General features: G+C 41.7%; 2 protein-coding genes and 4 non-coding genes across 9 annotated transcripts; 3 read left to right on the forward strand and 3 right to left on the reverse strand.

The window, feature by feature from the left end:
* Positions 1–40,604: 40,604 nt before the first annotated feature.
* Positions 40,605–40,680, forward strand: Trnam-cau (transfer RNA methionine (anticodon CAU)). The gene has a single exon. It is a non-coding gene; the product is annotated as a tRNA-Met (tRNA).
* Positions 40,681–47,339: 6,659 nt separating this feature from the next.
* Positions 47,340–47,412, forward strand: Trnak-uuu (transfer RNA lysine (anticodon UUU)). Its single transcript has one exon. It is a non-coding gene; the product is annotated as a tRNA-Lys (tRNA).
* Positions 47,413–49,236: 1,824 nt separating this feature from the next.
* On the reverse strand, positions 49,237–49,309 carry Trnak-uuu (transfer RNA lysine (anticodon UUU)). The gene has a single exon. It is a non-coding gene; the product is annotated as a tRNA-Lys (tRNA).
* A 655-nt stretch (positions 49,310–49,964) lies between these two features.
* Positions 49,965–50,040, reverse strand: Trnam-cau (transfer RNA methionine (anticodon CAU)). Its single transcript has one exon. It is a non-coding gene; the product is annotated as a tRNA-Met (tRNA).
* Positions 50,041–201,725: 151,685 nt separating this feature from the next.
* Positions 201,726–245,915, forward strand: LOC126253316 (transmembrane protein 64). 4 transcript variants are annotated; one of them, XM_049954565.1, is made up of 4 exons: positions 201,726–203,037; positions 203,128–203,286; positions 232,190–232,257; positions 244,891–245,915. In XM_049954565.1, exons 1-3 carry the CDS (start codon positions 202,495–202,497, stop codon positions 232,217–232,219), a joined length of 732 nt encoding a protein of 243 aa, XP_049810522.1. In that variant the 5' UTR covers positions 201,726–202,494; the 3' UTR covers positions 232,220–232,257; positions 244,891–245,915. The 4 variants fall into 4 exon arrangements, with proteins under 4 accessions (XP_049810522.1, XP_049810523.1, XP_049810524.1 ...); XM_049954566.1 differs by lacking the exon at positions 232,190–232,257 and having other exon boundaries at positions 245,389–245,915; XM_049954567.1 differs by lacking the exons at positions 232,190–232,257; positions 244,891–245,915 and adding an exon at positions 228,775–229,010 and having other exon boundaries at positions 201,729–203,037.
* LOC126253315 (alanine--glyoxylate aminotransferase 2, mitochondrial-like) lies at positions 245,693–485,363 on the reverse strand. Its single transcript, XM_049954563.1, has 10 exons — positions 485,216–485,363; positions 387,392–387,474; positions 376,403–376,587; positions 326,800–326,923; positions 315,667–315,855; positions 313,779–313,976; positions 312,724–312,816; positions 274,711–274,932; positions 245,938–246,186; positions 245,693–245,827 (listed from the first exon to the last, which is right to left on the reverse strand). The coding sequence occupies exons 1-10, from the start codon at positions 485,247–485,249 to the stop codon at positions 245,720–245,722; spliced, it is 1,485 nt and encodes a 494-aa protein (XP_049810520.1). The 5' UTR covers positions 485,250–485,363; the 3' UTR covers positions 245,693–245,719.
* Positions 485,364–487,587: the final 2,224 nt, after the last annotated feature.

Consider the following 487,587-nt stretch of genomic DNA (forward strand, 5'->3'; position numbering starts at 1 on the left):
GTATACTGCTCCTAAATAAAGCAGTACACAGATGTGCACGCACCAGATCAACTCGTAAACTGCACAAATAACGCATTGCACAGCCTACAGGCCCACGCACTAAATAATGCAACAGACACGCTTTCAACACGCACACAGTCCCCGCGAAGTGATGCGGCCATTAGCTGTCAAAGCACACACAGACGTCCGGTCAGGACTGCACGCACTGTCAAAGCCACGACCCACCGATGGACGCAGGGTAAAGTTGTCTCTATTTCCGAGTATACACTCACGGTTATACCGACGTCACAGAACTCCAAGGCGCGTTCACGTCTGTCTCATACTCGAGACACCTCAAGGCAGCACTTGTCTTTACTGCTGATGAGAGGATAGCACAGGCTGCTTTCCCCTTAGCGTTTGTACGGACCATGCGTGACATGTTCAGCCGTGCTTACCGGCCTCCAGTGTGGCTCACACATCACCTCACAGCGAAACGTCTGCGTGGCGACTCGCCATCTAAAATGTTCTCAATGTTATTCTTACGTCATATGGTTTTGTAAAAAAAAAACAGCCTAGTCGACGTGTCGGGAATTGCACAGTGTCCCAGAAATAGTTAACACTCTCTTTCTTTATGTCTCAGCTTGTATGCATGAAAATTCTTACCCTAACAGAACCTGTTTACGAAGATAGCGCTGAAGGCAGTCTTCCTCGCAGACATAATGCGATAGCCTTCCTGCTCTCAACATAAGCAAATGTTCTCACCGCTATGTAGAGGCTCCTATATCCCAGCACAAAGGATGTCAATGAATCGAGCATTATGATTGGCTCTTATCGAATTTACCCGCCGAATTACTGATACCGCCGATATCGAAGCACTATCTGCCTTTTTTCCTTCCGCAGACGAGGCTTGCAGTGGTTATTTTACACAGATCGCCATATTGCACTGACAGTGAAATCATTCAACCTACCATACAGATCGTCAAATACAGAAATACTCTTACGATAGGACACACAGTCATCCTCTCTACTCAGGCCATAACATAAACCATACTAACTTTACAATGCAATATATACACATTTTACACAACGTATGTACTTGAGGACAATATTATGGAAATGGAAGAGGATGTAGATGAAGATGAAATGGGAGATAAGATACTGCGTGAAGAGTTTGACAGAGCACTGAAAGACCTGAGTCGAAACAAGGCCCCGGGAGTAGACAACATTCCATTAGAACTACTGATGGCCTTGGGAGAGCCAGTCATGACAAAACTCTACCATCTGGTGAGCAAGATGTATGAGACAGGCGAAATACCCACAGACTTCAAGAAGAATATAATAATTCCAATCCCAAAGAAAGCAGGTGTTGACAGATGTGAAAATTACCGAACTATCAGTTTAATAAGTCACAGCTGCAAAATACTAACGCGATTTCTTTACAGACGAATGGAAAAACTAGTAGAAGCGGACCTCGGGGAAGATCAGTTTGGATTCCGTAGAAATATGGGAACACGTGAGGCAATACTGACCCGACGACTTATTTTAGAAGCTAGATTAAGAAAAGGCAAACCTACGTTTCTAGCATTTGTAGACTTAGAGAAAACTTTTGACAACGTTAACTGGAATACTCTCTTTCAGATTCTGAAGGTGGCAGGGGTAAAATACAGGGAGCGAAAGGCTATTTACAATTTGTACAGAAACCAGATGGCAGTTATAAGAGTCGAGGGGCATGATAGGGAAGCAGTGGTTGGGAAAGGAGTGAGACAGGGTTGTAGCCTCTCCCCGATGTTATTCAATCTGTATATTGAGCAAGCAGTAAAGGAAACAAAAGAAAAATTCGGAGTAGGTATTAAAATTCATGGAGAAGAAGTAAAAACTTTGAGGTTCGCCGATGACATTGTAATTCTGTCAGAGACAGCAAAGGACTTGGAAGAGCAGTTGAACGGAATGGACAGTGTCTTGAAAGGAGGATATAAGATGAACATCAACAAAAGCAAAACGAGGATAATAGAATGTAGTCAAATTAAATCTGGTGATGCTGAGGGGATTAGATTAGGAAATGAGACACTTAAAGTAGTAAAGGAGTTTTGCTATTTAGGGAGTAAAATAACTGAGGATGGTCGAAGTAGAGAGGATATAAAATGTAGACTGGCAATGGCAAGGAAATCGTTTCTGAAGAAGAGAAATTTGTTAACATCGAGTATAGATTTAAGTGTCAGGAAGTCGTTTCTGAAAGTATTTGTGTGGAGTGTAGCCATGTATGGAAGTGAAACATGGACGATAACCAGTTTGGACAAGAAGAGAATAGAAGCTTTCGAAATGTGGTGCTACAGAAGAATGCTGAAGATAAGGTGGGTAGATCACGTAACTAATGAGGAGGTATTGAATAGGATTGGGGAGAAGAGAAGTTTGTGGCACAACTTGACTAGAAGAAGGGATCGGTTGGTAGGGCATGTTTTGAGGCATCAAGGGATCACAAATTTAGCATTGGAGGGCAGCGTGGAGGGTAAAAATCGTAGAGGGAGACCAAGAGATCAATACACTAAGCAGATTCAGAAGGATGTAGGTTGCAGTAGGTACTGGGAGATGAAGAAGCTTGCACAGGATAGAGTAGCATGGAGAGCAGCATCAAACCAGTCTCAGGACTGAAGACCACAACTACAACAACAACAAAGCCACAGTAAATTTACAATACAATTGCATGGGGGCTTAATTAAAATAGAATGCAAATAATTTTAATTTTTTGCTTCAGTAGCTGTCTGTCCGATTACGAAGTCTCGTAAACGGTTGGCCCTGACTAGTATTATTACGCTATCTGACTGCATAGAACAACAACAAAGAATGAAATGGAAATTTTCATTAACACAATTAATTAATTAAGTCCCCAGCAACTATAAAACCTACGAAACCAAAGCACAAGTGTAACTGTTCTGTGTGTGGAAGTATGACTCAACGTACGCATCTGGCACGGTTCTTCTTCAACAACACAAGAAATTTTAAATATCATTTATACTGAATTAATTAAAGAAAATAGAAATACCATAATTACTCAAGAAAACCAGAATTACACTCTAATACAAGAACACAAGCCAGATGCTTTGTTGACTGAACCTGTAATGACGCATTATTCAGGACATTGAAATAATGAGAAAGAAAAGAAAAGTAGTTTGTTACCTTAATTTATATTGATGAAAAGCACTCTAGACATTACAATCTCTCCACACCGACTCGCTACTATCACATCTCAACAAGAACTTTTCAGTATCACATCTCAGCAAGCACTGCCTACTAGCTCATCTCAACAAACACTCCTCACTACGACATCTCAGCACTGACTACCACGAGCTCTCAACAACCACTGACTACTACGAGTTCTCAATAATCACTGCCCACTACGAGTTCTCTATAATCACTGCCAGTGGAGGCGGCGGAACAATGCTCTCTAGCGCGATCTCTGGCGCTGTGGCTCAGTGTAGCCACCTTTCATATGCCCTTCCTCCACGGGCTAGAATTTGATGGTATTTTTGCCAGCATTGGTGGTGAAAATACCACCAAATTCGTCCAAAAAAAAATACAGACAAAAATAAAAGATAATATTAATGCGTAAATATCCCATAACTAGATAAAATTTTGGCTTTGCACTGACCTTTCAATAACCTAATATATAAAATACAGTAAGCAATACAAATTCTTTCATACATGTGACTTTACATAACAGTTTACACAAGTATTATGTGGTTAAACAATTCAATCAATAGCGTCAGCAATGACGAATATGTGCAGGTAACAGTCTCATAACTTTTCACAAGCAGTAATACACAAAAAATCAGTTTATACAAATATTCACATAAACGCTTTCCACAGCTCAAGAATAAGCAGTTGACAGTTCCAGCAGTAGCACCCAGCAATGGTCAACAGGTGCAAATACCAACAAGTAACATTATTTCAGTAGAAACAGTCCATCAGTGGCACCCAGTAATGTTGAATAGGTGCAGACACCAACAAGTAACACCATTTCAGTATAAGCAGTTCCATTAGTGGCACCAGCAATGTTGAGCAGGTGCACACAGCAACAGGTGACATCTTTTCAGTAGAAGCAGTCCATCAGTTGCACCTAGCAATGTTGAGCAGGTACACACGGCAACAAGTCACATTTCTCAACAGAAGCAGTTCCATTAGTGGCACCCAGCAATGTTGAGCAGGTACACACAGCAACAAGTGACACCATTTCAGTATAAGCAGTCCATCAGTGGCACCCAGTAATGTTGAATAGGTGCAGACACCAACAGGTGACATCTTTTCAGTAGAAGCAGTCCATCAGTGGCACCCAGCAATGTTGAGCAGGTGCAGACATCAACATGTAACACCATTTCAGTATAAGCAGTTCCATTAGTGGCACCAGCAATGTTGAGCAGGTGCAGACACCAACAAGTGACGTCATTTCAGTAGAAGCAGTCCATCAGTGGCACCCAGCAATGTTGAGCAGGTGCAGACATCAACATGTAACACCATTTCAGTATAAGCAGTTCCATTAGTGGCACCAGCAATGTTGAGCAGGTGCAGACACCAACAAGTGACGTCATTTCAGTAGAAACAGTCCATCAGTGGCACCCAGCAATGTTGAACAGGTGCTGACCGCAGTCCATAATATTAACTTTCACTAATCACACTGTTCATCAGCAGAAATTAAACATGACTAAATGTCACACATCATGTTGAAAAGTGCAGCACCATCACTAATCAGACAGTTCAGGCATGAACAATAGTTTGAATACACATACAATGCTTTTACACTAAACATACAAATCATGACAAACACACAAATGATATCAGATAATTGTCCTATTAACTATTACAATACACAAATAGCAGTAAACCTATAATTTTTATGGGTGTCAGTGCAAGCCACAACAACAAGTAAAATAATATTTAGGAGATAGGTTGGTACCAATTTGGGATAGGGAAAGGAAAACACACAAAAAACACTCACTCATCTTTCATCCACATTAGTGCTACTGTGTAATTGAATAGTGTTAACTGTGTAAATGCAATTCTGTCAAAATTTTATGTTCATCATGTGTATCAAGTAGTAGTGGCAGCAATGTATAACAGTCAATAATAGTTAGTCAACGTCATAGTCATCATGTCAAGACCAATGTTTGCCAAGCCAGATCAAAATGTACGGTTGCTGAACAACTGTCAGTGAGCCAAGATATGCAATTACTTCCTCTCTCCAAAAAAAAAAAAGTATATACTGCTTAGTGATTTAACAAAGTGTGTGTGTAGACAATCTTTCTTCTACTTAAGTGTTCTAGTCTGCCATCTTCATCCTCCTTGTTCCATATAGACCAACAAAAAAAAAAAATGCTCCTCACTTACTTTACCTCTTATCCACCAAAACTCCAATAATCATCAGCATCAATACATCGATACATATAAACCTTTGTCCACGAAAACTCCAATAATCATCATCATTACTTTACCTCTTATCCACCAAAACTCCAATAATCATCAGCATCAATACATCGATACATATAAACCTTAGCGCCAATATCATTTCACTTCCATAACAACTCTTTCCTCTAGTCAGTCTCCTCGAACAAGTACAGACAAAATCCTAGTGCAACTTCAATTCAGCATCCCATACAATCCGAAGACACAGTGTCCACACACACCTCTGTATAATCCATCTCACCCAAATCTTCTACTCATTATAAATTATAAGATACATTTTGGTTCCTTGTCCATCATTAAATAAAAGAAATGCGTACATGACCTCTAACAGACTTAGTTCGAATAACTCTCAGTAATTAATTACGATTACGGAGTGTGAATGATCATAATATTTCACAGTGTGTACACCACTTCAAGAATCGTGCCAGAAGCAAACATGTGGAGTATTTCTTGTGTCAAGTGTCACTTCCTATTTCAATTGCTCACGAAGAATGCAGTGTAATAACTGTCAATGGTCTAAACCTAGTGTTGGTATGTCACGTCGTTAGCTTCCTTCCTATTAGCATAAATTTATACAGCTTCCATAAAACCTCCATCTCATGTGACTTCTATGAAATTTCTTGTACTAATGTCGTTCGTAGCATTATAGCAGTTCATTTTCTTATCTTAAAAATATCAGGCACTGAGCGTAAGCAAAACATGCAATAGCAAGTAAATATACCAGTAGAGAACAGAATGTCAACAAGTGGATGCAACACAATCCCTACAACGAGGCTCTGCCAAGCGAACAATCTATAATTAATACCATAGTGTGACCTAAACTCTATGTTTGTAGACAGTATATCAGCATTTCTATATACCAACTTATAGTTATGACAACAAAACAGAAGTGTGTAAATATGCAATCCATACGCACAGCAGCAAACATATATCTTACGTAATAAGCAAGTCATTAGCATTATTCAGCATAAGCAAATAAATGTTCATATGTAATCTTAATAAGTAAACATGAAGGCGCAAGCAGATAAATCACAAAGTGTAACCTACATACCTAACTACAGTCAGCACAATTAATCAGGTGACAATTATAATTTAAATAAATAAGCACAGCAGGCACATAATAGAAAAATGTGACATCAGTGAAAAAGCAGTGCAGCCAAGCGATGCGTAATATATACAAATAACAAGCCTGTTCATTAATCAATCATCGTCAAAATCAGTTAATGTGCGTAAGCACGTCGCTTCACAAGTAAATTCATAGAACACGAAATTTAGCACAAAGTATGAGTCACGTAATCGCAAGCAGCAAATTACGTCCAAAGTACGTACCTAAGTGGAAATATGTTACCTGAAAAATAAACTCAATTAATCGTTACCTTTTTTGTTTATTACTTTCTTCTTCGAAATGACATTCTTCCTGAAATTTTCTCAATAGCAAGTCGTCTTAACGTCGGACACGCACAGAATTTACCTAAAGGTCTTAAATATTTTACACAACCGTATCCTGAAAAATACTGAACGTTAATAACATAATTTATAAAGTCACCATAGCTTTATACTGAATTTAGTCGGAGAAATTAGACTGTGTATTTGTTTACGTCTGTCAGTGCATTCACACTGTGCGCTCGATCAGCTGTAGGCGCGTGACGTATGAAGTAATTGTTTGCGGTCAACGACTGCCTTTTGCGGCGCGCAGACTGACTGTTGCTTTGAGTATGTGCCGCCGCCAAAACACAGCGCGGTATCCTTGTACTCTCCGCATGTTTACATGTAGCTGTTAGTTTCTCTAAAGTATGTCATTCCACAAAAATTTTTACGTTCGATATATGATGTATTCCCTTAGAGCGCCGAGATGTAAGAGTTTCTACTTCAACAGTGTTATCATGAATAATTTTGTGAATTCTATATGGACCGTTATAAAGCAGAAAAAATTTGCGACATAAGCCTTTTCCTTTATGAGACAAACGTTGAGACTTAATTAATACCTTCTGACCAACTGACAAAATTTTTAAACGACAAGGACGTTTAGCTGATTTCTCTCTTCTTGCAGCCGCAGACGCAATATTTCGTAGAGCCAGGTTGACAACTTCAGAATGCCGCAGTTTCCGTGAAGGCGGAAAAGGAACGATTTCAGAAATGCGATTTGTTGGTACTTTATTTTTTAATATCAATAGAGGCGGTAAAGAAGTTGAGTCATTAGGAAGTTCATTCAGAATGTTTTGAAAAATATGAAGATACTGATCCCAAGTTCTGTGATTCTGATGACAATAAAGTCGACACAATTTATTGATTTCCTTCATCCATCTCTCTGAAGCATTAGATTGAGGGTGAAAAAGTGAAATGAAAATAGATTTAATCTTACAACGCCGTAGAGTACGAAGCCAAATTTTAGAGCGAAACTGTGATCCATTATCTGATATAACCTTATCAACATGACCAACTTCTTTAAGAAAATGTTTGATGAAAGCATTAGATACTGAACGAGCTGTTGCCTTGCGTAAAGGTGTAAAACACACGTATTTTGATGTCAATTCCACTGCTACGAAAATGTACGCAAAACCATTAGTAGAACGAACCACTGGACCGAACAAATCAACTGCATCCATGTCCTTTAATTTCGCTGGAATGATAGGAAACAACGGTGCTCTGTGAGAAACAGTTGGCGGCTTAGCCTTTTGACATAATTTGCATTTGGCAAGAAGAGATCGAATACGTTTTTCCATATTACTGAAGTAACAATTTTCTCGCAGTTTATGAAAACATTTTCTGGGACCAAAGTGCGCATAACTGAAATGTGTAAACGAGGTGTGGCCAAATCATCCAATCTAACAAAGCGTCTAAGAAAATTACAAACACCAAGGAAACTACTAACATCACGTTTTGTAGTAGGAACATCATAATTACGAATAGCGTCTAATTTCTCTGGATCAGGAAGAATACCTTCTGTAGAAATAATGTGACCGAGAAATTTCACCTGAGAACGACCAAATTCAGATTTTTCCAAGTTCACTGTAATGCCAATTCGTGCAAAAATCCGTAACAATGAATCCAAAATTTTGTTATGCTCACTCCAAGAATGTTTAGCAATAAGAATGTCGTCAACATATGAAGTAATATTGTCACGAAGATAAACAGGTAAGATTTCGTTTACATTACGAATGAATGCTGCAGAAAATATAGTAAGTCCAAACGGTAATTTCCAAAGTCACTTTTGGGTAAAACAGTCAAATCCGGTTAATCTTTACCTACTGTCTAGATAGATGGATAGTAGAAGAATTGTTTTTATGGATACAAAGAATAGTGAAAGAGATGAGCAGCGGTGCAGAAAACTAAAAGGGAAATAGCACCACTACAGCTCGGGGCCCTGTGAACGCTACGACACATATTCACTTAGTATAGTGAATCCCCTGAGGACGTTAATAGCTGCACATTAATTTCAGTTTGTGACTTAGTGGCACATCTGGCGGAAGTGCGTACGTAAATTGATCTAACCATGAACATGGATGTATCTCTGTAGTAAGAATTTCTATTATTGTATGGATAATTTCTGTCTTGATGATACCGATTACTGTTTCCGTATGATTGATCATTCCGGTAAGAATTACCGTTATTATAATTGTCTGTGTAATTTCTGTTAGAACGTCTGTTATTGTCATAAGGCTGGTATCTATTGTCCTGTCTGTTACGTCTGTCATTCTCAAAATTACCCATATAACGCCCGTTCCGATCACTATCCCTTTTCTCTGAAAATCTATCGTAATTACTGTTACTGAAAAGTTACAAGAAGTCCCGTCGTCGTTGTCATACTCAAGTTCTTGTAACAAAGTCTTAAAAGTCTCAATGTCGTCTTTACATCTTCCAGCTCAAGCAATTTGTCTTATGGATTGTGGCAGCTTAGTTAAACAAATGCGAATTAATTCAGTCGGGCTATAAGGGTTGGACAAGAACTGATTCTTTCGAATCATGTCTTCAAAGTATTCTGCCGGCGTGCGGAACTCAGACTGTTTAAAATTACGCTGCATAATCAGACTATGTTTGACTCTGTCTTGTGTGTTTTCGGACCAATATGTCGATAGAAATGCATGATAAAATTCATTCAGATTATTACAATCTCTAATGAGTGCACGCATCCGCGTCGCCGGTTCGTTTTCTAAATATCCACACATAAATTCCAGTTTGTGACTTAGTGGCCAATTTGGTGGGAGTGCATACATAAATTGATCTAACCATGCACATGGATGTATGTCATTTTTAGAATTGCGGAAGATCTTAAATTTCCGAACAGTCAAAAAGTGTTTATAGTCAAAGTTTTCGCCTCGTGGCGACAAAGACCTACCGCGTCTGTCCCAGTCCCAATGTTGATTATTGTCAAGTTCGCGCGCCTGGCGCTCTCTTGTTGCGTCCCGTAAATGAAACAAATTATTTTCTTCAAAGCCCTCTGCTATCCGTGATTCCAAATTTCCTTTGCTGTCTTTTCCTACAATTTCCCCTTCAATTTGTTTGACTTGCTTTCGTAATGCCTCAACTTCCCTTTTAACACGTTCATTAAATTTTCCCTGATTTTCAACATGCTTATTTATGTTCTGGTACTCTTCGGTTTCTGCAGATGGTAATGGAGCTGTATCATCCGAATCTCTGCCCCCATGTAAACTAAGACTTGTCAATTTATCTGAAATCTCCTCAATTCTTTCCGATAAGTCACCTATTTTTTCTTTCTGTTTACCTACGTCTTCCGTAAGTGTCGCGACTCGGGTTTCAGTGTTGACACATTTGGTAGTTAACTGTTCATATTGTTGTGTTAGGTTATTTAATCTGTCATTTGGTACGGATTCCTCGATTCTCTCAAATATTTCTTCTTTATCGTGTGCACGTTGTAAATTTAACTCTGAAAATTTTTGTACTCTCACGCGATCTCTTTTTATTCCTGTTCTCGATCATGTTCCCTTTGTCTAATCTCTACTGCAATTAATCTATTATTGTGAGAATTCAAAATCGGTTGTACTTCTTCTCTGATTTCTTTCTTTAATTCATCTTTCATATTTTTGAAACATGTCCCTATTCGTGAGTCTAACCGTGTTTCCATTGTTCCCATATCAGTTTCTAACCGTGTTGCCAAAGTTCCCATCTCTATTTTTAATTCAGATACTTGTGAGTCTAACCTAGATCCCAAAGTTCCTATCTCTGTTTTAAATTCAGATCGTAACTGTGATCCCACATTTAATATAGCACTCATCAACTGCTCCATAGTAACAGTTTCAAAATTCTTTTCACCCCTAACATTTCCCACGAAACCAGTTTCCTTCGTCATAGCTGTAAAGCTATCTGAGTTCGATACTATTCCAGAATCTTCTGTCGTTAATCTCGGATTCTGAAAATTTTTTGATTGTGAAAAATTTTGAAATGGTTCTGGACTATTCTCGCGACTTATTACATTGTTTTCCACTTCATTATCCATCATACTGTTTTCCTCTGTTGGCGAGTTCGCCATGTTAACAATTTCGTCATTCTCACTATCCATCATTTTTGCCTTTTTAATTGACCGCGTAATCATTTACAAAACATACAAAACTCGTCACTATATGAAAATTACACACAATGACACCTTATCTCCAACAATACCATTCACACGAAATGTTTCCCTCAAACACGATTAATCGAACAATTGAAATAATTGCACTAAATTGTCAAACGCGTATACAAGACAACAAAATTAAATTCTGAAAAAAATACCTTTAGAAGAATGACAATTACCAAATCTACACATGCAAAATAGACTACAATTACTAAACTACAAATTACTACAACAATCCTACTGTCTACTATTTCTACAATCAGAAGAATTCCAAGGGACGATCCGAAGCAGCGGTCGCCACGTGCATGGGGGCTTAATTATTTATAAATGCAAATAATTTTAATTTTTTGCTTCAGTAGCTGTCTGTCCGATTACGAAGTCTCGTAAACGGTTGGCCCTGACTAGTATTATTACGCTATCTGACTGCATAGAACAACAACAAAGAATGAAATGGAAATTTTCATTAACACAATTAATTAATTAAGTCCCCAGCAACTATAAAACCTACGAAACCAAAGCACAAGTGTAACTGTTCTGTGTGTGGAAGTATGACTCAACGTACGCATCTGGCACGGTTCTTCTTCAACAACACAAGAAATTTTAAATATCATTTATACTGAATTAATTAAAGAAAATAGAAATACCATAATTACTCAAGAAAACCAGAATTACACTCTAATACAAGAACACAAGCCAGATGCTTTGTTGACTGAACCTGTAATGACGCATTATTCAGGACATTGAAATAATGAGAAAGAAAAGAAAAGTAGTTTGTTACCTTAATTTATATTGATGAAAAGCACTCTAGACATTACAATCTCTCCACACCGACTCGCTACTATCACATCTCAACAAGAACTTTTCAGTATCACATCTCAGCAAGCACTGCCTACTAGCTCATCTCAACAAACACTCCTCACTACGACATCTCAGCACTGACTACCACGAGCTCTCAACAACCACTGACTACTACGAGTTCTCAATAATCACTGCCCACTACGAGTTCTCTATAATCACTGCCAGTGGAGGCGGCGGAACAATGCTCTCTAGCGCGATCTCTGGCGCTGTGGCTCAGTGTAGCCACCTTTCACAATATATACACATTTTACACAAACAGTGCAGTTATCTTTTATATCTGTACAGCACCCGAAAAAATTATGGTATGCCTACACTCACACAGGCTATATGTGACGATGCTACCCAGCCCTAGGGAAGCACCGTCAGTCTTTTCTTTCTTTCTACAGACGTGACATTCAGCGCTCTACAAAAGCATCCCTTTTACATCAGATCACCCTCAGCGGACCGAAGTCGCTCTCAGAACTCTTCTACAAATTCGAGATCGTTCCCCCTCGGCACAAACGCGTTACTGTTTCTGCCCGAACCTGCTCGCGTTTCTACAGACATCCCCAGACTCAGGGATTACAAGAACATACCTATTTTCGCATGGTTCACCATAATGTTACACAATTTTCGCGGTACTTCTCGATATCGAGCACTAGGCGGCCTCCGACCGATCGCTAGCGCAACATAATTCCCAAAATATAGACTGTAAATAATTTCTCTACAAACTCCAAACTTTAGTGAGGTCAGCATGCTGTAAACCACTGAGTAACTAGAAACAAATAGAGTAAACTGATATTTCCACTCTCGAATACCGATGTCGGTGATGTAACAGATTGCAAATCACCCCTATCATTTACAAGCCAACTAAGGTCTTCACCATGTCTAGAGAACAGGCAAACATGTCTTCCACATGCCAGATGCACACACCACAATCGATCTTCTCTCAATTAAATAAAGGCGCGAAATGTGCAGAAGCTGTCAACTGAACAATTTTCATGGGAGAGAATAACAGTCCAGCGCAAACGCACTTCCATACACAATCTTCTCAAATTTCCACTTGATCACTAAAGCCACCCAACACATACTAAGTATTAGTTCGCTATTCGGTCATCAAGAGGACAGCAAACTTAACTCAGATACATTCCTACACTCCAACAGGCCTCTGCATTCCGGACAGCTGCTGACGTTAACGGGAAACGTGAATCATTCCCACCACAGGCCATACATAAACGGGATTATTCCAGAAAACCGTTAACATATATTTTTGTCATTATAATTACAATTAAATGTTACGATCGCGGTCTCAATTGAAAGGCATTCAACAATGAGCGAAGTATCGGAAATACACCGTGATGTCGACAATTGCTCTGGAAATAGAAAGATCACTACCTTTCTTATGACATGACATATTCTTCCCTTTGCTATCACAGTACTCCAAGTCAAATCCAAACCCTCCTTATGACTGGACATAGTCATTTCCGTTCCAAAAACACATGCTTTATAAACCTGATGCTCAAATTCGAACATATCACGCACCCACCTCTTCTACTAAATATAATACTTCGTCAATAACTGATTGCCTACAATACTAAATAATACTGATCGAAAATCAACATCATGTGGACATCTCTCTTATGTTTTTCTTGCAAGTGCTACCACTGTGTCTTAGAAAGAGGGATGTAATTGGCCAGATGTTAAAGAAAAAACCAAGCGAAGCAACTACCGTATGTTACTGTCACAAGCGGTCTTGGTTCTACAGGTGCACACAAGTATACACGTTAAAAGCTACACCCGCTTTATGAATCTATATACGACATTACCTCTGAATGAGGTGGTTTTTCCAGACAAATACCGTGACAGTGTTCATAGGAATGCATATAACCAGACCACGATACAACCTTGGGATAAAATTACCGCATTTTGAAAGTGATTCGGCGAAGGAACGTGTATGTAAGCGGTATTTGCGATTCTCTCACTCCGCCCCAACTAGATAATTATATAGTATTTCTAGCGCATTCTGTCTCGATACCTTGTCAGAGGTTCTGCGATATATCCACTAAGTTATAGGCAATGACTGACGGAGAAGGAACACAAACAGTAGTAGTAGATGATGTGACGATTCAGGTCGTATGAAATGTACACTAGCTTTTTCAGATCTCTAGTGTTACGCTATCCGCTAGAAATGATGTCCATCATTTGCAATCAGGTCCTTCCATTCAAGCACATACCTGCATCAGATCACACCCACAAGTGAATCATATTTGTGGCACTCTCATATCTCGAAACGAGTCACCTTCCTCGAACCTGTCTGCTACATTAAAATTACAACCTGGTTTAGTCATCCCCTACACATCTTGCAACTTTCCACATGTGATCGTTCCAATTTAAGCAGAACTGAGCAGAAGTCGGGGAAAACCATACCCACCACCTTCTGTAGCCCATATAGAAACAGAACGATCTGAGTTAGTTCAACAGGACAGTGTTTTGACCATTTGGCGGAAATGGTGGTATGTCCTCAAACTAGATCAAGTACAACAGATCCGCGTCCATTCAAATCAATCAGCCCAAAGTGCTATCATCGTTATTCTCTACCCCCCGACATAGAAAAATTACGAACTATAAAAGCTCATCCGATTAAGGAGTCACCGAGGCACCAATGCCAACGCAATGACACAAAGCTGCAGTGGGCCTCCAGCACGGAGATGGAGATTCCGCAATGCTTCCCAGAACGGCGTAGCATGCAGCCATCCAAGCATTCCTAACGGTATACCTCGTCGCTCACCGAATTTACACCTCAAACTGCTGCTGCTACTGCCGCCTATTAAATATACAGGCACCGCAGAAGCCACTTTAAAGTTTGATCACCTATACTCTAGGCGAATGATCGTATCCCACAGACTATACTAAGTCGCAAGAGATGCTCCCTCTGGTCATGATTCAGACACTGTTTTCTTACACCCTTTTGTACAGTGCCAAACATTTCGTTTTTCTGCCACGACTTCAAGGCAAGTGTCAAGTTCTAAACTGACATTAAGAAGTTCTGCTCCAAGGCCTTTCACAGGAAACAAGACGTTGCATGGTGTAAACCATATTCTTACAACGGATAGTATTACACGCCACACATCGATTGATTTTAAATAAAAGACAGCTACAACATAAGCAAAGTGCAAGAGTTTTGCTGCATTGGCGTAGGTCTCCAAACTACAGTCCGAAAGTTTATAAAGTATGTGTTTGTGGAATGGAAATGACTATGTCCAGTAGTAAGGAGGGTATGGATTTCACTTGGAGTACTGTGATAGCAAAGGGAAGAGTATGTCATGTCATAAGAAAGGTAGTGATATTTCTATTTGCAGAGCAACTGCCGACATAAGGTCGTATTGCTGATACTTCGCTCATTGTCGAATGCCGTTTAATTGAGACAGCGATCTTAACATTTAATTGTAAGTATAATAATAAAAAATATATGTGACCGGTTTTTTGGAATAATTCCGTGTATGTATGGCCTGTGTTGGGAATGATTCACGTTTCCCGTTAATGGCAGCAGCTGTCCGGAATGCAGAGGCCTGTTGGAGTGTAGAAATGTTTCTGAGTTAACTTTGCCGTCCTCTAGATGACCGTTTCGCGGTGAAGCGATATGTGAGCCATGCTCGGAGTGGGTACGCACGGCTGAACATGTCACGCATGGTGCGTTACAGACGCTAATGGGAAAGCAGCTTGTGCTATCCTCTCATCAGCAGTAAAGACAAGTGCTGCCTTGAGGTGTCTCGAGTATGAGACAGACGTGAACGCGCCTTGGAGTTCTGTGACGTCGGTATAACCGTGAGTGTATACTCGGAAATAGAGACAACTTTACCCTGCGTCCATCGGTGGGTCGTGGCTTTGACAGTGCGTGCAGTCCTGACCGGACGTCTGTGTGTGCTTTGACAGCTAATGGCCGCATCGCTTCACGGGGACTGTGTGCGTGTTGAAAGCGTGTCTGTTGCATTATTTAGTGCGTGGGCCTGTAGGCTGTGCAATGCGTTATTTGTGCAGTTTACGAGTTGATTTGGTGTGTGCACATCTGTGCACTGCTTTATTTAGGAGCAGTATACAGGTCTGTACTTAAATTATTTAAAAAAACTAGGAGTTGTTTGCGTGTGTGCAGATTGATTATTGTGACCCCAGGCACATCAGGGCTAGTGTTTTGTGTCAGTGTGATAAATATACTCATTTCCTAAATAAATTTCACTACTTTCTTACTCTATACAGCAGCCCAGCGCAGGCTGAATCATTTTCGCGCCATTTTTCCCCTACAGACCACCATATGGGATTTGGTCACAGGAGGGATGACAGTATCCTCTGGTGGCAGTAATGTGTACTAGGTCAGTTGGAGTCTAGATCTCTTGGTGGAGACATTGCTTGCAAAATAATAAAGACTTACGTCCATAATAGGCAGAGGCGGTTTACCACCATTTCACCCCACCATCTTGGAATATGTCATGCACTGTGCATGTTAGCACACTTCAGTACACGTTAGTGCACGTTACCGCACGTTAGTGTACGTTATCTCGACAACTTTGGCTGGTAAGGGGATGTGGCGGTCGGTTGAGGATCGTAGTGGAGACTTTGACTAATTCCTTCCAAGTCCAGGTGGACTGGCATTCGCGAAAATTAATTCCAAGTCCACTCTAGCGCTCTCTGGTGGTGTTAGTATGTACTAGGCCTCGTGGTGAACACAATGTATACCGGCATCTTGAATACCGGTAGTTGCGTCATAACCTGACGTTATGGTAACGCCCTCTGGTGGCGGCGAAATGTACTAAGTCAGTTGGGCTCTGGACTTTGTGGTGAACCATCTTGGATTGCATCACAGATGATAGCGCCCTCTGCTGGTGCTCTCCTAGTGGGAAAATGTGGAACTTCTCATTTGATCATTGAAGATTGAAATGGTACATTCAGTTATTCAATATCATTAAAATTGAAATGGTATCAAGAACTTAGGTAATTCATACGTTAGATGCACAATGTGGGTGTCACATGTGTTCAGTTTCATTCATTAGGATAATTCTCGAAGACTATCTGTGGCTCGAGTATGAACGTGTGGGCTGGAGGCCGTGATGTCAGCAGTCGCACACTCACTGGCCGTACAGTGCCATGTATCCTGTTATAAATGTGTGAGAGAGAAAGCAGACGATTTTGGGTTATGTAATGGGATCGAAATGGCTCTGAGCACTATGGGACTCAACTGCTGAGGTCATTAGTCCCCTAGAACTTAGAACTAGTTAAACCTAACTAACCTAAGGACATCACAAACATCCATGCCCGAGGCAGGATTCGAACCTGCGACCGTAGCGGTCACGCAGTTCCAGACTGCAGCGCCTTTAACCGCACGGCCACTTCGGCTGGCGTGTAATGGGATCGTGCAGTGGCTGTGTCCTAGAGCACATGGCGAAAAAAATGTATGCAACCATCTTGAATAACGGTACTTGTGTCATCACCTGGCCCGCATCTCGTGGTCGTGCGGTAGCGTTCTCGCTTCCCACGCCCGGGTTCCCGGGTTCGATTCCCGGCGGGGTCAGGGATTTTCTCTGCCTCGTGATGGCTGGGTGTTGTGTGATGTCCTTAGGTTAGTTAGGTTTAAGTAGTTCTAAGTTCTAGGAGACTGATGACCATAGCTGTTAAGTCCCATAGTGCTCAGAGCCATTTGAACCATTTTTTTTGTCATCACCTGACATCACAGTAGTGCCCTCAGGGGCAAAGAAATGTTCTAAGTCAGTTGGGCTTTGGAACTCGTGGTGAACACATTGGGTGCCGCCATCTTAGGTTATGTCACAGATGAGAGCGTCCTGTGCTGGTGGCGATGTGTACTAAGGCAGTTGGACTCTGGACCTCATGGCGAGCACATCTCAATGAAATTGGTTAAACAATAAAGACTTATCTCCAAGTCCTTTTTTCCCACAAATCCTTAGGAGGACGTGACGGTCGGGCGACTTAGGTTAGTACAAGTGTCCTTTCTTTCGCGCCATTTTCTTAGCTTAGTGGCGAAACCACAAGTGACCTGTGTTTACTGCCGAAATTCAAACTTGTCGCCAGTTCCTAGGAGGAAGTGGCGGTCGGGTGACTTAGTTTAGTGGAGGTAGCCCAAGTGAGCTATCTTCCCACTATTTTCTTTGCTTAGTAGATATAAGCGTGTTGTGGTGCATTAACCTCCTGGAATTTGAACTTCCCGGCACTTTTCTGGGGGAGTGTGCCATGGCACTTTCCTGCCAAAATTCAAACTTCCCACCAAATTCCGCCATCTTGGATAACGGTACTTGTGTCGTCAGCTGACGTCACAGCAGCCATCTTGGATGACGTCATCGCCGTCATCTTGGATTACGTCATCGCCGCCATCTTGGCTAATGGTACTTTGGAACAGAGCTCGTCTTGTTCCAATACTTACATAATGAGAGGAACGGAAATGACATTTTTATTCGGAAATTATAATTACACGTAAGTCACTGCAATTTATGATCGTCTCCCGGACATTACAAAAGGCAGAACGTGATTCATAATACAGTGTGTGATCACCATGGATGTACAATGTACTCCCATGCTAGCCACAGGGTAGGTAAGGAGTTCTTGTGGTTGAGCGTTCCACTCCTCCACCAGCGTGGTTGACAACTGCTGGACAGTTGTTGGTGCAGGTGGTCGTCCCCCCACCGCATCCCACGGATGCTACATGGGATTTAGGTTGGGGGAACAGGCAGGCCAGTCAGATCGCCGAATATCCATTCCTTCCAAAAGCTCCTCCAAGTTCCAACTGCTCTGTTAGATCTAGTTGGGCACTGTCATCCATAAAAATGAAGTCAGGGCCGAATACTCCCCGAAAAGACGCACATGGGGAAGGAGCAAAGTGTCACAATAACATCGATAGGTGAGTGTACTGTGCTCAAGTATTTGGAGGTCAGTACGCCCATACAACATTATGCCTACCCACACCATAACACCTGGACCAAAAAACGATCGTGTTCCACAATGTGCCTTAGTGCATTACCTGCTCTCGCCTCTCGCCATATGAGGGTACGTCCAGAATCACTACTCAGAGTGGATCTGCTCTCATCTGGGAAGAGCACGCCACCCCACTCCAAATTTGTCCAGCCCTTAATCTCTTGGCACAAGGGCGCACGATATGCCGCTGATGTCGGGGTGTCAACCGAACACAACCTGCTGGTAGTCTGGCAGAGACACCCCCCCCCCCCCACGCCCCCGACCCACCTCTGCGACCGCTACGGTCGCAGGTTCGAATCCTGCCTAGGGGACTGATGACCTCAGATGTTCAGTCCCATAGAGCCATTTCAACCATTTTTCAACTGCACCTGCTGTTTGAAGTGAGTACGATGTGGCGGTCTTCTGTTGCTGTAGCTGACCGTGGCTGACCACCTCCTCTCCTACGGACGTGAAGCAATGCTGTCAGCTGTATCAAACTCATGGGCTACACTTGTCACACTTCGTCCTTCTTCTACTTTCCCGATATTTCTTCCCCATCCAAAGTCATCTAAGTGTTGTTTCCCAGCCATGTTGTAGTGAAGAACACCACCACAGAGCACCGTAACTGCTGGCTGATTGACACACACCGTCTCTGTCCATTCCATTAACTGCCTCGTGTTACGGGGTCAGCCTCATATGGCGCTATTAGTCACTCTTACGTCACGCCATGTGACGTCGAACTTCCGTGTTTTCTTACTTTGTGTATCTCATACTTAAGTTTCGCAGAGCAGCGTATATATAGACTGTTTTCGGTGGACAGGACGGACTCTTAATATACGCTTGCATCAGAGCGATTCTCGTCATAAGCTGTTATCTCAGGAAATAATAAAAGCCACTATTCTGGCATTGTGGAAAGACAGGTGTGCTAAGTGAACAGTTAAAATATAATGAAGTATACAGTTTGAAGAAAACATGCCGCACTTGGGAGGTCGGCATTCTGATTCCTCATCCAGATTCAAGGCAAACATCTGCGTTTAATGCGTAACTGCCAGAAGTTTCATTGTTGTATTCCTGTTAGTTATTGTTCAGTACTGTACTGAATACAACGTTGTGTCGAACAGTTTGCGAATTTCGAGATGGCAGAGTTAGCGGAGCGAGGCGTCTGCATTAATTTTTGCGTAAAACTCAAGAAAACCTTTACAGGGAGACACCAAATGTTGCAAGAAGCTTACGGTGATGAGTACTTAATCCGTAATAGGTTTTACAAATGGTTAACACAGATTAAAAATGGCCGGACGGAAGTTAAAAGTGGCCCTTGTTCAGGACGCCCTTCAACGTCTATCGTTAACGCTCACTTCAGGAACGTCAACGAAATTGTGCGTGCCTATCGGAGACTCACTATCGAAGAGATTGCAGAAGAATGTAACAGTTCAGTTGTATCACGTCATGAAATCCTGACACAGCATCTTGGAATGCATCGAGTTGCCGCCAAGTTCGTCTCACAGGTCAAGAAGCAAGACCAGAAAGACCTCCACATCGCAATCTTTGGAGAGCTTTTGGATCGCGCAAATGAGAATGACATGCTCCTTAAGGGAATCATGACTGATGATGGGACGTGATTCTATGGCTATGATGTTGAGACCGAGGTTCAGTCTTCACAATGGGTCGGGAAGGGTACTCGAAGACCAAAAAAAAGCTTGTCAGGTCAGGCCAAATGTCAAAGCCATGCTCATAGTTTTCTTTGACTTTGACTGATTAATTCATAATGAATTCGTGCCACAGGAACAAACTGTTAACTGGTGGTATTATCGGGACGTGTTGCGACGTCTGCGAGAAAATATAAGTAAACGACCTGTAACGTGGCGAGACAATTCATAGCTCTTGCACCACGATAATGCACCTGCACGTTCACTTCTCTTGGTGCGTGACTATTGCACAAAAAACGAAATCACTGTGATGCCTCAACCTCCATACTCTCCAAACCTGGCCGCTGCAGACTTCCATTATTTCCAAAGCTGAAAACCCCGGTGAGAGGACGAAGATTTGCAACGATGTACGAGATAAATGAAAATTCGCAGACGGCGCTTCGCGCGATCCAGCAAGAGGCGTAGAAAGACTCCTTCCAGAAATGGAAATGGGGTTGGGAGCGGTGCAACAATTGTGGAGGAGAGTGTTTCGAAGGAGACCATGCACAATAAGTCAGAGGTAAGCGTAGAAAAATTATGTGGACAAAGTTCAGGAATGTTTTGAATAGACAGCGTATGAAAACGTGGAGTTGCCAACACGTCACATCGTGCAGCACATCGTGCAGCACATCGCTATGTACAGAGGAACATGTGCCACCCCGCAGTACCGTATCAGGCGTAGTAGCTCACTGAGTAGACTGCTGGGACATCCAAATCCACCGTGGAGCTATGGTTCAAATCCTTATTAGACTCCTTCTTCATTTTTAGACGTCCGTTCTCTAGTTATCGTCGTTTATAAGCAGGAAATCATTTTGTCACATGACAGTGGGATCCATTAAACTGCTTGCATGTGTCTACTAACCATGCCGTACACAACCCAAACTGGTTCCGTCAAGTTCATGTGGTATGGCTTCCCGATGGAGTACACAAATGATGAATACGGCGACATACTGTGGTGCTGGGTGCATCCGATAACCAAGCTGCTGCTGCTACTTATGTGTACGCTGCACAGTACCCTCAAAGCCGCCATCCTGATAAGAATGTTTCTCGTCACCTGGAGCGACGACCGAGCGAGGTGGCGCTGTGGTTAGCACACTGGACTCGCATTCGGGAGGACAACAGTTCAAATCCGAGTCCGGCCATCCTGATTTAGGTTTTCCGTGATTTCCGTAAATCGCTTCAGGAAAATGCCGGGACGGTTCCTTTGAAAGTGCACGGCCAACTTCCTTCCCCATCCTTCCCTAATACGATGGGATCGATGACCTCGCTGCTTGGTCTCCTACCTGGAACCAATCAACATGGAGTAACGCCTTCGGGAAATAGGCAACCTTCGTCGACAAGTAATGGACAGAGATCGTCCAAGGACTAGACGTACTTCACAAAGTGAGAACGCGATTCTTGAAACCGTTCACCAGTCACATCCACGAAGTACCCGTGGTTTTATTTAGCGTATGGCTAATACAGACATGTCACGAAATTAAGTTACGTATACATATGTACATATTGACACACAAGAAACTTAAGTTTCTCTTTACAACTGAATATCCAGTCCTTCAATCCAGCGCACTGCATCTGGAGTTACTAGCAGGAAGTCCTCTTTGACGTGATAGGCTCGAATCCTGCATTCACTGACAATGTGGTGAACAGTCTGGTATGGAGCCCCGCAGTCACAGGCTGGATCAGGCAGGTTTTTCCTCTTAAAGAGAGCATGCCTGCATCGGCCATGGCCGATACGGATTCTGTTGAGAGTAGTCCAGGTCTTGCATGGTAAGTCGAATCCACTTGGAAGTTTAGCACCTGAGAAGATGTTATGCAGGTGCACATCTGTCACTGCTTCCCACCGAACTTTCCATTCTTCAAGAGGTTTGAAATTCTTAGCAACCATATCAGCAGCATCGCACAGAGCTGCATGGCGTGATTTCAGTCTCTTACGATTTAAAAGTGGCAGGTCGCTATGCACGGGTACGTTAGAATTTCTAGAGATCTTGTGGAATTCTCTCATAAGGGCAGTACATCTCCGTAGATCAGGAGGCATTATACCGGTTAACAGTGGAAGACAATAAACTGGAGTAGATCTGATTGCGCCAGATATTATGCGCATTTTCAAAAAAATGGTTCAAATGGCTCTGAGCACTATGGGACTTAACATCCATGGTCATCAGTCCCCTAGAACTTGGAACTACTTAAACCTAACTAACCTAAGGACATCACACAACACCCAGTCATCACGAGGCAGAGAAAATCCCTGACCCCGTGCGCATTTTCGTATTCAGCTGGGTATCAACAAGCCTTGTATGATGACTGTTCGTCCAAACAGGTGCACAATACTCAGCACTTGAGTACACCAAGTACCCGTGGTATTGCAAGGCAGCTTCAGATATGTTGAGAGACTGGTTGTTGAACCATTGCACGATGAAGAACTGCATCCATACCATTCTACATCTACATCTACGTTTATACTCTGCAAGCCACCCAACGGCGTGTGGCGGAGAGCACTTTACGTGCCACTATCATTCCCTACCTTTCCTGTTCCAGTCGCGTATGATTCGCGGGAATAACGACTGCCGGAAAGCCTCCGTGCGTGCTCTAATCTCTCTAATTTTACATTCGTGATCTCCTCGGGAGGTATAAGTAGGGGAAAGCAATATATTCGATACCTCATCCAGAAACGCACCCTCTCGAAACCTGGACAGCAAGCTACACCGCGATGCGGAGCGCCTTTCTTGCAGAGTCTGCCACTTGAGTTTGCTAAACATCTCCGTAACGCTATCACGCTTACCAAATAACTCTGTGACGAAACACGCCACTCTTCTTTGGATCTTCTCTATCTCCTCTGTCAATCCGACCTGGTACGGATCCCACACTGATGAGCAATACTCAAGTATAGGTCGAACGAGTGTTTTGCAAGCCACCTCCTTTGTTGATGGACTTCATTTTCTAAGGACTCTCCCAATGAATCTCAACCTGGCACCCGCCTTACCAACAATTAATTTTATATGATCATTCCACTTCAAATCGTTAACTCAACGCCAGTGGTCAGAAGAGCCCATTCGACCAGTACAGTTTTGTGATTGGCTTTTGCACCGAGTCGAAGATAATGAACGTTTTATGAGTAACGTGATATGGACTGACTAATCTAGCTTCGCTCGTGAAGATATTTTCAACCTCCACAACAGCCACTGTTGTCAGTAGACAGTCCACAAGTTCCTCGCGAACGTGACTTTCAGACACCCTTTGGCGTAAACCTGTGGGCTGGAATCATGTGAGGAGTGGTTTTCGGCCCTTAGCTACTGCTGGACAAGTTTAAGGCGCTCCTGTACCGTACCTTTCTTTGCAGTACTTTGCCTGGTGCATTAGAAAACGTTGCATTTGGTGTTTGGCGACAGCTATGGTTTCAGTTCGATGATGCATCGCTACACTTTGGAATGAATGTGCATAACTATTTAAATGGAGCGTTTCCATGGAAATGGATTGATCTTGGAGTTCCAATGTTCTGGCCTCGACGTGCCCCAGATCTTAATCCATTAGATTTTTATTTGTGAGGACACTTACAAGAACAAGTTAATAGTATTCCACCCATGGATGTACACACCCTAATAGCTCGCGTGCATGCCACTCCGGCAATGGTGGATGCAGATGTGTTGCTTAGGGTCCGACAAAGTATGGTCCAGCGAATGGCGAAATTTTTGCAAATACAAGGTGGTCGTTTTGAATATCTTCTCCAAAGTAAACGTTGCTCGTATATGTACGTACCGGCACTATGCAGGTAACCCTGTATGTCAAACGTGCAGAATGGAATTGTTATGCATAGCAAAAAATGGTTCAAATGACTCTGAGCACTGTGGGACTTAACATCTGTGGTCATCAGTCCCCTAGAACTTAGAACTACTTCAACCTAACCAACCTAAGGACATCACACACATCCATGCCCGAGGCAGGATTCGAACCTGCGACCGTAGCGGTCGCTCGGTTCCAGACTGAAGCGCCTAGAACCTCTCGGCCACAGTGGCCGGCTATGCATAGCATAATGTGTAATCTAGTGTAGCCTATCTGCTACGTTTTTCTAACCTCGTTGGATACAGACGATTTTACTGTACCCATTATTGTTTTCTGTTGGCTTTATTTCTGCCATGGACGAAACAGAGTGGTCGTTTACAGCTGTAAGAAGTTCATGTTAAGTCTTTGTGTTTAAGTAAAGTTAACAGTTATCAGGAAGAAATACAAAAGATACCGCATTGTAGAGCTGTAAATTGCGTATAATATATTGTAGAAAGGAATATTTTTGCGCGAATGCAACTCGAACAACGGGAGTCTGCATGTCCATTCCCCATGGCATTGCCTCATCTCACTCAGACAATGGACAGCTCTGGCACAGCGCAGAGTCCATGCTACCTGTTCTTGCCCACGCTGCTCGCAGTTACAGCTTTGTCAGAGCCTTGCATTTCAAGTCACATTTCTATTAAATCTACTGGCGGGAATAGGTTTTTCTAGATATACTTTTCTCACGAATAAGGATGAGGAATCGCATGCCGAGCGCCAAATGTGTCATTTTTTTCTTCAGCCTGAATAAGTAAGAAATACAGCATTCGAAGAGCTGTGACAAATGTTATTAAGAGCAGTGAAGATGGCGGACAGTACGTTTTCTGTCAGAGCTGCGTGCGTTCTACATCGTTGACTAGATTTATTTCAACCAGTAAGGTGGCCATAAGCAACGCATGTTCTACTGGTTCGTGATGTAACTGACCTTGTTTCACAAGACAATTACGTCTGCAGTTCTTAATACGGATTGCAGTAACGGAATACTGTTCGTGGTCAGCCAAATTAGGTTAATGACTCGCCGTTTCCAACACCAAACTGTTTTCTATCGAGCATTCTGATTCTCAGGATACTTCGCCCTCGGAAATCAGTTTGAAAACAGATTTGACTAATAAATGTATAATTCATTTACTGAATTTACACATACAACGTCTAGTTGTGGTTACCAGCGCCACATAAATTTATTCAAAGATCTTTTAAAACATTTTTAGTATTTTCAGAAGATGGAACCGAAACTAAATTTTTGCCACTAAATACTTCTTCATAATAATATGAAACCTATGGGCAAATGGTTTCTTTTGACACTGGTTTCGTGCAGTTAGTGTTACATTTTCTTGAGCTTTCTGTAGTGATACGAATTTTTCCTACTTATGTTTTCATCGCCTTTCATCATATGTTTGTATTTGTACTGTTTGTATGTGTTACCCACTTATTTGTGTTTAAACAAATTTCATTTCGACTTCATGAGTTTGCTTATAAAAAAAGCGTGTCGTATAGAATACGCCATTAACTCGGTTGGCTTCTCCCAATCAGGAAAGAACAGGTGGGATTTCGTTCGTTAAGCGTTTAGATCGTGTGCGAAAACTTTAAATCAGAGTGATTTAGTGCGGCCACTTTAACGTGGTTGTTTTAGGTGGATGGGCGGATGTGTTTCGAACAACGGTTGGGTAAGGTACCGGTAGAGTTTGCGCCTGAACTACAGTATTTACCACGCTACCAACCTCAATTTATCTGTAGTCGTTTCCAAGTGTTTTGTGTAAGCTACTCCACTTTGTTTTGGGTTATGTGCGGCTCGTTGCATTCTTCGCTCATTTTGGAATGAGTGAAGAGATAAATCCTGGTCCATTATGGGGTTCGATTACGGCACTCCTTTAGGAGAAGCACACAACGTGGACGTAGGCTGGCTGTCCTGCGAGAGGGGAGGGGGAGGAGAGGGTGGGGGGCTTCTTACCCCGAACCGCTCCTATCCCCTCGGTCGCTCAAAGTTCTCACTTGCTTACAATCACGGCCGAAATCAAGTTATATCGTCCGCACTTGCCCGTGTTGATTAGACTTTGCATCTCGCAACTCGTCATACTGCTGTATTTCAGAGCCTCTGTGGGAACTTTCTTACCTTTTTTGAATGCCAGTAATAGCTCCAGTCTAACACATGTAGGCGTATACAGTAATTGCGGGAAAATAAAAATTTCATATTTTTATTTGTTCCATGATTACGTGTATAAGATGTTGTGCTCATTTCAGTAGTAATGCGTTAGATTTCTTCTTGCTTTTAGATTTTTTGTTAGATTCTTCTTTAGCTGGAAAAATCATTTGCTTTTTTGTAAAAATTTAAGTCAACACGGCCATAGTTTGCATGTGTTGCGAATCTTTCGCCCAGCGCAAAGTCCGAAGCGATAAGAAAAAGTGCAGTTGACTCCTGTATATGAGACGGATAAAAGATCGGACCGTTAAAATACAGCCAATTTCCGATATGATAAATACCCTTGAGAGAGAAAAGCTTCTGTTCGCAAAGCAGCACGGATTTACAAAACATTGCTGGTTCTAAACTCAGCTTGTTCTTTTCTCCTACGACATCTTGGAAACCTTGAATGAAGCGCAACGGGCAAATTCCAAATTCCTAGATTCCGGGAAGCGTTCGACACAGTGTCCTACTGCAAACTGTTAATGAAGTTCCGAGCGTAGTTACAGGTTCCCAGATATGTGCGTGGCCCGAAAACTTCTTAACTAAAAAAAAGAAAATAAATAAAAAAAACTGAACGTTCTCTTGGCGAGTGTTCATCATAGACAAAGGAATCGTCAGGAGTATACCAGGGAATTGTGGTACATAAATGACCTGGCGGACAAAGTGGACAGCAATTTACGCAGTGGTGTACGGGAAGGTGTGGTCGTTGAGTGTCTAAATGACGGTACATGATCACTTAGATAAAATTTCTAGTTTGTGTGATGAACTGGCAATTTGCTCTAAATGTAGAAAACTGTAAGTTAGGGCGGATGTGTAGGAAACTCAATCCTGTAATGGTTCAAATGGTTCAAATGGCTCTGAGCACTATGGGACTCAACTGCTGTGGTCATCAGTCCCCTAGAACTTAGAACTGCTTAAACCTAACTAACCTAAGGACATCACACACATCCATGTCCGAGGCAGGATTCGAACCTGCGACCGTAGCAGTCGCACGGTCAATCCTGTAATGTTCGAATTCAGTATTAGTGGTGTCTGATGTCAGTTAAATATATGGCCGTAAAGTTGCACATAACGAAGGCGAACGGCAGACTTCGGTTTATTGAGAGAATTTTAGGAAAGTTTGTTTCATCAATAAAGGAACCTGCCTATAGCACATTTAAAGCCACATTTACAGGATGGGCGTCGATACATACAAAAACGTAGATATAAGTTGAGAATATAAATAAAGAATTACTTAAGATATTAATTAGTATAAGCGACTGTATCGATTCTGGCTTAAAAACCACAGAAACATTAGAATATTTACGCAGTTCAGTTGTCTTGCAGAGAAGACGGCACATGTTTTGTTCTTGTAGCCGTCCACGTCGGACACATATCTGCCATCGCTGCAAATAATTATTTGGCACACCGCCATTATTACTATTACTATTTAATTGAGACGCAGTCTCACTAGGTGTACTCATAGTTACACACAGCAACACAATTAATGTGTCTATGTAATTTAATTTAGTGTAATATTTTGTGAATACAGTGGTATTATTTAATCTTGTGTTTCATTTATGTTGCAAGCTATTGTTCCAATTAAAAGACTTCTTGGCATGGACTAAAGGTTCCGTGTTACAAATATTATGAATGGTCCAGCACGAGCCAATGCTTTGGAATTATTCAATCTACGAAGTCCGATAAGGAAATATTTTCAGAAGAGTCACTCATGGTCAAACTTACAACGGACGGAGCTTACGCAAAAAGCCATCGGAAAGCGCTCAAACTTTGTATTAAGCATCATTATAAACTTATACCTTGATCACATATTGAAATGATAACTAAACGAAACCCTCAGCTGCCAACAGGTGTTGTTGATATACCTCCATGTAGACAGTTGAAAATGTGTGCCCTGACCGGGACTCGAACCCGGGATCTCCTGCTTACATGGCAGACGCTCTATCCATCTTTCTTTTTATTTATTTTTTTAGGTGGAACAGAAACCTTTATTATTCAAAAATAAACATAGTACGTCCTTACACATTATAAGTGTCCTGGAAGGAACCTCGCTGCCGTCCTACCATGCAGCATGAAATAACAACAAAGTCAAAGTGGGGCCACCTCCGGCACCTTAAAGAAAAGTATTTATAGATATGAAAACAAGATTTGAAGTACATCCATTTGTTATCTGTGCAAGCGTTAGTTTTTCCTAGGTCGCATACTCGCATAGTGTCCTTAGCCGATCACTTTGCTTGGTCGGTTTCACAACGACAGCACCGCCGCTCATCTTTGCGCACCCGGCACACCCCAAGCATATGGCGGGTCCGCAAAAGCCGTTACTAGGAAATTGGCATATTAATCCTTGTACTTTTGTAGCCGTAACAGTTTTGCGTATCCATCTTGCAAGTATTGCCAGTAATCCAGGACGTTCAGTACGTTCAGACGTGTGTCTCTATAGATGTAATGGACCGTCATACCTGTGATCCACGCCACTGCGTTCGTCTTATGACGCGGAAAATACATTTCCTCTGGAAAAAATACCATGTCAGAAGAGACTGACTGCTGTATAGATAGTGCGCCGCATGACAGCTATTATCTTTCTTGCGAGAGTCCAGACAGCCAATGCCTCGCCGCAAACCACCCGATGGTCGTCCGTATCCAGCACGCCGCATTGCTGACACAAGGGCGAATCCGCCAAATGTATTGCGTACTTTTTATCACTCGTAGGGTATTTTCGGTTCACGACAATGTACCATGTTGATCTGACCGTTGTAGGTAGGTGGGGTGGTGTACCGTGCGCCACACCACGTGCCAATTAACAGCTAGATGTTTCCGTTCCACCTTATTCCAGGCGATCTGTCGAAGAAGCAGATGGTACACGTCCTTCGATGTCGACTGTCGGGTCGTCGGTAAACGCTCTCGAACGTAACTGTGTTCCACCATGAACGTGCGCACATACGTTAAAGGGGGCGATATATGGCCGACACTGACTGGAGGAAGATGCGATGTTGGTACGAGTTCTTCGATGATCATCCCCGTAAGCGAGTGATTCCTGTTGCGCCACCGTTTGAGCATACATGGCACGCGCCTTCTCGGGTACGTTCACTAAACCAACGTCCCCCTCTCGCGCTGTGAGGGTAAGCGTGTTATACTGTACCTTAAAGAGTTGTCCCAGGCACACATAGTACCCAAAAGCCGCCTGAATCCTCATAGCCATCGTGCGCGTCAAGGGGAGAAGGTGTGTCAGGTGGCACATTATGGGCGCGAGATAAAGGTTGACGAGTAACACTCGCTACAGCATATCCATCGACCGTAGGGCGTTTAGTCGTACTGCCGTGCGGATTCTGAGTAACGGCCTTCGGTAGTTGTCCGCAGCCGTTCCCGCTGTCTCCTTATGAAAGGTGATATCCAAACAGCGGAGGGTTTGCACCGCAGGTAAGGGTCCTTCCGTTCCTGGTTCTAGTCCACACGCCACATCCATGAATTGTGATTCTCGGTAGTTGACCTCACTTCCAGCTGCCATCCCATATGTCCGTAGCCAATCCAGTGCTGTTTCAGTCTCCCCCTCATTCCGTACGAGGAACACAATGTCATCCGCGTATGCTCTGCATTTGAATGATAAATGCCGTAGGGAGATCCCGGTAAGACGGCGGCGGTTCTAAGTCGATCGCATTTAGGAGGATCGACAAGCGGCAACTCTGTCTGATTGATCTTAAGATCTTAAAATACTCAGTTCTCCCTCCGTTGATCACCATCGCTGACCTGGTGCCATGCAACAACCGCATCACAGCAGTGGTCAGTAATGGCGAGACACCCATCCTGTTCATCACCGCCGCGAGGTACACATGATCCACGCGATCAAAAGCATGATCGAAATCTACTGCAACCATCGCCCCCCGGAGGCGGCATGCAGCCGCGAGGGCGACGACGTCACGATAGTCTCCCAAGGCAGTGTGGATATTATTGATGCCGCCAAGACAAGTCTGATCGGCATGTATTCGATTCACCAGCGACTTTTTGATACGACTGCCAGTATGCGCATGAAGATCTTGTAGTCACTATTAAGGAGGGTCAAGGGGCGATAATCACAAGGCCGTTTGCCACCACGGAGCTTTGGTATCGGTATCATGAGCCCTTCCGTGAACTGAATGTGAACCGGTACTTCTTGCCGCAGAAGCTCATTAAACATGCATAGCCACATCGGTGTCATAATGGTCACAAAGGCACGGTAAAATTCCAACGGGAATGCGTCTGGACCTGGGGACTTGTTGCAGGCACCTCGTGTAATCACTTCCTCCAGCTCTTCCCACGTAATTTCAGATAACCCGTCCGCTTCCCCGTTCACACTCGCCGCGTCTGGGATCCCTTCCAGTACGTTCCCCAGCTCCCTCTGACCCTCCCCGTTGCTCGCATAGAAACTGCTAAAATGATCCGTGAACGCCTGTGCTATGCCCCTTTGTGTTGTAAAACGACGGCCATCGCCGAGATCGATCTCATGTATTAACTTCCTTCGTCTTCTTCGTCTTCTTCGTCTTTCCTTTATCACATAATGCATCGAGGGAACCTCGTTGGGCAGGCAATCCTGCGACCTCGCGCGTATCATCGTACCTGCCATCCTCTGCTTCGCAAGTTGTACCAGCTTCGCCTTGACTCGGTGGACGGACGTCTGGCGTTCTGGTGTAGGTGGTTGAGCTAACAGTTCCCAGAGAGCCGTAAAGTAAAACTTATTGGTCGTGCGCTGCCATTGAGAAACCTCCTTCCCGTAACCTATTAACGTCCTCCGTAAAGCTGGCTTCGCGCACTCGATCCACCACAGCAGGACAGAACCGAAAGAATTTCATCGACGGAGGCAGCTATGCCATGCGTCCTCCACCATGCGTCGGCATTCTCTATCACGCAGGTGGGAGACGTTGATTTTCCAATTACCCCTCCGTCTCCATACCTGCTGTCTATCAAGGTTAACCGTACAAATATATGCCTCGTGGTCTGTAAACGCTGTCGGCCATATTTCTGCGTCCACTTTCGACATTGCTAACGCCCTGGAAACGTAGATCCAATCCAAACGGCTCGCGGAGTGGCTAGTACAAAATGTATATCCTGGTAGGTTCCGCTACTTCAGGCCCCATGTATCGACTAATTCCATCCCGTTCTAGGGTAGTAGTATAGTTGGGTTGTTGGTCCTTTCTGTCGAGCACACAATTAAAATCTCCGCCGAGTATGCAACCATCGTATCGTCAACGGTGTAACCTCATGGGCGTAAAAATCTGCTCTGTCCCTTCTCTTATCCGAGCCTGACGGTGCGTATATATTGATCAAACGTATTCCACCTATGGTCACGGCCGTACCACGGGCAGAAGGCAAATACTCTACTACGTCTGCACGTATCCCTTCCTTTAATAGTATAGCTGTGCCAACGCCTCTCTCGTCACATGGGGAACAGCAAATGTCGTAACCGTAAAAGTCCGAGGGGGGAAGTACCCGAACTTCTTGTAATAGTGCTATGTCTAAATCCGCAGCCTTTATCATGTCACTGAGCATCTTGATTTTTACCGGAGTCCCAATGCTATTGATGTTAACAGACCCTATACGATAAGCTTGTTGCATGGCTGTCAACGTAGACAGGGCACCGTACGGTCGCTAATTCTTCCGTACACAGGCTGCTGTCGTACTAACGTCCCCCGCCGTCCCCTCATATGGTCCGCCGTTATTCCGTGCCATCTTCCGGTCTACTGCGTGGGAGCAGTTCCTCCGGCATCATCTGTTCCCCACGGGCGTGGGTCTTCTGGCCAGTCCCCTAGTGTCCCATCGTTGTCGTGCGGTGCACGCGCCGGAGCCTCCTCAGTGGCCTGTTGCCGTCGATCGAACTCCTTCGCTGTGTCTGGAGCATCGGTAGCGGTAGGTCGTGCCGTCGTCCCGCTGGCCACCGTTGCATCCACGCTAGGCAGTTCTTCTGTATCCATGGTCGTCTGCTCTGTACCCGAAAACGTCTCAGAATTGCCTGCTAGATCAGAGTGGTCGTTCTCCACCGTGAGGCGGCGCTTCTTCCGGCGTTTTGGTGATCGCTGTTTACGTTGCCGGGCTTCGGAATCAGAGGTCAGCATGGTCTCCAGTTGTTCGTGGGGGACGTCGGAATCGTGCGTCTTCGTATTATCGACGTCTCCAAGTGCCTTATCTGAAGGGGCCGCAAGCGGCACCAAAGAGAGGGCGTTCTGTGACTGCTGCAGGCGGTCCAGCGCAACGTCGTCCTTCCGTGGCTCGCCACGATCTGCCGCTGTCTGTGTGTTCTGGTACGCGTTTGTCTCGCGGCCCACGTCATCGCGTAATGCGGCGACATAAGTCATGGGGAGCACAGTCGGATGCGGTGTGAGGGGTGGAAAACCCGTGGCAGCTGTGATAACCTTCGTTGAATGCACTCAGAACGGACGTGTCCCTCCTTCCCACACCCAGAGCACGTCCTTGGTTGTCCGTCGTAGATGACAATCGCCCTACAACCGGCGATGTACAAGTATGACGGAACGTGTTCTTGGAGTTCGATTCGTATTTGTCTGACGCCATTGAGGACAGGATACGTCTTGAAACTCGCCCATTTTTCAGCCACGTGAGATAGGACCGTTCCGTAAGGACGCAGGGCGTCTGTCACCAATTCTTCTGGCACTTCGAATGGAAGCTCAAAGACGCGGATCGATCGGAGGCCCATGCCGGCGTGTTCAACATTCCCGTCCGAATGACAGTAACGAAGTCCTTGTCGGTGTCGGAGTAGTAGTTCGTCGCATGCAGATTCATTTATGAGCTTCACATAGACCACGCTGCTGACTATAGATAAGTGTAAACAAACTAAAACGTCAGGTTCGATTTTCACCTCGTCCCTTAAATAACGTTCGATCTTGTAAGCCTTCAGTCGAGCATATTCGTTAACAAAACTAAATTTCAGTGTCGATTTGCGGAACGACAAGGCCATGATTCGTTCTATGTATACCGCGGCACACCGCTACACACATAACGTAAACATCTCTCGCGCAGACGTGCAGCAGGGACGTAAACACCGTCCGAACCGCTGCGCCGCTGAAGGCTGACTGGCATCTGAGCCACCGAGGGCACAGAGAACAGAGCGACTACAGGTACTTATCCCTTGCTCGCCTCCCGTGAGACCCACATTCCCAACCGTCCACAACCTATATTCGTAATGTTCCTAAAGGATATTTGCCCATTCACACATTACTCGCGCCAACTATGGTAACGATTCCCGCAAGAGTTCGGGCAAAGTGTGCGCATTCGCACAGAAGGAGGTCAACGACTGGGTACCCTTTAACTATATGAAGATAGTAACTGTTCTGAAAGAACAGATACAAGTGATGGCCATGCAGCTTCTCTAGAAAGAAATGTTAATTAAACGAAACCCTCAGCTGCCAACAGGTGTTATTGATACACGTCAATGGGTCTTACGGGAGGCGAGCAAGGGATAAATACCTGCAGTCGCTCTATCCTCTGTGCCCTCGGTGGCTCAGCTGCATAGAGCATCTACCATGTAAGCAGGAGATCTCGGATTCCAGTCGCGGTCGGGGCACACATTTTCAACTGTCCCCACTGAGGTATATCAACAACTGCCCAACTGAGGGTTTCGTTTAATTATCATTTCATGGTCATCACTGGTATCTGTTCTTTCAGAACAGTTACTATCTTCATATAGTTCATAACCATTGACCTCCTTCTGTGCGAATGCGCACACTTTGCCCGAACTCTAACGGGAATCGTCACCTTAGTTGGCGCTAGTAATGTGTGAATGGGCAAATATCCTTTAGGAACATTACGAATATAGGTTGTGGACAGTTGGGAATGTGGGTCTCACGGGAAGAGAGCAAGGGATATGTACCTTCAGTCACTCTATCCTCTGTGCCTTCGGTGACTCAAATGGATAGAGCGTCTGCCATGTAACCAGGAGATCCTAGGTTCGAGTCCTGGTCGGGGCACACATTTTCAACTATCCCCATTGACGTATATCAACAACATCTGCTGGCAGCTGAGGGTTTCGTTTAATTATCATTTCTTTCTAGAGAAGCTGCATGGTCATCATTGGAATCTGTTCTTTCAGAACAGTTACTATCTTCACATACTATTATCATTATCTATTATTATCTGTCTGTTGTCCGAGACTCTCAAACCAGACCCGAAAGCCTATAAATTAAAGACACTAGTGCGTTCTAATCTTGAGTAGTGCTCTAGTATTTGGTATCCTCACCACACCGGATTAAAGGAAGACGTCGAAGCAATTCAGATGTGTGCTGCTACATTTATTACCGGTTGGTTCGATCAACACGCGAGTGTTATGGAAATGCGCCGTGAACTCAAATGGGAATCACTGGATGGAAAATGACCTTCTTCTCGCGAAACACTATTGACAAAATTTAGAAAATCGAGATTTGTGGCTGAAAGCAGGATGATTCTACTGCCGGCAGCTTATATTTCATGTAAGCACCGCGAAGGCAAGGTAAGAGGAATTAGGGATCATACGGAGGAGTATAGACAGTAGTTTTTATCTCGCTCCATTTGTCAGCGGAACAGGAAAGGAAATCGTACAAGGTACCCTCCGCTATACACCGTACGATGGTTTTCCGTTGCACCCTCCAAAGATGATTCTCTCCACAGACGTGGCCATGCGAAACAATAACATCTGTCCGATGGAACTTTGCGTATTACGTTGACCAGGCGGCAGAACCTGCTGTGGTAGTTGGCTAACGGGAGTATAGGAAGAGGGCCGGTCCCATTCCAAAGTACCGTTATCCATGATGGCGGCCATGACGTCAGAGACACCCCCCCCCGCCCCCCCCCCCCCCCCGTCCCCAACACCGGCCTACATACACGCAGAGTCATTATGAAATGTTTTCATAACACCGGTCCCATTCCAAAATACCGTTATCCATGATGGCGGCCATGACGTCAGAGTCATTATGAAATGTTTTCATAACTCATCAAAGCATCGTTAGTCGACAAGGTCGCACGCAGTGTATCCGGCAAGTGTTGACTCTCTAGTCTTTATTACCGTAGCGGGTTGTGACATGGAGAGAGAGAGTTAGCGCCATCTCTCTCTATGTCACAACCCCGCGCTTACATACACGCGCTAGGCAGGACCTATACAAATCAGTGCCCGGCCCACCTCACTCTCACACTGCTCGTATACTTCGTTCATCCAGTACTTGTCACGTCTTCGTAATTAAACATGCAAAAAATGAAGCGTTCAAGTGTAACTGCACTCACTAAGGATACGATATTACTTATTGCCTAATCCACTTCCTCTTACGTCATCACGTACAATACATTACAATTATTTTACAGAAATACATTTCTTAAACAAAATTTTCAAAACAAAATTATAAAAACAATCATGATGGTCTGTTCCTGTGGATAAAATAAACGTTTATTAATTTAGTCATACCATCACCACATGGTCTCTACCGCTCCTAGTCTGCTTCTGTCTGTAACGGTTGGCTCAATTCAACGTCATGCTTATCTGTTGAACAAAACAAGAGTTAGTTTTGCACGTTACAGCAAGTAAAAATCAGTGATAGTGGTCAAGGTTCATGGCTGGACTTGAGAGCATCTATCTTTTGTGGTGACCTTCATTATCATCCTTTAAACGGACTGGCGTGTTGTTTTAGCGTCTCTGCTTAACTCAAATAGTTAAGCCCAGACTCGGCTAGCGTCTCTACAACACTCCTACGGCCCAAATCATCAATAAGCTCTGTCGATCACGCTATTGCGTGCGACCAACCACCTGATTTACATCTTTCTATGACGGCTCAAAACTCGCCTTTTCACACAACATCCTCATCGCACCCATTACGAATTATCCATGTTTGGTGCGTCCATATCGCCTAATTTCGATTGACTGGCCACCGGATAGTCGTTTTGATCACCGTACTCACACTATCAACACAATTGAGATAACAGGTGCGTCTCGAACACTACTGCGTCGGACAGACCACCTCATAATTATCACCCGAAACACCCACAATCGCCATACGCCGATAACGCAACGGGTGGGTCCTGAACACTACAGCGTCGGACATCATACCCTGCACTCGTCTCAAGAAACGCAACACATTCGGTGGGACGCAATATCCACCTACCACATCACAACACGCTCAACACACCCCAAATCCATCCACCACAGATCCAGATTTTATCCTGAAAGCTCTCCTGTCCAATAGCCTTGCCATAAAATTTTGTATAGGAAGTTATCTACATAAGATAACCCCTTCTATAATTAATCTAATACTTCTAAATATTGTTTGTGTCATAGCTGAAGCAAATTTTCTATAATAAGCGACCCAGTGGCCCCCATACAACAAAATTTAACATCAAACACATAATATACACACAATCCATACCAAAATAAGACAAGCACATGAAAATAGGAAAATAAATACACACAACATAAAACAAATAATCACAAAACAAAAATAAAACACTGCCTATACTAATACAAATAAACATCGCCAACAAATCACAAAAATCTAATCTAATTATACACTACTTTGTTCCCGGCCGCGTTCTTCCGCTGCCGAGTGTGCCGCCCTAGTCATTCTTGTCTGTTTTGCGCAGTTTGCGTACGGCAAGTGTTAGCCGGACGTATTTTGATTATTTGTGTAGGTTCTGGATTGAGGTCTTCACTCGCTCTCCAGTTCTGCACTGGTTGATCCCTTCCATTTTTATTGGCTGGTTTCCAGTTATTATTACCCTGGTTCCACCTACGTTCCTGTGGCGGATAATGTTTGTCCTCTATTATCGCGCCACTGTGGGTTGTTTCCCCTATTGTTACCGTTACCGGCATAGTTATTCCTCATATGGTTTCTGTTTCTCTCTATATTCGCGTCTTGGCCTTCCTCATGCGGTCCCCTTTGCTTCTTCTTCTCACGCACCTGCTGGTCGTTATAGACAAACTCCAGTTCCCTAAGAATGCCCTTAAATGCTTCTACTTCATTTCCGCACCTGCCAGCAAGCGTCTGCTGATATGTAAGTGGCAACTTCATATAGCATACGCGTATAATCTCCCCAAGGCTGCACGGTTCGTCCAGATACTGTTTCCTTTTCAGCATGTTCTATAAAAATTTCACAACACTTCGGAAACCTGAGCTCTCGAAGTCGCGTGTCATGAGGATTTCTTGTTTAATTCTGTTTTGGGTCTCCTTTGACCAATATCAGCTCATAAATGCGTCGCGGAACTCTTGGTATGTTCTGCAACCTTCCAAGTGCGCACACACAAAGTCAAGTTTGTACATTAACGGCCACTGTGGTGGTAACGTTAGATCAAACTGTCCAATGAACGTTTTTGGATGTAACGTATTATTATCATCCTTATAGTGCTGGAACTTGTGTACCGACAGAAAGTGTTTATAATCAAACTGCCTAGTTTCATCTTTATGCTGTGGCGTTTCGATGTTTTCATAACCTACCTCCGTGTGCGCCTCCTGGATATCCTGTGGCTCTTGCAAGTGCGAGGTGGATCGCCTAAGCGGGTAGCAATTGCTTGCGCCAGTTGTTCTGCTACTGAACTCCGCCTCCGGCAAATCACTTACTACACGCGGTACCTCCGTACGTGTGCCTCGCGGTTCATAGCTGCCATGACGTTCTAACGGTCTGGTTTCCAGCATGCATGCTTCATTATCACGTCGGTTCACAACTCCTGTGACAGATACTGTGTCCCGTTGACGTACTTCCGAGGTTACCTCCCGCGGATGGGTGTCGAGTACAACGCATCCCTTGATTCTAGTTACATTTTGTACTTAGATGTTAACAATTTATATGGGCATGCTATGAAGCAACCGCTGCCGGTTACCGGGTTCCAATGGGTGCCTGAAGACGAATTGAAGGGATTAGGTGGACAGATAATGGGTCTTGCGGTCGATTCTGATGTAGGGTATGTGCTTGAGGCAGACATCGCGTACCCTAATAATTTGCATGGAGAGACAAGCGACTTGCCGTTATGTCCTGAGCAACAAATTCCACGAGGAATCACCATCCCTAAACTGATGGCCACTGTTGGGGATAAGCAGAGGTATATTATTCATTATCGTAACCTCCAGCAGTGTCTCAGATTAGGAATGGAGCTCATTAAAATCACCCGGGCAATCTCCTTCAAGCAATCCCCCTGGTTGAAGGGGTATATTGAACTAAATACCGAAAAGAGGGCGGTCGCGAGTAATTATTTTGAAAAAGACTTTTATAAATTAATGAATAATTCCATTTTCGGGAAAACTATGCAAAATGTAAGAAATGAACGCGATATTGTTATTAGGACCGCATGGGAAGGGCGTTACGGCGTGAGAAAATGTATAGCCAGGCCAAATTTTAAGCGTGCCACCATCTTCAATGAAAACTTTGTTGCTGTGGAGATGTCGAAGACTGCAGTCCGACACTGTCGTACCGAGCAGGGTTTGGACCTTACTCAACAGGAGACGGAAGAATGAGCAGGGGATCACCTGCAAGTCATGACAGTAGTTATCATGCGGAAAGGGGAGACTTGGCGGTAGACGGTTCAGGCATCGCTGGATTCTTGGAGCGTATGATGCAGAAGATAGACGCTAGTACGAAAGTGATGCAGGAAAGAATTTAAACGTGTAGAAAGAAGAGGCAAGCTAGTCTGGAAAGAATCAGCGAAGAAACACACAGCAGCATACAGGAGTGTAGAAAGGAAACCCGGGCACAGCTTGCCATCATAAAGCGTGAAACATGCGGTGTGAAGGATGAAGTTAGAGCGAGAGATAGCCGAAGCGAAAAGAACCGCCAATGAGGCGAAATTAATTGCGCGGGGAGCCAAGAGAATATCGAGAGAAACGAAGGAGGACATAGAGAACAAGACCAAGGTCGGCAAAACTGTTATAAATATGCTGCAGACACGAGTGAAAAAGATTGAAGAAACCGTGTCGAGCAGGAAGGAGGAAGCCGGAGAGGCACCACTGATGGCAGAATTTGCCGAATTTAAACGACAAATCGAGAGCAGGGTAGAGGCACTGTCAGTCGACAGAACTTCTACAAATACAGGACAAACTGGAGCCGATATTCAGACAGTAACCACGGAAGAGGTCTCTGGGGTACCCAGAGGCTACCGGTACATTCTCCGGATCTGAACACATGTGACTCCTTTTTGTGGGGCTGTATTAAAAGACAAGGTGTACAGCAATAACCCCCAAACCATTGCCGAACTGAAAACTGTCTGCGCCACATCATTCGCCAATGACGGCAGGCATATGGAACAAGTCATAACCTAAATCCGAATATCTGAAGAGACGTTTACATGCTGAATATGGTGTGTAAACGCCGTAGTTTGTAACTAATTTACGATTTTTTCGTATAGTTGAATAACTGTCACCCTGTATTATCGATTACTGAAGTCTCTGTTACGTGTACCTATTGTGTTTCTTAAACTTAAAGAAAAACTCTACGACCTTGTGCACCACTTTCCTTTGGGTCGTCACGCGCTTTTTCTCTGGGTTTCGGCAGACATTTGCAGTTTAATTTTTGCAGCGTGTAGGTAGTCATTCCAAACAAGTGCTGTTCAACACGTCTTTCATGCGACGCCCCTGTTGGCGGAAAGCATCGGTTTGTTTGCCGTTACGAGCAAAATGATTTTTAAAGCTGAATTTTAGGTGCCCATTCGACCGAGCGGTGCGAAATGTGTGTAGTGAGATTTTCGTTTCCTCGATGCGTATTAACAGGAACAGTAAAAAACGAAGAATAACCAGGACTGCAGAAGCGATAGCACCGCGCAGGTCTGTGTTGGTTGCTACCGCCGTGCGGAAGCGTTGCCCGGTCCCTCCTGGAATACGCATCATTCTTCGTGATTTTCTGTCCCTGATGTCCACCCCGGGTAGCTGAGAGGTCGGCGCGACAGAATGTCAATCCTAAGGGCCCGGGTTCGATTCCCGGCTGCATCGGAGGTTTTCTCCACTCAGGGACTGGGTGTTGTGTTGTCCTAATCATCATCACTTCATCCCCATCGACGCGCAAGTCGCCAAAGTGGCATCAAATCGAAAGACTTGCACCCGGCGAACGGTCTACCCGACGGGAGGCCCTAGTCAGAGAGCGCAAACTGTCTATCTCTAATATGCGAGACTTACCAAGTTTCCTGGAACGTTGCTTGCACCGTGCCTCGGTAGCGCAGTAGGTAGCGCGTAAGTCTCATAATCTTAATAAGGTCGTGAGTTCGATCCTCACCCGGGGCATTTAATTTGCTGTACATCACGGCTGAATTAACGGTGTTGCTGTTGCTAGGGAACGAACTTAATTGTCATTCGTTATCCACAAGGAGTCTACGCTCAGCGTCAAAATGTTTATTTCCAATTATGACAACGTACAACTTTGATCTTTCTCTTAACCTGTTATGAGTAAAATAACGAATAGTCAATTTCGAGCTGTGCGCAAATATGCTGGCAAACAGAGAACAGCAGTGAGTCCAGGTTCAGCACGAAATACGAGAGGAGACGGAGTGAATCTCACCTAATAGCGCAAATCCGGTGTGGTCTAGTGGCAGTTCGCCGGCGGACGGCGTGGAGGTAGGACGTAGTGTGGTGTGCGCTGCGCCGTCTGTGCTTCCGCGTGGTAAGTCTTGCGCTTGCTGCGGCTTAAAACTCTGTTTATAGAACGCTTCGAGAAGTAATGAGTAGCATGCAGTGATGGCTCAACCAAGTCGAAAAGATACGTTGAAACTTACCTTTGATCCTCGATATGCCAGACCCAAGTCGTTTGAAGTAGAAAATTGGTTAGAAGAAGATGTGAAGCTCTCCTTTAATGATGTAATTGGGATCCACCTGTCGATTGTAGCTTGTGTCGTGTTTGTTAAAATGCGTAGTTCCGAGTTGTGCGAGAAAATAGTTGAGTCTTCCGGAGGTGTCATGAAATTTAAGCACTCAGATGGAAACGTTGGTGAAGTCACCGTTGCACATGCTAGTTTTGGCATTCGCACAATTCGAATCTTCGAGTTACCTTTTGAGATTACAACAGACCAAATTAATGCTGTAATTTCACCCTTCGGGAAAGTGCTCAGCAACTTTGCCGAGAAATGGTCAAGCGCGCATAAATTCCCAGTACTAAATGGCGTACGGCAGCTTCGTGTAGAGTTACAAAAGCACATCCCGTCGTACATCAATGTCTGCGGATATAGAGGGATTGTAATTTATGATGACCAACCGCGAACCTGTGCCGCCTGTAACAAGCCTGGGCACGTTCGCGCAGAATGTATACAGCGGCGCGTTGCACAGCTGCCGGCCGGCGAGGCCGCCAGGCCACAGGCGATGACAACACTGCCAGGAACCTACGCCGCCGTGGCACGCGAACGGCCGCCTGTCTCCTCAGCCCCTGAATCGTGTGAAACTACAAATTCTCCAAACACTGAAATTCCGATGGACGTCAGTGCCGTCATAGCTGACGACCTACAAGAGTCCCGCCAATCTACGGAAACAGTTGAAGTTCCACCGACACAGGCACCTGCAATTGTAAAGGCAGCGGATCCGCCGGAAGCTGAAGACCGACACACCTTGCAGGAAAGCGACACTAACTTGGATACTGAAGAAAGTCCGTCGAGAGGCAATTCTCCGAAGAAAAATAAGAAACGCCGGCTGTCGCGCAAAGGTGCAGAGGAGACAGCTCCCACACTCCGACAAAAAGCGAAGGAAATAGGTAGTACCTTAAGCCAACAGATCTGTAGCAACACGAAAGCGACACCAGTTTCTGTGGAGCGTTCCCCTTCTGCGCTGGAAAAACGAGACGTCCAAGGAAAGCCAACAAAGAAAGCATCCAACCACCCTCAAGAAACGAGTCACTCTCATGAAGCTTCACTCGTCCCACCCACGACGACAACCTCAACCAGCTGGGCAGACGAAAGCGACCATAACAATGCCGACGCTGAAATGACAGGAGTTTCAGAAACTCAGACAGACTGTAAGCTAGCCCCACAGGTGGCTGATTTCTTCAACGACGAAGTCTCCGCAAACGAACATTCTAAAGACCAAGGACACACCGCTGAAACATTTGCTACCGGTGAATATTATTAAGATGCGTTTTAAAGCTGACGTTTGCGAGACAAAACAGAAGAATGTTTTTTAAAGTTAGATCAAGTAGAACGACGAATGTCTGACATACAAGCATACAAAATCGCGACAGTAAACCTTAATAAGATTCATAGTTCCTTTAAACTACAGAACTTAAAAGATTTTATATATGCTTCTGACAGTGACATTATACTTTTACAAGAAGTGACAGACATTGAGCTTGGTAACGTACCTGGCTTCAACGCCATTACAAACCCAGGGCATGGAGCGGAAATGGGCACGGCTCTGCTCACAAAGGAGGGCATAGTAGTCCAAGATGTAGTAAAACTACCTAACAGTAAAGGCATAGCGGCCACAATAAACAAAATACGACTCATTAACGTGTATGCCCCTTCAGGATCCAGTAACAGGCACAGCAGAACGGAGTTCTTTAAAGAAGAAATTGTCCCACTATTTGGAACTCGATATGAACACCTTATCCTAGGAGGAGATTTTAATTGTGTTTTGCATGCCAAAGACCAAACTCCCAATTTCAACAAGTGTACTGAACTGGAACGTATAGTTAATGACTTAAGACTAATAGACTCATGGGAACATATGCACGGTGCAGCCCCTGGCTTCACCCACGCCACAAGTCACTCGGCGAGCCGTCTCGACAGGATATATGTAACGCACAATTTGAAACACCTCATTTTGCAGTCCGAAGTATGGCCTACCGTTTTTTCAGATCATGCTGCATACATATGCACAATCAATCTGATAAAACAAGGGACATTCAGAGGTAGAGGCACATGGAAGCTCAATGTGTCACATCTGGAAGACCATGCTTGTCGCCGGCCGAAGTGGCCGTGCGGTTAAAGGCGCTGCAGTCTGGAACCGCAGGACCGCTACGGTCGCAGGTTCGAATCCTGCCTCGGGCATGGATGTTTGTGATGTCCTTAGGTTAGTTAGGTTTAACTAGTTCTAAGTTCTAGGGGACTAATGACCTCAGCAGTTGAGTCCCATAGTGCTCAGAGCCATTTGAACCATTGAACCATGCTTGTCAGGAGGCATTTCACAAGGAATGGAGAGAGTGTGAAAGCAAATTTAGCTCGTACAACTCTGGCACTGACTGGTAGCTGAAACATGCCAAACCTAAAATACGGAGGTTTTTCATAAACTACTCCAAAGACAAAAATTTTTGGTACAAATCAACTATAGAATTTTACTTTCAGTGTCTAAGGGATTTGTACAAGTGCGATGCAACAGTTGTGGACAACTACGAAAGAATTAACAAAATTAAAGCAAAAATCTTAGCACTACGGCGTAAACAACTGGAAGGCTACCAAATAAGGTCGCGTGCCCAGAACATAGCCCAGCACGAGGTCACTTCCATTTATCATGTCATTCGTGAAAGCAAAAGGGCGTCTCGCAAGATATTATCTGAAATAACAACTGATGATGGAAGGAAGCTGACGAAGCATAGAGAGATTAAAGAGGCAATCGTACAGCATTTTGAATCCTTAATGTCTAGACAGCCGGTTGACGAACAGCTTCAAGACGAGTTAATGATTAACCTCCAGGGCAAAGTATGCCACGCGGAAGCACAAACTCTCATCTCGGAAGTGACTGAAGAAGACGTCGAAGAAGCTATATATGAAAGCACGAAAAATAAGGCTCCAGGGGCAGATGGAATTCCGGCAGAATTTTATCGCAGATTCAGTGGCCTCGTAAAAGGCAAGTTTACTCTCATCTGCAACGAACTGCTAAACCCTGAAAATGACATCCCGAAAGAATTTCGTGAGGGACTCGTAGTGCTAGTGCCAAAAACTACCAATACGAAGTCTGTAAGCGCTCTGAGGCCAATTACGCTTTTAAACAGCGATTACAAAATCTTTGGCCGCATCCTCGCTCGCAGGCTGAAAAGCACAATGACCAGCGTCACTGGCCCTTATCAAACAAGTGTGGGCAAAGACAGAAGAATTCTCCAGACCCTCTGTGATTACAGGGCCGGCCGAAGTGGCCGCGCGGTTCTGGCGCTGCAGTCTGGAACCGCGAGACCACTACGGTCGCAGGTTCGAATCCTGCCTCGGGCATGGATGTGTGTGATGTCCTTAGGTTAGTTAGGTTTAACTAGTTCTAAGTTCTAGGGGACTAATGACCTCAGCAGTTGAGTCCCATAGTGCTCAGAGCCATTTATGATTACAGGGACCTAATCTCAACGGCCGACGTCTGCAAAATAAAATGTGCACTCATCTCACTCGACTTTGACAAAGCCTTCGACAGAGTTAACCATAGTTTTCTCCTTCGCACCATGGGCGCAATGGGCTTCCCACCTAGATTCATTGCGGTAGTAAGCAATACATTAAGAAACAACTCAGCCAGATTTGTCATCAATGGACACATCTGCCGCCCGATTGACGTCACCAGCTCCATTAGGCAAGGGTGTCCAATGTCAATGACACTCTTCGACATCGCCATCGAGCCCCTGCTTGCCTCCCTTATGAAACATCTACAGGGACTACAAATACACGGAGAAAAGATCGTGTGCAAGGCATACGCTGATGGTGTTGGCTTCCTAATCGTGAATGGCGCTGAAGTACAGAGCGCACTACGAATAGTAACACAATATGAACAGGCATCTGGTGCAAAACTTAATAGAACAAAGTCGGGGATTTTCAACATCGGCCGTGGAATTGGGACGCAAACGCAGGATCTGTTACGCGAGCTTGTAACCATGAAATGTCTCGGCATAGATTTTAAAAGAAATATCAAGCACACTATTGCTGCGAATTATCGAAAATTACTTAACAGCATACGCGCCTCTGTACAAGCACATAGTATTAGGAAACTCGATGAACTTCAAAAAGTAACAGTGGCAAATGTATACATCACATCCAAAGTTAATTATGTAGCACAAGTTCTGCCACCACCAGCGACTTTGTTGAAAAGCATCGCATCTGCACTAGGACACTTTGTGAGCCGCGGACGTATTTTCAAAGTCAAATATGACATTCTGATGCTCCCTACGAAATGTGGTGGGTTAAATCTTACCGATGTCAGCAAAAAAGCGCAAGCCTTATACCTTGCTACCACATACAAACAATGGAAAGAGCCAAGTGGTACCCTTGCTGCACATTTGTTAAACGAAATAGCTCCTGCTGACGTCAGTGCACCTATAAATGTCCAACACATACCCAACGGACTATACCACTTGAAATACTTTTTCGTAGAATACAGCTATATACAGGCAAGGATTCCTGGAAAAGACATCATGAAAGTAAAAGAACTTTATAATAACTTGAAGAAAGACAAACCCAGAAACGACGTAGAACAAAAGTATCCTTGTTATAACTGGGAAATAATATGGGAAAATATTCACTGCCGGAACTTGCCAACGTATGTCAAATCGACCTGGTACTTTGCTGTAAACAGAAAAATTACGACGAACTCTAAACTTCACTCTATTCGATTGGCCGAGTCACCGCTGTGTCCATTATGTAAAACACAAGATACCGAAGAGCATAGATTGCTGTGTGACAGGGTAAAAGAAATATGGCTCTACATAAGACAAAAGATAGCGAGCGTCAGCAGAACTACGCCCAATGCCGTTACGACTGCTGAATTTTTAAACCCTGACGGTATACCTTACCCTAAAACAAAACGAAATGCAATTAACTGGTTGAAAGGCCAAACGATGCATTACGTCCTAACAAAAGACTCAAGCAATAGGGAGGACTTCTGGGTATACCTTACAACTGAGCACCACAAGTTGATGTGTACTAAAAAATACAAAGAAAATTACGCAAACTTTTTAACTAAAACAATCCTGTAACCAATAGAAATGCGTAATTTACATTGCACATCCAAGCATTTCGTACATTAGACGAATGATTTTTGGTTAAAGTTTGTACTTCACGTAGCAGGAGGAAGATTTCCAACAGAAAGTAGTCAGAGAAGATCATCAGTATAGACCAATTAAGCCTATGTGTATCTATTACTTTGGTTTCGGGGAAACACAGTGATGAAACTGGTATACACCATTTATTTAGTTTCTGTCTTTCTTTCCTTTTCTTTTCACAAGAAGACACATTTATGTTAATGAAGTGTAAAATCGAGCAGAAGAAGCCTATTTTACTTCATTACCTTCTGAAAAAGGAAATTATACTTATCAGCAATAATGAGTTTGCTTCTTTCCGTTTCTCCACGCACAGCGAACGAAATTTACAGATGCAGTTACATTTCCACAACAATTCTGAGACTGCCTTCTCAATGGAATTTACATTTATTTTTATTCAAGCCATGTTGCATACAAAGTCAACAGAAGGGGCATACTTCGTTCGTCGTTCAGAAGAAGCGCGTTTCCACATCATCAAGTTACATTCATTCTTAAAGGCGGAGAAGCCGGGCCGAGAAGGCAACACTTGGCGAGCGTAAAGGATGGGTTGAAGGGGAGGAAGGAGACACCCCCCCCCCCCAAAAAAAAAAAAAAAAAAAAAAAGGTGGCTAGGATACCTTTCTTTCGCCCAGGAGGCCCGGGTTCTATTCCCGGTACCGGAACGGAAGTTTTTACTCACACAACGCTCCATGTTTTGGCCTTCCAACGTTCGTTTTTCACCCTCCTTGCGGAGCTTCAACCGAACGTAATCGGGGAAAACAGGCACATGATGCAATTACTGTCAGCTCCGGGATAAAGGGAGAGGAGGTGCTGGTCCGCTGTTGGGCTGCTACCAGCGTCAGTGGGAAGTCGGTGAAGTCGCCAGTTGCGCCAGAAGCCAGATATTACCGTAGTACGCCTACACACGCGTTCCAGTTATTCACGTTGCTTGCAGCCGCTCCATCCGCAAGAAGCGTGGGCCCGGATAGCTCAGTCGGTAGAGCATTAGGCTTTTAACCTAAGGGTCCAGGGTTCGAGTCCCTGTCCGGGTCTTCTTCTCGCCGACGTATGATCCGGTATCTCAACGGCAAGAATATAGTATGCAGTGGACAGCACGTTGTGCCACATTATTTAGCGTACACGTTTCCTTGGCGGCACATCCGCTAAATTATTTACCTTAATCTCTACATGCCCTGAGAACCAGTACATTGACACCTGCACCAGACTCTATAGGTGGAGGAGGGGCATATTTGTTTGCTGGGTCCAAGCGTCGTAAATTTATAGGACTCTGGGAGTCCGTACAGACTACGAATTCATTAGCACGACCACGGGCAATCTGTTTCAGTACCCTTAAGAAACAATGCAGTTTTGTGTTAAATACAGGAATTTCGTTTGGTAAACATCTTGAGGGCACGCTCGGGGAGAACTACTGAGCAGCCAAGCGATATCCCTTGCTTAGATCCATCTGGAATACATTTGCGTTGCTCTGTTCAAATCTAATGAAACATTTAAAAACACAAATTATTTTGGATCTCTTCAGTAGCCGAGGTGGCAGTTGAATCCCAACATGGGTTAGATCTGGTATTTGCCCAACTCCAAGTGTCACTAAGTAATGGTTTGCACGGATGCTGAAGAGCCTCGTGGTCGGCGGACGACTGTTAAATAGGCTGCTGATTCTTTCGCACTTTAGTCGAAAATAACTTTGGAACGTTGCCAGCCATTTTAATTCGCACAGAACCTCAGAAGTATTGGAACTTCAAGAACATTCTTACTTTCATGAGTCTGAAAAATTTAAGGTGAAATAAGAAGGCGTTCGAGTTATCCTTGAAACTGTTGTTGCAACAAAAATTCGATGGTACTGGGATAGTCGAGTTTCGTTTATTAGTACTACTTACTAGGGATCCTCCCCATCGACCTATTACCTTGCGATCAAATGTTTTCGGTTCCCATTGGAGAGGCACGTCCTTTCGTCTACTAATCGCACGGTTTTGCGGTAAACACAGTCACTAAACTTATTACAGTAAACAGAGACGTCAATGAACGACGGACGGACAGATAATAACCGTCTGAAAATAAAAAAATTAAAATTTTCGCTCGAGGGAAGACTTGAACCAATGACCTTCTTATTTCACCTTAAATTTTTCAGACTCATGAAAGTAAGAATGTTCTTGAAGTTCCAATACTTCTGAGGTTCTGTGCGAATTAAAATGGCTGGCAACGTTCCAAAGTTATTTTCGACTAAAGTGCGAAAGAATCAGCAGCCTATTTAACAGTCGTCCGCCGACCACGAGGCTCTTCAGCATCCGTGCAAACCATTACTTAGTGACACTTGGAGTTGGGCAAATACCAGATCTAACCCATGTTGGGATTCAACTGCCACCTCGGCTACTGAAGAGATCCAAAATAATTTGTGTTTTTAAATGTTTCATTAGATTTGAACTGAGCAACGCAAATGTATTCCAGATGGATCTAAGCAAGGGAAATCTCTTGGCTGCTCAGTAGTTCTCCCCGAGCGTGCCCTCAAGATGTTTACCAAACGAAATTCCTATATTTAACACAAAACTGCATTGTTTCTTAAGGGTACTGAAACAGATTGCCCGTGGTCGTGCTAATGAATTCGTAGTCTGTACGGACTCCCAGAGTCCTATAAATTTACGACGCTTGGACCCAGCAAACAAATATGCCCCTCCTCCACCTATAGAGTCTGGTGCAGGTGTCAATGTACTGGTTCTCAGGGCATGTAGAGATTAAGGTAAATAATTTAGCGGATGTGCCGCCAAGGAAACGTGTACGCTAAATAATGTGGCACAACGTGCTGTCCACTGCATACTATATTCTTGCTGTTGAGATACCGGATCATACGTCGGCGAGAAGAAGACCCGGACAGGGACTCGAACCCTGGACCCTTAGGTTAAAAGCCTAATGCTCTACCGACTGAGCTATCCGGGCCCACGCTTCTTGCGGATGGAGCGGCTGCAAGCAACGTGAATAACTGGAACGCGTGTGTAGGCGTACTACGGTAATATCTGGCTTCTGGCACAACTGGCGACTTCACCGACTTCCCACTGACGCTGGTAGCAGCCCAACAGCGGACCAGCACCTCCTCTCCCTTTATCCCGGAGCTGACAGTAATTGCATCATGTGCCTGTTTTCCCCGATTACGTTCGGTTGAAGCTCCGCAAGGAGGGTGAAAAACGAACGTTGGAAGGCCAAAACATGGAGCGTTGTGTGAGTAAAAACTTCCGTTCCGGTACCGGGAATCGAACCCGGGCCTCCTAGGCGAAAGAAAGGTATCCTAGCCACTAGACCACACCGGATTTGCGCTATTAGGTGAGATTCACTCCGTCTCCTCTCGTATTTCGTGCTGAAGCTGGACTCACTGCTGTTCTCTGTTTGCCAGCATATTTGCGCACAGCTCGAAATTGACTATTCGTTATTTTACTCATAACAGGTTAAGAGAAAGATCAAAGTTGTACGTTGTCATAATTGGAAATAAACATTTTGACGCTGAGCGTAGACTCCTTGTGGATAACGAATGACAATTAAGTTCGTTCCCTAGCAACAGCAACACCGTTAATTCAGCCGTGATGTACAGCAAATTAAATGCCCCGGGTGAGGATCGAACTCACGACCTTATTAAGATTATGAGACTTACGCGCTACCTACTGCGCTACCGAGGCACGGTGCAAGCAACGTTCCAGGAAACTTGGTAAGTCTCGCATATTAGAGATAGACAGTTTGCGCTCTCTGACTAGGGCCTCCCGTCGGGTAGACCGTTCGCCGGGTGCAAGTCTTTCGATTTGATGCCACTTTGGCGACTTGCGCGTCGATGGGGATGAAGTGATGATGATTAGGACAACACAACACCCAGTCCCTGAGTGGAGAAAACCTCCGATGCAGCCGGGAATCGAACCCGGGCCCTTAGGATTGACATTCTGTCGCGCCGACCTCTCAGCTACCCGGGGTGGACATCAGGGACAGAAAATCACGAAGAATGATGCGTATTCCAGGAGGGACCGGGCAACGCTTCCGCACGGCGGTAGCAACCAACACAGACCTGCGCGGTGCTATCGCTTCTGCAGTCCTGGTTATTCTTCGTTTTTTACTGTTCCTGTTAATACGCATCGAGGAAACGAAAATCTCACTACACACATTTCGCACCGCTCGGTCGAATGGGCACCTAAAATTCAGCTTTAAAAATCATTTTGCTCGTAACGGCAAACAAACCGATGCTTTCCGCCAACAGGGGCGTCGCATGAAAGACGTGTTGAACAGCACTTGTTTGGAATGACTACCTACACGCTGCAAAAATTAAACTGCAAATGTCTGCCGAAACCCAGAGAAAAAGCGCGTGACGACCCAAAGGAAAGTGGTGCACAAGGTCGTAGAGTTTTTCTTTAAGTTTAAGAAACACAATAGGTACACGTAACAGAGACTTCAGTAATCGATAATACAGGGTGACAGTTATTCAACTATACGAAAAAATCGTAAATTAGTTACAAACTACGGCGTTTACACACCATATTCAGCATGTAAACGTCTCTTCAGATATTCGGATTTAGGTTATGACTTGTTCCATATGCCTGCCGTCATTGGCGAATGATGTGGCGCAGACAGTTTTCAGTTCGGCAATGGTTTGGGGGTTATTGCTGTACACCTTGTCTTTTAATACAGCCCCACAAAAAGGAGTCACATGTGTTCAGATCCGGAGAATGTACCGGTAGCCTCTGGGTACCCCAGAGACCTCTTCCGTGGTTACTGTCTGAATATCGGCTCCAGTTTGTCCTGTATTTGTAGAAGTTCTGTCGACTGACAGTGCCTCTACCCTGCTCTCGATTTGTCGTTTAAATTCGGCAAATTCTGCCATCAGTGGTGCCTCTCCGGCTTCCTCCTTCCTGCTCGACACGGTTTCTTCAATCTTTTTCACTCGTGTCTGCAGCATATTTATAACAGTTTTGCCGACCTTGGTCTTGTTCTCTATGTCCTCCTTCGTTTCTCTCGATATTCTCTTGGCTCCCCGCGCAATTAATTTCGCCTCATTGGCGGTTCTTTTCGCTTCGGCTATCTCTCGCTCTAACTTCATCCTTCACACCGCATGTTTCACGCTTTATGATGGCAAGCTGTGCCCGGGTTTCCTTTCTACACTCCTGTATGCTGCTGTGTGTTTCTTCGCTGATTCTTTCCAGACTAGCTTGCCTCTTCTTTCTACACGTTTAAATTCTTTCCTGCATCACTTTCGTACTAGCGTCTATCTTCTGCATCATACGCTCCAAGAATCCAGCGATGCCTGAACCGTCTACCGCCAAGTCTCCCCTTTCCGCATGATAACTACTGTCATGACTTGCAGGTGATCCCCTGCTCATTCTTCCGTCTCCTGTTGAGTAAGGTCCAAACCCTGCTCGGTACGACAGTGTCGGACTGCAGTCTTCGACATCTCCACAGCAACAAAGTTTTCATTGAAGATGGTGGCACGCTTAAAATTTGGCCTGGCTATACATTTTCTCACGCCGTAACGCCCTTCCCATGCGGTCCTAATAACAATATCGCGTTCATTTCTTACATTTTGCATAGTTTTCCCGAAAATGGAATTATTCATTAATTTATAAAAGTCTTTTTCAAAATAATTACTCGCGACCGCCCTCTTTTCGGTATTTAGTTCAATATACCCCTTCAACCAGGGGGATTGCTTGAAGGAGATTGCCCGGGTGATTTTAATGAGCTCCATTCCTAATCTGAGACACTGCTGGAGGTTACGATAATGAATAATATACCTCTGCTTATCCCCAACAGTGGCCATCAGTTTAGGGATGGTGATTCCTCGTGGAATTTGTTGCTCAGGACATAACGGCAAGTCGCTTGTCTCTCCATGCAAATTATTAGGGTACGCGATGTCTGCCTCAAGCACATACCCTACATCAGAATCGACCGCAAGACCCATTATCTGTCCACCTAATCCCTTCAATTCGTCTTCAGGCACCCATTGGAACCCGGTAACCGGCAGCGGTTGCTTCATAGCATGCCCATATAAATTGTTAACATCTAAGTACAAAATGTAACTAGAATCAAGGGATGCGTTGTACTCGACACCCATCCGCGGGAGGTAACCTCGGAAGTACGTCAACGGGACACAGTATCTGTCACAGGAGTTGTGAACCGACGTGATAATGAAGCATGCATGCTGGAAACCAGACCGTTAGAACGTCATGGCAGCTATGAACCGCGAGGCACACGTACGGAGGTACCGCGTGTAGTAAGTGATTTGCCGGAGGCGGAGTTCAGTAGCAGAACAACTGGCGCAAGCAATTGCTACCCGCTTAGGCGATCCACCTCGCACTTGCAAGAGCCACAGGATATCCAGGAGGCGCACACGGAGGTAGGTTATGAAAACATCGAAACGCCACAGCATAAAGATGAAACTAGGCAGTTTGATTATAAACACTTTCTGTCGGTACACAAGTTCCAGCACTATAAGGATGATAATAATACGTTACATCCAAAAACGTTCATTGGACAGTTTGATCTAACGTTACCACCACAGTGGCCGTTAATGTACAAACTTGACTTTGTGTGTGCGCACTTGGAAGGTTGCAGAACATACCAAGAGTTCCGCGACGCATTTATGAGCTGATATTGGTCAAAGGAGACCCAAAACAGAATTAAACAAGAAATCCTCATGACACGCGACTTCGAGAGCTCAGGTTTCCGAAGTGTTGTGAAATTTTTATAGAACATGCTGAAAAGGAAACAGTATCTGGACGAACCGTGCAGCCTTGGGGAGATTATACGCGTATGCTATATGAAGTTGCCACTTACATATCAGCAGACGCTTGCTGGCAGGTGCGGAAATGAAGTAGAAGCATTTAAGGGCATTCTTAGGGAACTGGAGTTTGTCTATAACGACCAGCAGGTGCGTGAGAAGAAGAAGCAAAGGGGACCGCATGAGGAAGGCCAAGACGCGAATATAGAGAGAAACAGAAACCATATGAGGAATAACTATGCCGGTAACGGTAACAATAGGGGAAACAACCCACAGTGGCGCGATAATAGAGGACAAACATTATCCGCCACAGGAACGTAGGTGGAACCAGGGTAATAATAACTGGAAACCAGCCAATAAAAATGGAAGGGATCAACCAGTGCAGAACTGGAGAGCGAGTGAAGACCTCAATCCAGAACCTACACAAATAATCAAAATACGTCCGGCTAACACTTGCCGTACGCAAATTGCGCAAAACAGACAAGAATGACTAGGGCGGCACACTCGGCAGCGGAAGAACGCGGCCGGGAACAAAGTAGTGTATAATTAGATTAGATTTTTGTGATTTGTTGGCGATGTTTATTTGTATTAGTATAGGCAGTGTTTTATTTTTGTTTTGTGATTATTTGTTTTATGTTGTGTGTATTTATTTTCCTATTTTCATGTGCTTGTCTTATTTTGGTATGGATTGTGTGTATATTATGTGTTTGATGTTAAATTTTGTTGTATGGGGGCCACTGGGTCGCTTATTATAGAAAATTTGCTTCAGCTATGACACAAACAATATTTAGAAGTATTAGATTAATTATAGAAGGGGTTATCTTATGTAGATAACTTCCTATACAAAATTTTATGGCAAGGCTATTGGACAGGAGAGCTTTCAGGATAAAATCTGGATCTGTGGTGGATGGATTTGGGGTGTGTTGAGCGTGTTGTGATGTGGTAGGTGGATATTGCGTCCCACCGAATGTGTTGCGTTTCTTGAGACGAGTGCAGGGTATGATGTCCGACGCTGTAGTGTTCAGGACCCACCCGTTGCGTTATCGGCGTATGGCGATTGTGGGTGTTTCGGGTGATAATTATGAGGTGGTCTGTCCGACGCAGTAGTGTTCGAGACGCACCTGTTATCTCAATTGTGTTGATAGTGTGAGTACGGTGATCAAAACGACTATCCGGTGGCCAGTCAATCGAAATTAGGCGATATGGACGCACCAAACATGGATAATTCGTAATGGGTGCGATGAGGATGTTGTGTGAAAAGGCGAGTTTTGAGCCGTCATAGAAAGATGTAAATCAGGTGGTTGGTCGCACGCAATAGCGTGATCGACAGAGCTTATTGATGATTTGGGCCGTAGGAGTGTTGTAGAGACGCTAGCCGAGTCTGGGCTTAACTATTTGAGTTAAGCAGAGACGCTAAAACAACACGCCAGTCCGTTTAAAGGATGATAATGAAGGTCACCACAAAAGATAGATGCTCTCAAGTCCAGCCATGAACCTTGACCACTATCACTGATTTTTACTTGCTGTAACGTGCAAAACTAACTCTTGTTTTGTTCAACAGATAAGCATGACGTTGAATTGAGCCAACCGTTACAGACAGAAGCAGACTAGGAGCGGTAGAGACCATGTGGTGATGGTATGACTAAATTAATAAACGTTTATTTTATCCACAGGAACAGACCATCATGATTGTTTTTATAATTTTGTTTTGAAAATTTTGTTTAAGAAATGTATTTCTGTAAAATAATTGTAATGTATTGTACGTGATGACGTAAGAGGAAGTGGATTAGGCAATAAGTAATATCGTATCCTTAGTGAGTGCAGTTACACTTGAACGCTTCATTTTTTGCATGTTTAATTACGAAGACGTGACAAGTACTGGATGAACGAAGTATACGAGCAGTGTGAGAGTGAGGTGGGCCGGGCACTGATTTGTATAGGTCCTGCCTAGCGCGTGTATGTAAGCGCGGGGTTGTGACATAGAGAGAGATGGCGCTAACTCTCTCTCTCCATGTCACAACCCGCTACGGTAATAAAGACTAGAGAGTCAACACTTGCCGGATACACTGCGTGCGACCTTGTCGACTAACGATGCTTTGATGAGTTATGAAAACATTTCATAATGACTCTGACGTCATGGCCGCCATCATGGATAACGGTAACGTTTTAGTGCCATCTTGGTAGCTCGCATTAACTTTATAGACATCATAACATAGTTAATGTGATAAAATTCGATAGATGGTCTATTTAAATTTGCTAATTTGTCTTCGCCAGTTGTACTACTATGGCGGCGTGTTAACCCGACTACTCTTTAATTTTGGATAACAAAGGCAGAATGAGTCACTGTAGTAACGTCGTAGTGTCTTCTATTCAACTTCCTGCTGCTCTAACACCAGAGTACACTTGCCTTCCAGCACACCAGAAATAATTAAACGTACAATTTTTATATTGGAGGAGATGTTATTTACTCATAACAGAAAACTAGCCTCAGAAAGTTCCAGGGGTATTGAGCCTATTTATTACTCAAAGTCGAATGAATGGAACATGGTGCAACACCAGCTAAACAATGACAAATATTTTCAATTTGGACGTCAGGACATGTACTAATGAAGATAATAAAGCCGAAACAAGCTTATACACGATATATACACAATGTATACAATATACACAATATATCAAGCAGTATATTTTCTTCTAATTCTCTGCATTAATATCTTTTATCCAGCTTCACAAACGGCAAGGCTAAGACCGTTTCTGTGCAGTATACAACAAGAAATAGACTTTCGGAAATTGGCGCACATTGGAATCTCAGCTAACATACAAACCCTACTCACAATGAATACGAGTCTTCAAAAATTCTGATTACCTCGTAATAATCTTAACCGCGCATTAGCTTAGGTTACAATAACTTTAAAACGATTTCTTTAAGAATTCTTCTGATATTTAATAAGTCGCTACCATTTGTTCAATCCGATAAATTTGCTCGGGACAAATAGAAATATCTTTCAATGCTGCTACAGAGATATTACTCGTATGTAATTAAGTAGAGCGACAGTTATGAATTATCAATAAATCTCTCTTCCTTTGTTTTCTGAGAAGTAGTTAAACGTAACAGACATGTATGAATATCTTTTGCTTCCTAATTCCTTTCCCATTTAAACACTACGTCGTAATCAGAACTTTAGATACCTTGCCAACTGTTCGTAATGTATAGCAAAGATAACACAATCTTTGAATGTCAACGATAATGTGTGATTACCACTAAACTTCATTACGAACTGTTATTTGCTCAAAAGAAACTCTCAAAATACCAGTCTTTTTTTAGTTTCTGTTACCTTTTCCTCTATCTTTTCGTTAACTAGCCGAAAATATCAAACAGATTCCTAATTGCGTATTTAGTTTCATTAAAATCCGAAATTACAACCAACGAGCAATAGCTAAGCTCGCTTGTTTTAGCACTTGCAGAGTACTGTATTATTTATACGAACCTTTACTTTCTAGTAAATTCAGTTACTGATTCTGGTTACTATACCTGAATTACGTAAATCTTACGAATACTAACTCTATTTCTGACTTTATCTGTTTCAACCTAGCACATTTAATGCAACTCTATGATACTGAATTCGGAGATACCTCATGTATCTACAATAACTCAGAACGAAATCTCTCTTTTATATTTCACTCACGTAATATTAGTGTATTTGAATCTTTTAATGTATTTCAGTACAATTTCTCGACGTAACTGGTCGCGTGCCGGCAACAAATTAACACCCCAAACACAGGTAATAATACAATCAACAAAACTAAAATAAAAATCGTAAACGCCACCGCCTCTTTGACCTTGACAATTAACAGTCACAGCAAAGCTCTGCCTCTTCAGGGTTTGGCGTGACGTAACCCGCTACCGTTCCTTGTTTGAAAATAAGCCACTCGTCACTTTTCACTCTGCAAGTCTCAGTTTAATTACGTGCGGTTCGTTAACGGTTCCATTTTACTACGTTGCGCTCTAAACATCGGCTACAGGTACGATCTATTTAACCATCTGTGTGCCATTTCAAACTAACGAGCCAAATGATGTCCGCCGTATATTTAGGGCCCAAAATTCCACCAAAACCTTGCTCGATGCGCTTCAAACAACCTAATCCACTACTGACAGACCACCACACAACCCAGTCACCTCTGGGCGAGTTTTAAGCCGTTAACAATACGTAGCGGACCAAAAAATCGCATACCTCCGATATCCTCACTATATTCAATTGCTATCATCGCATCAACATTGTACTCCAGCTGGCCTTCCAACAAAGCCTAAATTTATCACAATTCGCAATCATCACCCACAGCGCTAAAACTCTAGGAAAAGATGACCCCTGCCGGTTTCACGCCAACTCAATGGCTAAACTGCCACTATGACAACTCATAAGAACCTAAACATTCCAAGGTAGGCCTGAGGGGCAGAAGAAGAGCCAACTCACGCAGCTACGATGATTCACGATAGTCTCTTGTCAAAAATCTGACTTACAGCACCCGTAAGCCTTCTAGACAGGCAATATGGTCACGCCTGACAATCAACTTCAACCATACCCCAGCCTTGCTATACTTGATCGCCTTGCGACGATCCAAATTGCGCGATGTCTGTATGTAGACGGATTAAGATCTACATCTGGACTGCCTTAAGCCTATACGTGAACTATCTATCACTCTCGTGTAAATCGTGTGGAAATCATTAAAAACGAACAAACACTCAACGCCACAGATAGTGCATTATCGGCAGCGGCCTTCGGTAAACTCGAGCGGCGGCCGGCTACTTCGTAGCGCTATTGTAGCATCGCTGACTCGTGCGATGGCCAGTGGTTGCTTCACAGCTACAACATACGTCAGCCTTCTGTCATCTTGACGCGTACCGTGCATCTAGAACATTGTTTTTACACTAAGATGTCATACACATCACATTATACATTTTCACTTAGCTTTAATACACATATAAATTAGGGTGTCGAGCGATAGTACAGGTAATACACGCCATGCGTCTGACACAGCACACATTGTTTTTGTTCGCACATCCGGAATGTCATTTGAAAACATAAAACAGACTCATTCTTCTTCTTACGTGACCAGTGAACCTTGTAATCCGTCTTGTCTTCATGTCTGTATATGTTGCCCCATCTTCTGCTTCGTCTGCCAAGATTTCTCAAATCATACAGGGCGTCCATAAAAGAATACCTAATTTTCAATGATCTGTTATAATAGTTTAATTTAGGCTGTTTACAGTAAGCTGAAAGAAAACTAACCTAGCTTTCCTTACAAATGTGCAATATTTGCACCTTTTGTTTAGGGCATACATCCAACAAATAATCCAGTTCTTCAGACACTTCGGTGAAGTCCAGAGTGTTGAAAGCAACAGCCCCTTCAGTTCTGTGTCTGAACTCTGGCAGTTCATTAGGTAGTGGCGGAATGTAGACACGATCCTTTATAATGCCCCAAAGGAAAAAATCCCATTGCGTGAGGTCAGGTGAACGTGGTGTCAGGCAGAAAATGTGGTGTCACCGCTAGACACCACACTTGCTAGGTGGTAACTTAAATCGGCCGCGGTCCTGTAGTACATGTCGGACCCGCGTGTCGCCACTGTGTAGTCGCAATCCTAGCGCCACCACATGGCAGGTCACAAGACACGGACTAGACCTCGCCCCAGTTGTACGGACGACATAGCTTGCGACCAGACGTACGAAGCTTTCCTCTCATTTGCCGAGAGACAGATAGAATAGCCTTCAGCTTAGTCCATAGCTACTACGTAGCAAGGCGCCAGTTGTATCAGTGCTTATAGCGTACTAATATTCAAGAGAGATGTATTCCAACAAGAGAATAAAGTTAAGTATTATAAAACTACGTACTTTTCTTTAGTGCATTAATAAGTCTCCTGTTCCAGTACTTCAAGCCCGTCTGCGTTAGTTTAGCGTGCACCTAGCTACCTCATTGTGTCTATGCTGTATGAACTAGACACAACAGAAAAGAGTTCTATCTTACTGACCATTACAACCAATCCAACGGTCAGAGACTTCGACGTTCGACCACTCTCGTACAAAGATATACCAGTGCGAAGGGGCTCCATTTTGTTGCCAAATAAAGTTTTCAGGTTCACCTTCTAACCGGGGAAAGAGTCATTCTTGCAACGTATTCATGTAAGCCACCCGTATTACGGAAAATTCAGCGGACGAAAATGTTGTCCGTACTCTTGAAGTCAGGATACAGTGCAAAAACGTTTAATTTTGGGGAATCTCTTTGATACTGTACAGATTCATAGGCTGTACTGACCCCTAGATACGAACGTTATGGGTTATGGATCTTGACGTTTCCACTTAGATGAAAAGGTGCCTCAACACTGAACAACACACGATCAAGAAAGTGGTCTTCCCGCTGCAGCACCTCACTTGCAATGTTATAACGTACACCACAGTCATCTGGATTTAAATCATGTAGCAAATGTAACCAGTATGGACGCAAGTGTAAATGTTTTCTTAAAACCGTCCACACTGTCCTCTATGCGACTGAAGTTCAAGACTTCTTCCGAACAGACTCCTTGGGACTACGAAGGTAGGATTCTCTGACACGGTCGCCATCCTCTTCAAATAAGTTTTGCCGTGTGCTGGTTTTCCCTGTACACACTTATCCACTCGTTTCTAAGTGACTATACCATTGGCGGGTGTTTTTGCCGTATGCACATTGCGAATCACAATTAAACTTTAAACAACGCACGTTGAACTGAACTTACAGATTCATTCTTAGCAAACTGCAGAACACAAAACACTTTACGTTCATAGGTTGCCATTTTGCGTATGTTTCGCCGAAAGTAGGAAAACAACAAAGCAGTACTCGCGTATGCACTTATTTTAAACTGTTGAGTTACTCTTTTACTTCGACCTCGAACCGACATTGTAAAACGCTTACAACTGATAATGGTTCAAATGGCTCTGAGCACTATGGGACTTAACTTCTGAGGTCATCAGTCCCCTAGAACTTAGAACTACTTAAACCTAACTAACCTAATGACATCACACACATCCATACTCGAGGCAGGTTTCGAACCTGCGACCATAGCGGTCGCGCGGTTCCAGACTGAAGGGCCTAGAACAGCGCGGCCACCCCGGCCGGCACAACTGATAATATTAAAGTTTATAAATGGGACTTTTTTTATAGTCACCATGCATTTCGTTGGACTTCCTACATATATTGTTCCACTATTTGCTCCTACGATCTTTTATTACAATTTTTGAATTATTTGATCATATTCCATCATTCATTTTGATTCCTCTGAGAGATTAGGCACCTACGAGCAAGCAATTTATTTAAACAGTTTTCCATTTACTATATAAATCTGATCTTTGCTGCTGCTCTATTCATTTCCATCCTACAAAGTGTTTTGCTGCTGCTATAGTCATTTATGTTCTGCAAACTGTCACATTCTTTCTCCATATCTAGCAAGAATAACTTCTTTTGCGAAAAGAAACTGCCAACAAACATTTCCAATAAACACGCTTAGCAATTAAGAACAGTTTACAATATGTTTTTGAACACTTAAAGCAGAAATGAGATACAGCAGGAGAGGCTAATGGATCTCAGGAGGTCAAATTGCTAGTAGCGAGTCAATGTATAAAGATACTGTTATTTCTATTCGACTCCATGAATAATTACTACTGTCTTCTGGACACTGATGGTCCAACCGTTGAGTAAATTTTCCGCGTATTTCTTCCTTACAAGGGAACCTCCCCATCGCACCTCCCTCAGATTTAGCTATAAGTTGGAACAGTGGATAGGCCTTAAAAAACTGAACACAGATCAATCGAGAAAACAGGAAGAAGTTGTGTGGAACTACGAAAAAAATTAGCAAAATACACGAACTGAGTAGTCCACGTGCAACATATAGAGCAATGAGTCGCATGTCAACACAAGCACCGAAGTGAACATTACCTTCCTTCAATTGGACCAACTGGCGGTGAATCGAGGAAGTACAGTACATACTGACGAAACTAAAATGAGCTCTAACATGGAAATTAATTTATTTATTTGTGTGTGAGGAATGTTTCCTGAAAGTTTGGCCGTACCTTTTTGTAACACCCTGTATAATCAATATTAGAGTCTTACAAAAACGTAGTTATAGTTATGATTTTTTGAAAATAATTTGTTTCCCTGACTTAAACAGAATCTAACCGATTAGTTTTTAATCCTCACAAAATTTCATTTCATCCCTCAGGAGGTAATTACCCCACGTTGGTTTCCACTCATCTACCGTGATGCAGAGGAACAATGAGGCCACAGTATTAATTTCCCTACCGCCACTGGCCTTACGCATCTACTGCGTTGAGGCACAAACCAGGAGCACGAATTGTGGAGGCTATTATGGCTCGCAACCGGCCGCGAAACACGCAGGCGTTTCTTAAGCCTGGCGTCAGTCTACCGAAAGGGAGAGGACAGCGGATTTCCTGCGGTGCGTGACGCACTCCATCTATACTCGGCTTACGGGACCCTCGCTGTGCTATTATAGCTGCTGCCAGCAGCAACACGCAACTCTTTTCTTACATTCTGTAACGTACCCTCTCTCTGTTATTGTTTTTGTTTTTTTAGTTATTGTTTTTTGTTATTGTAGTTGTAGAGATATGATATTATTGTAGCGGTTTGCTTAGTCAGCCGTACTTCGGAATTTTTTTGACATTAAATGGAGCCTGAAACTTGCGTAATAAAACAAAAATTAATTGCGGAGATGCAGTCCACAGAATATTAACAGAAAAGCTTTAGATCAATGCGCACGACTGACTAGACACATTCAGAGGGTACGTACATTCGCGTACGAGTGGTTGCGATCTGATGAGAAAGATCCATCTTAAATTTTTTTGTGTAAAATAATTACGTCGTAACACACTCGGAGATTGCGAACGTACAATCAGGGTAGAGGCACGTACTTTCTATCATTCCCCGTGGCCTAGGTAAAAGAATTGCAATTAATTTAAGAATATTTCTTTTTCAATCGGACTCCTATTTTTATACGAAAAGGAAGATTGCAGGTTCTGAATGTCTCGGCAAAAACACATCGAAATTAATCTTAGCGGCCACCAAAGGAAAGTAATGAGCACAATCACGTACCTCTATTTTTGAGCAGCGCCGTCGTAAAGATCGTCGCCGCCATCTAAAATTCGCCTTCTCGAATTAACAGAATAATTTCTACTCCATTGTTATGGGATTTAGGCTTGATCTTGACAGAAATTATAAAACACATTTTTCATCATTTAACATCTTCATTTAACACACACATAGACATGAAACTATACAGTACGCATTTACGCCAGCACATCAGAACAAAAAGGTAGTTAATACTAGAAGTAATAAAAGAATCTCGAAATTAGTCCTTTGTCTCTCAACGATAAAAAAGTTTTTTAGAGTATTCCTCTGGTATGACAGTCGAACAAATTTTCTTCTTGTATCTTTGAGATTAAATTACAACATTTTTTAGTTCCTTTTCAATTCCAAGTTTGCTGACGAAACGTAATCAGAATAATTACACTGCAGCCCAAATAAGGCCAGATTCTCATTCAAAATGGTCGAAAATTCGATTTCTTAAATCGGATTTTTTGAAAGGTGTATGTGTCTAGAATGTTGGGACGATACAAATTTTTTAATCTGCGCATTACAAAAGTTTCTACAGACCATCAGTCGAAGCAGTGTCGCGGCCGCCGTGGGGCGCTCTCAACCGAAGACGTCCGTCTCATGTAGAAAGCGCACGTTCACAAAATGATATATATTGCAGTATGCATCCAAACATACATGCCGGAAACGCTGTGCAGGCTGCCGGACGCAGAAAATCCAGCTCAGCCAGATCGGCTTTTCTCGTCGGAAAAAACGAGGGAATTGCTCTCCGGGAACAGTTCGAGTTGATATACAGTCCTGGAATTACAGACTAAATGTAAGTAACGAAAACACTTTTTTGGTCAAAATCGGTCAAAACATAATTTTTGGTCCGCCATAATGGATTAGCCATTTTGAATTATGAAAATCTAACTACAGATGTGTGTTCAGCGACATCAAAAATATTCAGTAACATGTAGTTTTCATGCAAGTTGAACTAATAATACACATGAAACTTTGCCTAAACTTTAAACCGATTCCAGAATGAGATTTTCACTCTGCAGCGGAGTGTGCGTAGATATGAAACTTCCTGGCAGATTAAAACTGTGTGCCGGACCGAGACTCCAACTCGGGACCTTTGCCTTTCGCGGGCAAGTGCTCAACCAACTGAGCTACCCAAGCCCGACTCACGCCCCGTCCTCACAGCTTTACTTCTGCCAGTACCTTGTCTCTTACCTTCCAAACTTAACAGAAGCTCTCCTGCGAACCTTGCAGAACTAGCACTCCTGAAAGAAAGGATGTTGCGGAGACATGGCTTAGCCACAGCCTAGGGGATGTTTCCAGAATGAGATTTTCACTCTGCAGCGGAGTGTGCGCTGATATGAAACTTCTGGCAGATTGTGTGCCGGACCGAGACTCGAACTCGGGACCTTTGCCTTTCGCGGGCAAGTCCTCTACCAACTGAGCTACCCAAGCACGACTCACGCCAGGAAGTTTTTTAAACCGATTGTTCTTGAGAAACGATTTTTCAAAACTGCGTGCAGCAAAAATGAAAGCGGTTCAACCTCTAAATTTCTACCTTTGTTCCCCGAAAAGTAAACACTTTTCTTGGGAGCTTATACGTATAGTATATAAAATTTCTTAATATTAACTATTTCCTTATAAAGCCATAGAGAGTGAAGAAAACCCCAAAAATCTATCTCAAAGTACGAGTTGGCAGCATACCGTTAAATTTATGGTGCTCTCATTGCAGTTAGGTATAAGCTCCCACAAATTTAATGTAGTATCGACTGATATTATCCATTTTTGATTTCAGATAACTCCTGATGGTCTACATTGCACGCATCTGCGTACTTCATACTCGCAGGCCCTTGATCGAACCATCATTACGGGCGCTATTTTGTTTCTTTGTATTGAAAATCCAAACTAAACTTCAAAGTATGATCAATCATAATCCCCAAACAGGTCCTGTATATGTCTTTTCACTGTCTCAAAAAAAATTTGCAAAGTTTGCCCATTTTTTGCTCACTAGAATGGGAACTTGACCTTCTACATGTGTATGGACATTCAACAAATCACACTTAAGTGCCTGGCACAGGGTTCATCAAACCACCTTCACAATAATTCTCCATTATTCTAATCTCAAACAGCGCGGAAAAAACGAACATGCCTTAAATTTTGAACACCAGAAATGGCAGCAAGTAGCGAAACTTTGTTTATTGTGGGTATACAGTACGGTAGGAGGAATACATGATCACGTTTGTAGGAGATTTGATGCACACAGGGTACAAAGTTTAGCACACAGTGCTGCCACCTCTAGCAGCTACAATGGCTCTAACATGTCGAGGCAACAAATCGAACTGAGACTGGATGACAGATATACGTTGGTATCTCAGGCTGCCTCAACCAGACCTCGTCAGTCGTAATGAATGGCGGTTGGTGGCGTAGCAGCCGCTCTGTAGCCCACGACTATATGTTTTCAGCGGCGCTCCCGCGTCCAGAGTCGCCGTTGGACGCAGCGCTGTCGGCGCAGCTCTCAATGCTGCCGCGTCAGGGGAAGCCACACCATTGGTCGCCATGAAGGAAGTCCACGATAGAGCCCACCCAGAATACTGTGGCCAGCAGATGTGCGGCTGGCAGGGAATACGTGGGGAGAGCGGTAGTGGTGGGGGTTACGGGCAGCCGCTGTAGGGGAAATGCCGAGAAATGAAGGGGAAGTGCCATTTTCGACTGAAACCTGCGCTCACAGTTTTTCTAAATATCCAGTGGAGCCCTCCACGCCCACACTTGCGTGGTGGCTATTCAAAAAGGTCTGTCACCTCTGCTTTCATTTGCATCTTAAAAAAGTTCGCCAAAAATGTATTTTCGCATGGTTTGTTAACCGTTTGCAACTGTCAGGGAAGCATCACATGTGGCGAATTTTGGGTAAAATCTGCATATTACTGTTGTTGCCATGTTAAAATATGCTCATTTCGCCAAAGCACAGTTGAGTTTACACAGTGTCACCTCAGTAACACTTTGTGCAGACAAAATTGCAGGAGAATTCTCAGACAGTTTGTTAAGTTTATTAAGTGAGGAAATGATGAAAAGTAAGGTCAGTAGCTTATGAAAAAATATAATCTCGGCACAAATTCAACATGGAAGTCTTAATTACGTTGTTCTAAAGCCAATAGTATTTCTCGTTTCACCAGATATCAATGGGCCTTAAAAATTACATTCTTTCATTGAAAAAGTCAGTAGTTGGTGGAGTAACAGGGTAGGTAATCACATTTTACATAATAATCATATGGCAAAATAGTCTCTTCTTTGCATCATTTGATAAAATCTCAGTCTAGCTTTATCGCTGGCGTTGCGTGATGGCAAATGAGTGTGCTACATCAGATCAATTTTCCAGAGAGGTGACACATAGACCTCCACCCAAGTCTAAAGAATATGCACCATACGCAAAATTGTAACGACCCCTATTTTTAATTGCAAGCTTTTTTGAATATCACAGTAATTATAACCATTAACGAAATGATGGGCACATCATCATGAACCTGACATATAAATCTATAAGTAACGCAATTTTTTTTTTTTTCGATCCGGTCATCGCGGACAGGCCGGAAGGTAGCAAACACTGACGGTGTCTCTTTCTCAACAAACGAATGAGCTCGCCAAGCGCTTTGGACGAAAACTGTTCACTGCGCATCGACCACAGTATGCTGCGCGGACTCTGCTCCATCTGTCATCGCAGCGTCCGTGTGGATACTTCTCTTGCTGCACTTAAGTGTGATTTGCAGAATGTCCATGTAGATGTAGAAGATCAGGTTCCCATTCAAGTGAGCAAAAAATGGGCAAAGTTTGCAAATTTTTTTGAGACAATGAAAAGACATATAAAGGATCTGTTTGGGGATTATGATTGATCATACTTTGAAGTTTAGTTTAGATTTTCAATACAAAAAAAAACAAAATGGTGCCCATAATGATGGTTCGATTAGGGGCCTGCGAGTTTGAAGTACGCAGATGTGTGCAGTGTAGCCCCTCAGAAATCATCTGAAATCAAAAATGGATAATATCAGTCGATATTACATTAAATTTGTGGTAGGTTATACCTAACTGCAATGAGATCACCATAAATTTAATGATATGCTGCCAACGCGCACGTAGATATTTGGGTTTTTCTTCACTCTTTATGGCTTTATAAAAAAAAACAGTTAATATTAAGAAATTTTATATACTATACATATAAACTCCCAAGAAAAGTGTTTACTTTTCAGGGATCAAAGGTAGAAATTAAGAGGTTGAACCGCTTTCATTTTTGCTGCACGCAGTTTTGAAAAATCGTTTCTCAAGAACAATCGGTTTAAAGTTTAGGCAAAGTTTTATGTGTATTATTAGTTCAACTTGCATAAAAACTACATGTTATTGAATATTTTTGATGTCGCTGAACACACATCTGTAGTTAGATTTTCAAAATTCAAAATGGCTAATCCATTATGGCGGACGAAAAACTATGTTTTGACCAATTTTGACCATAATTTGATCAAAAAAAGTGTTTCGTTTCCTACGTTTAGTCTGCAATTCCAGGACCGTGTATCAACTCGAACTGTTCCCGTAGAGCTATTACCTCGTACTTCTTGGCGAGAAAAGCCGGTCTGGCTGAGCTGGATTTGCTGCGTCCGGCAGCCTGCACATGTTGTTCGCCAGGTTTTTCGGCTAAAAAGTTTGCACGCGCGCTGCAATATAAATCATTTTGTGAACGTCTCGTGACGCCACGACAAGTTTTCTACCTGAACCGGCCGCCTCCGGCTGAGAGTGGCCCACTGCTTGGAACAAGGGGCTGTAGAAACTTTCGTAACGCACGGGTTACAAAACCTTTTCGATCAACATTCTAGACACCTACACTTTTCAAAAAAATCTTAGGCAACTGCAGCTATAATAGCGAAGCGTGGGTCCCGTAAGCCGAGTATAGACAGAGGGCGTCACGCACCGCAGGGAATCCGCTCGCCTCTCGCTTTCGGCTGACTGACGCCAGCGTTAAGTACGGCCTGCGTGCTTCGTGATCGGCGGCGAGGCGTAATAATCGCCGCACTTCATACTCCTGGATGTGTAAAGCCTGTGGGTGTAGATAAATTAATGCTGTGTCCTCAGTGTTCTTCTGCACCATGGTAGATCAGTGGTTTCCAGTCTGCGGGGTGATTACCCCCTGTGGGGTAAAATGACATTTTGTAGGGGCTAAAAACTAATCGGTTCGAGTCTGTTTCAGTCACGAAACTAAATTATTTTTAAAAGATAATTGCTACCATCACAAGTTTGTAAGACTCTGATACACGTTATGATTAATTACTTTTTCTCAATTACTAGCATCAATACGGTAGAGGTTACAGGTTCCTCACGTAGTCCACCCACTACACACATATGCTGCGCTTTGTCCCACACATTGCTGACGATAAAAGAGAGACATATACGTAACAAATGCTAAATATCTCAAGAAAATGTCTTCTCCAGGTTGTAGATAGTACCTGCAGCGGTCCAGAAATTGCTTCATTACTTGCTTCGAGACAGATAAATGAATTAAACAAGAACATGACACAGCAATAACTAAACTGAAGAGCAAAAGAAATGGTACACCTGCGTAATGTCGTGTAGAGCCTCCGCGAGCACGCAGAAGTGCCGCAACCCGACGTGGCATGGACTCGACTAATGCCTGAAGTAGAACTGGAGGGAATTGACGCCATGAATCCTGCAGGGCCGTCCATAGATCCGCAAGAGTTCGAGGAGGCGGACATCTCTTCTGAACAGCACGTTGCAAGTCATTCCAGATACGCTCAATAGCGTTCACGTCTGGGGAGGTTGGTAGCCGGCTAAAGTGTTTAAACTCAAAAGAAAGTTCCTGGAGTCACTCTGTAGCAATTCTGGACGTGTGGTGTGTCGTACCGTACTGCTCGAACTGTACTGTTTGTTATGCTTCGACTTTGTTAATGTGAGATAACCTTGTTATTCTGCCAGCAGTACGTATCTAAGACGACGAACTTACTCTTCATCAGATCGCGAGCTACACACTCGAAGATTGTCTCTCACATACATCCGAATATGAGTCAGTGATTACAGATGCTTGTACGCTTTCCCCGTCTGAATGTGGTCACTAGTTCTCTAATGTACGAGTAAATATAGTTACTTTTGAAACCAGTTTTATAATCTGCCGCAATCGCATTCGTTGATTTCTCCGTTGCTATACCAATCCAGAGATCTCGCTTAACTGCAGTATTTTTACGATCCGCCATCTCGGCTAGTCACAATACAGTTTTTCTCTACAAATCACTTATTTAGCGTATTGTCAGTTCGTTTATGAAAACTCACCATTTAATTATAACATTCTTCACTCATCAGAGATATGTGAGCTTATAATATCATAATATTCCAAACTTTTGCATTTTTGGTTTATAACCCACCTAATCTGTCTTCAGAGATCACAACCAGTTCCGCTGAGTTGAATGATACAGTTTCCGATACGTAATATCCACCTCTCACAGTAAATGCAAATTGTCTTTAAATTTCAGCATTCGCTTAACTGAACCGTTTGTAACGTTATACATAATGTATATTTCAGTATCAGATTTCAGTTTGAACCGATGTTCTATCACCCATCAGATCTATTTCCCATTTACGTAGGGTTTCATCAACCAAAGATAACTTTTACTTTCTCTTTAGCTTCAATAAGAATCTCGTCTTTTGGGTGGCCGAGCGGTTCTAGGCGCTTCAGTCTGGAACCGTGCGACCGCTACGGTCGCAGGTTCGAATCCTGCCTTGGGCATGGATGTGTGTGATGTCCTTAGGTTAGTTAGGTTTAAGTAGTTCTAAGTTCTAGGGGACTGATGACATAAGATGTTAAGTCCCATAGTGTTCAGAGCCATTTGAACCATTTGAATCTCGCCTTTAATAACGTAACTTCCGAAAATCGGATTAATCTTTCCAATATTCCGTATTCCTGGATTTCCGGAAGGCTTTTGCCACTGTGCCACACAAGCGGCTCCTAGTAAAATTGTGTGCTTATGGAATATCGTCTCAGTTATGTGACTGGAATTGCAATTTCCTGTCAGAGAGGTCACAGTTCGTAGTAACTGACGGAAAGTCAACGAGTAAAACAGAAATGATTTCTGGCGTTCCCCATGGTAGTGTTATAGGCCCTTTGCTGTTCCTTATCTATATTAACGATTTTGGAGACAATCTGAGCAGCCGTGTTCGGTTGTTTGCAGATGACGCTGTCGTTTATCGACTAATAAAGATTTAAAAAAACTGCATAACGATTTAGAAAAAATATCTGAATGGTGCGAAAAGTGGCAGTTGACCCTAAATAACGAAAACTCTGAGGTCATCCACAAAAGTGCTAAAAGTAACTCAAACTTCGGTTACACGATAAATCAGTCTAATCTAAAAGCCGTAAATTCAACTAAATACCTAGATATTACAATTACGAACAACTTAAATTGGAAAGAACACATAGAAAATGTTGTGAGGAAGGCTAACCAAAGACTGCGTTTTATTGGCAGGACACTTAGAAAATGTAACAGACCTACTAAGGAGACTGCCTACACTACGCTTGCCCGTCATCTTTTAGGATACTGCTGCGCGGTGTGGGATACTTACCAGATAGGACTGACGGAGTATATCGAAAAAGTTCAAAGAAGAGCAGCACGTTCTGTATTATTGCGAAATATGGGAGAGAGTGTCACAGAAATGATACAGGATTTGGGCTGGAAATCATTAAAAGAAAGGCGTTTTTCGTTGCGACGGAATATTCTCACGAAATTCCAATCACAAACTTTCTCCTGCGAATGCGAAAATATTTTGTTGACACCGACCTAAAAGGGAGGAACGATCACCACGATAAAATAAGGGAAATCAGAGCTCGCACGGGGAAGTATAGGTGTTCATTCTTTCCGCGCGCTATACGAGATTGGAATAATAGAGAATTGTGAAGGTGGTTCGATGAACCCTCTGCCAGGCACTTAAATGTGATTTGCAGAGTGTAGATGTAGATTTATTGAAATATCCTCTTTGAAAAATTACCAAGATCATCAGAACAGAAGATCTGCTAAAAATTCAACACTCTATGAATGTTTTATCCGAACACTTGCGTACAGCGTCGTGTCACCTTGTAACTTTTAACTACAAGCGCAGATACCAGCTCTTAACATTTCAGACAAAGTTTTGTGGGGGGCATTCAGTAAGTAAGGAAACATATTTTTGTCTTTTATTCCGGATTCCGATGCATCATATTATTCCCTACTCCGTTGGTTACGAAATCATATTTTTCAATAAAATCTCCAATCCATGCGACAGACTTATGCCACCTAACGGGAAGGCCTGTGTGCCCGCATGGTACCACTCCACCGGTCGACGCCAGAGCCAACGTCTTGCTGAATCAATAGCCTCCCCATGATCCACGTACTGCTTCCCGCAGAGTGCGTCTTTCATAGGGCCAAGCAGATGGAAGTCGGATGGTGCGAAATCCAGGCTGTAGGGTGGATGAGAGAGAGCAGTCCAGTGAAGTTTCTGGAGCTTCTCTCGGGTGCGTAGACTTGTGTCAGCACTGTCAACAGTTGTGTCCCACTGTGCAGCGACGTGTTTGATTGTGATCCACCGATCGCCTCTAATGAGAGTGTCCACACGTTCCACATTGCAGGAGTCACAGCTGTGGGCGGCCAGCCGGCACGTGGTGTATCGGAAAGGTTTGCGCGGCCTTTTCGCTATGACAGACGCTTCGCTCAACGACTCAGCATGCTTTTATTCACTGCCATGTCTCCGTAGGTAGTGCGCAAGCGCCTATGAACATCTGCTCTGGTTTTTCGCCAAAAGAAACTCAAAGACACATCTCTGCTTGGAACTCACCTCCGTTACAGATGCCATTTTGAAGGCTACGAGCAGCTCCGTTACCTATCTGAACTTAATGAATGTATAGTGGTTGGTGTGGGAAAATTCTACCATGTCCCACAACAAATTTCACATTTTTTCAACTGAAACTGGCTGAGAAAAAAAGTGTTGGCCTACTTATTGAAAGTCCTTCGTGCAATACAAATTATATATTTCTTATTTTTTTTAATTTTTAACAAAAACAGGTATTTGCGAACTTCCAGCATGCTGGAGTAGCTCGAGTCAGCAACTTCTGTTTATCAATAGAACAAAAAACTAGTCCAAGTTGCAGATTTTTATTTTTTATTCATTCGATGACTAGTTTCGGGCCGGTCAGGGTGCCCGAGCGGTTCTAGGCGCTTCAGTCCGGAACCGCGCGACCGCTACGGTCGCAGGTTCGAATCCTGCCTCGGGCATGGATGTGTGTGATGTCCTTAGGTTAGTTAGGTTTAAGTAGTTCTAAGAGTTCTAAGTGATGACCTTAGAAGTTAAGTCCCATAGTGCTCAGAGCCATTTGAACCATTTTTGTACTAGTTTCGGGCGGAGACCCATTTTCAAATCATCGTAACGAAGTAGAAAATGGCATTTCCGAAGATGTCAAATTCGTCCTACTGAAAAATAGGAATAGCAAGAAGATGACGCTCTTGGCATGTTCTTCATCCCTCTAGCCACCGACGTGGCACAAATTACATTCACATACAATTTTAAGTCATAATTGCATTGAAACACGTATTCGACTTATCACATATTGTTGAAAAGACCAGCAATGATACGACTCTATATTTCGTATCACTATATGTTCTGTAAAAGTTTGCACACATTTTGATTGCAGAATTGCGCCGAAATTGCCTGTGAAAATGAGAAAAAAGTTCCTAGACAAGTACTCATCGCTAAAAACACAGTACCTCTTGCCGCACCTCGTAATGTTGAATCTGCAGTTTAGTAGAGCCGGGGACAATCATTGCTAGAGATTCCAGAGAATTTTGTGTTGAATTAAAGCCTGTACCCAGATTCCAAGAGGAAGGAAGTGCCCTCTCCCCCCATTTCCCCAGCCCCGGTCTTACGATCGTCTGTGTGTACGAGTATAGGATGGCGAGGCTTGGAAGCCGACTTCACCTCCAGGCAGTGGGGGGCGCCTGCTGTGGTGAGAGCCGGTGTACAGCAGGGCGGCGCTGTTCTGCGGTTTGCATAGCGATCAGGCGACACGGATTTCTTTTGTTGCAATCAGAATTTTGACGACCCTCACTGAGCAGTCGTAAAGACTGGTAGGAGTAACGTTCGGCAGCGGCCAAGATGCGCGGTCGCACTGTAAGCAGTCGTGAAGTTTTAATTATAGCTGCGAAAGAATACAGGTAGAAAGTTAATTTTTTTTGTTTACAAGTGCGTGTGTGCAGAGCTTGTACACAATGAGATTCCCGCGGCGCACGGTGCCGTAGAATGCCGCTAGAGGAGCCAAAACTGCATGGTGCGGCCTATCCATAAAACACTACTACTGCTACTACTACTACTACTACTACTACTACTAGGTTGGCCACACAAACCATCGTCGGTTTCTGGGCTCTGCAGCCAGCCTCCTCCATACTCCTCGGTCCCTGTACGAGGATTATCCGGACACTAAGGTTACAATGAATGTAGCTTTAATATGGGATGTCCGTGGGGGATCAGAACAATCAGTAGCTCGTCGATTAGTGTTTTGGTGACAGAAGTGAGCGTTCTCATTCCGGCTCCCGCCAAGTGTGCAGTGTGCGTTGAAATTCGCTACCTAAATCCCAATGACATGAACGCCGCTGCAATTCGTCACGAAATTGATTCAGTTTGTGGAGAGCACGTAATGTCAAGGCAGCATGTGACGAAATGGATACGGAATTTCAATTTTGAAAGGACGGAAATTCACGATAAAAACCGAAGCGAAAGGCCGTCTGTTGTGACTGATGATGTGGTGCAGAAAATTGAAGAATATCTTCTCTCTGATAGCCGTTCGACAATTGACGACATGCATGCAGTTTGCTCATGAAAGCGTAACTGGTCAACTAAATTACCACAAGTTTTGTGCGCGATGGGTGCCCAAGATGCTTAACACAAAATGAACACAGCCAGTGAAGCTCGCGAATTTCTTGACAGGAGATGAAACTTGGGCTTATCACCATACTCCAGAGAGCAAACGACAATCAATGCAGTGGCGCCATACTCTTTCTCCTTCAGCTAAAAAATTCAAAACTCAGCAAACAGCGAGGAAAGTCATGATCTCATTCTTTTGGGAAAGAAAAAGGGTTCTGCTCATTGATTATTTGGAAAGAGATGAAACAATAAATGCTGCAAGATATTGTGAGACCAGAGCCGTGCAAAATGAACGTCGCGGGACACTGACAACGCTAGTCTGTCACCTTCAGGTCAAAGTGCGTCCACACACCGCTCATGCAACACAAGAGTTGTTGACTTCATTTGGTTGGGATGTTTTAGGCCACCCCTCTCACAGCCCCTATCTCGCACCTAGTGACTATCATCTGTTCACTAAACTGAAGGAACACCTTTGTGGAAAACGCTTTTCCAACGACGACGAGGTGAGAATCAAAGTGAAGAACTGCTGAGACAGGGGTGGGAGACGTCTATGACACAGGAATCAAAAAGCTCGTCCCACGGATGAAAAAATGTATGGAGGTAAATGGTGATTATGTGAAAATATAATACAAGATCTATAGTATAACGTATGTGAATTTCATTAAAATAAATTCATTTTTTTACTTCAAAAATTCTTGTAACCTTACTTTCCGAATTAGCCTCATAGTCTCCTCCAAGTAGTCCCATCTTACACACATCCTCTCTAGTTCCGTCAGTCCAACCCGGCCGTGGTCTTTCCCCCGGTCTGTGGCCTTCCACGAGCTGCCTGGTGATCTGGCCTTCTCGCCGCATTACCTGCCCGTACCACCTCAGTCTCCTCTCGCTAATCACAAACACTGTGTCCAGCTGGCTTGTACAACTCCTGCAATTCGCGGTCTTTCCGTTTTCTCCAGCCATTCGGCCCAAAATCTGTCTTAGAACAACTTTCTCAAACGTCAGGCGTTTTCCTACCTTCTGTGTCACAGTCCAGGTCTCTGTTCTGTATAGGACGAGAGGTTGTCGTATTTCTGTCCAGTAAGTCCTAATCTTTGTGGGTCTCGATAGAAGCCGGAACTTCAACAGCTTTCCGAGTGCAAACATTGACCTTTGTGCTGCCTGAATCGTTGTCATTATTTCCTGGTCTATCTCATTCCTTTCACTGAGTACTGCCCCTTCACTCAGTACTGCCCCAAGACATTTGAGCTCTCCTACCCTTTCAAAGACCTTACCATCTAACAGGCTCGGATCTAGGTGGAGAGTGGAGGGGGCGGGGGTGGGGGTGGGGTGGGGGGGGGGACCGGAGAACTGCCCCGGGCGGCAATTCCAGGGGGCGTCAAATTTTATATTCTTAAGAAAAATCCTTGTTTCACAAAGCGCCTAGCATCCAGCGCTCGTTGGTCTACCGATTGTTCATATGATTTTGGAATAAATCCGTGTTGGTATTTGAACACATTATTTGTTGATATCTGAAGGAATCATAAGTTAATTTTTGAATGTTTGTGTAGTGTGCATAATGTCTCTGCCAGGAGAATCCCCGTCACATCTAGAAATAAAAAACTTTCCCGGAGATAAAAGGGGACTGGGCTATACGAGCTGAGGCGAATAAATCCGAACGGGTAATGCCAATCGCTTTTTGTTTATGTGGTTGATTGGGTGTTCGAATACGAAGCGTTGTTATAATTACTAGCGAAATCCATAGGTTCAGACTACCAGCGTGAAAATAAACGACTAACAGGAATAACAAGTAAGATTACGTATTATCTACTCTGCGTATCCAAGAAAATGAAATTCTGACAAAAACTTTTTGCAGAACGCTACACTACTAAGGCCCAGTTGTATAGTTCACGGTTAGCAGCTCCTTAAGTTTTACTCTAGGAACAGGGCAGAAAACGCGTCGTACGAATATGTAATAAGGCCTAACCGGAGAATAAACGCGGCATAACTAAACCGGTGATTCTGGCAGGGTTACTGAAGCTAATCCGAAGAATAAGTTTTGACAATGGCAGGAATAGTTTCAGAATTATTTATAGTATGTTTGTTAGAAAGAGGGAGAAGAAGAAATGGGGAGCTCACATAAATTATTGTGCGCTGATGACCCCGCTGTTTATCGCCCGTAAACCTCAAACACACACACACACATAAATTATATGGAAGAATATGAAGATTCGAAATTTATTAAAACCTAGCAGATCACTCCTGAAAGAAAGGTTACTGCGGATACATGGCTTAGCCACAGCCTGGAGGATGTTTCCAGAATGAGATTTTCACTCTGCAGGTTCGCGGGAGAGCTTCTGTAAAGTTTGGAAGGTAGGAGACGAGGTACTGGCAGAGGTAAGGCTGTGAGGACGGGGCGTGAGTCGTGCTTGGGTAGCTCAGATGGTAGAGCATTTGCCCGCGAAAGGCAAAGGTCCCGAGTTCGAGTCTCGGTCCGGCACACAGTTTTAATCGGCCAAGAAGTTTCAGTAATTCATCAGCTTTCAATATTTTGCACGACATATTGAGCATGGCAAGGATCGCCACCCGCAGGTTGATAAACAGGTCCTGGAATGCTGTAACCTCCCCACAATAAAATAATATAAATAATATTCACATTTAGCGTAACTACCCAACAGTGAAAATATGTATAGCATTGACATTTACTGTAACCTAGCAACACTTTATTATTCCGTAACCTACCAATAATAACGTGACTAATTTCTCAATAAAATTGTGGCTCACTTATAACCTTTCAATAATTGACTGTGAATTTAAACTGGTAAATTTTGGACGTCAGTAGTGCTGCGTCATGGCCCTGAAAGATCATTCTGAATAAATAGAAAATTCTTACCTCAATAAGGTCGCAGGATAACGCGTATATATCTGCTCCTATAAGAAATTTTTCTGGCTCAGCCCTGTGCAATGCTGGCCGATAGATTTGTCATGTATAAAAGGAAACAACTGATTTTTCTTTACAATAATCGGGATGACCATGGATTGGAGAAATTAGTAAATTCTTTAAATTGAGATGAATGATTATCAAAAGTTAATTTTTTTATAAGAAAGATTGTTATTAAGAGATTTTTTAAAAAACATTTACATGGGGCTTGACATAACAATACTACATATGCGCGAGGCTGCTTTTACCTTATACTACAATGCCCAGGCACCGCCATCGCTCCCCATGACCTTCCCAGCCAACTGGAGACACCAGACTGCTCGCTAGCAACTACTTACTCCAACTGCTACACAGTTCCTACTGCAGTCAACACTGCTCTTTGGTCTGAGATTCTCTTACATATCGCAGACAGCGCGTGAGCAATCCATCGAAATTACATCTGCTTGAGTGCGCTAGCAACAAATTCCTTAATCATGGACCTCTTACATAACCCTCCACTGGGGGGGGGGGGGCAAAAATTTGGCAGCGATGGTGAGTCAATTGGACTTGCCATGAGCAACAATTTTTTCTATAATCTATTTAGTTAACTAAGTCTACAGTGACAGAGTATATACATATATACAACATTATTGATAAATAATATAAGTACAGAACATATTGAAATGAAATAGAGTGCACAAGCACTGAGTACAAAATATATTACCAAATGACATAAAGTGCACATGCACCGTATAGGTCTTTACCATTTTACAAGAATTTAAACATATTGAGAAATGTAATAAAGTGCACACGCACTGTTAACGTCTTTAGCATATTTAGGAGAATTGATCATACTAACAAATGAAATGAAGTGCACACGCACTGTATATGTCTTTATCATTTTGCAAAAATTTAAACGCACTGTATAAGTCTTTACCAATTTATAAGAACTAGGAAAGGAATGGGAAGGATTGCATCATGGTTGTATCACAGTAGGTTGCACGTAGCTGCACTGAAAGTCCATATCTTTCCACAGAAGCACAACACCAAATGAGACAATCTGAAGTTCTCTTCCTGAATTATTTATCAGTGTAGCCAAGACACTGAAATGTTGCATTAATATTGTGTGTTATCATTTAGGTAGTACATTAGGTACACCAAACAGTAGGACCATAATAACATCTCCATCATTCAAGGTGGTGGACAGCTTGATAAGTCAACACCACATTCTTGTAGAATCCATTTTCTTACATCAACGTAGAATTAGTGCAAAAACCAAATGTAGTGCTCCATGATCATGAGGTTGGACAGGACATACGGATATTGCAGTAATTGGTGGTAATTAGGTCAGAAGGTGAAGGATACATTAAGTCTTATGCTAGTCATCATTCAGAATTACACTAGTGTATCAACCGATTTGAGTAATTATTGGCACTCATTGGCTAGTTACTAAACATTTGTATGTATGTATGGAGTATTACAGAACATTATTCATAAGTCATCTTATTACAGTAATCATTGGCATCATAACTCATTACAGTAATTATTACAGAACATTATTCATAAGTCATCTAATTACAGTAATTAATGGCATAGCATATTCATGACTCATCTGATTACAGTAATTATTGGCATTCATTGGCATTGCATTTATGCATAAGTCATTTCGTTACAGTAATCATTGGCATCATAAGACATCTCATTACAGTAATCGGTGGCATTCATTGGCCAGTTACTAAACATGTAGCAAGGATTGAGCATTACAAAACACTATTCATAACTCATCTGATTGTAGTAATTATTGGCACTCATTGGCCAGTTACAAAGGATTCATATAGTTTTACAAAACATTATTCAGTATTATTCACAAGTCATCATTCAAAACAGGAGTTATTGAGTGTAGCATCAAGCTGCTAGTGTTTATATATGATATCATGTAAGTGACATAAGACATATTTAACATGTAAGACATTGTAACTATTACTCAAGGTCTGTAGTCCAATAACATAGACAGAATGGAATCAATACATCAGAAAAATTTGCATTAAATTTAGGAATAGAAATATATCTTTAACTGGTAGCATTATTTAGTTATATACTGATAATAGCTGGGACTGGTAATAATTTATTTATTTATTTATTTATTTATTTATTTTGCTAGCAACGCATTGCTTTGGGATCGATAATTAATTGCTGGGGCATGAAAATATTTGCTTTTGACTTATTGCTGAAAATAAGGATAAATAACGTCATTCGTCATGCGTCAGCTGTAGCAAGGTTATGAAACAAGTACAGTATATGTGATCACATTCATAAATGATAGACACAACTGGTTAAAAAATGCGAGTACTAGAACAGGTTTAATAAGTAACTGCTTATAGCATATTAAAATCATGAAAAGCTTCTCGTGGAAAAAATACAAAATGGATTATTGAGCTGAAAGAAGAAATGCATATTATGCTGAAAAGTAGTGAACTTCGAATTAACAGGTAATGAAACGTGTACTTAATATGTATGTACTCTAGCTGTCTTGTGACATAAGACATACTGTCAAAAGGAACTGCAACAAAGACTTAAATAACTACATAGCATTTCTTAACTAACAGAAAATATATAAACTTCATCCTTATCATCATCTGCAAAGAAAAACTTCATTATCCGTATTACCATGTACTTCATATAACTATTCATCATCATTTATTATCATCTGCAAAAAAATAGACACTTCATTATTCATATTCATATTACCATTTACTTCATACAACTATTCATTATCATTCGTTACTTCATATAGTATAGAGTTTCTTACTTCTAGCATATATCATCACTAAAATTAACATCTGTAGTTCTGTCTGACAGCCTGCATCAATCGCCTCATATTCTGAAAGAAAAATAATTAGTCAAGACTGCTATCATACGATGTGTATAGTATATTCTGGTTAATGCTTGTTAATTCTGATCCATTTACTCTTCATGACAAGATATTGCATTTTCTTTCTTTCATTCTGATTGTAAAATTTCCATTTCATAGTAAACCACTGTGGTTGTTAACTTTATTTCTTTTACACGGTATTTCTTTCTGAAAATGATGAATAAGGATTAATATCTTGCATTTAAATCATATACTCATTAAATAAAAACTTGTTTATAGTGATATACCTAGGCATACAGAATAGCATGACAGAAAACGTATTATGTCAAAAACATTGACAATTTTCAAGTGCAAAAATGTACACACAGTATCATAATGTAGTAGCAAAAAATGTAGACTAGTCAAGATATTGAGATGTCATAAGGTGGTGGTTGGTGGGATGTTTAAGGGGGACTAGATGTCATAAGGCAAAATGTCAAAGTCCACTGGTGTTTGTTATATCTAAAAGATTACATAGTGCATACAGACAAAAATTCTACTTTCGATAGGAAAACAATCATACATACACAAAAAATGGAAAATGTGCACGGTCTGATGTCTAACGACAAGAAAAGCGACCTGCTAACCTTACCTTGCCGGGCACTTGCCAAGAAAAAATATAATCATCATCAGTAAGTGGTCATATAAATATCTGGAAATGGCATTACAGTGTGATAAATCATAAAGTATGTTCATACAATAAAGGGTTTAATATTGGAGACATGGTGATTGCCTTTGCTATTTCTGGTTCTCAAAGTTTCGACGTGTACTACATTGGGATGAGGAATGCTGCGAATTCTGTATGGACCTGAGTATAGAAGCTCAGATTTACTGCATCTACTCTTTCCTCTGTTGGATAAATAGTGCGTGCGTACTAATATCTTCTGTCCAATGTGAAAGTCACGGCGTGTACAAACCTGTTTTTGCTGTCTTCTCCGGCGCCCTGCGGCACGTTTGATGTTGTTGGGCGCAATGTGAATTATTTCATGGTGGCGTAGTCGACGAGATATAGGAAAAGATACTAATTCTTTAATTTTGTTAGGTGGTTCAACATTTTTCAATATAACAGTCGGAGATAGCATAGTAGATTCATTTGGTATGGAGTTAATTACATCCTGGAATGAGCGTATGTGTGTATCCCAATCAATATGTTTTTATGGCAGTATATTCTACATAGTTTACCAATTTCTTTCATTAGTCGTTCAGAAGGGTTCGAAGAAGCGTGATACCTGGATATATAGATCGGAGAAATGTTTCTAGCTCGTAACATACGTGTCCATATCGCAGAGCGAAATTGTGGTCCACTGTCGGAAATTACTTTCAATACATGCCCTACATGAAATAAAAAAATGTTTTACAAATGCATTCGAAATAGATTTAACAGTAGCTATGCGTAACGGAGTGAAGGCAACAAATTTCGAAGTGAGTTCAACAGCGACAAAGATATAGCGAAAACCTCTAGCAGTTCTGGGAATTGGACCAAAAATGTCTACAGCGGCCATAAGTCTCAATTTAACGGGTACAATGGGATGTAACGGAGGAATATGTAAATACGTGTCTGATTTTGCTTTCTGGCAGATTTTACATGACGCTAAAACTCGTCGAATACGTTTCTCCATTATGGCAAAATAACATCTCTGTCTCAGTATAAGAAAACATTTACTGGCTCCGTAATTTGCGTCACGTAAATGAGTATACCAAATTAATTTGTTAACAAGTTCGTCTGGAATACGTAATAACCAGTTGTTGCTGTCAGCGTGAGAGCGGCGAAACAGAATGTTCTTGCGTACTGTATAATAGCTTCTAATGGTAACGTTATTCCTATCTTGCCAAAGGTGTTTAACTTCTTTCCACACGTTGTCTTTGCTCTGCTCTTGTGCTATGTCTCCTAATGACGACGAAATGAAAATTTCAAATGCAACTTGTTGAATATACATGACGCTGAAATTTGCTTGGCAGAAGTTGGTTGCGATGTTTTGCTGATTGTTGCTGAGAGAACGGGATAGCCCGTCTGCTACAATATTTTGTGTACGGATATACGGAATAGGATAATGTTTAGCTTTAAATATGTCATTCTGTTTTACTTTAAATTCATACATAAAACCGGACATCGTACCAGGGATGTTGTCAAACACTGGAGCTAGCTGTAAAAGAATATTGCATAGCTCTGTACGTTCGTCGTCTGTCTTTCGTTGCTCTGTTTAACTTTATCAGAAATCATTTGTATAACGTCATGGTCGGCTTCGTCTGATGTATTGTAGTTGTGAACATACGTATCTGTGAACAATGTGGAATGACAGTCTATGTTACGCGATGTAGAAATGACCTCTGTTCGATTAATTGCCTGTTCTTCTGCAGATAAAGCGTGCTGAAATTCTAATGCCAGTTGTATATTTTCATCCTTTAATATTAAATAGGAATTTTGAAAGTCATGTTGTACCAAAAATTTCGTACCTAAAATAACGTCTGTTGTCAATAAGGGAACAATCCAAAAATTTGAGTGGAACGTATGACCTGCAATACAAAACGATAAGTGTGTATGTAATTTTACATCTACTCCTTTACCAGATACTGCTCCTTTTACTTTTTTTGCCTAATGGTAGCGTAGGATAGGTGTTCTCTTTGTTCAAATGGTTCAAATGGCTCTGAGCACTATGGGACTCAACTGCTGAGGTCATTAGTCCCCTAGAACTTAGAACTAGTTAAACCTAACTAACCTAAGGACATCACACACATCCATGCCCGAGGCAGGATTCGAACCTGCGACCGTAGCGGTCTCGCGGTTCCAGACTGCAGCGCCAGAACCGCGCGGCCACTTCGGCCGGCGTTCTCTTTGTTACATTCGTTGAATGTTTCTTCGTTTATAACTGACATATGTGATCCAGAATCGATTACTGCTAAAAATGTGGATGCTCCAATCTTTACTTCAATTACAGGGTGGGAAATGGCTTGTGGAATAACTGGTTTTTCATGCAAAAGTGTGTCTCGGATGTCCTCAAAAGTAATAATATTTTCGTGAACAAGATTCTGTCTGTAAAAAGTATTGCTTACTTTGCTGGAAGATGCAACCTGTACTGTATCTAGTCAAATTCTTTCTGACGTGCTGTTATTTGCGGGAGGATGCTGTGGCATTTCGACTATTTGTACTGTTCTGTTATTTCTTCCTGACGTATTACGTTCGGGATGATACCGACTGTCTGGTTCATTCATGATAATCTGTTGTTGCGGATGATTCTGTTGCTGGTAAGACCGACTGTTACGCTGAAAATTGTGCTCATTACTTTTATATCTGTCATAATAATCATTGCTATACGGCGCATTGCGATATGAGTTGAAATGGTGTGTTTTCTGTACATACTGATTTCCTTGTTGCTGTGCGTTACTATTTGGTGGAGCCGACACTATACGTGTAGGCGGCGAAACATTAAAGCTTGGTTGACCTTGCAGACTACATTGTTGGTTAGGTATGCAACTGGCTGGTTTTGTTGCTGCTGCGGGGAAAAGCTTCTATTGTTACCAAAATCTGTTTGCAATTGCTGAAAAGTTTGTACTTACTGATGATTAAAATTTTGTCGGTTATTAAAATTACGCTGGTAGTTCTTGTCATTTCGGGAGCGTATAATGATAAATGTCACTTTCAGATAAAACTTGTCGTATCAGGTTTTCTGTACTCATTCCTAATCCTAGATAGATCCATAGCTGAAGAACTGTTTTTATAGATATAAAGGATAGTAAAAGAGTAGGCAACAGTGCAGAAAACTAAACAAGAAACAGCACTACTATGGCTCGGGGCCCTGTGCACGCTACGGCACATATTCATCGAAGTTGAATGAATCCCCTGAGGTCTCTTACGCGCTGAAAATAAATTTTAGTTCAAATGGCTCTGAGCACTATGGGACTTAACATCTATGGTCATCAGTCCCCTAGAACTTAGAACTACTTAAACATAACTAACCTAAGGACAGCACACAACACCCAGCCATCACGAGGCAGAGAAAATCCCTGACCCCGCCGGGAATCGAACCCGGGAACCCGGGCGTGGGAAGCGAGAACGCTACCGCACGACCACGAGATGCGGGCAATAAATTTTAGTATCTGCGCTGAAGGCAATGCCGGTGAAAATTCAAAAGCAAATTGTTGTATGCAGTCCAAAGAGTGTATCTGTGTTCTGTCATTCTTAAATTCCTTAAATTTTCTCAGCGATAGAGAATGTTTGTAATCAAAATTATCGTCTCTGAGTGTCTGAGCACGTTCAGGATTGCATGAGAATCTATTTGTCTGTGTCTGTTCGAAATCTAAGTCACGTACTCTCTCTAAATTACCTAAGTTATACTGGCTGTGTGAGTGTGACAAATGTTCAAAATTTGGCGTATACTGTGACGTGTTAGAGACTGCAACATTTTTCATCTCTGTCACTTTAAAACGTTCGTCAATTTTGCTTTTCTGTTGTTCAAATTTCGTATCTACTTTCGCATCCAGCGTGTGTGAAAGTTCTGCTGACATTAATTTAAACTCGTCGCGTAACTGTGTTGCGTTTTCAGAACATTGTTTAGTGACTGCACTACTTTCATCTCTAAGTAATTTCGTTGTGGCTACATGTGTACTACTTAATTCTTGTGCAACAGATCTAATTTCTTCACTACTGTTCCTAGCACAAGCCTTAATTTCCTCACGTAATTGTTCTTTAGTATTATGACGTTGCACGGTAACGGCTGTAATCTGTTCACTAAGTTGTTTGTTCTGTTCGTTAAGGTTGTCGTGTTTTTCATTCGACTGTTTGAAACTTTCATTAAGTTGTTTGCACGATTCAGTAAGTTGTTTGAAATGGTTGTCGTATTTTTCATTAATTTGTTTGAAATGGTTGTCGAATTTATCATTGAGTTGTAGTAATAATGCGATAACTTGATCCCAGCCAAAATTAGCTGCTGTATTCTCTGTGCTGTGTGATGGTGTATCTGCATGTGTCACGTTTTGTGTAACCATTTGGTCATTGTCTGATTCACAAAAAGGTTTGCCAATCGGATGTGCACTGTTGGTCACTACATCGGAATCAAATAAATCTGACATATTTTGAGCACATTGTTCACCTTCGTTAGAAACAATTATCTGTTCGCTACGTAAACTTTGCAAATCAGGCGTGTCAAACTGGACAGCGTTCATTGTAACGGAACGTGCCGCGTCATCAATTGTTACATTTACGGTGGACATAATTGAACTGATTGCTCATCATTAGGATCAAAATCATTACTAGTGATCGGCACGCACTGATTATCTGTAATTAGGGGATTATCACTATTACACTGAGTGTCGCTAGTATTATCGGTCAAATTATTCGAGTCGGCTTTTTCACTCATTGCACATCGCGATGTACTGTTAGCAGTTTTTCGCGGCATTTTCACAAGTCAACGATAAGCACAAAATCAAACAAAGACAAAGCAAAAATGGAACAAATACAGTGACAACAAAGAGCAATAAATTGCCGATGATCTGTGAATGAAAGGGTGACAAATCAGTAAATGCGTTGCGCCAGATGCAAACTACATTTAACAATAGTGTAAGTAAGAGCAGATATATGACTACTTCTCAGAAATTCACAAAAATACGATCCTGGCCGGTTGTCGCCAAGTGTAACCTCCCCACAATAAAATAATATAAATAATATTCACATTTAGCGTAACTACCCAACAGTGAAAATATGTATAGCACTGACATTTAGTGTAACCTAGCAACACTTTATTATTCCGTAACCTACCAATAATAACGTGACTAATTTCTCAATAAAATTGTGGCTCACTTATAACCTTTCAATAATTGACTGTGAATTTAAACTGGTAAATTTTGGACGTCAGTAGTGCTGCGTCATGGCCCTGAAAGATCATTCTGAATAAATAGAAAATTCTTACCTCAATAAGGTCGCAGGATAACGCGTATATATCTACTCCTATAAGAATTTTTTCTGGCACAGCCCTGTGCAATGCTGGCCGATAGATTTGTCATGTATAAAAGGAAACAACTGATTTTTCTTTACAATAATCGGGATGACTATGGATTGGAGAAATTAGTAAATTCTTTAAATTGAGATGAATGATTATCAAAAATTAATTTTTTTATAAGAAAGATTGTTATTAAGAGATTTTTTAAAAAACATTTACATGGGGCTTGACATAACAATACTACATATGCGCGAGGCTGCTTTTACCTTATACTACAATGCCCAGGCACCGCCATCGCTCCCCATGACCTTCCCAGCCAACTGGAGACACCAGACTGCTCGCTAGCAACTACTTACTCCAACTGCTACACAGTTCCTACTGCAGTCAACACTGCTCTTTGGTCTGAGATTCTCTTACATATCGCAGACAGCGCGTGAGCAATCCATCGAAATTACATCTGCTCGAGTGCGCTAGCAACAAATTCCTTAATCATGGACCTCTTACAATGCGTCTCCGACCAGTGCGTGTGCTGTTGCACGTGCTGCGGGCACATGTCATGCAACCGTTTCAAGCATTCTAGAGGAGCAGTCTAATCGTGTACCAAATACAGACGGCAGAGGCACTACAGTCATTTTTAAACAAGTCGTCATTTGGCAGCTAGTGCGTCGGACTGCCCACACCAAATGTGCACCACTGAGAGATGTACTGGTATTGTCGGCCCCCAGTGTTACAGTAGAAGATTCGTGTAACGTTTGGTTTGCCGTGCCTTACGATGTGCTATGGAAGTAACCGAAAGAAAACCCTAGAGGAGACGCTATGGAGGTCTATACCGTATGTGAATACTTTTTTTTTTTACGAAAATTACGTTCCTTTCTGAGTATTCTGATGCAATAGCTCGATATTTAACAATCATATACAGCCGTTCGCTGGGCGAAAGATCCGTACCCAAAGACTGGAAATTGCACAGGTCACACCTATATTCAAGAAACGTAGTAGGGGTAATCCACTAAATTACAGACTCACATCATTAAAGTCGATATGCAGCAGGATTCTGGAACATATATTGTGTTCAAACATTACGAATTACCTCGAAGAGAGCGGTCTATTGACACACAGTCAACACAGATGTAGAAAACATAGTTCCTGTAAAACACAACTAGCTCTTTACTCACACGAAGAGTTGAGTGCTACTGCCAAGGGATTTCAAATTGATTCCGTATTTCTGGATTTCCAGAAGGCTTTTGACACTGTACCAAGCGGCTTATGGTGAAATTGTTTACTTATGGAATATCGCCTCATTTATGTGGCTAGATTAGTGAATTCCTGTCAGAGAGGTCACAGTTCGTAGTAACTGACGGAAATTCATTGAGTAAAACAGATGTGATTTCTGGTAACGTCATAGGCACTCTTCTGTTCCTTGTCTACATAAACGATTTAGGAGAAGGCGTCTTAGGATGTTTGCAGTTGATGCTGTCCTTTATCGTCTATTAAAGTCATCAGAAGATCTAAACAAACTGCAAAACGATTTAGAAAAGATGTATGTATGGTGAGAAAACTGCCAATTAACACTAAATAATGAAAAGTGCGATGTCATCCACACGATTTCTTAAAGGAATCCATTTATCTTCGGTTACACGATAAATCAGTCAAATCTAAGGGCCCCAAAATTCAACTAAATACCTTGGAATTACTATTAGGAACAACTGAAATCGGAAAGAACACATAGAAAATGTTGTGGGGAAGGCAAACCAAACACTGCGTTTTATTGGCAGAACACTTAGAAAATGTAACAGATCTACTAAGGAGACTGCCTACAACACGCATGTCCCTCCTCTTTTAGAATACTGCTGCATGGGCTGGGATCCTTACCAGATAGAATTAAGGGCGTACATCGGGAAAGTTCAAGGAAGAGTAGCACTTTTTGTAATATCGTGAAATAGGGGTGAGAGTTTCACGGACGTGATAGAGGATTTGGGATGGGCACCGTTAAAAACGAAGGCGTTTTTCGTTGTGGCGGAATCTTCTCGCGAAATTTAAATACCAACTTTCTCCTCCGAATGTGAAAATATTTTGTTGACATCGACGTACATGGGGAGAAAGGAACATGATGATAAAATAAGGGAAATCAGAACTCGCACGGGAAAGTATAGGTGTTCGTTCTTTCCGCGCGATATACGAGATTGGAATAATAGAGAATTGTGAAGGTGGTTCGATGAACCCTCTGCCAGGCACTTAAGTGTGATTTGCAGAGTATGTACGTAGATGTAGATTTAGATGATATAGAGACTTTAAACTTGATAGTTGTTGAGAGTTCAATATTGACAAAATTTCAAATACAACGGTATCTTGCTAAGGTTATACATACGAGTATAATGCGATTCACAACTTTGCAAAAATCAGTTGCCGAGCAAGATATTTTAACAATCAACAAAAAATAATTACTTTAGAAGTTCAATAGCTTCCGATACATGACTTCGTAAATCTGAAGCTGTTTCCTGTTTTAAAAATATTAGGTTGGTGCATAACTTCGTAACGTTTTTGTTTTGCTAGTTGGTATTCCGAATGATATGGGTCTATATTTATTGATTGTCATTTTGTATTTGTAGTTCACTCTTGCTGTCAGAGTTTACATATTGTCATTCGGAGGTCGTGAGTGGAGTTGTGGACGCGAGAAAATGGAGTGCCAAGTGGAGAAATCGGAAGACCGCCGCGATATTGTTCTGTTTGAGATCAGTAGAGGAGTAACAGTAGCGGAGGCAGCCAGTAACCTCTGCGCCTTGTATGAGAATAATGCCATTGGACAGAGCTCGCTAACAAAATCGTTTTTTCATTTTAAGGGTGATCGTTTTGACATTAGTGACTCTCCACGTTCAGGCAGACCTCTGGGCATTGAAGAAGATCGTTTAAATGCATGAACTGGCAAATTTGATGAACTGTGATCATTCCAGCATCGTACGACTTTTGAATACAGTGGGTAAGGTTCAAAAATCGTGTGTATGGGTACCGCGTGCTCTAAGAAAAAAAAAAAAAAAATAAGCGGGTGGCTATATGCGCATTTCTGCTTGCTCGTCATCAACTGGCTCGTGAAGACCATTGATCATTCGTATCCTCTTTCGTTACTGTTAGCGAGAAATGAGGTCTTTGTGCTAACATAAGGAAAAGAAAGGAAAGTCTGAGCCCAAACGAAGCAGCAGCTCGCCGAACAAAGACCTGCGCGCATCCACGAAAGATAAAGTTATTCATCTGGTGGAACAGCGACGCTGTAGTGTACTACGAATTGCTTCCCCGAGGTGTAACCATCAGTACAGACATTTATTGTCACCAACTGACACGCCTTGCAGACGCAGTCTACGAAGAACGACCAGGAAGTGTGCGGAAAGTCATGCTACCCCAAGATAACGCCCGCCCGCATTCTGATAGACTGACAAAAAGACACTATAAAGGAGTTGGGTTGGGAAGTCATTCCGGGACCACCTTATTCACCTGATCTTGCACCCACGGAGTTTCACCTTTTCCGCTCTGTATGGAACGACATTCAAGGAACTCCCTTCCGGAATGAAAATGCGTTCCGAGCATGGTTCGACGAGTTCCTCGCCTCAAAACCACTTCATTTCTACAGTCAAGGAATCTAAAAGTTACCCTAGCGTTGGCAGACTGCGGTAAATAGTGAAGGAGAATATATTATAGACGACATATGTATCTGTTGTGTTTATTGAACTTATGGTAAGACGCTACAAACTTATGCACTAACCTAGCATGAACACAACTGCTAAATTAATTAAAAATGTTTTGCTTGGTTATACGAGATACCACAGACATCTACAGGATCGACTCCACTCACAAACTTTGAAAGTTTGTTCAGGTATACCATCTGAGTATTTTGGTGTAAAGAAACCTCGGTCTCCAAAGTCTCCTAAATTGCATTTAGTTTGGTTTCTTGCACCAGGTAGCTTTCTACTGGGCTGAAAAAGTGCACAACAGTGGAAACGTCGATGGTATGCGCTGTGTGTCTTGTTTACATTCGCTTACGGTACCTGCTGTTAACAACGATGCCCTCCTTGTCTCGTTGCGCTCAGATTTCCGTTCAGTATTGCTCGGTTCTGAATAGTGTTTTGTTTTCCAGGAGTGTTAGTTGTGCGTCAAAATTGATACACAGCAGTACTATGGATACATTTACCGATACATGGTTGGCCGATATGCACCTCGAGTATGGGTACATTCAGATGCAGCGGAAGAACGGAACACCCGCAGCTACGGCCACACAACATAGCGCTCTTGTGTTTGTCGCATTACTCTGTGTTGTCTGTTGTACATTTTGGTTAGTGCATACTACCAGCTTCTTCACTGCTGTGTAGGTTCAAAAGTGGTTCAAATGGCTCTGAGCGCTGTGGGACTTAACATCTTAGATAATCTGTCCCCTAGAACTTAGAAATACTTAAACCTAACGAACTTAAGGACATCACATACATCCATGCCCGAGGCAGGATTCGAACCTGCGACTGTAACGGTCGCGTGGTTCCAGACTGAAGCGCCTAGAAGCGCTCGGCCACTGCGGCCGGCTGCCGTGTAGGTACTTTCACGGAAACAAGGGTGAAAGCGGAAGCAAACAGAACGAATCACAATTACAATATTACTCTGTAACGACCCGCCACAGAACATGGTCTCCTGATACTAAAATAATCAGAAAGTATCCCTGAACAACATCAGAAAGTTTCTCGGCGGAGTTCCGGTTCACCCTGTATATCATACGTGAGTTTCGGATTTTTTTACGTGACTTTTGTAGGAGACTGAAGACTTAAAACGATTCTCTATCGCCGCGGAAAAGGGAGTCTTGCGATGGCTGCCTGTAAACGAACGTGCGACGAAAAAGGCACCTACTTTCGACCTTATATTGTAAGTTCCCCACTATATATTTCTGTCTGAAATTTAGCCAAAATTTACGTCCCACCCTGTAAAACGTCTACCTATTACCGAAACTATGTACCCACAGACTTTTACCCAAATTAAACTCGTATGCAAACGTTTTACTGAACAGAACCTAATTTGAATTGAACTGTAACTGGTGTGAATACAAACTGTATTTATATTAAATACGCAACTGAAATAAAACAATTATATGGCCCTAATCAAAATTTTCACTTACCTCGCGTCTTGACAACATTGCTGCAAATTTCTCGAAAGCACAACAGCAAACAGCAAGCAAGCAGTGGCTAAGTTAGATTTCTACTTTAAAATAAAATTTCCGAACAATATTCAAACTGTGCATACCATATGGTGCATTGTGGTAATATATAGACAACGATTTTAGAATGAAATATGTATTCAAAAAGACACAAGAAAACTTCGTGTCATCTTCACTTATAACATTGATCTGAACAATATTATGCTTAAAGTGAACAACGATTTACAAATGATATAATGTTAACAGAGAATTTCTATAAAAACCAGACAGCTTAATCAGTTGACACGCTAATGCATGACTGAGGGAAGTGAGGTGGTCTTTCTCTCAACTCTGAGCATGTGAACGAAGTTAACTAGCTGACAGTAAATATTCCGATAAGCTAGCTGAGCAGTGCTATAGTCTTACCTTAAACTTCTTCTCTACAAAAGTGTAACATTACTCGAAATTTATGTTCTTTTCGCCTTTCAAAGTAGACATCATATTCATCCTTGCTGCCTTTTACAATAAATCTTTCTGTATCTAACAGATACAATCACAAATCCAAACAGCACTACTAAATACGTCCATCACCGACCGCTCTTCAACTAAGAGTGTATCAGACTGCGCAAAGACTGTGCCACAGCAACACCAAAGATTGTTTAATAGTAACATAACTTCCTCTCTCTGTCAGACGTACACATCGATGACATACAAAATGCAAAATGACACGCCCACCTTACAATGCACCTCGCCCAACTGCTCACGGGGACTTAACGCACAGAAATAAGGGACAGTTATACCGTGCCGTGCCCACAGTACGTCGGCCAGAACACTTCCCTTTCTTAGAGAGCCACAACACTTCGCCCCTGCCGCCGCTAACCTTCATACATAACTCCCTACATACAAAACAGCTACTTCTCACTCTCAGTAACCATGCTGTGCGTACTTGGCAGAATAGAAACACTGGAAAACCAATCTTGGCTCCACGCACAACAAGCCCAAGAATCAAAACTATTAATATCTTCTACTGGTTTTTAAACTACTATTACTGTCGACAAAAAGGGTAATGAATGTAATGGCGGCTCCAGCAACAGCCCACCTTAGAATCGGATTCGTCCAAGTGGAACGACATGGTTACAGTCTTCCAAGATAGCCGTGTTCGCAGGTGGCACACATATGTTATTGGTTACGAACAGTCAGACTGGCCCACTGTACCACCCCATTTTTATCACATGACGGAAGACGGAAGTGCCCACAGCATATCTGGAGGATGTAAAATAAGGAGCGGCACTTGGTCATCGAGAATGCTGAGATGAACATCACGCTTCATGAAGTTTCCGGCGAACAGCCAGATGTCTGCAACTCGCTGCCACGATGTTTCGACGCAGAGCCTTCTGGTCATCTTCATGTGAATTCACCTGAGGAGAGATAGAAGACTCTGCGCCGAAATACCGTGGCAACAAGTCGCAGATATCAGGCAGTTCTACAGAAGTTTCAAGGAACAGTCTACATGCCGACAAAGTCTTAAATTTCACATCCTGGTTCATGCTCACAGAAACCTGAGTGAGTGGGCGTAAATCATGTCACGAAAAAAAAATCATAGTACCACCATCATCTGAACTATACAGTCCACTCACAGTAGCCAAAACGCCTCATTGGTCCTTTAGTGCACTCTAGAGCCTACATCAGTTGAAAAGACGCAAAATAGCGACTCATAGGATCACACTTGTACGCCTCCAGTCAGCCACTACTCAGTTTCTGTGTTGTTTTGGTCAACTGAGGACGTGCAGCTCTATGTGCCGCTGTGAGGTACCCGACTCCAAACGTCCACTGTATGCCGTATCCCTTCGCACTCGTAAACTGGTTAATGTACTGAGAGCGGCAGTTCCTGTCGGGTTTGAAATTTATTTTTGTGTGACGCCTCTAGTCCCTGTCGGTCAGGACCTCTTTACAACTGCAAGGTGGGCATGCCATTCTGGTTTTTGTAAGTTATTGGTGTGCATGTCAGGGAGATAGCAAGTTATGTTGCTTTTAAACAATCTTTGGTCTTGTGGCACTTGCCGATGCGCAGTCTGGTGCATTCTTAGTTGAAGTGTAGTAGGTGATGGACGTATGTACTAGTGTTGTGTTGAATTGTAATTGTATCTGTTAGATGAAGAAGGATTTACTGAAAAGGACAGCAAATATGGATACGATGTTTGTATTGGAAATCGAAGAGAATATAAATGTTGAACAATGTTATTATTTTTGAAGAGAAGTTTCAGGTAACAATGCGGCACTGCACAGCTAGTTTGTTGGAATGATTATTGTCCACTTGCTCAGAGCTGAAAGACAACCCCACTTCCCTGAGTCTTGTATTAACATATAACCTGTTTGGTTCTTATAGAAATTCTCTCTTAACACTATATCCTTTTTAAATCATTGTTAAGCAAAATATTGTTCAGACCAGTGTATATATCTGGAGTTCACACAAAGTTCTACTCTGTCTTTTTGAATACAGACTTCATTCTAAAATCTATGTCTTGAAATATCATTTCCTAGAAACAGCTACTATACCGATCACACTGTTTAAAGAAGGTTTATCATTACAGATTACAACGTTGTAGTATATGACGTATGCAACAGTTTTAATACTGTTTGGAAATTTTATTTCAAAACTAGAAATCTAGCTTAGCCGCTGCCTGTCTGCTGCTGCGCTTTCGAGAAATTTGCAACAATGTTGTCAAGACGCGAGGTAAGTGAAAATTTTTATTAGGGTCAGGTAATGGTTTTACTTCAATAGGGCGTTTAATATAGACAAAAGTTGTATTCAGTCCAGTTCAAAGTAGGTTCTGTTTAGTCAAAGGTTAACATACGACTTCAAGTTGAATAGATGTTTGTGGGTATATAGTTTTTGTAATAGCGTAGACTTTTTATAGAGTTGTAGGAATTTTTATACACAAACATATAGTGGGGGGCTTACACAACCACCGTTGTTACTTCGTGCTACATGGCTGCGAGTGGTACACTATTCCGTGTAGACACGTTTGAGTCTCCAAGTTGATGTATCAACATATCGTGCAGGTTCGTTCACGTTGTGATCGTAGGCACGTCCAAGCCCAATAGCCTGCTGCTGTACTCACGGTCGCTCGCCCACCGCTTAGGCTACCACGCACATAGCTGCGTCCAGCGGGTGGCCGAACATAAGGCGGCATCCACCGCAACCGGCACAAGTGGTTACAGGGCAAACAGCGAAACGCGCCCATCTCATACGTTAGTAAACTTTCTGGACACAAGACCGATCTGTTGTCCGTGGTATCTCTAGCAGGTGCCACAAGAGGCACGTGGTGTGCCGTCAGCAAAGCGCACATCCGTGACTCTAATCTCGGGCACAATTTTACCTCCGCAATGTCACGTCCCCGCAAATATCCATGCGCCGCGACAGTATTTATGAGGGCGCATAATCACGCAACGGCAGTCGACATCAGGAGTGCTCTCTGGGATTATGCCGACTGGTTTAGCGGTTTCTCTATCCGAGTCAATGGAGGAAGAATCCATGATACTGCAGTTACAACTCCAACATTGGACTGAGTCGTAGCCAGCACGCCAACAGGGGAGCTGGTCAGGGCTGCGCAGAACTTACTTTTACGATTGTGCACCCCAGACTGGTACGGTGGCTGACTATTGTGTCTGGATTCAGAGGATCCCTTCGAATTTAGACTTTCTGCTACTCTTCTTTGAACTAGTTATTCATCAAGACTTTTGCGTTCGTTCCTCGTCATTGCATCAGAAACGAGAAGTGTACATTTATGCTACTACTAACAAAGCTGTGATTTTTCTCCCTGGGCGTGAATCTGTTGATTCCGGACTCAACACCAGTTATAAGACCTATACCATCTGCAGCGCTCCAAAGAGACCAGTATTTAAAGCGGTGACCATTACTTTGTGCAGTGAGTTTATGTTAAGAAACTTATACACAATATGCGAACTAAAGTTATTTATTGAGGAAACAAGGAGCACCCGAAGGTGATGACTGAACAATACCGCCCCAAAAACAAACTAAAAATAGTTTTGATTCCCCTGTTCCTACAATTCCGCTGTTAAATGCAGCACTAAATGGAAAGAGCATATTGAAGACCTCTGTGAGGAGGACGACGTGACAGAAGAAAAATCAGGAACCGATACGGAAGAGATAGGGGATCCAGTATTACAATCGAAATTTAAGAGAGCTTTGAGAGACTTGAGGTCAAATAGCGCAGAAGGGATAGATAACATTCCATCGAAATTTCTAAAATCATTGCGGGAAGTGGGGACAAAACCACCATTCAAGTTTGTGTGTAAAGTCTATGAGACTGTCAATATGCCATGAGACTTTGGGAAGAAACGTCATCCACACAATACCGAAGATTACAAAAGCCGAAAAATGCGAGAATTATCTCACAATCAGGTTAACAGCTCATGCATCCAAGTTGCTCATTAAGGTAGTATACGGTAGAATGGAAAAGAAAATTGAGGATCTGTTAAATGACAATCAGATTGGCTTTAGGAAATGTAAAGGCACCAGAGTGTTGTTCTGTCGTTGCGGTTGATAATTGAAGCAAGACTGAAGAAAAATCAAGATACGTTCATAGGATTTGTTGATCTGCAAAAAGCGTTCGACAGTGTAAAATAGTGCAACATTGTTCGAAATCATGAGAAAAGTAGTCGTAAGCTGTAAGGAAAGACGGGTAGTGTACTATATGTACAAGAATCCAGAGGGTACAGTAAGACTGGAAGACTAACCAGTAAGTGCTCGAATCAAAATGAGTGTAAAACTGGGCTGCAGTCTTTGGCCCGTACCGTTCAGTCTGTACATAGAAGAAGGTATGACTTATGACATTGCTATTCTCAGTGAAGGTGAATTAGGGGATTTGCTGATCAGAATGGACAGTCTGATAAGTATACAATATAAGTTAAGGAATTCTGCTACCTGGGCAGCAAAACAACCCATGATGGACAGAGCAAGGAGGACATAAAAATCAGACTATTACTGGTAAAGAGGGCATTCCTGAACAATAGAAGTCTACCAGTATCAAACATAGGCCACAATTTGAGGAAGAAATGTCTGAAAATGTACGTTTGGAGCACAGCATTGTATGGTAGTGAAACCAAGACTGCGGGGAAACCAGAACAGAAAAGAATCTAATCATTTCACATGTGGTGCTACAGACGAATGTTAAAAGTTAGGTGGACCGATAGTAAGGAAAGAAGAGGTTTTACGCAGATCGCCTAGGAAATGAATATATGGAAAACTCTGACAAGAAGAGACAGGATGATAGGTCACGTGTTAAGACATCAGGAAATAACTTCCATGCTTCCATGGTATTAGAGGGAGCTGTACAGGGTAAAAGTTGCACAGGAAGACAGCGACTGGCATACATCCAGCAATAATTGAGGACGTAGGTTGCATCTGCTACTCTGAGATGAAAAGATGCGCACAGGAGAGAAATTCGTGGAGGATCGCATCAAACCATAATGCCGATGTCTAAAAAAATAAAGTTTTCTAGCGAATGCTGTACTGTAAATTTTCTCCCAAATATTCCAGTTGGGGGGCCTCTATGCCACAAGTCCTGCTTGCTGCAATTCCGTTGAAAAGAAACAGTTTTAAGATTGCCCTCCCTGTGTTCAGGGATGGAGCAAAAAATGTACAAAAAAAGTGACATTAAACTGTACTGAGTGAGTGTTTCGGCGGTTCTTGAGATAATATTTTACACATTATGAACGAAACAAACGCAACACTGGTGTAATATTCTACCATGTTTATTATTTGTGACACGAACCGGTTTTCGGCTGTTACGCCATCATCAGGTAGAAAGATAAGGATGTGGTGCAGTGAAATTTTCTTCGATCACTGGTTTTTAAATTAGTGCAGCTGCAGAGTATCCCCATTTCTAGAGATGAAAAATATTAATTTAGAAATAGGAATAAAACAAGAGGGATTATTTCAGTGTAAATGCAATGTAAAATTATTTAACTAAGATAAAATATGTGATACATTGACTAATGAACTGTAGACAAATTACAACAGTTTTACATACAAGAAAATAATTGGCAATAAACTTTGGTGACATATTCCAAAGATGTGGCTGAAAAAAATAATTTTGTCTTTAATAGACCCTAAATTACAAACAAGTAAGATATAATAATGAAATTAAACAGATTAGTGAAGCAGCTCTGATTATACACCGTAAATATTTTTTAAGATAACGCGGGAAATTATAGTAACTGAAATAAAGGAAAATGGGGCATGTGGGTAAGAGGGGTAATTTACAACATTGCGTGGATGGGATTGTGAGCGGCATTCTGCTGTCAGAAGTGGTGATAAGGGAACTGTGGTCATTCATCTCTAAGCTTGAGTTGGTGGACACGTGTTTATTAATTTCCATTATTTCAAGGTAGTTCATCTTTCTCCCTATATGGAAGTGATGTTATACTTCATGTTTCTCCTTGTAACTTTGGCCTTCTTTTAGCAGGTGGTGTGGAAGTTTCTTTTCTAAGTTTCCAATTTATGTGGTGTTCCTTCAAGCGGGTACATATTGCCCTGCCAGACTGGCCTGTATAGAATTTGCTATAATTACAAGTAATTTCATATATTCCATCATTTTCCAGAGCTGGACTGGTGTCTTTATCATGGGGCAGAATTTTGTATCCCGCCTGGATAGGCGGCGCGTGGGTCTGCTCCTGTAAACTGAAGGGTAGGCCGAATGTAGGAAGCGAGTTGGAGCAGGAAATGGTGAAAAGCTTCGGTACTGCGCGTAGATTTTAACTCTTTTTTACTGGTGTATGAACATACACAACTGATAATACTTAACTTTGGCTGAGAGCACGTAGGTGCGTAGCCGTACATCCATCAAAGCTCCCAAAAGTTACACAGGGAAAATCTGTAGTGGCTCGTCCACTATGGTTCAAATGGCTCTGAGCACAATGAAGTCAACAGTCCCCTAGAACTTAGATCTACTTAAACCCAACTAACCTACGGATATCATACACATCCATGCCCGAGGCAGGATTCGAACCTGCGACCGTAGCGGTCGCGCGGTTCCAGACTGTAGCGCCTATAACCGCTCGGCCACTCTGGCCGGCCGCCCACTATGAAATAAAAACAATGTTGCTTGGTTATCTGCTCGGCATCAAATGGGCTGAATCCGGAGCTGCGCTCGTAGAGCTGCACAGCGCCGGCTAGAGGGCGCTGTCGTGGTGTCTGTCGTAGTGCCAACTTATGAACTTGCACCTACGCCGTGGCATCGTAGCTATCGATACCACACACAAAGTGTCCAACAGTGCTATGCACATATAATTTGGTTTTTACATTCCTGTATTTAAGCTTCTAAGTGAAGATGCTACTTAGAATCCCATCCAGACAATGCCCCAGTTTCCTATAATTTCTGGCGTTGTGTTAAAAAAAATTACTTTATGTAATCACAGGTGCTTCACTCACCTGCTTAATACCACTATTATATCTTATCTGTTTATAACTTAGGACCTATGAAAGACAAGATGGAAGCTAACGACGACCGGCTGCAAGCCCGAGATCTTTTTGATTAAGATTATTTTGTCAGCCACATCTTTGGAGTACGTCAAATGGTTCAAATGGCTCTGAGCACTATGGGACTTAACATCTGAGGTCATCAGTCCCCTAGAACTTAGAACTACTTAAACCTACTACCCTAAGGACATCACACATATGCATGCCCGAGTCAGGATTCGAACCTGCGACCGTAGCGGTCTCGCGGTTCCAGATTGAAGCGCCTAGAACCGCTTGGCTACACCGGCAGTACGTCACCAAAGTTTGTTGTTCATTTATTTTCCTCTGTGTACAACTATTTTGTCTGCAGTTTATTAGCTAATCTGTCACGTATTTTGTCTTAGTTATCTCATAATCTTACATCGTATTTACACTGAAATAATACCTCCTTTTTGATCCCTGGAAATCACTGCACCACATACTTCTCTTTGTACGTGACTATGGCCTAAAAGTCGAAAACCGGTTCGTGTAACAAATAATAAATATTGTAGAGTATTACATCAGTGTTGCGTGGGTTTCATTCATAATGACATTAAATTATTAGACTCAAATAGATACAAAGCGCTACATTTTTTAACCACACCCGCTTAATGTTTACATTCAAGGTTGCCAAATACAAAATTTATCGTTAAGTTTCTCTTATCTGTGTTTCGTGTTCTGTTCTATCGTGCTGAAGTTCATCGTCGATTATCAGCGTTGCCTGAGGTTGGAATTTCAAAAGGAAATGTTTTGTTTGACACGCTGTCTGTCGATGAATTTCGAGAGATATCAGAGAATTCATTTAATAAAGATTTTGTCAATTACGAGCAGTTGTGATGCCGGTATCTTTGTCGGTGTTCTACGTGCGGCACACGACAGACAGCATTGGATTTCACATACACGACACTTTGCTGCATCAGCAAACTGGAAGTAGCTAATAGGTAATAATTTAAAATTGCCATCAGACGCAAATTTAATTGGTTTAACTGCATCAAAGTTTTATTTAAGGGGCTCCGGAACGCCCTATACTTGCAATGTTAAAATAACGCTTATAAATTACATCTTTCCTCACAAAGTATTTGAGGTAGGAAGTTGAACTTTTTACAGATTATTTATTGGAATATGGGCTACAACTTAACACAGGGATTTTACAAAATTTTAGTTCAGTTATTAAAGATGATTTTTTTCAATTGTAATGAAAATTCACAACATTTTTTTGCAATTTTTTATTTATATATTCAAAAATATACAGTTTTTTGGAAAAAAGCTGTGTTAAATTATGCAGAAGGTACTGTGTAACATTTACTGAAAGTTTGAAACAAATATGTTTGGAAGATCCTTAGAAAACATGTAATTAGTATGAGAAAATAAAAGTTTTGGGAATCGAGCGACAAAGATTGGATTAACTTTTTAGTGCATTCCAGGTCCATAGGATGGATTATCTTCATCCTCTGCAAACTCCTCCTCCAGCTTCCTCTTGTTCCTCCTCCTGTTTACTCTTGCTTGTATTTCTAGACTTTTTACAGCCCTGTCTGCAGCCCGAAGGCGTTCCTTGTCTAAAGCAAGCATCGCTCGTTGTTGTGTTCGTAGATTTTGCTGCCATTTTCTTCAGTTGCAGTTACTGCAACACTGTTCCAAAAGGTGGTCATGTATGAACACTTATCACATTTCAGTTGTATTTCACTAGCAAGTCCTACGTGCTTTATTATGGAGAGTTCCAGACCAACTTCACTACAATGAATACATCTTACACAGTTTGAAAAAATTCCTTTGAGAACCGACATATCAAATATTTCATTCACATCCGATTCGCCCATAAAACATTCATAGTTTTCACTCATTGAACCAAGCTTCTTCTGTGAAGTATTTTCTTTCCCACTTTGACTGCTATGGGCAGGTGTACTTGAGAGGTTAGGTTCACTCACTTGGTTATCGTCTTTATTGTTTACAGTAATAACACATACCTTTGGCTTTCCAACATTTCTCCTTTTCTTAAAAGCCTTCAGAGGATTTCTAATAACTTTACTTTTACTCATTGTTATACTTCAACAAAACAGAGACTCAAGAAACAGAATTAATTACGAATATTTTCGAGATAACGACAGAGTAAATAAACATGAAACAATCGACAATCAGACCAGCGATATATATTGAACCATCACAGGTTAGCCACAACACATACTTTATCTCACATCACTAAAATGTACCTGATGAACACGGACGTAAATAATAACACCATTTGACAGCAGTTTAACAGCGCCACAGTGGGTCACGCCCATGTAGAACACATTTCAAAAAAAATTTAAAAATAGTTGTAGTCTTCGGAATTGAATAAAAAGGTAATAGTCTGCAGATTCAGGAAACGCAAAAAAGTAAAAATTGAACTTTTCATGATTTTGAGCCTTTCCGGAGCCCCTTAAGTAGTCGGTAGTGGGATTCAGCAGTGGAAGGTGACTGGAAATGTTTTGAATCTCACCATGGTCGTCTTTGACAGTTGGCCCACTTAGCCTGACAAGTCATTATTATGCAACGCAATAATATCAATGAACTGTAGTTTGTTCTGCATTAGAAAAGAAGCGAGTTTCACGATCTGTGTACTACTGAGATTGCAGTGTGACGACTGTTTAGCAATACACATATGGAATATTTTGTTCTTGTGTTAACAGCGTAAAAATTGTACACTATAGTTCTACCACGTTCTTTTTACAATAATACACTCCTAAATATTATTTATTGATTGAGCATTATTAGCGCCATATCACAGGCATGAAATTTACTGTACACCGAAAAATATCATTTGTACACATGTTAGTTATTACTTATCTATTTTAGGTTTACACAAGGCTGCTTTACGATTTCTAGCTACCGTTACGCATTGTTTATGTTGCAAACTTTCGCCACAGAATCGATTTACATACATTACGAGAGCTTATCGAATTCAAATTACGGAAAATGTGTTGCGCTGCAATTCTAAACAGCAATTATATACCACGGAGTGGGTATTCGGAGAGCACCGGGTGCATTACACTAACCGAAGCAAAGTACTGGATCTTCGGAACGTCAGCTACCGCACTAGTGGTGGAAAGGTAAATAATCCACGACACTGGTGACTAGCCTACGGATTCACGAGGCCCTTAAACCTAGCGCGAAAAGGAATCTAAACGTGGAGTGCTCCAGCTCCTGAAATCACTTAAGGGTACTCAAATACTGGCGTCTGGTGTTCTTTACATTTCTTCTCTCTCTCTTCCATTGTTACTTTTTCTCATTCTTATTATTAACAGACTTTTTTTTTGTTTTAGGTGGGAGCTATTTTTACTGGCTGGTTTTTAGCTGAAAAGGACCCACTTCGAGGTGCCTTTTCTTACATACTTTGTAAACTGGAAAAAGTGTAATTAATCATCTTATTCGCATAGCGTCTAAATTAATGAAAGTGTATGTTTTTTGGTTGTTAGACACACGGATACGTGACGTATAGTTGTCCATACGAGAATCTGGACTCTTATAAACTCACTCCGGAAAATTGAATTGAACTTTATTGACAGCCATACTATACGCTATTCTTACCGGAAATTGGAGGCTTAATGCTAAATTTGCTGAAATGAGTGGAATTCGTGGTATGAATGTTGAATCGCCTCTTTTTCTTTTCCGTTTGACGTTTCCGCTTCTATAATGTTGTTCAGAAGATTTTTTGCGAGGACATGCAGGGAACATTGAATGAAATTATGAATTCTGTTAATAAGATTACACTTTCGTCTTAGTCCATCATTCTGCCAATGGGTTTCAATATTTCATCCTTCCCTGTATTCGCTGATTTGTTTGTTGAAGTGCGTCATTTTTCGTTGCCAAAATTGTTCGTACACACAACTGTTCTTTGTTTACGTAGTTCCTGTGCACATGCGGATACGCTCTTCTATTAGGTGTTCTTTTGTCTTTATTGTGTTGTACGACTCGTCGGTTGAGGTGATTTTCCTGGAGTGCGGATCAGTTCTGTATGTCTCGTTTCCAAGTTGTGTTTTAGAACATTCCTGAATATTCTAGAACTTTCGAAAACATTCGAGAATCATCGAAAAAAATCGGAACGTGTTACGGCGTAAAGTCAAGCGTCGGCACGCCACTTGGGAACGACAGATTGTCGCACAGATGACAAAATGGTAGATATCGAAATAGACGACAGAGGGATAGAGAAACAATTAAAATCGCTCAACAGAGGAAAGGCCGCCGGACCTGATGGGATACCAGTTCGATTTTACAGAGTACGCGAAGGAACTTGCCCCCTTCTTATAGCCGTGTACCGTAGGTCTCTAGAAGAGCGTAGCGTTCCAAAGGATTGGAAAAGGGCACAGGTCATCCCCGTTTCAAGAAGGGACGTCGAACAGATGTGTAGAACTATAGACCTATATCTCTAACGTCGATCAGTTGTAGACTTTTGGAACACGTATTATGTTCGAGTATAATGACTTTTCTGGAGACTAGAAATCTACTCTGTAGGAATCAGCATGGGTTTCGAAAAAGACGATCGTGTGAAACCCAGCTCGCGCTATTCGTTCACGAGACTCAGATAGCCATAGACACGGGTTCACAGGTAGATGCCGTGTTTCTTGACTTCCGCAAGGCGTTCGATACAGTTCCCCACAGTCGTTTAATGAACAAAGTAAGAGCATACGGACTATCAGACCAGTTGTTTGATTGGATTGAAGAGTTCCTAGATAACAGAACGCAGCATGGCATTCTCAATGGAGAGAAGTCTTCCGAAGTAAGAGTGATTTCAGGTGTGCCGCAGGGGAGTGTCGTAGGACCGTTGCTATTCACAATATACATAAATGACGTTGTGGATGACATCGGAAGTTCACTGAGGCTTTTTGCGGATGATGCTGTGGTATATCGAGAGGTTGTAACAATGGAAAATTGTACTGAAATGCAGGAGGACATGCAGCGAATTGACACTTGGTGCAGGGAATGGCAATTGAATCTCAATGTAGACAAGTGTAATGTGCTGCGAATACATAGAAAGAAAAATCCCTTATGATTTAGCTACAATATAGCAGGTCAGCAACTGGAAGCAGTTAATTCCATAAATTATCTGGGAGTACGCATTAGGAGTGATTTAAAATGGAATGATCATATAAAGTTGATCGTCGGTAAAGCAGATGCCAGACTGAGATTCATTGGAAGAATCCTAAGGAAATGCAATCCGAAAACAAAGGAAGTAGGTTACAGTACACTTGTTCGCCCACTGCTTGAATACTGCTCACCAGTGTGGGATCCGTGCCAGATGGGGTTGATAGAAGAGATAGAGAAGATCCAACGAAGAGCAGCGCGCTTCATTACAGGATCATTTAGTAATCGCGAAAGCGTTACGGAGATGATAGATCAACTCCAGTGGAAGACTCTGCAGGAGAGACGCTCAGTAGCTCGGTGCGGGCTTTTGTTAAAGTTTCGAGAACATACCTTCATCGAAGAGTCAAGCAGTATATTGCTCCCTCCTACGTATATCTCGCGAAGAGACAATGAGGATAAAATCAGAGAGATTAAAGCCCACACAGAGGCATACCGACAATCCTTCTTTCCACGAGCAATACGAGACTGGAATAGAAGGGAGAACCGATAGAGGTACTCAAGGTACTCTCCGCCACACACCGTCAGGTGGCTTGCCGAGTATGGATGTAGATGTAGATGTAGACAGAGCAGAGAGGGCTGTGAAGAAGACGTCAGCCAATTAATCGCACGCTGACCGACCCCTCTCCAGGACGACAACACGACAGCAGCGGCCTCTAAGCGAAGAGAACACAAGCGCCGCTCCCGACTGGCCGCGCCCCAGTTCTACACAAGCTTCACGACTAGCGACCCGAATAGAAGAGGCAATTGTATCACTTCACTTGTATTAGGAATTGTATATACTGAAGAGATTTGTTATTTGCATGTCGCCCTTTGCTTGTGACACTTCTGTCTTATTGTCACAGTTAAGTACATTCATTGTTCATTTCGTAATAAAACTCATTAATACGATTTGTTTGAATGTTGTCTAGCGATCCCAGAAGACAGGCTTCCTGGATCCCACATATTTGACGTCAAGGCAGCATTCAACACTACGTTATAAAACAATCCTCGTTTTGCTGTTGAGATATCCATTTATGCGAAAGAACAGAAATCCTGGTGACCACCACGATCTGATGGCAATCACTTAAAACATTCATGTCTCCACAGTTACCACAGCACAACCACTACACGTACAACAGGGGGAACAAAGGACAGCACCAGACAAAAATACAAGTGATTGGCGGTGGGTAGTCTTGAGGTACCATCATTCGCACACAAACACTTTTCACTTATGAGGTGCGACAATAAAGTAATGAGACTGATGTGAAAAAGTATGTTACTTACCGTTTTAGTTAAGTGTAGTGTTGTCTCCTTCAAAGCAGTTCCCTTCTGAAACTTCCTGGCAGATTAAAACTGTGTGCCGGACCGAGACTCGAACTCGGGAACTTTGCCTTTCGCAGGCAGGTGCTCTACCAACTGAGCTACCCAAGCACAACTCACGACGCGTCCTCACAGCTTTACTTCTGCAGTACCTCGTGCAAGGTTCGCAGGAGAGCTTCTGTAAGGTTTGGAAGGCAGGAGACGAGGTACTGGCAGAAGTAAAGCTGTGAGGACGGGGCGTGAGTCGTGCTTGGGTAGCTCAGTTGGTAGAGCACTTGCCTGCGAAAGGCAAAGTTCCCGAGTTCGAGTGTCGGTCCGGCATACAGTTTTAATCTGCCAGGAAGTTTCATATCAGCGCACACTCCGCGGCAGAGTGAGAATCTCAATCTAGAAACATACCCCAGGCTGTGGCAAAGCCATAACTCCGCAATATCCTTTCTTCCAGGAGTGCTAGTTCTGCAAGGTTCACAGGAGAGCTTCTGTAAATTTTGGAAGGTAGGACACGAGGTACTGGCAGAATGAAAGCTGTGAGTAGGAGTCGTGAGTTGTGTTTGGGTAGCTCAGTTGGTAGAGCACTTGCCCATGAAAGGCAAAGGTCTCGAGTTCGAGTCTCGGTCTGGTACACAGTTTTAATCCGCCAGGAAGTTTCATATCAGTGCACACTCCGCTGCAGAGTGAAAATCTCATTCTAGTTCCCTTCTGATTGCATATACTTTTTCCAGCGCTTCTGCCATTGATGGTAACATTTCTGGAACTCATCTTCTGTAATATCCTCCAAGAGCCTCGTCACAGCTTTTTGGACATCTTGTGTTGTTTGGAAATGGTGTCGCTTGACAGCCGTTTTGACTCTTGGAAATAGAAAAAAGTGGCATGGAGAGATATCTGGTGAATAACGTGGCTGTGACAGTACTGAAATTTGTTTTTAGGTTAAAAATTGCTGTACTGACAGAGCAGTATGGGATGGCGCATTATCGTGCTGCAGAATCCAATTATGAGCAATGTTGGCATGGACACGAAGAACTCTTTTGTGAAGTCTTTCTGAAATTTCTTTGCAGTAATATTGGTTAACTGTTTGTCCAGGAGTCACTCACTATTTATGAACAATTCCATTGGAATCAAAGAAGCACACAATCATGCATTCCACTTTAGACTTTGACATGCGAGCTTTTTTTTGGTCTGGGGATCCCTTTGAGCACCACTGCAAACTTTGGCTTTTTGTCTCTGGGTCGTACTGAAAAAAACAACTTTCATCACCAGTGATAACAAGGGTCAACAACTCTGGATTGATTTCGTTTGCTCTAACAGATCGGCTGCCACAGTTTTCCGTGTTTCTCGGTGTTGTGGTGTGAGATTTTTGGGGACCATTTTTGCACAAATCTTTCTCATACCAATATCTTCATTTCTTACTAAACAAATCATTTCTCGATTGATGTTCAGTTCTTCTGCAATCATTTTCATGGATAATCTTCAATCACATCGTACAAGTTCACGCACCCTGGCCAAGCTGACATCTGTCCGTGAGGTTGATGGTCGTCCACTGTGGTCTTCATCTTCAACATTCGTTCTGCCTTCACTAAACATCGTATGCCAACGAAAAACTTGAGCTCTTGACATAACCTCCTCTCCAAAAGCCTTCTGAAGCTTACGGTAAGTTGTCGTTTCATTTTCACCCAATTTAACGCAAAAGGAAATGGCATGCCATTGCGCAATATTATGCGACTGAGCACTTGCATCGATGTGCTGCTTGGACTAGAAGCAGCTTATACACCAAGGTCAAAGATATTTTGCCTACGCAAGCCTGCAGGGTTGCCACATCTTGCAAAGAAAATCAGTCTGATTACTTTATTGCCACACCTCGTATATACTCCCGTCAGTCCGAAAAGTTTCGATACCGCATTCAGATAAAAATCAGAGATACGTTAAGCTGGAGGTTTTAATCCTACATGTGTTCTACAACGTGAACTCCTCCACTTGAGTACCACACGCGTAACGTTCATACAATCACGTGAAACAGTAAGAAAAATCCTTGTCTGGAATGTTGTTGAACTCGCTCGTCACATTGGCTTTGATGTCAGTTATGTCGGGAAAGCGTTGACCCTTTGTTTGAATTTTTGCATTTGTCGTTTTGTGCTAGATTCTTACTGATAACACCAAGTCTCGTCACCAGTCTTGACGTTTTTTCCAGAAAAGTGTTGTCCGCGTTTTGCATTGCAGCCAAGTCGTAGGATCTTCCACCATAATCGAGTCCATCAACAAGAGGTGGCAAATATGAGGTAGCCAAGGAGGTGCAAACGTGGGTTCTACTATGCCAAGACTGCTTGGTAGCTACAACAGGAAAGCACAATTAATTAGCAGGAGCCCAAAATAAGAAAGTATTTATTACTTAACTTTGCTGTAGTCCATGATCAGTTGGTTGACAATCACAGAAGACGCGACTAGACTAAGCGTCTGTAGAATGACATAATTTACAAGTCACAAATCTTGCAGTGACGACTGAATCTCTCGTAATCTTGAATGTCGAATCCGGTGAATTTGAAGACTAACTTGGAACGGAGCTACAAAGACTTAAAGGCAGCAATGACTGAGCTGCAGACGATGACTGGCTAACATCGGCGCTGGCTGACCACTGCGCGCGGCTACGAACTGTAGACTGGCACAACTGCGCTACTCTCCTGCTGCACATGAACTGGCCTAGCGGAGAGCATAAGTACTGCGAGTGGCTGTGTACTCTTTGGCTAACACAGCCGTTCTTCTGTTTATCGAGAGAATCGCATCCGGCCGATCGATCTCTCACGCGGCGGTGTGGTCGTATGACTGACGACATCACACCTAGAGCACACGTTTCTCTTCTTCAAAACATTCTCTAGACTCTCTTGAATACTTGATTTAGATACGTTACTGTACAGCGAGATTTGTGAAGCAACAACGTTGACACACTACGCCCGCATGTCCACTGCTTAACATTGTCTGCTCCAAAACTGAGTAGTCAAATGCATGTCTGTTGATTACTGTTGATCAAGTTGACACCGTAGTACTGCGCTAACGTCCTCATGTGCAACGAATAGAATCAGTCTCGGAACTTTTTGAACCTAGTGTACGGATAAGATTAGTCTTGGAACTTTTTGAACGGACGGTGTATCTATGTTACAGCTAGTGCTTTTTCTTTGAAGAAACATAATGCTGAGGAACACACGCTGCTGGAATGGTCGTCAGCCGGCAGATGGCGAAGTCATCATTCTATACTGTGTACTTTCAGAAATAACAACAAAATATCCAACGTATTTTGTGCAATTTATCTTAAAATATAACTCAATAAATCCGGTCCGTTTAGTTAGTTAGGTGATGGAGTATCAATAAATGTAAAGCGTACAATAGATGCACACTTCTGGCAAAACATGGCGCTCTGAGCTATCAACCACTCATGATCGACCACTCTACCCATACACAGTGTGTTTCCGTAAGATCGTGCAAAACTGTAATAGGACATAGAGGATGCTCCATTGAACAATTTGAGGAAGAGAACCTGGAGTCGGAGGAGCCAGCTTAAGGGGATATGGAAGTAAACTTGTCTACCGATTTGTCTAGCATTACTGTTTTCCAGCTTATTTACAACTAACACGCGTACAAGTTTACAAATACTGTGCTGTTTATTTACATGTACATTCTGTAAGTAGGCTGTTTAGGTTTTTTTATTGGTAACGCCACCTCAGTATGAAAATCACCGGCTGTGCCGTGTGCAGTCTGTGGCTGCTTTGCATTGTTGTAATACTCAACCATTGTAGTGTTAGGCAGCTGGCTGTGAACAGCGCGTAGCGCTGGGCAGTTGGAGGTGAGCCGCCAGCAGTGGTGGATGTGGGGAGAGAGATGGCGGAGTTTTGTAATTTGTCATGATATCAAGGTAAATACATTGTTGGTTCTCTATTAATATTTTTTATTTGCTAACTATCCCTATGAGTAGTTAGTGCCTTCCATAGTTCGAATTTTTTATTTAGCTGGCAGTAGTGGCGCTCGCTGTATTGCAGTAGCTTGAGCAGCGAAGATTTTTGTGAGGTAAGTGATTTGTGAAAGAGATAGTTTAATGTTAGTCAGGGCCATTCTCTTGTAGAGAATTTTGAAAGTCAGATTGCGTTGCGTTAACAAAATATTGTGTGTGGAAAGTCAGATTGCGTTGCGCTAACAAAAATATTGTGCGTCAGTTTAAGCACAGTCATGTAAAATTAGTCAAAGGGGAAGTTTCATATGTCGACCCTTAGCCTAGGATACCTCACTGGAATCTTCTGATTTTTTCTTGTAGTTTGTATAATTAGTGTAGATTTTGTTTATTGCTAGCGCGTAATTGTAGAGAGAATCTCCATTGTAGTTGTAGTTTTTCAGTGTTGTATAGTAAAATAGTTGTGGTATGCATGTAGATTTGCACCAAGTATTTCGCAGCTGCAATTAACTAGATATTATTTTCAGTGTTATGTTAATGTGTTCTCTTATTTTTGCTCTTCAAATTGTGTTTTTTCTGTGTTGTCGTGTGAAATACTGTGACAATAATGGCGTGTGAAAAGCGTAACACTAGGCTCCAAAGTAAATTGAGAAACGACAGCGAAGACGAAAGCAGTATGTTAGCGCCGCAGAGTAATGAATTAACTAATGTTAAAAGTAGTAATTTGGTAATTGCGCATAGGGAGATGGAGCGGGTTGCAAACAATGGTGTAGACAGCGAAACAATTAGAGAACAGGGAAGCATTATCGATCGATCGGTCGGCAATAGCTCGGCTCAGGAATCCGAAATGACACGAGACGATCTCACAAATACTGTAGATTCAGGTTTTGGGTCCTCACCGTTTTCTCAAATAAGTCAAGACACATTTTCTGCTTGTCAAAATGTGAATGTTGCCGGTGAAAATGCACTGCCAAAAAGCATAGAGAAACAGATTCCAGACACTAATACATTATTATTGCAATTCATGCAACAAATGGAACAAAATCAGAGAGAAATGAAACAAATGGGACAAAATCTTCAAAAGTTAGACACAATGGAACAAAATCTTCAAAAGTTAGACACAGTGGAACAAAATCTTAAAAAGTTAGATACCACACTTGAACAAACACGTGAGGATTTAACTAATGAGTTACATCACATTGAATCGAAATGTCAAAAAGTCTGTAATGACGTAAAAACACAAATTTGTGAACATTTCCAACCTATTTTTTCGCGGCATGAAAATGCACTACAGAATCACGAAGCAGCCATAAAAGAACTGCAAACTACTGTTCATGAAAATCATGAGACCTTGCAAGCTAAATTTGACTCAGTTGCATCTACCGATTCGGTTACGCAACTTGCAAAAACCCAGGAAAACTTAAAAGACACAGCAGAAAAACACACTGAGGAAATAAGTACATTATCGGATAAAGTAGCCGAACTTTCAGATCAGTTCACTAACTTATCTACGAGGGTAGATGATGATCTGAATGACACAACACCTGTAGCCTTCACTGACACAGAAGAGTATGAACAAATTAGAAAATTCAAACAAAATCAAAATCAAATTAATACGCAACACCAAAGAGAAATCCGCGAAGTACAAGATCAGCTGACACAGGTAATACAAGAATTACGTATTTCAGAGGACACTCGCGCCCCAATACGGGAAGAGGGACGTAGAAATACGGAACAACCACAAAATAATAACACAAGACACTTCGGAAATTATGAAAGAAATTGGCAAGGCACACCGAATTTTGAGATGGAACCGCCGAAACGACGTAACAATGACCGGTATGCTACTCGCCGACACGATGATTTTGACTATAAGCTGTTCATTACTACACGTAAATTTAAAACATTTAAGAATTCTGCCAACGACATTCATCCACAAGCATGGCTCCATCAATTCTCTCATTGTTTTCCTCCCAACTGGTCGTTAGAACACAGATTAGAATTTATGTGTGGCTACTTAGAGAATGAACCAGCTGTAAGAATGCGATCGGTCATTCACGATTGCCACAGTGAAGGAGAATTTTACCATGCCTTCCTCTCCGCATACTGGTCTCAAGCCACACAAGACCGAGTAAAACATGGCATCATAATGATGAAACATTTCGAACAATCTGAATTCTCCAGTCTTGTGAAATATTTTGAAGACATGTTGCATAAGAATCAGTATCTTTCAAACCCATACAGCCCTTCAGAACTCATCCGCATTTGCTTAATGAAATTACCTGAACATTTACGGCATATTATTTTAGCAGGACGTTGTAAAGACGACATTGAAGCTTTTCAGGGACTGTTACAAGAACTGGAAATTGACACTGACAGTCACGGGATGCGAAAACAGGAAAACAATCACTACAGGTCACATCCGTCACAATTCCGTGACGACAGAAATAATAAATGGACACGACAAGGCTACTCTCACAACACAAATCGTGACCAAAACAGACACCACCCTTATGACAACCGTTGGCAGAATAATAGTTACAGAGAAAGATCGCATTTCCGTAGTAATGACTATGACAGAGACAATCATAGAAACAGACAATATGGGAACCAAAACAATTATTATTATCAAGGGTGGCAGAATGACTTCAGACGCGACGGTTCGGCGCGCAGTTGCGATTCCGGGAGAGATTCTCCACCACATGACCGACAAACAAGAAACTATGTAAACTACCGACATAACGACAGACCTGAATTGCATCAGAACTGGCGGGATTCTAACAGAGCTGGGCCCTCTCGGCAAGGCGAATTTGTGGAGGTTCGGTCTCCGAATCCCATTAGCGACGCGCGCCAGTGGAGAGACAGACAATGACCCGCACCGCAGGCAGACACCTGCGCCGGCTGGCTCCGAGAAAAATAACATAGCGCTAACCTTGAGAAAAAAAATTCCAGTATTCTTTACCGACGTATACTACTTGACAATTGCGTTAAAGTTGAAACTCTGCGTACTAGGAAGAGCAAAGGTTTACACCACATTTCACATGTAACACCGTTTATTGAGAGATAATGTGCTTTTTTAACTTGAGATTTTAATGCAACATTTTGGTTTATTTGAAAATACATTCTGGATTTAAAGTGCTTTCTGAGAGATACTAGATGACACAGTGGTTAGTTTATGTGACAGCTACAGGATTTTATCACGACGTTACTAATGAGTGACAATTTACAATGTTGCTTTTGCGGTGTATCTGTTTTATATCTGCACAGTTTTTCGGCATTATTCAAGAAATTAAAACATGTTTTAGTAGTAACTTTTGTGGTATAGCAACAATGAGACAGCCTTTTTCGTAGCACAACAATACGTTACAGTACAGTACTTTCCTCATCACGGCAATAAGCGTAATAATTGAGATATCTATACGCAAAGCATTTCACTTTTGTTTATCATGAGGTAAGTACATTGACTTCTGCAGAACTTAGCTTTCGGAGGACGATAACTACGAGACTTCCACAGAGATTATCTTACAACATGACGCACAGTTTAGCGCTACAGGACACATATTTGAGTGATTAATTTTGTACTTAAAACATTTATTTTTAAAGATTTTTGAATTACAAAGAAAGTTTTCTGAGATATATTTCACTCCATTGCTGTAATCTGTAACACCTAAGGGTATAATTACATTAATCCTCAGGGGGGTACACGCTTACTTTGTGTATCATGTGTTTAGCATGCACAAGGAGCCCTAGCTAATATGGTATTTGCTTATACAACTTTACACATCGGTACCATATTTCTCTAACGCAGAATTACACAGCTATCTGATTATTTACCTGAGAGAGACAAACATTTATTTTACAACATTAGTGACAGATGTTTACGTAATTACACCGTTGGATAACTTCACACTTACGAAATTGTATTTTGGCTGTACTTTGTAAACTGTTCATATTTTTTCGGAACCATTGTGATACTATGAGAGCTTTGAATGATGTATTTGGTATGAGATAAAGATTTTTAAAGTACGTTTGAGGTAGATGACACTATTGAAATGAGCAGAGAATTTTTCTTAGGTTTTGAAATTATTGGAGGAAGCTACGACGATTTTGAGAATCGACTGAGATGTTATGATATTTTTACGACGACGATGTGTATTATGCTGTTGAGGTATGTTTATGATTAATAAGCTAATGTTATATGAAGAATTTGATTATGCTATGTATCTAATGATGAAGTATTGAAGAAGCGTCGACGAATTTATATATGTGTAATAAGGTAAGGAGTAATGAATAGTGATTAGGGCACTCTGATTTGTGGAAAAGGTTGTTGGAAACCAAGATCGTACTTTAAGAGTTATGAAATGTGTGTAAATGCGTGAATGTATCACAATGCCGACGAAAATTTTTTGGACACTGTTATATTCATAGGATTTTGTTTTTACAGATTTGCAACGCTAATTCTTGACCTGTGAAATATTTTTATTTAAGACTGCCATTGTAGCGGAAACTGCTGTCGTAAATATTTCCGTACGAAAGTTAAGTGACCACCTGCACGTAATGCGTCGCGGGCACACAGCTGTGTCAGACGCCCAAAACAAAAAAAAAAAAGGGCCATTATTGCGAGCCCCTTTTTCAGCGGCAAAGGTAAAAAAAAAAAAAAAAAAAAAGGGAGGCCATTACCCTTCCTTTGTAGAGAGCATCGCAAAAACGACAGGGTCGAACTTGAAAACGATGAGAAACATTTCACGGCTATTGTCGTGCTAATTGAGAGAAATGCCATATGGCTAGTGAATGACGTTTCACGCCTTGCTTTGCCCATTTTGTTTAATATCTAGTTTCTAGCTGCACTGCAGCATTGGTAAAAATAAAATTTTATAGATGTATTAATGTAAATATTTTCTGTCTACAGATCGAGTAAATAAAAAAAAAACGAAGGAGCATAAAAAAAAAATATTTCACTTCACAGGAATTGCATACGGAATTTTCTTTTCAACTACTGGGTAATTTTTTTTGGTAGAATAACTTTTTGTGGTGCACCACTTTAATTACTTAGACATTAAGATGTGATTATACATTTCCCTTATCTGCATTGTTGTCTTTACTGTAATATTTTTCTGCTTGAGCGTTGTCATGTTTAGATATAATTTATTGCTTTTGCTTCTGCTGTTTGCCAGGCATAATGTTACTGAATTTGACTTTGTATTACGCTGTTAAGCCAGTTTTACTAATGATTATTTTATTGTTTGCTGCGCATTGCCTCATATTAGTTGTAATGTTGAATTGCTTGGTAATTTAGATTTACTTAGCTTGCTTTGCCAGTTTGAAATTTTTGTCATTGATGTTGATTGTTTTATGTGATGCTGCATTGCCTCGTCCCTTGGTATATATATCTGAGCTCAGTAGATTTAAGTTAGCTTAAGAGGGGGTAGACTATATAAGAAACTAACTATGATGAATTGGAAGCAATGCATTGACAAGGTATATATAAAAAAAGATTTGGGCCTAAATGAGTATTGTACAATGAGCCATATTTATTTTGAAAGACTTATGGTTGGAATACAGAAAAGAGGTACAGATAGGACTTTTTGGGAATAATGATGAACACAGGGAGATCTCCAAGAACAAAAAAGGTTTTGTTCGCACAATACTGCAGTACCAAAAGTTACACTGAAAACGAACCCTATCCATTCCTTTTGTGTCAGCCCTCTATGTGTTTGTGTACCCTTGTGTATTTGTGTTTTTCCTGTCTTTATGTGTTTAGCTGATTAGAGCTATGTTGTAGAATTTTTCTAATACTATGTTATTTACTTGGTAAATTCTGTTTTGTTGCTCATATGTGGAGGTGATGTTTCAAAAGTTATTCTGATCTTTATGTAAGTACTTATGTCATTATTTTTGTAACACTGATGTATATGTTTATTTCTATTCTTTTGTAAAGCCCCTATTACTACGAATGTTATCTCTACTATTATGTTTTTAATGATGTTTTCTGTACCCTGGTAATTGTATTCTTATGTTATAAAATTGTAATTGACACCAGGTCATCAAATTAAGTAACTTGTAAGTTACATTTCACTGCACACGTTTCTGTTGGTCATAGTATATGGACAATATGTGAGAAGTAGGGAGTGATAGTGTTTGCATGTGATTTAATGATTCAGCAAGGGACTGGATAACAGCATTGCTGGTTCTGAGGACAATTCCAAAAACTTTGTGAGTGCACAAGTGGTGGTTATGGACTTGCTACATTATCCGCAAGACTCTTCGATGGTGATTGTGCACCTGCACAGTCACAACAGATGGTTGCTGGCCATCTCTACAAGGACTACAGTGGGTCTGCACCTCTGGTGGCCCACCAGTACCGTCATTTCTACAAGGACTACAGTGGGTCTGCACCTCTGGTGGCCCACCAATACCATTATTTCTACAAGGACTACAGTGGGTCTACATCTTTGATGATCCATCAATACCATTATTTCTACAAGGACTGCAGTGGGTCTGCGCCTCTGGTGGCCCACCAATACCATAATCTCTACCAGGACTACAGTGGGTCTGCTCTGTGATGACCTACCAAACGATATTCTTCAAAACTTCGATAGACTACGCTGTGGGTTTGCTCTGTTGTGGCCCATTACGTGTCAGCATGTCAAGAGTCAGCACTGTCTTTCCGTTGGAAGGACAACGATACTTCTTCAAGACTGCATGGAAATCCACTACGTCTATGTGCATTTTCTTTTACTGCTCAGACTTTGAGAAAAACACTGCAATGTGATGAATGATCAGGACTGTCTTTATGGACTGTGAGAAAATTTTAGCTTTTGACCAACATTGTATCAATAAGTGTGTGCATTTGATTTCTTAGTTATTGTAATTATGAAAAATTTTTTCAAATCTGTATTGGGCACTGCCCAACCCAATTTGTAAAATGTTTTGTGGGGAGCATGGGGGCTATGTAAGTAGGCTGTTTAGGTTTTTTTATTGGTAACGCCACCTCAGTATGAAAATCACCGGCTGTGCCGTGTGCAGTCTGTGGCTGCTTTGCATTGTTGTAATACTCAACCATTGTAGTGTTAGGCAGCTGGCTGTGAACAGCGCGTAGCGCTGGGCAGTTGGAGGTGAGCCGCCAGCAGTGGTGGATGTGGGGAGAGAGATGGCGGAGTTTTGTAATTTGTCATGATATCAAGGTAAATACATTGTTGGTTCTCTATTAATATTTTTTATTTGCTAACTATCCCTATGAGTAGTTAGTGCCTTCCATAGTTCGAATTTTTTATTTAGCTGGCAGTAGTGGCGCTCGCTGTATTGCAGTAGCTTGAGCAGCGAAGATTTTTGTGAGGTAAGTGATTTGTGAAAGAGATAGTTTAATGTTAGTCAGGGCCATTCTCTTGTAGAGAATTTTGAAAGTCAGATTGCGTTGCGTTAACAAAATATTGTGTGTGGAAAGTCAGATTGCGTTGCGCTAACAAAAATATTGTGCGTCAGTTTAAGCACAGTCATGTAAAATTATTCAAAGGGGAAGTTTTATAATTCTTTATTTCCTTCAAGGAAACAAATGGTTCAAATGGATCTGAGCACTATGGGTTCAAATGGTTCAAATGGCTCTGAGCACTATGGGACTTAACATCTGAGGTCATTAGTCCCCTAGAACTTAGAACCACTTAAACCTAACTAACCTAAAGACATCACACACATCCATGCCCGAGGCAGGATTCGAACCTGCGACCGTAGCGGTCGCGCGGTTCCAGACTGAAGCGCCTAGAACCGCTCGGCCACACTAGCCAGCTTCAAGGGAACAAGGAGGGCGAGCCTGATTACTAGGAAGTCATGATGCAGATTTTGTTTACTTTACTTGTCCATAATGTCGCTCTGTTGTATCGTATTTACGTTGTCCCATGACAGAACGTGCTATGAATCAACGACAGACCCATTCATTACCCAGGGCTATTCAGAGACGCACAGTACAGTACGATGGAGCAATACCGGTACAGTTTCGTAGAACTCACTGACATGCACCTTGTGTGTGGAGAAGTACGTTGCAGTGCTCTCGCTGCTGAAAGGCTGTTCGGGGAACGATTTCCTAGCAGGCATCGTCCGTCAGGACGAGTCTATTTCTCTCATAGACGAATGCGTCAGACTGGTTCACTGGAAAGAAGAAACGAGGGACCTGCCTACATAAGGATCACTCGACCACCCCATTTTCAAGAAGTTCACCATTGTCATGCTTGCATTGAGGTTGATGGCCGTCAGAGTCAGCACATTTTGTAAGACACAGTGGAAGTGGTACATTCATTGTATCAACGATGGTATTTGCAGTTACCTGTAACTATTGTAAATAAAAAGGTGCACAGTAATATGATTTTATTCCTGTTATCTCCCTAAGCTGGCTACTCATATTTTCTGCCTCAAATTGTTCAGTGGAGCATCCTCTATGTCCTGTTAAATTTTATGTACGCTCTTATGGAAACACACTGTAGATTCTCCACAGTAAACGCCTGCAACAGGAATGCACGCCCAGAACGGTGTCTACTCACGGTGGCGCCGTACGTAGGATGCAGTCGACGTCGGCGTTTGAGCGTCTCCGCGCGGGCTGCGGCCAAGGCGCCGGCCGGGGGCGGCGGGGGCGGTAGCAGTGGCCGCATGCTGTCGACGTCAGGGTCAATAGGGCCGTGCGCGGCCGGGAGACTCGCGGCGCACATCGCCACGGCGACAAGCCAACAGCACAATCTCTGATGCCGCCAGCGGGCGATGGACCGCAGATCAGATACGCCGCGTCGCGCCGATCCACTGACCCTCGGCCAGTGACGTCACACAGCTGTGAGGCCGCACCGACAATCCGTCAGTGCGCTACGAGCAGCCCTGTCCCAGAGCCGAGACACAATCTGCTAGCTACCCATTCGCGTTCACAACTCCCTAACACGCAACCTTTACTGGACAAGCAGTGACTTTGATGAAGTCCCATACTCCTTGACAGAGCGGAGGGGAGACCCGCACCGCCGTACTAGGCACGGTCCTAAGGGAGGTGGTTTGCCGTTGCCTTCCTCCGATCGTAATGGGGATGAATGATGACGATGAAGACGACACAATAACACCCAGTCATCTCGAAGCAGATAAAAACCCTTTATCCCGCCGGGAATCGAACCCAGGACACCGTGCTCGGGAAGCGAGAACGCTAACGCGAGACCACGAGCTGCGGGTACTGGACAAGGACCGGTATTAATTTAAGTAAACACGTGGAAGGGTGACCCTGATGCGTCATTTATCATTCCCAAACAGTTTTAAATAATTCTATCATGAGCCAACTAACAGTTACCAAGATTTTTGCCAAACACATACAAACAGTTAAGGTTTTTAAATTAAAAGCACAATGCATAAGGACATTTCCATTATACAAAAAACTACAAATATTGTTCGAAGAACATGTCAACTGTGCAATACAGTGGTAGCCTTATTACTCACAGTTAACTGACTAAACAAACCTGCAGCGGCACTCCGATCGCGCGACTAACATCACAAGTGTGGGCTGATCCCACAACAGGACGTGAACAGAAGCTCAACTAACGTCAAAGAATATACATTAAAATGCATACTTCTCCACTGGTTATTCTGCTCTCGTAAAGACAAGATACGGCCAAGCTGGCCAAACGCTACCCATGTGTAAAAACCGAAGCAAACAGTAGTACTTCACTGACTGGTCACAAGCCTATGACACATAAATCAAGTTAAGCACTTCGATGAACTGCCAGGCCCCTAAAACACTATTAAATGATAATGACAATTAAACCCCCTTTTTTTAAGAAATCAAGAAACTCAGTGCTCAGTTTGCCGAAAGGCTTTCAACACAGGCCCGTAAGGAGCTTACAATAATAGAAACACTGAGTATTCCTAAATAAGCGATGCCCCCACCGCGGCACGATACGCAAACTTGAGCCTGGAACGGGAGCTCCGCAGAAGTGCGTGTGACCTGCAAACACCTATGCCTCGTGCGATGACGGGAAAACCGCCGAAGCAGAAGGAAAACGCATCCCTACCCCTGACTAGCATACCGACAACGCGTGAACAGCTGCCGATACAAGGCTGTCAACATATCATCATCATCATCATCATCATCATCATCAGCCAATTCAATCATTAGATGATGTGACCTCTTCGAGTTGTGGATTCAGGTAGGCTTTCAGAAGTCTTCTCCAAGTGGGACGGTCTTGGGCAGTTCTCTGCCAGGTGTTACCAGCGATCTTCTTGATGTCTTTGTCCCATCTGTCTGGTGGTCTTCCTCTAGGCCTCCGGTGCTCTCTCGGACTCCACTCCAGTACTAGCTTCGTCCATCTGTTGTCTTTTCTTCTTGCAACGTGGCCAGCCCACTGCCATTTCAAGGAACCTACTCTCTCTAAGATATTAAACTTCGTCACAGACCGGATGTCATCTGCCCTTTTCCTGTCCTTTCTTGTATAGCCCAGCATTGATCTCTCCATGGCTCTCTGTGCTGTCCTAAGTTTCCCTTTTGTGAATGAGTTCAGTGTCCATGTCCTTGTATCGGCAGCTGTTGACGCGTTGTCGGTATGCTAGTCAGGGGTAGGGATGCGTTTTCCTTCTGCTTCGGCGGTTTTCCCGTCATCGCACGAGGCATAGGTGTTTGCAGGTCACCATGTTGCACTCGACAAGAGCCGCTCTTTGCCATCTAAACTTGCCGGCAGCAACGGTCAACGCTGCAGGAAAACGCGGTCCCCCATGGTCAGCATATACCAAACAACAAACGGCAGACGAGTTTGATAGAAATTAACATACAAAGCAATACTTAAACGGCCAATTATAGATTATTTTCAAGGGAACCAAGTATTAAAACTTCAGTATAGGAGTGCCCCGTTCATAAACATTGCAAGTTAACCTTCCTAGCAATAACAAGAAACAATGTACAAATTCATTTTAAAGAAATTACATAATAATTAAAACAAGATTCAATACGTCAAGATATACTTTCACTGGAGCCTCTTATGGCCTAATAGACACTGTTATTTGGATACGCACCGAATGGTAGATGGCCGGCTAAAATGTACACCAATAACCCAAAGCGCTTCTCAACACGGAGTAGGAGAGTGTGCAAATACAAACAGGCACACGCACATATCACCCACATGTCCGTACTTTAAGTCGAAGCGCACAAAACTTTAGTTACAGGCCTCATCCACTAATCACACGAAGGGCCAAAAGATCTACAACAAACAGAAACAATAGTATCAAATACTCAATGGTAACAAAAATGATTTTAAGTACCAGATTAAAAATTGCAAAATATTAGCTTGGCGCTTACAGAAACCTCCATATTGAAACACACAAGCCGGCCGCTGTGGCCGAGCTGTTCTAGGCGCTTCAGTCCGGAACCGCGCTGCTGCTACGCTCGCAGGTTGGAATCCTGCCTCGGGCATGGGTGTGTGTGATGTACTTAGGATATTTAGGTTTAAGTAGTTCTAGGAGACTGATGACCTTGGATGTTAAGTCCCATAGTGCTTAGAGTCATTGGAACCATTTTTGAAACACACAGCCCCAAAAGAGATCACTGAACGGCGTAAAGGAACCGGATTCCTGGACAGCTCACACCTTGGCAGAATTAACAGTCTTTAAGTACAGTACTTACATAACAGTCATCATACATAGTTTCAAATAAATGTCAAGGAGGCCAATAGCTTCAGGACTCAAGGTAGGCGCCGGATAATACTGCCGTCCTGCTCGTAGCTGCTAACAAGTTGTCCAATATTTAGCACGCCAAAATTGATTAATGCACTTCGTGACCACGTTGCACTCGACAAGAGCCGCTCTTTGTCTTCTAAACTTGCCGGCAGCAACGGTCAACGCTGCAGGGAAACGCGGTCCCCCATGACCCAACGGTCAACGGTTCGAACTCGCTGCATTTGCCAGAACGCCGAGTATTCAGCCATGCCCGTCCAGCTCCGGTATCCTACGCACCTCTCACCACCACACAGCTCCAGAGGAAACACATAACCAAGCAAAGATTATACGACGAGATCCAGAGTCGACGGCATGTGCGCTCAAGTGGCGTCAATAGGATTGCCCGCGCGCCGGCACAGAAGCCGCCACGGCTCAGTGATCTTTACGGGACAAGGGTCCTCGTAAACAAGTTACATTAAACGAAACAAACATTAACGTTCCCGGTACACTTGTCGCGTTAATCCTCGATGAAAATTCAAGATTTCAGTAATAACTACCACGGACCGGAAAACAACTGGATGTCGAAAAAGTAACGGAATCACGGAGATGTAAACATGGAGGTATAATTAAAAGGGAAATGACGCTACAGAGTTATTCTGTACGTTGCTTTGAAGCCGGCACCACCATGTTAGATGCCCCAAAACATCATCAGACTACTGTTTACAATTGCTTCTTGTTCTCAATTTATGCCGTGTGCACGTAACAGTTGTTTTAAACAGAAACTGTTATGTACTTTCGTGTATAACAAAGCATCAGAAGGCATTTTCTGGCGTTTTTCTCGGCTGAAATGCATATTTGATTCACATCACGCATTTCGCTGTATTAAATTAACTCTCCTTTTTTGTTATACGCTTACAATAACCAAGAAGTGACATCTTGGGTTGTCGGGTGTTCTGCCGGATATCAGCGTCGTACTTGCACGATATTTCGGTCACGTAGCTCGTAACCTTCATCAGGTGCGACCTGAGACTGCTCCTCGTGTGGACCTGGTCCACTCGAGGAGCAGTCTCAGGTCGCACCTGATGAAGGTTACGAGCTACGTGACCGAAATATCGTGCAAGTACGACGCTGATATCCGGCAGAACACCCGACAACCCAAGATGTCATTAGATCGCCGGGAAAGCCTGAAGAGTTACAAGAAGAGAAGTGTATGACGCGAAAAGGCTTCTTTTGAAATCCAGAGTTTTCCTGAACACGGACTGACAAAAATACTGCTCGGACTATCTCCTTTTCCCGAAAATGCTGAGAATATATTTTCCTATGTCCCGTCGGTTTCCTTTTTTTCCTTCTTACAGCGTTCAGCCAGACAGCTTTTCGTGTTGGACTGATTGGAAGTCTGAAGCAAAACATCTACATCTACATTTATACTCCGCAAGCCACCCAACGGTGTGTGGCGGAAGGCACTTTACGTGCCACTGTCATTACCTCCCTTTCCTGCTCCAGTTTCGTATGGTTCACGGGAAGAACGACTGCCGGAAAGCCTCCGTGCGCTCTCGAATCTCTCTAATTTTACATTCGTGATCTCCTCGGGAGGTATAAGTAGGGGGAAGCAATATATTCGATACCTCATCCAGAAACGCACCCTCTCGAAACCTGAACAGCAAACTACACCGCGATGCAGAGCGCCTCTCTTGCAGAGTCTGCCACTTGAGTTTGCTAAACATCTCCGTAACGCTATCACGCTTACCAAATAATCCTGTGACGAAACGCGCCGCTCTTCTTTGGATCTTCTCTATCTCCTCCGTCAATCCGACCTGGTACGGATCGCACACTGATGAGCAATACTCAAGTATAGGTCGAACGAAGCCACCTCCTTTGTTGATGGACTACATTTTCTAAGGACTCTCCCAATGAATCTCAACCTGGCACCCGCCTTACCAACAATTAATTTTATATGATCATTCCACTTCAAATCGTTCCGTACGCATACTCACAGATATTTTACAGAAGTAACTGCTACCAGTGTTTGTTCCGCTATCATATAACCATACAATAAACGATCCTTCTTTCTACGTATTCGCAATATATTACATTTGTCTATGTTAAGGGTCAGTTGCGACTCCCTGCACCAAGTGCCTATCCGCTGCAGATCTTCCTGCATTTCGTTGCAATTTTCTAATGCTGCAACTTCTGTGTATACTACAGCGTCACCCGCGAAAAGCCGCATGGAACTTCCGACGCTATCTACTAGGTCATTTATATATATTGTGAAAAGCAATGGTCCCATAACACTCCCCTGACGGAAATAAAATCACTACAGTAAAAGTAAACAGCGCAACCAAAATTCCTTACACAGTGTGGTCAGAAACAGTCTGAAAAGGTTGTAATGGAGTTGCAGAGTAGATTCTGCTGAGAAATAACTGTTAAGGGAAAGATTATGTATGTTGAGTCGTTTCCTAGTTTGAAGCCACTGAAGTTAGCCAATCAGGTGGTTGAGCGCGCAAATTCAAGCTGCCCGCCTGAGACGGTGACGCCAAATGTGTTCTTCGTTTGGTTAGCTAAAACCTAACAAGAGGGCAACACAAAAATTTTGGACTTCGGGCGGTAGTAAGGATCGAACCCGAACCAAAGACTGAACTGTCGTCTCGTGCGCTTTTACCTACGCTGTGAGAATAACTGACACTAATTGTAACGGGCGAGCGGCTTGACTGCGCGCGCAATGGTCTACTTGGCTAACTTCAATGCTAATTAACTCGGAAAGGGACGCAACATGTAGAATCTTTTTCTCAACAAGTATTTCTCATCACAATCCACCCTGCAAGACTCTTACAAGCTTTCCAGGCTGTTTCTGACCAGCCTGTATAAAAGAAAATATCGTTTGAGCACGTCCACTTATGAACGAAATGTGATTCTTTTAAGCTTTACAGCCGGCCGAAGTGGCCGTGCGGTTAAAGGCGCTGCAGTCTGGAACCGCAAGACCGCTACGGTCGCAGGTTCGAATCCTGCCTCGGGCATGGATGTTTGTGATGTCCTTAGGTTAGTTAGGTTTAACTAGTTCTAAGTTCTAGGGGACTAATGACCTCAGCAGTTGAGTCCCATAGTGCTCAGAGCCATTTGAACCATTTAAGCTTTACAGACTATAACCAGAATGATTAGTACACGAGTAAATGACGCAGGCTGGCATATTTTATCAAAACACTTCCACCAGAAGCAAATATTTGGAGCAACTAACATGGCGGACGTAGGCTTAAGGTTTGCGCGTAGTGACAGCTCCGCTTATTATATCTCCACGGATGTAGCAGATGTCTTAGTGCCCACTTTGACCAAAGATTACACTAGCGCCGCCAATGAAAAGTTTCTCGCAGCGTATTTTTTTCCAAGCATGATATCCGGTAAAACTTGATCGAAGCGGAATGTGTGTAATTCGGAAATCTGCCCGAACCGCACAGGTATTTCAGTCCTGACGCATTCAGTACATTTTTATACGCTAATATTTTGTATAAAGCGGAATGTGCCTAACGATGAAACGGAATGCAAATTTTAAAACGTAATTAACAATTCGTCGCAAACTGCGGAAAAGAGCTAATGTAGTACTACTGTATTTTATTCAAGACCCTACTAGGACGCAACGTTTAACAAAAAGCCTGTACAGTCCTGACAATGCTGTTAAACGGTGAAAAACCAAGAAAAATTGGTGGTGCCGGTGTGGACACCGAAACGCACAGCTCTGTGCAGCAATGAACAAGTCAGGCCTAGTGTCGGTACATCAAAGGAAATGGTTCGTTCGTAGCGCCCGGTTTGCCGGCTTTTCTCGTTTCCCATTATTATTGAAGCGCCCGGGCGCGTACTGCAACATTGACGGGCAGCTGCAAACGCTCTGGTGCAATATGCGCAGTGGAAGAGGTGGGTGTTGTTCCGTTAAACAATGAATTTACCAGCAAGGTGAAGCATTCCAAAGAAATTCACTGCCTGCATTGTTTCCTGCCAGTTTCAGTTCACTAGTAGCACTTTAAGTGACACTGGTATTATTATGTCGAACAAAAGGTGTGGTTCGGTTAACACTTAACGAAAAGATAGGGTAAACAAGGCGAGTGAGGAAGAAATTCTCTGTGCGCGAAATAATGTTGCGTTTCAAACGCGGTAAAACACAAATTTATGATACTTCAAGAATCATGAATAAGATACGGGATGAATGGACGAAAGGGAATGGGCAGATGAAATGAAGAAATTAACGAGATAGCGTGGGAATGGTTCGTAAGTGCACGGACAAAAGACTTACCTTTGTCTGGATCCATGTTGCAGAGGGAGACTGAAAGACGCTTAACAGCTTGGAAATATGGAGTTTAAGATATCCACAGGATGGCTGGACACTTCCAAGGCTAGGCACAATATCGTGTGGAATGAAATGTGGGGGGAAGCTAAGAATGTTCAGGATAGTGTAGCAACTGAGTGAAAGACAATACTGTGCAATCTCAATGTAAATTAATTAAAACGCAAAACATTTCATCTTGTGCAGATGACTAGATTCGAAGTGATGACTTCCTGTTAACTCATACCACTTTTACTTCAGCAATAGCTTTAATACAAATGCGCAACACAGAGGATGATCAGGAAGACACAAAGGAAGAAGAAGAGGAGCGAAATGATGTCACCATAAAAATTAATACTCCTGAAGAAGCTATTGCATACATAAACGTTGTTTTGCAATTTGCAGCACACACAGATCCTTCCAATCTGTTTAAACCGTTGTATAGTGCAAAAAATTACGTAGAAAAAACAGTTTTGAACTGGAAATTCGAACAAGTTTCCTTCCTCGAAGCCGGCCGAAGTGGCCGTGCGGTTAAAGGCGCTGCAGTCTGGAACCGCAAGACCGCTACGGTCGCAGGTTCGAATCCTGCCTCGGGCATGGATGTTTGTGATGTCCTTAGGTTAGTTAGGTTTAACTAGTTCTAAGTTCTAGGGGACTAATGACCTCAGAAGTTGAGTCCCATAGTGCTCAGAGCCATTTGAACCTTCCTCGAAATGTGGCAAAAAAGATAAATGTAAAGCAGATAATCGCGCGAATGATGTGTATGTACATAAAACAATAAATGGATTTAAAGTTAAAGTAACAGTACGGAAATGTCGTATTATTTATCAGTTGGTGTAATAGTCTAGTACCCGGCCGCTGTGAGCGAGCGGTTCTAGGCGCTTCAGTCTCGAACCGCGGTGCTGCCACGGTCGCAGGTTCGAATCCTGCCTCGGGCATGGATGTGTGTGATGTCCTTAGGTTAGTTAGGTACTTAGAGCCATTTTTAAATAGTCTAGTATCTTCTTGCACAATATTCAGTAAATGAACATCTACTGTCAGCAGTTAATAATTACAAATGTATACTTTTGTGTATGATACCTGACAACTTTTATGTAGCCTAGTGAGTTTTGTGTAAACCAGAAATTTGCCCAGTTTGGAAAATTACCTTAGTGCCATGCGATTCCACTTTGAGCAGGTTTTACTGTATAAAATGGGACATTCTCCTAAATGAAAAAAGAAGCAAGGCAACTAAATATTTTGACATCAGGTGTCCGCTCCCATGTTCAGCTTAGCGCAGAAAGTTGCGTAGGAGGCAACAGCGGAGCGATTATGTGGCGGTTACCATTCGTCCCGATATATCGGGAACGTCATCGTTATGGACCTTCTTGTTCCGACAAGACCCAATTTTGCCCCGATTTTGCGAAGTACTCTTACGAGCTTGGCTCAAGTAATGAAGGCCATCTGTTAGTGCAATGTGTAAATGCAGCCTCAGTTAGTTTTATGCATGTTCGCAAGTTTATGTTGACAAGATCGTCTCACAGATGGCGTTGCATGTTGCGTATCCTGCGTCGATGATACAAATGCCTTCTAGATATTGCTCCTTCAATCTAGACGATAGCAGATTTCTCCAGTAGTAGGCAGCTGGAACTATTTAAGCAGGGCCACACGAAAGAATCTGGCAGTTCCCATTTGAATAGCGATCTGTTAAGACGATTCATTCTAAACGTAATACGAACAACGAGTGCAAGTTAGTAATGTCTGAAGTGTTTACTGCCGGTATACAGGGCGTGAAATGTATAGTGACGTGTACTTCGACGACTAAAATGTTATCTTAGCTTACGAAAATGCCTAAGATAGGAAAGACAAAGTGTCACTTTTCGGATGATTACACAAAAGAGTGGTCTTTTGTCTTTCTTAGCAGGATCAGGAAGCGTTGTGTAAAATTTGTAGCTGTAGCATCTCAGTGACTCACGGAGGTAAGGCAGATGTGAGGCATCACATTTCGATGAAGAATCCATACAAATACTTTCGCGGTAGCATCGACATCAAAGGCTATTTCTACATTCATGAGTAAGGAAGATACCCAGGAAGAATTTCTCATTGCTGCTGCACAACTGACATCAATTTATGAAGTTATCAAGCATCAGCAGTCCTTCAGTTTTCTTGGCTGTACCTTAAAACAGAATGCCCTAGTATGTCCTGACTCAAGCAAAGCAGTCTACAGCCAGGACAAAAGCTACAGCGATTGTTAAAAATATTCTCGCACCACACTCCCTGTCCGAACGCATAAAAAAATTGCAAGAAACTTCATTTTATGACATAAGCCACTGTGGAAAGAGTATTTTCGCTGATGTCGGCTCAGTGCGCTGATGAAGGAAATCGACTGTTGCCAGGGAGTGTGGAATCAATCGTACAGTGTCAGTTTAGAAGCTGACTTGTATGGAGTTTTACAAATACGTAAAAGGGAAAGACTTGCTGAGGAAGTTGAAATCTTCCGAAAAATATGGTGTATCAACAACTTCTGCCGCAAAAAGTTCAATGTAATCGTGTTCCAACTAAATAGTAATTATATTACACAATTTTTTTACTTCATATCTGCACCCCCATCCCAGAGTGTCCCGTCGATGTCCCAGCTATACAGGGTGTTCCATTGATAGTGACCGGGCCAAATATCTCACGAAATAAGCATCAAACGAAAAAACTACAAAGAACGAAACTCGTCTAGCTTGAAGGGAGAAACCAGATGGCGCTATGGTTGGCCCGTTAAATAGTGATGCCATAGGTCAAACGGATATCAACTGCGCTTTTTAAAATAAGAACCCCCATCTTTTATTACATATTCGTGTAGTACGTAAAGAGATATGAATGTTTTAGTTGGACCACTTTTTTCGCTTTGTGATTGATGGCGCTGTAGTAGTCACAAACTTATAAGTACTTGGTATCACGTAACATTCCGCCAGTGCGGACGGTATTTGCTTCGTGATACATTATCCGTGTTAAAATGGACCGTTTACCAATTGCGGAAAAGGTCGATATGGTGTTGATGTATGGCTACTGTGATCAAAATGCCCAATGGGCGTGTGCTATGTATATTGCTCGATATCCTGGACGACAACATCCAAGTGTCCGGACCGTTCGCCGGATAGTTTCGTTATTTAAGGAAACAGGAAGTGTTCAGCCACATGTGAAACGTCAAAAACGACCTGCAACTAATGATGATGTCCAAGTAGGTGTTTTAGTTGCTGCCGCGGTTAATCCGAACATCAGTAGCAGACAAATTGCGCGAGAATCGGGAATCTCAAAAACGTCGGTGTTGAGAATGCTACGTCAACATCGATTGCACACGTACCATATTTCTGTGCACCAGGAATTGCATGGCGACGACTTTGAACGTCGTTTTCAGTTCTGCCACTGGGCACAAGAGAAATTACGGGACGATGACAGATTTTTTGCACGCGTTCTATTTAGCGACGAAACGTCATTGACCAACAGCGGTAACGTCAACCGGCGTAATATGCACTATTGGGCAACGGAAAATCCACGATGGTTGCGACAGGTGGAACATCAGCGACCTTGGCGGGTTAATGTTAGGTGCGGCATTGTGGGAGGAAGGATAATTGGCCTCCATTTTATCGATGGCAATCTAAATGGTGCAATGTATGCTGATTTCCTGCGTAATGTTCTACCGATGTTACTACAAGATGTTTCACTGCATGACAGAATGGCGATGTACTTCCAACATGATGGACATCCAGCACATAGCCCGCGTGCAGTTGAAGCGGTATTGAATAGCATATTTCATGACAGGTCGATTGGTCGTCGAAGCACCATACCATGGCCCGCACGTTCACCGGATCTGACGTTCCCGGATTTCTTTCTGTGGCGAAAGTTGAAGGATATTTGCTATCGTGATTCACCGACAACGCCCGACAACATGCGTCAGAGCGTTGTCAATGCATGTGTGAACATTACGGAAGGCGAACTACTCGCTGTTGAGAGGAATGTCGTTACACGTATTGTCAAATGCATTGAGGTTGACGGACATCATTTTGAGCATTTATTGCATTAATGTGGTATTTACAGGTAATCACGCTGTAACAACATGCGTTCTCAGAAATGATAAGTTCACAAAGGTACATGTATCACATTGGAACAACCGAAATAAAATGTTCAAACGTACCTACGTTCTGTATTTTAATTTAAAAAACGTACCTGTTACCAACTGTTCGTCCAAAATTGTGAGCCATATGTTTGAGACTATTACAGCGCCATCTATCACAAAGCGAAAAAAGTGGTCCAACTAATACATTCATATTTATTTGCGTACTACACGAATATGTAATAAAAAAGGGGGTTCCTATTTAAAAAAACGCAGTTGATATCCGTTTGACCTATGGCAGCGCCATCTAGCTGGCGAACCATAGCGCCATCTGGTTTCCCCATTCAAGCTAGTCAACTTTCGTTCTTTGCAGTTTTTTCGTTTGACGCTTATTTCGTGAGATATTTGGCCCGGTCGCGATCAACGGACCACCCGGTATATGGCAACCCGCGATCGTGCCACGATCAGACTACAATTTATGACATCGCCTCTCGCACTGCCCTCGTTCCCACGATTGCTACGCGGGTATGGAAAAGATGAGTTCATACGGCTCATACTCAACGGCATACGGGGTGTTAAATGTAAATGTGTGACGAGAGCCTCCCGTCGGGTAGACCACTCGCCTGGTGCAAGTCTTTCGATTTGACGCCACTTCGGCGACTTGCGCGTCGAAGGGGATGAAATGATGACGATTTGGACAACACAACATCCAGTCCCTGAGCGAAGAAAATCCCCAACCCAGCCGGGAATCGAACCTGTGCCCTTAGGATTGACATTCTGTCGCGCTGACCACTCAGCTACAGGGGGCGAACACGGGGTGTTAATGGCACCGTGAGACTAGGTCGCGAGAGATCATTATATTGCTCCTTCGATCGTAGAGTATCGCGCAGCGACGCCACGTACCTAGGGTCAGCAAATGGGCTCGTTCACAACAAGACAAGGATCCACACACACAGTACGACGACGTATGGAGCACCATGCATTCTCGGGACGCGATAATTGCTATGACTCTTGATACCTCAACAGACAGTGGTGTAGCGACGATGATAAGATCACTGCCAACATTGGACACAGGACTGGTACCACAGTACGTCGTCTTTTAGAACCAATCCCCAGTCCGCGTACATTGTCACGATGGTCGAATTCATGTGTGGAGGCTTCCAGGAATGCAAACGCTCCTAGATTGCGCTTGTCATCCTCACACTGGCCCATCACCTGATATTATGGTATGAGCTGTCATTGTGTACACAACACGATAACCTCTGGTTCGCGTTGCCGCTAATTTGTACATCTCTATCGTGTTAAGGCCTTAGAGGTCTCCGTGTCGTTATCTTGAAACGAGATAACGCAAGACGCCCACATTGTTGTGAGGTACCTCGATGCAGACTGTTGATCTGTTGCCCTGCCCAGAAAGTTCTCCAGACCAATGAGCACATCTAGTCATGTATCGACGAGATACTGGTACGCCGTCACTGGCCATCCAATATAATTGACGAACTCCGGCGTACAGCCCAAGCAGCAGTGAATGACGTCCACGCATCTGTCACTGAAGACGAGTTCGACTCAGTGCCATATATGACCTATTTGTGCTTCCAGAGGTCTGGTTGCCGAAAAATCAAAACTGACAAACAGTGGAAGAAAGATGCCTGCATTTTGCGAGAACCTATTCAGAAAACTCCAAGAACCCTCTCCCAGAACGGGAACTACGAATATTCTGCTTATACCCACATTTCAATCCGTAGGGATCGTCCAGGTCAGATTAGATAACTAACCAACTCCCACGTATCCCTACAGGGAAAAAACTTTTCGTCGCGACATTCCAGGTTCAAACATATCGGTATTAATGAATATGTTCGACGTCCAACTAGTTAGGTGCCGTTTTCGAATGCCCATCCAATACAAAACCTGACGTCACTCATTTCAAGTTTAAACATGCATACCTTTCTTATTTGGTCAGTTAAGAGGGACGGAAGTTGCTGCATAGGTCTCTCGGTTCAGCACAAAAGTTGTTGCCATGTAATATCAAGTTCAGCCTTGTTAATTGATAGTGACGAAAAATTACATAGTTCACGTATCTTCGTCCCCTATTCAGCAATAACGATTGGTGATGTTTCGAGTCTCTTTCTCGTTAGCATTGCTTATAGGTACTGGGTTTGAATTATTATCTAGAACAAAATAGTTGTCTTGTAATTTAAAATTCAAACATGTACAGAACTAGTTGCTCATGAACCCATTTTGCGCTAAATAACATGGGCGACAGATGAGGTTCGAACTACACATAGAATCACGTGCCATCACGAGTATAGTGAAATTACTAGTGTACGCCTTTAACAGCGAGATTTCTGTATAGCGCTTGACGCTTTTAACTGCGGTATTTCTAACTGATGAAACTGCGGCATTTATAACTGACGAATTCATTAACCAACTGATGCAAAACCACTCGCCAAGCGAACTACGGTTAATATGTGCTTCTAAAGATTTTTAAAGATTATAAACAGTTTGAATCATCGTAGAACTTTGGTAATCCAGACATTCTTGCAAAATCTATCAGCAAAAAAAAAATATTTTTTTGTTAAAGATTGCTCTAGAGTTACAAGTATTAATTCCCTCTGACAGGAATGAGAGAGGTAATAGTTTTGAAATGTAACATATTGTGGCCTGTCACATTTAGATTCATAACCATACAGGGCAATATCCTCTGTTGGTCTCTTGTGGTAACCGTTTTGGGTAGTCAAACGACTGTACTCAAACGACTATACCGAAAAGTGAAAAGTGATCAGGGGACTTGTAAGAAAATTGCGTTATGTGGGCAGCCCGCTAATCAGGCGGGACTCAATTCAGGTCGTTCGGATACTTTTGAGCATTATAGTACATTCAACTCATTTTGAATATCTTTATTTTTTATTAACTCACTCCTTTCGCAGCCCTTCAGTTTTGTCGAGAATCTCATCTCTGCTGCTTGCATTTGGCTGGCGTCTTTCATTTTTATTTATCCCACTCGCTTCATACCACAGCAATGGTATCGTCACAGTCTTATAAATTTTAATTACTGTATCTTTTCATGTTCATTAGTTGCGTTTCTGTATACTGGTCCACATTTTGCTTAAAATTTGTGTCGCTTTTCATCTACATCATTACCACAACCCAAGCTCACGTCGCAACCTACATGTTTGAAATGCGACACTTGTAAATTATTTCGGTGTTGATTTCTATTTTTAACCATGTTCGTTCCGTGCTTTGAAGAGCCACAACTTTCGTCTTGTTTTAAGATTATATTTTGCCCATATTTGACGTTGCTAATGTACTATTAAGCAAAGGCCATCTTCACTTTCTTGTGTTATTACTTTATCATCTAAAAAAAAGTAATTCAAGCGTATTTATTGAAATTAATTCTATATAACTATACAATTTCCAATTTTAAGCACATGGTGAATATAAATGGTAAAAACAGTTCTTGAAAGAGAACACCCCTGTCTAACTCTTTGATTTTTATGACCTTTAACCATTTATCTCCAGTATTTATTGCTTTTTTGTTTCATGATATAAGTTTTTGATTGTCCTTTCGATGGAAATGGAAATGAGCGTTTGGCGTCATTGGCCGGGAGGCCCCTTACGGGGCAGGTCCGGCCGCCTTGGTGCAGCTCCCATTACATTCGACGCCACATTGGGCGAACTTCGCTCCGGATGGGGACGAAATGATGCCCCTTAAGATGGCAGTCCGTCACGCTGACCATTCAGCTATCAGGACCGATAGAAAGGATTTTAAAATCTGTAAAACCAGTGTGGGTTAAATTCTCTTTCTTTTTCTATGAATTGTTTTGTTGTAATAGTATTGTCACTATGTGGATGTCAGTTTCTCAATCAGCTTTGATCTCTTTGAAGAAGTGCCTCAACTAGCATTCAGAATAACAGAACAACTGTAAATTTGTTGTTCTTAGCGCAGATGACAATGAATGACAGTTTCGCTGTTAAGCCGACCCTTTTGCATGAGTAGGGGTCTTTCAGGAAATAATGATATGTTAACTTCCAGTGTCGACCCCAGCTGACAGGAGGGGGGGGGGGGGGGGACATTTTAATGTGGTAGTACGGTCAATCTATCTTAAAGAATCACAAACCGCAATAAAACACGTTTATCGATGTGGGCAGTGGCGGCTCGTGAGTATTCATTCTGGGTGTTCACAAATTTTTAGATTCAGATAATTCGAGAGTGTGAAATTAATAGCATCTGACGTATAACAGTTATGCTTATCAATAATAAGATGCATAACTTCTCTGACAAAAGCAAGAAATGCTTTTGTGAAATTTTGTTGTTTTGTACATAATTAAATACCATAGGACAATAACTAAATAATATGTAAGTTTTTCCCATTTTTGTGTAAGTGGGAGTTTACGTGCTTTTCCATTTTTTTGGACAAATGTACAAGATCCCTAACACATGTATTAGTTCACAAATTTACTCCCACGCTGAAACCACATATTCTTACGCTGCACCCACACAATAACCTGTACTAGGTATACATTTCCTCGTTTAATGTTCGCTTGTAGTCATACTTATTTGATTTTGTCACTCTCTCAATCAAAGGATATGTTCCCGGAGGCCCTAGTTTCTTTGCGGCTAACTTTTCCTGGTAATTTACTTTTCTGTTCCGAAAATGAGATTTTTACTCTGCAGCGGAGTGCGCTCTGATACGAAACTTACGCGAGTTGCGCATGCGCAAGAGCTCCTTAAGACATGCACAACCGAAGGTCCCCTCGCGATCCTGATGCCAAGTTTCACGGAGTCTAGAGAAGCAGTAGCGAGGTAGATTTAAGAGCCGTATCTTTCAGATCGGAGCATCTTTGTTACTTTTCACAGCATTCGAAGAAAAATAAAACCAATAAATTCTCAAGATCCTCTCGTGCTCTTACACAGCAGTCGCCACTGTGTATGGGTGATAGACGACGTTTTAGGAAAACCGATGCTGTTCTTGCCAGGCACGACTTCATAACGAAAACGGCGTCTGTTTGCTGCTGCTGCCTCGCCTTGTGACAAACTCGTACATAAAATCCGTGAAACAACCAGCTTCGCTGTTTGAAGCTTCACACGCGTTTATTACGGGCGAGCGAACACGGCAGCGACAACAATTACTGCCGCTTGACCTTTTGGTGTCACGCTTCAATTTTCGTACGCCGAACAAAAGAAAGACACGGTTCACACCGATTCGTCCTCCATTTTTACATTAGTCACAAAGCGGGCACGAAACTGAGTACCGTTAAATTAACACCACATTAAACTGTGGTGCCGAAACTTACTGCAACAAAAAGAAAGTAGCGTTGGGCTGATATCTGGGAGTAACTGGTGACACCTCGAATGTTTTATACACTTACGCAAGTACGCTGGCCTATGTTCCTATAAAATATGGGTATAACAAATTGGAAGACTGTGGTAGACTGATTTTCAAAAATTGATGTGGTCTGAGCCCTCAAGACAGTGGGTCAAATCGCTGCAGATGTGTTATTTCGATAAGCTGTTTTATTCAATAACAGTTTTTTCGTCCCCTGAATCACAAAGGTTATTTTTATTTACTACAACCAGTTTCGGTTATCTTCAAAAATCATCATCAGATAAACAGAAGAAAAAACTACAAACATTCAGAGATTTTCAGTTAACCCAGCTGTGTCACAAAGGCAAAATACACATTAAAATGCGACGGGTATTCTTAAAGTTTTTTGTGTCACCCCGAAAAAAACAAAATTACATGATTAATTATTTTTGTCTGCAGATACACTGATTATGTACTTTTAGTTTTTCTAGGTGGTAGAAACAACTTCATGGCTATGCTTAATACGCCTGTTGCAGTCTTTACAATGGTAATAGAGCAAACATATCTCGTGTTTCGTGTAACATGAGCAGTCAAAATTAAGCACTTAAGATTGTAATCAACAGAGGATAATAAAATAAAATGGCTGCCTACGAGCTGAACAGCACCCTCGAGCCGACTTATTATATGCAATCTACATTATGTGATCAACAGTGTCCGGACACCTCTATCTAAAACTTAATTGAGCGGAGGCCTTCACGACAGGCGGATCCGCCAGTATAAAAGCAGGCGGCGGGTTTGTGATGTCAGTACATAAACAATAACGGCAGAATGGGTCGGTCAGGGCAGCTGAGTGACCTCGAACGTGCAGTAGTCATGAATGTCAGCTGAGCAACATATCCATCAGCGATATTCCAACCCTTCTAAAGTTGCCCAAGTCGACTGGTGATATGATTGTGAAGTGGAAACGCGAAGCAACAACCACAGCTGTATCAAGACCAGGGATATCTCATGTACTGACGGTCAGGGAACCAGCGCTGTAGATAAAATATCGATATTGTTCTAAAAACTATCGATGCATGTCGGTGTTTTCTTCCCGAGACATCGATATAACGATATCAAAACGGCAACATCGAGCATAGATATTTTTATTTATTTCATATATTATATTTTTCCACGATTTTAGGGAAATATTTGAAGTTGTTCTTTTGAAATTGCAGTAGGACATAATTTTATTTCCACTGTTTGTAGGAGTCTTACTACTTTTTTAGCTTTCATCATGTCCAGTCTTTCTCTTTGACTATGTGAAGCAAGTATATGTGGCACAATGGCACAAAAGAACAACTCCAATTATACTGGGGTAAGCGGGAAAGGGGGGGGGGGAGGGGGATGGAATAACAGGATTTTCGATGTGAAGAAACAAAACACCAGTTGCATTAGAAAACAATTTTTCACGCAACTAGTGTGATATTTCTTCACGTCAACACGGTTCAAAAATACAGGGTGTTTGAAAATGAATATATGGGTTTTAAGGCTTTGTAGCACATATTACATTCACCTTAAAATTATAAATAATACAACAAAGAAAGAGAAACACAAACAGTATTTCTTACAATTATTCAGTGTGAACACCGATGACACATCGAGTCGATAGGCGAGGTGTTCCGAAACCTTGATCAATGTGTCAGGAGTAACTGTTACAGTAACACTGTTTCTAAAGTCGGATGGATCAGCTGGTACCGGAGGCACATACACACGATCGCGTCAGATCGTGTGTGAACGTGGAGATCGTGCATAAAATGCTTGTCAACCAGCTCCTTGCGCCCAATCCACCGGTCGGATACAATGTCGTTTAACCAGTCTCGTATTCAACCATTCATCCACCCATTAATCCTTGTTCCATAGATCATGAATACGACATTTCGTAATGATGTGGAACGTGTCACTTTAACATGAGTTTTCTTTACACAAAGTAATTAATTAGTTGATTTTTTTTTACAGTTTCATATCTAAGAATTCATCTGTTGAGTAGAAAGAGTTGTCATTCAGAAATTCTTTTGATTTGCTTTTAAATGTTGGTTGGCTATCTGTCAGACTACTAATACGATTTGGCAAATGACCAAAGATTTTTGTGGCAGAATAATTCACCCCTTTCTGTGCCAATGTGAGATTTAATCCACAATAGTGAATATCATCCTTTCTTCTAGTGTTGTAGCTATGCACTTCGCTGTTATTTTTGAATTGGGATGTGTTATTAATGACAAATTTCATAAGTGAATATGTGTATTACGAAGGTACTGTGAATATCCCGAGTTCCTTAAATAAATGTCTACAAGATGATCTCGGGTGGGCTCCAGCTATTATTCTGATTACACGCTTTTGTGCAAGGAATACTTTCTCTCTTAATGACGAATTGCCCCAAAATATGATGCCATATGAAAGCAGTGAAAGAAAATAGGCATAGTAGGTTAATCTACTGATATGTTTATCACCAAAGTTTCCAGTAACCTTAATAGCATAAGTAGCTGAACTTAACTGTTTCAGCAGATCATCGATGTGTTACTTCCAGTTCAATTTCTCATCACTGTGCACACCCAGAAATTTTGAATATTCTTTCTTAGCAACAGACTTCCGTTTGTAGTCTATATTTACTATACAAAATTGTATAAATTGTGTTTTCTCAAAATTTAGTGAGAGTCCGTTTGCAGAGAACCACTTATTAATTTTCTGAAAGACGTTATTTGCAATTTTTCAGCTGATTCTTGCTTCTGGGATGTGATTACTATACTTGTATCATCAGCAAAAAGAACTAACTTCGCATCTTCATGAATATAGAGTGGCAAGTCGTTAATATATATTAAGAACAATAAGGGACCCAAGACTGAACCCTGTGGGACACCATTCTTGATACCTCCCCAGTTAGAAGACTCTGCTGGTTTTTGTAGACTATCAGTAATGTTACTTTCAACCTTCTGCATTCTTACAGCTGAGTATGAATTAAACCATTTGTGCACTGTCCCACTCATACTACAATACTTAAGCTTACCGAGAAGAGTTATGCCAGTGAGGTGGCGCACCATCTTGCTCCCAAATAAAGATGTGTTGTTCAGCTTCTTCCCATTGAGGCACGGGCCATAGCTGTAGCGCATAAAGATAAGAAACAACAGTTACAGTTGATTCACCGAAAAAGAAAGGCCCATAAACTTTCTGCGGGGATATTTCTTGGCGCTAAGCGTAAACGACGTTCGCTCTTTGTCATTCCATACTCTTCGCATTACGCACAGGTATACAAACAAAACTGTTTGAGTTCCTCTTTCATTTGGTGTATTATTTACAACCGTAAGTTGAATAATAAATGCTACAACGTCTTAAAACCGGTATGTTCATTTTGAAACACCCTGCACTTGCTGGAAATGATGAACAAAAATCTGAATGACGAAAATGGTCGTTGCGGCGCCCAGAGACGTTGAAGGGAATGGGCTACCAACAGAAACTGTAACGTTTAGCTTCACCGCGCAGTTTTGACACTACACCTGCTAGGTCGCTGGCGGTGTAGAAATGAAAAACCAGGGAAGTCGACGTGAAGTGTTCCGAACAAATCCGATATGTGACGAAACCGAGCGATGGACCCATCAGACACCTTTTATTGTACCACTTGCATGCAGTTAACATTATTAGGAGAGTGGTTGTTCCCAAGCCTGAGCGTGCATCTTTTTCGTTTCGATTCTTGCTCTAAGGGGGACGGGCAGGCTGCTAGCTTGTTGATGTACAGAATATCTAATAATAAATCAATACTTAAATATACAGCTCTAAAATCGGCAGTATATTTACAACGTGGAGCCTATATTTTTATGGGTAGGTATATCGAAATGCTCTTCGTCGATATATCGATACTTCTCTCGATATAGCGAGAGCCGATGACGACAGTTTTAGATAACGATATATCAGATCGCCGGAATTTTTAAAAATGTCAATAGCCCTAAGCACAATGACTGACGTCAAAAATAATACGGCACAATGGTAGAGTAGCTCGTCTTAGCCACAGTTTTTTGTGGTCACTGCTAAGCGACGCTTGAGGTGGAGTAAAGAGCATTGGACAGTGGACGACTGGAAACGAGTGAATTGGATTGATGAATCGCGCTGTACCCCGTGGCAATCCGATGGATGCGTGATTTTAAACAAAATTGTTCCAAGAAAATTTGTATGGTTAGGCTGTAATGTGGCTGCTGATGTATGTGGTGGAGTGGAGGGGAGTTACTAACTAATATCAGTTTTCATTCATGGGTAACATAATTCTGAGATGAATTCTGTGCTGAATAAAAAGCCGGCACCCCAGATTCGTGTAACTACTCAAGACGGTGACATTTTCCTATCACTGAATAATTCAGGTTATGAGGGCGATGATTAACAGCAGTATAATATTACGGCTCCTCTCAGGATATCCATGTCCAAACAAGTTGCGTTATGCAAGCAAAGTCCACACAGTTGTCCAAACAAGTTACGATAGGTAATCAAAGATTACGGAAGCACTCAAACGAGCCAGGTGGCGCAGTTGTGAGCACGCTGGGCACTCATTCAGGAGGACAACGGTTCAAACCCGCGTCCTGCCACCTAGTTTTAGGTTATTCGTGGTTTCCCTAAATCGCTCCAGGCAAATGCCGGGACGATTCCTTTGAAAGGGCACGGCCGATTTCCTTCCCTATCCTTGACACAACCCAAGCTTGTGCTCCGTCTCTAATGATCTCTATGTCGGCGGGACATTAAACCCAATCTTCCTTCCTTGCAGAAGAACTATCGCAGCTCTGTAGCATACTTCGGCTAAAAAAATAGTGAATGAATGAAAGAAGCATGATCATGGCGCTTGGGCCGATAGAAGTCTCACAGTTTTCTGGCACAACATCACCAAGCCCGTTGTAGCGAAAGAAGGAAACGCGAACCGTCAAAGAGAAAATTGGATTTCGGATGGTACTGCAACAGAAATGAACCATAGTCGTCCTTCGCTCTAATTTATTAGTGGTAAGAAATCGAAATTCGTATGGGCAGTTTACATTTATTTCCGTGTTTGGACTGTGATAAATTTGTTCGTCTTTCCCGTCCCCACCACCCGGCGCATACTGCCTCCTACGATCCCCCTCCCACATAGGAATCTCCCGCCACCGCATTTGATCCACCACTACATTTCAATGAGCTATGTTGCCCTAAAATAAACATTAGTTTAATAAAACATTTACAAATATGAAATACGGTTTAGCTTTCGCGATTCTTTATCACAAACAACGAAATTGATGTCCGTTCCATGTCTTCATCCCGAAAATGCTGAAAAAATATTATGCCACGTTTGCTCGGTTTGCAAACTTCCCTTCTCACAGCCTTCTACACAGACCTTTGAAGTTGGATGGTTAAGAAATTGGAAGTCAAATGACGGAAAGAAAATCTCTAATCCAAAAATAAACAGCGCAGCCACTGCCGACTGAACAAACAAAAATATCAACCATTATCGAATCTAAACAGACAAAAGAATAGCATAAAATGTAGCGTAAAATGTTCGCAATGAACACGCTGTTAAGCGTCTTAGAAGGAAGTTTTAATGAGTGAAGAATCTAGACATTCCTACTTTTCCTTTTTTCTATTCATGACATGTTTAAAACAACATCAACTAATACACTGCTGGCCATTAAAATTGCTACAACAAGAAGAAATGCAGATGATAAACGGGTATTCATTGGACAAATATGTTATACTAGAACTGACATGTGATTACATTTTCACGCAATTTGGGTTCATAGATCCTGAGAAATCAGTACCCAGAACAACAACCTCTGGCCATAATAACGACCTTGATAAGTCTGGGCATTGAGCCAAACAGGGCTTGGATGGCGTGTACAGGTACACCTGCTCATGGAGCTTCAACACGATACCACAGTTGATCAAGAGTAGTGACTGGCGTATTGTGACGAGCCAGTTGCTCGGCCACCATCGACCAGATGTTTTCAGTTGGTGAGAGATCTGGAGAATGTGCTGGCCAGGGCAGCAGTCTAACATTTACTGTATCCAGAAAGGCCCGTACAGGACCTGCAACATGTGGTCGTCCATTATCCTGCTGAAATATAGGGTTTCGCAGGGATCGAATGAAGCGTAGAGCCACTGAAATGTAACGTCCACTGTTCAAAGTGCGGTCAATGCGAACAAGAGGTGACCCAGACGTGTAACCAATGGCACCCCATACCATCTCGCCAAGTGATACGCCAGTATGGTGATGACGAATACACGCTTCCAATGTGCGTTCACCGCGATGTCGCCAAACACGGATGAGACCATCATGATGCTGTAAACAGAACCTGGATTCATCCGAAAAAATGACGTTTTGCCATTCGTGCACCCAGGTTCGTCGTTGAGTACACCATCGCAGGCGCTCCTGTCTGTGATGCAGTGTCAAGGGTAACCGTAGCCATGGTCTCCGAGCTGATAGTCCATGCTGCTGCCATCGTCGTCGAACTGTTCGTGCAGATGGTTGTTGTCTTGCAAACATCCCAATCTGTTGACTCGCACGATCCGTTACAGCCATACGTATAAGATGCCTGTCATCTCGACTGCTAGTGATACGAGGCCGTTGGGATCCAGCACGGCGTTCCGTATTACCCTCCTGAACCCACCGATTCCATATTCTGCTAACAGTCTTTGGATCCCGACCAACGTGAGCAGCAATGTCGTAATACGATAAACCGCAATCGCGATAGGCTACAATCCGACGTTTATCAAAATCGGAAACGTGATGGTAGGCATTTCTCCTCCTTACACGAGGCATCACAACAACGTTTCACCAGGCAACGCCGGTCAACCTCTGTTTGTGTATGAGAAATCGGTTGGAAACTTGCCTTATGTCAGCACGTTGTATGTGTCGCCACTGGCGCCAACCTTGTGTGAATGCTCTGAAAGCTAATCATTTGCATATCACAGCATCTTCTTCCTGTCGGTTAAATTTCGCGTCTGTAGCACGTCACCTTCGTGGTGTAGCAATTTTAATGGCCAGTAGTGTATGTGTACTCTGTCACTTGGGTTAAGAAATTTAGCTATTCCCACAATTCCTTTATTCCATTGGGAATTTGACAGCAGGGCAAATTACAATTTACAAGAAATATAAGTAGTTCACTTACCGTGGCTGCTAGCTGCAACAACAACACCAGCAGCTCCACCATCACCACCACCACCAACAACAACAACAACCTGAAGAATGTTACCTGCCATGTTGAACATATAGAAAGAAGTGCAGCACAAATGCTCAGAGGTTTGTTTAAACCGTGGGAGAGTGTCACAGAGATACTGAAGGAACTGAACTGGCAGACTCTTGAAGACAGACGTAAACTACACCGAAAAAGTCTGTTAACAACGTATCAAGAACAGGCTTTAAGCGATTACTCTAGGGATATACTACAACCCCCAACATACCGCTCACATCGAGATACTGAGGATGTTGTTGTTGTTGGGGTCTTCAGTCCAGAGACTGATTTGATGCAGATTTCCATGCTACTCTATCCTGTGCAAGCCTCTTCATCTCCAACTGCAACCTACATCCTTCCGAATTTGATTAGTGTATTCATCTCTTTTTCTCCCTCTACAATTTTTACCCTCCCCACTGCCCTCCAATACTAAATTGGTGATCCCTTGATGCCTCAGAACATGTCGTACCAACCGATCCCTTCTTCTAGTCGTGCATTCAAACAATCGTTCTTCCCACGCTCCATACGATAATGGAACAGGAAGAAACCATAGTAACTGCTACAATGGGACGCACCCACTGCCATGCGCGTCACGGTGGTTTGCAGCGTAGATGTAGATGTCTAGAGCCAATAGTGAAGTATGGAGCAAGTGTTATTACGATAGGGGCTTCTTTACGTCATAGGGCTTTAGTCCAGTTATTGTGCATAAGTAAATGATAAATAGGAAAGGCTGTCCAAAAAGTTACAGCATTGTGTGCTGTGTGCAGTTGCGGAACAGTTGGGAGACTAATTGATTGTATCAGCACAGCAGTGGGCCCCGGCGTAAAACAGCATCTGTGAGATAATGGTTTGCGGACAAAATTATTTCTAAAATAGACTGCCCGTCCCAGACCCCTACCTGAAGAAATTAGATACCATTGGCATGAGTCGGAACGTCAACACCGCTCTAGACCACAAAGTCCTACATCGCTACTGTCTCTTGTTTCGGCTCTTGAGGGAGAATGTGTAACGACAACTGTACATATAATAATTTTTTTCTTTATGAATTTCTCTAAATTAGTGTGAAAAATGGTTGATTTAATTTCTTGCTCTTTTCGTGTCATGTTAAAGAAACAGTGAGCCACTTTTGAAATGAATATTATTATTTATGTTAGATTTCAAATGATGTGATAATCAAAAGAAAGTGTACTTAATGTTAAAACTATTGTAAAATATGGAAATTGTAATTTAAACACTTGGTCCATACGTAGGTAATGCATTAGGATATGTGTAGTAGAAAACCTGTGGTGAATACCCTACCTGTAGGGGAGCGGGAAAAGGTGGAGGCAGGCGAGCGCGGGAAAACGCACACTGGGCGCGGTTCGGCACAACGGGCTCAGTAGACAGTCGGAGGCGAGCAACAGTAATAGTCGGAGTGGTGAATTGGTCAGAGGAACACGGACTGTACCGAGGCGGCTACCCAGGAAAAGTGGATTCCATTGAGCCTCGGGTGCACCGATTCCGACGAATACTTGGCATGGCTCTAATCTGAGGCACAAAGTTGGAAAGATTACGACGCTAAGAAGATGGAAAGTGCCGATGTAGTGTGAGCCTTAGCCGTGCTTGTATGTGTGCCGTGCTGCCCGCTATCTCGCTGCCCGCCAACCGCCGCACCGACTTGCACAGGTCAAACATTTATTTCATCTTTAGAAGTGTATCTGTGTGGACCAGTGTCGAAACTGTTTCTAATTGTTCAATAATAACGTCACTTTTACCAGAATTGCTTTAGCCATGAATTATCCTGATCACTGACCTAGACAGGATCCTTACCTCGTATTGTGCAAACCGAGTATCCTGAACTGAAAGTCTAAAATCAGTGTTAATAAGAATTATCAGTAGATCAGTCTATGCTATAAAGAAATCAAAAGTTCTATGAGTTATTGCAAATGTTGGTAAAGAACAAAAGTATGACTAAATCGGAAGAGAGTTTTTTGAATTGAATTAGCGATGTTATTTAATTAATCTGAGACAGAAATAATGACAGTTAAATTATTCAGAAGTAAGACAAAAGGGTAGTTATCCATAGATTGATAAATTTGAGTGTTAATTTGCCTTCAGTACTTAACAGTTTCAGTATAACGACCATAACAGTTTCAGGCCCCCCCCCCCCCTCTTTTCTTGTCCATTCTTTCAAATCTTGAAATATGCTGATCAGATTTGACCAGTATAGTTAAGTTCTATATTAATCCTAAGTGTATTAGTGTTGTTTTCCAATTTTAATAGTGACATTGTATGTGTGCTTTCAAAACTGCTTACTCTAGGAAAATCTATGCCCGAATTCAGTCTGATCAATATACAAAATGCAGTTCGTAGTAATCATTGCTGTGTGGTGTTGTGTAAATTTAGCTCGTTCAAATTAGTACAAAAAGAGAAGGCTTTAGTTCAGTGGATTTTTCTGGTTCCAAACTTTGCCATATAACGCATCATTACTACGTGTTACTATGCTTGTACATGCACCCACTTGTACAAGGAAAAACTCACTCATTGCCTAAGTAGGCTGGCGACCGAATTATTAATTATAGGTAGCATCTACTGTGTGTACTTCTTGCCCATGCGAACGCGCAATTATACTTTACATTTGCTTGATGCATCACTGTAGTTATTGACTGAATACAAGTCCGATCTTGCTTCTATTAGGTACACGCGGTCAACTTATGTACGAAAATCCTTGTTTATAAGGTGAAGCCCGTGAACTTATTACAGTACAGGCTTTATACAGTTAACGTACGTCCGATTAAGGGCGGTAGCGTTGCACGTGGCTTCCCGGTGACAGGACATCCAGTTGTTGTCGATTACAAATTAACATAAAGATCGAACAGTGGATGTTCAGTGGCACGAACAGCAATAAAAGTCAGTAAAATAAATTACAGTGAGCGTCAAGTATAATAGTGTGGTATAGTTGGCATTCAATATGGACAGGAACGTAGGCAGGGTAAATGCGCCAAGCGAAATGGAGAATGCGGCTGACAGTAGCCGGAGTTTACGCGGCCAGATAACAGATGGCGTTAGCGAAAGACAATTGGCGTACATACAGTACCATGAACACGTCAACGAACAGATTGAAATGTCAAGATCGTCTCGAACACAGCAAGGGACAAAACAGGAAGTAGAGGGTGACTTTGTAGATGATAGTGGGTACGTGAACGAATCCACTGACATGTTTGATTCACCACAAATAAAGAAAGAACCGAAAGAAACTTCTGAAGTAGAATCGGAACACATCGATTCCGTAGAACAAAACAGTGTAAAAATTTTAAGCATGAACGACTTATTTGAACAATTAACCAAACAAATTGCAGAACAGAATGAGCAGCTTAAAACGCACGTTGACGAGCAGCTCAAAACACAGGGACGTCAGCTCAAAACACAGAATGAGCAACTTCAAAAACAAGTCGGCAATCAGGTTAATCAGCTTAAAACGCACGTTGACGAGCAGCTCAAAACACAGAATGAGCAGCTCAAAACACACGTGGATCGAATTAAAGCACAGGTTGAAGGACAGGGAATTAAAATTAGTAAACAAATAGAACAGGTAGAACAAAAAGTGGGTAATTTAAATTTTGTGGTAAATACTCTGAAACTTGAAGTTGATACCATTAACAAGAATATGGATACTATGCAGGGGGAAATTGTTAACATTAACAGTAGGTTTGATGTTGAAATTCTCAACATCCAAGAGAAAGTAGAGCCCCTGGTAGAAACAAAAGTAGACGAAAAAGTTTTCGGTCTCAAATCTGAGATCGTAAACGAATGTCAACACGGAATTTCACAGTTGAAAAGGGCAGTTTCAGACACTGAAAAAGATTTAGGCGAGAGAGTTACCGAATGTGAACAAAATTCTTCGAAAATTCAAGGCAAAATTTTTGACCTTGAGAATAAAATTAAAGATAGGCCTGGTGTTGTCTGTAATGGCACACCGATTACGAAGCTGTTAGAAGGCGAGGAACGCTTTGATCCCGCCAAGAAACACAACGGATGGCATCCGTTAGATTTCATCAAAAATTGCGAGAGAGTATTTCCTGAGCACTTGTCTGATCAGGAAAAGATAAATGTTGTAATTAGCGCCTTGGCAGGTGATGCTAAGCGCTGGGGAATAAATTTAAATACCGAACGAATGACGTTCGAAGAATTTAGGCAGAGATTTACGGAAGAATATTGGTCTGAACAAAAGCAGGACCATTTATGGCGGGAGTTCATCATGGCAAAACAGCATGATAACAGGGGCAGAAATTCTTTGAAAGATTTCTGTGAGCATTGGTACCGGAAATTGACACACTTAAGAGGTAGGAGATCAGATTCGGAAATTATCTGGGAGCTATACAAAAAGCTTCCGGAGGATTCAAAGAGGTATGTAGGAAGCAATCATCGTAGCTTCCAAGCATTTCTAGAAAGGGTCGAAGACGAAGACCATTGGCGCGCAAGTCGTGCCAATTATCAAAACTTTGGTAACCATAATAACCGACACAATGACGAACGAAATGACGGCGATGGATTTCGCGTCAATGTAATACAGAGAGGAAGAGGCAGAGGAAGAGGTAGAGGAAATAATTCAGGTCGCGGTAGAGGGTATACCGCGCAAAATAATAACGACGCGGGAAACTAATTTCCGCGAACGTTGCGGGCCAAACGGAAGCGGACAATACATACCGGCCCCGATTTGAAAAAAGATACCGGACCGACCGTAATGTAATGAGACAGGCTAGGGACAGACACGGAACGCCGCGACGTGTTGTGGCGAAACAAGCGTCAGCTGCGAGCCAGAATGAGTCATTTCTGCCGCACAGAACGCTACATGTTAACAGGCGAGTGGAGCATCAGAGGGCAACGGCCCAGCCTAGCAGAACATCTGTTAGGAAAGAAGCCGCTGGAAATACGGCAGCAGTAGATACGAAGATAGCCGTCAGGGCAAATGAAAATTTTACGAATGATAATTCCGTGGCAAAGGAAACGATAAAGGAAACTGTGAATACACAGAGAGGTGCGGTTAGCAGTGTTTGCAATGAGAGAAAAGGCGAGGATGAATTAGCGGAAGTAACTGATTGACATGTGCAGATCGACGATCTGTACAAGGGCCTAAAACAATGTGAGTGGGAGGATTTTAAGAAGGAGTATGAGGCAAAGAGATTAGTTAGTGGAAAAGGAGATAGTAGGGACGTCGATAAGGTGACGTGGCCCGAATTGGAAGAGGAGAGAATAAATAGCGCCGCGCAAAGTACGCGTGCCGCCAATAGGATGCAGATTAAGGGTAGGAAGGATTTGGAGGATGAAATCCTCGGCATTGACGAAGAAATAACTTCTGCTAACAGTCCGCCAATGGTACAAGCTGCTACCGAGAGGCACCGCAGAGAAGGGGCAGATGATTACCTGAAAGTAATCAAAGTCCACGAGGATTACACCGAATATGAAGTCACTGTGGAAGTGAATAAAACTGAGGATGAGGCCGTATTGCCAAAAGAGGAGGTTGAATTGAAATCCAAGCCTGACGACAATACAGAGGAGGAACTTAGTGCCTGTCTCAGAAAAGCTTTTATGTTAGAACCTGAAAGCGATCCGGAATGGTCGGATTCCGACGATAGTTCAGATGATGAAAGATACGCAAATACACGAAATTGAATGCACTAACTTTACCTATTGTTCAAAAGTAGCGTACTTAGATGAATCTGATGCTGAGGAAGATAGTAGTGATGACTCTAGTGAAGATGAAATTTTAGGTGTAGACGAAAGTAAATATACTTTTACTGAAAGAGGATATGAGAAGATCAGTGAAAATAAAGGGGATGTAGTTAATGTCAATATTGTACCTAACGATGACAACGTATCAAAACAAAATCCAGACGTTGAAACAGAACAAAGAAAGAAAGAACCACCAGACGATTCAGGGTTTATTTCGCAAAGAGTTCAGGTAATTAATAACTTTGAACTTCCGGAACCCAAGAAACCGTCAGATATATGCAAAGTGAATGTGAAAAGCATATCTTGGGACGATGTTATCGTCGACCCGGATTTGCTCAAGGAAGACCACGGTAATGAAAAACATTCGACGGTTAAACAAACTATAATACCAGTTGAAATTTATAACGTGAAATTGCAAGTACTTCTTGATACTGGGTCTCAGATAAGTGCAATTTCTCAGTCATTTTTCGAACACATTTGTGATAAGCCTGGGCTAGTAATTATGTCAGTGACAGGTGTAAAAATTGTTGGTGCAACTGGTAAGGCTAGTAAGCCGGTAAAGAACCAGATTTTGGTTGAATTTAGTATAAAAGGACAAAAATTTGAACACGATTTTTTGGTTGTGCCAGACTTGAGTGCTGAAATGATTTTGGGAATAGATTGGTTGGATAAAGAAAAGGTTATTATTGATTGTAGCCAGGGGGTGATCAAAATTAATAATACATTTGGCAATTTGGAATTAAATTTTGAGGAAAGTGGGAAAGTGTTTGATTCAGAAATCGATTCTTTGTTGTTGGAGATCGACTAAGGGAATGATGGGTTGACAAACAAGTACGAGGTGTACCATGTCCAGAGATTATTAAATGAGAGTGACAAGCAGGGGCATGAATTTATGGGAATGGTGGAAAATTTAGAGGGAATATCTCCCGAACAGAAAGCAGAATTGCTTGAAATTTTAGATAGTAACAGCCCCGTATTTTCGGACAAACCTGGCCTAGTTAAGAACTTTGAATACCAGATTGAGACTATAGAGCATAAACCTTTCTTCGTAAGACCGTTTTCGATACCCATATCAAAGAGGCAGGCTGTTCAAGTGGAAATAGATAAAATGATAGAGTGGGGGGTAATCGAACGAAGTAGCAGCGAGTATAATAGTCCCCTTATCATAGTGAACAAAAGGGATGGGGGAGTGAGAGTAGTTATCGACGCCAGGACCTTGAACAAAATTGTAAAGAAGGAAATAGACAGACCTGAAAATCTGGACGAAATGCTCCAAAAATTCTATAACGTGAAGTATTTAACCAGTCTGGATATGACAGCCGGATACTGGCAAATCCCATTAAGTAAAGAATCCCGTAAATATACCGCTTTTCTATTCGCCGGGAAATGCTATCAGTATAAAGTAGTGCCATTTGGGCTTAGCACATCTGTGGCAGTATTTATTAGGGCACTAGACTTTGTGTTAGGGAGAGAACTGAGTTCCCGGCTAACCATTTATGTAGACGATTTACTAATTGCTACAGAAACATGGCAAGAGCATTGCGAGTTATTGCGAAAAGTTTTTGTTGCTCTGCAAGCAGGGGGCATGACGCTTAAGTGGAAGAAATGTGAATTTGTGAAATCGGAAATAAAGTTTCTGGGGCACATTATTACTACAAACGGCATTGGCAAGGATCCGGAAAAGTTAAGTGCAATATCAGGATGCCCAGCTCCTAGAAATAGAAAACAGTTGAAAGCCTTTTTAGGTTTATGTGGGTTCTATAGAAAGTTCGTCAAGGGGCAAGTTTTTAATAGACCTCATTTGAATAATCTACTTAAGAAAAATAGTGCTTTTGTGTGGACTGAAGGGTGTATGAGGGATTTCAAAAAATTGAAAAACGAACTTTTGAATGACAGTATTTTGCATCACCCCATACTCTCAGAACCTTTCCATATGAGTACTGACAGCAGTGCTTATGGAATTGGTATAGAAATTTTCCAAGAAATCTGTAATGACGAAGAAATCGAACACAGGACTATCGCGTTTGCAAGTAGAACTCTAACAAAATACGAGAGAAACTACACTATTTCGGAAAAGGAAGCTTTAGCCATTATATGGGGGCTAAAGAAATTTAGAAATTATCTGTGGGGCCATAAGCTCATCATACATACTGACCACAAAGCTTTAACTTTTCTTAAAGATTGCCGTTTACTTAATGGTAGGCTAACTCGTTGGGCTTTATACCTACAACAATTTGATTACGATATTTGCTATGTTAAAGGTACTGAGAATTATGTGGCAGATGCCTTATCTCGATTGCCTAATGGTATGAGTGAAGTGCCAAATGAAAATGGTGACGAGGGTACTTTTCAGATAAGGTATATAAAAGAGGTTTCAGGAAAGAGGAAAATTGAGCAGATATGTAAAAATATGAGATACCATCAGAATGAGGATTCAACCTGGAAATCAGTGAAGGTAAATTTTGACAGTGTGCAGTATCCTCAAATTAAGAAATATTACAAAATCTTTAAAGGCATTTTATATAGGAGGAAAGATTTAGTTACTGAGGAATGGAGAGTATGTTGGCCAAATCAGTTTGATACCGAGGTCATAGACTATTTTCATTTAGCATTGGGGCATAGTGGGCCAAAGAAGTGTTTGGATAAATTGAATAATGTAGTAGTGATTGTTAGTAGTGTCAGTAAGAAGGTAAAGGAACGAATTAAGTCGTGCGATGTCTGTCAAAAGGCCAAAGTGCCGAATAAAACTAATAGAGGTCCAATGCAAAGCACATTACCTGAAAACACTCTAGAATTGCTATCGGTAGATTTATATGGTCCCCTCCCAAAGACTTCGGGAAATTGTGCATATATTTTAGTGATTTTGGAAGTATTTTCAAAATTTGTGAAGTTATACCCCTTGAAAAAAGCGACAGCAAAAGCTGTATTTAGTAGGATGGTCGAATATTTCAGGACCATCGGGAAACCCAAAGCAGTACTATCTGACAATGGACCGCAGTTCATATCCAAAATTTGGAAAGAAGGAATGGAGAAAGTTGGGGTGGAGGTTAAATAAATTGCCGCCTACCATCCTGCAAGCAACCCAGTTGAAAGGTACATGCGAGAAATCGGGAGATTGTGTAGAACATACTGCAGTCACAATCATAGAGCCTGGGGCGGATTTATATCGGAATTTGAGAATGTCATGAACACATTACATCATGAAACTACAGGATTTCCACCGGAAGAAATTTTGTTAGGCAGAAGTAGTAAAAGTTTAATTGAAGAAAAACTAGAGTTTCCACCTTGTACAAGTTTGGGATTGGATCAAAAGAAAGAATTGGTGAAAAAAAGGGCAAAGCAAAAAGCTGAATCTAGATCTAAAAGACACAATAAAAATTTAAAAGTTTCAAAATTTAAAGTTGGAGATTATGTTCTTTTAAAAACCCACGAAAAGTCTAGTGAACTAAACCATGAAATTTCAAAATTTAAATATATTTATAATGGACCATATATAATACAGAATATTCCACACGACAATGCTTACTACCTGATCTACCCAAAATCCAAAAGACCTTTAGGTGTAAGAAATATTGTGGACCTGAAACTGTATGTTCCTAGGAATGAGTGATATAAGGTTAATCAGAAAGCGACTTGCAGTAAATGTGCTGTATCTTATGCGGAACCCAAGTTATTCTAAATGTAACTGATCTTTGTAAATGTCTATATACCCTTGAAAGTGTGCTAATGTAGTTATGTGAGTTTCAGATTACCAATTGTACTGTAACTGTAAAAATATATGGAGAAAGGGACTGAAATGAAAGGATAAATGCTATCAGCCAGATAAAAGATGGGACTGTCAAAAATGAAAATGGGCAGTGTATGAACCATGATATGAAGGACTGCCAAATACCAATGAGGGCAGATAAATAGTCGATGGAAAATTGTAAATATTATCCAGGAGATGTGATAATATGAAGTGAAAAGGACTGCCCAAATCCGCACAATAGGCAGCAAATATGTGTAGTTAATTTTTTTGAATATATGTGTGTGTATTTTGTTTAGTAAGTAAGGAAATGGACTGCTATTCAAAGCAAGCAGCGACAAATTATCTAATAGTGTGTACAAAATATGCAATTGTTTTTGTAGTTAAATGTTTGGATTCCAAAATTTAAATTATTTCTTTGGAAAGTTGGACTGTGCAAAAGGCACTTGAGTAAATAATAAATAATTATTCTTGATGTGCTAAAAGAGTGTAAACCTATATACAGGGAGTAGAAGGACATATGTAGTGTAAATCTTTTTGGACGTTTAAGTAAAGATTCAGAACCACTGTATAATTGCAAGATTTAGTGTTCCCATAAAATTTGGACTTAAGCAAAATTTTCTGGAAACAGGGGCATGTGTAACGACAACTGTACATATAATAATTTTTTTCTTTATGAATTTCTCTAAATTAGTGTGAAAAATGGTTGATTTAATTTCTTGCTCTTTTCGTGTCATGTTAAAGAAACAGTGAGCCACTTTTGAAATGAATATTATTATTTATGTTAGATTTCAAATGATGTGATAATCAAAAGAAAGTGTACTTAATGTTAAAACTATTGTAAAATATGGAAATTGTAATTTAAACACTTGGTCCATACGTAGGTAATGCATTAGGATATGTGTAGTAGAAAACCTGTGGTGAATACCCTACCTGTAGGGGAGCGGGAAAAGGTGGAGGCAGGCGAGCGCGGGAAAACGCACACTGGGCGCGGTTCGGCACAACGGGCTCAGTAGACAGTCGGAGGCGAGCAACAGTAATAGTCGGAGTGGTGAATTGGTCAGAGGAACACGGACTGTACCGAGGCGGCTACCCAGGAAAAGTGGATTCCATTGAGCCTCGGGTGCACCGATTCCGACGAATACTTGGCATGGCTCTAATCTGAGGCACAAAGTTGGAAAGATTACGACGCTAAGAAGATGGAAAGTGCCGATGTAGTGTGAGCCTTAGCCGTGCTTGTATGTGTGCCGTGCTGCCCGCTATCTCGCTGCCCGCCAACCGCCGCACCGACTTGCACAGGTCAAACATTTATTTCATCTTTAGAAGTGTATCTGTGTGGACCAGTGTCGAAACTGTTTCTAATTGTTCAATAATAACGTCACTTTTACCAGAATTGCTTTAGCCATGAATTATCCTGATCACTGACCTAGACAGGATCCTTACCTCGTATTGTGCAAACCGAGTATCCTGAACTGAAAGTCTAAAATCAGTGTTAATAAGAATTATCAGTAGATCAGTCTATGCTATAAAGAAATCAAAAGTTCTATGAGTTATTGCAAATGTTGGTAAAGAACAAAAGTATGACTAAATCGGAAGAGAGTTTTTTGAATTGAATTAGCGATGTTATTTAATTAATCTGAGACAGAAATAATGACAGTTAAATTATTCAGAAGTAAGACAAAAGGGTAGTTATCCATAGATTGATAAATTTGAGTGTTAATTTGCCTTCAGTACTTAACAGTTTCAGTATAACGACCATAACAGTTTCAGGCCCCCCCCCCCCTCTTTTCTTGTCCATTCTTTCAAATCTTGAAATATGCTGATCAGATTTGACCAGTATAGTTAAGTTCTATATTAATCCTAAGTGTATTAGTGTTGTTTTCCAATTTTAATAGTGACATTGTATGTGTGCTTTCAAAACTGCTTACTCTAGGAAAATCTATGCCCGAATTCAGTCTGATCAATATACAAAATGCAGTTCGTAGTAATCATTGCTGTGTGGTGTTGTGTAAATTTAGCTCGTTCAAATTAGTACAAAAAGAGAAGGCTTTAGTTCAGTGGATTTTTCTGGTTCCAAACTTTGCCATATAATGCATCATTACTACGTGTTACTATGCTTGTACATGCACCCACTTGTACAAGGAAAAACTCACTCATTGCCTAAGTAGGCTGGCGACCGAATTATTAATTATAGGTAGCATCTACTGTGTGTACTTCTTGCCCATGCGAACGCGCAATTATACTTTACATTTGCTTGATGCATCACTGTAGTTATTGACTGAATACAAGTCCGATCTTGCTTCTATTAGGTACACGCGGTCAACTTATGTACGAAAATCCTTGTTTATAAGGTGAAGCCCGTGAACTTATTACAGTACAGGCTTTATACAGTTAACGTACGTCCGATTAAGGGCGGTAGCGTTGCAAATGGACTGCCATTGCTCGACAGACATTGAGAGAAGTCATTGAAAGTGTGCGCTGTGGAGTTCAAGCCGTCATGAATGCGAAAGATGGACACACCCTACATTAATACCCCTTAATATATGTCCGGTCGAGTCTGGCCAGATGGTTTATCTTATTTAGCGTACCCGTCTTCTGACAGGTTTCAACTGGAGACTCTCCATCTCGTCCTTTACTGAGCTTCTTTCTTCATCTATGTTCGTCCTCTTCTAATGTCGTCCATCATTCCAATTCTCTTCCTACCTCTTCCTCTCATTCCATCCTGGCCGGCCGGAGTGGCCGTGAGGTTCTAGGCGCTACAGTCTGGAGCTGAGCGACCGCTACGGTCGCAGGTTCGAATCCTACCTCGGGCGTGAATGTGTGTGATGTCCTTAGATTAGTTAGTTTTAATTAGTTCTAAGTTCTAGGCGACCAATGACCTCAGAAGTTAAGTCGCATAGTGCTCAGAGCCATTTGAACCATTCCTTCCTCTTTTCGTCCATAGTTCTTTGTTGCAGACGATTCCTACACAGTATACGTCCCAGCCAAGAATTTTTCCTCTTTCTGATCGCTTCCTATAATTTTCTTTCTTCTCCTATTTTCTTCATTACTTCTTCATTCTTAAGCCTGTCACTCCACTTTTCCTTAAACATTCTTCTCCACAGCCACATTTCAGACTTTCTAAATACCTTCCTTCTTTCCTTTTAACTGTCCATGATTCACTGCTATATAACACTACACTGCAGTCATAATATTTAGCAAATCTTTTCAACAGCTCCATTGGAATTCTAGATGTAAGCAATTGCTTCACCTTCTAAAATGCTCTCTTACCCCTAGATCTCTTTCTCCTTATTTCTTCTGTGCAGCTTCCATTCCATGTTATTAAACTTCCTAGCTACAGGAAGGACTGTACTTATTCTATCTTTTTACCGCCTAGGAATATGTTACTTGGCGCTTCCTCCTTGCTTGTCCTCATCAATTTTGTCATTCCTCTTCTGATTCAGCCAGCACTGCTGGATCATCCAAGTATTTTACAGCCTTTATTCTTCCTCCACCAATCACAATGCCTCTTACATCCTCTATGGCCTTACCTACCGGTTCTTCTCCACGTACGCTGGACAGCCTTAGTGACAGCAAGCGTCCTTGCCTTACATCCTTTCCGATGCTAATCCCTTTCGCCGCTTTATTCCCTACTTGAACTGTCACCCTTTGCTTTGTGTAATGTTTATTTATTAACATTCTGTCTTTCCAGTCTATACCCAGATTTTTTAAAATTATCAGCAGTATACTCCAGTTGGGTCTATCGAAAGCCTTCTCCCAGTCGATACAAAAAATATATACCTCGTTGTTCATTTCTTCTTCAGTCATCTACAGGCGACCCTATTGCATCTCTTGTCCCGTTACCGTTTCTGAACCGAAACTGGTCTTCCCCAGTACTTTCCTCGATTTTCTTTTCAGTTCTTTTTAGTAAGACACTCGTTATAACCTTTGTAGTATATCTAATAAAACTAATTGTCCTATAGTCTTTGCATTCTTTTGCGTAAGTACATATCATAAAATAAAGTGCACCGGCGTTTTTCTGTCTGTGTGTGAATGTTAATCCAAGGGACTACTGTAGGGATTTTTATACATTTTCACTAACAGATAGACTGAGTCATGAAGGAGGTTTGTGTATATAATTTATAAATGTTTCGTGCAAATTTACTTAACTATGATGAATTGAAGTCCCCCGCCACGTTTTTCAGTTTGATTGTGAAGGATAATGTCAGGAACTACTATAGAGACTTTTATACCGCTTTCATTAATAGCAGACTGATTCACGAGGAAGATTTGTGTATATAATCTACTACCACTACGCAGTGACACGTTGTGCAAAATTTTACGAACGTGCTACAATGTGATGGCCTCTATCCTTCTGACTTACAAGGGTAGTGATAATAACTAAATTAAATATATTAATGTTACTTATATAAACTGAGCTGTTTAAATATGTTTAAATTTCGTAACTAATAGTTTAACACAACGATAAAAAAATGAAATGTGGAAAAAATGTTCGTAACAGCAGGAATTGAACCCAAGTCCATGACCTGCCACTCTTTGCGTTAAACTATTTTTTTTAACAGAGAGCACGCAGCCCTCTTTTTTTTTTTGTTCCGTCTTTTTTTATTATTTAATCCATCTTTTTTTAGAACCGCTTTTTTAATAGGTGCAAAACACAATATACAGAAACTAAAGGTGCCATTCAACACATCTTAACGTAAAAAAACGGCTCCTAACGCCGTCTAGATTTAAAGAATTCACTAGAAAAGAAAGAAAAGAAAAAACAGGACCGTGCAACGGCCCTGTTGGCGTGTGTCCAGGTCGGCTTCTCGTTAACTTAAAAACTATGTATAGTCCCCTGAATTACATCGGGCTTGAAAGTTTCTGCGCGTTGAGCTATCTCCTCATTTCACTTCTCATACCCGGAACACTCCAACTAGCCGGAGGGTCCGTGAATAACGAACCCAAGTAATTGGAAAAACATGTTCTATATTTCACGTGTCGCCGCGAGATATCATGTTGCTCTTGCAGTACGTACCAGAAGTCTATTACGTTCTTGTCATCGGTGCGACACAGATAATATGTCGCCATCCCTTTTATCCAGTTTACGGCGTTTGTCCTGGCGGTGGGAAAGTACACTTTGTCCGGGAACAGTAGGTCATCAGCTTTGATCGCCGCGTGCGCCGTACGCAGTAAAAGGGCCAGCATTTTCCTCTTTAGAAGCCAACAGTCGATTGCCGTGCAACAAACCAAACGGTGCTCGTCGGAGTCGACGACCGCGCAGTGGGGGCATATTGGCGTGTCCACCAGATGAATAGAGTGCATTCGATGACGGTTCGGGAATTTGCCGTTCACCACTACATACCACAATGCGCGTACTTTTGGAGGGAGAGAGGGAAGATGGACCGCTCTCCATATTCTCTGCCACTGTATCGCCGGGTACTTCTTTTCGGCCACATTGCGAGGTTGTTGCTGAAGAAAGCTTCGATACATGTCTTTCGTTGTGGGCAGGTTGGTCTCCGGCAAACTGTCCTGAGCGTAACTGTAATCGACGAAGTCCCGAAGGTGTGCGAGCGGTGCCGTGAGGTGGCCTACATTGACTGGTGGACAGAGCGAATGGGGAGCCACTTCGTTGATCGCAGTGCCCATTACGCTGACGTGCTCGGTTTTCCAACAGCGTTGCTTCGTACTAAGACATAGCGCACGCGCCCTGTTCTTCACGTTTACGAGTCCGATGCCTCCTCCTCTCGGTGGCAGCGTCAAGGTATCGTAGCGGATTTTGAAGAGAAGATCTGCAGTTGCGAAATGTCCTAAGGCCGACTGTAGTCTTGACGCGATCGCGGTGGGCAACGGCAGTATGTGTGCCAAGTGACTTATTTTCGGCGCCAAGTAGACGTTGACATAACGTGCGCGCTGGAACATATCTAACGCGCGCAGTGCATGTTGACGTACCAATGCGCGAATCTGTCGCAGTAGCCGTCTATAATTATCCGCCGCTGTACGTTGTATGTTTCCATGGAATACCACTCCCAAACACTTGAGTGTGGGGACCTTGGTGATGGGCACTGCTGTCCCCGGTGCAGCCCTCTGCCCACTTCCATACATAGCGTCTGTCGTAGATTGATGCCACTATCCGCTACCGCTCCATACTGATGGAGCCATTCCAGCGCCGCCTGGAATTCGTCTTCTTACTTGACCAAAAGAACGACGTCGTCGGCGTATGCGCCGCATTGGAAGGATGCGGTCCGTAGTTGGACACCTTCAAGTCGTCGTCGGAGGCCGTGTAGTGCCGGTTCAAGAGCGACTGCAAATAAGATAGCCGAAAGGGGGCAACCTTGTCGCACTGAGCGCTGGATGGTGAAAGGTTCGAAGCTAACCCCGTTCACCAAGACTCTGGAGTTTGCGCCATTAATCAACCTCATGATCGTGTCCACAAGCTGGAGGGGGATTCCCATCCGTTCCATGACCTCTCGGAGGAACACATGGTCCACTCGGTCGAAAGCGTGATCGAAATCCACTGCCACGAGGGCACCTCGTAATCGACATGCCGACATCAATGCTATGACATCCCTGTATGCCCCTAGCGCTGTGTGTATATTGCTCTTCCCACCTAGACACGTTTGCTCTAGCTGTATTTTGTCCTTTATCGCCGCTTGAAGGCGAGCACGGAGGATACGTGCCAAGATTTTGTAGTCTCCATTCAGTAATGTCAAAGGCCGGTAGTCTTGTGGTCTACGACCACCACTTGCTTTTGAAACGGGTATCATGATACCCTCTGTGAACTCGGTAGGGACGCGTACGGTAGGTGTTAAGAGTTCATTGTACATCTGTATGCACGTCGGTCCCATCAGAGGAGCGAAGGTGCGGTAGAACTCAAGAGGGAGCCCATCCGGTCCAGGGGATTCGTTTAACGCACCACACTTTAGGGCAGTGTCCAGATCATCTACGGTGATTTCAGCCATAAGGTCGCCCACTTCAGTGGGATGCTCGTCCGCTGGCATTTCGCGAAGCACGTCTGCCAGTCCTGATCTGTTCAGCTGGTCCTCCGCGTAGAACCTGCGGTAGCGATGAGCAAAAGCACGTGCAAAATCCTTCTGTAACGTGGCCTGCGATCCATCGGTCATTTCGACATCCCGTACAAGTGTGCGTCGCCACTGCCTTCTTTCTCTCAGTATACAGTGGAACGACGGCCGTTCGTTGCGTAATCCGTCGAGCATTATCGCCCGTACTTTAACTCCTTCCATCTACATCTACATGATTACTCTGCAATTCACATTTAAGTTCATGGCAGAGGGTTCATCGAACCACAATCATACTATCTCTCTGCCATTCCACTCCCGAACAGCGCGCGGGAAAAACGAAAACCTAAACCTTTCTGTTCGAGCTCTGATTTTTCTTATTTTATTTTGATGATCATTCCTACCTCTGTAGGTTGAGCTCAACAAAATATTTTCGCATTCGGAAGAGAAAGTTGGTGACTGAAATTTCGTAAATAGATCTCGCCGCGACGAAAAACGTCTTTGCTTTAATGACTTCCATCCCAACTCGCGTATCATATCTGCCACACTCTCTCCCCTATTACGTGATAATACAAAACGAGCTGCCCTTTTTTGCGCCCTTTCGATGTCCTCCGTCAATCCCACCTGGTAAGGATCCCACACCGCGCAGCAATATTCTAACAGAGGACGAACGAGTGTAGTGTAAGCTGTCTCTTTAGTGGACTTGTTGCATCTATTAAGTGTCCTGCCAATGAAACGCAACCTTTGGGTCGCCTTCCCCACAATATTATCTATTTACAACTGAAGTTGTTCGTAATTTTAACACCCAGGTACTTAGTTGATTTGACAGCCTTGAGAATTGTACTATTTATCGAGTAATCGAATTCCAACGGATTTCTTTTGGAACCCATGTGGATCACCTGACACTTTTCGTTATTTAGCGTCAACTGCCACCTACCACACCATACAGCAATCTTTTCTAAATCGCTTTGCAACTGATACTGGTCATCGGATGACCTTACTAGACGATGAATTACAGCATCATCTGCGAACAACCTAAGAGAAATGCTCAGATTGTCACCCAGGTCATTTATATAGATCAGGAACAGCAGAGGTCCCAGGACGCTTCCCTGGGGAACACCTGATATCACTTCAGTTTTACTCGATGATTTGCCGTCTATTACTACGAACTGCGACCTTCCTCACAGGAAATCATGAATCCAGTCGCACAACTGAGACGATACCCCATAGGCCCGCAGCTTGATTAGAAGTCGCTTGTGAAGAACGGTGTCAAAAGTTTTCCGGAAAGCCATTACTTCGTGCGAGTAAAGAGCTAGCTGCGTTGCACAAGAACGATGCTTTCTGAAACCATGCTGATTACGTATCAATAGATCGTTCGCTTCGAGGTGATGCATAATGTTTGAATACAGTATATGCTCCAAAACCCTACTGCAAACCGACGTCAATGATATAGGTCTGTAGTTCGATGGATTACTCCTACTACCCTTCTTAAACACTGGTGCGACCTGCGCAATTTTCAAATCTGTAGGTACAGATCTATCGGTGAGCGAGCGGTTGAATATGATTGTTAAGTAGGGAGCTATCGTATCAGCGTAATCTGAAAGGAACCTAATCGGTATACAATCTGGACCTGGAGACTTGCCCGTATCAAGCGATTTGAGGTGCTTCGCAACCCCTAAGGTATCTACTTCTAAGAAACTCATGCTAACAGCTGTTCGTGTTTCAAATTCTGGAATATTCCATTCGTCTTCCCTGGTGAAGGAATTTCGGAAAACTTCACTGCCGTTAGACGCAGCAGTTGTGCTTTAATACTTTGGACAGCCTGCTGACGGTCGGTAGACTGTGGTTGTTTCGGCAACTCACGTAGGGCTGTGAAATAAAATTCGGAAGTCGCTCGTTGCCAATGTGACTTATCTTGGCCATATCGTGTGAACGTTCTGCGTAAAGCCGGTTTGACGCAGCAGAGCCACCATTTAAGCGTTGAATCGTACGAACGTTGACGCCGTTGACATTGTCGCTATGTGACTTCAACCTCCCGTAAACAGTTTTCATCCTGCAGGTGGGTAACGTTGAGCTTCTATGGGCCACTTCTGGGCCATATCTTTTGTCGTGGCAGAGCGACGGTGCAGATGTAAGCCTGGTGGTCTGTAAATGCCGTAGGCCACTCCTCGGCGTCAATCGTCGCTTTGCGAAGCCCACGTGACACGTACACCCTGTCGAGTCGAATAGCTGAGTGGCTTGTGAAATACGTATATCCGCGACTGCCGCGGTGAGTCGTTTCCAGGTGTCATGCAGTGCAAGATCCCGGACCAGCGTCTGTAATGCCAGGCATGGGCCGAACTGCGGTTGGTCCTCGGGCCGCAGAACGCAGTTGAAGTCGCCACCGACAATATAATTCTCCTGACGCCCTCGAAATAGCGGCGACACTTCCTGTGTGTAAAAAGATGTGCGTTCGTGTCTCTTGGTCGAACCAGACGGTGCGTAAACATTCACCAAACGTACATCCCCTACAGTCAAGGCAACACCACGGGTCGATGGTAAGTCTTCCACATCTTCCGCTACTATTCCTTCTCGTAACAGTATGGCTGTGCCACCGCTACCGTCGTAACCTGTTAAACGATAGACGTCATAACCGTAAAACTGAACTGTGGCATCGTTTCGTACCTCCTGCAGAAAAAGTATGTCGACGTCCGCTGCCCGCAGCATATCTTGCAGCAATTGTATCGTTACTGAGGTGCGAATACCATTGATGTTAACTGTGCCCATACGGTAGATGTGTGACATCTTATCGGTTGTGCACTGCTGGGAGTTTACGCATCTACTGATCGGCCGTCGACGGAGAGTTCTTCCTGGACCGGAACCACACGACATGCCCTCAATGGCCGCCATGGGCACGGTTCCTTCCCGACTCGTTGTCGGTGGGAGCCAACGATTGAACGTCGTCCTCTTGCATCTCATCAGTTTGTTCCATTTCTTGTGCTCAATCTCCTAATGCACTGGTGAGGACACTCACTCATGACGGGCGTTCATATGCAGGTCGGAACTCATCCTGTTGCATATCTGTATCAGTCACGTCTCGTTGATGTGGCAGCTTCGTGTGTGTGTGTGTGTGTGTGTGTGTGTGTGTGTGTGTGTGTGTGTGTGTGTGTGGTTTGAGGTTTTCGGGCGCTAAACAGCGTGGTCATCAGCGCCCAAACGCATAGAAACAGAAACACATGCGGTGAAGGGACGAAGACGGACAGCGAACAAGGAGAACGGCTAAAAGACACAGACCTGACGCAGTTCCAAATCCTCACATACAGAGGCAAAACAAGAGGAGAGGAAACGCACAAAAAAAGGAAAGGAAACACAAGGAAAAGAGAACAGAAATCGAAGTGAAACAGCACCGACGTTGTGGTTGTGACGTCGTCCTGGCCTAGTGATGGAAACAAATCTTGATCGTTCCCATTGTCTTGTTCGTCGCCTCGGTTGTGTTGCTCGTCTTCTGTGGACAGCCGTCTCTTCTTTCGTTTCTTCGACCGCTGTTTTCGTCGTCGAGCTTCCACGTCTGCTGAGGGATGCTGTTCGGTGCGATGCTCTTGCGGATCCGCTTCCATCTGATCATTCAATTCTTATCTGGCGCACTCCGTTGAGTAAGGGATATGTCCCGAAGCTGGTCCATTTCTCCGCAGCATGATTAAGGACCGTGCCATAAGGGCGAGGTGCTGGGATAACCATGTCCGCAGGAACTTCGGACGTAAGTTCGAATACGCGAACCGTTCTCACTCCGAGACCGGCATGATTAACAGAGACCACACCCACGTTCCCGCGGCGTGGCAAAAGCGGTAACCTTCGGTGGATCGACAGATAATTCTGTCGCACGCTGCCTCCTCTGTGAGTTTTACGTATACGACGCTGGCCACTATTGATAGGTGAATTCCTATTAGCTCCCGGGGATCTAGTTTTACCACTTCGCGCATGAAACGTTCGATTTCGTGTGCGTTTGGTCTTGTGTATGTATTGTGCGTCGAACGTGAACTTGATAGTCGCCTTCCGGTAAGAGAGAGACATCGTGATCTGTAGTAATCAATACACCGCTATGCGAAGCATCACGGATGTAAACAGAGCTCGCGTTGAACGGAGCGCGGCCGGAGCGTTAGGCACGTCCGAGCCGCTGCAGCGCCGAAGGCGGACTGTTAGTCACAGCGCAGTTACAGCATCTACTCCTCAAACATTCTTCATATTCCACACACAAAACTTTCCAGAGCGTTTTACGTTTTCATTAGGTCCACTAGGATCTTGAACTTGAAAGAGGCATCAGCCTGCTTCAACTCACATAGTTTTATTTTATCGAGAGTTTCTGTCAACAGAATCAAAGGTCTTTCGAAAATCAACAAACACTTTTTTTTTTTTAGCCGGCCGCGGTGGTCTAGCGGTTCTAGGCGCTCAGTCCGGAACCGCGCGACTGCTACGGTCGCAGGTTCGAATCCTGCCTCGGGCATGGATGTGTGTGATGTCCTTAGGTTAGTTAGGTTTAAGTAGTTCTAAGTTCTCGGGGACTGATGACCACAGATGTTAAGTCCCATAGTGCTCAGAGCCATTTGAACCATTTGAAACTTTTTTTAATTCAATAATTTATGACAAACGATTGACTTCAGATTAAATATTTGTTCAGAACGTGATCTGTCCTTCCTAAAAACCGCCCTGACATTCACCTAAATTACGCTCCAGTATTTTTTCTAGTCTGGTTGGCATAATTTTGGAAAATACGTGCACGGTTGCGAAGAAATTCCTCTGTAGCAGTTAACATCTTGTTTACTGCTGTTCTTACGTAGTGTCTGTATCAAGGTCACCTTCCACTCTCCTGGCAGTTTCTCAAAGATTAATTTTAGCTAATATTTTTAATTTTGCTCGAGACCATTTGAAAAGTTCTGTTGTAATAGAGCCTTCTCCACTAGCTTCACAAGGTTTCAATAATATCTTCAATTTCTTTGAAAGCTGTTGGCAAATCTTTTTCTATATTTTTTTTCAGTGTTTTCGTATTCAAACTTATGGATTGGTTCTAAACAACCAAGAAGCTGATCGAAATATTTCGCAAGTATTGTAAGGTGTCAGATAAATCCAACACCTTCCATGAAAACCCTGACATGATAAGCAAATCCAGCAGTATGTCACATAGCTCCGAATAAATGGTGACATTAAATTAACCAAAGTAATATGACATTAAATTAACCAAAGTAATACGAGTAACGAGTGAGCAAATGGAATACCACAGACTAACACAAGAATGCCTAAATGCATGTCATATCGAAATGTGGTGCTACAGAAGAATGCTGAAGATTAGGTGGGTAGATCACATAACTAATGAGGAAGTATTGAATAGGATTGGGGAGAAGAGAAGTTTGTGGCACAACTTGACTAGAAGAAGGGATCGGTTGGTAGGACATGTTCTGAGGCATCAAGGGATCACCAATTTAGTATTGGAGGGCAGCGTCGAGGGTAAAAATCGTAGAGGAAGACCAAGAGTTGAATACACTAAGCAGATTCAGAAGATGTAGGTTGCAGTAGGTACTGGGAGATGAAGAAGCTTGCACAGGATAGAGTAGCATGGAGAACTGCATCAAACCAGTCTCGGGAATGAAGACCACAAGAACAAACAACCTTCCCACCGTGAGACAGACGCTGTTCCGAGTGGAGAAACGAGAACAGAAGCCGAGAGCAGAACCGTGTCAAGCTAGAAGGCCCTACGATAAGGGATGGACACCCACGTCTCCAGCCAACCGCCAGGACCACCCCCCAACCCACGTTAAAAGATAGAGCCTCCAGAAGAACAGTATAGATCTTACGATAACACTAAAAGGGCCACACCAGCTGCAAGTTTTAGCGTGAGACTTTTTCGCGTGTCTGTTACGTTGCAAACGTTAAAAACATTGCCCCGCCACGAAAAGTATAACGTTACTCATTGGATGGACAGGATTTTTGTAGGCGGAGCTTGAGGTTAGCATTGAGACCCTGATTGGTCAGATGAAAACACAGCCAGATAGTTGTTTTTAAACCAACTTCGGTAAATTGTAGTAAGGAGAAGTTATGAGAGAGTTGCTTGCGAGAGGGCGAGGTGCGTGGAGCTGTGCCGCCCGCCGCCCCCTGACGCTGTCTAACCAACAAGGTAATGAACACACGCGATGCCGCATAACAGCGCATAAAGCTTCACTCAGAACTGCAGAAGTCTCTTCTGTTACACACCCTTTTTACGTAATACTAGTGTCGATCGTCAATTCAATCTCATGGTATTCACATTTGTTACGTGAAGTTAAACTCTGAAACGCGATGATTTTTCTGTTATATAATTATTGAGAAGCCATATCAGCCACTGTAATTTACGACAAGTTAGATAAGTAATTAAAGATAATTAAGGGTCACTGTAGACCATTTTAATAGTTTTCTCTTTTATGAAACTTAACTTAAATCTAGATTATAGATGTGGTATGGCATAGGTCATCCTTTGATCCATTATAGAACTTGGAAACCCATTCAAGGAATATTCGTTCACATTTTTGTTGAACTCGGATGGTTTTTATCATTCTGTATTAAAACATTTCCTTTTATCAATATTGCAATTTATAAACAATGTTTTGTGAGTAGAATATAATTTCGAATGGTAAACTTAACTGCTTTTTCGACGTTATTTTACCAACTAACTAAAAATAGGAAAGCCTTGAACCCCTTCCACTAAATTTAGTTAGTATTAAGATTCTTTTACAGGGAGTGCAGTGGAGCTGACGCTGAAATCATTAAGTATTTGGTTATATCATCGCTAGTCTCACTGAACTCTTCTGAACTCTTCATGTCATTTGTGGTCTGGCGTCTCCTTACCAGCAACAGGTCCCAGGTTCAAACTAGTCAATTCCCTAAAAAATACGAACAGAGCGTCGTTGCGCGAATGTGGTAGGGAGACACGATATAGAACAAACAGACACCACGCAGAATGTTAGAGAATGGCGACCCTGCCAGGATGGTAAAATTCCATGATTGAAGGTCGACCACATGCCTAACTAGGTCAGAAAAATACCGTGTTGAAAAGTTTTTGTAACAAAAATTTTTTTCCTAAAGTTATAAATAGTCGAAAACAGTAGCTGCAGCGATAGATAGTAAGAAAGTATTCAATAGAAAGTGAGTCATTCTAGCAGAGACAATAGCATAATTAAGTTGTGAATTTTAATATTGTTAGAATTAAGTTTTCTCTTCAATGCAAGCGCACAGGTGGGGGATACATCGTTGACCCAACAAGTAAGTGAATGGATTGTCAAGTCGTGTGTGCAAACAGTTTATGAAACACGTGAGATCGTAAGAGCGCATGTTGATGCGAAGTAGGGCGCTTGAATTGCTTTTAAAACAGAAAATAAGGGAGTCGGGACGATTAGCAATTTCAGATCGAGACCTTGACCGAATTGAGGTAGAGACCCAACATGAAGATGGACAGAGAATAGAGGACAGTACAACAGACGACGCAGTATCGCGAGAAATAGTACAGATAACGCACCATAAGGAGGATAATGTACGCCAAGGCACAGAAAACCTAGGTCAGCATACGACAGAGGAGTAGGAAAGTAGAGAGACACCCGATGAGGATTCGAACTTGCGTCTTGAATACGTAGAACCCATAGTACAAGTAATAAGAGCTCCCTCACCACAGAGTACAAGTCATTCGAGCAGAAACGTGTCACTGCACAGTTCAATGCAATCGGTTGCAAACCAACACTTGGGCGAAAACACAGAGCGTAGGACGTCGGAAGAAAACGCAATAGGACCCACCAATCTGGCAGAATTATTACAATTAATGACAGAAACCATGACAAGACAAAATAAAGAAATTGCGAACCAAATTAAAATTCAGAATGCAGAAACGACGAAACAAATTGCAGAAACCACGAGACAAATCCGTGAGATTAAAGAACAAAACAAAAAATTCAGTTACCCCTAAGTCATATTGAAGACGAGGCAAAAGAATCTCGAGAATTGATAGGAAACTTAATAACAGGTCACAATCAATTGAGAACAGACATTGACAAGGTACAAGTGGACGTACAAACATTGCGTAATGACACTCAGGAGGTCTAGCGGTTCTGGCGCTGCAGTCCGGAACCGCGGGACTGCTACGGTCGCAGGTTCGAATCCTGCCTCGGGCATGGGTGTGTGTGATGTCCTTAGGTTAGTTAGGTTTAAGTAGTTCTAAGTTCTAGGGGACTTATGACCTAAGATGTTGAGTCCCGTAGTGCTCAGAGCCATTTGAACCATTTGACACTCAGGACGAGATCAAAAGATTACGTAACAACACCCAGGGAAAAACTAGAGAAACAGATAAACGTAATTACTAGACAAGCAGGAGGTACAGCGCGTGAAATTGTTGAAAACAGTGTGTTACACAAACGTATCACAAAACCAGCGCTGAAAAGATATGATAACCGCATAGTCAAAATAGAAGCGCAAACGAAGCAACAATTTCAGAAATTGCGAACAGAGTTGTTGCAAACCATTGAAGAGCGTAGTGAACACGATCGAACAAGCACTGAGTCTGCAACCACATCCGAATCTGTAACAGCACCGGAAAAACAAGCAATTAACGAAGATATCATGCATTTTGGATTCCAGTCACAGGCGGAAAATAACATACGTGAAATCAGACAGCCTGCACCACAGAAAACACGTTTCGAAATTCTTGATGAACAAACGGCACTACAAACACATGCAGAACCACAAATGTATGTTTCAAGACAGTCTGGATCGTGCAATGACGATTATGTTTCCTGACGCCAGTGTCATTTCTGAGCAAGATAATGAGCTTTGTCACGAAGCCAGGAGTATAATGGAATGGTTCGATGAACACAGTGGCGAGTTCCAATGTGATGCGCTGCCCCCCAACTCGTCAGATCTGAACCCGATCGAAAACATCTGGGTTGTGACTGAACATGCCATCAGAGCTTATCGCCTCCTCCCCCCCCCCCCTTTCCTCCCCGGAATTTAAGGGAATTGATGACTTTTGTGTGCAAGTGGGGTGCCAGCTCCCTTCAGCGACTTACAAAGACCTCATTATTTCCATGACACGATGCGTCGCCACTGTTATCCATGCCATGCCGTAGGCTATTAGGTTCGTGGTCATAATGTTCTATGTAGACGTAAGCGTAGAAAATCCACGCCAAAACACCACAGAACCACCTCCAGCCTCATCATACATCGTAGGTTAAATTCTCTACTGGCCCAATGCCCACACAGCGCCTTAGTCCCTTAAAAAAAAGAGGCGAACTTGCGACTAGTCGAAAAACAGTACATACTTCTAGTCAGTTTCTGTCCAATTTCTATGTTGTCTGGCCAACTGAAGATGTGCAGCTGTATGTACCTCTGTGAGCGACAGCCTCCTGCGATCTTTCCGACATGAAATTCCCATTGCATGCAGTTCCCCTTGCACTGTTCTTGCGGAAACTGATTGAGAATGAGCTGCATTCACTGATAGCAGCAATTCCTGTCAGAAACTGATTGGCATTGATGAGCTTTGACACTCGTCTCCAGTCCCTGTCGGTTAGGGTCTTTATGCGACCACTGTTCTTATGCTGTGTTACACTCTTGCGAGAGGTACACCATTCCTTGAAAGCGCGTTTGCCACCTCGTGTAGCTACACCAACAAATTCGGCAACTGTTCATGGTGTGGTCAAGGACACGTCCAGACACAGTTGCTCCTTTCTGCCAATATTGTGTAACGTCTTACTACGCTGATTACATATAACAGAGTGGTACACACACACTACCTCATTGCCATTATTTACGTCAGCGGTCGATGGTCACCTGACGGCCTGGTACCAGTTCTACATCGTCTACAGTACTCCAAAGCGGTGACTGTGCTCTTTCAGGGTCATCACTAATATTTTGCCCAGTGAACGTACGTACCTAAAAGTTATGTTGTATACGCCAGGTAGTAATTAAAGTGTAGATACACACGGAGGTCCAGTGTGGGCTGTAACTATCGTATGGCAGCTAAAGCCGCTATATATGGCAAAGAGTTAACGTGGAACCGATTTACGCTGGAAAAAAAAAATAGTTCCAATTTTGGCCATCGGGTGCAAGATGGACACTGTAGAGTATGTCGTCACGTTTCTGGTGCTCATACGGAACGAATTATCTAGGCGTCAGTTAATAATAAAATCAACATTATACCTTTCTCACATGTTTGACCTTTTCTGTGCACATCCCGTTCCTAAACCATTACATATAGAAACATTTGTATATCTTCCATTCACAGCGCCAGGTCTGTATCTGGTGGTCAAAGTTTAAACTAATGTTTTTCAAGCGTAAATTGGTTCAGCATTAACGAATTGGAATATCTACCAAGTTTCCTTGCCGTACGATAATTGCAGCCCATGCTGAACGTCTGTAAGTGGCTGTCACCTGTCATAATGCATTTTGGGACATTGTCTCTATTATAGCTATAATTCCGCAGGCTTTAGATAATATGTCAAAAAATTGATGTAATGTACTTGCATTTTACACTGATCAACCAGAACACTATGAACACCGAGCTATCGATATAAACGCGTCCAGGCGATAGCAGCGTCACCTGGCGAGGAATGACCGCTAGTCAGATGCAGAAACGTGCATGTAGTATCAGTGAGCGTGCTGTTCGTGTGTAAAATGGGGAAGACGAGCGATCTACCTGATTTTCACCGAGGGCAGATTGTGATAGCCCAGAGGCTTGACACGAGCATTTCGGAAAATTCACGTTTTGTCGGATGTTTGAGAAAAACTATGGTGAGTGTTTCAACATGTGCCGAAACGAAGGTGAACGAAGTCCAGACGTTGTGGGGTTGGAAGACCACCCCTCATTACTCGTCTTAGGCTGGGCAGACTGATAAAACAGTCCAGACGGGGAACTGTGGCGGAACTAAAATCAAACTTTAATTCTGGCCAGAGTACAAATGTGTCTGAACACAGTGTACTGAGCACTCCTTACAATGGGCCCCATCAGCCGACGACCAATGTATGTATCAATGCTAACACCACGACATCGGCTTCTGCGAGTGAAATGGACACGTGACCATCGGCACCGGACGTTGGCGCAGTGGCAGAGCGTTGCATAGTCTGCTGAATCCCGATACCTTTTAGATCACGTCAATGGGAGGGCGAGAATCCGTCGTCTTCCAGGGGTACAACTCCTTGACACCTGTACTGTGGGACGGAGACAAGCTGGCGGCGGCTCCGTTATGCTCTGGGGAACATTCGCGTGGCTATCCATGGGTCCAGTGGAGCTCGTACAAGGCACCATGACGGCCAAGGTGTATCATACACTCGTTGCAGACCACATACACCCGTTCATTAGGATCATGTTTATCGACAGCAGTGGCATTTTTCAGCAAAATAATGCGCCATGTCAGAAGCCCAGGAGTGTGATGGAGTGGTTCGAGGAACACACTGGCAAGTTCTAATTGATGTACTGGCCCCCAACCCGCCACATCTGAACCCGATCGAAGACGTTTGGAATGTGATTGAACGTGGCGTCAGAGCTTATCGGCCCCCTCACCGAAAGCTACGGGAATTAGGTGACTTGTGTGTGTAGATGTAGTGCCAGGTTCCCTCCAGCGACCTAGCAAGGCCTCATTGCTTCCATGCCACGAGGCGTCGCCGCTGTTATCCGTGCCAAAGGCTAATATATCGATTATTAAGTAGGTGGTCAAAATGTTCTGGCTGATCAGCGTATGTCTAAAATAATGGAGTGATGTTATGTTCCTTTCTAATTTTACGTTTCTTTTTCATATAATGAGTATAAGAGAACTTGAGAGCGCTGTCAAGCTCACAAACAGTCACACGATTATATTACCGTCTGCAATCCTACGTGCTTTATTTTGAGTGCTCATGATACAAGGGGGATGAGATGTGTTAGTCAGTATTGCAAGGATTGCAATAAACATACTAGGCAGGGAGATGGCCTCTCCCCACTACTTTTGCCGGCCCTGGGTGGCCGAGCGGTTCTAGGCGCTACAGTCTGGAATCACGCGACCGCTGCGATCGCAGGTTCGAATCCTGCCTCGGGCATGGATGTGTGTGATGTCCTTAGGTTAGTTAGGTTTAAGTAGTTCTAAGTTCTAGGGCGATTTGAACCATTTGAACCCACTACTTTTCAATATCGTTTTAGACAAAGTCATGAAAGAATGGGAACAAGAACTGAAAAATCGAAACATCTGGAGAACCATCTGGCTAGGAAAAGTAAAGGATAACACTGACATCACATGCCTATCCTTTGCTGATGACCTCGCAATCCTTTCTGGTGATGAACAAACAGCAGTCCATCAGATTGAAGTCCTCAAACAATGTGCTGAGAAAGTTGGACTGCAATTTCTTTTTCTATAACCAAATTCGTGGCTACAAAACACATCAAAACACAAAATTTAATCACAAAATATGGCACAGTAAACAAGGTTAACCACTTCAAGTACTTAGGAGAAATTTTTGAGCCTACAGGTACAGAAAGATTAGCACAAAAACCACGGGCACTCAAAATGCGAAAAGCATATGGGAAAGTTGTGAGCATCCACAATAAAAAATGCGTAAACATCAACACGAAAGTTCGACACTACACGACTATTATCAAACCTGAAACACTCTACGCCAGCGAGAGTCTAAACCTTAATTACGAAGGAGACCTCGAAAATATCAAAAAGGCTGAAAGTAAAATCCTCCGAAAAATCCTTGGCCCAAAACTCACAGACGAAGGATACCATCTGCAATCACACACAGTCACGGAAAAACATTCCAAAATAGAAACCGATTTCCGCAAACGACGACTGAAATTGTACAGACACATCATGAGACTATATGACAACCGAATAACAAAGAAACTTTTGACGTGCTTACAGAAACTGAAAACAACAGTCTGGATAAATCAGGTCCAAATTGATCTAAAAAATACAAAAATCTCACCGAAAGACAGCTAAGGTCGAAAGGTCTTCAGAAATGAGGTCTACAGCTGGGAAATTTCATCAGAAGACAAACCCAAGGCACCAAGAACAAAGTGGTCAGATGAACGTCAAGCTGAGCATAGCGAGATGTTGAAACAGTTCTGGGAGAAAAAGAAAAATAACAGCCACAGGTCATAATTTGCTTTATTTGATCCTCTATGGGTCGAAACAATGTAAATAAATAACAAAAATGAGAGAGGGACAGGTGGAGGAATTAATAATTACATTCAAATGAAACTGCCATCATCTTTTTATTCTCCTCAGAGGTGGCGGACGATCGCTGATAGTCCATGGTGTAGCTGTTGCTCGATCAAGTCACTAACTACGAATGACAAGTGTCCGCTGACGATGCTGGGGCTCTGAGGAGAGTGGTGGTTTGGAGAGGACCAACAGGAGCACACAACATCAGTGGAGATGGGAGGACGCCATTTTTTGGTAATAAATTACCATTTTTATGATGACAGGTTTCGTTTTAGGCTTAAAGCAGCTGACCATTAGCTAATACCTTGGTAAACAAGGGCACACATGTACAATTCGCCCGCTATCTTGGCTATAAGTCAGGGTAGTTAAAGTAACAGTAATGGGCAATTAATTGCGTCCTAAATAAACAAGTTCACATAAGGGTGCTAGGACAAGTAGCTGGTTTGTTGACATGAGGGCAATGGGTCCCAATCAAGTAGAAAATAGGTATCCCATTAGGCATGGGAACTATGTAATTCACAAATATACAGATACATCAAACACTGCAGAAGAAAATTACACAGCATGCACTAATTTCAGTCCTCATTTCCGTATACCACAAAAATTTCAGTTACCAGTAAACTCCTTGATCGACGTGGCTGAGACTATTTCAGTGTTCGATGTGATACAGGATTACATGAGTCTGATTCAGTCATCCTTTGTAATTCTGTCAGACTCCAAGAGTGTGCAACAAGCGCCATCTAGGACTAAATTCTCGGAAACCAACGATGAACACCTGCTCCGTATCCAATTTATGTACTAAGTCTGTCTAACAAGACAAAAGCAAATTACATTTACGTGGATTTTTCTTGTGTACAGGAAATATCAAGATTTAACAAACGCAGCTACACTACGCGGATGTCAAACGTTAATTATACCAGGAGAAGCGTATTTTATGTTTGTAAGCTATCTGTTATTACGATGAAATGACTAAATGATGTATAACCAAGGTCACACAAACAAAGAAAAATATAGTATAATCTTTGATTTGTTATTGGCAGTTTCACTTTAGTTCGTAAACAGAGCTCTGTGAGAGTGTTAAGTGCCACCGGGAATTATGAACGTTATACCAAATGGCTCTGAGCAATGTAGGACTTAACATCTGAGGTCATCAGTCCTCTAGAACTTAGAACTACTTAAACCTAACTAACCTAAGGAGATCACACACATCCATACCCGAGGCAGGATTCGAACCTGCGACCGTAGCGGTCGCGCGGTTCCAAACTGATGCGCCTAGAACGTTATACCATGATATGTATAATGGAGAATCTTGTGTGTCTGACAATGTACATTTGCTGCTTGCTTATTAATTTTGACTGTATCTAATGGTATATTAATTTTAACATACATAGAACTGGATGGTAATATAGACTTCTATTACATGTATGTTAGTACAGAGGATAGGCAAAATAATGTGAACACCTGTACTTACTTGGAAATGGTTTATTAATAAGGCGTCGGACCCCCCATGTGCCCGTAATACAGTTGCTATTCTTCTTGAAATACTGGCATATAATGATTGTATAGTTCTCAGTGGAATATTATGCCACTCTTCGATCAGAACCTCTTCAAACTCGTGTAGTGACGAGAGAAGCGGATATATGCTACGGAGTCTGCGCTCCAATACCGCCTACAAGGGTTCTGTACTGTGCTGGCCAGGGAAAACGCTGCAATTCAGTTGCATGCTCCTCATAACACGATTGTTCTGTCCTGGCTGTGTGAATGGGTGCATTATCGTCCTAAAATATGGCATCATTGTTGGGGAAGAACATTTGGATCATGGGGTGCACCTGATGACCTAAAATGTTCACATAATCATTGGCTGTAACACTGCGTTTGAGAGTAATGATGGGACCAGCAGAACACAGTGATATGGCTGCCCACATCACACTTCCACTTCCATGCTTAACCACTGGAATCAAGCAATCAGGATTCTTTTGGCGCTCTCCAGATATAGACCTGGTCCGATGTTGGAAATAACGAAAATGTTGACTCGTCCAGAATTTATGCTTCTGACACCATGTTTTCGATTCTTTACATTGGTTGTCGTCACTAATGGTTTCGGTATAGCAGTCGTCCATGGTTCAAATGGCTCTGAGCACTATGGGACTTAACTTCTGAGGTCATCAGTACCCTAGAACTTAGAACTACTTGAACCTAACTAACCTAAGGACATCGCACAAATCCATGCCCGAGGCAGGATTCGAACCTGCGACCGTAGCGGTCTCGCGGTTCCAGACTGTAGCGCCTAGAACCGCTCGGTCACCAGCGGCCGGTAGTTCGTCCATGAATATTCGCTTTATGGAGTTCTCGGCGGACAGTGTCGATAGATACGGGGTCTCGAAGATGGCTATTGAGCTCTGCGGTCACTTTAGCCACCATAGTTTTGTGTTGTTTTTGTGGGATCCTGCTCACTTGTCTCTTACAGAGTGCCTAGGAAGCTGTTTTCTCGGATAGCTAGGCAACAACAAGCAAATCACTTTAATGGTTTTTATTACAATAAAGTAGATTGACAATAATTAACTTCGATTTACAATGACATTTCGTGAGCAATTGGCGACATGCATATAATCAATGTCCTTTGCTGTATACAATTTCCATGCAAGCTAATCACACAAGTTCATAAATCACTGCTATCGTTAATAGCACTGCGGCTCTTCTAGTGCTGTCCTTCTAGTGCCCATCTTCTAGTCCGTCTTTTAGTGTCTCTCTTCTAGAGCGGCCGCGGCTAGGCGGCACGTCGCTTTTATTCTCTTCGTGTAGAGGCCGCTCCTGTCGCGGTGGTCCTAGTCAGATTGCTATTGGCTGACGAAATTTCACAGCCGTCTCTGCTGTATCGTTCTTGATTTTCGTGCCGGCGCTTGTCGTCACGACAGAACAGTTTTGACACAATTCGTGTTAGCATAGACGATCTCTGTCATTTAGTTTTGATTTGCCCCCACTATTACGTTTTCACTATAACGTCTCTCCATGTCTGTGTAGGCTGTCATGACAGTTGAAACAGTTGCTCTTGAAACATCCGGTAAGTTTGGTGCCTTGGTTACTGATGCTCCAGCTAATCGGGCCCCCACAACCTGTCCTCATTGTAGCTCTTTTAGATCTTTCATTGCACGTCAACATCGGTCTCTGATTTGAAATACGAAGTGTGCACTATTCGTAAACAACCTGCACCGATACGTGGTCCGTACTGAACACGCACAGTCCAGCGCGACACATTGCCTTAACTCCGTAGTTGACCGTCAAACACAACCATCCCATTACTACCTCTGTTCACATTGTTTTGCGTATCCCCTGTATGTGTAATAATGCGAGGTAATGATTCGTATTTTCCTTGTTTTAATGGAACTAGCTAATAGGATCATGTTGCATTAAATAAACGACGCATTTGGACAAGTGGCGTGTCTTGCTCTGTACAAATAATGAACAAGTTCATATACCACGTGGACAGCTGACATTATTATTATGAAAAATGTTTCGACGTTTTCGGTTTTTCCCCTGATTCATCGATAACTTATACTAAACTGTGTAAGATTTACCATTACCTGTTCTTCAGTCATCTAAAGCAGTGGTTGCGACATCTTCAGTGCAACCTAAGGTACTGGCAGTCATTTTCTTCGAAGATCTTCGCGAACAAACCATGTCTGTAGGGTCTGTTTCATCATAGAGTCTACAAACCGCTGAATGCTGGCTCGTGCGAATGAACCCAACTTTCATCTTCTGTTACGATCTTCTATACGGCTTTTATCGAGCATTTCTCTTCACCAACTACCACGAGCCTGTTTTCAATCTGCGATCCGTCGGAAACAGATCTTCCTTCAAAGTAAATATATTATCTGATCCGAAACAAGCAGGCACTTGTTAGTGGACATTAAAGTGGGATGTATCCCCCCTTGGGCGTTATGACGACTACAGCTCTCCTGGGGAATTTCAGTGAGGTGTCTGAATGTCTGTGAAGGAATAGCAGTGCATTCTTCCTCGCCGATACCACAGATAATAGTAACGTTGGACAGTGGGGTCTCGAGCGAAGTCGACGTTCTAACTCATCCCATAGGTATTCCACTGGGTTCAGGTCGCGTCTCGTGGAAGACCAGTTCATTTCAGAAATATTGTTGTCCACAAACCATTGCCTCAAGATGCTGCTTTTGACAGGATGTATTGTCATGCCGATGCAAACAATCATTGTCTCAGGATTGTTGCTCTACTCTACGCAGTACACAATGTTGTAAAATGTTTTGGTATCCTTCCGCATTAGCGGTTTCTTGAGCTCAATGGGGGAACCAAACGCTGACCGCGAAAAACATCTTCATACCGTACCATCACCTCTCTGTACCTCACTGTTACAACTACACTCGGTGATAGGTAAAGTTCTTCAGTCATCAAACTCAAACCTTTCCATCGGATTACCACAGGGTACTGCACTCCAGAACCACGTCGTTTACTGTCATCCACCATAAGTGGTTTGTACACTCATGTTCATAAATTAAGGCTAATGCTGATACACGGTGAAACAACGCTCTGGTGGGCTGTTTGCGGGATTAAATCACCTCAGGGTATGACCATGTGGTGCATCTGACCTGCGGTCGTCGCACGGTGGCGCTGGCAGTAGTCCACATACACAGGTGTGTGTTGGTGCATGTCAAGAGTGCGGTGCAGCGAGTAAGTGTGCAGACGTTTCCAGACGTGCTAATAGTGACTGTGTGTTGAAAATGGCTGGAGGCTGCTCAAAAACAGCAGGTTGTAGCACGGGCCCTCCGTGTGCCACAAAGTGTGATCTCACGATAATGGCAATGATTCCAGCAGGCAGTAAACGTGTCCAGGCGCTATGTTGATAACGGCTGTGATGTGGGGTCTGAGTGGGGTACTGTCAAGTGGGGGTATGCCCCAGGGATCAGTGTTGGGGCCACTCCTGTTACTTATTTATATAAATGATATGCCCTCTAGTATTACCGGTAATTCTAAAATATTTCTGTTTGCTGATGACACTATCTTGGTAGTAAAGGATTTAGTGTGCAACAGTGGCTCGGTTTCAAATAGTGCAGTTCATGACCTAAGTTCATGGCTTGTAGAAAATAAACTAACGCTAAATCACAGTAAGACTCAGTATTTACAGTTTCTAACACACAATTCAACAAAACCTGAAGTTTTAATTTCACAGAACGGGCATATGATTAGTGAAACTGAAGAGTTCAAATTTCTAGGTGTTCAGATAGATAGTAAGCTGTCGTGGAAAGCCCACGTTCAGGATCTTGTTCAAAGACTTAATGCTGCCATTTTTACTATTCGAATGGTATCTGAAGTGAGTGATCGTTCGACACGAAAATTAGTCTACTTTGCTTATTTTCAAACGCTTATGTCGTATGGTATTATAGTTTGGTGTAACTCTTCCCATTCTAAACGGATTTTTTTGCTCAGAAACGGGCGGTTCGGGCAGTAAGTGGCGTACGTTCACGAACCTCTTGTCGACCCCTGTTCACGAGTCTGGGTGTTTCGACATTGGTCTCTGAATATATATATATTCCTTACTGTCATTTCTTGTTAACAATATTAGCTTATTCCCTAGAATAAGCAGCCTTCATTCGGTCAATACTCGGCAGAAATCAAACCTGCATTTGGATCGGACTTCCTTAACTCTTGTGCAAAAAGGCGTGCAGTATACCGCTGCATCCATTTTCAATAAGCTACCGGTCAAATTCAAAAATCTCAGCAGTAATCCACGTGCTTTCAAATCGAAACTGAAGATTTTCCTCATGGGCCACTCCTATTCTGTCGAGGAGTTCCTTGAAAAATTAAGCTGATTCTTATTATATTGTTGATTGCGTTTACTTAAACTTATGGACTGATTTTTTTCGGGTTCATAAACATTTATTTTTTATCTGTTATTACTTTTATGTTGCAATTTCATGTACTGACACGTTCCATGACCTTGGAGATTTGCTCCTCAATTTGGTCCTACGGAACATGACGTGTAAATAAATAAATCACGTCACCAACAGTGGACTTGGAGGCGGGGCAGCTCTAGAAAGGTTGAAATGTCACATATAGATTCGTTAGTCAGGTGACATTCAGCGACTAGTCCACGTTCGAAGTCATACGGCTCTCCCGACCGACCTGTTCTGCTGTTACTGATTCCCAACTGGCAACACCATCCCCCCCCCCCTCCTTTTATACTGCCGGATACGCCTCTCGTGATATCTGGTGGTCAATTGAGTATTACATAGAAGTGTCCGGATACTTTTGATCAGATAGTGTATATGATTGCGTTAGACGCTTCTTTGTGTGTGATTAAAAGCCAGGCGAGCGGCCATACGTGCTTCACGCTGGAAGTACGTGCCAGGAGCTAATCACGAATATCGATGATAGTGCACTAAGCTCCACAAAGAGGTTCGATTAATATACCCTACACTCTAAGGGAAAAAAAGACGACGCATCACAAAGGAATTAGGAATGGAAATCGACAGATGTGAAGTACATATACAGGCAAGCGAATGATAACAGTTTCAGAAAAATCGATGTTTTATTCAAGAGAAAGAGCTTCACATATTGAGCAAGTCAATAAAGCATTGGTCCACCTCTGACCTTTACGCAAGCGGTTATTCAGCTTGGCTTTGGTTGACAGACTTGCTGAATATCCTCCTGAGGGAGCTCGAACCAAATTCCGGCCAGCTGGCGGTCTAGATCGCCAAAATCCTAACATGGTTGGCGGGGGGGGGGGGGGGGAGTCACTACCCATAATGCTCCAGACGTTCACAGTTGGGGAAAGATCCGGGAACCACACTGGCCGAGGTAGGGTTTCGCAAGCACAAAAATAAGCAGTACAAACTCTCCCTGTGTGTGGGCTAATCTTATCTTGCTGAAGTGTAAGCCTAAGAGAACTTGCCATGAAGGGCAACAGAACAGGGAGTAATATATCGTCGACGTCCACTGTGCTGTAAGGGTGTCGCAGGTGACAACCAAAAGGATCCCACGAGGAAATGAAATGGGACCCCAGACCATCACAAATCGTTGTTGGGCCTCACTGTTGACATCCCATAGCTGTGTGGGGCGTATCGAGACACATCTTATGCCTGAAATCTCATTGATAGGAGTCCATCCCTCTCTGGCGCGTATCGAGATACATCTTATTCCTGGAATCTCATTGACTGGAGTAGAATTGCGCCTTCGGTGATGTGTCTCGCTTCGAATTGAGTCGCCATGCCCGGCAAGCCACAAATGCTTCTACAGCTACATGTTGTTGTGGTCTTCAGTCCGAAGACTGGTTTGATGCAGCTCTCCACGCTACTCTATCCTGGGCAAGCCTCTTCACATCCGAGTTAACTACTGCAAGCTACATCCTTGTGAATATGCTTAATGTATTCATCTTGTGGTCTCCCTTTACCATTTTACCCCCCCCCCCCCCCCCCCCGCCCGCGCCCCATGCTTCCCTCCAGTACAAAATTTGTGATCCCTTGATGCCACAGGATGTGTTCTACCAACCGATCACTTCTTCTAATCCATGACCGCAATCTGGCGACACACTTCTAACCTCCAGTCCCGCCTTCCATCCTGTTACACCCCAGAACACGATTTAGATCTTAATACCGTTCTACTGCATTTTAATGTGGTACATATATGTAGTGTTTGACCTTAACCCACTCGTTTTATAACAAACATTAATTTTATACCATTAAAATACTATCTTAATAATTTGCGAGTTTTCCATCTTCTGCAAAGCGGAAACTGTTAGTCCTAGAGAAAAATCAATAGGACGCCTTATGTAGGAAACTTGATGCAGTTTAATTTTGCACTGGGAAATTTTCGCGAGTAGCCGAGATTTTCGACATATTCACACGCGAATGGTCAGGATTTTTAGTATGTTGTTCATGAAACTCCCCACTACTACTGCACAAAATCTGCGCCTGCACTAGGTTTTACCAACATGAAGTTCAATATCCCCTACTAGTCCCAGAGTTGAGCAATAATCTAAGATAGGTCGCACAAGTGGTTTGCAAGCAATCTCCTGTGTGGACTGATTGCATTTCCCTAGTATTTTGCTAATAGGAAGATATTTTGTGTATTTACATAATGGAATTCGATAGGAAATGCTGGGGATGTACAGTCCGTTTGTAAATTGAATAGCGTGCTGGAGGAATTCGCCTATCTGGGTAGAATGCTATAACTACCATAGAGGATGACTATATATCAACTGCCTTCTAGCGGTGTAGAACAGAGAGCAGAGATTTACTTAGATTCTGTCCATGTGTGTTTCTTGCGTTAGCGTTATTAGTAATACACATCTGAATTCCACACAGTGTTAACGCACTTTGTGGAAAGTAAATATCCCAGGACATTTGGAAAATTTGTGGTAAGTTCCTATGGGACCAAACTGCTGAGGTCATCGGTCCCTAGGCTTATGCACTACTTAATCTAACTTAAACGAACTTACGTTAAGGACAACACACACACCCATGCCCGAGGAAGGACTTGAACCTCTGATGGGGGGGGGGGGCGGGGGGGGGGCGGGGGGGGCGGGGGGGGGGGGAGCTGCGCGAACCGTGGCAAGGCGCCCTAAACCGTGTGGCTACACCGTGCGGCTCCCCTGCGTCACCAGTGATTCGCAAGACGAGTGCGGAAGGGCTGGTATAACTTTGTGAAACACGCCATAGTGACGCAACGTGGTAGAGAGAGTGGGCGAATCGCCTCCTCGCTCTTTAGTTCGCAGACCTACGAATTGTGCCACAAATTTCTCTTCACCCCAATTCTACTCAGTACCTCCTCTTTACTTATGTGATCTACCCATCTAATCTTCAGTATTCTTCTATAGCACCGCATTTCAAACGCTTCTATTCTCTTCTAGTCTAAACTGTTCATCGTCCACGTTTCACTTCCATGCATGGCTACACTCCATAAAATGCTTTCAGAAAGACTTCCTGAAAATCATTATCAATATCGTCTTCGTGCACAGTCACGTTATGCAAAGATGTTGATGCAATGTTTGCGTGTCGCTGTGTTAGAAACAGTGATCTCTGTCTAGTACTGATAGAGAAGGGAACGGATGATGATGATGATGGTGATGATGTTTGGTTTATGGGGCGCTCAACTGCTTTGTTATCAGCGCCCATACAAATTCCCAACCTTTGCTCAGTCCAATCTCGCCACTTTCACGAATGATGACGAAATGACAAGGACAACACAAACACCCAGTCATCTCGAGGTAGGTGAAAATCCCTGACCCCGCCAGGATAGGGATCAGAGAATGCACCAAGAATGACAACTTTGTCATCCGTGCATGCAGAGCTATCAAAACCTAGCGGCTCAGTGACGGCTTGTCACAGCTTGTTCGCAAGTCGACAGACAAAAGTGTCACCTGGCTGTCGCATCATAACATATGCTCATCTACATGCCTGCCGACTGAACAAAAGTCAGGAAACAGTAACAGTGACAAAAATCATCTTTGTGTACTAACCCTTAAGGTTTATTTACAACTGTGTGCCTTGCGGTTAGTCGTCGTGAACTGTAGCTTACCACACATGCAAGCTGAGGTACGTGTGTAGGTGTATGCCTCTTTCTCAACATGTGTGTGTGTGACTAATCCATTCGCACCTGTGTTCACGCTGGCAGCCTCTTATTCTGTGTCTGACAGGCTACAACCTCACAGCGATGAGCCACAAGGCGCAAGGGTGTAAACGGACCTTAATGCATACCATAATGATGAAGTTTTAGGGAAATTCTGAATCCAGTTGTAATACACACAACTATGATAGTTGTTGACACCTTGTTGTATTTACTCAGTACATGGTTCAAATGGCTCTGAGCACTATGGGACTTAACATCTGAGGTCATCAGTCCCCTAGAACTTAGAACTACTGAAACCTAACTAACCTAAGGACATCACACACATCCATGCCCGAGGCAGGATTCGAACCTGCGACCATAGCGGTCCCGCGGTTCCAGACTGAAGCGCCTAGAACCGCTCAGCCACTACTCAGTGTACCAAGAATACTCATCCAATGCATGCAGTAGAAATCTCAACACCATATTAATAACCGAAGGACATAAAAACAAAAGTTATATTGTATACTACAAACATAAGTCTAGTTTTTACATCAGAGCTGTTCATGAATCAGTAATTGCACTCACTCCATATTGATTGTCCATCTTAGTCAGCAACATCAGCCCCTCTCCCTTTTGGGAGAGCTGTAGCTTGGCAATTCATCTGTGTGGCATACTTACTCACATGATCTGTTGGTTCTCAGCTGGACTGAACTTGAAAACATGCCCCACTCCCCACCCCCCACCCTCCCCCGGATCATAGGGTGCTGCCAAAGTACTTGTGTGCCAAACTGTGTAAATTGGCGTTGCAGTCTGTTCAGGGAGATGAATATCTGTATCCTTGTCTGACAAGTTATGAGGAAACTATAACAACTGGGCTCTTTCATTGCATAGTTCATCTGGACATATTTCAGAGTATGCTAGGTTAAGGCAGTCAACCGACATGGTGTCGTGTTTACCATTTTATTCAACTACAAATATTTTGTCACTCCTGTCAGTGTCCTTAAAGGGCCCCATATATGAAGAGGAAACAGGTGGTCTAACAGTGTCTTTTATCCACACAAACTCACATTTGAACAAGTCTTTCTGGACGAAAATTTGTTTGTCTCCATGTCGCGATGGATTAGTATGTTTGAGGAGTTGCATGTGAGTTTATAGAGAGTGTAAAAATGTGGCATATTCCCTAACCGATAGACTGGAAAGGGAGAGAGTGAAAAAAACTAGCCCAGACTCTCGTCTGCTCTCTATAGACTAACAGAGCGAAGGAAAGCCCTAAGTCTTCTTTAATTACTATGCAGAGGCCTAGAAGTGCTAATGGTAGTGCTGTCATCCAGGATTCTGCATGGCAGGCCAAGACAGCTTTCAGGGTGCAGTGCATACACTCTACAATCCCATTTCTGGTGGGATGTTACCTTGTAGTTTATATGTATTTGCACATGCATAATCTCAAGAGCTCCTTAAACAGCTGGCATTCAGACTGCCTATCTCTGACAGTGGTGATAATTTCAGGAATGCAAAACCTGGAGAACCAAGCAGAGATCAATGATGGGCGACAGACTCTACTGGAATATCTGGTATGGGGATAACTTTGGGCCACCTAGTGAATTTATCTACCATGGTAATTAGAAAACGAAAGCCTTCTGAAGGGATAAGAGGACCTACAATATCCAAATGCAAGTGAGAATCTCCCTGAAGGGGAGGAGCAGTCATCCACCAGAGCAAAGTTGTGGCAAGAGATTTTACTACTTTGACATCACACACAACATCACACCCATCAACAGCAGTTTTCTGTATTCCCAGCCAAACAAGTAGCTCTTATACCTGGATGTGCTAGGTTGTGAAAGGTGTTGAACAGTGGGCGTCAATATTTTGTTGGGATAAATGGACGCCACTTGTTACCTGAAGTGTCACATTAGATCCCTTGTCTTGTGTTGTACACTGGTAGGCGTTCGATGCAGGACAGCGCAACACTGCTGAACGAAGCTTCTGGTATCTTGATCTGCTGCCACACCAGCCCAGTTAATAATGGGAAATGCCGCACATTGCATGACAGTCATCCACAATGTTATCCTGCTCTGTGATGAGTTACATGTCTGTGGAAAATTGGGCAATGAACTCTGCTTGGCAAATCTGACTTGGTGAGTTGAGGTCAGTAACATGATGGAATATGGAAGTCAGGTGTTCATGATTTGTGAAAACTGTAAATACAGAAATGTTTGTCAGATAGATATTTGACCAAGAGCTCCTTGTCAAACCCACTCCACTGTTTCTGCTGTACTGACTGGTTTTTGTGAAAAAAAAACAGAGGTTGCCATTTCGCTGCGATACATTGTTGTAACATGGTGCCCAGAGCAATCTGACTTGTGTCAACCCACAAGGCGATTGGCACATTCTGAGCAGAATATGCCAATAATGTAGCATTCGCCAATGCATTTTTTAGGTCGCTATATTCAGATGTAGCTTCAGGAGTCCATGGAACCTTCCTGCTACCGGATGTTTTTTTTTGTCAGTGAACAGTTCGTTAGGTGGCTCCTGCAGCTCAGCAAAATGTGGCAAGTGTCTTCTGTATTGTTTTAACATCCCAGGGAAACGTCTAGGCCCTTTAAAGGTAGAAGGAGCAGACATGTTTACCATATTCATCACTTTTTCAGGAAGGGGTGAGTTACCATAGCATGGTACGGCGCAGCCAAGAAACTTTACGTCTTTTTTTGCAAAAATACATTTGTCCTTTTTAAGCATAACATTGTAGCAATCTTGTTTTTTTGAACAAAGTATACAGGTGCTTAATGTGCCCCTCTTTGGTTTTCAAGAACACAAACACTTCGTCCATGCAGCAGAGCGCAAGTGGAAGGGCAAAGAGGGCCTCATGTATGAAGGACTGCCAAATTTATGCAGCATTTCGACAGCCAAAAGGCATAGTATTGCGCTCAAAAACACCAAAGAGTGTAGTCACAGCTGCCTTTTCTTTGCGAGCTGCCCTTTTTTTGTGAAAACATCTTAGCACAGCCAACAGCGCTGGTTGTCATCTCCTAGGTTGTCATTAAGCTCAGTTATGTGACGCACAGGGGATCAGTCTAGAATAGTTTGGGTGTTTAAACTCCTGTAGTCTCTGCAGATTCTCCATGATCCCTGCTTCCTCTTTACCACTTACAAAGGGGCCGCCCACGCACTATGTGATCCTGATAGAGCTACATCAGCGACCACATTATCGAATTCCTGTTTTGCTGTGGATAATTTATGGTTGGCTCTGAGCACTATGGGACTCAACTGCTGTGGTCATCAGTCCCCAATAATATATCAGGAGACAAGTGCCAAGGTCTGAAATCCACCGGCTGACCTGGTGTTGTCCTAATAAAATGTTGAGTGGAATGACGTCTGTTGTTCTTGGCCAACAATGGATCTGTCAGCACAGGAAACACAAGCAGCAGCTGTTGGCCAAGGTCATTGCCCGTTGCACAGGCAGTCTTGGAGATGGAAGACGGGGAAGAAGCTTGGCCACTAACTGGTCTAACATTCTGCGTGGTGTCTGTTTGTTCTATATCGTGTCTCCCTACCACTTTCGCGCAACGACGCTCTGAGCGTGTTTTTAGGGAATTGACTAGTTTGAACCTGGGACCTGTTGCTGGTAAGGAGACGCCAGACCACACATGACATGTAGAGTTCAGAAGAATTCAGTGAGACTAGCGATGATATAACCAAATACTTAATGATTTCAGCGTCAGCTCCACTACACTCCCTGTAAAAGAATCTTAATACTAACTAAATTTAGTGGAAGGGGTTCAAGGCTTTCCTATTTTTAGTTAGCTGGTAAAATAACGTCGAAAAAGCAGTTAAGTTTACCATTGGAAATTTTATTCTACTCACAAAACGTTGTTTATAAATTGCAATATTGATAAAAGGAAATGTTTTAATACAGGATGATAAAAACCAACTGCGTTCAACAAAAATGTGAACGAATATTCCCTGAATGGGTTTCCAAGTTCTACAATGGATCAAAGGATGACCTATGCCATATCACATCTAAAATCTAGGTTTAAATTAAGTTTCACAAGTGAGAAAACTATTAAAATGGTCTACAGTGACCCTCAATTATCTTTAATTACTTATCTAACTTGTCGTAAATTACAGTGGCTGATGTGGCTTCTCAATAACTATATAACAGAAAAATCATCGCGTTTCAGATTTTTACTTCAACTGGCAAATGTGAACACCATGAGCTTTAATTGACGATCGACACTAGTATTACGCAAAAAGGGGTTGTAACAGATGAGACTTCTGCAGTTCTGAGTGAAGCTTTATGCGCTGTTATGCGGCATCGCGTGCGTTCATTACCTTGTCAGTGTTCGTCAGGGAGCGGCGGGCAGCACAGCTCCGCTCACCTCGCCATCTCGGAAGCAACTCTCTCCTAACTTCTCCTTACTACAATTTACCGAAGTTGGTTTAAAAAAACTATCTGGCTGTGTTTTCATCTGACCAATCAGGGTCTCAATGTTAACCTTAAGCTCCGCCTACAAAAATTCTGTCTATCCAATGAGAAACATTGTACTTTTCGTGGTGGGGCAATGATTTTAAAGTTTGCAACGTAACAGAGACGCGAAAAAGTCTCACGCTAAAACTTGCAGCTGGTGTGGTCCTTTTAGTGTTATCGTAAGATCTATACTGTTCTTCTGGAGGGCTCTATCTTTTAACATGTGCTGGGTGGTGGTCCTGACGTGACAGAGACGCGAAAAGGTCTCACGCTAAAACTTGTGGCTGGGGTGACCCTTTTAGTGTTATCGTAAGATCTATACTGTTCTTCTGGAGGGCTCTAGCTTTTAACATAGGCTGGGGGGTGGTCCTAGCGGTTAGCTGGCGACGTGGGTGTCCGTCCCTCATCGTAGGGACTTCTAGCTTAACACGGTTCTGCTCTCGGCTTCTGTTCTCGTTTCTCCCCTCGGAACTGCGTCTGTCTCACGGTGGGAAGGTATGACATGCATTTAGGCATTCTTGTGTTAGTCTGTGGTATTCCATTTGCTCACTCGTTATTCGTATTACTTTGGTTAATTTAATGTCACGATTAATTCGGAGCTATGTGACATACTACTGGATTTGCTTATCAAGTCCGGGTTTTCATGGAAGGTGTTGGATTTGCCTGACACCTTACATATCACCACCTTTCGAACTTAATTTTTGTACTGAAGTTAGGCAATGATTGAATCGTTGTCTAAGCCAGTCAAAAATTATTCCGTTATCTAAATTTTGTTGCCTACTGTTCAGCCACGTTATTCTGTTCTATGCTAGTTTGTATTACTAATTTATATTTTTATATTATTCCACATTATTATCAAAAATATGTTTATATTGACAAGGGAAGATTATTTTAATTCTATTATAATTATTAATTTTTATTTATTTTCTTTCTTTATTTAATAGCGAAGTTTGTTTTTTAAGAAGTTTGTTATCGAAAGTGAGGAGTCTTTCACATCGATTTTCTTAGAAATATTGTTTTTATAAATTTAGTAATTAAGTAAAATCTATTCCTAACACATTTTCTAAATATCATGTACAAGTAAAATGTTTTTGTTTCTAGACACTCATTTCATCATTGTTACACTAACAAATAAGAATTATTTCCAAGAATTCCTTTGACAAAGAAATATACATACACAAGTATTGAGATATTATCCTAACAAATGGTACAAATGTTAAAAAAAGGGAAAACATCCAACAAGATAATTTTTTATTCTTTGTTTTTATAAGGACAAAATAAGTAAAATATAGTTATTCTTTTATTTTTATGAGGAGAAAATAAGTGGCATATAGTTTTAGTGTTTTTTATGCCTTACTTTTGTTCTTTATATACTGTCCATTTCAGAACTAATGACTTATTTTTATCGACAGTCTATTTTTTACTTAAGTCCATAGTCGATGACTGTTATTTTGTAGTTTATTAGCTGTCTGGTGTGCTTAACTTATTTAGTTTTTCACACATTTCTTTTGCACAATTCCTACATCACATAATTTGATTTCACACATTCACACAATCCTATGAATGATTAAGCATGAGGTTGGCGAATGTTTTTGCACAAAGGTGATGGACTTGAGCGAGGTGGATGTGGGCAAGTATTTGATGTACAGCTTCGTTCGTCGTTCCTTGTTGGCTCTGCAAGTGTGTGTTGCTGTTGTGGAGGTCCCATAATGGAATGGAGCTGTGAGTGCGGAATCTCGTGGTTTACTGGCTTTGTATACGTGAAAGTCATCGTTATGTGTCGCTGAAAGCGGTCGTTTTTCGTTGTAATACTTCGCAGACGACTAGTTTACAATAGGATAGGGATTTGGGAAGGTATGTCGTCTATTCTTCACCCATCTTCTTTATTGGTCTCAGTCTTGCGAATCTTCAACTTCTGTTCTTCCTGCTTTTTCTCTACTTCTTACTTGCTTCTTGGTTCTTCTCTGTGCAGGATATGGAAATATTTATTGATAACTAGTCGCTTTGAAGTTCTCCTCTTAGTAACAGTTTGATAAATTGTTTGGGCATGTCATCTTTACTTTGTGGAAGTTTTCTTCAGTTTCATGCAACAGTGTGCTGTTTAATAGCAGTAGTGTGACTTTTACACATATTTCTTTTTGCCAGTGGTGGCTTGCCCAAGCGGTCTTCTCGTCGGGCCGTTTTTTGCTCGCTCCACTGAGTCGGGGCGTTCGGAGACCCTTCTGGCGTTCAGTGTCCTGTCATGTCTCTGCAGGGTTCCACCACTGTGTGGTTCCGTGTTCTGTCCCAGCAGGGTTCCGCCACCCTGTGGTTCAGCTTGGCAGCACATTTATTTACTGCCCACTTTGGCTACAAGGGCCTTCTGTTGGTCACGCTGTTCTTTCCCATCTCTCGATGCTTCTGCCTTGTAGGAATCGTGTCTTGCTAATTACGTGCTTTCCTTTCTTGATACTTCTCGCGTTGCAACTTGTGGGTCGTTGCATCTCGTTCTTGCTAGAGTTTTTACAGTGGTTCTTACAAAAAGTTTTACTTATAATCATCTAACATATGTCTAGTACCTACATTGTTTTACGCCTTCTTAAAGCTTCACAAATTTCGGCACCCTTTCCATGTTACAATTCTAAGATATTTTGAGTCTTAACGTCTACAAGAATCCTCAAATTCGTTTTTTTATTTTTGTGTAGTGTCGTGGTGTATAGCATTTTAGTATTTCATGCTGTTAGACTATCTACGCTTTATCCCTTCACCTTAATCTATGGTACTATTGGTGTTATTTTTGCTTTTGTTTTTATTGAAACTACTTTCTTTTTCCCACCTTCCTCTCTCTTCATTCTTCTTTCTCCTGACGATCTTATCTGCAACATGATCTTGAAATATTGTGCTGATTATTTACCAGTAATAAAATTAATCTTCAAACTTTTTGATATGGCTCACATGGTGAAGTCCTAAGGTTTTGCCTGTTTTTGGGTTCATTAGTTCCACAGCATTATCATGAGCAATTCGGCTAATTATGACAGGTCCTTTGTATGCAGCGTAAAACTTATGTACTTTGTGTTTCTGTTTTCTGGAGAGACGGTGTGTTTTTACAAATACTTTCTGGCCTACTGACAATGTTCTTTTAATTGCTGTTCTATCTCTTCTTTCTTTTCTTTTAATGGCTGCCTTTCTGATGTTGGAGAGTGCTGTTGCTATGACTTGTTTGTGTTGTCTACGTGGTACAATAGGAAATCTAACATTTTCTCTGGTTATATTTGGGGGTTCAATATTTTTAAGTACAGTAACTGGAGGTAGTAGTGTAGTGCTATGTGGCATGTTTATTTATTACTTCTTGAAAATCTTTAAGGTATATATCCCAAGTGTTGTGTCTTTTGCCTGCATATAATCGGCATAAAGTGCCTATGTCCTTCATAGATTGTTCTGCTGGATTTACGCTAGGTTTGTACTTAGATATGTAGATGACTTTTATTTTGTGTTGTTTTAACGTGTTCTGCCATTGCACTGATTTGTATTGTTGGCCATTATCCGAAATTATTCGTTCCACTCGACCTACTTGTCTGAGAAAATCTTGTCTAAATGCTTTACTTATAGTAAGACCTGTTGCCCGTTTTAATGGTGTCAAGGTAACATATTTAGAAGTAAGTTCCAAAACGACAAATATGAAAATATATCCATTTTTTGTGCGTGGGAGGGGCCCCATAAAATCTGTTGCAGCTGTTTTAACCTTTTAGGGATTATTGGAAACATAGGTGGCTTGGTTTGAAAAGTGACGTGTTTAGCCCTCATACATTTTTTGCATTTGACTAATACTGTTCTAATTCGTCTTTCCATATTAGGAAAATGGCTTGTTTGCTTTATTTTTAAAAAGCATTTCTTTGGTCCAAAGTGGCCATTACTTAAATGTGTATACAATATGTACTTATTAATTAGTTCATCTGGGATATAAATTAACCATTCATTCGTTGCAACATCTCGTCTAAAAGAAAATAAAACATTGTTTTTTACGAGATAGTGCTGTCGAATGTCTGGAAAATCCATACTTCTCCACTTGTGTTTGATTCCTAGTATTTCGGGATCCTTGTCCTGTTCTTTGGCTATGTTTTTCAATGCTGTCGTAATGTAGTTTTCGAAAGGTACTTGTTGCATATAGTACATTGTAAACTGGTCTTCTGCTGCTTCCAAACCTATGTTATTGGATGCACCCTGTGGACATCGTGATAAAGCATCTGCTAATACATTCGCTGGTCCTGGTATGTGTGTAATAGTGAAGTCAAATTCTTGTAGTATTAACATCCATCTGCCTAACCTCCCATGAGTTAGTTTGGCGGATAACAGAAATTCTAATGCTTTGTGGTCAGTGAATACTTTTGTTTTTCTTCCGAATAGGAAGTATCGAAAACATTGGAAGCCCCATACAATGGCCAATGCTTCCAGCTCCGTGACTGAATAGTTTTTCTCGCTTTTTGTGAGTACCTGACTGGCAAATGCAATTGTTCTATATGATCTTAGCCCTGCCTGTTCGTATTCTTGCAATAAAACAACTCCTAAACCTGTTTTCGCGCTATCAGTAGCCATACAAAACTATTGTGTTAGATCAGGATGTGCTAAAATCGGTGCTGTTGTTAGTGCGTTTTTCACTTTTAAAAATTCTTTATTGGCTTGTTGATCCCATACCCATGGCGTGTTTTTTACAGTCAATGCACATGGGCGTAGTGTTGCGAGAGAGTGGACCCAAATAAATTTTTTATAGAATCCGGTGAGACCTAGAAATCCTCTGAGAGTTTTCTTATTATATGGAGTACGGAATTCTTTGATTGCCGTTAGTTTTTCTGGGTCGGGCATTGCCCCTTTCTCTGAAATTATGTGTCCTAGAAATTTGACCTCTCGCCTTCCAAATTTGGATTTTGTTATATTTACTGTGACCCCATGCTCTTTCATGATCTGTAAAAACTGATTTAATGTGTCGTTGTGTTGTTCCCAAGAGGGTTCTGCTATAATCACATCATCAACATAACGAGTAATTTTTCTAAAATTTCAGGGCTGAGTATAGTATTAAATCCCCTAATAAACGCTGCTGATGATATGTTTAAACCAAATGGCAATCGTTTAAACTGGTAACATCTACCGAATACGATAAATGCTTTACATTTTCTACATTCTGGGGCCAATTCTATTTGCCAGAAACTACTCCGTAAATCAATTGATGAAAATATCTTAGCACCGTGGAAGTTTTGTATTAATTCCTCTAATTTTTCTGGGCGATCTGTCTCGGTGATTATGATTGTGTTGATCTGTCTGGAATCATGCACTAACCTGATGCTCCCATCTCGTTTTTGTACAATATGGAGCGGGCTGTTATATGTGGAGGTAGCTGGTTCAATAATATCGTCATCTAACATTTTAGATATCTCCTGGAATACTTCATTCCTGTAGCTTAACGGGATTGTATAGGGTGGCACTCTAAATGGTTTGTGCTGTTTTACTTCAAACTTGTACTGAAAGTGTTTAATACTACCAGTCTTAGGTAAAAATACCTCTGCTTTATCTCGTAAAATACCCTCTAATTCTCTTTTACTGTGTTCCAAAATACCTTGAACTTCTTGCAATTTTTCGTCGATTTCTTTATGGACTTCTAACATGAGTTGAGGCGATTCCCCCTTTTGTGCATACCATTCTAATTCTTCATCCTCTTTATCTCGCGTCATTCTTAATTGTTTGTTTATAACTGGTATTTCTTCTAATTTTAGCTTTTGCTCAAAGAGAAGTGTGACATTCCCGAATGTTACGCTACCTTTCCCCATATCTATTATCGCTCGTCTCTCATTCAAAAAATCTGAACCTATAATCAAATCTACAGTTAGTTTAGGATAATCACGAAGTTGGCTTCGATCTTTTGACCTTGACACGAAAGAGTTAACCTTGTTTGTCTTGTAACTTCCGCTGCATTGTTTCTAATAGGACCTCTTACTTTAATCTTACGTGTTTTCAGAACTGGCGATTCCTCATTGGCATTACACTGCACGAATAAATTTTCTGAGATCGCAGTCAGTTCACTTCCGTTATCAATTACAATATTGACTGGGATATGCTTTACCATGGCCTTCACAATTGGTTGAATTTGAAAGGGTTGGTTCTGTTCTTCTTCTTCTTGCATCAACGAATCCTCCATTGAATCATACATGAGTCTTTTTAGGAATTTCCCTTGTGAATTCGAACTTTCTGTAGGATAAGCTTCGACTGCTACTTCTCTCTCTTTTATTTCCTCTTCTCTATTTCTTCCTTCATTTACGCTTTCTTCAACATCCTCTACTTTTTCCTCATCCTCGTCTATCTTCTCCTTCTTCGTCGCTACTTCCACATAATCGCATCTAAATGCTCTAATTATCGCTTCATAACTTCCTTCATTGTATACGTTGGGTTGTGTGCCCATTAGTAACTTATTTTCAACTTCTGTCGACTGCGCATTATCCTCATTGAATTCGCTTTCCCTGGTTTCCATCTCAAATAGCTCTGCAATACTCATTACTTCGTCCTTTCCTCCTACATTCGTTGTGCATGCCTCTGGTAATTCATCTTCCTCGTCAGTATTCTCCCAATTAATTTTGCCCCAACACGATATTGTTATTTTCCTGTCTTCGTTTTCATCTGGTCCCTGCGGATTTGTTTCTTCCTTCTTCTCTTCTCGTGATAAGATTTTTACTTCTCTGTTCAAGGTGCTGCAATTGTCCTGGGTCGGTGCATCATTCTCTTTGGCATGGGCGCTTAGCTGTCAATTCGAACGTTTATCGGAGTTTGGTGGTCTTACTTCCATCTCTTCTATCTGTGTTCTCTTTTCTTGTTCAGCTTGTTGATAGTGGTTTCTTTGTTGATAATTTGTCGGTCTGTTGGTTCGCCAGTACCCGTTCCGGTTGTCGTTATTCCTTCTGTGATAGTTGTTGCCGTTCCTGGGTGAATTATAGTTATTGCCATATTCTCTTCTAAATCCATAACCGGTTCTTTGTTGAAATCTATTGTCGTTTCTTGGTGCGAAGTTATCACATGGTTCGTAATTATTGTTTCTTCGTACTGTGTCTTGTGGATTCCACTGCTTTTTGCTTTCGTTTTCACGTGCGCTTCGTCTTTTTCTTGCGTCATCTTCCGAAAATATGAACTCTAGTTCCCTTAGAATACCTTTAACAGCTTCGACGTCATTGCCTCCGCGACCTACCTATGATTGCTGGTATTTCAATGGTAACTTCATCGCGCATAATTTAATCAACTCTCCGTCACTGTATGGTACATCTAAGCATTGATTTTTCTTTGCCATTAATTCGAAAAATTTCACGGGACTCTTCTCTCCTGAATTTTCAAAATATGGGTTCTGTAATAAATCGTACTTCACTCTGTTCTGTGCTTCGCTGGACCAATATCGTGAGAGAAACTTCTCTCTGAAATCTTCGTACGATCGGCATGTCGCTGCAACATTCTGCATGGTTTCTGCGACTGTTCCTGACATGTGTGGACATATAAAGTCTAATTTGTGTGCTAGCGTCCAGTGTTCTGGTAACCCTACTCGGAATTGATCAATAAAAGTTCGTGGATGTAATGAGTTTCCTCCTCGAAAGTGTTGAAATTTTCTGATTACATTCTAGTCAAAAATAGATTTAGAAATCAACTAAAAGACTCTAGAGCATACGCAAGCCCAGATATTGTGAGTGATCACAACATGGTTGTTGCGGAATGCCGACTCAAGTTCAAATGCATAAGGAAGAAAATAGGAAATGGAAAACTGGATATAGGGAAGCTTGGAAACCGTGAGACGCAGAAGGAGTTCCAAGAAAGGGCTAAGGATCTAATTCAACAGCATCCTATAGAGAATGTAGAACAACATTGGGAAAATATGAGAGATGGCCTAATAAAAGCAGCTGAAGAGATAATTGGAAAACAAAAACCTGAAAAGAGGAAGGAGTGGATAACTGATGAAATAATACTTATGTTTGAGGAAAGAAGGAAGCTCAAAAATAATGAAACGGAAGAAGGGAAAACGGCATACCGAGTGCTTAGGAACAAAATCAACAGGAAGTTGAAGCAAGTAAAAGAAAGATTCCTTGAAGACAGATGCAAAGAAGTTGAAGACCTTCTGAAGAAAGGGAACCTTGAATTAGCATACAAAACAGTGAAACGCTTCTTCTCAGGAGGACAAAGGATTAGATGTAATGCCCTAATAAGAGAGGATAATAAGATGGTGTATAATCATGAAGATATAGCACTTACGTGGAAGGAATACCTAGAGAAATTATATGGAGGCAACGTACAAGATGACATGATTGAAAGTGAGGACGAAGTAGATAAAGATGAACTAGGAGACAGCATACTAAGGTCTGAATTTGATCAGGCAATACAGGCACTTAAGCACGGAAAAGCACCAGGAATTGACTCATTGCCTGCAGAAATCATCAAAGCAGCTGGAACAGAAATAAAAGATAAATTGTATAAATTAATCTGCCAAATATATGATACTGGAGAGCTGCCTGAGGACTTCAAAAAGTGTATTATTGTTCCATTACCAAAGAAAATGCCAGCAAAATCGTGTGCACAATAAAGAACCCTCAGCCTAACATCACATGCATCAAAAATTTTGACGACCATCCTCCTCAGAAGAATTGAAGGGAATGTGGAATGCATGCTCACAGAAGACCAGTTTGGCTTTAGAAGAGGGAGAGGTACGCGAGAAGCCATTATGGCCCTAAGGCTCATAATAGAAAAAAGAATGGAAAAAGGAAAGGACACCTACATAGCATTTGTTGACCTCGAAAAGGCCTTTGATAAGGTTGAATGGAAAAAACTATTCCAGATATTGAGGGAAACTGGAGCTAAGTACAAGGACAGGAGAACGATATGGAACTTATACAAAGAAGAGGTGGCAATAGTGAGATGTGGGGAACATCAACAACAAGCAAAAATTAAACAGGGTGTCAGACAGGGATGTGCACTCTCCCCTGTCCTCTTTAATATGTACATACAGAAAGCAATGGACGAGGTCAGAGAAAAGTTAGGACAAGCTAATGGAATCAGGATCCAGGGAAAAATAGTTGATATGCTGCGTTTTGCGGATGACATTGCTGTCCTAGCGGAAAATGAGGAAGAATTACAAGTAGTGTTGGAGGAAATGGAAAACACTCCTGCTACACGGTACAACATGAAAATTAATAAGTCAAAAACAAAAATCTTAGTTGCAAGCAAACAAAATAATCAAGCAATTACGAATATAAGGCTGAATGGAGAGAAGCTGAAAGAAATACAAGACTTTGTCTACTTGGGAAGCAGAATAACATCAGATGGTCGTAGTAGGAAAGATGTAATAAGTAGAATAAATCAGGCAAAGACTGCATTCTATAAAAGGAAAGGACTCCTCACATCAAATATGATAAGTCTGGCGTTAAGGAAGCGGTTAATAAAGACCTTTGTTGGGAGTGTGCTTCTCTACGGCAGCGAAACCTGGACACTTGGAGAGGACGAAAGAAGAAGGATTGAAGGATTCGAAATGTGGTGTCTGCGAAGGATGTTAAAAATTCCTTGGACGGCCAGGATGACAAATGAAGAAGTCCTGCAGAGAGCGGAGGAAGTTCCAGTTCTTTGGAAGACGGTCAAGAAGAGGAGAGATATATGGATGGGACACATTCTGAGACATGAAAGTCTTCTCCACACTATAATGGAAGGCCTTGTGGAGGGCAAAAGGGCAAGAGGCAGACCTAGAAGAAAGTACATAAGCCAGATAATGCAGGACCTAGGATGCGGAAGTTTCACGGAATTGAAGAGGCTGGCCGACAATCGCACTGAATGGAGAGCTGCTGCAAATCAATCTTAGGATTGGCAACTTAAGAAGAAGTACTTCGTCATAGTTCCATATAAAATTCGCGATTCTTCGCCACTTTTGTTTCTGATCATTTCTCCCGTTGTTCTTTCCGGTTGTGGTAGATCCATTGGATATTGTCCACTGTAACTTTCGCCTACCCTTGCGTAGTATCGTTGGAGTGGAACGCAATAATTTTCTTCCATCGGTTGTGAACGTGTAGCTGAATGCATTGCACTGTACTCTTCGCGACCTGGCTTTCCATTGTCACATATTGGTTCGGTATCTTGTCTGGCTAACCTTGCTGCTTCATTGCACGATCCAAACTGTCTTGAAACATACATTTGTGGTTCCGCATGTGTTTGTGATGACGTTTGTTCATCAAGAACTTCGAAACGTGTTTGTTGCTGTGCAGGCTGTCTGATTTAACGTATGTTACTTTCCGCCTGTGATTGGAATCGCAAATGCGTAATATCTTCGTTAATTGCTTGTTTTTCCGGTGCTGTTACAGATACGGGTGTGGTTGCAGACTCTGTGCTTGTTCGATCCTGTTCACTACACTCTTCAATGGTTTGCAACAACTCTGTTCGCAATTTCTGAAATTGTCGCTTCGTTTGCGTTTCTATTTTGACTATGCGGTTATCATATCTTTTCAGCGCTGCTTTTGTGATACTTTTGTGTAACACACTGTTTTCATCAACTTCACGCGCTGTAACTGCTGCTTGTCTAGTAATTTCGTTTATCTGTTTCTTTAGTTTCTTGACTTCTCCCTGGGTGTTGTTACGTAATGTTTTAATCTCGTCCTGAATGTCAAATGGTTCAAATGGCCCTGAGCACTATGGGACTTAACATCTATGGTCATCAGTCCCCTAGAACTTAGATCTACTTAAACCTAACTGACCTAAGGGCATCACACAACACCCAGTCATCACGAGGCAGAGAAAATCCCTGACCCCGACGGGAATCCCTGGATGTCATTACGCAATGTTTGTACGTCCGCTTGTACCTTGTCAATGACTGTTCTCAATTGATTGTGACCTGTTATTAAGTTTCCTATCACTTCTCGAGATTCTTTTGCCTCGTCTTCAATATGACTTAGGTGTAACTTAATTTTTTTTTGTTTTGTTCTTTAATCGCACGCATTTGTCTCGTGGTTTCTGCATTCTGAATTTGAATTTGGTTCGCTATGTCTTTATTTTGCCTTGTCATGGTTTCCGTAATTTGTTGTAATAATTCTGCCAGATTGGTGGGTCCTATTGCGTTTTCTTCCGACGTCCTACGCTCTGTGTTTTCGCCCAAGTGTTGGTTCGCAACCGATTGCATTGAACTGTGCTGTGACACGTTTCTGCTCGCATTCCTTGTACTCTGTGGTGAGGGAGCTCTGATTACTTGTACTATGGGTTACACGTATTCAAGACGCAAGTTAGAATCCTCATCGACTGTCTCTCTACTTTCCTGCTCCTCTGTCGTATGCTGACTTACGTTTTCTATGCCTTGACGTACATTATCCTCGTTATGGTGCGTTATATGTCCTATTTCTCGCGATACTGCGTCGTCTGTTGTACTGTCCTTTATTCTCTGTCCATTTTCATGCTGGGTCTCTACCTCAATTCGGTCAAGGTCTCGATCTGCCATTGCTAATCTTTCCGAATCCCTTATTTTCTGTTTTAAAAGCAATTCACGCGCCCTACTTCGAGTCAACATGCGCTCATATGATCTCACGCGTTTCATAAACTTTTTGTTCACACGACTTGACACTTATTATACCCAAGACTGACAATCCATTCACTTACATGTTGGGTCAGAACCAACTTGTCAACGTTGTATCCGCCACCTGTGCGCTTGCATTGAGGAGAAAACTTAATTCTAACAATTTTTAAAATTCATAACTTAATTATGCTATTGTCTCTGTTAGAATGTCTCACTATCTATCGCTGCAGCTACTGTTTTCAACTATTTATGCCTTTCAAAAAAATTTTTTTTTATTACGAAAAAATTTTTAACAGGATATTTTTCTGACCTAGTTAGGCATGTGGTCGACCTTCAATCATGGTATTTTACCATCCTGCCAGGGTCGCCATTTTCTAACATTCTGCGTGGTGTCTGTTTGTTCTATATCGTGTCTCCCTACCACATTCGCGCAACGACGCTCTCAGCGTGTTTTTAGAGAATTGACTAGTTTGAACCTGGGACCTGTTGCTGGTAAGGAGACGCCAGACCACACATGACATGTAGAGTTCAGAAGAATTCAGTGAGGCTAGCGATGATATAACCAAATACTTAATGATTTCAGCGTCAGCTCCACTACACTCCCTGTAAAAGAATCTTAATACTAACTAAATTTAGTGGAAGGGGTTCAAGGCTTTCCTATTTTTAGTTAGCCGGTAAAATAACGTCGAAAAAGCAGTTAAGTTTACCATTGGAAATTTTATTCTACTCACAAAACATTGTTTATAAATTGCAATATTGATAAAAGGAAATGTTTTAATACAGGATGATAAAAACCAACTGCGTTCAACAAAAATGTGAACGACTATTCCCTGAGTGGGTTTCCAAGTTCTACAATGGATCGAAGGATGACCTATGCCATATCACATCTATAATCTAGGTTTAAATTAAGTTTCACAAGAGAGAAAACTATTAAAATGGTCTACAGTGACCCTCAATTATCTTTAATTACTTATCTAACTTGTCGTAAATTACAGTGGCTGATGTGGCTTCTCAATAACTATATAACAGAAAAATCATCGCGTTTCAGATTTTTACTTCAACTGGCAAATGTGAACACCATGAGCTTTAATTGACGATCGACACTAGTATTACGCAAAAAGGGGGTGTAACAGATGAGACTTCTGCAGTTCTGAGTGAAGCTTTATGCGTTGTTATGCGGCATCGCGTGCGTTCATTACCTTGTCGGTGTTCGTCAGGGAGCGGCGGGCAGCACAGCTCCGCTCACCTCGCCATCTCGGAAGCACCTCTCTCCTAACTTCTCCTTACTACAATTTACCGAAGTTGGTTTAAAAAAACTATCTGGCTGTGTTTTCATCTGACCAATCAGGGTCTCAATGTTAACCTTAAGCTCTGCCTACAAAAATTCTGTCTATCCAATGAGAAACGTTATACTTTTCGTGGTGGGGCAATGATTTTAAAGTTTGCAACGTAACAGAGACGCGAAAAAGTCTCACGCTAAAACTTGCAGCTGGTGTGGTCCTTTTAGTGTTATCGTAAGATCTATACTGTTCTTCTGGAGGGCTCTATCTTTTAACATGGGCTGGGGGGTGGTCCTGACGTAACAGAGACGCGAAAAGGTCTCACGCTAAAACTTGCGGCTGGGGTGACCCTTTTAGTGTTATCGTAAGATCTATACTGTTCTTCTGGAGGGCTCTAGCTTTTAACATAGGCTGGGGGGTGGTCCTAGCGGTTAGCTGGCGACGTGGGTGTCCGTCCCTCATCGTAGGGACTTCTAGCTTAACACGGTTCTGCTCTCGGCTTCTGTTCTCGTTTCTCCCCTCGGAACTGCGTCTGTCTCACGGTGGGAAGGTATGACATGCATTTAGGCATTCTTGTGTTAGTCTGTGGTATTCCATTTGCTCACTCGTTACTCGTATTACTTTGGTTAATTTAATGTCACGATTTATTCGGAGCTATGTGACAAACTACTGGATTTGCTTATCAAGTCCGGGTTTTCGTGGAAGGTGTTGGATTTGCCTGACACCTTACACTGGCACTGTAGCAGAGCCGCACAACCGCCGTAGGTGTTCACATGCACTGTCCAAGTCTTTTTGCAGTAGGTAAATTTTCCTTCCCAGTTTAGCATTTTCGTAATTTACAAACAGTCGATCTTTGTGCGGAACATAGTCCTTATATTTCAGAAATTTGTGCTTCAGGTACCTTGCAGGTGTACCTCAACTTCAAATGTTCAGTACTTTTGTGTGAATAAGTGTCCAGTGTCTTCTCACACAATGCACATGTGTGGGCTACGCACTGCGACAGTAATGATCTCGACTGCTCAATGCAGAAGACGCAGGTAGCCTGGAAATCTTCATGCAACTGAAAGCGGCGAAGTCACAAAGTACACATTCTGATGCAGTAGTAAGTTCGAGAGAGAGAGAGAGAGAGAGAGAGAGAGAGAGAGAGAGAGAGAGAGAGGTATTTACACTAAGCATCGATGCACTAAATCTGGCGCAACTAAAAGGACAGAGAAAATCAGTTCCTGAAATAGATCCAGCCACTTCAGCAATGACGTAGGGCGGAAGTTGTCATCTTACTTTAAAGTTAGTATTTTCTCCCCATATGTTCAGATTGCAGAATTGTTGGCAGCTCTGAAAAAAGAAACATCTTTATTTTTGTCAGAATCATTCGGCACTTTTGGATAAATGCTAATTTCTGAACCAGTATCTACAAGAAAAATGCACCACACTTTCTATCTTTGATAAATAACTGAGTGGAGTCTATAACAGCTGAAATTGTTGTAGTCTTTCTGCTTTTAGGCACTTTTAAAAACCCTGACAAGTGCACTTGCCTACTAGCATCTGTCACTCCCAGTTGGGTATGTGCAGGGGCTTGTGCACTGCCTCACTGCATCAACAAACGCGTGTGGTACTAATACCAGTTTTCACGTCCCTAGTTGCTCTTGCTTCGAACGCAGTCATTGTTGGTATGCCTCTTAAGGCGAGGATTTAGTCTGGCTAGTTCAGCAAGTTCCCCATAGACGGCTCTGCCTGTGGGCCTTGTGTGTGTGCTGCTACAATGCACGCACTGGGGCTACCTGTTGTAACTGTCGACACAGTGCGAGGCCTGGGGCCTCGTATCATAACCTCATTCACAGTGGCACAGGTTGTATTACCCATGCATGCAGTCGTGACCACATCCACTTAGAATCCCCGTTTGTCGAGAGAGAGAGACCAGTAAAACCACATAGAATGGCTTTCATGTTTTGCATCAGTCATCAAAGCCAGAACAATTTTTAATACTGTTCTGATAGCAGTTCATTACCCGCCATAGCACGTAACGAGCGAAGCACTTGGGATCGTGAATCACCGGCAGACGCTTCACTCTCAATAACTTTTTTGTAACCTTGATTCTGGCGGTAGTAAAAAACACAGGAGTACAGCTGCGTTAAATAGCATAAGACTGTCAATGTAAAACATCGTCTAACTGTTGGATCACATTTAACCCCAACTGTAAGATAATCAATTTAAAATGCTCCGTATCAAATACGAGTCCACGTAATCGAAAAATGGGCTCCACTTGTGTTAACTCTTTCAGGGGCAGTAGTTATCATTGTTAACCACATATTTTTTGACTCTGTGAGGAGCAGGAATTTTTTAAAAATGAAAACATGTGATTTGTCAAAATTATAAAACTTCTTACCAAACAAAACAATTTATTTTAATACAATTTTACAATATTTTGCTTACTTTTCTAATTACAGTCAATTAAATTGTGGTTACTTCTGTTAACCACCGCCCATGATATTCATTAGTTACTTATTTGTTGAGAAATTTTGAGAGGTAAAATTTTGAACAGTTTTCTTAGGAAATTATTTACACAAAAAACTCAAAAGTACATCATTATTGAGAATGAAATGTTTGAAAGCAAGTTTTGCCTTTTCATAGACAAAGAGGTACATTACATGAAGAACACATCCACACTGTTCTAACAGGAACAGCACGTGTGCTGCATACTGCACATCTTCTTCAGGTGGCCTGTTTTGGCTGATGTCCACTACCTTCCTATCTGATTTGTTTGTCCACGTGTGGTTTATGTTTACTGAGAGTTCCGCTCTTCCCTTTTTGACTTAGACCACTGCAATGGACAATTGCCTTGGCAAGCAGTTCTTCGTACACTTTCCTTTGGAAGTCTTTATTCGCGAATTGTTCCATTTCAATTTCTTTGTGTATGATAAACGCATTCACTACACACGTATCAATAAAGTGGAAAAAAGCCTATGCCACCATTTTTTACTTTTGCGATCTCCTTTTAGACGATCAAAATTGTCAACAAAATTCATGCTCTTGTTATAGTCACTCAGTACATAGGGACATGCCACTACAGTAGTTGATCCATAGTTTTCCTTCCTATTTACACTTGTGGTGTGACTAGGATCATGCATAGTAGAGATCAAATTCACAGATCGTTTGTCCATCCACTTGTAAAATGCTACACCATGATTGCTGACTTTGCTGTCAATGTCCCCTCGTTTCATCTTTTTATCTTCCTTCAGTTTTGGGAGGAATTTACGTGTAGGGTTCACATTTCCAACTTCAAATGTTTTCTGGGCTTTTAGTAGGACAAGCTTTTTAAAATAAGGCCTCTTGTTGAAATGTTGAATAAAAGGTTTGCGCAATGCTACCAGCCTCATCAAAAAGTAGCAATTGATGAGTCAATGGTGAAATTTAAAGGCAGAAGCTCAATGAAGCAATACATGAGGGACAAGCCAGTGAAAAGAGGCTATAAAATAAGGATGCTGTGTGATGAATCTATATATAATTTGAAGTTCCAAATTTATACTGGAAGATAAGCTACAGAGAAGTCTGAACTGGAACTGGATGCACAGGTAGCAACAGATTTATGTGAAGAACTTTATGGCAAAAATCATATTGTTTTCATGGATAATTTGTTCACATCAGAGTCTTCTAACAAAATTATTTCACTATCTGAGTCTGATGGAAGGTCCTCGAAAAGCAGTTTTCGTATTTCATCATCACTAAGATACCTCCAAACCACACTGAATTAAAGCGGTATCCCAGTTGCGCGGTGGTTAGCAGCGCTAACCTAAAGTAACAAAAATATGAAATAAGTAAACTTGTTTTGCGTAACTGTTGCACTGGAGGTCATTAGCATGAACTAAATTTACATATGAAAATACTTACTTGGAAATGAAAGTAGTATATATGGGCCAAATTTGTTCTTCAAAATGTACACCAACTAAACGGCACAAAACTGCTGCAAGGCAACAAACGAATTGTGCTGTACCAACAATAGGAAAGCAAAATGCGTGATCTCCAATGCCATGCCATCTAGGGAGAACTCCCTCAACTAACAGTGTGGCTCGCAGTGACAATTGCTGCCCCATTTGGTCACCAGGTGTCGTAAAAAAGGTGGTTAACATTGATAACCACCGCCCTTGAAAGAGATAATGCCTGGTGATAGCCACTGCCCCTCAAAGAGTTAACCAACGTTGCGCCATAGTACGCCAGGAAGGTGGGATTTTTGTGTTGCAGTTCTTGTGGCCGTTGCTTGAGCCTGTGCTGATACTCGGAACAGTTGTGTTGCTGGCAGATAGCGATTTGTGGCACTTCGTCTTCACAGCGGTTGTGTTGGGATCCATTGTGTTACGCGTCCGGTTGAAGAGAATGTTCCGTGTTGTACAGTACGAGGTCTCCATTTTGGGTGAATTCCGCATCCAACTGTAATACACAGGACAATGATAGTACTCATCCACCGCATATAACAGAAATCTCGCCATAGTAAGAACATAAAACGTAAGTAATATTGCCCAAAACAAAGGTGAATCTAGTTTTTATAGCACAGCTACTCATGAATCAATGATTGCACTCGCACCATATCGATTGTCCATATTTGCCCGCCACAACGTCATCTCTGTATTGGTGCGGTCTTGGCAGGCTGCATTTAGAATGATCTTGTCCTTCAAGAGCACATCAAACAAAATCAGTTATCTGAACCTGCCTTTAATTTCGCGTAATCTATAAGTAACAAAAGGAATAATATTTAATGACAAAGCCGCTTCTATTTGTAAGCAAATTCCCTTTCGTTTGCTGACAGTCTTAAATCGTGATTTGAATGTCGCATGTTCAAATGACACTACTGGTTTCCACTGCCGAAAACATGTTTTTGGTAGCTGTGTACGCCACTGTTTTCTCTAGTTACAAGAACTTTGTGATTTTTAGCGAATTTTTGGAGGCCACTCTACGATTTTTACATTTGAATTCTAGATTAATGAAATGCTAATACTGCATCAAAGTCATGGTTCTCGGAGAAACGTGGACATGATGACGTGGTGTTTGCTTATTGGCACTGGAACGTATCTAATTGATGCTATAGTTGACGACGCTGTTAGCATGGAAGTGTAGATGCTAAATGATGGAAACGAACTGATTCTTCGGCAACGCTTAGTACCTGTATTGCACGGTGCACAATTCTCAAACTATACCGCACTACCGCAGTCAGTTAAATAACCACAGAGTTTACCTTCAAAATTCCAAAGATTCATATAATCGTGTTTACAGAGAAGTCTGGTTGTTGTCATGTGTGAAGTTGTTATAGGTTTTTCATATTGAAGCTTCTAATGATGTATATTTTTTGTTTCACGTTTTTGACAGATGTAATATCAGCATCTTCCTCGGACTCGTCATGCAGTCAATTTGAACAGAATTCTTTCTGTGATTTGACGTGAGGTTTCAAATAATGCAGGACATTCCAATATTTGTTTGTAGGCCATCATATAAACAAATATGAACTCGATAAGTATTGATATTGATGGAACGGTGTCCGATTTTAGGACATCTAAATCTGACAGTTCCTGCCTGAAAATAAATTCCGTGAACAGTGCTGGCTATCTATATAATTGCTGCTTGCTACTGATCACTGTAATTGTTTTAAGCATAATTCTATTTGAATTCAAAGAATATGTTAGAGCATTGCTAATGTGGGTTGAGTCACAAGATCAAGTTGTTATATACTTAATTTTTACTGTGCTGTTCGTTCTAGTTTCCTTCCCATTCACTTGGGGGTACACAGTTCTTGTTTTCGCTACAGGTTACGTTTTCGGAATAATTAGAGGGCTAGTAACAGTTTTATTCGCAGCAAACATTGGTGTAGTTGTCGCACATTTTGCAGTTAGACTTGTACACTATAAATTTCCATTAACAAAGCTTATCCAGAATGACAAAATTCAAGCTGTGCTCTCTGTGATATCGGGATCTAAAGCATTTAGAGTTGCAGCCTTTTCTCGCTTGACCCCAGTGCCTTTCGGAGTACAGAATTTAATATTTGCAGTGAGTGTACACTTTAAGCCACTTATTCAAATTAGATTAGGGTGTTTATAGAAATGTTATCTGAAGCTTTACTTAATTTTATTTCTGTAGGTCAGCAATATTAATACGAGAATATATTTCATAGCATCTTTTATTGGTATGATACCAGCGCAAGTCATAAATGTGTATCTGGGAAGCTCATTGAGATCAATGGAGGAAGTTTTGTCCCACAAATCAACAGCCACCACAGCTATCATTGTGTTTTTTCAAGTATGTATGAATTTTAATCAGTACTTACCATGTAATGCAAAGTAAAATATATTGTAGAGTGCTCTTTAGAGTTCAGAATTTGCTTTTTGCCACTGCTGTTGCGACGGTTCAATAACATTGTTCTCACTTTTGTTAAAATTGGGTAAGATGACTCTGAGGACAAATTGTAGCTCTCTTGGCTCTTGTACGATATTTGTGGAAGTAAATAAATTATGCATGACTTGTCAGAAATAGCGAACCACAATCTCAAAATTATTGTGACTTGTATAGTTATTGATATCAGTTATGATCGGAGATTAATCGCCTCTACTATGCACACCATGATCACAATACAGTTATTGAGGAGCTCTTCCTATTTAAAGTGACTGTTCAATCATTGAAAAACAGTCTGCATCAAAGTTGTAGAATGTGATGTGATCTGGTTCACTTTGATGCCTGCTATTGCAATGATCCACTGGATTAAAGCCCGTGTCACATTTATAGTGTGATCTGAGATTACAGTATCTGAATTTGGCACAAAGTTGTTGGTTCATTGAACTCACGTAAGTGTAAAAAAGATATTCACACAAAATATGTTGCATTCTGTAAAATACTGAACTGGAAACCTGTTAAAAAAATCAGTTTCTAGTAACAAAATTTATTCATTGGGTATTTGTAAACTAGTAGTAGGACAGCTGATGAATTGTAAGGGGAGATAATACATATCAAATCAGCAAAAGGGGGACGGGGTGTTAACTTCTTAGCCTCAGATGTTTTTGAATTTAACATATGTTACAATTTAGGATGAAGATAGAAGTACGTACTTGTTTGTTTTGTGTAAAAGTATTCCTGGTCCAAGATACAAGCTGCAGAGGATGATGTTGCAAGTACCTTTTCGAACCCGCAATTTTTGGGAAAAACTTTAAAACTGTGTAAGCCGATTACTGGAACAGTTCCAGGAGTTTTCTTTGTTTTCTCTCAAAACTAACAGTCCCAAAAATTACCATATTAGACAAGTTTCTACTACCACAATATCGCTTACCGGTCTCATGAAAACAAAACCTTGTTTTATTTGGCATAGAATTTTATTTGATTCTAAAACATGCAAGAAAGCTCCAAAAACTTACAGATTCCAAAACATATAACTTCCATAGACTCTGCTTAGACCTTTAATGAGCTATTTGCTGAACTAAAAATGCGTTGTTTTGCATCAGTATTCTCTTTTGATATTTAGTGATGCCATCCAGTTAAAGTGCACTTACAATGTTCACAACTTTTCCGCTACTTGCTGATGTTGGCAGTTTGTTTCAGTTGGTCATAGGCAATTGGGCAATGGTGTACCAGGGTCAACGAAGGTGTCCGATCCCACCTGTCATCTTTGACCCGTGACGTAAGGGTGTCATGGTGTGTGATGTCATGATGGTGCAGAGTTTAGTTTATGAATGTGTTGTGTTTGTAGATGTTGTCTTGTTGCGATTGGTGGTGCCCTCTGGTGGTGTGTGTATGGTCCGTGTGTTATGTGGTGTATTCGGTTCATTTGGGTGTCGGTGCTTGAAGTGTGCATTTATCGGTCGTGACTGTTATAGAAGAATGGAAATTATTTTCAATGAGTTAAGAATTAAGTTTCCATTGTTGTTATGCAAGAATCTAAGAGTACAGTTTAAATTTTATGAAATATTCTGTTGTATATGTCAACATTTTACACAATATATTCCATTATATTCTATGTGATTCCATATATTCCACATCATTCATGACTCTTATCTAAAACTTATTTTCTCATTAGTTCCTCCATGTTTTATACTCACTAAATGTCTTCACTTGCCATCAGTCATTGCACAAACAGTTATCAATTACAACACAAAAGCCACTGACACTGTAAATGCACTTACCATGCCTTAGCAACTGAGGCAGTCACAGTTTTTAAAAAATTACAAACTGGAAGTGAACACTGATGGTAGTGTTGCTGTCTTGCAACTGGAAACCTATATCCAGCAGCCAGTCCATGTGGCAGCATAAAATTAACAATGATTTCATTTCATAACTGATGTCTGTAATTGCTGCAGTCAACTAGTCAGTCATCCACACAGGTCACAATATCCCTCTTTGTGAATCTTAATATTCTTTTTCGTTTTCTAAACTCTGGGCTGAACAAAATGAAATTTCTTCTTTCTTGCTGTTTAAAGTTAGTGCAATATAAGTTTGCCCATCACTTTGTGTCCAGGAATGGGTCTTCTCCATTCCTTTCACAGGGGCTTTTTGGATGGACCATTCTTCTCTTTTCTTCTGGTGGAATTCTTCAGTTTCCACTTCGCAAACAGCATGAGGGCTATAGATGAGTGTGATTTCACCACTCTTGAAAAATCATCAGTATTCTGAATTTCAACTGTACTTGTGCAGGGAAGATTATGTTTTGTAGCATGGTGCTTCAGTAGGCCACCTACGCCATAGCAAGGCCTCTTCCCCTCCCAGTAGCAGTTGATGCCCACTCCATTGGCACAAGCAGTTTAGTCTTCAGACAGTTGGTAATGATTTTTGAAGTGACTAGGGCCAACGTCAGAAGTATTGGTGATCTTTTCTGCCTGTGATTGCACTTATGAATTTTGCACATTGTCAACAATGTATGTGTTGAATGATGTCCTGCATCATCACTTATACTGCAGCTCTTATAGTATTGTTCTTCATATCACTTTTGTAAAATTGGAACTTGCTCATTACTCCAACGATATCCTTGTACTTCTTGTGGCAGGATCACAGACAATTTCTCAGCAAAATCGCAGTGAAGTTCTAACTGTTGTTCTTCAACCTGTACATGTCCCTTCACTTGAGCAATGTATTGTTGCACTTTTTTAAAATGTCGGTGTGTTACTGCTTTCACTGCCCATTTCATAAGTTCATCATTGAAAATGTTAGTGGCAATAGTTCTGATGGTTAGTGTATTTTCCTCCCATGTAGCATATATGTAACTTCTAAAAAGTCTTCTGGTACATTTTTCAGACGAAGTGCCTGTAAAGAGAGTTATCCCTTTCCAGGGCAATCACTTCATTGATGAAGCAAACATATTTCTTGCTTTGCATTACAAATTACTAATGACTTCACACATCTTGCCAAGGTGCCATATATCATGTATTCAAGTAATTTCTTCGAATTCACTGCACAAAGCTCAAAATTTTCACAATACACACATAAACAGACATCTTTAGGTGGATGTGGAACCACCTACTTTGGCTGTAATGCATAAAATTTTGCTCTTCCAATGTGTAATGTTGTATATTCCTTCCTGTATAAGGCAAAAGTTTCTTAAATACAGCGAGTCATGTATGTTTTCACTTTCACAACATTTTCTCCTTCAACAGTTATTGGTTCTTTTTTTGTTGGCATTCTGCCGAGAACAGTCCCACTTATCTTCCAGATAAAATTACTGTGCTGTTTGAACGTATGCTTCTTTTACAGAATGATGATAATAGGGATCTGGTATCCAAACCAACCTTTTACAAATCTCATTTCTTGTTTTGTCCACCACGTATTTTGATGCTGATGGAATGTGATGAAAACAATTTTCTTTTAAAAAGACTTTGGGGATAATAGAACTTGTACTGTTTCATTGTAGGATGCACACAATTCAACAGCTGAATTGATGTTTGAAAAACTTCCTAGCAATTGTGCAAACTTCCTTTGGTTCAGTTTCTTCTCAAGATGGGATTTCTACTTTGAAGAGTATGATTAGTTTAGTTTTGGTGTACTCCCTCACAGCTTCAGTTACTTCTCTGCGTAGAGCATATGACTTGACCACACTAACCACAGTTTCATAACAGTGCTCCCACATACCTCTTCAGGTGTCTCACTCAGGGAATGTAATTCTTCCTCTGTGGATGCAGTGGATGCTGCATCTGCACTATGATCTCACCTTGTTCAGTTGCTGCCATTGTTGGTATTCTGTCATAGCATTCAGAATGCATAAAGTCATCACAAAAAACATCTTGACTTTGAAACAGAGTCTTGAAATGAGGACGCTTATTCCCAGCCTGTAGAGTGTCTGTGGTTGGTTGGCTTTTTTTCACTCTTTTATTCAAATAGTCAGCACATTTAACTCTCCTTTGGCCCCCAGTCAGAAGACATTTCAGACACAGTGCTTTCCACAAAACACATTACAACTCGATTAGTCAGCAGAATCCTCACAAAGGCATACAGTCTTATTTGGATCTTCTCAGGTTTTGGTTGGTTGGTTGGTTTGGATAGTAAGACGACTAAACTCCTAGGTTATCAGTCTCGTCTCATATTTTCTACAATGCTCTCCAATATAGAAATTAGTTTTGAACAAGTGCAGTACAGAAACCAGAATTAAACAACTGCAACAGATCATTTGGCAAGAAAAAACTGCAGCAAAGAAGTTAGAAATAAACAGCAACAACAAAGAAATTAGTAATAAACAACTACATTAAAGGAATTAGCCATGGAACATTTCTTATAAAACCTCTTTTCAGGGAGTGTAGTGCTAATCAAATGTTAAAAATAAAAATTAAAAAAAAAATTGGAGATAGGCATTTTTTTGGGAGAGGCGTCGTAATGTGGACTGGACAGATGTCCAGTGGGCAGGACATTCATAATTGCGCATTTGCCCAAAGCAGTTTTAAGTGCCCAAAATCTGAGCATCTATTTTAAAAACCACTTTCTGAAGTTTTTACTGCTAAAATTTATGATTTAACAGTTAAAATAAGGCATGTGACGATACTTCCGCAATTGAAAGTTAGTAAATGTTTGCACTTAAAACTACATACATCATTAATTGCCTTTATTGCTTAAGAACGAAAAGAAAGAATAAAGAAGCACATTTTCTTACTTGCATTCCAACTTGCTGTCCCAAGGAAGGACACTTGGTGCAGTCAGCTGCTTTATCATTTCTTCTGTCCATTTTTCTTTTTACCGCTTCTGCTGTTCATTTGTCTCACACACACACACACACACACGTGTTGCAAACTTCTTAGTCCATGTCAAATTCCTGAATATTATTGAAGAATGATTGTTGATAGCAAAATTATTACTGAACATATTAAACTGCTGGCATGTGTTTCCTGATAATAAAGGTATTCTTAAACATTAAACTGTTTTCAGTGAAAAACCAAAAAATAAATGAATAAATTGCCTTATAGTCAGATGTAGTGACATTAGAGCCAGACTATAGTTTTCTGATCTGCTCCTTTCCTTATCTACTCTTGTATGACTGTAGTATTGGAGGGCAGCGTGGAGGGTAAAAATCGTAGGGGGAGACCAAGAGATGAATACACTAAGCAGATTCAGAAGGATGTAGGTTGCAGTAGGTACTGGGAGATGAAGAAGCTTGCACAGGATAGAGTAGCATGGAGAGCTGCATCAAACCAGTCTCAGGACTGAAGACCACAACAACAACAACAACAACAACATGACTGCACTGCTGTGAAGATAAAATGAGAACAGTAACAAAAAATATTTAATAACATAAAATCGATGCCCAAGGCACTGCATTGCCTCTGGCAAAGAACAAGTTCCCTCACAGTGTTCCACTTGGGTGCGTAGCTCACCTATTAAACTTGTGCTCAGAAATTTTAGTCTATCAAACAATCAAAACTTTCAATGCAAATTCAGTAGAGGTTGTCAAAACAAAAAATACAGCCACATTTTACAAGCAGTGTTTGATGAAATATCAGATGAAAAAATCTCAAAGAAATGATTTCACTGAAATTTCTACGAGTCTTGAAAGTTTGGAATCAAATAAAGTTGTCTTACAAACCTTAGTTGTAAAGGAAAAGGCGCAGTCATACTTGCAGCCTGAAATAAAAGAAGAGTTGTGGATGATGATGTTCTCTGGGTGAGAGTTGAGAAAAAGAACTCATGAATGAAATCATTTATTGATTACAGCTATAGAGTTAAATGAGCCTCAAGTTCTCAAAATATTCACAAACTTCAATATGTTGGTAGAAGTTCTCATTGGGAAACTACCGTTCTTTACACTGCAATCTGCAGAAGAAAGGTCAATCTTATCTAAATTCCAAGCCAGGAAGAAATTCATTGTTCCTTGTATTAATCTTGCAACTAATCTTCTTGATCCAGCAGTACAAGATAGTAACCTGAAGCCTATCGAAATGTTGTTGTTGTTTTTGTTGTGGTCTTCAGTTCTGAGACTGGTTTGATGCAGCTCTTCATGCTACTCTATCCTGTGCAAGCTTCTTCATCTCCCAGTACCTACTGCAGCCTACATCCTTCTGAATCTGCTTAGTGTATTCATCTCTTGGTCTTCCTCTACAATTTTTACCCTCCACACTGCCCTCCAGTACTAAATTGGTGATCCCTTGATGCCTCAGAACACGTCCTATCAACCGATCCCTTCTTCTAGTCATATTGTGCCACAAACTCCTCTTCTCCCCAATTCTATTCAATACCTCTTCATTAGTTATGTGATCTACCCATCTAGTCTTCAGCATTCTTCTGTAGCACCACATTTCGATAGCTTCTATTCTCTTCTTGCCTAAACTATTTATCGTCCATGTTTCACTTCCATACGTGGCTACACTCCATACAAATACTTTCAGAAACACTTCCTGACACTTAAATCAATACTCGATGTTAACAAATGTCTCTTCTTCAGAAACGCTTTCCTTGCCATTGCCAATCTACATTTTATATCCTCTCTACTTCGACCATCATCAGTTATTTTGCTCCCCAAATAGCAAAACTCCTTTACTACTTTAAGTGTCTCATTTCCTAATCTAATTCCCTCAGCATCACCCGATTTAATTCGACTACATTCCATTATCCTCATTTTACATTTGTTGATGTTCATCTTACACCCTCCTTTCAAGACACTGTCCATTCCATTCAACTGCTCTTCCAAGTCTTTTGCTGTCTCTGACAGAATTACAATGTCATCGGCGAACCTCAAAGTTTTTATTTCTTCTCCATGGATTTTAATACCTACTTCGAACTTTTCTTTTGTTTCCTTTACTACTTGCTCAATATATTGATTGAATAGCATCGGGGAGAGGCTACAACCCTGTCTCACTCCCTTGCCCAACCACTGCTTCTGTTTCATGTCCCTCAACTCTTATAACTGCCATCTGCTTTCTGTACAAATTGTAAATAGCCTTTCGCTCCCTGTATTTTACCCCTGCCACCTTCAGAATTTGAAAGAGAGTATTCCAGTCAACATTGTCAAAAGCTTTCTCTAAGTCTAGAAATGCTAGAAACGTAGGTTTGCCTTTCCTTAATCTTTCTTCTAAGATAAGTCATAGGGTCAGTATTGCCTCACATGTTCCATCATTTATACGGAATCCAAACTGGTCTTCCCCGAGGTTGGCTTCTACCAGTTTTTCCATTCGTCTGTAAAGAATTCATGTTAGTTTTTTGCAGCTGTGACATATTAAACTGATAGTTCGGTAATTTTCACATCTGTCAACACCTGCTCTCTTTGGGATTGGAATTATTATATTCTTCTTGAAGTCTGAGCGAATGTCGCCTGTCTCGTACATCTTGCTCACCAGTTGGTAGAGTTTTGTCAGGACTGGCTCTCCCAAGGCTGTCAGTAGTTCTAATGGAATGTTGTCTACTCCCGGGGTCTTGTTTCGACTTAGGTCTTTCAGTGCTCTGTCAAACTCTTCACGCAGTATCATATCTCCCATTTCATCTTCATCTAACTCCTCTTCCATTTCCATAATATTGTCCTCAAGAACATCGCCCCTGTATAGACCTCTATATACTCCTTCCACCTTTCTGCTTTCCCTTCTTTGCTTAGAACTGGGTTTCCATCTGAGCTCTTGATATTCATACAAGTGGTTCTCTTTTCTCCAAAGGTCTCTTTAATTTTCCTGTAGGCACTCTCGTGAGATAAGCCTCTACATCCTTACATTTGTCCTCTAGCCATCCCTGCTGTTCCAAAATATCTTTTTAATTTTTTTATATGTGTTGCTTAGCAATTAGTCTTTAAAATGCATAAATGCGCAGGCATTTATGACTTTTGGGCATTTGCCCCAACTTATAAATGCCCAGGCATTTTATATCACTAGGGAGGGGGATTCTTAAATTTAAAAAAAATAAACACCATAAAGCTACAGCAAAAGCCCTTTTGACACATATTTCCAAACTGAGGATGTCATTGTAATCCTAAAGTTATTGACTTTCAAATAAAAAAAAATCAATAAAATACCTGGGACTGTTTCAGAGGTGCCATCTTCCGTGGACTATATTTTGGACCAGAATTATTCTTTCTTTCTTTCCTTTTTTATTTTTTTAAATACAAAACAAAAAACTGGTTTCTTTCTTTGTCCTGAATTTTAACTTATATTAAGTTGAATAATACCTGAAACTATGAAGGTAATAATATTTCTTAGTCTTCTTTAATTGATGTGGACTATGCCAGGGTCATTCAAATGAAAACAAGACATGGGAAAAAGTAAGTAAACTCATGTTGAACAATCGAATTTCTGCCAGTTATTCATGTCTTTCGTGCACAATATTTCAACTGTGTGATTCACAGTCTTCTCCAGATGCTAGACAGCACCTGAAGAAGACTGCAAGTCATGCAGTTGAAATATTGTGCAAGAAAGATGCAAATAACTGGCAGAAACCAGACTGTGCAACATGAAAAAACACCTTGCCAGGAAAACCTGAAGAATTACAGCAAGTAAACTATTTGTTACTTCAAAAGTAGTCACCATAACAATTAATATATTTACCACACTGTGAAACAAGACGGTCACCACCTTCATGGAAAAATGTTGGCAGTTGCCTGCAGAACCATGATTGTACCCAGGTAAGCATCTCTTTGTCTCAAGCAAGTCGACGACCAAGAATGTCTTTCTCCACAGCTAAAAAAATAAGGAAAAATCATGGGAAGATATCGGGACTATGGAGGATGTGTAAAAGCTTCCCAGCAAAACTCCTGCAGTGTAGTTGAGACAATATTGGTAACGTGGTTTTCATTGGAGATGGGGACGGGGAAATGCTTATACATTCTCGATCTCACCCTCTGCAATTTCAATATTTTGGTGGCCTGGAGAAAGACATTTGTGGCTGTTGATTTGTTTCAGGCAAAGAGGTGCTTGCATGGGTACAATCACTGTTCCATAGCCAAATACAAACTTTTTCCACTGACCATCTTACCTGTCAGTAGAATAAATGTATTCACAGTTATGGTGATTACTTTTGAAATAATAAACGGTTTACTTAATTCTTTTCATCTGTCTCACTTTCACCTGATTGCCCCTCATACACACGTAAATTTCAGTAATGTATGGAAAGTGGAAATTGATCAATCAAAGATAGGAATGGTTTCGGGGAAAAGTTATTCAGAGGAACTATGTATGCAAAGAAATGAACAGAAGTCATGTCCCCAGTTGAAAGCAGACATAAATCCAAAGGTTCATTTGACTGTTGCAACACTTTACTTGGTAGGCCTATCATGCTAATTGAAGTAGTATAGTGTGACTTTCATCCAACCCGAAAAGATGCCAGCCATTTTAATAGAGAGGTCTCTGATTTAATATGGATTCTGAACCATGGTGGAATTAGAGGTTTTTTGCATACAAAAATTATCACCAGAGGCAAAATTCACTTTAACTGGCAAAATATAGGATCAGCAGGAAATCCCAATTCTTGGTATGATCTCTATATCATAAGTTCCAATAGCACACTGCTCAACCAATGATTACATCAGGAAAAAGCTGTACTTCCATTTGGACATCTGTAGCCTGTTTTATGTATTGGTTACTGGCAACATTAGCCTTGGTTGTGGAGGTGGTGGCAGCAGCAGCAGCGGCAATGGCAGTGGCGACACCGGTGGCAGTGGTATTCTGTCCAAAAATCGGTTTCACACAGCTCTCCAACCTAGTCTGTCCTTAATAAGCCTTTTCACCTTGCATATTTGCTGCAACCTATAACATTTTTTTCCCTTTTCTTCCCCTCCCCCTCCTCAATTTGAATCAGTGGGCTTACCTCTTCATTAGCCATTCCATTTATCCATTTAAATTTCAGCATCCTTCTTTAGGACCACATTTCATAAGCTTTTATTATCTTCTCGTATACACTGCCTTGTCCATGTATAATTTCCATATAAGTTGACACTATGGACTAAGTTAGTTTCATATTCCATGAACCATTTGCCTGATAAATTGTGATGATGCGGGTTGAGTCATTTCACATTCACACCCCAAATTAATTTGTGATTAATTATACAGATGTGAGTTTTTTTCCTACCCCTCACCCTTCGCACTTTACAATAATAGAAATTCTTGTACAGAATAGAAGGGGTTGTCAAGGAGAAACTTTTTTCAGTTTGTTTTCGAGTTTTACTTTGTTGTCTGTTAGGTAGAAAAAATTAAAAAAAAAAGATTACCCACTTTTCAAACCACACTTAAAAATAAAAACAAATTTGGCTCATCATATGATGGTATAAACTTTAAAGAGCTACGCCTCTTAAAAATTTGCAGGGAGTAGTACTTATTTGTAGTAATTCACAGGGAATTACAGTTAGCCTGTTACACACTTAAAATTGTGGTACATCACAAACACTGACAGCAGTGAGAATTCCTCCAAATGGAATTGGGTAACTAGAGCCATTTTAATTTTTGCGGACTGCCACAACTCATGCTTGTGTCATAAATCAGTTTTTCCATATCACATGAATGTCATCCGAAGTATTTTTTTCTTTCTATGAAATGTAGTGTTTTCATTCAAGAAAGTTACCTTTTGGCGTGATGGCTGGATACTGCCATCTATCTTGCAAACGAAGTGACATAGAAATGAAGAACCTAAAGTACAAAACAGAAACTTTATTAAACTGTCATAAGCATATAAGTACTGTTGTTAATGATTAATCAGATGACCTGAGTCATCATCACTCGATTCCTTGTTGTTACTGTCTTTATGGAGAGCATCATTCACTGTGCCATTAAGGGCTTATAAACACACCGTTTTTTAAATGCATGATGGACACTTTTATTTGGGACACATTTCCAAGATTGGTCATTCAACCCACTCACTTGAGATAAGTGTGCATGCTTAATGTGTCCTGTAAGCATTAATTACCTGTCTTCTTTTGCTTGCGATTGCATGTACATATTTTTAAGTTTGTCTCTAAATGTTTTATTTAAACAAACATCGAATGACTGTAGAATTGACATCATCCCTCCTGGAACTACAGCCAAGTGCATTCTGCCCTCTACCAATTTTCTCTTTAGAGCTGGAATAGTATGCCCTGTGTATGTGTCTAGTACAAGCACATTGGCAAACTTAGCAAGGCACCAGAAACGACATTCCCATAGAAGGTTAATCTACACTCCTGGAAATTGAAATAAGAACACCGTGAATTCATTGTCCCAGGAAGGGGAAAATTTATTGACACATTCCTGGGGTCAGATACATCACATGATCACACTGACAGAACCACAGGCACATAGACACAGGCAACAGAGCATGCACAATGTCGGCACTAGTACAGTGTATATCCACCTTTCGCAGCAATGCAGGCTGCTATTCTCCCATGGAGACGATCGCAGAGATGCTGGATGTAGTACTGTGGAACGGCTTGCCATGTCATTTCCACCTGGCGCCTCAGTTGGACCAGCGTTCGTGCCGGACGTGCAGACCGCGTGAGACGACGCTTCATCCAGTCCCAAACATGCTCAATGGGGGACAGATCCGGAGATCTTGCTGGCCAGGGTAGTTGACTTACACCTTCTAGAGCACGTTGGGTGGCACGGGATACATGCGGACGTGCATTGTCCTGTTGGAACAGCAAGTTCCCTTGCCGGTCTAGGAATGGTAGAACGATGGGTTCGATGACGGTTTGGATGTACCGTGCACTATTCAGTGTCCCCTCGACGATCACCAGTGGTGTACGGCCAGTGTAGGAGATCGCTCCCCACACCATGATGCCGGGTGTTGGCCCTGTGTGCCTCGGTCGTATGCAGTCCTGATTGTGGCGCTCACCTGCACGGCGCCAAACACGCATACGACCATCATTGGCACCAAGGCAGAAGTGACTCTCATCGCTGAAGACGACACGTCTCCATTCGTCCCTCCATTCACGCCTGTCGCGACACCACTGGAGGCGGGCTGCACGATGTTGGGGCGTGAGCGGAAGACAGCATAACGGTGTGCGGGACCGTAGCCCAGCTTCATGGAGACGGTTGCGAATGGTCCTCGCCGATACCCCAGGAGCAACAGTGTCCCTAATTTGCTGGGAAGTGGCGGTGCGGTCCCCTACGGCACTGCGTAGGATCCCACGGTCTTGGCGTGCATCCGTGCGTCGCTGCGGTCCGGTCCCAGGTCGACGGGCACGTGCACCTTCCGCCGACCACTGGCGACAACATCGATGTACTGTGGAGACCTCACGCCCCACGTGTTGAGCAATTCGGCGGTACGTCCACCCGGCCTCCCGCATGCCCACTATACGCCCTCGCTCAAAGTCCGTCAACTGCACATACGGTTCACGTCCACGCTGTCGCGGCATGCTACCAGTGTTAAAGACTGCGATGGAGCTCCGTATGCCACGGCAAACTGGCTGACACTGACGGCGGCGGTGCACAAATGCTGCGCAGCTAGCGCCATTCGACGGCCAACACCGCGGTTCCTGGTGTGTCCGCTGTGCCGTGCGTGTGATCATTGCTTGTACAGCCCTCTCGCAGTGTCCGGAGCAAGTATGGTGGGTCTGACACACCGGTGTCAATGTGTTCTTTTTTCCATTTCCAGGAGTGTATTCTAATACAACGTCCTCTGTGAACCAGCCACTTTTGCTAGCAAGTAACCAATAATGTTTTTTGTAAATACCTAGGACTTAAGTAACATATTGCTTTTAAAAACAGTGAGCGGTGGCAGTTTATGGCCATCCACTGCACGAGCAAGCATGACAGACATGCACTGCTTTTCACCACTCGCAGACAATATCTTGACATCGCTGTTCCCTTTTGCTTCTACCATGTAATTTGTTGTCATATTAAAATACACCAGAGTTTGGTCCGCATTTCCATCTGAGTATGAAGATATTATTTTCAGTGCACTGTTAAATTATGAAGTATTAAAATTCAACGAGTTTTTCCTTGTAGTTTTCTGTCAGCTTCTGTGCAATTGAGATGCACCTACAAAGAGAAAATCTCTAATATTTCATGAAATGGGCACCCCAATTGCAGCTTCCTTTGAAATTTGTGGTTTTCCGCTGTTTAGCAACTTCATGTGCTTTAACTTGGATAATTTCTGCTCCCATGGGTAAGCACTTCTGTCACTGTTCCCTAACAAAATCATTCAGCACAACTTCTAACATACAGTAGCAGCCGTGTTTTGGTCCATAAACTGTTTTTCTATTGCTGGAACAAGTTAAAAGGTGTTCGTTTTTCTGTCCCCATCATTTCACATTACTCTCATTGATTCTATGTTTTCTCAGTGAGAGAAATCACTTCTTTTTTCGACTTCACAGTATAACGAATACACTTCATCATGGCAGACTAAAACCTGGCACTTTACAGAGGTACTAAATTAAACTGAAGTAAATGTTGAAATCCAAATGTACCGTCTGCAGACATTTATTTATTTTTTATTTATTTATTTATTTATTGTTCCGTGGGACCAAATTAAGGAGAAGTCTCCATGGTCATGGAACAAGTCAATACATGAAATTATAACACGATATTAGAAACAGATAAAATGAAACATAAAAAACATATTCTGGTGACAAGTAAGTTTAAATAAAGAAAATCAACAATGTAACACTGGAATTTGCTTAATTTTTTAGATCTTCCAGGAGCTCCTCGGCAGAATAGAAGGAGTGAGCCATGAGGAAACTCTTCAGTTTAGACTTAAAAGAGTTTGGGCTACTGCTAAGATTTTTGAGTTCTTGTGGTAGCTTATTGAAAATGGATGCAGCAGAATACTGCACTCCTTTCTGCACAAGAGTCAAAGAAGTGCATTCCACATGCAGATTCGATTTCTGCCTTGTATTAACTGGGTGAAAGCTGCTAACTCTTGGGAATAGGCTAATATTGCAAACAACAAACAACATTAAAGAAAATATATACTGTGAGGGCAATGTCAGAATTCCCAGACTATTGAATAGGGGTCAACAAGACGTTCTCGAGCTTACACCACATATAGCTCGAACAGCCCGTTTTTGAGCCAAAAATACCCTTTTTGAATCAGAAGAATTACCCCAAAAAATAATACCATACGACATAAGCGTATGAAAATATGCGAAGTAGACTACTTTTCGTGTTGAAGTGTCACTTATTTCAGATACTGTTCTAATGGTAAATAAAGCGGCATTTAGTTTCTGAACAAGATCCTGGACATGGGCTTTCCACAACAGCTTACTATCTATCCGAACGCCTAGGAACTTGAACTGTTCCGTCTCGCTTATAATATGCCCATTCTGTCGGATCAAAATATCGGTTCTTGTCGAATTGTGAGTTGGAAACTGTAGAAACTGAGTCTTACTGTGATTTAACATCAAATTATTTTCCACAAGCCATGAACTTATTTCATGAACTACATTATTTGATACTGTTTCAATATTACACACAAGATCCTTCACTACCAAGCTGGTGTCATAAGCAAACAGAAATATTTTTGAATCTCCTGTAATACTAGAAGGCATAACATTTATATAAATAAGAACCAGCAGTGGCCCCAGCACCGACCCTTGGGGAACGCCCCACTTAACAGTGCCCCATTGGGACTGAACATCACTACCACTCTCAATATTGCGGAGAATTACCTTCTGCTTTCTGTTCTTAAAGTAAGAGGCAAACCAATTGTAAGCTACTCCCCTTACTCCATAATGGTCCAACTTCTGCAGTAATATTTTGTGGTCAACACAGTCAAAAGCCTTCGTTAAATCAAAGAAAACTCCTATCGTTCACAACCTTTTATTTAATCCGTCCAAAACCTCACAGAGAAAAGAAAATATAGCATTTTCAGTTGTTAAACCATTTCTAAAACCAAACTGAACATTTGACAGCAAATTATGTGAATTTAAATGCACCAGTAACCTTGTATAACAACCTTCTCGATAACTTTAGCAAACACCGATGGCATAGAAATAGGTCTATAATTGTCAATATTATCCCTGTCTCCCTTTTTATAAAGTGGCTTCACTACCGAGTACTTTAATCGGTCAGGAAACCGACCACTCCTAAAGGAAAAGTTACAGATATGGCTAAGTACTGGCCTAACATACAATGAACAATACTTCAGTATTCTGCTAGATACTCCGTCATATCCATGAGAGTTCTTGATCTTTAGTGATTTAATTATTAACTCAATCTCCCTCTTGTCAGTATCATGGAGGAGCATTTCAGGTAACAGTCTCGGAACACTTTTTTCTAAGAGCGCTTTATATTCCCTGTTGGGACTAGGTTTCTATTTAGTTCACCTGCTATATTCAGAAAGTGATTATTAAATGCTGTACATATATGCGACTTATCAGTAACACGGACATTCCCACTATGCACTGATTCTATATCCTCGACCTGTCTCTGCAGACCAGCCACTTCCTTTACGACTGACCATATGGTTTTAATTTTATCCTGAGACTTAGCTATTCTGTCTGCATACCACATACTTTTTGCCTTCCTAATAACATTTTTAAGCACCTTACAATACTGTTTGTAATGGGCTGCTGCATTTAGATTCTGACTGTGTCTAACATATTGACATAATTGCCACTTTGTTCTACAAGATATTGTTATCCCTCTAGTCAGCCACCCAGGCTGCCTGTTTGTGCTAGTATCCTGTTTTGAACGTTCTAACGGAAAGCAACTTTCAAAGAGCACGAGAAAAGTCTTGAGAAAAGCATTATATTTATTGTCTACTGTATCAGCGCTATAAACATCTTGCCACTCTTGTTCCTTGATAAGGTTTACAAAGGTCTCAAAAATCTTTTAGAGTTAAAATTTGTGCATCATGATCTGAAAGGCCATTCACCTTTTTGCTAACAGAATGCCCTTCTAGTAATGAGGAATGAACAAAAATGTTGTCTATGGTTGTTCTACTGTTCCCTTGCACTCTCGTTGGAAAGCATACGGTTTGCATAAGATTATATGAATTAAGGAGGTCTACCAGCATCCTCTTCCTTGCACAATCACTTATACAATTAATATTGAAGTCACCACATATAACTAACTTTTTGTATTTCCTATAAAGTGAACCAAGAACCTCCTCTAGCTTTAGCAAAAATGTTGTGAAATCAGAGTCTGGGGATCTATAAATAACAACAGTTAGAAGTTTAGCTCCATTAAATTTAACCACACCTGCACAACATTCAAACACCTTTTCAGTGCAGTACTTTGAAACATCAATTGACTCAAATGGGATTCCATTTTTCACATACATGGCTACTCCCCCACACCGCAAAGAGCTCCTCGAAAAGCTGCCAGCCAACCTGTATCCTGGTAAAGGAAGCCTCTGAATTATCTCCTTATTTAAGAAGTGTTCAGATACACCAATAATTTCAGAGTCAACATCTATAAGCAATTCACTAACTTTACCTCTAATACCTTGTATATTTTGATGAAATATACTAATTCCCTCGTTACTCGGATACCTAAGCTTTGTCAAATGTGGTTCCTTTGTTAGAGAGACTTCCCTTAAGCAGGAATACCTATCAGCTGACTTCAATCTAAAAAAGGTGCAGCTCTAACACCCACTACTGCAGGAATTTTCCCATGAGTGATCTCACCAACCCCACCTATGCTGTCACCTATAAGCCTTCCCTTCCCATACCCGTTGAGGTGCAGGCCATGTCTAGTGAAACCCGTCCTGCTGATAGACTCCACCGACACCACTGAAATGTGACCCATGCTTTCTGTCATCAGCGCACCCCAAGTCTCATGTTATTACGCCTGACGGCTGTATTAAGATGAGGCCGATCGTGATGCTGAAACAGTTCCACGAAATGCACATTCGTGTTGCCAGTGTGAGTGGCTATCTTTTCCAGGTCACCATCTATGTCATACTCCCCATCCCTATCAATACTATTACCAGCCCCACTCACAATCACTACCTGATCCTCTTTAGTAAAATCCCTACATAACCCCCCTATGTTAATAGTCACCTGAGCCAATCCTGCATTAGGCTTCACAATGCTGGTGACCTGGTACTCACTCCCCAGCACTTCCTGCAACTGCTGGCCTACACCTCTGCCATGAGAACTACCTAACAGCAGAACCTTCTTCTTCCTCTTTGACTTAACAACTGTTCTAGCCACTGTAACTAGTGAGGTCTGCTGCATACTTCCTACATCTACAGCTACTAAAGATTCCTCTCCACTAGACTCTGACAGTTGGTCATATCTATTGTAAACACCAATAGTAAAACTATCTGAAAATCTTCGTCTCCTAGCAGATCTCTTGCCAACAGCCAGCTCCCATTCCCCAACCCCCTTCTCCCTCCTCATCCTATCTAGCTCCTCCTGTGCGTTTTTCAACTGCACCTGAAGTGCACAGATCTTACGCTCCTGCTCCTCTATCAACTTACTCTTGCTACATAACCTACAGTTCCAAGAGAGGATCTCACCAGAATGCCCACTGGCTTCCCCACTGCATTCCCCCCAGTTGAAATACCTTGAACAAGTCTCACACCGCAATCCACTACTCACGAACCTACAGCAGAGCCCACACTTCTCAGTCATGGTAAAATTTTACTTTTTTTAAGTTCCGCTACTACAATAAGAAGATGTTAAAACCTGACTACAATAATCACAAACTTACTCTACAAGGGAAGTAACTACTATTATTAACAGTATTAATAAACAACAAATGTGAATATAACAAAAGACTAATACAGAAAGAGAATCAAACGTCTAATGACACAGTAACGAAGCTGAAAACAGTTCCCGAAAGGTTCTTCTGAAATTATTTCACCAGAAAACACAAAAACACACATTGTAGCGAGCACTGCTCTCATTGGCCTTGGGGTCAGTGGGAGAAACGCAAATGAAGTTGGAGGGGTGGGGGGTGGGGGGGGTAGGATTGGGTTGGTTGGTGTGCTGGAAGAGTTTCACCCATTGCGTGAAGCACAAATGACATATTGTTCATATTGTTCATCTGCTATAGTAGTTATCTCTCACGGAAGTAACAGTGTTTCATAAAAGCTCATGTTCAACACCTTATCTGTGCTCATGAATATGAAATTAAATTAAAGCAGTGAAACTACTACTTATTGTTACATCACAAATATTGGCAGCATTTAGAAATGGCTCAATGTACATCAGCGTGTGCCGACAGCTTCCGAATGCAGCTGGAGCTGTCGAAATGCAAGACTCTTACCATACTAATCACCTTCTGCAGGTTCTTAAAAATGTTCATTTTGATGGTGTGTATGTGAAGAGATTTACTTTTATTGCTATGGATATTTGCAAACTGCTGAATCCAAAGGTGAGCAGTATTAAATATGAATTTCCTTCATGATAAAAAAATTAACATTCAGTACTTAAATAACAACACAACATGGTCTGTGGCAAAAAACTACTTACAGTGATTTCTAGCAGCATTTTTTGGTAGTACCTTAAGCTGCTTCCCTTAATGAAGCCACAGGCACATTTTTGGACCATGAGAATCAGAAAAAAAGATCGGCTTAGGTAAATACGGTACTCTTGTTCGACATTTGTAGATTTTCATCGTACCTTTTATTTATGTATTAATCTAGGGATTATCTCACAATGATATACTATTTATTATCGTAATACAGTGAAAATAAATAGCTCAGAAAACACACACACACACACACACACAGAGAGAGAGAGAGAGAGAGAGAGAGAGAGAGAGAGAGAGAGAAACCCTGCTTACATTTGCCTGAAATGATTTAGCAAAAACCATAGAAAATGTAAATCAAGATGGCTGGATAGAAAAAATTTTATCATCTTTAATATGAGGTTAGTGTCCTAACAACCGCACTGCCTCACTTGGTTGCCCCTATTTTATGATATTCATTGATTCACACAAAATTTTCTCCAGATACTTGTGTTATAAAACATACATTTGCTCTTCTTTGCAGGATGCACTAAGAGCACTCGCTGGTGATATGTTGCCACGAACATGTTGCTATGCTCCTTTCGCTAACTCCATAACTTCAGGCCACTCAGAACCGACACCAGTCCCATAAACATGCAGCTATGCCCCGTTCAAATCTTCTATCCTCCTTTCCGTTCACATAAAAAACTGAATCAGCAACCCTCCTTGATGAGTGAGATGTTTAGCTCAGGAGACTGACAAGACATTGTTAACATGCACTGTAGTTCTCACATCATGATTTTCTTGCAAAATTGTTGTATTGTGATCATTTATTGTAATATGACAGAGTCTGTAGTTGTTTGTTGTTGTGGTCTTCAGTCCAAAGACTGGTTTGATGTAGCTCTCCATGCTACTGTATCCTATGTGAGCCTCTTCATCCCCGGATAACTACTGCAACCTACATCCTTCTGAACCTGCTTATTACTGTATTCATCTTTTGGTCTCCCTCTATGATTTTTATCCTTCACACTTGCCTTCAGTAATAGGTAACCTGTAGTTATCCCCTTCCATTGTTAACCACTACTCAGGAGTTCTCAAAGTAATCCTTAAATGTGTAGTATGCATTAGTTATGAAGAATGTTTCAGCTGCCTTTTGAAACAGATTCATTTTAGTGACCTGTTTCATAGCTTTGGGCAGTGTATTATGCAGTCTTATTCCCTGATAGAAAATTGTTTGGAGTTTTGTGTTTGTTTTTCCCAGGTAAATGTAAGTCCAGACTGGCTCTTGTTCCATGATTATACATAGGAACAGTAGAGAAATGGTTTCCCTTGTAGGCACGGCAGATTGGTAGAGGTACTCACTTGGTGTATTAAGGATGCTCATTTTTGTAAAATAGTTCTTTACAATGAGTCCGACTACTACTTCTAGTTATTATTCTTATGGACCTTTTGTGTGTTTCATGCTTTTGATTCCCAGAAAACAATCTCATGCTAAGAATTGGTTAAAAGCTAGGTATTGGCAACGTAACCTAGGCCTACTGATCAGTCTATCACCACCACCATGATTTCGGTGACAATACCACACTTTAACCGAGAATTTCGTATATGTAAGAGTAGTATGTCACCACAAGACACTGGCTGTTAACAAACTGATAATAGTATAACATGCTGATGACAGTCATGTTGCCAGTATCTTTACCTCCTGAGGGTTAGGGGGTAAGAATAGGCCTGCGGTATTCCTGCTCGTCGTAAGAGGCGACTAAAAGGAGTCTCGAACGTTTTGGCCCTTATGTGATGGTCCCCTCTTGGGTTTGACCACCATATTTCAAAATTATTCCGAAGAGCGAGCCAATTGGGGAAGGGTGCCTTACTTGGCATTGTGTCCATCGTGCATTGAGACCTTAGCCAGCTTATTCGTCGTTGCATTGCTGTCCAGCTTGCTCTCCATCTCTTGAACGGAGATACATTCCTGGGTGCGATTTCCTCCAGGCCCTCTGCAGTGTCGCTTTCTGCGCTGATGACGACCATGGACCACTTGCCACCTAATATCCAGCACGGTAGCCAGTCCGTTGTGGTGGGGCCGCCATGTACCCTGTTGGTTGTAGCCTCCTGACAACACAGGGATTGCTCTACTGATGCCTGCGCCGTTAACTCTCCATGTATGCCGGGAGTATATGCCTATCTCCCTGGGGCATCAGGACTCCTGGAAATGGCCATCCTGCCAGGTGGCCCTTGCTGTGGCTGGGTGGCGCCCGTGGGGAGGGCCCTTGGTCGGAGTCGGTGGCATCAGGGTGGATGACACGCAATGAAGCATGGCGCATCTTCTCTTGCTAGTGGCCAACCACCAGCAATCTCTAAGCATTCAAGGGCTCACTTTAATGCAAACATGTATGACCCCAAATCATTCCCCTCCCTGGCCACACCATGGGAGGAACGAAAGGATATGAATGACAGCGAGACGTATTCGCCCCAGTATCTAGTCTGTATGAAAGCTGATGTGGAATCCTTTGTGTCCATGAAGTCTCAGTTCTTCATAGAGCATTTAGAGGACAAGTTTGGGGAGGTGGAGGGCTTGTCAAAAATGCGGTCCAGGTCAGTCTTGATAAAAACAGCATCCTCTGCCCAGTCACGGGCATTACTCACCTGTAAGAAACTGGAGGATGATTCTGCTGCTATCACGCCCCATAAAAGCTTTCATATGGTCCAGGGCATTATTTTCCACAGGGACCTTCTTTTGCAGTCCGATGACGAGCTGTGCACCAACTTAGAATGACGAGGTGTCCATTTCATCCGGCGCGTCCACCTGGGTCCGAGGGATAATCAGGTTGCCAATGGTGCCTTCATCTTGGCCTTCAAGGGTGACACATTACCCGAGAAGGTGAAGGTGATGGTGATGGTCTACTGCTTTGATGTCAAGCCATATATCCCTCTCCCGATGCAGTGCTTCAAGTGTTGGAAGTTCGGCCATATGTCTTCCCGCTGTGCTTCCAGCCTCATATGTCGCAATTGTGGTCGTCCATCCCATCCCGATACTCCATATGCCCCACCTCCCATCTGTGTCAACTACAGAAGGAATGGAAAATAATGGAATACAAGACCCTGTAGTGACTGACCTACACTGAGGCTAAACGGAAATTTGAACGGCTTCATCCCGTGCGCACAACGTCATCTTATGCCGCCACTGTCACTCCTGTTACAGCTCCATCCATTGCACCACATACAGTCAGCTCTCAGAGCCAAACGACCACATCTGCCAGTTGATGGTGGGGGGCACTTCCCTCCCTGTTGCTCCCACACCACTACTTCGGGAGCAGCACCCTCCCCCAACCATCGGGGACACCAGTCCCCACTTCTAAGCTGGAGAAGAGTAAGTCTTCTTTGGCTTCTTTCGCTAGGAAGGGATCCCTTGGATCACTTCCTTCCCAGGTTCCTACCAGTGGCAAACCAGACAACCGCCAGGGGCTGAAGAAGCCCCAGGTAGCTAGTCGTAGGGCTTCGCAGTCCTCTTCAGTCCCGGAGACTGAATCAAAGAAGCCCTCCCAGCAAGGGCAACCAAAGGAACAGCGTGAGAAATCGAAATCAAAGAGCCCTAAGACCAAGGAAATTGTGGTGGCACCCACTCCACTGCTACCTACAAGCTCTGCATCTGAGGATCGGTGGAGATTCTGGTGTCTGCTGAGGACCTAGATCTCGCCGCTCCCTCAGACACTATGGATGTCACTCCCGTCGGTACTCACTCCATGGCAGCAGGTGACCCAGCAGCGTAATCTGCCTCCTCAGTCCCTTCACGCCTTTCTTAGCCATGGACAGTGTCATCCTCCAGTGGAACTGCAGCGGTTTTTTCCACCATCTTGCTGAGCTCCGACAGCTTCTCAGCCTTCACCCTTTCCTCTGCATTGCTCTTCAGGAAACATGGTTTCCGGCAGTGTAAACCCCCGCCTTCCGTAGCTATCGGGGTTATTATAAGAACCAGGCAGCTTATGAGAGGGTATCTGGTGGCGTCTGCATCTATGTCCTTCACTCTCTTTACAGCGAGTCTGTCCTTCAACACCTTTAGAGGCTGTCGTTGTTCAGGTGTGACGCCTCAGCCTGTTACTTTCTGCTGTCTCTCTCTTCCATCAGATGGTGATGTCCCGCAGCATGTCCTGGCTGCACTGATTAGCCCAATTGCCGCCATCTTTTCTTTTGTTGGGCAACTTCAATGCCCATAACCCTGTGGGGTGGATCAGTGGCAACAGGCCGAGGCAGCATCATTGAGCAAGTATTGGCACAGCTCGACCTTTCTCTGTTAAATACTTGTGTCTTCTCACATTTCAATGTGGCGCATGGCACGTACTCAGCCATCGAGCTTTTGATCTGCAGCCCTAGCCTATTTCCATCTGTCCAGTGGAGTGTGCATGACGACTTATGCAGTAGTGACCACTTTCTGATCTTTCTGTCACTGCCACAGTGTCACTCTTCTGGGCGCCCCTGCATATGGGCTACGAATAAGGCTGAATGGGACTTGTTCACCTCCATTGCCACTATTGAGCCTCTTTCCAATGACTCCATTGATGCGGTGGTTCACTCGGTCACCACCGGCATCATTACTGCTGCAGAATCTGCCATTCCCTGTTCTTCTGGGTCCACTCGGCAGTGGACTGTGCCGTGGTGGTCGCCCAAGATCACTGAGGCAATTAAAGATCACAGGTGGGCACTCCAGCATCACAAGCGACATCCCTCATTGCCACACCTCATCGCTTTTAAACAACTCCGTGCGTGAGCCCGCCACCTCATTCGCCAATGCAAGCAGGAGTGCTGGGAAAGGTATGTCTCAGCCATTGGCCTCTGTACCTCTCCATCGCAGGTTTGGGCGAAGATAAGGCAACTCTATGGTTACCGGACCCCTGTCAGCATACCTGCGCTTTCACTGAATGGAGCAGTCTGTACTGACTCCGACACAATTGCAAACCGCTTGGCGGAGTATTTTGCTCAGAGTTCCACTTCTGCAAATTACCCACTGGCCTTCCACTCCCTGAAAGAGTGGTTTAAATGTTGGAGCCTTTCATTTCACACGTGCCACCCTGAATCATACAATGCTTCGTTCAGTGAGTGGGAATTCCAAAGTGCCCTAGCTGCTTGCCCTGATATGGCTCCCAGGCCAGATTGCATCCACTGTCAGATGCTTAAACGCCTCTCGGTGGACTGCCAGTGACTCCTCCTAGACCTTTTCAACCGTATCTGGGTTGAGCATGAGTTCCCGTTGCAATGACGGGAAAACATCATAATCCCCGTGTTGAAACCTGGCAAGAACTCCCTTGATTGACCTGCCATTCATCCTCATGGCTACAAGACCCACACACTTCCATTTCATTTTTGTTACAGTCATAATCACATTTTCCATTCCAATCTCTTCCCTGATACATTTGTTTGTTTACCTCTCTCACCTAGTAATTTTCAACACACATCTCACCATTACACACTGCAAACTTTAGTTTCTTAGTGGTGCTTGGCCTAAAGTCCAACTGCCATAACTCACAGTAATTGCAGACTTTCCATTTCAGGCATATTGGGAACTTTTTTCAGAAACTTATTCATTTTTTTCTGAAAGTTCTCCAAACAATTTGTACTCTTCTGTTACTTGTTTTCCTTGTCTATACAATCATTGTCCTCAGTTGCTCTAAATACAGTAACTTATTAGCTGATTCTATGGCATCATTGTTAATTTCCACAAGTTTCTTTTCTGTTTGTTCATTGCACTTTGTTATTGTAATTGATTTCTAGGCATGCTTACAAATTTGCTGTATCCAGTTACCACATTTGTTGTTGAAGTTTACCTCGAATGAAACAGCAAGTTTGCTGTTACCAGTCACTGTTTATTATTCTCCATAGCGCGTTTCAAAGGTTTAAACCTCCATCATCAGATGGATTTAGATTTGGTAATATGACGTGTGTGTGTGTGTGTGTGTGTGTGTGTGTGTGTGTGTGGTATGATTTTTTTGGAGGAACAGATGACCCTGTCTAGTGGAGAAACAAAACACTGTATCAGAACATGTCTCCTTTTTTTTAATGGTAAAAATAAAATAAGTGAAATAGAGTACCTCCAGTGGCCACAGGTTCCTTTCACTGTCGTAACAAATCATATCTATGCTGTCATATATTGTAAACAAATATGGCATCTTGGAACTATTAGATGCAAGAATCATATAGCAGAAGTGAAACATTGTCACAAATTACAAGGAATATACATCACAACAACATTATTACAGAATAAATTTTAAAGGATTTTGCAGATCTTTGTTTTGAAGTGTCGAATACATGCATTGTAATAAATATTTCAGGTGGTATATAAATTCAGTTTTGTCAAGTTTATGTAGCTTAAACCTCATACTCATTTATATAATTAGGTGACATGTTGCAAACCTTAAGTACAACAATTATGTTGGCTCCAGTGGTAAAATTATACATAAATAGCAATTTTGGTTGGGGTTCACAGATAGGAATGAAAGGCTGAAGGCAGGGGGAGAGGAAGGGAAAGAGAGATACAGAGGAAGAGAGAGGGTGGAATGGATGATTGGATGAGAACAAACTTTCAAAAGCAAGGGGGTTCTTAAGGTTACATCTCTTACATGTAATAACTGCCTAAAGGTTGGTTCATGCTTTAAAATGTGCAGATAGATGCACAGGTTGTGCCGTAAGTTAATGTACCTATAGTTTCAAGCTGAGAGGGGTTGCAAGCTGTTGTGGTGGTGGTATATTTGTATGTGAGGTTAGTCTCTTGTACATTTGGGGGATATCATGATAACATAAAATATTAAGGTGTGTGTGTGTGTGTGTGTGTGTGTGTGTGTGTGTGTGTGTGTGAGTGTGTGTGTGTGTTGCTGAAAACAGAGATGATGCTATTGTAAATATTGTCGTTTTTGTCATTTATGATGGATTCAGGTTGTTTTGTTTGCTATTTGTATATCTGGAGTGTTTCAAGGATGTCTAGTTTTTTGCCTTTAGGTTGGATGTGTAGGATGCTGATACTTGTGTTCTTAACATGTTGTTTTGTTTCACGCAGGTGGGTGGCTGTTGCTGAACTGTGGTATTTTGTGTCTTTTAGTGCTGCCATGTGTTCTTTGAATCTAATCACAAATGACCTACCAGTCTGGCCTATGTAGAAGCAGTCAAAATGCAAACATTCAATTTTGTACACACCTGTACGATGAAGTGGATTTTGTGTGTTGATGTGAGATAACTTCTGTCCAAGCTTGTTGTCTGTAATAAAGGATATGTTAATGCCTTTTCGTTTGAAGACATTGGCAGTCTGATATGAAATAATACCTAGAAATGGGATTGCATGGAAGATGTTGTTTTATTTTTATTTTTTGTGATGTGATTATTTTGCCACTGTTGTTTTAAGGTGTCTACTATGGAGCTGTTATAACCATTTGCAATAGCTGTTTGTTTTATTATCTTGTTCAGAAGAGGCACTACTCTGCACAGGATTTAATCAGGATGTTCAAGCTCCACTGGATCAAAAGAACCAAGAGAAGCTCATCACTAGTGTCAAAAAGATTCAGCCATTGCCTTTAAGAAGCAAAATTATAGAATAGCAGCATGCCACAAAATTAAGGAAATAATTGAGAAGGAAATTGCAAAACCATTCCCAGCATACATTAAAATGTAGAAGCCCTTACATGTACTATTAAGACCAAATTAAGCACGTGTAATGCAATAATTGTAAGAGCTGACAAGGGTAATACAACTGTCGTAATGAACAGAACAACAAACATAGAAAAAACTTTAGACTTCTTCCGAGCCAACAACATAACAGAAATACTTGAAGATCCAACTGCCAATATACAAAAATAGATTAAACACATTTCAAATAACATAAACGTTCTACTCACCATCCAAGAAGCAAGAAACATTGTAACAATGAGCCCACAAGCATCTTGCCTTAGATCACAACCAAAGATACACAAAAATGGGACCCCCATCAAGCCTATAGTGAACTATAGGAACAGCCAAACATTCAAACTCAACTAAATGCTCTCCAAAATCCTCAAAGGAGCAAACACATTCAAAATTAATGCCAACCTACAAAAGCACAAAAAAATTCCTTCAACTGATATTGCTGAACTAATGAACCTGCTTGAATTCACACTTTCACACAACTATTTCAAATTCAACAATAAAATCTACAAACAAGCAGATGGCCTGGCAAAGGGCTCAAACCTTTCCAGATTGTTAGCTGAAATATTTATAAGTAATTTAGAAGATAAAATCCTGAATTCCAATCACCACCACCCCAAAAATATCATCTACTACTACAGGTATGTAGATGATACCACCATTTTAATCACTGGCACAGGTAGGTGATTTGTGATTAGATTCAAAGAACACATGGCAGCATTTAAAAAACAAAAAATACCGCACATCAGCAATAATCACCCACCTGTATGAAACAAAACATCATGTTAACGACAGAAGTATCAGCATTCTACAGATCCAACCTAAAGGCAAAAAACTAGACCTCTTTGAAACACTCCTAATATACAAACACCAAACAAAACAATCTGAATCCATCTCAAATGACAATATTTACATTAGTGTCATCTCTGTTTTCAGCAATTGCCTTCATTATTAAATTTGCAATGTGTGTGCGCACACGTGCGCGCGCCTACACACCCACACCCACATGCGCACCTTAATATTTACCATAAATATTTAGTTATGTTACCATGACATCCCCCATGGGATTGACCTCATTGATAAATATGCCACCACACCAACAGCTTGTACCCCTTGTCAGCTTGGAACTATAGGTACATTAACTAATGACACAAATTGTACATCTATATGCATATTTTAAAACATTGACCAATGTATTACCTCAACCTTTAGGCAGTTATTAAATGTGACAGATATAACCTTATGAACCCCTTGCTTTTGTAAAGTTTGCTCTCATTCAATCACTTGTTCCACCCTCTCTTTCCCTCTGTCTTTCTCTTTCCTTTCCTCTCCCACTGCCTCCATTCTTTCATTCCTATCTGTGAATTCCAACCAAAATTGCTATTTATGTATAATTTTACCACTGGAGCCAACATAATTATTGTACTTAAAGTTTACAACATGTCAGCTGATTATATAGATGAGTATGAAGTTTAAGCTATATAAACTTGACAAAAATGAATTTATATATCACCTGAAATATTTATTACAATGCATGTATTCAACACTTCGAAACAAAGATCTCCAAAATCCTTTACAACTTATTCTGTAATAATGTTGTTATGACATATATTCCTTGTACTTTGTGACAGTGTTTCTCTTCTGCTATATGATTCTTGCATCTAATAGTTCCCAGATGCCACATTTGTTTACAAAATGTGACAGTATACATGTGATGTGTTATGACAGTGAAAGGAACCTGTGACCACTGGAGGTGCTCTGTTTGACTTATTTTATTTTTACCATTAGATATATGTTTAGTTTTTGTCACAAAAAAAAAAAAAAAAAAAAAAAAAACACCAAAACCATGTTCCGAAATAGTGTTTTGTTTCTTCACTAAACAGTGCCATTAGTTCTTCCAAAAAATCATCTCACACACACACACACACACACACACACACACACACATATACACACACACCCCATGCTAATGTAAATCCATGTGATGATGGAGGTTTAAACCTTTGAAACACATTGTGGAGATAAATAAACAGTGACTGGTAACAGTAAACTTGTTTCATTTGATGTCAATAACAGTCATGGTAAAGCCTAACCTAAAATGTTCACATTTAAAGATAAAATGTTGAAGTTTATTTGTCCTAGAGGCAGACAGTACAGTGTCATCAGCAAGATGAAGTTGGTGAATAAAATGTTATTTAAGCCTGCTGGGAATAGTTTTATTTATAAAGAATTTCATTGCGTGCCTCCTCTTTCCATTCTGGACTTCTCGCTATCATGAAGAAGTCCATAGGCCAATTAAAATTACTTGATAGTTGACACTTCATGCATTGTAGCATGTTCCCTTCAGTGAGAGCACTCAACATGACGCCCAAATCATTCGCCTTTGCCCAACTGCCACAACTAGTTCACTTTCAATCCTTTGACCGTCTTTCTTCTTTGATGTGTTTAGATCGGCTTCCATTAGATAAGCTTCACACGCCATTGCATGAAGCCAAATTTTTGAAGGCTGTCCTATCAATTAATTGTGGTGACTGGGTCACCAGAGTCATAAATACAGTGTAATGGCATAGTGGTTAGCTTATAAATCTGACGTTCAATAGTTCAAATATTGTCAAATGCAGAGAAAATTTGTATTTTTCTAATTCTAATCTGAAGACTTTGGTTATAATTTTTATTCTGTTAGTTGATTTAAATGTATTTTTTTTATTTCTAATACTTTTTTATTTGCTCTGATTTTTCATCCTATCATTCTTTGTTCATTTGGAATCTGCTTGTATTGCCTATAATCTGCAACCAAGAGCGAACCAGGACTGCTCATCAGTTGGTAATGCAGCTTTCCGTGTAGCCAGTGTGTGGATAGTTTCAGGTAATTAATGACAATAAGAAATTACAGTTTGCTTTTACTGCTGAAACTGAAACTTTGCTGCTGAAGATGACAATGCAAACAAACGTATTATGAATTTTTTCTGGCTTGAGTTTTCCCATAGAGGTTAGCCTTAAATGCCATGTACAAAGCGATAGTAATTTTAGTTCTGCCGCAGACTGTTGACTGCCTATTTCCTGGATACATTGCACAACACTAGGTTATGGGTAGGTTAGGACACAAATTTAAATTAAAGACTACAAAACCCATTGTCTCCTGCAGTTTATTCGTTGGTTGCTTAAAATCAGCTGTAGACAGAGCATCTTCCATTCCCGTCATGGCTGCTTCCGACATTCCACCATGTCACACAATACGTGAAGTGACTTCCTATGTTTGTGTGTTGCGTATAACCGAGTAGCAGCTAGCAGCAGACGTGGCAACACTGTAGCATCAGGTGACAGACGTCAACTATTGAGTAATATTATTTGGATTATAAGGGAACCTATTTTCAGTATGATTTGCTAAATGGGGGCTAACTGCAGCAAACAAGAAGATAGGGAGCAGGGAAGGTCACACAGAAATGCATTCCAGGGAAGGTACACCCACGTGGAGGTGGAGATAAAAGAGCTTTGACTGTGCGGGTTTCAGTGGTTGAAAGCTTACATGCGAACACACCAGGCAAGTGGGAATGTTCTGTCTGTACTGGTAGTTCAGCTCTTCACTCAAGAGGGAAGTAAGCTGGAGCACTGTAATGTAGTAACTGCATTACACTTATACATCCAAAGGCTCGTTTCCCAGCAGCGAAGGCAGGGTCGACCACAGGAAGGGCAAATATGCCTCTCATATGAGGCATTCTAGAAGGGTAACTGCCCACAAGAGGCAGTCACCAATAATTCCTGCCTACACATTGATGCTGAACTGGTACCAATGGTTCACTGTCACCGTACCGTGGGGATTCTCGATAGTTCACAGTTTGGTGTTGTGAAGGTTGACAATAATGCCTCATGGAAAGGTGGCCTTATCTTGGAATATGATGGGTGGCTGAAATTCCAGCACGATGATACCCTGTGATTCGAACCAGTGACAAAACTGTCATTGTGGAGGCTAGTATGTAGGTAATAAGACCTGCACATGTAAATGGTAAGGATAGTGGCGGTTGTCACTGGAAATATGTAGCTTGCCCCATGCTACCAAGTCACCTGCCTGGTGATGATAGTGGGGTAACTGTCAAAAGATATTTTGTCTCTGCCTTGAATTTCTCTACCTTGAAGTGGGTGACCTCCCTTGAAATGCATTTGTGGCCATACATCCATATGAGCTTTGTCTTTTCTCCTTGTCCTCTGAGGGGTCATTTCCTTCAGTTCATCCTCAATTAGCAATATCATACACTATATTCTACAGTATATAAACATAGGTTGTTTCTCTAAGGTTGGTAGCATATATTTGATTGAAACTTGAATCAAAAGAAATGTATGAATACAAAACTGTGTGATAAGGTTGGTTGGTTGGTTTGGGGAAGGAGACCAGACAGCGAGGTCATCGGTCTCATCGGATTAGGGAAGGACGGGGAAGGAAGTCGGCCGTGCCCTTTGAAAGGAACCATCCCGGCATTTGCCTGGAGCGATTTAGGGAAATCACGGAAAACCTAAATCAGGATGGCCGGACGCGGGATTGAACCGTCGTCCTCCCGAATGCGAGTCCAGTGTTTAACCACTGCGCCACCTCGCTCGGTCAACTGTGTGATAATTCAGAGTCACTATTCCATTGTATAAATTCATTCCCAACTTATAAATTTGCTGATTCGAGTCATGCTGCCTCCGGATGTTAGGTCTGCAACTGCTCATAATGAGGAAATTTCATAATTGTTTATTTTGTCTGTCTCAGTTGCACGAATATACAGTTTTGCTTGCAGAGTTCTGGTTTTGGGCTGACATGCCCATTCTCAAACCACGCACCTCGTTATAGGAATGACTGATGGTTGATATACAATATCGTACCAAAAGGCATGAATAGCTTCGGTACGGATAGTTAATCTGCAGGCAACAAGTACTTTCATTGATAAGTTAGACTTTGTGTCATACTGCTACACCTGGTAGTGTCACTCAAGTTTAGCAGTGTGACACATAGGCTAACTTATTAATGAGAGTACTTTTTGCCCACAGTTTGGCTTCCTGTACAGAAGCTATTCATGCATTTTGGCACCATATTGTATATCCAGTTATGCTTAATAACAAAGTGTACATTTTGAGAATGGGCATTCCAGTTTGAAATTGGTAGATCAGACCAGAATTTTTATCACTCATTTTGTAATATTTTAAACAATTATCTTGACTCACTTGTTTGGTATTGTAGGCTGGAAAAAGGAAATGCTTTTGGCTGTCCAGTCATCTTGAATTTCCTCATGTATAGTGTGGGAGAGTATGAAGGGAGAAGGAAGTACATATGTTATTCTACTAGTTCTTAATTGATTTCTTGACCATCAAGAAAATGAGTTACCTGATACAACTGTCGCAACTTGCAGTGAGTACAACAGGACTTATGGTGCTGTCATCTCTTGTGCACTTACTTGGTTGTTGAGGAGATATAAAAGGTCTGTTCAGAACATTCTGGAAAATTCTCAATTTTGCACCAATGGTGTGTTGGAAAGAAATGGGGTTGGCACTTCTGCACACACTTGTGTTTAATGAGTAACTGCCGTAAGTTTCAGTGTTATATGTCTGTTAGTTATTGTTCAGTGCTGTATTGAGTAGAATGTTGTCGCACTGTTTGCGAATTTCAAGATGGCAAAGTTAGAGTAGCAACCCATCTGCATTAAATTTTGCATGAAATTCAAGAAAACCTTTACAAAGATACACCAGATGATGTAGGAAGCCTATGGTGATGACTGCTTAAGTTGTACTTGGTGTTGTGAATGGTTCACATGGTTTAAAAGTGGCCTAACAGAAGTTAAAGATGACCCTTGTTCAGGACGACCTTCGACATGATGCTCATGTCAGGAATGTCAATGAAATTGTGCATGCCAATCAAAGACTAACTGCACAAGAGGCTGCTGAAGAATTTAAAATTTAAGTTGGATCATGTCATCTTGGAATGCATCATGTTGCCGCCAAGTTCTTCCCACGGCTCATGAGTCGAGACCAGAAAGACAGTCACCTCACAATCTGTGAAGAGCTTTTGGATTGAGCAAATGAGAACGAGATGTTCCGAAGAGAATCATAACTGGTAATGATATGTGGATCTATGATTACGATGTTGAGACCAACATTCAGTCTTTACAATGGGTCGGGAAAGGTTCTTCAAGACGAAAAAAAGCTCATCAGGTCGGGTCAAATTTCAAAGCCATGCTGATAGTTCTCTTTGACTTCCAAGTATTAGTTGATCACGAATTTGTGCCACAGGGACAAACTGTTAATCAATGGTACTATCGGGATGTGTGGCGACACTTGCGAGAAAATGTGAGAAGGTAACAGCCTGAAATGTGGCAAGACAATTCATGGCTCTTGCATCACGATAAAGCACCCACACATTCAGACATGGCCCCTGCAGACTTTTTTTATTTCTATAGTTGAAAACCCCGTTGAAATGAAAAAGATTTCCAATGATAAAGACGATATATAAGAAAATTCACAGATGGCACTTCACGCGATCCATCAAGGGGAGTACCAAGACTGCTTCCAGAGGTGGAAATGTCATTGGGAGTGGGTATCATTTGTTGAGGAGAGTATTTCGAAGGGGATCATGCGTAATAAGTTAAGGTAAGCATAGAAAAAATTTGTGGGTGAAGTTCCGGAATTTTTTGAACAGACCTTGTATTGTGGGCCACAGAGCAGCTTGATGTTCCCAATGACATATACAACTCGTTAAACCATTACTGTAGTCATTAAAATCTCAAATAATTACACTTGTGTGAATAACGGGTTGACTCACAATTACTGTATGTAGTGGAAAGGATAAAGAATTTTGTGGCATTTTTAAAGCTCAAGTTACAGTTACAGTTGCATTAACTAAATACATTTTATCATCCTTCATGAAAGCTGGCTTGCTTTTGGTTACAAAGAATCTTTTTCATAGCTGTTGATGAGAGTGATATCTGTTTTAAGAACTAATGTGTCAGCTACAATCTTCCGGAAGTTGAAACTGTTTGGCAGAAGCTGATAGCATGCGTGTGCCTAGCATTATTTGAGTGATCAGTAAAATTAAATAAATTTCTCAGTATTGAAGACCGTTGTTTCTGTGTTCATAACTGTGTTTAAAGCTTTTGTGCCCTAATAATGAAAGTACTGAGTACCCCAAAACACCAAACATGACCAACACATTCAATATGATACCCATAATACACTGGCCAACAAGATTAACAGAATGCCCAAATTCCATTATTGGCCAAATATTCATCTCAGAAACAGATCACAGTTTCACAAGCAGAGTACTGAGCATGGGTTATAGTGATCATGAGGCACAGCTGCTGTGTATAGAAATGCCAACAAGTAGTAGTAGTTCCGAAAAAGTAGTTGAAAAAAGAACCTTTTCTGAAGATAACATTAGAATTTTTGATCTCTTACTGGCGAAGGAAAACTGGGAAAGCATCGCCACTCAGAACAATGTTGATAGCATGTACATGAGTTTTCAGAGCATCTTTCTTCACTATTTTAATGTAGCATTTTCAAAAGTGGTAAAAACAGTAAAAACTAACAATAATAAGCAATGGGTAACTACAGGCATAAAAATTTCCAGTGAGAGAAACAGATTTCTGCAGTACTGTTGTAAGAAATATAGAGTAACCCAAGAATTCGCAGATTATTCTAAAGCCTACAAAAGAATCTATGGTAGAGTAGTCAAATAGGCAAAAATGTGGAATGACAATTTGACAAGAAACTCATCTAACAAAATGAGATCCACGTAGAGCGTTATAAAGAAAGAAACTTGTAGTTCAGCTCCAAAGAAAAAGAATGTATCATTAACACTATAAGGCTCAAAAGTGACAGACCCAAATTCAGTTGTGGAAAAATTCAATGAATACTTCACTTCACTAGCTGAAGACCTCATTCAAGTATACTGTCAAGGACCAATCCCAAGTTTCTCCAGCAAGTCAGTGATCTCGACTGCTTCCATGTATGTTTATGAAACAAACCCAGTGAAATTATAAATAAAATTAAATCATTAAGAATAAAATGTCAAGTGGTCTTGATGAAGTACCTGATTTCATATTAAAAGCATATGCTCACCACATAGCAAACCCCTTGGTAAAAATTTTCAACCTCTCTTTAAAAACTGGTGTATTTCCAGATATTTTTTAAAATAGCAAAAGTTTCACCACTACTAAAAAAAGGTTCTTCTGAAAAAATCTCAAACTACCGACCCATGTCACAGTTAAGTTCCTTCTCAAAAATTCTAGAAAAACTCTTCTATGACAGGCTTTTAGGTTTCATAAATAAATATGCACCTCTTACAGTACAACAACATGGCTTTAGAAAGTCTAAATCTACATAGACAGCAATTTTCGAATTCTTAGACTGCATTTTAAAATCCCTTGATCAACATAAATTAACTGCAGGTATTTTTCTAGATCTATCAAAAGCCTTTGATGTCCTGGACCATAACATTCTGCTCGAAAAATTAGATAGACGAGGAGTAAGAGGTGTAGCACATAGCTGGTTGTGTTCATACCTAAAAAACCCGCAGGCAGAAAGTATCACTTCAGTATGAATTCAACAAAATGAATAAAACAAGAAAACTCCTTTCTTTCTAGTGAACTACCAATAAAATATGGTCCACTACTCTTCTTGATTTATGTGGATGACTTAGTTGAATATATGAGTGCCACAAAAACTACCCTGTTTGCTGATGACACCAGCATATTGCTCCCTGGATCCAGTCCAGAAACTTTGCAGTCCACAGCAGAAAGTTCTATGAAAAGACTTTCTGAGTGGTTCACAAAAACCAAACTCCATATAAATACTGAAAAAAACTGTGTGTGTGGATTTTCATTTAATTACTCCAACTAATCAAATGTCTATTCAAGCACAATTAAAAAATGATCCCCTAGAAAACTTGTCACAAAATTTTTGGGTCTATGGGTTCAGCAAGACTTAAAGTGGGACACACATATAAATACTTGTCTAGAAAACTATCATCTGTGTGCTATGGCCTATGAATTTTAAAGTCTACAACAAGCAAAACAACAGTACTGCAGGCATACTATGCACAGTTCCACTCACTAGTCTGATATGGGATCTTTTTCTGGGGATACTCAACTCACAGTTTGTTTTTAGAATGCAAAAAAGAGCTCTAAGAATAATTTGTGGCCTTAAAAAGATGGAGTCCTGTAAATCCCATTTTACTGAACTTGGTGTTCCAAATGTTCCAAGTTTATTCTTTTATGAAACTATCTTGTTCACTAGGGACTACCTCCTGAAAACAGGCAAACTGTTACAGAACAAAAATGTACACAACTATAGTACCAGAGGGAAATCAAATATACATCAAAAATATCACAGAACAACCACCTATCAGAGGAGCATAATTAACATTGGTGTAATACTACACAATAAGACACCAGAGGAAATAAAAAATGCTACTCATCCAATATTTAAAGCTAAACTAAAGGCATTTCTAATAAAGCACTGTTTCTATTCTGTCAGAGAATTTCTGAATACGTAACAAAATTAATTGTAATAGGTACCTATTTTTAATTTGCCTACTATTTTGCTAATACTATGTATTATTGTAACTTATCTTGACCTGTCCAATATCAATTGTACAATTTGTGCTGTATGATAAAACTGGACCAATAAAAAATCAAATCAAATCAAAGCAGTCTTCTGTAAATGCTTCATTGTTATGTGACATCATAATTTGTGAACTCTGCTTACAGTCACCATTAACTTTCTGCTAGTATCTGTTCCTGATCGTGCAATGAATTCAGTATGGTATGCAATTAGTGCTTGATCACTTTCAATTCTCTCTTGTAAAAGACATTTAATAATTGTCTGCTATTGTATCACACCACAATAACCATATAAATCCATCCAGCTACAATTAAAGTGGTGCCAGTAGACAATATCAGAATTAGTTTTCTAGTTCTCCGTAGTTTGATAAGGACAGGATACAATCACAGGATACAATCATTTCTTCTGCACCAAAACATTTTATGGTTTGTTACTGAATATGTCTTGCATATATAGATAGTATCTATGTTTTTAAAACAAATATCAATAAGATTTCATTAGACTGTATCTTCTTCATAACTGAAGATAGAAACTTGGGGTGAATTTTAAAACTGACCATTCAGTTTACAAGGCTATATCTTCTACATGCATGCACGTACAGCCTTGGAGTACATTACATTTAAGGTCAAAAGTTACATTTATATGTTGTAAATGTTCAGAGTGCCCTCCATCAGACATACAACAAGCATCCAGACATTGTCTTACTTGTGTGAGCATGTTGCTGTGCAGCATCACAGTTTGCCGAATATTGTTTGAATGAAAAAAGCACATGATGAACTCTTTCACAACCCCCAGCATCACAGTTTACCCAAAATTGTTTGAAGGGAAAGTCATGTGATGGAGTCTTTCACAACACTCCTCCCCCAGAAAAAAGGCAACTCATTGGCACCAAATTAAACTTTTAGTTTTGATGCATTACTTAAAATGTATCCCAAATTTCTATTTTCGTTTTGAAGAAGATACAGTCTTGTGAAATCAAATGAGTCTACGCAAAATACCTTCATACAATAAGCACCTTGAACATGGACTATTGTAAAATACTTCTTGACATGGTTCTGATTATATATTTTACTTGTATTTGTCTTGTATTTGAGTTTGTCCAACACTGTCTCTGTAGAAAAGAGAATTTTCCCTAAAGGCCTTTCCCAGAGTGCCAAAATATACCTCCGTGCATCTTCTCCCAGCTTAACAAGACATGTTTTTCATACATGCTTGAAAGTTACTCTCTCTTGTATTTAACCCTTTAGTACTAGTGGGGTCAATATGACTACATAAGCACATTGGAAATATGCAGGGTGATTCAAAAAGCATACCACAACTTTGCAAATTGAGAACTCTACAAAGAAGAAAAGGAGAGCTACGTTCTTTCTGTCTTTGATTGAAGGAAGCTCTGAAGTTTCATTTGATTGCTCATTTGGTCACTAGGAGTGCTGTTGGCCACGTAACCTTCATTTCTGCTGTCAGTGCAAAGACAGTGTCTGCTCAACGAAAAGCTTTTTATGTTATCGAGTACAGCAGAAGTGAATCGACGACAGTTGTTAGCCTGGATTTAGAACCAAGTATGGTGTTCGACTTCCTGATAGGTGGTGTATCATATGTTGGTATAAACAATTTACAAAGAAAGGATGTTCATGTAAAGGGAAAAGTTCTGGACGCCAGTGCACGAGAGAAGAGAATGTTGGCCACATTCAGGAAGTATTTGCTCGCAGTCCAGAAAAATCAATCCACTAAGCTAGCAGAGAGCTGCAAATTCTGCATCCGACCACTTGGAGAGCCCAAAGGAATAGGTTAGTAATGAAACCTTATTATCTACAACTGGTTCAAGCTCTTTCTGAAGTCAATAGGGTGAAAAGAATCGAATTCTGCAAGTTGTCCTTGAGCAAATGGAAACAGATGACTGGTTCATTTCGAAGCTAGAGTTTAGCAGTGAAACAACATTTCACACAACAGAGAAAGTCAGTTGGCACTGTGTCTGTGTAAGGAGCACTGAGAATCTGTGAGAAACAATTCAGTATGAATGTGATTCACCTAGGGTTAATGTTTTCTGTGCCATTTCAACCAATAAAGTTTTTGATCCTTTTTTCTTTGAAGGTGTGACTGTAACTGGGCAAACCTTTCTGGAAATGTTACTGAACTGACTGTTCCCTCAACTTGAAGAAGCACATCAATTCGTATTTCTGCAGGATGGGCACCACCCCATTGGCCTTATCTGTCTGTGCCAATTTAAACAGAAGGTACCCATGGCACAGAGCACTTCATAACTGGCCTCCAAGAAGCCCCGACCTCAGCCCTTGTGATTTTTTTCTATGGGGATATGTTAAAGACATGGTGTTTTGACTACCTGTACCAGCTAACTTTGAGGAACTTAGAGAAGAAGTAACTTCAGCTATCCAAACTGTTACGCCGGGTTCATGTCGGCCGAGTCTCTGGAGGGGTTCACGTTGAACATTTATGAACTTATTTTCCATAGAAAAAAGCTTTGTTAAGTACTCTTCACATTGATTACTTACCCAAGGTTCCATAATGTTTCTTTGATTAAATACAGATTTTCAAAGTTGTGGTATTCTTTTTGAATCAACCTTTATATCTCCCTGGGTTTCAAAACTGTTACTTTCAAGGTATGGCTTTCTCTGTGTGAGTCAGTTGTATCCAATGATGTTTTGTACCTTTTTAGGCTTCCATACCTCAGTCGGTAAACAGAACCCTTGTAAGATCACTTTGTTGTCCATCTCTGTGTCTCTCTGTTAAGACCCTTTATTTCTCAGGAACAGGTAGAGGTATGAAGTTGAATTTTATTTCAAATACCAGGTTCTGCAATCCCTTGGAAGTGTAAAAAAATTGAAGCTTGTTAGTCAGTACAATCAAAAGATATGGGCATTTCCATGTTTTGATACATCACAAACTCACTTATTAAAACCTATAGGGCTAGATGAACAGAAAAATGTATACACTCTTTTTCAGGCCCTATCGAGATATCGATATTGTCATTCGATTTGAGTTATGAGTGTGTTGCAGTATGATCTTGGGCTCAACGGATGTTAGTACTTTCATCTCGGTATTGAGAAAACAAGATGGCTGGAGCATGCTTGACATTCGAGCAACAAAAATGTATTATGAAGTGGTTTTTCAAGTTTGATAATGCCGTTGAAGCACAACATCAATGGAGGCGGGAGTGTGAAACAGAACCGCCAACCTGTACAACAATTAAATGCATCTTTGACAAGTTTGAATTGCATGGAATGATTTGTGATATTCACAAAGGAAGCTCAGGAAAACAGCATACAGCTACAAGTTCTGCTTCGTCAGCTCTCGTGTTGGAAACGTTTGTTAATTCTCCACAGAAGTCTGCTACGCAGTGTGCACGTAAAGTGGGAGTTGGCAATAAAAGTGTACGAAGAATTCTGAAAGCTGCAAAGTGAAAAGTTTACATTCCATGATTACTGCATGCGATTAATGATGATGATCCTGATAGCTGTATGCAAGTTTGCGAATAGTATCAGCAAACGGTAATTGATGATGAACAATTTGTGATGAAGGTAGTGGGGAGTGACGAGGCACAATTTAAACTTAGTGGAACCATGAATCGGCATAACAGTGTGTACTGGGCACCGGAAAATTTGCATGTTTATGTGGATGAAGCGGACAATCTACCAGGGGTTCATGTGTGGTGTGGACTATCATCTAGGGGCTTAGTAGGACCCTTTTTCTTTGATGCTACTGTCACTGGAGATGTGTACCTGGAAATGTTATGCACAGCAATTTTGTCAGGTATACGTGCACTTTACGGAGATGATGAAGAGGTCTTCTCCCAACAGGATGGGGCACCACTACACTGCCACCTAGCTGTAAGAGCTTTCCTGGATGACAGTTTTCCGGGGCATTGGATTGAACAAAGAGGGCCCATTGAGTTCCCTCCATGTTCACCAGATCTAACACCTATGGACTTTTACTTGTGGGGAACTGTGGAAGGTAGCAAGCCACGCATGCTGGAGAAACTTCGGCAGGAGATTACAGCGACATAGGCAGCGATCTCCACTGTAACGTGGACTGACGTAGTTGCGGCGGCCTCTCGTCATTCTGTTATATGTATAGCTGCCAGTGGTGAACATTTTGAACATTTAAAGTAACCATGTGCTAAACTGAAGGTTGTACAACATGTGTGATCAATTATTAAATGTAAAATAAGTAATACTTTTTGTTCCTTAATGTGCATATACATTTTTCTGGCGGACGCTGTATGCGCTGCAGGCTTGGTAGTTAGCGGTAAAGCATGTGCCTGGGAACTGAGAGACCATGGGATCAAATCTTAAGACAGATTACGGATGAAAAATCTTCATTATAAAGACAGATTACGGATGAAAAATCTTCATTATATTGTAGCCTTTGGCTCTTAACCACATGAGGAGTTGACAGAAACAATATGTGGTTCAGGTTCCATATTCTGTATCTACACACATACTCCACAAGCCACTGTATGGTACGTGACCGAGGATACCGTGTACCACTACTAGTTATTTCCTGTCCTTTTCCACTCGCAGATAGAGTGAAGGGAAAATAGCTGTCCATATGCCACCATACGAACCCTAATTCTCCTATCTTTGTGGTCCTTCTGTGCATGTAGGTTGGCAGCAGTAGATACATTCTGCAGTCAACGTCAGATGCCGATTCTTTAAATCTTCTCAATAGTATTTCAGGAAAAGTACGTCATCTTCCCTCCAGGGATTCCCATTTGAGTTCCCAAAGCCAGTCACGTTAAACTGTAGGTCCCTTTTCCTGGGTTGGATAGTTGGGGTAAGTTAGGAACACGCAAGTCGGCGAAGTGGAGTCCAAATGAAAGACTCGCACCAGTACACTGAGCCAAACAAAATTATTATTATTATCATCATCATCATCATCTGTATACATAGTTTGTACAGAACCATCAGAGCATGAGTCCTACTATTTGTTCTTGTCCAGTTTTTATATTTACATTACTTTAAAATTTATTCTTAGTATTTGGCACTGAGTACCACTGGTGTCAATATGACTCCAGTTTAAATTATTTGTTTGTCTCTTGAATGTGACATTTATGAAAACTGAATGATGACTGCTACATTGAGCAGCTATAATTTATGTTGTTATATCAGTTCATTAAAAGATTGCCAATATAACCCACATAAATTACATGGGGTCTTTATGAGCCCCTGTGCTAGTCAGAAACAAAAAGTCCCAGTAGTACTAGTATTAATTTCTATTTATCTGTATTATTTATGGTCACCTCTTTGTACTGTCCCTGATGCTTTCCTACTGTGTTATAATGTGAACTCTGTTCTTTGATTCCACATTAGTTTCATGAAATGGTGCAGTATTGGCTCAATCATTATATTCATCTTGTCAATTCCATTATATCTTTTCCATGTTTTGTGTATTTTTACTGCAGTCATTCATTGTGTGTACATGTGCATACCATGTCAAATTTTCTCTTTAGCTCTGAAGTCTGAGAATATACTTTCAACTTGTTATTTTTGGTGTTGGTGGTTGCAGTTGTTAAGGCACACTGAGTGTTTCCAGGGAACACTCATAAGCAAATGATTGAATCACATCTTAAATAAAAACCCATTGGCAGTTTTCAGCATAATCTACTGATTGGACAATATGGTTACATAAATACATTGTAAATATTTGTGTAAATGTTGTTCTAGTAATGAAATTTCGAAGTGTGACATGGAACAATCTCTTACTTGGAACAAAGCAGTTGTATTCCCATAAGAATGAGTGTTATTAATTTTGGCATTGTTAGACGTCTTAGCAGTCTTGCTTTGCTATAAGCATAAATTAAGAGAACGTTGCAATCAGTATATAATACTTAAATATATAATTTATAATATATTAGTATGTTCTCTGCTTTATCATTTTTTTTTTTTTCTTTCAGATCACGGTTGGTGTGTGCCTCATGGCTTATGTATTGACAAAAGCTCGTCAAGAGTTAAGGAAAGCACTATATAGTACATCGTATAGTCAGGTGGCATGATTCTTGTTAGTTACCATTGACACACATGGTACATTACACCACAGCACTGAAATCAAATTTTTGAAAGACATAATCAGTATTGTTTTATATTTATTGATTTAGAACTGCTTTTTGCTTAGTTTTAATACAGAATGAATCAGTCAGTTCAATCTTTCTGTTGTATAATTTTCTATTTCTTTTTTATTTATTTTGGTATTAAATGTCACACTTTGGTTATTTATATGTAAACTATGGGGATATTGAAAAAGTATAGTTTTACATGAATTGCATGTGTATATATATATTCACAACTTCTGTGTTTTCACAGGAACTTGTTATAAACTGAATGCTGTTAAATCTGTACCTACTCATTGCACTACATGACGATTGGTCAGACACTGATGACATTTTTATTTTCAGTTAATGTTTCAGGCAGCTTGCTGATCGAAATATTTTAAGGGCTGTGATTGTGCCAAAGATAGGTCAGGTATTAATTACATCCAGGAAAACATTTTTTGTGTATGTTTACTTACACAAATACAAGTATTTACAAGAAGTCGTCTTATAAATCCTGTTATGTTGTCTTTTGTTATTGCAGCATAATTTTATGGATATATTAGGATGTGATAAAATCAGATTGATAAACACGTGTTACATATAAATGTTTGTTATAACTATAAAGGGAAATAAATTTGTAGACTCATAGGATGAGGTCAAAATGATTGTGCCATTTTTGTTTGTAGTTCAGTTTTTAGTGCTTTGTTTTTTCTACATATTTTGTCAAAACTTTGTCAAGTACAGAAATTGTAAAATCTACATCTTCTTTGGTGATGCACATCGGTGGTTTAATGCGGAATACCTGCGAACAATAAGATATGATTACAGCACTATTTGTGAAAGCATTTAATTACTTTGTGCCTTCAATAAATGAACATATTTATTGTTAATGGATTAATCTTTATTCCTTACGTTTCCTTGGGCACCTCCTTTCCCAATAATTATGCCGTGTTTCTTTATTTCTTCCCAAATATCTAAAATGCCAGATGCAGCCATTGGTTTCATTTGATTTTTGTCCTTTACCATTTCAACACCAATCATTAGACCTTTTCCCCGAACATCACCAATGCAGTCAAACTTGTCTCGTAGTTCAGAGAGTTTTGTGAGCATGTATGTTCCCACTATCTTGCAGTTTTCTTGTAACTTTTCTTCTTCAATAACCTTGGAAGAAAATCATTGGTATTTAAAGTGAATTTTCAAATAAGAGAATCATTTTAAAATTTTATAACTCTTAACACCATGTGAAGAAGTTAAGAACTAAGAAAAATTTTCATTTGTTTCATGGAAATAACACACCTCTTACATGTCATATACAGTACAAACAAAACAATATTTACTGGCAGTCAGAAACGTACTGTCTTTTTATTACCAGTATCAAAAAGTACTTTTACACAATCTGAAATGTGATATATTTATGGCTATGATCTGGACATTCCTTATCCTAGATATTATAGCTTAGTTAACTCCTAGAACTACCCTCTAATTGGTCTATGAACGGACTCTAAATTGTGTAGCACTGAACTAAGACAGCCCTTGTCTTTGACATGTTATTGTGCCAGATGTGTTGCAGAATGTCTCTCGGAATGCATGTCATGGTTTTTAAGTTCTTTCAAATCAACCCATTTTGTTGGTTTCAGTTCATATTCAAACATCAAGACAGTTGATTGCTACTTAAATTCTGGCTCATATGAAAATACCCAAGTTTGTGTCTCCTGTTTAAGATGTGTACAGATTTCTCTTTTCCTCAGACACGTTTTTCTAATATTGCCTTAAACCATAAAAAATAATCTGATAAAAACCTACATGTGAAATTTCCTTTTTTTTTTTTTTTTTTTTTTTTTTTTTCCCCACAGCACTATTTCTCTAAATGCTCAGTACAAACAAGCTACTTGGCCAATTTCTAAGCTGCCATTGTTTTAAAAATAGCAGACAACAGATTCTAAAACAATAGCAGTGTAATATCTCAACTGCATCACCTATAAGTTGGTTGTTTAAAATTAAAAGATTACCTTTTTAAATCTAATGTGGCAAATGAAGATTTGTTGCAGGACTGGGAATCAAATCTGGATTTACTGCATTTCATCTGCAATTGCCTTAACAATTCCATGAGATTTGGAATTGCAGCCAGTTAATGTCAACTCTTGCAAAAGTATTTCAACTGACAACCTCAATATGGCTATGTCATTATCAGCCAAAATATGGCAGGATGTCAACATCATCCAGTTGCAGTCTTGAAACCTCATGGAATACTCATTTTGCCAGATAAACTTTAAGAATCACAACAGTGATTTCTCATCTCAACAGTACCATTTAGTGGCTGTTTTTTTTTAAAAATACTTCAAATTCGACCATTGTATATAACAGCATCATCTGTGAACAATTTCACGGAGTGTCTAATACTATCCATTACGTAAAATACTGAAGCACCCAGACGACAAGGCTGGACATCAATGTAATCTTGTACACATACACACTATTGGCAGGTATGTAAATGATTAAAGTAGCAATTTTCCCTGACTGGTTGAACAGCCATTAGAGTGCACTAGTGTTGGTGTTTAGTGTTGTTATCAGGACAGGTAGGATATACCGTATTTACTCGAATCCAAGCCGCACTTTTTTCCGGTTTTTGTACTCCAAAAAACCGCCTGCGGCTTAGAATCGAGTGTAAAGCAAGCGGGAGTTCTGAAAAATGTTGGTGGGTGCCGCCACAACTAACTTCTGCCATCGAATATATGTAGCGCCACACAGGCATGCTTTGTAGGCACAAAGATAAATACTGGCACCAAAATCTCTGCGTCAGTAAATAAATTTAAAAAAAAGTGGAAGACGAGCCTTTTTCCTCCGCCCAGAGTTTCGACCACTGCATTTTGGTACATTATCCAACGAAGTAATACAAATTCTGTATTGTTGATCTTCGAATGTAGCAGCATTTCAATGTACTACGAAAATCCGACTGGCAAGACTGTTTGGGAAGTTTGTCAATATGGCCAACTCTACGTTCTGAATTTTTTCCTACCTGTGAGAAGAGATGGTTGCTAATAGGAGCTTTTATGAATTGTGAATCACATGTAGTATTCTCTTCGCCATAAGATTAATACGAATATAAACATTTTGCCATGTATTGTTTTGTGTTTGCTACTATCTCATTTAAATCCTGTCTGCCTAATAAACTACGAAACTAGAGTGAGACAACAGCAAACGCGGAAGAATATACATATCATGTCATGTTTATATTCGTATTATTCGTATGCCTGATAGTGACACAGTCAGAAATGAAGCACGGCAACTGACTAGATTTTTAAATCTAAGATGACTAATTTCTGTGCAGAATGTAATGAACTAAAGAGGCACCTGCAAAGATTTTCAAACGGAGAAAAATTTTTGCTAAAATTTCGTTCAGAACATCATCTATCATACGCAGTCTATTATTTGGTTCTTGTTGATCATTATCAAAGAAAGCAGTAGTGTAAGTAACAACAAATGTTTCGCTAATGAAACGATTCCTCTCTATTTTTTATTTATAAGCGGCGGTAGCGCGCACAAAAGCAAGCCACGCCGCGAGCGGCGACAGGCCGTAAACACGCACTATCAGAATGCGACAAACAATGCATGACACAGTACAGTAATGCATTTTCAGCTTAGAGTGACGTAAACACCTATAACAAAGAGAACGGCACTTATCAGATCAAAGAAAAATAAGCAATCAATTCAAACCAGACGAAGCACGTGAAAAAGGAAGGATATCCGTATAAATACGGACGGAGCGCGTGACGCGTAGCAATGGCTACCTGGTAAACCGTAACTGCTAAGTTTACGACTCGAACCAAACTACTGTAGCTGTATCGTCACTCATTCGACCTAAATTGTGTCTCATATTACAATTAGACGAACTTTGTTTCGATTTGGAGGTGCGACCTAAAACTTTTCTCTCCCCTTGAATTTCGAGTCTCAAATTTCAGGTGCGGCTCAGATTCGGGAAAATTTTTTTTCCTTGATTTCGAGTCTCATTTTTCAGGTGCGGCTTAGATTCGAGTGCAGCTTAGATTCGAGTAAATACGGTATAAGGGGAGTGATGAATGAACACTGTTGATACCACGTACTCATGTGAAACAGTGCTATCAGAACCTGACAGAGTTTCATTGTGGGTCTCGATTTGGCCAGTTGGTCAAATCGTGCAGTATCCAAATTTGTGGGGCATTCAGGTGTGGCAGTGGCCCACAGTTGGACTGCACGGGAAGGTATGGGCAACCATACTTGTCATCAAGGTTTCACTCAAATACATCGTACCACCACAAAGGTGTATCACCATATTGTGCACCAAGCACATTGCTACACCTTCACATCTGTGCATGCCATTCTAGAACAGGTAGTGGATTCCCTGAAACGTTCTGTGTCATCCTGCACTATTGATTGGACACCACCAGCAGTCAGACTTGGGAATTACTATCCCATGTGTAGGCTGCCATTAACACCATAATACTAATGGTTGTGTTTCAAGTGTTGCTGTGACAAGGAAGCATGGATTCCTGATAAATAGGGGTCATGTTGTGTTTAGAAATGAACAGCAGTTAGGCACTGCCTTGGGTGGCCATCACTGGTGAGCATTATATAGAGGTACAGTGGTAAGCCATTGGATATGACTTAAGGTCATGGCTGATAAGTTATGAGAAGTCTGACAGCAATATGGTAATCATGTCCCCTCCTGTGTTACCTCTTGTGTGACTCTTAACTTGGTACTGTCTTTCACAGGACATTCTCATCCATATGTGGCACATGTCTCTACAAACTGAAGTACTCCCATGGCCGGCAAGACCCCTACATTTGCCCCTGATAGAAAATATGTGGGGCTAACTCGGTCATCAACTCTGTGCCAGGCCAGTATCCAGGATATCAAGGACTAGTTACAACAGTTGTGGGCCAACTTTCCATATGGGAGGAGGCACGACGGCTTTGCGGTACCCTTCCCAATTGAGTCAGTGCATATAACCAGGCCACAGAGGGTTCAACAGCAGACTAATAAGTGGGTGCATCCTACCAAGTTATTTGTAAATTTGACTCAATATTGTAATAACTGAAATAACATTGCACGTGCTCTCTCAACCTGTGAAGTTTCATCTTGCTTCCTCCTCCCCTTCTGGATGCTTCACATTTTTGATCAGGCAGCATATATTGTATACGGTAGTGGTCCTATAACACTCCTTCCAAAGTTACTTTTACACCCACTGATTTTGTCCCACATACCGTGTATTTCGAGTTGTGTCTGCTATCTGGCTCCAATCAGAAATGATCCAATACTCAGTGAGTTCATACTTTTCTCACTAAACAACAGTGGGGATCTGCATACAGTGCCTGCCTTGAGGTGAGGATTTTGGCAGCAACCTGAGGACCAATGTCTATGGTGCTCTGGATATTATGAATAAACAGAGTTTCACAAGATCTCAGTTTGTTGTAATTTGTGTTGTTTTGTTGTAATTTGTGTTGTTTCATACAGAGGAGATTTCTGTTCCCCAAGTAGGTTATTAAGTGCAAGCATAGAACATGTCGCACCCTCCTGCAACAGATTGATGGTAATGATGTAGAGGTGTAATTATGTGCATCTGTCCCATGACCCTTTTTGAAAATGGCTACAACCTGCGATTTTTCTCAATCAGTAAGCTTCGTTGCTCCGTAAGCTTCATTGCTCCGTAAGCTTCGTTGCTCTGGTGGCCTACAATAATCTGCTGCTAGAAGGAAAGCAGTTTCTTTCACATAATCTGTACTGACACATTCAGGTACTTCATTAGGTCTTGATAAATTCCCACTACTTAGTGATTTTTAACTGATTTTTTTATTCCAGTGTCATCTGCCTCAATATCTGTCCTTCCAGCATTTGTACAATGATTGTAGCAAGGAACTGTGTTATGGTCTTCTGAAGTGAAACGATTTTGGAAGATGCAGTTCAGTATTTTGACTATCTGACCATCATCCTCCATTTCGATCACTGATAATATAAACAGATTATGTTGATCCATTTACTGACTTTACCCAAGACAACAACTACCTAGGAAGTTTAGCCAACCAGCTGAATATATGTTACTTTTCAATTCACTGAATGCTTTCCACATTGCTCTTCTTGTCCTCATTTTGGCTCTGTTCAGCTTTTGTTTGTAAATGAGGCTTTGATTTCATTTGAACCTGTGGTGAAGTCCCCTCTGCTTTTGCAGAAACTTTCACCATATGGTCTATCCGGATTTTTCTTCCAGACACTAGCTTCCCAGAACTCTGCGGGTAGGTACAGTAATGACATGTCATTACTCATCACCCAACTGGCTACAATTTACATTAATTTCTTCGGTCACAGAATTTCTTCTGTGACAATCCCTTTCTTCATTCCCTTTAGTTTTCTATATCTTTTATTTTCTGAACTGTCTATTTTTCCCCTCTCCCACTTCTACCACATACAATGCAATTGGGTTTCCATTCTTATTAAATCTTGTATGACGTTTTGTCAGTAATCTCTGTCTTGTTTATTATCCTATCTTCCACCTATAAGCACTGAGATTTTCAAATCTCGTTCGGTGCAGTCCCCAACAGTCAGTCTTTCCTTCTTATACTGTCCTGTAAGAGTCCCCTGACTCAGGGTTCTAGTCGACTTTTTCAAACTCGCACTAAACCTCGCCAGTCCACCTTCTTCGTGTCTCTTCTTTTCCCTTCAACCTTTCTGCCAGGAAAAGGAACCACTGGCTCCACAAGTGTGCAAATTTTGTTAAACTTGTGTGTGTTTTCTCCTGTTGCCATTTGGTGGGTAGATTTTTTTATCTATCCAGTTACATTATATTTTAAAAATTGAAAATTTATTATTTTCATTGCTATAATAATCTCATTAGATATTTTGCGTTCTTTATAGCAATAAACATACCAGCATCATTGGTGGCTAGCCTATGCTTGCAGTATACAAGGGTTGGAACTCTAATAGTGGCAGCCGCGTATTTACAGCTTGTACAAAATAAATAAGTGTTTCAAAGTTTTACTGACCTTCAAAGTAGTCACCAGCATTGTGTATAACCCGTTACCAGTGATGTGGAAGTCGTAGGATACTCTTAGCAGTGCCAGTTGTGTTGACAGTTCGAGCCGTGCGGTCTGTTGCCCGACAAATTTGTAGCAGTTCTGAAGCAAATGCCGTGAAGTGTTTCCTTCAGTTTAGAAATCGAGTTGGACTCACGAGGCCTTAAGTCAGTGGTGCGCAGTAGGTGGCATAGCACTTAGCAAGCCCATTAGTGAAACAAATCAGTAACAGCTTGCACTGTACATGCTTGAGCATTGTCCTGCAAAATGATGGTCAGGTCCTGCAGAAAGTGTCATCACTTCTGTCTCTAAGCTGGTCGTAGGTTGTGTTCCAGAGACAGAAGTGATAACACTTTCTGCAGGACCTGCCCGTCATTTTGCAGGACAATGCTCAAGCACGTACAGTGCAAGCTGTTACTGATTTGTTTGACTGATGGGGCTGCTAAGTGCTATACCACCTACTGCGCACCCCTGACTTAAGGCCTCGTGAGTCCAACTCAATTTCTAAACTGAAGGAAACACTTCACGGCATTTGCTTCAGAACTGCTACAAATTTGTTGGGCAATAGACTGCACCACTCGAACTGTCAACTTTGAAACACACATCTATTTTGTACGAGCTGTAAATAAGTAGTTGCCACTATTTAAGTTCCAACCCTTCTGTATCCCAGCCTGAGTTGAAGATTCTGCTGCTATTCGCTTTCAGCTTCAGCCTGCTTTACGTTCCTTATACAGTGTGGGCATTATTACTTTTGACTTACTGGGACCTTACAGTCTGATCTGCAGTAATGGTAATTCTCCTCTGTGGTTAATGTGGCTGATCTACTCCTTTCTCCAATTATATAAGTCTATTTGTCATTGACCCTATGGAACCATTCCTTTAATGACTATTTAAAAAAATGCATAACCCATAGGCTCTGTTTGACAAGGAGGTTAGGAGAGCAATAGAAAGTGATAGTGCATGGCGTGGGAAGGATACTAGGGAGAGATTATCTCATTTCAGGACTTGACTTGAAAAGAGTCTAGGTGACAGAAGATTTAGGATCACTTTGCAAAGATTTCACTAAGGAAGACACTGTGGTTATAGTGGGTGGGGCAGGTAACAGTATTGACAAAGATCCTGGGTACAGTATAGAGTGTGACCTGGCAAAGATTGCATCAGCATCGAAGCATATTAGTGTTGAGTTTGTATCTGCCTTGGGAGCCATGACCGACCTCATTTGAACTCTTCTGTCAAGAGAGTTAATTTGGAGCTGGAACGGCTGCTTATGTCGGATGCAGGGTCGCACATTGGTGTGGTTCCTGTTGATTCTCTCAATAGGTGGGATTATACTAGGCACGGCCTTCACCTTAACAGGAAGGGGAAGGGTAAATTGGCTGGGAAAATGCAGGAAAGTTAAAGGGGGAGGCACTGTCATGAGTGGTAAAATACCATATAACCAAAGGGTTCACAAAAGACCCTTTTTTAGGGTAGGGAGGACCGAAAGAAACCAAATTTTAAGAGAGGTTAGAACTGAGACAAACCTTCAGTTTGAGAAAGAAACTAAAAAACATAATTCTAGCTTATTACATCAGCATAAACAGCTATTGGTTAAGAATTTTCAACAGTCAGCAGATATTTTAACTCTACCCAATTTTAACTCAGTCAATGTGAAATGTCAGCTATCTTTATTGCATCAAAATATTAGAGGACTGAGAAATAAAATTAATGAATTAACTATCTGCATAGATGAATTAGAGTCTTCAAACCCAGCTGACATAATCTGCCTCTCTGAACATCATGTGACCACTGGTATAGAACTTTTAAGTGTTACAGGGATTAGCTTAGCATCTCACTTTTGTAGAACAAAAATGGAGAAAGGAGGAGTTGCCACATTCATCAGGAACTGTCATAAATTTAAGAACAGACATTCATAAATTTTGCCTAGAACAGCATATGGAAGCATGTGCAACAGATGTAGAATTTCACAAAAATTCCTTCATAATATAAGTGTATTTCGAGCACCTGCAGGTAACTTTAATCTGTTTGTAAACCACCTTGAAGCTGTACTGGCCCATTTAACAACCAAAAACAAAGAAATAGTGGTTGCTGGTGATTTCAATGTAGATTTCCTTAAAGACTCTCCCAATAAGAACTTATTTGAGTTAGTAGCACTATCATTCAACTTAATTCCCACTGTAAAGTTCCCCACTAGGGTAGCCAATTGCTCACAAACAGCCATTGATAATATCTTTATAGAAAAGTCCAATGAACAAAATTATATTACAAAACAAATAATCAATGGCCTCTCAGACCATGACATGCAGTTCCTTCTGTTAAATGTTAATACTGAACAGGATATAAAATCTGTTAAATCTGAGCTCATGAGGGTAAACAATAAGCCAAAAATTGATTATTTTAGGACACTCCTCAGAGACATTCACTGGACTGATGTTTACAGTGCTCATGGCATGAATGAAAAATATAACACTTTTGCTAATAAAGTGCTTACCTTATTCGAACGTATTGTTTTCCCCCAAAACTTACCAAGGTTAGAGCAAAGTCTACAAAGAAGCCATGGATTACTCAAGGAAGAGGGGTGTCTTGTAAAACAAAAAGAAAACTGTATCTGTCAATCCAAAACAGTTCTGATGTTGATGCTACAGCACATTACAAGAAATACTGCAAAATATTAAAGACTGTAATACGGACATCAAAGCAAATATATTACAAGGAAAAGACAGTCATATCAGATAGCAAAATAAAGACAATATGGGATATAGTGAAGGAGGAGACAGGTAGAACCAGACATGAAGAGGGACAATAACATTAAGAGTAAATGATACATTGGTGACAGATGTGTATAGCATTGCAGAACTTTTTAACAAAACATTTTATAACTGTTACTGAAAAGATGGGGTTGTCAGGTTCAGTAGATGCAGCTATGGAATACCTCAGATTAGACATTTCAAGTAACTTCCATAATATGAATTTGACCCTCACTACCCCAGCAGAAATAATGTCCACCATAAAATCTTTAAAATCAAAAACATCTAGGGGTATGATGAAATATCAACAAAGTTAATTAAAGAATGTGATTCTGAGCTAAGTAACATATTAAGCTATCTGTGTAACCAGTCATTTATCAGTGGAATATTTCCTGAATGGTTGAAATATGCTGAAGTTAAGCCACTACTTAAGAAGGGAGATAAAGAAATATCATCAAATTTCCTTCGAATTTCACTGTTCCCAGCATTCTCAAAAATTTTAGAAAAAGTAATGTACAATCGGTTTTATAACCATCTTACCACAAATAACATACTGTCAAAGTCACAGTTTGGATTTCTAAAGGGTTCTGATATTGAGAAGGCTATCAACACTTACAGTGAAAATGTGCTTAATTATTAGACAAAAAATTGCAGGCAACTGGTATATTTTGTGATCTGTCAAAGGCATTTGTGTAAATCACAATATCCTTTTAAATAAATTAGAATATTACAGCGTAACAGGAAATGCTGCAAAATGGTTCAAATCTTATATCTCTGGCAGGAAACAAAGGGTGTTATTAGGAAAGAGACGTGTATCAAGCTATCAGGCATCATCTACCTGGGAACTAATTACATGTGGGGTCCCACAAGGTTCCAGTTTGTGCCCCTTACTTTTTCTTGTGTATATCAATGACCTTTCATCAGTAACATTACCAGATGTAAAGTTCATTTTGTTTGCCGATGATACAAACGTTGCAATAAATAGCAAATCAAGTGTAGTCTCAGAAAGATCAGCTAATAAAATATTTGTGGACATTAATCACTGCTTCCTAGCCAATTCTTTGTCACTAAACTTTGAAAAAACATACTACATGCAGTTCAGAACTTGTAAGGGGTATCCCACGAGTATATGCCTAACATACGATGACAAGCAGATAGAAGAAGTGGACAGTGTTAAATTCTTGGAATTACAGCTTGATAATAAATTCACCTGGGAGGAGCACACCACAGAACTGCTGAAGCATCTTAACAAATCTCTATTTGCAATGCGAATTGTGTCAGACATAGGAGATATAAAAATGAAAAAGCTGGCATAATATCCTTACTTTCATTCCATAATGTCATATGGGATTATTTTTTGGGGTAATTCATCAAGCCAAGCTAAAGTTTTCCGGGCACAAAAACTTGCAGTAAGAGTTATATGTGGTGTGAACTCAAGAACATCCTGCAGAAGCCTGTTTAGGGAACTAGGGATACTATCTACTGCTTCCCAATATATTTATTTCTTAGTGAAATTTGTCATTAAAAATATATCACTTTTTCAAACCAACAGCTCAATTCATGGAATCAATACTAGAAATAAGAATAATCTTCACAAGGATTTAAAGTCACTTAGTCTTGTACAAAAAAGTGTGCATTATACAGGAACACACATTTTCAATAACTTGCCAGCAGCCATAAAAAGCTTAACAACCAAGCAGTAATGTGTTCATTGTAAATATGTGTGTGTGTGTGTGTGTGTGTGTGTGTGTGTGTGTGTGTGTGCGCGCGCGCGCAAGTACAATCTAACGTCTGCACCATTTCTGTGCAGTAATGTGTTCATTGTAAATAAGTATTATAGTAGTTGTATTACACGTTTATTACCTTGTAAATAAATAAAAAAACTTTTTTATTTTAAATTCAGTGCATTAGTATTTGTAAAATGACTCTTTCATATAGTGTTCATTAAAAAATGACGATCATTCCACTTGGGACCCGTGGAATGGTACATTAGCTTATTTGTTTTAGTTGTAAATATTTGTCATGTATTGTTGTTTTTCTGACATGTTCTACATCCTGGAGGACCTCCTCACTACGGATCAATTGGAATGAAAGTAAATCTAATCTAATCTAAACTAATCTAGTAAAGTAATGTACTTATGCATTCGGCGCCTTTTCAAATTTGAATGCTGGAAGGGAACGTCCTCTCATTCACTACACGCCACAGAGAATCCTATAACACCCCATTTACAGAGTGGGAGCTCCTCAGTGCCCTTGTACATTGCCCCGACATAGCTCCTGGGCCTGATCTGATCCACAACCAGATGATTAAACATTTCTCATCTGACTACAAGCGACATCTCCTCGTCATCTTCAACTGGATGTGGTGCGATGGCGTCTTTCCATCGCAATGGCAGGAGAGCACCATCATTCCGGTGCTCAAACCCCATAAAAACCCGTTTGATGTGGATAGCTATCGGCCCATCAGCCTCACCAATGTTCTTTGTAAGCTGCTGGAATGTATGGTATGTCAGCGGTTGGGTTTGGTCCTGGAGTCACGTGGCCTACTGGCTCCATGTCAGAGTGGCTTCCGCCAGGGTCGCTCTACCACTGATAATCTTGTGTCCCTCGAGTCTGCCATCTTTACAGCCTTTTCCAGATGGCAACACCTGGTAGCTGTCTTTTTTGGCTTACGTAAAGCATATGACACGAACTGGCGACATCATATCCTTGCCCGCTCCCGATTTTTATCCGAAACTTCCTGTCACTTCGTACTTTCCATGTCCAAGTTGGTGCCTCCCATAGTTACATCCATATCTAGGAGAATGGAGTCCCGCAGGGCTCTGTATTGAGTGTCTCTCTATTTTTAGTGGCCATTAATGGTCTAGCAGGAGCTGTCGGGCCCTCCGTCTCACCTTCTCTGTATGTAGATGACTTCCGCATTTTGTACTGCAGCTCCAGTACTGGTGTTGCTGAGCGTCGCCTACAGGGAGCCATCCACAAGGCGCAGTCATGGGCTCTAGCCCACAGCCTCCAGTTTTCAGCCACAATGTCGTGTGTCATGCACTTCTGTTGGCATTGTACCATTCATCCGGACCCAGAACTTTACCTTCATGATGATCCACTCACTGTAGTGGAGACATATTGATTCTTAGGACTGGTTTTCGACACTTGATTGACTTGGCTTCCTCACCTTCGTCAGCTTAAGCAGAAGTGCTGGCAGCACCTCAACGCACTCCGTTGCCTGAGCAACACCAATTGGGGTGCAGATCACTCGATGCTTCTGCAGCTCTACAGAGCCCTTGGCAATCCCGAATTGACTACGGGAGTGTGGTTTATGGTTCAGCAGCACCCTCAGCATTGCATTTACTTGACCATGTGCACCACTGCGGGGTTCGACTAGTGACAGGAGTTTTTAGTACGAGTTCGGCGACCAGCGTACTGGTGAAGGCTGGGGTCCCTACATTGCAGATCAGACATGCACATCTGCTCTCCAGTTCACACATTCGTAGTTCTCCTGAGCATCTGAAGTACCATCTCCTTTTCCCGTCCACGGCAGTCCATCTCCCGAAACGGTGGCCCAGGTCAGGGCTAACGATTGCGGTTTGTGTGCGGTCCCTTCTCTCCAAACTGAAGTCCTTCCCTTTACCACCTCTACTTGCGGTCCATTCACATATGCCTCTGTGGTGTACACCTCGGCTGCAGCTTCATCTGGACTTGTCACATGGCCCTAAGGACTATGTTAACCCTGTGTCTCTCCACTGTCACTTCCTCTCGATTCTTGACGTGTTCTGGGGCTCTGAAGTGGTTTACACTGATGGCTCAATGGCTGATGGTTGCATAGGCTTTGCCTACGTTCATGGCGGCCATATTGAACAGCATTCCTTACCCGATGGCTGTACTGTATTCATTGCAGAGCTGGTGGCCATTTCTCATGCACTTCAGTATATCCCTTCATGCCCTGAGGAATCCTTTCTTCTGTGTACTGACTCCTTGTGCAGCCTGAAAACTATGAACTAGTGCTACCCTCATCATCCTTTGGTAGAGTCCATCCAGGAGTCCATCTATGCCCTGGAACGGTCCAGTTGTTCAGTGGTGTTCACATGGACCCGAAATCACGTCGGAATCCCAGGAAATGAACTTGCTGACACGCTGGCCAAACAGGCTTCATGGAAACCACTTCTGGAGATGGGCATCCCTGCAGCTGACCTGCATTCATTATTACGCTGCAAGGTTTTTCAGCTTTGGGATACGGAATGGCAAAATATCAGTACGAACAACAAACTAAGAGCCATTAAGGGGGCCACGAATGTGTGGAAGTCCTCAATGAGGGCCCCTTGCAGGGACTCCATGGTTCTCTGCTGGCTCCACATTGGCCATGCCTGGGCAGTCCATGATTACCTCCTGCACTGTGAAGACCTACCTCAGTGTCGGTACGGCACCCAGTTGACAGTGGCCCATATTCTTCTGCTCCATCCTTCTTTGGCTGCCTTGCAACTTCATCTTCGGATGCCAGACTTGTTATCATTGATTTTAGCAGACAAAGCCTCATCAGCTGATTTGGTTTTACATATCATCCATGAGGGTGGGTTTTATCATTGATCTGAGTTTTAGCGCACGTCCTTTGTCCCTCCGTGTCCTACACCGTAGTGCTTTTAGGGAGGAGGTTTTAGTGTGTTGCAGGGTGGCTGGCTTTTCCTTTTTATTTTCGTGGTCAGCCAGCCAATGTAATCTGCTTCCTCGTTTTACTCTCTTCTAATTGTTTCTTGCATCTCTCTGTTGTTTTCTTGTCCTCTTTTGTTCCTTTTAGTGTCCGTTGCCTTTCCTTTGTTCTTGTGGTCTTTCCTTTCTTTCCGTTTTGTGTTATATGTCTTGTCTGTTTTATTTTCACACTTGTAGCATTGTTTTATTAGGAACAAGGGGCTGATGACCTCGTAATTTGGTCCCTTTCCCCCTCTTTTATACCAAACAACCAAATCTGAATGGCAAGTAGTGCATCAAAATTTCCCATCAGGAGCTGTATTTGTTGAAAGGTGAGAGGAGGAGATTAGGCGAGAGCTTTGTTTGTGGACACAATCTATGGGATAGTTGAGCGAGAAGTTTTTATATAGATGTTGAGAAATTTGGTGGTGGAGTCGATACATCTGCCATGGATTCATAGGCTGTAGGAAAGGGAGTGTTTGGTGTGGAACAGGTGACAGTTGTCAAAGTGTAGCTGTTGTTTATTGATTGGTTCTGTATGGAATGAGCTTTGGATTTGAGCTTCAATGAGATGGAGGTCAACTTCAAGGAAGAAGAATTCGGCTTTGGCAAAGGTGCTAGTGAACTTGAGTTGTAAAAAGGAGTTAACCTGTTACAAGAAATGGAAGAGTTCCATGTCACTATGAGTCCAGACAAACAAGATGTGGGATGGGGATGGATATGAGATGTTCCAGGAAATGGTTGGTACCTCCTACATTGACAGGAGGCTCTGCATGAAATGTTAAAGGTGCAAGTAGTAGGAGCTTTGATGCCTGCTACAATGTGACAGTTGGAATGGTTGTTCATATGTATTTTGAGAATGTGTGGTTGCACTTGTCAAAATTGGTAAAGAGTTCATTGGAGGCAGTTGAGTGTCCTTGTGTAAGAGAGAGAGAGAGAGAGAGAGAGAGAGAGAGAGAGAGAGAGAGAGAGTGTGTGTGTGTGTGTGTGTGTTGGGGGAGGGGGGGAATTATTTCTTTCTGAGAGTTCCAAAAGCTAACAGCACAGTTTTTTATATACTTTCATATGTGTCTATCTGTGTTACTTAGTCCCACCTCCTGAAGCTAATTGCTGGCCAACGATTCTGATTTTTTGTAAAAATTCAATCAGTTTTATAAATGAAAAACACAATATTATGAATGTTCTACAGGCTTAATTTATTTGTTTAACCATGTTTAGCCCTACAAGGAGATCGTCTGAGAAGTTACTATGTTTGTACACAACATTGAAATAGAAGTTACTCTTCTAGACGGAAGCTCGGACACGTGCTAAATGCCATCTTTGGCAGTGCAGCAATAATAGCTGGCCACAAAAGATCAGATTTTAGCAGCTAGTGGCTAATGTTGCTGTCTCTGGATCAATGGGGTCCGGGATTCAGTTCCCAGCCGGATTGGGGATTTTCTCTGCCCGGGGACTTGGTGTTTGTGTTGTCCTCTTCATTTCATCATTATCATTATCATCGTCATCATCATTCATGACAGTGGGTAGATTGGAATGAGTAAAAATTTGACTGTGTAAAAATGCGGACTTTGTACGGGCACTGATGACCGCGCAGTTGAGTGTCCCACAAACCGATCATCATAATCATCATCATAATCATGGATATTTCTATTGGATTTGTGAAAATCACCAGTCCCTGCTTGTGCATTAGTGAATATATAATCTTCTGACTGGTACCTGCAGTTTCCGGACATGGCAATCTGGCTTCTCAGCAGGTACACAGACACGGGGAATTTCCACAATGGGCCTCATTTAGGAAGTCCGTGAGTTTTCAGCAAGCCAGTGGCTGAATTGTTGCTCCGGCAGACTGTGTAGGCTTCTTGAAAGAAGCATAAAAGGGGGTATAGGGGATGAGTGGTATAAACTGACACTATAGTAAGTGCCAATAAAACGTTGCTTGTAGTATGTTCATTGTTTTAGGCTGTTACCTGTAACTGTATTATGTCCATTACTTTACAGTTATTATGAATTACTGTACTTAACAAAGGTTCAAGAATGCCCTTTCACTAGCATGCCCTTAGATTCTAAATCAGATCTATATATCTGGAATGTTGCCTTTCAGCAATCCATTTTTTTACAAACTGCCCAAAACTGCCACAATTTTCTTCCTAGCATTGTACATACTTCCTCTTGATAATATAAACTACTTTCAAAGTGTGAAATGTCTTACAATCAAATAATGTCTCAAAAACTCCATAATGTATGATGTACTTTTTGGTCGAGACGTACTTGTGTCTCCTGAAATCTGTCGCCCATGGTTTCTGGCCTGTCAAGCAAGCAACACAGTCCTGGCTAAAAATCTGCCAATTTGCCCCCACACATAAATGGACCTGGTCTGTGGGCAGCTCGGAAAGACTAGACCTGACAGGCATGGCCCATGCATCAGTGGGAAATGACAGGTCTCAGATGGGTGGGCTAGGCTCATGATGAGAGATACCCATGGAACTGGATAGTGGATTAGGCTCATCACAGAAATCTGTGCATGCATGGACAGCTAATGCAATTAAAAAGGTAACTCATTGGACAGTAAATAAATATAAAGGAAGCAAACCAGGAAAAGCATTAACACTAAACTTAAAAACAGTGGCTATATAACAATTTAAGTTAATGAGCCAAATATTTTTTTTTTAATTTTACAAGAGTGCTAAAAAATTACTTGAAAAGGTAATATATATGTAAAATGATACATAAACAGAGTAAACGATAGGACTGACAATCATAACAATAGAATATATTTAGTAAATGGCCAATCATAATAAATAAATACAGGAAAATGAAGGAATAGACAGGTGGGAAGCATTTGGAAAGCAGTGAGAATTAAAAAGTTTAAAAGAAGGGAAGTATTAAACTGCATTTGGTCATTTAATTTTAAATCAGGACTGTTGTTGATTTCCCAGGCTTATAACAGGTTGAGCCTTACGCTTTTGTTGGCTGAGTGGAGGGCATGGGACCGTAACATAGTTGAGACCTTCACTCAGTACGTGTTCAGCAAATGTGGAGTCATTGTGCTGCAACCTCCACCTGCATTTGTGTTCAGCCAACCTAGCTGCTGTGTCTCTGCCTGACTGACCAACACAAAACTTATCACAATCGGGCAAGTAATTTTGTATACTCCACTGATCACCAGTAATTAGGTCTTTTGTCTGCTTATGAAAATACACTGTGCTGTGGTATCCTCATGTAGCAGAAAATCCTATTGTTAAAGCAAAAACAAACATGATTTATGGGACATAGTACATTATAGAGCAGCACATAAGATACAGGTTGTGCATAGTACAGAACCCATTGACTGGACAACAGTAATACAGCGTAAAGAATAGGCCGAGCACTCATTTGTGATCACTTAAATAATGTTGTTTCTTTGGCGGCTCATCAGAGAGTGCGAGGGGGCCGACCCAGGTGGCCCCCCTAAGTGGACCTGTGAACTGTATGGACACACACGCTCTGGAATTGCGTATGCCATGAGTGAAGTTACATCACTCCCCTCCACTATGGAGTGGGAAAACCATATCTATACACACATACATAAAAAACAGTAGGTACCAAAACATGCATGGTACAGAAAAAAACACTGGTACCAAAAAAGCACTCATACTAAAAAGCACTGGTACCGAAAAGCACTGATACTGCAAAAAAAAAAAAAAAAAAAAAAAAAAGCACTGATATCACAAGTAACTGAGATTATGAGTCACATAAAACACTACTGACTGTGCTGACAACCATTTCATCACCCGAGGATGGCTGCTGCTGCAGCGTGTGGCAGACAGGCACTGGTGAACCATTGCGGAAGTGATGAGGGGACAGGTTGGGCTGACCGGAGTGGCCGTGCGGTTCTAGGCACTACAGTCTGGAGCCGAGCGACCGCTACGGTCGCAGGTTCGAATCCTGCCTCGGGCATGGATGTGTGTGATGTCCTTTGGTTAGTTAGGTTTAATTAGTTCTAAGTTCTAGGCGACTGATGACCTCAGAAGTTAAGTCGCATAGTGCTCAGAGCCATTTGAACCATTTTTGGACAGGTTGGTGCGCCGTCCCCCCACTCGTCAGGTGCCATAGGGCAGGACCAGGAATGACCTCTCCATAGTGACGCCCTCATCGCAGTCAGTGCCAGAGGCTTCAGCAGGGGCATTGGAAACAGGACCCAGCAATACATTTGGTCTCACCATTAGACTGAGGATGAAATGGGGGGACTGTGAGACGGCAAGCACCACTAGCCTGACAAAAAGATGTAAATTCTCGAGAAACAAAATGGGGGCCATTATCGGTAACCACAATACATGGAAGGTCCTCAATGGCAAAAATCTTAGACTGATGAAATAGTGGCTGCCATGGACATGGACGGACAACGTGCCACATAGGGAAACGGAATAGGCACCCATTACAATGAGGCAATACTGATTTAGGAAGGGCCCAGCCAAATCAACATGTAGATGCTCCCACGGGCAATGCAGCATTGGCCAGGGGGAAAGATGCTCACGGGGTTGCCTGTCCCATACATCCTTGTACGACCACCTACTCCAGTCCAGTCACTAACATCACCTAGCCCATCAAAGGCAGGGCTACCTCTGAAACCAGTCATGTGATTTACAAGCTAAGCTGCAGCCACTGTGCTGCATTCTATGTAGGCAACCAGTAAGCTGTCTGTCCACATGAACAGCCTTCGACAAACTGTGGCCAAAAAACAAGTGGACCACCCTGTTGCTGAAGACGCTGCCAAACATGATTCCCCTCATCTCAATGACTGCTTCACAGCCTGTGCCATATGGATCCTTCCCACCAACACCAGCTTTTCTGAATTGCGCAGGTGGGAACTTTCCCTGCAATACATCCTATGTTCCCGTAACCCTCCTGGCCTCAACCTTCGTTAGTCACTTTCCTCACCCATCCAGCCCCCTCCCTGTTCCCATTCCAGCACTACTCAGCCGTCATTTCACTGCCACACCCAGTCTTTTAATTTCTTCTTATTTTTATTTCTCTCCTTCCACTAGTTATCCCCTCCCCCCTCCGCACCTTCTCTCCTGCCCTCCATCCAAACTGCAACACTTCACTGTCCGCCACTCCCACCATATTATCCCTCCCCCTGCCAGCCCCAGCCTCCTCTTTACCCCCACCCAGTTGCCACTCCCACCATGCACTGGTGCTGCTGCTCACAGTGTAGTTTCAGCTCTCTGAGACTGCAGATGTGTGTGCAAGTTGCATTTGCGTGAATGTGTGTGTGCGTGTGTGTATGTGTGTCTACTGCTGACAAAGGCTTAATGGCCGAAAGCTATGAGTGTGCGAATCTTTTTATTGTGCCTATCGCGACTCAGCATCTCCGCTATATGGTGACTAACAACTTTCCTTCTCTGGTATTGTTACACTCCATCCTGGATTTTCCATTGTTTGATTAGTTTACGCTTATCTATACATGTCACCCTTTTGTTATCCCATTTCTTTCACTCAATCACTCCCTCCCTCACTCCCTCCCACTCCATTGAACCATTTGATTGGGATCAAGTGGACTACTTCTTAACTTACCCATTTATACAACCAACACAACTTCTTCATCAAGTCTGACATGAAGTTCATGATTTGATCCATTATTTATTATCTCTGACACACCAAACTTCAACATCCATCTGTTCACCAACGCTTGCACAGCTGTGACTGCCTTCCGGTCCAGCATCAGCACCATCTCAATGTAACAAGAAGAGTGGCCTGTTACAGTCAGCACAAAATGATTCCCTGCTGGAGTTTGTTTAAATGGACCTAACACATTCACCCCAATAACTTGAAATGGTTAAGTCACTTCTGGCAGTCTCTGCAACAGCACTTGCTTCCAACTTACATCTTGACATTGTGCACACAATTCCTTGCATACTGATCGACATCACCTTTTCTTCCTCTCCATCAGTATTTCTCTGCCATCCTCTGATTCATTGCTCTGCACCTTTCATGGCCAGACAAAATATGATCATGCATTTCTCTTAGCACCTCTTCCCTTAGCTTCACTGGCACAACCACTTGTTGCCCCAGTCTCATCTCCTTACATAAAAAATCATCACACATACCAAACTGCTGCTATTTACTGTACTGCTCACATGAAACTCAGCACTCTGTGCTGCTTGCCACTCAGTTAAGTCTTGATCCAGTGCCCGACCTTCCTGCTTAGTGCATCCACATTTCCATATTTCTTCCCTGGTTTGTGGAGTACTTTGTACCCAAATTCACTGAGTTTTAATGGCCACCTCATCAGTCTACTGGGTGGGTCCTTCAACCTTAGTAACCACCTCAAAGCATCATGGTCAGTCACTACTTTAAACTTCCTCCTATACAGGTAACAATGGAAGTATACTACTACATACATTAGGCTAAACATCTCTCTCCATGGTAGAATAATTACTCTCAGCTCCATTCATGTGTTTCGATTCAAAAGTAGTAGGGCGTTCTCAATTGACCTGGCTCAAAACACACCCAAGAGCATGGTTCAATGCATCGCACAATACTATAAATTCTGTCCAAAAGTGCACGAATACCAACACTGCACCTATCATCTATACTTACTTTAACCCTTCAGATGCTTTCTGACACTCCTCAGACCACACAAATTTGATATCTTTTCTTAGTAATTGCACAAGTGGTTGTGCCATGTCAGACAACCCTCTCACGAATTTTTGATAATAATTTATGAAGCCCAAGAAAGACTGGAACTCTTTGCTTTTTCCAGGCAGTGGGAAATCTTGCACCACCTGTATTAACCTCAGATTAGTCTTCGCACCTTTCTTACTAAGTACATGACCCAAGTAATTTACTTCTTCCAGTGTAAAATGACTCTTCTCAGTACTAAGTGTTAAATGTACAGCTTGTAACCTCTTTAGCACTTATCTCAGTTGGTGGTCTTGCATATCCCTTGAAAGGGATGTCATCCATATACGCCAATGTTGATAAGGCTTTCATCCATTCAACACTCCCACCAACCAAATGCTGGAATGTTTTTGGTGCATTTTAAACCAAATGACATTCTTTTACACTGGTAATATCCCCAAGGTATTGAAAACACAGTCTTCTATCTATCCTCTGGAGCCACCTCCAACTGATAGTACCCACTCCTTAAGACCATCATCGAGAAATACTGGCACTGCCCAAGATTTTCAATGGTTTTCATGATGCCCAGAATGGGGCAAGCATCAATTATTGTCTTACTGTTCAAATGGCAGTAGCTGCAGCATAATCGGTACTTCCTTGTAATGTCTGTAGACTTTTTCGGTATATGGGTAACTGCTGCTCTTCTGCTGTTATGCTAGCAGCTAATTGTTGATAGACAAACTCTTTAAAAATTGTCTGCAGAGACTGTGGCATCCTGTACAGCCTCCAGTACACTGGTGCTTTGTTCCCCTCAGGAATGCTGTGTTGCATCATGTGCATTGCAGGCAATGGGCCACATGGAAAGAACAAGTCTTTAAACTCCAACAGCAGTTCTTCTATCTGTGTCTTTTTTGTTCCCCTCACATGCTTAATCTTCCCACGTAAAAAGTCATCCGCCCATTCATGTTTTTCCTTACTCTAAACAAGAGCAACAGGTTTAAGTACATTCATGATAATCAGCTGCCCTGCAGGAACAGGTTAACTATACACAAGCCTGCTCCACTCCCTTTCAGCTTCCCCCTTCCTCCCTTCTGCTTTTCCTTTTTTTCCTTCTCTCCATAATCAACATATTCCTCATGTCCCAAGACCCATTTTCAATCAACTAATTGTAGTACTTGTGCTTTTCCTTTTTTCCTTCTCTCTATAATCAACATATTCCTCATGTCCCAAGACCCATTTTCAATCAACTAATTGTAGTACTCTCTTTGAAACTTCTCTCCATACTTTGGAGTTTTGCGATAAGCTGTACCATTCTCTTCAGCATCAAGTGCTGTTTAATCTCTTAGCCACCTCCACATTCTTCACTCAAAATTTATCTACTTCACCTCTTAAAATTTTAAACACCTCCCTGTGGTGCCCCCTGGCAGTACTGACAGACCTGCTCCCTGTGGTACTGACCACAAAGTGATTACCTCTTACCAGTCACACAAACACAAATGGGAGAAATACTTCAAACACACCACTATCCCAAACCTCTCACTACTTTACGTGCCTAAATATCCAGCCATATTCCTTGCTGTTCACAAAACAAAAACGAATTACTACAACACTTAACTGTAACACAATTGTATCACTTCTTAAAATAACTCAACTACTCTTTCCTGATTGACTGCTCATAACCACTCCTAAGCATCGAAACAATGACTAAACATAGCTTTATCTCCTGAATCACTGTACATGGCTACAGCTTATATACTATTTGACACTGAGTGACACTTCTTGCTCATGATATATTCCCCGTATCAACCAGGCAGAAACTAACACTTATATTTATGTCACCTCGAAATACCATGTGTATTCACCTGTCGCATACTGATCTTACAAGCACAACTCAACCCTTGGCAAAAACAACTGACTTGCCGTGACACTCACAGGCAGAACAGAAAAAAAGCTGAAAGACTGAACCCATCCCACCGGGAGTCGATGAAACTGCACATCCACAGTGGTCAAGTCATCATCTCCATCCAAAGATAGCAGTTGTAAGATACATATCAGACGTCACGCTGTGGGGGTTGATACACTCTCCACTGTCCACTGTTCATGACATAACTCTCCCGACACGATTCTGCAGGGTGTGACACTGATTTCAGGCACTACTCTATAGGGAAATGGATAGGTTGAAGTTAGATATAGTGGGAATTAGTGAAGTTCGGTGGCAGGAGGAACAAGACTTCTAGTCAGGTGACTACAGGGTTATAAACACAAAATCAAAAAGGGTAATGCAGGAGTAGGTTTAATAATGAATAGGAAAATAGGAATGTGGGTAAGCTACTACAAACAGCATAGTGAACGCATTATTGTGGCCAAGATAGATACGAAGCCCACACTTACTACAGTATTACAAATTTATATGCCAACTAGCTCTGCAGATGACGAAGAAATTGAAGAAATGTATGATGAAATAAAAGAAATTATTCAGACTGTGAAGGGAGACGAAAATTTAATAGTCATGGGTGACTGGAATTCGAGTGTAGGAAAAGGGAGAGAAGGAAACATAGTAGGTGAATATGGATTGGGGCTAAGAAATGAAAGAGGAAGCCGCCTGGTAGAATTTTGCACAGAGCACAACATAATCATAGCTAACACTTGGTTTAAGAATCATGAAAGAAGGTTGTATACATGGAAGAACCCTGGAGATACTAAAAGGTATCAGATAGATTATATAATGGTAAGACAGAGATTTAGGAACCAGGTTTTAAATTGTAAGACATTTCCAGGGGCAGATGTGGACTCTGACCACAATCTATTGGTTATGACCTGTAGATTGAAACTGAAGAAACTGCAAAAAGGTGGGAATTTAAGGAGATGGGACCTGGATAAACTGACTAAACCAGAGGTTGTACAGAGTTTCAGGGAGAGCATAAGGGAACAATTGACAGGAATGGGGGAAAGAACTACAGTAGAAGAAGAATGGGTAGCTTGGAGGGATGAAGTAGCGAAGGCAGCAGAGGATCAAGTAGGTAAAAAGACGAGGGCTATTAGAAATCCTTGGGTAACAGAAGAAATATTGAATTTAATTGATGAAAGGAGAAAATATAAAAATGTAGTAAATGAAGCAGGCAAAAAGGAATACAAACGTCTCAAAAATGAGATCGACAGGAATTGCAAAATGGCTAAGCAGGGATGGCTAGAGGACAAATGTAAGGATGTAGAGGCTTATCTCACTAGGAGTAAGATAGATACTGCCTACAGGAAAATTAAAGAGACCTTTGGAGAAAAGAGAACCACTTGCATGAATATCAAGAGCTCAGATGGAAACCCAGTTCTAAGCAAAGAAGGGAAACCAGAAAGGTGGAAGAAGTATATAGAGGGTCTATACAAGGGCGATGTACTTGAGGACAATTTTATGGAAATGGAAGAGGATGTAGATGAAGATGAAATGGGAGATATGATACTGTGTGAAGAGTTTGACAGAGCACTGAAAGACCTGAGTCGAAACAAGGCCCCCGGAGTAGACAACATTCCATTGGAACTACTGACGGCCTTGGGAGAGCCAGTCCTGACAAAACTCTACCATCTGGTGAGCAAGATGTATGAAACAGGCGAAATACCCTCAGACTTCAAGAAGAATATAATAATTCCAATCCCAAAAAAAGCAGGTGTTGACAGATGTGAAAATTACCGAACTATCAGTTTAATAAGTCACAGCTGCAAAATACTAACACGAATTCTTTACAGACGAATGGAAAAACTAGTAGAAGCCAACCTCGGGGAAGATCAGTTTGGATTCCGTAGAAACACTGGAACACGTGAGGCAATACTGACCTTACGACTTATCTTAGAAGAAAGATTAAGGAAAGGCAAACCTATGTTTCTACCATTTGTAGACTTAGAGAAAGCTTTTGACAATGTTGACTGGAATACTCTCTTTCAAATTCTAAAGGTGGCAGGGTAAAATACAGGGAGCGAAAGGCTATTTACAATTTGTACAGAAACCAGATGGCAGTTATAAGAGTCAAGGGACATGAAAGGCAAGCAGTGGTTGGGAAGGGAGTAAGACAGGGTTGTAGCCTCTCCCCGATGTTGTTCAATCTGTATATTGAGCAAGCAGTAAAGGAAACAAAAGAAAAATTCGGAGTAGGTATTAAAATTCATGGAGAAGAAATAAAAACTTTGAGGTTCGCCGATGACATTGTAATTCTGTCAGAGACAGCAAAGGACTTGGAAGAGCAGTTGAATGGAATGGACAGTGTCTTGAAAGGAGGATATAAGATGAACATCAACAAAAGCAAAACAAGGATAATGGAATGTAGTCTAATTAAGTCAGGTGATGCTGAGGGAATTAGATTATGAAATGAGACACTTAAAGTAGTAAAGGAGTTTTGCTATTTGGGGAGTAAAATAACTGATGATGGTTGAAGTAGAGAGGATATAAAATGTAGACTGGCAATGGCAAGGAAAGTGTTTCTGAAGAAGAGAAATTTGTTAACATCGAGTATAGATTTAAGTGTCAGGAAGTCATTTATGAAAGTATTTGTATGGAGTGTAGTCATGTATGGAAGTGAAACATGGACGATAAATAGTTTGGACAAGAAGAGAATAGAAGCTTTCAAAATGTGGTGCTACAGACGAATGCTGAAGATTAGATGGGTAGATCACATAACTAATGAGGAAGTATTGAATAGGATTGGGGAGAAGAGAAGTTTGTGGCACAACTTGACCAGAAGAAGGGATCGGTTGGTAGGACATGTTCTGAGGCATCAAGGGATCACCAATTTAGTATTGGAGGGCAGCGTGCAGGGTAAAAATCGTAGAGGGAGACCAAGAGATGAATACACTAAGCAGATTCAGAAGGATGTAGGTTGCAGTAGGTACTGGGAGATGAAAAAGCTTGCACAGGATAAAGTAGCATGGAGAGCTGCATCAAACCAGTCTCAGGACTGAAGACCACAACAACAACAACAACTCTATAGGGCAAGCAGTGGAATGATGGACCAGTGGGGCCAAGTGATGGACTGGTGTTAGAGTGAAATTTTTTATTAGACTTCAGTTAAACATCTTGTCATTGACAAGGTGAGGCAGACATGACCTACTCTGATGCAGCAAGCCAGCAATGGCCAACAGACAGCTGACATCAGCCCCAGCAAAGAGGTACATGCGTCTGTGCCCTGTGATGCTGACGTAGGTCTGGCAGAAATCTAGTGGCCCATCAGTTCACCGAGACCTTGACATCAGCAGCATTCTCCTTCTCGTACTGTGACTGCTTTCATCTGCAGAATACCTGTGCCCAGGTGACACAGGCCGGCTAGTGTCCACCATGGTGACGAGGGAACACTGTGTGCATGGGACACGACGCACTGCCCCCTAGCTGGAGTGTAATGGCAGCAGGCACAGACAGCAGGTGGGCAGCACTGTGGCACCAAGTCTGACAGTAGCTCTAGCCCGATCTCGAACTGATAACTGCAGCTGGCAGTGCCCAGTCGTCTCATCGTGTAGCATAGCCCTGGCATTGTGGTTGTGCTGCTTGACTCTGAATGAATCTGCCTCAAAATTCACAGTGCCAGGGCATATTTGTTGCTCTATTACACAGCCCCCCATCACATAGCTCATAACATCGTTCTTGTCATGGAATGGTGACAACATCTTGCTTGCTCTGATTGTTGTTGCTGTACAGCTAGTTTGTTTCACAATCCTTTTGCATACATGTTGCTATAAGCTATATGTCCCCATACTGTGCTTACTGGCCTGCGGTAGCTAACGCAACACTCCATGGCAGCTTTCACTTTAAACTAGATAACAACACTACATTGGTTCAAGTATGATGTTACCTGCATTTGGAGTTACACAGTGATATATTATTTGTTGTTACGTGAAACATTTACTCTATGTCACATACCCCATTTGAAGTGTGAATGAAAGTAAAATTTCAGAATGAGATTTTCACTCTGCAGCAGAATCTGCATTGATATGAAACATTCTGGCACATTAAAACTGTCTGCCAGACCGAGACTAAGCTCAGGACCTCTGCCTTTCGTGGGCAAGTGCTCTGGAAAGTTGTTGTTGTTGTTGTTGTTGTTGTTGTTATCTTCAGTCCTGAGACTGGTTTTATGCAGCTCTCCATGCTACTCTATCCTGTGCAAGCTTCTTCATCTCCCAGTACCTACTGCAGCCTACATCCTTCTGAATCTGCTTAGTGTATTCATCTCTTGGTCTCCCTCTTCGATTTTTACTCTCCACACTGCCCTCCAATACTAAATTGGTGATCCCTCGGTGTCTCAGAACATGTCCTACCAACTGATCCCTTCTTCTAGTCAAGCTGTGCCACAAGCTCCTCTTCTCCCCAATTCTATTCAATACCTCCTCATTAGTTATGTGATCTACCCATCTAATCTTCAGCATTCTTCTGTAGCACCACATTTCGAAAGCTTCTATTCTCTTCTTGTCTAAACTATTTATCGTCCACATTTCACTTCCATACATGGCTACACTACATACAAATACTTTCAGAAACGACTTCCTGACATTTAAATCTATACTCAATGTTAACAAATTTTTCTTCTTCAGAAACACTTTCCGTGCCATTGCCAGTCTACATTTTATATCCTCTCTACTTCAACCATCAGCAGTTATTTTGCTCCCCAAATAGCAAAACTCCTTTACTACTTTAAGTGTCTCATTTCCTAATCTAATTCCGTCAGCATCACCTGATTTAATTCAACTACATTCCATTATCCTTGTTTTGCTTTTGTTGATGTTCAGCTTATACTCTCCTCTCAAGACACTGTCCATTCCGTTCAACTGCTCTTCCAAGTCCTTTGCTGTCTCTGACAGAATTACAATGTCATCAGCGAACCTCAAAGTTTTTATTTCTTCTCCATGGATTTTAATACCTACTCCGAACTTTTCTTTTGTTTCCTTTACTGCTTGCTCAATATACAGATTGAATAACATCGGAGAGAGCTACAACCCTGTCTCACTCCCTTCCCAACCACTGCTTCCCTTTCATACCCCTCGACTCTTATAACTGCCATCTGCTTTCTGTAAAAATTGTAAATAGCCTTTCGCTCCCTGTACTTCACCCCTGCCACCTTTAGAATGTGAAAGAGAGTATTCCAATCAACATTGTCAAAAGCTTTCTCTAAGTCTACAAATGCTAGAAACGTAGGTTTGCCTTTCCTTAATCTTTCTTTTAAGATAAGTCTTAGGGTCAGTATTGCCTCACGTGTTCCAACATTTCTACGGAATCCAAATTGATCTTCCCCGAGGTCGGCTTCTATCAGTTTTTCCATTCGTCTGTAAAGAATTCGCGGTAGTATTTTGCAGCTGTGACTTATTAAACTGATAGTTCGGTAATTTTGACTACTGTCAACACCTGCTTTCTTTGGGATTGGAATTATTATATTTTTCTTGAAGTCTGAGGGTATTTCGCCTGTCTCATACATCTTGCTCACCAGATGGTAGAGTTTTGTCAGGACTGGCTCTCCCAAGGCCGTCAGTAGTTCCAATGGAATGTTGTCTACTCCGGGGGCCTTGTTTCGACTCAGGTCTTTCAGTGCTCTGTCAAACTCTTCACACAGTATCATATCTCCCATTTCATCTTCATCTACATCCTCTTCCATTTCCATAAAATTGTCCTCAAGTACATCGCCCTTGTATAGACCCTCTATATACTTCTTCCACCTTTCTGGTTTCCCTTCTTTGCTTAGAACTGGGTTTCCATCTGAGCTCTTGATATTCATGCAAGTGGTTCTCTTTTCTCCAAAGGTCTCTTTAATTTTCCTGTAGGCAGTATCTATCTTACCCCTAGTGAGATAAGCCTCTACATCCTTACATTTGGCCTCTAGCCATCCCTGCTTAGCCATTTTGGACCTCCTGTCGATCTCATTTTTGAGACGTTTGTATTCCTTTTTGCCTGCTTCATTTACTGCATTTTTATATTTTCTCCTTTCATCAATTAAACTCAGTATTTCTTCTGTTACCCAAGGGTTTCTACTAGCCCTCGTCTTTTTACCTATTTGATCCTCTGCTGCCTTCACTATTTTATCCCTCAAAGCTACCCATTCTTCTTCTACTGTATTTCTTTCCCCCGTTCCTGCAATTGTTCCCTTATGCTCTCCCTGAAACCCTGTACAACCTCTGGTTTAGTCAGTTTATCCAGGTCCCATCTCCTTAAATTCCCACCTTTTTGCAGTTTCTTCAGTTTTAATCTACAGTTCATAACCAATAGATTGTGGTCAGAGTCCACATCTGCCCCTGGAAATGTCTTACAATTTAAAACCTGGTTCCTAAATCTCTGTCTTACCATTATATAATCTATCTGATATCTTCTAGTATCTCCAGGGTTCTTCCATGTGTACAACCTTCTTTCATGTTTCTTGAACCAAGTGTTAGCTATGATTAAGTTATGCTCTAGAAGGTAGGAGACAAGATACTGGCAGAAGTAAAGCTGTGAGGACGGGGCGTGAGTCATGCTTGGGTCGCTCAGATGGTAGAGCACTTGCCCGCAAACGGCAAAGGTCCCAAGTTTGAGTCTCAGTCCGGCACACAGTTTTAATCTGCAAGGAAGTTTCAAAAGTAAAATTATATCTTGAGCAGAATGGATATTTTACCATACCTCCAAAACAGCTGTTCCGACAGCACAGGCAAGTGGATTTCCACTGAATGTGTTGAAATGCAAGGATTTCATTAAAGATTGTGCAATTTCTGTTGTAGTGACGACAGCTGCCAGTGGGAATCCATTTCCAATACCTTTTGCCATTGTTACAATGTCAGGCTGCACATCATGTCCCTCAAATCCCCAGAAGTGATCTCCTGTTCTTCCAAACCCAGTTTGCACCTGTTGATAGTAAATTATAGAAACATTCAGATGTCTGTTGTTTAGAGCATTGATACACAAAAAGTTATTTTCAGTAAGATGATGCAAACTATTTCCTGTTTTGGCAGGCATAATTTCTTTTGTACAAAGCAATGTGCTGAGGCTGCTGACACATATTAAATGTACAAACCTGCACCACTTAGGATATTTTTACAAAAACATAATATTTGTACAAAAACAGTTTAATAATATTGTTTTAGTCTATAAATTTGTAAAATAATACTAGTCTTGAATTACTTTTTCAAATATTTTGCATTTATATTGGAAGTATTTTTAAAGAGAAATGTTGATATTCCTTACCTTTTTAGAACATATTTTATGTTCAGTAATAACATTTCAGTGTTTGCATGGTAAAAACAAAAAAAAATGTAAGTTTTATTTATTTATTTATTTTTTTAAATTCTGAATTAAAATTATATGTCAGAGACTCAGACTCAGAGGATCTAACAACATCAAGACTGGAGTTACCAATGACTGCAAGGGTGCTCATTGGAAACAGGAGGTGATCATATGTGGTGACTTTAATATAGACTTTCTCACCCACAACAGAAACAGGGAAACATTGATTAACATTGCAAAAACTTATAATCTGTATGGCCTTGTAAACGAGCCCACTAGAATAACACCCACATCCAAGACAGCTCTAGATCAAATTTTTGCAAATAGAAATAAACTTAACCCAACTCTAGAAGTATACAATGCAGGATTCAGTGACCACCAAGTTGTCATTCTAAAGGTCGATGTTACCAAAGATACCTCAAACCCAGTCCCACCTAAAACTTTACGAAGGTTTTTCACCCAAGAGAACTTGAACAAGCTAAATGCCCTCCTTAGTAAAGAAAAGTGGACAGAGATATACACAGTCAATGATGTCAACACGAAATTCAACATATTTCTTGACAAAATGATCCACCACTTTGAAGAGGCTTTTCCACAAAAACCAGTAAGAATAAATAATAATAGAAACAAGAGTTGGATTACACCAGCTATAAAAATCTCTTGCAAACATAAAAGAATACTCCACATGTTATGTAAACAAAGTAGTGACTCCCCCCAACTAACAGAATACTATAAAAACTACACATGTATCCTAAGAAGAGTGATAAGACAAGCAAAAATGATGCAGAATGATGAGTACATTGACAAATCCAGCAATAAAGTAAAAGCAAGGTGGAATATCATAAAAAGGGAAGGAGGGGAAATGAAAGCTTCACATACGAACATAGAAATCAAACTCCACAATGAATCTATATCTAATCCCAAAGTTGTGGTGAACTCATTCAACAATTTCTTTACAAGCATAGCTGAAAAACTGGTCCAAGATAATCCTAACACAAATTACCAACCAGCAAACCAAAAATATCACACATGTGCAGAGTCAATTTTCATTACCAAAGTCACTGAAAATGATGTTGCAAAAGCCCTCAGAGAGTTAAAAAATTCATATTCAGCTGGAATTGATGGTGTCCCAGCAGCTGTAATCAAAAATTGTGAACACACAATTGCTGAACCATTAACTCACCTCTGTGACTGTTCTTTCCAGGCAGGTATCTTCCCTGAAGCTCTGAAACTTTCTAAAGTAATTCCTGTCTTCAAAAAAGGTGATAATAAAGATATGAATAACTACAGGCCTATCTCAATCTAATCCTGCTTTTCTAAAGTTTTTGAAAAAATGATGTCCAAAAAAATGATGGACTTCATTGAAAAAAAAAGATTTACTAAGTTTATCTCAACATGGGTTCAGAAGCAACAAATCTACAGAAACTGCAGTATATGATTGCATAAACATTGTTGAGAATGAGTATTTCTGTTGTGCTGTTCAGATATTAGAATAACAGTTAGACAAATAAGAGAGATTGCAATGATTGGGAAGACAGTAGAGCAAATATACGAGGGTCACTCCAAAAGAAATGCACACTATTTTATTTTAAATCCATCTTTTATTCTACATGTTTGAAAGTTTTACAGTGTATAGATACATCCTTTAGGAACAATATTTTCATTTCTCCACATAATTTCCATCACTCTCAACCGCTTTATGCTATCTTGGAACCAGCACCTGTATACTATGCTACCTTGGAACCAGCACCTGTATACCCGCACGGTAAAATTCTGGACCAACCTGTTGGAGCCACTGTTTGGCAGCATGCACAATGGAGTCATCATCTTCAAACCTGGTTCCACGAATAGCGTCTTTCAGTTTCCCAAAGAGATGATAGTCACATGGAGTCAGGTCAGGACTGTAAGGCGGGTGTTTCAGTGTTGTCCATCCGAGTTTTGTGATCGCTTCCATGGTTTTTTCACTGACATGTGGCTGTGCATTGTCATGCAACAGCAAAACATCCTGCTTTTGCTGATGTGGTCGAACATGACTCAGTCGAGCTTGAAGTGGCGTCACATATGCATCAGAATTTATGGCGGTTCCACTTGGCATGATGTCCACAAGCAAGAGTCCTTCGGAATCAAAAAACACCGTAGCCATAACTTTTCCAGCAGAAGGTGTGGTTTTGAATTTTTTTCCTTGGGTGAATTTGCATGATGCCACTCCATTGTTTGTCTCTTTGTCTCTGGTAAAAAATGATGGAGCCATGTTTCATCACCTATCACAATTCTTCCAAGAAATTCATCTCCACCATTCTCGTACTGTTCCAAAAGTTTGCTGCATACTGTTTTTCTTGTTTCTTTGTGAGCCACTGTCAATATCCTGGGCACCCACCTGGCACAAACCTTTTTTAACACCAACACTTCCAGTATTCTGCCAACACTTCCTTCCCCTATCCTAACGTAGCGTGACAATTCGTTCACTGTGATGCATCTGTCAGCAGTCAGCAATTCATTAACTCTCTGCACATTGTCTGGAGTGAGTGCAGTACGAGGCCTGCCACTTCGAGGACAATCCTCAATATTGCCGGGCCCGCTTTCATCACATAACCTGCTTGCCCACCGACTAACTGTACTGCAATCGACAGCAGCATCTCCATACACCTTTTACAACCTCTTGTGGATGTTTCCCACTGTCTCGTTTTCACAGCACAAGAATTCTATGACAGCATTTTGCTTCTGACGAACGTCAGGTGTCGCAGCCACTGTAAAACTTTCACACATGCAGAATGAAAACTGTATTTTTACAAAAATAGTGTGCATTTCTTTTGGAGTGACCCTCATAGATTATGATAGCCTCAACTCTTGTGAGCATGTAGCCATCATATCTGTTTGTAGGCTGGTGTGATATAGTCAAAAAAGTGTACATCACAAACGCATCATACACAAGCATTCATCGTCAGTTCCAGTTTGCATGAGCTTTCGTATGAAAGTCCAGAAATGCATCACTGTAGTCAAGTATAGGGGACTACTAGTGTCTCTATGAGCTTATCTTTAGGCTCAAAAGAAAATAATTTTCTATATTTCTGTAGTGAGTGAAGTGATGCTGACAGCTTCTTACAGAGGGCAGTTGTGTGTTCATAGTCCGGTCTGAATGATTGTCCACAATTATCACCAATTTCTTTGCAGGAAAATGAAGTTATTTCTGTGCCATTTTTGAGTAATGGTGAAGAGATTCGCAAACTGAGGGGTAATAAGTCTTTTGTGAGTGAATAAGACTGCTTGCATTTTAGGTGGATTAAGTTTCAAACTTACACTCAGTGCTAACAATGACAGGGCAAGTAAATCAGCATTTACATGCAGGATGGTGTGTGCAGATTTGTTGGACTTGCACTTAGATATAACTGAATTTCATCAGCACGTAGGTGACATTTGCAGTGTGAGAGAATGGTTGACACATTATTAACATAAAATGAGAAGAGTAATGGGCCCAATACTGATCCTTGAGGAACCTCTAATCCTACATCCCTCCAGTTCCCTCCAATGACCTTTTTGTTCCACTCATTATGCACTGTTGGTGAGATGTAAGGTATGAGTGGAACCACTATACAGCACTGTACAAGATACGTTTTTACTCATAAGTTTAGCAAGTAGAATGCCAAAAACAAGTGTCAAATACTGTGCTCAAATCCAAAAAGCACATAATAGCAGCCAGTTGTTTGTTCATAGATTGTTTCAGTTTGTCACTCACTTTTATAAGAGCAATTGTTGTGCTGTGATTTTTCTGGAAACTGCACTGATATTCATCTGAAAGGTGATCTGATGTTAAATAATTAGTAAGCTGTTCATGAACTATGTATTATAAAGCCTTGGGTAGTGCTGACAGTATGCAAATGGGCCTGTAGTCGGAAGGCTGTTCCTGCTTCCCGGTTTCTGGAAAGATGCTGGAGATCAGAGAATGGTTACAAAGGTGCATCTTCATGCTTTTGTGGTGCTATGATTGACCCATTAAATTTTGGGTGAGAGAATACCCGTTGGCTTCAAAAACTCTCTTCAAGTGTTGGAGCTCAACCTTCAGAGTCTTCCTGTCAGCAATGACATGTGCTCTGTGAACTAAAGTTCTCAGAACACTGATTGTCTGCAAAGGATAGTGGCAACTATTTACATGATCTATATGTGTTGGTTTCCAGTATACCGTATGTGCCAATTTGTGGACATAAGCTTCTCGGTCTCAAGAAAATTCGGCGCAACGATGATGGCACTTTGAGACACAGTATATTGGAAACCAACACAAAGAGATTTATATTTATGTGCAGATAGCTGCCACCATCCCTCACAGATGATGAGTGTTCTCACATTAGTTCACAGAGCACACATCATTGCTGACAGAAACAATCTGCAGGTTTGGCTCCTACACTTGAAGAGAGTTTTTGAAGCCTATGGGTTTTCTCCACATCAGATACATAAGGCACTACAAATGAAACCAGAGGTAGTTTTCTTGCAATATGTGGGAAGCCTATAGTTAAAAATAGGACTCTTCAGCAAGTACAAAGTAAAAGTGACTTTTCGTCTTCCACTGAAGACAGCAGCACTCCTGGGTTACGTTAAAGATGGTTTGATGTTCTGGAAAGCTGGGGTTTACAAGATCAAAAAAAAAATGGCTCTGAGCACTATGGGACTCAACTTCTGAGGTCATTAGTCCCCTAGAACTTAGAACTAGTTAAACCTAACTAACCTAAGGACATCACAAACATCCATGCCCGAGGCATGATTCGAACCTGCGACCGTAGCGGTCTTGCGGTTCCAGACTGCAGCGCCTTTAACCGCACGGCCACTTCGGCCGGCTTTACAAGATCCCATGGCCTTTCATGCATTGAGCAGATGATTCGTACAGTCCATGAAAGATGTACAGAACACCACTGGCACACCCACCTCTTACAGCCAAATAAATCAACTGTTGCAGAACACTATATTGATACTGTTCACTCTATGCTGTACAAAAGCATTGAAATTTTTGTGTCAGCATCACCTTTTTGGGACTTGGTGGTGAAATATGAAACTGAAATTCACTTGGCAATTAATTTAAGTAAGAGACAATGGCTTCAACTTGGATAAGCCATGGAATCCAGTGCTTTCTGTAATAAATTTAAGAAGTCTTGTGACAGTGCAGCTCAGAGTGATGTACCAACATTCCAGCTTGGATTGATTGTGCAGCCACAGACATAATTCAGGCATATGTGTACTACTTTGCCGTCAATCAACACCTCTAGACCTATGTATCTGTGGTCACATGCACAATGGCGTGGTCCCCAAGTTTAAAAGGCTGGGGCAACCGCTGGAGTGTCAGCCTTTCGACTCACTCCAAAGATGGCTGAATGACATACAGGTGAAATATTGGCATAAGAAGTTGAATTTATGTGGCTGTATGCCCAAAATGTAATAGTTAAAAATGTCCATTTTCTTGGCAGTATAGGATTGATGAGAAGATTGATCATTTGCACTGTTAGACTACCGTACTGTGCAGCTGCCGAACATATTTGTGCAATTGACTTTGGGATCTTGCTAGGGCTTAATGATGGCAGAGAACATTTTTCATTTGTACCACGTGCTGATGCTTTAAGGCAATCAATAGTTTGTGCCCTTGTTTGTTGGTCAAGTAAAGATACCAGTGTGGCGAAATATTCATTTAGACCCTCAATAAGAACTAGATGTTTAGCTGAAGATTTGAGCTTGTGTGTTCCTAGACCTCATAGACTTGACAGCCGTCACAGGATGGCAGGTCTGTGAAAGTCCTCTATTAGCAACTGGGTATACCTAAGCTTTGCATTTCTCACCGATTGACTAACTCTGTTCCATAGTTGCTTGTAGGTGAGATGATTATCAGAGGTCAGGTGCTTTTTGTACGAGGGCTGTTCAAAAAGTAAGATGACTTTTCAGATTGCTTGGGCAATGTACATTTGATCTTTATTTTTGTTATGCTGGTACACGTGCCCCGAACATATGTTCACATTTTCAAGTGTACAGCATACTTCGTTTGCTTTGACAGATAGAAAGGTTAGACACGTTTCAGTGTGCTTGGCGATTTTTGATTATTATGAAAAAATGGAACAAAGAATTTGCATCAAATTTTGTGTGAAAACACTTGAAATGTTGACAGTGGCATATGGTGAGTCTGCTCTAAGTAAAAAAAATGTTTACAAGTGGTACAAGCTCTTCCAGGATGGCCGATAAGATCCCAGTGACGAACTTGCTCTGGACACCCCACCATATCAACAACAGATGATAATGTTGAAGCTGTGAAGAAAATTGTTTTGGAAAATCATTGAATTACCGTAAGAGAAGTTGCTGAGGATGCTGGCATATCGGCCGCCTCATGTCATGCAATTTTTTTCAGATGTTTTGAGCATCAGATGCGTGTCAGCGAAGTTTGCTCCAAAACTTATCAATTCTGATCAGAAGAACCGTCGCATGAGCATCACTAAGGAGCTCTTGAATGACATCAGTGATGATCCTGATTTGTTCAAAAGGGTCTTCACTGATGATAAAACATGGGTTTATGGTTATGACATCAAAACCAAAGCCCAGTCATCCCAATGGAAGCATCCTGGAGAACCAAGATGAAAAAAAGCACACCAAGTTCAATCAAATGTCAAAGTTTTGCTCACTGTTTTTTCAATTACTGTTGCATAGTGCATCATGAATTTTTGCCTCCAGGTCATACGGTCAATAAGGAGTAATACTTTGACATTATGCACCATTTGTGAGAAGCAACACACAAAAAAGTCCGGTATTGTGGAAAAACAATTAATGGTTTTCGCATCATGACAATGCACCTGCTCATTCATCATTGCTTGTGAGAGATTTTTTGTGCAGAAACAACATGACAATCCTGCCTTAGCCACCATATGCACTGGATTTGGCCCCCTACAACTTTTTCCTGTTTCCAAAACTGAAGTGACCTACGAAAGGATGACGACTTTCAACGATTGAGGAAATAAAAACTGTATTGCTGAAAGTACTAAAGGCTGTACCGAAAAGTGCTTATGAGAAGTGCTTCAAGTATTGGAAGAAGCATTGGCACAAGTGTATTGTATCTGAGGAGGATTACTTTGAAGAGGACAACATGAATATTGATTAATAAATACATATTTTTTCATAAAAATATACAGCCACCTTACTTTTTGAGCACACCTTGTATATCCTGTCTGCTGTGTATTGTCTCTGACGCTCATAAGGTGTTGAGGTGCTCTGTAAGCCATGGTGCAGGTTTTCTCCCTACTCTTACTGTTTATAGAGGTGCATGTTTCTCTTATAAATTATTGAGTCTCTTAGTTAAGTTGGATACTTCATTATTTATGTCAAAGTTAGTTCCTGTCATTGTCTGCCAAGAAATACCATAGGCATCACCTGTAATCTCGGACATATTCATGTGCTTAAAATATCTAAAAGTCACCACCCGTGCATTGCAGTAAGTCATGAATATTACATCATGAGCAGACAAGCCAGATGGTGAACTCTGATCATGTGAATTTCTCTATTTGGAGATTTGATTGCAAATATATCAATAAATGTATCAATGTCTGCTTCATGGTGAGTAGGCTCAAGTGGAATCAGTGTAAGTTCTGAGCAGAAAAGTATGCACCTGAATTCTGATACAAAAGGAATGTTGTTTATAACATTTATGTTGGTATCTCTAGTTACAGTTACATGTTCATACAATTATCCAAGGCTTGAGAGTGCAGATTTGAAGCTAGGGAGCTATCCAACTTTAGGTGGATTGTATATTACACAGATGAGACTCTTTCTATTGAGCTGTTCAATGTCAGTGAACATGCATTAGGGTTGTGTGTCCTCATTTTTTGATGGGAGCATAACCTTGGGGAACAAATTTGTGTGTGGATATGCTGCCACACCTCCCACTCATCTGTTTCAGAAAAATGTGACCATCAAGGCTTATGGAACTGGGAAGGATACTCGGCTTCAGCCATGGTCTGACAGGAGTATAACATGAAAGCTGAGGTCCTGAAATATGCAGCAGAACTCAGTCAGGTGGGCTGGCAGGAACTGCTCAACTTTGTGAGCAAGCTAAGGTGTAGAACTGTCACAAGTTATTTCCCCTATTAGCTGTCAGGTTGAGGGGATAGCTGTTCTGGAGTCAGTCATAGCCCAGCGTCTTGTGGAATGCATTGGGCATGAGAGGGGGGAGGTGCACAGAGCTGTAAAAGGCAGGCAGGAAGTGGGAGGAAGTGGTCAGAGGAAGTGGAGGGGACAGGGTCAGGTACACTTGTCGAACACTGTGTGTAGGTTGAAGTGGAACAAGTTTTTTAGAGATCGATAAAACACCGCAACAAGGTGAGCAGTGTGTGACAGTATGCGACATTGATACTAAAAGCATGTTTGCACTGGAAATAATAATAATAACAAACTTACATGGAACCATTACAACAAGAGAAGTATTTCCATCAATGCCAAATTACAACATCTCAGTACAGTAGTCTTACCAGAGGCATTGTATGCTCAGAAACAACACTAATGAAGGGAAGAATGAAAATTAAGGAGATGGAAAAAAAAGAGAGGAAAATACTGAGAAAGATCTACAGGCCAGTTCAGACAGAGGGAATCTGGATAAAGAGAGCACCAAAAGAACTGTACGAACAGACAGAGATGACAATATCAGGAACAGAAGGGCAAAGTTACATGGACACATACATAGGATTAACAAAAATAAAATAAGTTGACCAAGAAAATTATAGCGACAAGTAATACTGTGAAAACCAACTGGGTAAAGGAAACCATAGAAGACCTCAAGAAACTGAACATCTCTGCACAAGACCACTACACTCGCATTTGGGAGGACGATGGTTCAATCCTGCATCCAGCCATCCTGATTTAGGTGTTACTTAATTTCCCTAAATTGCTCCAGGAAAATGCCGGGATGGTTCCTTTAAAAGGGCAAGGCAGACTTCCTTCCCCGTCCTTCCCTAATCTGATGAGACTAATGACTTCGCTGTTTGGTCTCCTCCCACAAAACAACACAACTCTGCAGGAGACATGACAGACAGGGAAAAATACAGAGAAAAATCAGAAAACAGAAATTTCAGCAAATGCCCAAAGAGGGGAAAACAGGAAAGAAGTGGACAGAAGAGAGGAAGAAGAAACACAGTGAATATATGAGAGGTTTTTGGGAAGAAAAAGGAAAGAGAGAGAAAAAATGCAATGAAAATTGATTGTGTTTCAGCACTTTCCTTAACGGGGAACTAACATCAATAATAATAATAACAGAGGAGCAAAAGATTATATTGAAACAAGAATAAAATAATAATGTAAAATGTAAGAAGTCCACAACAAGCGGGGTCAACTGAGTACAAAATGATTTAGAACGAAACAATATAAAAATAGAAGATATAAACAACAGAGAAGCCTTTCATGCAAAAGCTATTGAAAATGGAAGGATTCAAAGGCAGGACAGCTAAAAAAGACTGGCTCAAAATGGTCTGAAGACAGAAAGAAGAAACAAATGAAGGCATACTGGAAGAAAAGAAACGAACAGAAAACAAAGCATTGAAATTAGAATGTGATCCTCAGATGGCCTATTTTCAATAAAAATAAAAATTAAAAATAATGTAAAAGGGAACAGTAAGAGCAGCAGAGTAAGGGATATATCTAAGGTTATGTCACTAATGAATAAAATTATAATTTGGCAGAAAATTAATCCTCTGGATCAAAATCCCGTTCGACTAGTGACGTAATAGTGAAATAATGGTTATATTGTTATTTTAAGTATGAAAATTGAACAAAAATGTATAACTAGTACCAAAAGTAAACCTAAGCAAACAAATGCTGATAACATAAGACTGTTTTCAAGGAAAATACTACAAAATAAAATGTTTCTTTATGAAAGATCAGTTTGGGCTTGCACAGCTTAGGCTTCCAAGTTCCATGTTGTTTCTCACTGAGTGCTTATTGGCAGAAAAGCTTCTGTGGCTTCTTGGAATAGATTTAGAATACAGACAAGAACATTTTTGTGTAATATTTCAAGTAATATTCCTCTTTTGTATGTTCTCACTGTAATTCAGAAAAATGGCATGTTGCATTTCATTCATGTCACAGACTTTGACTGAATCAATCAATCTCTTTATTAATCAATTAACAATATATATTGCATGGATGTCATCAGTTACAATATAATTTCTTATATTTAATTTGTTTCAAAAAACTTGGATAATAAATACAAATATTTTATACCAGTATAGATAAATAATATTACTTTTCCATATTCAGATATTCTTCAATGTTATAAAAACTATGTGTTAGTAAAAATTGTTTAAGATCTACCTTGAATTTGTGAAATTCTTTAATTTTCTTTATTGTAGCATGCAATGCACTAAAAAGTATTTTGGGCTGGTAGTTTGCACTTTTTTGGTAGAGCACTTCTTTGTGGGTGTCTCTGTGAAAATCATCTCTATTCCTCGTCTCATGGTTATGAAACTAATTATTTAATGTTGAAAATTTGTGGTGAGTTTTCAAGAAGCAGATACAGGGTGTTTCAAAAATAACCGGTATATTTGAAACGGCAATAAAAACTAAACGAGCAGCGATAGAAATACACCGTTTGTTGCAATATGCTTGGGACAACAGTACATTTTCAGGCAGACCAACTTTCGAAATTACAGTAGTTACAATTTTCAACAACAGATGGCGCTGCGGTCTGGGAAACTCTATAGTACGATATTTTCCACATATCCACCATGCGTAGCACTAATATGGCGTAGTCTCTGAATGAAATTACCCGAAACCTTTGACAACGTGTCTGGCGGAATGGCTTCACATGCAGATGAGATGTACTGCTTCAGCTGTTCAATTGTTTCTGGATTCTGGCGGTACACCTGGTCTTTCAAGTGTCCCCACAGAAAGAAGTCACAGGGGTTCATGTCTGGCGAATAGGGAGGCCAATCCACGCCGCCTCCTGTATGTTTCGGATAGCCCAAAGCAATCACACGATCATCGAAATATTCATTCAGGAAATTAAAGACGTCGGCCGTGCGATGTGGCCGGGCACCATCTTGCATAAACCACAAGGTGTTCGCAGTGTCATCTAAGGCAGTTTGTACCGCCACAAATTCACGAAGAATGTCCAGATAGCGTGATGCAGTAATCGTTTCGGATCCGAAAAATGGGCCAATGATTCCTTTGGAAGAAATGGCGGCCCAGACCAGTACTTTTTGAGGATGCAGGGACGATGGGACTGCAACATGGGGCTTTTCGGTTCCCCATATGCACCAGTTCTGTTTATTGACGAAGCCGTCCAGGTAAAAATAAGCTTCGTCAGTAAACCAAATGCTGCCCACATGCATATCGCCGTCATCAATCCTGTGCACTATATCGTTAGCAAATGTCTCTCGTGCAGCAATGGTAGCGGCGCTGAGGGGTTGCCGCGTTTGAATTTTGTATGGATAGAGGTGTAAACTCTGGCGCATGAGATGATACATGGACGTTGGCGTCATTTGGACCGCAGCTGCAACACGGCGAACGGAAACCCGAGGCCGCTGTTGGATCACCTGCTGCACTAACTGCGCATTGCCCTCTGTGGTTGCCGTACGCGGTCGCCCTACCTTTCCAGCACGTTCATCCGTCACGTTCCCAGTCTGCTGAAATTTTTCAAACAGATCCTTTATTGTATCGCTTTTTGGTCCTTTGGTTACATTAAACCTCCGTTGAAAACGTCGTCTTGTTGCAACAACACTGTGTTCTAGGCGGTGGAATTCCAACACCAGAAAAATCCTCTGTTCTAAGGAATAAACCATGTTGTCTACAGCACACTTGCACGATGTGAACAGCACACGCTTACAGCAGAAAGACGACGTACAGAATGGCGCACCCACAGACTGCGTTGTCTTCTATATTGTTCACATCACTTGCAGCACCATCTGTTGTTGAAAATTGTAACTACTGTAATTTCGAAAGTTTGTCCGCCTGAAAATGTACTGTTGTCCCAAGCATATTGCAACAAACGGTGTATTTCTATCGCTGCTCGTTTAGTTTTTATTGCCGTTTCAAATATACCGGTCATTTTTGAAACACCCTGTACATTCATAGATGTATAAGCTAGGAAGAGTCATTATTTTAAATCCTTTAAATATTTCCCTGCATGATACTCTAAAGGGAACTCCTTTTATTATTCTAATAGCCCTTTTTTGAAGTTTGAAAGCTTGTTTTGCCATACCTGTATTTCCCCAGAAGATCACACCATACCTAAGCAAACTGTTCATATAAGCATAATAGGCACACAACAATTATTCAGTGTTGCAACAGTCCTGAAGCATTCTTAGCACATAGCAGCATTTACTTAGGTTTTTACTCAAAACTTCTAGATAATTTTCCCATCTCAAGTGCTCATCCACTCATATACCTAGGAATTTTGTGTATGGAGTTTCTGTAATAACACAGTTGCCTAACTCAGCTTTCACTCTTCTTCTAGCTCTACTTTTAATATTACTGAAATTCACCAATACTGTTTTATCCTTATTTACGATCAAAGCATTATCGCTAAACCATTTTCCTGTCTCATTTATTGTCCTAGAGACACTCTGCTGTAGATTATTCTCACTGTATCCTTTTATGAAAATGCTAGTGTCATCAGCGAGCATCACCGTTTCCGCAACTGTCAGATGGTTTGGCAAATCATTTGTATACATCAAGAACAACAGAGGGCCTAACATGGAACCCTGGGGCAGTCCATAGCTAGTGGTTTTTTTTAAAAAAATCTGAAAGATACTCTTTGCCTTGACATATTTGTGCTTTCTGTTGTCTATCAGAGAGATAAGACTTGAACCATCTGTTGTCTATCAGAGAGATAAGACTTGAATCATTTGAAGGCGAGTACCCGGACCCCATAAAATTCTAGTTTGATAAGCAATAAGTCATGGCTGATTAGATCAAATGCTTTACATAAATCTAAGAATATCCTGCAGCTTAATTCATTCTTGTCCAAGGCATTTAGGACCATATTCATGAATTGGAAGACTGCCATTTCAGTAGGTCTCTTCTTTCTAAACCCATCTCGAGCATTAGTCAGTATTTTATTTTTATTCAGGAAGTCAGCTAGCCTTTCATGCATTACTCTTTCAATTACTTTAGAAAAACCTGACAATAATGACACTGGCCTATAATTATTTATGTCAGCTTACTATCCTTTTTGTGAAGTGGTTTTATTATGGAGAGTTTTAGTTTTGATGGCAACGCCTCTGTCCTAAAATAAGTATTAATAATATCTGTTAGGTGAGTATCTATACTGGCAGAACTATGTTTGATTACCTTGTCTGGAATTCCATCAGTACCACAAGAAATTTTATTTTTTAGTTTATTAATAGCATTTCTAACTTCACATTCTGTTACTGGGCACAGAAACATTGTCCTTCTACAAGCTGGTACTTTTATGTTTTTGTTGTTTGAATTGCATAGACTTTTAATTAGGTTCAGTGCTTTGTTCACAAAATGTTCATTGAATATATTGGCTATCTGTTGAACATCTTCTGTCACTTTTGTTGTTTGTATTAATAAGTCTTCTTTGTACATATTTTTCTGTGACTGTGCATTTCTTATTGTCCTCATTCCTTATCATCATTTTTAAAGCCATATGGTCAGAAAAGCCTGTATCTGTTACTTCAATATTGTACTTACAGATTTGTTTGTTGGTAAATATCTGATCAAGTGTTGTTTCAGACCCATCCTTATATCTGGTAATTTCCTGCAGCATAGGTTGCATGTTATATGATTTAAACAGATTTAATAATTGTACCTTGTTCTTATTACTTTCATTAAAATTTATGTTAAAGTTACCAAGAACTATTGCGCATTCTGACCTTCTTCTCAATTCATTTAAAAGATCATCTGTATAATATAAGAATTGGGTAAAGTCACCTGATGTGGACCTATAGATGCAAGCAATGATAGTCTGACAGTCTGTAAGTTCACAAATACAACATTCAAAATCTTTTTCTGCACACTACACCTTGCTAAGTTTTACCTCTTGATTTAACATTACTTCTAACATAGATGAAAAAATTTATAAGTTTCCCTGCAAAAGCTACTTATTAAGTCAAACTCTGGTATATTTGCTGCACAAATCTGAGTGTCCCGAAGCCAGTGCTCATTGATACACAGCACAGAAACCTCCTTAAGATTACAGTTTAAAATTACTTCCAGCTCACACATTTTGTTGCCTAGTCCTTGTACATTCTGATACAGCAAAGTCAAGCCACCTAGATTTGGTGCACAGCTCACCTTAGCCCTTCAGGCTGCTTGGTAGAAAAAAAAAACCTTCAAGTGTAAGGGTCTTGTCACTCTTCTTCTGATTGGCACTCTACTAATTGCTTCTACTGGACTGGATGCTGTTGTTGACGATGGTGGTGTGTCTACTGCTGCTGCTGCTGCTAAAGCTGACAGATTCTCTGCCATTACTGGTGGTTGTTGTTGATCTGCAGCTGATAATGATGATGCTTCTGTTACTTGTTGTTGATGTGCTGCTGCTGCTGTTTCTGGTAATGATGGAGACTCAACTGTTGCTATTCTTCTTTCTGCAAGTAGGTCTGTCTTCTTATATGGTGCCTTCTTTCCTGCCACATCATTTGCTGCTTCTTCTAACTTTTGCACTGATCTCTTTGTTATGTTTATTTCTTGAGTACTTGTACTCTCCCTAGATACAGTATTCACTTTTAAGGATTCTGTTGTTATTTGTGCAGGAGTTGCGTCAGTAACCATTCTCACTGATTCTTTATCGGAGACTGCACTATCCTTCCATTTAAGCTCTATTGTTGTTGTGTACACTTCCCTGTTTGTTTCCACTGATTTATGAATTCTTGTAGCCATAAGTTCTTTACCAGCTGCATTGAGGTGCTGTCCATGTGCTGCATACAGCTGCTTGTTACTAGGAGTATTAATAGAACAAGTGTTATGGAAGCCTTTCACTACTTTTTTTAGTTTTCTTTTTGTGGATTGAATTTCTTGGTTTACACAAGACCATTCAGGCAGGTCATGCCTGTGTGGTACTCCAACTACAATCACATTTGTATTTTGTAATGCTGACAAGGCTTTTTGTAATGAATGAATTGCCAAATTGGCTTCATTTTTTGCTACGTCATTGGCTCCTGCCCAAATAACTGCAAAATCTTCATTTGTCGGCTTATGAAGGTTATTGGATTTTTGTAACATTACACTATTGGGGGAACCTGGTATCACCTTCCCTTCAATGTCATCTTTATTTGAAGCTAAATTTAAAATATTTCTCACATAGTCTCTGCCATGGCTATCAGATGCAACGAATATTTTGGGTCTCTTAATCACTAACTGACTCTCAGGAGCAAAGTTTTGCATTTTCATTGCTGCACCCTTAGATGGCTTTCCTTTTAAAACTGCATTCTTTGTTGTGGTATGCACACTGTGTTGTGAATCGTACTTTATGTTGGATGCCTCAAATCTGTAGTTTTTACACATTTCTTTCTTGGCCATTTCTCGCTTCTGGAGTTGTTTTTCGTAAACATATAATTGTTTTCGAATACTTGAGTTCCTTTCTTACTATTCTGACCATATTGTCACACTCAGAATGAAAACAATCACTGCATTTCCAGCTTTTTACTCTATTTGTTGCATTTACACACAAGTAACGGAATTTCCTCTTACACTTTGCACAGCTCACGCCTTTTCTTGCTGTTTTTTTACAGGAACATGATTTATTCCATGCTTCCTCACTTATTTCATAAATAGTATTCAAATTTTCCGAACTGGTCACAGCCATTGTGCACGAGTTAGTTACAAAACACTCTGGTTACAATTTTCTGCCACCAGTTTTTGTGCTGCCAAGAGCATGTGGATTCACATGCTCACTAATACATGCACAGACAGACATGTAGTAGTGATCACTCTAGGTAAACCTGCTTTCTGTATAAGCCAGAATATGCATGAAATATGCTATTGTGTACTATATTCTCTTAGAAAACTATGATCAGAAAGGAAAATTATAATTGTGTTAACAATATGTGAGACCAGTCACTGTAATACCATGGAAACAGGAAGGAAATAAATGCTAAATGAGAGACAGGATTTTGATGTTTTTAAAACACTTTTTGATGTGCACATGCAAGGAAGGGAGGTATTGGGATTGGGATTGGGATTGGAACAGGAATGGAAATGACTAGTTGTGTTAAAAGGTACCTTCTGCCATGGACCAACCATTGGCTTGTGGAGTATGTATGTAGATGTAGATAAGTAATGCTGGAATAGGTGGTGAAGGTAATCTTATATAAATTATAAATGCAAGTGTGTGTGTTTTAGTATGTTTGATACTCCTGCACGCTGAAATGGCTTGGCAGGTTTGGATGAAACTTTTGAAACAGAGGTAGCTTATATCTGGAATTAACACACAGGATACCTTAGATATACACTGAGGTGACAAAAGTCATGGCATAGTGATATGCATATATACAGATGGCAGTAGTATAGCATACACAGTGTATAAAAGGACAGAGCATTGGTGATTCACGTGAAAAGGTTTCTGATGTGATTATGGCCGCATGACGGGAATTAACAGACTTTGAATGCAGAATGGTAGTGGGGGCTACATGCATGGGACATTCCATTTTGGAAATTGTTAGAGAATACAATATTCTGAGATCCACAGTGTCAAGAGAGTGCCGAGAATACAAAATTTCATGCATTACCTCTCACCACGGACAATGCAGTGGCCAAATGCTTTCACTTAACAACAGAGAGCAGCAGTGTTTGCATAGAGTTATCAGTTCTAACAGACAAGCAACACTGCATGAAATAACAGCAGAAATCAATGTGGGACATACAACGAACATGCTGTAAGGGCAGAGTGGCGAAATTTGACGAAATATGGCGGCAGACAACTGACGTGAGAGCCTTTCCTAACAGCCTGACATTGCCTGCAGCACCTCTCCTGGGCTTGTGACCATATCAGTTGAACCCTTGATGACTGTAAAATTGTGGACAGGTCAGATGAGTTCTGATTTCGATTGTTAAGAGCTGACAGTAGGGTCCAAGTGTGGTGCAGACGCCACAAACCCATGGATCCACACTCTCGACAAGGCACTGTGCAAGCTGGTGGTGGCTCAATAATGGTGTGGGCTGTGTTTACATGAATCACTGTCTGGAAATGGTTACATTCGGCTACTTGGAAACCATTTGCAGCCATTCATAGATTTCATGTCCCCCTCCCCCTCCAAAAAAATGGAATCTTTATGGATGACAGTTCACCACATCACTGGGACACAATTGTTTGCAATTAGTTTGAAGAACATTCTGGACAGTTCTAGTAAATGATTTGGCCACCCAGATTGCCTGACATGACTCCTGTTGAACATTGATGGGATGTAATTGAGAAGCCAGTTCATGCACAAAATTCTGCTTTGGCAACACTTTCGCAATCGGCTATAGTGGCAGCACGGCTTAATATTTCTGCATCAGTGTCTCAAAGACTTGTTAAGTCCATGCCACAATGAGTCGCCGCACTACACTGGGCAAGACAAAGTTTGAGGTATCCCATGACTTTTGTCACCTCAGTGTATATACCTATCGAAGGGGTTGGAGGTGGGGGTGAAAAAGTAGTGTAGCCCACAATATGTTAATATCCATATGTTATTCCTCTAGTATTTGAGAATATAATATCAAATCTTTACAAAATTTTCCCTGACAACCCCCACAAAATAATAAAATGGAAAAAGTTTGTTGCTTACTACATTTTTGCTGTTAATGCTGTAGAATTATGATGTAAAGTTGTTATAATTTATTGCTCCCTTACTACTGCCTGTATTTGTGACAAAATTTGGAGACAGTATTCCCATATAGTACTCAATGTACCAGCAAAATTATAACATTGTATGACACACAGTTCCGGAGATACATTGTTGTGAACATTGAGGTGCTTGAAAAAGTGCCACATCATCGGAGCTTATGACATTGTAAACATTGATCTGTGTGAAAATGAAACTGCAGGTTGAAATTTGCTAGAAGTATGAGTGAAATATCTGAACAAATGTGAGTGAAATATGTTAAATATATATGAAATAGATTTGACATGCCCAAATTTGGCCAAAGCCATGGGTAAAAAGCTCATCCTAAACCCCTGGAATGATTTCAATCAAATTTGGTATACATATTAGCTATTATTTGGAAAGAAATACTGTAGGGGTAAGACCATCAGGCTCCTAATGGGATGGGGGCGATAACGTGAAGAGAGAAGTCAGGGAAGGAGGAGGAGAGACATAGACAGGGGGCAAGGAGCAGATGAAAAGAGAGGGAGAGGAAGCAGGAGATGGACAGAGAGAAGGGGAGATGGGGACAGGGAGAGGGGAAAGGAGGAAAAGGACAGTGAGTGAATGGAGGAGAAGTTGAACAGTGAGAACAGAGAGGAGAAGATGGACAGAGAGGCAGAAGTAAATCAATTGAGTGTAGGGGGCAGAGCAGGTAAACACAGTGGGGGAGAGGGAAGGGGATGAGATGGGCATAGAGAGGGGAAGGACTGAGAGAACATTAGAATAAGTACAGACCTGGGCAAAGCCAGTATTCAGCTTTCCCTACTAGAGAATACAAAGAAGTCTTGGAACATTGTTTACAGAGATTTATCTGTACACCCCGAGACAATTATGATTTTTCCCATGTGAAGCATGTCACAAACAGTCTTGAAATTGTTTACTTCCTTTTCTGACACATTTTATAATTCCCTACTCGGTCATGTAAAACTGTGAAGTAAACAAGTGAGTAGCAAGTGATATGAGTTTTGTCAGCTTTATCCATCAACTTATAATTTGGTTAGTGCATCCCTATCAGAGAGAACACAGTGTTACATTGCAGGGTATACTTTACCACAGGCTGTGGAATGCCACCATTTTATATACGAGGGGTGTTCAATACAATGCAACACTTCTTTTTTTCTGAAAGCAGATTGGTTTCATTCAGGATTCCAATACACAATATTATTACCCACTCTTTTGGCTATGAAACCCTATTTTTCAACATTATCTCCCATCAATGCAATGGCTTTATGCCACCTTACTGGGAGGGCCTGTTCATCAGAGCCAACATTTCCTGCATCAATAACCCCTACCCCCCACCAACACCACCATCCACATACTGGTTCCCCAAAGTGCATCCTTCATTGTTTCAAACAAATGGAAGTCGGATGGTGCAAGGTCCAGGCTGTAGGGTGGATGAGGAAGAACATTCTGATGAAGTTTTATGAGCTTCTCTTGGATTCACAGACACATGTGACACCTTGTGTTGTCATGGAGAAGAAGTTCATTTGCATTACTGTTGTGATGAACACACTGAAGTTATTTCTTGAATTCCCTGAGAGTAGCACAATACATTTCAGAGGTGATCCCAGAAGACCATCACCATGACTTTTCGTGCTGGGGGTGCAGCTCTGAACTTTTTCTTTGGAGGAGAGGTTGTCTGTCACCACTCGTGGATTGCTGTTTTTTCCTGGTTCGAAGCGATGAGCACATGTTTCATTGCCTGTGACAACATTCGACAAAAATTTATTAAGGTCAGCCTCATAACATGCCAGCAATTCTGCACTGATTGTCCTTCGTCCCTCTTTATGGTCTCATGTTAGGTGGCGAGGATCACAGCGGGCGCACATCTTCTAGTACCACAACAGTGGATGAGTGTGTCAGCACTACCAGCAGAGGTGTGCAGTGAGGTGTTTTGATTGTGATCTGTCTATCAGCTCGAATGAGAGTGTATGCAATATTGCAGTATTGCTGACGTCACAGCTGTGTGTGACCAGCTGGCACACGGGACACGGACAGGTTTGCATGACCTTGTTGCGATGATGATAGATGCCCTGCCCAATGATGCACCATGCTTTTGTTCACTGCCATGTATCTGTATAAATTCTACAAGTGCCCATGAATATCTGTGACGCTCTGGTTTTCCAATAAAAGAAAATCAATGACAGCTCTCTGCTTGGAATGCACCTCCATTGCAGACGTCATTTTGGAGGCAACATATAGTGCCACCACCTATCAGAAACTATAGGGGCTGAAGCAGGAATATTCCACAATGTCCCACAGCAAATTCCGCACTTTTTCAATTGTAATTGGCCAAGAAAAGAAATGTTTTGCGTTACTTATTGAATATCCCTTATACTATGCAGATTCATTCTTTTCAATAACTTTATGACTGTTTCAGTTTGGAATAGTGAAAATTAAATGTATTGACACAAATTTTCAGAACTGTGACTATACAACCTGGATTATTAATAATTTGTGTTGCTGTAATTAATTACTTTAATTCATGTAACATATTTCTTTCAGTACCTGACTGATTCCCTAATGTTAATTAAAGAATGTATGTTATAATATGTCCAGCAAACATTAGAATATTCATGTCACAGTTATTGAAAAATCTTCTGTCTTGCAAAATATTTTAAGCAGATTGGATGGATCTCTCTTTCTTCTCTTCATCCTGAATGTACATTCAGCTGGATAGGTTCAAAGCTTTCTGCAACCACCAAGTTCCAATTTCCACTGATTTTCAGTGTGTGGCAGTGTTTGAGAGAAACATTGGGATGCAAAGAGATGATGTTATTTGAGTAACTCATTCTTCTCTTCATCTCGAATGTACATTCAGCTACCTGCAGTTTCTCAGTTATGTTGCACATATGCATGTCATTAGACATCCTTGTAATGGTATGTACTGGCCAGAAATTCTGTCTCATAATATTATAGTTTTCTAAGGCAAATTTTCCTTTTGATACAGTTACACACTCTAATAAATCTCAAAATACAATCACATAAACAATCAATTACTGACAAAATTTTCAAATCTAGTCAAATGCAGTCCCCAACAATCCATCTTTCCTTCTCATCCTGTATGGTAAGCCTCCCCTGACCTGCGGTTCTGGGTGACTTTCCCGAAATCTATCTCTTTTCCTAGACCTCTACAGTCCTTTTCCTTCACCCTTCTTCCTTCCCCTTCAATCCTTCTCCCTGAAGAAGGAGCCACTAGCTCTGAAAGCTTGCCAATTATAACAGTCTTTTATGTGTGTATTCTGCCACCACTTAGCAAGTAGATTTTTTTACTATCTACATAATTTTTTCAGAATACAATCAATATCTTGAAGGTTAATACATAAATTCTTTTCATCAGGTGGTTACATATTTCCTGTGCATACTCAGTTGACTGGTTATCAGTCTGTCATGTGTCAATGGTATCACCAGAGAAGATAACAACTATTTACTTGTAATGGTATGTGGCAGATCAAAGTACTTATAGTTGGACAATGTCGTATATGGAGTGCAGCAACCTGATGCTATATTTAGGTTAAAATAAACAGTCAAAATCACAATAATATTTGTTTATTTACCAGTTTCGGCTTATGTTAAAGCCATCTTCAGAATTTTTGGCACCCTATGGTTGGTGTTGGCAGCTCCCCAGTTTTCTCATGGTGTCACAAGAAATCCTTGCAACACAGCCGTGATGTCACAGGTGGTAGCAATACTCACAGAGATGTCCAGAGGTGCCTCACACAGAGAGCATCCCAATGCGCCCTGAGAGCTACAATACCAAGAAGAATTGCTTCTTGACTTTTGGCATGATCAATGTGAAGACTGGATTTTTTTTTTTTTTATTCTCATGGAAGACAAGGAAATTATGAGTACTTTATTTCAGTTTCTATAATCACCGGTAACTTTAACTTTTGCATAATTTCCTTGCCTTTAAACTATACAGTGACGGATTCATACTCATTTATTTTACAATGTCCCCACTGTACACCTTGTTTACTTGAAAGAGGAGATGTGCAGCTGCGCATGCAACAACATTGTACGGCGAACAGAGATGACATGGTATAAGAAGAGATTTAGGCTTCCTCGCTTGACAGTCTATAAGGCCACTGACAATATAGAAGTTACCATGAGTAGTAATGTGGGAGCACAAGCTGTTCAGCAAGGGCCGTCTGTGTTTTGCGAATATGTTCTCAACTTCACAATGGAGAAGGATGCTGCAGCTCAACAAGGTAATGGTTGAGTGACTGTTGCTATTGTGCGGTATCCTGAAGATATAGTGAAGGCTATTGCAGGACTGGAAGCTTTTAATAGCAGAGATATTATTGCTTATCGCACCTTTCAAGTAAACGACGTGTACAGCCGGGACATGGGTCGGTCCTATTTCATGTCTGATATGCCATTTGTAGTGAGGACCAGGAATCATTGTAAAATAAATGAGTGTGAGTCCATCGCTGTATGGTTTAAAAGTCAAGGAAACTGTACAAAAATTAAAGTGCCTGGTGATCTTACCTTTCATTACAGAAACTGAAATAAAGTACCTATCCTTTCTTTATCTCCCATGAGATTTTTTTAACAAAAAACAAAACAGTCTACACATTGATCTTGCCAAAAGCTGAGAAGCGATTCTTCTTGGTGTTGTCCAGTTGTGATAATGCTGTGTCCAAGATGGCACAGTGGTCACCACAACTGTCTAGTAAGCAGGAGATTCCAGGTTCAAATCCTGGTCCGGTACACATTTTCACTCATCAGTGCTTATTCTGCTTACTATCCCGTTGCAGCTAATAATCCACCTTCAAATTACATATAGTGTTTCACAGCTGCAGGATCTGCACGGTGTCTGTTATTTCACAGGTACAGTCACCATGCTTTCAAATAACAAAAAGAAAATATTTCAAGTCATCAAAAAATAAGGAAAACCTGTTTGGGAGGAAGAAGTAGTTTTGAAAGAATACTTTCAAAAACTATATGAAGGACAGGATGAAACAAATGCACATGATGATAAAGATGGAGGCAAAAAAAAAAAAAAAGAAAAAAAAAATATTTATTCATCTATTAAATAATGTTCATGTTATGGGATACAAGTTGTAGCAATACAAAGCTGAAGGAACACAAACCTTTATGTTACAGGATTTCTAAATATACATGTACTTTAAGGGCAGAATATACATAAATTTACATTACAACAGTTTTTAAGCAGCAATCTCCATTTTAAAATACAGATTGGACATGACAATTATTATTATTTAACCACCCTTGGTTAATACATTTTGGACAAAACTGAGTAAAATTCTTCCTGAAAGAGTTTTTATTATTTTGACTGAGCAAGGTAATTTATTATAGACTATGCTGCCTATGTGCCTAACACTGTCATGGCATTTACCCAGTCTCTGATCATACATACATACATACATTAATCCTTGTTCCATATATCATGAATATGACATTTCATAATGATGTGGAATGTGTCACTTTAAATAATTAATTATTTTTTTACAGTTACTACTTCATATCTAGGAATTCATTAGAAGACTGTGTCATTCAGAAATTCTTTTAATTTGCTTTTAAATGTTGGTTGGCTATCTGTCAGCCTTTTAATACTATTTGGCAAATGACCAAAGATTTTTGTGGCAGCATAATTCACCCCTTTCTGTGCCAAAGTGAGATTTAATCCAGAACAGTGAATATCATCATTTCTTCTAGTGTTGTAGCTATGCACTTTGCTGTTATTTTTGAACTGGGATGGGTTATTAATGACAAATTTCATAAGTGAATATATGTATTGCAGAGGTACTGCGAATATCCCGAGTTCCTTAAATAAATGTCTGCAAGGTAATCATGGGTGTGCTCCAGCTATTATTCTGATTACACACTTTTGTGCAATGAATACTTTCTCTCTTAATGATGAATTGCCCTAAAATATGATGCCATATGAAAGCAGTGACTGAAAATAGGCATAGTAGGCTAATTTATTGATATGTTTATCACCAAAATTTGCAATAACCCTGATAGCTTAATTAGCTGAACCTAACTGTTTCAGCAGATCATTGATGTGTTTCTTCTAGTTCAATTTCTAATCAATGCACACACCCAGATATTTTGAGTATTCTACCTTAGCAACAGACTTCCATCCATAGTCTATATTTATCAATGGTGTTATGCCATTTACTGTACAGAATTGTATAAACTGTTGTTCTCAAAATTTAGTGAGAGTCCATTTGCAGAGAACCACTTAATAATTTTCTGAAAGACATTATTTGCAATTTCCTCAGCTGATTCTTGCTTCTTGTGTGTGATTACTATACTTGTATCATCAGCAGAAAGAACTAACTTTGCATCTTCATGAAGATAGAGTGGTAAGTTGTTAATATATATTAAGAACAATAAGGGACCCAAGACTGAACCCTGTGGTACACCATTCTTGAAACTTCCCCAGCTAGAGCACTCTGCTGGTTTTTGTAGACTATCTGAACTGTTAATTTCAACCTTCTGCATTCTTCCAGATAAGTATGAATTAAACCATTTGTGCACTGTCCTACTCATACCACAATACTTCAGCTTATGTAGAAGAATTTCATGATTCACACAATCAAAAGCCTTTGAGAGATCACAAAATAGCCCAATGGGTGATGTTCGGTTATTAACTGCATTTAATATTTGATCAGTGAAAGCATATATAGCATTTGATGTTGAAAAGCATTTCTGAAAACCAAACAGACATTTTGTCAGCACTTCATTTTTACAAATACACTCCTGGAAATGGAAAAAAGAACACATTGACACCGGTGTGTCAGACCCACCATACTTGCTCCGGACATTGCGAGAGGGCTGTACAAGCAATGATCACACGCACGGCACAGCGGACACACCAGGAACCGCGGTGTTGGCCGTCGAATGGCGCTAGCTGCGCAGCATTTGTGCACCGCCGCCGTCAGTGTCAGCCAGTTTGCCGTGGCATACGGAGCTCCATCGCAGTCTTGAACACTGGTAGCATGCCGCGACAGCGTGGACGTGAACCGTATGTGCAGTTGACGGACTTTGAGCGAGGGCGTATAGTGGGCATGCGGGAGGCCGGGTGGACGTACCGCCGAATTGCTCAACACGTGGGGCGTGAGGTCTCCACAGTACATCGATGTTGTCGCCAGTGGTCGGCGGAAGGTGCACGTGCCCGTCGACCTGGGACCGGACCGCAGCGACGCACGGATGCACGCCAAGACCGTAGGATCCTACGCAGTGCCGTAGGGGACCTCACCGCCACTTCCCAGCAAATTAGGGACACTGTTGCTCCTGGGGTATCGGCGAGGACCATTCGCAACCGTCTCCATGAAGCTGGGCTACGGTCCCGCACACCGTTAGGCCGTCTTCCGCTCACGCCCCAACATCGTGCAGCCCGCCTCCAGTGGTGTCGCGACAGGCGTGAATGGAGGGACGAATGGAGACGTGTCGTCTTCAGCGATGAGAGTCGCTTCTGCCTTGGTGCCAATGATGGTCGTATGCGTGTTTGGCGCCGTGCAGGTGAGCGCCACAATCAGGACTGCATACGACCGAGGCACACAGGGCCAACACCCGGCATCATGGTGTGGGGAGCGATCTCCTACACTGGCCGTACACCACTGGTGATCGTCGAGGGGACACTGAATAGTGCACGGTACATCCAAACCGTCATCGAACGCATCGTTCTACCATTCCTAGACCGGCAAGGGAACTTGCTGTTCCAACAGGACAATGCACGTCCGCATGTATCCCGTGCCACCCAACGTGCTCTAGAAGGTGTAAGTCAACTACCCTGGCCAGCAAGATCTCCGGATCTGTCCCCCATTGAGCATGTTTGGGACTGGATGAAGCGTCGTCTCACGCGGTCTGCACGTCCAGCACGAACGCTGGTCCAACTGAGGCGCCAGGTGGAAATGGCATGGCAAGCCGTTCCACAGGACTACATCCAGCATCTCTACGATCGTCTCCATGGGAGAATAGCAGCCTGCATTGCTGCGAAAGGTGGATATACACTGTACTAGTGCCGACATTGTGCATGCTCTGTTGCCTGTGTCTATGTGCCTGTGGTTCTGTCAGTGTGATCATGTGATGTATCGGACCCCAGGAATGTGTCAATAAAGTTTCCCCTTCCTGAGACAATGAATTCACGGTGTTCTTATTTCAATTTCCAGGAGTGTATGTGACACTACTCTTGAATACATTACTTTTTCAAGAATTTTGGATAAAGCTGCAGAAGTGAGATTGGGTGGTAGTTCTTAGCATCAGATCTATCCCCTTTGTTATGCAGCTGAGGAAATTGCAAATAATGTCTTTCAGAAAATTATTAAGTGGTTCTCTGCAAATGGACTCCCACTAAATTTTGAGAACAACAGTGGGGATTTTGATGGTACTGGGGCAGAAGGGGGAAGGTTCCAATCAGAATGTAAGTAATGAAGTTAATAACAACAAATGTGGGTGTTACCAGCACAATAGCTCCCCCTTCCCTGCCGAAAACTGTTCCTCTAATACTGGTATGTCAAAAGAAATAAAACTCAGTCCCAACAGTGGCAGCACCACAACCAATCATGTAATTAAAAATAAGCTCAAAATTTTTCACCAAAATATTCAAAGCCTGCTCTGTAAGTTAGACCAATTTATTGTAAATATTGATGAACCAACAGCCACAAATTGTGCTCATATTCTCTGTCTGACAGAACACCATGTCACTTTTGGCATCGAAATGCTCAATATTCCAAACTATGTTTTAGCTACCTCATTTTGTAGAAAGCATATGTGCAAAGGTGGGGCAGTTATTTATGTGAAAAACAGCCTGTCCTTTAATACAATAGATGTAGAGAAATATTGTATAGAGAAAGACTTTGAGGCATGTGTCACAGAAATAGTAGAAGCTAACAAGAAACTGGTAATCGTAGCAATATACAGGGCTCCATCTGGTAATTTTAAAGTATTCATGAAACAATTAGATTCTGTGCTATTGTATCTCACGAGAAAAAATAGGGACATTATAGTGACTGGAGATTTTAATACAGATTTCCTAGAAAGCTCATCTTCTAAGACAGAGTTTGCAAATTTAATGCATACCTACAACCTTGTCTCCACTATCAGTTTTCCCACAAGAACTACTGCCACTTCGAGCACTCTAATAGACAATATCTTTGTAGATATGAGTAAAACTCATCACATCAAAGTTGAAAAAGTCATAAATGGTCTCTCTGATCATGATGGGCAAATACTCACAATTGACAACTTTAATACAAATCAGAACAAAGCTAGTGCACCATGGAAAACCATTAGAAACATGAACGAGGAAAATATCCAAAAATTCAAATTATGCATTCGGAAGACTGACTGGAGGTATGTTTATCTTGCAAATGATGTTAATACAAAATATAATTTATGTACTGATGAATTATCAAGTATATTTGAAAGTGTCTTTCCAAAAAAGGTCTGTAGACTACAGAACAGGCAATCAAGCAAAAACCCATGGCTCACCAAGAGCATAAAAATATCATGCCAGAGAAAAAGAGAACTATATATAACATCCAGACAATCCAATAATCCCCTCCAGATGAAATATTATAGGACATACTGCAAAATCTTAACTAAGTCATTAAAAAATCTAAAAGTATGTGCATACAATCTGAAATTAATTGTTCAAATAATAAAATCAGAACGATTTGGAATGTAATAAAGAGGGAAACAGGTACTGCACCATCTGGCAATGAAAAAACTGCTGTCCTAAAAATTAACGATTTGGAAATAACTGATAGTAAACAGATAGCAGACACATTTAACAACCACTTTCTAAGTGTCACCTCTCAAATAGGTTGCAGTGGTGACATAAGGGAAGCAGCAGATATTCTGAAACTTAACCTCCCACAATGTTTTAATGATATAAATGTAACACCTATAACTGTTAATGAAATTTAAAAAAATAATTCACTCATTGAAAAGTAAAGGATCTTCAGGTACAGATAACATCTCTAGTAAACTGTTGAAAGCTTGTAGTAATGATGTAAGTGTAGTACTTGCTCACATTTGCAACACGTCTCTTTATGAGGGAGTTGTACCAGAGAGAATGAAATATGCCATTGTGAGACCTCTTTTCAAGTCTGGCAATGCTACAGATGTCAAAAATTATCGTCCTGTCTCTCTCGTAACAACATTTTCAAAGGTTCTTGAAAAGGCATTGTATAACAGGATTGTGGCACATGTTGATAAACTTAATAATATTAATCACAGACAGTTTAGTTTTCAAAAAGGGGTTTCCACAGAGTGTGCCATATATTCACTCACAAATGATGTCTTGGAGTCTATTAATAGTAAGAAGTCACCAGTTGGTGTCTTCTGTGATATTTCCAAGGCCTTTGAATGTGTAAACCACAATATACGTTTGGAGAAGGCCTATCATTACGGAATCAAAGGGCCTATAGGTAACTGGCTAAAATCATATCTTAAAGACAGGAAACAAAAGGTGGTTCTAAACAGCTGTAACAAAAGATCTTCTAATCTAGTGGATTCTGAATGGGGCAAAATTCAGCATGGAGTTCCTCAGGGATCTGTCCTTGGACCATTGCTGTTTTTAATATATGTTAATGATGTACCCCTGTCCATTAGTAAAAATTGTGAATTCACCATGTTTGCTGATGATACAAGCATTGTTGTAAATGGTAAGTCTACTGCTGATCTGGAGACTGAAGCTAATGATATACTCAGAGAAGTTACAACTTGGTTTTCAATTAATTCTCTTTCAGTTAATATTTTAAAAAAAACTAATTTTCTACAGTTCCACACAAAAAATAAAACTCTAGAAAATATAGTAATTGCTCATGACAACCAGGAACTAGAACAGGTGAAATCCATTAAATTCCTGGGGGTTCACATTGACAGTAGGCTCAACTGGGAACAGAATGTGTCCCTTACTCTAAAAAGGCTTTCATCAGCAACTTTTGCTCTAAGAATCATTACTCATTTTGGGGACATCAACATTTTAAAATCATCTTACTTTGGGTACTTTCACTCATTAATGAGTTACGGAATAATATTCTGGGGTAATTCACCAACCTAAAAAAAAATCTTAACTGCTCACAAGGGAACCTCCCCATCGCACCCCTCTCAGATTTAGTTATAAGTTGGCACAGTGGATAGGCCTTGAAAAACTGAACACAGATCAATCGAGAAAACAGGAAGAAGTTGTGTGGAACTATGAAAAAAATAGGTAAACTATACAAACTGAGTAGTCCATGCGTAAGACAAGCAACATCAAGGATACTGTGAGCTCAGGAGCCCCGTGGTCCCGTGGTTAGCGTGAGCAGCTGCAGAATGAAAGGTCCTTGGTTCAAGTCTTCCCTAGTGTGAAAAGTTTTAATTTTTTATTTTCAGACTATTATCAAAGTTCAGGCACTCAAACATAATGAACTTCGCTCTCCACAATTCCAGGACATGTTCAGATTTGCTTGGACATACGCAGGATTTGATGGTCTACACACGGAAAAATTTGAAAACGTTAAAAACATATGTTTTGACAGAGCACAGGGAAAACTGTGCGACTGTGAAACTGTTGCATTCATTTGTTGCAGTTTATGTGACAAACTCTTATGTTTTCATCACTTTTTTGGGAGTGACTATCACATCCACAATAAAACCTAAATCGGGCAAGGTAGAAGAATCTTTTTACCCATTTGCCAAGTGTACAAGTTAGGTGGGTCGACAACATATTCCTGACATGTGACGCACATGCCATCACCAGTGTCGTATAGAATATATCAGACGTGTTTTCCTGTGGAGGAATCGGTTGACCTATGACCTTCCGATCAAATGTTTTCGGTGCCCATTGGAGAGGCACGTCCTTTGGTCTACTAATTGCATGGTTTTGCGGTGCGGCCGCAAAACACAGACACTAAACTTATTACAGTGAACAGAGACATCAATGAAGGAATGGACAGATCATAACTTTGCGAAAATAAAAAAGTAAAGTTTTCACTCGAGGGAAGACTTGAACCAAGGACCTCTCATTCTGAACCTGCTCACGCTAACCACGGGATCACGGCGCTCCTAAGCTCACAGTATTCTTGATGTTGCTTATCTTGCACATGGACTACTCAGTTTGTATATTTTGCTTATTTTTTTCATAGTTCCACACAACTTCTTCCTGTTTTCTCGATTGATCTGTGTTCAGTTTTTCAAGGCCTATGCACTGTGCCAACTTATAACTAAATCTGAGGGGGGTGCGATGGGGAGGTTCCCTTGTCAGAAGAGAGCAGTCAGACTCATGTGTGGGGTTCCTCCACGAACCTCATGTAGAAAACTTTTCACACAGTTAGGTATTCTGACTACAACATGTCAGTACATATACTCTCTGATGAATGTAGTTAATAAAGACGTTGCTCAGTATGAAACAAATTGTTCATACCATAACTACAATATTAGAGGTAAAGATGATCTACATGTTGAACTAAAAAATTTCTCACTTGTACAGAAGGGAGTAAAGTATGCTGCTATAAAGACTTTTAATGCATTGCCTAATTATATTAAATGTACAAGAGAAAATGAAACGCTGTTCAAAGGTACATTAAAAAAATACCTGCTTGACCATCCACTGTACTCGTTAGATGAATTCTTTTCCAGAAGTAATGCCCTCCCTTAATAATAGATGTATTTAGGCTCTTAGTTATTAGATGGATGATACAATATTATGTTAATGTTATAGTGTTAATGTTATAATGTTATATTGTGAATTGCTATACTAGTTAAATGACAGCTTGTAAATGAGAAAAAGTGATACTTATTAATATCTATATCATAGTATTATATTACTATTCTGTAGCATTAATTGTATTTGTACAATTGTATTGACACGTTCCACATCCAGGCAAATCACTCACATGTACAGATCCATGGAATACGCATACCAAATAAAATAAAAATAAATAAATAACAATAGCATATTTCAGTCTATCTGGAAAAATTCCCTGTTTCAGTGAGCTACTACATATGTGTCTGAGAATCCTACTTATTTGTTTGTCAGATGAATGTTGCCATCACCATAGGTATGATAATCATGCACATCATTATTTGTTTTAAAGAGCAGGAGATTCTTATTTATTCTTAAGAGGTATATGCATTAGACAGGTAATATTGCCTGTTCTTTAAAGATTAGTTTGGTAGGTGCTTGTAATCAAATCATGACCTTGTCACTTTGTTTTTGCATAATAAATATTTGCTTGTGTATTGACCCCCAGAAAGGAATGCCATATGAAATGACTGAGTTAACTGGTGCAAAGTACACAGTTTTAATGGTAGTCAAGCCATACCTTTGACATAGAAGTCTAAAGCCATAGCAGAGGTTACTCAGTTTACATAGTAGTTCATCTCTGTGGATATTACACTGTACAATATTGTCTATCCAGGAATTTAGTCTCATTAACCTATTTTACAACTTTCTTGTCTAGAATTAGTGATTTCGTATGTGTTGTATGGATCTCTGATGGACAGATGTTTTTCCATATTAAGTAAAGAGGTTGTGTTCATAGAGCCTTTCACAGCTGTCATCCGCTTTGGAGAAATGTTACAAGATAGGAGGTCTATATCATCGAAGAGTAACACAGGAATTGTTGAGGGTAGGTATTCTGAGAGGTCATTAATAAAGAGAAGGAAGAGGTTGGAGCCTAGTGTTGAGCCCTGTGGGACTCCTTATCTGAATGGTATTATATCTGAACAGGTTGTTCTTCCATCAAGTGTTGTTATTTCTACCAGCTGCCCTCTGTTTGAGAGATATGACTGAAATCATTCATTACAGATTCATCTTATACCATAAGCATCCAATTTACGTAGGAGTTGTGTGTGATTGACTAGATCAGACATCTTAGTCAGAGCACCAAAAAGTCAAGAAGCATACCGTTTTTCATTAAATACAAATATTGTCTGGTCAGTAAATGAAAAGAGAAGCCCATTGTTTTATGAAAGCCAGACTGTTGTGCTCTTAGTGTGGAGTTATTCTCATAAAAGGATGCTACTCAAGTATATACATTTTTTTCTATTATTTTGGACACAGATGGGAAGAGGGATATAAGTCTGTACTTGTTGACCTCACACTTGTCCCCTTTCTTGTTTGATGGAACTATCTTGGAGGTTTTCAGTGGCTGAGGGAAAATGCCAGTACCCATGGGCACAGTTGATTATGTTGCAGAGTGGTTGTACTGTTTCAGTAGTGTCCTGTTTTATTACAAAGCTAGGTAAACTGTCAAGGATGGACAAGAGGGAATTTTTCATATTTCTAATAGTTAGGAGAACCCCCCTCCAAAGTTGCAGGTATTAGAAAAAGTGATTTGTCAGATCTTTTACAGTATGGAGGGAAATATTTTGTTGGTGGAGAGTGACCAATTGAAAGACTGCTAAAAATTCCAGAAATCTGTTTATTGAATGTATCACAAACATTATTGTTTGATGTCTGTTATTTGTTGGCCACTGTATTGAAGAGATTGTGGTGTTTCCTGTTTGACATCAATTTGTAAAGTTTTTCTGACAATATCCCACATGGCTTTACATTTATTAATAGAATCATTTATATAGGTTTTATTTGCTAGTTGTTTTGCTTTAGACATTACTTTGCAAAGAATCTTCTTGCATAATTTGAAATAACTATGGAAAGAGGGGCAGCAGTCTTTTCAGTAGTTGCAAGGGCAACAGTCTGGATGATTGACTGATCTGGCCTTGTAACAATAACCAAAACGGCCTTGCTGTGCTGGTACTGCGAACGGCTGAAAGCAAGGGGAAACTACGGCCGTAATTTTTCCCGAGGGCATGCAGCTTTACTGTATGATTAAATGATGATGGCGTCCTCTTGGGTAAAATATTCCGGAGGTAAAATAGTCCCCCATTCAGATCTCCGGGCGGGGACTACTCAAGAGGATGTCGTTATCAGGAGAAAGAAAACTGGCGTTCTACGGATCGGAGCGTGGAATGTCAGGTCCCTTAATCGGGCAGGTAGGTTAGAAAATTTGAAAAGGGAAATGGATAGGTTAAAGTTAGATATAGTGGGAATTAGTGAAGTTCGGTGGCAGGAGGAAGAAGACTTCTGGTCAGGTGACTACAGGGTTATAAACACAAAGTCAAATAGGGGTAATGCAGGAGTAGGTTTAATAATGAATAGGAAAATAGGAATGCGGGTAAGCTACTACAAACAGCATAGTGAACGCATTATTGTGGCCAAGATAGATACGAAGCCCACACCTACTACAGTAGTACAAGTTTATATGCCAACTAGCTCTGCAGATGACAAAGAAATTGAAGAAATGTATGATGAAATAAAAGAAATTATTCAGATAGTGAAGGGAGACGAAAATTTAATAGTCATGGGTGACTGGAATTCCAGTGTAGGAAAAGGGAGAGAAGGAAACGTAGTAGGTGAATATGGATTGGGGCTAAGAAATGAAAGAGGAAGCCGCCTGGTAGAATTTTGCACAGAGCACAACTTAATCGTAGCTAACACTTGGTTTAAGAATCATGATAGAAGGTTGTATACATGGACGAACCCTGGACATACTAAAAGGTATCAGATAGATTATATAATGGTAAGACAGAGATTTAGGAACCAGGTTTTAAATTGTAAGACATTTCCAGGGGCAGATGTGAACACTAACCACAATCTATTGGTTATGACCTGTAGATTAAAACTGAAGAAACTGAAAAAAGGTGGGAATTTAAGGAGATGGGACCTGTATAAACAGAAAGAACCAGAGGTTGTACAGAGTTTCAGGGAGAGCATAAGGGAACAATTGACAGGAATGGGGGAAAGAAATACAGTAGAAGAAGAATGGGTAGCTTTGAGGGATGAAGTAGTGAAGGCAGCAGAGGATCAAGTAGGTAAAAAGACGAGGGCTAGTAGAAATCCTTGGGTAACAGAAGAAATATTGAATTTAATTGATGAAAGGAGAAAATATAAAAATGCAGTAAATGAAGCAGGCAAAAAGGAATACAAACGTCTCAAAAATGAGATCAACAGGAAGTGAAAAATGGCTAAGCAGGGATGGCTAGAGGACAAATGTAAGGATGTAGAGGCTTATCTCACTAGGGGTAAGATAGATACTGCCTACAGGAAAATTAAAGAGAGCTTTGGACATAAGAGAACCACTTGTATGAACATCAAGAGCTCAGATGGAAACCCAGTTCTAAGCAAAGAAGGGAAAGCAGAAAGGTGGAAGGAGTACACAGAGGGTCTATACAAGGGCGATGTACTTGAGGACAATATTATGGAAATGGAAGAGGATGTAGATGAAGATGAAATGGGAGATATGATACTGCGTGAAGAGTTTGACAGAGCACTGAAAGACCTGAGTCGAAACAAGGCCCCCGGAGTAGACAACATTCCATTGGCCTTGGGAGAGCCAGTCCTGACAAAACTACCATCTGGTGAGCAAGATGTATGAAACAGGCGAAATACCCTCAGACCTCAAGAAGAATATAATAATTCCAATCCCAAAGAAAGCAGGTGTTGACAGATGTGACAATTACCGAACAATCAGTTTAATAAGCCACAGCTGCAAAATACTAACACGAATTCTTTACAGACGAATGGAAAAACTAGTAGAAGCCGACCTCGGGGAAGATCAGTTTGGATTCCGTAGAAATACTGGAACACGTGAGGCAATACTGACCTTACGACTTATCTTAGAAGAAAGATTAAGGAAAGGCAAACCTACGTTTCTAGCATTTGTAGACTTAGAGAAAGCTTTTGACAATGTTGACTGGAATACTCTCTTTCAATTTCTAAAGGTGGCTGGGGTAAAATACAGGGAGTGAAAGGCTATTTACAATTTGTACAGAAACCAGATGGCAGTTATAAGAGTCGATGGACATGAAAGGGAAGCAGTGATTGGGAAGGGAGTAAGACAGGGTTGTAGCCTCTCCCCGATGTTATTCAATCTGTATATTGAGCAAGCAGTAAAGGAAACAAAAGAAATATTCGGAATAGGTATTAAAATCCATGGAGAAGAAATAAAAACCTTGAGGTTCGCCGATGACATTGTAATTCTGTCAGAGACAGCAAAGGACTTAGAAGAGCAGTTGAACGGAATGGATGGTGTCTTGAAGGGAGGGTATAAGATGAACATCAACAAAAGCAAAACGAGGATAATGGAATGTAGTCGAATTAAGTCGGGTGATGTTGAGGGTATTAGATTAGGAAATGAGACACTTAAAGTAGTCAGGGAGTTTTGCTATTTGGGGAGCAAAATAACTGATGATGGTAGAAGTAGAGAGGATATAAAATGTAGACTGGCAATGGCAAGGAAAGCGTTTCTGAAGAAGAGAAATTTTTTAACATCGAATATAGATTTAAGTGTCAGGAAGTCATTTCTGAAAGTATTTGTATGGAGTGTAGCCATGTATGGAAGTGAAACATGGACAGTAAATAGTTTGGACAAGAAGAGAATAGAAGCTTTCGAAATGTGGTGCTACAGAAGAATGCTGAAGATTAGATGGGTAGATCACATAACTAATGAGGAGGTACTGAATAGGATTGGGGAGAAGAGGAGTTTGTGGCACAACTTGACCAGAAGAAGGGATCGGTTGGTAGGACATGTTCTGAGGCTTCAAGGGATCACCAATTTAGTATTGGAGGGCAGCGTGGAGGGTAAAAATCGTAGAGGGAGACCAAGAGATGAATACACAAAGCAGATTCAGAAGGATGTAGGTTGCAGTAGGTACTGGGAGATGAAGAAGCTTGCACAGGATAGAGTAGCATGGAGAGCTGCATCAAACCAGTCTCAGGACTGAAGACCACAACAACAACAACAACAACAACATGGAAATTTGGATAATTTGTTTTTATACTTTGGTCAGAGAGGAAATAGAAAAGTTGTGGATAGTGTGAAAATATGAAAAAGTTTGTGATGACTGGACAAAGGTAAGTATTGTACCTATCTTAAAGAAGGGTAACTAAGTGCTCTGTGAGAATTACAGAGGAACAGCATTACTGTGCAACTGCATGAAGATTTATAAAAAGTTAATATACAGAAAATAAGGAATAAGACAGAACCACAATTAAGAACAACAAGGATTTCAACCTGGAAGATCAACTATAGAAGGTATATTTACAGCCAGCTAGACTGTAAAAAAGAAATAGGAATCTGGGAAAGACACTGTAGTAGTCATTGATACAAAGAGATTATGACAGTGTTAGAAGAAAAAAATATGGCAAGGTCTGAATAGGCTGGAATTGTCAAAAGAATTGCAACTGAGAATCAGAAACATGTTAAAAATGTTATAAAAGATGTTATGTTATAAAAGATGAAAAAACTCAGAATGGTTTATAATGGACAGAGATGTTCAGCAAGGAAGTTCACTCTCACCAGTGTTTTCTAATAAAGTCATGGACATCAGATGATATGAAAATCATAGCATATGCAGACGATGTCATGATTTGGGATGAAAATGAGCAGAAATTGAAAGAATGACTAAACACCTGGCAGAGAGTAACTGAAGAAGCAGGCATGGAAATAAGCTAAGTAATGAAAATCAGCAGCAAAATGGAAAAAAATTAAATTAGTTAGTTTCAGTGGAATAGCAATTAAGAAAGTAGATGTGTTCATGTATTTGGGAAGTAAATTAATGAAGAAAGGACACATCAAGGAACAAATTTCAGAGAGAATAGAAAATCAGTCAAAATTTTATTATTGGAAAATACCGGCCAAAGCAAAGATCATGATACACAAGTCATATTATCTGCCAGTTTTGACCTATGGATCAGAATGTTGGACCTGGAGAAAGAAAGATCTGAGCAGAACACAAGGAACAGAATTGCACTTTTATGAGGGATCCTGAGTAAGACAAGAAGGGGACAGGATAAGAAATGTAACAAAATTAAACATCCTGCAGGTGAAGCTCCTAAAAGAAACTATAAATAGTAAAAGGCTTAAACGGTTTGGCCACATTAAAAGAATGGAAGCAGAAAGTCTTCCATGAAGAACACTAGAATGGACAGAATCTTGATGAAGACTAATTGGAAACCACAGTGGAAAAGTCATGTGAAAGATGATGTGAACGGACGAGGACTGTAATGGGAGGAGATGCTAAATGATAGACTGTGGGAGAAAAGACAAGCTTGAAAGAGGCTCTGTGAATGACATAAGACCATCTGAATAATTTAAGGAAGTTGGAGTATTCATTACATTTGTGGTAGAGTCAGTGAAATATCCTCCATTTGTGTGCCACAGTGCCTCTGTAACATAGAAATGGTATGTAAAATGAACCCCTATCAAAGAGAAATTTTTTACAAATATTTATTAGTGATATTAACCCCCCCCCCTTAACTGAGAGTACCCACAGCCCCCTCGTAACTGAGAGAACAGAATGAGATTTTGGACACTGTAAATTTTTCTCTGGAGAAAGAACCAATCTGTTCTGCATACTTAAATAGACTGGGCTTGCCATGAATCCAGGTAATAAAGATGTCTATTTTGTCAGTGTATCCAATCACAAACCTCAAAGTATTAGAAGTCCTCAAAAGATATTAACATAGAGAAGAGAGATTCTCAGTCCCACAGCTAAGTCAAGACATATATTTTGTAAGCTGGCCTTTTAAAAGTAAAATGACCATTGTTCAGCATACATATTTTTTTTTCAAACTTACCTCGTCTGACACACAAAGCCCTCCACTGTCTTTTATTATCTTGAATGCCTTTTTAAGATAGTCTTTTGGATATTGGACTGTTCCACCAACTCCCTGAAATTTAGTACTTCTGTTATGCACAGTCCAGCAACCTATTTTAATTGGTTATTGGTGATATTGACAGTTAACATATTACTGTAGAGAATCACTTCTATTCTGTTTCAAAATAAACAGTACAGCTATTTCTGTTAACACTAGTAAAATATTTTTACATAATTCATCTTCTTCAAATGCTCTTCATACAACCTGTCTCCTCCAAATATCAAAGGGAATGTTGTACATACCAACAGTAATCACTATAAATATGCTCTTACAAATAAAAATGAGAGAAGCAATAACTCAGCTGCAAATGATGAATGGATGGTGCATAGCCAGATGTAATAGAACAGTAAGTTGCACTAGAGAGTTGAGTACATTGAAGGAATCAGATGGTGAATGATGGGAGAGGAAGGGGACAGAGCAAGAAACTGAAAAGGAAATAGATGACTATGGAGACCAGCAGAAGTTCTGGCAATGGGTTTGCTGTATGAATGGATGTGCACGAGAGTATTTGTTGCTTGTTTTGGACCTATCAAAGAGATGTATATTAACACCCTGGAACGTTGCTCATTGTGTTAAAGAGGATCAGGTGAAGTGGGTTTGTGCATAGATGTTGAGGTTATGGAGGGAAAAACAGAGGTTGTTTTCGCTGTGGGTCCATATCATGAAGATACCATCAGTGGATCTGACCCAGAGAAGGGGTTTAAGTTGTTTCTTGGATATGAAGGATTTTTATAGATGGTTTACAAATGTAATAATTCATTATGTATCAGATTTTGAATGGCCAATAGGATTAGAAAGAAGATATAGCGTTTCTGTCATGCACCGTACAGTGGCTTGTGGAATATGTATGTGAGTTCTAATGCTGCTGCTTGGTGAGTAGATTTTTTAAACCATCCAATTACATTATATGTAGTATCTATGTTGATATAGATGTAGATTTCAGAAACACATACTTGTGCAAGGTGAATACAGACCTGTATGGATTCAGCAAAAAAGCCAGCAACTCTCTTCTTGTGAACAGAGGTTTGAAGAATTTCTTCCAGCTGATCAATGTATCTGCTTGATGCCTCACAGCATGATGGGCTGCAATTGCATTTGCGTACTGTCTGTACGGGTGAATCTCTGCAATATTTTCCACCCCATACTCCTCGAAAAACATCTGGATTCATTGTCTAGGATGAAAATAACATCACAATGAATGGTGCTGTGATAGTAAATTTATAATAATTCTTTGAAGTGTGGGTCTATTATCAGAAGTAGTTTGCCTAGCTCTAGTTTTATAGATACATGTTACTACAAAACATTTAAATCTGTCAGGAAATGTACCCTGAGTCACTCATTGACTACACAGATAGCTTACAATAGTCTTATCAAGTCAGTGCAAGAATTTAATACTGTGATAGAAACGTCATGGGTGAGTCATCATTTACCATTTTCTGAAACAATACTTTTCTTGTATTATGTTTACCTAACTGGTAAGATCACTGTACAGTTAACATTTGGCTATCATAATCAGATAAACTGTTGACTATAAATTTTTTGTATTAATTACTGATCAATGAAGATACTGGATCTAAAAACGAATTATCAGTGGGTATTGCTCTGTGTCCTTCAATGCTGACTGGGAATTTTACTGTGGAGAATAATCAACAACTTTTTTTGTGCTCAGTCACAATTATTCAACATAAAATCAATACTGACATCTTCACAAACAATGATTCTCCAGTCAAGCAACCATTGCCTTATTAAAACTATCTCTAGGTGCTTTATGAGTATCAATCCCAAGATATATTTCAGTACTTCACCTTTTTTTTTTTAATTAATGTATTGTGCACAGTCGGCACCAGTGATACAGCAAAAATCCATAGAGTTCACATACCTTCATTCATTGATGTCACAGGGATAATATTTTGAGGCAACTCAGTTCAAGGAGAAAAATATTCTTAGTAAAAATGTGAGCCATTTAAGTTGCTTAAAAAGTGACAGTTTCTTACAATGATGTCACAGTACACCTACTGGCTGATTAAGTGATAATCTTTATTCAGTGTGCCTCAGACAAGAATGTGTCTTGCAATTTTTTAGTCACTAAACTGCATTGAAAAGTATGAAAATCTGCCTCATGATTTTTCCTAAATCATTCCAGGCAATTGTTTGGATGGCTGTTCCTAATGGGTTATGGCCAACACCTTCCCCATTCACTTGCACAGTTATGTAAATTATTATGCTTTATAGTTATTGTTATTAGTAGTATCATTATTATTATCTACCCTTTACTTTCATAAAAAATTTGATTATTTGATTTGAATAAGTTTTAATAATTTTATAACATATTGTTTTAAAACATAATTCCATTGACGCAAAGCACCATATGAGTAAACATCAAACAAATAAAGCCAGGAGGATGGTGGAAATCAAGCACTAGGGTTTCTATATCTTGTTTGGCTGTTGTTCCATTGTGCAAAAAATGTAAGTCCTAACAGTAGTTTACAGGATGTAGATGATCCAAAACTTGTGTTTATCTAAATCTTGATGAATCAAAAGTACCAATTATTTTTAAAAGCTGTTTTAACAATCAAAATAACAAAGTTGATTTTACTTTAAGATTTGTGACCCACGAAACTCTTTCATTCCAACTGTTTTGTCTACAGCTGCTGTCTTGTCAAGTCAGCAGAACCAAGAACATGTCTGAAGACATCCAACGTAGCTCTGGATGAACCCGGAAGATTTACCAGTAGCTAATCCATCTGCTCATGAAAGCTTTCATTGTATGAACTCATTGTGTGGAAACACAGAAAAGAGAATACATTATAATCTTAACTATTTGAAGATAATGATTTCAAAACTAAATGCATAATAACTTACATGATAAACACCAGATCCAGTTGGTATATCAGGCTTCCAGGCAGAAATTCCAACTAAACCTGCTGTATATGGACTCATACCATGGTATGCATTTCGCAGAGCAATTATGTCATAGTTATTTGTGTATGATCTGCAGAGCAACATGGCAAGATCATTGGCTTCAGAGCCACTGTTCACAAAATACACAACCTGGAAGTGAGAGCAGATAATGTATAAATTCCATTGTCCATGACCTGAAGTAAAATAGAAGTTTGTAAAAATAATCATTAAAATGGATAGCTCTAAAAACAAAATATCTGTTGCCAGCTCTTTATTGTTGATTTCCACTTACTTATTACCTTTATCTGACCCATCGTAGTGGGCATGTTTTCTAGTAAACTCCTGGTTACTCTCATTCTCTTGTCCCTTTTAACAGATGAACAAGCCTCTCTCTTGTTTACCCTGTGTCTGTTGCCACTTCATTAGTAGTATTGTTTTCTGTCTAGTCCACCACAGTTTTTTTTTTTTTTCCAAGACAGGTTTTGGTAATGGTGTTTTTCCCATTGTGGTTTTCATTTCATCTCGTGTAGCTATCTTGATTTTTATTTGTCTCTCCAGCACTTGTTTTTGCTTGCTTACAGTTCACATATTGACCATCTTTCTACTGTGTTGGATGGTTATAATTCTGTCCCCTCCCCCCTGCCTCCACCCCCCGACGACACCTCTCCCAAGTCCTTCTGCTCCACTCCCTCTCTCTCAGTTTTTCTCCTAAAAGAAAATTCATACAAGAGTGTGAGCAATGTGCTCAAATCAGCTAAAAAAAGCTTCATTAAATGAGCAAAACAAAACTGGGAAAAAACTTTACACAGTCAGATAAAACCACGAACTGTGAAAATGACTTATGTACTGACATATCTCACAACACAGTCAAAATAAATCTTTCATTTGGTGCCCATAATAGTAACAATGTCAAGATATCAGAGATATGAAGACAACTGCCCTTATAAGAGGGCACCTTTTTCCAACACCCAGCAGAGAGGGGCATACACAATGTGCCATGTCAATTTCCTGCTCAGCACTTAAGGTTCTACATGGTCCACTATTGTCAGCTTGCCTTCTGCCTTTATATGCCGTAACCACCCAAAAGTTGCTAGACAGATCTACTTGTTGACAGCATTCGATATCTTTGGACCTCAAGTAGGTTGCTTCTGGAACTAGTTGTGTCCTCAACAGCCAGGAGAAAAAAGAACAGTGTGAGGTTCTTCAAGTCCACGTGTTCCAGCTACTTTTACAACAGCAACAAACACTGTAAGCCCCAAAAGCCCCTCCGCCATAGGTCACAACAAATCCACAATGCCAGCACTAGCAGCATTCCAATCAGTAAAAGAGAACTGGCAGTCATGCATCAAGCAGCTGATTTCGAAATTCAAATCTTATGAGACAATAGATTTATCAAGTTAGCTTGCAATTTTTTATCTCTTGTGGACTGCACCTGCAATGTATCAGTTACTTAAAACTCTTACATCATTGATAATCCTCAACCTATTAACTGTTTCCAGTAGTTGCATAAGTAAACAAAACTATCTCACATTGCACAAGTAGCAAATCTCTGCAGCATCAGCTGGAAATGTTCTTTTGTATGTTAGGAGTGCCAGATGTCCTGTGTTGATTCACCGATTTGTGTTGTAGCTCAAAATGCTCCAATCAAGAGGCATTAAAATTAAAGACCTTTTTTCGAAAGAAGTGCTTAAAATAGTTCATGAATTTACAGTAAATGAACAACATCCTTTAAAAGAACATTTTGAAAAATCAAGAAATCACAGAGCAGTTGCTTAATCCACACTCTTTTATTGTGTACACAGTATTATTTCACAACAGTTAAAGTTCCATCATCTGGCATAAAATATAATAATAAAAACTATTTTCTTGTACACTAATGGGAGAGGATCCTCAAGTCTGAAATATCATATAAGGAAATGTGCAGCTAAAATATCTAAATTCAAATACATTTAAAAAGAGAACAGGACATTACTTACAAATAAAATCAGTTAATCAACTGAGGTCATCCTCACCCTACTGATGTTCCACACAGAGGTGCTTGTATGCCTAATGTAGTTCTGTCTTCACTTGCTGTTCAACTAACAGTTGTGTTTTCATTCAATGAAATTACTATCAGGGAAAATCAGCCGTATATTAAAGAAACACCTAGTTAAAACCGTCTTTTGCCTGCCCAATAAAACACGGGCGTTACTGAGATGTGTGAAAGACGACCTCAGTTTGAGGAAGGCTGGCATATACCAAATTCCCTGTGAGTGTGGGAAGACTTATATCGGACAAACAGTATGCACCATTGAAGATCGTAGCCGAGAACATCAAAGGCACGCTCAACTGAAATATCCAAATAAGTCGGCGGTAGCAGAGCACTGTTTGTCCGAGAAACACGAGATGGATTATCAGCGTACCCAGATACTGGCTCAGACCTCTAAATATTGGGACAGCGTTATAAGGGAGGCTATTGAAATTCGCACCAGGGAAGATCTTATCAACCGAGATTGCGGCTACAATCTCAGCAAGGCTTGAGACCCAGCATTGAATGTAATTAAGAAAACTCTCAGCAAGAAGTACAAACTGGTGACCAGGGTGGACATAGCAAGCACATCGATGCTACAACAGATTCTGATGCCCACATCTTCGCGACCGCCGGCGTGCGGGCACGGACGGTGGAGAGAGCGTCCCACGGGGGGAGGGGATTTAAATCAGCCACTCGCCCTCAGGAGCTCAGTTTGTCAGTGCACCTGATGATGGCAACATGTCTGATCGCCGAAATATTGTGCCTGTTGGACACTATGAACAGGCAGTATACCTGTGGACTGTTCGAGTATTTTTTCATACTTTATGTTTAATAATATGTGTACTGTTGAAGAAACAGATGTAAAACACATATCACAATAATGATATTATCATATGGGTTTATTGGCCAGGAGACTCCGTGTGGTAATTCGGCTGCATTGTGCAAGTCTTTCTATGTGACTCCACTTTGATAACTTGCATGTCAATGAAGATGAGATGAATATATTAGGAAAATCACAAACATCCAGTCCCTGAGTGACAAAAATCTCTGATCCATCTGGGAATTGAACAGAGGACTCTACAATCTTGAGGCAGCAACACTAAACTAGACTACAAGCTTTGGGCACAATACATACAATTTGTGGTATTCAACAATTGTATCGAAGCACTGCCATTAACACTTGATTACTAAACCCTCAAAAAAATTATGATTTCTGGCCTTGCCACAATGGTAACACTAGTTCCTATCAGGTCATCAAAGTTAAGCACTGTTGGACTTGGCTAACACTTGGATAGGTCACCGTCTGGGTCAGCTGAGTACTGTTGGCAAGCAAGGTGCACTCAGCCCTTGTGAGGCCTACTGAGGAGCTACTTGAGTGCGATGTAGCAATACTGGTCATGAAAACTGACAACAGGAGGGAGAGCAGTGTGCTGACCATGTGCCTCTCCGTATCTGCATCCAGTGATGCCAGATGGCTGAGGATGACACGGCAGCCGGTCAGTACCGTTGGGCTTTCAAGGCCTGTTTGGATGGAGTTTGTTTGTTTTTCGTATGGTATAAAACAGGATGTTTTGTACTTAATTTGGTATGTAACATACCATTGGAGATCTAATAATTGTAATTAACTAATTAGTAACCTATAAATTATGGCTTGCATTGAATAAAATGTGGAGTAGTAAACTTAATGATGGTTTTCTAGCAATGTAACATTCCCCTCCTCCTCCCCCCCCCCCCCCTCTTTAGTGTTCTAAGGTTAAAGAAAAATAAAATATAAATTATGTATTACTTTACAGTTACATGAAAATAATTAAGAAATTATAGCTAAATCAAACAATGGAAAATCCAGGATACAATGTAACAATATTATGAAGAGGAAAGTTGCTACTCACCATATAGCGGAATTGCTGAGTCGCAGATAGGCACAAGAAAAAGACTGTCACAAATAAAGCTTACAGCCATTAATGCCTTCATCAACAACAGACGTAGGCGTGTGCCCACACACACACACACACACACACACACACACACACACACACACACACACACACAGAAATACAATTCATACACACGACTGCAGTGTCAGACAACTGAAACCACACTGCAAGCAGCAGCACCAGTGTGTGACAGGAGTGGCGACTGGGTGGGGGTACCCAGTCACCACTCCCATCACACACTGGTGCTGCTGCTCACAATGTGGTTTCAGTTGCCTGCTGAGACTGCAGTCGTGTGTGTGAATTGCATTTGTGTGTGTGTGTGTGTGTGTGTGTGTGTGTGTGTGTGTGACTACTGTTAATGACCGAAAGCTTTTATTTGTGACAGTCTTTTTATTGTGGCTATCTGTGACTCAGCATTGCTATATGGTGAGTAGCATATAGCAATTTTCCTTTTCATAAAAAAATTACAGCTATAGGCATTTCATCAATTCCCACACTACTAACTACATGAATTCCTATGTATTTATACTTTACTGCATAGCTTGTTACATAAGTTTACAGTAATATGTTTCCCAGCATCCACTTATAAGTAGTGACATGAAACACAATATTTAGAATATTAATACTCTCACTAATTTCAATATCAACAGGGTATAGAAAAAGTCCACATATTTTCAAACACTAAAACGAAACATTAAATTTATTTAAAAACAGCTTTGACAAGCTGGTTTTCCAGATAATTTTTGATCTTGGCAGATATTCGGTATTTGTTAGGATAGCATACTTCTGTTAGATGTTGAGACCAGGATTGCTCCACATTGAGGGATACACTACACCACAGCCTCTTCTATATATGAAAGAAATCCAAGGACTTACAGGACATCCACAGCTCCGTCATCTGAGGGTAACCCAAATGTAACTTCTGTCTTTTCTACCAGTTACTCCCCATTGTTTTCCTTAATCATTTGGTTGGTTTCATGTCTGTTATTACACTGCTTCTCATATTGTTTTCTTCTTGGGAGCTGGGGTTTCAACTTCCTTATGGCTACAGAATGTCTGGTGTAACCATCTTGCATTCAGTCAGTGGGTTATCAAAGCTTATATTATCCAGTCTCTGGACACCCTACTGCTGGTACATTACCTACTGTGTTCTGATTTTATGTATTTTCTGAGCCCTCCATACAACTGTCTATTTGCATTATTACTCACTTATTCTCATCTGTACTCTTCTCTCATAATTGTTTTTAATATCCATATTTTATCACTGTTATTCCTTAAAACTTGATTTGCTGTACAATTCTGACCCACATGTCCACATTTCCCTTGTTCACCACATTCAGATACACATTATCTGACTTAAGTATGTGGGGTATTGCCTGTCACCTATAATATGATTTATCACTCCTTTGACTATCTATTTTCAGAAGTCATAGCTCTTCATAAAGCACCTCCGTAGTGCAGCGTTGTTAGCATTACCACGTACCACGCAAGAGGGCCCGGGTTTGATTCCTAGCAGGGGACTGCGTGTTATGTATCCTTCATCATCATTGATGAGCAAGTCGCCGAAGTGGTGTCAACTAAAAAGACTTGCAATATGGTGGCCGAACGTCGAAGGGGATATTCTGGCCAATAAATGCCACATGATCATTTCATTTCATAAATCCTTCCTTATCTCATAGTATGCGGTCTCTATAGATACAGTCCTCAATATGCACTTTTTTGTAACAGTTGGTCATGGCACAAGGCATGGAAAAAAGATTTGTTTGTATAAGTGGGTGAGAGGGGGACATGTCCATACATACCAGGACCGAGAAAACCATCCACTTATCTACAGTTTGAGAGAAGCAGATGATTCTATTTTTCAGAGTCCATCATATTGTTCAAAGACAAAGTGTTTGACAGCAAATCCATGGGAATTTGCAGAAATTTATTCACAGGGGGAGGGGAAAGACTATAAAATTAACATTTTTTTTATGTAAATGAGTTGGTCGGTTTCAAGATGTACCATGCCGTAAGAATTAAATTTTATAGGTGAAAACAAAAAAATTATTGTCTATCAGAGAATTGATGATTATCTACTTACTGAGAATTCTGCAATGAATAAAAACTAACTCCAGATCCAGGGGATGGGGTTGGTGGGTGCGTGGGACAAATCATGTTTTCCTTATCCATGAAACCAAATCCAAAAATATAATGCCCATATATCTATGAAAAAAGCAGAGATTCTAATGCTTTTGCCTCAAAATGTATACCGTATTTACTCGAATCTAAGCCACACTCAAATCTAAGCCGCACCTGAAAAATGAGACTCGAAATCAAGGAAAAAAAATTTTCCCGAATCTAAGCCGCACCTGAAATTTGAGACTCGAAATTCAAGGGGAGAGAAAAGTTTTAGGCCGCACCACCAAATCAAAACAAAGTTGCTCCATTGTAATATGAGACAATTTAGGTCGAATGAATGCCGATACAGCTACAGTAGTTTGGTTCGAGTCATAAGCTTAGCAGTAAAGTTTTATCAGGTAGCCATTTCTGTGCGTCAGGCACTCCATCCGTATTTATACGGGTACCCTTTCTTTTTCACGTGCTTCCTCTGGTTTGAATTGATTGCTTATTTTTCTTTGATCTGATAAGTGCTGTTCTCTTTGTTATAGGTGTTTATGTCACTCAAAGCTGAAAATGCATTACTGTACTATGTCTTGCATTGTTTGTCGCATATTGATAATGTGTGTTTACGACCTGTCGCCGCTCGCAGCATGGCTTGCTTTTGTGCACGCTACCGCCGCTTACAATTAAAAAACAAAAGAGAGGAATTGTCTCATTAGCGAAACAATAGCAAGAGACTGCTATTTGATGTTACTTACACTGCTGCTTTCTTTGATAATCATCGAGAACCAAATAATAGACTGCGTATGATAGATGATGTTCTGAACGAGAGTTTAGCGAAAAATTTTCTCCGTTTGAAAATCTTTGCAGAAGCCTCTTTAGTACATTACATTCTGCACAGAAATCAGAGTCATCTTAAATTTAAAACTGTAGTCAATTGCCGTGCTTCATTTCTGATTGTACCACTATTAGGCATAAGAATAATACGAATATAAACATGACACGATATGTATATTATTCCGCGTTTGCTGTTGTCTCACTCTAGTTTCGTAGTTTATAAGGCAGACAGGTTTTCAATGAGATAGCAGCAAACACGAAAGAATACATGGCAAAATGTTTATATTCGTATTATTCTTATGGTGAAGAGAATACTGCATGTGATTCACAATACATAAAAGATCCTATTAGCAATCATCTCACAGGTAGGAAAAAATTCAGAAAGTAGAGTTGGCCATATTGACAAACATCCCAAACAGTCTTGCCAGTCGGATTTTCATAGTACATTGAAATGCCGCTACATTCGAAGATGAACAATACGGAATTTGTATTTACTTCGCTGGATAATGTATGAAAATGTAGTGGTCGAAACTCAGGGCGGAGAAAAAAAGCTCATCTTCCACCTTTTTTTAAATTTATTTACTGACACAGAAGTTTTGGTGCCAATATTTACTTTGTGCCTGCAAAGCATGCCTGTGTAGCGCTACATATATTCAACAGCAGGACTTAGTTGTGGCGGCACCTACCAACAGAACTTCCGCTTACTTTGCACTCGATTAAAGCCGCAGGCGGCTTTTTGGATTACAAAAACCGGAAAAAAAGTGCGGCTTAGATTCGAGTAAATACGGTAGGTCTACAGCAAATGCGATCCATTTCCATTCCTTTCATTTGTTCATAACATTTTTCATCAAAGGGGAAAACTATAAAAAATTGCCTGAAGAGTTTAATAAAATAACCATCAAAGTAATCACCAAAAATTCCAAAGATTGAAAAAAAATGAAACTCAAGTAAAATGGAAATCATATCGAACTGATTGTAATACTCATATCACAGAGACACAGGTGACTGGCGTAATGCACAAGTTCATCAGTGTTTTTCTGAGAATGTGGTTCCGATATTTTGTCAGGTGCTACAAGGGTATTGTTGTTGTTGTTGTGGTCTTCAGTCCTGATACTGGTTTGATGCAGCTCTCCATGCTACCCTATCCTGTGCAAGTTTCTTCATCTCCCAGTACCTACTGAAACCTACATCCTTCTGAATCTGCTTAGTGTATTCATCTCTTGGTCTCCCTCTATGATTTTTACCCTCCATGCTGCCCTCCAATGCTAAATTTGTGATCCCTTGATGCCTCAGAACATGTCCTACCAACCGGTCCCTTCTTCTCGTCAAGTTCTGCCACAAACTCCTCTTCTCCCCTATTCTATTCAATACCTCCTCATTAGTTACGTGATCTACCCATCTAATCTTCAGCATTCTTCTGTAGCACCACATTTCGAAAGCTTCTATTCTCTTCTTGTCCAAACTATTTATCGTCCATGTTTCACTTCCATACATGGCTACACTCCATACAAATACTTTCAGAAACGACTTCCTGACACTTAAATCTATACTTGATGTTAACAAATTCCTCCTCTTCAGAAACACTTTCCTTGCCATTGCCAGTCTACATTTTATATCCTCTCTACTTCAACCATCATCAGTTATTTTGCACCCCAAATAGCAAAACTCCTTTACTACTTTACGTGTCTCATTTCCTAATCTAATTCCCTCGGCATCACCCGACTTAATTCGACTACATTCCATTATCCTCGTTTTGCTTTTGTTGATGTTCATCTTATACCCTCCTTTCAAGACACTGTCCATTCCGTTCAACTGCTCTTCCAAGTCCTTTGTTGTCTCTGACAGAATTACAATGTCATCGGTGAACCTCAAGGTTTTTATTTCTTCTCCATGGATTTTAATACCTACTCCGAATTTTTCTTTTGTTTCCTTTACTGCTTGCTCAATATACAGATTGAATAACATTGGGGAGAGGCTACAACCCTCTCTCACTCCCTTCCCAACTACCACTTCCCTTTCACGTCCCTCGACTCTTATAACTGCCATCTGGTTTCTGTACAAATTGTAAATAGCCTTTCGCTCCCTGTATTTTACCCCTGCCACCTTCAGAATTTGAAAGAGAGTATTCCAGTCAACATTGTCAAAAGCTTTCTCTAAGTCTACAAATGCTAGAAATGTAGGTTTGCCTTTCCTTAATTTTTCTTCTAAGATAAGGCGTAAGGTCAGTATTGCCTCACATGTTCCAACGTTTCTATGCAATCCAAACTGATCTTCTACCAGTTTTTCCATTTGTCTGTAAAGAATTCGCGTTAGTATTTTGCAGCTGTGACTTATTAAAATGATAGTTCGGCAATTTTCACATCTGTCAACACCTGCTTTCTTTGGGATTGGAATTATTATATTCTTCTTGAAGTCTGAGGGTATTTCGCCTGTCTCATACATCTTGCTCACCATATGGTATAGTTTTGTCAGGACTGGCTCTCCCAAGGCCGTCAACAGTTCTAATGGAATGTTGTCTACTCCCAGGGCCTTGTTTCGACTCAGGTCTTTCAGTGCTGTGTCAAACTCTTCACGCAGTATTGTATCTCCCATTTCGTCTTCATCTACATTGTCTTCCATTTCCAGAATATTGTCCTGAAGTACATCGCCCTTGTATAGACCCTCTGTATACTCCTTCCACCTTTCTGCTTTCCCTTCTTTGCTTAGAAATGGGTTTCCATCTGAGCTCTTGACATTCATACAAGTGGTTCTCTTTTCTCCAAAGGTCTCTTTAATTTTCCTGTAGGCAGTATCTATCTTACCCCTAGTGAGATAACCCTCTACATCCTTACATTTGTCCTCTAGCCATCCCTGCTTAGCAATTCTGCACTTCCTGTCGATCTCATTTTTGAGACGTTTGTATTCCTTTTTGCCTGCTTTATTTACTGCATTTTTATATTTTCTCCTTTCATCAATTAAATTCAATATTTCTTCTGTTACCCAAGGATTTCTACCAGCTCTCGTCTTTTTACCTACTTGATCGTCTGCTGCCTTCACTACTTCATCCCTTAAAGCTACCCATTCGGGTATACCAATGTTACCAACTAGTGGCCCCTAGGAAATGCTTTCTTTGTGGCTTGTGTACCTTAGTAAGTTGTGTTGACACTATTGCTCATGTTCTAAGATGCTTACTGTCAGTACTTGCTAAACCTGCAGTGTCTTCTTCTCAACTTTACTGGCGTATGTAGGAAACATCATTCAACAGATCAAATACCTGCCTTTTGTATTCCACGCATGTTATCAGTACCACAACATCATCCTTGTAAGCAAGCAAATATATAGTTAGTTGTCCTCCTGTAGAATTGTAAGTGCTAGTTGTTCTTTCTTCGAGACATTAAATTCCTGTGTTTGTGCAATTTCTACTGGGCATCCACCTGATCTATGTTTTGCAAAGCATGGTAGACAACCAGCATTCACAGTTACAGTCTTTTATATTTATACTTTGTGTGTGTTCCCTATGCCCTTCAGAGGAACACAAGAATGGCTGCTTCGAAATGTCAAAGTGGATTGCTCGTCCCATTTGCCTGTAGCAGAGGTAGCGCTCTTCCTGTAAAATTTCTAGTGTCAGTAAAACATTAAAACATAGTCATTATTTCTTTCTTGCTTTACATTCCTTGTTAGAGTCAGAACTATGAGAATCAAATAAATTATTGTGAACATATCTTTAAAGTTCTCTTCAATTCATGAATTTTGTTTAGGTAAAATTGTTTCATGTTTAGCCTCACTCACAAATTTTATCTAACTGCTGTGATTAAGTAGTCTATTTGTTTTACTTCCTATTTTAAGTTCCCTCCCACCGCAAGCATGTCTTATGCATTCGCCTACCATTGTTTTCTCCAATTCTGTCAATGGGCTTTTCAACTTCATGGAAAAAAGAACTGCCCATAAATTTACACACAGTTCCTCATTCCCTTCTTATCAATATTCTTTTTTTCTTTTAATGATTCCCAATCCTAAACAAGAAATATTTGATTCCTAAATTTAGGCAAATTATGTTAACACCAGCTAACTATTTTTAACTGTTGATAAATGTGGTCATCCACATCCTTTGTTAATCTTTTCTGGTACCTTAAGTTTTAAAATCTTTATCTGTTGTCCAACATCACAAAAAAGTTAATTCTTCTAATTGATTAACACTATTACTAATACATCATATATCAAAGTTCTTACATTTAACTTATCAGGCAGCTTGGCTGTCAGTTTTTGAGCATATTCATGTAGTTTTGGATGCATAAAAAGGTTACTTGTATGCCATAGTGAATTGGCTTGTGTGACCAAAGCATCTTTTACTTTCCTGTTAAAGAAACAGAGTAATCATAAATTTGTATAAATCACAATAAAATACCAGTATTAAAAAGCACATCACAGAGTACATTTAAAATGTGATCTAACATTTCCTTTACAACTTTACTTATCACCTTGTTATTTCATTTTTATTCACACAATGAGACTTTTCAGCATATTACAGTGTAACAATGATTTGTGAAAGTTTGCCTCAGTGTACATAGCACTGTTACTATCCATCTACATTTTCATTCCACGCTAGTATGGCAGCAATAGAGGTTCCGTAGCATAAGTGCTGCAGGACATAAAAATGTTTCAACAGTGAATGCATTAGGATGTATATGTGTACAAGTGGTTGTCAGCAATTTGAAAGCACATCTTCCACTACATATAACAACATATGAGGCTATCAGTGCTATAGTGGCCTAACCCACAGCACACTGGTTTGTGGGAATGGCCACTGGAAGATACTGATGTTTGCACAATTGATGTGTAGGGTAGTGATTGCAGCACATAGCAATGATTGTGGTATACATAACGTGATACGGTCTCCAGTAATTGGCTTTATGTGTAGTTAACAGTAATAGTGTTTTTAGACCATTTTTTGTGTGGGTTAGGCCACTATTGTTTCAGCACACTTGGCCGTAATACAGGAAACATGTGGGATAGGCTGTTATTGCTTTACACACTGTAGTCAAACACTGGACAAGATACACATGAGGCATTAATGTTCATCATCCGTATCATCATTTACAGTGACGGTGTCGCCACACAGCTGTGCAGATGTCTTCAAGTTACGATAATAACCATGGTACACCGGGAGTACGAATTGCAGCAAGGTCATTAAATCAGTCTTTTTAAACATGCTACTAGCATGTCCTTTGATACATTGTACATCCAGAATCTTAATTACTTTTGACCCTCATTTAGCAAAACTGACATCGGCAAACAGGACATCTGACTCATTAGAGTACTTATCAAACATGATACTGGGAGAGGATGCTTTATACTGAAGCCTCTGAATATGGAACCATTACACCCTGGTATTTTGTGTCGACACTTTATGGTTATGTATGTTTCTCTCCCCACCATGAACCATGGACCTTGCCGTTGGTGGGGAGGCTTGCGTGCCTCAGTGATACAGATGGCCGTACTGTAGGTGCAACCACAACGGAGGGGTATCTGTTGAGAGGTCAGACAAACATGTGGTTCCTGAAGAGGGGCAGCAGCCTTTTCAGTAGTTGCAGGAGCAACAGTCTGGATGATTGACTGATCTGGCCTTGCAACACTAACCAAAACGGCCTTGCTTTGCTGGTACTGCGAACGGCTGAAAGCAAGGGGAAACTACAGCCGTAATTTTCCCCGAGGGCATGCAGCTTTACTGTATGGTTAAATGATGATGGCGTCCTCTTCGGTAAAATATTCCGGAGGTAAAATAGTCCCCCATTCGGATCTCTGGGCGGGGACTACTCATTAGGACGTTGTTATCAGCAGAAAGACAACTGGCGTTCTACGGGTTGGAGCGTGGAATGTCAGATGCCTTAATCGGGCAGGTAGGTTAGAAAATTTAAAAAGGGAAATGGATAGGTTAAAGTTAGATATAGTGGGAATTAGTGAAGTTCGGAGGCAGGAGGAACAAGACTTTTGGTCAGGTGAATACAGGGTTATAAATACAAAATCAAATAGGGATGATGCAGGAGTAAGTTTAATAATGAATAAAAAAATAGGAGTGCGGGTAAGCTACTACAAACAGCATAGTGAACACATTATTGTGGCCAAGATAGACACGAAGCCCACGCCTACTACAGTAGTACAAGTTTATATGCCAACTAGCTCTGCAGATGAAGAAACTGATGAAATGTATGATGAGATAAAAGAAATTATTCAGGTAGTGAAGGGGGACGAAAATTTAATAATCTTGGGTGACTGGAATTCGAGAGTAGGAAAAGGGAGATAAGGAAACATAGTAGGTGAATATGGATTGGGTGAAAGAAATGAAAGAGGAAGCCATCTGGTAGAATTATGCACAGAGCTTAACTTAATCATAGCTAACACTTGGTTCAAGAATCATAAAAGGAGGTTGTATACATGGAAGAATCCTGGAGATACTAAAAGGTATCAGATAGATTATATAATGGTAAGACAGAGATTTAGGAACCAGGTTTTAAATTGTAAGACATTTCCAAGGGCAGATGTGGATTCTGACCACAATCTATTGGTTATAAACTGTAGATTAAAACTGAAGAAACTGAAAAAAGGTGGGAATTTAAGGAGATGGGACCTGTATAAACAGAAAGAACCAGAGGTTGTACAGAGTTTCAGGGAGAGCATAAGGGAACAATTGACAGCAATGGGGGAAAGAAGTACAGTAGAAGAAGAATGGGTAGCTCTGAGGGATGAAGTAGTGAAGGCAGCAGATGATCAAGTAGGTAAAAAGACGAGGGCTAGTAGAACTCCTTGGGTAACAGAAGAAATATTGAATTTAATTGATGAAAGGAGAAAATATAAAAATGCAGTCAATGAAACAGGCAAAAAGGAATACAAACGTCTCAAAAATTATACCGTCAGGAAGTGCAAAATGGCTAAGCAGGGATGGCTAGAGGACAAATGTAAGGATGTAGAGGCTTATCTCACTAGGGGTAAGATAGATACTGCCTACAGGAAAATTAAAGAGACCTTTGGAGAAAGAGAACCACTTGTATGAATATCAAGAGCTCAGATGGAAACCCAGTTCTAACCAAAGAAGGGAAAGCAGAAAGGTGGAAGGAGTATATAGAGGGTCTATACAAGGGCAATGTACTTGGGGACAATATTCTGGAAATTGAAGACAATGTAGATGAAGATGAAATGGGAGATACGATACTGCATGAAGAGTTTGACACAGCACTGAAAGACCTAAGTCGAAACAAGGCCCCGGGAGTAGACAACATTCCATTAGGACTACTGACGGCCTTGGGAGAGCCAGTCCTGACAAAACTCTACCATCTGGTGAGCAAGATATATGAGACAGGCGAAATACCCTCAGACTTCAAGAAGAATATAATAATTCCAATTCCAAAGAAAGCAGGTGTTGACAGATGTGAAAATTACTGAACTATCAGTTTAATAAGTCACAGCTGCAAAATATTAACGCGAATTCTTTACAGACGAATGGAAAAACTGGTAGAAGCCGGCCTCGGGGAAGATCAGTTTGGATTACGTAGAAATATTGGAACACATGAGGCAATACTGACCTTACGACTTATCTTAGAAGAAAAATTAAGGGCAGGCAAACCTACATTTCTAGCATTTGTAGACTTAGAGAAAGCTTTTGACAATGTTGACTGGAATACTCTCTTTCAAATTCGAAAGGTGGTAAGGGTAAAATACAGGGAGCGAAAGGCTATTTACAATTTGTACAGAAACCAGATGGCAGTTATGAATCGAGGGGCATGAAAGGGAAGCAGTGGTTGGGAAGGGAGTGAGAGAGGGTTGTAGCCTCTCCCCAATGTTATTCAATCTGTATATTGAGCAAGCAGTAAAGGAAACAAAAGATAAATTCGGAGTAGGTATTAAAATCCATGGAGAAGAAATAAAAACTTTGAGGTTCGCCGATGACATTGTAATTCTTTCAGAGACAGCAAAGGACTTGGCTCTGAGCACTATGGGACTTAACATCTGTGGTCATCAGTCCCCTAGAACTTATAACTAATTAAACCTAACTAACCTAAGGACAGCACACAACACCCAGTCATCACGAGGCGCAAAGGACTTGGAAGAGCAGTTGAACGGAATGGACAGTGTCTTGAAAGGAGGATATAAGATGAACATCAACAAAAACAAAACGAGGAAAATGGAATGTAGTCGAATTAAGTCGGGCGATGCTGAGGGAATTAGATTAGGAAATGAGACACTTAAAGTAGTAAAGGAGTTTTGCTATTTGGGGAGCAAAATAACTGATGATGGTCAAAGTAGAGAAGATATAAAATGTAGACTGGCAATGGCAAGGAAAGCGTTTCTGAAGAAGAGGAATTTATTAACATCAAGTATAGATTTAAGTGTCAGGAAGTCGTTTCTGAAAGTGTTCGTATGGAGTGTAGCTATGTATGGAAGTGAAACATGGACGATAAATAGTTTGGACAGGAAGAGAATAGAAGCTTTCGAAATGTGGTGCTACAGAAGAATGCTGAAGATTAGATGGGTAGATCACATAACTAATGAGGAGGTATTGAATAGAATTGGGGAGAAGAGGAGTTTGTGGCACAATTTGACGAGAAGAAGGGACCGGTTGGTAGGACATGTTCTGAGGCATCAAGGGATCACAAATTGAGCATTGGAGGGCAACGTGTAGGGTAAAAATCGTAGAGGGAGACCAAGAGATGAATACACTAAGCAGATTCAGAAGGATGTAGGTTTCAGTAGGTACTGGGAGATGAAGAAACTTGCACAGGATAGGGTAGCATGGAGAGCTGCATCAAACCAGTCTCAGGACTGAAGACCACAACAACATCAATGTTTCTCCCTAAATGTACTGTGGACATGAAATCATTCCTTGTCATAGGTATAGCGATGAAGGGTTGTTGCTTTTGTGCAGTGATAATGACATTCATCCAGTCAGAGGGCGTGTTTATGTTTGTGTGAAATTTCTAGTTGTTCACAATGGTACCGAAGTCCTAGTCACATGGTAGGTATGAATGCCCGTTGACTAGAAAATTTATGGTGGATTACTTCCGGTGTGAAGTTTGCATGCAGAACCATGAATTGGCGCAGTAAGGCCCTTTTTATATTTCAATTTTGCCCACTTTATTGATCCGAGTACATAATCAGTTGCTTTGTTTGGACACTATGTTTAATGTAATGCATGAGATACGATCCAATTTCTTGAGGTCCTCGGGATGCTTCGCCCTCACTCCATACATACATCATAGCTTTCTTGGTACATAGGCCGGCCGTGCATTCCAAGGCAGTATGTCCACAATTGCCACTAGTAGTAACAGATACCTGTCGTAAGTACTGGTGTTGGTAAACTTCTCATCAAATCCAAGGCAATCATGACCGTATCATTGTCCTGATGCCTCCCTTATGCTGCATCGCGATGCATTCCCATCTGCGCACTCTTGGCCTTTCATTGATGTAACTCTCTTTCACGTCCTCATTTACCCTTCTCTTTCATGCATGATGGGAGTGGTGAGTGGGTACCCCCACCCAGTCACCACTTCCATCATGCACTGGTGCTGCTGCTCGCAGTGTGGTGTCAGCTGCAGGATGTTGGATGTTATACAGGTCACATTTATAGCAGGAATCACTTAACAGGGGGGATGAACGGACAAATGAAAGAAATACCATCTGATATCTGCAAAATGTTCTTAAAGAATGTTTTACACACCTTCATGTCCACTCCCTCTTCATTATGGAAATGGTATAGGCGTACTGTTACTCGACGTGACTCTGTAGTACCAGAGGAATATGCACCTGCCGTAGGGACTACCTTCACCATAGCAAAAATGTATGCTGACTGCAAGTCAAAACTACCTAATGCATAGAACGAGTCCAATAGATGTTGCTGGTATTCAGATGAAAAATGTTGACCACATTCCTTCTGACATGTGCATGCTCCGAGGGTGGGACATTTCTTTGGCACTACATTTCCCTTCACATTAATGTATTCTTCCCCTTTCGATCGCTTTTCTTTTCGAATGTTCCGTGCCCACAGGCATGCATTCTGGACCCATTTTCTTCCTCATTGCAGTGCAATTACGGTACCATTACTACGATCCCCCTCGATATGTCCGTTGCTGACATAGTGAGTGTGGTATCCTTCAATGTACCGTGTAGATTGGGCTCTGCTAACAAGACACGTAACTCATCCACTGTACCACTTGCATTCTGGCTGAATTGGCCAGGTGCACATTCCACATCTGAGGCATCAGTAGTAGTGTCCCATCAAGACAGGTCTGAAATGTTCCTTTCTGTACCAGTGTCCATATCAAATCATATGAGTCCAACAAAGGAACATAACATCATCCTTACCTCACAATGCGGCATCGACATCATCACCAGGGATACTGTACACGTCGTTCTGTAGTACACACGTCGTTCTGTAGTACACACACACACACACACACACACACACACACACACTAATGACCGTTCAGAGGTGTGTCGACCATAATACTGTGAGTCTATACTGCAGCTGTGTCCTCTGCCGGCCGTCACAAGCTGTATGACATATGGTACGCTGTCCCACCGGCCTACTCTCTATGCCTATGTGCCATAGGCCATTATTGCACTCCGTTTCGTATGGCACTGCACGGTGCATAAACAACATCTGATGTTGCCACATTGTCCATGGTGTCCGAATACATGTCTGGCAATTGTAGGATGTAATGGTAGAGCATAAAGTGATGTTCTGTGTGAATGTCTCATTTTTTCCAAAAATGTAGTTTAGGCCACTATTGCGCTGATAGCCTTATATTTAAGAATATAGCTACTAAAAATTATGTTTGTTCACATAAATGATATCCTCATTGATTGTAGGAAATATATATGTAACACTAAGGTCATCATTATGAAAGTGCCCATAAATTATTCAGGGGGTAAATACCAGAGTCTGTGGAACCCAGCCAAGTGTGATTCCATGTGTTCACAAATTGAAATAGTGAGTAGTATTAAATACATCAGTTGTAAATATGTGTTCATCCCGTAACATGAACACTTTTTCATTTTTAAGTCATCCACTGTATTCCTTCAATTCCATTAAGGAGCAAGAGTGGAACAAGTCAAGATATACATTAAAAAGAATATAGAGATATTTAGATTTTATAACAACTGGCATATCGTGTCAACAGTGAATTATCACTGTACCACAGCACACTATTTGTGGCTAAATTTAACATATAAATCTACATGTACAGAGTGTCCCATGAGGAATGGTAACTATTGAGGTACATGACAAGAATGATCATTCGAAGCAAAAATGACTAGTTAACATGGGCACTAAAATGAATGTCTTAAGAGCTATGAGCACTTGCTCATCTTCACTTCTGTGAAATACATCTCTTCTACTGAACAAGCACTGAAAGGTCTGTTTACTAGACTTTTTCTTCTTCTTCTTCTTCTTCTTCTTCTTCTTTTGTCCATACTGTCTCCTCCCAAAATATAGAAAGCAAAGAGCTTGCAGTAGAAAAGATTTGTTTCACAGTATTGAAGATGAAGAAGTGCTCATACCTCTTAAGGTACATATTTCACAGCCCTTGCTTACCAGACGTTTTGCTTCTGTAGGAACTCAGGCATGGATGTGTGTGATAAGATATGACACAATCCCTACATTTGGGTTCACTACTTTATTTACATAATGTATGTACACTATTGTGGACCAACCATCCTCACATAACACAGGTTGAGCCCAGACTAGACTGGCAGAGAGAATCTACTCAGTGTCACTCAATAGTCAGGTGGAATGTTGGCTGCACAAGTGTGTGTGACCACCCACATCGTGGCTGTCTGAAGACACGTGGGCTGGAAGTGCAGGTGTGCATGACTGGCCATGTTGTGAGTGTTGGTATGAGGCATGACTGGATCATTTCTCATAGATATCGTAGGATATGAGATGTCACGATGAAATCGATGCTGGGACAGGGGTGGCAGATCACATGGCCTGCACCACAGTCATCATCTGATGTGAGAGAGAGTTGTTTGAAACCAGCAAATTGTATGCCATTACTTGGTCACATAGCTGTTGCAGTCATTCAAGAGGAAACAGATGTTGTGGAGATGGCTTCTTCTCTGTAACAAGTCGCCCACCAGATGTCAGTGGAACCACGGTATGCTGCTGGAACATCTTGTTTAATGCAGTAACATTGTTCTCTAGGTGGTGCCAAAACTGCAGTAAGACATTGTTGAGGGTGTTGTCTTATCTGGTAGGTGGGTGCCTTCAGTAGCATCTGTGATTCAGTGTACACAATGTGAGTTGTGCTACATGGTGGCGAAATGTGTGTGGCCATTGGCACTTCTGTGCAGAAGATCTGAAACACAGGTGGAATCATGTGGCATGAAATCAGCATCCCCTGCATAACAAGTTGTTATGTCATCCAGCAGCTGCTATAGGGAAGTGTCTTCCCTTGTGAGGTGATGATTGGGCTGAGTTGCCTTGTCTTGGTGTCATTCAGACAGGGGTCTGATGTCACGGCCAACTGCCACAGCAGGGAGAGGATGCCAGCTTCTTCAGCAATCATTGGGCAAAGTCGTGGTACTTTCGCCAGCTGGGATAGCATAGTGACAAAGGTGATACGGTCGGTGAATTCACATGAGTTCAGGTTCTTGCAGTTGTGAGGTGACTGGAGGTTGCGGCAAGGCAAGATGGCCACCACTGTTGACGGCATCAGTTATACATTGTTGATTGTACAAGTGGTGGTGTGTTGGGGCTTATGGGTGCTCAACATCGAGGTCATCAGCGCCCTGACACACATTAAAGGGAACGAATGTGGACAGACCTAATAAAACTGAAGCACTCACTCAAAGAAATCAAGAAAAGAAGGAAAATGCTGCACAAGAAAGTAAAACCTAAGGAAAGGGAAAACAGAGCAACAAGAATGCCACAGGAAATTGTCATTGGCTGGCCACTTACATAAAATATGGGCGAGCTTGTCACACAGTGTACAAGTTTAAATCCTCTCCCTAAAATCTTTGTAAAAACATTTGACATGGCACAGAACTTTAAAACTTTAACCACATTGGTCCGAGTGTTGCCTAAAAGAGATGGCAGGTCCGCCGGCAAGTCAGCTGCGACCCACTTGTCAGAAAATAAAACGCAATCCAATAAAACATGGCGCACAGTGACCTGGACGCCGCAAGCACCACATATTGGAGGGTCCTCTTGCCGGAGCAGGAAGCCATGCATCATAGGGCTGTGGCCTATTCGAAGCCGCGTGAGGAGAACCTCGTCCCGTCGAAGGGGCTGAAAGGAAGTACACCACACACGTGTTGTGGGCTTGACTGTACGGAGCTTGTTGTCAGTCACTTCCAGCCACTCGTCCTCCCACCGACGCATGACTCGTGAGCTCAACAGCGAGGTGACTGCATGCAAGGGGATAGCACACTGAGATACTTGTGGATTGAGACACGCCTCCTTGGCTGCGAGATCTGCCCTTTCATTCCCAGCAATGCCGACATGCCCCGGAACCCAGCAGAAAGCTACAACCTTCCCCAGTCGCTGTAGTCGGAGGAGAGCATCCTGGATGGTCTGGACTATTTTGTCTGCTGGATACAAACATTGCAATGAGTGAAGGGCACTGAGTGAATCAGAACAGACAAGAAATTTAGGAGAGGAAGAAAGCCTCATCTGCTCCAGTGCCCGCAAGATCGCAGACAATTCTGCATCAAAGACAGTAAAAGTCTGAGGCAGTCGGACCTTGAGGACACGATCCAGAAAAACAACTGAGCAACCAACGGAATCCCCTTGTTTCGATCCATCTGTAAAAACAGCTACATAGTCATGGTGCTCAGATAAAATGGCTGAAAATGCTGCATTAAAAACGGTGGCAGGAGTGCAACCTCTCTTGTACTGCAATAAATCTAAAATCACTACGGGCCTCTTCAGTAACCAGGCTAGCAGGCAGTTAAAACCCAGGATTTGAGGTTGTACAGACTCCACACCGAGGGACTCTAGCACACGTTGCACACGGATCCCAAACGGCATCGTAGACCGGGGACGGCGGGAAAAAAGGCGGTCCAGAGGTGGATGGGCAACAAGATGGTGAGCAGGCGAGCTGGGAGCTGCAAGAAACTTACAAGCCTGGCACACCCGCAGGAGCTGCCGCCGGATGGTAAGTGGCGGTTCGCCAGCCTCAGCACAGAGGCTGGGTACGGGACTGGTCCGATAAGCACCAGTGGCCAGTCGAATCCCAGCATGGTGAACAGCGCCAAGGATCTGCAAATAAGACGGCCTTGCTGACCCATACACTGTGCACCCATAGTCTAGCCGTGAATGCACAAAAGCGCGATAAAACTGAAGGAGACGCGCCCTGTCTGCTCCCCAAGACCTGTGGCTGAGGCACTTGAGGATGTTCAGTGCCTTCAGAGTTCTGGCTTTCAAGTCACGTAGGTGTGGCAGCCATGACAACCTGGAGTCAAAAATTAGGCCCAGAAACCGCACAGTGTCTCTAAAATGTAGGACAGTATCCCCCATATGCAAGGCAGGCAAAGTAAAAAGACGACGAGAACGATTAAAATGAACAAAAACACACTTATCAGCAGAAAACCAAAAACCCGTCTTTGCAGCCCACTCCTCTAACTGCCACATTGTTAGCTGCAACTGACGGCTCATGGTTGCAACACTGGAGGAGGAACAGAAAACAGCAAAGTTGTCCAGAAACAAGGAGCACTGTACTGGACTCTTCACTGTAGACGTTATACTGTTGATGGCTATGGCAAAGAGGGTAACGCTTAAAACACTGCCCTGGGGGACACCGTTCTCTTGCTCAAAGCGATCAGACAGTGTGTTACCAACGCGGGTCCGAAAAAACTTCTGAGACAGGAAAGACCGAATGAAAATGGGGAGGCGGCCACGAAAGCCCCATTGATGCATTTGTGCAAGAATACAGTGTCTCCAAGTAGTATCATATGCCTTACTGATATCAAAGAAGATACCGATACAGTGATGCTGACGGGGGAAAGCCTGCTGAATAGCCGCCTCTAGGAGGGTCAGGTTGTCGACCGTGGACCGAAATTTTCGGAAGCCACACTGAAAGCGGCTAAGGAGCTGTCTGGTCTCTAACAGCCAGACCAGACAATGGTTAACCATCCGTTCCAGGGTCTTGCCGACACAGCTTGTCAAGGTGATACTACGATAACTACTGGGACATGTGTGGTCCTTTCCTGGTTTGAGGAGAGGGATGAGGATTGCCTCCCTCCACGAGGTAGGAAACACTCCTGCCTGCCATATGAGATTAAAACATTCAAGGAGGATTTCCTTTGACGCCGCTGGCAGATGTCGCAGCATGGAGTACCGGATGCGGTCATAACCTGGTGCAGTGTCAGAAGTCTCATTAAGTGCCGATTCAAGTTCCCACATGGAGAAAGGGGAGTTGTAGGCCTCAGAACTGGTCGACCGAAAGTCCAAGTTCGCTCTTTCGACAGTCGCAGGGTAGCGACGAAACGCTGGATCCTGGGTTTCAGTGGCAGTACTTTGTGCAAAATGCTCTGCCAGCGTCTGAGCAATGGCTCTGGGTGTCGTTTGGAGGCATCCCTGGTTCAGGACAGCAGCTATTGGTAAATGGCTGCGTTTACCAGAAATCCTCCGGATGGCTTCCCATACTTTTGTGGAACAAGTGGAACGGTTGATGGAGGCCAGGAACTCCTGCCATGACCTTTTCTTGCGCTTTTTAATGACACGGCGTGCCCTGGCTCTCGCGATTTGAAAGGCGGTAAGATTGGCCGCTGTTGGGCGGCATTTAAATCGTCGAAGAGCCGCACGCCTGTCCCGGATGGCTGAACGGCACTCTTCTGTCCACCAAGGCACAAGGCGCCACTTAAGAGGGCCAGAAGACCGTGGTATGGACAGGTCAGCAGCATGGTGGATCACAAGTGTGATGTGATCCACCCATTCCTGTACACTGTTGTGGCGTTCAAAGACAGCCAACCGAGTGAACAGTGGCCAGTTTGCTCTGCCAATCATCCACAATGGCGGCCTCTGCTCCAGCAATACACCATCCAGGAGATGAATGCGGATGGGGAAGTGATCGCTGGAATGAAGGTCGTCAATGACCTCCCAGTGAACAGAGTCGGTGAGGGTTGGAGAGCAGAAAGATAGGTCAATGGCTGAGAATGACCCAGTAGCAGTAGAGAAATGAGTCAGAGTACCTGTGTTGAGGATGCACAACACTTGAGATGTTAGGAGGCTCTCCAAAATTTGACCTCGAGCGCAAAGAGAAGTGGAGCCCCACAGGACATGATGGGCATTGAAGTCTCCCAGGAGGAGAAATGGGCAGGGGAGTTGGTCGATAAGATCTGTGAGAGCCTCTAAGTTCACTGCATCCAGAGGGGGTAAATAAAGGGAGCAAACGGTAAGCCTCCATCGTGAATGAATTTCAACTGCAACTGCTTGCAGGTCAGTGTCCAGGAGGAGAGCAGAGGAGTGGTGGTCATTATTGACAAACAAGCCGACTCGACCTTTGGCCCTTTAACCAGTCAGGTCATCTTTGCGATACAACGTATAGCCCCTTAGTACAGGAGCATCAGAAGGTTCGAAATGCGTTTCCTGTAAACACAAGCACAGGGGACGTTGCCGCGCTAGGAGGTTAAGTTCCTCCACATGTGCCCGGAATCCATTCATGTTCCACTGTATAATGGGAGCCATCTATCAGGGTGGGAGTACCTTCATTCTCACTTTCTGTCGGGGAGGAGAGCCCACAACAGGTGGAGGCTCAGTTTTGGGGCGAGATGATTGCCCCAATCTGACATCAACCTCCATCGCCTCTGAAGAGGAGTCGAGAGAGACGTCAGAGAGAATGACATCAACATCAGCAGACTGTATAACTTCAGTCTCCTTCAGTGGGCGAGTCATCACCTTTGGCTTTGGCTTAGATTTTCCGGCCTGAGGTGGCATGGGAGCCAAAGCCTCAGAGACAGTAGGGGGTGTAGCAGCGCTGGGCAGTGCACAAGACTGGACCCGGGAAGGGGCAGGAAGTTCCATGATGTCAGCTACCACGGCCTGGTCAGAAGGCCGGGGGGGGGGGGGGGGGGGAGCAGCAGGCTTCACAGGAACGGCAGCAGCACATGTACACTCTTTGACATAAAACTCGACCGGCGGCCGGCCGCTTCAGAGGCTAAGTCCGCGCCGATCGCGACATGGGACAAAAAAACTGGCCAACTCGCTAATTCTCTAAGTCCGGTTATCTGCACAATCTGGCAACACTGTAGACTGCGGCACTTCCTGGAGGAAAACTTGTCCCATGATAGAGAAACTCTAGGCTGATTACGCCTGCGGTCTAGCAGTAGCGTGCGTTGTTTCTGTTCATAATGTCAGTGGATCGAGAGCAGATGGCATAAAATATTTTTATAGCCTCTTCTGTCTGAATGCTGAAGACGTGAATGTAATGGTAGCGCAGATTCAATCTATTTCACTTTGTGACACACCGATATCAAAATTTTATCCAGTAACGATTTTGCGGCAGATTTCCTGCAGACTGCCCGTCTCTGGACGCCGTATGCGGCAAAGCTCCGGGATCCATTTGCTGGCTACTGGCAGCGGCCGTGGCGACAGCAGCGGCGCTGCACTCCCCCGTTCTTTATCGAAAGCGCCTGCTACCGCTCATCGCTTTTGATGATTTAAAACGCTTTATTATTAAATGTTGCTCCACAGAAAATTTCTACAATTTCCATTCACGCTCAAAAGCAACGGAGACAGACGCCCTGATTAGTAGGCGGGTATTATATTACATTAATCGGCAAGAGCTGAGTATGGCCCGAAATTAATTTTATAGACTGGGACGAAATTAAACCACCTCACTACATTCGATGAATTTATAAATGCTTCATACCTCGTTTCTTTTCCTTTCAAACTCAATTATTTGTGCAACTTTTGGTCAATGTTTGGATGTTTCCGTCAAGCCAGAGTGAGCGTCTGTGGTGTAAAGTGTATTACAGTTCTTGTTTCATTCCTTATGGTAAGTCTATGCGATGAACTGTGTGAATAACTTGCAATGCATGCTCTGTAGCAGTGCAGGAACACTGCACATTTGGAGTTCCATGTATGGGTTCATGAAGTATTTATTGTTGATCGGAAGTGATAGTTAAGGTCATCAGATTTAAACCAGAAAAATTTGTCGTTTCGAAGGTTTTAGAGAACGGAAAGGAATTGCTAACGCCGGTGTTAGAAAACGTCTACAGTTAAATGCTATGTCAAAAATTTAGAAGAAGGGAACTATATTAATGAACATGTGCACTTCATAAACAACCTTCTGACATGTTAGACCTATATGACGAACAAAGCTCAAATTTATATCGTTGACAGTCGGTTTGAATCTTTTCAGGGTCTATTTTACAGTGAAGCACCTTGGAATTTGCAAAGCAGAAATCCATGATATTAACTTAATTTACTAAGTCGAAATCGGACGAAGATTGATGTTTAAAGGCATTCTTCAGATTTCGCATAAGAAATTTTTACTAGCAGTTTGCAACTCCATTAATTAAAATGGAAAATAAAAGGTTGTAGTCAGCGGCTTCTACCGTGATTCGAACTGCTATGTCTTATAGTACAAGCACTGCAACACACAAGGGAACCTCTGAGCTAACGACACACTGGCGGCCAGAGGCGGAATATAGTCACTGCGATGTTGCCTGAGCCTCAAAACGCAACCTTAAACACACGAACAGAGGAGGTGGAGATTACTGTTTTAACGTCCCGTCGACAACGATGTCATTAGAGACGGAGCACAAGCTCGGATTAGGGAAGGATGGGGAAGGAAATCTGCCGTGCCCTTCCTAAGGAACCACCCCAGCATTTGCCTGAAGCGATTTAGGGAAATCATTGAAAACCTAAATCAGGATGGCCGGGCGCGGGATTGCACCGTCGTCCTCCCGAATGCACACACAAACAGGTGTTACTTATGTGAAGAAAGCCGTTCTTGGAGTCCAGAAATTAAATATACTTTCTAATTGTGTCATCTTGCAGTGGATTATATCGTACGAGTCTTCGATGTGGAAAACGAATGTCAAGTGAATTTAGCGAGGTAACGCCGACCTACACCCGGAAGTAAATGCACTATCAGAGTGTTGACAAATACTTGCTACGACGCTGCCATTTCTAGGCTCTCTGACGAGGCAGCTCTTCAGCGAAATGCTTGCCGTGATTCTCCGATACGGTTCTTCAGAGTGGAGACGCGCGCGCACGTTTGGTTTTTATGCGGCGTTCTTCCCTGATGGTTTCTGACGTCGCCTTGTGGGTTATGTATACATATGAGACATTCAATTATCATTAATCCAGAATGATACAAGTTTCAGCTTCCGGCGTGGAAGAAGGCTGTTGACGCCGAAATTATATCATTTCAACGTAGGGAAAGCAAAACGGATCATTCAATGTTTCTCATTCAACATAAAGCATGTGAGATGATTTTCCGTAACGTTCGTAATCATCTAAAAATACAAACGAAGTAAAAATACACCGGAAGCTTATTCGAATTGAATATAGCGCTTTGCACCTCGATGTCGAATTTGTCCACTTGCAATCTTTTGCAGCATACACATAGAATGTCATGATTACCACGAGAATGAAGAAATATGTTGGTAAGGATGGAAGCAAGAAGAGACGCAGTCAACAAATATTCTATTCCTCATGGCATTCATTTCATTTGACACGTAAGAAGAGGTAAAGCGGGAATTTACTTTCGTTAACACGAAAGATATGCCGCACATATTGATAACGAGGAAGTCTGCGTCTTCATACGTTTCCTCCTTGAAATCTGTATGCTCTATTATATACTAAGTAGCCCGATCATTGTTTCACTAATGTTACCCTCTTGTTTGACCCCGTAACGATGAACAGATTCCAAATGCATGTCTCCCTTCCTGGGTTGTTTTTTGTGTTTTATTGCTTGGAATTCCTGAAGCAGACCACTGTGCCTTCCCCCCTCGTGGGTTAGGTCTCAAAACTAAACCGCTTTGTATCCAATGGCATAATTTATTCAGACAGCATCAGCATAAGACTATCAAACAAAGCCTTCCATTTACAGTTGCAGCACTCTAACCAGCACTGACCAAAGTGTAATCCACGGTCATGGTCCTAAATTACCAGCAGTCTGCTACTGTGGCAAAGTCCGTACTACACTTTCGATTCCGCAGCACCATTTTATCTGGTAACACTGTGTAGTTGCACAGTTGTGCTACCAGGTCTGTCCTCACACTGTCAACTTTATGTATCTCACTTCTCCTGTAGCGTAGATCACGAGGAGCCGAAGTAAATGAGTGTATTCTGCATGACGTAACATTCAGTATTCCCTTCTTTCATAGCCACTCTTCATGTGCATCGATACCAAATAGGAATGCGAAAACTCTTGCGAGTGAGAGAATGACAATAACAATCGTAACAAGAACAAGCAAATAATGAATGATGTTTATTCCAACGCAGAACGAGAATGGCTTTAAATATAAAAATCTGTATCTATATCTATATCCATATCTATTGATCTTTGAGTTGGCACAATGCAAATATATTCTTAGCATGTAGTTACTGAATTTAGTTCTGGATGTTTGCAGAGAAAAGGAAAAGTCGGTACTTCTCGCTAGTGTAATATAATGTGAACCAGCAACTACCCTTTCCTTAGAAGACGACTCAAGCAGGTCCTCAAGTAGATAGCAAGGCACTGCTGCATTCTGTTCCCTGACATTGCTCTGATGACGGTTAATGCAGATAGTTCCGATTATGAAATACAAAACGTATTGCAGGTTAGTTCCTAGGATAGTAACATTAAATTTGCGTTGTAGACGGCACATGAACGTGACGACTATCCATATTACTCATCAATATAAAAAGACAATATTTTGGGAATTCAGCAGGATTACTCAAAATGAATTCTGAAATTGGGTGACTGACTGCACAGGTGCTAAACGTCGTCAAGAGTATACGATGTCCTAATCGCATTAGGAATATGAAGATCGTCTTCGACAGCTCGCATCTTTCACATTGCTATCTCCACCCTGCTCCAGACAGCCCTCGGTGGAGTTGCACTACGTTGCCGATGTTATGGAAGGCCTTCAAACCGACAACAGACCACATATTGAATAATACAAGCGAATTCTCTTGCAGCGTAAGCTTATTGTAACTAATCTAAAAGTTATTGGAGAGGAACACTGTCCTATTCAAAAAAAGTAAAATGTTACACACTGTTGACGTCAAACGGACATTATCTATGTCCTGTCTTGTGTCCTACTCATCTATAATATCAAGTGTACTATGAAAATGGTTATATATAATGGATGATAGGGTAATGCATTGATACCAGATGGTGGGGGCCGGCCGGTGTGGCCGTGCGGTTCTAGGCGCTACAGTCTGGAACCGCGTGACCGCTACGGTCGCAGGTTCGAATACTGCCTCGGGCATGGATGTGAGTGATGTCCTTAGGTTAGTTAGGTTTAAGTAGTTCTAAGTTCTAGGGGACTGATGACCTTAGAAGTTAAGTCCCATAGTGCTCAGAGCCATTTGAACCATTTGAACTATTTAACACAAAATGACATTAAAAATTAAAGTTATTCACGAGGAGCTAGTTAAGAATATGTATGAACATTAAATGACACGACGAACTGAAATAATATGACGAAGAGTTCAGCGCTCACTGGGAATAGAGCCCCACACACATCGTTGTCGACTACACACAAAGAGACGTCAGCTACCGAATTTTTCTCCACCAGCTGCTCAGAATAGCATCTTGAACTTACAGTCATCTCGCAAATAGTTCTGTGTCTCACTGGGAGTTAAAAACGTCAGATATCGTTAGTGTTGACAACGAATGAAAATACATTAAAAATCAAAATTATTATCCACCAGCAGACAGGTGTTCTCATGATAGAGCTTGATAATACATAATTAAATCTTTAGTGCCGGGCCAGGATTCGATCCCATTCACGCGTAATATGTGAAGGTGTTGAGGAATCTGCAGTTTTGAACAAACAACAAATTGTAGCCGAGCTGTATTGCCACGAAGGGATCAAATTCCGCGTTAAGGGCGGTCTGAGTTGCATTCCCAGTTTAGAACCAATTTTATCGACATACAGAAGCTCAAATAAAAGATGGAATAAGTGTCCTGTGACCATACATAGCGTTTGTGTCGTCACTTGAAATAAATAACTAGTATAAGAAAGGTTACTGGTGATAGAGTTTCTACATGTCGCCACTCCAGACTTTATTGTGGTTCAACCTACCGTCTACTTGGTAAAGAAGGAATATCATCTTTAATGTGAATTTTCAGACCACGCAGCCATTATATCTCCTTCACTTGGTGTAGCCAGGAGAGAATGGAATCTGTCTCTCCCTATCTAAAATCATTGACGGAAGTGGGAATCGAACCCAGACCATAGGTATAACAACCTACCATCCGTCCAACAGACCACGAAATCCTCTTCTCTGCGAGTCATTTTTCTATCGTAACGCAGTTGCGCCACACTGGATGAGAATTCTGACACACAGGCTCCCTGTAGTAATTTGCAGCATGTTCAGTAAATTCATTTACTTGGTTGACCGAATCACCATGAACTAGCTGCCTCGGCTACCCAGTGCATACATTCGACTATTTTGTAATCACAGAAATAAAATCACGTAACTGCCACCTACACACAACTGCCAACAGTGTAGGATGCAGAAGTTTAAATAGGAAGTGTTCCTTTCCACTTGAGCTATTCTATTGCGCTATCTGTTACTAGAAAACGTCGTTCAGTCCAAAAGAAAAGCTGTAACTGTTTGTCTCTCAGAAGTCAAGACCTGGCCATATGCATAATCTCACAGTGCTGTGGAATCCAAAAGTTCTGGAGGAATAGTTGCCGAGCTCTGGAGCTGCTGTAGCTACGTGTCAGCTTGTAGCATAGATAAGATGTCGTGAGTTCGAATACATTCAGTGCTACATTTTTTAAAACGCAATTCTGCTCTCTGCTGAAGGTATCAATCTAATGGAACTTTGAACATAATTCCCTTCACTTCTCAACCCAAAGTAGTCGCATGTGGAAAAAGGGCTAACTACTGTGACATTTTGTTCTATTCAGGTTTAATAGACAGCAGGCAGCAGATGCATCTCGAAGATGTGCAGGGAGAGCGCATCGTGCCATAATATGTCAGAAAAGTATTTTCTACATTAGCCGTCGTGTGGTAGTGATATTTTATTCTTCTTCAAACTTTGTTTGACAGCTTTAACTCAGAACAAGTTTTCTACATGCATGTAATCAATAAACTGCATGTGCATTGTCAGACTGTCATAGGTAACATCAGAGAATTCGCATATATCGTTGATGATTAATTTCTCTCTCATGTTTACTATTGTTTTAACAACACTAAAGGAAACCTTACGAAAATTGTGCTCTGTATTATAAGAAATGAAATAAAACTAACCATGATAACCTTACGACGAAAGTATCTGTACACAAGCATGCCTCTATCAACACGAATTAGTAAAATACTACTCACTTAGATTTTGATTGGGTCTGTGTTTAATTGGTATGCTGTGTCATACTCAAGAGGTATGCAAATGTGGCATTTCATAAATATAGTTACGTATTCCTAGAAACCCAAAATTCGCTTGTCAGCAGCGGAAAGAGGCCTTACCTGTTGTGCAGCATTGTAAGTTTTTCAACATTGCACTATGAGCTGAAAGCATTTTCTTGCGATTTCCTTATTGATGTTTGATCTGACTGCTTGTAGCTCTTTCACAGAAGGGATAAAAACGTTACAGTCAGTGAGACTGGAACTGCGAACCGTAACAGACGCTTTTTCACAGGTCAGCACGTTACCACAGAGTTGGCGAGGAGGTATGGGTCTTAGCTTCCTATTACGAGGGCAATGGTAACTAGAACTCGTAAACCGCTATTTGAAGGTCGCGATTAGTTGCGGTTTCCACCTGCAACGCCTTTCCTGGGCCGAAAACCGTAAATTTTCAATCTTTTGTTACCTTTCAAGCGATTATAACTCAGATTATTCAATGGAAATGACAGGTAAAATCAAGTGAACTTTGAGGCTTAATTCCGTGCACACCAGGAAGTAACTCATCGATCACAGAGTTGCCAAACATACGTTGCCTTGTTGCCAAATCTCAGTTACAGTACCAGCAGGAAGAAGACGAACCGATGTGATCCTACAGCGGTCTGGGAAGTGACCATAGCTGGTGTCTCCAAGTCGCGGCTGCTACGGCCTGGAATACATAATGCGTCTGATTCGCTTACTGTAACTAGGTTTAGGGACTGGAGCGTAGTTACTAATAATACTCAGAACTGAATGCAAACTGAGCATCATAAATCAGTAACTCTCATTGTTGTTTTTATATTTCTTTCGTAAGTGTACTCAAAACTAAGAAAGTCATTCACAGGCGTTTTCGTGCCTCGCCGATAGTCGAGCATATTATACAAATAAAAATAAAAAAGAATGTGTGTGTGTGAGTGTGTGTGTGTGTGTGTGTGTGTGTGTGTGTGTGTTTGTGAGAGAGGGAGAGAGAGAGAGATAAATAAAAAGCAATGAGAGAGAGTGTAAAAAATTGTTGTAAAGAAATTGAATCATGGTATTTAAAGAAATCTTTCATTAAAATGACACGTTCCACATCATTACGAAATGTCGTATTCGTGATCTATGGAACAAGAGTTAATCTAATGTAATCTAATCTAATCACATCATATTGATGATTAGCCATGAAGAGTCATGAATTACCGAAATTTTGGCCAATACCAGTAACCAAATCTAAACTTGAAAATAAAAGACGACAATTTTTGTAATAAACCGTGACTCCTATCAAGACCCTTTCGTCCCTGTTATCTAACCACGAAAGATGTCTGATATACCTCCATTCTGAAGTAACAAAGTGTGCATGCATTTAAAGATGAAGTGCATGATGTGAAGTTCTGTGACGGAGATACGAACCCAACACGTAATCCGATTGTTAACTAAGAAAAATCAAATGTTACGTATCGGTTTTTCTTACGAGCCGCTAGGTGTCTGAATCTAAAATAAGGATACAAACTTTTGTGCCTAAGCGACAATCGAACTGCACACCTACCGTGCATCCACGAATATAGCTTAAGTATCAGTTGCTTACTCATGAACAGTAAGATGTGTGCGTGTTTGACCAGAAATAACGACACCTGTTGCGATTGTTGGAAACACATGAACAGACATCGAAATTGCGCGTTAATTTTCACTAGCAGGTGGGTGTGCACTTGATAAAGCTAGAAATGAAATTATGAATATTTTTGTACTGGATCAGGTTTCAGACCCACATACTTACCTTTGGAGGAGACCTAGAGAAGATTGCAGTCTTGGGAAAAGGAACGAAATGACTGAACTATACTGTTCCGAGAGATTCAGATCCTCGAAAGAGGAGATACGAATTCGAATCACAGTCCAGCACCAAATTTTTAAACGTCTCTAGTTCAATCAAGTACAAGTAAAATAAGACCCCTGTCCCTTTAAATGGCTATCGGTTCATCAAATAAAATAAAATTTTCTAATGTAAGTAAGCTTACTGGCGACTGTATTTCTGTTTACCATGACTTCCGCTGTGTCATTTCCCAACGTAAACCGGCTCTGCCCAGTTGGTAATGAAGGAACGTGATGTTTAATGCGGATTCTGGATTATAACGTCTTTCTCTTGAGGTTACCAGAGGTAAAATAAATCTGTTTGTGCCTCTTAAAAGTAAATGCCTGAACCCACGCATTGCACCTGTGATAGCTCGTTCCACCATACCATTGTGGCCACATTACCCAGCCCCAAGAGTGTGCTGTAACGGATGATGTGCTTAGCGTACAAAATTAGTCGCGGTGGAAAAAATGCGAGTCTATTAAATGGTCAAGTAGAAGCAAGCTTCTGACGCAGAGATTATGCTATTCTCATGTCAGCAGGATGTAAAGACTCTTCTAGGCATCATAGGCTGGATGTGAAGCCATTTTGATTTTTCACAAATTCAGCAAATTTCTTAGTTCGAGAAAATCCACTGTGAAGTGTGAAGTTGCCGGATAATTCGATTATTACTGTTATTATTAATATCATTTTATTCATACCGCTGCTGTAACACAAGTGCTTGAACATCATTTAATGCCTTTTGGTCACTATAGATGTAGTTTCCGAAGAACAGGTTCTTTCCCTGTCTACGGAATCCTTTTCATGTTAATATCAAACACCAGCAATTACTTGTAGATTACTTTAAAACTAAAGTAATTGACGAAGACCTTACTTGGTAACAAAAACGCACTGCCTTTCTTCATTTACTTTCGCCTAGAAATGGCTATCGAGTACTGACAAACCAAAAGGCAAGAGATCTTACTGCCTTCCGATATACGTTGCTGTTAGTTCTTCCACATGATTTGGTCGACATGACCTGTTTCAAGTTGTGTATGACAGACAGTGTTTTAGAAAATCTATTGTTTCCCTTTGAAATAAACAGAAGTATTTTCATTCTAAGCTGTCCAAGTACAAAATTTTCGCAATATTAGTTCAAATTTAATATTCGTTTCTATAATGTAGGAAAGTATTTCACAGTCGCAAAACTCGCATCCGAAACGTTGACCTTACACTTAGTCGCTGACCATAAATTCTAGCTCAGAGTGACACCAGTTTAAATAACCTAATGTAGCGAAGACTGTTTGCCAGTGCTCTTTCTCACCGGAAAATACGCAATTCACTCATTTGGCTCCATAAGTACACTGTAACAGTAATTTCTGTGTGAAATTTGTCAGTAAGCTTTTGCCTTCCAACCGGCAAAATACGGCAGAGTACGGCCGGTAAGCTGGCCGTGGTGGCCAAGCGGTTAAAGGCGCTACAGTCTGGAACCGCGCGTCCCCTACGGTCGCAGGTTCGAATCCTGCCTCGGGCATGGATGTGTGTGATGTCCTTAGATTAGTTAGGTTTAAGTAGTTCTAAGTTCTAGGGGACTGATGACCTTAGAAGTTAAGTCCCATAGTGCTCAGAGCCAGTCACGGCCGGTAAACAATTCACAAACCACGATTTAGTGCCAATAAGACGATTTCTTTAAACATTGTCGAAGCTGAGGGAATTTAGTTTCTGCTTAAATCGTCTTAAGCAGCAACGTTCACAGATATCTCAAATAGGAAAAAGCTGAATATTCAGGTACGAAGGTTGTAAAACAAACTTCCCTCAGTTTGTGTCAGGTTGATCTTGTCGTCTGATAACACTGCTTAAGTATTTTGTCTAAGAGGTATCACAGGTAGTATCCCTGTAGCTGTGGGAATCATTGGTTGAAAACGAGTTTAACACCAATGGGTACGGTGCTGCTAAATTTTCACAATTATTATCAACCTAAGTCTGAGTTCATCCACAAACTGAGGCGTATTTATAATATTGGAGCTAGACTGTGTATCCTTGTCTTTCTTGAGTGGCCATTGGAAGGCGTTTACACACACGTATACAATACTATGAATACTTCGAACGCTATGGTTAACGTTGCTCTCATAAACTACTTTTTTTAAAATTCTTCTGGGTCTTCAGCGTGCAATATGTGTTGTAGATACAGTCTCAGACCCCAAAATTGACTGCCGAGTCGTTCACGTAAGGTGGACAATACAGTCGTGCTCCTCTCAGAATTCTATGTCTGGCCATATGCTCAATCTAGCAACATGTAGACTGCGGCACTTCCCAGAGGAAGTCTTGACTCCAATCTTAGTACATTACTCTTGACTACGACTGTAGTCTTGAGGTAAAACGCGAGACCAGCTAATATGATATTGTAGATTCGCTTGAATTACACTCATAGCTTCAGCACCGAGAGGAAAGGGGCGATAAAAATTTTGTCGATATGTGCTTTCGGTCGCCAGACGTCATATTAGCTGGTCTCGCGGCTTACCTGAAGACTACGGTCGTGTTCCAGCAGCGGTATGAATAAAATGATATTAATAATAACAGTAATAATCGAATTATCTGGCAACTTCACACTTCACAGTGGATTTTCTCGAACTAAGAAATTTGCTGAATTTGTGAAAAATCAAAATGGCTTCACATCCAGCCTATGATGCCTAGAAGAGTCTTTACATCCTGCTGACATGAGAATAGCATAATCTCTGCGTCAGAAGCTTGCTTCTACTTGACCATTTAATAGACTCGCATTTTTTCCACCGTGACTAATTTTGTACGCTAAGCACATCATCCGTTACAGCACACTCTTGGGGCTGGGTAATGTGGCCACAATGGTATGGTGGAACGAGCTATCACAGGTGCAATGCGTGGGTTCAGGCATTTACTTTTAAGAGGCACAAACAGATTTATTTTACCTCTGGTAACCTCAAGAGAAAGACGTTATAATCCAGAATCCGCATTAAACATCACGTTCCTTCATTACCAACTGGGCAGAGCCGGTTTACGTTGGGAAATGACACAGCGGAAGTCATGGTAAACAGAAATACAGTCGCCAGTAAGCTTACTTACATTAGAAAATTTTATTTTATTTGATGAACCGATAGCCATTTAAAGGGACAGGGGTCTTATTTTACTTGTACTTGATTGAACTAGAGACGTTTAAAAATTTGGTGCTGGACTGTGATTCGAATTCGTATCTCCTCTTTCGAGGATATGAATCTCTCGGAACAGTATAGTTCAGTCATTTCGTTCCTTTTCCCAAGACTGCAATCTTCTCTAGGTCTCCTCCAAAGGTAAGTATGTGGGTCTGAGACCTGATCCAGTACAAAAATATTCATAATTTCATTTCTAGCTTTATCAAGTGCACACCCACCTGCTAGTGAAAATTAATGCGCAATTTCAATGTCTGTTCATGTGTTTCCAACAATCGCAACAGGTGTCGTTATTTCTGGTCAAACACGCACACATCTTACTGTTCATGAGTAAGCAACTGATACTTAAGCTATATTCGTGGATGCACGGTAGGTGTGCAGTTCGATTGTCGCTTAGGCACAAAAGTTTGTATCCGTATTTTAGATTCAGACACCTAGCGGCTCGTAAGAAAAACCGATACGTAACATTTGATTTTTCTTAGTTAACAATCGGATTACGTGTTGGGTTCGTATCTCCGTCACAGAACTTCACATCATGCACTTCATCTTTAAATGCATGCACACTTTGTTACTTCAGAATGGAGGTATATCAGACATCTTTCGTGGTTAGATAACAGGGACGAAAGGGTCTTGATAGGAGTCACGGTTTATTACAAAAATTGTCGTCTTTTATTTTCAAGTTTAGATTTGGTTACTGGTGTTGGCCAAAATTTCGGTAATTCATGACTCTTCATGGCTAATCATCAATATGATGTGATTAGATTAGATTACATTAGATTAACTCTTCTTCCATAGATCACGAATACGACATTTCGTAATGATGTGGAACGTGTCATTTTAATGAAAGATTTCTTTAAATACCATGATTCAATTTCTTTACAACAATTTTTTACACTCTCTCTCATTGCTTTTTATTTATCTCTCTCTCTCTCACACACACACACACACACACACACAAACCCCTCCACACACACACACACACACACACACACACACACACACATTCTTTTTTATTTTTATTTGTATGTTGTGCTCGACTATCGGCGAGGCACGAAAACGCCTGTGAATGACTTTCTTAGTTTTGAGTACACTTACAAAAGAAATATAAAAACAACAATGAGAGTTACTGATTTATGATGCTCAGTTTGCAGTCAGTTCTGAGTATTATTAGTAACTACGCTCCAGTCCCTAAACCTAGTTACAGAAAGCGAATCAGACGCATTACGTATTCCAGGCCGTAGCAGCCGCGACTTGGAGACACCAGCTATGGTCACTTCCCAGACCGCTGTAGGATCACATCGGTTCGTCTTCTTCCTGCTGGTACTGTAACTGAGATTTGGCAACAAGGCAACGTATGTTTGGCAACTCTGTGATCGATGAGTTACTTCCTGGTGTGCACGGAATTAAGCCTCAAAGTTCACTTGATTTTACCTGTCATTTCCATTGAATAATCTGAGTTATTATCGCTTGAAGGGTAACAAAAGATTGAAAATTTACGGTTTTCAGCCCAGGAAAGTCGTTGCAGGTGGAAACCGCAACTAATCGCGACCTTCAAATAGCGGTTTACGAGTTCTAGTTACTATTGCCCTCGTAATAGGAAGCTAAGACCCATACCTCCTCGCCAGCTCTGTGGTAACGTGCTGACCTGTGAAAAAGCGTCTGTTACGGTTCGCAGTTCCAGTCTCACTGACTGTAACGTTTTTATCCCTTCTGTGAAAGAGCTACAAGCAGTCAGATCAAACATCAATAAGGAAATCGCAAGAAAATGCTTTCAGCTCATAGTGCAATGTTGAAAAACTTACAATGCTGCACAACAGGTAAGGCCTCTTTCCGCTGCTGACAAGCGAATTTTGGATTTCTAGGAATACGTAACTATATTTATGAAATGCCTCATTTGCATACCTCTTGAGTATGACACAGCATACCAATTAAACACAGACCCAATCAAAATCTAAGTGAGTAGTATTTTACTAATTCGTGTTGATAGAGGCATGCTTGTGTACAGATACTTTCGTCGTAAGGTTATCATGGTTAGTTTTATTTCATTTCTTATAATACAGAGCACAATTTTCGTAAGGTTTCCTTTAGTGTTGTTAAAACAATAGTAAACATGAGAGAGAAATTAATCATCAACGATATATGCGAATTCTCTGATGTTACCTATGACAGTCTGACAATGCACATGCAGTTTATTGATTACATGCATGTAGAAAACTTGTTCTGAGTTAAAGCTGTGGTGGTGGTGATTAGTGTTTAACGTCCCGTCGACAACGAGGTCATTAGAGACGGAGCGCAAGCTCGGGTTAGGGAAGGATTGGGAAGGAAATCGGCCGTGCCCTTTCAAAGGAACCATCCCGGCATTTGCCTGAAACGATTTAGGGAAATCACGGAAAACCTAAATCAGGATGGCCGGAGACGGGATTGAACCGTCGTCCTCCCGAATGCGAGTCCAGTGTGCTAACCACTGCGCCACCTCGCTCGGTGAGTTAAAGCTGTCAAACAAAGTTTGAAGAAGAATAAAATATCACTACCACACGACGGCTAATGTAGAAAATACTTTTCTGACATATTATGGCACGATGCGCTCTCCCTGCACATCTTCGAGATGCATCTGCTGCCTGCTGTCTATTAAACCTGAATAGAACAAAATGTCACAGTAGTTAGCCCTTTTTCCACATGCGACTACTTTGGGTTGAGAAGTGAAGGGAATTATGTTCAAAGTTCCATTAGATTGATACCTTCAGCAGAGAGCAGAATTGCGTTTTAAAAAATGTAGCACTGAATGTATTCGAACTCACGACATCTTATCTATGCTACAAGCTGACACGTAGCTACAGCAGCTCCAGAGCTCGGCAACTATTCCTCCAGAACTTTTGGATTCCACAGCACTGTGAGATTATGCATATGGCCAGGTCTTGACTTCTGAGAGACAAACAGTTACAGCTTTTCTTTTGGACTGAACGACGTTTTCTAGTAACAGATAGCGCAATAGAATAGCTCAAGTGGAAAGGAACACTTCCTATTTAAACTTCTGCATCCTACACTGTTGGCAGTTGTGTGTAGGTGGCAGTTACGTGATTTTATTTCTGTGATTACAAAATAGTCGAATGTATGCACTGGGTAGCCGAGGCAGCTAGTTCATGGTGATTCGGTCAACCAAGTAAATGAATTTACTGAACATGCTGCAAATTACTACAGGGAGCCTGTGTGTCAGAATTCTCATCCAGTGTGGCGCAACTGCGTTACGATAGAAAAATGACTCGCAGAGAAGAGGATTTCGTGGTCTGTTGGACGGATGGTAGGTTGTTATACCTATGGTCTGGGTTCGATTCCCACTTCCGTCAATGATTTTAGATAGGGAGAGACAAATTCCATTCTCTCCTGGCTACACCAAGTGAAGGAGATATAATGGCTGCGTGGTCTGAAAATTCACATTAAAGATGATATTCCTTCTTTACCAAGTAGACGGTAGGTTGAACCACAATAAAGTCTGGAGTGGCGACATGTAGAAACTCTATCACCAGTAACCTTTCTTATACTAGTTATTTATTTCAAGTGACGACACAAACGCTATGTATGGTCACAGGACACTTATTCCATCTTTTATTTGAGCTTCTGTATGTCGATAAAATTGGTTCTAAACTGGGAATGCAACTCAGACCGCCCTTAACGCGGAATTTGATCCCTTCGTGGCAATACAGCTCGGCTACAATTTGTTGTTTGTTCAAAACTGCAGATTCCTCAACACCTTCACATATTACGCGTGAATGGGATCGAATCCTGGCCCGGCACTAAAGATTTAATTATGTATTATCAAGCTCTATCATGAGAACACCTGTCTGCTGGTGGATAATAATTTTGATTTTTAATGTATTTTCATTCGTTGTCAACACTAACGATATCTGACGTTTTTAACTCCCAGTGAGACACAGAACTATTTGCGAGATGACTGTAAGTTCAAGATGCTATTCTGAGCAGCTGGTGGAGAAAAATTCGGTAGCTGACGTCTCTTTGTGTGTAGTCAACAACGATGTGTGTGGGGCTCTATTCCCAGTGAGCGCTGAACTCTTCGTCATATTATTTCAGTTCGCCGTGTCATTTAATGTTCATACATATTCTTAACTAGCTCCTCGTGAATAACTTTAATTTTTAATGTCATTTTGTGTTAAATAGTTCAAATGGCTCTGAGCACTATGGGACTTAACTTCTAAGGTCATCAGTCCCCTAGAACTTAGAACTACTTAAACCTAACTAACCTAAGGACATCACTCACATCCATGCCCGAGGCAGTATTCGAACCTGCGACCGTAGCGGTCACGCGGTTCCAAACTGAAGCGCCTAGAACCGCACGGCCACACCGGCCGGCCCCCACCATCTGGTATCAATGCATTACCCTATCATCCATTATATATAACCATTTTCATAGTACACTTGATATTATAGATGAGTAGGACACAAGACAGGACATAGATAATGTCCGTTTGACGTCAACAGTGTGTAACATTTTACTTTTTTTGAATAGGACAATGTTCCTCTCCAATAACTTTTAGATTAGTTACAATAAGCTTACGCTGCAAGAGAATTCGCTTGTATTATTCAATATGTGGTCTGTTGTCGGTTTGAAGGCCTTCCATAACATCGGCAACGTAGTGCAACTCCACCGAGGGCTGTCTGGAGCAGGGTGGAGATAGCAATGTGAAAGATGCGAGCTGTCGAAGACGATCTTCATATTCCTAATGCGATTAGGACATCGTATACTCTTGACGACGTTTAGCACCTGTGCAGTCAGTCACCCAATTTCAGAATTCATTTTGAGTAATCCTGCTGAATTCCCAAAATATTGTCTTTTTATATTGATGAGTAATATGGATAGTCGTCACGTTCATGTGCCGTCTACAAAGCAAATTTAATGTTACCATCCTAGGAACTAACCTGCAATACGTTTTGTATTTCATAATCGGAACTATCTGCATTAACCGTCATCAGAGCAATGTCAGGGAACAGAATGCAGCAGTGCCTTGCTACCTACTTGAGGACCTGCTTGAGTCGTCTTCTAAGGAAAGGGTAGTTGCTGGTTCACATTATATTACACTAGCGAGAAGTACCGACTTTTCCTTTTCTCTGCAAACATCCAGAACTAAATTCAGTAACTACATGCTAAGAATATATTTGCATTGTGCCAACTCAAAGATCAATAGATATGGATATAGATATAGATACAGATTTTTATATTTAAAGCCATTCTCGTTCTGCGTTGGAATAAACATCATTCATTATTTGCTTGTTCTTGTTACGATTGTTATTGTCATTCTCTCACTCGCAAGAGTTTTCGCATTCCTATTTGGTATCGATGCACATGAAGAGTGGCTATGAAAGAAGGGAATACTGAATGTTACGTCATGCAGAATACACTCATTTACTTCGGCTCCTCGTGATCTACGCTACAGGAGAAGTGAGATACATAAAGTTGACGGTGTGAGGACAGACCTGGTAGCACAACTGTGCAACTACACAGTGTTACCAGATAAAATGGTGCTGCGGAATCGAAAGTGTAGTACGGACTTTGCCACAGTAGCAGACTGCTGGTAATTTAGGACCATGACCGTGGATTACACTTTGGTCAGTGCTGGTTAGAGTGCTGCAACTGTAAATGGAAGGCTTTGTTTGATAGTCTTATGCTGATGCTGTCTGAATAAATTATGCCATTGGATACAAAGCGGTTTAGTTTTGAAACCTAACCCACGAGGGGGGAAGGCACAGTGGTCTGCTTCAGGAATTCCAAGCATTAAAACACAAAAAACAACCCAGGAAGGGAGACATGCATTTGGAATCTGTTCATCGTTACGGGGTCAAACAAGAGGGTAACATTAGTGAAACAATGATCGGGCTACTTAGTATATAATAGAGCATACAGATTTCAAGGAGGAAACGTATGAAGACGCAGACTTCCTCGTTATCAATATGTGCGGCATATCTTTCGTGTTAACGAAAGTAAATTCCCGCTTTACCTCTTCTTACGTGTCAAATGAAATGAATGCCATGAGGAATAGAATATTTGTTGACTGCGTCTCTTCTTGCTTCCATCCTTACCAACATATTTCTTCATTCTCGTGGTAATCATGACATTCTATGTGTATGCTGCAAAAGATTGCAAGTGGACAAATTCGACATCGAGGTGCAAAGCGCTATATTCAATTCGAATAAGCTTCCGGTGTATTTTTACTTCGTTTGTATTTTTAGATGATTACGAACGTTACGGAAAATCATCTCACATGCTTTATGTTGAATGAGAAACATTGAATGATCCGTTTTGCTTTCCCTACGTTGAAATGATATAATGTCGGCGTCAACAGCCTTCTTCCACGCCGGAAGCTGAAACTTGTATCATTCTGGATTAATGATAATTGAATGTCTCATATGTATACATAGCCCACAAGGCGACGTCAGAAACCATCAGGGAAGAACGCCGCATAAAAACCAAACGTGCGCGCGCGTCTCCACTCTGAAGAACCGTATCGGAGAATCACGGCAAGCATTTCGCTGAAGAGCTGCCTCGTCAGAGAGCCTAGAAATGGCAGCGTCGTAGCAAGTATTTGTCAACACTCTGATAGTGCATTTACTTCCGGGTGTAGGTCGGCGTTACCTCGCTAAATTCACTTGACATTCGTTTTCCACATCGAAGACTCGTACGATATAATCCACTGCAAGATGACACAATTAGAAAGTATATTTAATTTCTGGACTCCAAGAACGGCTTTCTTCACATAAGTAACACCTGTTTGTGTGTGCATTCGGGAGGACGACGGTGCAATCCCGCGCCCGGCCATCCTGATTTAGGTTTTCAATGATTTCCCTAAATCGCTTCAGGCAAATGCTGGGGTGGTTCCTTAGGAAGGGCACGGCAGATTTCCTTCCCCATCCTTCCCTAATCCGAGCTTGTGCTCCGTCTCTAATGACATCGTTGTCGACGGGACGTTAAAACAGTAATCTCCACCTCCTCTGTTCGTGTGTTTAAGGTTGCGTTTTGAGGCTCAGGCAACATCGCAGTGACTATATTCCGCCTCTGGCCGCCAGTGTGTCGTTAGCTCAGAGGTTCCCTTGTGTGTTGCAGTGCTTGTACTATAAGACATAGCAGTTCGAATCACGGTAGAAGCCGCTGACTACAACCTTTTATTTTCCATTTTAATTAATGGAGTTGCAAACTGCTAGTAAAAATTTCTTATGCGAAATCTGAAGAATGCCTTTAAACATCAATCTTCGTCCGATTTCGACTTAGTAAATTAAGTTAATATCATGGATTTCTGCTTTGCAAATTCCAAGGTGCTTCACTGTAAAATAGACCCTGAAAAGATTCAAACCGACTGTCAACGATATAAATTTGAGCTTTGTTCGTCATATAGGTCTAACATGTCAGAAGGTTGTTTATGAAGTGCACATGTTCATTAATATAGTTCCCTTCTTCTAAATTTTTGACATAGCATTTAACTGTAGACGTTTTCTAACACCGGCGTTAGCAATTCCTTTCCGTTCTCTAAAACCTTCGAAACGACAAATTTTTCTGGTTTAAATCTGATGACCTTAACTATCACTTCCGATCAACAATAAATACTTCATGAACCCACACATGGAACTCCAAATGTGCAGTGTTCCTGCACTGCTACAGAGCATGCATTGCAAGTTATTCACACAGTTCATCGCATAGACTTACCATAAGGAATGAAACAAGAACTGTAATACACTTTACACCACAGACGCTCACTCTGGCTTGACGAAAACATCCAAACATTGACCAAAAGTTGCACAAATAATTGAGTTTGAAAGGAAAAGAAACGAGGTATGAAGCATTTATAAATTCATCGAATGTAGTGAGGTGGTTTAATTTCGTCCCAGTCTATAAAATTAATTTCGGGCCATACTCAGCTCTTGCCGATTAATGTAATATAATACCCGCCTACTAATCAGGGCGTCTGTCTCCGTTGCTTTTGAGCGTGAATGGAAATTGTAGAAATTTTCTGTGGAGCAACATTTAATAATAAAGCGTTTTAAATCATCAAAAGCGATGAGCGGTAGCAGGCGCTTTCGATAAAGAACGGGGGAGTGCAGCGCCGCTGCTGTCGCCACGGCCGCTGCCAGTAGCCAGCAAATGGATCCCGGAGCTTTGCCGCATACGGCGTCCAGATACGGGCAGTCTGCAGGAAATCTGCCGCAAAATCGTTACTGGATAAAATTTTGATATCGGTGTGTCACAAAGCGAAATAGATTGAATCTGCGCTACCATTACATTCACGTCTTCAGCATTCAGACAGAAGAGGCTATAAAAATATTTTATGCCAGCTGCTCTCGATCCACTGACATTATGAACAGAAACAACGCACGCTACCGCTAGACCGCAGGCGTAATCAGCCTAGAGTTTCTCTATCATGGGACAAGTTTTCCTCCAGGAAGTGCCGCAGTCTACAGTGTTGCCAGATTGTGCAGATAACCGGACTTAGAGAATTAGCGAGTTGGCCAGTTTTTTTGTCCCATGTCGCGATCGGCGCGGACTTAGCCTCTGAAGCGGCCGGCCGCCGGTCGAGTTTTATGTCAAAGAGTGTACATTGACAAACGCAGGTGCTAGTGCTGACAGTAGCAACCTCCATTTGTGTAGTGGCATCGGTTTTCAAGACTGGCTGTTTCAGAACGGAAGAAAAGGAGGCAGCGAACGCGGGCGGCTGCATGGATTTGTAGATTTTCTTTGCCTCACCATACGGGATGCGTTTAGTGGTTTTAAGTTCCTGGATCTTCCGTTCCTCGAGGAAAACTCTGCATTCCCTACTCCACACAGGGTGATCCCCAGAGCAGTTGACACACTTGGGAGGAGAGTAGCAACCAACTCCCTCATGGGCGGCTTTACCACATTTCCCGCAAGTGGCTTCCCCTTTACAGCCGAGAGTAGTGTGGCCAAAGTGTTGGCATTTAAAACACCGCATGGGGTTGGGGTAATAAGACCGTACACTGGGACGTAGGAAACCTGCCTTCACATGCTCTGGCAATTTGGTGCTGTTAAACGTAAGGATAAATGAGTCAGATTTCATGAGAGCACCATCCACCCATTTCATAACATGTTGCACGTCGACAATTCCTTCCCGGGACCATTCAGCCTTCAGTTCGTCTTGGGGAATGTCAACGAGATCTCTGCAAGTCACAACACCCTTGCTGTAGTTCAAGGTGTTGTGAAATTCAGTCTCTATCGTAAACTCCCCAAGAAATTGTGCCTTCTGAAGGTTCTGGACTTGCTGGAAGCTAGATGTTTCAACCAGCAAGGTGCCATTTCGCAAGCGCTTTACAGACTTTAACGTGCCAGCAATACCTTCTAAGCCCTTCTGTATATAAAATGGCGAAACTTTTTCAAAACTCCCATCTTTTCTTTTAATTATGAGAAACACATTCTGCGAAGCAGCATGCGTTCTGTTACTACTACCTGAATCAGGAGGACTGGCTACACGAGCCCTCTTGTTAGATTGGGTGTTAGAACCTACCAGCGGCCCACCCTTTCCGCTGGGAGGAGGAGAAGAAAAGTTCGAGGGTTCCATCTCGGCCCCACGAGCAGCTAGGGAACTAGAAGTCCACCTAGACAGAGCCCCGCGTGCCTAGGTAAGCCTTATACAACTGAGGTGCGGCAGGTTCCCCAGAGGTTGCCCGCTAACGACTGTTCCACCTCAACAGCCATGCATCTTATCAGCGCGCAGCACACCTTGATTTTGAGGTTTTTTTTATAGAGGTTTATTCCATCCTCGCGATCCGGGCGGTCAACCCAAGATCCCCATTCCCTGAGACACACAACGTTCCACCGCTGCGCCGCACGGTGGTCGCTGAAGTATGCTCAGAGCTTACGGTGACAGGGGACTGGCGGCGCTCACCAGTCCCCAGCTCAGGAACCCCGGGGTCGCCAAGCCCGTACCCAGCAAATGAATGCTGAGCCCCTGGGGGCTTGATTGTACAAAATAGTAGGGCAGAAAATGACAAGTGACCCTGTTCAATTGGTTGAAAGGCACAACCGTGAAAATGTTTAGTGTCTGAATGCAGTGCAGCCAAAACAATAGTGTCAATAAGAGCATATGATCTTTCTAGATGGGTAGTGTGTCTCTATCTGGCACTGTAATTACACTTCATATCTGAATTTAAGTCTCATGGAGAGTGTTGAAAGTGTCATTGTGGAGCACCAAACATGTCATTTATATCTCCATGTCCATACAAGCAATTTCTTGTGCACTGATGGAGGAACACTGTAGATGCAATGGGTGGTCAACACACTATGCAGTTGTATTGGTGTTTCAGGTCTGAGCACAAGCTGATGTGTTTGCCCATGAAGGTTCTAAGTCATAGTGTGACACATAAAACAAGGATGCAGCAAAATCACTGTCTATTCATGTGAAACATGTAGCGGCAGAGTGCGATAATGGTTGCATTGTTGTTGCATGGCAACTGGTTCAGTAGTAAAGCAAGAAAATATGGTGCGATGAGGTAGTCAATGAGGTACCAATGTAGGAACTCCGGCAAGGACAAGTGCAATATGATATGACATGAATTCATACATTAGAGTTCACTACTTTATTTACATAACAGACCAAATATCCTAACATAATACAGGTTGAGTCCAAACTAGACTGGCAGAGAGTGTCTACACAGTGCCACTCGATAACCAGATATGATGTCTTGGGGAGTCGTGCTGGTCGAGTCCCCATGCTTCAGACGATCATTCCTGTCATATCCCTCAATACTGCCCATTCCTCCTGGGACACACTGTTTACTACATAGGCCACTGCACAGTGCATGGATTATTCTCAAGATGTCTGTGTGAGATATGCGATGGCATCGGCATGACATTTGCTGTCTTCTTTGAATACAAGTTCTCCGAAATTACCCAACAGGGTTACACATGAATGATATCATATCTCTTCCAAGGAGTCGTATTTAAATTACTGAACATTCTGTTACACTTTAATGTGGACTATACTGAATTGTTGTGATCCGAGCAGTACGTCTCTGACTTTACTCGATGTCTGTTGTCGTGTCTACTTGATAAGGACTCCAAACATTGGAACAATACTCTAGAAATGGTCACCCTAGTGCATTCTATGTGATTTCCTTCACAGATAATTAGCATTTTCCCAGAATCCTTACAATAAATCAAAGTCTTCCATTTACGTTCCCCAGCAGTAATTCAATGTGGCCTTCCCATTTTATGTCACTCCTTAGTTTTGCTAGTACATAATTATATGATTTGATCTGCTCAAGATGTTCACCACTAATCTTCAGATCAGATAATACTGGGTTCTTTCCGTTCATTATAGACATTATCTTACACTTATCCACATTTAAAGAGAAGTATAATTTATTGTGCATAGTGGTAATACACAAAGACAAAAAACAATGATACACAATGAAGAATTATTGGTATGGGATGGAAATTGGTAGATGTGATGTACTTTTATAGGCAAACAAATAATTACAATTTCAGAAAAACTGCAAGATTTATTCAAGAGAACAAGCTTCACAAATTGAGAAAGCCAGTAACTTGTCAATCAACCTCTGCCCTTTATGCAAGCTGTTTTTTTTTTACTTGGCACTAATTAACAGAGTTGTTGGATGCCCTCCTCAGGAACAATCATGCCATATTCTGTCCAATTGATGCATTATATTGTTAGAATCCCAAGATGGTTCGAGGGCCCAACCCATAATGCTCCAAAAAGTCTCAATTGGGGAGAGATCTGGCAACCTTGCTGGATGCATTAGGGTTTTGCAAGCACATAGTATCAATACCAGGAATCACAACAATCTACATAAAGACCTAAAATCACTTACCTTGGTCCAGAAAGAGTCCAATATTCAGGAAAGCAAATTTTCGATAAATTCCCAGCAACCATAAAAAACTTGGTGCCAGATAAAGCACAGTCTAAACAGAGTTTGAAAGACTTTTTGATAGGCAATTCCTTCTACTCTATAGGTGAATATCTTAATAAGGACTGTTAGACTGACCTAATTAAAAATGTGTGTTGGATTCCAGTTTTGACAGCACTTGGTCACAACAGTCAAGATTGGATATTTTACATATTATAACTTTATTAAAAGTACATAACTATGTTTCATTCTCACAGTACCGGTATATTAATTCTGTAAATATTAGCAGTTCCAATGTATTCACCTATTGAGGCAATCTCCTGACAAATGATCAGGGGAGTGAGCATTATATTCAGATATTTTTTTATGTTATACTTTCTGACTTGCTCCACACCCACGAGAATCATCTCATTTTTGGGTTCATGGAACAAAAACTGGATCTAATCTCCAATCTAAAAACAAGCAGTGGATACTCTCGCGATGTGTCGGCAGGCATTATCTTGTTGAAATGTAAGCCTAGGATGGGTTTCCATAAAGTGCAACGAAACTGGGTGTAGAATATCATTGACATACTGCTGTGCTGTAAGAGTGCTGTGGATGACAACCAGAGGGCTCTTGCTATGAAATGAAATGGCATCCCAGATTGTCACTCCTGGTTGTCGGGCTGTACAGTGGGCGGCAGTTACATTAGCACCCCACTGCTGCCCAGGCCGTCTCCAGACATGTCTTCGGCCTGGAATTTTATGGACTGGAGTAGATCTGTCTTCAGTGAGGAGTCTCATTTTGAATTTAGCCCCAATGACCAGTGAAGACATGTTTGGAGATGCACTGGACAGCAGTGGGATACCAACCTGATTGTCGCTCACCAGATGGCCCAACAACCAGGAGCGATGATCTGTGGTGCCACTTCATTTCATACCAGATCCCTTTTGTTGCCTATCGCAGCACCCTTACAGCACGGCAGCATGTCAACGATTTTCTATGCCCCGTTTTGTTGCACATAATGGCAAGCCATACTGAACTCATACTTCAGCAAGATAATGCCTGCCTGCATAACAAGAGTTTCTACAGCTTGGTTTCATACTTGCCAAACCCTATCTTGGCCAGCAAGATCACCAGCTCCCAACCCAGATGAGAATGTCTGGAGCATTATGGGCATAGCCCTCCAACCAGATCAGAATTTTGATGATGTAATGCACCAATTAGAGAGTATTTGTCATGATATCCCTCAGGAGGGCATCCAACATCTCTATCAATCATTGCTAAGCCAAATAACTGTTTGCATAACTGTCAGAGGTGGACCATTGTGTTTCTGACTTGCTCAATTTGTGTACCTCTTTCTTTTGAATAAATCATCTATTTTTTCTTGAATTGTAATCATGCCTTTTCTTTAGTTTACTTTCCAAATATTTAGCATTTACTTAGAGTCACTGAATAATGACACTTTCCTATAAATAACAGCATCGTCAGCGAACAATCTTACTGTGCTCAGTACCCTATCTGATAAATCATTTATGTATATTGAGAACACTGGAGGTCCTATTATGCTTCATTGGACCATACCCAATATTAATTCCATTTTTTGTATAACTGTATAATTAGAAAGAAATTCTATGTTTCCAAATAAGCTGCTCCTCGCTCAGTTATGTTAAATAGTTGCCGTTAATCTCCTACTGCTAACTTAATATCAACATAATTATACTGATACTAAACAAGAAGCAATTGAGGCTTCTTTGCAACAAACATTACTACTTATCAAGCAATTAGAGGATTCTTCAACCCTTCACTGTATATAATCAGTTTGCAGAAGTGACTAACAAGGTATTTTTTATTTTTGTTTGGGTCTGCAATGACTCACAGTTTCTTGCATTGCATATGCTGAGAGCTATTAACCAAGATGGTGGACTCAACACTAATCTCTAAATGTGACAGCAAAGTCTGTATGTAAGCTATTTTTATGTCTTGGATTTCCTTTATCAGCATTGGCCCAGAATGTAGTTCCATAAGACAACAGTTAGTAAACTTGTGCAAGGTAAGCTTACTGTATTGTTTTCAAGTGAACACTATAAAAGGTATGATAGAAAAACATGCCAAACTGAGATTCTTCATGAAACTACCTATATGTCGATTCCATTTTATTATATTATCCAGGAGAACTCCACGAAAATTTAGACACAGCGTTTTATTTAGTATAAAAAAATCAATGTTTATTTCTAGTAACAGTAGGTTATTTTTACTTGTTTGAAATTGCATAATATGAGTCTCTGGGAAATTAAGTTTTAATGTGTTTGCTGTAAACTAGTTGTCAGCCAGTTCAGCTGTAATCTGTGCTTTGTTTGGTATGGTTGAGATTGGGGAACTGATTAGTATGCTTGTATCATCATCAGCAAACATTTACAATTTTCAAACAGTCTATTTAAGTCATTGGAAAGTCATTTATGCAGATTAAGGACAAAGCTGGATTTTTACTGAACCTTATGATGTTTAATATGTTACATTCCCCTATCATGAGTTTAGTTAACTTCCTGTCAAGTAATCTGTCAAGGTGACACCGCTGCTTTAAAGTTACAAGGAGGCTGTAAATTACCTTTAGGAGGTCAAATTCTAAGTACTATTGATAGACACATTGTAAGATATGTAGTTTAATATCTATAATCATTAGTACAGGAGAGCATATTCATTTATATCAACAGTGTCGGAAGGTGGCTAACTGTGGCAACAAAGCACAAGTATACACATGGCAACTAGTGCTGCGCACCAGTGGCACTTCTATTCAATCTCTTCTTTGCTCTCAGTTTAATATTTGAATCATGCTCTGTAGTGTATCCAGTATTCAGTATAAATCTTCTTATGTAAGTTGCTTTGCTTTGCACTTACACAATGATTTAGTGGCATACTATCCTGAGAAAGTCTATTAATGAAGTTTCAAGAACCAGCTTTAAAAGATTACTCTACGAATATACTACAACCCCCTATGTATCATTCACGTAGAGATTGTGAGGAAAGATTAGAATAATTACTGCATGCACAAGACATTAAAACAATCATTCTTCCCACATGCCATACATGAATGGGATGGGAAGGAACTCCAGTAACTGGTACAATAGGACATACCCTCTGTACTTCATCTCTTGGTTGTCTGCAGAGTATGGATGTAGATGTAGATGGTGTGACACAGTGAGATGAAAAAGTATTGATAAAAATTTCAAGTCTAATTGTATCATGGTGCTTTTGTTCTTAATCAACCAATGAATCCTCAAAATTCAAGTAATAGATACTGCAAAAACAATTGTGGCACCCTCTGAACTGGTCAACATATTTGGAAGGAGAAGAGGCTATTGTAAGATTCAAAGTGGAGAAAGAAATATCCTGCTGTTTGGAATTCTTAATTCCTTTCTCATGGAGGTAAAACGTGCCCCATGTATTCACAAACTATCACATACTCAAGCGTCACCACTGCAAAACACAACAACATGAAAAACAGAACAACGTATAAAATCATTCATGCTGGTTTTCAGTTAACACGTATTCAATGCACAGCTTTTTATATAAGACAGCTCACAATTAAACTGGTTTATCAAATGAATGGACAAAGAAGAACTGTCCACCTTGGGGAAACTCAATACAGAGTTCCTGAGCATGTTGTACAGCATGACTTAAGGGACCTGAGTGCTCGCTGCACCACATGCATCATTTGGATCATCCCAACTGGTACTAGTTTCTCTGAACTCTAGTGACAGGAGTTCATTCTGCAACATATTGTTGCATCCTGCCACTATGCCACTCTCCTGGACTTAGCTTGCATTAACACACTCCCCTTTTGTCTTTCTCTTTTTCTTTTCTGCATTTTGGTAGTATTTCTCTATTTATGCACTCTGCAATCTGCTCCTTTCTACTTTCCTCCTTATTCTTTGATCTAATTCATTTCATTTCTCATTTCCCTTCCTCTTACTCTATCTTTACCTCTCACTCTGTCATTCTAGTATTGCCAGAATGAAGCCATATCATGCTTATCCATCGACTGTGTTTGAGCTTCTACTCTTTGTGATGCTTCTGTTTTCATCTTTGTCTTGCCTCACCCTCACAATAGGAGGATTCCTCTCAACCTAGGGGCTAGGTAACCTGCCTTTTTTCTAATCTTCCCCAACCCACACCGTTTCCTCCCTAGCAACTAAAAGCTACAAAAGCTACGGTAGTTTTTCCTTCTTTTACATGTGTCAATCAGTAGTACTTAGAATTTCACCTCCTGAAGCCCTTATCTCTCAAGTGAATTTTTCTTTTTAAATGTATTGTTTTAAATTCTTACTTGTTCATGTTGTTAACAATCTGAACCAGAAATCATTATCTTTCATACATGCTTGTTCAGGTTCCAGAGATCACAGAGCACAGCGTTTGATTGTTCCCCTCCTTGTTTCCCAACTTAGCAACTTCCCCTCCTTGCTTCCTGACTTTGCAGGCGACTTTGCATGTGGTACTGCACTGAGAACTCAAGCGACTTTGCATGTGTCACTGCACTGAGAACCATAAGAACCTAATGCACACTGTCATCGATTTTGAGTGGTCTTGTGGTGAACCAGATTTATCTGTATCTGTAAGCCCACATTTTTTGTATGAACATCCATGAAAAGCTGCCTCACCAATTTCTCGGGTACGGTATTCATTTCCACATGGGCCCAAAGCACAAAGCATAATTTTGTCTCGCTGTGCTGCTCAGTTGTTATGTAGGGTTGCAATGTAATTCAATGTCTACATATCTACTTTGTAATTTGAGGTATATTGACAGTTTATCCAAACCTCACACCACAAATTGTGCTTGATGAAGATGATGATGACAAGGATCATGAAGTGTTTGAATAGGTTGTAATTCGGTATCTTCTAGTTTCACATTAATTACAAACTTGACAGCTGTCAAAATACACTATTGTCGCTAGCCTATAAATGGAAATTTTTTGAATTAACATTAATAATAAATATAATTCTAAATATTAATAAATATTTCATAATATAAAGTGGGTACCTACATCATTTTGTCATGGGAAATATAGGATGTTGAGACTGGGTTAAAAAAAAAAAAAAAAAAAGAAAAGAAAAAAAAGCAGTCAGGCCTGTGAGCTTGGTGGTTTGTCTACAAATTTGATATCCACAAATATCTATTTTTCTCAAAACTGTGTCTGTGCTTTGGACTCGTATGGTTCTCAGTGCCAGTTCTCAGTGCCACATTTATTAGTGCAGAATGAGACTGAAAGAGAACAATTGACAGTCTACAAAAAAGACCTGAATGTGCTGGGTCAGTGTGAACGATCAAACTTGACAGTGGAAAAATGATACCAGAAAGTCCTTAAGTTGTCACAAAACAGTAATCAGAATAAGCACAGTCCTTAAAACAATCCAAAGTACAAATCAGTAACAGGCAGCCAGGTTCCAATAGCATGTCTCAAAGATTATGTGTATAGTCTTCACTCAGTGAACAATATGACTGGAGCTCCTGGCTGCTTATAAAGGCAGTTTGGCCTCTAGGTGGCATCCTCATGTGAGTCACCAAGAGTGCCACCTATCATGAGCTGCTGGGCCTTGCAACCTTTTTCTTTTGATTATGTCAATTTTTTTGTTAGCAGAAGTGGTGTTGCCATGTGGCTCAGATACAAGATCCCTCCCACTAAAGTCTGTCAGTATAGCCTAAAATGTCTGGAGCAGGTACGGAGGTGATGAGCTGGACAAGGCAGGGTGTAAGCAGGTGTTTCACCTGAGAGTTCCACCAGAGAAGGCTGCAACACCACGTCCAGTGGTGGTAGGGAGTTTGGAAGTGTCTCATCCATCTCCACGTCCAGAGGTGGTGTGATGCCCCTTGCGTTGAATACCTGGGTAGTGGGAGAAGTGCGATATCCAGGGAACACCATGCTGTCATGTACCTCAGCAGCATTGCTTTCATAGGTGGTGGTGTCCTTGGAAGACACCAGAAGAGGTACCCGTCTGGAACCAATACTGGAGGAGGCTGGACTGTTGCCGACTCAGTGAACATTGGGGGAGGGCAGAGCTAGTTTGCATGCCTCACCAGGCATGCCCTATTTGCTTGAATTCTGAACTTCATGTGATCCCAACTGGCTGTGACAACACCCACTGCCCATCAAGGGTCCTGGATGTATGTGCAGGTCCAGTCAATGGTGCCCACTGCGTATGTAGACGGCTGCTAGACATCAGATGTTGCACCACCAGCCACAAGGCATCCAGTAGCATGCTGCTGTCAACAGATATGCTGGATTGCAGCTGGTGATTGTGCCTGGACAAGGGAATTCATGTTTACGGAATTGTCAAGCTGAAAGCCATAGGCATGCAAAGTGTTGAGACCAAAAATATTTTGAGCGTGGTCTGAAGCAATGACGTAAAACTTCTGATGATGTTTTTGAAACAGGCCACCACTTCCCAACGACCACGGAGGAGGATGTACACTCAGCTGTTGCTCATTAGGTGCTGATACAGACCCAATCTAAGCAAAAGTGTCATTTTATGAGATACATGGAAGCTCCTATATTCACTTGAAACATAACTAGGCAGTCGTAAATGGTGAGTGTGAATCAGTTGCACCAGGATCTAGCTTAGGTAAGATGACATGAACTGTTTTTGTCTGTGCCACGGTGCAGAAGGACGTATGTGGGAGCTGCAGACAATAATGATGACTTGGCCAAGTATGGCATTCAAATAGCATAAATGTTAATGAGAACACTGCTGTTGGAGGTGAGTGCAATAACATGGTGGGCACTTGGGCAGGGGACAACTGTGGGAGGGGACTGGACTGAATCTGAAATGGGTGGAGAAGACTGATTATTCGAATGTTCTCTGTGAAGTGCAGAATGGCAAACTTGCTTAGTGTGGTCTCTGCTAAGGAATAAGTGATCCGAATCCCAGTTTTGTGATTTAATGTGGAAACAAGATGAAGTGTGAAGGGAAGACACAGTGCTATCAATACTAGAAAATGAGCAGTCAATGCTAGAAAATGAGCAGTCTGAGTCCCTAGTCTGCAGCTTTTTGATTGGAACAGGATGAGCTCTTGATAGAAGACATATCTTGTTCCTCAAATGAGCACTGGCCTGACATGAGACTTCATAAGCTTTAGGAACTGTGAGAACCTTGTCTGGGGTGGGGTTGTCTAAAATCACATCCTGGTTGGGAGAGAACCAAATGATTACTTCTCGCTCAAGAGAATTTGACTACTGTTGATAACAATTCAAGTTATTACTCATCAAACATCATGTACAGAAAGCACATTGAGATTCAGCTGCCCTTGCTGCATATGACTGATTATAGCATTTGTGACACTGCAAAAAATCTAATTTTGCTGTTACTACATGACACTTTTGTTCATACTATGAAGAAAACAATGTACAAACCTCTGAAACTTCTTAAGTTTCTGGTTCTGCTAAGGGCCAAAGTTTGTGAAGCAAATTTAACAATTTCAGATTAGCAGGTAGAAGACATGCATGTTGTAATGGTGTATCAGACATGTCACATGCCTGGAAGTGCAGCGAGAAGCATCAGCTACAGCTCTCCCGTTCCTTAGCATCTGGCTGAAAGGGTGGAATGGTGGCAGCTGGTGTACTGGCTCCACTGCTTGAAGCAGGAGCTGCTTGCTTCAGCTTGGCTTGAAACAACTTGGCCTGAGAATCCGTCCACTGCCCCAAGTGGGCCTGTTGCTGCAGCTTTTATTACTGTTGCTCTGGATCCATTTTTGCCTCCACTGAATGCATGCTGTGTTTGAGTCCTGTGTCCTTGAATTGTAGCCAGAATTCTAGTTACCATTTTTGTACATGCTCATTTGGGTTACTGTGACTAATGTGCACAGTGTTTATTAGTACACAATGAAATTGCCACAGAACACTGAAAGATCACAAAAAAACTGAATGAGTTGGGTTGGTGTGAGTGAGCAAACTTGGCACTGGAAGAATAGTATCAGATGGTTTTAAGTCATTGCAAAGTCATACTCAGTAGAGCAACAAGCAGTCCTTAGAGGCATTGAAAATCCAAAACAAAAGCAGGTAGCCAGTTTCCAACAGTGTGTCATGAGGGTGATGTGTACAATCTTAACTTGGTGAAAGATGTAACTGTGGTGTTCCCGGCCTCTGTTTATGAATGCTTTTAGGCTCCTAGGTGGTGTGCTCAGGTGAGCAGCTGTAGGCACAGCCTATCGTGGTTTGTTGGACCCTGCAATCTGTTTGCATCAATAATGTTGACATTTTCCTCAATAGAGTCAAAGAACTAATCAGGCGAGATACGAGAACATCTAAGCTCAGCAGCTTTTGTATTACAAGTAATGGCAGGTAATAATAATAATAATAATAATAATAATAAGCCGGCCGGAGTGGCCAAGCAGTTCTAGGTGCTACAGTCACAGGTTCGAATCCTGCCTCCGGCATGGATTTGTGTGATGTCCTTATGTTAGTTAGGTTTAAGTAGTTCTAAGTTCTAGGGGACTGACGACCAAAGAAGTTAAGTCCCATAGTGGTCAGAGCCATTTGAACCATTTTTGAATAATAATAATAATAACAATTAACTTTCCTGTAATTCAACAGCCTGCACCAAATCTTTCTATTGGATGCCACTTAAGTGATTTACGTGTCCTTCCCCAACCCCAGTAATCCTTCTGAGGAAAGGGGACCTGCAGTTTAACATCAAATTTGAACCACATGTTATTCCTGGTGAAAATTTTGTATCATGAAGAGATGAAGGCTAAGTTAATGGCAAGTGAAAGATTCCATGATCCGACTGGGATTCAGTCGCATCACCTTCCAGTTTCTGGGCACATGCTTTGCCCCTAGGCCATACTATTCTGTGGTGACCATTGACAAAAAAAAGTGTTAATTGTGCAGAAACATGTAATAAGAATAATACATGGTGTCCTCTCAAAGAGCATTTTCTAAACAACTTTTGAAACAGTTGTACAGAGAGTCTAGAACCTCAGAGCACTTTTACTTCCCCAAAGAGGCTTCGTCCCAATAATCAATCATAGTTGGAAAACATCAGTTACAGTCATAAATATAATATTACTCACCAGGCGGTAGGAGAACACAAACACACACAAAAAGGTTTAACTTTTACAAGCTTTGGGAGCCAGTGGCTCCTTCTTCTGGCAGAAGAGTTGAAGGAGAAGGATGAGGAGTGAAAGAAAAGGGTCTGGAGAGGTTTAGGAAAAGGGATATGATTCAGAAAAGGGAAGACTGATTGTTGGAGACTGTACTGGATGAGATTTGAAAACCCGAGAGCTGAAAGGAGGAAGATAGAGTAGTATACAAGACTGGGATCACCACTAAAACATTGTGTATGAGTTAAGAGTGAAAAGTTAAGTGCATTGTATATAACAGAGATGGGAGGGGAAGAGCAAAAAATAGACAGGGCGGTAATGACAGATGCAGAAGACTAAAACAGAGGGATGAAAAGACTAGTTACTGTCTAGAAATTCTGAGATAGAAGGAATTAACGTAAAGTAAGGCCAGGTGGGTGGCAAGAACCAAGGATATGTTGTAGTGCTACTTCCCAGCAGCAGAGTTCCGAGAAATTGGTGTCTGGGGGAAGAATCCAGATGGTGCATGTGGTGAAAGAAGCACCGAGGTCATGACTGTCATGTTGTAGAGCATGCTCTGCAACAGGATATTGTGTGTTGCCAGAATACACCCTCTGCCTATGCCCATTCATCCTGAATGATAACTGGATGGTACTCATGCCAATATAAAAGGCTGAACAGTATTTATGTAACAGCTGGTATAAGACAAGTGTTGTTTCACAGGGGCTGTCCCTTTGATAGTATACGTCTTGCCAGTTACAGGGCTTGAATAGGTAGGTGGTGGTAGGAGGGTGCATAGGGCAAGTCTTACAGCAGGGACAGTCACAGGGGTAGGAGTCATAGGGTAGGGAGATGGGTGCTGAAGGAGCACAGGATCTGATGAGAATATTGCAGAGATTGGGAGGGTGATGAAAAGATATTCTAAGTGTGGTGGGCAACATCTCAAACAGAATGGATCTTGTTTCAGGGCATGATTTTAGGAAAGCACAGCCTTGATTAAGTAGCTGATTAATATATTCCAGACCAGAATAATACTGAGTGACAAGTTGTGTGCTTCGAACTTGTTTTTTGGTGGGATCAGCAGTACTAGCATTGGATGTGATGGCCCGAGGAATCTGCTTTTGAACTAGGCTGGTGGTGTAATTACTTCCAGCAAAGGTTGAGGTGAGAATGGTGGTGTATTACTGTAAAGAGTCTGCACCTGAACAAATACATTTGCCTCAAATGCCAAGGCTGTATGGGAGGGAACGTTTGACATGGAAAGGATGGCAACTGTCAAAATGTAGGTACTGTTATTCGTTAGTGGTTTTAACATAGTTGAAAATGTGTAGCTGGCCTTCAGTGAGGATGAGATAAACATCAAGAAAAGTGGCATGAGATTCAGAATAGGACCGTGTGAAATTTAATTGGGAGAAGGTATTTAGAGATTCCAGCAATTTTAACAGTCCATAAGGCAAAGATGTCATCAATGTATCTAAGCCAGACCAAGGGCTGAAGATTTATGGATCCCTGAAGAGCCAGCTCCAAGTGAAACATGAAAAGGTTGGCATAGAAAGGAGCCATCCTGGTTCCCATGGCCATACCCCTGATCTGTTTGTATGTTTGCCCCTAAAAGGCTCCTAATTAAATCAAGGATGTCATGAGGCAGTTAAATATGTTCACTTTATAGTGTAAACAAAATCTCTGATGCCATAGGCATATTGAAAGGAAGAGTATGGTGCATTTTTCATGAACAATTAATGATGGAATAGCTTAGTGCAAGATATGTTCTGCGTTTGGTGAATGCTGATCAAAAGCAAATGTAAAAGAAATTTCTTAGCAATGTTTGGATTGTTTAGAAATTGTTCAACTGATTTTATGCAACAATTTGTTACTGTGGATGAAATATTACCCACCGCTTCACTCCAGAAACAAAACTACGAACAAAGTAGTGGGTGGAACACAGGACGCCTAACCCAGAAAAAGGTGAAAGCAATTTCATCTGCCAGAAAGGCTATAGCCAATATTTTGTGGTATATTAAAACAATTTTGCTATTGGCTTCTTTGCAAAGGCTTCAACATTAAGTGACAAGTACCATACAAGTTTCATTGGCTAAAAGAATGAAAATATATGATAAAAAATTAAGATTATGGTTTAATGTCCTGCCAATGATGACATAATTAGAGATGGAACACAAGCTCAGATTGGGAAGGAAATCAGCATATCTTTTTCAAAGAAACTACCCTTATATTTTCCTTAAGTTATTGAGGGAAACAATCAAAAACCCACATCTGGATGGGTGGATAGGGATTTTAAATCCTGCCACTCCTTTCCCTCCTTCCCCCAAATGTGAGATCAGTGCCTAATCTTACTCATTGCAAAACAAACAAACAAACAAAAAAAAGGATTGTCTTTCTCCAGGGAAATGAAACTACCTGCAAAGTTGCTTTGGTTCTGAGAAAACAGAGACCTGAAGAAGAAATTGTTGGAATATCCACTCTGTTCTGCTGCCTCGTATTTCCACCTATTAGGTCATGTAAAGAAATTTTGTATGAAAGACATGGCCATAGACGAATATTTCACAAGTCTATTGAAATTATATTTCATGGGTGGAATATACACTATTGAAAATCAATGAATAAATTGCACTGACTTAATGAGGAACTGTGTCAAATTAAAAGTGTCACCCAGGAAGTAATGCATCACCTTTTTTCTTCAACAATTATTGATTTGAACACAGTGAAATGTACACACAAGAAGGAATAATGTTTCTTCTACATTCCCTATTTTTCCACATAATCTCTTTCCCATTCCATGGCCTTCCTCCAGCAAATCTCATGGGTGTGTTCTGGTCATAGCCACTTCTTAACTGTGTGAATCACCTCTTCATCATCCTCAAAATGTCTTTCATGAAAGGCATCCTTTAATGGCCAAAGAAATGGAAGTCTGAGGAAGCTAAATCAGGGCCATAGGGTAGATGGGGTAATACTGTCCCAATCTGTTTGGTAATATGTTCTGAAATCCTCAAACTTATGCAAAGCTGAGCATTATCATGCTGAATTAAACAGTCACCTGGGTTGTTATGGTGCCAAAGTCACTAGAAATGCTTTTTGATTTTGGTTATTGTATTCACATATGCATCAGAATTAATGGTGCTGCCTCTGGGCATCACAGATGTGCACATCAGCACAATGGTGTAGCAAACATAACTGGTGCCTAGGACACAAAATTTTATTGGTGCGCCCCCCCCCCCCCTCCTACCATATCCGGTGTACGACACTCGCTTTATATCTCCTCCCTCCCCCCTCCATACAAAAGAGACACATATATAATATACAGCATTTACTCTAATAATAATATACTTTCCAGAAAATATAGTTTGCCGTGGAGACCATTTGGCACTCCTCTGCAAGTGGCACGTGGTACATGATAGACCAGACCCCTTGATCCCCCCATCCTTGCTATGCCATTGCATCAGCAAACTGCACCTTGTCAGGTGTGACAGCTCTGGATGATCTGCCTGAATGTTGCAAATCTTTGAGATCTGCTGAACCACTTACTTGTAATGGTCTCACCCTCTTTGCCCACCTACTGACCGCACTTCTGTCCATATATAGATGCTCCATAAACTGCACACAAATGTTTGTGAATGTTTCTATCCTACTCCATGAAGGTAGAAACACAGTTTACAATAACTTGCACTGGTGGCAATGTGGAGACTGGTGGAACGAAAGGGAGGTGGAGGGGAAAAAAAGTGTAAGGCAAAGCCAAGTCATCTAAATGTTTAGACACAATCAAAGAGAAAACCTAAATCTCAAACTTTAATCAGGCAAGGTAAAAAACTCTGCTATTCAGTGACATGATACTCAGGCTTCAGAGACAACTAAGAAACTGGCTGCAACCACCAGGCTGCAGTACATCAGTAAACATATATGGGTAAACAGTCATCACAGGAAAGTGCCACCTCATGTGCTTGCCACAGTGGCCACACTCCATATGGCCATGAGCTGTGGCTGTCACCTGGAGCCCAAGTATCTCTGACATGTTCTCTCTATCAATACGCAGGCTAGGAGGGGAATCTGCGTCATTCTCACCTCAAATACTATACCCAACAAATTCTTTCTCTGCAGTGTGAAATTCAATAACAACACACTGTTTGTAATATACGTCACTAACAGATGCCATTTTGAAACCCTGTTGCAGCTACGCTATCTATCGGACAAAATAGAAAATTTGCATGCACACTCCAGAAACTTAAAATAATGCATACCTGAAGTTTTGCATTCATACCACTGTTGTTGACTGAGAAACCATGTGATTACTTAAGCTGCTGGATATACAAACAAAATGTATACAAAGATATTTAACAACAGATTACATAAAACTGCTCTCTTACGGATGACAATGTCCCACACTGACTGTTGCAATTCCAGCAAATAAATCTAGATATCGCTTCCCATTGTGGTCAAACAGCCATTGCTTGTACCCCTGGTGAAGCAGAAGAGGTTCTTTATACACAGGAGCTAAGCAAGGAACAACATGTTTCTGTTGAATTTCTTTAGCTGACCCATAACTGGCACCCTGGAACAGAAATATCAAATATTTTAATTATAAGTACAGTCTTTCTTGACTTAAACCTGACAGAACCATTTTGCTAAGGCTTTTTTAGTAATTTAAATTCATGAAAAAACACTGCCTTGTATAGAAAGTGAGTGAAAGTTAAAATTCAATCCAAAAGGATCATAACTACCTTGACTCTGTTATATGATAAAATCTGACTCTACAACTGTGCCACATTGATATTATATTTACAGTGGTCCTTGCCATTATTTGTAAATGTTCATCAATAGCAAACTTAACTGACTCTCAGAAATTATAAAAATAGTCGCTAATCAGTATTCATCAGTTTGCAGGTATTTCCAGCTCAAAGGTCATTAATCATAGTAGCAATTTGAGGATGTTGTCATCACTAGTACCAACTTATAGATTACTGCCATGCCATCTGGACCAGATTCAATGTCAAACTCGTGTCACAAACTTTTTCCTCTGTTTAAATGTCTAGGTCCCATACGATTCTCCACTGCCTCATTGATTAAGAAATCTTGGTATCTCAAGGCATGCTTGGGACACTTAGTGTCATCAGAAAGTATTCTCTGTCCATTTATGAGGGTCTTTTTTTTGGGTGAGAAAGCTGATTTCTCAAGTTATCTCGAATTTACATGGGGGGAGTGTGATACACAGCATTCATTAACAGTGAAAAATTATTAGTCAAATAACATTCCTAAGATATTCTATAAGCAGTGAGGTTTTTGAGGCCAAGATAATCTCTTTTCCTGTCCTATGCCCTGTACCCACACATTTCCAGGCCAAAGGACTGACATAGAGCTTCTTCAATTTACGTGGAGAACCAAATGTACCTGAATATAGGCAATTATAGTGATGGGGTCACCAGTCCCAAAGGCATTTTAAAGCTATTGCCAGCTATCCATTCCTCCCAACTTCACCCGGGGGAGGAATTGGTGCACCCCTTCTGTCTGTGTCTAGTGTGCTTTGTATGGTCAAATGTGACAAAGCTTTTCAGGTGTTTGCACATCATTTAAATGCGGTAGGACATGGGAACCTTCCCAGTATTTATGTAGAGGGATGTGGAAAACCACCTAAAAAACCACATCCAGGCTGGTCAGCATGCCATTCTTCATCATTAATCTGCAAAACAGATTCAATCCAGGGCTGGTATGCCTCCTTGTGTCCCGGAAATGGGTGCTTTAACATGCTTTACTAGCCCATATTATCTGTAATTTGAAATTATTTATCTTTAATTTTAACAGATACAATGGCTATATCTCTTTTTCTCTTCTTATCCCTCCTTGTGTTTAACAGAATACTGATGCCAAAAGAGTAGCAGAAATTGCAACTTCAACACAAAATTAATGGACCCTCATTTTTGTGACAATTGGTTCCAAGTCATGCTGAACCACTTCTCGTCATCACTGACGAACTATTACCTCAACATTTTCTGGAAAATACTGATTGGCTATCGCAAGACAATGCCCAATAATGAGAGGGTTACTGTAAATAAATATTAAGAAGACAAAGGCTATGGTAATTACAGAGAACAAGAGAAAGAGAATCAGTAAACTGGAGTCAAGCTGGTAAAGCAGTTTGAGATGTATAGCAAGAAGTGTTATGAAATATGACAAAGAAATAAAAACGTCTATAGAAATAAGAAACAATTTTTTTTTTTTAAATCTGTGAGCTGTTACACAATTTGGGAAATAACAGTGAAATCCTTTTTATACTTCAAAGCCCTATATGGCACTGAAAAGTGGAAATTATTAGTGTGCAGTGCAGCATCTGGGAGTGTTTGAACTACAGGGCTGCAAAAGATTGCATGTATGGCAGAATGAGTAGTGGTAAAATACTAGAAAGACTCACAAGTACAAAAATAATAGATAAGAACAGCATTTATAACAACAGCTGTGTAGAGTGAATAGTGAATGAACAAAATATCATATGAAGGACAAGATACAAGTAAATAAATGATAAATTTATCATAGACCAAACCAATAAAATAAGATAAAAATAGAAAGTCTGAATATTTCCTTAATGTCTACATGGTCACACTTACATGTTTTATAGAACAATAGTTATCTACATTTTTAGCAATAGAAACCTGTTCACAGTAAATATTACGCCTTGCCACTAACTTAATAGGAATCATCGATCTTTGATTCTAGGTCTTAATATAATTTGCAGAAGTTGCTAATAACATGCTTTAAATTTTTACTTGCATTTGTAAGGATTCCATAATTCTTGCTTCATGTTTCATGGCAACCTGGTAAAGACTTTTGCATCTAAATACAGAAACTCACTCTGAATCCAAGACAAGAAAAAAGTTAACACTAAAATTATTTTAGAAAAAGGATAGATTGCTACTCACTGTAAAGACGACACACTGAGTTGCAGACAGGTGCAACAAAGAGACTGTTACACAATTACCTTTCAGCCAAAGCCTTCTTTGGAAAAGAAAACACACACACACACACACACACACACACACACACACACACACACACACACACATTCACACAAGCAAGCACACCTGAAGCACACATGACTGCCGTCTCTGGCAGGCAACTTAGACTGAATGTAGCTGTCACATTACTTTAAAACATTGCTCTTATCAGCATCCATTCTTTCTTTCCTTTACTGTCATTTTATTCATTGTATTCCAAACAGCACACACAGTAACTTCTCAGCCATACTGTACCAATGATTTCATCCATGCACAACATGTGGCTACGTGACCACCCGAATTGTTGATGCAATATTTCATGCCCCAAATTCTTTCCACCATTAATTATAATTATTCCTACTGATTACTTTTCTTCCCTCATCCTCACATATTCCCACGTTTTATTTTCCATGCCTACTCACAGCACACAAACTTATGAACCTCTAACCAATAACCCTCAAATTTGCACATACTCCCATACCTCATCCGTTCCTTTTTTCCCCAGGTTTTTATACATTTTTATGTATAAATGAGAGTTTGTGCATATTTTTTGGTTGTTCCATAAATCTGTGCCTATTTTTATGAGTTTGTGTGCTTGTTTTTGCTGTCTATACGTATTTTTACACGTTTTTTTTCTGTTACTCAGCTCCTCTCACAATCACCAACACCTTCGTTTGTCCATATCTGTCATTCTCATGTTCCCCAATGCAACCCTGCCACAATGGATTCCTGCTCCTTCTTTCTGCACCAGCTCAATAAAGTATCCCTTTTCCTGGCTAAAACCCAGTCTCACACCCTATTATTTAAATGCTGCCTAAACTGTGGAATGCCCCCCAATGATCTAACCATAAAAATTCCTTTCTCTGCATCCTACCCTTCCTTTCATAATGACCTTCATCTTTTCAGATTCTGCCAGTCCCTGGCCCTCACAAACCTCATATGGCAAAAACACATCTCCATGGCACAGGTATCTGAGAACCACTTCTGCTTCCTCCACAAGGTACTGCTACTATGCAATCTCTACTACACACACCACATCTCTGAAATTGAATCCCTTGCTCTCCAGCACATGGAATGGCATTCCAGACACCTCTTCCATAAGTTATCCAACTTGCTGACACCCTGCTGCCACCTTGGGGCACCACTATCCAACCTCTATCCTCCACATAACTTCCAGGAGTTGCTTACCTCCAACATGGCCTCACTATCCTTCCCTAGATCCATTCCTAATAACACCAATCTTTCAGCAGTAGAAAGGACAGCCGTACAAAACCACAAAACAAATCCTGACCTAATCATCCACTGTTGTTACAAATCACTGATATTACCTAGCAGAAGCCCTCTGCCAGAATGATCCCATCCCTGAAGTCCAGCACAACCTCCAATCCATGCTTAAAGCCTTAGGCCCTCCCTAGAACCTCTCCCCTGAATCCATTCCCCTCCTTATCCATGTGACATCCCCCCCCCCCCCTCGGCCCACACCAAACTTCTACATGCTCCCCAAAATTCACAAACACAAGAATCCTGGGCATCCATTGTAGCTGGTTATTGTGCGCCCACTGAAAGAATTTTACCACTCATTGACCTACACCTCCAACCAATTGGCCGAAATTAGGCTCCCGCATCAAAAATGCTAACCACTTCTTTCACTGACTCTCCATCATTCCCAACTTTTACCTCCTGAAACCATACTCATCACTGCAGATGCCACTTACCTATACAGCAACACCCCCTTGCCCATGGTTGCGCCGCTACTGAACACTACTTTTCCCAGCACCCTTCAGACTCCAGACCCACTACCTCATTCCTCATACACCTCACAAACTTTATCCTAACAGACAAATGTGTCTCCTTTGAAGGGGAAGACATACAAAGAAATCAGCAGCACAGCAGCAATGAGAACCTGCATAACACCCTCCTATACCAACCTGTTTATGGGACATCCATTACTATTGATGCCATCACACTTTACACTAAAATCCCAAATCCCATGGCATTGCTACTATTGAACACAACTTTTCCTAATGCCTGACTGATTCCAAAGCTACAGCCTCCTTCCTGGCCACCCTGGCCAACTATATCCTCACTCACAATTACTTCACCTGTGAAGACATTGCCTACAAACAAACCTGCAGTACAGCAATGAGCACCCACATGGCACCATGCTATGCAACTTATTCATAGACCATCTAGAGGAATCCTTCCTAATTACTCAGAATTCCAAACCAATCACCTGGTTCAGGTTCACTGATGACATCTTAGTAATCTGGATCATGGGTGAGGCACCCTATCCACATTACTCCGAATCTCAACACCTTTTCCCCCATCCACTTCACCTGGTCCCCGTCAACCCAACAAGTCACCTTCCTCAATTTTGACCTACACCTCACAGATGGTTACATCAGTACCTCCGCCATATCAAAACTAACAACCACCGGAAATACCTCCTCTTTGACAGCTGCCACCCATTCTGTACCAAAAAGTCCCTTCTATAAAGCCTAACCACCCAAGGCCATCCCATCTGTAGTGACAAGCAGCCCCTCTCCAAATATACCAAGGGTCTCACTGAGGCCTTCACAGATTGAAATTATCCTCCCAGCCTAGTACAGAAACAGGTCTCCCGTATTTTATCTCTCCAGTCACCTACCACTTCCCAGAGTCCCTCTGTCCGGCCACAAAGGAGCATTCCCGTCATAACTCAGTACCACCCAGGACTGGAGCAAGTGAATCACATTCTCCACCAGGGTTTTGACAATCTTACACCATGCCCTGAAAGAGGAATATCCTACCCACTATCCTTCCCACGCCTCCACAGTGATATTCCGTTACCCACTGAACCTAGGAAATAACCTCACCCATCCTTACTCCACCCCGGCTCCCAACTCTTTGTCTCATGGCTCATATCCCTGTAATAGATCTAGATGCAAGACCTGCCCCATACATCCTCCTGCCACCATCTACTCTAGTCTGGTCACAAACATTACTTATCCCATCAAAGGCAGAGCTACCTGTGAAAGCAGTTATGTGATCTACAAATTAAGCTGCAACCCAGGGTTAAGGGTTCTATGTGAGCTTGCCAACCAGCAGGCTGTCTTCTGCACAAATGAGCACTGACAAACTGTGGCCAAGAGACAGCTGGATCACCCACTTGCTGAGCATGCTGCCCAACATAAAATTCTTCGCTTCAGTGAATGCTTTTGCGCCATCTGGACCCTTCCTACTAATGCCAGCTTTTCTGAATTGATCAGATGAGAACACTCCCTGTAATATAGCGTACATTCCTGTAACCCCCCTGGCCTCAACCTTCATTAGTCCCTGTCCTTCATGCACTCATCCCCTGTCCTGCTTCCACTCCAGCACTACACAGTCTCCTATTCCACCTATGCGTCCACAGTCCTCTTTCCCTTCCTCTGTTTCTCTCCTTTCCTGCATTCATTCCGCAACCCCCCGCACCCTTCTGTCTAACTTCCAGACTGCACCTAGCTGCCCTTTCGTGTCCTCACCCACCTCATCCCTTTATGCTCACACAAGCAGCACTTTACTGTCCCCCATCTCTAACCTCCTATCTCACCCTCTCCCCACCCTAGCCTCCTCCTTCCTCCACCACCAAGCTGCTTGTCCCATTATGCACAGTTGCTCACAGTCTGGCCTCAGGGGCTAGAGAAAGTGGTCGTGTGTGTGTGTGTGTTGTCTACTTTAAAAGAAAGCATTTTGACCAAAAGCTCACATGTTTAGCAGTCTTACTGTTGTTCCTGTTGGCTTCTCAGTATCTGCTCTATAAGGTTATTAGTCCTTAGTTACTCCGATTAGAAAATTTCACTTACTTCAAACTTTTTGGTGGGCTTGGACTTTGGCATAAAAAATAAAATCACCTCCATAATGTAGTATCTATTATTTTACCTTTTTCTAATTATACTTATCTCAGGTAAACAAACTTACATGACTACCTACTGTGTCTTTGTTCCTTTTAGTTTCCTTGCTTTTTATACAGTTATCTAACATGTAATAAACCTGTAGTATTTCAACAGATTGAATGTGTCCAGTTTACGCATATTTATAAATAGGTATGGCACACAAACATTCAGTTGGTGCCCAGGACAGAAAATGTTAATGTCATGTAATTTGCAGCTTATATTCAGCAGCTATTATGGAGACAGTCTATACATTGTGGCATACACAAGTACAAATGACCTATCTCCACCATTGCAAGTTCTTTGACTCTGTAACCTCACGGCCCACACCATCTTGCTAGTTCGCTGTTTGACTTGTTTTTGTGGATGTCTGTATCAAATATACCGAGTCTTACAGAAATGGGTGTGTTTCCTCGGGCTACAACCCCAACAGAAATCCTATAGTAGTGACCCTGCTTCGGCTGCCCCACTACCGTCACCACCAACCAGGGCCAGCAGTTTGAATCAGCACTCTTCATCCAACTCTGCCAGCTGTGTGGTTTCAATAAATGTCGCATGACTGCCTACCACCCCCAAGCAAACAAAATGGTAGAATGGTGACATTGCACTTTCAAGACAGCACTACGATGTCATGACAGTCTTTGGACCGAGGCCCTCCTTTTGGTACCCCTCAGCCTACGGTCATCATACAAACCAGATATCGAGGGCACCACAAGTGAGTTCGTCTGTGGTGAAAGCCTGTCCTCCCTGGGAAGCTGTTACAGCCTACCTTCCCTCGACAACCCCACCCCCCTTCCCAACTTTGTAAGTTGGATCCAATCCAAACATGTTTTACAAACATTTCCCTGAACCCCCCCCCCCCCCCCCCCCCCCAACTAGCCATACTCCTGCCCACTCCTATGTGCCCTCCGATCTCCTTTCACGCAAGTTTATTTCTTTCCACGATGACACCATCCAGGCCCCACTTGCCTCACCCATATTCATGCCCATAAGAGGTCATAAACTGCACCGATAACATGATGGACATCCAGGTTAAAGGTTCGCCACTCACTGTTCCTCTGCACCGTGTGAAACTGCCACACCTTCACCCAGCGTCTTTCATGCCCGATGACATTATGCAGCCTCCCAGCACTGAGGACTCGCACTCAAGATATGACCCCTCAGAGCTGCCACTGCATGCCTCATCAGAACATGTGTCTGCATCACCATCAATACCATTCCTCAAGTTCTCACCCTCTCTCTGTACCGCCTCCCACTCCTTCCTCTATTGGTTCTGCAAACCGATGTCCTGCCCGAACTTGTGGAGGACATTACCATCCTCATCGACGACAACCACATCTTCATCCTGCTGCAAGACAACTCATCCCACCTGACCGGGGACCTAGTTCATCAGTCGACCACCGGCTCCCACCCACTCCCATGCGGGGTCGACCACATGCTCCTCTGAGCTACGGTAACCCCCCTAGGGAGAGTTACAGATCAAATGCCGCCAGCCAAACACACAGGGGACACAGACTCTCCCCACACCACTCCATCCTTACACGCAGGCCGATGCCTCATTCATCCACACCACCTACAGGAGTTCCAAGTTGACCTCCCAGCGTGGTCCCTGCCGCAGCAACCTCTGGAGATGCATATCACTGCCATCTCCCTCACTGCCTTCACTGTCAGACATGCCCCCCTTCCACTGAGTTCAAACTGTGCTCCACGCTGTTGGGGGGGGGGGGGGGGGGGCGGGGGCTGTATGAACAACATCGCAAGTTCCTTGACTCTGTAACCTCACAGCCCATGCCATCTTGATAGTTAGCTGTATGACTTGTTGTAATGTGGACGTCTGTATCAAATATACCGAGTCTTACAGAAGTAGGTGTGTTTCCTTGGGCTACAACCCAACAGAAATCCCACAATGTCATTATTTAATCTTCAGTTCAGACTATGCACTTGGGGTCTCCTTTTGAACCTGTAAATATTGCAATAGATCCTAACCAATTGGTAATGGAGATGAATGTCATATCTTGGAAATGAGAGTGTTTCAAACCATACATATTGTTACTGTCAGTGAATGTTGGCCTGTCCCAACCAGTTTCCAACTGAACAGCATGCAGTGGGCATTTGGAGTCAAGTACCCTGCAAAAGGCCATTAGTCACAGTAGCACATAAAGCAGGACATCTCCAATGTGCCTAACAACACAGAAATTGGACAAGCAACATGTAGGGTGGTCTGACGAGTCACAGTTTTGCTTCTTTTAAAATGATACAAGATGCTGAGTGCACTGAAGGCCCAATAATGCAATTAACTCACTGAGTTTGGAGAGTATAATTCAGGATAAAGGTAGTTCTGTGATGTTTTGTTGGTGCTTTTCATACCACGATTTGGGCCAGTTCATCCAGACTATCATGAACATGAACCACGGTGTTTATTTCAACATTCTTGGTGACCCAGTGTTGCCTTTTCTCCTGCATCTTGATGATGCCTATGAAGTGGACACTCCCAATGTCCAGGATCACAACAGCCATATTCATAGCATTGTGTGCAAATGTTTCTGATTTGACCGGCACTCAGGCGTCCTATTGGGCCACGAGCAGCCTGCTAAATCACCTAATCTTAATCCCGTAGAAAATGCAGCGACTAGTTGGAACTGCAGATCAAATGAGCAATCAACATCATGGCAATTTGGTAGTTCTACAGAGTCTAATTAGGAGTAAGTGGCTTTGTCAGGATATGATAGACCAAAAAAACTTGTGGACTTTCTTTTTTGCTGAATTGAAACCATTATTCACGCTAGAGGCAGTATTACACTACATCATGAAATCTTTTGGGGATGACTAATTTTTTGTCTTGTGTGCTGGAGATGAGATGCTATGAAGTGATGATCAGTCTGCCCAAGATTTATACATCATCCTAGCCAGCACCACACAGCTGCTCACAATGTGGCTGTCCCCATAGGGTAACTGTAATCATGGTCTCACAGATTTCACTATTGCTTTTTTTTTTTACATCATGTGGTTCATTGATCCCCCCATCACACTTTACTCTGTCTTGCAGATTCCAGCAGAAGCCACAACAGGATCCTTGACAAGGACTTTTGCCATTGAAGTATTGTCACAACAAAAAGCCTATTAAAAAATCCCATTTCTGGGTGCAGACCTTCATATCTTATCCACACAGCATAATTTGCCATCTTGTCTCTTATTCAGTCCATATAGTATCTAACACCACAACTAAGCAACTAATCTGGATATTTTGGATGCAGATGGCAAAAGCATTGGACAGGGCAAACTGCAATGCAGCGCTCGGGACAGTGTATATATTAGTTTATATGCTATCAGGGGTAGCATGGTTCCACATTAAGCACAGGCACCTCCACAGCATTTCACTTCAAGATATAACCCCACAATGAAAGGAACGCACAGTCACCCCAACAGCAGGCATGCGCAAACCAAGCATCAGCCCACCATAACTCGCCTTTTGTTTTTGGATGACTCAGTAGTAGAGATGGCAAAGCCACAATAACCTCAACCCCACTTCTTACAGAGGAAAGCATTCCTCCAATATCTTCAGACAAGTTGTCATCATCAAGTATTGCTGGTCTACCAGCAGCATCAGCAGTATCACATCATCAAACATTATAATGAGGATGCATTATGTTCCACTTATGCACAACATTCTTGAGAGAAACAAGTGTACTACACACTTATGAATGCAAGACATTAACTTCCACAAAGATCAACCATATTATGTGCTGAAAATCATCAGAACAATTCCCTCATCAGCAGATATAAAAGGCAAATGTAGTGCATTACTAGCAGTTGCACCACACAACCAACTAAACCCAAATGTTTCACAGTAATGCTGACTTTTTTTCTTACCCACTTGAGAGACTTCTAAGATTTGTACTTTTAATAATATGGTTGCAAATAATCTAGTGGGGCACCAAAGAAAAGAATCTAGATTCTGAGTGATAAAAACATTTTGTAAAACAATTCATGATCCTACAGCCTTTTCAAGTGAATGTTATTCCAGTAAAATCTCTATATTAAATGTTGTTTAGTACAAAAATTCTTTATTTGTTAAATGATAAATTCCTTTGTGGTTTTTTATTTTTCATTTATATTGCGTAAATCTGCCATAAAGACAAAAATGTTCATAAAATTATGACAGAGCTAGTATAAACTGGCTTCTTCTGTCTTAAAAATGTCATCCATTGTCACCAACCTATCCTTAAAAAGTTATTCCATAAAACTAACAACCCTATTATATGATACGAAACATCATGAAAAATCATATAAAGTTGTGTGCATCATTCTTATTTTTGTCTGTTAAAAATTTCCAGCTCCATTTACAAGAGAAAAATGAAAATAAGTTTACACTACAGACTAAAACAGTGTTGGTATTAAAAAGTAAATCTGTAGACTAGTCAGTAATATATACACTGCATCTGAGACAGTTTTGTATTACCTTGTATGGCTGTGGCTTAAAATCACAAGGAGGTAATTTTGGTTCTTCATTCGCTGTTGAGTATGTTCTCCATTGTAAACCACCTGTTGTTTAAGGAATCAAAGTTATTATCACCAAGTGAACATACTACTGCACAAAGTAAATAATCATACTCATTTGGAATATGGTTTTATGTGCTGTGCAGCAATTTAATTGTAGTAGTAGCTACTGAAGATACAATGTTCTAAACTTATAAGTAAAGCAAATATACAATATGAAAGAAAAATTACTTCTTGTTTGATTTTACAGAAGTATTTTGATGAATCATCATGCTCAAAAGTGGCACAAGCAAGAATGATCAGTCACACCCTTCAATTAATAAAAACATGTAAGGTGAATGCAGAAATTCAGATTGCAGAAAGGTTAAATAAATTCTTGAGAAACCTGGATGTTTCTTACCCTTAAAGAGAAGGTAGTTAAGTAATCAGGAAGGTAGTATGACACATAGATGAACAGATTTAAAATTTAATTCAGCCAATGGTATGATCTTTAATTTCCTAGTCCCCGATTCTTTAAAGAACCAAACTTCCATGTATAAAACAGCTTCAAACATACAAATGAGTTAACATGTCAAATATTTGAGCTTAAGCGTATGAGGGAGCAAAGGCTTGTAATTAGTTATAAAGTTTGTTGGGAGTCACTAAGTGCTCTCATTGTCAAACATTAGGTGAGTAATAGTGTGGGTAATTTGCACTGTGTTTTAAGCAAAAGCTAGTTTTTCAGGCATCTCAATGTTTACGACATGTCTGCTGAACTATAAGGGGCAGTCAAATGAAAAGCAAACACCCGCCACAATGGGATCATGGAATGGTTCCATTCAAAAGTAAGCACCATACATGTCAAGACAGTTATCTCACTGGGAAATGAAACAATTTATTTCTGGTTTGTGAATGGCCACTGATGGATCCATAACTGCACCAACTCTTGCACTTCCTCATCTGACGGAAACTGATGTCCACATATGTCTTTCTTTGGGGTCGCCAAAGATGTAAAAATCACACCATGGAAGCTCCGGGCCATACAGAGGATGTTGCAGTGTTTCCCAAACAAATCACTGAAGCATAACCTTCATCTGACTGGCAGTGTGGGGGTGGGCAACACAATGATTCTGTTCACCAGCTTTCCGACAGCCCGAGGGCAAATGGCAAAGTCAGCAGTGCCAAAGAAATCCAAAGCTGTTTCCAACAGTTTTGGTAAAGTTATGGTGACCTTCTCATTCGGATGCAGGGTCCCTCTGCTCATAGAGTTCCTGGAGCATGAACGGGATGAAGGCTATGCTTCAGCATTTGGTTGGGAAACATGGCAACATCCTGTACAGCCTGGTTCTTTCATCATATTCATATTATTTTCACAGCTTTGGCGACCTGAAGAAAGACATGTGCATGTCGGTTTCAGTCCAGCAAGAAAGAGTAAGAGGGGGTACGGTCATGGATCCTTCAGTGGCCGACCATGTTCTAGGAAACAGGAACCGACCACCTCACCTCCAGTGGGATAAATTTCATAACATGTGTGGCGATTATTTTTTTAATGGAACCACTCCATAGTCCTATTGTGGTGGTTTTCAGTTTTCATTTAACTGCCCCCTTATATGTCTCGTGCAATGATATGATTTTGCAGGTATATTCAGTGGCAAATGTGTTGCAAATAAAGTTAGTGGAAAAGAAGTAATAAATTAAAATGTCATGCCTGATGCAGTTGTTTTACTGCATGAACAGTGAAAATGTAGTAAGTAATAAACTTTTTCCCTTTCGAAATTTTGTATGGGGTGTCAGTGAGAAAAAGTTTTATAAATGTGTGAAATTATGTGCAGAGTTTGCTTGAAGCCACTAAGTGCTCTCATTCTCAAATACTGGATGAATGTAGTCTGGGTATTTGCATGCGGTGAATTGTGCTGCCTCAAGCTGAGTACATAGTTTCTAAATGCAACACTTGTCTTACAGTAAGAAATGTTGAATGTTAGACTATAGCGCTTAATAAACAGATTATGACACCATTTTAATTTTTAAATTCAGCTAATAATTATATGAAGTATTGAAAATCAAATTTTTGTTGCCTCTGGAAGCTGTTAGATAGGCAGCCTGCAACATGGGCCATGTGACCTGCCGTCGGTTAGTCATTTAGTAATATACATATGGATTTTGATAGAGAAAATAAATATGCATGATCTTGTAAGTCATTCATTCACACATTGTTTTCCATAAATCCCTTGATGAAGGAAAGCCTTGAACAATATGTAACTAAATCCAAACTTTTCCAGATACTGTGAAGTGCATGGCATAGGGGACTTCCTACTGTACCACATAGTATGGTTCCTTCCCACTCCTTTCATACGTTAAGTGCAGGAAGCATGACTATTTAAATGACTACGCATGCTATAGTTTGCCATTGTGGTCCCTACAGGATATGTGGGAGGCTGTAGTATACCGGGTGATCAAAAAGTCAGTATAAATTTGAAAACTTAATAAACCACGGAATAATATAGATAGAGGGGTAAAAATTGACACACATGCTTGGAATGACATGGAGTTTTATTAGAACAAAAAAAAAAAAAAAGTTCTCAAAATGACCGACAGATGGCGCTGGACAGCAAAACATCAGTGACTGCACATGACAATCATGTATAAAAGGAGCTGTAATGAGAGAGAGAATCAGATGTGCCAGCAGTTGCAGCATGTTGACGTTACCTGAAAAGGCGCTTTTAGTGAAGCTGTATTATCAGAATCCACCCCATATTGCTAGACACGTGAAAGATCTCTTGCGCGCGTCGTTTGGTGATGATCGTGTACTCAGCCACCACTTTCGTCATGCTTGGCCTCCCACGTCCCCCAGACCTCAGTCCGTGAGATTATTGGCTTTGGGGTCACAAGTGTATCGTGATTGACCGATATCTCTAGGGATGCTGAAAGACAACATCCGGTGCCAATGCCTCACCATAACTCCGGACATGCTTTGCAGTGCTGTTCACAACATTATTCCTCGACTACAGCTATTGTTGAGGAATGATGGTGGGCATATTGAGCATTTCCTGCAAAGAACATCATCTTTGCTTTGTCTTACTTTGTTATGCTAATTATTGCTATTCTGATCAGATGAAGTGCCATCTGTCGGACATTTTTTGAACTTTTGTATTTTTTTGGTTCTAATAAAACCCCATGTCATTCCAAGCATGTGTGTCAATTTGTACCTCTCTATCTACATTATTCCGTGATTTATTCAGTTTTCAAATTTATACTGACTTTTTGATTACCCGGTATTTCTAGATTACTCACTTAATAATGATTGTGCAAATATAAGAAGGCTTTTGTAGAATAATTGGCACTTTTTTTTTCAGCCAGTTCTGGATTTTCATGATTTCTGTGATGCTCTCCCATGTGTCAAACAAACCCAGTACCATCTGTGCTGCTCTTTTTTTGTATACACTCAGTACACCATTGCTGTTATTTGGTATGGGTGCTGCATACTTCAACAATATTCTAGAATGAGTTGCTAATGGTTTTATGACAAATTTCCTTTGTAGACTGATTGCATTTTGCCTGATCATTATAGTTCATACTGCTATAAATTGTTACTTTCAGGAATTTGGCCTATTCCAGTAGAGATTCTTTGGCATTATAGTCATAGGACACGATGTTTCACACATTGTAAATGGCACACTTTCACATTTCGGAACATTCCAAGTAAGTTTCCAGACTTTGCAACATGAAAATCTTATTCAGGGTCTTACTCGATACTTGATGTTCTTGAGGACAATATTATAGAAATGGAAGAGGATGTAGATGAAGATGAAATGGGAGATACGATACTGCGTGAAGAGTTTGACAGAGCTCTGAAAGACCTGAGTCGAAACAAGGCCCCGGGAGTAGACAACATTCCATTAGAACTACTGACGGCCTTGGGAGAGCCAGTCCTGACAAAACTCTACCATCTGGTGAGCAAGATGTATGAGACAGGCGAAATACCCTTAGACTTCAAGAAGAATATAATAATTCCAATCCCAAAGGAAGCAGGTGTTGACAGATGTGAAAATTACTGAACTATCAGTTTAATAAGTCACAGCTGCAAAATACTAACATGAATTCTTTACAGACGAATGGAAAAACTGGTAGAAGCCGACCTCGGGGAAGATCAGATTGGATTCCGCAGAAATATTGGAACATGTGAGGCAATACTGACCTTACGACTTATCTTAGAATAAAGATTAAGGAAAGACCTAGGTTTCTAGCATTTTTAGACTTAGAGAAAGCTTTTGACAATGTTGACTGGAATACTCTCTTTCACATTATAAAGGTGGCAGGGGTAAAATACAGGGAGCAAAAGGCTATTTAAAATTTGTACAGAAACCAGATGGCAGTTATAAGAGTCGAGGGACATGAAAGGGAAGCAGTGGTTGGGAAGGGAGTGAGACAGGGTTGTAGCCTCTCCCCAACGTTATTCAATCTGTATATTGAGCAAGCAGTAAAGGAAACAAAAGAAAAATTTGGTGTAGGTATTAAAACCCACGGAGAAGAAATAAAAACTTTGAGGTTTGCCAATGACATTGTAATTCTGTCAGAGACAGCAAAGGACTTGGAAGAGCAGTTGAAGGTAATGGAAAGTGTCTTGAAAGGAGGATATAAGATGAACATCAACAAAAGCAAAACGAGGATAATGGAATGTAGTCGATTTAACTCGGATGATGCTGAGGGAATTAGATTAGGAAATGAGACACTTAAAGTAGTAAAGGAGTTTTGCTATTTGGGGAGCAAAATAGTTTGGACAAGAAGAGAATAGAAGCTTTCGAAATGTGGTGCTACATAAGAATGTTGAAGATTAGATGGGTAGATCACATAACTAATGAGGAGGTATTGAATAGAATTGGGGAGAAGAGGAGTTTGTGGCACAACTTGACAAGAAGAAGGGAACGGTTGGTAGGACATGTTCTGAGGCATCAGGGGATCACAAATTTAGCATTGGAGGGTAGTGTGGAGGGTAAAAATTGTAGAGGGAGACCAAGAGATGAATACACTAAGCAGATTCAGAAGGATGTAGGTTGCAGTAAGTACTGGGAGATGATGAAACTTGCACATCTCCCGAGAGATGTCTGTGTTGACTTAGCAGCTGCAGCTACGTCACGACGTCGCGGAGGTACACGAGGCGCTGGAGGGGAAGTTGGTGGGGGGACCGCGCTACTTCCTGCCGCGCCCAGTTCTTCCATGGCTGTGTTGACTTAGCAGCTGCAGCTACGTCACGACGTCGGGGAGGTACACAAGGCGCTGGAGGGGAAGTTAGTGGGGGGACCGTGCTATAGTTTTAACTACGCACGGTCTGCTGGAAAAATGCTGCTTCCGGCCGCCATTGCGGTTTATCGCCGCGCTACTTCCTGCCGTACCCAGTTCTTATCAGTAACAGCATCCGCTACTGAGGCAGCTGCAGGCTCATTCGACTCGAGGCAGCCGCACGATACACACAGCCATGCCATACAGGAGGAGAATGGCTGTGTTGACTTAGCAGCTGCAGCTACGTCACGACATCGGGGAGGTACATGAGGCACTGGAGGGGAAGTTGGTGGGGGGACCGTGCTATAGTTTTAACTAAGCACGGTCCGCTGGAAAAATGCTGCTTCCAGCCGCCATTGCAGCATGGAGAGCTGCATCAAACCAGTCTCAGGACTGAAGACCACAACAACAACAACTAGATAGTTTCACAGCATTTTTCAGATAGTATTCCAGTATATCTACATCTACATCTATACTCTGCAAATGACTGTGAGGTGGATGGCGGAGGGTGCGTCATATTGTACCACTTATTAGGGTTTTTTCCTGCTCCATTCATGAATAGAGCACAGGAAGAATGATTGTCTGAATGCCTCTGTGCATGCAGTAATTCTTCTAATCTTATCTTCACGATTTTTATATGAGAGATATGTATATTCCTAGAGTAATCATTTAAAGCTGGTTCTTGAAACTTTGTTAATAGATTTCCTCAGGATAATTCACATTTTGTCTGTGATACTCTCCCATGGATTAAACAAACATGTGACCATTCATCCTGCCCTTCTCTGTATATGTTCAATATCCCCTGTTAGTCCTATCTGGTATGGGTCCCACACACTTGAGCAATATTCTAGAACTTGTCGCATGAGTGATTTGTAAGCAATCTTCTTTGTAGACTGATTGCACTTCCCCATTATTCTATCAATAAACTGAAGTCTACCACCTGCTATACCCATGACTGAACCTATGTCACCCTTCTATGTTACACCCAGGTGTTCATATGAGTTGGTCGATTTCAACAGTGACTCACCAATATTATACACTCCTGGAAATTGAAATAAGAACACCGTGAATTCATTGTCCCAGGAAGGGGAAACTTTATTGACACATTCCTGGGGTCAGATACATCACATGATCACACTGACAGAACCACAGGCACATAGACACAGGCAACAGAGCATGCACAATGTCAGCACTAGTACAGTGTATATCCATCTTTCGCAGCAATGCAGGCTGCTATTCTCCCATGGAGACGATCGTAGAGATGCTGGATGTAGTCCTGTGGAACGGCTTGCCATGCCATTTCCACCTGGCGCCTCAGCTGGACCAGCGTTCGTGCTGGACGTGCAGACCGCGTGAGACAACGCTTCATCCAGTCCCAAACATGCTCAATGGGGGACAGATCCGGAGATCTTGCTGGCCAGGGTAGTTGACTTACACCTTCTAGAGCACGTTGGGTGGCACGGGATACATGCGGACGTGCATTGTCCTGTTGGAACAGCAAGTTCCCTTGCCGGTCTAGGAATCGTAGAACGATGGGTTCGATGATGGTTTGGATGTACCGTGCACTATTCAGTGTCCCCTCGACGATCACCAGTGGTGTACGGCCAGTGTAGGAGATCGCTCCCCACACCATGATGCCGGGTGTTGGCCCTGTGTGCCTCGGTCGTATGCAGTCCTGATTGTGGCACTCACCTGCACGGCGCCAAACACGCATACGACCATCATTGGCACCAAGGCAGAAGTGACTCTCATCGCTGAAGAGACACGTCTCCATTCGTCCCTCCATTCACGCCTGTCGCGACACCACTGGAGGCGGGCTGCACGATGTTGGGGCATGAGCGGAAGACGGCCTAACGGTGTGCGGGACCGTAGCCCAGCTTCATGGAGACGGTTGCAAATGGTCCTCACCGATACCCCAGGAGCAACAGTGTCCCTAATTTGCTGGGAAGTGGCGGTGCGGTCCCCTACGGCACTGTGTAGGATCCTATGGTCTTGGCGTGCATCCGTGCGTCGCTGCGGTCCGGTCCCAGGTCGACGGGCACGTGCACCTTCCGCCGACCACTGGCGACAACATCAATGTACTGTGGAGACCTCACGCCCCACGTGTTGAGCAATTCGGCGGTACGTCCACCCGGCCTCCCGCATGCCCACTATACGCCCTCGCTCAAAGTCCGTCAACTGCACATACGGTTCACGTCCACGCTGTCGCGGCATGCTACCAGTGTTAAAGACTGCGATGGAGCTCCGTATGCCACGGCAAACTGGCTGACACTGACGGCGGCGGTGCACAAATGCTGCGCAGCTAGCGCCATTCGACGGCCAACACCGCGGTTCCTGGTGTGTCCGCTGTGCCGTGCGTGTGATCATTGCTTGTACAGCCCTCTCGCAGTGTCCGGAGCAAGTATGGTGGGTCTGACACACCGGTGTCAATGTGTTCTTTTTTCCATTTCCAGGAGTGTAGTTACGGGATACTAAATTTTTTCCTTTTCTGAAGTGCACAATTTCACATTTCTGAACATTTAGAGCAAGTTGCCAAACTCTGCACCACATTGAAATCTTATCAAGACCTGACTGAATATTTATGCAGATCCTTTCAGATAGTACTTCATTATAGATAACTGCATCATTTGCAAAGAGCATGATTTTACTATTAATATTGTCTGCAAGGTCATTAATATACTGCATAAACAGCGAGAGTCCCAACACACTTCCCTGGGACACACCAAAAGTTAGTCCTACATCTGGCAATGGCTCTCCATTCAGGGTAACATGCTGTGTCCTCCCTGCCAAAGAATCCTCAATCCAATCATAAATTTTAATTGATACCTCACATGATCATACTTTTGACAAGAAGCATAGATGTGGTGCTGGGTCAAATGCTTTTTGGATATAAAGAAATACTGTATCTACCTGATTGCCTTAATAAAAAGCTTTCAGTATGTGATGTGAGAAACTGCGAATCGGATTTCACATAATTGATGTTTTCGAAATCCACACTGGTTGGCATTGAGGAGGTAACTCTGTTCAAGACACCTCATTATGTTTGAGCTCTGAATATGTTCTAAGATTCTGCAATAAATTGATGTCAAGGATATTGGACAGTAGTTTGTGGATCACTTCCACTACACTTCTTGTAGATGGGTGTGACCTGTGCCTTTTTCCAAGAACTGAGCACAGTTTTTTGTTTGAGAGATCTACAATAGATTATAGTTAGAAGAGGGGCTAACTCAGCTGCAAATTCAGTATAGAATCTGACAGGGATCCCATCAGGGTCTGGAGCTTTGTTAAATTTTAATGATTTCAGCTGTTTCTAACACCACTGACTCTAGTAACTTGTTTAATTCATTTTTTCAATCGTACGAGGATTAAATTGGGGCAATTCTCCTGAGTTTTCCTTTGTAAAGGAACATTTGAAAATGAAGTTAAGCAATTCAGTTTTTGCTTTTCTACCCTCAATTTCAGTTCCTGTCTGATTTGCTAGGGATTGGACAGTAATTGAGGTGCCACTATTGCCTTTACATATGACCAGAATTTCTTTGGGTTCTGTGAAAGGTCGTTTGACAATATTCTGCTATGGTAGTCATTGAAGGCATCATGCACTGCTCTCGACAGCCAAATGCGTTTCATTCACCATCTCTCTATCTACCTAGTCCTATACTTTGTTTTACACTTATTATACACTCCTTTAGAAGTTTCTTGACAGTGACTGTATACTGTCGATGTTCCCTCCCATTGTGAACTGTTCTACTGGATATATATCTATCTAGTGCATGGTCGACTATTCTTTCTAACTTGAACCAGAGTTCCTATAAGTGCTCTTGTTCCATGCTGAAAGTTTCAGGTTCCTCACTGAGATATGACACTACTGATTTTTTTATATAGTTTACTGAACATATATATCTTTCTACTTGTTTTATTTATCCTTTGTATTTTGGTGATCATTGTTCCCACAACTGTGCCATCGTCACTGATACCAGTTTTGATATGGACATCCTCACAGAGATCAGGTCTATCTGCTGCCAATATATTTTCATCACGAGTGGGGGTTCCTAACTGTCTGTAGTTGACGGTAGTTTTCAGAGAAGGTATTTACTTAGCAAAGTTTCACAGGATGCCGTATCCTGCTCACCACTAACAAAATTAATTTTCCCAATTGATTGTTGGATGATTGAAGTCTCCACCGATGATTACAGTATGACTGGGGAACTTACATACAAGTGAACTTAGATTTTCTCTAAAGATTTTGGTTACATCAGAAGATAAGTCTGGTGGGCAATAGAAGAATCCAATTATCATTTTATGCCCACCCCTGTACTGAGTCTTGCCCAAACAGTCTCACATGCAGCTTCAATTTCTATCTTGGTGGATTTGAGTTTCTTGTCTACTGTGACAAATACAGCACCTCCACTTCTCATTTGCCTATCCTTTCAGTATACACTTAAATCTTCCCCCAGAATCTCACTGCTATCACTTTCAGGTTTCAACCAGCTTTCTGTACCTAGTATTACGTGAAATTCACTGTTTTTCATGTGCGCTTCAAACTCTGGCACTTTGATGCGAATTCTTCATTAGCTTACCATTAGGATTTTAATACTCTCACCTGTGGGAGGCATTTCTTTTGTTCTTTCTCTGATACTTCTGGGTTTCCTACAGCTATCATTGTCTAGTTTAGATGGAGAGTCACCTAATCTTAAAAACCCTTGTGTGCAACCCACACACAGTAAGCTACCTGAGTAGCGGGAGCCTACAGTTCTCAACCCTAAGACGCATGTGCAAGAAGTCACAGCCTAGCTTGTCACAGAACCTTCGAAGTATTTTGTTCAGTCATTCCACTCAACTCAGAACCAAAAGGCCATGATCAGATCCGGGGACAATGCTGCAAATTGTGAGCTATATTGAAACTCCAGAGGCAAGGCTAGTCTTCTCAACCTTCACTACCAATCACCGGAATGACCCAAGAATAAACTCAGAGCCTAGATGACAGGCATTATTTGTTCAACGTGCATCACAATCTGCAGTTGGTTGCACCCTGTCCCCTTAATGGCTGCCAGAATAGCCTCAACAACATGTGGAATTAGGCCTCCAGGCATACACACAGAGTGCGCCTGGTGTCCTTTCCTGCCCTTGCTGCCATTACGCTACGGGGTACCATCATTTGCCATACATTTGAACTGCCAATGATTAATAGACCCCAACCCTTTTGTGTTTGCCTCCTCCTGACACCAGACAAAACAGGTTTCCCCAAACAGCTGAAGTGGGTCCCACTGATTCAGTTTCTGTGTGAGAAAGCACCAGAAACTAGTTGGATATAGAGGGATCAGTACAGTACCCTGAGTCGTCCCTGGTTACTGTCCACCCTGTACAGGATGCCTAGATTTACCATTGACACACCAATCACAGTCAATGTAACTGCATCGTCTGAAGAAAGTCATGTTCCTAACACTATTGTCTGCCAGGTCTTTAGTATGCAATATGAACATGGATTCAACGCACTTCCTTGGATTGTGCCTGAGGTTACTTCTACATTTTTCAATGATTCTTCATCTACCATAAAATACTGCCTCCTCCCTAACAAGAAATACTTAGTCTAGTCCAACCTTCGTTTCATACCTCGTATGATCATACTTTCATTAATAAGTGTTGGTACGGTACAGAATCAATAGCTTTCTTCATGATAAGAAATACAGCATCCACATGACTGCCTTTATCCATAGTTTTCAAGATGCAATGTGAGGAGAGCGCGAGTTGCGTGCTGCTTGACTGGCGTTTTCAGATTTAGTTGGTACTGAGGTCATTTTGTTCAAGGCACCTCAGATTTTTTTGGCTTCAGCAACAGATAAATGTAAAACAAGTCAGTGTAACATTATACTTTAAGACTGACAAGCAGCAACTGTAGGCTGCTTCTGTAAACCACACTAGTAACAAGTTATGATTAGTACCACCCTACTCATACTTTTAGATTGCAGTACTTTGTACATCTATATTAGGAGAAAAACGCTACCGTGAAAAACGCCACAGAGTCTCTATAATATTACAGTGAAACTTCAAATTCACAAACCCGCTTTTAAAGAAATCCTGCTTTTAACGAATATTTCCGTCGGTCCCGACGAAAGTCTAATGAGACCACTGTTATTTCTCCCTACTTTTAAAGAATCCCGCTTTAAGAAAAACATGCTTTTAAGAAATAAACATGAAATATTTTGCAAATTAAAATAAAGCTTTAACGCAATTCCTACTACGTCCAAGTAGGTGTCATATTTCTTTCAGTTTCACGCAAGCTGTGCCAACTGCCAGTAATTACACTTCGTGTAGTTTGACACTGTGCCAGCAGTAAATGGTATCGATTCTTTCGGTCGACACATACCTAGATCGCGGGTTTTTGGTCTACAACTCGATTTCCCTTGCAGCGATACCTGAAAATGCGTTGATCGAATCGGATGGCGATTTCCGCCCTGCCCACCTGTTGCTCCGAACGCGGCCGTTGGCAGCCGAAATGTTACGAAGATGACCTTTGGCGCTGGGGAGACTGGATTTACGTCCATGGAGTATGGACCATTCTGTGTGGTGGTATTGGACACGTCATGTTTATATGAAATTTGAAACCTACGTGATTGCAAGCAACCTATAAAAAAGTATTAGTGTACACAGAGAATTACCAAAGATTAAAGTCACTTTATGCTTTGTGAAAAGTTTTATATATTTCCATATTTACACATGAAATATTACATTAATTTTTAGCTTCAAGGTATTCTTTAAAACTGTATGGACAAGTTTTAATCAAGTGACAGTTTCATTTTGAAAACAGAGATGTTTTTATTATCTTACATAGTCTGGCAGACATTTGTATTCAAGGCATCCTATTTTTACAGGCTTTTTGTCAGTTAATTTGAGCCCATTTCTCTCAGTATGATACCATACCATAATCATTTTAATTTCTTGTGTGATAGTTATGGATGTCTGTTTAATGATTCAGAATGGTTAGAACCAAGTCTCCAAGCTTGACAGTAATATTGCTCATGTCCATATTTAGATTACGCGGCCTTTCTGCGACAGCCCGTAAAATAATGAGTGTTAATTGTAGCTTGTGAAGTAGGACGCGACTGTGATATTGTGGAGCCACCGCCGCCATGCTGGTGTGTTTATAACATTAGGTGTTGCATCGCAGTGGTACTTTGTGCTGTTAGCTTCAATCAATGACTGTGCTCGGCGTATGTAGCGCCGTCTCCCCGTATTATAACCTATTGGGGGGGGGGGGAGGGGGGGGGAATAAGCCGTGTTCACGTCAAGCAGTGCTAGCAACACACTTACGTTGACATACAATTAATTTTGTGCTCCAAGCGGCGCTAACAATGCAGTCTATTAGCTGCCGAGTGCTAGGTATTGCGCGTCCACTGTGACGTAATAAAAGTTTACAAGATTCGTGCAATCGAAACTGATAATTTCACGCTGAATGTTGCCACTTGTTGCTAATAATTCTGTATCAGCTCTTATAGACAATTCAAAATTAAAAAGAACTAGTAGTAAAACTTACATTCCGGCAGTAAAAACATAATGAGTAAAATTTTGAACATGTTTTATTTATATAAGTTATACTAAATATTCAAGCGGTTCTAGGCGCTAATGATTCTGTCTATTGTGAGTCTGACGACACTGTCGCACCTCCAGTAATCTTCTTCCAGTTCCTGGACCTTCCTGCAGTACCCCTCCCAGTCACCAGCAGTTACCGACAGAAGGGATTCACCAGCAGTCTGACATATCTTTGGACATGTCCCCTGAAATGTTGCTCTCCCTTAACAACCATATCTGACATGTCTTTGGACATGTCCCCTGAAATGTTGCGCTCCCTTAAACAAGCGTTTTATTTTTTCCCATGCCAGTTTTACCGCACTCACAAGGGGAGGAAGCCTACTCGTCATCGCCGAATTCGTCCAAATTCGTGGTTCATGTAGGGCGTGGCGGGACATGAAAGTGCCCCAAGTGGGAACTTCAGATGGTCAGGCGTTTAGGAAATAAAAGAAATTTTGGTACGGATCTATTACATGCGCACCTTATCAATTGTCCCAGTGACAATGTGTTTACAAAGCGGTGTTTGGCTCAAAGTCTCTCTGTAAAAAAAAAAAAAATTAACCGCAACATCATATAGGTTATATGGTATTTGTATGTGCACAACATCAGCATGGGACGTCAGTCTTTAAAACAAGCACATTATCTTGCAAACTTGGGGTTGTGAACGGTTCATTAGATGCAAACACGATTAATCGTATACAGTGAGTTTAATTTGACCTTGGTGGCCCTAACGACGCCGGCCTGAACGACGGGCAGCTACAAGGGCTATCCACAAAGTACATTACGTTTTGGAATTAAAAATAAATAAAGCATTGGAATTTTTTTTATTATATACAGATGAAAGCCACACTTAAATACTACTTTTCTACATAGTTGCCATTTAAATTAAGGCACTTATCGTAGCGATGGACGAACTTGGAAATTCCTTCGTCGTAAAATTCGGCCGCCTGCGCCTTCAACCACGTGGTTACCTCTTCTTGAAGCTGTGCGTTGTCATCAAAACGCTGCATAGCCAACCACTTCTTCATTGCTGGGAATAAATGGAAGTCGCTCGGTGGCAGGTCGGGAGTGTACAGCGGATGAGGAAACAACTCCCACTTAAAAGATTCGAGAACTTCACGAGTGGCATTTGCCGTGTGGGTCCGAGCGTTGTCGTGAATCAGCAAGATATTTGAGCCCAACTTTCCCCTGCGCTTGTTTTGTATTGCTCTTCTGAGGTTGTGCAGAGTTTGGCAATGCCTTTGAGAGTTTACTGTAGTGCCTCTTTCCAGGGAATCCACAAAAATCACACCTTTTCTGTCCCAAAAGACTGTCGCCATCACCTTCCTTCTTGCCGACATTGTCTGCATGCATTTCTTGGGTTTTTTGGGGGAATTTGTGTGCCCTCACTGCATTGACTGCAATTTTGTCTCGCAGTTCACATGCTTAACCCATGTCTCGTCACCAGCAACGATGCGATCGAGTAATGAGTCGCCATCTTTCTCGTAAGCGTCCAAAAACGTTAACGCTGCAGCCATTCGCTGATTTTTGTGAATCTCTGTCAAGATTTTTGATATCCATCTTGCACAAAACTTGTGGTAACCAAGCTTTTCGGTAATGATTTCGTCCAACAAACTTCGTGAAATTTGTGGAAAACTCATAGAGTGTTCCGTTATTGTGAAATTACGCTTTTCACCGACTGTGGCATCGACTTTTTCGACAAGTTCGGCAGTCACTATGCTGGGTCTTCCACTTCGCTCTTCGTCGTGAACGTTAGTTCGGCCATTTTTAAATTTTATGACCTATTGACGCACTCCACCTTCAGTGATTATGTTGTCCCCATACACTTCACAAAGCTGAAGATAGATTTCTATCGGTGTACAGTTTTTTGCAGTCAGAAACCTTATTACAGCACGCACTTCACACTTCGCGGCATTTTCAATTAACGCTGACATTTCAAACTGTCACAGTAACTCAACGGAGTACAGCACGAACCTCTAACTAGCACGGCAGGATGCCAACTGAGCGGCGGAATGCCATGTCACCAAGATGGCCGCGCTAGTCCCGCCCCTAACTGACACAAACGAAAACGTAATGTACTTTGTGGATAGCCCTCGTATAAAAGGCCGCTACCAGGCAACAGATCGCCCAGCTCTCCCCGTCGCCTTCGCCATCACCGCCGTCGCCGTCACCGTCTCCGGCGCCGACTGCTGCGTCCACGCCGGGACCTGTCCCTTCCCACCACCTCCCTATAGCTCCCGTCCCTCTTGTCACCACCCGCCCTTCTGTCGCCGTTAAGCGCCCTAGTGGCACCACCACCTCCTCCGCCCCCAAAAAGGCCCCGCCCCATCCTCCTTCCCCCCCCCCCAGGGTGCCATGGATATCTCCCCACCTGGCCCTGCTCCCTCCGCCTCTTCCTCCTCCTCCTCCCCCCCCCCTCTTTCTACAAATACCTCCTCTCCCGTCCCGATCCTTCCCTTCTTGAGGCCCAGAATCTCTCCCTCCTCCTCCGCCAACACTTCCCTGGTGCACCTATCTCTCTCCTCACTCCCAGACGGGATTCCGTTCTCATCTCCTCCCCCAGCCCCACCCTCCATACTGACATCTTCTCCCGCCTCCCCATCCCCCGTTTTGGCCCCAACGCCTCCCTCACCCCTGCTCCTTCCCCATCTCCTACCCGCCAACCCCAACCCCCGGGTCGCCCACCGACCCTCACCGCCGTGATCACTCGGCTCAGTCCGTCGATCATGGAGGACAAGGTGTTGGCGGAGCTCAAGGCGCATCCCATGCTGGAGGTGCGGGCGGTCCGCTGCATTTTCAACTCGGCCGGCCCCACCCGCCTTATGCGGGTTTTCTCCGAGGGCGCCCCCTCCATTGACCGTCTCCTAAAGGAGGGTGCCCTCCTCTTCAACCAGCGTTACAAGGTCGATCCCTCCCGTTCCCCTCCTCAATCCCTGCGCTGCCAGAGGTGTCTGCGCTATAACGCGCACCCCGCAGCTGAGTGCCGCGAGGCCCCCACCTGCCCGCATTGTAGGCAAGCGCACTTCCTCAGGCAGTGCCCTAACCTCCAATCCCCTCCTTCCTGCAATACCTGCAATCTCCCCCATCCCACCTACTCCCAAAAGTGTAAAGCCCGACCCCCTCCGACCACTCCTGAACTCACCGTCTCTGTCTGTCCTCTGGACGCCCCCACCCCTCCTGGAAATTCCCTTCGTCCCCCCCCCCACCGCTGAGGACATCATCCGGTTCCTCACCATCGTCCTCCAGAATGTCCATCCCTTTCAGCGCCCCCACACCCTCCAACAGGTCTCCCTCGCCGCCCGTTCCATTTTCCACCTCAAAATGTACGCCACCTACTCCAACAACCAGGCCCATTTCACCTTCTCCCGCCTTGACACCCTCGTCTAAATCCCTGTCATGGTGCGACAGCAACATATCCTTTTCAACAACATCCGCTCCCTTCCCGCCAACAAGAACCTCTTCCTGCACACCCTTGCCACCCACCGCGTGGATGCCTTCCTCCTTAATGAAACCTTCCTCCAACCCCTCCACACCATCCACACTTCGCCCTTTCTCCTCCACCGCTCCGATAATCCCCTCCCAATTGCGCGTGGCGGAGTTGCCATTGGTCACCACCGCCAGATCCCTGTTCTGCTCCAACCTCTCCTTCCCGACCCCACCGAACACCTGATCCTTAGTCTCTTCTTCCCCGGCCTTACCGTTACCTGCGCCACCATCTATGTCCACCCAAACGCTCCTATTCCCTTCGACTTCCTCTCCCACATCGACCGTACCTTCTCCTCTTACGTGATCGCCGCTGACCTCAACATCCATAGTCGTTCCGCCGCCCAATTACGGCGGTGGCATCGGTTCCTCTCCTCCCTTCAGGGTGACCTAATCCCCATCCCCCAGCACACCCGTCCCGAATCAAATTCCACTCCTGATGTTATCCTCTCCTCCCCCAACCTCCTTGGCCACATAAAGGTGGATGTCCTGGAGCCTATTGGTATCTCCCTGTCCTCCTCACCATTTCAGACGGTCGTCGCCCCCGCCCCGACCCTCGTAATGACCCTCCCCCTAGGTATGTCCATGACTATTCCCGTGCCGACTGGAATGCCTACCGGGATACCCTTTCCACCCAGGTCGATAGCCACCCCTTCACCTACCACCACCCTGACGATGTCACCCATGCCGCTTCCTTTCTCCAGCAGACCTTGTCTGAGGCCGTGGAGGCCCACGTCCCTACTGTCGCCATCCACCCCCACCGTCCTACCTTACCCCCACAGGCCGTCCTCCTCCTCCGTGAATCCCATCGTCTCTACCGTGCCTTCCTCCGCACGCGTGACCCAGACACACTACGACGCCACCGGCAACTCCAGCGACACATTCGTAATTTGCTCGCGGCTAAGAAACGCCGGGACTGGCGACAGACATGCATCCGTTTCAATGCTACCCTACCAATAAACTCGTCCAAGTTCTGGTCGGCCTTCCGTCGCCTTACCAGAACTAAACCCTCCCCCTATTATCCTCTTCTCCATGATGATCACCCTTTCCCTGACTCCCTTAGTAAGGCCAATCACTTTGCCTCCTACCTCTCCGATGTATTTTCCATCCCCGATGATCCGCAGTTCGATTACTCCCTCTTCCCGATTATCCGCGATCGAACAGACACCTCTGTCCCTCCCCTCGCTCCTGGTTTCCAGTACTTGGACAACATTGCACACACGGAACTCAATGCCCCTATCACTACACAGGATCTCATTGCTACACTCCGCACAAAACGCAACACCGCTCCTGGTTACAATCGTGTCACCTTCGTGAAGCTCCTGTCTCTTTCCTCTCCACCCTGGCCAGGCTCTACAATGTAGTCCTGTCCACCGGTTACTACCCCGACCTGTGGAAAACCTCCCGTATCCTCATGTTCCTTAAACCTGGCAAACCGCCATCCGCCATCTCCTCCTACCGTCCCATCAACCTTACCTCGTTCTTCAGTAAGGTCCTGGAATCTATCCTCACCCGACGCATCCACCAGCATCTCCGCCAGCACCGCCTCCTTCCCGTTACCCAGTGTGGCTTTCGGCCGTCCTTCTCTTCCGACGACCTTCTCCTTCACCTCACTCATCTCCTTTCCGAACAGCTTAATTCCCGTCGCTCTGCAATCTTCCTCTCCCTGGACCTCGAACGTGCATATGGCCGCGTATGGCATTCCGGTCTCCTCTTCAAGCTCCAAACCTTCGCCCTTCCCATTAACTACGTCTGTCTGATCGGCTCCTTTCTCTCCCGCCGTCCTTCCTATGTCACCATCCACAACACAGATTCCTACACCTTTTTCCCCTCAGCCGGTGTGCCCCAAGGCTCCGTCCTCTCCCCCCTTCTGTACCTTTTGTACACGGCGGACATGCCGCCGCCGTCAGCCCCCGTCCACCTTCTCCAGTTTGCCAATGACACCGCCTTCCTTGCCCTTGCCCCCACCCTGCAGCGCTCCCAATACCTTCTCCAATCTCATCTTGACCGGTTCACCACTTGGTGCAACCAGTGGTTGCTCAAGGTCAATCCCTCCAAAACCCAGGCGATCATTGTAGGCAAAACCACCCCTTCCTTCCGCCTCCTTGATTTCTACATCACCATCTATGGCCGTCCTATCGCCCTCACTCCCACCCTTAAGTACCTTGGCGTCACCCTCGACCGTCGCCTCTCCTGGACTCCCCACCTCTGGACAATCCAAGCCAAGGCACGCTCCCGACTCGGTCTCCTCAAGCTCCTCTCCGGCCGTACGTGGGGTCTGGACCCCTCCACCATCCTCCACACCTATAAATCCCTCATCCACCCTATCCTTTGTTATGCCCATCTGGCTTGGATCTCCGCCCCCCCCCTCCCTTTTATAAATCCCTCCAAATCCTTGAACGCCATGCTCTCCACCTCGCCTATCGCATCCGTCTCCCCTCCCCCATGCGGATCCTGTATGATCTCATCCCCTTCCCCCACCTCCTCCTTTTCCTTGAAAGGATACGGATCCTGTACACCTCCTGTAAACTTGACCCTCCTCACCCGCTCGTCTCCCCGATCCTCTCCCACCCCCGCCCGCTGCCGCGCCTGTATTCCCACGTCCCACCCGGTCTCCATCTCTCAACCCTCCTTACCCTCTCCCAAGGTGGCTTCCGCCAGCTCCCCCTCCCTGATGATGTCCTCCTCCCCTGCATCTACCCCTCCTATCAACTTTGATCCTCCCCCCCCGCCTCCTGTGTCCTTTCCTTTAGGCACCCTCCCTCCCTTCCCTTCCCTTCTCTTTCCTTTCCCCCCTCCCTCCTCCCCTCTCCCCCGGGCTTCCCCTCCCCCTTCCTCCCTCCCCCTCTCTCCTTTGCCCATGGCATCTCTGCTCTCCCCTCTCCCATTCCCCTTCCCCTTCCTCCTCCTCCACCTCCTCTCTTGGCAGGTCCCCGGACTCGTACACGCTCAGTGAACATTCGCGCGCCGGAGATCATCGCAGTCAGTGTTTCGTGTGTGTGCCTTCGTTTGTGTGTAGTGTTGTTCGCCGTCACGCCACCGCCGTTCACGTGCCGTCGCCATCATCCATGTTCTGTGCACCGTGTCGCCCAGTTCTAGTGATGTTTCTCGTCCAGCGTGAACGGCTCCCTGTTTTTTCGATTTTTAGTGTCTACATTTTTTGCCCACCGTTTTTACTGTCTACTCTGTGCCACCTTTATGTACTACTTGTTGTCAAACTCAAGGCTGAAGAGCGGCGTATTGTGCTGCTGACAGCCCGCCTTTGTATAAGGTGTTTAAAATCACAATAAAGAAAAAAAAAAAAAGCAACAGATCATCCGTCACCATACATTCAGGGTCCGTGTACGTACTGTGCCGCCGATCGTATACTGAGCTACGAGGACTGGACTTTCTCTCGTGGATACTCGCTCTGGACATTGTTATTTTCACGCTTATTATGACCGAGCTTTGAACTGGTATCGCTGTCCGTGCTGTGAACTTTGCCGTTGGCGTGTGCCTTTAATTGACAGACAACGTCTTGTTGTATTTATTTACAAAGATAAGGGGCAACGCTAGCCAGGTGACTCATTCACCTGATAACTCTTGACTGGGTAACGTGAATATTGCGAGATCAGTGTGCGAATATTCTGGAAATATCACAATAATTGCAGACAAAACAACTGTACCGCGAGAGCACTGGTGGAAAATATTGTGGAAAGATCGAAAATGTCAGACAAAGGTGAAAATTGTAAAAAGCTTGGAACGTTAGTAGATACATAACAGGAGCCTGAAGATAATATCCTCCACAGTGATGCATCGAAGCGACGACTGAAGATTTATGTTTACAGTATTTGATCGAAGAGGATCTGATCACATCAGAAAGTAATAACCGAAGAACACATTCAAATGGCAAATAAAATACACCAGAAAATACTAGACATTTTATCCTAATATACGTTTCTGAGAAAGCATTCAGTACAATTTCGGATGACGTTTTATTCTTGCCGCCGACTTTAAACGTATAATTTTTCCAGCATATCGAGGGTAGATTAAAGTCACCACCAACTATAATTGTATGAGTGGGGTACCTATTTGAAATGATACTCAAATTTTCTTTCAACTGTTCAGCAACTATATCTTCTGAGTCGGGGGGCCGGTAAAACGACCCAGTTAATACACTCCTGGAAATTGAAATAAGAACACCGTGAATTCATTGTCCCAGGAAGGGGTAACTTTATTGACACATTCCTGGGGTCAGATACATCACATGATCACACTGACAGAACCACAGGCACATAGATACAGGCAACAGAGCATGCACAATGTCGGCACTAGTACAGTGTATATCCACCTTTCGCAGCAATGCAGGCTGCTATTCTCCCATGGAGACGATCGTAGAGATGCAGGATGTAGTCCTGTGGAACGGCTTGCCATGCCATTTCCACCTGGCGCCTCAGTTGGACCAGCGTTCGTGCTGGACGTGCAGACCGCGTGAGACGACGCTTCATCCAGTCCCAAACATGCTCAATGGGGGACAGATCCGGAGATCTTGCTGGCCAGGGTAGTTGACTTACACCTTCTAGAGCACGTTGGGTGGCACGGGATACATGCGGACGTGCATTGTCCTGTTGGAACAGTAAGTTCCCTTGCCGGTCTAGGAATGGTAGAACGAGGGGTTCGATGACGGTTTGGATGTACCGTGCTCTATTCAGTGTCCCCTCGACGATCACCAGTGGTGTACGGCCAGTGTAGGAGATCGCTCCCCACACCATGATGCCGGGTGTTGGCCCTGTGTGCCTCGGTCGTATGCAGTCCTGATTGTGGCGCTCACCTGCACGGCGCCAAACACGCATACGACCATCATTGGCACCAAGGCAGAAGCGACTCTCATCGCTGAAGACGACACGTCTCCATTCGGCCCTCCATTCACGCCTGTCGCGACACCACTGGAGGCGGGCTGCACGATGTTGGGGCGTGAGCGGAAGACGGCCTAACGGTGTGCGGGACCGTAGCCCAGCTTCATGGAGACGGTTGCGAATGGTCCTCGCCGATACCCCAGGAGCAACAGTGTCCCTAATTTGCTGGGAAGTGGCGGTGCAGTCCCCTACGGCACTGCGTAGGATCCTACGGTCTCGGCGTGCATCCGTGCGTCGCTGCGGTCCGGTCCCAGGTCGACGGGCACTTGCACCTTCCGCCGACCACTGGCGACAACATCGATGTACTGTGGAGACCTCACGCCCCACGTGTTGAGCAATTCGGCGGTACGTCCACCCGGCCTCCCGCATGCCCACTATACGCCCTCGCTCAAAGTCCGTCAACTGCACATACGGTTCACGTCCACGCTGTCGCGGCATGCTACCAGTGTTAAAGACTGCGATGGAGCTCCGTATGCCACGGCAAACTGGCTGACACTGACGGCGGCGGTGCACAAATGCTGCGCAGCTATCGCCATTCGACGGCCAACACCGCGGTTCCTGGTGTGTCCGCTGTGCCGTGCGTGTGATCATTGCTTGTACAGCCCTCTCGCAGTGTCCGGAGCAAGTATGGTGGGTCTGACACACCGGTGTCAATGTGTTCTTTTTTCCATTTCCAGGAGTGTAGTTTAGTCCAGGCTCGTCCAAACTGTGCCCCTGGGGCGCCAGCGCCCGCAATCGCCCGCGGCCAGCGCCCCGGGCGAATTCGTATGTTGTCGCAGTGGCCGAGCCGTGTCGCTCAGCTGGCCGTGCAGACCGCCCGCCGAGCCTCGCCATGCCGCTGTACGCAAATATTGCAATACATAAAAATTTATTTTGCGACCACACATCGCTGTCCTTTTCAGCGGAGCTGGGGGAAAACGCATCTAAAACCAATCTTTTTTGTTAGTTTTTTATTTGAGTTTCAATGAATGAAACAATTAATTGTTAAAGTGATAGAAGTGTTTTAAAAACAGGATTGTACAAAATTAATTCTGTGTTCTTTTTTGGCGTGGTACGAGCAGGAAACAGGTGGGCAAAGTTTGTGCGCAAATTACAAATGATCGCTGAGAATTGGGAAAGCAGGGAAACCCTTTGCTGCTGGGAATCTCATCAAGGAGAGGTTGTAACAATGGAAAATTGTACGGAAATGCAGGAGGATCTGCAGCGAATTGACGCATGGTGCAGGGAATGGCAATTGAATCTCAATGTAGACAAGTGTAATGTGCAGCGAATACATAGAAAGATAGATCCCTTATCATTTAGCTACAAAATAGCAGGTCAGCAACTGGAAGCAGTTAATTCCATAAATTATCTGGGAGTACGCATTAGGAGTGATTTAAAATGGAATGATCATATAAAGTTGATCGTCGGTAAAGCAGATGCCAGACTGAGATTCATTGGAAGAATCCTAAGGAAATACAATCCGAAAACAAAGGAAGTAGGTTACAGTACGCTTGTTCGCCCACTGCTTGAATACTGCTCAGCAGTGTGGGATCCGTACCAGATAGGGTTGATAGAAGAGATAGAGAAGATCCAACGGAGAGCAGCGCGCTTCGTTACAGGATCATTTAGTAATCGCGAAAGCGCTACGGAGATGATAGATAAACTCCAGTGGAAGACTCTGCAGGAGAGACGCTCAGTAGCTCGGTACGGGCTTTTGTTTAAGTTTCGAGAACATACCTTCACCGAGGAGTCAAGCAGTATATTGCTCGCTCCTACGTATATCTCGCGAAGAGACCATGAGGATAAAATCAGAGAGATTAGAGCCCACACGGAAGCATACTGACAATCCTTTCCACGAACAATCATCATCATCATCAGTTATCTGCTATATTAGCAGGTCCTTTGCCTCTCCATTTTCTGCGATCCATTGCTTCCTTCTTAAGGCTGCTGTATGTTGTACCGTGCATCATGTCGTCCAGTATCTGGAATCTCTTCCTTCCTCGCTTCCTTTTCCCTTCTACATAACTTTCTAAAACTGTTTTTATCAGTCCGTCATTCTTTATTAATATATGCCCAATCCAATTTCTTTTTCTTCTCTTTATTACATCTAGTAACTGTCTTTTCTCTCCCACTCTTCTCAGTACCTCTTCATTTTTTACTCTGTCCATCCAACTTATTCTTTCCATCTTCCGCCATGTCCAGATCTCAAAAGTCTCCAGCCTTTCTCTGTCTTTTTTCCTCATAGTTCATGTTTCAGCGCCATATAGAAGAACACTCCATACAAGACATTTTATGAGTCTCTTTCTGAGTTCTCTGTCCAGACCGCTGCAGAAGATTCTCCTTTTCTTATAAAACGCCTCTTTTGCCATTGCTATCCTTGTTTTAATTTCTGTGGTGCACTTCCAGTCGGTGTCTATCCTGCTTCCAAGATACTTAAAATTTTGCACCTGTTCTAGTGTTTCTCCATTCAGCACAATTTTTATTTCCTTATTTCCTCCTATTGCCAATACTTTTGTTTTATTTGTGTTAATTTTCATTCCATATTTTTTCCCGTTAGTTGCAATGGTGTCCACCAAATCCTGTAATTCTGTTTCCCCTGTGGCTAGGAGGACCATGTCATCAGCAAATCTCAACCACCCTACTCTTCTTCCTCCAATTTCTACTCCTTTGTCACCTAATGAGCATTGGTCAATCATATTTTCCAAGTACAGGTTGAAAAGAGTAGGTGATAAACAGCATCCTTGTCTCACTCCTTTCCCTAGTCTGATCCAGTTTGTACTTTCTCCTCTCACTTTAACTGAAACTTTTTGATTAAGGTATAATGAGTTTATAAGTCTTCTGGTTTTCCAGTCCACTCTCTTTTCCCTCATAATAGTCGCCAGCTTGTCCCAAACCACATTGTCAAATGCCTTTTCTAAATTGATGAAGCACATATATAGGTCTCTTCCTTTTTCAATAAATCTTTCTCCCAAGATTCGTAGGAGCCCTATTGCATCTCTGGTGCCCGTATTCCGTCTAAAGCCAAACTGCTCCTCGCCGAGATTCTCCTCTATTACTTTTTCAAGTCTTTTATTAATTATTCTTAACATCACTTAGGCTGCATGTGAAATGAGGCTGATTGTCCTGTGCTCGCTGCATTTCTTGGTTCCTTGTTTTTTCGGTAATGAAATCATTACTGTTGTCAAAAAGTCCTCAGGCCATTCACCACTGTCATATATTTTATTACATAACCTCAATATTTCTCTTATTCCATTGTGGTTCAAGCATTTTAGTATTTCTCCCGGTATTGTATCTGTACCTACTGCTTTGACATTTTTCATTGCAGCAATGGCAGACTTTACTTCTTCCATTATGATGGTCGGTCCTTTCTCTTCATGACTTACACTGTTGTGTGATTCAAGTTCCAGAGTTTCTGGTTTGCTATTTGTGTCATATAGCTCTTTTATATATTCTTCCCATCTCTGGAGGACATCGTCACGATCTTTGTACACTACCTCTTCGTCTTTACTCAAAATTTCCATAGTAGCACTTCCTGCTCTGTTTTGTTCCCATGTCATAGTCTTTACTCTGTTGTATAGTAAGTCGTATCTTCCCTTCCTGTCCAGTTCTTCAATTTCATCACAATCCTCTTTTAGCCATTTTTTCCTAGCCTGCTCTGTTTCTCTTCGCAGTTCGTTATTTAACCTTCGGTATATCTTTCTTGCATCTTCAGTGTTCTTGTTTTTCAATTTTCTTCTCTCCTCCATCTTGGAAATCATTTCTTGTGTGACCCATGCTTTTTTTGACCTTTTCCCTTTTACATATCCTATATTTTGCTGTCCTGCTTTAATGATTCCTTCTTTCAGCATATTCCAGTACTCGTTGGCATTATCAGGTGCTTCTTTGTCTCGTAATGTGTTTAGAAAGTCCCGAGACAGCATTTCTGTAATTTGTTCTTTGTTGGACCTTATCTTCTCTAAATACCACTTCTTCACCATTGTCGCCTTTTTCAGTTTTTTCATTCTTATTTCTATTTCTGCCATAAGTAAGTTGTGGTCACTATTAATATCTGCACCTGGTAATGTGTGCACCTTCTTGATTCCATTCCTGTATCTTTCTTCTACCAGTACAAAATCGATTTGGTTTCTGTATTTATCCCCTGGTGATTTCCAAGTGTAGAGCCTCCTCTTATGGTTCTTGAACCATGTGTTTGCCGCTATCAGCTGCCTTTCCCTGCAGAAGTCAATTAACCATTCACCTCTGTCATTTCTCTTTCCAAGACCATGACTGCCTACTATGTTTCCCTCCTTCCCTTCTCCCACAATGGCGTTCCAGTCTCCCATTACTATTTTGCAGCATTTTTTATTTTCGTCCATTATTCTATTACACTGTACGTTTCCTCTACAATTTGGTCATCATGTTCTGAAGTTGGCATATACGCTTGGACAATCAGTAAATCTTTTTGTGCTCCATTCAGCCTTACACCAATAACCCGGTCATTTGCATAGTCTACATATTCCACACATTTAGCCAATTCCTTTGTCATAATCATTCCTACTCCATTAATTCCTTTTACTTCTCCTCTTGAGTAGTAGAATACATATTCATCTGACTGCAACTCTCCATGTCCGTTCCATCTTACCTCAGCAACTCCTACGAGGTCCATATGATTCTTTTCCATCTCTCTTTTAAGGTTTTCTAGTTTTCCTGCTTGTAGCAGAGTTCTGACATTCCAGGTACCAATTCTCGTTTTGATTTTTTGCCTCCTTTCAAGTTGTCCCCCCCCCCCCCCCCCCCGGAGATCCGAATGGGGGACTATTTTACCTCCGGACACTGATTTAACATGAGAGGAAGCCATTTTTTGTGCATAAAATGGAGACTGCATTATGCAGGGAAGATAATCTGCGGTGGTATTCCGTTGCCTTCCGCAGTTCTGGAGGCCGCCCCTAACATGGGATACAGACGCCTTTTGCAGCCGCCCGCTCAGGGTCAGACGCTGCATGAGAAGTATAGGTTGGAAAATGAAAGACCCCTAGCCCTCGAAACCTAATAGCGTCAGGGTCGGAAAAGAACAAGAGGTGGCCAGATAGGAAAGATAAAAGTGAGGAGCCTGGCATAAGTAAGTGGAAGCAATGCCAGGACTCAGCTCGGGGCCCCGTGGTCGCCAGCCACGTATCACTAGGTATGACTCCCTGAGGACAATACGAGACTGGAATAGAAGGGAGAACCGATACAGGTACTCAGGGTACCCTCCGCCGCACACCGTCAGGTGGCTTGCGGAGTATGGATGTAGATGTAGATGAAGGATTGCCTGGTCGAGTCGGCGGCTTGTATTTGTCCAACAGACCTCACGGAAAAAATTGAAAAAATAGCTCTTTCGTCTCAAACTGTTGCTCACAGAGTCGAAGATATGGTCTCAGATATGGAGCAGCAATTAATGGAGAGAGCGGAAAACTTCATTTCACTTTCTATCGCTCTTGACGAGTCTGCGGACGTTGCGGACATATCTCAGCTTGTCATATTCATTCGAGGTGTCGACGACAATCTGCGTGTCACCGAAGAATTTCTCGATCTTATACCATTAAAAGACACAACCACGGGTTTGTATATTTTTCTAGCCATGGAAAACGTGTTAAAGTCAATGGGTTTAAAATGGAAACGCCTGACCAGTGTAACAAGGGATGGAGCCCTTGCGCTATGAGGGATACGCACTGGATTTCTGAGTTACGTGAGGTCAAAAATGGCTGAAGTTGGCTGTTCCTTATTCGCGACAGTCCATTGTCTGAAACACCAGGTGGCACTTTGTGCGAAGATTGTCAACATAAAAAATGTTATGGACACAGTTCTTCGAACGGTTAATTATCTTCGCTCGCATGGACTCACACATCGCCAATTTAAAGAATTTCTGGCTGATATGGAAGCGGAATTCCCGGGCATCCCCTACCACACCGAAGTAAGATGGCTGAGCAGAGGAAAGGTGCTTCATCGGCTTTTCTCCTTGAGGGGCGAAATAAATACCTTTTTGGAAATGAAAGGGCATCCAGAAGAATTACTTTGTGATCCTACGTGGGTGGCGAATTTGGAATTCCCGGGCATCCCCTACCACACCGAAGTAAGATGGCTGAGCAGAGGAAAGGTGCTTCATCGGCTTTTCTCCTTGAGGGGCGAAATAAATACCTTTTTGGAAATGAAAGGGCATCCAGAAGAATTACTTTGTGATCCTACGTGGGTGGCGAATTTGGCTTTTTTCAGTGACATTACTGGTCATTTAAATACTTTGAACATTTCACTCCAACGCGAAAATCACTATGTCGTTGATTTAGTGCAGACGATTCAAGCAAAAAAAAAAATTAAAAAAAACTTATTTTGTGGGAAAAACAATTGGGCGAGAAGAATTGTGGACACTTTCCTGCACTAGACAGCGTTAAAGAAGATGTGAATTTTTCAGATTATGTTGCAATCATTTGCGAATTACAAGAACGGTTTGAAAACAGATTTTTGGAGATAAGTGAGCTTCAGTCGGCCTTAGATATATTTGTTCGCCCGTTTTCCCTTCGGGCAGAGGACGTCTCACAAGTGCTTCAAGTAGAGCTGATTGACCTGCAGTGCGATATCCGCCTGAAGGCTTTTACACAAGCACGTGGCCTAAGTTCTCTCAACGTTTGGTTCCACTTATATCTGTGAGCGATTTTTCTCTCTTTTAAAGCTTGCCAAAACTAAGAACCGTTCATTACTTGGCGATAAAAATTTGACTAATTCTTTGAGGTTATCAGTTGACAAAACAGTTTTCTCGAAAAAGAAAAAAAGTGTAAAATGTAAATTGTCTTCTTTAACAATGTTGACTGTAAGAATTAAAGAGCTTTATAACCTTAATTCTATTTTTTAATAAGTTTTCAAACTTGTTCGCTAAAAATTATTACGTACAAAACAGCAAACTAAGGATCCGATTTCTAAACTCTGAAAAGAGATACAAAGAGATGTAGCCCAAAGTATAACAAAAAATATTTACTTGTAACTGCTAACAGTAAGAATGAGACTCTATATCCCTTACATAAAGTTATTCCTAAAATAGAATATTTATGACTCTAGTTCACTTAAGAAACTGGCATATTTTTCAGAAGACGCCTATTGTACATATGACGAGTGTGCAAGTGCAGTACTAATGAACCTGTGGGTCAGAAAACAACTAAGATGTTCTTCGATTCTTGTTTTAGATATTGTTGTCTGAAGCTTTGCGTAGTAATTCTGCCACACGAACACCAGTTGTTGCCTAAACGGTAAATGGTTTGCTTGTTTTACCGCTCATCGGCCTCTTCTACAGAGGTGCGCTTCCTCTGTTATTTTGTTTGCGTTGGATCAGACTGCGGGACAGTCTACCTCCAGAGCAGTGTTGTGCGGTCTCACTCACTCCTCAGCTGTCTCTCTCTCTCTCTCTCTCTCTCTCTCTCTCTCTCTCTCTCTCTCCGTCCACCTCAGAGCAGTGTTGTGCGGTCTCACTCGCTCCTAAGCTCTCTCTCTCTCTCTCTCTCTCTCTCCGTCCACCTCAGAGCAGTGTTGTGCGGTCTCACTCGCTCCTAAGCTCTCTCTCTCTCTCCGTCCACCTCAGAGCAGTCTTGTGCGGTCTCACTCGCTCCTCAGCTCTCTCTCTCTCTCTCTCTCTCTCCGTCCACCTCAGAGCAGTGTTGTGCGGTCTCACTCGCTCCTAAGCTCTCTCTCTCTCTCCGTCCACCTCAGAGCAGTGTTGTGCGGTCTCACTCGCTCCTAAGCTCTCTCTCTCTCTCCGTCCACCTCAGAGCAGTGTTGTGCGGTCTCACTCGCTCCTAAGCTCTCTCTCTCTCTCTCTCTCTCTCTCTCTCCGTCCACCTCAGAGCAGTGTTGTGCGGTCTCACTCGCTCCTCAGCTCTCTCTCTCTCTCTCTCGCCGTCCACCTCAGAGCAGTGTTGTGCGATCTCACTCGCTCCTCAGCTCTCTCTCTCTCTCTCTCTCTCTCTCTCTCTCTCTCTCTCTCCTATGGCGACAGTAGCGACACACGGCCGCGGACGGGGCGCTGAACTACACTGCGTGGCGTCCTCGGGGCGCGGGCAAGCCCGCCGGGCGCAATTCTTGGATGAGCCTGGTTTAGTCCGATTGTCAAGTGTAACCTCCACCCATGCTATCTCATAGGAACTGCCTACTGAAATTTCAGTGGTAAAGCAGAGCCACGCTTGCGGAGTACTTGAGAAAGTTAGCTGTGGGGTATATGGACGCACGGCTAAAGCGCTCGTGGTCACGAGAATCAATTGGGCAGTTTATACGGGCAGTCCGGCGGGTGTGTGCACAGAGCCCAGGTGTTAACAGGCATTCAGTGCTGGGAGCGGGTAGCCAGTTAACAGCGGGTTGCGTTGCGTTTTCCGTGGCATGTGCGCGACTATTAAGTGTTTTCCACAATATGTCCTGTAGACACAGAGAAATCCGACACAGAGATTTTAACAATGGAGGCAGAGAAGAGATCTTGTATTCGGGAAATAAGGACCGGTGAATACAAGGATAGAAACGAGAAAGGTACGGCATTGCGTGACATCTGTTGTGAATTGTTTTTTTGATTTTGGAGGGCATTGAAGTAGAGAAGGAAAAGTTGCTAGAAAGTTTTTATTTTTCACTTCTTCAGTATTATAATACTTTGGGTTAAAGGATCAGTCGGAACTGCAACAGAATTAGCGATTTAGGTTCTTCAAACGCATTAAGAATATTTATTCAGAGATTCGTCAACTGCGACAAGCTTTGAGGAACTCTTACTTTTCTCTTATGTCGAGATGTTACAGCTTACTTATTTTTTATTTTAATTTGTTTCAGGTAGAGCCCATTTCACATGATTCAATTACTGCATATAATGGTACAAATAGGACATTGATCTGATTTCATTACATAATATGAAATAATTACCTTAAAAGATTTTTCTTTATAACGGGACCAGTAGCATATATTATGTCACAGAACAACATTATGCAGACAATTGGCAGACAGTGTAGTGCTTGATATTTTATTTTAGAATGTCGGCATGTTGTTGTTGTTGTTGTGGTCTTCAGTCCTGAGACTGGTTTGATGCAGCTCTCCATGCTACTCTGTCCTGTGCAAGCTTCTTCATCTCCCAGTACCTACTGCAACCTACATCCTTCTGAATCTGCTTAGTGTATTCATCTCTTGGTCTCCCTCTACGATTTTTACCCTCCACGCTGCCCTCCAATACTAAACTTGTGATCCCTTGATGCCTCAAAACATGTCCTACCAACCGATCCCTTCTTGTAGACAAGTTGTGCCACAAACTTCTCTTCTCCCCAATCCTATTCAATACCTCCTCATTAGTTACGTGATCTACCCACCTTATCTTCAGCATTCTTCTGTAGTACCACATTTCGAAAGCTTCTATTCTCTTCTTGTCCATACTAGTTATCGTCCATGTTTCACTTCCATACATGGCTACACTCCATACAAATACTTTCAGAAACGACTTCCTGACACTTAAATCTATACTCGATGTTAGCAAATTTCTCTTCTTCAGAAACGATTTCCTTGCCATTGCCAGTCTATATTTTATATCCTCTCTACTTCGACCATCATCAGTTATTTTACTCCCTAAATAGCAAAACTCCTTTACTACTTTAAGTGTCTCATTTCCTAATCTAATTCCCTCAGCATCACCCGATTTAATTTGACTACATTCCATTATCCTCATTTTGCTTTTGTTGATGTTCATCTTATACCCTTCTTTCAAGACACTGTCCATTCCGTTCAACTGCTCTTCCAAGTCCTTAGCTGTCTCTGACAGAATTACAATGTCATCGGCAAACCTCAAAGTTTTTACTTCTTCTACATGAATTTTAATACCTACTCCGAATTTTTCTTTTGTTTCCTTTACTGCTTGCTCAATATACAGATTGAATAACATTGGGGAGAGGCTACAACCCTATCTCACTCCCTTCCCAACCACTGCTTCACTTTCATGCCCCTCGACTCTTATAACTGCCATCTGGTTTCTGTACAAATTATAAATAGCCTTTCGCTCCCTGTATTTTACCCCTGCCACCTTTAGAATGTGAAAGACAGTATTCCAGTTAACATTGTCAAAAGCTTTCTCTAAGTCTACAAATGCTAGAAACGTAGGTTTGCCTTTTCTTAATCTTTCTTCTAAGATAAGTCGTTAGGTTAGTATTGCCTCACGTGTTCCAACATTTCTGCGGAATCCAAACTGATCTTCCCCGAGGTCCGCTTCTACGTTTTTCCATTCGTCTGTAAAGAATTCGCGTTAGTATTTTGCAGCTGTGACTTATTAAACTGATAGTTCGTTAATTTTCACATCTGTCAACAGCTGCTTTCTTTGGGATTGGAATTATTATATTCTTCTTGAAGTCTGAGGGTATTTCGCTTGTCTCATACATCTTGCTCACCAGATGGTAGAGTTTTGTCAGGACTCGCTCTCCCAAGGCCGTCAGTAGTCCTAATGGAATGTTGTCTACTCCCGGGGCCTTGTTTCGACTCAGGTCTTTCAGTGCTCTGTCAAACTCTTCACGCAGTATCGTGTCTCCCATTTCATCTTCATCTACATCCTCTTCCATTTCCATAATATTGTCCTCAAGTACATCGCCCTTGTACAGGGTGTTTCAAAAATGACCGGTATATTTGAAACGGCAATAAAAACTAAACGAGCAGCGATAGAAATACACCGTTTGTTGCAATATGCTTGGGACAACAGTACATTTTCAGGCAGACAAACTTTCGAAATTACAGTAGTTACAATTTTCAACAACAGATGGCGCTGCGGTCTGGGAAACTCTATAGTACGATATTTTCCACATATCCACCATGCGTAGCAATAATATGGCGTAGTCTCTGAATGAAATTACCCGAAACCTTTGACAACGTGTCTGGCGGAATGGCTTCACATGCAGATGAGATGTACTGCTTCAGCTGTACAATTGTTTCTGGATTCTGTCGGTACACCTGGTCTTTCAAGTGTCCCCACAGAAAGAAGTCACAGGGGTTCATGTCTGGCGAATAAGGAGGCCAATCCACGCCGCCTCCTGTATGTTTCGGATAGCCCAAAGCAATCACACGATCATCGAAATATTCATTCAGGAAATTAAAGACGTCGGCCGTGCGATGTGGCCGGGCACCATCTTGCATAAACCACGAGGTGTCCGCAGTGTCGTCTAAGGTAGTTTGTACCGCCACAAATTCACGAAGAATGTCCAGATAGCGTGATGCAGTAATCGTTTCGGATCTGAAAAATGGGCCAATGATTCCTTTGGAAGAAATGGCGGCCCAGACCAGTACTTTTTGAGGATGCAGGGACGATGGGACTGCAACATGGGGCTTTTCGGTTCCCCATATGCGCCAGTTCTGTTTATTGACGAAGCCGTCCAGATAAAAATAAGCTTCGTCAGTAAACAAAATGCTGCCCACATGCATATCGCCGTCATCAATCCTGTGCACTATATCGTTAGCGAATGTCTCTCGTGCAGCAATGGTAGCGGCGCTGAGGGGTTGCCGCGTTTGAATTTTGTATGGATAGAGGTGTAAACTCTGGCGCATGAGACGATACGTGGACGTTGGCGTCATTTGGACCGCAGCTGCAACACGGCGAACGGAAACCCGAGGCCGCTGTTGGATCACCTGCTGCACTAGCTGCGCGTTGCCCTCTGTGGTTGCCGTATGCGGTCGCCCTACCTTTCCAGCACGTTCATCCGTCACGTTCCCAGTCTGTTGAAATTTTTCAAACAGATCCTTTATTGTATCGCTTTTCGGTCCTTTGGTTACATTAAACCTCCGTTGAAAACTTCGTCTTGTTGCAACAACACTGTGTTCTAGGCGGTGGAATTCCAACACCAGAAAAATCCTCTGTTCTAAGGAATAAACCATGTTGTCTACAGCACACTTGCACGTTGTGAACAGCACACGCTTACAGCAGAAAGACGACGTACAGAATGGCGCACCCACAGACTGCGTTGTCTTCTATATCTTTCACATCACTTGCAGCGCCATCTGTTGTTGAAAATTGTAACTACTGTAATTTCGAAAGTTTGTCCGCCTGAAAATGTACTGTTGTCCCAAGCATATTGCAACAAACGGTGTATTCTATCGCTGCTCGTTTAGTTTTTATTGCCGTTTCAAATATACCGGTCATTTTTTAAACACCCTGTATAAACCCTCTATATACTCCTTCCACCTTTCTGCTTTCCCTTCTTTGCTTAGAACTGGGTTGCCATCTGAGCTCTTGATATTCATACAAGTGGTTCTCTTCTCTCAAAAGGTCTCTTTAATTTTCCTGTAGGCAGTATCAATCTTATCCCTAGTGAGACAAGCCTCTACATCCTTACATTTGTCCTCTAGCCATCCCTGCTTAGCCATTTTGCACTTCCTGTCGATATCATTTTTGAGACGTTTGTATTCCTTTTTGCCTGCTTCATTTACTGCATTTTTATATTTTCTCCTTTCATCAATTCAATTCAATATTTCTTCTGTTACCCAAGGATTTCTATTAGCCCTCGTCTTTTTACCTACTTGATCGTCTGCTGCTTTCACTACTTCATCCCTCAGAGCTACCCATTCTTCTTCTACTGTATTTCTTTCCCCCATTCCTGTCAATTGTTCCCTTATGCTCTCCCTGAAACTCTGTACAACCTCTGGTTCTTTCAGTTTATCCAGGTCCCATCTCCTTAAATTCCCACCTTTTTGCATTTTCTTCAGTTTCAATCTGCAGTTCATAACCAAGATATTGTGGTCAGAATCCACATCTGCCCCTGGAAATGTCTTACAATTTAAAACCTGGTTCCTAAATCTCTGTCTTACCATTATATAATCTATCTGATACCTTTTAGTATCTCCAGGATTCTTCCAGGTATACAACCTTCTTTTATGATTCTTGAACCAAGTGTTAGCTATAATATCGGCATTTTGCGTGATCAGTAAATGTCTGCCCCCCCCCCCCCTGGTAGCTGAGTGGTCAGCGCGACAGAGTGTCAATTCTAAGGGCCCGGCTTCGATTCCCGGCTGGTTCGGAGATTTTTCTCCGCTCAGGGACTGGGTGTTTTGCTGTCCTAATCATCATTTCATCCCCATTCACGCGCAAGTCGCCGAAGTGGCGTCAAATCGGCGAACGGTCTACCCGACGGAAGGCCCTAGTCACACGACATTTACATTTAGCACAAGTCCTGACTTTGTAAAGGGGCAAGTGTCAACTTTGAGTAAACTACTGCTGCTGTCCGTAGTTTCTGGATGTCATTTTTTTGCCAGTAACGTTTTAAAGTTGTTCGATGATTTGATGTTGTGTGTATTACAATACCTTTTCATTATTTTGCCAGTTGTAGAAATTCGAGTTGGACAACTAGTTGTTTACTCAGGCAACATAAATATTTTTGAGTAAACAACTAGCTGTTCATTCATTTTGTAGCGCACATCCTTCTGATGAGTTTCATATATAAAACATACATGTTCGAGGAAATGTGAACATTTTATTTGGTCTTAAGTGTGCCAAAGAACAGTGGCACGCGTCTTCACGCAGCATTCCTCTATCGCACCTTACTTTTTTTCGTTCTGTGGAATTGAAACGAGTATATTTTGTAACAGAAGCCATCGAATTTATATTCAGGACAGTCGAAATTAAAATGTCTTGTAGTGCCTATCCTGCTCCTAGTCGGCCTGTTTGACATCCTATCCCACTTAAAAAAAAAAACCACCTCACAATTAGCTCTGGGTAGGATTATTTGTGGCTGGGAGAACAAGATCTCTTCAGAAAATTTGTACTCTTTATTGCCTATTAGCGAATAATGTTCTCTTTCGTGTGACATAAAATTAAATATAGGAAACATAATACCAGTAAAGACAAGGGACAAGCAAGATAGTATACATTTCATCAGTCCTTAGGTCCCAGTTTTTTTTTTCCTCTCTCTAATCTTGCTACAGCTTTACAAGGAGTGCTTTCCTTTCTGCAAAAGAATCTATTACCTCATCAAAGTCCGTCAAACGCTTCGATACATGAAAAATCAAAATGCCGTTGCCTAATACTGGAAAAGCTGTCAATACTAATAGTACCGAAGAGTAGTGTGGTTTCTCGATTTGATTACGTCTCTTTTGTCACTGTCTTGCTAGGTAAAACGAAATAGATCTTTTAATATGGGAGGAATTGTAGCACACGCCAAATAAGCGAGACTGTTTTGGCACAAATGGTCATTTCTATCTTCCTCACTTACATAAATAAGACGTCAGAATATAATTCACGAAGTACCAATATGAAATTCCTTATGAGGCTTACTACAAGCAGGATGTTTTAGGTTAGGAAATAGTTTCACATATTCATATGCTCCAGTTTCTCAAGCATGAGATCGAAAAGTAGTAGTAGTACGAAATTTTTATATAAATTTGGAATCGTCATATTCTTCCATACAATTTGTGTGATGCCCGTGTTTCTTCTCCTAACTCGTTCTAACAAACAATCTTGTTACTATTCCTGCCATTGTTAAAACCTATTCTCCAGTTAACTTCACTAACCGTGCCAGAACCACCGGTTCAGTTATTCTGCGTTTACTCTCCGGTTAGGCGTCATCATGTTTTGATTGATTTTCCGCGCTATTCCGAGAATAGAATTTAGCGGCTGCTAACCGGGCACAGTACAGTTGGCCCTTAGTAGCGTAGCGTTCTGGCAGAAATTTTCTGTCAAAATTTCATTCTCTTTTATACACCGAGAAGATGATATGTAATCTTTCTTACCTGTTTTTCCTGTTAGTCGTTTATTTCCACGCTGATAGGCTGAATCTATGGAGTTTGCTAGTAATTATAAGAACGCTCATCATTCGCACACCCAATCAACCACAGAGAAAAAACAGCGATTGGCATTCACCCGTTCTGGATTATTCGTCTCAGCTTGTATAGCCCCATCTCCTTTCGTCTGCGGGGAAGTTTTTTATTTCTGCATGCGATAGGGATTCTCCTGGCAGAGACGTTATGCACACTATGCAAGCATCCAAAAATCAACTTAATTATTCGCTCAGATATCAACTTAGAATGTGTTCAAATATTTTCAAAAACCAACAGGGAAGCGTTTCAAAATCATATCAACTATCGATAGACCAACACGCGCCGGATGCTAGGCGCTTTGTGAAACAAGGTTTTTTTTTTTTTTCTTCAAGAACACCCCCCCCCCCCCCCCCTTTAGCACTACATCCAGGCTACAGCAGCGTGGCCGTCTAGCGGTTACAGCCCTTAACTGTATTATGTACGTATCGTGCCCGTCTTCGTAGCGTTGTTCGTAAGTGACTTGCATCCTCTCGCACGAGTGAAAATTAGGCAATTTGAGTGTTCAGAGAGCGGAAAGACGCAGACGTACGAGGTGCATTCAAGTTCTAAGGCCTCCGATTTTTTTTCTAATTAACTACTCACCCGAAATCGATGAAACTGGCGTTACTTCTCGACGTAATCGCCCTGCAGACGTACACATTTTTCACAACGCTGACGCCATGATTCCATGGCAGCGGCGAAGGCTTCTTTAGGAGTCTGTTTTGACCACTGGAAAATCGCTGAGGCAGTAGCAGCACGGCTGGTGAATGTGCGGCCACAGAGAGTGTCTTTCATTGTTGGAAAAAGCCAAAAGTCACTAGGAGCCAGGTCAGGTGAGTAGGGAGCATGAGGAATCACTTCAAAGTTGTTATCACGAAGAAACTGTTGCGTAACGTTAGCTCGATTTGCGGGTGCGTTGTCTTGGTGAAACAGCACACGCGCAGCCCTTCAAAAATGGTTCAAATGGCTCCGAGCACTATGGGACTCAACTGCTGAGGTCATTAGTCCCCTAGAACTTAGAACTAGTTAAACCAAACTAACCTAAGGACATCACAAACATCCATGCCCGAGGCAGGATTCGAACCTGCGACCGTAGCGGTCTTGCGGTTCCAGACTGCAGCGCCTTTAACCGCACGGCCACTTCGGCCGGCGCGCGCGCAGCCCTTCCCGGACGTTTTTGTTGCAGTGCAGGAAGGAATTTGATCTTCAAAACATTTTCGTAGGATTCACCTGTTACCGTAGTGTCCTTTGGAACGCAATGGGTAAGGATTACGCCCTCGCTTTCCCAGAACATGGACACCATCATTTTTTCAGCACTGGCGGTTACCCGAAATTTTTTTGGTGGCGGCGAATCTGTGTGCTTCCATTGAGCTGACTGGCGCTTTGTTTCTGGATTGAAAAATGGCATCCACGTCTCATCCATTGTCACAACCGACGAAAAGAAAGTCCCATTCATGCTGTCGTTGCGCGTCAACATTGCTTGGCAACATGCCACACGGGCAGCCATGTGGTCGTCCGTCAGCATTCGTGGCACCCACCTGGATGACACTTTTCGCATTTTCAGGTCGTCATGCAGGATTGTGAGCACAGAACCCACAGAAATGCCAACTCTGGAGGCGATCTGTTCAACAGTCATTTGGCGATCCCCCAAAACAATTCTCTCCACTTTCTCGATCATGTCGTCAGACCGGCTTTTGCGAGCCCGAGGTTGTTTCAGTTTGTTGTCACACGATGTTCTACCTTCATTAAACTGTCGCACCCACAAACGCACTTTCGACACATCCATAACTCCATCACCACATGTCTCCTTCAACTGTCGATGAATTTCAATTGGATTCACACCACGCAAATTCAGAAAACGAATGATTGCACGCTGTTCAAATAAGGAAAACGTCGCCATTTTAAGTATTTAAAACAGTTCTCATTCTCGCCGCTGGCGGCAAAATTCCATCTGCCGTACGGCGCTGCCATCTCTGGGACGTATTGACAATGAACGTGGCCTCATTTTAAAACAATGTGCATGTTTCTATCTCTTTCCAGTCCGGAGAAAAAAAATCGGTGGCCTTAGAACTTGAATGCACCTCGTACAATAAGAACTTCAAAGAACCCAAAAAACTTAAGCATTCCAGTGTCATCTTTGCAGGAATCATTTCGGGTGTTTCAGACGTGAGAAGAAGCTGAGACATCGTCAACGAAGAAATCGTGATGAGGGCATTGGTGAACACTTGTAGCTGAGGTTCTGTAATCATTAAGAACCTCTAGGAGGGTGTTTGTCAGAATATTTAGCACTGGCACATGAAGCACAGCTTAATGACTGCGAAGAAATGAATTTCTTAACCTTTAACGACTTTCAGAGCTGGAAGCACGAAATAGAGAAGTCCACACATTCAATGTACCATATGTGAAGAACAGCACGTCTAAAGTTGCTGCTGGCAGTTTTGTAAGACAATATTATTATTTATGCTGTCGTTTATTTTATCGCGACCAGCAAGGATGAAAGTGCACCGACCTAAAGACGGGACATGCCGAATGAAATTAATCTCGGCTCGCGTTAGACATGAAAATGATCTTAAGTCATTTAAGAGTATCAGAAAAGAGTGTAGCTGCAGATATAGCAAATAAAATTCCATTTCAATTTATTCTGGACAAGATTCGGGACTGACTGACTGATTCGAAACTGGAAAGAATATACTTTTTAAATAAGATTTGTATAAAACTGAACAGTGATATAATCTCTGCTCTGCCCCCTTCAGCCTGCAGAATAATGAGACCAGTGTTGGGCCATGGGTAGATGAAGCAGACTCAAGTAACAGCCTATGGGTGTTAATTTACAAACCACGAGACACAATAAGTGAAATGCATGTACAATTTAAAAATTCAGATTTTGTGTTAGTAGTAATGAACACTTCGCAAGATGAAATATTGAACAAGTACAGAAATAATTGTGTATGTATTGAGGGAACATATGGGGTTAACAACTACGGTTTTGAGCTCGTTACATTACTAGTATTAGACGATATGACACAAGGATTCCCACATGTCTTTCTCGTATTCAACAGAAGTAACAATCAAGTGTTGTTTTTTACTAGACAAAAGTGAGAACTTGGAAAGTCTTTATGGCTAAGCAGAATCCGTCTATAGTGCCTGGAAATCTACAATGGACGTTCTGAGAATTTGGCTGTACTGTACATGGCATGTGGATACAGCATGGAGGAAGAACATAAACAGTAAAGTTACAGGCCAAGGAAAACTAGCAGATATTTACAAGCTTATCAGAGCTTTGTTAGAAGAGATAGATGAATGGGTAATTTCCAAAAATGATTGCCTATCGAAGTTGCGGTATCCAAACGATACATATCGAATGTGCGATCGTAAATCGATGATGCGGCTGTGGTGGCGGGCGTTGTGACGAATTATTTGTGATCGTCGTTTTTATCTGTTTTCCATCGTTCCCTTAGTTGCTCTAAATTACATAGCTCCACGAATTATTTGTTACTTGCTAGGGAATCACAGACGATTTAAGTCGTTAGTGAGTGAGATGTCTCGTGTTCTTCGGCGTATTCTCTCACATGGAATAATCTAGTTCCATGTTTATCCAGCTGTTCGACTTTTTGTCGCAAAAATATGGAGTACCACCGGACTAGGAAAGAAGGGACTATACAGACAGTGGTGGTGCGAAGTGTGTAAAACTTCGTAAGAACAGTTTCGATGCTGAAATACCGTTTACAATTTCATTGCGGACAGTGCGGAAAACGAACGAGTATCAGGAAGAATACATGGTTCGATTCTTCCAAATTATCCATCCAGACCACCGTAGTGGACATTCACGTGATAACAACAACGACGACGAATAAGGTAAGTTGTATCCTTTGCAATTACAAGTATTTTTTAACGCTCTTCTTTTCTCGTTGCTGTAGCGACCTGCGTTAACATACTCATAACGCCCGCACCAGAGTCGCATGATGGATTTACGATCGCACGCATCGATATGTATCGTTTGGAACCCGCGACTTCGATAGACAATCATTCTTGGAAATTACCGATGAATGTGATGGTTCCCGCTCCTCTCGACTGGAAGAAGCATGACGAAGAGAAACCAGAGTCCGCAACTTACCTCCAGGAGAACTAAGTTAATAACATAGAATACCCGCTTTCTGCTACAGGCCGCAGCTAGTATAAATACGAACACACATACAGAGACGATGTACCACACTATCAGGCACATGGAAAGCACGTGAAACTTCTAGATAAGCCAATACTCACTGAAATGCTGTTCATTAAGGGACAAAAATTTTTGAGAGGCTCATTGTACTTACCAAAGCAAAACTGACGAATAAAATAAAAGAAATTCTTTGTAAACTCAAGTCAAGTTCAGCTGCAAAAAATTGGCGAGGCGAGTAGAAATCGCGCACTGAGAGTTTCGTACATATTTAATTATGTATGTAGACAGTTCATCCATCGTGGGAATCGAAAATCTCGACGATTTTTGCGTTTTATCGACATTGATACTGGCGACATATCGGTCCCAGGATTCCAAGACTTTCGGATAACAAACGACAAAAGAGATTTTTATTGTGTGATATTATTGCAAATTTACATTTTTTCTGATCTCTTACCTTTACTTGTACTGTGAAACCTTTCTTCTTGGCAAATTTCATAATTTTAGACCAACGGGAAGTTATATAGGTTATGAGGAGTGAGTTTGCGAGTATCAAAATTTGTGACATAAATGGCTGCATCTTTGGATTGCACTGACTTAGAAGATAACGCCAAGGGACCATAGATCTCAGTATGTGACAAACTTTCAACGTAGTACGTCTACCTGTTGCTGAGAAAAAGGGCGCGTAACAGACAGATTGGCGGACAGATACACAATTTTTTTTCTAATACACTACTGGCCATTAAAATTGCTACACCAAGAAGAAATGCAGATGATAAACGGGTATTCATTGGACAAATATATTATGCTAGAACTGACATGTGATTACATTTTCACGCAATTTGGGTGCATAGATCCTGAGAAATCAGTACCCAGAACAACCACCTCTGGCCGTAATAACGGCCTTGATACGCCTGGGCATTGACTCAAACAGAGCTTGGATGGCGTGTACAGGTACAGCTGCCCATTGTAGCTTCAACACGATACCACAGTTTATCAAGAGTAGTGACTGGCGAATTGTGACGAGCCAGTTGCTCGGCCACCATTGACCAGACGTTTTCAGTTGGTGAGAGATCTGGGGAATGTGCTGGCCAGGGCAGCATTCGAACATTTTCTGTATCCAGAAAGGCCCGTACAGGACCTGGAACATGCGGTCGTGGATTATCCTGCTGAAATGTAGGGTTTCGCAGGGAACGAATGAAGGGTAGAGCCACGGGTCGTAACACATCTGAAATGTAACGTCCACTGTTCACAGTGCCGTCAATGCGAACAAGAGGTGACCGAGACTTGTAACCAATGGCACCCCATACCATCACGCCGGGCGATACGCCAGTATGGCGATGACGAATACACGCTTCCTATGTGCGCTCACTGCTATGTCGCCAAACACGGATGCGACCATCATGATGCTGTAAACAGATCTTAGATTCATCGGAAAAAATGACGTTTTGCCATTCGTGCAACCAGGTTCGCCGTTGAGTACACCATCGCAGGCGCTCCTGTCTGTGATGCAGCGTCAAGGGTAACCGCAGCCATGGTCTCCGAGCTGATAGTCCATGCTGCTACAAACGTCGTCGAACTGTTCTTGCAAACGTCCCCATCTGTTGACTCGGGGATCGAGACGTGGCTGCACGATCCGTTACAGCCATGCGGATAAGATGCCTGTCATCCCGGCTGCTAGTGATACGAGGCCGTTGGGATCCAGCACGGTGTTCCGTATTACCCTCCTGAACCCACCGATTCCACATTCTGCTAACAGTCATTGGATCTCGACTAACGCGAGCAGCAATGTCGCGATACGATAAACCGCAATTGCGATAGGCTACAATCCGACCTTTATCAAAGTCGGAAACGTGATGGTACGCATTTCTCCTCCTAACACTAAACATCACAACAACGTTTCACTAGGCAACGCCGGTCAACTGCTGTTTGTGTATGAAAAATCGGTGGGAAACTTTCCGCATATCAGCACGTTGTAGGTGTCGCCACCGGCGCCAACCTTGTGTGAATGCTCTGAAAAGCCAATCATTTGCATGTCACAGCATCTTCTTCCTGTTAGTTAAATTTCGGGTCTGTAGCACGTCATCTTCGTGGTGTATCAATTTTAATGGCCAGTAGTGTATAATACATATTCACAATTTTCGGATTTTTTCTATTATTTGTACAGAGGAGCCTTGCTTCTCGTGAAATTTCGTGCGTCTAAGTCAGTGGGAAGTAACCTATAGGATTTAATGAGTGAGTTTGAGAGTGTCAAAATATAAATATGTCACAAAAATGGCCGCATCTTTTGATTGCATTGGTTTCGAAGCTTCATTTTTTTTATTATTTTTTTTTACATCGCAAAGGGACCATAGATCTTAATACATGATATAAATTTCAACTTGATACGTCTGCCCATTTCTGAGAGAAAGGATTTTGATCAGTTGGACAGACGCAGACAGACAACGAAGTGATCCCATAAACTTTCCCGTTTTAACCGACTGAGATACGAAAATATGAGATGACCTTAAAGGAAAAAACATGAGTAGTAGGTACCATTCTCGTCAAAAATAATGAAATCTATTTCGTGCAAAAAAATGATGCTCAGTGTCGATGTAAACTGATATGTGATGAATGTGATACATGAATAAACAAGTACTCCTGCATGAGTTTGGACTCGAGCATAAAATAAAACACATACGAACATATACATAGTATATGTCAGCTTCAAATGCACGAGCATCCTGTTGCAGACTTTCCTCACCTCAGAGATTTGATAATAAGCAGTGAAGACACTCGTACCGCAAATGAGCGTCATACAATATTAGTCCAACTAAGTGCTGGAGGGGAGCCAAGTGGAGACACCCCTCTGCGAGGTCCAGGTGGTTGCTGGAAACCTGTGGAGCGTGTTTCGCACCAGTAATACATTATTAAAGTTCAATCATTTATTCACACTGTTTACAATTTGTTGCCCTCCTGCACCAGCCTCTACTGATGCTTCGTTCAGCTGTGTGTTGGATTCTAGCTGATGTCTGTTTAGGCAGGTCAGTGTCTGGATGCCCAGATGGTGGTATTATTAACCTCGACACTGTGGCAGGTTGCGGTTTGGTCTCGTACTGGCTGTTAGAGTGTTCTCAGTCCCATCTCGAATTCTTAGATGAGCGTTGATGACCCATCAGCACTGTACCTTGTGGCGCTAATCGTGTGATCAGCTGATCTCCTTCCTACAGGCCTGGTAGGTTTCACTACCCGGAGGTGCCTGCGTGTTGAACAAAAATGTGGACCACCAAGAGGCACTGTTGCTGGTTTCTGGGTTGAAGTTCAGTGCTAGCAACACTCTATGATGTGATGTTGTCAGAAAACAGTCAGTTTCTCCATCAGGAGATGGTAAGTGGCGAGCAGCATGAAGTTCATTTGGTGAAGGCCATCATCTTGACCACACATTCGGCTAGTTCATAGACTGTGCTGGAGCATAGGTTCACTACAGTATTGTAATCATAGAACTGAGTGCTATTGCTGCAAATGCTATCGATCCCAGTGATGAACTGCCGAGAGCTGGAAAACTGGATTACTTGAAGACAGCAAGTGTGAGGCTGTGACATGAGGCTCAGTTTGCAATGACCATATGTGCCCTCCTCATTCTGCTATATTCACTTAACATGCTGTTGACTGCTGTATCAGATACTCGCTATGTGCTCTTGTGTAAGATACAGAGTTTCTTGCACCATGTCTTACGAGCTAACGAGTACGCTTTTCTCTCTTCCCTTAGTTTTCTGTCAATCTTCTTTCTACTGAATGCATATTTCTCACTCAGTGAGCAGTGTCATAATGTGTAGAAGACCTGACCTACTTGCTACAAACCAGTATGCTTCCTGCTTCAGCCTCTGTTTCTGGATTGTTATAGCCGGTGGGAACGCAAATGAATTTTAATAAAAATTTCTAATTTCCTTCCCCTTACTATCTTCTGCCGTACTAGTGCACTGGGAACATCCAAGAGCTCCACATCGTTGTCACAGTAGTACAGATTTATTACTGACTTACTTCATTTGGTTAACAAAACAATCACAATACAAGAGTTTAATATTGTCAAGAGGCAAACTCCATCTTTAAAAGTGACATTGACCGCAGTATGCAGTTGAAGTGGACATGCGTCAAGCATCAAAATAAAAAAAAATTGTTACTGAAGAGAAACATCATCAGCAAAGGGTCTACCAAAAAGAAGAAAATGCCACAAGCAATACCTCTTGTAAAACCAGAAGCACAATAATTTGAGGTTTCTCTGCTGCAAGAAAGACTGGTAGTGGGTGGTGCCACAGAAGATGAATAAATGTAAGGAAACTGTGGTTAGTTGTAGGGACCTGTGATTTGTTATTTGTAATTTCGACAATAATGGAAGTGCCGTCATAAGTAAAAAATGATTTTCAACTTTTCATTTGTGTTTTCTGTTTTCTTTTTCCTCTTACTGCCGTTTTTTTTATACAGGAATTACAACAAGAGCTATTGTATCACTAGATTACATGTTAATGTTATACGCTTCTGACATCGTCAGTTTGGAGACAATCTGTAGTATACTGGAGGTATGAATTGAAAAACGCCTTCAGTCACAAATTTTTGTGTTTTCTTAAGTACACGATGCATTTCGGACCCTGTTGGTCCATCATAAAGTAAATGTCTTAATACACGGATTTTTTTTCTCTTGAATGAGGTGAAATGCATATTCCTGTCAAAAAAGGTTTGATGTTAGGTTACTAATTTCGTAAGTCAAACGTGGAAAATATTGCGAGATAGTGGAAAAGATGAACAGTGTTCACATTTTGCGCTGTCTCGCACATTAAGAACAATGAAGAAGTGCATCTCTTTGTATTGATTATTGTCTTTGCCTTTCTATTCGTTATTGTCTATGTACTGTCATGACTGAAGTGTTCGAACCTTATTGTGTGAGATCTGTTTCAAAAAAATGGTACAATTCACGGCAACAGTATGTGGTTGTTATTCTGCATAGTCACTGCTACAAAGTTCTCTTAATGGTGGCTCATAACCATTGTACGTTTTCTGCGAACTGAGCAAACATTAATTCCCCCTTCGGGTTGTTCAAGTTTTTCCACATGCCATTCAGGCTGAAAAATGCAGTACAGACTTGAGAGCATTTCACTGATTCCACATGGACTATACCACACAATTTACTACTACCATCAGGCACGTAAACAAGAGGAACAATGTGGTAGCAGATTACAGGTCACACATTCATGCCCTTAGTGCACGGAATGATTGTGGTGAGTTGGCCACGGAGCAGGAGCAAGATGGTCAGTTACAGCATGTGTTTACAGTTGCAATACATTTAGATGCCTAACTCTAGGATTCACCTATGGTATGCTGTATCAGAAGGCAGGCCACGCTCCTTGGGCCTGGCGAAATTGCACAAAATACATCTGACAGCCTGCACAATTTATCACACCTGGTGGTTTGTGTCACTACAAGGGTCATTAAGGAGCAGTTTATTTGGCCTGGGGTAAAGGCAGAGTGCAGAATGTGGACACACAACTGCCTCCCCTGCTAATGTAGCAAAGCAGGACGCCATGCCTTCCCCTCACAAGGCACATTTGTTGTACCTAAAGATTTCTTCTTCTTCCGTATCCGGATGCACCAATTATATCTTCCCTTCCCAGTACTTAGGAACGTAGTTTGCTTTGTCATTGACTTTCAAAATATCATCTTTAGTGCATGTTATAGACATATCTGGGCAAATCAGTAGGTGGTCCAAGTCCTGTATTGCTCCGCATTCACACCTATCGCTATCACTGTAACCCCATTTAAATAGATTTGATTTGCACCCAGTTACTCCAGTGCGCAGCCGGTTTAATGACCTCCAAGTTGTAAAAGGTAGTTGAAATCCTGCAGATCCCTCCTCAAGTAGTTCCATTGTGGAGTGTGGCACCATTTCTTCCCAAAGAGATAGCCGCCTTGCGACGGGCTTGGTGGCGAGTTCTTCAGTGGTTTCAATGAAACTCCTGCGGGATTTCAGCTGGACACGTTGTTTTCGGTGCATATGCATCGGGTGTCGAGGATCATTCTTTTGTTTTGATCTTTCGATCTCGGCGGCTACTTGTCTGCGGATAGTGGGTGGTGCTATGCCTATGATGGGATAAATGATGTCTGTGGGAGTTGGTTTGAGGTATCCTGTGGCAATACGTACAGTTCCGTTTACGGCGACGTCAACTTGCTTAGTGTGAGCAGAGTTCCTCCAAACTGGCGCCGCATATTCCGCTGCTGAGATACTCAGCACCAGACCCGTGGTGCGCAAAACGTGTGGTTGAGCTCCCCACGATGATTCTGTTAGCTTCCGCAGTATGCTGTTCCTGGCACAGACCTTTTTTTAGTGTTGTGACAGTGCTGCTTAAAAGTAAGGTATTTTGGGCTGTTTGTATGTTTCAGCTCTTCCCCTTGCCACATGACTCGGAGTTTCCGTTTGGCTTGTTTGTTCCTAAGATGGAAGGCGGATACTCGAGATTTACTAGGGTTTGGTTTACGATTACTGCCGTCGTAATAGGCAGCAAGTTCTGTTAAGGCTCCTGTGAGATTCTCCTCCACTTGTTCAAAGGTTTTATCCTGAGTGGCCACTGCTGCATCATCAGTATATATGAACATTCGTGTCTGGTGGCTGATGGGAAGATCATTGGTATAGATGTTAAATAATATTGGAGCCAAGACACTACCCTGTGCAAGTCCATTCTTCTGTGTCCTCGATCGGCTGTTTTTAGATTGTAAGGTTACATAGTAGCGTCTGTTCTGTAGCATGCATTGCACGAACATAGAAAGGGTGTAGTCCTTAGTGACATTATACACTTTCTGGGTAAGCAACTTATGGTTAACTGTGTCATATGCAGCACTGAGATCCAGGAATGCGACCCCAGTTACTTCTCGCCGGCCGGGGTGGCCGAGCGGTTAAAGGCGCTACAGTCTGGAACCGCACGACCGCTACGGTCGCAGGTTCGAATCCTGCCTCGGGCATGGATGTGTGTGATGTCCTTAGGTTAGTTAGGCTTAATTAGTTCTAAGTTCTAGGGGACTTATGACCACAGCAGTTGAGTCCCATAGTGCTCAGAGCCATTTGAACCATTTTTTACTTCTCCTCTCTGATAGCCGTCTTCGATGTACTGTGTGAGGTTAAGGATTTGGCCACAGCATGATTTTCCTGGTCGAAATCCAGCTTGTTCGTTAATGAGGGCTTTGTCCACATAATCAGCTATGCGTTTGAGGATCATTCGCTGCCGGCCGTGGTGGCCAAGCGGTTAAAGGCGCTACAGTCTGGAACCGCGCGGCCGCTACGGTCGCAGGTTCGAATCCTGCCTCGGGCATGGATGTGTGTGATGTCCTTAGGTTAGTTAGGTTTAAGTAGTTCTAAGTTCTAGGGGACTGATGACCTTAGAAGTTAAGTCCCATAGTGCTCAGAGCCATTTGAACCATTTTTAATCATTCGCTCAAGCACTTTAAATAAATGACAAAGCAGTGAGACAGGCCGGAAATTTTTAGCTTCAGCTGGGTCTTTCCCTGGTTTTAATAACGCAATAACCCGAGCTTTCCTCCACAGTTTAGGAATTTGCATTGTTGTGATACAGTTATTCATTAGCTCTAGGATCCATGCTTGTACTCCCGGTCCAAAATGTTTAATTTGCTCAGATCTCTGACCGTCGAGGCCAGCGGCCATATTGTTTTTCAAATCGTTGATGGCATCTTGTAGCTCCTGAATGAAAACGGGCGAGCTAGGAAGCTAATCTCCTCGTTCAATTTTCTTTTAATTTTGCCATTCCTGATCTTCCTTTTAGTTTTTTCGCTCATGAGTAGTTGGTGAGCTATCTGATCAGGTGTAACTTCACTGTAATTTGATTGTGGTTCTGTTGGGTCGTTGTTGAGACTTTTGACCAGTTTCCATGCCTTCCTACTGCTGTGCTTCATGTCCGTCTCTTGTAGGAGGTTACACCACTTTTCCTTTCTCGCTTCGGAGATACCAGACATCAGTACCTCACCTGCCTGGATCGTTTCCTCTGAGAGGGGGTCCTTATTGCACAGTTCTTCATACTTTTTCAGAGCTTCCTTGCTGCTACCATTGAGTCCAGCGATATACTGGGTGCGGCACCCTCTAGGTATGCGCCGTCGAGAGATTTTCGTGACAAGGTCTATAAAAGTTTCATATGATTGTATTTCTGGTTTAATTTCCAAGATCTCCTTATAAAGGTCCTCTGTGAAAAGTTCCCAATGAGCTTTTTTGAAATTGAAGCGTCTCTTGAAGGGCATTACATCTGATTTGATTACTGCAGTAATGCAGCAAGCTATTGCTCTGTGTTGCGATCTTGGAATTGGGTCCTCGATTTGCTTTACAGTTTGCAGGGATACCGTACCTAAAGATCAATTTCATTATGTACACATGGATTTGGTCAGACCATTCCCAAATGCAATGGCTTCAGGTATATTTTGTCAGCAATCGATCATACTAAGTGGTCATTCTCTTGAAGGGTGTGACAATGGAGTTGACATTGCGTTTCATCAACATATGGATATCTCATTTTGGGTGCCCATTGTATGTGACTGATCATGGGCAGCAGTTGGAATCACTTCTCTTTGAAGAAATGTGCACATTGTGTGGAGTGCAACACTTCCACATAACTGCCTACCATTCTCAAAGCAACGGGTTGGTTGAAGGGGGCACCAAACCCTGAAGGCTGCATCGATGTGTCATAGTTCACAACGGACTGAAGCATTATAGTGGGTTCTACTGGGTGTACAGATAGAGTACAGCGACGATTTGAACCGCTCTCTCGCTGAAGTTTTGTTTGGCGAACGTCTGACACTACTTGCAGACTTTCTCTTGCCTTCTCCACCGGTGGCAACCTCAGAGTTGCCGACATTGATATACAAAGTCAGACACCATAGGTCACATACACATGCTGCCTCCTCAAGCTCTCAGTGTACAGTGAGTTATCATGCATAACACAGTAAGTAACTGCACCCATATGATTTTCTGTGACGACACAATTGCTCCGATGTGGGAAACACGTTTTCTGTCCTTCTTAGTGGTAGACCTTCAATGGTCTTCAGTCAGCGCCTCAAGTCAGCAGGTGCTGGGGCACCAGGAGGAGGAGGACAACCAGCCACCACTGCCAATGGATCCTTGCACTACATCCACCTCTACTGACACGGACCCTCGGGCCGATCATCCTACTACCACGGCAGAATTCTACGTCTGTTCTGGCATAACCACAAGCGCCGGAATATAGAGGAAGAACGGAAGAGCAGAGAAGGCGGTGAGGCAATGTCCGCCAATAGCACGCTGACAAGGACCGCACCATGACAGGAGCGGCCTCTACACGAGGAGATATAAGCGCCGCTCCTGCCAACCTCGGCCGCTCATATTGGCTGTCTATGGACAGGATTAGGATAGTATACGGACTGGCCTAGCAGAGAGTGCTACGATAGCAATTAGTGGTGATCCATATCCATTGCTTGTCAGGACATTGTCTATAGTGAAGAACATGTCACCCATCGCTTGCGACACTTGTAAATACAAGTATTGTCATTCTTCTTATTTGTAATAAAAACTATTAATGTGATTTTGCTTGAATTATTGTATAGCATTCCGAGAATGCATGATCCCGATGGTCCACTTGTGGCATCTTATATGAAACGATTAGGCAGGACCCCATAGCGTCCATCAACCTGTTTCAATTATTGCCGACATTGGTCCACCATGCTCTCGCTATGGAAGGTCCCTCCACCCTCCCACATTTCTGCAGAATCACGTTCTGGAGTATTGCCCGTCTCCTACCCACTACTCGGTACCGTGTACTGGACGGTTGGTGGAAGTGCATCGACCGCCAAAATCAGTATAGACTTACAACATTGACATTAACAACAATGAGCGAGTGTGTGGATTTGTGTTAATGAAGTGGTATGATTCTACATGTTGTTTTGTTCACTCACCACTAGCACGTTCCCACATATACTTGAATTATGACTCTGTGTCATTCCTTCTGTATACTTAGGCAAATACTCCATTTGAGAAAAATATTTGGGTTTTTAGACATACTTCAAAAATGAGTTTTACTGTATTCGGCTGCTAATTTTATCCCATTCTTCAACAAAGCATTTATGTATCTTTCCACTATCAGCAGCCTGCATCGACATCTGTTGAGTACCAACATTACAGTTACACTGAATTTGCTTATCTGAGGACAAATATTCCGATACATTATAGAAAGAATGTCCGACTAGGTATCAATTTGCATTGTTTTTGAATATCTGCTGATATTCTTTTTGATGTTTACTGGCAGCCTGTTACGGACTTTTGCACCAGAATGTAAAACTACTCTGATGGGAAAACATCACTACTTCAAGAAGGAGCTGTGCGACATAAACGAAAGTTGGTAGCAGTATTTCAACATCTGAAAGATGAGGTCTGTTCAAATTCCGCACCATTCGTCTAAGAGTAGCGCTAGTAGCGCCACTGTTGTTGTGGTCTAAGTCCAGAGACTGGTTTGATGCAGCTCTCCATGCTATTATATCCTGTGCAAGCTTCTTCATCTCCCAGTACCTACTGCAGCCTACATCCTTCTGAACCTGCTTAGTGTATTCATCTCTTGGTCTCCCTCTACGATTTTTACCCTCCACGCTGCCCTCCAATAATAAATTGGTGATCCCTTGATGCCTCAGAACATGTCCTACCAACCGATCCCTTCTCCCCAATTCTCTTCAATACCTCCTCATTAGTTATGTGATCTACCCATCTAATCTTCAGCATTCTTCTGCAGCACCACATTTCAAAAGCTTCTATTCTCTTCTTGTCTAAACTATTTATCGTCCATGTTTCACTTCCATACATGGCTACACTCCATACAAATACTTTCAGAAACGACTTCCTGACACTTAAATCTATACTCGACGTTAAGAAATTCCTCTTCTTCAGAAACGCTTTTCTTGCCATTGCCAGTCTACATTTTATATCCTCTCTACTTCGACCATCATCAGTTATTTTGCTCCCCAAATCGCAAAACTCCTTTACTACTTTAAGTGTCTCATTTCCTAATCTAATTCCCTCAGTATCACCCGACTTAATTCGACTACATTCCATTATCCTCGTTTTGCTTTTGCTGATGTTCATCTTATATCCTCCTTTCAAGACACTGTCCATTCCGTTCAACTGCTCTTCCAAGTCCTTTGCTGTCTCTGACAGAATTACAATGTCATCGGCGAACCTTAAAGTTATAATTTCTTCTCCATGGATTTTACTACCTACTCGGAATTTTTCTTTTGTTTCCTTTACTGCTTTCTCAATACACAGATTGAATAACATAGGGGAGAGGCTACAACCCTGTCTCACTCCCTTCCCAACCACTGCTTCCCTTTCATGTCCCTCGACTCTTATAACTGCCATCTGGTTTCTGTACAAATTGTAAATAGCCTTTCGCTCCCTGTATTTTACCCCTGCCACCTTCAGAATTTGGTGGAGAGTATTCCAGTCAACATTGTCAAAAGCTTTCTCTAAGTCTACAAATGCTACAAACGTAGGTTTGCCTTTTCTTAATCTAGCTTCTAAGATAAGCCGTAGGGTCAGTATTGCCTCACGTGTTCCAACATTTCTACGGAATCCAAACTGATCTTCCCCGAGGTCGGCTTCTACCAGTTTTTCCAGTCGTCTGTAAGGAATTCGCTTTAGTATTTTTCAGCCGTGGCTTATTAAACTGATAGTTCGGTAATTTTCACATCTGTCAACACCTGTTTTCTTTGGGATTGGAATTATTATATTCTTCTTGAAGGTTGAGGGTATTTCGCCTGTCTCATACATTTTGCTCACCAGATGGTAGAGATTTGTAAGGTCTGGCTCTCCCAAGGCTGTCAGTAGTTCTAATGGAATGGTGTCTACTCCTGGGGCCTTGTATCGACTTAGTTCTTTCAGTGCTCTGTCAAACTCTTCACGCAGTATCATATCTCCCATTTCATCTTCATCTACATTTCCATTTCCATAATATTGTCCTCAAGTACATCACCCTTTTACAGACCCTCTATATACTCCTTCCACCTTTCTGCTTTCTCTTCTTTGCTGATAACTGGGTTTACATCTGAGCTCTTGATATTCATACAAGTGGTACTCTTTTCTCCAAAGGTCCCTTTAATTTTCCTGTTGGCATTATCTATCTTACCCCTAGTGAGAGATGCCTCTTCATCCTTACATTTGCCCTCTAGCCATCCCTGCTTAGCCATTTTGCACTTCGCCATTATCAACATCTCCCTGAGTTTGAAAGGGGTCGTGTAATAGGGCTACGAGAAGTTGGACGTTCCTTTTGCGATATTGCAGAAAGACTTGGCAGGAATGTAGCCACTATACGTGACTGCTGGCAGTGGTGGTCACGAGAATGTACAGCAGCAAGAAGACCGAGCTCCAGACGGTCAGGTGGCACTACCGAGAGGGATGACCATCGTGTTCGACGTATGGCTCTGGAGGATCGTACTGGATCTGTACAGCAATTTGAGCAGCTGCTGGTACCACAGTGACCCAACGAAAACAAATCGGTTACTTCAAGTACAGCACCGAGCCAGACCGACTGTAGCATGCATTCCACCGACTCTAAACCGCCGCCATTTGGAACTTCGGTGGTGTGAAGCGAAAGCTCACTGGAGGGCAGGGTGGAGGTATGTCTTGTTTCCTGATGAAGGCTGGTTCTGCCTCGGTGCCAGTGACGGCCGTGTGTTGGTTAGGAGGAGGCCAGTTGAGGACTTGCAACCAACCTGTCTGTGTGCTACAAATGCTGGACCCACACCTGCAGTTATGGTCTGGGGTGAGATTTCATATCACAGCAAGAGCACTCTCGTGGCTATCCCACGCACCCTGACTGAAAAATTGTGTGTTAATCTGCTGATTGGACCTGTTGTGCTGCCATTCATAAAACAGTTTTCCAGGATAACGTTCAACCACATACCACTGTTGAAACCCAATATGCTCTGCAGAGTGTCGACATGTTTTCTCGGCCTGCTCAATCAGCAGATATGTCTCCAATTGAGCACGCATAGGACATTGTCGGACGACTACTCCAGTGTCATCCATAAACAGGATTAAGCGTCCCTGTGAAGTGCTACAGGCACGAAACTCCATCCTACCACTGACATTCGGCACCTGTACAACACAATACGTGCACGTCTGCTTGCTTGCGTTCAACAGTGTGGCTGTCGCATCGGTTATTAATGTACCAGCATGTCATATTTACATTGGCTTATCTCGCACCTACATTAACCTGTGATCTTGCAATGTTAATCACTTAAATATGTTACCTAGACAAAGGTATTTCGGAAATCTCATTACTCTCCATTAATTACTTTTCGGTGCTGTGATTTTTTTCTGTCAGTGTATTTTTCATAGTACTTCATTATAATACAGGTACGTACAGAGCAGTGTTACCCTCTGAAAGGAATTTTGTTGTGTTGACCGCGATGTACATAACGGAGGTGGCTTATCGGAAGTGAAAGTCAGAAAACGTTCAAACGTGTGTGAAATCTTATGGGACTTAACTGCTAAGGTCATCAGTCCCTAAGCTTACACAGTACTTAACCTAAATTATCCTAGAGACAAACACACACAACCATGCCCTAGGGAGGACTCGAACTTCCGCCGGGACCAGCCGCACAGGAAAGTCAGAATTACGTAAATATTTAAACAGTAACAAACAATATTTTACCTATCCAAACTGTTCAAAGGATAAAGAAAACGGTCGCCAGCCTAATTAGGCATGAGAATGATTAGCATTCTTGTTCAAGAAAATAGGTACGAGTAACTTTCACGAACAAACACAACCTATACTTTGCCACTCGAGAGTGCAATGAACTCTAGCACCCGCATATGTTAACGTTAAGGTTGGAGCTGACAGTTAGAGCAGAACAAACTATTTGTATAAATATAACAGATAACGAAACACACTATTACCTTGAGGACTTTGTCAAACTGAATGGTCTCAATAACGTTACTATTAATATTCACTGTAGAATCGTAAATTGGACATAGGTTCAATATTACTTTTCAAACATATTCCTACCTGACATGAAATATGGATATGGTTCACAGCAAAATTAGTTATTGTGCATAGATTAAGTCTCTTACTACTAAGCAGCTTTCTACTTAGAATGAAAATTAAATGGAGTTTACTAACAAATTACTTCTCACTGTCTTTTGAATAAAGGAGTTACTATTTTCATAGATAGTGCTCTTCCTATTAATCGTTATTTAGCATGAGTACAATAGACAAACTGTGGATCCTGTTACACAATTAATATGCACTTTTAATACACAAGAGGAACCCAATATTGTACAGAATTTGACTTGAATAGCAAGAGTAATTTAAACTTTCTATAATTAAGTAACTTCGTGCATTTGAATTACTTTCGATGGAGGGTGGCCCTTAATCTTAACCACTGTAGTAGAGCAAAATAAACGCATTTTCATTACATTAGTGAAACAAGCACTTAGCAAGCATGGACATATAACTCTCAACAGTTGCAGTTCTGAACTTTTACTGCAGTGAAACACAAAATTGAGATATTTGTAAGATCCTTTCAACAAACAACATTAATTTTAGCACACTCTATTGCCATATTAATTTTAATATGCTTTCAATAAAGGACATTCGGTAAGCACTTTAGGGTGGGAGGGACCCTGGACCCTAAGTGGATATGTGACTGAGGAAAAATCACGGTAGGTACAAGAGTTCAGTTAAAATTTACCTTATATTTGAGTATACTATAACATCCTATGAGCTGATCCTTCACTGTACATTACTATAGTTCTTCTGTTCCATTACAGTGATTGCGCAATGTGGTGGCGAGTGCATGTTGGTAGGTGGATTTGTAATTAGAATTTCTGGACACTGTCATTTCTTGGTGGTGATGATAGATATCAATTCCAACATAATTTCAGCTAGTTACTGCATCCATCTGAGGCTTTGGCAAATTGGAAAACGGCATAGATGGCTCTGAGCACTATGAGACTTAACTTCTGAGGTCATCAGTCCCCTAGAACTTAGAACTACTTAAACCTAACTAACCTAAGGACATCACACACATCCATGCCCGAGGCAGGATTCGAACCTGCGACCGTAGCGGTCGTGCGGTTCCACACTGTAGCGCCTATAACCGCTCGGCCACCCCGGCCGGCAAAACGGCACAAAAAGCCCCTCTAGGCACCAGCACAATTCACAACCTTTTCGTGAGCTGTTGGTGGTTCAGTAGCTGATCCCCGACTGACTCTTGGTTCCACCTTTCTATCCATGCCAACCACATTTTGCGCGCGCTGCATGCTTCCGTTTCCGAGGGGAACCACGCCTTTTACATACAAAATAACTAAGAACCCTGAGTGAAGGTCAGCAGTTTACATAACAGCAAACAATCGTTTTAAACAAACCATATCGTTTGCACATATTGGTAGCTCTACACAAAATTATTTAAATAAAAATATTCAATTTTATATACAACCAAAGAGATTATTGTGAGAAAGACAAAACAAACATTTGTTCATATTGTGCATATTACAGAAATTACACTTCATTACAGTATCGAATTAATCATACACCAATTACAGAAATTCAACGATGGGATATTGAACAAAACAGAAAGTTAAATGAATCAACAAAATGTATATAGTGCCTAAGCTATGGTGTTACAAGTGCATTCTTACTTCTATCTCTTCTTTTTTTCCTACGTCATTTTTTCAGTAGTTTCATTGCTGAGTTATAGTTTTGCTCATATTTAGCGTTTTTCGTTAGTGGCTGTACCTAGGTTGCGATGTATACTCTATAGCCCGGATATGATAGTTTTTCATTGTCGCTGGTTAAATAACGCTGAGTATATCCTACCGATGATGTTCAGCTACTTTTGTTAGTTGCGGGATTGTGGTTTCCGTCTGGTTATAGCGCCGAGGTTAGTGAGATAGGTAGTCTCGCTGTTTTGCAAATCAAAGCCAGATTGCTTCTATACCATTGCCATATCACATTGTACTCTCCACAGACGTATCTGTGTGGAAGGGTGTCGATAATATTTGGAAATTTCCGATAAACGTGTTTTGTGATGTTTTTCTTTCGTTGGTATAGTTCCATTAACTATTTTGTACCAGGCTGATTTGTTGTGGACGTTCTTCCACGTTACTTTTCATTCCTTAGAGGGATACTTTGCTACCATATGGCTGACACTTGTTGCTCACTAACCGGTATAGTCAGGCGGTGGTTCAGTCTCGCACAATGTGCTTGTATCTGCCCGAAGGTAGCTTGTATCCAGGAGAAACTTCATGATGTGGTGTATTTCCCCCAAATGTATTGGTACTTGGATATTATCATTGTAGCCGCACTCGGCGACGCATCCGGGTATTTGTGGCGCAGATGCACTGTTTTCCATATCAAAGGTGCCTTCCATTTTGTGTGGGCTTCCTTTAGCCCAACGACCCCTTTGTCTGGTGGGAAGGTTATAACATCTGCCACCAACTTTAAGATTTCACATCTCCAGATATACCGGCCTATCACAGCCATTATTTTCCTAATGGTTCAAATGGCTCTCAGCACTATGGGACTCAACTTCTGAGGTCATTAGTCCCCTAGAACTTAGAACTAGTTAAACCTAACTAACCTAAGGACATCACAAACATCCATGCCCGAGGCAGGATTCGAACCTGCGACCGTAGCGGTCATGCGGTTCCAGACTGCAGCGCCTTTAACCGCACGGCTTATTTTCCTAGATACACTTCCTATCATAGGAAGTATTTGTCCAACAAACCATATTTTTGAGAGTATTTGGTGTTGAAAATGTTCCTTTATGTGAAATTCTGTACTCTGGATTTGTTGTGTTATTGACAGCCTCTCGTCATGGCCAAAAGTTTGTTCCAGTTCTCCACCATTGTTTTTAGCAGGCAAATACTTAATCTTAGCAGTGTGATGTTCTCGCATAGTCTGAATGTTTTGAATCACCTCCCAATCGGCATTAGGCTAATTTTCCTGAGGTTTAGTTTAGGGCCAGACGATATTCATGTATGCTACTGTAGGTTTCCCGTAGATCCCGATCCGATTGTACAATGACCCCCCCAGTCGTCTGCATATGCTTCTTTTTATTATGCTTCAGCACAGTTTTAATCCTTCAAGTTTGCAACTCATAATGAGGACTAGAGGCGGCTCAGGTGATTTAAGGAAGAGCGGCACTAATATGGGGCATCCCTGTCGATCCGATTTTTCAATAAGTATTTGTCGAGTAAAGTGTCTGTTGATGATAATGTTAGAACTGCAGCGATTATAAAGCTTCACCGAATCCGAGATAGGTCTGTACTTGCAACAAGCAGTGGTGATAAATCCTGTCGAAGGCCTTTTATTGATCTGAAGCTGAAGTAGCAACCCTTGGTGGTGATATTGTGCATGATTGACGTATCTGTAACAAGCCAGACTTTTAAAGCTTGTTCGTCTTGGTACTGCTGTAGTCTGGCTGTTATGTATGATCTCGTCTAGGCCATTTTTTGTTGTAGCTGTTATAATAGAGCTACAAACTTTTAGTAAGAGTTCAGGAGGGAGATGGGGCAAAATTTATGTAAATCTTCAAGGGGGTATTTTTTCGAAATCAGTAATACTAGGCTCTTACTGAAACCTACCGGTAATTGCTGTTCCTTTACAATTTCGCTGCATATGCAAAAAAAGCAGTGTCCCAATAAGTACCAAAATCGCTCGCGAAAATCAGCTGGCACTCTTTGTCATTGTCGGGCGGTTTATCAACTTGCACTTTCTCAGTGCTTCCCGAATCTCTTCTGTAATTTATTCGCTCATTATAGGCTTCTGTTTGCTCATCTAGCACTGCTGAAAGATAGTTTGTATGGTAGTTGTTGCTTCATTATCTTTGGGCTCCGCCCAATACAGTTGTTTACAACATTCCGTTACACAGGCCTCTTTAAAGAGATGGGACCTGGATAAACTGACTAAACCAGAGGTTGTTGAGAGTTTCAGGGAGAGCATAAGGGAACAATTGACAGGAATGGGGGAAAGAAATACAGTAGAAGACGAATGGGTAGCTCTAAGGGATGAAGTAGTGAAGGCAGCAGAGAATCAAGTAGGTAAAAAGACGAGAGCTAGTAGAAATCCTTGGTTAACAGAAGAAGTATTGAATTTAATTGATGAAAGGAGAAAATATAAAAATGCAGTGAATGAAGCAGGCAAAAAGGAATACAAACGTCTCAAAAATGAGATCGACAGGAAGTGCAAAATGGCTAAGCAGGCATGGCTAGAGGACAAATGTAAGGATGTAGAGGCTTATCTCACTAGGGGTAAGATAGATACTGCCTACAGGAAAATTAAAGAGACCTTTGGAGAAAAGAGAGCCACTTGTACGAATGTCAAGAGCTCAGATGGAAACCCAGTTCTAAGCAAAGAGGGGAAGGCAGAAAGGTGGAAGGAGTATATAGAGGGTTTATACAAGGGCGATGTACTTGAGGACAATATTATGGAAATGGAAGAGGATGTAGATGAAGATGAAATGGGAGATACGATACTGCATGAAGAGTTTGACAGAGCACTGAAAGACCTGAGTCGAAACAAGGCCCCAGGAGTAGACAACATTCCATTAGAACTACTGACGGCCTTGGGAGAGCCAGACCTGACAAAACTCTACCATCTGGTGAGCAAGATGTACGAGACAGGCGAAATACCCTCAGACTTCAAGAAGAATATAATAATTCCAATCCCAAAGAAAGCAGGTGTTGACAGATGTGAAAATCACCGAACTATCAGTTTAATAAGTCACAGCTGCAAAATACTAATGCGAATTCTTTACAGACGAATGGAAAAACTGGCAGAAGCCGACCTCGGGGAAGATCAGTTTGGATTCCGTAGAAATGTTGGAACACGTGAGGCAATACTGACCCTACGACTTATCTTAGAAGGAAGATTAAGGAAAGGCAAACCTACATTTGTAGCATTTGTAGACTTAGAGGAAGCTTTTGACAATGTTGACTGGAATACTCTCTTTCAAATTCTAAAGGTGGCAGGGGTAAATACAGGGAGCGAAAGGCTATTTACAATTTGTACAGAAAGCAGATGGCAGTTATAAGAGTCGAGGGGCATGAAAGGGAAGCAGTGGTTGGGAAGGGAGTGAGACAGGGTTGTAGCCTCTCCCCGATGTTATTCAATCTGTATACTGAGCAAGCAGTAAAAGAAATAAAAGAAAAATTTGGAGTAGGTATTAAAATCCAGGGAGAAGAAATAAAAACTTTTAGGTTCGCCGATGACATTGTAATTCTGACAGAGACAGCAAAGGACTTGGAAGAGCAGTTGAACGGAATGGACAGTGTCTTGAAAGGAGGATATAAGATGAACATCAACAGAAGCGAAACGAGGATAATGGAATGTTGTCGAATTAAGTCGGGTGATGCTGAGGGAATTAGATTAGGAAATGAGACACTTAAAATAGTAAAGGAGTTATTTGGGGAGCAAAATAACTGATGATGGTCGACGTAGAGAGGATATCGAATGTAGACTGGCAATGGCAAGGAAAGCGTTTCTGAAGAAGAGAAATTTGTTAACATCGAGTATTGATTTACGTGTCAGGAAGTCGTTTCTGAAAGTATTTGTATGGAGTGTAGCCATGTATGGAAGTGAAACATGGACAATAAATAGTTCGGACAAGAAGAGAATAGAAGCTTTTGAAATGTGGTGCTGCAGAAGAATGTTGAAGATTAGGTGGGTAGATCACGTTACTAATGAGGAGGTATTGAATAGGATTGGGGAGAAGAGAAGTTTGTGGCACAACTTGACTAGAAGAAGGGATCGGTTGGTAGTGTAAATAGGCTGTTTAGGTTTTTCTTATTGGTAACGCCACGTAGCGCTCTGTATGAAAATCACTGTCTGTGCTGTGTGCAGTCTGTGGCTAGTTTGCTTTGTTGTCTGCCAAGTGTTGGGCGGTTGGCTGTTAACAGCGGGTAGCGTTGCGGAGTTGGAGGTAGAGATGGGTCGATCTCGTTCATTCCCGTGAAGTACTTCATTCACTTCACTCTTTGCCGTGAAGCGTTCAAATGAAGTAGTTCATTCATGAAGTACGGAAGCCTGGCGAAGTTGCTCGCTTCGCCTCGCTCGTACAATAAAGCTTCGTAATACTTCATATTTTTACCAACAGATGGCCGAACTATGCGGTAACGTGCACGCAACGTTTTGCGTCTTACAGCGTCTGAGTTAAATACAGAATGGTCGAAGGGGACAAAGGAAAGATAAACAGAGAAGCCTGTCACATATAAAGAAGGTATTACGTTTAATTTTGCTCGACATTTTCTCATGAAGCGCCAAAAAGTCTTCATCTGCCAAGTGAAACCTTATTTGTTGTATTTATGGACTGAAAACTTGGGCTACAAACGAAATGCAGTCCAAGTTTATGTTCCTTTTAAAATTTAATCCAAAATAGAATGAGTATGTTTACCACTGTCACAAAGTCTATATACCTACGTTAAGTAATTATTCAGAAGTTTTCCGGGATTTTATTTTTATTGAGAATAATAACCCTCTAAATTCAAAACGTAAACTGTCACCTGTAGTCATTGGTACGATTTCAGGTAAAATCCCTCTTTATTTTATTTGAAAGCAGTTTTTGTGTCTGTTCACGCTTATACAATGGCTAGCAACACGCAATCGCGTAAAAGTAGTGAAATTTGGGGTTTCTTCGCCGATTTAGGTTATGTGAAAGCAAAGTGCAACTGTTGTTCTAAGTGTATTTCACCGTGCGATTCGTTGACAGGCAGTACAGGGAGGATTGAAGTGAAGGGAGAATGAGTGACGTAGCGCCAATGTATTGGGAGAGGGAGAGGGGAAGAGAGTGAGTGAACGAACTAGAAAAAAAGTGTGGAGTGTACTATCTGTGGAGAGTTTGAAGTGCCAGTTCATTAAAAAAAAATGGCTCTGAGCACTATGGGACTTAACATCTGTGGTCATCAGTCCCCTAGAACTTAGAACTACTTAAACCTAACTAACCTAAGGACATCACATACATCCACGCCCGAGGCAGGATTCGAACCTGCGACCGTAGCGGTCACGCGGTTCCAGACTGAAGCGCCTAGAACCGCACGGCCACAACGGCCGGCAGTTCATTAAAATTGAGTGGTTAGTTCACACTTCACTGGAGTGAAGCGTTCATTTAAACGACTCATTCACGAGCTCCCCATCACTAGTTGGAGGTGAGCCGCCAGCAGTGGTGGATGTGGGGAGAGAGATGGCGGAGTTTTGAAATTTGTAAGACTGGATGTCATGAACTGCTATACATATATTGACTATTAAGGTAAATACATTGTTTGTTCTCTATTAAAAATCTTTCATTTGCTAACTATGCCTATCAGTAGTTAGTGCCCTCCGTAGTTTGAATCTTTTATTTAGCTGGCAGTAGTGGCGCTTGCTGTATTGCAGTAGTTCGAGTAACGAAGATTTTTGTGAGGTAAGTGATTTGTGAAAGGTATAGGTTAATGTTAGTCAGGGCCATTCTTTTGTAGGGATTATTGAAAGTCAGATTGCGTTGCGCTAAAAATATTGTGTGTCAGTTTAAGCACAGTCTTGTACAATTTTTCTAAGGGGATGTTTCATATGTCGACCCATAGCCGAGGATACCTCACTGGAATCTTCTGATTTTTTTTTTCTTGTAGTTTGTGTAATTAGTGTAGCTTTTGTTTATTGCTAGCGCGTAATTTTAGAGAGAATTTCCTTTGTAGTTGTAGTTTTTCATTGTTGTACAGTAAAACAGTTGTGGCATGCATGTAGATTTGCAGCAAGTATTTCGCAGCTGCAATTAACTAGATATTATTTTCAGTATTATGTTAATGTGTTCTCTTATTTTTGCTCTTCAAATTGTGCTTTCCTGTGTTATCGTGTAAAATATTGTGACAATAATGGCGTGTGAAAAACGTAATACTAGGCTCCAAAGTAAACTGAGAAATGACAGTGAAGACGAAAGTAGTGTGTTAGCGCCGCCGAGTAATGGCTGGCTCTGAGCACTATGGGACTCAACTTCTGAGGTCATTAGTCCCCTAGAACTTAGAACTAGTTAAACCTAACTAACCTAAGGACATCACAAACATCCATGCCCGAGGCAGGATTCGAACCTGCGACCGTAGCGGTCTTGCGGTTCCAGACTGCAGCGCCTTTAACCGCACGGCCACTTCGGCCGAGTAATGAATTAACTAATGTTCAAAGTAGTAATTTGGTAATTGTGCATAGGGAAATGGAGCGGGCTGCAAATAATGGTGTAGACAGTGAAACAATTAGTGAACAGGGAAGCATTATCGATCGATCGGTCGGCAACAGTTCGCCTCAGGAATCCGAAATGACAGGACACAATCTTGCAAATACTGTAGATTCAGGTTTTGCGTCTTCACCGTTTTCTCAAATAAGTCAACACACATTTTCTGCTCGTCAAAATGTGAATGTTGCCGGTGCAAATCCACTGCCGAAAAGCATAGAGGAACAGATTCCTGACACTAATACATTATTATTGCAATTAATGCAACAAATGAAACAAAATCAGAGACAAACACAGCAACAGTTAGACACAATGGAACAAAATCTTCAAAAGTTAGACACAATGGAACAACACCAGAGACAAACAGCAACAGTTAGACACAATGGAACAAAATCTTCAAAAGTTAGACACAATGGAACAAAATCAGAGACAAACACAGCAAAAGCTTCAAAAGTTAGACACCACACTTGAACAAACACGTGAAGATTTAACTACTGAGTCACATAACATTGAATCGAAATGTCAAAAAGTCTGTAATGACGTAAAAACACAAATTTGTGAGCATTTTCAACCTATTTTTTCGCGGCATGAAAATGCATTACAGAATCACGAAGCAGCCATAAAGCTTGCAAGCTAAAATTGACTCAGTTGCATCTACCGATTCGGTTACGCAACTTGCAAAAACTCAGGAAAACTTAAAGGACACAGCAGATACTCTGAAAATTGGTTCAGAAAGACACATGGAGGAAATTAGTTCACTATCAGAGAAAGTAGTCGAACTTTCGGATCAGCTAAATAATTTATCTACGAAGGTAGATGATAATCTGAATGAGGCAAGACCGGTAGTCTTTAATGACACAGAAGAGTACGAACAAATTAGGAAATTCAAACAAAATCAGAATCAAATTAATACACAACACCAAAGAGAAATCCGGGAAGTACAAGATCAGCTGACACAGGTAATACAAGAATTACGTATTTCAGAGGACACTCGCGCTCCAACACGGGAAGAGGGACTTAGAAATACGGAAAAGCCGCAAAATAATAACACAGCGCATTTCGGAAATTATGAAAGAAATTGGCAAGGTGCACCGAATTTTGAAATGGAACCGCCGAAACGACGCAACAATGACCGACATGCGAGTCACCGACACGATGGTTTTGACTATAAGCTGTTCATTACTACACGCAAATTCAAAACATTTAAGAATTCTGGCAACGACATTCATTCACAAGCGTGGCTTCATCAATTCTCTCATTGTTTCCCCTCCAACTGGTCATTAGAGCACAGATTAGAATTTATGTGTGGCTATTTAGAAAATGAACCAGCTGTAAGAATGCGATCGGTCATTCACGATTGCCACAGTGAAGGAGAATTTTATCATGCCTTCCTCTCAGCATATTGGTCTCAAGCTATACAAGACCGAGTAAAACATAGCATCATAATGATGAAACATTTCGAACAATCTGAATTTTCCAGTCTTGTGAAATATTTTGAAGACATGTTGCACAAGAATCAGTACCTGTCAAACCCATACAGCCCTTCAGAATTCATCCGCATTTGCTTAATCAAATTACCTGAACATTTACGACATATTATTCTGGCAGGACGTTGCAAAGACGACATTGAAGCTTTTCAGGGACTCTTACAAGAATTAGAAATTAACACTGACAATCGCGGAACGCGAAAACAGGAACACAACAATTACAGGTCACATCCGTCGCGAATCCGCGATGACAGAAATAATACACGACATGGCTATTCTTGCAACGTAAATCGTGACCAAACCAGACACCACCCGTATGACAACCGTTGGCAGAGTAGTAATAATTACAGGGAAAGATCACCTCTCCGCGGTAATGACTATCACAGAGACAATCAGAGAAACAGACAATATGGGAACCAAAATAAATATTATCAAGGGAGACAGAATAACTTTAGACTGAACGGTCCAGCGCGCAGTTACGATTCAGGGAGAAAGTCTACACCACGTGACCGACAAGAAAGAAACTATGAAATCTACCGACATGACGACAGACGATCGTAACGACAGACCTGAATTGCATCAGAACTGGCGGGATTCAAACAGAGCAGGGCCCTCTCGACAAGATGAATTTGTAGAAGTTAGGTCTCCAAATCCCAATAACGACACGCGCCAACAAAGACACAATAGACAATGACTCATACCGCTGGCAGTCACAAAACGTACTTCTGAAACAGACGACGCAGCTGCCGTAGCTAGTAATTACGTAAAAATGGAAGACATTAGGGACATCTTACTCCAGGAGCACGACGTAAAACATAACAACATTGCATATCCTATGATTCACATTACAGTAAATGACGTAAAATTTACGGCAGTACTTGACTCTGGCAGTCCCATTTCAGTAATTAGTGAAACAACCTTTAGCAAATGCAACAAATCGAACGATTGCCCCACACTTCCGTTACGTAAGATTAAATTACAAGGTGCGATCGTTGGAAAAAGTGTAGATGTACGGCAACAAACCAACGTAGAATCCTTTTGTCAAAGCCATAGCTTCTCTATGAACTTTGTTATTGTTCCATTATTGTCGACGGAAATTATATTGGGAGTAGACTTTTTGAATGAATACAAAGCAATCTTAAACTTTCACGATGCTGAAAGTTTAGAGAAAGAAGGTAGGTCAATAGGTTTGAAATTTGAAGATTGGCTCTCAAACCATGACGAGGAAATTAATCGGCTTTACCTTCTGTTAGACAACGGTTCGGAATTTTCTACGGAACTAGACACTAACAATCACTCTGCAAGTACTGACAGGGATGATATCGACGACATATTTGACACTAATGAGTTAATTCAGAATAAAATTCAAACAATTGAGAATTATGATGACACTAATAGGCAAGACCTTTTTGAGATTTTACAAGCACATTCCACAGTTTTTACTCACAAAACAGGAACAATCAAGGGATTTCAATACCAATTTCGTGTTCGTGAGCATACTAAATTTTGTGTTAGACCATACGTAATTCCAGCACATTATAGGGACCGTGTTAGAACAGAAATACAATCTATGCTTGACGAGGGCATTATTGAGCCTGCAGTAAGATCATACTACAATCCATTACATGTTGTTGAGAAGAAAAATGGATCGATCAGGCTTGTCTTAGATTCGAGACAAATCAATACTATCATTATTCCTGAAACAGACAGGCCGCAAACGATGGAAGAACTTCTTCAAAATTTTAATGGTGTAAAAGTGTTGTCTTCTGTTGATCTCAGATCCAGCTTTTATCAGATCGAACTTCATCCAGAATGTAGAAAATACACAGCTTTCCTTTGCTTCGGCGTTTGTAATCAGTTTCGGAAACTTCCTTTTGGTTTGAACATTTCTTCGGCAGCATTCATTCGCGGGCTAAATTCCATATTACCTGAGTTCTTAAAACGTCACATCACCTTATATGTGGACGATATTCTGATAGCAGAAGCCTCATGGGAACAACACAATCGCATCCTCAACAGCGTGTTACATATTTTTGCAGAATCTGGAATTACAGTTAATTTGGAAAAGTCTGAATTCGGTAGGACAAAGGTGAAGTTTTTGGGACATATTATTTCTTCTGAAGGCATTCAGCCGGATCCTGAAAAGTTAGAAGCAATCAGAGCCATTCCAGTTCCATCCACAAAAAAACAAGTCCGCAGTTTTCTAGGTCTCGTAAATTTTTACCGTCGTTTTCTGAATATGCAAATTCTAGTTACACCAAAACTTTGTTCTCTCACTGGAAAAAGTACTATTTGGAACTGGGACGAACAAGCACAGTTGGAATTCAATTCTTTGAAAGAATCGCTACTTAATGCGCCAATACTAGCTCATCCAGATCTGTCACAAGATTTCTGCCTTAGCACGGATTCTTCTAAAGTTGGTCTTGGTGCCCATTTATTTCAAGAAGCCATAGAAAATGACACTACTGTTCAGAAAACCATTGCTTTTGCTAGCCGAGTGCTAACAAAATCTGAAAAAAATTATTCCGTTACTGAATTAGAAGCTTTAGCTATCGTTTGGGCATTTAACAAATTCCGTTTCTTTCTTTCTGGTAAGCACGTAAAAGTATACAGTGATCATCGTGCATTACAATTTCTTATGTCTTCAAAATTAAATCATGACAGGTTAAAACGTTGGGCATTGTTTCTGCAAGAATTCCACTTCACAATAGTCTACATTCCCGGCAAGGAGAACATTGTTGCGGACGCACTGTCACGCGCACCGGCTGGGCTTGAGAAAAGTAACAAAGAAGGCAACCTGGAGAAAAATTTCAGTATTCTTTACATTCAGAAAGTCGCCTTTGAAAACTTTATCACCACATCTTTAAAGGACATTGCTCAGGAGCAAGATAAAGATCCGATTTGGAAAGACATCAAAAGTAAATGGCATGAAAAGACGCACCCTCAGATTCGGCATTATTATCTGGTTAGAAACAACATACTCTTCAAACGCTGCACTGTTGATGGCAAGCTATGGGTACTTTGCATTCCAGACGATTTTGTTAATAAGCCCATTTGGTACATTCATTTCAGCTACGCACATTTTGGTCCACGAAAATGTTATCATATTCTTCGAACGACTTGTTATTTTAACAATATGGGAAAGAGAATTCGAAGAGTCTTGTCTATTTGTAAACTTTGTCAAAAGGCGAAACCATCTACTATCTCACATTGTGCTCCGTTGTTTCCTATCATTCCTTCTAAATTAAAAGAATTTGCTGCAGTTGATCTCTTGGGACCCCTTGTCAGAACATCGAATGGATTTTCGTATGTTCTAGTCGCTGTTGAACTTACTTCAAAATTTGTTTCTTTCACTCCGTTACATAAAGCCACTGGACGGTCTGTATCCAACGCCTTTGTTAAAAACTTCTTAGGTGAAGTTGGCCACGCTGCTAAAGTCATTTCAGATAACGGACCGCAATTCAGATCTGCTGTTTGGTCACGCATGCTTCGGAACCATAAAATCAAACCTGTTTTTATTTCATTGTACTCACCACATTGTAACCCGTCTGAACGGATTATGAAGGAAATCAATAAGCTTTGCAGACTTTATTATCACAGAAAGCATCAGCATTGGGACAGATATTTACACTTATTTCAAAATGTGCTGAATGAAATGCCTCATGACTCCACTGATTTACCACCTACTCTTGTACTGAAGATTGAAGAACCACCGAACAGAATCAGAGAGCTTGTACCTTTCCCGAATACACGTAAACTTCGACACAAAGACATAATTGATTTGGCTATTAAAAATATAAAATCTGCAGCAGACAAAAGAAAAAACTACACGGTAAAGCAAATGCAAATAAATTATATATTGGTCAGAAAGTTCTCATTAAAGCTCATTCATTGTCACATAAGAAGAAACACTTGAGTCCTAAATTCTTTCTGATTTACAATGGACCTTACAGAATCCGACGTATACCTCATGATAATTGCATTGAAGTTGAAACTCTACGTACTAGGAAGAGTAAAGGATTGCACCACATTTCACATGTTAAACCGTTTATTGAGAGATAATCTGTTTTTTTTTTTAATTTAGTCTTTACTATAAAATTTTTCACTTCACGTTACTAGTACTCTTTGTCACACTTAGAAACTGTTAACATGTAACTATGTTTTAAAATAAACTATCCAGTCTATAACCTAGGGAACATATTTAGACAGTAATTACGAATGCATTGTTATAGTGAACAGACGACACAGTGTTATTGTGTGTGTACATTCTTGCTTGCTAGTGGCACGATTATGTAACGACCATAAGGCTCACATACTTAGAACATGACCGAGCGAGGTGGCGCAGTGGTTAGACACTGGGCTCGCATTCGGGAGGACGACGGTTCAATCACGCGTCCGGCCATCCTGATTTAGGTTTTCCGTGATTTCCCTAAATCACTCCAGGCAAATGCCGGGATGGCTCCTCTGAAAGGGCTCGGCCGACTTCCTTCCCCATCCTTCCCTAATTCGATGAGACCGATGACCACGCTGTCTGGTCTCCTTCCCCAAACAACCAACCAACCAACCAACTTAGAACATGTACCGGTACTGTTAATGAGATTTTAATGCAACATTTTGGTTTATTTGAAAATACATTCTGGATTTAAAGTACTTTCTGAGAGATATCAGATGACACAGTGGTTAGTTTATTTGACAGCTACACGATTATATCACGACGCTACTAATGAGTGACACAATTTATATTATTACTGTTTTATATCTGCACAGTTTTTCTGTATTATTCTGGAAAGCAAAACATCTTTTAATAGTAACTTTTGTGGTATAGCTACAATGAGACAGCCTTTTTCGTAGCACAACAACACGTTACATTATAGTACTTTCTTGATCACAGTAAGGTACGTAATAACTACGATATCTATACGCAAAGCATTTCACTTTCGTTTATGATGAGGTAAGTACATTGACTTCAGCAGAACTTTGCTTACAGAAGACGATAACTACAACAGTTCCACAGAATTATCTTACAGCAAGACGCACATTTAGCGCTACAGGACACGCATTTGAGTGATTAATTTTGTACTTAAACCATTTATTTTTCAAGATTTTTGAATTACAAAGAAAGTTTTCCGTGATACATTTCATTCCATTGCTGTAATCTGTAACACCTGAGGGTATAATTACATTTATCCTCAGGGGGGTACACGCTTACTTTGTATACCATGTGTTTGGCAAGCACAAGGAGCCCTAGCTAATATGGTATTTGCTTATACAACTTTACACATCGGTACCATATTCCTCTAACACATAAATTACACAGCTATCTGATCATTTAACTTAGAGATAAACTGTTTTTTACTACATCAGTGACACATGTTTACACAATTACACAGTTGGATAACTTCACACTTATGAAACTGTATTTTGTCTGTACTGTGTGAACTGTTCATATTTTTTCGGAACCATTCTGATACTATGAGATCTTTGAATGATGTATTTGATATGAGATCATGATTTTTAAAGTACGTTTGAGGTAGATGACACTATTGAAATGAACAGAGAATTTTCTTTAGGTTTTGAAATTATTGCAGAAAGCTACGACGTTTTTGAGATTTGACTGAGGTGTTATGATGTTATTATTATGACGACGATGTGTATTATGCTGCTGAGGTATGTTTATGATTAATAAGCTGATGCTATATGAGTTATTTGATTATGCTACGTATCTGTTATGAAATATTGAAGAAGTGTCGACGAATATGTATATGTGTAAAAAGGTAAGGAATAATGAGTAGTGGTTAGGGACTCTGGTGTGTGAAAAAGGTTGTTGGAAACCAAGAATCGTACTTTAAGAGTTATTAAAAGTATGTAAATGAGTGAATGTATTACAATGGCGACGAAAATTTTTTGGATACTGTTATATCAATAGGATTTTGTTTCTACACATTTGTAATGCAAATTCTCAACCTGTGGAATTTTTTTATATGAGACTGCCACTGTAGCAGAAACTGCTGTCGTAAATATTTCAGTAAGAAAGGTAAGTGACCTTGACGTAATGCGTTTTGGGCGCCCAGCTGAGAGGTAGTCTTCTGACAAAAGAAAGCCATTAGGTAAAAAAAAAAGGGGCCATTGTCCTCGCCATTGACATTCCTTTAGAGAAAGCATCGCAAATACGACACGCTCATTACTTGGAAAGATACATCTGCACACCTGATTATGACAAGTGCCTTTCTATGACAGTTGAGAGAATTTCTACTAACTTATGAAATGTCACATGACTATTTAATGATATTTTTATACTTTGCTTTTCATAGTTGCTTATTTCATTTGATATCTAGTTTCCAGCTGTGTTGCAGCATTGGTTTTATAAAATAAAATAAAATGCATTTGCTAATGTGAACACTTTCTGTCAACAGATCTATTAAATAATAATTTTGTGATCCACATTCTTCAAAAAAGGAGCACTTGGAAAGGAAAGAACAATAAGAAGGGACTAGTAACAGTAACTGCATACATAATTTTCGTTTCAAGTACATGGTAATATTTTTTTACAATAAGTTGTTGTGGTGCACCACTTTAATTACATAGACACTAAGATGTGACATAGGTTTAGACATGGCCATCTTTACTGTAATATTTTTTCTGCTTGAGCTTTGTCATGTTTAGATATAAGTTATTGCATTTGCTGCTACTCTTTGCCAGGCATAGTGCTACTAAATTTCACTTTGTATTACTCTGTTAAGCTAGTTTTACTACTGATTTATTTTTCTTGTTGCTGCACGTTGGCTCATATTAGTTGTAATGTTGCATTGCTTGGTAATTTAGATTTACTGCAGTTTGCTTTGACAATTTCCATTTTTTTTCATTGCTCTTTGTATTAATTGTTTTATGCTGCTGCATTGCCTCGTCCCTTAGTTTAGCATCTGAGCTCAGTAGATTTCAGTTAGCTTAAGAGGGGGTAGACTATATAAGAGAATGAGTTGCGATGAATTGGAAGAAATGCATTGAGAAGTTATATGAAAAAAGTACAGAAAGCAGGTATAGATAGGACTTTTTGGGAATAATGATGAACGAAGGGAGAGCTCCAAGAAAAAAAAGGTTTGTTTGCAAAATACTCCAGTACCAAATGTTACACTGAAAACAAACCCTATCCTTTCCCCCTGTGTTATTCTGCTATGTGTTTGTGTACTCTTGTGTATTTGTGTTATTCCTGTCTTTATGTGTTTATCTGATGAGAGTTATGTTGTAGAATTTTTCTAATACTATGTTATTTACTTTGTAAAGATGTTTAGACATTATTTATTTTTTTTTTGTTTTGTTTTAATGCTCATGTGATAAGTTGATGTTTCGAAAGTTATTCTGATCTTTTATATAAGTACTCATGTCAGAATGCCTGTAACACTGATGTATATATTATTTCGATTCTTTTGTAAAGCTTGTACTACAAATGTTATCTGTATTGTTATGTTCTTTAATGATGTATTTTGTACCTTTGTAATTGTATTCTTATGTTATAAAATTGTAATTGACACCAGTTCATCATGTTATTAACTTGTACGTTCCATTTCACTGCACACATTTCTGTTGGTCATAGTGTATGGACAATATGTGAGAAGTAGGGACTGTTAGTGTTTGCACATGTGTTAATAATTCAGAAAGGGACTGGATAACAGCATTGCTGGTTCTAAGGACAATTCCAAAAACTTTGTGAGTGCACTAGTGGTGGTTATGGACTTGCTATATTATCCGCAAGACTCTTCAATGGTGATTGTGCACCTGCACAGTCACAACAGATGGCTGCTGGCCATCTCTACAAGGACTACAGTGGGTCTGCATCTTTGATGACCCACCAATACCATTATTTCTACAAGGACTACAGTGGGTCTACACCTTTGCTGACTCACCAGTACCAGTATTTCTACAAGGGCTGCAGTGGGTCTGCACCTCTGGTGGCCCACCAATACCACAATCTCTACCAGGACTACAGTGGGTCTGCACCTCTGGTGGCCCACCAATACCATAATCTCTACCAGGACTACAGTGGGTTTACTCTGTGATGACCTACCTACCAATATTCTTCAAAACGTCGAATGACTCTGCTGTGGGTTTCCTCTGTTGTGGCCCATTACCTGTCTACATGTCGAGAGTCAGCACTGTCTTTCCGTTGGAAGGACAACACTACTTCTTCAAGACTGCATGGAAATCCACTACTTCTGTGTGCATTTTCTTTTACTGCTCAGACTTTGAGAAAAACACTGTAATTTTACTGTGATGAATGATCAGGACTGTCTTTATGGACTGTGAGAAAATTTTAGCTTTTGACCAACATTGTATCAATAAGTGTGTGCATTTGATATCTTTGTTATTGTAATTATGAAAAATTTTATCAAATCATTATTGGCCACTGCCCAAAACAATTTGTAAAATTTTTTGTGGGGAGCATGGGGGCTATGTAAGTAGGCTGTTTAGGTTTTATTATTGGTAACGCCACGTAGCGCTCTGTATGAAAATCACTGGTTGTGCTGTGTGCAGTCTGTGGCTAGTTTGCATTGTTGTCTGCCAAGTGTTGGGCGGTTGGCTGTTAACAGCGCGTAGCGTTGTGCAGTTGGAGGTGAGCCGCCAGCAGTGGTGGATGTGGGGAGAGAGATGGCGAAGTTTTGAAATTTGTAAGACTGGATGTCATGAACTGCTATACATATATTGACTATTAAGGTAAGTACATTGTTTGTTCTCTATTAAAATCTTTCATTTGCTAACTATGCCTATCAGTAGTTAGTGCCTTCCATAGTTTGAATCTTTTATTTAGCTGGCAGTAGTAGCGCTGGCTGTATTGCAGTAGTTCAGGTAATGAAGATTTTTGTGAGGTAAGTGATTTGTGAAAGGTATAGGTTAATGTTAGTCAGGGCCATTCTTTTGTAGGGATTATTGAAAGTCAGACTGCGTTGCGCTAAAAATATTGTGTGTCAGTTTAAGCACAGTCTTGTGCAATTTTTCTAAGGGGACATTTCAGTACGACATGCCCTGAGGCATCAAGGGATCACAAATTTAGCATTGGAGGGCAGTGTGGAGGGTAAAAATCGTAGAGGGAGACCAAGAGATGAATACACTAAGCAGATTCAGAAGGATGTAGGTTGCAGTAGGTACTTGGAGATGAAGGAGCTTGCACAGGATAGATTAGCATGGAGAGCTGCATCAAACCAGTCTCAGGACTGAAGACCACAACAACAACAACATTGCAAATTGACGATGAATATACAGAGTCGTCACATTCATGTGAATGCAGTTCAGTGCAATTAAATTTACTTGATGTGAGTGAGTCATGTGTTACAGTCCCGGTAATCGTCTGAAAGCGGAAGGCTTGAAAAGCATTTAAGCCAATAATGGCCTGTGTTTGGGCAGAAGCGACAACTGAGGAGTATGTGCACGAGACTTTTTCGCACATTGCGACCAATCTGCAGTCACTCCAGAGAGGAACATTTTGCTCAGTATGACAATGGAGTCACTGTACACTGTGTATGATGGATGGTGATTGCATGGAGGCTAGTTAATTAATGATACAACTGTACCCATATTGAGCTGAAATTAAAAAAAGGCGTCCTATTAATGGTAAACTGGGGGAGGATCTGTTTAGGTCCTTCTGTGAACGGGTCTAGCTGCGTGAACAGCTTGTTGACATGTTTACGCCACAGTGTTGAGTGCCGTTCCCGGCGTCCTATTCTGTATCTTCCGGCCGCTCTGCCGATCGGTTCAGTAGGCGAGCGGACCGAACGGCCTTTATTCGAAGGAGCGCCTCCACGTTATTCTGTGAGCATTTCTGAAGCGATGCCGCATGGTTGTAACGTATCAAGTTCTCCTCGCGCCAAGCAACCAAACGCAAGCGGCCTTAGATCTGTGATGTGCACTGCAACGCGCACAGCACCGTGAACCTGATGTGGCTAGCAGCCGACACAGGCACGCTATTTTTCTCAGTACCGAACTGTGTTTAGTGTACGTAGTACTGCTCAAATTCCGATGAGTGCGTGTTTCCATGCAAGCATAATGACGATAGGGTATTTGACTGTGTTATGGAAATTGTCATAAATGCCATGTTATTTCATTTTATTCTCATTCAAATTGACGTCTTCTTTTGGATTTTGCGTTTCGGAATATGAGTTTAGAATGGTGTCAAGTATCACATTGCACAAATACATCTATGAAGACCAAAAAAATTGTTTAAGAGTGTGACAAAGAATAAGAAGGTGCATAGAATGTGATTGTAACTCGGTCCTAGAGATCCAAAATGATAAAGTAGCCTACTTCCCTATATGATATGTCAACGATTTGGGTCTCAAAAACAAAATTAAAAAACGCCTTTTAGAAAGCGGGAGGGGAGTGCATCTATTGGAGTTCGTCGTAATTTGTAACATGCATCTGATGAATCAAAATGTTTCATATATAGTGGTATAGTATTAAAATATTATGGAGGGGATCTTCCATCTCTGTCTACTGTTGTTAAGGATTCAATCGCAGATAAATACTTGTGACAAGCAAAAATATACTTGTAAAGCTGATTGCTGTTTGTTTCATTTGCAGCAATTTAAGTTATGCCCTTAAATTCCTGTCTAACCATGCACTCGAAAATCGCTACGTATTTGGAAAAAAATCGTGAATTATTTCTGATAAGAAAAATATAAATGTCGCTGTCGGTTGTTTCACGCATAGCTATTTTATGTGTAGCAATTTCATCTTTCATTTCTTAAACATGCGAAAGTCACGAAATCGAAGATACTCATTACTGATAAGGCGCGCTCTTACATGTAAATAACAATGAATATCGCAGGAAAATACTTCACTTTCACGAAAAACGAATTCTCAGTATGTGTGACAAATACGAAGACGAAAAAAAAAATTATACCCAGCGGGCTGCTAATCTACTACCTTTAGCAGTACAGCTTCTCGCCTTAACAACTTGGCCGCGACAACTAATACACAGCAAGCACTCTATTTCTGCTGATTTTATTAGAGAGGAATGCAGGTTTACTTCGTTGCCAAAAGATGCGGGCGTAAGCCGTAAATGCATAACATTTTGGAAGACTTTCACTCATCAGGCTTCACAAAATTCCTTTCCATTGTTACTTAAAAGTAGTAAACACGTTTCGATAATTAATAGCTAAACCATTTGCAGGAAAAAGTATGCAAAGTCACTAGTAATTTCAGCTAACACTCATGTCATATGCATAAGCAGAGTTGACATCTTGAAATTTATTGATTTTTAAACTCTTAATTACATAAAAATAACTGGTATTTTGTGAGAATACCGACCGAAAATGTTGTTTTATGGTATAATCATTTACAGTAATGACAATACAACTATATTTTTAACAAAGGAAAATAGTCTATTATGAGCCCTGTTTCCACTCAGATGCATTCTGGTGATTCTTCAGTAATACCTGATCACTACATCCGAAACTGAAACCACTTGGTATTTCTAAAATAATAAATTCTAGCTGTAAACAAATCACAACAAACTGAATGAGTGGCCATACCTAAACCTAAAAACCTCTCTGTACAGTTGTCTGAAAATCGGCTGCCGGACCTATCGGTAATACATCTCAGAAGCTCACAGAATAGCTACTTTGGCTAATGGATGGAAAACGACGTCACTAGCGAGGCAAGCCTACCTCACCGTTCGGTATAAACGATACAGAATAGGGCCCCTGGCGAGTGTGAGCTGGATGTAACGGCGACAACCGCCGACCTGTGCTCTGACGAATATTAGCCATGTGTGTTACTCTGTCACAGTGATTGCATTGCTCGTCATGGGAAGGACACAGGGCCAGAGAATGCTTAACAAAACAGCGACAACAGCCTCGGAAAACACTTGAATCACGCGAAGTACTCTGCTTACACGAGGGCAATTCAAAAAGTAACAGCAGACTGTCAATATTAAATGCAGTCAACATGACAGACATTTGAAACACCCAAGAAGTGAAAATACATGCTTTGAGAAAGTTCTGGCATATGCCGACACTCGACATGACAAGCTTGAACAGGAAAGACAGTTGAAACAAAATGGCTGCATCGCTAGGTGTGTGCACCATACAAGAATAGCGAGCAGTAATACGATTGTTGAGGTCAGAGGGCGTGAAACCTCTACAAATCAGTAGAAGGATGTTGGAGAGGTATGGAGACAGCTGCATTAGTGAGAGAAGAGTGTACAACTAGGTAGATGCCTTTAAAAGTGGATGTACGTCAGTCACAGACGAGAAACGCTCTGGTCGTCCCAGCACGGCCGTTACTGACAAGAACGTGGGACGCGCTGACACAATAATTCGTGAGAACCTGCGAATTTCTGTGGAAGCTTTAGCCAGGGAACTGAGTATCGGTATCAGATCTGCTCATACCATTATTAATGTTCTCAATTACCGTTTCTTGTGTGCGTGATAGGTGCCTAAGATGCCCACTGGTGAACACGAGATGATGTGTGTTCAGACTGCCACATCATTTCTGGTGCGATATAACGTTGAAGGACACGACTTTCTGATACATACCGCCACAGAAGACGAAATCTGGGTGCATCACTATGAACCGGAAAGCACAAGACAGCATTAAGAATGGCGACACACATCTTCTCCAGCAAAGAAGAAATTCAAGTTTCAGCCCTCTGCCGGGAATGTCTTTTTCACCTTCTTCTGGGGTATGAATGTTCCAATTTTGGAATATTATCAGCAAGGGAGTGAAACAGTGAACAGTGCCCGCTACAGTGCCATGTTGGAGAATGAGCTGAAGCCAGCAATACGGAGCCGCTGTAGAGTACTTCTGTTTACAGGCGTTCTTCTCCTTCGCGACAAAGAGGGCCCCCACACCGCCGCTGCAGTTCTTTCCGTCATTCGGAGACGGAGATGTCGGGTCGTAATGCATCCCCCACACAGCCCTGGCCTTGCTCCTTCGTGTTATCTTGTGTTTGGAACCCTTACGGACGCTCTGATGATTTGAAACTGATGAAGAGGTTAAAGAAGTTGTGAAATCTTGCTTGGGGGAACAGCCGAAAATATTTTATTCTAATGGAACAGAAAAGTTGGTGCAACGGTATGAGAAATGTATCGAAAAGGAGGGTAGCTATGTTGAAAAATGACGTCTTGTTTGTATCTATTAGTGAAATATACTTCGCAAAAAATAGTTTGCTGTTACTCTTTGAATCAGCCTCGTATAAGAGTTTCTGCTAACAGGACGATGTATGAGGAGTGTTCGAAAGGAAAGCTACGAAACAACCCTCTGGGTAAAATTGTCTTTATTCCAAAGTAAGCACCAAAGGCTGAACACAAGAAGGATTCCCTGTTCCCAGAATTCCTGTGGCCGTGACAGGAGCCAGCCCTCCACTGTTCCTTCAGTTCATCGTCTGAGTTGAACCTCTCCACTTTGAGATGTTTTTTTAGTGGACCAACCACATGGAAGTCGCAGGGCGACATGTCCGGGCTATAGGGCGGATGTCCAACCTGTTCCCACATGAAGTGACCATTACACTTTGTGTGACCTTGGAGACGTGTGACGAGCGTTATCGATGAACAGAATCACTCCCTGTTGTTGTGGTCTTCAGTCCTGAGACTGGTTTGATGCAGCTCTCCATGCTACTCTATCCTGCGCAAGCTTCTTCATCTCCCAGTACCTACTGCAACCTACATCCTTCTGAATCTGCTTAGTGTATTCATCTCTTGGTCTCCCTCTACGATTTTTACCCTCCACGCTGCCCTCCAATGCTAAATTTGTGATCCCTTGATGCCTCAAAACATGTCCTACCAACCGATCCCTTCTTCTAGTCAAGTTGTGCCACAAACTTCTCTTCTCCCCAATCCTATTCAATACCTCCTCATTAGTTACGTGATCTACCCACCGTATCTTCAGCATTCTTCTGTAGCACCACATTTCGAAAGCTTCTATTCTCTTCTTGTCCAAACTAGTTATCGTCCATGTTTCACTTCCATACGTGGCTACACTCCATACAAATACTTTCAGAAACGACTTCCTGACACTTAAATCTATACTCGATGTTAACAAATTTCTCTTCTTCAGAAACGATTTCCTTGCCATTGCCAGTCTACATTTTATATCCTCTCTACTTCGACCATCATCAGTTATTTTACTCCCTAAATAGCAAAACTCCTTTACTACTTTAAGTGTCTCATTTCCTAGTCTAATTCCCTCAGCATCACCCGATTTAATTTGACTACATTCCATTATCCTCGTTTTGCTTTTGTTGATGTTCACCTTATATCCTCCTTTCAAGACACTGTCCATTCCGTTCAACTGCTCTTCCAAGTCCTTTGCTGTCTCTGACAGAATTACAATGTCATCGGCGAACCTCAAATTTTTTACTTCTTCTCCATGAATTTTAATACCTACTCCGAATTTATCTTTTGTTTCCTTTACTGCTTGCTCAATATATAGATTGAATAACATCATGGCGAGGCTACAACCCTGTCTCACTCCCTTCCCAACCACTGCTTCCCTTTCATACCCCTCGACTCTTATAACTGCCATCTGGTTTCTGTATAAATTGTAAATAGCCTTTCGCTCCCTGTATTTTACCCCTGCCACCTTCAGAATTTGAAAGAGAGTATTACAGTTAACATTGTCAAAAGCTTTCTCTAAGTCTACAGATGCTAGAAACGTAGGTTTGCCTTTTATTAATCTTTCTTCTAAGATAAGTCGTAAGGTTAGTATTGCCTCACGTGTTCCAACATTTCTACAGAATCCAAACTGATCTTCCCCGAGGTCCGCTTGTACCAGTTTTTCCATTCGTCTGTAAAGAATTCGCATTAGTATTTTGCAGCTGTGACTTATTAAACTGGTAGTTCGGTAATTTTCACATCTGTCAACACCTGCTTTCTTTGGGATTGGAATTATTATATTCTTCTTGAAGTATGAGGGTATTTCGCCTGTCTCATACATCTTGCTCACCAGATGGTAGAGTTTTGTCAGGACTGGCTCTCCCAAGGCCATCAGTAGTTCTAATGGAATGTTGTCTACTCCCGGGGCCTTGTTTCGACTCAGGTCTTTCAGTGCTCTGTCAAACTCTTCACGCAGTATCTTATCTCCCATTTCGTCTTCATCTACATCCTCTTCCATTTCCATAATATTGTCCTCAAGTACATCGCCCTTGTATAAACCCTCTATATACTCCTTCCACCTTTCTGCCTTCCCTTCTTTGCTTAGAACTGGGTTTCCATCTGAGCTCTTGACATTCATACAAGTGGTTCTCTTTTCTCCAAAGGTCTCTTTAATTTTCCTGTAGGCAGTATCTATCTTACCCCTAGTGAGACAAGCCTCTACATCCTTACATTTGTCCTCTAGCCATCCATGCTTAGCCATTTTGCACTTCCTGTCGATCTCATTTTTGAGACGTTTGTATTCCTTTTTGACTGCTTCATTCACTGCATTTTTATATTTTCTCCTTTCATCAATTAAATTCAATATTTCTTTTGTTACCCAAGGATTTCTATTAGCCCTCGTCTTTTTACTTACTTGATCGTCTGCTGCCTTCACTACTTCATCTCTCAGAGCTACCCATTCTTCTTCTACTGTATTTCTTTTCCCCATTCCTGTCAATTGTTCCCTTATGCTCTCCCTGAAACTCTGTACAACCTCTGGTTCTTTCAGTTTATCCAGGTCCCATCTCCTTAAATTCCCACCTTTTTGCAGTTTCTTCAGTTTCAATCTGCAGTTCATAACCAATAGATTGTGGTCAGAATCCACATCTGCCCCTGCAAATGTCTTACAATTTAAAACCTGCTTCCTAAATCTCTGTCTTACCATTATATAATCTATCTGATACCTTTTAGTATCTCCAGGATTCTTCCAGGTATACAACCTTCTTTTATGATTCTTGAACCAAGTGTTAGCTATGATTAAGTTATGCTCTGTGCAAAATTCTACAAGGCGGCTTCCACTTTCATTTCTTCCCCCCAATCCACATTCACCTACTATGTTTCCTTCTCTCCCTTTTTCCTACTGACGAATTCCAGTCATCCATGACTATTAAATTTTCGTCTCCCTTCACTACCTGAATAATTTCTTTTATCTCGCCATACATTTCATCAATTTCTTCATCATCTGCAGAGCTAGTTGGCATATAAACTTGTACTACTGTAGTAGGTATGGGCTTTATGTCTATCTTGGCCACAATAATGCGTTCACTATGCTGTTTGTAGTAGCTAACCCGCACTCCTATTTTTTTTATTCATTATTAAACCTACTCCTGCATTACACCTATTTGATTTTGTATTTATAACCCTGTAATCACCTGACCAAAAGTCTTGTTCCTCCTGCCACCGAACTTCACTAATTCCCACTATATCTAATTTTAACCTATCCATTTCCCTTTTTAAATTTTCTAACCTACCTGCCCGATTAAGGGATCTGACATTCCACGCTCCGATCCGTAGAACGGCAGTTTTCACTCCCTGAGCTTAAAAAAAAAAAAAAAAAAAAAAAAAAAGGGTTCAAATGGCTCTAAGCACTATGGGACTTAACATCTGAGGTCATCAGTCCCCTAGACTTAGAACTGCTTACACCTAACTAACCTAAAGACATCACACACACCCATGCCCGAGGCAGGATTCGAACCTGTGACCGTAGCAGCACCACGGTTCCGAATTGAAGCGCCTAGAACCGCTTGGCCACAATGGCCGGCCTGCGCTATCAGCCCTGTCCGTTTGCTCTTGATGGACTTGCATAGGCTACGGAGTGTGTCACAGTACATGTCGCTGTTATGGTTTTACAGTGCGTGAGGAATTCAATAAGTATCAGACCTCGCACGTCGAAAAAGACGGTGAGCAGCATCTTGCCTGCTGAGAGCAGGGCTTTGAATTTTTTAGAGGGTAGTGACGACGCATGGTTCCACTGCATGTATGTCTCACTATGTTATCCCAAATCTGGATATGCATATTTCAACTAGTTTGATTGTTACGACATTTCGTACCGTTCCATTTGAACACCCCTTATGCTATATCACTGTCTGTGGATGGTCTCTCTGAACTTCGGCCATGCTAGATGGTGATTCAGTGATTCCTGTCTGAAGACCAGCTCCATACTGACGAGAAGGGGTGGGGGGTGGGGCATCTCCAGTGTCCAAGTCTCTCCACAGTGTTTAGTAGGCAAACATCAGACTGCTATTGTAAAATAAATTTTCTATCGTACAATAAATGAAAGAACATTATCCCAGCACCAGCATAGCCAATCTAGCTCCTCCTTTCCACCTCAGTTCTTCAGTTTCATGAGTCATGCAGGCCAACTGCACACAGTTCTGGCTCGTGTTTAATGTTGAATGCACAATATTTTCTTTAGACATAGCGCACAAAAATCTCCTTGTGTTAGAGTAAAAAATGCTCTTTTTTGAAATGTTGTAGGAAATCTTACCAACAAGTGTGCACAGCAACAGCTGCGAAACGTCGTTGTAATTTGGTAGGATTGTCAACAACATTCAAACATAAGGCAGGTCTGATTTCATCAAAAGGCGATTTTACTCGAAATGCACAAGAAATATTTTGCATTCAAAAGTAAATGCAAAATAAAATACGTACATTCGTGTATAGTTGTGAAATAATCGTAAAAGTGAAGAAATGAAATGACTTGCAAGAGGAACATTGGCCATGCTGGTGCTAGCTAGTAAAGGGATAATTTTCATCTTTGTTTGTCCGTGGGACAGCCAGCTTACACGAGAGCTCTCATGTTATTTGATGTGGCAATCTTTCTTAGTTGAAGAGACTTCGTCTTCAGAGGTTCATCTTTGGAAATTGAAGATCCTAATAATGTAAATTTTCTCAGAGTATTAAAGCTCTTCAGTCAGTACGATCCAGTTCTTGCAAAACACATTAGCATGGTCAGAGACAGACAAGAAGCTGGAGAGCATTTACAAGAGCGTTATCTGTCAAGTGATACTCAGACTGAATTTACAGTATTTCTAGTTGAACCCATCATGTCAGGAGTGCCATCTCGGAACACAGAGAAAACGAGAAGCATTACTGAATCATTGTTGAAGCAACCCCTCAGTCAAATCATACTGAACAGACAACATTCACCTTGCGCTATATTTACTTCAATAAGGAAAGTGATAAATGTGAACTGAATGAACGGTTTTTGAAATATGTAGATTATAATGAGAAAACATGAGTTGCTATTGCATATTTAAATCGATCAATACTTGTGAAACACTCAATTCCTATCACTGAATGGCGCGGAAAAGTTTATGATAACGGAAGTAATATGAGAGGGCCTTATAAAGGAGCTCAGACACATTTTCTTCAGTGGAAGCCTCTTGCAAAATTTTCTTAGTGTGCTTTTCATAACCTTAACTTTAGTGGAGTACATGCAACTGAGGGCTGTCATGAAGCAGATACTTTCGTCAGAGTGATTCAGCAACTTTAAACCTGTTCAGTTGCAGCCCACAACGATGGGAAATTCTGAAACTGTTTGTTGGAAGTTCAGGTGAGGTCTTCCAAAAGTTTAATCATGGCATCAATTTGGCTAACCAATTGTTTACAGAAGCAAATTACTACAATAATAAAATGTAAGCGTACACGGCTGGTACTGAAACTTCCGGGCTGTTAGGCTGAGGTCCATGTATAAAACTTTCTCCTAAAGTTTACTCCCCGACTGCGGGAGACGTCTTCAGAGGTAAAATGGCGAACTCCCTCGAGTTGCAGTTCGCCATTTTACCTCTGAAGATGTCTACCGCAGTCGGAGAGGAAACGTTAGGAGAAAGTTTTATACATGGACCACGGCCTAATAGCCCGGCTGTTTAAGTAATGTCAGATTACTACAAGTTCGAAATATTACCACTGATGTTGAGGCACAACACATTGAGAACCTATTAAAACACTTAAAAGAAGTTCGCGAAAACTGGGACACCATTCTCCCTGACTCTACAGTTGTTTGCAGTGCAGTTGGAATCGAGCCGATATTTCCAGAGGTATTCATTAAGAAACGGAAATCATTTCATGACGAAACGAAGAAAGAAGGGGAAAATGTGAATTCAGAAGATTTATTCAAGATAACTGTCATCAGTGGCATGAACAGTCTGCTGTCTAATTTGAAAACTCACCATGAAACAATAAAGATTTAAGATGAAACGTTCGGGCTTTTATGGAAAAACTCAAAGGTGGCAGGTGATCAGGTCGCTGAAGCATGTGAGTTATTTATCAATGAATACCATAATTATGTCACAACAGATTTAGAAGAACAACTTAAATATTTGAAAACTACTTGTACTTAAATTCTGAATACATTACTTTCCAACCATTAGAGCTATGGAATAAGATGCACGAGCTTACATTTTCAAGTTTATTTCCGAATGTATGTGTAGCTTTGTATACCTTTTGCAGTCTCCCTGTGGCTGTAGCTGAAGCACAAAGGTCATTCAGCACTCTGGTTCGTGTTATAATTGTCTCCTCCCAACTATACATCAATAACTTCTCACAGATTTGTGGACCTTGGCGACTGAATATAAACTGGCAAGGAAACTGGACTTCAACGTTGTGATACAAACAGTTACTGAAGAAAGGGTCGCAATGCACCACTGACGGTGTTACAAGTAAGTAGATTACAACATGCTATATGTTGCACGACCCGTTGCAATTTACATTCGAGTACGCAGATATTTAGTTACTGAAATGTGTGGGCACACCAGGGAACGAGCGAGGGCCGAACACTCTATATTGCAGTATTACTGGCACAAAACATTACGTCGTTGTACGGATCAGTACCGCTCGCCGTGCCGGACAGCTGTTAATGATTCCAGACACACGAAAGTTGTCCCATCCTTCTCAGAAGAACTGAGCGCTTAAATGTTGCTGGGTTAAATATCAGGGTGTTGAACAATTTGCTCCTCCTCATCCCTCCTGGAAACAGAAGCGTTCTGAGACGTGTTTTCGAGATATCCCGGAAAGGCTGGCGCAGTGACCAATAACAAAATACCTGTCTACTGGACGCCACATCTAAAACGTGTACGAGTCTGCAGACCTAGGTTTCCCCAAGAATACAACTCTATAGAAGCCTTCCTGTTGACTCCCGCCAAATTAGCGGGCGAATGCTTCGAGAACTCAAATGGTAATCCCCGTAGGGATATTGTCTGCAGACCAGTGTGAAGTGCATGGTAATGGGTCATTGGCTTTGTGCCACATACTAAACTTTCTTCCAGATCCATACAGAAAGAATGGTGGCTTAAACGCCTAGATGGGCTCTGTAGTTAGTCTAATGATGTCTTAGAGGGCTGAAGTACATTCAGTTAATAGTGTTTCTAGAAACTGTTTAAGTTGTCTTGTGCGGCATAATTTGCGTTTATCTTTAAGCATCTTTCAGATAAAGTTTCTTGCACCTTTTCCATAATGCTCTCCGATGACACTCTGCGGGGAAAACAAGACAGTGACCATTTGTAGTGCCTTTCCTTTTCTGTGTTCAGTATTCATCTTTAGTCGTATTTGGAGTGGACTTCACACGCTTAAGCAAAATTATAAGATGGGACCCACGAATGTTTCGTAAGCCGCATCCTTTGGACTATATGCACGCCAGAAATCGCAGCACACTGTAGGAATGGCGCCGGTACTACTGTCTCAACTACCCCACCGTACTCTTCAACATGCCCCTAACACTTATGACAACAGACATCACATTGTGCTACCTTAGTAGACAGACTTCGTTTTCCCAGTATCCTGCCAATTACCACATTCTACAGCCTGATTCTATGTAATCATTCCAATTTATCTTCCCACAAATAGCTACACCCGGCTATATGTATGACTTGACTTTTTCCATTTGTAACTCATTACACTGGAGTAACCAATGGCACCCCATACCATCACGCCGGGTGATATGCCAGTGTGGCGATGACGAATACACGCTTCCTATGTGCGTTCACCGCGATGTCACCAAACACGGATGCGACCATCATGATGCTGTACACAGAACCTGGATTCATCCGAAAAAGTGACGTTTTGCCATTCGTGCACCCAGGTTCGTCGTTGAGTACACCATCGCAGGCGCGCCTGTCTGTAATGCAGCGTAAGGGTAACGGCAGCCATGGTCTCCGAGCTGATAGTCCACGCTGCTGCAAACGTCGTCGAACTGTTCGTGCAGATGGTTGTTGTCTTGCAAACGTCCCCATCTATTGACCCACGGATCGAGACGTCGCTGCACGATCCGTTACAGCCATGCGGATAAGATGCCTGTCATCTCGACTGCTAGTGATACGAGGCCGTTGGGATCCAGCACGGCGTTTCCTATTACCCTCCTGAACCCACCGGCTCCATATTCTGCTAACAGTCATTGGATCTCGACCAACGCGAGCAGCAATGTCGCGATACAATAAACCGCAATCGCAATAGGCTACAATCCGACCTTTATCAAAGTCGGAAACGTGATGGTACGCATTTCTCCTCCTTACACGAGGCATCACAACAACGTTTCACCAGGCAACGCCGGTCATCTTCTGTTTGTGTGTGAGAAATCGGTTGGAAACTTTCCTCGTGTCAGCACGTTGTAGGTGTCGCCACCGGCGCCAACCTTGTGTGAATGCTCTGAAAAGCTAATCATTTGCATATCACAGCATCTTCTTCCTGTCGGTAAATTTCGCGTCTGTAGCACGTCATCTTCGTGGTGTAGCAATTTTAATGGCCAGTAGTGTATTTACTTGATGAACATTTTGTTATCTTGCATAACTTTATTTAAATATTAATTTTAGTTGTTAATACAACATAATGGTAATTTAAGAAGTGTTCACTCTCTTCTTTTAGCTGACACCGCTTTTAAAAAGAATGCCAAAAGACGCTTCTGTCAAGCAGTCACAAATAACTTTTATCCAACGCAGATTTCCGAGTTAAGCTTGATCTGAGGTAATTTTGCATGTTAATAAATGGTTTATGCAATCGGCCCGTACAATTGTATCGAGAGAACTCTCACAAAACCCAAAGAAATTCTGATCATGTGCTACAAGTGGCAGTGTCTAGAGACATTAACACAAACACCGAAACTGAAAGTAGAAAAACAAAATGAAAAGTTTTGAACTCCGGTTTCAGTTGTTACTTTACATAGATGATACAGAAGTACTACCCAATATAATTCTCACATCACTGCAAAAATGAGTGATATAGATTGTTTTTACTTTATGTTGTACAAACGTTAACACCAGATTACATCGCGGTGAAGTAGGATCAACTTTCGCTGGCGAAAATTTGGAAATCAAAGTCAGGTTCAAATGTAGTCGTCAGTTTACAATGTAGTGACATTACAAAACAATGCTTTTTTCGCAAATACAAATTGAAATAATAAAGAAGTTGTTGATACTTAAATTGGTAACTATCCCACTTCCACGCCGCTGAAACTCAAAAATTTGTTTTTATCTATAACGTTAGGTTAAACGACTTATCGACTAAGTACATAATTTGTGCAGATACTAGTTGATCTCATAACAACTCATGGAGATGTCTCGCAATTTGTGGCTACTTTCGAGTCATTTTACAGAAATCAGCAGCAGAGGAAGAAAGGATAATGTGAAATATTTGCCATGAGCAGTTACATATATTGATACTGACAACAGCCAATAATGATTGAACGTCTCTTATAAATGTACTCTCTTGGCTCTAGTAGTAGTACCTATACAACGTGTATTGGTTTTTGAACCATCGAATACTTGACTAAACTGCTAATGACAACTGCCTGAGCACTGATGAATACAGGAGAAATAAGCAAGTATACTCAAGTTATTTATCCGGCAAGTTGTTATTTATCTATTTATTTATGTTGTTTCCGTAGTTCATAGCCTGAGTTATGGTCTCTCCTATAAAGGAAATCAGGTTCAAATCCAAACCAATTCTAGGAATTTTTTCCGTTTGATACTACTTTCTCTGCTGTCTTGGCCATTAAGATAATTATAGCAACGCTTTGTTCTGAAATCACATAATCCTTTCCGTTTTCCGAGAAGCCGTAAAATCGAGAGAGAGAGAGAGAGAGAGAGAGAGAGATCCGTTTTCCGAGAAGCCGTAAAATCGAGAGAGAGAGAGAGAGAGAGAGAGAGAGAGAGCGAGGCACTGTGCTGTCAACGAAGACTCGGACACCATTAAACTGTCGTATTTCTAGCGTGTTCATCATAAGAAAACGACAAACGAGATTAGGTCATCTATAGGGGAATATTAATGGACAGTCATTCGATATCGGTGAATTGTAGGTGTTATGCTTCTGAACTTCTTTGTGCAGTCCATGTATACTCTGCATGACTGAATTTCCTCCTGTGCGTTAGTGTGCTATTTTTCACGTTGTGATAGCTCTCCACCTAGTCAGTGATGGGAGGAGACTAGACGGTCTTCTGACTAATGGAACAGTGCTATCGGAACGTGGTGGGATTTCGAGATAATTAACAGGTGTCTGGCGGGGGACATCTCTCACTCGTCGAAATCAGGTGGATTCAAATGCTATACTCCGAAGACTGGAGGATTCGAGAATACGGCAGGTAAGCGATACTCTAACGAAAGGGGATTTGAGAGGTGAGCTCCATACCGTTTCTTCTAAGTATTGTTGGCAAACATATTACAACCTCTCACATACGTCTCGCGAAGTGACTGCAGTGAGAAAACTAGGGGCTAATACGAAGGTTTCTACAGAGAGACAGCAGCAGAAGTTCCGTCTTTTGTTTTCTCGATAAATAAGAGAGAACCTTCTTCCGTGAGTTTTGTGTGCCTATAAATGGATGGACTGACATCCTGATAGATATACTAAATTTACATCTACATCTACATGCATACCCCACAAGTCATCTTACGGCGTGTGGTGGAGGCTACCCTGTATCACTACTACGAGGGTAATCCCAAAAGTAAGGACCCCTATTTTTTTATAAGTACAAAACTCTGTTTGTGTGGTAGTAGTTGGTCACACTGTTATGAAGAGTGCTTCACGCGCTATGTGTAAACATGCGCACGCCGCGCTGAGGCGCTCAGTCTTGGCTTGGCAGCCGTTGAGAATGGAGCTCCCGTTGGATGCCACCGCCAAGTGCGAATTGCGCGCAGTTATTCGGTTTTGAATACAAAGGGCACTGCGCCGATTAAAACCCATCGCCAATAGTGTATGGCGAGTAGTGCATGGATGTCAAAAATGTTCGTAAGTGGTGTAGAGAGTTTGCAGCTGGTCGGACCGAAATTCACGACGAACAAAGGAGCGGGAGACCGTCAATTTCTGAGGAGACAGTGTTGAAGGTTGAGCAAAGCATGCGTAAAGATCGGCGGATCACCCTGGATGATCTCTGCACGTTGGTTCCTGAGGTTTCCCGAAGCACCGCTCACAGAATTTTAACGGAAACATTGACCTACCGGAAGATGTGCGCATGCTCACTGAGGACCACATGCGGCAACGAGTTGATGCTTCCCGCGCATTTCTTCACCACCTTGCAGCCGAGCAGGACAACTTTCTGGACTCAGTTGTCACGGGTGACGAAACCTGGTCATACCACTTTACACCTTAGACCAAGCAACAATCACGTCAGTTCATAACTTTCTGAACAGCATGGCGGCGAGCTGGTATGACATGGGCACACAAAAACTGCCACAGCATCTACAAAAATGCATCGACAGAAATGGTGATTATGTCGCAAATAGCTAAATGTTCAAGCTGTAAACTAATGTAAATCATTGTAGAAATAAGCAGGTCTATGTACTTATAAAAAGTAGGAGACTTTACTTTTGGGATTACCCTCGTAGTTGTTTACTTTCCTATTCCACTTGCACAGAGAGCTAACGAGGAATAGACTGTCTGTATGTCTCCATATGGGTGCTAATTCCTCGTACCTTATTTTCATGGTTCACATGTGAATTGTTAGATTGGCGACAATAGTAACCTTCTGCAGGCTGAGCTAGATTTCTTTCATTTTTCTTTCAGGGAACGCCTGGGATCAGTCAGTCAATTCCAGTGTAATGCCGCGCCAGTTAATCTAATAAATGCAATCAGTCTTTTACAATATTGTCAGTAGCGTTGTCGGTACTGTAACATGTCAAGAAAGATTAGTGTCCGTTGGCATTGTGAAATACCGTTTAAGTTCCTCTATAGGCACAGTAGGTTCAGACTTAGATTTTACCTTCCCCCTCACTAGAACACGGAGATTTTTCCACAGGATATTGATCTGTGTCCTGTCTGGTAATGAATGGCCATTCCTGAGTTTAACATTCCTGACAGTTTAACGAATTCGATTACTCATCCGCGTATGAAGTGTCCCCTAGAAAGACAACTTTTGAAATACCCACAATTTCTGCTCTACTAAGTTGGCAGTAGTAATGTTGCACAATTTTCATCCTGTTTTCATTGTGGATAGTAATGGAGCGCTTCGTGAAGAAACAGCGTGCTGTTGTTGTTGTGGTCTTCAGTCCTGAGACTGGTTTGATGCAGCTCTCCATGCTACTCTATCCTGCGCAAGCTTCTTCATCTCCCAGTACCTACTGCAGCCTACATCCTTCTGAATCTGCTTCGTGTATTCATCTCTTGGTCTCCCGCTACGATTTTTACCTTCCACGCTGCCCTCCAGTACTAAATTGGTGATCCCTTGATGCCTCAGAACATGTCCTGCCAACCGATCCCTTCTTCTAGTCAAGTTGTGCCACAAACTCCTCTTCTCCCCAATCCTATTCAATACCTCCTCATTAGTTACGTGATCTACCCATCTAATCTTCAGCATTCTTCTGTAGCACCACATTTCGAAAGCTTCTAATCACTTCTTGTCTAAACTATTTATCGTCCATATTTCACTTCCATACATGGCTACACTCCATACAAATACTTTCAGAAACGACTTCCTGACACTTAAATCAATACTCCATGTTAACAAATTTCTCTTCTTCAGAAACGATTTCCTTGCCATTGCCAGTCTACATTTTATATCCTCTCTACTTCGACCATCATCAGTTATTTTGCTCCCCAAATAGCAAAACTCCTTTACTACTTTAAGTGTCTCATTTCCTAATCTAATTCCCTCAGCATCACCCGACTTATTTCGACTACATTCCATTATCCTCGTTTTGCTTTTGTTGATGTTCACCTTATATCCTCCTTTCAAGACACTGTCCATTCCGTTCAACTGCTCTTCCAAGTCCTTTGCTGTATCTGACAGAATTACAATGTCATCGGCGAACCTCAAAGTTTTTATTTCTTCTCCATGGATTTTAATACCTACTCCGAATTTTTCTTTTTTTTTCCTTCACTTCTTGCTCAATATAGAGATTGAATAACATCGGGGAGAGGCTGCAACCCTGTCTCACTCCCTTCCCAGCCACTGCTTCCCTTTCATGTCCCTCGACTCTTGTAACTGCCATCTGGTTTCTGTACAAATTGTAAATAGCCTCTCGCTCCTTGTATTTTACCCCTGCTACCTTCAGAAAGCGTGTTATATGAGTGAAAATTTATAAAAAATGTGGTGAATGTTGTGTAGAGACCGTTTGCAAACTCTGTAGAATGTTTGGTGAACGTAATGCACCAAATAAGTCGACTGTGATGAACTGATGAGACTGGTTGCTAAATTTGAGAAAAACAGTTTGGTTATGGACATTAAATCCTCGTGTTGGTCGCTCTGCGGAAAATATTGCCACAGCGAGCGATAAGTCGCTGTTAAGTCCGATGAAATCAATTTTCTGGTTCACAACCAATAGATATTCCCAGAACCAGTATGCAATGAATTCGGAAAGAAGTTCTGCAACTGTGAGCCTATAAAACCCAGTTGGCAAGAATTGACACCAAACGATCATGTAAAGTGCCGAACATTTGCGTATTCGGTGCATGCGAAAGAAAGAGCAGGCAACAATTCCATCAAGAAAATAATGTTCACTCATGACACGCACTTTCCTTTAAATGAATTGCTTCGCGAACAAGCAAAATTGCAGGACGCGAGGCACAGGAAACAAATAATAACGAAGAAGCCAGTAGGTTCACAACGAGTTACTGTGCGGTGTGGCCTTTTGTCAGAGGGCAAGACACTGGCCCGTACTTTTTCGAAGGTGTCGCCGAAAACGCATCAACAACGGAAGGTGATGATCTGAATTGTATCGTGGGAGTTCTGAACAGGTTTGCTTTCAACAAGAAGGCGCAGCTTGTCACACTTAACTTGCATCAATGAATTTGTTACGAGAGAAGTTCCCTGGCCGGGTCATTTCTCACAAGACGTTGGGGCCTGATGCACTCCTTTCACAAAGAGCAGTATACTTGTGGCCGGCCATAGTGGCCGAGCGGTTCTAGGAGCTACAGTCTGGAACCGAGCGACCGCTACGGTCGCAGGTTCGAATCCTGCCTCGGGCATGGATGTGTGTGATGTCCTTAGGTTGGTTAGGTTGAAGTAGTTCTAAGTTCTAGGGGACTGATGACCACAGCAGTTAAGTCCCATGGTGCTCAGAGCCATTTTTTAGTATACTTGTGCTGATCTTCTTTGCTGAACCCGTATCTTTGACAACTTTGGTGACGCCATGACAGAGAAGAACATGAATTTTATTGCTGCTCGTTTCAATAGCAGCAAATTTAAGCTGTCTTTTAGGCTCCTGTCTGACCACTCACGTAGGAATCGTAACATATTATAAAATAAAAAGCCAAATATTTATGTCATCCTTTGTTTTCTAATCAGACGGAAATGTAAATAACATCGAATATTCAGGAATATACTTGAATTTATCAGAAAATCTCAGGATGTGTTAAAGACGCTAAGACAAAAAAATTAGCATATAGTGGGACGCGAAACTACTTTCTTCGGCTCTGTATTTCACGTCTTTATCCGCTACGCTACAGAAAAGACATGTGATTTCATCTATTGTGTCAGCTGTTATAGTATCTCTTGAGGCTTATATCGTTGATGTGCCATTAACTGACATTTAATTATAAAGGTGACATATTTGTGATAAATGTTCAACGCGCCATTGCCTTGAAACAGCATACCAGGACACGTTGAGGTCTTATACTGCCACGCAAGTCAATATGGCATCTCCAAACTTGTCGAAGATACGAGTACAGCACACATTATCAGCAGAAATATACTCCTCTTTGTGAGAGGAATGCACCAGGCCCCAACATCTACTATTCTTGCAATGGTGACGTGAATTTATTGATCAGTTACCCCATTTACATGGGGCACCCTAAACCGGATTTCGTAAACCGATTTCCCAATACCGCTTTTGGGTGGCTATGTAAACACTTCATAATCGATTGTGAACATTCTCTTCTATTTGTTCGTTTCCCAGTTCCGCAATCGATTTTCACTCCCAAACAAACAAAACCGGTTCTGAAACGTGCTTTAGGTGTTAAGTTTCGTATTGTTTTTAAAAAATTTCGGTTAATACGAACTAAGTGGCTTTTCGCACAGTCAAGGATGAGGAGAAAATTAGACCGAAGCCGTTTACACCTCGTCTAACTGAAGACAACTAGCGAGTGTTCTGACTAAATCATATACTGTAATAGCTTTTTTCCAGGCGTCATATTTAACTGGGCTAGCAAATCCACTTCAGACCTTAACATGTAAATGCGATAGCGAAAACGGTTTCCGAAATTCGGTTTTCTTCTTTCGGAAAATCTGCCGCATGTAAACGTAGTGACAGAGATCTTGTGATCTGACGCCATGTGATTTGTTTCTGTGTGGGTCTTTGAAAACTCGTGTTTACGTCAACAAATACGACCAAATTCCAGAGCTTACGGCTGAGAGTCAGCTTGCAATTTCGGAACCGTAGGTGCAAGTAGACCTATGCTGAAATGTTAAGGAAAATTTCGTCGAAAGGACGAGAGTGTGCCTGTGGAGTTGTGGAAGAAACTTGCGTATTAACATATTTCATACACATTCATAGGTAACGTAAACTGCAATAATACGTAAATTACTTAATTCTATCAACCAATTTGTATATTATTATGCATTAAAAAGTTGCGTTCTTTCTGGGACAGCCTTCTGATAGTAAAAGGTGTCAAATCCAGATCCCCTTTTTAAAGTTCAGAGACGCTTAATGGTCACTGTAACGAGCCATGCTTCGAAATATAATGACGAGAAAAAGAGAAAACAATTCGACCAGTTCATCTCGTGGCTGCTATTTGTTACGCTCATTATCTTTGCCTGCCTGTGTGCAAGTAGATAATGCTTTAGTGCATCGGTGAATTTTTATCTTTGGCTCTTTTGCCGTACACATGGTCTTTTATTCCACTGAGTTCCATTTTCTTGCTACCGCTGTTAACTGCAGATTTTCTGTGCCTTTTATTTAATTGCCTTCCATTTATTCAAGCAATAAAAACTTGATTACCGTCTTCCAACAGAGTATGGGCTCAGGAAAGTTATTAAAAACGTAACACAAAATTGACTTCGACTCTCCTGTACTTCGAGACGGTGCACGTACCCGGAGTAACGTAAAACGTGCACTTGCTGGAGTTGGCAGTAAACAATTGGAAACACAAGGAAACTACATTCTTGTCATTACTGTTCTCCTAAGTTACATTCTCCATAGATGAGTAGCATTTCTACCTTCTTTTCATTGGTATACATTGTATTCAACAAATCTTCAACTTAAGACAGTTGACTGATTGATCAGGGGGAAATTTTCTTGTGTTCACATTTGTTTACAGCCAATTCCAGCAATTGGACGAACAGCGTTCGTTACTCCAGGTATTTGCACTGTGTGTAGTATAGGAGAGTCGTCGAAGTCGTTGTTGAGTTACGTTTTTAATAACGCCATGTTTACGTGAACGGTACACTGTGATACGTTTTTGAACAGGCCTTGAGAAGAGAAAGAGGATTAACGAATTAAAAAATTTAAGTTAATATTTGAAAAATGACCTACTGCTGCTCAGGTCTTCGTAAAGAACAAAGTTTTAAGAAAAGCAATAAAGTTTGTTTATAACCTCCTAGTAACTACCGTATTTTACGGACTGTAAGACGCTACGGACTATAAGACGAACCTTAATTTTTAAACAAGTTTTTTAAAAAAATAACGTTTTAAAACATAACAGCCCTTTAAAATCTCTGAAAATCATCATATGAAATTTCTTTTTCTTCTTCTTCCTCTTCGTGTCATCGTTGTCCTCATCGTTGGTCTTCACCGCCACCGAGAGCGTTACTTATGACTTCTTCAAAGATTTAACAATGTTTTCTCTCACTCTAGATCACGACTGTTTTACCCACTGACACACTCCCTTCCCAACCACTGCTTCCCTTTCATGCCCCTCGACTCTTATAACTGCCATCTGGTTTCTGTACAAATTGTAAATAGCCTTTCGCTCCCTGTATTTTACCCATGCCACCTTCAGAATTTGAAAGAGAGTATTCCAGTTAACATTGTCAAAAGCTTTCTCTAAGTCTACAAATGCTACAAACGTAGGTTTGCCTTTTCTTAATCTTTCTTCTAAGATAAGTCGTAAGGTTAGTATTGCCTCACGTGTTCCAACATTTCTACGGAATCCAAACTGATCTTCCCCGAGGTCCGCTTCTACCAGTTTTTCCATTCGTCTGTAAAGAATTCGCGTTAGTATTTTGCAGCTGTGACATATTAAACTGGTAGTTCGGTAATTTTTACATCTGTCAACAACTGCTTTCTTTGGGATTGGAATTATTATATTCTTCTTGAAGTCTGAGGGTATTTCGCCTTGCTCACCAGATGGTAGAGTTTTGTCATGACTGGCTCTCCCAAGGCCATCAGTAGTTCTAATGGAATGTTGTCTACTCCCGGGGCCTTGTTTCGACTCAGGTTTTTCAGTGCTCTGTCAAACTCTTCACGCAGTATCTTATCTCCCATTTCGTCTTCGTCTACATCCTCTTCCATTTCCATAATATTGTCCTCAAGTACATCGCCCTTGTATAAACCCTCTATATACTCCTTCCACTTTTCTGCCTTCCCTTTTTGCTTAGAACTGGGTTGCCATCTGAGCTCTTGATATTCATACAAGTGGTTCTCTTCTCTCAAAAGATCTCTTTAATTTTCCTGTAGGCAGTATCTATCTTACCCCTAGTGAGACAAGCCTCTATATCCTTACATTTGTCCTCTAGCCATCCCTGCTTAGCCATTTTGCACTTCCTGTCGATCTCATTTTTGAGACGTTTGTATTCCTTTTTGCCTGCTTCATTCACTGCATTTTTATATTTTCTCCTTTCATCAATTAAATTCAATATTTCTTCTGTTACCCAAGGATTTCTATTAGCCCACGCCTTTTTACCTACTTGATTGTTTGCTGCCTTCACTACTTCATCACTCAGAGCTACCCATTCTTCTTCTACTGTATTTCTTTCCCCCATTCCTGTCAATTGTTCCCTTATGCTCTCCCTGAAACTCTCTGTAACCTCTGGTTCTTTCAGTTTATCCAGGTCCCATCTCCTTAAATTCCCACCTTTTTGCGCCGGCCGAAGTGGCCGTGCGGTTAAAGGCGCTGCAGTCTGGAACCGCAAGACCGCTACGGTCGCAGGTTCGAATCCTGCCTAGGGCATGGATGTTTGTGATGTCCTTAGGTTAGTTAGGTTTAACTAGTTCTAAGTTCTAGGGGACTAATGACCTCAGCAGTTGAGTCCCATAGTGCTCAGAGCCATTGAACCCACCTTTTTGCAGGTTCTTCAGTTTCAGTCTGCAGTTCATAACCAATAGATTGTGGTCAGAATCCACATCTGCCCCTGGAAATGTCTTACAATTTAAAACCTGCTTCCTAAATCTCTGTCTTACCATTATATAATCTATCTGATACCTTTTAGTATCTCCAGGATTCTTCCAGGTATACAACCTTCTTTTATGATTCTTGAACCAAGTGTTAGCTATGATTAAGTTATGCTCTGTGCAAAATTCTACAATTCTTCCATTTCTTCCCCCCAATCCATATTCACCTACTATGTTTCCTTCTCTCCCTTTTCCTACTGACGAATTCCAGTCACCCATGACTATTAAATTTTCGTCTCCCTTCACTACCTGAATAATTTCTTTTATCTCGTCATACATTTCATCAATTTCTTCATCATCTGCAGAGCTAGTTGGCATATAAACTTGTACTACTGTAGTAGGCATGGGCTTTGTGTCTATCTTGGCCACAATAATGCGTTCACTATGCTGCTTGTAGTAGGTAACCCACACTCCTATTTTTTTATTCATTATGAAACCTACTCCTGCATTACCCCTATTTGATTTTGTATTTATAACCCTGTATTCACCTGACCAAAAGTCTTGTTCCTCCTGCCACCGAACTTTACTAATTCCCACTATATCTAACTTTAACCTATCCATTTCCCTTTTTAAATTTTCTAACCTACCTGCCCGATTAAGGGATCTGACATTCCACGCTCCGATCCGTAGAACGCCAGTTTTCTTTCTCCTGATAACGACACCCTCTTGAGTAGTCCCCGCCTGGAGATCCGAATGGGGGACTATTTTACCTCCGGAATATTTTACCCAATAGGACGCCATCATCATTTAATCATACAGTAAAGCTGCATGCCCTCGGGAAAAATTACGGCCGTAGTTTCCCCTTGCTTTCAGCCGTTCGCAGTACCAGCACAGCAAGGCCGTTTTGGTTATTGTTGCAAGGCCAGATCAGTCAATCATCCAGACTGTTGCCCCTGCAACTACTGAAAAGGCTGCTGCCCCTCTTCAGGAACCACATGTTTGTCTGGCCTCTCAACAGATACCCCTCCGTTGTGGTTGCACCTACGGTGCGGCCATCTGTATCGCTGAGGCACGCAAGCCTCCCACCGACGGCAAGGTCCATGGTTCATGGGGGGGACATTGACTATAGACTCACAAATAACGCTAAATAATTCGAATAAATAACAAAATATAACAGAAAAAATTTTTGTCTTTCAAGGTGTTTCGAACCGTTACTGTAAATTCACCATGCTACCCAGCCCTTCCCGTTCACCATTACACTATAAGTGATATGTCAAACAGATTGATTGCAATTATACCTACATCCAAGTTATAAATATGTCTAATAACTGTCACTCTACGCCTTTTTTTATTCAAAATGTTGTAGGCTTGCTTGCATTTCTTAATATGATTACTGTACATGAACAGAAAAGCGTATGTTATAAAAAAAGTGTAATTTAACTGAATGATTTTCACATATTTATTATTTTGAATGTGAGTAGTATGCGTTGTTTTATTGTTTGGTTAGTGTTTATAAAGCAGATGTTACGCCATTTCGGAATAGGACAGTCTGCTAGAAACGAAGCTTTATTTTCGGATATCTTAAGCTTCATGCTATTGCCTGTCAAAAAGATTTCGACACTCTTGAAAGTGTTTCATGAAGTGGTATGTTGTGTTTCAGTACCTGTGCCGAGCCCGAATCTCGTCCGACACAGAGCGGAATGAAACATCACTGTTTCGATACAATTTCCGTTCCAAGCACAGGTGGACTGAAACAGCCTTATTTTGAAACAACGATACAGTTTCTGTGTCTGGCTCGAGATCGAATCTGGTACGGTTATCCGAGACAGGGGCGGCATGAAACACCACTGTTTCGAAACAGTGAACCACAGCCGTTCCGAAACACTGAAACAGTTGCACGTATCGATACACCGTATCGAAACATAGAAACAGTGGCCAAGTCTACTACACAGTGTTCTGGGTTTTTGGCGGCACGGCGGAGCCCTGAGGGAGGCACTGCTGTGAATCCCCTCAACTCATGTTCGTCGCTTCGGTGCACTGCTGCTGCCAATTGAATGCAATGTTGCCACATAGAGATAGATTTCCCGCGGCATCGAACGTATGGCCATTTTTAAGACAGACAGAAATTTTAAATCAAACACTGGACATTTTCATATTAATTTCGAGTATAAGACGCACGTGAATTTTGGAGGCAATTTCTCGAAGAAAGAAGTGCGTCTTATAGCCCGTAAAATACGGTAAACAACATTTGTTTGATACATTTTTTTTTATGTTGCTTCTGGACAGAAAGTTATTTGAGGTACTCAAGATGAACAGGACACACTGTGTACTTACCCCTGGCGAGTCCGCGGCGCATTGCGGAAGACATGTTGTCAGGCGGTAGGACTTAGTAGTTGTAGACGGGCACCACCTCTGCCTGTTTATTACTCTCTCTCAGTGGCCGTGTGCAGCGCGGATAACGGCTCTGACACGCATTACGCAATCACACCTCATGGCGCCCTCTGCTCAAGCACCACTGATACAGGCTGCGGGGATATCTACTGTTACGATAATTGCCACGAGAGAGTCCGCTATGTTCTCAAACATCGCGGTAAACAATGCGTTCATTACACAGTGACTCGGCGGAGTAAGCTGACGAAGCAGTTTTTTTCGCCCTGCCGAGCATGCGCTGCATATTGCTTGGAAGTCCAGAATAGCTCGAGTAGGTGTAGTCCATAATTCGCCGAATAAACCCTAATCTTACTCCCAAGTGTACAGGTAAGAGAAATATGAAAAACACACGTTAATCATAGAAACATACATACAGTGTGAGCGTCAATGCGCATGTGTGTGAAATCAGACACACTCCCTGTAATTAATTTGCACTCACGGCTACCAGCCAAGAAAGGAGCCGATACGGCTAAAGACACTTCTCTGATGCTGGCAACCTCCAGTTCGATATATTTATACGTCCTGGACTAAAATTAAACGATGGCAGCTCTTTTTTTTTTTTTTCGCCGTCTGTCCAAGTAGTGTCAATTAATACTGCATTATGTAGAAGGCCGAGATTCACAAATTGCGGTACAGTGGAACCTCGCTTAACGAGCACCTGCAAGGCTCAATTCGCATAACGAGCAAAACAAAGGGATGACTCGCTTAATGAGCGATGTTTCGCATAACGAATGACGACGATTTAGTGTGACGTCACGAGCTGTTCCCGCGCGGCACCGGAAACGTTCGTCAATATGAACACCTTTCATTATCGACAGCGGCATATGAACATTGTCTTAAGTACGTATGTGGCCTCCCGGCCAAAAATGCCATACGCTCATTTCATTTCAGTACGTACTGCAGTCTGGGTTTAGCGCTCTTTCTGTACCATCTTGGTGCAGCTTGCGACCACACATTTTTCTAAACTTGTGTTCACAGAGTGTGTTGTTTTTGTACAAATTTTAATAACCTTCGTAGAAATGCCCCCGAAGATAAAGCCGCAAGAAGACGACCATAAGAAACTTCCTGGTAGATTAAAACTGTGCTCCCGACCGAGACTCGAACTCGGGACCTTTGCCTTTCGCGGACAAGTGCTCTACCAACTGAACTACCCAAGCACGACTCACGTCCCGTCCTCACAGCTTTACTTCAGCCAGTACCTCGTCTCGTCTCGTCTCGTTTCATGGTTCGCAGGAGAGCTTCTGCAAAGTTTGGAAGGCAGATACGAGATACTGGCAGAAGTAAAGCTGTGAGGACGGGGCGTGAGTCGTGCTTGGATAGCTCAGATGGTAGAGCACTTGCCCGCGAAAGGTAAAGGTCCCGAGTTCGAGTCTCGGTCCGGCACACAGTTTTAATCTGCCAGGAAGTTTCATATCAGCGCACACTCCGCTGCAGAGTGAAAATCTTATTCTGGAAACATCCCCCAGACTGTGGCTAAGCCATGTCTCCGCAATATCCTTTCTTTCAGGATTGCTAGTTCTGCATGGTTCCCTGGAGAGCTTCTGCAAAGTTTGGAAGGTAGGAGACGAGGTACTGGCAGAAGTAAAGCTGTGAGGACGGGGCGTGAGTCGTGCTTGGATAGCTCAGATGGTAGAGCACTTGCCCGCAAAAGGCAAAGGTCTCGAGTAGAGTCTCGGTCCGGCACACGGTTTTAATCTGCTAGGAAGTTTCATATCAGCGCACACTCCGCTGCAGAGTGAAAATCTCATTGTGGAGACGACCATAAGATAAAGAACATTGCTTTAGAAATGAAACGTAAAATCACTGAAAAACGCGAACGTGCTGATTTAGCACGCACACACAATCAGTCTACATCAACTACTTGCACTAACTTTGAGAAAAATGACAAAATTAAGGAAATAGATGCTTCAAAGGGAGTGACAAGAGTTTCGTGGCTCTCTGAGCACTATGGGACTTAACATCTGTGGTCATCAGTCCCCTAGAACTTAGAACTACTTAAACCTAACTAACCTAAGGACATCACATACATCCATGCCCAAGGCAGGATTCGAACCTGCGATCGTAGCAGTCGCGCGGTTCCGGACTGAGCGCCTTAACCGCGAGACCACCGCGGCCGGCACAAGAGTTTCGTGTTTTGGATAATGTCGAAAGGTTCCTCCTTATATAGATAAATGGAAAGCAATTGCAAGGCGATACTATTAACGAGAACATCATTTGTGAGAAGGCGAGACTGATTTTCGCCGATCTCGTTAAGCAGGACCCGGGATCTTCAGCGG

This window comes from Schistocerca nitens, chromosome 4 (genome assembly GCF_023898315.1).
Source record: "Schistocerca nitens isolate TAMUIC-IGC-003100 chromosome 4, iqSchNite1.1, whole genome shotgun sequence".
NCBI lineage: Eukaryota > Metazoa > Arthropoda > Insecta > Orthoptera > Acrididae > Schistocerca > Schistocerca nitens.

What these genes read in the sequence shown, in the direction of transcription:
- LOC126253315 (XM_049954563.1), bottom strand. Translation starts at nt 485,249, where the DNA reads ATGTCTTCCGCAATGCGCCGCGGACTCGCCAGGG. An exon ending in TTTTTGCTGAATCCATACAG is followed by an intron (nt 312,817 to 313,778) that starts GTCTGTATTCAC and finishes ACTAAATTTCAG; the next exon opens with GGAGTTGGTGGAACAGTCCA. An exon ending in GGCTTTGTGTGTCAGACGAG is followed by an intron (nt 274,933 to 312,723) that starts GTAAGTTTGAAA and finishes TACTATCAACAG; the next exon opens with GTGCAAACTGGGTTTGGAAG.
- LOC126253316 (XM_049954564.1), top strand. Translation starts at nt 202,495, where the DNA reads ATGAACTCGATAAGTATTGATATTGATGGAACGGTGTCCGATTTTAGG. An exon ending in TACAGAATTTAATATTTGCA is followed by an intron (nt 203,038 to 203,127) that starts GTGAGTGTACAC and finishes TTATTTCTGTAG; the next exon opens with GTCAGCAATATTAATACGAG. An exon ending in CTATCATTGTGTTTTTTCAA is followed by an intron (nt 203,287 to 244,890) that starts GTATGTATGAAT and finishes TTTTTCTTTCAG; the next exon opens with ATCACGGTTGGTGTGTGCCT.